Source organism: Equus przewalskii, chromosome 29 (assembly GCF_037783145.1).
Source record: "Equus przewalskii isolate Varuska chromosome 29, EquPr2, whole genome shotgun sequence".
Lineage (NCBI taxonomy): Eukaryota > Metazoa > Chordata > Mammalia > Perissodactyla > Equidae > Equus > Equus przewalskii.
In genome coordinates, this window is record NC_091859.1 from 26,628,406 (window position 1) to 27,060,478 (window position 432,073).

The 432,073-nt window shown below is 39.9% G+C and overlaps 1 protein-coding gene, 3 long non-coding RNA genes and 1 pseudogene across 11 annotated transcripts; 3 read left to right on the forward strand and 2 right to left on the reverse strand.

The window, feature by feature from the left end:
* Positions 1–23,220: 23,220 nt before the first annotated feature.
* LOC139080183 (reticulon-3 pseudogene) lies at positions 23,221–23,811 on the reverse strand (annotated as a pseudogene).
* A 108,232-nt stretch (positions 23,812–132,043) lies between these two features.
* On the forward strand, positions 132,044–133,277 carry LOC139080315 (uncharacterized). Its single transcript, XR_011534743.1, has 2 exons — positions 132,044–132,150; positions 132,599–133,277. It is a non-coding gene; the product is annotated as an uncharacterized lncRNA (long non-coding RNA).
* An 11,658-nt stretch (positions 133,278–144,935) lies between these two features.
* On the reverse strand, positions 144,936–214,904 carry IGF1 (insulin like growth factor 1). 6 transcript variants are annotated; one of them, XM_008517649.2, is made up of 5 exons: positions 213,735–214,055; positions 209,071–209,227; positions 161,276–161,457; positions 159,653–159,704; positions 144,936–145,155 (listed from the first exon to the last, which is right to left on the reverse strand). In XM_008517649.2, exons 1-5 carry the CDS (start codon positions 213,795–213,797, stop codon positions 145,130–145,132), a joined length of 480 nt encoding a protein of 159 aa, XP_008515871.1. In that variant the 5' UTR covers positions 213,798–214,055; the 3' UTR covers positions 144,936–145,129. The 6 variants fall into 6 exon arrangements, with proteins under 6 accessions (XP_008515871.1, XP_070455942.1, XP_008515872.1 ...); XM_070599841.1 differs by lacking the exon at positions 213,735–214,055 and adding an exon at positions 211,955–212,063; XM_008517650.2 differs by lacking the exon at positions 159,653–159,704 and having other exon boundaries at positions 213,735–214,904.
* On the forward strand, positions 159,964–207,559 carry LOC139080268 (uncharacterized). 2 transcript variants are annotated; one of them, XR_011534619.1, is made up of 5 exons: positions 163,582–163,784; positions 164,050–164,114; positions 200,683–203,325; positions 204,465–204,661; positions 207,373–207,559. It is a non-coding gene; the product is annotated as an uncharacterized lncRNA (long non-coding RNA). The 2 variants fall into 2 exon arrangements; XR_011534618.1 differs by lacking the exons at positions 163,582–163,784; positions 200,683–203,325; positions 204,465–204,661; positions 207,373–207,559 and adding exons at positions 159,964–160,329; positions 161,089–161,152; positions 167,409–168,745.
* Positions 214,905–215,061: 157 nt separating the features above from the next.
* Positions 215,062–404,503, forward strand: LOC139080267 (uncharacterized). 2 transcript variants are annotated; one of them, XR_011534616.1, is made up of 6 exons: positions 215,062–215,263; positions 262,617–262,810; positions 263,323–263,511; positions 349,278–349,340; positions 394,191–394,386; positions 404,256–404,503. It is a non-coding gene; the product is annotated as an uncharacterized lncRNA (long non-coding RNA). The 2 variants fall into 2 exon arrangements; XR_011534617.1 differs by lacking the exon at positions 349,278–349,340.
* Positions 404,504–432,073: the final 27,570 nt, after the last annotated feature.

The window sequence follows — 432,073 nt, forward strand, 5'->3', positions numbered from 1 at the left end:
TACGTTGATTCATAATTTCAGGTTTGTTCACCGTTATGGTAAATACTGCATTGAGTCTTCATTGTCACACGTGTTAGGAATCTTTTGTTTGTACTCTCATGGCTATCTTCAGCCCTCAGACATTCCTGATTATCACATTGAGAACTCTAGACTGTTCAAAACATTTTGAACTGCAGTGGCTTAGAGGATGTAGTTGTAAGATGAATATGAGATTCATTCGTTTCTCTTCTGTTTGTGATAGAGATCGGATCAGATGGAAGCATCTTGATATTAGTATATGTTTCAGTCATTTCATTCTATGTATGTACAGTGCTCTTTTCTGCCATCATAACTTTGTTCATGATATTCTCTGCTCTTAAATTCTTTTATCTTGTCCCTACAGCCATCTAAATCTAAAATATCCTTCAAGACTTTTCTCTTTTTCTGAACTCCTGCAACATTTGTAATACATTATCATCCTATTTAGAAAATAATTGTTTCTTATATTTATTAGTTTGTCAAGGCCATACATATCTGCAGAAGCTTGCATTGATGGCTTCAATTGTTCATTGCTCCCTATATCCATACTGTAATTTTGCCTTCTCACTGTCATAAGGGTGACCTGCCCACTCCTTGACTCTGGCCTCAGGCAGGTGACTTGCTTTAACTACTGAGATGTTACCAGACATGCAAGAAGAGGCTTGAACTGGGCTCGCACACTGGGGCTTCCCTCTTGAACGTCTGCCATCACAATGAGAACATTCCTTTGCTAGCCTGCTGGAGAGAGGGCCACATGGAGCAGAGCCCCAGTGGCCACAGCTGAACCCATCCTGGATCAGCAGACATCCTTGCAAATGCCAGACATTAGAACAAGTCCAGTTGAGGTCAGCAGAGCTGCCTAGCTGACTTCCAGCTGACCCCAGAAGTACAAGCTATAGCATGAAGTTCTGTGTATGCTTGGCACACAGCATTATTGTAGTAGTAGATAATGGATGCCAATGTCCTACATGGCCTGACCTGTGTCTTCCTTGCTAAGTTCTTACTATTCTCTACCTCTTACCTCACTCTCCAGCCATATTGGCCTTCTTTCTGTTCCTCCGAAATGCCGAAATAATTTGTGACTAAAGGTCTTTGCCCTGCTGTTCCCTCTGTCAGGAGCATCTTCCTCATATTATTTGTGTGGACGTTTACCACTCATCATCATGAGGCTCAGCTCAAATGCCTTGATTTCTCAGAGTGCTTCCTTGACTCCACTGCCTAACGGAGCCCCCTTCCCAGATATTCCCTATTCCATTTCGCTCTTTATCTTCTTCACTGTACTTATTATTTTCTAAAATTATCATATTTGTCCATCTCCCCCAATGTCCATGAAGGTAGGGACTTTGTTTACTTTTTTATCCCCAGTGTCAAAAAAAGAGTCTGGCACATAGTAGACTTAAAATAAATAAGAGATAAATGTATGAGTAGTCTTTTGTTAATCAAGAGAACAGACAGTACAAGGTATGATGGATTCAGGAATATGACAGCGTATTATATTTCTAGGACTGCTGTAACAAATTACCATAAGCTTGATTCCTTGACACAACAGAAATTTATGTCTCGCAGTTCTGGAGGCTGGAAGTCTCAAATCAAACTGTAGGCAGGGCCACACTCACTACAAGAGAATCCTTTCTTGCCTATTCCAGCTTCTGTTGGCTGTTGGCATTGTGGCTGCATCTCTGTCTGCTCTGTCTTCACGTAGTCTTCTCCTCTGTGTCTATCCTGTGTCTGTCCCTAACAGCTCTCTGCCCTCAAGGATTCATGTGATGGCATTTAGGCCCACCAGGATAATCTAGTATTATCTCTTCATCTCAAGATCCTTAACTTAGTGACACCTGCAGAGATGCTTTTTCCAAATAAGGTATCATTCACAGGTTACAGAGATTTGATATGGATTTGTTTTGAGCGCTATGTTTTGGCCTACCACAAGTATAGATATGATCAACTCTAGCATGTGGGAGGCAGAATAACATAGTTTAAGAGCTTGTGCTGTGGAGCCAGAGCGTCTGGGTTTGAATTGCAGTTTTGCCACTTACTGTATGCACATGACCATGTTATTTAACCTCTGTGTGTTTGTTTCCTCTCCTGCAAAATGCAGACAACAATAATACCTACTTCAAAAGGTGGTTGTGGGAATTGATGTGTAACCACTCCATAGTTCTTGGGACATAGTAAGTGTTCAATAAATATCATCACACTTGTAAAGCAGTATCTCCTGAGCGTTTCCTATGTGTCCAGCTTTGACCTAAACACATTTCATGCTGTAGCTGATTTAATCCTCACAACAATACGATGAGGTAGAGACTAAGCCACTTGCTCAATCAAGGTCACACATCTAGCAAGTGGTGGAGGTGAGAGTCAAACTCAGACTGTCTCAGGAGTCTGTGCTCTTAACCACCACATATACAGCCTCTCTGTATGCTGCTCTTGTTGTCTTAAAATAACTGCTGTGAGATTTCTGTTGGCTCTTAACATTTCCAGGAAAACCGAAGGTTTCTGGGTGACATATGAATCAGAGTAGAAATCATGAATCCTTATAGTTTTGTTTTAAGCTGACCTTGTGGTAATATAATAGTTGGTTAGTCAAGACCTTTTTGTGGAACATGAATTGGCTGGGGCAGATAAAGGAGACACTCACTCCCTCTTTAGAGATTTAAGTATGTAGAACCAGTTAGCTAGCCTCTGCCTGTTTCTCATCTTGCTGAATGCAGAATATGGCTGACAAATGTCCATCAGAAGCACCTGCTTATGTGTGTTTGTGGTTGTTGCACGTATCCCTGAGAGTCGCTTTTCAGTGTTGTATGCAGAGTAGATCTTTGAAAATGCAAGTCAGATCACTTCACTTGTTGATTCATAACCTTCCGAAGGTTTCCCATTATTCTTAGAATTACAGGTAAGGTCCTTATAATGGTTTCCAAGACTCTCCTTGACCTGGTACCCTCTCACTTTTTTCTGATCTCTGCACTCCTAACCTTTCTTGCTCAGCTCAGGCACACTGGCCTATTTGCTGCTGTTTCCAGAAGGTGCAAGTTCCTTGAACTTGCAGTTTCCTTGCCTGAAACTCTCTCTCCTCAGGTATCTGCTGGCTTGCCCCTTTACCCCCAAATCTTGTCTCAAATATCATCTTTTCAGTAAGGTCTTCCCTAGCCAGCCCTTTCCCTGTATGCCCTGCCCGTCTTCCCTGTTTTCTTTTTCTCTGTAGAACTTAGTACCACCTGACATGCTATATATTTTACTTATTTCTTTGTTGACTAGCTGTCTCTATCCACCAAAATATAAACTCCATGAGGGCAGGGGCTTTATCACTTTGTTCATTGCTGTATTCCTTGTGCTTTAAATAGTGTTTGGCACAGAGTTAGCACTCAATAACTGTATATTGAATAGTTGGATGAGTATTCTGCAGTGGGCCAGTCCAGTTAGCCATTCAGCATGCTCAGGCTGGGAGATGGTCTGCCTATCTATCTAACACTATTATGGAGATATTACTTCTATAAATTTATTTGTATCCTAAATGTTCGATTTTGTAATCTTAACTTTTAATATTGTGCACTTGAGGGGGCTGGCCTGGTGGCTGAGTGGTTGAGTTCCCGCGCTTTGCTTCTGTGACCCAGGGTTTCACTGGTTTGGATCCTGGGTGCGGATGTGGCACTGTTCATCAAGCCATGCCAGGGCAGCATCCCACATGCCACAACTAGAAGGACCAACTAAAAATATACAACTATGTGCCGGAGGACATTGGGGAGAAAAAGGAAAAATAGAATCTTTAAAAAAAAAAATAGGGCTGGCCTGTGGCGCAGTGGTTAAGTGCACACGTTCTGCTTTGTCAGCCCAGGGTTCGCTGGTTCGGATCCCAGGTGCGGACATGGCACAGCTTGGCAAGCCATGCTTTGGTAGGCGTCCCACATATAAAGTAGAGGAAGATGGGCATGGATGTTAGCTCAGGGCCAGTCTTCCTCAGCAAAAAGAGGAAGATTGGCAGCAGATGTTAGCTCAGGGCTAATCTTCCTCAAAGAAAAACAAATAAAAAAATAAACAAACAAAATTTTGTGCACTTGAAATGTTGTTAGTTCTCTCTATAGTTAAAGATAGCTAAACTCTCTTTTACTCTTTCTTTAACTACAACTGGGTAGAATGGAGTTCCCAGGAAAACAAGCTATTAACCATCTTTGTTGGATTTCTTTTAGTAGTGTATATTTTTGAAATAGCGGTAGTAGGGGAAAAAGGGCACTTTAATGCAAAAGCATAATTTAGGATTCCCCATTCTGTGCTTCAAACTCCAAGAAATTCTTAATTGAAATTTCAATAGAAATCAAATGAGGGTAGAAAGCATAAGATGAGGATAGGGTGATGTAGTGTAGTTACATTAGTTCACATTTCAAGTGCTCTGTTGCCACATGGCTAGTGGCTATCATATTGAACAGTGCAGTTACAGAACATTTTCATCGTTGCAGAAAGTTCTATTGGACAGCACTGCCCTAGACAGTGGGAACTATGAAGATTAATCTAGACAATAAGATATAATTATTTTATGTTTTGTCTCCTTAATAGGGAAATGTAAGGATTGTGTCTTGTAATTCTCCTGTACATTTATGCATTCAACAAATGATTATTGTGCATCTAATAATATATGCCAGGTACTGTGCAAGGCACTGGAGATTCAGTAGTAGACAAGATAGCCTCAGGCCCTTCTATATGAGGCTTATATTCTAATTAGAGTGGTAGTCATTAAGTAGACAATCATACAAATATCTCTAATCTGCATAGTGCTGGGTGTATAGTAGCTGTTTAAATAACTGTTGATTAATTAACCTGCAGAGTTTTAATAACTGTTGATTAACTAATGTGCACAGTCTTACTTGCTTTTTAGACCCTGACAAATTGTAGGCACATAAAGCTGCGTGGTAATTTTGATAACATCAAAAGTTTCAGTATAGTCAGTGAATTTAGTAAAATTTAGGCTGTTTTCTGTATTTTTCTTATTTCTGACCTAGAGCAAAGATTATGTCAGTTGCTCTGTGGTTAAAGCCACAGTTATTCTGGGAGTACACAGTTGCCATCATTGAGCAGTAGTGGATCCAAAAGAATTCCAGCCAAGGTCTTGCCAATGATGGAAAGAAATGATGTGTCCTGGAAGTTGCCAACAAGTATGTTTTTCTTGATGGCAATCCTTGTCTCTTTGAAGCTCTTCATATGTTATGACGTGTGCATATATGAATGTTTCCTAGGAGGCAGAGATCGTGCTGTCAAATTCATTTAAACAGTACTTACCTCTGTATAATTTGCAGTTATACAGATGCCTAATAAATGTTTTTGATACAGCTGCTGCTGCTCATGTTGCCAGTGACATTCCATAGAAAGTTCCAGAAGATAAACACTGAAGATTGGTGTTTTACTATTGTTTATTATTTTAATTTTATTTTTCCCTTCAAATCATTGTCTTGTTCATGCTAATTCCTAGCAACTCTTCTTTAAAATGGAAGGAGACATGAAAGTTAATTTCTACCCCAGAGAATTATTTTTTTTGTTGATCTTTACAACTTCATCCAGACTTCTCTAAAGTGGTGTATGTGTGTGTGCTTTTTATTGTGGAACACTGACGCTGTTGATACTCATAATCAGAGAGATTATTGTATCAGTTAATAATTAGCTGACTAATACAGATTCGCAATAGAGGCACTTAAATAAACTGGGAGACTTAGTTTTCCTATGTCTTGGAATAATCAGAACAGGGCCAGTATGGCGGCTCTACAATGTCCCCAGAAACTAGGTTCTCTCTTTCTTCTTGGCCATGCTTAGGACTGTATTCCATCCCCAAGATCACCATGATAGTTGCTGCAACTCCAGTCATCACATCTGTATTCCTGGCTGGAAGGAGATGGAAGTGGGGAAAGGCAAAAGGGGACACATCAGTTGAAAGGCCCACTAGGTGATGTCTACCTACCTCTCACACAATCACTCTTTATGGCGAGGGAAGCCAGGAAGTAATTTTTAGCTAGATCCAGTTGGCACTCCCAATAGTATTGAAATGCTATTGGTAAGGAAAATTAGGAGTATGGATATTGTGTTGGTAGCTTGCAGTCTTGCCCACTGCTTAGCACCTATTATTATTGGTGAATAGTGGGCAGGTGGAAAAACTCTGCTGTTTTAAGAGGGTGAAATTGCTGAAGGGTCAGTTTTCATGAATGTGACTTAAATGTATCTATATGGAAAGCTAGAAAAAGACAGTTTCTAGTTTTATAAAGAAAAAACTGGTTAAGATAATGAAGTATTTTTGGTAAATTTTGTTTGACTGTAGCTAGTAAAATATTTCCTGTGTCCAAAAGTATCATTCATTCAGGAAAGAAAGACAAAGCACATAGTAGGCACCCAATAAATCTTATTAAAATGAATCATATTGACCTTTCTTCAGTGGAAGTCCATCATGTGGCTTCCTTATTAATCCAGGATAATGTTATGCTAGTGTGAATGAGTAATGCCATTTGATGAAAGACGTCATCAGGCAAATTGGAATTATTTCCTCATATAATTCAGTTTTCTCATTTTAAAATATGACAGTAACATTTGCTAAGTACCTATTTTAATAAGGCAATTCATATTCAACCAATAAAATATATGCAAATAACAAACATTTTGCCATTTTATTGTAAAATGACACAGAAATACAGGAAAAAAAACCCCCACAAATGTATAGCTTAATGAGTTATAAAATAAAATAACCACCACCCAGGAAAAGAGAAAGAACTTTTCCTACACCCTACAAGCCTCTGCATGCCCAGTCTCCATCTCAACCTCCCAGTTACCTCCCCAGTGTAACCTCTATTATTTTCAGAGTAACTAGTTCTTTGAATTTCTTTGTACTTTGAATACTCAAGTGTACATATCTAGGCACCATAATTTAGTCTTGCCCATTAAAAAAAATTGATGTGTCTTTGAAGTCTTTTTCAATATATAGGTTTCCTCTCCATCTGTTTCTTTTTCTTACAGTTTGTCTGTTGATTAACCCAAGATATTTAACCTGTAGAGTTTCTCATGTCAGGATTTTGCTGATTATGTACTCATGGTGAAGTTCATCATATTTATTTCCCCTCCTTATTTCATGCAAATTGGTAGTAGGATCCAGAGACTTAATAAGACTCATGTTTTATCCCCTGGCAAGAGTATAAGTGAATTATTGTTTTTAATCAAGAGGCACCTAATTATTTGTTATTATCAGATGTTGGTGCTCAATTGGAGGTTCAAAAATGGTGATATTCTAATTTTATCATTTTTTCATTTATTATTTGGAATACTTTTATAAGAGATGTTTCTCCTTATCTAATATTTTGTTACCCAGTGGTACAATGTATATAAGAAATCCAAGATAAATGCTTGATTCTTTTCCCTTGAGTGTTCAAAATAATGCATTGGTTCCCTCTCATTCTCAAAAGGTGATCATTTACTTTCTTTTCTCTAAATATCAATATGAACTCATGGATTTCAACATATTTACTGTTTCAATCAGTTGAGCTTATTGCCCAACCTGAAGCTCAAATTGTCCCATCTTTAGCCAATGGGAGCATCTTTATGTGGGCTCCTGAGCCTTTGACAGCTTTCTTGATATCTGATATGACAGGATCTTCCAGGTTCATATCGTGTATTTCTTTCCCTAGACCTGGAATTTTTCATTTCTATAAGAAGTCTTGAAATGACAATTGGAATTTTAGTACCACAATCTGGGTAGCAAAGATGCTCATTGCTACTAGGTTGGTCATTTTTTCTAAGCCTCTTCAGTGGATAGAGCAAATAAAAACAATATATGAAATAAAGCATTTGATGATTTCATACTGATGCTTTCAGTTCAAATTCTACTATAGGAATTTTTAACTTAATATCTCCTGTGTTATATTTCTATCTCCCCACCCCACCCCTGAAAATCCTAGTTCTTAAGGACACAGAGGATATTAGAATAACTCACAATTACTAATTTTGTCTTAAATTACATACATAATCTCAAAATATGAATCTGCTACTAATGCTTCCACTGCCAAGATAATTACAGTCATGTGTCACTTAACAACAGGGACACATTCTAAGAAATGTGTCATTGGGCGATTTCGTTGTGCAAACGTCATAGAATGTATTTACACAAACCTAGATGGTATAGCCTACTACACACCTAGGTTATCTGGTACTAATTGTATAGGACTACTGTAGTATAGAGATCAGTCATTGACAGAAATGTCATTATGTGGCACATGACGGTACTGAGAAGAGTTTTAAAAAGATGTGTTTTTTTGCATATGCTCACTCTATTTTTTGTAGTTGTACAAGAGTTGACCATTATCTGAGCGTGTAACCATTACGCACTGTCTTTTAACACGCATTTAGTGTTAGTTTTACAGGTAACTATGTATTTAATGACCATTACTAGACTTACTTTGAAGTCTCTCTAGTCATTTTGGTTGTATGAAGCTAATTCACTGGTAGATTCCTCAGTAAGAGCTAATGGGAACAGTCTTCCCTGAGTTTCTGCATATTGTTAATCATTTGTACCCTTTATTATTAAAAAGATATGCTTTGCTGGATGTTAAATTGCTAGTTCACATTTATTTCCTTGAGTATCTTAGATATGATTATCTTGACTGATGCTCCAAAAACATTTGATTAAATTCCACAGCTGTTCATAATAAAATTTTTTAGGGGCTGCCCTGTGGCCGAGTGGTTAGGTTTGTGCACTCTGCTTCAGCAGCCCCAGGTTCACCAGTTCAGATCCTGGGCGCAGTACTACACACTGCTCATCAAGCCGTGCTGTGATGGCATCCCATGGAGAAGAAGTAGAATGACCTACAACTAGGATATACAGCTATGTACTGGAGCTTTGGGGATGAAAAAAAAGAAGAAGATTAGCAACAGATGTTAGCTCAGGGCCAATCTTTCCCCCCCTAAAAATAATAAAAAACGAATCCTATTAAGATTTTTTTTAATAAATTAGGAATAATATGCAAAAGAACATAACTCAGAAACCAACACCAGTGTAATAATCAACATTGAAACATTTCCACTATTGTCACGAACAACACTTGATGCCCTTTGTTTTCATTATTATTCATCATTGTTCTGGATATTCCAGCAAATGCATTAATAACAAGAAACAAAATATATTCTGGTATTTACCAGACTGGAGGAGACAAAATTGCCATTGTTCACAGATGATATGACTGTCTGGCTAGAAAGAGTAGAAAAATCAACAAAAGGAATTGGAAACAAATATGTTCCGGATGATAACTGGGGCCAATGTCAATATACAAAATCATTAGCTCTCCTGTTATGCAGGAAAGGGTTAACTCAGCAGGCTTGCGTTTGCTCAAACACTGCACATTCCCAATAAATGTCCATTTTTAGGACTGGCCTTTGGCTGGTTACTAAGAACTGAGCTCTTGGAATGTTCTGTCTAATAAGAGTGTTTTTTCGTGCCTGAGGCCTTGAGCCATGCTGTGCCAGTTTGTCCAGATAGTGTATACTAACAATGTGATTTAGGGTGAACATCTGCTTTCTTTTTGGGATCTGGAGCTTGGGTAACTGAGATCTGTCATGCAAGTGTTGTATGCCCACATGAATGACCCCCAATAAAAAACTCTGGACACTCAAGCTTGGGAGAACTTCCCTGGTTGGCAATAGTTCACATAGGTTGTCACACATTGTTAGTGGAGGAATTAAGTGTGTCCCATAAGACTCCACTTGGAGGAGACGTCTGAAAGCTTGAGCCCGGTTTCCTCTGGACTGTACCCTGTATGTGTTTTCTTTTTGCTACTTGTACTCCCTCTTCTTTCACTGTAATAAACCATAACCGTGAGTATAATGACTTCTGAGTCATATGAGTTCTTCTAGTGAATCATCAAGCTTGAGGTGATCTTGAGGACCCCTGACACTTCTATATGCTGGGAATAGCTCTACAGAAAATAAGACCCCATTTTTCAGGGTGATAAAGTAGAATACCTAAAAGATATATTCTACCTAAAGAATATTTTTAAAAAAACTTTTAGAAGACTTAAAAGACTAATAAACTGTAAAAAGACTTCAATGAAAGACAAAAATTTTACTGAGAAATTTAAGAGAAGATGAATAAATGGAGACATGGCTTATAAAAATATCAATTCTCCCTAGATTATTAAAAATCTTAACATAGTTCTGATTAAAACCATATTTTTTAAAAAACATGATCACCTGAGAAAATAGCCTTTACGTATTGAGGAAAAGAGTTCTGAGTAGGGCCTTACCTCCGGATAATAAATTTTATTTTTTTAAAAGCTATAATAATCAAAATAGTATGATACATACAGAACCAGGAATAGATAGATAAATGAATTTAATGGAAAGCTCAGAAGTATACCAAAGTATTTATTAGAATTTAGTATAAGCTAAAGACTGCATTCAAATCAACGAGGAAAAGAAGTTTACCTGGTGTTGATAAAATGGGCTAACCATTGGGGAAAAAGTAAAGTTAGAGCTCTATTAGTTCTTACAGGAAAATGCCGTCCAGATATAAGTAAATATTTAAATTATGAATAAACCAAAGGACTAGAATAAAACATAAGAAAATGGGTAGATAATCTTATGGTAGGAAAAGGCCTTTATATAATCCTAAAGATACACTATTAGAGAATATATTTATATCTTGTAAATATTCTAATCCGATTTCTGTGTGGCAAAGCAACAACAAAACTGCAAAGAAACAAAACAGTACACCCCACTAATAAAGAAATGCAAGTTAGACTCCAGTAAGTTCCTATAATTTTCCTGTTTGGTTGGCAATGACTTAGAATAATGATAAAGGCTAAGATTGGTAAAGACATGGGTAAATAAGGACTCTCATATGCAGCTAGTGGAAGTATATGTTGATATAACATTTCTGGGAGGTAATTTGAAAATCTATACCAAATTATGTATCTTTTACCAAGTAATTCCATATCTAGAAATTTTTTCTAAGGGAATAATCAGAAAATGTGCCAAGAGGAATATACAAAAATGTTTTTTGAAAAATTAGAAACTGTTTAAATGACCATGCATAGGGAATTGGCCAAACAACTTATGGTACAGCCATTCTATGTGGTCACTAAGAGTGATGATGTAGGTACATATTTGTGTACATGAAAAGATGGGATGTTTTTAATATATTATTTGATGAAAAAAAGTTAAAAAAACCATTTTAGCGTATCTTTTAAAAACACTAAGCATATATTTGTTTATTTGTGTGTATGTATGTGTGCCTCAAGGATTATACATCAAAACATCAACAGTGTAATTTTGGGGTAGTAGGATTACAGGTAGTTAAAACAGAGGTATTTACTTTTCTTTGTGCTTATCTGTATTCTGAATTTTCTATATTAAACCTTGTTACAGAAAAATAATGAACTAAAAACAAAACAACTAACTCCTACTGCTTTAATTATATCAGGATCCATCTGGGGGATATGCTTAAATGGAGGAATAGCTTTTAAAAAAATGATTCATAACTCACATAGTTTATTTTATCCCTTGCCGTCCAGTTGCTGATTCCCACTGATTCCACAGCTGCACATTGAGACTACCCTCCCCCTGCACCAAAGCATAATTTGATCTCCTTCCTTGATTTTCAACATTCCTGTTTTGTCTGTAACCAGCAGTTTCCCTTTTGTCATGACCCTCGAACTCTCCACACCTGATGATTGCCCTGTGGTCAGTTTTGTTTGAACATTCTCCCCTTCAGAGAAGAGCTTTGACTGCTCAAGATAACATTTACAAAGATTTGAATAAAAATATTTTTTATGTCCAAATATTGGTGGTGAGAGGGAGATGAAGAATCTGCATCTGATGCACCAGCCTTGCCTTAGTTAAGCTCTGTAGAGAAATGCCCAGGTTATGCTTGGTTATGGGGCTTCTATGGGGAGAAGTGAGGAAGCCTAGGCCCCAGTACTTCCAGGATCAGGATGCTCAGCAGGGCTTGGGGAGAATCTCATTCAGAATTTGGCCTGCTTGCAAATGACTCCCTTTACAGTTCCTACGACAGAGGCTCTGGCTGGGTCAATATGGTGTTTGTTTATTAAGCAAAAGTTCAAGCAACTTTAGATGCATTTGACTTCATATTTAGCTACAGTGTGGATTTCTGCACGAGCAACTTATCCATCATAGTGATGATAAATGGGACAGTGCTAGTGATGCTGTTTTCATCCTTGTTACAGTGCCCTTTTCATCCTTGATTTTGATGGGTCAGTCTTCCTCGAAACTCTCTTGACATGCACCATCAATACGGAATTCTGAAGCTCTCACTGATGGAGTTGGTCTCTGAGCTGGCATCCACCAAGCCAGGAATAGCATGCAGTACGCTTACTGAGAATGACCCACTTCTTGATTGTATGTCTGATCCACAGCTTACACTGACTTCACCGTGCCAAATGGCTCTGCCATGAAGTCTTATTTCTCCTACTTCCTTTACTTCTTGCACAACTTCTTTCCTCACACAATTCCATTCTGTTTTCACAGATCTATAGAATTCAATGAATCTTCTAAGTCCAAAGGCTTAAATCTGGACATGCCCTTCTCTTTCATCCAGTTCCTTTTCCAAGATGACATTGAGGATGTTGCCATATTTGTTTAATGCTCAGTTATTATAGTTATGATAGGTAATAGCAATCTATTTCAATTCTGAACTAAAATTGCTGGCTTGCTTTTTTCATTATGCTGTGGTTTTTAGGAACATTGCACTCTAGCTTTGCTACTGAATGTTTTAATTAAGTGATAGATATTAGGAGAATAGAATGTAAGAGAAGCCTTCAGAGAGACTTTTAGAGAACAGTTTCAGAGTTGACCATCTTGCTATATTCCTATCTAGGCCTATCTTCGCTTCGTGCAGTTGGTTACAACACTTGGAGGGCCGCTTCTAATGCTGGCACCAAAAAGGTCAGTTTTTCCACTCTCTCTCCCAGAAAAGATCAGGAAGTGCAATAAGGTTCATGAAAATTTAAGCTTGAAGTTTAGAAAACTCAAAACAACCCAAACCCTCAAACATTCAGTTTGGTTTGAATCTTGGACAAAGGTTTGCTATGCAGCTAGTGGAGCCATTCCAGTTTAAGGGCTGTAGTAACTTCATTTCAGGGCTGGTGACGGGGAAATTATGAAACCATAACTTGGATCTTATTTTAACAAAACCAAGAAACAAAAACACTTACTGGGGAATCTGCATGGGAAAGGGGGCCTACCTAACCCCAATTGCTGCTATTTTACTGTGGCAGCTCCTCTTACTATAGGAATTATGAAACCATTCTTTCCAATTCCTTCGGAGAGAGCTGACTTTTGAAAGTGATTGAGTTGCCTGCATCCAATTTATAAGCCTCCTGATGTGCACAACAGGGAAAGCTCTTTCATAGGTGATTAAATCCAACAGGGTTAAGGCCTGACATAGCAATCTCCCTTGTGGTCAGCTTTCATTTCAAAAGTCATCCCAGGAGAACAACTGTAGTTCTTTACCTAGTTGACTTCTGAAACAAATTTTCCACTTCAAAGAGAGCCCAATAATTTAGACCCTATCCTCCTTGGATACCATTTATTTGTTCCAGGGATAAGAATTCAATTTAATGACTGTTTCTTGAGTGGCTTCATTATATCTGGCACAGGAGAATATATTCCAGGCAGGGGTATACAACATAGGAAAAAAAATTGTCCCCAAAGATATTATGGACTAGTCTATAATCAACAATGAAAACGTCTTAGAACAAAAACGAAAAGGATTCATTCTGAAATAATTTAGAAAACTTCAGTTGATTTCTAAACATACCCAATAGAGTATCTCACCTCATTTACTTCACTTATCAAATACTGCAGAGCAAAATGAGGTCAAGCCTCAGGCTCTGCAGATGTGAAAGACAGCCTGGAGGGGCAGAGAATCACAGAGGCCTGCAGAAGTTCTGAAGCACACGATCTCAAAGGATTTTGGAAAGATTTGGGAACTCAAAGCACTCAGAGATACTGAGAATTTAATAAAGTACGCATTTTCCTATTTAGGTAGAGGCTTAGATTTTTCCCCATAATAGAAATGACTAAACTGACAAGGTTCCAGTTAGCAAATAGCATATCTATTCCCCCAAAGTATTGATATTCTTATCAACTGGCTGTTTCTCTTAATTGGGAATATATTTAGTTAGTGATTTAAGTTGGATTATATTAAGCATTCACCATCCTTTTAAGTGATTGTTTTTGCTATTACGTGGAATCATATTACTGTGAAATTTAAACTAATTCACCTGAAATCTGATATGAGTCACAAGCCAATGAACTGTGGTTAATGATATTTGTTGTAATTTGAAATTTTTCTTTTTTGTTTTTCTATTAAAATAAAATATTGTTTTAAATATTATGATTTAATGACATCAATGTCTAACTCTTTTCCTTCTTTATGTTTGTACTTTAGAACAACAGGGAGCAAGTCTGTTTCTTAGGATATGAATACATCTAGTTAAGTTTCCAAAATTTGGAGACTTCCCAGAACTATTTTCTGAGCTAATAATGATGCCATAATGATTACAGTTAACAGCAGAACTAGAGGAGTATAACATTGTTTGATAACTTGGAATTTAAATGTTTGAGTCTGAGTATTTATAAAAGCTATTATCGAAGTCTTGGCCATTGAAAGGTATGAGGATTTGGGAAAAAATAACCAAATTGTTTCAAATGTAAGGGACTGATGCATCAGAGACTGGAAAATGCACAAATTGTATGGGGGACAGAGAGTTAATGTAGGAGACTAGTGGGAATTAGAGTTTGAGAGGTAGGATAAAACCAGATTTTGGGAGACTAAGCCAAGGAGTCTGCGCTTTATCCTGTGGTTACAAGGAGCTATTCTAAGTTTTTGAGATGGGGAATGAAATGGTGAAGTAATGGTTTAGGAAGATAACACTGGTAGTAACCAGTAGGACAGATGGAAAAGAGTGGCCAAAGACAGAACAATTGATCAGAAAACTTTTTTGCTTACCTAAAAAAAGATGATAAAAGTCTAGAGTACAGTACTGGATACAGTAATGGAAAGAAAAAACAATAGGAAGAAAAAGAAGAATCAATATAACTTTGAGATTATTAGATGTGGGGAGTGAAGGACAACTTAAGATGACATCTTTTGGTTTAATGTATGATTTGGGACCTGGGTATTAGGAAGAATGGTTGCACAGTTCTATCATAAGTGAGAAATCTGGAAAATCAGTGAGGTTGGGGTTAGAGGGAGAAAGAAGGGTTTGTTTTAGGTGAATTGTTCTTGAGGTGATGGCATGCCCTTTAATAAGCACTTGGAAATACAATATGCAGTTTTAGGAGAGAGAAAGAAAAAAGGTCAGGACTAGTAATAAAGATTTGGGTATCATTTGTATGTAATAGTTGAAGAGTTGAAGTCAAGGAGGTAGATAAGCTCACCAAAGGGCTTAGGAATGGAAGAACAAATGTCTGAGATATGAGCTATAGGATACACTCACACTTAGGTGATGAAACGTGGAGAGAAGACAGTGAAGGAGACAGCAAAGAAAGCAGGGAAGAGAATCAGAATATGGTAGAATAAATCAAAAAAGTAGAGTTTTAAGAATGGTAGTGATTGGCAGTATCTCATGCTTCAGAGAGGCTATAGAGAACAGAGAATGGAAAAAGCCATTGATTTTGACAAGTAGGAGTCTTTGGAACAAATTAAGAATAATTTTCATAGAGTGGGTAGAGCAGAGCCAAACTGTATGAGTAATATAAAGGAAGGGGTGGTATTAAAGTAGAGACATCAGGTATATATAATGTCTTTAAATAATTTGTTCTGGGAAGAAAGGAGAAAAAAAAAAAACAGTAGCAAGATGAGTTCATCTCCTTTTCTCACTCCATGTGCTCTCCCCAGGCAGATTCAATCTCTCTCTCATAGAATTGCCATTTATATGTCAATACCTTCCAGAATTATATCTTAAATCTAGACCTTGATCCCTAACTCCCATATATCAATAACTCTACTTGGGTATCAAACAGGCACTTCAACTTCAACATCTAAAACTAAACTCATGATCTACCCCACCTCCACCAACTGCAAAAACAAAACAAAATACAAATAAACATAAATAAACAACCACCAGATCCTCTTCCAGCATTCTCTATTTCAGTAAATGGGCATGACATGTTAGCCAGTTGCTCATGCTAGAAACCTTAGTCTCATTTTTGATACCTCTTTTCTCTTCCTTCCTCTCATCTAATCCATCACCAAGTTTTGTGGGCATACTTCTCTCCATATCTATTGTCCACCCTAGTTGAAGCTACTGTCACCTGTGATATCACTACCTGAACTACCTCAATAGCTTTCCAACTGGTCCCTCTGCATCTGTTCTGGCTCCTCATAGCAGCCAGGATGATTCTTTAAACCCACAAATCTGATTACTGTCACCCTCCTGTCTATCACCTCCCAATGGCCTCTTGTTTCCTTAAAGCCAAACAGCTGTTAGAATGGAGCAACTAACTTTGTATGGAGGAATTGGGAAAGCTTCACCAAGAAGGTGACATATGAACTGGCCATAAGAGTTTTCAAGTGAAGAGTAGTGTTAGGGTGGACTAGGGGGTGAGGGTGCAGAAGATCGTTCTTGTTTGAGGAATATCACGTGCCAAGGTAGCAAGTCAGGTGTTCAGAAAAAGGTGACAGGTTCAGAGTGGGTATTCTCGGATGTCAGGGAGCAGGGGGTAGCCATTGAAGCCAGATTGTGAAAGCCCCTTCGTGTTTGGATTTTATGGAGGTTTTAAAGCAAGGAATGATGTAAAGAGCCAGGCTTTTTGCTGGATAACTTTATGGCAGAGGGAAAGTGGACTGGAATGCTTGAGAGGCTAAGATCAGGGAGAGCAGTTCAGAGCCTGTTTCAGTGACCCAAGAAAGATGATAGAGGCTAGGACAAAAGCCGTGGTGCTGGAGAGAAGAGGGAGTCAAGACATATTTTAAAGTAGGATCAGAACAAGTAGTGCAACATTTGGCGATACGTCTCCTTGAAAAGTGTTATTGTGAGTAGGTTTCTGTGCAAAGCCTACCAATTGACCCTGGATCGATGTTACTCTGTGATGTTTAACTCTGCACAGTGTATTATTTTTGTCATATATAAAATGTCCTGGAGAGAAATTTAACAATAAGTCTGTGTCTCGGTCAAATCTGGGTTAAAAACTCAGCCCAATAAAAATATTTTTAAGAATTCAGATACCTGGGTTCTCCCTGTTTCTACCTCTGATAAATTTTCTGAACTTGGTCAAGCCATATAGCTAAGTCTGAGGCTTAATTTCCTCATCGGCTAGAATCACTGGATGATCTGTAAGGTCCCTTCTAGTTCCTTGATCCCAGCATTGATTTCTAGGGTATTTCTCTAATTTTGTTGATTGATTTGAATCTTACCAGCAAGGAAGCAAACAGTTTCTTGAGGACATAGCTATCTCCCTAGAGAACTGATGGTGTAGGGGGTATGTGAGTAGCATTCATTGACCCACCTTTTCTTGGAAAGTGCTTTAGATTTACAATCCTTTTCAAAGACTGTTCCAGTCTCCAATAGCTGGGTATATAAAAAAATCTTTGAGTTAATGAAAGCTGTTTGTGATGAATTAGTTATAGTTCTACTTGGTATGTTCTCTTTTCTACCCAAGGCTTCCTCTACCAGAAGAAGCTTAAAAGTAGATTCATTATCAAGTCTTTCTAGAAGTTTGATTTTAAGAACTTATGTAGACTAATGAGTGTATCTTTTTTGAAGTACAATCAATTCGTAGAAGATTGGAGACTTATAATTTAGTTTAACAACTTTTAAGCTTCCACCAAGTATGAAGCATTGTGGAGAGAAAGGAGAATGGGTAAAGGAATGTAACAAAATGAGTAAGGGATAATCTCTGTCTTCAAGGAAGGATATTATTTAATAGGAGAGCCTGGAGTATAAAGAGATACTCTGCATGAATACATGAACAAGTTACCACAGTAGAGGGAAGTGCTGAGTGTAGGATGAGTACAATTCTGTCCTCGGGGTTGCAAATTGGAATAACTAGCTTCTGGTATGTGCTATTCCTAAGTTCTGCCTGAGCAGGTAAATTTTAGTGAGTGTCACTCAGATCTTGGTCTAGAGAAATTTATCGACCTGTCTTTTGCAAATGTATGTAAAGGATTTTAGTCAATCTCATTAACCAATTTAGATCATAGCATATTGTTCATGCAAGACATGCTAAAAAGACTGACTCATTGAAGACAGTTGATTGGTTATAAATAGACACTGTCTAGATTTTTGGCAAGACCTAGACGAAAGCTTTTATGAAGTTATGCAATTGTGGCAACATATTGTCAACTGTTGCACTAGCAGTCAAGTCTTTAGAAAATCACATCAACATCGTCAGTATACTACTTAGCAGACAGGCATGCTGGCGTAAACAGGTTATCAAGATGCAGACTAAACTGAAGACCTATGAAAGAATGATGCTTTGCAGCACATTCTATGGGTATTACATTTGTTATGTACATCATATGTGACTTCACGATGAGTGTCATCTTTGGATTATCTGTGTTGAATTTAACATAAAGGGGACAAGATTAGATTTCTAAATATAGGGTATTTATGTCATTCAAAGTGCTTGCTAAAATATTCTTGTTCTATAATGTTACTCATCAAAGATGACTGTGTTTTCTGGCAGTGAAAAAGGTGTGTTCTTTCCTGTTTTGTCTTTGTACATTTTTTCACTTCAGCACATCAAAGGACAGAATTAGAATACTGAGGATAAATAATCATAGGTGCTTTGAATAAACTTTCAGGTTTAAAGAGCACAAGAAAGCTAGTAAGCCAGGAAAGTGATTTTTTGAGGGCATTGGAGTGGGTTATAAACTTCAGCTAATTATGAAAGCCCGTTGAAAACTTAGATTATTTAATGTAGGGATGAATCTGTCTAAACTATGATAAAACTTCTGATCCCAGATTTGTGTCACTGGATTTTGAGTAGGAGCAATCCTACAAATAACCTGAATGAGGGCATCGAAAAGTCAAAGCCACCCACAAGGTGTGTTTTCATTGGCTCTAAGCCACCATACCCTGCCCCCAGTGATTCTTTGTACTTCAGGCATCGTGTTGAAAGAACCCTTGTTAAGAGAAAGCATATTATCTGGCAGGAGAAACACGTTAGTAATATTAGCTAACGTTCAAGTGCTTAATCTGTGCCTGGCACTGTGCTAAGCACTCTATATTGGTTATCTTAGTTACTACTGAGAATAACCTCGTGAGCTTGATACTATTATATTTAATCACTTTTAAAATGTACTTTTTTTTTCACATTTTAACACTCTGAAATTGGGATGTATATTACAATCAATAATGTCTAACAAGCATAATTTAGAACATTCTTTTCTTTCCTAGTGGTGTGCAAAATCCCAGTGAAACTGACAACAGAAGGCATCATAGACCAAATGAAATACAATATTAGCCACCGTCTCCCTTTAACCAATCTTACCTGAAATGAATCTGAGACATGAAATAAGCTGTTCAAGATGACAGAACTGGTAAGTGTTTGAGCCAGGATTCCACACAATTGTCTAACTCAGTCCAGGACCAATCGATGCTTATAGCCAGCATTCCATGCTGCCTGCTGGTAATCTAGCAAAATTGGTGCATCTGAATAGCTATCCTTCAGAGGGCTGTACGCTTCGGAAAGCAAAGTTGGAAAGCAAGGGAATTTGCAAGGACCATAGTGGACTGTTGAGTGAAAGGTACAGTACAGTAGAGGACCTTGGCAGCCAGGGTAATCATGAGTGAAATGGACCCTGAAAGGACAGAAAAGCTACAAGAGTGTCAGGAAGCCCTGAGTAAAGGCTACTCACCTCTCTATTTTGTCCAGGGCCAGAACTGCATGTGCAAAAACTTCTAAATGGGATGCAGAAAGAAAATCCTTGCATAGGAGGGAGTTATTTATCTATATCTATCATCTGTATCTCTTTATCTGTATTTGTTCCTATACCTATATCTAGATCTATGTATATGGAAAGAGAGATTTGTACTGTGCTTTTTTAAAGGGAATGTGACATTATTAACAAACATTTTCTTATCCTACAGTTAGATTTTAAAGCTTTTATATGTTATGCTTTGTTTTTTTATTTGCTTATTTTATTTATTTATTTTTTAACATATAAGGCACTATTTTTTTTCTGGATATACATCATTATATTTTGACTTCTGTGTAAACTACATCATGTTCACACCAAAAGTCTAATTTCCAGCCATCACTACAAATCTCCCCCTTTTGCCATTCCCTCACCCCTTCCCCTCTGGTAACTATCAATCTGTAATCTGTATCTCTGTGTTTGTTTGTTTGTTTGTTTGTTTGTTTGTTTATCTTCCACATATGAGTGAAGTCATATGGTAATAGTTTTTTTCCCTCTGATTTATTTTGCTAAGCATAATACCCTTAAAGTCCATCCATGATGTCACAAATGGCAAGATTTCATCTTTTTTATGACTGAGTAGTATTCTATTGTATATACCACATATATACCACATCTTCTTTGTCCATTCATCTGTTGATTGGAACTTAGGTTGTTTCCATATCTTGGCTATTATAAATAATGCTGCAATGAACATAGGGGTGAACATATCTTTTCTAATTAATGTTTTCATATTCTTTGGATAAATACCCAGAAGTGGAATAGCTGGATAATATGGTAGTTCTGATCTTAATTTTTTTGAGGAATCTCCATAATGTTTTTTGTTGCAGCTGCACCAATTTATATTCCCACCAGCAGTGCACGAGAGTTCCCTTTTCTCCACATCCTCTTCAACACTTCTTATTTCTTATCTTTTTAAAAAATTATTTATTTTTAAAAATTTTTATTGAATTAGCATTGGTGTATAACATTATGTAAATTTCAGGTGTACATCTTTATGTTTTGACTTCTGTATAGACTGCATCATGCTCACCACTAAAAGTCTAGTTGCCATCCACCACCATTTATTTGCTTATTTTATTTTTCACAGTGCCTAGCACAGTTCTATGTAAATGGAGGTCAAACACTTTTTGAATAAATGAATAGTAACGTTCTTACCTCAAATGCTACACAGAATCTTGGAAGCATATTTGGATTTAGAAGAAGGATGCTTTAGTGGGGGCTGGGGAACCTCTTAAAGACTTCTATCAGCTGCAGAAAAAACAAAGAGTACTACAATTTCTGTTCCTGCTTGTGAAGAAATGAGGTAGGCAAATTAAAATCAGTCAGGATCTAGCACTGCTGTTCTGCCTCCAACCATAAAGAGGAGCCAAGGAAAAGACAAGCCAGTGAAAATACTCTGTCATTACTCCCAGTCAGCCCCAGTGACCATTCGCGCAAACACAACACAGACCAACATGTACACACACACATATATATATTTTTGTATTTTCTTTTGCCTATGTGTCTAGTCAGCTCAAATGGGTCGACTCGTGTTTTGGCTCATATAACCAAACCAGACTCTTTGGCTCAGCTCTACCTGCAAAGTTTCTGGCCTGCTTGGGTATAGTGAAGTGGTTTGAGTTTCTGAGAACAAATAATTAGGCTCTAGGAGAAGGCCAGGGTTATACAAAACCCATTCGTTTCTGCCTCTGTGGATTCTGTGACCCTGTGAAAAGGAAAACAAAGTTAGATAAGGACAGTGTTCGGCTACATGGGTTTCATGATATTTTTCCTCTTAGTGTTATCAGAACATTTATTTAATTGTTGTTGTTCTGGACTTGATAAGCTTAGGGATTAATATTTTTAAATTCTATCTCCTTTTAATCAACCACATACGACATCTTGGACTCAGAATGATGTCAGTGTGGACCAGAAAGCTGACCTTGTCTTTTTTATTTATACTCATCCTTTGGGCTTCCGAGGTTTTGGAGTTTTAAACTAGGCATAAGAGCATCGTCAACTCAAAGAGGCTGTGAATAAGATATTTACTTATTTTATTAAACTTACTCCACCATTTTTCTATGTCTTTTTATGGTATTTTTTTTTCATTCCTTAAGAACATTAGAAACATGCTACTGGAGAGATCGCTCAGTTGCAATGCAGACCGACTGAGGCACTGATTGTGTCAAGTGAGTTTTGGTTTTCAGGAGGCAATAATTGGGCCTAATGTAAGCCCTCTTTCCCCGTAGTTCACTGAGATAGTGTTTAAACCAATTTTTAAGTGGTTTTAAAATGTAGCAGAACACAAATCTCACTTTGTAGGTATTTTTCCTTTATCAGGGACATAGCATCCAAAAACTCTTCTCTATTAATCATGGTTAGGCCCATTTTCAAATTATGAATCACCTTACGGTAGTTACTTATTAACATATACCCACTCAAATAATTTTCAGTGAACTGCTTGCATATCTGTTTACCCAGAAGCAACCACTAATATTATTTTAACAGAAATTAAAGACACTTAATTTCATGAGAAAAGCATAGCCTTGTCTGTTAAGCTTGAGGCTAGGTAGGGAAGAAGGTCGGAAGTACCTTTCTCATACTCGAGCTCAGAACTCATGTCCAGAGGAAATAAAATAGAAACTACCTTTCCAAATGGTGGAGCTTTTTATTTCCTAAGGGGACGCAGGGAAAGGAGTGGTGGTCACCTCAGCGAGCCAACTGTCTGTTTCCGATCTCATTTATCAGATGGTATAAGAGTATCACCTATAAGTTATTAATAGAATTGAAAGCTATTTTGACCAGTGAGGTAGAAGAAGAGAGATGATATGAGAGTAACTGCTCGTAGTACAGAATAGGCAGGTGAGATCAGAGGAGAGTAAGAATAATCCAAAGATTATGTAAAAGTTAACTAGATAGCCACTATTCCACTCCTACCCTCAAATAATTTTTTTTGGTAGGATAATCATAATTCCTTAAATAAGGGCAAACTTATGGTGGGAACTTGGTTTAAAATCAATACTTGGGTATTAGAAGAACTGGAGATGTGTATTTTATCTTTCATTTCCATGTTTATCTTCATCCTTTGCCTTTTCAAGCTACAGACAAAAGCTTCACCATCCTTAGAGGTTCTGATATCCTGCTAATTAGAATCTTACCTTATTCTCTTAGTTTTGAAGATATCAATCCTTTTCAAGCTAACATATTCTGGAGATTGGTACTGAGAGTAAAGAAAAAGAAGGTGAGGAAACATCAGATTAAAAAAGTTTGGAAGTGGACACTGGACATATTCCTTCATGGTACAAGCATAATGTTATAACTCTTCAATGTTGATTTAGTAACTGTTGAATTGTTCTCTTCCATGGGCTTATTCTACTTTTTTCTTTGGAATGCCAGAGAGTTTTGCTTGGGTGTTTCAACAACTGACTTGGGTCTGGTCCCCGTGACAAAACATAGCAATCAATCTGGGGTTTGTACTTTTCATTGGAACACTGAAAATTTACAGTTTTGCAAAGATCAGAAGGGCAATTCCATTGGAACTGCACCAATGTAGGTCACCAACCACATGAAGACAGCCGGATCTTCCACCAGAAACAGACACTTGATCAGTTTTGGGACCCTGTTGATGGAGTCACTCCCATAATTGTGAAGAACTTCTGAAAAGAGTTTTATTGTATGGCCTTTTGACTTCTGTATAGCTTGGATGACAGACTTGTAGACCCTGAAGCTGATGGTGACAAACAAAAGCAAGATAGCATAAGAAGCCACAGTGATGATGCTGAAATCTCCAGAGAAAGTAGCACTATCAGTGTGGGGTGAAAGACAAGCTCATCTTTCTTCACATCATGCCAGAAAATCAGATGGTGTATTGCACCGGAGGCTGCCCACATCTCCTTCCCCTTATCACTGGGCATGGAGGATTGAGCACCAAAGGACAAAGAGGAGTTAGATGGAATTGTGTGGCCTCCAGTGGCTCTACAATGGGCTTTTTCAACAAGGGCAGGAGAGAGAGGGGGAAACAAAATCATCACAGTGCTGGCTCTCCCAAGTCCCTTCACTCTTTCTGCTTCGTGCTTAGACTCTGACTACTAGTAATGTTTTGATATATGGCCTTCCAGACTTTCTATATTATTTTATATGCTAACTGGAACTTTTCTTGTTTAATGTTTCATTTAAAAATCCCTTCTGCCTTTGCATTTTTTCCCCACTGAAAGTGTTCCCCAATTGTTTTCTTTTGTCTCTCTGCCCCTGCCCTAATCCCATTCCCCTGAGGTAGCCTCTAGTAATGTTTTGATACTGAGCCTTCCAGAATTCCTCAATTATTTTATATGCTAACTGGAATCATAGACTGTTTTCACTGGAAGGGACCTTAGAGATCATCTTCCCATCTCTGCCTCCCTCCCCCCCCCCCCCCCGCCAGCGGCCCCCTCTGAAGGCTTCCAGAAGATGCATTGACAGGCTAAATGCCCTATCTGAAATGACACCTCAGCCAGTAATTGAGAAAACTGAGACTAGAACCCTGATCTTTTCACTCCTCGTTAAATGGCCCTTTCGCTGCATCCCACAATTTTGTTTTCTTAGATTTTATTTTATTTTCTGTTTCATGCCCTAAAGAAGTAGTTTTTATGTGATAGATTTAAGTGGTTTAAGGCTAGATTTAGTTTACAAGGTGACCTTCATTTTTTGAGCAAACAGACAAGCAAACAAATTCTAACCAAGTAGAAATGGCTACAATTCATCTTCTCAGTTTCCCCTCTGGCCTCAGTGACTGTGGCCCATAGGCTCTGTGCTTTGCTTTCCTGGAGCAGCTTTCCTGTACTAAGATTGTCCTTACACACATCTGTCACATGCTCAGCTTTTGCTTCCCTTTTCTCTTGTTGGTCCCTTGCTTTGGCCAGAGGCACAGCTCTCCCTGCTTTCTCTTCAAGTGCTTCTAGAAAGATGGAACTTAAACCAGCCAGGCCATTCCAGTTGCTGATTTTCTAGGTATCTTCCCCATAAAAAACAGGACTTTCTCCTGTTGCAGGACATCATGTTTTTGACTCATGTATCCTCAACTGAAATCCATAGCTTGACCAGTAAACTTTGACCTACCTTAAACTTCTAGTCTTGTCTTTCTTGTTAAATTTTTAAATAGACCGCTCTCCAGGCTTTCATTCTTAAGTTTGACTTGAGCACACACACCCATCCATCCCCTTTCCTTGGTAGAAAATGCACACTTTCACAAAATAACCCCGATAAACACCTTGGGTTCTCATTCTACCTTTCTCCTTCTTCTGCCCCAACCACTCTCAGAACTTCTCACTCATCCAGCCCACCTGGAAGTCCTTGATCACTCTTCACACCAGGCCCAAAACTTTGGACTTTGTTTAAAGTCCATCATGTCTTCTGAGTTACAACAAACACGTTTACTTTAGCTATAGTCAGGTATCTGACACGGACAAGAATTCACAGTGATTTTTGGATAAGATAATTTTTTTTTGCCAAGGATCCAAATCGAACAAACTTGAGTTTGACGGAGGAACATGTCAGGGAGTGGATGCCAAAGAGGCCCACTCTGTGAATATATTGTGCAATGAGCAGAGTACAGATGAGCTCTTTTGAGTTTACAGTGGTGGTTGTGACTTGGGGATCTCTTTCTTTTACATAGGCCTCTGCCTGTTGTTGTTTCCCTTTGTGTGTGCTTGTGTGTGTGTTGTGGGGGAGGTTAAACAAGCATCGTTTTGTTTCCTGTGATTGCAGAATAATGCTGTCGTGTTTACCTTTCATATCCACTCTAAGGATGGAATCTGTTTTACTACTGGGACTGCTGCTATGACCGATTCTGTAGCCCTGCCTTCAGTTCAGGCACATGCCTCTGAAACCTTAATCACTAACAGATGCTGCTCTGAATCAAGAATTCCCCTCTCTGGCTACTCAGCCTGAGCAATAAGCTGCCTAACTTGGATCTTACAGGCTTCTTGAAAAACTCCACGGGCTGCCTTACTAGCATAGTGGTAACATGCGGAAGATTGATATTTTCCAGGCCCAAGCAGGACTTTGAAATAATACCTACCACTTGTAGAGAGCTATTTATTTTCCCCTCCTCCCACAAGTGTTTTCACATACATGATCTCATTTTATCCTTCAAATAGTCCTTGGAGTTAAGTAGGGAAAGCAGTATTTTCCCTTAGGATCCTGAGGTCCAGAGATGTTAAGTAACTTGCTCAAGGTCACACAATTAGCCTTGACTCCTAGTCTAGTGTTCTTTCCACCAAAATGACGCTAGTATTAACTCTGTCCTGTGTCAAAGTTGTCCAGAGTCTTTTCAGGTGCTGCATGAATCCAAACTCTTACAGCTTGGATTTAAATTAAATTTGTAACAGCTTTTAATGTTTCATTTTTTTCTAGTCCTTAAGTTATAAGTCTAAGGCAGTGGCTTTGTGTGCCTAAAAATTATTTGAGGAGCTTGTTCAGTAGATCCTGTTTCAGTAGATCAAAAGTGCAGCCCCAAATTCAGCATTAAAAACAAAAGCCACCCACGTGATTCTGAATCAGGCAGTCTGTGTAAACATTGTTCCAAGAGCTACAGTAAGCAAGGCACTTAAGATCTCTGAGCCTCAGTTTCCTTACTCAAAAAAGAAAGGAAAGCAAGACTAGAATTAATTATTAAATTACCTCCAGAAATGAACATGGATTCTAATCTAAACTTAACAGCTTGCATTAGAATTCCTCTTATGGAAGAAACAGTATTTATCTAGACAAATATCTTGGAGATAGAAAGTGAAACCTGAAGAGTCTGGGTTTTCTGGAGAGGGAGGAGAGGAAGAAAAGAGGGGAGTTTATGAAAAGACAGGAAGTTAAGTGCTGAGTACGTAAAGAGCCAACAGAGGCATCTCTATTTGCGGAATGGCCAGAAAGAACTCTGGAGAAGAGAGATGGATGACACGGAGCTTTAAGATGTTTGCTCCGAGGTGCAGGTGCTGATCCTTCCCTCTGGTCCCTAAATATTCAGTAAAGTCTGTATTTTGTATGAATGGAGACTTTTCTATGGGAAGTAACGAAGAGACTGGGTTTTACTTCTGGATTGACATAATACAGAACTGAGTAGAAGAGATCCTAAGAACATAATTCTTGGGAATTTGCAAAAATCTTAGGAGAACTTTGGATTTTTGCAGACTCGAATTGGAGGCTTAAACCCATTTCACCTAGCTATCCATGAGAGAGATGTGATCAGGTGACATCTGGGTCAATATATGATAGTGAGCATGAAGACGTTATAGAAAATCTTATTTTTGAAGTGCTTTCATGGCTTTAGAAGAGCTAGGGCGTGATTAGAGATCTCAAGAAAGGTGCACGTTGAGAAAGTGAATGTCAACGAGGATGTTTGCAGAGTAGGTGAAAGATTAAGAATTTTGAGATACAATTCCAACTTTGGCCTAGTTTGCAGAATGATTTTAACTAAATTCTAGTGCCTTTGTTCCCTTTCCTATGTAGTACATAATAGTTGTTCACATGGATTGTTGATGCTTTTAATCTAGTCGCCAGAGCCAAAAAGTTGGGAATTTTCTACATCTGGAAATATTTACCTCAATATCTTGAGAAAGAGTTCTTGGTCTGAAGGAACAGGGATGGGGAGATGCAAGGCAGAGGGCACCAGAACCAGGGCATTGATTTCAGCAAAGAACAAACATTTTACATGAATGTAAGGAGCAAAAATGACTTTGCAGAAAGTATCGGTCCAGATATGCAGCTTTAAAGATGAGGCCGTGTCCTCATCTGTGGCATGGTCACTAGAGAGTTCCAATCTTCTTCACAACTTAGGGGCTGAGATGACAACACGATTTGATGAGAATGCTTATGTTGAATGGTTTCAATCCTCTCAGTAAATAGTATCATCTGGGGAAAAATAAGAGTTGGGATTGTAGAAGTTTGTGGGCTTCACAAGAGAGGTCTGGACTAGTTCTGAGAGACGTAAGCTGGGGAGGCAATGATAATTAATGGCAAGTCTGCCTGTGAATGGCTAGGGCCAAAGAACTCCTACATAGTCTTACGTACAGATTTCTCAAATAAAGGATCCCTCCACCACCTTACTGTCAGTGAAATTCAATTCCCTCTGAGAATACTGCTTAAGTGGGCTTCTCATTCTCTTCTTCCCTCAGAATCAGGGGACCAGGAGGAGCAAGCAGAGAAAAGTCCAGTGTTCTTCTGGCTTCCCTTTCACTATTTATTCTTGGAATCAGCAAATGTGCGTTGAGTAAGTACTAGTGTAGGTGCTCCGGGTTAGGTGCTGGGAATGCAACTTCTAACCAAACAGAGTCTATCTCATGGAACTTAATTACTTTGTAATCATTTTAACTCCTTAGATAAAAATATACCTCCTTTGAAGCTTATGCTGTATATAAAAATACCACCCTTCTCTTTGTGGTTGCTATTGTTTACCAAAATTATCCGTTAGTTGAGGGTTTGGTTGACTCTCCTTTGAATCTAGGTTATAGCTGTGAGGAAAGCTGAGCATTCTTTGAGCTGTCTCTCTACTTTTCAGATGATGGCGATCCACGCTCTAAATCTCTTTTTTGTGAGCCATTTCATACAGCTGACAAGATTTATCAGGTATAACAGTCTTCCTCTGGGACACCTTCACATGTTCAGCAAATTTAACAATGAATGGGATGGCCTTACCCTTGATTTGATCCTTGCCTCAAGGCTGAATTTTAATTGGCATTTGTTGCTCAACCTGTATATTTTACTATTTGGGATGGAAGAGCAGTTGCTTTCTCCAGCCCTGTATGTCCTCAAATTCCCAGATTTATTCCCTTTTGTTCCTGTTTGCACGTTGGTCAATTCTTTTCTGAGCTCATGTCTTTCTTGTAATACTTGCTGTATTTGCTTTTTAGAGCTGATGTAAACAAAGTATTACAAAGTGGGTGACCTAAACAACAAAAATGTATTGTCTCATAGTACTGGGGGCCAGAAGTCCAAGATCAAGCTGTTGACAGAGTTGGTATCTTCTGAGGGCTGTGCAGGACAATCTGTTCCAAGATTCTTATAGCTTCTTGTGGTTTGCTGGCTATTTTTGGTGTTGCTTGGTAGATGCAGCACCTGATGTCTGCCTTTATCTTCATGTGCTGTTCTCCCTGTGTGCATGTCTCTGTGTCCAAATTTCCCCTTTTTATTTTAATGCAATTATATTGGATTAGGGTCTACCCTAATGGCCTCATTTTAACTTGACTACCTATATCTCCAGTATAAGGTCACATTCGGAGGTACTGGGGTTAGGACTCCAATATATCTTATTTAGGGGCAGGAGGGGGACACAATTTAACCCACAACATTTGCTAAACATACCAAGACTAACTAAGACATGCTACTTGCTTTCCATTTTCCAATCTTTTCTCCTAGGGCTACCATTTCATTTAGAGCATGATCTGTCTTCCAATATCGCAAGCAACAGTTTTACCAAATGTTAGCAAACAGTTTTAGCCCCTCACATGTTTTATCACCACCCAAAGACAGGCTCCTCAGCCAACACCACATTTTCTTTCACATTCCAATTTGTGTTTCTGGAGACATTAGTTGCCCATGGAGGCCAAAGAACACTTGCAATGTTAGACAACTCATGTTATTCTTAAATATGTAAATAGGTCCATTTGTACACTTGCTATTTCCCTGCAAATATTAGCAGAGGTCCTACTGCCTGTGTCTCCAACTCTTGATGCCTTTTGGAGGGTATCACTTCTTTCAGTCCCTTTCCAGTTCATTCTGTCCCAATATATGAGTTCACTTTTGGCTCCTTTTTTTTTTTCTTCTGTATTTATCCTGGACCCCACAATCCATTACTTGAGTTTGTCTCCCCTTCATTACCCTCAACAGTATTATTTCCTATTTTTTGGTTCTACTGACCCTGAAAAATGCCAGTACCAAACCATATTCAATCATTCCAGTCCTTCCCTGATACGCAGCACGTTGAACACTTATGGGGGAAACTGCAGAGTTCCTACAACTTCATGGTATTATTCCGACTGTGTTCTCTACACTACTACAGAATCTCTAGGAATTCTTTCTCTTTCTCTCATTCATGGATATGCCATATAAGCGTAAGACTCCCCTTAAAGCATAACCTTGATTTTTTAATTCTGCTGTGCAAAAGATGATCCAGTGAGTATTCTGCAACTTTTACCTTTACGACATTCTTTCTATTTGCACTCGTTTATTCCATTTTCCTTTTAGCTTCAATATCCCCCTCTTGTTCAAGTCAGTCCTGTGCCAGTGTGTTCTAGCCCACCTTTTCCACCTCTTTAGGAGGCTTGCTCTATCAAATGCGTCCTCTTTATCCTTGATTTTTAACTCTCTCTCTTGACTGGCTCTTTCACCTCAGCATACTCATTTGCTGGGTTTGTCCCTGTTTTACATCTCATACCTTGATTTTCTTTGTAAATATCTTCATGTATTTTTCTTGTGATCTGCTTTTCCTGATCCCCCTACCTTCTCTCCTCCACTAAAACTATCAGGACAGTCTTTGGAGCCTTTCGTTGCCCTGGGATTGAGAAATCTCAGAGAAGAATGAAAGCCACCAAATGTTTCATATTTTAAGCTCAGAGAACCACTAGGTTGGGACTCTCTATCCCTCAGTAAAATACCAATGTATGAGTAACAAACTATTGTGTTAGGATGTAAAATGATTAAAATATTACATTCTGATTAGCAGACAACTCATAGTTTTTAATGACCCATAGCTTTGTATTCAGTGTGATGCTTCTCTTAGCCCCGATGTCCAGAGATTCACATTCCATTCTTTGACACTTCTTGAGATTTTCAAACTACTGCTTATTCTGACAGTCTTTCAATTGTATTTGGAATATAAATCAAGATTTTTCCTGCTTATCATTTTGGTAAAAATATATTGCATTTTTATGGTGCAAATATTAAATATGCTTATATAAACTGTCGCTAGAAAATGTTGTATTGGGAGATTCACATATCTATGGAAGTTTGGTTATTAAAATCCAAGTGATGTTTTGTCAGGAACATATTAATTAGGGAGACATTCTGTGGAGCCACTGGCATAGAGCAGCTTCATTGCTGGCAATGACTTTATAGTATCCTATTTGTACGTTTGTTCATAATTTTACTTCTATTTAGCCATTCTCCTCTTCATGGTTATTTAGATTGCTTCCAATCATTTTCTATTATAAACAATTCCCAATTAATGTTTTTGTATATGTATCATTTCAAGGATGAGCAAAGATACTTGTAGCATAAACACCTGTAAGTAATATTCGTGGGTCAAACTTTATGTGCATCTCTAATCCTTATAAATGTTGCTAATTGATCTTCATAAGGTTGTATCAATTTACCTGTCTATTAGCAATGTATGAGAGTGGTTGTTTCCCCACACCTGCATGACGATAGTGTTAGCAAACTTTTTTTTTTTGCCATTCTGGGAAGTTAAAAATTACCTCTGGTTGCAGTTGAAATTTATATATTTTTTTATTACGAATGAGGTTGAAACATTTTATTCAGTCTAGAAATTTCTGGCTTTATCTGGGATGTTTAGACAATTTATATTAATATAATATGGAAATTATTGCATTTAAATCTACCATTTTGCTTTTCATATTCTATTTGTCCTATCTGCTCTCTTTGTTCATTTTTTCTCTTTTCCAGCCTTCTTTTGAATTGAGTAAGTTTTTGAATTCCATTATATCTCCATTATTGGCTTGTTAGCTAAGCCTCTTTGATTTCCTGAATAGTTGCTTCAGGGTTTGAAATATGCATCTGTAACTTAAAACAGTCTACTTTCAAATAATGTTATACCACTTCAATATAATGTAAGAAACAACAGTCTACTTCCATTCACCTCTACTCTTTTATGTTATTGTTGTCATACACTTTTACGTTATAAATTCCACAATATACATTATTTTAATTTTTGCCTTAAAAAGACAGTTATCTTTTAAAGAAATTTTTAAAAGGAGATGTTTTATATTTATCCATATCTTTACCATTTACATACTCTTTATTCTTTTGTGCACATCCAAATTTCCATCTGGTTTTATTTTTCTTCTGTCTGAAAAACTTTAACATTCTTTTAACACAGATATTCCACTGTGATAAATTCTCTCAACATTTGTATGTCTTTAATTAAAATATGTATATTTCATCTTTATTTTGAAGGATATTTTTACTGGATCTAGAATTCTAGATTGACAGGTTTCTTTTTTCTTTTAGTAGTTTAAAGATGTCATTTCATCCTCTTCTAGCTTCATAGTTTATGATGAGAAGTTTTCAGTTATTTTTATTTTTGTTGTTCTGTTCACTGTGTATTTTTCCTCTGGCTACTTTCAAGATGTTTTCTTTATCACTGGTTTTTAGCAATTTATTTATGCTATGCTTTTTGAAATTGTCTCTAGGCCTCACAAAATTTCTTTTCTCACTGTGTGTTTTGTTTTAAATACTTAAATGTAGATGCAATAGCTATTTAACACTCTTGTTTGCTAGTTCCATCACATGTATCATTTCTAAACATGTGTTTTTTAACACTTTTTCTTTTGTTTATGAGTTACCTTTTACTGCTTTGTGGCATGCCCAGTAATTTTGTGTTAAATACTGGTCGTTGTGTGATTTGCATTGTTGAGTGTTTTTCATGATCTTCCTTTAATGATTTTTAGGCTTTATTTCAACAGGTGGTTAGTTTACTTTCAGATCCATTTGATATTTTTGAGGCCCTTTTGAAAACTGGTATAGCACATCTAGACTAGTACCTTTGGATCTCTGGTATTATTATTGTCCCTTTTCCTCTTGTTTTCAGCTATTTGTTTCCATTTCCTTTTATACTTTATAGTTTTTAATTGAATGACAAAAATTGCATGGGAAAAAGCTTGAGAGATAATTTGAAGGTCTGAATACTGTTCCTCCCTTCAGAGATTTGCCGTTGCTTCTGACAGGCAGTTCATTTCAATCAGTCTGGGATTGAGCTAGTTCAAGGATGGGTTCCACTGTGCATGAAGGCTGACCCACTTCCAATTTGGCCTTAAGATGTAGTCTTTCAGGGGACTTAACTAATTGCCTGGCATGTTTACTAGAGTCCCTCCTGTTTGATGGGCCTTGACATACAATTTTTGTCTCTCTAGCATCAGTAAACTGCTTAAAGTTTTGCTCTATTTTTTTAGGATCTGTTATGGGCTGAATTATGTCCCTCCCAAATTCCTGTGTTGAAGTCCTATTCCCCAGTGCCTCGGAATGTGACTGCATTTGCAGTTAAAGCCTATAAAGAGGGAATTATGTTAAAATGAGGTCATTATGGTGGGCCTTACTCCAATATGACTGGTGTCCTTATAAGAAGAGAAGATTAGGACACCGACATGCAGAGAGGGATGACCATGTGAAGATATAGGCAGAAGATGGCCAACTACAAGCCAAAGAGAGAGGCCTCAAAAGACACCAACCCTGCCAATTCCTTGATCTTGGACTTCTAGCCTCCAGAATTGTGAGCAAATGAATTTCTGTTGATCAAGCCACCCAGTCTGAGTTACTTGTTATGGCAGCCCTAGCAAACTGATCTAGGATCCTAGTGCAACTTTCTGCTTGGCTTCTGATCTTTTCAGCTGTACGTTATTTATGAATTAGCAAATGCCTGGTGGTTGATTGCATAGTTGAATGTTGGGTTCATCTTAGTACGTTTCCATTCTCTCTGAAGGTCTTGGGTTCTCAAGTCTATCTGTCTTGTTAAATTCAAGGTTTTCTTCTCCAATCCTGTGAGTCTATAGAAAGTTCTACTCAGCTTCTCAGCCTCATAGCCACCCCTTTATGCTCAGTTCTCAGATGCTGGGCCCTATACTGCTTGCAAATCAGCAAATGCAGTCAGAGCAAGAGTGGAGCAGAATCTTGGGCTTATCTTAACACACATCTTGGCTCTTGGAGAGCTTCACCTCTTAAGTCTGGCTGCCTTGACAGTTTCTAATGCTTTTGAACAGATGTTGTTTTAATTTTGTCCAACTTCTCTAGTTTTTTCTTGTAAGGAGTTTTGGGTTGATACGAGCATGTCTGTCAAATCTATAAGTGGAATTATTTTTATGTTAATTTTGAACCTCGGCATTTTATTAAGTTCTCTTGTCTGTAATAGTTTTTGATTGGATCTTGTTCGTAGTCTTCCAAAATTCATATGTAGAAACCTAATCCCCAATGTGATGGCATCTGAAGGTGAGGATTTTGGGAGGTGATTATATCATGAAGGTGGTGTTCTCATGAATAGGATTACTGCCCTAATGAGAGACCCCAGCAAGCTCCCTTACCTCTTCTGCTATGTGAAGACATAGTGAGAAGACAACCGTGTAAGAACCTGGAAGTGGGCTCTCCCCAAACAACAAATCTGCCTCGGTCTTGGTCTTGGACTTCACAGCCTCCAGAACTGTGAGAAATAAATTTCTACTGTTTATAAGCTACCCAGCGTAGAGTATTCTGTTGTTGCAGCCCAAACTGACCCAGACAGTAAGTATGATATCTCTGTCTTCCAGTACTGAGTATTGTTGTGAAGTATGAGGCCAGTCTAATTTTTCCCCTTAATATTAGATATGGGAAAGGATGTAATACTGTACCAAAGTACAAGATGCAGTGATTTAGATAAGACTGAACTTTGCATGTCTGTCATATGTCAGTCTGGCTGATGTAAGTTCTCAGAGCAACCGCTGCATAAAGTCATCCGGGGAGCAATTTCTACCATCTTGTTGCTCCTCCATCCCCCTAGGGCATCGTTCTCACCCCCAAGATTGAAGGCGGGACACTGGCACAGCTACATTCCAGTTGGCAAAAGAGAAAAAGAGGCAAAATCCAGAGAAAACAGCTTTTCTTGAAATTGCAGATGACTGCACACTTCACTTTAGCGCATATCGAATTGTCCAGAACATACTCATGTGGCCACCCTAAATAACTGCCAAGAAAGCTAAGAAATTCAGTGTCTAGCTGGGTGGCTATACAGCTAGAAACAAGAGGAAATTTAAGGGAAATAAAACCCTGCCCCAAACTTTTATGTTACTTAATCATTTTGCCTGAATGTTCAAAGTTTTTTGTTTATTTTTCATCTTTGATGGCCAGTATCGCTAGGATATGTTTTGCTGATGATCACATTGCATGATTTTTTTACGTGAATTGCTGTTTCAAGTTATAGATTTGAGTCTTTTAGTTTTTCAAAATTATGTCTTTTAATTATTTTTTTCTCTTCTTTTTGTTTTGTCTTGATCTTCTTTTTCTTTTGGTCTATAATTCTCATCTATCATTTTGCTTGCTTTTCTCAATCCTGTTCTTCTGTCTCTTGGTGTGATTTTAGTGATGGCTCTTTGTGCTGCTTAATGTGGCCTTGATTTCTTGAATAGATTTATTTTTTTTCTTTTTATTTCTTAAGTCTGCCAGCTCATGTTTCATCTCTAGTTCTCTGCTTTGAGCTCTTTGATTCATAAGGTGCCTGTATTCATGACCACATATTTGGTCATGATTTTTATCTGAGCAGTGACCATATTTTTCTGGTGTGTGTGTGTGTTCATCACCTGCCGCTTGTTTTTCCCACATTTTTCTTCCTTTTCCTGAAAGTAACATTGAATAGATATTTGGCTAGTTCTTTCTTGCTTATTACTTTTGTGAATGAGGTGAATTCTTCCAGTTATTTGTGAGAGGTTCCTTCAGGAGAGAGACTAGAGCAGTGTTCCAGGCCAGCAGTAACTTTCTTCGGGTCACAGCAAAGCTCTTTATGGCTCAGCGGGGCATGTGTGTGTCTGTGTATGTGTGAACTGTTTTAACTTTCATTTCTCCCTAGTTCAAAGAAATTAGCAGTTTCTGGACTGCTCTAATTCAACATCCATTTCCTTCACTTTCCTCAATGATACATTGCTTCTCTCAAAAATGTGTGTCTGCTTGGTGGGTCCCACCTTCTCTACCTATTCTATCAGTCCAGTGAAGCTCCCTCTAAAGATGCAGGCGTCCTGTTCTCATTGTTTCAGACAAGACTTGTGGTTTCACCCCTCGTGTTGTGCCACACTCTTTGGATAACTGTGCTCTGCCTGGTTTGTTTGAGATCTTCAGCCACAGATGTCTCTTTAGGCATTTCCCTGCATCTCTGTTGGACCTCCCCTGTACTTGACAGCTCTTCCTCAAATATTATAGTTCAAGGTTACAGGTGTCTCCTGGCTCTCTTGAAGATCATTTCTCTCTTCTTTTCATTGTTGCCATGATTTGATTTCTTAGAGAAAACTAGGTAGGGCCATCTTTTGCCTGACATTTTATAGTCAGGTACTGTGAATGTCCATTTAGAGAAATCCATTATTAATTTGTTGGTATTAATTCCTTTAAGTGGTGTATTTACAAAATTTCAAGAATTTCAATCTGTTTTTCCAAAAATTTACAAATTTATACTCTTTCACTAGTATATGAGGTTTTCTATATTCCTTCGTTCTTATTAACACATATAGAGAGTTTGTCTATTTTATATTCTAACATGCTATGCCTCTTAAGTTGTATTTTTAATTAATACGTGGCAAATAATTATATCTTCTTTTGAGGATTTTCCGTTATTGTCTCTTAGTGATTTTTGTTTTGTTTTGGTGACTTTGTCAGTGTTCTGTGGATTGAGATGAGCTTTTGCTTAAAGGTATGTTGCATATATTTTTCTTAATCTCTTGCGTATGTTATTTTTATTTTTAATGTAAACTTTTACCAGCCAAAAACGTATTTTTATAGTAAGTTTAATATTTTCCCCTATGCCTTAGGTGTCATTTTTCTTTACCACCCCAGGATTATATGTTCATAAATATATTCCTTTAGTGCTATAGATCATATTTTTCTATTTAAATCTCTAACACGTGTGGAATTTGTTTTGAATATGGTATGAAGTATTAATGTAGCTTATTTCCCCTACAATTGTTAGTCATGCATTCCATCACCATTTGCAGATTAATTTATTTTTCCCACTGATTTAAGATACCACTATCAACACATTAATCTTATACTTATACAGAAATAGTTCTAATCTCTAAATTTTATCCCATTGTTTGCTTGTTTTTATGGCAGTACTACAATATTTTAATTATCATTTTATATACCGATATGTTTTATTCTAGCTGGACAAAGTCCTATCATTACTATAATTTTAAAAATCTCTTACTTTGTTTCATGTATTATTCTTCCAGATGAACTTTGGAATCATTTGTTGAGTTTCCAAAAATAAATCCTCAAACCCACTGGGATTGCACTGAGTTTATTTATTTATTTGGGAAGAATTGACATCTTGATGATATTAAGTCTTCTTAGCTCGTAACATGATATAGTTCTCCATTTAGACAAGTTTTCTTTTATGTCCTTCAATAACAATATTGTGGTTTTCTTCACAGAGATTCTGCACATTTCTCATGAGTTTAACTCTTAGGTCATATATATTGTTTTGCTATTAGGAATGTAATTTATTTTCTAACTCGTTATTGCTGGAATATAGGAAAATATTCAGCTTTATTTATTTTGTAATTACTACTTTACTAATCTTTCTTATGAATCCCAGTTGCTTTTCAGATTATTCTTTTGAGTTTTATACCTAGGCAATGATGCCATCTACAAATAATGTTAGTTTTTCTTCCTCTTTTCCAGTATTTGTACTTCTTAGTTTGCTTTCTTACCTACTTGCATTGGTGAACTTTTCCAGAACAATGTTAATTAGTAATAGAACTAGTAGGCATACTTTACTTGTACTTGATTACAATAGGAATACATCTATTGTTTTACTGTTAAGGTGACTTTTTTGTAGACTAAGTGTAGTTGAGCCTATTAAAAATATTTTTATTTTCCCATCTAACAGTCACTGTCTTTTTTTTTAAATTTTTTTTATTTTTAAGGATTTTATTTTTATTTTTTCCTTTTTCTCCCTAAAGCCCCCGGTACACAGTTGTACATTCTTCGTTGTGGGTCCTTCTAGTTGTGGCATGTGGGATGCTGCCTCAGCGTGGTTTGATGAGCAGTGCCATGTCCGCGCCCAGGATTCGAACCAGCGAAACACTGGGCCGCCTACAGCGGAGTGCGCGAACTTAACCACTCGACCACGGGGCCAGCCCCAAACAGTCACTGTCTTTTAATTGGCATGTGGATTACTTGCCATTGATGTAACTATTAGTGGTTGCATTTAAGTCTACCTTTATTTTGCTTGTTTTTTTGCTCGTTCCCTCTGGTTTCATTCCTTTGTTTCCTTTTTCTGCCTTCTTATTTTTGTAGTCCACTTTAATTTATTGGCTTGTTATCTAAAGATTCAATGCAATCCCAATCAGAATCTCAATGACGTTCTTCATGGAAATAGTACAAAGAATCCTAAAATTTGTTTGGAACAACAAAAGACTCCAAATTGCCAAAGCAATCCTGAGAAAAAAGAACAATGTTTGAGGTACCACACTCTCTGAATTAAAAATATGCTACAAAGCTATAGTAATCAAAACAGAATGGTACTGGCACAAAAACAGACACACAGATCAATGGAACAGAATTGAGGTCTCAGAAATAAAACTATACATCTCTGTACAGGTAAACGTTGACAAAGGAGCCAAGAACATACAATGGAGAATGGAAAGTCTCTTCAATAAATGATGTTGGGAAAACTGGACAGCCACATGCAAAAGAATGAGAGTAGACCATTTTCTTACACTATACGCAAAAATTAACTCAAAGTGGATTAAAAACTTGAATGTAAGACCTGAAACCATAAAACTTCTAGAATAAAACATAGACAATATGCTCCTTGATATCAGTATTAGCAATATCTTTTTGAATACCACGTCTACTCAGGCAAGGCAAACAAAAGAAAAAAATGAACAGATGGGAATATGTTAGACTAAAAAGCTTCTGCAAGGGAAACCATGAAGAAAATGAAAAGACAGCCCACCAACTGGGAGAAAATATTTGCAAATCATATATCTGAAAAGGGATTAATTTCCAAAATATATAAAGAACTCATACAACTCAACAACAAAATAGATAAATAATTCATAAAACTCAACAACAAAAAATGAACAACCCAATCAAAAAATGGGCAGAGGATATGAACAGACACTTTTCTGAAGATATACAGATGGACAACAGGCACACGAAAAGATGTTTAGTATCACTAATTATTAGGGAAATGCAAATGAAAGCTACAGTGACATATCACCTCACACCTGTCAGAATGACTATCATTAACAAGACGAGAGATAAATGTTGGAGGGGTTGTGGAGAAAAGAGAACCTTCATACACTGCTGGTGGGAATGCGAACTGGTGCAGCCACTATGGAAAACAGTGTGGAGATTCATCCATTAAAAATTGAAAGTAGAAATATCATACGACCCAGCTATTCTATTACTGGGTATCTATCCACAGAAAACAAAATCAATAATTTAAAAAGATACATGCACCCCTATGTTCATCGCAGCATTATTCACAATAGCCAAGATGTGGAAGAAACCCAAGTGCCCATTAGGGGATGAATGGATAAAGAAGATGTGGTATATATATATATACGATGGAATGCTACTCAGCCATTAAAAAAGACAAAATTGTGCCATTTGTGACAACATGGATGGACCTTGTGGGTATTATGTTAAGTGAAATAAGTCAGATAGAGAAAGACAAATAACATATGAATTCACTAATATTTGGAAGATAAACAAACACATAGATAAGGAGAACAGATTGGTCATTACCAGAGGGAAAGTGGTCATTACCAGAAGGGAAGGGAGTGAGGGGAAGGCAAAAGGGGTAAAAAGGGACACATAGGTATGGTAACAGAAAAAAATTATACTATTGGTGGTGAACATGAAACTGAAATATAGTAATGTACACCTGAAATTTACACAATGTTATAAGCCAACATTAACTCAATAAAATAGTTTTAAAAATAAAATTAAAAAAAGAGAAAATGTGTTAATTTTTTCAAATGCTTTTTCTGCTTCTATCAGGGTAATTGTTGAGGTTATCATTTTATTTTCTAAATGTGGTGAATTGTATTGGTTGATTTTTCAATGCTAAACTAGCCTTGCATTCCTGGGATAAACCCCACTTGGTCATGAGATGTTATCCTTGCTATGACTTTGTTAAATTAATATTTGCTAAGTGGAGCACAGGATGCCAGATGGTGAGTGATGATTCAACAAAAGACTGCAAGAGAAATTGAAAAAGACAAGTTTATTGTTCACAAGTCCTGGAGTAAGTACACAGCATGCCTTGAGGGGCCAAACAGGGAGGTCAAGGCAGGATACAGCTAGGAATGCGGCAGGACCTGGGGCATATACCTTTATTAGGGTTGTGGGTAGAGTGCTTTGGGGTTCCCAGCCTAAGGCTGGATTGGTCAATTCAAACTAAAATGAATGGGGTTTTGACAAGCTCCAAGAGGATGGCCTTGGGAGACTGAGGGAACTGTTGGTCACAAGGGCTGTTGGGGAAGTCTTACCAGGAATTTACATTTGTTTGTGACTTTGTCAGCTATTATCTGGGGCATGCACTTGTATAAGGGGACTGATGTCAGTTTAAGGCCCCCATACGCCAGTTAGCGAAAAAAAATGGATGCCAAGGCAGCAATACCATGGAGTAGCTTAGCTAAATTCTCGACAATCCTTTATATATATGTCATATTTGATATGTTAATATTTTGTTAAGACATTTTGAGAATATGTTTATGAGGGATATGGGTCTGCAATCTTGTTTTGCAGGTTCTTGTCCACTTTTGGTATTAGGGTTGGGCTGGTCTCATACAATAGATTGAGCAGTATTCCCTCTGCTATGTTCTGAAAGATCTTATGTTAGACTCTATTATTCTTCCTTAAAGATTTGATAAAATTCACCAGTGAAGCCATCTGGGCCTGGAGTTTATTTTATGTGAAGGATTTTAATTACAAATTTAGTATCTTTTATAGATAAATGAGTATTCTTTGTGTTTTTTCTTTCTGTCAGTTTTGGTAATTTATCTTTCAAGGAATTTGCCCATTTTTCTTAAAGTGTTGAATCAATTGACATTTAGTTGTTGATAATATTCCCTGTTACTCTGTAAATATTTGTATGTGGTATGCCTGCTTTCATTCCAGATACTCTCTCTTTTTCTTTCCTCTTTCTCTCTTTTTTTGCTCTTTTTCTTTTTTTGAGGAAGATTAGCCCTGAGCTAACATCCACCACCAATCCTCCTCTTTTTGCTGAGGAAGACTGGCCCTGAGCTCACATCTGTGCCCACCTTCCTCTATTTTATATTTGGGATGCCTGCCACAGCATGGCTTGATAAGCAGTGCATAGGTTCGCACCCGAGATCCAAATGGGTGAACCCCAGGCTGCCAAAGCAGAGTACATGAACTTAACCACTATACCAATGGGCCAGCCACCACCCCTCTTCTTTTTTGATCTGTTTTGGCAAGATATTGTCAAGAATTAGTTTTCTGGTTTTATTGACTTTTTTCTATAGTTTGACTTTTCTATTTCACTCATTTCTGCTATTATATTTATTAATACCCTACATTTTCATACTTTAGGTTTAATTTGTTCTTTTTCTTGAGTTTTAAATTATAAACTTAGATAATTAATTTTCAACCTTTCTTTTTTAAAAGAATAAGCTGATAAAGCTATAAATTTCCTTCTAAACATGACTTCAAATGCCTCATAATTTTTGATATGTTTTATACTCATTATCATTTATTTCAAAATATTTTAAAATTCTCCTTGTGATTTTTTCTTTGATGTTGGCTCATTTAGTGCAGTGTTGCTTACTTTCTAGATATTTGGTGATTTTTTCCAGGTATCTTTTTGTTATTGATTTTTAATCTAGTTCCTTTATTAATTTATAATTCAGTATGATTTTAATCCTTTTAAATTCATCCAAACTTATTTATGCCCAACATATGATCTATATTGATGAATGTACCATCAGTACTTGAAAGACTTTGTAGTTGTTTGGGTGTAGTATTCTATAAATGTCTATTAGATCCTGCTGGTTGATAATGATTGTTTCAGTTGTCTATGGCCGTGTAACAAATGTCCTCCAAACAGCGGCTTAAAACAACAACATTTATTTGGCTCAAAATTCTGATGTTTCAGCAAGACTTAGTGGGAACAGTTTATCTGTGCTTCACTCAGCATCAGCTGGGGCATCTCAAAGGTAAGCTCCACTTGCTGGTTGGCTGGTTGAGGCTGGGTTGAAGGCTGGAAGCTGGAATCATCTAAAGCTACTTAAGCATCTCTCTCTATTTTATGTGGTCCCATTACATAGCCTCTGTAGCATGGTGGCTCAGGGAAGCTGTTGGCTTAGAGCACCTAGGTTGCATGTCATGAGAGAAGGGTAAAGTCAGGTGGAAGTTACATTGCCTTTTTTGACCTAGCCTGGGAAGTCATACGGATCACTTCTGCCATGTTCTATTTGTAGTGGTGGTTGCAGAAATCTCTTTCCTGTCGAGAAGAGAGGCAAGACTCCACCTCTTGATAGGAGTGTAACAAGGTTCTGGAAGAGCATGTGAGAATGTAAATATCACTGAGGACATTTTTGGAAAATAAAATTTGCTATAACATTGTTCGAATCTTTTTCTAATATTACTGATTTTTTTAAAAACTCCATTGATTATTGAGAGAAGTGTTAATATCTTAAACTATAAGTGTGGTTTTCTATATTTCTTCCTTTTGTTCTGCTAGTTTTTGCTTCATTTATTTTGAAACTGTGCTATTGGTTGCATACACATTGTTATGTCTTCCTGATGAATTGTTCTACATATGTTATAAACCCCACAAAACACTATTATCTTTGTTTTAAAGAATAACTTTTTTAAAGAAATTGCAAAATAAGAAAGTCATTTATATTTGCCCATCTATTTTTTGGCATTCTTCATTCCTTGTAGATCTAAATTTCCATCTGGTATTCTCCTCAAGCCTGAGGTGCAGGTCTACTGTTTACGAATTCTTTTAGATTTTACTTATCTGAATATATCTTTTATTGCCTTCAGTTTCAGATTGCCTTGAGTATAGACTTTTAGGTTGATGATGTTTTCCTTGCAGTGCTTTGAAGATGTGATTTCATTGTCCTCTGGCTTGCACTGTTCTGATGAAAATTGAACAGTCATTTTTGTTCAGCTGTATGTAACATGTCTTGTGTCTCTGGTCCCTTTTAAGATTTTCTCATACTTTGGCTTTCAGCAAGTTGACTGTGATGTGCTTAGGTATGGTTTTTCTTATGTTGATCTGGCTAGAGCTAGTTGAGCTTCTTGGAAAACTTGTGGCCCTGTTTCTTTAATTTTTTTCTCTAATACCGTTTCCCTCTTCTTCTAGAATTCTAATTACATATTTGTTAGATAACTTGATATTATTCTACAGACCACTGAAGCTTTATTCATTTTTTCAGTCTTATTTTCTTCTTTGTATACTTCAGTTTAGAGAGTTTCTTTGATCCAGTCTCCAAAACTAACCTTTTTTCCTGAAACGTAAACCTATGCCATGAATTTTTTATTTCAGATGATTTTTCAGTTCTAGAATTTCCATTTTCTTTTTTTCCCTAGTTTTAATTTCTGTTTTTAGATTCTACGTCTATTCCCTCTGCATAGCCGTCTTTCTCTTTAAATACTTGAACATATTTATAACAGTTATTTTAAAGTCTTTGTCAGGTAATTCCAACATTGGTGCCATCTCTAGACTTCTGGCTGTTTCCTCCTGGTTTTGGATCATCATAAGTTTTCCCTGCTTCTTCATAAGTTTAGTAATTTTTTATTGTATGCTAGACATTTATGGCGCTATGTTGTTGAAAATCTGACAAGAGTATGTTTGAGATTATATCTTCCATTAGACAGTATTGAGGTTTGTTTTGGCTGGCGGGAAATTTACTTAACCAGCTTGATGCTACTTGATTTTGAGCTTTCTTTGGGTGGGTTTAGAATATCCCTTAATCTAATGATAGATTAAATCTTCATCTAGAATATGTCCTTTCTAGGGTCCCAACTAAATTCCTGGGGTATTCAGCCAAGTCTCTTCATTTGGATTATCAAAACATGAACATCTCTCAGTATTGTGAGAACTTTGGCATCTGCATTAATCTCATGGTCCTTGAGTAGTTGCTCTCTGTAAGACCTCTTAGAGTCTTGCTCTGTGCATGCACAGCTTAGTATTCATTCAGAGACTAGAGATCTCTTTCTCTATGAGATATATGCGGCTATTATTCTGTACAAGTTTCTCTACTCTGGAACCTTTTCTCACAAATTTCACCCTGCTTTCTCTACTCAGCAAGATTTCTGCTCTCTATTTGTGATCCACTCTCTGTGCTGCTATTTGTAAAATGCTACTAGGCAGAAAGCCAGAGAGAATATGAAATTCATCTCATGCATTTTTTTCTGTTAAGAATAACACTTGTATTGTTTTTATCCAACACCTAAAGCAGTTTCTTTGTTTATTTTTGTTCATTTTTTTATTGAGGTATAATTGACATATATCATCATATTAGTTTCAGGTCTGCTACATAATTATTTGATATTTGTATATATTGTGAAATTATTTTTGTTCCGTTTTTTAGTTATTTATTATTCAGGGATGAATATGATACCAATTACTTCATCAAGCAAGAAATATATGTCTAGACATGTCAAATTTGAGACGTCTATTAGGTCATCAGATAGCGAAATGTGATAAGCTATTGAATACATGAACTTGGAGATCTATGATGAGGTCCATGCTGGAGACATACATTTGGTACTTGTCAGCATGTATAATGTATATTAAGTGTTGAAGTAGATGAGCTCTTGTAAAGAATTGGTATCGATTGCGAGGAGATATAAAGACTGAGTCTCTGGGCAGTTTTAAAATATCAGGGAGATGAGGAAGAATTAACAAATTCAGAAATATCAAGTGGGTAGGAGCAAAACTAGTAGAATGTCATGACCTAGAAGCTGAGTAAAGAATATATTTCAAGGAAGAGGTAATGATCAACTGTGTCAACCAGTGCTGATTAGTCAAGTAAGATAAGAATGTGAACTGATCATTGAATTTTTCAAACACTGGGGTCATAAGGACCTTGACACCAGCAGTTCCAGTGAAATGGTGGGGATGAAAGCCTGATTGGAGTGGATTCAAATCAGAAAGGGGGAGGGTGTAGTATTGGAGACAGAGAGTAGGGAGACCTTGTAAGATTAAGAATATAAAGACTATGTGGAAAAGAATATAAATATAGGTGGTAAGGACTATAATGCAGTAATTATTTGTCCTTGAATGTTTGATAGAACTTTACTCGGAAACCACTGATCCTGAGCTACTTTGGGTGGAGTAATTCCATCCATTATATTTTCCTGAAAAATTATCCATTTCATTTAAGTTATCTTATGTTGTTCTGACAATGGAGAAAACGTAATGAAGGCTGTGAATTTTTTATTAATTACAAATATACAGTTTTGTTTACACCCTTCATTTGTGTGGAAATAAAGATATTATAAGAGTACAATATAAAAGAAATCCTATTATATTTCTGAAAGCAGAAAAGTGATGGTCCACTTTCACCACTGTTTTGTCAGAAGCAAACTACATGATATACAAGAAGTATGGATATGGAACTGTCTTTTAATGTAATTATACAAGATGAACAAACAAAATTTAATAGGACCGTTTACATTAAAAAAGCTGCTTGAAGGGCCAACCCAGTAGCATAGTGGTTAAGTTCATGTGCTCCACTTCAGCAGCCCAGGGTTCATGGGTTGGGATCCTGGGCACGGACCTACATACCACTCATCAAGCCATGCTGTGGTGGCATTCCCCATACAAAATAGAGGCAGATCAGCACAGATATTAGCTCAGTGACAATCTTCCTCAAGCAAAAAGAGGATGTTATCTCAGGGCCAATCTTCCTCACCAGCAAACAAACAAACACAAAACTGCTTGAGCAGAACAAAGACAAATCTCTCTCTCTCTCTCTCTCTCTCTATATAGATATAGATATAGATATTTTTTCCCCATTGGGTCAATTTCCCCAGAGCAAAGTTCCTTAATCCACTGCCTGAGAGTTGTAAAAGCTTGGCTACCAGTATTCTGGGAAGCAAGTTAAGATTGGGGGCTCCCAAATATCACCATTCAGAGTATTCTTTCCATCATTTTCCCATTTTTTCTTCTAGTAACACACTTTACCCCAATTCTCATTGGAGCCTAGTGTTTCTTGGTTCAGAGTCCACTCAGTTCAGTGTGTAAGAGAAGAAAGCCTTCAACATTCTGCCAAGGTTGGGGGAGAGTAGTCACTCAGCTGGTGGAGTAAGCTGGTGGTCCAGGAGTCCTACTGCTGCCTATTCAGATTTTTCAATCATTTTGCTCATATTTAGCTCCAGCTACACACTTACTTCCTGGAATACTTGAGGATTCCAATTACTGAGGCTATTTTAGATTCTGCAGCCCAAATCAGTTTACTTCTGGGCTTCCTTTATGGCCAGTTTGATTTCAGCTTTCTCTGGTCTACTTGTCTGTCTGCTTTCTTGTTTCCAAATTTGTGTTGCTTTGGTCTCGGCTATTCTCTCTATACTTGTGAATTCCTATCTTAAAACATACTGCTTTAATGCCATTTTAGTGAGGTTTCAGGAAGAGTGAGTCAAGATTAACGTTAAGTTCTATATTCTCTGTTTAACTGTAAATTGACTAGCTTAAGTTTTATTCTTCTGTGGGGCTACCTTTTCTCTCTCTTTATGGTTTCAGAGCCCTTCCAAATTTAGACATGTCTTATTCAGCCCAGAAAAATGTTTCTCCTACTATATCATGATCATAGTGTATGTTCTGCTTTTTCAAGCCACTTTCTTTAAAATCTATCTCTGGGATTACCTTCTCTGTGAACCAAATCTGACCTCCCCCAACAGAGCCAATCTCTCCATTCTCTGTATTTCCACAGCACTCTGAATAATCCTCTGCTATAGCACTCATCACAGTGCTTTGCCAAGTAAGTTTTGTCTTATATTCCTCCTCTGACCGTAAATTCCTTGAGGCACATTTTATGCACTGAATATATGTCAGTGGAATGAGCAAATGAAACAGAATGTGCTCTAGAGAGCTTCCAGAAAGTCAGGTTTCTGATAAGGTTGAAAAGCACGGGGAAGAAATGAAGAAAAATATTCATGAAAATGGGAAAATTTGTCGTAGTAAATGGAAGACTTTCTAAGTCACAGTCTAAGGTTTGTTGAGAGGGAAGGCAGGAAGAGGAATGAAAAGAAGGGTTCAGGAGCATTTATCCGAGGTCAATGAGGGAAGTTCTTTTACTGAGTAAAAAGAACACGTGCATTGTGTTGTGAGGAAAAACCAATAGATGATGTTAGGTGGGAAAACAGTCCTGTAAACAGAATGCCAATGAATTCTTCTTTGAATCATTCTATTCTCTATTGAGCCTCAAAATTCTTCCTGATGTTAACTATCTCTTTTAAGAAGGGGACCGTGGTTTAACCTGAGACCTGCTGGTTTTTGCAGGTTTGGCAGTTGAATGAAGCTATTTGTTTTTGAGCACTACTGAGGATGGATGGATGGGTGAATGGATGGGGATTTCATGTATTTATGTCCTGATAAAAGAATTTAGTGTCTGCACTTCTATATAATAAGTTGGGTGGTGGTTAGGGAAGGGGGTTTAAATGGGATATTTTCTAGGGTTCCTGCCTTGGCTCATAGTGCTTACAATGATAATTAAAAGAGAAAAAGCTTATTAGCCACTACTTACCAAATAAAAAGTTTAGTGCTTATATTTGAGGTACAGGAGAGGATAATTATATATAATATTTCAATTAAGAAATATTTTTTGGCCTAGATTGTATGAATTGGCTATGTTTATAGTCCGAAATTTCCCTGAGAAAAGTGCTTTTTGCCTTGAGTGTGTAGTTTTTGCCTTGATCTGTTAGTCAGCATCTCTTGACCTTTTTATTACCATGGGTCCCTTTGGCCATCTTGTGAAGCTTAAATAAATAAAATAAGTTACATTGGATTACAAAGAGAACATTATATTTATGCACAGTTATCAAAATATTAAATTAATTGCATTGTCTTATATATGTGCTTCTTTATTACCACATTAAATTACAAAACAATGCTTTTAAAATATAGCTGAGTTAAAGTTAATTTTATTTATTTTTTTTAATTTTTTTTTTTTTTTTAATTTATTTATTTAATTTTATTTATTGGTATTAGTGTAAAGCTTTTGTTGCTTAGCTTAACAAGAACATTAAACTTTGGGGTAATCTCTGACTCATCTCTTTCAATGATTGGCCAGTAATTATAGATAGGGAATACTGGAAAGCAACATGGATCTGGATCCCCTGTGTGAGAACATGCAACTTTAATGTGAGAACGTGAGTATACGATGGTCAAATGACTATGAAGTGCAGAGGTGCTCAATAGTTTGTTATCCATGTTGCCTGCTGAGCATCGATAAACAGGAAGACAACAAGGACATGCAATGCTAGCAACAAGTTAGCTACCACCACAATTTTGAAGTAGTGATAAGTATAAGTGATATCTTTAGATATCTGCAGTAACTGTAATGTGATATGAACATATTTGTGACTTCTATTGGTGACATGGTTACAGATGCTGCTAATATTGCTATGATTTGTTGCCTACATTTATACTTGAGGGAAATGTCAAGTTAGAGTCTAGTGAAAAAAAAAGATAATTTTTTCCCTCACCCATGATCACAAACCTCTCAAATTCTGCCCTTAGTCCCTGGGGTAAGCTTTTTTTGTCTTAGATTCTTTATTCTAGTCTCACTCATGGCCCTCTACCACATCAGTCATGGATTTTTAGACGACAGCATTGGAGCCGATCTCAATTCTTTCTCTGCCATAGTGCCCTAGTTTAACGGTTATTGAATCTTGAAGAAGGTGTTTCTGGCAAAAAAATATTTGATTCTAGATGGTGAAATCTGAGAAGAGTGAACTAGGCCAGAAACCATGGCATCTGGTTGTTTTCAGATCTAAAAAGTGAGTTGCTGTAAGAACAAACTTGCCCTGCTTTTCCTCAGGACTTGAGAAAGGTTGAGCCCATTTTTGTTTTCATGTTGAACCTTTCTCTTTGTCAACCACAGGGAAAGTTCTGAATCAGAGACATGTGCTGTGATATCTGGCCCCCAGAGGTATAGTTAGCCCAACAGAGCTATCCTGCAAAGCATAGTCTGAATTTATGGTTTTAATCAAAGCAACTAGTCTGGATTTGTTTAGTTTCTTTTTTCGTGTTAATGGAGATAGTGTGTGGAGAAAAAAGAATCTGTATTTCTGGGGTGGGCTTAGATCCAGTCTGAAGGCTGCAGTGAACCCTAATCCTGTAATCTATGTTGAGTTTTCCAAACATATAAATTTAAGGTATGCATATTTGAGCTATATATAGTAATAACCATTTTAATGGAAAGTAGCTTTACGATATTAGATCTAGTGTTTCTTCCAAATATTATGGCTTTGAGGCCATTCTTACAATTTAAAATGGTAAAATTGAACACATTGTTCAAAAGTGGAACACGTTGTACCTCATTCTCTACATGTACTGTTTCTGAGGTTAGGAAAAATAGTGGAGACTCTCATTTTGTGTGCAATTCTGAACTGAGAACAAGGAATAGGGACTTAAGTTTTGAGTTTGAAAGTTCTCGGGTTCCACTTTCGTTGTGCAGTAAGTCCCCACCATCAGTGCAAAATGGGTACTAGGAAAAGCCTGCTTTTAAGAGGAATCCATTTTAAATGGTGACAAAAATTTTAAGATAAATAGCGAAAAAAGATTTAATTGGAGCATTAGCTTGAAAAAGAAATAAAATCACTAAAACAAGTTTATTTCACATTTTAAAATTTAGCTTATAACCATGCATTGATTTAAAACAAGGAATGAATCAAGTGTTGGCTTTTGTCATACATTTTCTGACAAATGGTGTGATGGTAGGATGTGACATTTTTCTCGTCAAGTTTTTGATTTTTTGTAGAGTGATTAGGTAGAGTCATTTTTTGCAAAAATTTTCAGAGGCTTCACCACTTTTCCCAACAAACTTGTTTCATACTTTTCTATTCAAATTATCCTGTTTGAGGTGCATGTCTTGTCTTTTTCATTTTGCAAGACCTGAATTTCCCTTTTCAATCTATTCGCGGTATTTTGTCAGATGCTGAGGAGTCTGAATTCCCATGAGGGTTAGCATATTAAATGGGAAGGGATGTTGGGTGATAACTAATTTCATAGGTGTCTAGTTAGCTAATGACAATTTTCAGGTTATAACTGTTATTCCCCTATACATCCTCCTAACTGGGAGGGAGGGGACTCCTCTCCCAACTCCCCATTAAAATATTAATAAAGACAATAGAACAAATGCGAAGTTATAGTAGCACTCAACCCCAGGTGTGTTGGCCAAAGTTCTGGCCTCTGCTAGGAGGAAATTCCAATAACCAAATTGTGTAAAGGGCCCTGAGAGTAATGTGGGGCTGAGCTGGCAAATAGTAGGATATGTCTACCCATTCCCTCTATGTCATCTACCTTGGAGATAGGGAGCTTTTCCTAACCAGGGAGTGAAAGTGAGTAAGAGAGTATCTTCTGCATTCTGTCTTCTATATCTGTTTTCTAAAACCACCCATGGCATTAACCTTTATCTCCAACTCCCAGGGAGCTCTCTCTATCAAATAGTACTTTCTAAGTCCATTTGAAGATGAAAATTTGCTATAATGCACTATATCAGGGGCAATGGACAAGTAGTGGTGTTTTGTGAGTAGACATGTGAAGACTGTAATAATGATTATACATAATGATGAATGATGAATATACATATTGTTATTAGTAATAACAATAGTGGCTAACGTTAAGCACTTACTACCTAGTAAGCACTCACTTAGGAACTTATCAGATATTTACAACAACTCTATGAGGTAGGTAATACTGTTAATATTTCCATTTTACTAATAATGAAAGTGATAGAGACGTTGAGTAACTTGTCCATGGTCACACAGACAGTAAGCAGAAGGTCAGAATTTGAACCTACGTATCTGACTCCAGAGTCTACAGCATAACAACTCTGTTTGCTGCATCCCTATAGGAAGAAAGGGCAGAAACTGGAATGGTCTTGAGAGCAGAACTCTTTAAGTTAGAGGTGATAAGCATTTGGATTTCACAGATTAATGAGGATACTAAAGGCAATGGGGCTTTGAAAGGCTATTGTCACTTAAAAAAAAAGCATAGTATAAAGAGAATGTGCCTTTGAGTCAGACTGCTTTGGTTCAAATTCCCATCCTGCCACTTTAAATGTCTTCCATAGTTTTGGGAATGGGTTAATACTCAATATTGAACTACTAACCTATGTCCTTTTTCTCTTCTTAGAATCTCTGCTATCAAGAGGAGAGTTGGCCCTGAGATCCTTTCTACAGGTGAGTGATATAATGTGGTAGAAAAAAGCATGTGTTCTAAAAGGCTGAGCCTTAGGCGAAGCTCACAGATTCAGGGTATAGACAAATGTTTCTGAGAAACTTTGAGAAACAACATGGCTTCTTCTTGTTTTACCAGACAAGAAAAAGATTCCCCAGGGCTGAGAGGAGAGAATTTATGTGGAGGAGAGTTTCCAGATTTTTGCTGTTACAAGTAGCGCTACAACGGATTGTTGGTACATACCTCTTTGCACACCATTTGAATATATCTGAATTATAATTCCAGAAGTACAACATAGAAATGACAATTATGTTCATTTAAAATGTTAGCAGACATTGCCAGTGGCTCTTATAGGGATGACCAAGTGAAATTCCCACCTGAATGTCTGAGAGCCTGTTTCCTTGTATCATCAAATGTTAAAAATTTTTTCTCTATCCTTCTCAAACTCTTCCAAAAAACTGAAGAGGAGGGGAAGCTTACTAACTCATTCTATGAAGCCAACATTACCCTGATACTAAAACCAGACAAGAACAAAGCAAAAAAAGAATATTACAGGCCTGTGTGACTGATGAACATCAGTGCAAAAGTCCTCAACAAAATACTAGCAAATTGAATACAACAATAGATTAAGAAGGTAATGCACCAGGGTCAAGAGGGATTCATTCCAAGGAGGCAGGGATGGTTCAACATCCACAAATCAATCAACGTGATACACCACATTAGCAAAATGAAGAATAAAAATCACATGATCATCTCAATAGATGCAGAGAAAGCATTTGACAAGATACAGCATCCATTTGTGATAAAAACTCTGAATAAAATGGGTATAGAAGGAAATTAATTCAACATAGTAAAGGCCATATTTGACAAACCCATAGCTAATATCACTCTCAGTGGAGAAAAACTGAAAGCCATCCTTCTAAGAACAGGAACCAGACAAGGACGCCCGCTTTCACCACTCTTATCTAACATAGTATTGGAAGTCTTAGCCAGGGCAATCAGGTAAGAAAAAGAAATAAAAGGGATCCAAATTGGAAAGGAAGAAGTGAAACTGTCACTGTTTGCAGATGACATGATTTTATATATAGAAAACTCTAAAAAACACACCAAAAACTTTTAGAAATAATAAATGAATATAATAAAGTTGTAGGATATGAAATCAACGTACAAAAATCAGTGTGTTTCTATACACTAACAATGAAGTAGAAGAAAGAGAAATTAAGAATACAATCCCATTTAAAATTGCAACAAAAAGAACAAAATATCTAGGAATAAACTTAACCAAAGAGATGAAAGATCTGTATGCTGAAAACTATAAAACACTGTTGAAAGAAATTGAAGAAGACACAAAGAAATGGAAAGATATTCTGTGCTCTTGTATTGGAAGAATTAACATAGTTAAAATGTCCATACCTCCTAAAGCAATCTACAGATTCAGTGCAATCCCTATTAAAGTTCCAACAGCATTTTTCCCAGAAATAGAACAAAGAATCCTAAAATTTATATGGAACAATGGAAGACCCTGAATAGCCAAAGGAACCCTGAGAAAAAATAACAAAGCTGGAGGCAACACACTCCCTGGTTTCAAAATATACTACAAAGCTATAGTAACTACAAGGCCATGTGTCAGCATGGTACTGACACAAAAACAGACACACCAATCAATAGAACAGAATCGAGAGTCCAGAAATGAACCCACACATCTACGGACAGTTCATTTTCGACAAGGGAGCCAGAATATGCAATGGAGAAAGGAAAGTCTCTTCAACAAATGGTGTTGGGAAAACTGGACGGCCACATGCAAAAGATGAAAGTAGACCATTATCTTACACCATACACAAAAATTAACTCAAAAAGGATTAAAAACTTGAATGTGGGGCTGGCCCGGTGGCCGAGTGGTCAAGTTCGCGCGCTCCGCTGCAGGCAGCCCAGTATTTCATTGGTTCCAATCCTGGGCGCAGACATGACACTGCTCATCAAACCACACTGAGGCGGCGTCCCACATGCCACAACTAGAAGGACCCACAATGAAGAATATACAACTATGTACCAGGGGGCTTTGGAGAGAAAAAGGAAAAAATAAAATCTTAAAAAAAAAAACCAAACTTGAATGTAAGACCTGAAACTGTGAAACTTCTAGAAGAAAACATAGGCAGTATGATCTTCCATGTCAGTCTTAGCAGCACATTTTCAAGTACCCTGTCTGACCAGGCAAGGGGAACAATAGAAAAACATAAACAAAGGGGACTACATCAAACTAAAAAACTTCTGCACAGAAAAGGAAACCATCAACAAACTGAAAAGACAACTTAACAATTGGGAGAAGATATTTGCATACCATATATCTGATAAGGGGTTAATATCCAAAATATGCAAAGAACTCATACATCTCAACAACAAAAAAACTGACAACCCAATTAAGAAATGGGCAAAAGATCTGAACAGACATTTCTTTGAAGAAGATATACAGATGGGCAACAGGCAGATGAAAAGAGGTACAACATCATTAACCATTAACCATTAGGGAATTACAAATCAAGACTACAATGAGATATCACCCCACTCCCATTAGAATGGCTGTAATTAACAAGACAAGAAACAAGTGTTGAAGAGGATGCTGAGAGAAGGGAACTCTTATACACTGATGGTGGGAGTGCAAACTGGTGCAACCACTATAGAAAACAGTAGAGAGATTCTTCAAAAAATTAAGATTAGCTATGACACTGCTGGATATTTACCCAAAGAACATGAAAAGATGAATGTGTAAAGAGACGTCCACCGCTATGTTCACTGCAGCATTACTCACAATAGCCAAGACTTGGAAGCAACCTAGGTGCCCCTCAAGGGATGAAAGAATAAAGAAGATGTGGAATATATACACAATGGAATACTACTCAGCCATAAGAAACGATGAAATCCAGCCATTTGTGACAACATGGATGGACCTTGAGGGTATTATGCTAAGTGAAATAAGTCAGAGGGAGAAAGTCAAATACCGTGTGATCTCACTCATAAGTAGAAGATCAAAACAACAACAATCACTTAGAGACAGAGATTGTATTTCAGGTTACCAGAGGGGAAGTGTGGAGGGAGGAGGGCAGAAGGGGTGATTAGGCACATGTGTGGTGATGGATTGTAATTAGTCTTTGAGTGGTGAACATGATGTAACCTACACAGGAATCAAAATATAATGACATACACCTGAAATTTATATAATGTTCTAAACCAATGTTACCAAAATAAAAAAAAGGAATTTTTTTCTCATCCGCTAAATGAAAGTATCTCATTGTAGTTTATGTTTTCATTTTAAACGTGAATTTTCATTTTCTTCTGTACTCCTTTTTCTGTTATCTGTTCATGATCTTTGCTCACTTTTCTTATTGATTTTTGTGTGTTCTTCATACATTTTATGAAATTAGTCCTTTGTAATTTGAAGTGTGAATGTTTTCTTCCAGTTTATTGTTTGTGCTTTGACTTTATTTATTTAGACAACTTATCCTTTTTACTCATACATAGTTGAATTCATCAATCTTTTATGGTTTTAGTTAGACCTTCTCCACTTGAGGGATTTTCTTTTTAGACCTCATTCTTTCCTTTAGTACTTTTTTCTGTTCTTCTGTTTATGTTTAAATCTTTCTCGATGGGGAATTTATTGTTGTAAAGGGAAAAGCAGAATGTTAATTGCCATGTCTATGATGTTCCATTTATAACTTTTATTTTGAATTAATTTCCTGATGAATCATGTGCAATGGAATAAGATTCTGCTTTGTACCTTCAAAATAGTCTGTTTGAATGACTAGTTTAATTTACTTACAAAAATAAGTTCTGCAAGAAAGAAAGTCTTCGATATACTTTTTCCTACTCCAAAAAAAATCGTCCAGGCTGTCTGAGTTAATGTAACAATATTGGAGCGGGGAGAAGGTCAGAGGGAGTGTTTAACTATTGTAAACTTAGTGAGCAAATGCAAACCATGACAAACGGTTTACAGTTTTATGTGAACAAAGACGATTCTTTAGGGGCAACATTCTAAAAAATGTAGTTTCCTATAACAAGAATTTATATTCTCAACATTTTACAAGTCAACAGTCCTTGAAATTATTAAAACAAATCTTTGAATATTACAGGAAAACTGTCTTATTCTGTAAACTTAGGCAAAAATTCAATTTTAAGATAACATGATACAGAATAAGTATAGGTTTAATTTAAATTTTATGGTAACTGGTGTATAAATACTCTCTAAACTCCTTCATTATCTAGCTAAAACAAAGGGTAATAGCTAGCCGAGTGCTTTGTATTTTTAAAAGCACTTGTGTTAACAAGTCAAACTTTCTTATTAAATAACATTGAAACACATTGCTATCATTATAACTGTTATTTTAGCTATGGCTGAGACAAAGACCTTGGGCACAGAATAATATACTTTAACTGATATGAATAATGAACTTAAGCTATATGATGTTGCCAAAGACGGCAATTTGAATTTAAATTTAACTGATGAAAACTCTGTTGTAAGAATACTTTCTGTTGTCATGCTTACTAATTTTGATCACTCTTAAACTTTTAAAAAATTTAATTTTTAATTACACAACAAAATATGAATACATTTACTTCTGAAAACAATAAATACAACAGATAAAGCTCAAATTCCTTTTGCCTCTACTCACCTGTTTTCCTTTCCTCCAAAACACTAACCTCAGACTGTTATGAGTTTGGTGCTTATGCTTCCAGAGGTCTATGTACTTCTTCACTCAACAATGTACTTTTCAGATCTATTCATGTTGAAACATTTAGATCTTGTTAGTTTCTTGCAACTGTTGCACAGTATTCCATCAAATACATGCAAGCACATTCCTCTATCGATGGACATGTAGTTTTCTTTCAAGTTTTCAGTTTTACGAATAACATGACAATTAATATGTTTGTAAATATCTCCTTATGCACCCATCATGATTTTTTTCTTAGAGACAAATCCTAGAATTGGAATTTTTGGGTTTGGGGTATGAACATTTTGAGTTTTAATAGATACTGTCAAATTATCCTTAATGTGGCTGTACTAATTCATGCTTCCATAGCAGTGTATAAGAATACTGATTTCTCTGCATCTTTTCAACACTTGATTTTGTCAGATTTTTAAAATTATTGCTAATATGGCGAAAGTGAACTACTATTCATTATTTTAATTTGCGTTTTGCTGATTACTTCTGAGTTGATTATCTTTTCATATGTATATTGGTCATTCAAGTTTTTTTCTCTGCGAAATGCCTGTTCATATACTTTTCCCATTTTTCTTTTGGGCTCCTGTTCAATCTCAATTTTCAATTTCTCATAGGATTGTTAGAATTCTTTATTTTTCCAGATATTAATCCCTTGTGTATTATTTGTGCTGAAACTATTTTCTCCATGCCTATTGATTATTGCAGGTTTTTCTTGAATATGTGGATTGGTTTTTTTCATCAGCTCTGGAAAATTATCCATCACTTATCTCTTCAAATACTGTCTTTGTTACACATCTCTTCTCTCCTTCTTCAATCAAATTAATCTTTGCTCTTCTTTATCTTCTTTTGTCTCTATTTGTCTTTCATATTTTCTGCATTTCTCTTTCTCTCTGCTGCATTTTGGATGACTTCTTATGGTCTGTTTTCCAGTTCAGTAATTCTCTCTTTTCCTTTGTTCAGTCTGTTGCCAAACATATCCAACAGAGTTTTTAAAATTAGATATTATATTTTCATTGTTTTTTTCATGTCTCATAGGTCACACTTTATAGTTTCATCTTCTCTTCCAATATTTTTAATCTTGACCTTATTTCTTCAAACCCTCCAAGCCTATTTGTTATATAACCTGTGTCTGTTTATGCCAGTATATGACATTTTTGTAGATCTCTTTTACTGGCTGTTTGTGTTTCTGTTCTCACCCATGGCATCATGTTTTCTTATGGGCTTGGTTATTTTTGACGATGTACTACCAGTTGTCCTTGAAAAATTATTTGTGGGAATTCCCTAGGGCTTAGGGTGAAGTTTTCTCCTCTAGTTAGGATTTGCATTTGTTTCTGTAAGATCCCCAGAGTCATAAACAGTCCAGAACCACTTTAAACTAAATTTACAGTTTGAGGTTTCCTGGACCACCCCAATAATGTGAGTTAGGGCTAAAAATCTACGTAAGAGCTCATTTGTGTTTACCATTTTTAAGAGTCAGGTTTTTCTGATTTTATTTCTCCCCCTCTGCTTTACTCAGCAAGAAATCCCATCCTCCTCAAGTTCCCTGCATGTGAATTGTGGTTAGGAAGGTGCATTGACGTACTTCAGAGTTTTGGTTTAATGTGTTTGTCTCCTGTTTGTCTCTCAGGTCAAGTGGGGTCTGGACTTTGACTTATATACTCCAAGCCCCTTGATGTCATCTAAATTGCAGCTCCATCTTATCTGGATCAACAGATGTCCTCAGGAAAAAGCAGCTTTGTGGCTGTTTACTTTTCTAGATATTTACTTTCTTCTAGAGTTTGTCTTCATATCTCATCCTCACTATCTTTTGAATTTCTTGATGCTTTTAAGAAAATTATTTTAGCAATTAGAATTGGTACGAATAACCTAACCTGCCATTTCTGGAATCAGAAGTTACAGGAAATCTTTTAAATTTACCTGACTGCTTACAGAATCCTTTCTTTTTAATTGAAATTTGTAAGTATCACTAGGATATTTTGAGGTGACAACTTTTTTAAATCAATTTTTCCTGATACAGAGTAAACCCTTTTGGTCTACTGATTTCAGATTTTTTCCCCCAGCTAAAAAGTATTTTCATTTTATTATGTATTTATCACCTCTGTTCCATTTCTTCCAACTATTTCTTTAGAAACTGAGTCTTTCATATCTATCATTTTCACCTTTTGGAAACTTTTACTTTATATTGTAGAAGAGTTCTCAAGCTTATCCACCTCAAAAGTGTTTTTTTCCACCTACAGTGTTGTTGCTCTTTTAATTTCTACTTCTAGTAACATATAAGATATTTATATGACATTATTTGCTTCATTATAGGTTTTCTTTATTTTTCCACTTCTCTTTTGTTTCTGTATTTAGTTGTTTTCAAGTCATGTTTCTTTACATTCTTATAGAACCTATGATTTTTATAATTTTATTGGATATTACTAACTGGTATAAATGTTTCATGAAAATGATTTTATCTCTATTATTAATCATGATACTTATATCTTTGTTTGCAGAATCTTTGTATTGGTCTATTGTAAGTTTATTTATTCATTTTCCAAACTTTTTATAATTATTAAAAAAACTGAGATAACAATAAAAAACAGTTAAATGGTGAATTCCATTGAAAAAAATTAACCAATTAAATGAAATGCAAGCATCTATTATACTATAAAAGGTGAAGAAGTTGAACTGGAGCGTTCAAACATGCAAACAATTCTTTTTTTAACCTAAACATCAGGAAGAAGATACTTAAGTCTTAGCCCTTTGTTTGTACACAGGCATTTTCAACAGTATATATTTACGTGAGAAGAGATTTGGGTCAAAGAACAAGTCAGAATGGAAATACCTAAGGCAAACCTTAGGAATGTGGATGTTTGGATGTTTTCTGCTCTTCTAATTAATTCTTGTTCATTAAAGGAAGTAGAGAAATGGGTATAAATCAACAAGATTGAGACAACATGTGGATATACCTGTTGACACCACTTTAAGAAATATGAATTCATTCTGAAAGTACTTGTGACTATTCAGTCAGTAGAAAAATGCATTGAGAAAACAGTTATTGAACTTATGAAGTGTCAGAAACTGTGTTAGAACTTGGGGTGCAAAGTTTCTATTTCTGAGAAGCTCAGAGATTAGTTGGGAGCTGATATGCTTAAACATTATATCAATACTTATAATGTGGTATTCCCTCCCACTCTCTCTCTTCTCTTCCCTAGCTAGTATATCTAAAAATGATTTATACAAATGACATATACTTACATATATATAGTTTATCTGTATATACAGTATATCTTGGGACATACAGAGGAAAATGAAGCATCTGTAAACACACAGGGAAGTTGATAAGAAAGGTAACATTTGTGTGAAATATTTTCCTTTTTAGTTTTCTTCCAAACCCAGAAGCCATCGAGATTCCTGAAATTTTAAACTCAGTTATTTCAATAATTTTACATTGAGTGCCCACTAGTAGCTAAGCATCTGCTACACAATACCATACAAAAATCTGGAAGGTAATAAAAATGGTGCAAATGGGTTCCCCATTTCTTTTCCAAGAAAAACCTCTTAATGGGCTACTGATGAGCTAATCAGGTCAAGCATTCTCTGAGTTGCCCTTTTTATACAGAGTCAGCAAGCATAACATTTTGTTAACCTATTGACACAGAGGAAATTTGTTTTCCATCTGACCTTTTACAGTAACTACTCAAAATTACTTTCTCTTCAGCTAACAAAGTTAATGAATAAATTATCCAAGTTTAACACTCAGAGACAGTAACATTTTAAATTTTTTATTATTCCTGATCATTTTGTTTTCCTTTTCACCTATTACTTCTTTCCCTAGGAAAAAAATTTAATTTTTACTGAAAATGTACAGTTTTTGTTTAGGCAGTAATACTCTCGAACTATTTGGAACCAGTGACGTATTCACAAAGTAATTAGTTATTTTGCATATATTACATTCATACATGTTGAAATGGTCACATGGTAATTTTATGTTGCATAGAAATTCTATTAATTAAGAATTTTTAACCATTTGTATAAGATGAGATTAAAGTTTAACTTTGGGCTACAGATGAACAAAGGGTTTTGCAGGGATACAGTTATTAAAACAAAAATATATGGAGCATTTTAAACCTGGGAATAAACTCTTTTCCAAAACAGAAAAGTGAATTATGGGTCCTTGCTACATTCTTTATTAGATCTTGATTCTAAGAATCTTTACTCACCAAAATTTTGTTAAATGTATTCTTTCAAATTACTAAAAATTTATTCAAAATAGTAGCACTTTATTTTGAACTATCCTAAAGTCTAGCCTGTTTCCGTTTCCCTAAATAGGCCCAAATTGGAGGCTTACTCTAGTAAATATATTAGTAAACATATTTTTAATGGTTTGCTATATTCAGTACAGCTTCAAAGATGGTGATCTCATTCAATTCCAAAGGTAAGCCATCCTTCATTTTTGAGTGGTTGGACAAATTTTAAATACTTCTTAAAGAATGAGATTATTCGCATTTCCTCTGAGACTATTCTAATATTTGCTGTCCTAAGAATATTATTTATGTATCACTAAATCCACTTACCTCCCCAGTTTTCAGGGAAGAAATCAAGCTTGCTCACATTTCATTTATCGTGAGTATGGATGCAGGCTATTATTTTAACATCTTCCATCAACATAAGCAGATAGCAATACTATTTTACACTTGTTGGAAAAATTCTATAGACTTGAAAAAACCAAGAGCATTTTGGATTATCATCAGCAAGTGGCCATTGTTCCTTTTGGAAGATGTTCCTGGTCACTAAAAAGTGTATACTTTTAACCACAACTCATTAAACTGGGTTCAGAGTCTCACAAATTATACCAACTGCAGCATTTCGTTCAGCTGAATACTCAGAGTGGATTTTCTTTCTTTCTTTCTTTTTTGTTTTGCTGAGGAAGACTGGCCCTGAGCTAACATCCGTTCCCATCTTCCTCCACTTTATATGTGGGACACCTACCACAGCATGGTTTGCCAAGCAGTGCCATGCTCACACCTGGGATCCAAACCAGTGGTCCCTGGGCCGCCAAAGTGGAACGTGCGAACTTAACGGCTGCGCCACCAGCCCAGCCCCCGAATACTCAGAGTGGATTTTGATTCTCCATATATTTGATTAACTACCTTGAACAGTCTTATAATGAAACTAGTTAAAAACATCATTAAATGTTCTTGTAATGGAGAAGTAACTCGTTTATGAAACAGACGATAATGCTGAAGTGATAACTACTTTTGTTATTAAATATGCTTATAAAACATTTCTCCTAAGCTTTACTTAATTTTGAGGAATGGTGAGTGAAGTCTCCTTTATTGTAATTATTTATAGACCCAAGTACCAGACAGTCATAATATCTCTTTGTTTCTTTTAAAGCAGAAAAACATAGGCCTTGCATGGAAATTCTTAAGAAATGTCAAAGAGCTGGTCCTGTTGGAAAGGTTAGCAGTTATAGAGAAATATTTCAAAAACATAAATGCAGCAGTTTTAAACATGGTTTAGTGCCCAGAATAACTTGTTGGTTTTGTTTTTCATTTTTAACATAAATATCAACTGCCACTGTGTAATTGAGTCACAAACACATTTGAATTCAGGAATTTTTATACTGAAATACTTCTCTGTGAACAAATCCCATCTCACCAAACAGAAAGATTTTGTTACTGTTTGTGTGTTTTAAAAGAGAGAAAGGCTTGTATTACATAATACTCCATCGGGTATTTTATGTATCCGTGTACTTTCTTATTCCACTCCCCTTCTCATTTTTGTGTTCCTCAAAATATCTAGGACAGCATTTTTGCATGCTTACATACACTTAAGAATACAGCTTAGTGGTTAAAAACTTGGGATTCTGCAGCCAGACTGCCTGGGTTTAAAACTTGTTCTGTAACCTTTAGCTCTATGACCTTTGCAATTCACTCAAACCTTTTGTGCCTCAGTTTTCTCGTTTAGAAACTGGAAGTTGCATTAAATGTTTCTGGATTAAATGGATTAACATATATAAAGCCTTAAAATAGTGGCTGGCACATGGCAAGCTCATAGTAAATGTTAGGTATTATTTTCAGCAAGTATTTATCAGTTACCTATTACACAGATACTGTGCTATAAATGCTGGGGGTGCCACAATGAACGAGATGGACATATTTACACATCTCATAGAATTTACAGTTTAGTGGAAGATTTAGACAAATACATAGGTTGTTGTAAGACAGTATGAAAACTACTGTGTTGAGGTAGTGTAGGGTGCCACAGTTGCCTAATGAAGGACCCCTCACCCTGATTCAGGAGATCAGGAAAGTTTTTCTGGACTAAGTGATGTCTAAGCTGAGATCTGGAGGATAGGTAGGGGTTTGCCATGTACTAGTGGACAGCATGGAAAAATAAAAGTTCAAGTAGACAGGGTAGCCAGAGACCCATTATGAGAAATTTCCACAGGGGAGAGAGAGCATGGCACATTTAAGGACTTAAGGAGGCTAGGTTAAATGTACCATACAGTTCAGGGTGGGGGGTGGTGCACAAGGCCACCTTATTCTGTGATGAACAAGGATTTATTGAAGAGACCCAAGAGGAGAGTGTCATGTTTGGATTTTAGTTTTTTAAGGATTCCTCTAATTCCAGTTTAGATCATGTATTGCAGTGAGTTAAAAGTGAGTATAGAGAGGCCAGTTAAAACCCAGTACAGCATCCAGAAGAGAGATGTTGGAGGCTTGGAACTAGAGTAACAGTGAAAATAAAGAGAACTTGAGAATCTGAGAAACATTTACAGGGAGAGAACATTTACAGAAGGACACGGTAACAGTATGGTGCTGGATGTGGAGTGAGAGGGAGAAAGAAGACCACAAGATGGACTCCCAGGTTTCTAGCTTGAGCACATGAATGGTACCATTCACCAAGACGGGAAACACTCACTGTAATGGATGGACAGTGGTTGTTGTTGCCACTCAGCATGTATTCTTGGTAATTAGGTCCCAGTTTTCAGCTAGGAGCAGCCCTCTCTTCAATCTCAATCCATATGTTCCTAGTTGGAATTGACTCCACCTGCAGATTCAGGAGTACAGCTCATGACCCAGGCAGGGCCCATCAGTATATCCCATTCTCCTTTCAAGGTTGGTTACAGTAACTCAACTGGTACAGTCAGAGCGAGTCTCAGAGCCTTTGTGGGACCTATTGAAAAAGACATGGATGTGTGCATTGGTAGAGCTGCTGCAGTTATCTTGAACCCACTAAGGGAATGTTTATCTGAGAATGGAGCCAAAATAATGGACGGCAAAGCCTAGACACAGAGAGAAGGAAAATCCTGATGACCCCCTTTAAGTACTAAATCTAGCCATGCCTGATGCCATCCTGTCCCTTGACTTTTTCATTTATGGGCACTAATAAATTTTCTTTTAGCTTAAGACAGATGGATTGGGTTTTCTCTATATATATTCAAAAACTGATAAAGATAAGAAACCACATCTGAAGTAACTAGTTGTGGGGTAAGATGATGACTTCAGCCATGGCTATATTGATTTTGAGGTGTTTGTGAGGCATCTTAGGAGAGTGGAGATATCCAGTAGGAAATTGGATGTATGTATAGGAAATGAGCAACACCTGATACAGTTTTTGGTTAAGATTCTTAGAGAGTCATTTGGCAATGTATACCAAAAAAATCTATAAAAAATGGTCGCATTTAGTTGACTCTCCAGTAGAACCAGTTAGACACAAAGAGTTTGAAGGAGATGTAATTCTTCATCTTTACTTTCATCAATAATTATTGGTCTATTCAGAGTTTCTACTTCTGTGATATTCTAATATAAGAAGAAGTATATATTTGGTCTTCATCCTCGGTTCCTGGGACAGAGCTCCTAAAATCTGTGTAATTTCCTATGTGATAGGTGTGCTGGGAACATCTTTTGTTCTAATATTTGGTCTTTGATCCAATTTCTGACGCAGAGTTCCTAAATCCCTTGGCATTTCCTGGATAATAACAGTGTCTTTTGTTCTCATGAGGCAACTCTTAGTGGGCTCCTGGATGGGGGCTGGTCACCAGAAAGACCAAGCCATGATTAGAAGCTTGGAACATTCAGTTCCAATCCCCACCTCTGTGGAGGGGAAAAGAGCTGGAGACTGAGTTAATTGATCATGCCTACGTGCTGAAGTGTCCATGAAAATCCCTAAAGTAAGCAGTTTGGAGAGCTTTCAGATTGGCAAAGAAGAAACATAGAGGTGCTGGGGGAGTGGTGTGCTCATAGAAGGCAAGGAAGCTCCACACCCCTTCCCACATACCTTGCCCTATGTACCTCTTCATCTGGCTATTCACCTATATCACCTTTATCATATCCTTTGTAATAAACCAGTAAATATAAGTGTTTCCCTGAGTTTTGTGAGCTGTCATAGCAAATTATAGAACCTGAGGGGAGGGTTGTGGGAACCCCTGATTTGTAGTCAAGTCTGCTCAAAGGGTGGGTAATGTGAGGCCCCACTACTTATGCTTGGCATGTGAAGTGGGGGCAGTCTTGTGAGGCTGAGTCCTTAACCTGTGGGATCTGTGCTAACTCAAGGTGGACAATGTCAGAATTGAATTGGATTGTAGAATACCCAGTCAGTGTCCACCAGAAAATTGAGTTGTTGTAGGAAAAAATCTAAACGTTTGATCACAGAAGTATTGGAAGTGCCGTGTGTGATAGAGAAAACTGTTTTCTCTTTTCAATTTCTGGATCCAACATTTATGATGAACGTCCTTTTTGTTTCCAATTTACCAGTTGTGGTAAACTGAATAATGTCCTTACCAAAGATGTCCAGATTCTAGTTCCTGGAACCTATGAATGTCACCTTATATGGCAAAAGAGACTTTGCGGATGGGATTAAGTTAAGGATCTTAAGATGGGGAAATTTTCCTGGATTATTCAGGTGGGTCAATGTAGTCATAAGGGTCCTCACAAGAGAGAAGACCACGTGATGATGGAAACAGAGACTGGAGTGATGCACTTCGAAGATGGAGAAAAGGGACACAAATCAAGGAATAGAGATAGCCTCTAGAAGCTGGAAAAGGCAAGGAAAAACTTCTCCTCTAAGGCCTCTAGAAAGAACACGACCCTGCCAACGTCTTTACTTTAGCACTCTGAAATGGATTTCAGACTTCTGGCCTCAAAAACTATAAGAGACTAAATTTGCGTTGTTTAAAGTCATCCAATTTGTAGTGATTTGTTACAGCAGGCATAGGAAATTAATACATCAGTGTAATGTTATGTATAAAGCTTTAACAGCTTTATGGAGTTATAATTCACTATGATAAAATTCATCCATTGAAAGTGTAAAATTCAGTGGTCTTTAGTATATTCACAGATATGCACAAGCATCACTGTAGCCAATTTTAGAACATTTTCATCACCACAAAATTTATTTGTACACTTTAGCTATCAATCTCTATCCTCCATCTCCCCATAGCCCTATGCAACTACTAATCTGTTTCTGTTTATATAGATTTTACAATACTGGACATTTCATATACATGGAATCATATAATATGTGGTCTTTTGTGACTGGCTCCTTTCACTGAGCGTCATGTTTTCAAGGTCCATCCATGTTGCAGCATGTATCAGCACTTCTTTCCTTTTTATGGATGAATATTATTCCATTGTATTAGTAGACCACTTTTCATCCATTCATTAGTTGATGGACATTTGCATTGTTTAATGTAGGGGAGAAAGACATTTCCTCTACCTTCTCTGGGTTCGTCTGGCTGGAGAATGAATTAAATTCACATGAGACAGAATAGCAAGAGAAAATTAAACAAAGCTTTATAACATGTATACCTGCGAGGCTCAGGCAAGCGGAGCAACTTGCTAAAATGGCTGAAGCCCCCACCTTAAATATCATCTTTCAGCTAAAGACAAAGGAAGATGTTGGGGGTGGGGGGAGTCAGTTACAGGAGGTTACCAGAAACTGGAATAAGATTATTATGCAGATTTAAGTCCTTGCCTTTGGCATTGATTAAGAGTTTCTAGAGATAAAGTCATCCCCCTCTTCTTCCTGGTACAGAGGGGGAGGGACCTTTACAGATGGAAATTTCCTTTACAATGTAAATGTCTCCTAATGAAAGGCAAGCAACTTCCACTCCTCAGAGCCTCCTTCTGTGTCCCAAATAATCCTCATGCCAAGGAGACATATCTTGGCGTGGCCAAGACCAGTCCCCCACATTAACTATTATGAATAAAGCTGCTATAAACATTAGTGTACAAGTTTTTGTGTGGATGTGTGATTCATTTCTCTTGGATATATACCAAGGAGTGGAGTCACTCCATCATATGGTAGCTCTATGTATAATTGTTTGAGGAATTTCTAGACTGTTTTCCAAAGTGGCGAATGAGGGTCCTATTTCTTTGCATCCTCTCCAACATTGTTATTATATGACCTTTTGATTCTAGGTGTCCCAGTGGATGTGACATGGTATTTCATTGTAGTTTTGATTTGTATTCCCATGATGACTGTTATGGGCTGAATTATGTCCCCTACAAATTCATATATTGAATTCCTAACCCCTAGTACCTCATAATGTGGCTGTATTTGGAGATAAGGGCTTTCAAGAAGAAAGCAAGTTAAAATGAAGCCATTAGGGTGAGCCCTAATCCAATCTGACTGGTGTCTTTGTAAGAAGAGAATACGACACACAGGGATGTGTCCCACAAAAGAAAGTCCAGTGAGGACACAGTGAGAACGCAGCTATCTGCAAGCCAAGGAGTGGGGCCTCAGTAGAAACCAAGCCTACTGACACCTTGATCTTGGACCCCTTAGCCTCCAGATTGTGAGAAAAAATTTTCTGTTGTTTAAGCCCCCCAGTCTATGGTGTTTTGTTACGGCAGCCCTAGCAGACTAATACGATGACCAACGATGTTGTGCACCTTTTCATGTGTTTATTGGCCATTTGTATGTTTTCTTTAGAGAAGTGTTTATTCGGATTCTTTGCCCATTTTAAAATTAGATTATTTATCTTTTTATTTTTGAATTGTAAGAGTTCTTTATATATTCTAGACACTAGACCCTTATCAGATATGTGATTTGCAAATGTTTTCTCCAATTCTGTGGGATGACTTTTCACTTTTTTGATAGTGTCCTTTGATGCACAAAAGTTTTTAATTTTGATGAAGTCCAATTTATCTATTTTTTTCTTTTCTTGCTCATGCTTTTGGTGTTAGATTCATTCCCAAATCCAAGGACATGAAGATTTACCCCCACGTTTTCTTCTAAGAATTTTGTAGTTTTAGCTCTTGATGAATTTTAATTTAATTATTGTATGTGGTGCAAGGTAAGGATCGTTTTTGTTTTAAAGTCTATTTTGTTTTAAATTCTATTTTGTCTGATCTTTTTGTATAGCTACTTTAGCTTTCTTGTGGTTGTTGTTTGCATGATATTTCTTTTCCCATCTTTTTACTTTCAATTTATTTGCATTTTAAAATTAAAGTATGTGTTCTGTAGACAGCATTTATTGGATCTTGATTTTTAGTCTGACTCTCTGCCTTTGATTGGATTATTTAAACTGTTCACATTTAATGTTATTATTGATATAGTTGGAATTATGTCTGCCATTTTACTTTTTGTTTTCTATATGTCTCGTATCTTTTTTGTTCTTCTAGTCCGCTTTACTGCTTTCTTTTGTATTAAGTGCATGTTTCCCAATATAGCATTTTAATTTCTTTAATGATTTTTTCACTATATGTTTTGGATTATTTCTCTAGTGATTGCTGTAGGGATTACTATATACATGGTATAGAATCAATGTATACGTTGTGTCAGAATTAGCTTGAGATTTACACTAACTTAATTCCAGTGAGATATAGAAATGTTACTTTCTATATATCTCTGTTCCCTCCTCCCCTTTTTGTGGTATTATTATTATACATATTACATCTCTAAATATTGCAAACTCAACAATGCATTGTTATAATTACTACTTTACATTTATGTTTTTAAAAGAAACTCAGAGAAAAAAGAAGAGCAGGTATATGTGTGTGTGAGACACATGAGAGAGAAAAGCACCACTCTCATATGAGAGAGAGAAGTATATTTATAATGTAGTATGTTATATATAGAGAGAGAGCAAATACATATATATCTTGTTATATTAGCCTTCTTATTTATCATTTCTGGTTTTCTTCATTTTTTCCTTTGGATCTAAGTAACCACGTGGAATCATTTCCTTAGCCCAATACACCTTTGCTCCCACTCATCTCCTTTGTTCTATTATTGGCAAATATGTTACATATGTTATAGGCTCAACAATACATTGTATACATATTGTGTCATACAGTTGTTTTTAAAATCAGTTAAGAGAAGAAAGGAGAAGAAATATTCCATCTTTTATAAATTATGTAGTTACCTTTACTGGTACTCTTTGTTTTTTCATATAGATTCAAATTACTGTCAGGGGTCGCTTGCTTGCAGCCTGAACACTTTTAGTATTTCTTTGTAAGGTGGGTCTTCTAGCCACAAATTCTGCTTTTGTTTATTGGGAAATGTCTTTATTTCACACTATGTTTGTTGGATATAAGATTTGTTGGTTGATAGTGGGTTTTTTTCCCTTTGTGCACTCTCAATGTGTTATCCCATTGCTTTCTGGTCTCAGCTGATTCTGCTGAGAAGTTAGCTGTTAATCTTATTGCAGTTCCCTTGTAAGTGATGAATAATTTTTCTCTTCCTGCATTCAAAATTTTCTCCTAATCTTTGGCTTTCACTATTTTTACTAGCATGTGTATGTTTACTGATCTCTTTGCATTTACTCCACTTGGAGCTCATTAAACTTCCTGAATGTGTAGATTCGTCTTTTCACCACTATTTCAGCCACTATTTTCTTGAATATTTTTCCCACTTTTCTCTGTTTCTTCTCCTGGTTTTCTTGTTACATGTATGTTGGTATGTTTAATGGTGCCCCATATTTCTCTGAGGCTCTGTTCATTTTTTTCCATCTTCCTTTCTCTATGTTCTCTGGCTTGCATAATCACTCTCAATCTATCTTTAAGTTTGCTGATTCTTTCTTCTTCCAGTTCAAATCTACTAGTGAACTCCTCTGGTGAATTTTTCATTTCAGTTGTGCTTTTCGAGACCAGAATTTCCACTTGGTTCTTTATTTTTTAAAAAAATACTTTCTATCTCCTTATTGATATTTTCTCTTTGATGTGACATTGTCCATTGTCATCATAACTTCCATTACTTTTTAAATCATAGTGTCTGTTAGTTATTTGAAAATATTTATAATGGCTACTTTGAAGACTGTTTCTATTAAATCTGACTTTGGTTGCTCTCACAGGCAGTTTCTGTAGCTTACTTTTTTTTTCAGTGCATGAGTCATTGTTTCCTGTTTCTTTGCTTGTCTGATAAGTTTTTGTTGGAAACAGGACATTTTAGATAATATATTGTAAAAATTTTGGGTACTGGTCCTCACTCTCTAGAGCATGTTATTATTTGCTTGTTTATTGACTGACTGTATTATTTTAGTCAAGTCTGTTTCTTCCCCTGCAGTATGAAGCCTCTGATGTTGTTCCTCAGGGAGCATGACTTGGGTATGTCCATAGTCACCCTGGGAAGATACTGGATTTGACAGGGCTTTTTTTTGTCTATATCTTTCTTTAGTCAAACCCAGCTGTTAAGCTCAACCAATTGCTGGCTGATTGCTCTATTGCTTTCAACAATGCCTTGGGACTATAGATTGCTCCACAAACAGACCCAATAAAATTTGGGCTCCTTTGAAAGGATAGTTCCTGAGGTCAGTGTTTGAGATATGTTCTGACCCCAAGAAGGTTCCTCCCAGCTGTCTCTTTTCTTATTTCTTTCCAGCAAAGCATCCAGCTTACAGCGTAGCCTGTATCTCCAATGAATTTATCAATTTCCTTCCAATTGCTTTTCACCACACCTTGACTATTTTTCAGAGTGCCTTTAGGCTTGGACTTTCCATGCTTGTTGGAAATGAAGTCAGTTCCTTTAGGGGAGAGATTTTGAGTCCTCTGTTTTATAGCTTACTTCTTTCTCTGTGTAAAATCTCTGAGCCACAGCTCTGATGCTGGGGGCAGGGAGAATGGCACACCTCTCTGAGTGAGATTCCAACTTTGGGAGCTGTGTACTTGGTGAAGAGGGGGCAGCAGCCCCAGATCTCCTTGGCTTTCCTCTTCTGGTGTGAGACCTCCACCTCATGAGCCAGGGAAAGGACGACTGGGGCCCCAGTCTTCTCTCAGTGGCACCCATACCTCTCAACTAAATTTTAGAAAAGGGGGCAGATGGTCCAGCCTCACAAGATGCATCTGATTTCTGGCACCAGAGTCAGGGCAGAGTAGGCAAGACTGGTCTATGAAATGAGTTAGCACTCTGGGGAGTGCTTAGACTCAGGAAGTGGGACTCCCAGAGGACAGGTACTAAACTTTCTGCTGATCTGGATAGATAGATCTTAGTGTTACATTAGAGCTGCTCTCTAAGATGACTGAGACTGTTCTACCCTCCTTCTCCAATAAGTAATTCTCTTTTAATAATTACTAATAGATCATTGTTCACATCCCAAATGTGGTAGGACAATGCAGATTATAAAAGGTTGCTGTGTTCTCTTTCATTTCTATAACTTCCCACCTGCTTGCTGCTAGAATCTTCATATCCTCAGCTGGAAGACTGGTTGATATGCATAGTTCCCTACCTATTTTCTAGCATATTCCGAACTTTTATTTTGCATGGATTCTGATCGGCTTACAATGAATTTACTTGTCCTAGAAGCTTGTCTCACTAAGAGGTGTGGAGTTCAGAAATGTCAGCCTCTAGAGCTTTTCTCATCTATCTCTGCTCCCAGTTGAATTACACTGCAGAGAATGGTAGCGGTACCTGATTGCGGAGGGAGTGAAACATCCCTGGCTGCCTTTGACAGCAACTCTGAGTCAACCAAGGCAAGACAAGTCAGACTTTAAAGGTAAAAATCTGGGCTGGATAGCTGGACTTATTCTAATATATTTTTGTGTATACGCCTCAGAAAATTGTTTACAGATTTTATCTGCCATTTGGCAGGTAGAATTTTTTATAGGATTCAGATCATAGAAAAACACTGCTTGTTTTCAGGGCTATTGAAACTTTGACTCTCTCAATGAGTTTTGGTGTTTCTATGGTAGAGGAAGGAGGTGAAAAAGAGAGATTGTTAACTTTCTACCACACTATAAAGTTTAGATTTGGATACTCTTTTATGGCAGAGATGGTAGTGTTCCCTCCAATTTTCCAGGAGTCTTACAGTTCGGTTGATGAAACTAATTATGGCTGATGGGCTGTGGGTAGAAATGACATGTGTCACTTCTGAGGTGAAGCTTAGACGAGCTCATGTGAAAATCTCTAGCTCTCTTTCTCTGTCCTGTTGGCCAAGTAGGTCATTAGAGTCTCCATTATACTCAATCCTTGGAGCAGAGACCCTGTTGATGCAAGGGATGGGAGTCTCCTGACAAGTAGTGTGGACCACAATAAATTTTTTTTCTTTTTTACAAGTCAGTAAGACTTTTGGAGTGGTTTGTTATTGCTGTTACTTATCCTAACTAATGTTATGTTCTTTCTGCATACCCAAACTCAAGTTCCATCAGAAATTTGATGGCAAAATAAAAATCATTGCAGATGGCTTGGTGGCTTTGCATTCAACGCTGAATATGTTATATCTTTTTTAGTTGAGAAAATGAGTAGAGATGTCAGAGATGTTGTTCATAGTAGGACAGCATAGTGGTTTCCAAACATGGCCCTTGCTGTATACTAGCCTTACTGATTAACAAATACAATAGTGATGTGAGCATGTTTATCGGTGTTTATTCTCCCAGTATAGGAGGGGCCACTTGGTTTAAAATGATAGTGATACGGGTTCGGTGAGCTGAGAAGTCAAAAGAAAGATTTCTTAGACTCTTAAGATCTGGCAGTAGTGCTCTTTTATTTAGAGAATAGTGTAGCATGGGGACAGGACCCATGGGCAGGCAGAGCTGGTGCGTGGGGACAGGACCCACGGGCAGTCAGAGCTCCTGCTGCTGCCGCTGCTGCCCCCGCTGGCATGGGGACAGGACCCATGGGCAGGCAGAGCTTCTGCTGCTGCTTCTGCTGCCCCTGCTGGCATGGGGACAGGACTCACGGGTAGTCAGAGCTCCTGCTGCCCCAAGTTGAGGGTTAGAGCTAAATTTAAGGCATAGGTATATGATTCATCTCTTTACAAGACAAAGGAAAGAACATGAAAAAAAGTTAAAATGGTATCAGTGCAGGCGGGGTCTGGTCATTGGGTGATCCCATGACTTTTAGAAAAGAATCAAATCGGATTAAGTAAAGGTTAGAAAGGTTAGACGCCACCACCCTAAACCAGTTACATGAGATTGCCAGACAGCAACCAACTTAAGTTCTTGCCTTCCCCATTAAGAGTTTCTAGGGACAAAGTCATCTCTCCTCTTCTTCCTGGTACAGAGAGGGAGGCACGTTTTACAGGTAGAGATTTACCTTACAAATGTAAATGTGTCCCAACAAGGGCAAGTTCCATTCCCCAGAGCCTCCTTCCCTGTCCCAGCCCATCAAAAGCAATCAGCCCCAAACAATCCCGATGCCAAAGAGACATATCCTGGGGTGGCCAATTTCAGGTCCCTACAAGGTCATCCCCCCTTCCTTCACAAACGCAAATGTCTCAAAAGGGCAAGCAAAATTCCAGTCCTCAGAGCCTGCTTCTCATCTGCAGTTTTGAAAGTAACCAGCCTAAAAATCCTCATCATAAACCGTTTTAAACTTAAGCAGCCTAAAAATCCTCATCAATAGGACTCTTCCACTTGAAATCTTTGAGTGAATGATTCCCTTTACTGTCTAGAGATCATTACTTACTAACATCTTCCTATTATATCTAGTCAATGTGTGATGGGAGATTGCACGAATGATCACAGGTTTTAACTAAAGTCTTTACTCCTCCCTCATTTATTCATCTTGGTGTTTATTCTGCTTATTAGCACCTCAACCAGAATATTGGAAGGGGAAAAGAGAGGAAATGAAACTCTTTTCCTACATCTAATAGCTCTGATGTTTAAAGGGTACCTCAGGGTGTTGTTTCATCTATTTATGAGTTTCAGGAATGTGTGTGTGTGTATGAGAGAGGGAGAGTTAAACATGGATTTTTAAGCTATCCACATTGTCTGATTCTAGAAATTTAGGGTTGCCTTTATATATACCAAGAGTTGTGGTTCTTTATTAACTGAAAATATCCTCCATAATAACAAAAAATTTCTTATTTTCAAGTAGTGTGGTGACTTTCTGTGCTAATTTAATAATAAGATCACTTGTAAATTCTGGCAATTAGAGAAATTCCTTTGCTGAGAAAAATTAAATGTGTATACTTTACACTGTGGCAAATAAAATACAATTATTGTTTGCCTTTGAAGTTAATCAAAGTCAGCTTTAAATTTATTAGGCACCTCTTTTTTAAAAAAACAAGAGGTTATTCTTTTCAGTGTGTGGTTTAAATCACGGAAGCATGGTTCTTTCTCAGCAATTCCTTCAAAGCTTGGGGCTTCTGTGTTTAAAGGGATTCTAGAGCCCAATCTAGAGATACAATGTTGACAGTATCCCAATACCAACTGAAGGTTCTCCTTATTCAGTAAGAGCTGTTTTCTGAGATGGAAGAGATTGGGTAGATTCTATGTAATAGAGATGAATATAAAATTCTATTCTTTTATCTAAAAAAATTCTATGGTAAAAGTTGGGAGAGACTCAGCTTGTCAGTGAAAGGTGAAAAGTGAACTTAGATGAATCTCAGAAACATAATCTTGAGTGAAATAAGAATAGACACATTATGGCTCCATTTATATAATATTTTTTAAATAAAATTAAACAATATATAGTGTAGGGACACACTTTTGGTCAAAGCATAATAAAAAAAATCATGGAAATGATGAACACCAAATATAGACTAGTGGTCACTTTGGGGCGGGGAGAAGAGGGCTGCAGTTAGGGAAATGTAGATGGAGGTTCTGAGCCACTTTTAATGTCATATTTCTAAAGTTGAGTGGTGGAGACTCAGTTGCTCATTTTATAGTTTTTAAAATTGTACATAGGTTTTCTACATTTTTTTGGAACTATGCTATATTTCACCATAAAATAAAAGCAACAGGAACTTCAATGTCAATTGATGACATGATATGGCTGACTCAAAAAAGTTAGTTGCTCTTGTACATGGTATTATAAGAAGTCTGGAGTTGAGGAAATTGGGCATATTGCTCTATCTAGCCCTGATCATACCATTCTTAAGTCTGTTGTTTAATTCTGAGCACCCCACTTTAAGAGTGATACAGAGAAACTAGAGTGTATTCAGGGACAGATAGAGTGTATTCAGGCAAAGATTCTTGAAACTCTGCTACATATGGGATAATTGAATAAGTAATTGAGAACAGCAAAATGGAAGGACAGAAGGGAATGATTGGTTGGTCTTCATATATTTAAAGTACAGGCATGAGAATGAGAGCTTAGATTCATGCGACGTACTCCAAAGCACAGAATCAAAATCAATAGGAAGATCTATGAGGAAATAGATTTTGTCTTAAGCAAGAGCTTCCTAATAATTACATTTGCTCACTGAGTTGCCTTGAGAAGTAGTGAGCTTTCCATTGGTGAAGGTGTTCTAGCACGGGCTGGACGATCTGCTGGGGAGATATTATCGGGAAGTGTCCTTAAAAGTCCCTCTGGAACCTAGGATTCGTAGAAAGTTTCCAGAAGTCTCTGGTCAGCCTGAAATTTATATTTAGTATCTCCTACTTGAGTGGCAGCATAGCTTAGTGACTAAGAACAGAGTCTGGAACCAGATCCCCAAGTTGAATCTTGGCTTTGCCAATTACTACCTGTGTAACCTTGAGCAAGTTACCCAACCTCTCTGTGCCTCCTTTCCACACTCTGTAAAATGGTTTGGTATCTATCTCACAGAGTTTTTATAAGATTTAAAAGTGTGCCACATAGCAAGTCCCACTAAATGTTTATTTTTTTAAATAAATAATTTCTTCTAAAGATCTGTCACTCAATTTACTGCGAATTAATTATATTCATGCTTTTGTTTTAAATGAAAAACTTCTTTTCTCTCTTTTCTTATGAGTAAATATTTTAAATTATCTCCTGACTTACAAGGGAACTGGAAATGTTTTTTTAATCTTGTTGGCTCTAAATTCAAGCAATTCCAGTAAGTGTAGAATTTTTAACTAAAAAAGCTCTTAGCTTGACGTAAGTGACTTTAGAATAGCCTTATTATATAATCACAGGACCAGAGAGACCAAAAGGAACCTTGAGAGGATTATCCAGCCTCTCTTCTTCTTCTTGGAATTAGATATCTTGTCTGTCAAGTTGTCTTGTCTTCCAGGAATTGTTGCAAAGCCTGCCTGTCATTGAGCCTTTATATGGTTCACTCAATCCTTACTAATAGGAGGTGGATCATCTGTTAGAACTTAACTATGGTGAGCTGGGAGTCTGTAGTTTTCAGATTATGTGCAGCAGTGGAAGGGGCAAGTCTGTTTATCTCAATCAAAATGTAACTGTTTACATGGGAAGCTTAAATTCTAGACACACCATGCCCTGCTTTTGAAGAGGCAACTTGTAGGTTAGAGGATATTGAGGTGATATTCTGGAGGCCACAACAAGTGTATTTTCTGGTCATAAGTAGAAAGCAATGATTAAATTCAGGTTTCCTTTCTAGGAGATGCTGGTCGGGTTTTCTATAGAAGAAAAAAAGCAAGAATTATTAACTTTAGGTTTTTGATGACAGAAAAGAAAAAGAAAAGAAAAGGAGGAGAAATGAAAGGAGACTGTTTCTTCCTAAGCCTGATTTACATGGCTACATTTCCTGCTGATGATTCCTCATGGTTTAAAGGGGACAGGTGACAGGAGATGCAAATCCATTAGGAACAGAATATACCCGGACAGTAGTAAGACTTTGAGTTATTACCTAAGATTCATATAAGCCTTGAGAAATATGCTCTCAATTTGTTCCAAATGTGGAGTCATCCCTATTTTAAAACTTCTCAGAAAAGGCCTAAACATTGTGCTATCTCTAGAGGAAGTAAAGAAAAGACAGAGAAGTTGTCAGCTCTGAGTGGCTCTAGGTGACTCAAGATGGCATCAGTCTGCTTGTTAGGGCTTTCTGGGTTTGGTAGAACTTGGGTAGATCAGTCAGGATAGGTTGGGTAATGTTGCTGAAACAAAATACTCTCAAATCTTGATGGCTTACAACCTCAGAGTTTTATTTTTGCTTGTATTACATTTCCTTATACATTCTACCTACATAGAAGCTTTCCCTGCCTCCATCCTTTCTTCACAATCTACTGGAAGCTGGAGGAGTAGGCTTTCTATGTCTTCCTGTCTTGTTGGCACTTCCTCTGAGTCACTCTTCTCCTTGCTGTACTGGGGATTCTCTGGGGTTGTAATAGTTAAAAGACTGTCGTGAAACAAGAGTAATGGGAAACAGCAAGAAAAAAGAACTTTGGTTTAATACTTACAAAATATTAACCCCATTAAATTTGTGATGAAGCTGAAATTCTATAACTATAAATATGGAAGCTGTTAGAAAAATGCTGATTAATTGGGTATAGAGAGAAAGAAAGGCTGATTGTTAGATTTGTGGCCGATCTAACCTAATTGGTGGATGGCATTGACCTTCAATAAGATGAGAATGTTGGGAGATTGGGGAAGGTTTTGAGGGAGAAAGTCAAGAGTAATGTTAATATTATGCTAGCTTAAGAAGGTATAATTATGGGTGGTTGTTTCTGTTTCTTCTTTTTCTTTTGGTCTTAGATTTTTCTTAAAGATGCTTTAACAGTAAAAATAATTTCATGGCCAATGAAAATATGTAGGTTACATTCCGAGTTCTGTGTCGGGGACATCTGCTGGTTCTAGGGCTCCATCCTTCTAAGGCTCCAGCCTGGGTTGGGCCTGATCCGAGAATGAGGAATGTTGCTGGAGGAGCCTGGGATGAGCTTCCTGTGGTTTTTTAGATGCTTCTTGCTGGGTGGACAGGGCAGGGCACATGGCTCAGGTTGCCAGGATGGTGCTAAATGCCTCCATTTGGTGCAGAGTGGCTTGATGGATGCTTTTGAATTTTTTTTAATGGTTCTCAGGCTGAAAATGTTTCCAATTTCCATCTTTTTCATGGGAAGTTATTGAACGTAAGTAAGTCAAATGTTTTTCTCATTAACTAGAGGACTTAATCATGTAGCATGACAAAGGAAAGAAAGACAGAAAAGGTTTACAATTCCCAAGAATGAGCAATTCCCTTGAAGGGGTGGATCATTCAGTGAAGCTGTTTATTTGCTGGGCTTTTCTCTGAGTTTATTCTTCTCACTTTGGCCCCAGTTGAGAACTTGAGTGTTTCTGACTACCTTTCCCAACCCTATCATTCTTTCTAGGGCTTATGGTCCTACTATACAGCCATCCACAGGGCTCGTGGGGCCTCAGGCAAATGTCCTTTGCCTCCCAGCTCTTTTTTAAAGAGATAAATTCTCTTGCAAGGAATAATGAAGCCATACAATGACAGCTAACCAGTTAACTAACCCAATTAATCAGGTCATGGTGATTTACGATTTTTGTTTGTTTGTTTGTTTCAACTGTTGCTGTTGAAAACTCTTATAGAATAATTTAGTTATTTCCTTACTTTAGTAAATAGATTTACTTTTTCTATGGCAAATGAGAATCATGCGTGTGTTGCAATGTAAATATGGAAAGGGTAGGCAATAAATAAGTAGCAATAGACATATACAAGACATGCTTTTAAATGTTTCTTGTATAAACTATTTATTCATTCCTTTATTCCTGAATGCTTATTATATATTGGCATTCAGCTAGGTGCTCAGAATTATTTTTAAGAATATTGAGTACTTGATCTTGGGCTGCTTACAAGCTAGTTGGAAAGAAAAGACATACACTTGGGAAAATAGCTACCAATAACTGGCAAAATGTGACAAGTGCCATGTGAGCAGAGCAAAAAGGCTACAGGAGTTCAGCAAAGATGTGATCCCTGTGTACAGCATGATCTGAGAAGGCTTCTTGGAAGAAACGGAATTGGGTTCGAGATTTGAAGTCTAGATTAGCTAGGAGGGTGGTAGGGAGGGAATTTTCAGGGAGGGAAGAAGCAAAGGCACTGAGATGAAAATGTAGAGTACAGGTTTGGGTGGGTATGGTGGGGATAGCAATGAGTTGATCAATTTTTTTGAAGCAGAAACTTTCTCATCCCCACTGCCAATCCTATTAATTGAAAGATTCATTGAGTTGAAGTAGAGTAAAGCCTCACCTTCTTACTTACCCTTCCGAGCCTTAGTTTCCTTATTTGCGAAATGGGGTTAATTATATCTGCCGGTCATGGATGCTATAAGGATTAAATGAGATACAATGCTAAAAGGAAGGTGCTAAGTAGGATTTCTTGTACTTTTTCATGCTTCTTCTCTCAGTTTCTTGAGTTCAGCTTACTTCCAGTGCCATCATACCTTAAATAAATCTCCCACTCCCCTTTATGGATAATTTAAATTTGACTATGATTGCGTTTCTCTGGACCAGCTTCTAGTCATCTTCTGGTTTAGGAGATAAGCCATCTCTGTGTGAAAGGAGACCAATGTCACATTCAAGAGCTTAAATAATTCCTCACTAACTAGTACAGGGGGCTAGAGCATACGTGCTAGGAGGGAGGCGTTGGAGATAAGAAAGTATACTTTTCTTTTTGTCGTTCTATCAGCAACTTCCTTAACATAAACTTCACTGTAAACAATAGGCAAAATATATGCCATTGCTCTGAGGAATTCATTTAAAAAATGACTGCTATTGCCTTTGATCCCTAGAGGAAGGTGACTCAGGTCTGGGAAGAAAGGAGCACTGTACTCTGTCTAATCCCCATGCCATGTTAGAATGTTTACACCAGCTTGAGTGGTTGTGATGGGGTCGTCTACATCATTTGGTTCTTGTCCTTGTGACTCACTGTTTCTGCTGTGGAGTTAACTCCCTGCAGTGGAAAAGGGAGGAGTTACTTGCCAGACCATATGGAGTAGAAAACAGCAGATTGACTTTGGTTTTGGTGGAAGCTGAGATCACATAAACTTTAGCGTCCCAGAGGATAACCTTGGAAAACTCTTTTAAATAGCATCCTCCGAGAGGTGTTTCATGTTCAGGATCTATCTTGAAACCTTAAGATTCCAAAGTTAGTTTATGGAAGAAGGTCGAGAGAGGACAAATGGTACAAGGTATGCAATTTCACTGCCTTTGCTTATGTTTCCAGTTTGGAGAAGCTGGAAAAAGAACACCTCTCTTTGATTTGCTGTAACTCTGCCTGGGCTAGGGAGTATGACCATGTCCATGTGCGTATAGGAGATTCTTGGACTTCAACTTCGTAAACTTGGATTTCTGTGGTCCTATGTTGAACAAGCTAATGTTAAGGAGTGTAAATGAGCCAGTGAAACTGGAAAGCTGGAAATGCATTTCTGTTTCCAAGAAGGATTAGAGAAGCCTCCTCCTGGCATCTAACCTGACAACCCATGGATTTGTTGATTAATGGTGGCTTTAAATCCACAGTGACCTGGATTATACTTAGAACTGTTATAGAGGAATCTTGCTTCCCTTGAAAACTCATTCATCGTAAACTTACTGAGCAACTGCTATGTACCAGACATGTTTTAGATGCTGGAGACAGAAAAAGAACAGGACATAGCTTTCTGAGAATTTATAGTCTAGTGTAGAGAAATGTGTCTAAATAGTCGTAGAACTATGCAATAATTGTTATAATAAAGGAATTCGTGGTGAGCTATGGTGGCAAGGAGGAGAAAGCATTTAAATTTGCTAATGAGTGGAGGGACAGGTCAGAGAAGGCTCTGTAGAAGAGTTGACCTTATAGTAGGTCTTGTAGGATGAATAGGAGGAGGCAGGCACTGCAGGCAGAGGGGAAAACATGGCTCTGTTGGGATGGGTTGGGTGGGCGGAAGTGCACAAGTTAGATTATTAAATATATTAGGCCTCACTTATTTTAATTCCTTTGGAATAAACAACCAAACCCTGAATGAAACAGAAATATTATCAGCGAAAGCTTCAAATTAATTGGCTAATAGGTTCCAAAAGATGGAGAAGAGGAATGAAAAAGCAGAAATAGACTTTGCTAGAACATAAGCGAGCAAAAGTGGATGAGTCATGGGTCCCAGCAGGACACTTGGCATGCTTGGAAAAGTTGAACTGATTTATGAAGGGACTATTTCAGGGCCAAGGTAAGGGAACCAACAAAGGGTGGTGAGGCACCCAGGGACTAGCAACAGCAGGAAGCTATTACTACTGTTGAACCTGAAAGGGCAAGGGGAAGAAATGGTGTTATTGCAGCCCAGTGAGAGCTAAAGCAAAGAAGGAGGAGAGACAGCTGTTCAGGATCCCTGGCTGTAAAGAAACACAGCTTCTGTCAGGACTACAGAGAGGCAGGGAGGGAGCAGGGAACAAATATCTCAAACTCACCTGTCTTCACCCTCTGATATTGGCCAAATCAATGGGAGCCAGAGGTCAAGGGAGCCCAGATAACGAATTCTGAAGAGATTAGCACTTAGGTTGTTTCCCAGCCTCTAATATCACTTTGTGTGCTAATATATGTAATGATATACAATAGTAAAATTGTCCCAGTGACACTCCATTGCATCCCCTCTCCCCATTAGTTCTCTGACTCCCATAACACACTCTCTGTTTCTATTATAAAATCCCTGATCTACTTCTTCTTCAGAGTCTAACTAGCCATGTACATGTCAATGTCCCCATTAGGTTGTCACATCTTGTAGAGAATGCTTGTGTTGTACCATCCAGGGACCCAGCCCCCCTTCAGGATCAAGGCATTCATTTCCTAAATGCTGGGAATATTGACTCTTGACAGCTCATTGCCGAGTCCCTTCTTAGGAACTGTCCTCACCCAGGATTACGCCTCCTGCCAGCAGCTTCCATTCAAGGACTGGCTGATGCAGGGGTACAAAGGCCCCACACCTTTGCTTCCGTTGGAACCACTCTCTAGGTTCATCCCAGCTCCAAAATTTCCTGTGGGATTGGCAGAGGCCTTTTGTGGGACAATATGGCCCTCTCCCCAATCTTACTTCCTTCACTCTTTCGCAGGGGTTACTCTCAGGAGCACTTCCCAGTAAAACTTCTGCAGGTAACTTTTCCTTATTGACTTATGTTTCCCTATATCCCTAGCACAGCGTTTTGTACATCCTAAGATAGTAAATCAAAGATGATTGTTGAGTCAATGGAATGAATGTGTGTTATGTAGCATTAATTCCTTTACTCATTTATGGAGGTATAATTTACATATAATAAAATTAAGCCTTATTAAGTGTATAGTTGATGTGTTTTGACAAATACAGTCATCCCACAGTATCCATGGGGGATTGTTTCCAGGAACCCTGGTGAACAGCAAAATCTGAATGCTCAGGTCCCTTATATAAAATGGCATAGCGCAGTGAACACAGTCTGCCATTGGGATCTGTGGGTTTCGCATCCCTGGAATTCTCAGATATGAAACTTGCGGATACAGAGGGCTGACTGTATGTAAAATCATGTAATCTCTACCACAAACAAAATATAGAATATTTCCATCACCACAAAGATTTCTCTCATGGTCCTTTGCAGCTAACCTCCTCACACCAAGCCCCTGGCAACCACTGATCTGTTTTCTGTCCCCATGCTTTGACTTTTCTAGAATATCATATTACAGAACCATGTAGTATGTAGTCTTTTCTGTCTAGCTTTTTCACTCAGCACAATGATTTTTACTTTTTTAAGTTAGATTTATTGAGGTGTATATACTAAAGTTCACCTTTTATAGGTGTACAGGTCTATGAATTTTGAAAAACAATACAGTTATGTACCCACTACCACAATCAAGATATAGAATATTTCCATCATCCCATTTATTTTATTTGTTCATTTAAAAAATTTAACCATATTTATAGGTGTAAAATTGTATCTCGTGTATTTAATTTGCATTTTCCTAATGACTAATGATATTGAAAATGTTATCTAGGGGCTGGCTCCATGGCCAAGTGGTTAAGTTTGTGTGCTCCGCTGCGGCGGCCCAGGGTTCAGATCCTGGGCGCGGACATGGCACCGCTCGTCAGGCCACGTTGAGGTGGCGTCCCACATCCAACAACTAGGAGGACCTGCAACTAAGATATACAACCATGTGCGGGGGGTTTGGGAAGATAAAGCAGAAAAAAAGAAAAAAGATTGACAGCAGTTGTTAGCTCAGGTGCCAATCTTTAAAAAAAGAAAAATGTTACCTAGTGCTTATTTGCCATTGATATTTCGTCTGTAGTTAAATCTTGGTTCAAACTGTTTGGCTTGCCTATTTTTAAATTGTGTGGGGGTATTTTTTTCTTATTTTTGAGCTTTGAGAGTTTATCTCAGCGCTACTGTGTTCCACAAGTTTTGGTACATTGTATTTTTACTTGTATTCAATTCAAAATATTTTCTAGTCAATTATTTTACTTTTTGACTCATAGGTTATTTAGAAACGTGTTGTTTAGTTTCCAAATTTGGGGATCTTCAGATCCCTTTCTTTTATGATTTCTAGTTTCATTTTCTGTGTTCAGAGAACATACTTTCTCTGATTTAATGCTTGTAAATTTATTGTTCTATGGCTCAGGATATGGTCTATCTTGGTGAATGTTCCAGGTATATTTGAAGGGTACATATTCTGCTGTTGTTAGATGGAGTGTTCTATAATTGTCAGGTCAATTTAGTTTATAGAATTATTTAGGTCTTCTATATCATCAATTGGTTTTGTGTCTACTTGTTCTATCAATCACCAGGAGAGAAGTGTTGAAGTCTGCAACTATTATTGTGTATTTCTCTATTTCTCCTTCTGGTTCTATAGTTTTTGCTTTATGTATTTTGAAGTTGTGTTATTAAGTGCATATATATGTAGCATTGTTATTTACTCTTGATGAAGTGACACTTTTATCATTATTTAATATTTTTATTGCTATTCATAAACCTTATTCTGAGGTCTACTTTACCTGGTATTAATATAGGTACTCCAATTTCCTTTGATTAGTAGTATAATTTTTCTTTCCTTTTACTTGTTACATGTCTACATCTTTATATTTAAAGCAGACTTATTGTAGATAATATATAGTTGGGTTTTAATTTTTATCCAACCTGACAATATCAGTTTTTTAATTGGAGTGTTAACTTCAATTATATTTAATGTAATTATTGGTGTAGTTAAGTTTAAATATACCATCTGTTACATGTTTTCTACTTGTCTCATTGGTTCTTCATTCCTCTTTTCCTCTTTAGTGCCTACTTTGAATATTTTTTATTATTTCATTTATTTTCACAATTGGCTTATTAGTGGTTGCTCTAGGATTTAAAATAAATGTTTTTAACTTATCACAGTTTGCTTCCAAATATATCACTTCACATATAGTGTATAAACTTTACCAAATATGCTTCCATTTCCTCTCTTTTGATCTTCGTGCTATTGTTATATATTTTTTGTCTGCATATATTATCAACTCCATAAATATATTGATACTATTATAGCTTTAGAGAGTCAATTATATTTTAAAGAAATTCAAAATTAGAAAAATGTCTTTTATGTTTAACTGCATTTTCACCATTTCCAGTGCTTTTATTCTTTTATATAAATTTGGTTTTCTTTCTGGTATCAAATTTCTTCTGCCTGAAGAACTTCTTTTAATATTTCTTGTAGTGCAGGTCTGCAGGCAATGAAGTCTCTTAGCTTTTGTTTGTCCAAGAAACTTTTTATTTCACCTTTATTTTGAAAGATACTTTTGCTGTGCGTATAATTCTAAGTTGACTCTTTTGTTTCTTTCATTACTTCAAAGATACTCCATTATCTCTAGGATTGTATAGTTTGACAAAAAGTCTGCTGTAATTCTTATCTTCCTCTGTAATGTTTCTTTTCTCCTCTGCTTCAAGATTTTTCTCTTTGTCTTTGAATTTTAGCAGTTTGACTGCAATTTTCATAACTGTGAGTTTTTAAAAAATTTGTATTTATCTTGCTTGGGGTTTTGTGGGGTTCATTGATTTGTCTTTTCATTTTGTTTTTGTCATTACCTTTTATTAATTTCAGAAAATTCTTGACCATTACTTCTTCAAATATTTCTTCTGTTCTCTCTCTCTTCTTATTCTGTGAATACAATTACTTATATGTTAGACTATTTAGTTTTCTTCCAAAATTTTGGATATATATATTTTTCTCTCTCTCTTTTTCCCTTGCTTTTCATTTTGGGTAGTTGCTATCTATTTTCAAGTTCATTGATTATTTCCTCTGCTGTGTCCAGTCTGCAGATTAACCTGTAAAAGGAAATTTTTTTTTAATGTTTAGTATTTCCATCTGTTATTAGTTTTCTATTTCTGCTATAACAAATTACCATAAACGGTGGCTTAAAACTACACAACTTTATTATACTAAGGTTCTGGAGGTCAGAAGTCCAAGATGGGTCTCAATTGGCTAAAATCAAGGTGTCATTAAGGCTGTTTTTTGAATCCATTTCCTTTGCTTTTTCCAGCTTCTAGAAACTTCCTGCGTTCCTTGACTCATGGACCCTTTCTCCATCTTCAAAGTTACCAGCATAGCATCTTCAAATCTCTGACTCTTGCTTCCCTCTTTCACTTAAAAGAACACTTGTGATTATATTGGGCCCATCTGGACAATCCAGGATAATAGCCCCATCTTGCAATTCTTAACTTAATCATATGTGTAAAGGCCGTTTTGCCTTGTAGGGTATCACATTCACAGGTTCGGAGGATCAGAACAGGGACTTCTTGGGGAGTTCATTATTCTGCCAAGCACACCATCTTGCTGTCTTTTATGGTTTCCATCTTTGGTGGGTTGAATGGTAGCCCTCTAAATATTTATGTCCATTTCTAAATCCCTGGTACTTGTGAATGTTATCTTATTTGGGAAAGGGATCTTTGAAGATATAATTAAGTCAAAGTTCTTGAGATGAGATCATCCTAGATTACCTGAGTGGTTCCCAAATCCAGTGATAAGTGTCTCTATAAGAAACCGAGGAAGAGAAAACACAGACATATAGAGGAGAAGACAATATGAAGATGGAGGCAGAGATTAGAGCAATGTGGCCACAAGTCAAGGAAGCCAAGGAATGCTGACAGCCACCAGAAGCTAAAAGAGGCAAAGAAGTATTCTCACCCGGAGCCTCTGGAGGGAATATAGCCCTGCTGACACTTGATTTCAGATTTTAGGCCTCCAAAACTGTGAAAAAATAGTTTTCTCTGATTTAAAGCCACTCGATACATGGTCATTTGTTACAGCACCCCAGGAGACGAATATATCTCTCTGTTTCAATTCCCCATCTCTTCACTCATGTAGTATACTTTTTCCACTAAATCCTTTAACATATTAATTATAGTTATTTAAAAGTCCCTATCAGTTTCAACATCTGTGCCAAACCCTGCATCTATTTTATCTCTTGACAATGGTTTTTGTTCTTGATTTTCACGTTCATTACAATTTTGTTTACATACCAGATAAAGCGTATGAAAGAACACTAGAGACTGAACTAAATAATATTTATGCCTTGAACTAGGCATTCCTCTTCTTCTGCTAGGTTGTGAGTCTTCAGGGATTTGAGGCGATCTAAGCAGAAGATGAGCTGGGTTTGGATTTGCTGTTGTTTTTACCTTCAGTCAACTCTAGGCTTCCAATTCCTCCAGTGGTAGACTGCTGCTGCTTTGTTCTCAGTGTGAGGCCTAGAATCCTTGGGGGATTTTCTAAATGTTCCTTCTCCACTTTCAGCTTTCCACAATCCCTAAGTGCCTTTGCCACAGAGGGGATTTCTCTCCATGTTCTTGTCCTTTCTCTAACCTTACACTTCTGTTGCTTGTTTCTCTGTGCAAGGCTCATGCTGGGGCTAGGGATTTTCACTTTTCCTGCTCTGGCTTCAGTCTTAGGCAGATGTTGTGCTCCAGAGTCTCACATGCCAGGCTTTTTGATCACTCCCACCTCTCTCCCATGACAAGCCATCTTTGCCTCCTCCTCAGCTCAGGTAAGTTCCCTGCATTTCCGCCTCCCCTATGCAGGTGAACTCTGCCTTTTAACGGCTTTCTGCTTCTCCCTGGGCAGTAGTGGGCTTCTGCTTTGTATCAGTGTAGGATCTCGGGCAGGAACAAGTTTTCTACCTCTCCCCCAGAAGCAGCCAACTTCTGCCTGAGAATAGGGACTTGGCAGGTTTTCCTGATCCTCCCTCAGTGCTAGATGCATTTTACTTCATGTAAAAGCATGGTCATTTCTGGGGTATGAACAGGTTATTTCCACTACCACAACAGCAGACATATTTGCATCCTATCAAGAAGATTCTAGGCTGTGGGCAGTGACAGCTGCTCACCATCTTGTACTCATGCAGAACCCAATGTGAGATGAGATTCTGTAGGTAATCCTGCTCTACCTTCAAATCTTAGCAGGCCCTGCACATCTGTGCCACCAAGAGAAGTTTTCTCTGGTTTCCTGCCTGCCCCCAATCTTTCTTGTGAGTATCCAGTGGAGTCCAGTGGAGAATAACCCGTAAGCAGGTGCAAACTCCTTTATGCCTCTGGCTCCTGGGGATTCTGCACTTCCACCCTAGCCCTCACTTGTCTTTTAGGAATGTGTTGAAATTTCACTTGTGTTCTTCGTACCCACTCCTATGGCTGCCTGCTTTTCCTCCTAGGCTCCCTCCAAGGTGAAACTTTGGGTGTCTTATGTGTCCTTTGAGCACCCTTTTACCCTGTGGAATTTAGTTCACCTGATTACCTTGCAACCTCAGCTCACTGATGAACTCAAGAATGATTATTTTGTAGATTATCTGCCTTCTTCTAAAGCAATGTAGATTATTTAAGAACTTAGCTTATTGAAAGCAACAGACAAATCCAGAAAACCACATTACTTCTAGGACATTCTATAGGACAGCTGAGCCAGCTTCTGCGGCAAATTAATGGTGTGGAAAAATAAACAGAAAGAGAGAGTACTTAACAGTTAGAGACCTAAAAAATAAAGCAACACAAGGTAATTTGCAGACCTTGTTTGTTTCTTGATTCAAACAAGCCAAATGTAACAAGACATTTCTTAAACAAGTGGGAAAATTTGTATATGAACTACATACTAGATGATGCCATGAAATTATTGTTAATTGTATAAGAGGGATAATAGCATTATAATTATGTGAAAAAATCCATATTTTTTAGAAACGTATAATAAAATATATAAATGGAAAGTGATGACATCTGGAATTTGGATTAAAATACTCCAAAGGTTGGGGTGAATGCAGGAGGCAGGTACATGAAGCAAGCATGTCCAAATCTTGATGATCTTGGAATTTAAAGAGATCACCTAGTATATGTGAGGAGAATGAGTCAGAAGGATAGAAGTATATAAGTAGAGAAATCATTCTTGTGTTCTACATGGGAAATGATGGTAGCTTGGACTGAGGGAAGAAGCACATAGTAGGTCCTCAGTAAAGATTTTGTTAAATGAAGCAATGATAATGATATAAGTTTTATACACACACACACACAGATTTTTTAAACAAATGTAAGGAAATAGAATGTGTTCTTTTTGAAAATCACATTAACCTCAAATCAAAGTATAACAGGAAAAGAACTCCTAGACTCGGGAAGCCTAGAACTGTTCAGGTCACACTCTGCCCAAAGAAATCTTCCCCCATCAGCCTATCATAGTACCTGGAATTCAAACATTATAGGTATTCGGACTTAAAAAAAAAAAAGAGATTATCAACTTTTTCTGTTTGGGTGATAGTGACATTCTTTGGTAGCTTCTACATCCTAAGTGGCAGCAGAACCAATTTATTGATTAAACAAATATTCACATCAACAAATGTCCACCTGGAGGCCTAATTGGTGTCTCAAGTGTAACATATCCGTAACGGGACTTTTGGGTTTCCTCAACCCCTTCCTGTTTCACTCTACACTCATCTCAGTAATTGTACCACTGTCCACCTAGTTGGTCAAGCTAGAACTCCAAGCGTTATTTTTATTTTCTCTCTTTCACCCCACACATCCAATCCGACAGTAACCACTATGACTACTGATTCTATTTCCAAAATAGATATCAAATCCATCCACTTGTTTCTACTGTTGCTGTCACTGGTATAATCCAGGCTGTCTTCATCTCTTGTCTGGACTTCTATGAAAACCAGCAAACTGTTCACACAGCTTTTACTTTTGTCCTGCTAGACTACATTATCTACCCAGCAGCCAAAGTCAAAACCCAAGTCTAGCTACATTCTAAAAACATAAGTTAAATCAGAGCACGTCAAATCCCTGCTCATGATCATTCAATTTCTTCTCATTGCCCTTAGAATAAAAGCCCACCTCCTCACCATGGCTTGCAAGATCCTGAATGATCTAGCCTTGCTTACTTTTGCAACTTCAGTTTGGGCCACTTTCTTCCTCAGTCACTCTCCGGCTACACTGAAATCTTTCAGTTTCTTGTATACACCAAGTTATCTTCTCACATGGTTTTTGCCCTTGCTATTCCCTCTGCCCGGAAATTCTTTCTTAGAACTTTGCAATGCTGGCTTCTTCTCATTCTTCAGATGTCAACTTGATTGTTGCCTCTCTAGATATGCCTTACATGACCCCCATGTTTGAGATAGCTTCATCTCCATCTCCTCGAGCCTTTTATTTTCTTTCTTGGCATCTTGTTTGTTTCCTTCATAACACTCATGAAATAAATATTTGTTTATTTGGTTTTTGTGTCTCTCCCTTACTAGAATATGAGCTTCTTGATGGGATAATTTAGTACTGTATCACCAGTGTCCAGCTATGACTAGAACATAGTCAGTACTCAATAAAATTTGTTGAAAGGATTACTTTTAACACCATCTATATATCAGGCCCTAGGCTAGGTGAGGGGTATACAGGAACCAACAAGCAAGAGTAGTTCTTAATCTTCTATAGCTCAGTATTTAATGAGGGAGACGGATATTACTAATCAGTTACAAAATTAACCATTTAACCATAATTGTGATTGGAGCTATGGAGGGAACACATATAGGAGAACTTGTCTTTATCTTCCCCCAAGCAAGTCATGTCTTAGATAAACTCTCTAAGATGCAGTGGGAAAAAACCAGTGAAAAGGAGTGAGGAAGAGCAGTCTTAGAAAAATAAATAGCATGTGTCAATGACCTGAGGCAGGAAGAGGCGTGGGATTTTTTGAAACATCAGAAGTAGTCCAGGAATGTTTTTGTGCTGAGTTCAAGAGTCTTCTCTGACCCCCTGCTCCTGGTGCCTTTGGTCTCAGGCGCTCAGGCTGTTGCCTCACTCAATGGCTCTTATAAATTTCTACGGACATACTGCCTGGCAGAAGAGGCACAAAGGAACCATTTGCCCTAATTGGAAAGATTAACTTGAAATGTTTTTCAGAATTTCAGGGAAACTCAGGAAAGGTGATGGGATAGGCTTCTTTTCCATCTTGATTTCTCTTCATTCTGACATATATCAAAGGCAAAGGAGACCCTTCTTTAATTTATGCTGGGGACCAAGAATTTACATGTGTGGCATTTAAATGGTGAAAACAGAGTTCAGCCCAGTGAGTCAGGAGGGCACCGGTGGACCTCCAGAAGCCACCCTTACCCTTGACTCCATGGCAATCCCACTGTGAGACCCTGTGGAAGCCACTGGCGTGCTCTGGGCTTCTGTTGTCTCATTTGTACAATAAGACATTTGATTCTATTAAAAGAAGCCAGAAATTAAATAGATCAATTATAATCACAGTGAAGGGGTTGGAATACAAAGCAGTGTTTGCAAATTGATCTCAATGTAAAGCGATTTTATTAAAATAATATGTAATCTGGAATTCATGTTTAAATTAGTTGGCTTGCTATTTTTTCTAGAGAAGAGATAAAAATGCTTTTTACCATTGTCTACAAAACACCATAAAAGAAAATCTGAACTTATAAAGCAGATACATCGTGGGGTACCTGGTTTTCAAAATGATTTATAACAAGACACTAGAAATAACCATTTCATTAAGTGTATTTAAAATACCTTATTATAAAGATTTTATTCATAAAATACTTTACAGGAACACTTGTGGAGTAAAGAGAAGCACTCCCAACTTAGGCAGGTTTGAAGAATCAGAGCGACTCTGAACATATCCCTGACCTCTGGAATCTTTAAAATATGAAATGTTATTCAAGAAGAATTCTGGACTCTAAATAATCTTTATTTATTTCAACGTCACATATTATTTATGACATCTGTGTATTATTGCTTCATCGCTTTCAAACTTAGCTCACGTTTTCCATAGTTAACTTGGATTTATTTTTGCGAATAGACTGTTGAACCAAAGCACTACAGTCACCGACAATGGTGGATTCTGCTGAATCTCTTTTAAATCTTGTTGATAAAAAGGCCCGTTGTTGCAGAGTGCAGTGTTATAGGGTGCTTGGAGAAGGCCTGAAGGAGGCAGGATGTCTGTCTTTGCTGGGTTTCCTGGTCACTGTGTCTCATTTGGAAATAGTCTGCTTCAAGTAATCAAATCTATTCCTGGGGAGCCTCTCTATCTTTATGTTTTATTTTTTCCTTTATTTTCTTTTATACTTCATGCAAGTAATTTGACATGATGAGATCTTGAAGGTGATGGTTTCCTCTGGCAATGGTGACTTCCCTGTCACTGGAGGTGTTCAGTTATGCGTACGTGCATGGCCGCTTGGAACCATTCTTTCATTAAAGGACACGTATTTATTAAGCACCTGCTTTGCCCAGCACTGAGATCCTCACTCAGAATTCAAAGGTGAAAAAGCGTGCTCCTCACAAGTGTCCATTTTAGGTGTTGGACATGTAGTTTTAATACGAGTGCTGATATTCTAATGGGAAATAGGGGATTCAATCATCCAACTGTTGTGTGGCCTAGAAGACCTTTTAAAATACTGACTGATTCTGAGAGTGTATGAGTTTACTTGTAAGACTTCTAGAGGGATTACGAGAGAAGGGTCTTTGAAACCAGACAGACCTGGATTAGAAGCCTGGCTGCACTACCTCTGAGCTTTGCCAGTCTCGTACAAGCCCCTAAACTTTCTGAAGCTCAGCTAGTTTTATCATCTTTAAAGAGGGCTAAGTGGGATAATACACATAAAGTCCCAGCGCCTCTTAGGCGTGTGTGTGTGGGCATGGTGGAGGAGTGTTTAGTGAATATGAAGATTGGATTTAAGCACAGATATGTCAGGGTCATTTTTTTTTCTCAATATATATGTATGTGTATGGGGAGTGTGGGCTGGGAGTCTGTTTTATAATAAAGAAGTAAAAGGGAAGAAAAGTGTGAAGATGTAGTTTGCTGGGGAAACACTACAATCCGAGACTGGTGACAGGCAATGGACTGTGTGTCCTCAGCTGGTTCTAAGGGCAGGGAGCTTCAGCTAGAGTTTCCCTATGCACCCAAAGGAGATAACGACATTCAGTGCGGCCAAGTGTGTGTGCCAGACAACAGTTTTATGATCAGGCTTGTTTGCAATCTCAGAGAACCTAGAAAAGTTAAATTTTAGTAGTCCTGATGTTTGACAGAAAAATTCTCTTTAAAGTATTTAATTGCTTTGTTTATTATTTCTCATTAAGCAAAGAAAAATAGTGCATTCCTGGTCTCATCCTACTTGTTAGCAGCTATTTCTTTGTGACGCACTTTAGTAAACAGTCGCCAATATTTTGTAGCATTGCACAAGTTGCAAATGCTTCCACATAGATGATCTCGTTTTTATTGCCCCCATTTTACAGATGAGGAAACCGTAACTCAGCTATGACCTGTTTGAAGTCACACAGCTAGAATGTGCTAAAGTGGAGACTGGAACTCGGGTCTTTCCTATCATGCTGCACATAAAATTATGGACCATGCCTCAGGTTAGGAGATCAGAATTTTCAATGAAAATGAAATTAAAATTGTATTAATAGCTGTCATTCTATCTTATGTCAGTCCTAAATATGATTGGGTAATCTTATAAAAGCCTTTACATTATTGTCTAATTTAGCCTTCTGAGCAATTGCTATTCTACTCAGTTTTTATATTCTATTCAATATGATGTCACTGAAAACTTCATAGACTATAATGAGCTGGTAAGATTGGACAAACAGCTCCTCACTTACTCAAAACACACACACAACACACCTACCCTCACACCCCCCCCCCCAGGCATTTATTTAAACATAAGAAATATATGCAATTATTAATTTAAACAACTAATATTTGCTTATTATGTTATTAGTAAGTTACTTTCAAATACTCCAATATAAACAGTCTGATGTAAATTAACTTTAATTCATACCATAGGGGTGGTCAGTTACCGTAATATGCTGGGAAACATTTGACGAGCTCTGGGGAGAGGTGGATTTGTAGTCTTTGCTGATTTTGTTGTGTAAATATTCCCACCATGGTGTTTCAAGCTACCAGTGTGAGGTCATGGAAGGCAGAGTTGGGAAGAGATGTGGACAACAGACTCCCAGCCAGTACAAGTCCGCTCTGGCACACCACTGTGACCACTGCCGTTCTTTACTCAGGGACCCAGACTCAGAGCACTTCAAATGCTGCTATTCAAATCTGCACCAGAGGCTTCACTGAGTGTAAGGGATGTTAGATGTGATTTTTGGGGGTAAGTGAATGGTGTGCAAGATATGTATCTAGCTAAAAGAAGATCACACAGGCATCTCTGTCCTTAAAGAAACAAAATTGAAGGACCCAAAACACCCAGAAGCCTAACATCTTCAGACTATGCCCTAGGTCTAGATTTTTGGTTCTACGCCTCCCTATTTAATTAACACTCTATCACCTCATCCAATCAGAAGCTTTGCTGATTTTTCTATTCAAATATTATTGTAAAGCTTGTTGGAGTGCCTAAAATGTAGAGATTGGGGACTTCCTCCAGCCCATGGCAATAGTTTGCATCACTATTTTGGAGCTTGCTTGCTCATAAATATTTCTATGTGGCAGAATTTGGTCTGAGATTTACTTTTACTACACTTACCACCTAATGGTGAGGTAGGGGAAGCAGTCAATATTTACCAAAAGGACCTGACAATTATGTAGGGACAACTTGGTGTATATCAATGTGCAACATCACTAAATTCCTACTATGTTTGTGGCACAGTAGCAGGATAAATTTCATGTCTACAGGGAGCTTTTAGATTGATTGTGTCATGAATGATTTAAAAATGAAAAGTTACCATTTCTATTTGTAAAATATGAAAGCAAATTGGATGCCAAGGTCACACGTGGAAGCAGAGAATGGTCTGGTTTATAATACTGGGGTTGTGGTCAAGGTGAACACACAAATCCCTTCACCCTCTTAGCAGAGAGCAAGGGCTTAAACGGAAACTAACAAAAGCATCCAGGTACTTTTTAGCTGTAGTGAATTAGTGTAGTGGCACCCTGGTATAATGGCTTTAAAATATGGGCACCAACTTCCTGACCCTCCTTCCTTCTAGAGGTGGGAGGTCTGTGTCCCTTCCCCTTGAATCCTGTGGATTATGATCGCTTGACCAATAGAACATGGCAGAAGTATTGCTGTGCCAGTTTCTTAAAATAAGAGTTTGGAAACTGGCACTGGATTTGGTAAGATCCAGGACCAGATCTTAAGAAACTGGCTGCTTCTGCTTCCCATCTCTTGGGATGCCTACACTTAGGACCCAGTCTCCACGCTATGAGGAAGCAGCCCCACGGAGAGGCCCACACAGAGAGGAACCGATAGGCAGCACCAATTTGCCAGCCATATAAGTGAGCCTTCTTGGAGCTGGATCATCCAACTGGTCAGGCCACACGGAGCAGAGATAAGCTGTTTCCACTGAGACCTGCCGTACTTGCAAATTCTTATGCCAAATAAATGATCGCTGTTTAAGCAACTAAGTTTTGGGTGACTTGTTATACAGCAATAGAAATCTGGAACACCTGCTAATCCCTCCAGCTCTGAGAAGATTCTCCTAGTAGATTCTTCTCAGCACCTAGCCATCTATTTTTTCTGTCACCTGGTAAATTGTTCCTTTGGGGATAGTATATAGATTTCTCTTGTGTTTGCTCCTGGAAGGTTTCCTTGCCCTCTGCCTGGCTCCTCCAGATGGTTATCTACAGCAGACAGAACCCCAGCAGGAGCAGGAATTGGGTGTGAGTGTCTTTAACACCAGTGGAGTCCTGCATGATCTGTCAGACCTGTAATTTCAGCAGGAGTGCTTTCGGCAAGTGAGATGCAAGTATGTTGGATTGCAGAATTCCTTTTTCTTTCTGGTTAGGGATTATCAGGTCATCTGACTGCTAATTCTTCAGGTGTGGACTACTCTTCCTGCTCTGTGAATCTGTTCTTTGGGACAGAGTTCTGGCATAAGAGTTTAAAGACACAAATTGTTGCTCTGCCACCGACTATGAGCTCAGTCAAGTCATCTGACATTCCTGGGCCCATGGCAGAATTAAGATACTTAGAAGCCATAAGCACTGAATATATCGTGGCCTTTTGACCCCAGAAATAACTGTAAGCAAACATGGCAAAATTCTGATTTTCCCCAAGATGACTGCTTGATGATTTTTTGAGTTACCAATAGTCAGATTTGCTAATATTTTGTTCTTTTGATGTCCCTGATTAGTCTAACTATCAGGTAACCATTGTCTAGCTCTCAATTGCCTCATCCATAAAATGAATAACTAGATGATGGCTTGATCTACTAAATTTCTATCAGATCAAAACTTTTGATCGTGAAACTGCTTTTATTCTCTTTTGTTTGTGATGTTCTTTTTTTTTTGCCCTTTTTTAAAGCTTTATTGAGCTATAATTGACAAACAATAAGCTGCACAAATTGAAAGTGTACAATTTGAGAATTTTTGACACACCTATACTCCGAGGAAACCATTGCTGTAATCAAAATAGTAAATATCCATCTTCTCTACAGATTTCCTTGTTGGCCTTTGTAAGCCTTCCCTTCCACCCTTACCCACCCCAGCCACCAGGCAACTATCAAGCTAGGTGCTTTCTGTCACTATAAGAAGCTTACATTTTCCAGAATTTTATATAAATGGCATCATAGAGAATGTATTTTTTCCCCCAGCTTCTTTCACTCAGTGTAGTTATTTTGAGATACAGCCATGTTGTTGCATGCATCAATAGCTCATTTCTTTTAGTTGCTAAGCAGCATTCCATTGTATAGATATACCACAATCTGTTTATCCATTCATCTGTTGAAGGACATTTGTGTTGTGTCCAGTGTTTGGCTATTATGAATAAATCTTCTATGAACATTCATGTATGAATCCTTGTATGGACATATGATTTCATTTTTCTTGAGTAAATACCTAGGAGTGGAATGGCTGAATCATATGGTGGTTACATGTTTAATGTTTTAAGAAGCTGTTTTCCAAGGTAGTTGCACCATTTTACGTTCCCACCTGTAGTCTGAGAGTTCCAGTTCCTCCATATCCTCACCAACATTTTGTATAGTCATTTTCTTTTCAATTTTAGCCATTCCAGTAAGCATTTGGGGGTATCTCAGTGAGATTTAAATGTGCATTTCTCTAATAACTACTGGTGTTGAAAATCTTTTCATGTGTTTATCTGTCATCTGTGTATCTTCTTTGGCAAAATGTCTGTCTAAATCTTTTGTTTATTTTTTTTTATTATTGAGTTTTGAGAGGTTTTTTTTAATATATTCCTGATAAAAATTCTTTATTGGATCTATAATTTGCAAATATTTTCTCTCAGTCTGTGGCTTATATTTTCATTCTCTTAATGTTTAGTATGTTCTTAAAGAGAAAGAGAGTTTTAACACCTGTGAGCTATTTTACAAACTCTTTTAAGCACAACGAGGAGCATAGGTGGATTGAGGAAGAGAACAGTATTAGCAATCAATTCAATGGTCTGGCATTGAATGCCTTTTTGTATGATTTTCTTTAGTTAGCATTTATTGAGTGACTTTTCTGTGTAAAGCATTGTAGTATAAATAAGCATTGTGGTAAGTAATGTTTAAACTTGAATTCTGGGCCCAAAGCAAACTTTTTAAAACAGTCTCCAGTTTAGAGAAGGCCCTTATTCTCATAGCTCTCATTATATTATGTCTGGTCTGCAGACAGTCTAAGCTAAAACACTCATGCATGCCAGCTATATATCTATACCTATATCATCATCTACGTCTATATTTATTTCTATTTCTGTATATGTATGTATGACTTGCAAAAAAATTCCAAATTGGGTTTACATTCAACTTGTCTTTGGTCAGACATAACAATTGGGAAGACTGTTGTGAACTCAGAGGTAAACTAAATGATACTGTAAAAATACATGTCCCAAAGCCCGTGCACTTTACTCCATAGTAAAAACATGGATCTTCCCTCAGGCCTTGATCTAGACAATTATTTATAAAGCAAGATAGATTATAAGCAGGGAGGCCACACTGACAGCATGTGGAATAACAGTTTACAATGGTGGGAGGAGAGAGAGATAAAATGCAGATCCCAAAACTACAATGCACAGAAGTCTGGATTTATTTTGTATAGCTATAGAAAACCTTATAAGCATGAATTCTCCAGAGGCCCTAAGGTCATCAAAAAGTTTATAATAATTTATTTCAGAAATAGTTGGAATAGATTACAAGTTTCTAAAGGAAATAAAGTTTTGGGGAACATATTAAATCCTTGATAATAGAATTTATATTATGATATGATCTGAGGCTATACAAAGTATAAGACTTGCAAAAGAGTGTAGTTAGAGAGCTGAACGGTGTTAAGGTAGAGAGGTTATCTTAAAAATGCTTCCGCTTTAAATATTTCAAACACAGAACAGAAAGATCCAGGTACTTGTAGGTGAGAAAGAAATAGCTATTGAATGGATTTCAATATGGTGACAGTAATTGAAAAGAGATATTCCCAAGCAACCGATTCTTAAGTGTCATGATATTAAAATTTTTATCTGGCATTTGAAAAATTTGATCTAGAAATTTAAGAACAGAGAGGACTTCCTTCATCATTTGTTATTTCCTCTGTTCGAGCTCGTTAGTACTCAACAGCATGGACTTTAGAAACAGCCCACTCTGGGTTTGAGTGCTAGCCTTATCACTGGGTTGGCTTCCACAAATGCCAGGATTCTCATCTGCAAACTGGAGCTAGAAAACTCCACCTCCTGGGGTAGTGGTGAAGATGACATGACATGCAGGTTAAAGGCTGATAGCCCAGTGCCGGGCCAAGGCTTCAACCACTCAATAAATATTAAATATTATAATTATCGTTATAATATCAGTTATATCATTATAATATCATTATAATTTCAGAAATCTGAAAGTGAAGGAGCATTGGGAAATTCAAGCAGAGAACATTAGCTCACAGTATCCGGTAATTTGGGATTGAGGATTGAAATCAGGTTTTATTGTCATCTGTTTTTGTTTTTCTGATTTTAATAAAAATCTCAAGGAAGCCCTCAGAAATGACTGACCGCTTTTGGAGGGTGTCTCTGGGTGCTTTGTGTGTTCCGTCTGGGATGCAACCGTTATTCTACTGACTTGACAGACGAGGAGGTCACCGAGGTTAAGTGTTCATCACAACGACCCCCAGGTCGCCAGCAGAGGTAAAGTATGCCCCAGGTCACATAACTCATTCTCTGTTCAAGAATCTTCCCTAATCCCTGGTGCCATTTGGGAATGGTTTCAAAGGCATTCCAACTGCAGAATCATGCCAGTGCACTGGTTATCAATTATTTCGCTGATCCTTTAGCAAATCCTCAAACTGATTTTTCTGCCCTCCTGGGACGCAAATCACAAAGCTGACCTTAACCGCTTTGGCATCCCCACTCCACTCCCAAGGCACACAAAAGAGCAGTGCGGGGCTGGTGATTTATTGTTTTCCCACGCAGGTCATGCTCGAGCCCAGACAGATAGAGAAGATCTGTCTTTAATGAGAGAAATGTACCATTACTTGGTCATAAATTCAACTTAATGGTAATTTTAGTAGGGCAGCTTGCCCAGCGTTTGTAGAAACACAAATCAAAAATCCAAAATTCCAGGCATATCCTCCTAGAAACTCTTTTGGCAACTCCATTCCCTTTGCTTTTTAAGGAAATCAATTTCCCTAGTTATAGTCCCTAGTTGCTTAGGGTAGATTTGCACAAAGTCTAGAATCACTGGGGCAGCAGAGAGGGGAGTGGGTGGCATGCTGCTCAAATTATTTTTGCCAAGCATGAGGCCTTGACTTCAGTCGTCAAGGAGGCGCAAATGAGCTGACACACAGATTCTGTACACAGCCCAGTGAAAGTAGTTTGTAGTAAGAACATTCAGACAGCTCTGTCTAAGGAAAGGTTTTATTTTTTCAAATCCTTATGTTCTTGGGGCCAATTCTAAACTGACTAATATTGGTCTTTACCACTCTCAGATCATAGAATAAGTTTTTAATCCACGCAGAGTTGACTTAGTTGGAGTTTGAGTTGCTGGGTTAGAAGTATATACAGAGACTATTCGGGCACAATGCTACCAGACACCCTGCCACACTCTTAGAAGTAGACTTGAGCTTCTTGTCTCGTGTCATAGCCTGGGCTTAATTCCATCATCTCCTTTTGTACTTAATTATTCACATGTGTTGCCTTCTATTAAACTGTGTACTCGCAGGTGTAGGGTGATGTCACGCATGAGTGTCTTTCTCTAGTTTCTAGCCCAGTGCCTGACATGTGACAGACGCGTAGTTACTTGTTGAATGAACAGAAGTATGAATGAATGAAGTTCATGCTTTTCCAATAAGGTCTGACTTTTAAGTCAGAGAGCCTGGAAAATGGCCATTTCTTCCTATTTTCAGGATGATAAATATGGTGAGACAGTGGTCTGGAAGACAGTGGAGAGAAAACAGAACTGAAGATAACCGCGTCCCATAGGTAAGGTAACTGGAGTCTGTTAAATATATTCCTTTATTCATTTGAAGAAACCTGTATAGATTGCCAATACAGTCAAAGCATTAGTGCCAGGTCCTGAAGAACATTCAAGGTGACCAGAAATCAGAGAGCTTACAATCTATTACTCTTTAGTTCTAAGATCAAGTATATAATGTTATCATAAATTATTTTTTTCCTAATAGCACAGCTCTACTCCGAGACAGACATGAAATTCCAGCTCTCCTTCTCTGATTTGGTTTTGTAGGTGGTTCTACCTACACTCCTCTCCTTAGTTGTAGAGGGGGGTTCAGCTGGCAGTTTACTTGTATTGCTGTTCACACATCTAGCGTATGGGAAGGTCAGGATTAGAGCAGGAAGGGAGGCCTGGAACACTCAGGAGATGACATGTTTGAATCCTTATAATTCTCTACCAAGAGTGATAGAGAGCCAGCCCATTGTACACCTTCAACTTACACAATATTATATGTCAATTACATCTCAATAAAGCTGGAAACAGAAAGAATTCAACAACAGTAAGAACAAAAAGGCAGTGGCTCTCCAGAGGGCATCGGAATCACCTGGAGGCCTTATTAAGACACAGATTGCTGGGCCCCACCTCCAGAGTTCCTGAGTAAGCAGGTCTGGGTTAGGATTCCAGAGACTGTATTTCCAACAAGTTCCCGAGCAATGCAGTTGCTACTGGTCCAGCACCAGCTGATCCAAGGTAAGCCCCGATACTTATCTTCTACCAAGGCTTATTTTCCCATTCTCTTGTATGACCCCTCAGAGTGATTCCATTTATATGATTTTGTCAGGATAGCCTTGGACTGGGGTAAAAAAAAATCCATTTGAGTTGTTTTGTAGCCATTTCTCAGTGACCTGGAGCAAATTTTTTAAGTCGGCTATCTTCTTTTGCCATTTACTTAGCCCATGTACTTATGGACTGCCTCTCCTGCCATTAATTGGGAATAAAAATAATGACAATATCAATGAAAGCAGCACATAAACCTATTGTTAACACAGGGATGCATACAAGCATTTTACTCATGCCATTGGCCTTGTGTGAATAACTATGTGAAATGATGAATGTAATGTGAGCCCTTGGATTCTTTCTTCTTTCCCTCATCTGCTCTTAGAAAATGATTGTAGTTTTGGTCTAAATGGGGAAATACCAGCCAGCCAGGTTGTTCTGTCTTCTAGATAGCTCCCGTATCCAGCCAAACTATCTAGCTCTCTGATTAGACAGTTTTTATACAGAGAAAAAGATATTTCCCCAAGAATCACTTTTAATTATTTTTCCCACTCATGATGAAAGGCTTATCTACAAGCCCAAGCTTCATTCAGGATTCTTCTCTACTCTTTGTCATCATCCATCCTTCCCTGACCCCACTCACCTCTCAGGCAGCCAGGGATTTAAAAATGTGTTGGAAGATATTAATAGTGTCTCCAGAGTAGAGTTACATTCTTCTACGTAACATTCGGACGCCAAGCAGAAAGATACCACAGTCTGTCTAGCTCTTTGCAATTGGTTTCATGATATTGTTTTAATTATGGCACAGCTTAATCACTGGCTGTACCCAGATTATGTCACATAGTTAAAATAATTATGGGGATTTGATAAGATAATTCTTTGAATTCATATGATGCTTCTTTTCCAATAGGCTCCACACTTTAAAAGGAGAGAGAGCAAAGAAGGACAGGCAATTGATGCTAGCATTGGTCATTTTCTGCACCTTGTGGTTGGTCAGGGCTGGCCAGGGTAATATATATATATCTATTCCTTTATTTCAAGTCATCTTCCACCTGCCCAAGGAAGCAGTATAAAAATAAAAATCTGCTCCTCAAAGATTCTGAAGATAGCGTGAGATGATACCTACCCTGTTTACCAGCTAATAGTTAATACAGGCTACACGACTAGTAACCTAAAAAGGCTGTGTGGATGCATTAGTTGTAAATCCAATGGTTTGCTTACGTAACTGATGGCTACTGTCTCCATTAGCAGTGCCTTACCTTCAGAAGAGTGCAATCTGATCATAAATCCTTCTTAGAACTACCATACAGTTTGTATTGCTTATTGAATATTCATTCATTCCTTCGTTTATTCAGTCATAGGAGTATGTCTACTGTGTGCCAAGTGCTGTTCTAAACTTTAACAGTAAATAAGTTAAGCAAAATTCCTACCTTCACAGCACTGACATTCTAGAGGCAGGGGAACTGACAATAAACAATAAAATAAAGATTTCAGATATGAGCGGTCCTATGAATAAAATAAAGCAGGTTTGGGGAATAGAGAGTGAAGAGAGTGGCGAAATTTTAGATAAATCAGGACATATTTTGTTAAGAAGATGACATTTGAACAGAGTCCAGATGGCAAGAAGGAATTAGATGTGCGAAGATTTAGGGGGAGGGAATTCTAGGCAGAAGGAAGAGAAAGTGTAAGGGATTGCGTCTATGACGAGCTTAGTGGTTCTGGGAACAGCAGGCAGGGCCGAGTGGCTGGAGCAGAGTGAGTAATGATGGAGCTGAGGGGAGGCAGAGGCCAGGTCAGAGCACTGCCCTATGGCCATAAGATTGGATTTTAAGGTGATGGTGGGTCTTAGAGGGTTTACATTGCCTGATTCTCAATTTGAAAGATGACTCTGGTTGAAGATGTTAGACTTATGGGGGAGAATTGAGATGGGAAAGGCTAAGGGATGCAAGTCTTCTTTTTTAGACAAGAGTTTAGAGAGGTATTACACATCCAAATGTAGAGTCTAAGCAGTTGAGAACACAAATCTAGAGCTTAGGGGATAGGTCTGAGTTGGAGATATATATATGGGAGTCCTTACTGCATACACGTAGGATTTACTGCCTAAGCTGGATCCAGGGTGAGTGGGGAGATGAGAGAATGCAAAAGATGTATACCTCATTGCCCTACCCTAAAAGATTTTAAAAATATTATCTTTTTTATGATGAGTGTAATGAATAATAGAAGGTAATAGAGTGTGACTTTAATACAATTTTTTTGTTCATTTCTTTGGTTAATAGCACACAGACCAAAATTTAAATATTCTTATCTTTCGAAGGAGCCACTTGGGAGAGCTAACCAATTGGCCCAACAGCACTGCCATTGCTTAGAACTTTCTTGGAGCGATTGGGCCTCCCTTTTAGATTTGCTAATGCCACACAAGAAAGTCAGCCTAACTTTTTCATAAAATTATATCTCATTTTTGATTAAAAAATAGAACTGGCTTGAAAATTCATCTGCTATTGGACTTGTAACAATTTTTTTTTTTTTTAAGTAAAACCAAATACTTCACCAGAGGGAGATGACTTGACACCACTGATGATTTTAAATGGCTTTGTCATTTGCTTTGGCAATTCTCAGAACAGTGTCTGGATATGTTTTGAGTAATAAGAGGACCACTGGAATGAGTACACAACCTCTCATGTGATAACTTTGAAGGAAAGGCTGTTTATTTGGATTTGAAGTTTTAGTTTTATTCATTCATTTACTTACTCATTCATGAAAGAAATATTTATTATCTGCTGTGTGCCAGGTGGTTTTCTAGGCAATGAAAAGTCAGTTACAAGCAATAAAAAGAGTAAGATGGGGTGAGTTTTTAGAACGTCATCTTTGGCCTAAAAGATCAGTATATCTCAGCCTTCAAAAACCTCATTTTTGCTAATGGCTCAGTTAATCAATTTATTAAAACAAAAATATTCAAGTGAGGAAATAAAATGTAACTTTACCTTTGCTTTCCTCATCTGTTTCCTTCTTCCCATCGTATTTCCAGAACTCTAACTCTCAACCTCTGATTTTTCAGTCTAAAGGAATCTGTTTCCGTATGCTATAAAATCCCCTCAGACATACATCACCCTTTTATTTTTCTTTCTGTCCCATTCTGATAGTAGCAGGTGTTGACAAATGTCTGGGCTTGGATGCTAATATATTGATTAATTCATAGCAAGGTGTAAATGATTTGATGCTCATTTACTACGGCCTGAATTTTTATTTTAACAACAGAACAAGACTTAGATCAAAGAAATTCATCTATAATGATGGAAATTAAAGCATTTGCAAGTAGTAAAATGATATCTTTCTTGCCTGAGAGCTTTCTCCGTGTCTCAGAAATCAGAGCCTGTACAGTTTACTTAAATTGCCAATCATAATCTCTAGAAGAAGAAACTTTCAGTTCCCCCCAGTGCCACTATTTCTTTTTCTTTTTAAGAGAGATTCTGCAGCCCTCCTGTGCCGTGTAACATATTATCAAGTGATCTTCATTGTTTTGCTGGAGTAATGGGCCAAATTTTGCCTTGGCTTTTGTTTAGCTAGAAGGTGTCTACCCACTGAACTGGGGCTCTCCACCACCATAGCTCCTTCAGCCTTGTGCAACATATTATTACAATCAGCTTCACTTGTTCCCAGTTCTTTGAGCATCTGTAGTGGCAGCTGGCGCATCTCCCACTTCATCAGGAAGTGCATTCAAGGGTATCCGGCTAGAAAGTTCCCCCAGCAAGCATTTCTTCATATTCCAAAATGAAGAAGCAAGGTTTCAGTTGGAGGTATTCATATCTGGGGTCAAGTAAGGTAGAGTAAAGTTGGGGAGATCTTCCATCATCATGGGTGAGACAAGTGAAAAAAAAATCCACTCTTTTTTCTAGTAGACTGGTGTTCCTTTGGCTCTGGTTTTAATCAGAAAAGGGATGAGCAGAATTATGCGATTGGCACTGCCCTTGTTTGTTTTCTAAATTCTCAAAGAGAATTGCCCTCATACCATGGGTTTCCCTCAAGATCTACAATTCTGATTACCATGGTTCACATTTGTGTGGCGTTTTCTGCATTTTGCCTTTGGATACCCATATCTATCTTTCCAGCAGTTAATAGAAAAATTCCCCTGTGCCAATTGTGGTTTTGCTCTTTTTTCCTGAGAAAACAACTTCTATTGTCCTCCACCTGCCTTTACCTCCAGTATTCTGTACTACTGTGTAACTGCATGTCAAGGAGGGTGGTACTGATAATCAGCATGTGTCAGATATGTTGGAAAACTGTTCTGGGTAATTGGAAAGAGCTATGGTTTAGTAGGTTTAGCTCATGTGAAAATTGAAAGCACTAGCTTCTCTTTAACATTTTCTCCCTGGGGAAGAGCTTTCAGACAACATCTCTCAAGGTCATTCATTTTCGTCTTTTAATTTTTTAGTATGCCCTGTATTAGAGCAAGAAGTGTCGCTAGGCTCCAACAGTCTTTGGCAGATATTGAAATAGATGTGTCTCTTAAAGAAAGATTAGTTGGAGCCTGATATGTTTAAGGAAGCTAACAATTACTGAGTGCTGACTATGTGTCAGGCAATATGTTAGGAATTTCTGCATGTATTGTCTCATGTCATAAAGTCTCAATTTTTCTCTTTATTAGTTGGAATATAGATTTATTTAGTTTTATTCAAATCTTGTTTTTCTTAATTTGGTCTAAAATGTTACCTATGTAGTTTCGTACTTGAGGGAAAATGTATTTAGTGTTCTAAAAGAGTAACAGTGGGAATAAACAATTTGGAATTAGACTTGTTCACAAAGTATACAAATAAATTGAAATTTTAAGTTCAAAGTACTCAAACAAATTTAAATTAGGGAATTCAGGCTCGTCGACACCAACAGAGTCAAGTGAGCTCACAGGGCCATTTCATGGATTTGGTACTGTGCTTGTCATGGGCACTATTCAACAATATTTCTAGGCTTCCCCCTTTGGCAAAACTCTTGTGCCATATCACATATTAGCAAGCAATGCTCATAGTTAGGCTGTATTTCCCCAAATCCTTGAAACTAGGTGTGGCCACATAACTTGCTTTGGCCAATGAAATGTGAGCATAATTGATGAGTATCACCTTCAGGCCTTAGAGCCAGTGTGTAAGTTGCCAACTTCCCATCCTCCAGCTATAGTAACCAACAGCATTCCAGAAGGGGAGGCTCCGCCAGCCCGAGTCCTGAGTGAGGATAATGTGAAGCCAAATTCACTTCTGATCCATATAGCATGAGTGAGAAATATAATTTGTAGTTATATGACATTGAGATTTGGGGATTGTTTGTCACTGTAGCACAGGCTGGATTATTCTAACTAAGGTAAGCACCGTCCATCTAGAAAGCAGAAACCCAAGAAGTCCTTCCTAAATGTATCTGCTTTCATTTTCTGAGTGGTTTTATCACAGATTTGAATTGACCAGATCCTTGTGATAATTAGATAGCATAGATGTTAGGAGATCCATGCAATCAAGCTGCCCTCATTTGAATCCTGGCCCTGCTGCTTTCTACCTGTAAAGACTTGAATGAGATACTTAATCTCTCTGAGTTGCTAATCAACGGGTATAAAGTTTCAGTCAAGCAAGAAGAATAAGCTCTAGGATCTGCTGTACAACGTTGTCCCTGTAGTCAACAATAATACGTTGCACACTTAAACATTTGTTAATAGGATAGATCTCACATTGTATTCTTTTTACAATAATAATTTAAAAATAAACATTAGCTATCATTCTCTTATTCAGGAGCATTTGAGATTGACTTTATGGAGCTATCTTTTTATGGTCTAATTGTTTGGATAACTGATCTTTAAAGTTTCTTCCAGCTCTAAAACGCTATGCTTCCAAGAAATACCTTGCTTTCTGGTTCCTAACTTTCCTCAGAGTAGCTTTACTTGTGGTTTGAGTTATGTGGTGCATGTAGGAACTGATGCTAGCAGAGTTTCTCTGGCACAGCAAGAAATCCATCTACAAAAAATCAATTTATTCTGCCGCAGCTTTCTCCTGTTTGTCCTTCTCCATCATTTCTTGAAGTTGTTCCAGAATCCTACTTGACTTTGTAGTTGCTTGCTTTTTTCTCATTCTGAAGTATATATGATGCGGGGTCGGTGAGCCGAGGAGTCGAAAGAAAGATTTCTTAGACTCTCAAGATCTGGCAGTAGTGCTCTTTTATTTAGAGAATAGTGTGGAATAGCATAGGGACAGGACCCATGGGCAGTCAGAGCTTCTGCTGCCGCCACTTCTGCTGCCCCCGCTGGAATGGGGACAGGACCCATGGGCAGGCAGAGCTGGTGCGTGGGGACAGGACCCACGGGCGGTCAGAGCTCCTGCTGCTGCCCCGAGTTGAGGGTTAGGGCTAATTTTATAAGGCATGGGTACGTGACTTATTTTTACGGGAAAAAAGACAAGATGATGTAAAAAGTCATTAAATGATTTCAGTGCAGATGGGGTCTGGTTATTGTGCGGTCATATAACTTTAGATACGAATCTAGCCATATAGATCGGCATGTAGGTGAGGATGCCCTGGGCTTCTCTCCCTGGGGTGGTCCTAATTCATACCATAAAAAAAGTCCACTGGGTCGTATATTTTGGCATGTAGGCCAGGTCACCTTGGGCTTCTCTAGCTGGGGCAGCCTTAATCCACATCATATATATATATGTATATTTTGACTTTTAACACTGGAAAATATAAATTTTCCTTCTAATAGACTTGCCCATGTGTATACTAAGTAAAATCAGGAATATGTCAGGGAAATTTCCCCAGGAGATTATGGAGGTTTTTGATGGTAAATGTGTTAAGATCTTCTAGAGACACTGAAGAGGGAGGAGGAAAAAACTTTTTGTTAGACACTCACTGACTTTAACATTATACCAAAACATTTCATATGCACATATTTGCAGGAGTATTTCTGATTTGCTGTGAATATTTGCCAGTACTTTCTCTAGGAAAGAATGTGTTGTCTCCTGAAAATGTAGTCATCATTGGCTAAAAATTTTTTGTTAAGTGCAGTCTTAAGGTATTTTATTAGTGTGGTTGGGATCAATGACTATTGCTTTGAAACAGATGTGGATTGTTAAGCTGCAAGCAGGATTGTGCAAGGAAAATGGCATTGTCTAGGGTGGGGGAAAAGGCCAGGTCCTGTGTCAGATGTGAGCAGGTAATGACAAGGTTCTTTGTAGAAAAGATGCTGATGGGGGAGGGATGGTTGAGTTCCTGGGACAATAGCCTGAGAGATCAGGGAACTGAAAGGAGCAGAGGGCAGGAAAAGCCAGCCTGGGGGTGGGGGAGGGGAGAAAAGCTGAGGCAGGAAGGGGGAGGTGGTCAGAGAGGATACAGAATAAAGGCAGGGCTGCAGTCAAAGCCCTCAGGACCAAAAGCCAGAGAGGATCCCAGTTTGTTTAATCCAGAGACAGGAAAAAGGACATCCTCTAAAAGGACCTAGGTTATGGGCTGGAGGGAGAAGATAGATAACAGGAAAGACCCGGCTTCTCTAGGGACCCAAAGAGCAAGGCCTGCCCCTCCTTCCCCCCTCCCTTTATCCCTGCTCTAACCCTTCTTGATGAGGATTTTAGGCTAGTTAATTTTAAAACTGCAGAGGAGAAGCAGACTCCGAGGACTGGAATTTGCTTGCTCTTTGATGGGAGATATTTGCATTTGTGAAGGAAGGGGGGATGGCCTTATCTCTGGAAACTCTTAATGGGGAAGGCAAGAACTTAAATTGTTTACTATCTGGCAACCTCATGTAACTGACTCCCCCTCCCCCCCACCCAAATCCTCCTTTGTCTTTGGCTGAGGATAATATTTAAGCGATGGCTTCTGCCATTCACTCAATCCGGTTTGATTCTTATCTAAAAGTTATGGGACCACCCAATGGCCGGACCCTACCGGCACTGGTACCATTTTAAATTTTTTTGTCTTGTAAAGAGATCACTCACATACCTATGCCTTAAATTTAGCCTTACTCTCCACCCAGGTTTGCAGCAGTATGGGGGCAGCAGCAGCAGCAGAAGCGACAGCAGCGGCTCCTCCTGCCCCCACGCAGCAGCTCTGACGGCCCATGGGTCCTGTCCCCATGCTATTCCACACTATTCTCTAAATAAAAGAGCACTACTGCCAGACCTTGAGAGTCCAAGAAATCTTTCTTTCGACTCCTTGGCTCACCGACCCGCATCACTTCTCATAAGACAATAGCTTAACTTGGGGCTAGAAGGTGGAAATAGGACAACCTGAATGAAAGGAGAGAGAATCTGAGTGCCTAAGCCAGGAGACTGCCGGGAAGGCCTGGCAGGAAGGTCAATATACCAATGGGGCATGCCATGACAGGCCATGCCAGGAAGGGCTTGACTCATACTTTAAAAGCATTCTTTTATTGAGCGGGAAGCACTGAACTTGAGCTGAGCTTACCAGCAGCATAGCTTTTGACTTCAATTCTGGAAACTGAGACCCTAAAATTCCCTCACAGGTGGTGAAGTGCCTTGACCCGTGTTGGTGCCCAATGGATACCACGTAAGGGAGATGACTCCAGACGCTGAGTCCAATGTGGTGGGGGTGGAGAGAAGGGGCAGGAGAGCTATCCTGAGCTGGAAAGCAGGAGCAAATGGGGGCAGGGTCTTCTTTTCTTTCCCCTAACCCCCAGATTAGGTGGGTAAGAGGGAACTCTGATTGATAGTTCATCCCACTAAGTAGGTTGCTTCCATGTGATGGCATTGTGCAATTCACTATAACATTTCCATTGTTTAGGATACTGTCGATGAAAATAATCCATAACCAATCTATAAATGAAAATTTGGGAGAGTTTATTCTGAGCTGAAATCTGAGGACCATGGCCCGGGGCCTTTCTTCCCGAAGGAAGAAAGGACACCAAAGAAGTGAGGTATACAGAGTGGTTATATACCCCCATACATGACGTTTCACATATGATTGAAATGTCCCTCCCACAATAGTCACAAGATTGCCCTGTTGGCACAGTGCTTGAGGGACACAGCAGGTAGTAGGTCTGCTATCTCAGCGGGCGTAGCAGGAGGCAAGTCTATTGTCTTGAGCTGGGTGGTCACGGGTGAGCTCAGCAATCAATTCCTAGCCTAAGGAAAGATGCTTAATCCTTAAGGGAATGCCAACCGTTGGGAAGGGGAGGGAAGTTGCGCCTTTATCTCAAGGGCCTTTGTTCTTGCCATAGGGAATCTCTAAAGCAGATATGCAATGCATGCTCAACGGCCGGCCCTTTTGGAAAGACAAGGTCAGGCCAAATTAGGTTTATACCGAATGACTTCCTCATATTCTCCAATATATGCTATTGCTTGCCATTTTTATTTGTCAATACATTAGGGGGTCATTGACAATCCAAAGCAGGTATAGGAAGAGTTTGGAAAACAATTAATGCTAGAGAAGGCTCCAGAATCCTCTGTCAAGTCAGTGTCATGAATCCCTACCAATTTTTCCCTTGCAATCGTTATGAATCCCAATTGAACCAGATCTGATTTAGTCTTAAGGGACTTTGATATCCCAGTTTGGGTAACTAGACCCCAAGAATCCCTTGACTTGCCTCTTTTCTTCTGAAGAGGGCTTCTCAAATGTTTGCTGGAGGATGGTTTTGGGTGCTGTTACCTCAAACTCTGGTTCTCCACTCAGTAGTTATATGTCCTGAGGAAATTGCCTTACTTCTCTGAGCTTCAGTTTCCTTGTCTATAAAATGGAGTGCCACCGCTAGCGCAGAGGCTGTTGTATGAACTGATGACATGGTTCATTTGAAAAGTACCAAGGCTGGATCTGGGGATACAGAAGTCTTCCAATAAGTGTTTCCTTTCTTCTCTCAGAATGCCTGGCATCTAGTATGTCTTCTTTGCCCCAGAAATCTTGGGGGATCTTGCCCTAGAAAAAAGCAAGCCAGCTTTGCGTGAAGATCTCAGAGACCGCTCCAAAGAGACAAGCTATCTCCTAAACAGCCAAACGAGTGTGAATAATGGACACTCTACTGTTGCTTTCATCCCCCAGCTGCAGACTTATTCTTGGTATTCTGGCTGCCTGAAGGGTTAAACCACTAACTCTTCCATGAGTCCAACAGAGGACTAGATATGAGAACTGATGAAAATGGGTACCAGTACACATACTTTTTATGTGAATTGGACTTTACTGAGGTCAACTTAAAGGAAACAGGTCTCAGCAAAGCTAGGAATGATATCAGATGGGACGTCTGTGGAGTGTAGCTTCTCAGGAAGCTACAAATCCTAATAGGAGACACATTTAGGTGCTTCTCTGATCCTCAACCAGATTGCCTCAGAACCCAGCATGGTCACCTCATGGTTGCACCAGCATTGCATTGCTGTTTCAGCCATGGGTTATAAAATAATCACTAGGCATCACACAGGTGTGACTGTAGTGATGACTCATCTTCCAGCCATAAGGCCTGGGAGAGGCTGAGCATCCCCTGTCTGTCTGTGATCTCTCTAGGCCTGCAGTATTGGTGCTGAAGGCTGCTTGATTCAGAGGGTCAAGCTCAACAATTTGTACCATGTGGACTTCTGAGCTTTCTGGTAGACTCCTTGAAGAGCTTGTGTCATTTGCAGTGCAGAGAACTACATTTCCCAGGTTCCCTTGTCAACTGGTTTTCAAGTAGGTTTGGCCAATGGGATGTACTGGTGGAAGACTGGAGGGCAGGATGAACCAGAATATTTCTTTTCCTTTTTGTTTCACATGAGGCCTCCAGCACTAGCTGCTTTTGTTTGTTTGTTTGTTTACGCAAGTTCAGGTCTGTTAGTCAGCCCCATCCTCTGTGTTCTCAGCTCCTGTGGAGTGGCCTCTGCTGCAGTTCTAACTCTCACCACATGGCTTCAGTTTCTGGCTCTGGTAATGCCACATCCTCCCCTTGTCCCTTCTGACCTAGCGGGGGTGGTGGCTTTCTGTTCTTGCTAGTATGTGAGTTGCCTCACCATCCTTCGTTTGTCTTTTTAGCTCTTTCATCGCTCGTGTAACCAATTCCCTATATTAACTTGTTTCTGTTTGAAATGCCTAGGGTGGCTTCTGTTTTCCTCACTAGACTCTCACTGCTCCACTTGCCTCAGTCACTGCTATTTTACCTTCATGTTGGACCTAAGTCTTTCATGTGAGGTTTCAGTCTCCCAGGCCACACACTGGGAAACTAGGCAATAGTTCCTTCAGCTAGCTCTCAGGTTTCCCTGAACATATCCTGGGTTTCACTTACTTGTTTGGGCTTTTGACCCAATGAAGGAGACAGAGCACTTGCCATTTCTTAGTGACCTACTTTATATAAACACCAGTCAAGCTTCTTGAGATTGTCCTTGTCCTCCCACCTATTGGTTAAACATTTCTTTTGGAGTCAAAAAACTGCTCTTAGTTCCTCATCGCTTTTCCCCTTTTCTTTGGTTTATGTTATAAACTCTATGTTATTCCTCTAGACTTTGCTGCTGAAGATATGCCTTTAAATCAAATAAATAAACACAGACACAAAAACAAGCTAGGGATGCAGCACATCAAGGACGACACGGATCCATTAAAGGATCAGAAGCTACATCCAATTTCTAGGGACAGCAATGGCTGCAGGGCTGTCAGCAATGTCCAGTGATGGGGGTGGGGATCATCCAGGGTTAGTGTTGATGGCAGTGGTGTCTTCATCAACCAGGTTCTGTAGCATGATTTTGAATGTGATTCCTGAATGAATAGCATCTGAGCTTGGTTCACTGGCTTTCCTAGAGATTTTATGACCTAGTCAATATCATTTGTTTTGGTAAGTTATTAAAAATTTGTTTTTGATCCTTATAAGTAAATACTAGATATAGAAATCGGAATCATGAACAGTATTTTCTGATGCACAAAGCCATACATTTAGGTGTGCCTACGTACACTCTAATCTGATGTGATCTCAAAATGGGTCCGCAATATCTGAGTTCCATGTAAATATTCACCAAAAGGGCCTGCAATAATTAGGTGACCCATATGATCTGCCCTTTGAATGCCAGTGGGTCTGTGCCCTCAGCTGTGCCAATGGTGCTCAGTGGGCTCATTAGTTAAGTGGCCATGGTGTAGACACTGATATACTGGCTCAGTCATGTGAACTTCCCTTCACCAAGGCTTTCCTAGTATCACCAACTTGCCAACTCTAGTGACCAACCCTGATCTTTCTAACTGATACCACTCCAAGGAAACCAGTCATTCAAGTGGCAGGTTCATTGCATTTGACTCCTTCCTCTGTGGAGGGAGGAGCAATATGTCCTTGCTGAAATAGATGCTATTTGGATTTGGATTTGCTTCTCCTCCCTCGGTGCTTGTGTCAAAGCCATCATCTGTAGATATTCTGAATGCCTTGTTCACTATCACAGGGTCCCACTCAATATTGTTTCTCACCAAGAAACTCACATTTTAGGATAGGAAGCTAATGGGCTGTTGGCCATGGACACTCATGGTCTTATCATAATCTCTTTGTCCTGGAAGCAGCTGGCTTTATAAAACAGTGGAATGACTGAAGTAAGCATCAGTTATGGTGCTAAATTGAAGTCAACATCTTGAAAGGTCGGAGTGCTACCTTAGAGGTGAGACTTATATCTACCTGTGTTTGATTTATGATGCAGGCCCTTGCAGAAACCATGGATCCAGGAACCAAAGTGAGGAAATGAGAGTGCCACTTCTCAAAATTAAATTTAATATTATACCCATGATTCTGGGCAATACTTGTATAGGAGCTTTTGTATTTGGAGGAGAAATGCTTCCACCAGAATAAACAGCAGAGACTGCCATTCTGCCATTGCAGGCTCCTTTTATCACTGGGCCAGAAAAATATAGGCCATAGGATTGGCTGGGGTGACTGATCCTGGTTATCAAAGGTTTCTGATACACATTCTGGTATACAGTGGAGTCAGAGAGGAATATGAATGAAATCCAGAGGAACCTCCTAGGATTTCCCTGATCAGTCATAAGTTAGGGGAAGACTATAGCAATTCTCTGCAGGCAGGAAGCACTGAAAGCCCAGAGCCCTCAGGAATAAAGTTTTGGGTCACTCCACAGTAGGAACACTAGCCATTTGAAGAGAAAGTAAAGGGAACGTAGGGTGAGTACTTGGTGATGGAAATAGTAAATATTTGCTATGGTCTCCTTACCAGAGAAGTCAAGGTTTGAGAGTAGACATGAAAGGAGTAGGGAACATCTGTGTTTGCAACAACATAAAGGGAACCCTCCAAAGATTTTCTTTTGCAACCAGAATAAAAATCCAAAGTTTATTCTGGTTTACAAAAACCTATGTGAGCTGGCCACTGCATATCTTTCTTTCTTTTTTTTTTTTTTTTAGGTAAACAATTTTTTTAGAGCAATTTTAGGTTCACAGCAAAATTGATAGGAAGGTGCAGAGATTTCCAAAATACCCCATACCCCTACATGCATAGCCTCCCCCATTATCGACATCCCACATTAGAGTGGTACATTTGTTACAATTGATGAACCTCCAGTAACATCACCCAAAGACCATGGTTTGCTTTAGGGTTCACTCTTGGTGTACATTTTATGGGTTTGAATAAAGATATAGTGACATGTATTCACCACTATAGTTCCATGCATACAGATTAGTTTCACTCTGTGTATCTTTCTCACTTCATTTCATTCCACTTACCCCATTGCCTGCCATGTTTAAGCCTGTAGGTGAAGTTCCTTCTAGCCCTAAGGATTTATACTAGCTGTTCCCCCAACCTGGAATGCTTTCCCCCTAGATATCCACATGGCTTTAACTCTCACTTCCTTTGGATCTCTGCTCAAATACTCCTTATCAGTGAAACTTTCCTCACTCACCCTATAGAAACAGAACTACCCCATTCTCTCTCTCCCCCACCTTCACCGTGCTTTAGTTTCCATCATAGAACTAATAACTGTATTGCATATTAGATATTAGGCACACATGTGTTTACTGTCCATCCCTCTGCGATGGAATATAATCTCCATGAGGACAGAGACTTTGTTTACTATTGTACCCATAGAACCCAAAATAGTGGAGGTGCTCGAATGTTTGTTGAATAAGAAATTTAATTAATGAATTCACGGCAGAGATAAGATTTATTAACAGATCATGGGAAGCCTTGGAGATGAGATGAGATGAGATGTTTAGACCTCTCAAAGTTGAGATAGCTTAATAAGGCATAAAGTAGAAGATGTTTTAGAGAGTCTCTGAAATTGCTCAGGGATTTTTGCTTTTTTTCAAGTTTGTCTGCCATTCAGAATTGTACCAATGGCTTGTTCTGCTCTGAGAAAGCATTATGTTGACCCCTATTCTTCAGTAACTACCTCCAAACCTGCCTTCTGAGTATCCTCATTTCCTTTTCCAGCAAACTACTAACTTCTGTGTTTTTTTTAACATTTTCTTCTCCAGGTAGTATATCTTGATTATCAGGTAGCTGCTTTATAAAGATGGTAGGAAAGGGTCTTATATCTTTGTTATTACCTGCCATCCTGATTAATGTGCCGTTTGCTTCTGTGTATGTTTTTGAAGCTATTCTGAAGCTTTTGCTTGTTACTTTCACTATCAGAATATATACACTGCTACTTAGACGGCCAGCTCTGGTGAAATCGATGTAGTATCGAGTTAACTCTTGACTGTCCATCAGACAGTTGAAGTGGGCTTCATATTCCACTTGTTCTGTCCAAACTGTCTTTCTGCTTCCAGATTTGTCCAGAAACACCTACTGCTCTTCCAAGCCTCACTGGGTTTCCCTTTGAGCTCACTTCACATACAGAGTTTCTACCTCACACTTAAGCCGTTAAATATACACTGTTAGACAGTCTATTCCAGCAGGGTTTCAAACTCTTTTCTGCCTCCACATGGCTATCAGTTCAAACATTCCCATCACCAACATACTTCTCCTGTCAATGATCATCAGTCTTGGAGAGTTTGACATACTCTACTGCATGCTGTTAAAAAACCTCTGACTATTTCATTTGTCTATATTATCTTTCTCAACTAGCTTGTAACTTCTGGGATCCTTGATTGTATCTCATGTTTCTAAAATATTCCCCCAAATAGTGGCTTAACATCTTGGGCAGTACTGGGCACATCGTAAGTACTCTTTTCAACAAAAAGCAATTGATTGATAGATTTTGTTTTTTGGTATGCTTTTTGGTGAGGAAGATGGGCCCTGAGCTAACATCTGTTGCCAATCTTCCTCTTTGTTTTCTCCCCAAAGCCCCAGTGCATAGTTGTATATCCTAGTTGTAAGTCATTCCAGTTCTTCTATGTGGGGTGCTGCCACAGCATGGCTTGATGAGCGGTGTGTAGGTCTGCGCCCAGGATCTGAACTGGTGAACCCTAGGCTGCCGAAGCGGAGCGTATGAACTTAACTACTACATTATCAGGCTGGCCCTGATTGGTAGATTTTTGATTGATTCCTATTGGAGGGTTTTACTGAAATTTAGGCGAGTCATGATGTGTATATATTTGAATATCTTTACCTCTATTCCAAACTTCCAGTAAAGCTATACTAGTTCTAATCTGTTCTTGTATTGATCCCACGACTATGCAAGATGGGTGTGGGTCCTACAGCTCCACAGAAAATCCAGTTTTGATTCTGCAAGCATTAACTCCATTTCAAGTATGGCAAAGACCAGGCATCCTGTCATCCTCAGGCCTCTCCCAACCCCACCTCTGAGGAAGGAGAAGTGCCACTGGAGACTCAGTTCAATAATGTGGACAATCAATCAGTCAATCATACCTATGTAATGAAGCCCCAGTAAAAATTCTGGACACTGAAGCTGAGTTTCCCAACTTGGCAATACTCTGTTCGTATTGTCATACATTGATGCTGGGAGGTTAATGCATCCTGAGGAGAGTAGAAGCTTTGCATTTGGATTCCTCCTGAACTTTGTCCTGTGTGAATTTTCCTTTTGTTGGTTCTAATCCTTTCCCTGTAACAAATCATGACCATGTATATGATAGCTTTCTTGAGTTCTATGAACATTTCTAATGAATGATCAAACCTGTGATGCTTCCAGAATCCCCCAAACTTGCTGTGAGTGTCAGAAGCAAGGGCATTCTGGGAGACCGTGTCCTGAAACATTGCAGTTTGGCTCACTCTGATGACACCCTCACATCATCCTCCTTTCCCAGAATTTGAAACATGAAACATTCTTGTAGTTTGGGGGGGACAAGGTGGACCTTTGCTTGTGTTCCGATTTATTTTTCCACCCACTCTGTCAGTGCTAGCTTCATTTCTATAACCTTTCTCAACTTCCGGTTCCTCTCTCCACAGTGTTGGTCACCTTGTACTCAGCTTTGTCAAGCTTCAGGTTTCATGGAGGTAGGATAGCTAGAAAGAGCTGCCTCTCAGCTGGTGCAGCTCACTATTAGGGTTCTCTAAAAGTCAGACTTGGCCTGCTGGGATCTGGAGATTACCCTTGGCCATTGTTCCCCAAACTTCCGTCACTCCCTATCAGATATGGACTTAGTGCCACTAGGGAAGGTCATTAGGTGCCTGCGGATGCTGGCTTTCCTTTGCGTTGAAAACTTTTTCTACCCATTCTCAGCACTTCCTGAAGTTTCTTAGCCAGGTGTTTCATAAATCTGGCTGATCATAAGGATCACTTGGGGCTCTTGTTAAACTTTCAGATTCTCAGCATGTTTTATGAAGATTTTGATTGTAAGTCTAGGCTTCGGTTTGGGAGTCTGTGTTATTTTAATTTAAACAATAAATGCCCTAGTAATTCTAATGATCACCATCCATATCCATGGACTTCTGCTTCATATCTATTTCTAACTTTCAGTTACCATCCTATGTATTTTCCTTGTCCCTGCTGGTGTCAGGAAACAAATGTGAACTGTTCAGCGTGCCCTTTGTGTTGGAGGAGTCATGCCCCAGCCCTAGTCCAGGGGCTGGCAGTTCTCCTATCCCCTCTTGTTAGGGTCGACCTACCTCTCTGGCACTAGGATCTTTCCTGTGCCCTATCCCGGCGTCTGTAGTTTTGCCACACACAGATGGATGGATATCGAATATGATGACCAACTCCACAAAAACTTCATTAAATTCAATAAACATTTACTGACTTGAGCTACATCCCAGGCACTGTGTTAGGTGCTGGCAAGACGAAAAAAGGAAAATACTCATAGTTTAAAGGGTGTGACAGACACATAAAGAAACAGCCATAACACCGTGTGATAAATGCTTTAGCAGAAGCATAGTACAAAGTGCTACGGAAACTCAGACCTGGAGTGATTAATTCCTCTTGGGAAGGGTCAGGAAAAGTCACAGAGAAGCATTTACATTTGGAAGGTGACCCAAAGTTCCCTCAGAGGTCAGGGGGAGGGGAGGGCATTCCAGGCAGAGAGCAAAGCCAAATCAAAGCCAAGGAGAGTGAGTGCTTACTGAACGTGGGCAACCTGGACTGAGTAATCTGGTGGACCAAGAGCAGCGTTTTTTTCAGCTGTGGTCCTCAGGCCATCTGGGGAGCCTGTCTTACGAAGGCCATAGTTCCCTGGGGAGCCTATTGAAAATGCATATTTCAAGGCCCCCACCTCATACATACTGATTTAGGATCTCAGGGGTGGGACCTAAGCAATCTTTATTCTTAACAACCTCCTAGATCGTTCTTAAGCCAATTAAAGTAGTGGTTCTCTACTTTGGTACATTATAATCACCAGGGGGGTTTTACAAAATATCGATGCCTGAGTCTCACTCTCAGAGAGTCTCATTTAACAGGTCTGGGGTGTGGCCTGGGCATCTGGATTTTTAAAGCTCCCCTGGTGATTCTAATGTGGAGAACCACTGCACGAAACTTGAGAACCATAGAAAAAGAGTGTCAGACTCAAGAAGGTGAAGCAGGCACATGGAGAGCTGCTACAAATTAGGATGGAGATGTAAGAAGTTCATGAAGGGTTTTCCACGCCAGGTTGGGGAGTTTGGTTCTGATTTTGGAGGTGATGGAGAGAGAATGGGAAAGTGGCTCCTACAAACTCACATTTCCATTTAGGTCTCTTTAAATGGTGGTGTTAGGAAATAAGACTCAATCTGGTTTGTATACCCTTTGTGTTGGGGGGTCGAGGGTAGATGCTCTCCTGGGAGCTTGCCTGCAGGAAGTGGCTCAGCTATGCCCTCAGGATAACTATTCTTTCCTGTTAACTGGGCACTGAGTATTCCTGTTACTTTCTTCAGAGATGCATTGGGTACCTATCCTATGCCCACTGTTGAAAAATCCTCATCTGTACCCCAGGTGAATTCTGGGCCATGCCAAGCGTCAAGGAGGCAAGACTGCAGGGAGATTGGTAGTGGTGGTGGGGAGGGGTTGCACATTCACATAGTCTCCATTAGGCTCAGAGGTTAGAAATATAACCTTCAACCAAGTCCCTAAGGTTCATGAATAGGAGGAAATGTGTGGTGTGGATTACGGTTCCTTTGAAGCAAAGAGGAGAGGTTTTTGGACGGACCACAATGACATAGAAGAGGGAGAGGTGAAAAGTGAAGGGAAAGTACAGGAAAACAGTCAGCCACCCCCCCAGGCTGAGGTCCTGAGACCTTCATGGCCCAACCTGGTCAAGATAGAATCAGATATTTCATGGGTACAGGTGTGAAGGGAAAGGAAAGGAAGTAAGAAGCCCAGTTCAGGAGCCACCTGAAGGCTACTCATGCAGACCTCAGTGAAGTTTCTCCCACTTATAGTCTCCTCAATTTTCTCTCCTTTCCCTCTTCTATCTTCTCCATCCTTTCTCCTCTTCTTTAACCCTCTGCATCTTCACCGCCCATAATGCTCCCAAGAACCACCAGCAAAGCACACCAGACTCAGAAGTTTTTTAATGAGCCCATGTGTCACAACCTTTGTTGAATCTTAGAGCTGAGAAAAATGTGGGTGATTCTTTGGTTCAACCCCTTCAATTAGTAAATGAAGAAGTAGAGGCTCAGAGAGTAGAAGTGACTACCCAGAGAGGAGAGGGTTATACAGCCAGTCATTGGTCAAATTAAGACAGATCCATGTCTTCTGACTTTCTCTCTGAGCCTGTGTCTACTATCCTAAGCTGTTGTCACAATGGTGAATTCTTATGTTTTGCATGCTTTGAGCGGTAAATTTTACATTCATCATGCTTGGTTCCTACGACCACTTTGTAAGAAGCCTACAGCAGTTAGTCCCTCATTTTTACTAAGTCAACTGAAGAAGAAAAGTACTTTGCTTAAAAATATAAGTTTCACCAGAAAGGAAGTACAAATTTACAAAATAAGGAATTTCAGGTTCACATAATTTTAGGCCATATGATCAGAATTTTCATATGGTAGATTCTAGAATTATAGCTTGCCATTCTCATGATTTAGAGTCTCAGAACCACTACCCTGGGACAAGGAGAGACTCCAATGTTTCTGTGGTTCAGCGCAGGAAGGGATGTTCTGTGGTTACGTTACTTTGGGGCCTTGACCTTTGTCTTGCTTTATTTTTAAGACTTCTGACCTTGCCTGCTGGTGCTTTCACACTAAGAGATGGGAAATGAGCTCACTGCTTCTCTCACAAAGCAACACAACAGTGCCTTTGGCTGTGGCTTTATGGAACCTGGGAATCCAATGTAGTGTCTGACTCAGTGCCTGGCACACAGCAGGCACTCAAGGGTTATTTGTTGAACTGGGTTGAGATGAAGTCTGCAGAGCTGCACTGAGTTACTATTGGACAACCTTGGACAAGTCGTTTCCATTCTCCAAGCTTTTCTCCAACAAAATAACAGACAAGAACCAGACAACCTCTTATGTCCCTTCCCACTCAAAGATTTCATATATTTTGGCATCTCTTTTTAAAAAAATCCCAGAAATTTGGACCTGGGAGTGACTTTGAAGGTCAAGCATCCCAACCCACAGCTTGTGCAAGGAAGAGCCAGACTATTCAAAGAAGCAGAGGTTTGGCAACTTTGTGGTTTGTGTAATAGTGAAAGTCAGCCAAACAATAATTCAGATTAAAAATCATTTGAGGGCCAGAATTATTCTCTTTTGCTCAATATCCATCAAGTTAATAAGAAATAATTAAGTCTTTGCTTTGATTTTCTTTGTTTTCCGCTGATGTATAACTTACATACAGTAAAATGCACAAATCTTAAATGTACAGCTTGACGAATTTTTACATATGTATCCATTCATGCAACTACCTCCCACATCATGATATAGAACATTTCAACACCGGGGGAAGCTCCCTCATGCCGTCTTCCAGCCACTAGCCCCTCGCGATAAACAGTACCTAATTTCTACCACCATTGATTGGTTTTGCCTAGTTTTGAACTTATATGAATGGAATCACAAAGTATATAACATGTTACGTCTGACTTTTTCAGTTAACATTACGTCTGAGATTTATCCATGTTGTTTCATATGTTTTTAGGTTGTTTCTATTTTTAACTGCTATGTGTGAATTGTATGACTATATCGCATCCTATGACTACCACAACTTAAGAATTTACCAGTGCAGAATATTAGCTTTGACCCAGGAGAAAAAGTCAGAAGACCTGAGTTCAAATCTTAATTTTATCACTAAATAGCACTGTCAATTCTCTCTAGGCCCAGTTTCCCCATCTGCGAATGAAGAGATTGGGCTAAAGAATCACTAGCAAGTTTGCTAACTCTAATGTTCAACAAATAGCATATGAATCACAGACTCAATAAACAATTAGAAGGTAGTCACGATTATGTCTCTGAAAAAGAACTCATACCAAGAAGATACACAGGGGCCGCCTGGCGGTACAGTGGTTAAGTTCACATGCTCCACTTCAGTAGCCCAGGGTTCACTGGTTTGGATCCTGGGCGTGGACCTGGGCATGGATGAGTTGATGGACTACTCATCAAGCCATGCTCTGGCAGCATCCCATGTGCAAAACAGAGGAAGATTGGTACAGATGTTAGCTCAGCGACAATCTTCCTCAAGCAAAAATAGGAAGATTGGTAAACGATGTTAGCTTAGGGCCAATCTTCCTCATCAGAAAAAAAAAAAACATATACAGAAACCAAAATATAATGTGTACACCTGAAATTTACACAATGTTATAAACCAATTTGAGCTCAACTTAAAAAAAAGTATAAGCCAGCCCTGGTGGTATAGTGGTTAAGATTCAGCTTTCTCACCATCACAGCCTGGGTTCATTTCCTGGTCAGGGAACCACACCACCCATCTGTTGGTTATCATACTGTGGAGACTGCAAGTTGCTGCGATGTTGTAAGCTATGCCACCAGTATTTCAAATACCAGCAGGGTCACCCATGGTGGACGGGTTTCAGTGGAGCTTCTAGACTAAGACTAGGAAGAAGGACCTGGTCACCCACTTCCGAAAAAATTGGCCATGCAGACCCTATGAATAGCGGCAGAGCATTGTCTTACATAGCACTGGACGGTGAGAGGATGGCGCGTGGTTCCCTTCTGCTGTCCACAGGGTCATTAGGCATTGGAATCCACTCTATGGCACTAACAAGGAAGCTAAAAACAACTATGAACTGTCCAATTCATTATTCCTGTGCTGCAGTCGGCGGTCGAGACTATCCATCATCCCACCCCTTCTCCAAGTTAAAAAAAAAAAAAAAAAGAATTTATAAGGGACTCCTGTAAATCAAGAAGCAAAAAAGATAGACAACCCTACTGAAAAGAGAAAATATGCTTTGTGTGTGTGCGTGTGTGTGTGTGTTTGTTACTATTGTTATCATGAAGAAGAAATTCATTAATTGTAAATTCTTGGGGTACTATGACTATGTGATGAATATACTTAAACATTCAGAAACATTTGGCCCTCTACATGCTGCAGAAGCTGATTTTTAAAAAGTATCCTTTTGTATTGTTTTCTGTAAGGGAGGCACCATATTTAATTTTAATGAATGCATGAAATGCACATAAAAGGACTTCAAAAACTGTAAAGCTCTCTGCAAATGAAAGGCATTATTATTATTCCAGATACAATGTGAATGCAGCTGACATCAACCCCCATTCATCCCAGCTGCAGGTGTAACAACCAACAAGGGTATTTTCGGTATTTTCCTTTGTTCCTTTGCCACGGCCATGGGAGAGTGTCTGAATCCAACACACAAATAACAGCTGTGATTTTAATTGAGACTTTTGAATGGATAAGCAAGGTGTACACTGAACGCGTAGCAACAGATAGATTTTCACTTGGGCAGCCACATTATTATTTCCTCAGACTTTGAAAAGGGAAAGTTTTAACAGACCTCTTGGAAGTGACCCTTGTTTTTCCCCCCACCTGTTCGCAGTTACTGTCACAGAATGCGTCATCTCTCTCCCACGCGCACAGTGGGAAAACAACTTTGCCATCCAGAGCAGAGAGTGTTTTGCTGTGTCAGGGCTACGAGAGTCTGCATATGGTTCATTGTCCGTTTCCCAACTCGGCTCCCTCCCTAGGCACTGGAGTTTCCTGCCCAGACAGCCTGCCTGGGATCCTTATCATTTAGCAGAAATAAGTCAGTGGGAGAGGCCACTGCAGATCAGAATTTTGCCAGAATGCTTGTGGTCTCTGCCTTGCCCTTTTTCAAGATTTTGCAACTCTGGTCTCTCCTTAGCAGGGTGAGAAATTGTCCCAACAACGTAATCAACCCAGATTGGTCAACCAAAGGGAATTTGCTTGTTCACTCACATTTGCTGCCCGTATCTTCTTGGACCAGAATACCCCCGTGGCTCTGTCGCTTGACTGGGGTGACTAAGTATTGGGTATTCCCTTGCCAGTACTGTGCATGGATGTGTTTCAAACTTCGTATTTGCCCGCTAATGTTTCCCCTATGATAGCAGCTTTGTAGTAAGACACACACACACACAACTAATCTAAATACTATCGTTGTAAAGTAAAAAGGGTTTCAGAATCCAAAAAGCCTGGGTTTGAACCCTGGATTTATCACTACACCTGGATGATGTCTCAGCTGACTTATTTGTAAAATGGGCATAAAAATATCTTCCTTGCTCTCAGGATTCTTGTGAGGTCGAGAGAGGCAATGCATGTACACCTTCCCAGAGAGGTCTGGCTGGCAATAATTGCCTCGTAAACAATGGGTGAAATGAGTGTTCCATAGATTGTGCAATTGGGACACATCACCCAGTGCAGGGAAACAGCCAACCCAAGCTTTGCAGTAAGTTAATGGCAGACTTAGGACCAAAGCTAAGGCCCAGAGCTCCTTTCCACTCTGGAGCAAAGGAAGCCATGTCTAAGAATTGCTTCCACAGGGTTGGGGAGGAGGCGAAATTAAAAAAAAAAAAAACAAGAAACAAAACACTTTAATGAGGTGGATTATTAAGATTTGCTGATTTCTTAAACTGAGTGGCCCATCGTTGACTGGCATGAAAGGGAGGTTTGGGTTTTTGTTTTTGAAGTACTAATCTCTCTTTATCTTTCAGCATTTCTTCCCGGTTCAGCCAGAGGCATCTGTGATGCTTTTAGGATGCTAGGAGTGTTAGATCAAGAAGGCAAAAAGGAAGAAACTAATAAAATAGGTTCTTGCAGCCCACAAGAGAAGCGTGGATTTGAATGCCGAAGCTTTTGATTTGTAAGAGCTGGGTTTTGTTGAGAGAGGAAAGGGCCCTTGAGAATCCAAAGGGAGGGTCCTTTAGGAAGCAGACTGTAGAATCTATGACATAAGATTAGGTGAAAAGGAGACTAGGGAAAGAACCAGGTTACTGCGTCCCATTTCTGGGCAAGCAGGTGGTGGTCGCCTGGTCTGATGAGGGAGAGGAGAAGCGGTGGGCTGAGGGTTGGGCTGAGCAGGCCAGACCTGAGGGCACCACATGGAGGGGGGCTGGTGAGCAGAGAGGGAACGGTGTGCCTTGCAGACTGTGCATTACCATTTAGGGGAGGGCCGTGTTAGCTGTTTCTCTCATCCTTTTCTTTTGAGGACCTTCTGGAAATAGCTTCCTGCATGTCACCCATGGAATGTCAGCAGAAGTAATACCCCACGATGTCCCAAGATTTTGTTAAGCTCCATAGAAGCTACCTGTTTGGCTATTTCTCTTTTTCACGGCCCAGGACAATAATAAATGCTGTGAAACACAGGCACAGTCCCCAGAAGATGGATGGATATGTGAAGGGGAGGCCCCTAGTACTCGTATTGGGTGCACCAACCATGTTCATTACTTAGGTGTAATTTTAATTTTAGGAGTTAGAGCATAGTGATTAAGAGGGTGGTCTCTGGAGCCAGGCTGACTGCCTTATATCCTGGTTCTCTCCTCTTATTAGCTGGGAAGCTTTGAGGAAGTATACAAAACTCTTGGCTTCCTTGTCTGTCAGATGACATATCACAATATCTGCCACATAGGTTTGCAGTGATTAAATGAGTTAATACACATGAAGGACTTAGAACGATGCCTGGTACTTAGTAGAATTCAATCATTGTTAGCTACGGTTGTTCTGACTGTCCGTGTTCAGCCACACCAGGGCAAATTTGTGTATGTGTGTGTGTCTGTATGGTACAGAGCTGACAAACTCTGACAGTTTTTTACAAAAACCAACAGAAATTACTTTTTCGCTATCTCACCTTTATGGGGTTGGTCAATTGATTATCTATTCATTCATCTGTATATATTTTCAAGAAATATTTATAGAGCTCCTTCTATGTGCCTGCCAGGCACTGTGCAAGTGCTGAGGATAAAGTGACTTATAAGACAGACGTATCCCTGCCCTCAGGGAGTTTGCAACCCCAACTAGCCTCTTCCAATGACCCCTTTCCCTTTATCTGATCTGGGGGCCGGGGCCAATCTTCTGAGCATAGTCCTAGTCCTGGCAATCTGGGGTCCTGCAGCAAGCTGTAAAATGCATGGGCTATGGGTTTAATAATGTCAGGGGAAATTTTCAGTTAATCCCTTGGACTGTGGGTACACTCAGAATTCAAAGGCCAGACCAAAAAGGCACGAAAAGAAACATAGAACTGGTAATTATCTGGTGAATTTGGGTCATGTGGAAAGCCAAACCAAATTACTTTAGCCAAGGAAAAAATGATTTTTTTTCTCTTCACATGAATTAGTAGTTTTTATAAGATTTTGCTGGGGTCTCCCTTCCCTTTTTGCTTTGTTCCACCAGGTATTTCCTAGAAACCAGCACATTGTGGGAAAAATATGAAGACTGGGACTTTGAGGAAAAATGACCACTGTCCATTCATGGGGTGTTTTCTGAGGAGCTCTGGTCTTATTTCTGGCGCATATATGGAAGATCAAAGCAGGGTTCTCAGTCATACTAAATTGGCAGTGCTATCATAAACCCAATCAACTCTTAGGTGCTCTAATTTTGAACTAAACCTGACAGCTTCTCTTCATTTGCAAAACAAATGTTTTGAATTAATACTTTCTTATGTCTTTTTTAGTTCTAAATTATATGACGAATTTGTATTTTTAAGGGAAAAGCAAATGAAGGGAAAATGCTTTCATTTTTTATATTTTGAGTCATTTATTATCCTTTTAGTAGAAGATTTCAGTGCATTCCCCATCCAGGAAATGGTAATGGAAATTGCCTACTTCAACATGTAATCTCTAAAATCCTGTTAAACAGTGTAAAGAGAATTTGTCACTTTGTCACCTAGCTGACCTTTCACAACCCTGAGACCCAAAGTGAAGTGACACCTTCCCCAGCTCGGATGAAATGTCCACCTATTTTACTGTTCTCACCAAGAAAACCCTTCAGCCAAAATTTTAGCTGGTCCAAGTCAATTTTTAAGCAAAGTGCATAACCAGAAATTGGCACAAACATTTGTGTATCATCCTTTCCATATTCAAAAGCTGTCTGAGACTCATTTGATTAAGCATAAAAATAACTCTGTGAATGTCATTAGAAAGCCTGATGAACATTCCATGTCTGGTCCTTTGAATCTGTGTTCTGGAGATGCATTATAAAGTCGTCGCTAAATACTTTCTCTTGTAAGACCCTGATCATGCTCTCTAGAGTCTGAAGGAATTATTTTCATATTGAGTTTAGAAGGTTTAATTTTTCTATTTCCATTCAACAGAAAGGAAACAGCTGGTAAATTAGAGAAGGCCGATATGGTTTATTCGGCTACATAATCTCCACTGGCTTCTTTGGTTAATAGAGCATCTTTCTTCCAACCAGGGGCCCCTCCCTGCCAAATCTCTTCATTACACTGAGTTGTGATTAGAAAAGAATAAATGACATTTCATTTCATATGTGGCTCCTTCCAAACTTCCATACTGCTCTTTAAGTTTTCCTCTTTCACAATGTTTCCTTGGCCTTGGGCGATTCTTCTCGCTGGCAGCTCTTCAGCACAGAATGTGCAAAGTTCTTGTCCAGCTTTATAGACTACTAGTGAATGCAGCATCCCTTCACCTCCTCCTTGGGCCCAACTGTTATCCATTCATTTATTCATTCCACAAACATTAATTCTTACACGCAAAATGGCTTTGTGTACTTTAGACTCAAGCAGTCATCTCTGAGGATAATTTATTGGTTCAGAAATGGGAACCCTATTTCACTTCCTCAGATTTGTTTCCCTGTGGGGTGGGGTTGGGGGTGCTTCTTTCCAGAGTCAAGAAAGACTAAAGTATACCTTGCGTATGGTAGAGTGTGTTCTAAATGTGGACAAATGTTGACTGAAAAAGCATCTCTCGAGGAACTTGTCAAAATAGAGAGTTTACAGTCCCAATTTCCAGAAGTTCTGAACCAGTTTGGGTAGAGCTCTGAGCATTCGTATGTGCAGCTAGCTTTGGCCCCACTGATGTTCAGGGCTAGAGTGATAATGGTGGTTGTAGGACAAGAGGACACATTGAAGAAGGATCTACAATGCAGAATGGGAGGGCTTGATGGCTACAGGAATGAAGGAGAGAGACGAGTCAAAGATAACCCTTTTATACATATTGTTTCTCAGTTCATTAGTAAAAATAAAAAGAATACTGCTCATTTAAGTGACGGAGAATCTTCCAGAACAGTTTTAATGAAGCAACACCAAACAATACTCCCCAAATAATTTTTTGACCTTAAAAAATAAATGCCAGATAGAATGCACACTGTTTGATTGACTACAAAGAGTTTACTGAAGGTTAAAATAAAAAAGACCTTGACCTTTCTCTCTAGTCCATTCAACCTATTGCCACAGAGACAAATGGTCTCATTAGCATCACTATATATTTGTAATCCTCAACCTCAAACAGACGTTCTCTGTTAATACATGTCTCTTCTAAGATTGTCCTCCTACCCACAACAATGAATGTATTTTATATCTTTTACTCCCACCTCAAACTTCTACCTCCTCTGCCCCCACATTGCCCTCATTTTTAATAGTGGCCTTGGATCCTACTTCATGGAGAATGTAGATATCATCAGATAGGCACACCCTCCTTTTTTTGTTACCAAGTTTATAAACTAACCTGCAGCTGCACCCCTCCTTTTCTTCTTCCCTCCTGTTATCATTGAAGTACCCTTTCTCCTATCAAAGACCATTTTTTTCTGCAATGATCTGGACTTTATCCCTTCTTGTTTTCTCAAGGACTTTGTTCTTCAAGTTTTCCTCTTTCTCTCTTTTTCATCTTTAATCTTTACCTTTTTACTGGATCATTTCCATGAGCATACATACCTTCTCCAGTATCTTCCATTTAAATTAACCTTTGGACCCACAACCCCCTATATCTCTGACCTCTCCTTGGTCAAAAGTTTTTTATACCTTTTTCTTCATTTCCTCACCTCTCATTCATTCTTCACTTCATCTTCAATTTGGTGTTCAATCTCTCTAATCCACCAAAACCATTCAAGAAAAGCCACCAATGTCTTCCATGTTGCAAAAGTAACTTACTAAACATTTTATCACCTTTCAGTGTAGTGGAATATTGACTGTCTCCTTGTAACACTTTGTCGTCCTGACTCAGTGGCACCATCATGTTCTGGTTCTCTTTCTACCTTTACGGCTGCAACTTCTCAGAACCCCCTTCCTTTACCCAAACTCTGAGTAATGGAGTTCCTCCGAGCTTAGTCCTGGGCCCTCCACTCTTCTCTCTCCACACTCTCTCCTTAGGTGTTCCCATCCATTCCCTTGCTCTAAATGATCTTCTTTTCTTCTTCCCTCCCTCCTTCCTTCTCTTTTTCCCTCCCTCCCTCTCTCCTTCCCTCCCTTTATCTATCTATCTATCTATCTATTTATCTGTATCTATTGCTATGGTCTGAATGTTTGTGCCTGCCCCAAATTCTTATATTGAAATCCTAATCATCAATGTGATGGTATTAAAAGGTAGGGCCTTTGGGAGGTGCTTAGGTCATGAAGAAGGAGCCCTCATGGATGGGATTAGTGATCTTATAAAAGAGACTCCACAGAGCTCCCTACTCCCTTCTGCCATGTGAGAACTCAAGAAGAACCCTGCAACCCAGAAGAGATCCATCACTCAACCACGCTGGCACCCTGATCTCAAACTTCTAGCCTCCAGAACTGTGGGAAATAAATTTCAGTTGTTTATAAGCCACCCTATCTGTGGCATTTTGTTAAAGCAACTTGAACAGACTAAGATATCTATCAATTCCATAGAAAATGTATTGTTTTGTTTGCTATTGCATATATCATATATTAGTATAGAAATCATTCTAAATCTTGCTTTTTTCACTTAATAATATGCCTTGGCAATCTAATCACACAGTTTATAGAGATCTACCTCATTCTTTTTAACTGCTTCATACTGTTCATTACCATGAATGCATTCACAGTTATTTAACCATTCCACCTACTGTGGACATTGATATTATTTATAGGATTTTGTCCTAACAAACAATACTGCAACGAATATCCTTCTTCTTCCCTCCATGTACACACTTGTGAGGGCTTCTCTGGGTTGGAAGTAGAATTGATGGGTCATAGGATATAGGCATTTTAAATTTTAATAATTGCGGCCCATGTGCCTCCAATGAACCAGAGTATTCCTCCACGAGCTGGATATGAGAATACTTTTTTCTCCACACCCTAGTCAATACTTGATATTACCAAACTTTAAAATTTTCCCAATATTCTGAGTAAAAAAATTCTATTTCATTGTGGCTTAATTTTATATTTTTCTGATTAGAAGTGGGAGTTAGCCCTTTTTTCCATATGACTATCAGCCATTTGTATGTTTACTTCCACAAGTTCTCTGTTCATATCTTTGCCCATTTTTCTACTGAGTTGTTTGTATTTTTATGTTGATTTATAGGAATTATGTATGGATTCTGGATACTTTTTTCTATTATGTATATTAAAGCCACTTTACTTTTCTAAGCTCATTTTACAGAATAGGTAATCATGATTACCTAATAGAGTTGTTTTGGGGAGTAATGGAGATAAGATATTTAAAGTCCTTCATGTGATGCCTGGCACATAGAAATCCCTCAAGAAATGGTTGCTGGGGCCGGCCCAGTGGTGCAGTGGTTAAGTTCACATGTTCTGCTTTAGTGGCCCAGGGATCATTGGTTCGGATCCGAGGTGTGGACCTATGCTCTGCTTGTCAAGCCATGCTGTGGCAGGTGTCCCACATAAAATAGAGGAAGATGGGCATGGTTGAGATGTTTGCTCAGGGCCAGTCTTCGTCAGCAAAAAGAGGAGGATTGGCAGCAAATGTTAGCTCAGGGCTAATCTTCATCAAAAAAAAAAAAAAAAGAAGAAATTGTTGCTGATGCTATTGTTTATATTTTTTTTTACCCTGATTTATAATCTTTGGCCCATCACACTATGCTACCAAATTTTCCTCAGGCTCCAACTCAAGTGTTCATTCATTTATTCATGCATTCTGTGAATCTTTATTGATGGCCTGTTGTGTATCAGAGACTGTTGTAGGTGCTGGGGACGCATCAGTGAGGTCAACTGACAGTGAGTAAACCAATACATAAGTGCATGTATAATATAGGCCCAGTGGGAAGTGCTGGGGGGCAGGGTGTGGGGATTGAAAGGCCAGGACAAGGAATTCTATATTAGGTAGGGTGGCCAGGGTTGGCTTCTCTTCCTTTTCAGCAGAGACCTGTAGGAGGTAAGGAAGATCCATGGGAATGGCTGGAGGGAAAAGCCTTCCAGGCAGAAAATAGTGAGTGCATAGGTTACAAGGTGGGAGTGCACTTTCGCCTTTGAGGAACAGTCAGGGGCCAGAGGGATTGCAGCAGAATGAGTGGACTTAAGAGGAATAAGTCTGAGAGTAGCTAAAGACAAGTTCACATCCAGCTTGGAAGGCCATGGGCAGGGCTTTGGATATTATTCAGTGTGATGAGAAACCACGGGAGGGAGGATTGTGAGCCCAGAGTGCCTTGGTCTGATGTGCAGTCAAAGGAACAACTCTGGTTGCTATGTTAAGAATAGACTATGGAAGACAAAAGGGCAGTTTATTCATGTATTAGGGCTGCCACAGAAAATTACCACAGATTATGTGGCTTTAAACAACAGGAATTTTATTTTCTCATCGTTCTGGAGGTCAGAAGTCCAAAATCAAAGTGCTGGCAGGGCCTTGCTGCTCTGAGGACTCTAGGCAAGAGTTGCCTTGCCTCGTCCAGCTCTGGTCAGGCCGGCATTCCCTGGTTTGTGGCGGCAAAACACCAATCTCTGCCTCCATCTTCTTAGGGCCTTCTCTCATCTGTATCTTTGTCTCTGTGTCCAAAGCGCCCTCTCCTTTCTCTTATAAGACCAATCATTGGGTTTAGGGCCCACCCTAGATCCAGAATGATTTCATTGTGAATTGCTAATTAATCACATCTACAAAGACTCTATTTCCCAATAAGGTCACGTTCAAAGGTACTAGGGGCTTAGGAATTGAACAGATCTTTTTTAGAGACACAATTCAACCCACTGTAGTAGTAAGGCATCAAGTCAGAATTTTAAGTGAGCAATGACAGGATTTATGATGAGGATGTGAGTGTGAAGGTAGTGGGAAATGGGACTTGGGATATATGTATAAAAGAGCTGATAGGGTTTGCTGATGGATTCAGTTTGGAGTGTGAGAGAAACAGAGACATCAAGAATGACTCAGGTTTTTTACCTGAGCCAATGGGTGAATAGTGGTGCCATTTACTAATCTATGAGAGAATAGCAAGTTTTAGGGGACAGGATTATGAGCACTTTCCCCAGTCACTTTGATAATATAGGATAGAAATTAAGAGCAAGGCCTCTAGGGTCGGATAGACCTGGGCTCACAACTAGTGTTGTGCCTTGGGGCATATTACTTAACCTCCCTGGACTTTGGGATTGCCATAGGCAAAATGAGCATACTAATAATATTTCCCTCATAAGGTTGTTGGGATGATTAAATGTGATTATACGTGTGAGGTACTTAACAGTCAGTGGCAAACAGGCAGTACTCCCTCTATAAATTTTATCTACTCATCTCATTATTTTGAAAGGATCTTACAAGGATACCCAACGTCCCTTCAATTGTACCATTCTTTGATTCTGGTATCAGTGTGGTGGATTAGGAAGACGAATATAACAGCAGCATATAGGTTAGACTGGAATGGGGAGAGATGAAGGCAGAGATCTTATTAAATTGTCCTTTGAGAGATGTCAATAACAGTGGTATGAAAATAGAATGGAGGGAGGAAATAGAGATGGTCACGCAGAGGAAACTGCACAAGACCTGGCAAAAGATGAACCGTGAGAAAAGATAATGTCTCACTTCCTAACTCTGGAAAGATGGGACAAAGTCATTGACAGAAGTAGGAAAGCCAAAATATAGAATAGGCTTGAGAGGAGAAAGGATGTGTTAGTTTAGATTCACGAAGTTCAAGTACTGGCAGTACTAGAAGTTAGGCATCAAGTAGAATCATGCCTGGTATGCAGTAAGTGCTCAATATCTATTGAATGGTTGGTAGATCTTCTAGGTCAGTGTTGCCCAATAGAAACGTAATGAGAGCCACAAATGTAAGCCACATATAATTTAAAATCTTTTAGTAGTCACATTAAAGAAAGTAAAAAGAAGTAGATTAAATTTCTAGTATAGTTTACTTAACGCTAAAATATTATCATTCCAACATGTAGTCAATAAAAAAAGTTATGTTCTTTTTTTCATACTAAGTCTTTGACATTTCGTCTTTGAATCTAAAAGATAGATTAGTAGAGAATTAGATTCCTAATAAATGGTATCGCTAATGTGGGGTCCAGGAGTTCAAAATAGAGGAAGATCCATGGGGTATGAAGTAGCCTTGAAAGATAGAATTGGAATGTGGGCTGCATCTTAAATGGTGGGTAGCCTTTGAATATTTGGAAAGGAAGGGCTTATGTAGAGGCAGAGATGCATGTGAATAGTTTAGTTGTAGTAGATATTGGGAAAATGTAAGACAGAAGGTTGGAACAGTAGACACTGAGTAGCCACTGGAGTTTTTGAGAAGGTGTGCTAAGCAGAATTTTAAGACTGGTATATAAAATGGATTGGAGGGGGGAGGGCTGGTAAGCAGTTATTGTAACTGTACTGAGGCTCATGAGGTTTGGACTATGGCGATGCTTTTGGGCACAGGCAGGAGGAGAGATATGAGAGATGCTTGAATAAAGGCTTCAATGGACTTTGTTTTGGACTAAACAGGCATTGGATAGTCAAATGTGTTGCTAAGGACAACTTCAATGTTCTGAACTTGTTTGACTGAGTGATGGTTCCGTAGACTGAAAGTTCCAAATGGTAAATTCCTTTCAGGGGTGGGGGCTGAGAGAGGAAAATGGGTTGAAGTCAAAGTGATGGAAGATATCCAAGTGGAAATTTCCAGTAAGCCTTTGAATGACTAAGGGATTCAGAGAATGTCGGCTGTTTCCAAATCTTCTGTTCTTTTTTGCCTATATAGAAAGTGTTTACTTTATGTGTTTCCCTGTGGTTCGGTTGATTACATTCTTATGTGTGGTTTGAAGCTCCTCTGGCTTCCAACCTGTATTTGTTTTGGGCATGGTTGGAGTAGAGTGCTAATGAGCCCAAGGTCATGGGTTTGATCCCAAGAAGGGCCAGTTAGTTTCATGGAAAGGAAAATTGTGTTCTGTGGTTCACAGACTTCACCCTTGATTCTGTCTACTTGTCTCTAACCCGTGTAGCATGGGTCCCAAGAGCCCCAGTGAGAAAGTGTGAGTGGTTGTGTGCAATCCATTAAAATTACTGGAAGAATGGCTCCAAGTAGTTATCTGGGTTGCTTCTTCAAGAAACTTTGTCTACCTTCCTCCTTCAGCTCATGGGACAGAGATCAGATTTTCAGAGACAATATCCTGACCGAATGCACGTGGAACTGTCATGTTTACAACTACCCACATCTGTTTTCCCACATTCATTTACTTCTCAAGCAGAAAGCAGTGTGATGATCCAGGAGCGTGTGGTTCTTACGTGCAAGTGTCTACTTGTGAGTGTTGGCGTATTATCAGTTTGACTTTGAGAATTGGCTTACTAATATTGTACAAATAAACCCTGGAGAGTACGCATGTGTCCCAAAGACTCTAAGCAAACCTTTGCCTGACAGACTCTCCTTATCTTATCAGGCTGCTTTAGCTTGTGCATACTTTTACTGGGAAATACAAATCTACACTCAGAATTCTTGCGAAATGGTCATACAAGGATACAGCATAGAATGTGCTAGTTTCAAAGAGTGATGCTGTCCATGGAACAGCCCTTAGACAAACCCACAGAAGACATCTTCCACACAAGTACAGAGTTGCCAGCATTTGCTGGGCTAGCATCTGAAGTCTGTTTCTGTGGATACTGCATTTTCAAAATCAATCCTAGAGATTCTCAAATTGCTTTTCCAGTTGACTGATACACCCTTGCTTCCTGCAGGAGCAACCCCAAAGAGGATTTGGAATAATGTTACCCACATATCGAAAGATTCACAATAAATCCTCACAGCTTAAGAAGGACTTGAAAATAGGTTCGCTTTTCTTTCAGGGACTCGGTATTTGCCACATCACGGATATTTCTATTATTTGACATTATTGAACATTTAAAAGGCTGAGGAGTAAGAGACTAGACCATCAAATATCACTTAATAGATTACTAAGAGTAACAGTGATGACTTAGAAGAATATGGTGTGGAACAAATATGACAAAAAGTAAGAGGCAGAATAAGTATAGTTATATGCTGATGAATCCAGCAGAACTGGTTGAAAAACTGTTGGTGTTTACCTTGTGCACAATGACAAACAACTGACTTAGTTTGTTTCTTTGAATTGATTATATTGACAAGAGTAATCATTCTGGTATTATAAAGGGGTAGCCTGAAAATAGTTAAAAATATAGTAAATAATACAGTGAAAAAAATAGCTGAAACGTAGTTAAAAATCATTACGTATGTGGAAAATGTGCAGCTCTGCTGCCTAGGCTGGGCCAGGGTGAAGATAGCAACTAAATGCTAGACTTGAAATTTTACATTTGCATTTATTGTGCAAGGATTTTTAGATTCAAATAGCACTTTCATCTGATTTTGCTAAGTCAGAGTCAGACTAGGGGAAAAGGTGGTCATTTGGTCAGTGTCAGAAAAATTTAGGCCATGAATCAGAGTGAACATAGAAAGGCATGTGACAAAGCCCCTGGAGAGAATTCTACCTTAGATATCTTAGATCCTTAGTTAATACTCTCATTCCTAATAATAGCTTAGTTAATACTCTCATTCCTAATAATAGCAATAGAAGTAGTGATAACAAAAGTAATCATACAAATGTCAGGAACCACACCGAACAAGAGCTGATGAGCAGACCAGTGCTGGACTGTGCCAGTGTTTTCATCTAGCCATAGAGAAATTGAAAAGATGAAAAGAACAAATTAAGACAATGTGATGAGTTTTACATAAAGCTTAATTTATTAAATTTAAGAAACTACCCTTTATTCTGAGATTATATGCATGTTATTAACATGAATTTCCTTGTAATGACATAATGGTGATGATTGAAGTTTTTCCTTAAATGTCTTTCTGAGCCAAATAAAGATTTTGCCACCTTGTGTCAATTTCTACTTTTATTTTAAATTTTACTATTTTGAGAAATCTGGAAGTTTAGGAACTTGCATGATAATGTTTAATTCTGAAATGCCAGTAGGAGGTAGATATTATCATTATTACCAATTTACAAAAGAGGAAACTGAGCCTTGTTGGAGTTATTTTAATTTGTCCAAAGCCCCCATCTAAAAGTGTGGGAGCCACAACACAAACCCACATCTGCCCGATTTCAGTGTTCATGCTTCTTACCGCTATGTTATTTCTGTGGGTATTATTTAAGGTCCAATGAGGGAAGTAGAAAACTTTCTAGGTATTTTAAACAGAAGGGATTTAATACAGGTAATGGAAGGGATGGATAGCCAAAGAAGAGGGGGGAGTCAACCCAGAGATTAACAACATCGGGAAGTCACTACCATCCCTAGGACCAGAAAGACACAGAGAGGAGGTGGTGTTCCCATTTGAGAAAAACCATCTGGATGGATATAGGTCCACTGGGGGGACAGGATGCTGCTCAGGGTTGGGGGGCAGGGACCACAGCAATTACTGCTGAAGATGCTAATTGAGGCAAAGAGAGGAAAAGGGGAAAATACCCTGGCTGCTTCTTTTCTTCTACCATCCATCTTTTGTTAGTGCCTCCTATTAGCCGAACCTCCTCAGAAAGCGGAGAACATAAGTCCTGGGAAATGTAGTTCCTTGTGAAACAGAGCAGATGAAGGAATGTTGGGAAATGGATATGAGAGCAAACAGGTAAACAGCCAGCACATTCTAGTATAAATATGTGTTAAATTATTTCACTGAACTTTTTACTATGGCAATGAGGTCTAGAGATACTAGAAGAGACTTTTCAATATTAAGAGTCTCAGAGAATGTATTGGGCTCTAGGAGGAGGATGGAAACATCTCCATTTCCAAAAGACCTTTAAAGCAGAGAGAGGCAGAAAAAACAAGGAGAGAATTTTGGTCTTGGCTTAAACCTATCTTTGAGTCTTTTAGGTTCTATAATTGCGGCTGAATTACAAGCTCTGGGCCATATAATGTGAGGGAACGTTCTCTCGGATATAGTTTCTGCCTCTCTTACTATTGTCTCCTTCCCTCTCTAGAGAAGCAATCACTTTCCCTCTCTCCTCTTTTACAGATTTGAGACTGGGAAGAAGAGTTCTATGTTTGTGGGGTGGAATGATGGATCCGGCCACAGCATAGGAAGTTGCCATGAATAAAGATTATGATGCCCACCCAAATTTCCATTTGGAGAGAGAGATTCTCCCCACTGTTCCCTCTGGAGGGATATCTCTGTTCCCTCTGGAGGAGATTGGGGGCTAAGCAGGAGCCACTGAGTTAACTAAGCAAAGTAGAGTTAGGAAATTATGGGACAGTTACTGAATCTTTAACTTTCCTGGTGGTAACCATCAAAAAGAGAAACCTCCCTTCTAGGCCACGTTTCCTACCTTACTTGAAATCCAAGGTCAAATTTTATTTCTGATGTACTGCTGCAGTTGTCTCAAATCCAATTTACATCTGTTTCTGTTTTCAGTGATTGCTTTATTCTTTTCAAAATCATCTCATCCCCTCACAGAATGAAGGAAAGAACATTTAGAAACCAGATGTTGTATTAACCATAACCATTATCTTTTATTGGATCCCAAAGAGGTTTAATCTCTATCCATAAACAGGTGAGGAAGACATCAGCATTCAGCTCAACTTTATACTTTAAAGATACCTCACCGAGAAGAGGGCAGAGGCTGTGCCCTCCATCTGCCATTATGCCCCAGGGAGGATGATAATTGGTGTGTATGGCCATTGGTTCAGCCCTCTTCGACCCAAAGCTCTCCCTTTTGTAACAAATATATGCGACAGCTGCAAGCAGGCTGATACAGGTGGAGAGTGGAGAGAGTCAAATAGTACAATTAGCCTTGTCATTGGTGATGTTTTTTCTAAAAGAGTGGACAGCACTTGGTAAAGTTCCAAACAAAATGCCACCTTCTCCTTGATTTACATGGTGATTGCATTCCTGGAAAATTCAGCTTATATGAAAGTCATGCGAAAATACTTTGAGTTTATAAATAAATTAGAGTTATATTCTAGGCTTAGGTGATTGTATATACGTTTATCATCTACGTGAAATGTCTGGAGCCTAACCCCTGCCCAATAAATCCCAATAACACCCTCCTCAATCATCATGAGTGACAACCCCAAGTGTCCCTGCATGATTCCAAAATGCCATCCGGTGCTACCACCTTACCTATTGGGAATCTCTAGAGCGAGATGACTAAGGCCTTTTTGAAGGGCAAGAATATAAGAACATGGGCCTCAAGAAACTCACTCTATGAGTCCGCATTTTTGCCTGTGGAAGCCCTGTCTCAACCATGTCCCTTGAGACCACACTGACTTTGCTAAACTGTCAAGAGAACAACAGGTGTATTGTTGCCAGAGCTCTGGGCAAGATTCTTTGTGATCGGCTTCCAGCTTTACTTGTTGGGAAATGGTTGACTTCCGGACTGTATAAAGGCCCAAGACATACCTTCCTCACTGACGTATCCTGAGATTGGTTTACCATTGGATGTTACATACATGATGTGAAGGACCATCAAAAAGTGACATTGCAATGTGAACGAGTAGAGGAATGGCGGGCGAAGGTTGAACACTCAGTTAGATACACTGGTTATTGAGCAGAAATACTTATTTATCTTAATAATATCAAATTCAAAAATAGTTCATCACTCAAACGTACAATTCACTATATTTCTGCCTATAGCATGTAAAACCAAATTTGAACAAGAACGTATCAGTCAGTACATGGAACTGTCCTCGTGTCTGGATTGGGGCATGAATGGTGAAGTAGGAAAAACACAGGTTTTGATGTCCTCAGACCGAGATTGAAGCCCACCCTGCATGTCTGTGACTTTTAGAAAGTTAAAGCATGTCTTTGAACCTCCATTTCCTTACCCGTAAAACAGGGTTCATAATAGTGCTTGACTCCTAGGATTTTTGTAAGGATTAACGAGATAACAGAGGTAAACCACTTGGTGTAGTGATGACCCATACTAAGTGCTCAGCAAATATTACCCATCATTATTGTTGGGATGGTGGTAATTATCATTCATCCAGATTTTACAGGAAGGAAAAAGTGTCATTTTTAAAAAGAGACTGTAATTTGACCTAGACGACCTTGAAGGAAGACAGAATTCCTGTTAGGAACAGAATTGCTCTTTTGTTTAGGAAAAAATACCTTTCAGGCATATTCAGTAATAAAAGGTGAGCTGGCCCTGCTCCCAGCCCCACCGGGAGTGAAGCTGTGATGGCTGGTGGAAGATTGCTCTGCATAAGAATGTAATATAATTTTCTTGAAAGTTCTTTCCAAGGGAGAGGATGAAGGGTTGGCTAGAAATTAATTCCTGGGAGAATTTGCAGAGGAGAGGAAGGGATCTTCCTAAGATGACAGGGGGCACAGAAACAGCCAGAAATTCCTTAATGGATTTTAGTAACAGCGATGTTTGATATTGGCAGCCATTTTCTGCCCCGTGCTTAATTGCCTCCTATTTCATCAAAACCTTTAGTGAAAGGCGGTCCCCAGATTAGCTTGGTGTGAACGGAGGGAGAAAAGCATTGACCAGGGTAGAGGATGGAGAAAAGCAATGCAGTTAGAAGCTCATGGCCACAGGAGGCAAGATGCTAAGCAGGAACAGGACGAGGAGGCTTGGAGAATGTTAGTCCTAGGGGGAGTCACCAAAGCTTGGAGGGAGTGAAGTTGGGAGTAGTGGAGCGCTACATGTGAGAAAATAATAAAGGAAACTTTACTATTATCATTAGGTCCTTAAAATCAAGTGCAAAGCTCATGAGCCTCTTTACATTTAGGTAACTTTCCGAAGAGCTCACGGAGGACTTAAGAAAAGGAGAATAGAATGAGACGCTTTTAAACAAGAGGAAAATTAGTCATCTTTCCACCTCATGCTTCTACAATCGCTGCTGTGCGTTTGATATTCACGATATCTATTCCATAAAGAATTAGAAAGATTTATTGAAAGAAAAACTGAATGCTGAGAGATCACATTCTTATAAAATCTCTTGATATAGGAGTGTATTAAATGGCACTGGTATATTATGCACCCTATGTGATAGAAAATCTTTTCCCAGACCCCTTGTGTCGTGGATTATAACTCACTGTTGGGCTACAGTGAGTGGCAGTAACTTAAACCTGCTTTATTGTTAATGCATATATTGTACAATTCATACATCTCTTACATAGTTTGTACAAGTTCTTTGAAACATATTTATTTTTAAATATAATCTGTAAATTCTATATCTCCATTCTGGTGTATGGTTAGTTTTATTTTTCTGGGTAAGTTTTCAGGTTTATTTGTTGCAATGACCTTGATTAATAAAAATGCTACAGAACAATAGAATTCTTAAGGAATGACACATTACACCAACATTGTCCAAAAGAACTAATTAATCAAATATGATTAATTTTAATGTAATTACTAAAGAAAGATATATCATTTTATTATGACGCTCTAGCCATACATTTTCAAAATATGCTTATTAAACAGTAAATGTAAGATAATGATTCAGTTAGTTACATTTTTAGAAGTCATTAAGATTGATATTCCTCTGCCATAAATGAATTGAATAATACTTTCAAATACAATCAGAGTTAATTTAACAAAAAATATGCTTTTGAACTAAGACAGATATAACGAATGACCAATCATTATTTTCTGGTTTCAAAGTAGCAGGGAAAATTAATTCAGTGTCTGTAAGTTTATTTATCACACTTGGCCTAGAAATGTGATGAAAACATATGAAGTAAAACACAGGATGTAATCCCAGTTCTCCTAGGTCATTAACTCTCTTAGCAAAAAGAGATCTGACATGGTATTTGGGGCCCTTATGTAAACTGAATATGAGCTGCATAATGTTTGAAAGTTTTTGATATTTGGAATACACATTTTAATGATACACAGACACAGATAAGAGATGTGAGTAGACGGCTTGAGGTTTCTGAGTCCCTCCTGCAGTGTGTTTAGCAGCAGGTACAAGATAAATATCTAAACAAAATCAGATTAAGGGATTAACAGAAGTGACTTTGCTCTGGGTGGGTGAGTGGGGCCAGTGGGTGGCTTGGAAGGGATTTCGAGTTCTGTTTTCATTTTTTCTACTTGTACATCAGTGCATTTTGGGCAAAAGAAAATGAATAATGTTTACGTTTAAGATACAGTAGGCCTGGGCAATTAGAAAAAGGCCAATTCTAAGGATTGTGAAAGGTCATTTTGAAGGTGACAGGTGATTCAGCAGGGGTTAAGTAGGAGAAACTTTCTCCATTTTAGCTTGTATTTCAATTGGGCTGCAAGATTTGGACTTTTGTGTCCTTGTTTTAAATTAAAAAATATTTTAAAATATTTCCTTAAAAGATCTTATTAATGACAACTGAAGAGTGGGGAGAAAGAGGGACCATGTTTAAGATCAATGTGTAATCATAAATTAAGAGGGAACATGTGAATTGTGTGTTTTTAAGGAGTTCTCTTTACCCCTAGGGTTTCAGCTTGTTCAGCCCTCTATAAGCTTTTGAGGCAGATTCTGAGTGAACAAGGACTGAGAGGAATAAAGACGGTTTCAAAAGTTCACTGGACCTCTGTCTTATTTGTGAGAGGTTTCCCCAAAAAAGTGTTGCTCCAGATAGCACTTAGTTATTTAAATTGATATCTTTATCCTGTACCATACGCACTTAAAGCTTCAGTCTTCTCATCTCCTTTTACTTTTTTTAAATAGAAATCACACAAAAAAGATATCTATGTATCAGTTTCTAATATCTAACAGGAAAGTCTTAGAATATTAAAATAGCAATAAGCAAATATGTACTGTAGGATTAAACTCTAGCATTCAAAACAAACAAACCAAAAACAAAGAATCAACAACATTTTCCTCTTGGTTTTGCTCCTTCAGATTCTGGACTTTATGATTATTGCAGGAGAGGGGCATAAAGAATCACAAATCTTTTATTTTAAAATTTAAAATAAATGATGCTATAATGATGCATAAATCAGATTTATCTTTTGAAACCATTGATGGGAAAGCCCAGGTGATTTGAGTGGGAATGCTCTTTCTGATGAAAAGAGTCAAACAGGATCTGTCTCTAATAAATTAGTACAATCTTTTAAGATTAAAAATAGCAAAAACATTTTAAATAGTCTGATTATAGCTTCAACAAGTCAAACATACATTTCTATCTAGCCTATAGTTTTAAACAGTCTATGTGGGTTTAACTTACCATCCCTCATTCCAATATAAAAAAGAAGAAAGAACCAAGTCATTTTTGAACATTAAGATATTCATAAAGACTGTATAAAGTATAAAACAAAGAAAAACGCAAAAACAAAAACAAAAACAAAAGTCTTCACAGATTGTTAGCCATCTCTTTCAATGATTTCTCATAAATTCTTCTTTCCTTATCAGTAGATAACCCCCATCTCATAAGGAAATACCTTCCAACACTTCCCAATGAGATCAGTGATTGCTTTTCTGAGAGCTACTGCTCTTTGAGATGTCTAGATGAAGGGAGAATATCTTGTATAAATCAGTAAATGCCAAAGAATTACTCAAGGGGGATGTGGCAGAAGCTATTTTTAGCAGGTGAATCTATGCGTTTTTTCTCTTTGTTTTTATTTTCTCCACTTGCTGAATTTGTGTTTTAGAGCAGAGAGCTCAAAAAAAAAAAAAAAAAAAAAATCAATAAGTAACTTAATCATCTTTTTAGTTCTGCCATTTGCCTGGAAGGTCTTTTTTTTCCCCTCCATTTATACTCTATGCTCTTGATCGAAGTGTTCAGATCAGATAATATATTGCTAATTTTGCTAAGTTTGAGAGCCAACAAAATAATGGAGCCTTCAAACTTAAAGAAAAGTTTCCTCTTCTGCCCCTGCACTCCCAAACTCACAATTTGGTGAACAGTGCGCTGCTCGTGGGTGATCACAAGTTGAAAGGTGGTGGTGTCTAGACCCAATGCTATTTTCCTAAGCCATCTAGCTATAGAATTGTTGTTTTCACTTTAAAAAAATATGTCTATGCTTTCTTTTTTTTCTTTTTTTCTTTTTTTTAGTCAAGTACTTTCTTAAAGAAACAATAGCACCACTTGGGCATAGCTGGCCAAACAATAAATGGGAAAGCAAAATGTGCTACATCTTCCATTTGAAGCACTCTCCCAAGTGCATAAACTAGTAACAGAAACTCCGGAGCCACAGTGCATGAGATGGTTTCATCTACACAAACATTGACATTCCAAGGAGGGGAAGGACTCTCAAGGGAGGCTAAGCTTTTTTTTTTTAAATAAAATTTTCCAAGGAAGTGATTTCTTCTTAGTGTTGCATTGAACTCAGGATGAGTGTGTGTGTGTGTGTGAGTGTGTGTTTGTGTGTGTGTGTGTGTGTGTGTGTGTGTGTGTGTGTGTGTAGGGTGGGTGGTGGAAGAGATTTCTCTGTCTCTAGAAGAGTGGATTCTGATGTAAAGATGCATTAACTTTTTCCGGGGAGCCTCCTCATCTTAAAATTTTCAAATAATAGCATTCTACTGTTGGGGAAGTGGGAACAGAAATTTGACCTAGGTGTTCAGTACTGTCAATTAAATTGGAAATAAGCCTCTAAGTTGAAAGCTTATTCTTACCAACATTTATAGCTGTTTCATAAATATCTGGAAATTGCCTCATTTGAAAATTCGAAAGCAGAGCTTATACGTTTCTGAGTTGTGAAATTTTAGGTGCTCCCTTCACCCAATCCTGGGCCGTTCTGCAGTAGTATATAGCGATCAGCTGACTTGTGGAGTTTACACCAATTTGTCTTCTAGCTTTAATTCACTTGAAAATCAGAGAGTGGGTTAGTATAATTAGTTAATTTTTAATTAGTTCATTTATGATACAGTTGGAGAGGATTATGTGTTGGAAAAAGTTAAGAAAGACAATATGGCTTTGCATATTTAAGCTTTCCTCACTGGGGCATTTTTGGTTGCAGATAGAATTATTAGGTGAATCAAATAAGTCATAGACACTTAGAATCCCCATATCCATCTATGTCTGGAAACCCACACATCTGCAGAAGATTGCACGTAAAGTGTTGCTGGGAGTCAGTAATTTTAAAATGTACACACTAAGAACAAGAAATACAAATCAGAAGTGCCATTTTGGGAAGAGGGGTCCCGCATCTCATTTCACAGAACCCATATGTCTAGAAAACAGATGAAGGGCAAAAATGACTTATAGTTTCTTTTACATCCGTCCATAGTGATCAAAACACTGCTCAGAACGCCAGAGGCGCGCATGTCCAATAATGCTGTGGACTGAGGGGTCAAATACTTGCCGGCTGAGCAGGGGTGCCCATTAAACAGGTCTTCTTTTTGTCACATGTTTAGAAATCCAGGAAATCTTTTTTTTTCTGGCCTCTGAACCTTGAGGTGAACCAGTGGGATGAAAACTAAAGACGTTATTTTTATTTTCCATATGCATATTCCAAGAATAAAAGGGATACAATTTGCATGAAATAATCAAACCATACTTTTCACCAAAAAGTTCTAAGGCAGATAAAAAGGTCTGAAGGATGGATGATTCATTGTTCTAATAAGAAAATCTTGGTATGTGGACAGGAAATATTTTCCAGGCCTACATGGGCCTGTCCTCACCACTGGATTTTCTTGATACTGATTTGCAGGTGAATGGATAAGACACATCCACAGAGGGCTAGGGGCCACCCTTCTAAGCAGACATGAGGGAAAATTTCTAGTTGTGAAGGAGATTTTTGCCTCTCAACTAGCAACTATAGCCAAGCATATTTTAACAAAAACATTTAAAATATATATATATGTATGTACAGCCAAGGATAAGAACAAAATTTATTGAAGAAAGTAACTTTGTGACCTTGTATTAACTATTATTTCGGTACTTGAAATCTTGGGCCATTTTTCAGATTGCCTAAAGAGAAGGAATAACTGTGTTTTTCAAAATAAATAGAGTATCATTTGTCATATTAAAAGAAGTATTACTGTATTACTAGTAACTGCCTGGAAGAGTCAGTGAGTGCTAACAAATAGAATAATCATCCTTTTACTGGTAGACATCTTTTTTGTTTTTCTCCTTTTTTCTTTTCCTTTCTCTCTTTCACTTTGTGTTCATAAATCCAAATGCAGAATTCAAAATCAAATTGCAAATCAGATGTTTCTAACTTATTTTGAAAAGTATTTTAAAAAGAGATTGCGCTGTTAGCTTTTAACAACTAGTTAGTCGGATAGTCTCATTGCCAAGAATTGGTATGTCAGAAGAATTGGGATAATCAATTTTCTAGCTATGCTGTGAATGGGTTGTTTATAGAATTCCTTACATCGCAACAACTCCAGGGCTCTGATCTTAAGTCCTCATAGCAACCCAGGATAAAAATCTGGAGCTTATCTTTTTAATCCTCATACCACCCCTGTGAGGTAGGTAGATGGTGTATTGCCCTCATTTTGCAGATGAGGAAACTGAGGCACAGAGAGGTGAAGTGACTTGCCCAAGGTCACACAGTGGTGAGTCTGTGGCAGAGTCGGCAGATGTTTGTTTCTCCAGCGAGAAAAAGCTCGCTGCTTTTTCCACCCCTCTCTGGACTCGCCAATCAAGTTGACGGTGGTGGACTTTGTGTCTTAAGTTGCTCTCGGAAGGCATAATTCCAGGAACTTTACCTCTATCCCAAATGGATGGATTTTTCGTAGCCTTCCCCTCGGTGTCATCTTTGGCTCCAGGCTTCTTCTGTTTTGCTTTCACCCTTTACCGTTTTGGCCAGACTCTTTCATATAACAAACTACAAAATAGCACCATTGTACTAAAAAACAGAGTTTTACATACTGTTTGATATATCCTGCATTATTGATATGCTAAATTTACATAGTGCTCTATATGGAAAAAATAAAAAGAGAAAAGTTGCTAATCAGGGTGCACACTAACTCATTTGAAGGAACTGTTCAGAGTCTGAGACTTTCTATGCTTGAAACATACGCCTAAAAATGATTGGCCTCAAAGTTGCATCTACTTGCATGTTTTTTTTTAGCAAGATGTGGAAAAATAAAGTTTTGTGTCTAAAATAAATGCATCCAACTTATATTTGGTACAAATGCCACAGATGGAATCTTGTGGGTTAAAAATTGGTGTGCTACTTGACTGCTTGCTGCTGCTATTGAGGAGGCCAAATTTAGCAAATATAAAGATGATGGGGGGGCGAGGACAGACAAACAAGGTTATCAGACACTGTAATACAAACCGCCTGTGTTGTGTAGAAAGAAGTGCAAATAAAAAAAATTAATAAACCACTTAGACAAGGCTGCTGAATGAATGGCTCCAGCAGCCAAGATTCAGAGACAAATTTAGTGCAACCGGATCTATACAACACCCATGCATTTGTGGCTCTTGAGAGGCAGGGACTAAGATATATATATATATACATATATAGATATAGATATCTATATATATATATTTTCTCTATAGAACATTATTGATAAAAGATCAATAGGAATCTACCAACTCCAGGACCGTTTTTTGCAAGGTGCAAAGCTTTTAACAATCACTCCTAAAGACAATGTTGGAATGTTTACTTGTGTATTTCATTGGGGGGAATGCCCATCTTTTGAAATGTTATCAAACTTATTTTTTTGGTAGGTCTTCTGGTGTCTAACAGGTAACTCGTGCAGAGCAAAGGGTCCCGCCGGTGGCATGTCCTTCTTCACTCGAGGGGAGTCTTCCTACATTCTGTAGTTCTTGTTTCCCGCACTCCCTCTACTTGCGTTCTTCAAATGTACTTCCTAAAAATGAGGGAGAAAAAGTGACATGAATTTGATGACGTTTCATGGACTCTACCTATCTATTTCTAACATTGGATCTTACCCTTTCACATCTTATGCTTCACCAGTCAACCGAACAGAGAGTTGGGCTTGGTTTTTCTGAGAAAGACATATCTAAGTGGACAGGCCTTTAGTTTTTAGTTTAGCCCAACCTCACTCAGGCTACTTCTATGTACCCCCGGTGGCATGGGACCACAGACTGATTTATAACCACGCAAAAATGTGTTTCTATTCTTCTGCTCCTATCGCAGATTCGTTGACAGGAAGGAAATCCTGAAAAATCCGGTCTTCTGGCCTGTAGCATCTTTTCCTAGTGAGAAAAAACATCACATTCTGGGATCATCCTCTGTTGTTTTATTGCATTTTGTCCTCTTTTAATTTTTGTAAAAAGGAGATATTTCCTTTTTTTCTTTTTCTCCTTTGGAGCGAGGTAGGGTTTTAGAAGTAGAAGATTGGGAAGTTTTGTAATTGATTTAGAATCTATAAAATGACAGACATACGGAGCTGGGCTCAAATCCCAGCTCTGCTATTTTCTAATGATGTGAACATGTGCAACTGACAATCTCTTGTGTCTCCCCTTCATCCGTAAATGAGGATAATAATAGTTTCTACCTTGTAAGATTAAGGATGAAGAATTAGTACATAAAAGCACTTATAATAGGTCTGGCACATGGTAAGTACTATATAAGTATTAGCAATTATTATTAGTATTTACTGGCTCTTCTTCTACTCATTGTTATTTCATCTCTATTGGAAAGTAACCATTTCTGGACTAAAAACCTCGAGTTCCTTGCTTTGGTGCCACCATTCACTCAACAACAAACAATCCTGTTATCCAAAGAATATTGAGTTTTGCTTGGCACAGAAGCCCTATGACGGTGGGAGCTTGTCTCTCTGTTCACTGGTACAGCCTGTGTCTAGAACGGTGCCAGGAGATTTCAGGTGCTCAATAAATAGCTGGAGAATGAATTACATGAACAAATGAATAAATGAAGGATTGAATGAATATAATGGACCTTCTCATGACATGCAGAATCAAGTCATTATACTTTTCCTAGAGATATCATTTTATCCTTGAATATACTTAAATAGCAAAGTTTATTTAGACAAATACGAAGACGTGAAATAAAATCCAGGAGAAAATGGCATTTGCATGTATAAACATAAGATGCTTCTTCTCATGGTTTCACCTCTAGCTAGGAGGCCCTTATAAGAGGTTGTAATGGATAATTATTGGTACAGAATGAGGTGCAAGGATCCACAGGGTCCCTTTTCCCCAGAACTTGTTTCCATCAAGATCAAAAACAAGACTTCTCACCATGGTGGCTAGAATCTCCGCATTCTTCCTTTTGACAAACATAATGAGCACTCACCCAATTATTGTTAGGAGCTTAGAGATCATTGTAAGGGACCCTGGAGATCACTCAGACCTGAGCTCTGGAGAGCGTGAGAAGCAGGGCGGCATCATCTACCAATCCCTGGAAATAATAGCTGTGGGCTAAGGCCCAGAGGGATTTGGTTATTTTTCTTACACAAGTTTTTCAGCTCTACCTGGAACATTAGAGTTTATCACCAACTTCTTCATAAAAGCTAGTTTGGACTTTGTTAAGTTGATGGTCAATATCCAGTACTGACTGAATAGAAGGAAGACGGCATGATTGTGTAAAAATGTTTATTGAAATATCTAGCTCAGTGGTCACCAAAAAAAGCTCGTGGGAAGAAATTGGGCATTTGTATCGGAGAGCTTGAAGTGCCCTCTGTTTAAAATCCTGGCACTTTTGCTCTAAATGTCATACAACTTTCACCAAGTTCACTTAACATGCATTTGTTGCTGTACAAGGCATCCACTGTTAAGCTACCAGAAATTTGTATTCCTAACCTTACATTTTACTCTGCTCTGCTCTCTGTTTTTTTTTTTTCTGGAATTTTATTATTTTATTGAGGTCACATTGGCTTATAACATTCTGTAAATTTCAGGTGTACGTCATTATATTTTGGCTTCTGTTTAGACTGCATTGTGTTCACCACCAGAAGTCTAGTTTCCATATGTCACCACACACACATGCCCCTCTACTCTTTTCACCCTTCCCAACCCCCTTCCACTCTGGTAACCACCAATCTGTTCTCTGTATCTATGTGTTTGTTTGTTTATCTTTCACATACGAGTGAAATCATATGGTATTTATCTTTGTCTGACTTATTTTGCTTAGTGTAATACCCTCAAGGTCCATCCATTCTGCTTTCTTCAAAGAATTCTCCAGAAAAATGGAAGAAAGACATATAAGGTTACAAAGTAGGGTCACTATTGTCTCCAATGTTCTTTGAAACATTTTTGTTTATTCTCAGTAGACCCTGCAGATGGTATGTGGCTCATCCAAACCACAAAATAGCTCTTATTAAGGATACCAGCTCTTTACCAAACTACTAGTCAAATTAACTAACAGGTCTAAAAATATGCTAATTTGAGTTTTACCTTTTTTTCTGTTTGAGGCCTATCAGCTTAGAAAAAGATTTTTAACAATTTGGATAATGCCCAAATGAAATGGTAACAAATTAGAAGAAAGCCACATGAGGTGTTTAATCTCTGGTGTTAAATCTTCCTCTTGAGCCAAATTAATCCCAGATTTCCTGAAGCAAAAATTCAGGTATGTTCCATGCTTCACTCTTCAAATTCATGAGGGCTGTAGCAAACAGGATTGAGGTTAGATTGGCCAAACATATAGATCTTATCCTTTGTTCCTAACAGAGAGCTTCTTTTCCTTTCATCTCAGACAGTAAGTGTAAAGTGTGAAGTCTGAGCAGAGGGATCCTCTGGCTATTTCTTCTGGGTCTGTCTCGGCATCGCAGCAAAGCCATGGGCAGAAACTCACTGGAGTAAAGCCACTGCTGCTCCAAGTAGCATGGTTCCCATGAACACACGCTCGCGGTGGAGGCCATTCAAAACCAGCTGGGATGTTGTCTGGTTTGCATTTGGCTCTCTTCCCAGGCTCACATACGTGACTTCTTTGTTGCAGACAATGACAGTGACAAAACAAAAGCACTCAGGGATTTGGTCTCAGTTGCATCTGTTGCTTTGCTCATTGTCTTAATTTAATTACACTGGCCACCCTTGACAATGGGCAGCAAGTGGAGGCATGTCAGGAGCAGTCGTCGGAGCTGGCACCCACCTTCAGTGCACTTCTCGAAGGGTTATGAAACTGTCCCACATTCAGCCAAGCAGAAACTTTTCACTTCAACATCTCGTCCAAGACAAACAAACCAGCTGAAACTGTTTCTAGTATGCAACTAGACAGATTTTTGAAAGGAAAACAGTAGTGAGTAAATACTGTTTCCTATTGACACCAGGGAAGGTAAGATTATTTAAAAAAAGCTGTTGGTTCTCCTCTAGCTCACTGGGGTTGGTTGAGGAAATTTATCCCTCTGAAGGAAGGGTTAACCAACTCATCAGAGAACAAGTTTGAGAAGGGCTTACTTTATGACATACATTATTACACATTGTATACCATACACATATATTTATTGTTGTTAGTACCATCAAGTCAATTCCAACTCCTAGCAACCCTGTGTACAGCAGAGCAGAGCCCTGCCCAGTCTTTTTGTGCCATCCTCCCACCTTCCAGTGCTATAGCAGACAATGCTCTGCAGCTATTCATAGGGTCTTCGTGGCCAATTCTTTCTGAAGTGAGTGGCCAGGTCCTTCTTCCTAGTCTGTCTTAGTCTGGAACCTCTGCTGAAACCCATCCACCATGGGTGACCCTGCTGGTATTTGAAATCCCAGGGGCATAGCTTTCAGCATCACAGCAACACGCAGTCACCATAGGATGACAAGCGACAGACGGATGGTGTGGTTACCTGACCAGAAACGCACCCTGGCCTGCAGCTGTGACAGCACCGATTCTTAACCATTAGACCACCAGTGCGGGCTACACAGATATTTAGGAAGCTGGAAAACGATCTGAAAGGGTCATTCACATTCTCCCATTATCTCTTGCCTCTTATCCTAGCTCCTAGATTTCCAAACGAAAACTATCTGCAAACTTTCTGATTGAAAAGATCACTGAGTGCTAATAACAATGGCAATAATAATAATCTTGATTAATATTTGCAGACACTTTACAGTTTACACAGTAATTTCAAGTGAAGTGATGTTATTTGCACCAGTCTCATTTATAATCTGAGGTCCATTAAGATTTAGTGACTTGCTTGAGGTCACATAGGAACAAATTGATAGTTCTAGGACTAACAATAAAACAATTTACTATTTTCATAAAATAACAATTCCACGACTTGGAAATTTATTATGTGCTGGGCACTGTAGTATGTATGTTAATTGCACACAGTTTCTTATTTAATTCTCATAGTTCTCTCCCGGGTGGATACTAGTGTGTTGCCCATTTTATCTTTAAGGAAGCAGAAGCTTCGAAAAACTAAACCACCTACCTAAATTCTTACTGTGAAGACATGACCGTGGTTGGGATTTGTACCAGTTCCTTCTGACTTGGAGTTTGTCAGCCATTCTGCTGTACTGTCCCCTTAAGAAGTAAAATAATATCTAGTGCTTCCAGGTCCAAATCTCTTTCCAATAACAATAGTTGATAATGTCATGAGCTGCCCATGATCCCAGAGGGTGGTAGATGCTGGTTTAGAGGGTAAGGCAAAATTCTAGACTAGGAGAGTGGGTGTCCTCCCTTACCACGAGTGTGTGAGCTGGGTCCCATTTGTATGGTTATTGACAGGGGTCTAGCGGCACAGTATTCAGTGAGCAAAAGCTAACCCTGTAGATATTATAAGCCCTTCTTTTTTCCCTGCCTATCTTTATGAGATTTTTGCCTGAGAGACAGAATCTAAAGGAAGGATGATAATAGGCTCTTTAAATTTCAGACAGGAAGCAGTGATGTTTTCAATAGACTATGTTTCCATGTCCACCCACTCCAAACAAGTTAAGTATTGTATGACATAAAGTCTAGGAAAAGCCTGGCCCCCTATAAAAACTGCTGGGAAAATACTGACCAGCGTAGAACATTAGCAGCCTATTGTACAGCATAAAGTAGTAACTCAGTATTGACCTTCTCCTAAAAAGGGCAAAATAGGGAAACAAAAGAGCAGTGGATGATTGGAAAGATGGCCAAGACATCAGCTCTTTACCTGTTGAAAAGGATGTGTTCTAGCTATTTTGCTGGCTTGACCTAGAGATGTGAAATTGTGGAGGACAATTTAAATGTCTCAGGATCACCTTTGCTATCTCTTTCCTTTGGGGAATCACAAGTTCAAATTCCAGGAGAGTTAGGTCAGCCTTTCATCTCCGGGAGCCAAACAGTGTGAGTGTCATGTGATCTACTCAACACTTTGGGATGTGACTTTTAAAACCAAAGGACAAGGTGCACATTTTGAGAGACTTGTTCCCCTGGTGGAGTGGCTGCCTCTTTAACAAAAAGTGAGAGATATGTAGACTAGACACAATGTTGATCTACCCAGCCTCTTTTTTTTTTCTTCTGGAAACTACCTCATCCTATCTTTTATGAGGTTAGGGTAGAAAGGCCATTTTTTCCAATATGACCCCCTCCTCTGGCCATAGTGGGTGGGCCCAGGGCAGGCCCCTCCTCCAAGCCCAGTACTGAGCGGGGTAGGGATACCAAGGCAGACTCACTCCTGGGAAACACAAGACTTCTTTATTTGCCAGCTTTGGCTCAAGGACTCCTTGGTGCCTTTACTGAACTTTGCTTAGACTGTATGGCAGTCCAGGATGCTTTCACCCAACCTTTTCTTCCTCTTGCCTTCACTTGGGGTCAGGCTTGCATTGCATTCTGATGGTTTGTCCAGGCTTCCCCAATCCTCCTCTATTTCCTTTCATACAGGCATTTCCCCTAATAAAGTCCTTGCTCATTTAACCTAGTCTCATCTTTGTTTCTTGGAAGACCTGGGTTTATATGCCTGGCTTGGCTCCCAGCTCCCCACACAGCAATTGTTTGAACTTTGACAATCACTACATTGTTCTCTCCTTCTCAGTTTCCTCTTCTGTAAAATGAAAGGGTGGGATAAGAGTACCCACCTCATAATGTTGTTCTGATTGCATGGGACCACCCTCATACATTTACCTGGCCTAGCTGTGTGCAAGAGAGCCTATTGTTTCAAGGGCCCTTGGGTGAGATCCATTTTGTGGACTTGATTGTTAGCAATGTCATTCTGTTCTGGCTTCTGTGCTGTCAGAGTCCACTGTGGGTCTACCTTTGTTAGAGCATTGATGTGCTGTAGAGTCAATTATGTGCGGTTTGTTTCCCCACTACAAAGGAAGCTCCTTGAGGGAGGTAGCATGGTTCCTTCCCCTCTCTATCCTCTTCAGATGCATAGAGCTTTAAGCAAAGCAGCAAATGAGGAAAAGCTTGTTAAACTGATTTAAATTTCCTGCAGGAGTGGTGGAACAGAACTCAGGTCCACAGCAAGCCTTGCGTGGCTACCTACTTCCTGCTGTGGTCTGGACAAGGGCAGACAGCACAGGGCCCTCTCCTGTCTTGGAGCTTACAGTTGGTGAGTTGTGGTACAGTAAATATCAATGAAGAAACACGGGAGAGAGAGCCATTGTGTCGTTAGCACACTGGAGTCCATCTTGAGTTTGGATTCTGGTCTGGCCACTTGTTAAAGCAAGACCTTGGCAACACGCTTAGCCTTGCTCAGCCCCAGTTGTCTAATCTGCACAAAGGGGATAATTATATTATTTATCCTACAGGCCAATGGTGAAGATTAAATGAGGTGATTTCCTGTAGCCCTCAGCACAGGGCATGTGCTTAATAAATATTGGCTATTAGTACGGCTTTTTTTTTTTTTGTAGTTACTGTTGTCAAAGCGTAGCTCATGCTAGGGTGCTGCTCTTTCTCTGGTACCCTACTGGGTACCCAGCGCTCGCTTGAATGCTGGGATAGCAGATGTATAGCTCTGTCTACTGATTGGTCCATCCCTAGGAATCCCAGGAATTAGGAAATTTGTCTTTGTCTCATCACTCTTCCATGATTATCCTGACTTAGCAACTTTCTTACCTTCCAAGGAGACCACCTGACTCTATTTCACATATTTCTGCCTGTGATGTAAGAAATCACTACCAAAATGGTTTAAAAGCCTGAAAAAAAAGAAAAGAAAAAAACGCAGAAAGATATTTTCCCTCAGTGGCAAGAGGTATTTATGTTGCCTTTAATAGTCTTGACGGATGTCGTAAAAGGCTTCAGGCTTCAGGGCTGCTTCGACTGTTGATTTTATAGGCAGCTTGTTTAGTTAGCTGTTTGTGTTTGTGTTACATTTTTAAATAAAAAAAAAAGTTTAAGCACACTATCTTTCCCAGAGGGAGTTGATTTTGGAATTGCTGAAAGGTTCAAATGTTGTGGTATTTAAAAAAGTGAAACACCAGATTCTAGCAATTTCACTGATATGCGCTAAAGATTCAGAATATTTTTACCTAAAAACTGGATTTATTTTTCTCTCTTAAGCTTCCAAAATGCCATTGCTCACCCTCCAGTCCTTAAACTAATGTATGCAGCCATTACATGACAACGTTCGGGGGTGACATGTGGCCCAGGGTTTTTCCCTTGGGGTGTCATTTCAATGCAATATTGATGAGTTCACAGGATTGGTAGGAAAGGGCGTTGCCCTCCTTCACTCATTCTTTGTGTGTGTGACAAATCTGGGCAGAACATTCAAATGCTGTGTTCTAAATTTTCCTCCTCACTGAATTGAGAGAAATTTTGGAAGTTTGGAAGGCTCTTCTGAACTTTTAGGATGAACAAAATAACACTATGACAAGTTAAAGTGATTTGCATCACTCTGAGGTTGACGGGAGGCTTCAGCATGTAAAAGTAAACACACAGCGTGCCAGCCAGTGCTTTTCCAAGGCAGAAAATGGTGCAAGGACAATTCATGCGTGTATACAGTTTTAAAAAATCAGAATTGTTGTGTTGTGCCCAAAGAACTTATACTTCCATTTTAGTGTTCTTTTGAAGAAGGAAACAAATATTATTTACAGAGAGACAAACCAGAGCATCCAATGGCCTAAGTCAACCAATACCGACAGAGTAAAAATAATAATCCTATGTATTTATTGATTCATTTATACTTTTCATATTTTCTAGTCCTGCAATGCCTCATGAACTATTCAAGCGTGCCACACTCACACCGTGACATAAATATTGCGTTTCCAAGTCTACAATTGTCAACTAATTAGGAATCCTTACCCAACCCTCAACCTGCCATGGTCTTGTTCCTAATCATTTGGAATTTTTTTCTTGCCATAATTGTTATCTACAGCTGTGAAAATAGCACATCATATTTTCACAGATGGCAGGGCTGGTTGGTCTTTGATTACTTGACCTCTTAGAATTGGCCAGACAGAAAGCCCCACATGAATGTTTATATATATTACACAGAATTTTGTAAAAACTTTTGGCATATGAATCCCAGCTTGGAAACCTGGGCCATTTGGCCAGTTTGGGTTTGATGCAAAATTTCTTGATCTCTCATTGGGAACTTTGGAGCTATTTTGCCATCATGCTCAGCCTTTCATGGGTCTCACTCTTAAAATCCCAGCTTCCTACAGAAATTATGATCCTGCCAGGTAGAGGAGCCAAGGAGAACAGTATAAACCATTACCACCTTTTTTCCAGAGTGACAACAACCTGTGCCTGCTGAAATAAATGTGTGTTCCTTTATGTGACCCATCGGGAAGAAAAGTGTATGTCAGAGTGAATAGAGAAAGTTGGAGGTTTATGGTTAATGAAGGGGAAAGTGGCAGAAAAGGCATTTGATGGTTTTTGCCAATAATCCCAATCTCTAATAGAAGTACGGGCAGGGAACAAATGCTGGAAGGAAGACCAGCTAGATGCCCTGACTCTTGAATGTCTTGGATCAAGAATTAGACCTGGAAGTTTCTGAAGTTACAAATTGGTTCTATGTGAAAAGTTACTGGGTTCTTTCGAAACGCAAATTTGGTTTGGAAGATTTAAAGTCCCAGGATCCTTAGAAGATATGATAGAAAGAAAACCAACTTCTTTCTGCCCCTTCAGCAGTGGTCCCTTTATTTCTTGAATAATATTTAATTTAGGACCAGAACCTAGGCCTTTGAGAAAACAAAGGAATCATGCAGTTTATTCTGAATGGTGATTAGTTTTCACAGAAGAATTTCCCTTTACTAAATGAAAACCCAGGAAACTGTTTAACTATAATCTTGGAAAATGATCCACCCTGAATCCCTAGTAGGTGCAACAATGCTAGAACACAAAACTCCACCAACACATGCATACACACATGTGCACGCACGTGTGCACACTCACACAGAGCAAAATTAGAGAAAATAATCCCCTTACCCCCTAAACTATTTGCTATAATTAATTAAAGATTGTAAATTATCACCAAGGGCATTTAGAATTAAAATTAATTGGATGCACCTTTACCAATCTTGTTTCTATCAAACCTCTACTTTTTCAAAAGAGTTAGTTTCGTGACCAATGGGTCTTAAAACTATAACCACATCATTTGATAATATAAAGATGGGAATTCCCCAAATGGTTTTCTAGCTCTTGTTACTTACCGATCAATAGCCCATGGGAGCTACATTGAGTTCCTGGTACCGTGAGGACTTTCTTAGCTGCTGTCTAGAAATACCAGACCTGGACTCATAGACTGTGTTGTTCCATGTCTCTCTTAATTTCCCTGCTGTTCTTAATTTCCATTTCTCTCTTCTTGAGTTTAAATGTAAGTCTACATTTCTAAATCATCTCTTTTGCTTGCTGGATAAAAATGAGACAGCACTAAAGGCATTAAAGGGGTCCCATTACAGAAGAGCCCCAAGTATGTGGGCATCAGGGAAAGATGCTCAGACTTCACCTAGGCCCTTGAGGATGGAGAAGCTGATTTTGACCTTGCAGTTCTGGAAGTTTAGTGGCTGGTGAAAAACTTTTTCTAACCGTACCTCCTCCATCCTTAAAAGTGAACTTGTCTGCTTAGGTCAATAAATATTGTCACTGATTTTCAAAGGAATCAGTAGCTGGGCTTTTATTCATTGAGTTGAACATACAACCTGAGGAATTCTACAGTGGATATTCCAAACCTCATAAAAGGGCATTCTGCTTCATGTAAAACTTCTAATCTTTTCATTGCTCCAAAGGCTTCCGTTTTAACTTCAGACTATCAATTTTGCCCTAGGATTAAAAGTCAGCATCTTGTTATCTTATAAATATTGCACAGAGAGCTAGCCCCTTAACATAGGCAAGTAAAGAGAATAGACCTCATCTTCCCCCACGGATGCCAATGGACTTGAGAAAATGCAAAATTTATTACTTAAGAAAGCCGTTGGTGGTTGAGGGGAGGGCGCTGGTCCCGGGATGGCGGAGGGAGAACGGGAGGAGCTCTTTGGGATCTCATTTCTTTGCCTCCTTTCCCACCCTTACATCCTAACAGTATGCGCATTAGAAGCTGTATGAGGTTTTGTTTGTTTTCAAGAGATGTTTGAAGGAAGATCAAATGCTCGTGAAAGGCACTGGATAGGCAGCCCTAGAAACTGAAATATCCCGGAAGCTATGTGAGCCCGGAAATATCCCACATTTTTATTTATTTTGGCAATTTTACTTAAAACTAGTAAGAGCTGGAGTTTATGCTACAATTAAATTTTCCTCAGGCACCATGAAATGAAAACACATATTACATTTGATTTTAACTGGTTGGGAAAAAAATGGTGGTTTTCTGAAAGTTCATTCTATGACTTTGAAATAAAAGTTAGTGGTTCCTCATCTGGGAGAGCTGAGCCTCAGTTAAGTTGGAATTATTTGTAGAGCTGGGGCTCTTTGGATTGGAAGGGGTCTTAGCTCATCAAGTTCTCTTCTTTCATCATATGCTTGAACCCACTACTACGTCACTGAAAAGTGTTGCTAATTGGGCTTGAAGTTTTTGACAAGACCCACTTCCATTTGAGGGGAACTATTTTTTTTTCAGATGGCTCTAATTTTCACAACTAAGTAAAATAATATTAACTAAAGCTTTAATAGTGCTTACTATGTGCCAGACACCATTTTAAGCACTATATTATATATTTGTACACATATGTGCTCACATACCCACATATAATCTCAATAAACCCTCACAACTACTGTATGAGGTAGATTCAATTATTACCCCCATTTGGCAGATGAGGAAACTGAGGCATAGGTAAGTTACATGATTTGCCCAAGGCCACACAACTAGTAAGTGAGAGAGCCAGGATTTGGACCCAGGCAGTCTGATTTAGCTTCTGTATTCTTAACCACTATGTTTTATTGCATCTCCAATCTTTATGATTCTCCTCCTTCACGCCTAGTACAGAGGTTTGCATTGTAGATGCTCAATAAAAAATATTTTCAACAATTTTATTTCAGGATCATGATTTCTTATATAGTCCCATTAGTTTTGCATACAATCATCAATTTGCCGTAAGAGAAACAGTTGATAATTAATACTCTGCCTACTTCAAGAAAACATTGAGGGGATTAATAGGCACATAACTTTCACCATAAAGTACTCAGCCAGTTGCCACCTTTAGCGGTAGGTCCTTGAATGATTTCAATTTAGGCCAGAGAAGGAAATTCCAAACATGCAAGACTTGTATAAGCACAATCCTTTACCTTCCTTTTTTCACTCTGTACTTGTCTCACTATCCTATGTGAGGACGAGAGGACTCATTTCATCTCAGTAGTGCTACTTATTTCTATGTTCTGTCTTTCTACCCCTATTCAGCTGCTTATGTCACTTATTTGTCCATCCATCCATCCATCCATCCATCTCCCATTATATGCCATGTATCACTAGGTACTTAGTATTGACACTAGAAAGGAGGAGATTGAAAGACAATAATAGAATCTTCCTGTTTACTGAGTTAAATTATTCGGAAATCACATGTAGGCATTCAACATGACTGCTTTAGTGTTGATAAAACTTCCACAGAGAAGTGCATTTTAACCCATAGACTGATAGTTAAACACTCTTTAACTAGAAAGTTCTATTGCTTTTTCTTCTTTTAAAGTCTTTGCCTTACTTCTTTTTGAATGAAATTCATCACTGGGTATAATTATAGTTTATCCAGAGCCTTGAGTTATTATTGACTTTTACTCAGTCATCAATGAAAGAGGGAAGAGATAATTCTCCAGGGAACTTTTCCATAAGACATGAACTGTTAATTCTTCTGCTGAACTGTGATCCCTTGAAGACCCATCCTTGTTTGCGGGCTACCCTCAGGTGATGGTTGCACTAGGTATCGGCTTGTGCTTGAGGCTGGTCCCAAAGCATGAATGTCTTAGCAGGAAGACTCAGCATCTCTTGAATAGGTGACTGGCCAGATGGGCTCAGGCACCAGCCTGGCTTTTGTCTGCTCTGATAAGCCAGGATCCATTTTGCAACCATAGCAGCAGTGGCTTGGCTCTTATCTGGGGCTTTAACATGCTTCTAATTGGGCTTTTTCTCCTCGGCTGAGCCTTGGGCGTATCCATATATCATATATCCTGGGTTTTCAGTGAACCATGGAGGAAGGACGATCCTGAAGTAGAAAGCATGGCAGGGGTGTGAAGGATCAGGCAGAAAGGAGGTTCCTTTATACCATGACACTTTCAAAGTAGGCTACTTGGATGAAATGCTTCACTTCTTGGTTTAGTCCCCTTCTCACCTCACGTGTCATCATTTGCTTGGCTGAGCACTTCTCTCTTGCTCCCTCTCTCAGGTCTTAGAATTCACAATTTGGATGATCTTCAGACTGTTTGCTTTATTATCTATGAGGACCCTAACCCTACTGTTTAAATCAACGCAGCTGAAGGAGATCTCTAAGACCTAAATTCTTTGATTCTACTTAGCTTTTCTTTGCTCTTGGGGAAATCCAGCGTCCTTGTTCTCATTCACTCCCCTCTTTCTGGTGGAAAAATATTAGATTAGTGGCAGACTTCATGTGGCCATTTCTGCCCCACTTTTCCTTTTGGAATTATTAGTCCATGTGGATTATATGCTATGCTGGCCAGAAGGAGAGCAGCTTAGAATCCAAGCACGTCTTTACCCATTTCTGGATCTTGGTATCCTTATGTTTGAAATGAAGGGACTGAACTAACTGTTCTGAGGTCTTTTTCAGCTCTAACATAACATGGTCCTAGTACTACCATGGAGCAAACACTCATAGGATTTCAGATCTAAAAATCTAGATTTATGTGTGTATGTGTGTACGAGAGAGAGGGAGAGAAAGACAGAGAGACAGAAAGAAAGACTTTTATAGGAGATGGAATCAGAAGACAGTAGTCAGACATCAGAAGTCTTCTATTATGGGCTGAATTGTGTACCCTCCCCGCCTCCCAAATTCATATGCTGAAGTCCTAACCCCCAGTACTTCAAAATGTGATTGTATTTGGAGACAGGGTCTTTACATAGGTAATTAAATGAGGTGGGTCTTAATCCAATAATTGATGTCCTTATAAGAAGAGGAAATTTGGGCACAGAGATATGTACAGAGGGAAGATAATGTGAAGCCAATTACAAGCCAAGGAGGATAGGCCTGGAATCTTTCCTTCCCTCACAGTTCTCAGAAGGAATCACCCCTGCCAACACCTTGATCTTGGACTTCCAGCCTCCAGAAGTGTGTGAAAATAAATTTCTGTTCTTTAAGCCACTTAGTCTGTGGTACTTTGTTATGGCAGCCTTAGCAAACTAATACATCTTTTATATTTGATTGCAAAGTGCAGGAAAAAAAAAGAAAAAGGTTTAATGACCTCTCGTAGGTTACCTCCCAGCCTTTAGGCAAATACTGGATGCCCTTTGGCCTGAACCTGGACTTGACTAAGAAATGCAGCCTCCCATGACACTGCATAAAAGGAAATCTGGGAACTTCTCTGACACAATTCAGTCTTGCTGAGAATTTTGGGTTAATATTTAACTTTGGACATATATTGACATGAACAATTCTTCTATAATAGATTCATACAAATTTTAAAATGCATATAAACGCCTCAATTTTTATCTTAATTCTTTTACTTTTATTTAATTGTTTTTTGGGGGAGGGGAATGTTGTATCTTGTTTGCCTCCTTTATGATTTTTATTCTTTTTTCATTCTTGTCACTGTCTTTCTTTGGACTTTCTTGGCCATTACATTTTTCTTTTCCGTTTTCTCCACGTTTATTAGCCACCTCCTACAACAGGTTACTTCTCCTCGGTTACACACATTCTCTAGCTCCATCCAGCCTATTTTTCTTCATTTCCTCTATAGCATTTCTCACTTTTCTTTATTGCTGTCTGCTTCTCTCTTATGGTCCTTGCCTCTGTCTGATTAGTCCTTTTCTCCTCCATTTTCCCTTTTTTGCCTCTGTGTTCAGTTTCTAGCTCCAGTCTCCCTTCTCTGCTCTTTCTTCTTTCCTTTCATCTGCTGACTTGCTTCTGTCCCCTCCTTCTGTTTCCCTCCTGGGTGTTTCTTTGGCCCACCTTTCCTTCTCCTCTGAGACTTCGTTTTCTTGTTGGTAGATGGGGGCTGATACTGTAAACATCACAAAAATAATTGCATTGAGAACAGATGGTTCCCTCGGTGTCTCGGAAGACAGAGCCTTTGAGTCAGCCCAGAATCCCGGGCTCCATAGGAGGCAGGAGACAGCATTGGTGCTGGAGAGGTGTCTAGACCTCACTTACAAGACCCAACATTCCAGAACTGTGGGAGTCGTCTCTGATCTCCCAACATTTCAGAACTTTAGGACTCATCTCTGATCCCCCAACACTCCAGAACTCTGTGACTCATCTCTGACCCCACCCCCTCCCCAACTAGAAATCGAGAGGTACTGGGTCACCCGAGAAGAGAAAGAATTAACCTGCCTTTGCCCCCTCAAGCACACCTTCCAGCCACATTCACCTAAAAGTTACTTCTGTGGTGCTTCCTCCCTGACTCACCCACTGGCTACTGGGTCCTTTGTGCACCAGCTTGTGTTCAGTCCCTTTTCATCACTCAGGGTGGCTCTCTGGGGTCACATCTCTGCTAAGCGCCCTGGTCCTCCTCCAGTCTCAGCTGCAGTTTAGGACCAGGGAGCAGCAAGGATATCATGTTGTTCTTGGTCTTTCATCTTGTGCTGTCTGCACAATGCTCATTTTGGATTCAAAGATTAAAACCACAGGTTGGTGTTTTTTATTTTTTTGTCAACACAGTCTCCAAGGACACCTAAATGAGAGCTTTTACTTTCCTTACTCATCCTTCATCGCTTTCTTTTTCCTCCTTCACCTGCTCTTTCGTTCTCATCTTTTCTACTTAATGACTAAAGTTTTAGTTAATCATTTATATTCATTTGTTCACTCGTTCATTCACTCATTCAACAAAAATTTACCTAATGTGCACGAGATGATATACGTACTTTTGATGGTGTATATGTACCTCTAAGGTTTCCTTAAAGTCTGGCTCTTAGTAAAAGACACCTGCAGATTTTGATCATTAGAAATTTCTAGGTGTTCTTAGGGCCAAACAGAAATTTCTATTTTTAATTTTTTTTCTTTAATTACATTTGCCACTGTATGTGAATTGCAAGCAGTTCTCATTTTAGAGTATTTTTTCTTTGCACCTTTGCAGAATATTAGGACTTGAAAGGTTACATGCTTTGTTATTAATTACAGTTATGACAAACGTTAACACTTGTCCAACAGTTACTTTGTGCAGGCACATGAAAAGCATAATGTGTGTATTAACTTACATAATTCTTACAATGACCTGATGAGGTAGATATTCTCATTATCCCAATTTTATTGATGAAACTAAGGCTTGGATAGGTTACGTTATTTGGCCAAGAGCTCTACGCTGGTGGTTGGTGAGGCTAGAACTTCAATTTTGTCTGATACCAAAGCCCATGTTTAGTTACTCTTCTCCACCATCTTCTGGTTATCAGATCGCCCAGAGAAGTGGAAGGGAGAATCTGCAACGTGGAGTAACCAAGGGGATGGACATCTAAGGTGAGAATGGAGATTTTTTGACTTATAAGCCAGGAGACTATGGGGTATAATTTCTGTTTGGCCCACCCTCACATAAGATACAGATTTCTTGAGGATGGCCAGATGTCATCTGAGCTGGCTTACCTTCTGAGCCTTGGGCATATCGGTGTGGCGCTGGGCACGGACGGAGCGGGCCGACTTGGCAGGCTTGAGGGGTGCGCAGTACATCTCCAGCCTCCTCAGATCACAGCTCCGGAAGCAGCACTCGTCCACGATGCCTGTCTGAGGCGCCCTCCGACTGCTGGAGCCGTACCCTGTGGGCTTGTCTGTACAAATCAAAAGCAGAGCAGCCTGGCTTTAGAGTGGAATCTGTTATCTTCACGGTTCCACCCAGACTCTGAAGACGCTCCTCTCCTCACACCTAGTCAACCTACACATCTCAACCTCTTCTTGAAGCTTCTCCAACAATTCCTGACCCCACAGATCCATCTGGATTCCAGTGTGTCTCCTGGGGTCTGTACCACATTCATTCATTCACCACGCACTTTACTTGTGTTAATTTTCCTCAAGTTCTGAGCCACCTGTAGTCAAGGATCTTGTCTATGTCCAATCCTAGCCTTTCCTTATGTATTGACTTAGTTGGGAAGTCAATTTAGCTGCTAGAAATATTAATTAGAAGAAGATTGTGTCTTAAGTTGTCTTAATCTTGTTAGCAAATCTCCATAGTTGTTATGCACAGGACAGCTCAGATGTTTGCTCTTTTGCTTAACTGCTTCCATTATAACATCAGATTGAGCATCAAAGAGGTTTCAGTCTGGAAAGGACTCCTCATTCTACTGATGAGAAAACTGAGACTCAGAGTTGAGAATGACTTGCTCAAGGTCATTCATGCAGTAGGTAGTGGAGCCAGGATTCAAACTCAGATCTACTTCCTGCAGAGCTTAAGGGACTCACAGAGCCAAGAGACCTGTTGTAAGACTCTGGACATGTCATTTAAGCTTTCTGGATCCCAGCTTACCCATTCGTAAAGTGGGGTTAATAATATCTTCCTTGTAAGAATTGCTTGAGGATTACACATGATAATATATGAAAAGTGCTTAGCACATTACTGGCATGTTGTAGGTCCTAAATAAATATGGGTTTGCTTCCTCTAAGCACCCCTTTCCAGGATCTTATATGATTTGTGAAGAAACGGCATCCCACTAGTGACTGCACCCAGAAACTTGGGTGCTGGAACTTGGAACTGATGACAAAACCAATGTGATAGGGCTCCCTCTCCTATCACCCAGAGAGACCAGAGAAATCAATTCTGTTTTCTTGTAGAATAGCTACTAGACTGAGACAGGATGGACTAAATGTCCATCTTTCACGCAATTCTGATTGCCCAGAGGGAACACCATAAATCAAATTTCTTTTGATATTTACAAATCAATTAGACCTCTTTCCTTGGCAAGTAAGTTTTGGTTTGGTTTTATTTTGTTTTGTTTTGATTTGGATGTACTTTTCTTGGCTCTAGAATTAAAAAAGAGGGCAAAACAAGCTTACATGAACTTGTTACAAGAACTTAAAATGTACCTGAATTCTTTGTAAACTTTTTGTTATAGTAGAATGTTTGTTAAACTAAATCTTGCCTATACAACAATATATAAAACAGACAGTGAAACTGTTCTGGCTCAGGCAAGGGCAGGGGGACTGGATCTCAGCTTTCTGTCATCTCCCTTACCTCCCTTGGGAGGTGGGGGGCCTGGGTATTCTGTACTGACATTCAGGCTTCATGGAAGAAAATTTGTGAACCATTGACCCAGAAGAATCCAATTAATCAATCTGACATATATTCAATCTTAATTCCTGACCCAGAAGACAGTGTTATATTTTAAATAAAAAGTCTTACGTTAGCATAATAATGACACCACTCTTTAGGATGGAGTTTTGAAAGTCAAAATCTCCAAGTATACTTTGAACTCTCTCGTTGGGGAAGATCAGACCCATGGTCATGGCCTGCTACCAAACTAGTTTGGCCGCCTCACTGCTCAAAGGGCCAACCGTTCATGGCATCCTCCAAGAACCCAAATGTTTTCCTGATGCCTGGCACAAAAGCCTGGAGATGCTTCCTCCCTGTGAGGCAGGTTTACTGTCATTCTTAGGCCAGCTGAGGGTAGTAACTCAGCGAGGATTCATTTGTGGTCTCTCTGGGCGGGGTCTGCTACTTTTGCCTGTGGGTAAACCCTGTGGGCTCCTCCTGGTTGAGGGGTTTGGGAGACCGGACAACTGGCCCCAACTAGAGCCTCAGCAGTGCTTTCACTTGCCATTGGAGGATTGACTATTGCAGAAGACTCTGTTCTCCTCGCCAGCTGGGCCCTGGCAAGCGGAGACTCGGCTGGTCCCTTGGGCAATGTAAACAATGTTTTTTGTTTTTTTGTTTTTATACTCTTTTCCTGGGACTATAAATTAGAGGAAAGACACAAATGGGATTACATGGTTCTTTGTAATCCACAAAGGACTTCTACATACTTTTTGCTAAGTGGCTATTTCAAGAGGCCCAAGGGGTCAGCCAGTCAAGAGTAGACGAGACACTCTTGTTTTTTCTCCTGGTGTGGGAGGAAGGAGAAGGTGACAGCCTACTTTGAGGTAACTTTCCCTGTTGTCCACACAGGTAACCAGTGCTCTTTGTTGAAACTATAGATTTCTTAATGGGACATAATTGAGATTTGTTTGTTGACTATGGAACGGTAATTTGATGCTTGGAAGTAGGGTTGTAGAAGTGGTTCCAGAAACCTCCAAACTTGGCTAACTCAGTTTCAAAATTCATGCTTATGGGTTGAAGATGGAGATGTAGAGACTTTGTGATTCCAGGACCTATTTAGCGTTTCCATTTCCAGCATCTCTAAAGTAATCTTCCTTCTGATTCTGACCCATAGGTTCTGGAGCAACTTGCCTGCTACCGAAAGAAGACACCAACCTTTATCTTGGGATGGCAGAAAATGTATGTATTGCATATTCCCTTCCTGACGACTATCAACAGCCATGAAACTCACTACAGGTCTATTTCCTCTTGTGGGATAGAAAGTAATCATCAGCACAGCAACAAACAGCATACACCAGATGTCTGGTTTGTCACCCTTCTTAGATGAACTCGGAGTTTGATAGGCTCAGGCTATAAAATGGCTGTGCTTTTTTAGTCCATAGATCAATGAATTTATGAACAGAGAAATTTAGGACTTTTCTGTACTGTTCCATAAAGAAAGTTTACCTTACATCTATATCTATTTTTTTTTAAATGCTGTTGAAATAGTGGTATACAGACTTGGATTTTCACAGAAATGTAACTACCAGTTATCTCTGGCTACTTTAATCCCAGAGAGATGTTTTTCTTTGTCTATTCATAATGTCTACAATGGACTAATTGTTCTTCATTGGAAATATATGAATATAACAAGTGTCTACCTATTGCCTTTTAAAGTTTAATTCATCCTTTGAAGTGTCCTATAGGCTTAATTTCTCATTCTACAACAAAATACTTAACAAAAAAATCATTTCTCACCAAGTGAGAGACCACAGTGGAGGGTCGAAGTTTTGCCCTTTATCTTCAGATGTCTCACATTACTTCTTTTTCCAGAACCAAAATAAAGACACTTGTTGCTACAGGCTAAAACTAGAAGCCTGACACAATGTGGCTTACAAGGAAGGCAGTAAAATAATTTGTTCCAGTAACAATTGTGAGAAAAATAGGGATTTTTAAAATGACCGTTAAATTGCAGCTATTGTCATTATGACTAATTTTTAAATGAGATAGAATGAATGGTTCCATCCATGCCTTTAAAAATTTCTCATTAGACACTGTAATTCTGCTCCAGTAGGTAGAATCAGAATGGGTAGGCAAAGAAGAAACAAATATTGGCTTAATATAAGAATAAAATTTCTAATGATTTCTACTCAAAAGTGTTAAAAATGAGACAGAGTTCTTTTAAAGTAATGAACTTCTCATTGTTAGAAGCAGTTAAGTAAAGATTGTACGAACATCTGTCAGAGATCCTAGAATCATATTCCTTTATTGAACACAGTATATGACTGCTATGGTCCTTTCTATTCCAAAGATTCTGTAATAAGTGAAGAAATGGAGGAGAAAACACATCTAGGCCAAATAGTCAGTGTGATTGGAAGACACTTACATTGTCTTCAAGAAAGAGTTCTAATAGTTTCTAACTTATAAGATGAAAATTTGTTTTCTATTTATCATTTGAGTTCCTCAAGATGCTGAAATATTTTTCCTTACTTGGTACTACAACAAAAGACAGGTGATTGGGACAGTCCCTTCTACAACTAGGTACAGTCCCAGAGTCTACTGTACTGGCATTAGGAAGCATCCATGTACTCACTCAACTGTTAGAGTGAACAAGCATGTATAAAATTTCACAGAATTTTCCTTGCTGACAAAGTGTTGATATTGAAAATTTACATATTTATATATTTGTTTTATCAGTAATTTTGCTCCAGAGCATGCAGACCAAAGATTGCTTAGCAGACAAGTTGCCACCGCCTAACCACGACCTTGACTCCTCTATGAGTAGACATAATGTGTAGTCATAGTGTACTGCTGTGTCTTGAAAGTTGGCCGACAGACAGAATTCCAATGGTTAAACAACTGGCTTCTATAATAATGGCACTTCCCTTTAAATAATGCATGGTCAGTGGAGTAATTCAATAATCTTCAGGGCAAACTTGCTAGTTACAAGGGTTTTGGTCAGAATTGTGGCATCATCAAAACCACACCAATTAGCTGAGTCTCACATTTTGTCATGGATGCAAGCGACTAGCTTCCCTCCATCTCTGAAGGAGAAGGTGTAACGCTGAGACTTAACTGGGGCCATCACTTCTCAAGCAAAGAGCTCTGGTTGTTCATCACTGATAAAATGGTACTACCTCTACTCGTGCTGCAAAAGCTTGTGTTTCTTATAGATTTCTGGAAATGCAGTTGGGACATGGGACTCAACTTTAATTTCCTTTGAAACTTCCCCTCTTGTTTATTGAAAAAGCTTTACTTAGTTATTTTAACTCTATCTTTGGAAAGAGGAGACATTGATTTGAAGAATCAGTATTTTAAAAAAAATGCAAACATTTTTCAGGTAGGGAAATATCCAGTTCTAAGACATACACTTGTTACTCTTTGGGTTCTGAGGAATAAAACTAGTTTCTAGAAATTGCTAACAGGAGGAGTTTTTAAAGTTGATCCTGTTTTGAAAGCAGGAAAAAGGAAGTAAGACAATTCAAGTTGGATTTTGAGGGCTATTTCCGGAAAATTTACAATTATGTGTCTGATAGAAAACACAAAGGGGATTATTAACTGATAAAAACTAAATTGCATTTAACTTTGATTAACTGAGAATTAATTACACAATCAAATATGACAGTTAAAATCTATAGAAGCTTGAAAATTAGATTTCTTACACCAACTACTTATCCAAAATTTCTAGACATGTTGACAATTTAGATTAACTCAGAGTGGTTAATTTCTTAGGGCAACGTTGCCCCATGGGCCTCTGTATCTAATCAAAATTTATTCAGTTGATATAATTTTGCCTGGGATACTAGTAGGAAAGTTGGATAAAATAGGAGTAATCTTAAAGTCATCTCCATTTTAGCATTTTAATTGTTATTTTCATTTGTGGAAAAGTGAGAATGACTTCTCAATCTTTCATACACATTTCGTGGCTTTATATGGAAAACTGGACACCTTTTGTGAATTACGAATATAAGGAAAATTGTGATAAGACATTATCAAGATCCAAAATGTAATGCACTGATACTATTGAATGGTTATTTCCTGAATTTGTAGGATTTGCATTTAACTTAAAACCTTTTAGTGAGTCAAGAAAAATATACTTTTGAAAAGAGTTCTGTGAAAATCACACTTGAATTAAAGCAATTATTTATAATAAAGGTATATATATAAATAATATAGGTATATATACTATAATAATATATAGTATATATAATAATATAGATAATAAAGGTATATATAGTCATGTGCTCAGTAAAGATTTGGAAAGGAGCTTTCGCTACTATAAACTAGCCACATCATTACATACTTAGAATACCATGGGTGTGTACACACACATGCTCAAACACATACTAGGGAATGAAGTGGTTTACCACCAGTATCAAAGCTATCATCAAACATTTTGAAATTGGGATTGTTTTTGAAGTTTTTCTAAAATATTTACCTACTGCCTGCCTTATATGTTGCTAGTGGACTCAGTATATTTCTGCTTTTTTGCAGAAGGATCTTTCCAAGTGGGATTGACCTTTGGCATCTGTAAAAGTGAACACTGAGAAAATGTCCTCTTTTCTATGAACTGCATGTCATAAACTTTTCTTGAAAACCTATCAAATTTAGGCATTGATTTCACTTTGGCCTGTGTTAATTTTTAATTGCCAGTGTTTGCTGGTCCCACTACTTCTCAATTGGACGAGGTCATCTTTTCTAGGAATCATGGCCCAATTTGACCTGCCACTACCCCCACTACTCAGCAACTCTTTCTCAGCTACTAAATCCCCACAGCCCAAAAGACCAAAGTCTTCCTGTTACCCAATCAAGTCAATGTTTGTGAATCTCTGGGTCTAAAAGGAATGAAGCAGAGTTCTATAAAGCTGCCCCTTTCTTCAAACCCTCCTTTCTTTTGGAAGCCTCAACTCAAGGGCAGGTGTGAAAATAGTGCTGTTCCATCTGCTTCTGTCTCCAAGGCCAGAGAGCTAAAGCACAAGGCCTAGGGGCAAGAAAACTAGAGATTCAGAGCAGAAACATTACTGTTTTAGGACTCTTTGGAGATACGGGCTGACAGAGTGGGAAGCAGTGTGATGTATTACTTTAGCCTGATACAATGCCCTGGAGGACGAGCGTCTTGCCAGGACAGCACAATTTACTAGCTTAGGTCTGATTCCAGGGCTTGGGGGAGATAGATGTAGCCAACAAAATTATACTTTGGCAAGAGAAATGCTTTGCTGGACAGAAATGTTGTCCTAAGGGAATAGTTTGGTTTATCAACGTCTAAGGTAAAAGATAATCAAATGCCAAGAGGTCATTTTTATGTTTGAATTATTTCAGTTGTGCCTGCTATATAACTTAGCTACCATTTTCTAGTTATATAGTTTCAATTATTTAGAACATATTACAGGGTTTGAGTATGATCTGCCTGTGACATCTGTCATACCAGTGAAGGAGGCAATATATGGAGTGGTTAAAAGCACAGGTTTTAGAGTCAGACAGACTTGGAATCACTGTTCACCTTGGGCAAGGTACCAGATCGTCTAAGAGTCAGATCCTCTTATGTAAAATGGACATATATAAAAGAGTATCTTCCAGGACTGCTGTGAAGATTAAGTGAGAATGTACATAAAGTGTTTAGCACAATGTCTGGTATGCAATAAACTCTAAATAAATGTTAGTTATTATAATCATTATTATTTGGAGTGGAGTTGGCTAACATAGCTGGGCAGGTATCCTCTTCCTTTCTTCCTCTTAAAAAATGCATCCTTTCCAAAGTTTGGTTGAAAAAGATGGCCTTTCTAGATAAAGAAGGACTGTTCTCCATTAAAATAAATGAGTAACTGTTCCTCTGAAAGGATATCCAAATGTTATGTTTTATAGACTGTCTTGAATAGTTTAAATCTAGAATAGACCCTCTGTGAAAATGGATCCTTCAATCAAGTAAAACAAGGCAAAGTCATATGGGCTTATCTTGACCTTTCGTTACCTTTGATTTCTCCCAAATAACCCACTAGCTAAAATAATTGGTTTTTCACTGATAGTATCTATCCACTTACTTCAAAACAATGCTGCAAGGCATGGGATGGGTATGGGCAACATACATGGTCAGAAGTGGTTTCCCAATTGCTTTCAACCACTGTATGTATTTCTCTCCTCTCTCTCTACTTCATGCCTTGCTTCTTTTCCCCTCCCTCTACATCTTCCACTCTTCTGCTATTGACAGCCATTGACATTCATTTTACTCACTAATGAGCTTTAGGGCAAAGCTCATGCTATGAGAGTTCATGGTAGGCTAGGAATTAAGAGTCTTATTCCTTCCCTGAAATAACTGAAAACTAGGGTTCGCTCTCCTGCCAACCACACTTTGAAAATAACCAGCCATCAAGTATACAGTGTCAGCAGGCCCGCTTAATCACTACTCCATCTTGGACCCAAGCCTGAGTGAGATGAAAACAGACAAGAGAAAAAATAAGAAGGGTGTTTATGTTGAGGAATCGCGTATGTGGACCTTAGTTATCTCATTTTTTTGAGAAAGACTGTGATGGAAATTGTAAGGTGAGTCTGGCTCCAACCTGGAGATTGTAGCCATGCCACCAGCATTATCTCCTAGACTTACACTGTTATTGTTAGTTTACCCTTTCAGATGTGGGAAGAGAGGCCTTGTAGGCAAAACATAAGGCACTCATGAATAGAGAGTAATGCCCCTCTTTCGGGTGCCACAGAAAGATGAATCAGCTAAGGGGTATTAAAACACATTCTCTTTATTTTTAGTTTCACTCTAAAGTCTATCATTTCTCTTTTCTTTGCAACTTGGCACCTGCCCTGTGTTCTCAGGGGCCCTGCTCCCTGTCAGTCTCCTTACTCAGGCCTCTGTGTTTTGCTCAGAGCACATCTGGAGATTTTCCCAGGGGTGGGTGTGACACGGTCAGGATGGCAGGTGAAGCGGTGATGGCTGCCAGGGCAGTCTGGCATGTCTGAAGGGAGAGTGTTGGGAGGTGGAGGCCCCGTAAGGAGAGGCATCTGGGCCTGCATCAGGGAGTGAACTGTTGGAAGGCAGCCTCCACAGCAGCAGAGACAGCCCTTGGCACTATCGCAGAGAAGGAACAGCCAGAGTCAGCGACAGATTGAACACAGGGAGGGGAGGAGGTGGGGGGGAGGGGGAAGGTGGCTAGGGTCTTACATGATATAAATAACTGCATGGTGTGCACTTCAGTGGCAGTTGGGTTGTGTGTGATGTCCCTTTCACGCTGGTGTGCCAACAGTGTTGTTCTTGAATTGAAAGTTCCCAGGGAGTGTTTCTATAGCACCTAGCACAGTGCCAAACGCAGAGAGGGAATAAAAAGAAGGCATATGTTACATTGAAAACAACATTGGATTCCAGCCCCAAATCCTTTGTGCAAACTCACAAGTCACCCAAATTCTCGAGGTTCAGTTTTCTCATGTAGACAACCAAAGTCCTAGATAGTATCAACCACTCCTTCTGACAATATAACTCTAAGCATTATTAATCAATAATGTATATACGGATATCCGTGCTTCTCCTTAATAATAGGGAAATATAGCAATGAAGAGAAGTTTGATGAGAGAACCAGGAGTTCCCTCATTGTCATGTTTAATTTTAGATGAAAACAATATTTATAGGCTGAATTTAAGGAAAGCAGGGATCAGTTTTGAGTCTGATGGAGGTAAATGGGGAAAATATCCAATATGGACGTGCATTTTAGTAAAGGGTAGGGACAAGATCATCTATGGGGATTGCAGAAGCCAGCTCAAGGCAGAATTCAGGTGTGACTTGAAAACTAGGGTCCTGAAGGCTTTGAGGCATGAGGAAGAGGGATGATTCTCCCTTGCGTGGGTAGTTAGAAATGAGAATTAGTGTGAGAAGAGTCTTTCTAGAAATCTCTGCTCATGGCTTTTAATTGTTACTCTTCACAAAGCTACATCTTCAAAGAGTGAATAAGTGACAAGCCCTAGGAGGATTGTTAATGTGGTTGACCAGAATGCTGAACTTCCTAGCGCTCCACGTGGCCAACATTTTATTTCACTAGTTTCCTTGGTGTCTGTCAATGGTGTATGAAGCCTCCGTGTGATATTCAGTTTCTTTCACTGGGGATAGATGCATATTTTCCCTGGAAAATTGCAGCCACAGCTACATGTTGTCTCATCTCTGATGAGATGAATGGGCTTCCAGACAGGTCATCATTGGTGACATCTGCCCAGAGGACAAAATCAGAAGATGACCATTATAAACATGGTTTTTCAAGTACCAACCTGTTTTGTGGTAAAATAAACTAACGTTAAGATTATTAAAAATTTAAAATCTGTACCAGGAGTTCTCAAGCAAGGTGTGGTATTATTCACCAAAAGTTCAGGTATGCGAAGTGAGGCTGAGTGTTTCATTTAGAGAGTGATTGTATTATTTCAGGAACTTTCAGCTACAATCTGAACTCATCAGACCATCCTCTATTTCTTTTCTTTCTATGGAATTTTGCTGCTATAATTTTCCTCCCTTTTCCCTTAATATTTGGTTTCTTAAACACGGCCAATAGACTTTAAGTGCTTTCCTCAAATTATTGTATGTTAGAATTTTGTATATCTTTGGACATTATAGCAAACTCAAGGTCAACTGAAGAGGTTTCTTAGTAATCTTCTGGCAATCACCACGCCTGTTAGCCTTTGGCCATCCCACTCCTCCCGACAGCCCTCCCTACCCCCTCTTCCCTACCAAATATTATTCTTCTGAATTGAAGAAGTGAACTATGAATAAGGAGAGAGAGAGAGGTGTGGTTAAGTTGTAGCTTATCTCCAAGCTAAATCCTGTTCTCTTCTTTATTTCACTTGGGACCCATACGTCTATGTCTCTAAACCTCATTAAATGTTTTTTAGCAAATATTTTATCAATCAAGAAAACTCTCTGATTCTCTTATTTATTTGACTAAATTCAGCAAAGAAAAATATTTTCAGCTTGTGATATTGGCTGGAGAAATTGAACTCTTTTATTTTTATTTTTTCTCACATACTCAAACATGTGGTGAATGACCACATCACTCTGCTCTGGGACCCCACTCTGAAGCAATGACCTCTTGGCCTTCAAGCCAATCACTCACTTCCATGAATTTCCTTTCTGAGAACCAGAGACAGTTGCCCCAGAAGTCACTTTCCAATTTATCACAAAACCTAACCATGGTTGCAGAATTAGTTGGCTTCATTAAGAGCAAGCGGTGTGAAGCCTAATGTGTCCCACAGCTGGGGAGGCGCCTCGTGCAGGGATGCTGGGCCAGGATAACTGCTCATGGGACAGTTTATTTCCCTCAACGCTTGCCTTCTGTCTGTTCTCTTTGGCTCAGATCTGGGTTTGGGACGGCTGCATGGAGGCATTGCTTATGCTAATACTTAGGAACAATCAGCTCTGTCCTATCTAGCAGGAAGTGAGGGCCCAAGTTCAGGGGCTAAATGCTTTCTTTTGATGTACAGTATTTTTACAGGTCAGCCTCCATTCTCTCTTCCTAGCCTTCCAGCAAGTACCTACTTCCTTGTAACCCTGTATCAGGACTCTGACACCTATGAGAGAGGAGAATATAAAATCCACTGACCTCTTGATGGGTATGGTCTCCACTTTGTCAATTAGATACATATTTGGGTAAAAACTGCATATCTAAACCTTTAGGTTGATGAGAAGAAATGACCCTCAAGATCTTGTAGCAGCTTCCGTAGAACAGGGATAGGAGGAGAGAAGTGAAGCTTTTTGACTCTGAGTAGTAGGGGTTCTGGTAAGAGAATCTGGAGGAGCTACACACATCCTCATTTCTGAACTGTAAGTTCAAGTCATTGCTGATGACTTTCAAAGAAAAGAATGATAGGAAAAAGGGGCTGTTGTTTTAGGAACATTTTAATCTACTTCTATAGACTTTCTATTTATTTTTCTTCTCAAGCAACTTCTTATACTCCACTCCCTTCTCCTCCTTTGCTTTTGGTTCAAGACCATATTTTGGTAAATGTCATTTGTGAAGTCCTAGTCTTCTCATATCTTCTTATGGACCAATACTCTCACAGTGCACTGAGATCTGCCCTCGGCAGGCATTTCCCGCAGTCGGACTATGAACCGTCGTAAATTCCTTGCATTCTTCAGAATATCTGTGCCTTCTTTTGCCACATCTTTTTTCCTGGTACTCGACAGGCCACAAATCACCCTGGACCTCTCTTTCCAGGCTGTTGATGTCCTAATACTCTTCTTTCAAACCAAATTCCTTTCTTGTCCTTGGCTGTGGCTCTTGGCTTCCCAGCCTTCTCATCTGCCCCTTCTAGGATAGTCATCTGTGGCATCACCCACAGTGTCTCTTTCTCCTAGCTTTTTATCTGGCCTGAAATCATGCATTTATTCAAATGTCAGAGTTACTATGCAGAACATGCTTAGTTAACATCCAAAACACAATTTAAACACAGTAGTGCAGACAACACCTCCATCCAGCAAGAACGCTCAAGAAGACTCAAACCTGGGGGATACTGATGAGCTAGTGAGAGAGGAGGAGCTACAATAACACCCAAAGATATCATCAAATGAGGTTGGAAAGTTTTCCATTAAACGCAAGTTTCTCCTGAGATGGAAAGGGGACATTTCATTCTTCTGTTCATTTTATATTTAAACCTTTTTCTTTGACAGTTAGAACAATGGGGACTTTTGCAGTAATACACTACCAAAGCTTCCCTTTGTTGAATGCTTTTATTAAGCTACTATAGCAAATATTACTTTTCATGTCTTATTTCATTTACATCCTACAGCAACTACATGGAGTAGATGTTATTACTATATCCATTTTACATATGAGGAAACTGAGGTTTAGGAAGGTTAAGTAACTTGACCCAAACCATACAGTTAGTAAGTTGCAAAGCCAGTTCACCTCAACAGGGGACACCTTGAAAGTGGGAGAATTCCCAGGAGAGGAAAAAATCTGAAGGTGATACTGTTACTTGGGTTCTCAAAGGCATGTAATGCTAATATTCATGAAGGACATGGTTGAGGTCATCTAAGTCAGCCCACTAACCTCAGGGTTTGAGCACATGCAGTAGACAGAGTTTTAAACTAGGTACTCCAGAGAGTGCCAGCAGGAATGCCATGCATGGCTTTTGCCCTTGGGAGAGAAGTCTGTGCAATCCTGCCATGAAGGGCATGTCTGGGTATTAGATGCTCACATCTCACCCAGTACACTGTGATTCTTGCCAGTTTCAGAAGGGGCAGTCAGCTCTGTCACATAGCCAGACCATCTTGTTTCCAAACGCCTTGAACTGCACAAAGTTATAACAACTTTAGCAGAAATTGAAGTAAAGAAATTATATCCATAATCTTGGTATCCCAGCAAATCATATTACCTTCATTTTTCTAATTTTTTTCTAGTTCTCATCCAGATGCACACATCATTTTGACATAGCTACAGTCACAGCCTAAATCTAATGTAGTATTGTTTTTTTCTACTTAACGTTATATTGAAAACATTTTCCATATTGTTACAAAATCTTCATAATTATAATTTTAAAGCTGCAGAATATTTTATTGAGTAGATTTGCCAACATTTATTTTTTTAACCATTTTCCTGTTACTGAATGTTTAGGCTATTTCCAGTTTTATCAGTATTTTAACTAATGCAGCAATAAGTGTCTTTGTGCTTGTAACTTTCTTCTCCTCTGAGATCATTTATAAGAAAAATTCTCAGGAATGGAATTACTGAGTCAAAGCGTATTATCAGACAGACCTATTTTGATGAAAGCCCACAATTTTGCATAAGGACCAGAAGAGAAGACCAAGAGACCAAAGCAGAGAATTATACCCAGATTTTCTCCAAGGATTAGAAAAGAGACAGCCAAGGTAGAGCACAAACAGGAATTTTACCTGCATCCCATGAATTAGAATAAAAGAACCACTTTCTGTTTTCAATTACTAGTGCACTTGCCTTTGAAGGAAACATGGGGAGAAATCAAGACTTGGGCTTGGCACACGAAGGTTTGCTAAGTAGAAGAAAAAGCAGGGGAAATGAAATTGATGACAAGAGACCCTGGTTCTCAACTTTCAAAATCACCAAGTACCTATGAGATTTCTTCTCCAGGGTGGGGAGAGAGGGCACTCAAGGAGCCAAGATTACACCACACCCCACTGTATGGAGTGAGAGAATTTGTGTTCTAACTAACAAAGGCTCTGATCCCATGCTTCTTCTGAACCCGGGTCCCCCCTGGAATACAAGGCTCCTGCCCAATCTGCTGTTTCTCGACCTTCTTCTGGAGGATGTTTCCTGACAATCTGCCTCTCCATCCAGCCCCAAATTTGGCCAACTACATTTGCCCTCCTTCCACCACATTATTCTTCTGCTTATCCTCATTCAATCACAAATGTTTATTGAGCACCTATCATGTTGTAGACACTGCTCTTAGTGCTGAGGATAAGAAGTGAATATAGACAAAAATGTATTAACAGGTCACTATCTTCTTTATAACCCTGATTACTGTGACAACTTTCAAGGAAACTGTAGGGCAGAGAAGCTGAACTCAACAGTTCAGTGACAATTGTCCAGAGCAACTGAAGCCTGAATCTAGCAAGAGAAGTTTCCTTCAGGCCCCCATGAGAACTCTTGTCTGAGGGTTTCATTCCCACTAACCTTTCTGAAGTTGTCAAATGATTACTTTGTGCATCATAACTAGACTTAAGTATATATTAGCTTTTATTTTCCATTTTATGATGACTGGCCCATCTCCCCAACTTGATGTGAAGCATCTTAAGGGCAGATGCTGTGTCTCAAGTTTCTGTGTCAAGAAGCACAGCACTGGACACCTACCAGGCACTTCATAAATGGCCATTGATTAGTGAATTGATAAGTTGAGAGCACAAACAGTACACAGGCGCAACATGAAGAGTTTTTTCATATTGGAAAGAAGAAACCCAACATCAGGACCAGTCTCTGTGTCTCTAATTCCTCTCTTGCTAAAGGGGATGACAATAGTATTTACCTCTACCAGGTTGTGGTGAGTTAAGGAACATAAAGAGCTTGGAACAGTGAGTGGCACAGAGCAAGCACTCGTGACATGTCACCTCACATCACCATCCTTAGCATCACTATTAACGAATTAATTGTGAGGCTGTGTGGTGAAGAGGTTAGAGCACAGTCTCCAGAGCCAGTTTACCTGAGTTCAGATGCTGGCTCCACCGTTTCTAACTGTGTGACTGTGGGTAAGTTACTTAACCTCTCAGTTCTCATCCTTAAAGGGAAATGCAAATAGTACCCATTCACGGGGTACTTGTGATGAATGAATGAGCAAACACCAAATGTTAGTTAGAATTATTCAGCAAAGAGTCAGTGAATGGCCGTTGCGTGCCTGGACTCAGGGTTCAGGATTCAGATGAGGGCAAAGGAGACACAGTCCCTGTGCCCACCCCCCGACATCTGCCCCTGCCCTCCAGGAGTGTGCCGTTCGTAATGCACTTTGGCATGATTGAGCCATATAGCTAACTCTAGAGCTGACTGCAGGGAGTGCCTGGCAGTTCACAAATGACTTTCGCACACATTTTGTTCTTCAGCCATTTCAACAACCCTATGAAGCTGATGGAATTATTCCCATTTTTTTAGAGGAGAAATAGAGTTTAAGTGACTTATGAATTCGGAAGTTCCTTTGACTTCAAATGATAAAACTTCTCCGTCCACATACCTGTCCTCCTGATCCCCATGAAAGGATTGATTTCAGGTTCATAAATCTGTGGGGGTTCCGGAAGCAGCCAGTGCCCAACGTGACTAACACGCCATGAGGTGGTTGGTTACACAACGATGCACTTCACCAAGAGGACTGGTTAAAACAACTTTGCTGGGCCTCATCCTCAGAGCACTTCCAACCGGTTCTCAGGTGATGCTCATGCCTCTGCGTGCTCTAGACTTCCAACATGCGCGCATAACATATGGTGAAGGAGAGAGCGCTAGCAAGGAGGAAAAGGCCAACGAGGACTGGAGTCCTGGGAAAGCCCTCTTACACTTTAAAAATTCCAGAAAGTCTTCATATCTCTTTTGATAATTGCCTAATAAAGGTATCCATATGTTAGTCTAGTAGCCGAACCAGTTTTATTGCAAAAAGGAAAACAAAAATCATAACCCTTCAAAGTAAGAAACTAAACTGAAATGAGAAACACATGTTGACCTTTTTCCCTTCCCTGCATTTTTTATTTGCATGATCTGTGTCATTCTGACATCCAGCTAGCACCTGAAGACAACAAGCCAGGTCACAGGGAAGGAAATTAGAGCCTTAACAAGTTCCCCAGCCAAGTGAAAATCTAGAAACACAGGGACGTCCTCTCATATTGAAAGCCGCCTTTTCTAAGTACCAGGTTCAATTTATTTTTAGGCTTTCAAAATTGTCAGGCGGGTATTCAAGCCAATCTGCTCAATTGTAAAACTTAGTTCAGAAAACAGACTTCCCGAGGACCCAAATCTACCTTTTCTATGTCTTCACCCTTTATGACTTCCCAGGGCAAGGCAGAGAAGCCAACAGGTGGGGTGGGTTTTTGGTGCATATTCAGGACCACATCATCAAAACATCCTTTCATAGATCATTCAAAACTCATGACAAAGGAGAGCGAAAGGGAAATACACCACTGATGATTGCCTATAGAACCGAGGTGGTTATATAACCTGAGGACATTCAATTTTGCAAAAAGAAAAATCATAATTTATTTGTCAGTCAGGCTACATACAATCAAAATTTCTCAAGCAAGCATCAGGATCAATCCTGTTGAGGAAACAGGGTTAATTAATCTAACGGCTTCCATCCAGAAGTGGCAGGAAGAGGGCAAACGTTGTTCTATTTCTTTTCCGAGCCTTTCTCATGAGACTGTGTGAGGCTCCCAGCTTTAAATCAAATGGTGCCCCGCAGGCAGGAAATCCATATTGGGAGCACAGAGAGGAAAGCAGGGGCCACTGCTGGCTTGGCAATTATAACCTCCCTCCAGGTCCCTGTTTCCATTTCCCTTTAAAGAAGAAGTTGGGTTTTTAATGATTCCCTTTCTAGTCACTTCCTTCCCGTTGCCTCACTAGGTCATTTCAGCACACGCCTTCTTCACTGATCTATTTCTGGAAAAGATCAGAGGGAAAATGACCTCATTCACTAATTGGGAAGCGAACTGGGTATACCCAGCGTTGGCTGGTACTTCTGTGTTGAGGGGTCTCCCCACCCTCCCTGGCTGTTTCTCAGGCAGCAGCCACCACAGGACGCTGTGGGGAGGCTGCAGCAGGCACCGGGATTCTTACCAGCACTCCTTATGTACTGAGCACTCCCCCAGGGCTGAGGGAAGCTTGGGAGGAGGTAGAACACTCCTCCCAGTTACAAGAAACCCATAGGCTAATCAGAAACAGGGACCAAGAGGTCAACGTGAACTGTGAGCAGAAACTTATCACAACTTTAGCTCTGGACAGGTCCTTAGAAATCCTCCAGTCCATGCTGAGTTTGGGTGGGAAACCTGTGAACCCTCTGCCTGATGCGCCATATGTATGTTTGTGGATTTTCCTGGAAAGAGGAAACTCAGACACTCAAAAGATTCTCAAAAGGCTCCATGGTCTGAGGAAACCGGAAAAGTACAGGTCTAAGCTGGGAGACAAGCTAGTCTTGTTTCTATTATACCTTTCAGAAATATCCAGGGCTGGCCTGCACACTGGCTGCTTGTGACTTAGAATCATATCCCAAATGCTAAATCAATGTCAAAAGACATCAAAGGGTGCAAGATTTCTCTTCAGCCCAGCCTTCACTACACAGTGTTCTTCAAGAAGTTCCATGCAAAAAGCTTAGGAAGTAGCTGTAAACACTGTCTCATTTTGGAGAACCTTAAAGCTCACCAGCCTATTCAAAATTGTGGGAAGTTCTGCAATGAAGAAATCTATTTGATGGTACTGAAGTCCACTATCCCTAGACTTAATGGACCACTGGACCCATGTTTTCTTGGAATGTCTATTGACTTCCTGAGGAACTAAGGCTCTTGTATCCTGAAATTCCTTCCGTTTATCACTTCTTTTGATTACAGAATATGAAAGAGTCCTTTGTAAATGTAAATAATTAACTAAGCAACAGTGCATCATCAGCCAGTAACATCCCAACAAAAGTTAGTTCTAGGTCTGGGAGAAGAAACCATGAGGAAAGTTGGTTTGCTAAAGGGGATTGGCTCAGAATAGCAGAACCCTGCTAAGCTATAAGATCTTCAGAACCCCCTCCTTGGGGAGATCTCTCCTGTCTGCCTCACCTAAGATAGCCATCATCCTGCCATCTATCATTCCATTGTTTCTTTCACAACATTTATCAAAGTTGGACATGGTCCTGTTTATTTATCGGTTGACTTGTACTTTTCCCACCTCCCATTGGAATGTGAGATCCATGAAGGCAAGAGCCTTATACTGTATGTCCTGTTCACTGCTGTGGCCCCAACACCCACCACAGGTCTGCAGAGAGTAAGTGCTTAATGAGTACATTTTTAACATACATTGTATAGACACATTACTGAATGGGTAGAGAAACTGTGATTTGCTTATTGCTGTATCTCCAGTGCCTATCATGGCTGCTCAAAAAGACGTTTGTTGAATAAATGAATGGAGAGGGATTGTCTGTATTGCTTTTCATGCTCAAACCATGCTTGAGGATATTGGGAGAAATGAGTGATATTCAGACCCTTATAGGATTGATGTAAATTCAGATTCCTTTCTCATTGACTAAAATAATAGACCAGAATATTTTTCAGATTGCACTAAGCCAGGAAAAGATCTTCAAACACTAGGAGGTAGGATTAGAATTTAAAGCGACCTTTAACAATTTAGAAAGGGGGATGGTCATTAAAAGCAGGAAGATGTTTTAAATGAACAAAAATGGGCTCCAAGTCACAGAGACAAGTACTCCAGTAAAATAACCGTGGCCCGAGTGAGCAAGAAAGTATTACAACAAGATTGTAATATGAGGCAAGCATATGTCGAGAATTATGAAATGAAAGCCTAGAGAGTAATCTTTCCTCAAAACTTGGCATTGCTGAGGTTTTAATTAGAGTGGGAACTCAGATTTCATCCTCCTATTTTAAGACTCATTTGGAGAAGCTGGAAAGGATCCATATAGGAGCAAAAAAAAAGATTAACTAGGTGGAAAATGGAGTTAAGGTTTAGCCCTCAAAAGAAAGGGCTAAGAGGAGACTTAATCACCACCACCAGGTATAAGAAGGGTTATTATTACACAGAGTACTCATTCTCATCTCCACTGAGGACTGGATAAGGGTAAACAGCCTCGTGCTACATTGATAGTGTTTCCACTTAAACATCGGGAAGAATTTCTTGATTGTAAGGGGGAAACATGCCGACCCAGGGCTCTGTGGGAAGCTGCCTTGGAGATCTTTAAATGTGGGATGACAACCATCTGCCTTGGAAGGCTTAGATAGAGGCAGGGGACTGGACCTAAGGACCTCTTGGCTTTCCTTCCATCTTTGATTCTGTTTTCAGAATCACGGCCACTAAGCACCCCCATTCTACAGTAATCCTCCATTCCCGTCATAAGACAGACCCCACACTGTCAAAATCCAAATGGCTTCCCCTGGGAGGAGCTCGATTGTTCTCTTCTGAAGGGGAAGGAAACTGATAGTGTTGCTTCAGCTGCTTCCCTTCTCCAGCCCCCACAGAGAGAGACCAGCTCTTGTCCTGATGGGCCTCCCCAAATACTGGGATGGCGCTGCTCTCCATCTTGTGTGGGATTGGAAGATGTGGATCCAGAGACAACTGATACCTCCAGGAATCAAAATCCAGGCCTTCCAGCTCCTTATTCCATCCCGTCTCCTCACCTATGTTTGTACTTCAGTTAGAAAGAACATTTTTAATGCAGCTGGAATATCTAAAAACATATCTTTGGTAGCTGAACTGCAGGTAAAAAATAAGCAAGGAAGAACAGAAATTTTACTAGTAGGTTATAGATGCTTGGCAGCATTATTCAGCTTGAATCAGCAAGGACAGGTCACCTTTACTCTCTAGCAGGTCAATTTCCCCATGTGTAAGTGAGGCAGTTGGAGCAGGAACATTTTAAGGCGTATTCCAACTGCAATATGTTATGATTCTATGATTCTAAATTTTAGTTACAAAAATAATAATGGATAGAAACTCAGTTGCTGGGCTAAAGGAATGAGATTTTTGGGATATCATTGTGATGTAACTGGATAATGCTCAGTCCTTTTGAGACTCCAAAATTGCAATATTCTTTTCTTTCTTTTTATTTAAAAAATAACTTAAAATTTTAATATTGGGGTGGAGGAAGGCCATGCTTCCATTATCACCTGTACAAGGAAATGTTCAAACCTGTTTCTTTGGGATGCCCTCTCTCTGGATGGTCTGAGCTTCGGACCAGCACTATTAATGAGCCATAGGAATTATCTTAGAATGCTGCATTGTGATTCAGTATCTCTAAAACCAAAGTCAGTGTCTTTGCTAATAATTAAAGTCAACCAAAGTCAAATTCTCCTCTGGACTCGCCCATATCTGCACCATCATCCTCTTGCTTATCTAGACTCAAAATCTTACAAATATCTTTGACTACATTCTATTCCTTTTTCCCTTTATCCAGGCAGGCAACACATTGCACCAAGTCTTCCTTTACCATAACTCTCAGGTCTTCCTCTTATTGCCCATTCCTGCTGCTCCTGCAAAATCCCAGACACTCATGACTCTCCTGCCTCTGGCTTCTTCCTACCTTTGATTCACCTTTTAGCTGAGCTAGAGCAAAGGGGCAGTTGACAGAGGATTGCAGTTTCAGGAGTGAAGAGTGACAACTGGGAGTGGGAAGTAATTGGGAAGCAAACGGTGAAGTGGACTAACTTGGGACAAGCATAGTGTGCCAAATCTTCAGAGCTTATGGGCAGGGCATAGACTTCCCATGGAATGTGTAAAGGGGTCATAAGCCATTTAAAGTAGATATGGGACAAAAGCGTGACCCAAGGAGACTGGAAAACCTGGGGACATCTGACTTATACATACTTTCTCTCATTTAATTCTTACAACAATCCTATGAGATGGACAGCATTCTTATCCTCATCTTACAGTTGAAAATATTGAGCCTTAGGAAAGTTTATTAATTTGTGTCAAGATCACTGACATATTAAGTGGCCAAGCCAGAATTCAAACTCAAGTTTGCCTGAACACTAAATCATTCTACTACAGTGCTTCTCAACTTGAGAAGAAACCTCATGCCTAGACAGAAGTCAATAAGAAGAGCTTACTGCATCTTAGAGCATCATCTGAGAGGATTTCAGAATGAAACAATGGAAAATAAAGCCAAGTATACCTCTTGACCCATTTACTTGATATGGCACAGTTGGCAGTACCAAAAGAGGTATATTTTTCTTTACCCTTTTCCAGAGTGACTTCCCGCATTGGTTTGCCTGTCTTGATAAACAGAGTGAAGTGAAAAATGAATGCCTTTTGCATTCTGAAAAGCCCACTATCCCCCTCCATCATTTTAGGCTTCTTAATGAGCTCTGTTAATCCTAATTGTCATCTCTTACAGTGCTAAGAAGTTTATTAATTGCTTTTGTCTTGTTCGACACCATCCAACAAAGACACCAACCAACAAAAGAAAGGGCAGCTAAGGATAAACACATTCTCTTGAGCAGCCACTCATTTGTGCTAACGCATCTGGCTAATGGCTATGGTGTGAAATTGTTCAAGAAACATGGCCACCAGGAGCTTTGTTAATGTTTTCATGCCCAAATTGGTATAAAGCCTGGATCAGAGCCAGTCTTAGCTTCAGGCAGAATGATAATAATAGTAATAGTAATAATAAATGTTGGCTGAGCATCTACTATGTGCCAGGCATTATGCTGGGCATCCCCAGTCATCTCACACCATTCTACAGGAGCCTAAGAGGGAGGTATTATTCCTGTTTTTGATAACTTAGGAAATGGTTCAGAGATCACACAGCTCATCAAGTGATACTGTCAGGACTGGCATCTGGATCTGGCTGATGCACACCAACCTTTGATTTTATAGAGCATAGGTGAACACCTAAGTGATATAATTTAAAGTGCTCTAGGATAGTCCTTCTGGCAGGGATTCCTACTCATTGCCCAATATCCATTCTCCATCTTCCCATAATAATGGAAACACTAATTTTCAGCTGACTGTATTTCCTAGCCTCCCTTGCAGCTATGGGTGGCCATTTGCTCAAATTCTAGACAATGGAAAATAAGTAAAAGTGTCACATGACAGCTTCTGGGATCCTTCCTTAAAAGACAACCAGCATGCATCCTTCCTTTTTAAAAATCTTCCTGCTGGCAGGAATGTTGCTCCAAGATTCTCCAGCAGTTATCTTGGGCCATATAGATGGGGGCCACAATATAAGGATGGTGAAGTAGAAAGCTAGAAGGAGCCTAGATCACTTGAGGATTTGTGGGACAGAGCTGCTATTCAGCAGATAGTTTAGCAGCCCTGAAGTATGTATCTTGGGACTTCTACATGAGAGAGAAATAAACTTCCAGGTTGTTTAAGCCAATGTAATCCCGGAACTCTGTTACTTGTAGAGTATCTTAGTGATAACCACTTCTTGAATGAACAAAGTTCATTGAAGGTCACTGGCTGGTTACTAGTGCCTCAGATGACCCTATTACAGCTTTGTTCCACTGGATTAGGTGACAGATCCCCTAGAGTGTGTGAATGGATCGGGAGGAGGCACAAAGGCAAGCTTGGGGTGCCTACAATTCTGTGGTAGGCCTTGGTAGGTGTGCTTTGGGGGGGTGAGAGGCCAAGATGGAAGGGACATAGCAGGGTAAGGGCCTCCCTTGCTCTTGACAATATGGAAGAGGCCTAGCTTATATTTTCTTTACTTAACAGTTTAGTTCAGGGACTGTGCTCTTCTAGGAAATCACCCAGATCCATGATTATGTAGAGCAAAAGTTCAGGTTACATCAGTATTGGATTACCAGTGATGATGACACCTTTGTATCAGCAATACTAGACTGAAACAGGAGAGTTAGGGTCAAATGAATAAAGCATTCTTTCAATATTGCCTCAGTTTCACAGGGGAAAAGGGAGCACTCTCCAGGAGCAGTCATTCCTTGATTTATTCACTCATAAATTCATTCAACACACTTATTTCCTATCTACTATGTGTCAGGCATACTTTCTATGGATTAAATATTAAGGAAATATTAAGGAAATTTAAATCTCTGGTGACAAGTAATTTCTAATCTAGATAGTCTTCCTGCAGAACTAAGCTGCAATTCAATTTAAAAATAAGACACTTTGAAAAGCAAACAAAACTACTGGTTACCTGCCATTTTTAAGGCACTGTTCTAAATTGTGGAGTATGTGGAAATAGTTGGGTAAGGAAAAGTCCTAGCCTTCAAGGAGTTTATGACCCAGCAGGGGGATGAGACAACCCCAAAATAACCATAATAGAAAGCAGAATAAGGTTAAATGCCTGAGCAGGCAAAAGGTACAAGGTACAAGGAAGGTTCAGAGAAGGAACCCTGCTGAGTCATGGAGGGGTGAACCCTACATACGAGAGAGATGGCCATCTTATGGATTGGCATAGCACCCCATTGCTGTGCTTTTCTGTTTGCAGAACTAGGGACGCAGTAGAGTTGTTCTCCCACTGTTGTCCCTACCACTGGGGGGATTGCAGCAGAGGCCTTCTGTCAGGATGTTGAAGAAGGGAATGCTTTCTCAGCAGAGGGATTTTATGAGATTGAAGGTCTTATCCAACTCTATAATTCCACGGTTCTCCTACCTTTATTCTTGACAGAAACTCTTACTCTCTGGTCTACCTAGGGTTTCTAAGTCTTGTCATATTATATCCACTTGGCAGAAGTGAAGCACAAATATGGGTAGGCACAGAGACCTCCAAGGGACCCTATGCTATGGATTCTTCTTTTCAATCTCTTCCAGTAGAGTAAACAGAGAGTGTGTCCAAAAGGCAGTGCTCAACCATGGTGAGCGTGAAGTCATGAGATGAAGACTTAAAACGTGTTTTAGTAAAGTGATGGATTCTTCTGAACTGAGAAAATCCATCCAGAGTATATCTGTTTTACAGGTGTGGATTTTCACACGGTAGAAAGGGAAGCATTCTTTTCCAGGGCTTTTATATTATCCCCCTATCACTCTTTCTTTCCCTCGCTAAATTTCCTGCTTTTCTTGCCCAGTTCAGTCATTTGCTGCTGAAAGCCAAAAATCTCCTTACTTATATACAGGTCTCCTAGAGATCACTCCATTACAAAGAGTAAGAGAGTAGCACAAAGAGCTAAGTGAATTATTTTGGCTGTGACAGGAACCGTATTTGCCTCTTGGCGCTGCTTTCTGCCTTTCTTTGTGAGGTCTCTCTTGCTCTGATGGCCCCAGCAAGCTTTCTGCCATGAACGGAAACACAGCCACCAGGCAGTGCTCCACTTAGAGAAAAATGGACTCCTGATAGCTCTAGGACTAAAATAGACCTGATAAAATCCTGCTTTTCTGGACTTCTCAATCTCTTTTCACCCCCTGTTTCAAGGCCATGCACCATTTAATTGGAGATTATGATTAATACTCTATATTGGCAAATACAGATAAAGGACACATTTGTGTATTCTTTCTTTCAAACTCATTTCATGCACTTGAACAAGTTCTCTTGCTATTTTAAATTTCATTTTCTCAAGATCTACCTACTGTTTATCAATATTCTGTCCATGTATCAATGCATCTAATTTTGATTCATTCTTTCCAATTCTAATAAGACTCCAATAACACCTTGGGTAGGTTTTCAGAAGAAGGGTCTTGGGTCATTTCTCCTAAACCTCTGTTAATTGCAGGATTTGGGAGCTAGAGATACAGAGGTTCAGCCTTGAAAGAGGCTTCAGATGATCTTATTATAGAAGCTTAGTCTGATAGTGTAGGAAGAGAGCAAGGAAAAAGATTTTGGGAAATCAGAAAGGCTACTGGTGAGAAAATAAGCAAACGTCAAAATGTACATTCTAATACCATATCAAGCGAGTCGCAGTTTCATATCTGGAATTTCATCAATGGTTCCCCACAACTAGTCTAGCTAGTCTATTCCCAGAACTCTTGTAGGTAGACTAGTTGGCTTCTAGATCAAGATTGAGCTCATCAATGAAGTTGTATTAAAATCTGTGACTTCCTTGTGGACTTGATTTCAAGGATAGGAGACCATGATTCTCCCCTCCACAGAGCATTTGAGTATTTCTCAAGTAATTTGAGAACTACCTAATATTTTTTTTACCATTCTCTATTTTGTTGGCTTACACAGAGTGGGTAATAAATTTCCATGAAGCCAGTGCTTCCAGAAGCTTGAGATCAAGGTGCCAAGATATAGGTCCATGGACATTTTATGGTTTCCTTTTCTTAACACCTCAGGAATTATGGACCTTCTCAGCACAAGAGACTCCAGTGTACCTGGGATGTCCTGATATGTGTAGGAAAACAGAGAACAATGAGTCTAACCCCAGATGGAAGCCAATAAGTCACACCATTTAAGTTGCCTCCCTTGGTTGGCTGGAAAGAAGAGGAAGACCAAGAGCCCAAATTGAACCTAACAGAGAGTCTTCCTTGCCACAAGAAATCTACAACCAGTGGCTGTAACAGTGGGTGTGCAACAATGCATGCTGTAGAGGGCAGTAAGAAGAAGAAAAAGTGAAAAGAAGAAGATGGGAGATTGGTTAGATGTTCCAACAGTGGGGAAGGAAAGAAAACTTGGGGAATGTACTATATGGTTCTCCTCCCAGATGATTCCAGGAAACAAGGGTCTCACCATTCTTTTTTCTCCTTTAGCACTGGTCATCTGTATCTTTCTGGCTAAACTCTAAACACCTAAGGCAGGAAGCCTGTCAGTTTGGTTGAGCACTTTATCTCCAACACCTGCTACAGAGTGTGGCATATAATAGATGCTCAGTAAATATCTGGGCACTTACCGATCACATTTTAGAACTCAACTTTGCAGGTCTATAATTCTCAATCTGTGTGACGTTGGTCTTGCCAATTAGATAATTATAGGCCATTCCACATGCGTGTTTGACATTCTTCCAGAAGGCATAGTGCTGTGCTTACTGTTGTTATTGACTCTCCGAGCTTGGAGGTAATGAACGATAAACATTAAGTGTATACTTTTTAAAAAGGATAAGACATTCTCTTCCTGTTGGCTAACCTCATCCATGGAAGAAAGAAATCTTCCAGGCCAGAAAAGAGCTGGGTGAAAGAGGGAGAGCTTGGGCTGGATCTGCCAGAGCAATTTGGCCCTCGGAGATATCTAAGCAGAAAGCAATTTAAGGACATGGGCCCTAAAAAGAAAACAGCACCTGCCTTGCTGAGCAGTCTAGCCTGAAAATTGCTGGGTTGAACAACACGTTGCACCCTGTGAAAACTTGTGACTTCAATGTGAAAAAAAGAGGTTTTAATTAAATTGGGTGTTTTTGAGTCTCCCACAGGGAGTTGGGATTTGGGGGTCGAGAAGCTGAGAACTTTATTAGGATAAAGGGAGCGTTCTCAGAAATCCTGGAACCCCACAGCCCTTGGTGAGATACTCCATCCACATGTGGCCGTGTTTTTGCCTTTAGAAGCACTGTTACCATTAGCATTCTTTTGCAGCCAAGCAGGGCTAAACCTGGAATGGTGTTCTTGGTCTGTGGCCTGGGATTGTCCACACTATGTTTTCCCAAACATTTTTTTTTTATGGCTTCTAGGTTTTCAGGAGTGAGAGAGTTCCCTGTGGGGCTCAAGATGTCTTAGCTTTTTGGTTTGAATTTGGAAAGATGATCTTAAATGGGGTGGTGGGATTAGGGGACATTTCTTCGGGCCTCAACCAGTGGACTCTGATATTCAATTCAATTCAGGCAATGTAAATTGAGCACTTGATACATGCAAAACACTTTCCGAGAATCAGAGGATATAAAGGGGAATATGATGTCAATTCTGGCCTGAAGATATTCACAAATGAACATATACTTAACTCTAATATAAGTAAGATTGGAAAAATTACTATAGGTACAAATACAGAGGAGGCTGGAGTAGAGAAAGATAAATTCTTGGCGATGGAGTTGGAAGAGGCCTTACTAAGGAAGGAATATATGAACTTGGCCTTAGAGATTACCCAGTATTTCCCCAGCTAGGGAAGAGGAGATGGACAAAAAAGCAAAGAAAAAAGGCATGCTACGGGCAGTATGCTAAAGGCTACCAGGTACTGTGGGTGCTAAGGTCGGCTGCCTGAGTTAAATCCTGGTTTTGTCCCACTTAGAAGCTATGTGCCTTTAGGCACGTTATGTGTTTCTCAGTGCCTCAGTGGTCTCACTTGTAAAGTGAAGATAATCATAGTACCCACTTCACAGGTTTGTTGTGAAGATTAAAAGAGTTAGTACATATCAGTGCCTTGAACAGTACCATGCATACAATAAGTGCTCAGAAAGTGCTAGCTAGTATTATTCTTTAATATAAATGTTGCTCTAACCTATCTTTTTGGGCTTGTCTTGCGCTACTGTCCACTAGCATATTACCGAAATAACTGGCCACATGGCTCATGCACCTGCAAACATGTCTGATACTCTGCTGTCTATGTGGTTTTCCACTAAGTTGGTTTCTCAGCCCAGAATTTCTCTATCTATCAAAATCCTATCTATTCAAGACCTGTCTTAAATACCAGATGTGACTTCCAGACAAATGTGAGGACCCTCATTCCATTTCATATGCATTGTGGCAAGTGTTTGGTAGCTCCCTTTCTGAAACACTAATCAAGGCTATTACCAACCCACTGGTGTGATTCTTGAGATCTGCGGTTTCCCTTCCTTCTCACTAGAGGGGAGTGCATGAACCAGGGAGAAGGGCAGATTCATCTTTCTGCTATGCCCAGGTTACCCTGAAAGATGACAGCAACATAGAAGGAACAAGATAAAGCTGGGCCAGCCTATTTAAGAATGGAAAAGGATCTCATCTCCTCAATTTTGAAAATTGTTTCATAGATTGAGCCAGAGGAATGATCCAACTGGATGGAAAATTCCCCATCAATGGGTCAACTGAGTCAGAGGCCAACATTGGATGTAGAGTCTGGCTATTGGACAGAACCCCAAATATTGGACCGGGAATGCAAAGATGAGTGGGAAGAAGCCTTTCCTATTTTCTGTTTACCTATCAGTCTGGGAACAAATTGATGATCTCAGGCTCATTTTCCACATCCCACTGTGTCTGAGTCCACCATCATGCAGTGCTTGGCAGAGAGGTTTAGGACTGAACACACAAGGCTCAGAGCTCCTTTTCCATTCAGCTCTCTGAAGCCGGGAGAGTCTTGGCTGGGTGTGTGGGGGAAGGGAATGAGAGGAAGGGAGGACATGGCCCCAGCCACCCACTGTGCCATTCCTGGGTTTTGATTAAAGAGAAAAATATTGGCTCTGACATTCTCGATTTGCAAGATCCAAATGTATTTTGACTTTTTAGAAGAACCAAGGGCTCAGGTTTCACGGGAATGATCCTCCTGCTCAGAACTTCTGACTCAAAACCTAAAGCCACTCAGCTTCTCAGTAGTTGAATGCACAGCAAGTGCAGTTAGCAAAGTGACATTGCAATGGCTGTGAGTTGCACAACAGCATGATGTCAGCCTTCTGATGGGAGCTGGGCTGTTGAGCAATGCCATTTGGAAGAGAGCGGTCACACACAGAAACCTGTCCAACGGTTCTAAGAATTTTATATCTTTAAAAATATTCAGTATATTTCTTTATGTGTTGGGACCCATGCTTTCCAAATCCCTGATTAGTGTTTTTCCAGAAATCTCCCCTGAATCTCGAGTGAGGCAGTGAATTTCCAGTCAACAAGCTAAGTTTGTTTTAAAATACCCTACAGTGAAACCAGAATAGGGCATTTAAAGTGTGGGAGGAATTTCCCAGAAGGGTCTCTGCTCATGGCATCTGCTCTCCTCGCAATTTCCTCTACCTACAGCCTCTTTCTGAATGCTGAATCTGGGGTGGCTGAAATCAAGAGCCTCCATGAGGCAAGGTGAGTAGGCTCAAGTTAGATTTTTCATCCCCTCATCCTTGCGGGTGGGAGACATGCATTCCATTGCATTCCATTGTGCCTGGTACAGGACGGAGGCACCCTGCTGTTCCATCCGCAAACCTCGTCCCAGGATGAACCTAGCAGACAGCTTGGATGGGAAGCTGCCATTTCTCTCCCTGGCCCTGGGAAGAGATGAGTCATGAACGCAAGCAGAGGACAAGGAGTTGGCTAACTAGACATAAAGAGTTGGGAACCCTCTGGAAAATGCTCCCTCCAGAATGAAAGGAAAATGGCAGCCTATCTGACAAGTGCTCAGTAGCAACAGCCTATGGGATGTGGCCTTCTCTACTGACTGTTAACTTCATCCTTTTGGTCACGATGTTTGCTGTTAAGTTTTTGCTAAGGATTCGCACGTATATCGTATTTTAGTAAAGAATCTCCTTCGTGAAAAGGAGAACTCTTGTAATAGGGCATTGTGACCATCTTGAGAGCGCCTGAGGAGAAAATTTTGCCCCTGTGGAATTCTTAACATTGATATTCAGTTTATTCAATATTTCCATTTAAAGAAAGGTGTGTGTGTGTGTGTTCTAATCTAGAAGGTAAGAAGAGATTCTGAGGAGGTGACGAAGCATGAACAAATGTAACTCAAAGGCTAAAAACTGAATTTTAAACTCAAATGAGAAGAAAGTCTTCATTTAGGGAAAATCAGAGAAAATACCTCAGGAAGGAAAAGGTATCAAATCTAACTGTTAGCATGTAATAATATTTTGTCAGGAGTTTTTCCCTCATTTTTGTTCAACTGCAGGCTTTCAGCTAGCATTAATCTTCTAATCAAAAGGGAACAAATCTATTTATAATTGACATAAATGATAGTCCTATTTATAGTTCTCTTTGGTGTTCCATGTTTCTCTGTGGGAGATTTTCCCTGAAACAAAAGCCTACTTTTTGAAGCAACTGTGTTCCGGGGACAGCCTTGATCATTTCTGTTGCCCGAGAGATGTATTTAATTAACCTCTTATCCCTACTCATGGGATGGTGGAATGCGAGAAGCACTGACCAATAATACAGCCACTCCTACTTTTGCCCTTGTAATTCCAGTCCACAGAATGCATACACGACCCAAAAAGGAATGGCAGTCTCCAATCTCTAGAGGAAGATGCATGAATGTCATCTTGGCTAACCCACTTGCAACTTCAGAATATACCGTGGCCTAGCACTCCTTCAATTTGAACAGCACCTCATTCAAATTATCTCCAGAAACCTGTAGTTGACCTTGATTCCCTGGAATTTTGTGAGGACTCCACAGGTATTATCTCACCTGATAGTCACAAAGACCCCATTTGAGAGGCAGGGCAGGGCTGACTGTATTCATTTTACAAGCAAGAGAATTGCCCAAAGGCACCCAGCTTATAACCAGCAAAGCCGATTCTCCTTAGGATGTTCAGGTCTCCTCACCTCATATTCAGAGCTCCTTCTGATTCCTAACATTGTCTCTTTGGTGACAAAATAAATGTTAATCAAATATACCCTGACACTCACAGTTGGATTTCTGTTTAATTTGGAAAAATCTCTGTTTTGAGGAACTCTTGTGCTGAAAGAAAATGAACCAATGATGCTCATGTTGTCTGCATTGGTTCCCATCTGGACTGAGGATACAGAAGGTTAGATGGGAGGGGAAGCTCATGACTCCAGGTAGGATTTGGATGTGTCCTTGAACTTGAGGTGGACAGATTGGCCTGGCAACTTCAGAAAAGGAGGGATTCTTTCATGAGCTTTCCATCAAGTCAAAGTCAAAGCAGCCTGTTCACACAGTATTTCTGGCCTCTCTCAGGTGACAGAGCACATCCATACCTCTGCCTAGGTCAATGACCCAGGGAGACAGAAGGTGCATGAAGGTGACAAATTCCGCCTTACTTTTAAACATCAACTGAAAACCTCACAAGACTGTAAATAGGAAAGAAGAATGAAAATTCTTGGTATTCTTTTGGAAATTCAATAAACATGTTTTGAGATCTTCCATGTCCAGAAAGGATAGAAAAAAAGAATGCCATTTTTATATATTATGATATATTTTAATGCCATCAGTTTACTTTGATGAGAATTCCTACATATGGGTCAGGGTTGCATTCTTAACCAGATTGAAGGTAACCTTAAGGCAGGCTTTTATGTCACATTTTGAGAACATCATAGGTGTTTATTAGTATTAGTTGTCTCCACTGGCTTTATTAGTTTAGCTTTCTCCTGATTTCCGGCACTATCCTGGTACATAAGAATCCATAAAACATTGCTGAATTGAATTACATTTTAGAAGAGTGACTTGCTTCTTTTTAGTCCATATTTTATAACTGGTCATTTTGGTCAAAATCTATTAAGTTGGATCCATTTCTGGAGCCAGTGAGTTTTGACTTTATAACCTTGTAACTTGTTGACAGCCCTTCTGCCAGGGCAAACAGGAATGAGAGCTCCTTTCTGGGCATTCAATAACTTTAGAAATGGACACTTCTGAATGCAGTGTGCAGAGCGCTTTCTGTTTCATTTTTTGCAGGGTGTTTGTGCTCTACCTAGTGCTGGCTGGGGCCCCAGGAATGGATTGACTCCTGTAATTCTGACACAAGTTGAGCATACTAAAGGGTTTGCCGATTCTCCTTGTGAGACATGCAAAAGAGATTTAATCTGAAGATCACAGCTAGCTTCCAACAAAAAGGATCATGTTCTGTTTACCTAAATTCCCTCAGTAGTTTCCTCTAGATACAGCATTTCTCACTCCCTACTTGAAAATGCCTAAAACTCCACGGGGGCCTTCCGACTCAGCCATGTCTGCATTTCAAATAAGTTACTGCCTTGTTATGAGCACACACAGTTAATCTAGGCCTGGAAGGCCAAAGAAAAATGGATGACTTAATTAATTCCATGTGGACATTGACTGTATAAGGGAGTATGTGGGATCTTACAGAGATAATAAAGCAGCCCTCACCTTCGAGGAGCTTATAGTCAACCAGATGGTATAAAGCATGAACTCTCACCAAAAAAACACAATATAGGCTAGATTATAAGTATTGTAAGAGTAATGCTATTGCTGTTCAGAGGAAAGAGAGTTGACATCTCGTAGAAGATTTTACAGAGGAGGTGAAGTTTGAGAGAAGAACAGAAGGAAAGTCCAGGGAAATAAAACACATGGTAGTAAGTCATCTAGGTTGGATGTTGGAGCATGTAGGCAGCATTTGTAACTCAAATGCCCATCAGGACCAAGCAAGTCATAGAAAGGAGTGAAGCGAGCCAGAGTAAGGTAATAGAGAGTGGTGAGGATTTGGGTAAAGCAGAAAGCATGTGACAATCTAGAGGAAGAGTCGTTTAGTAAATATTGACAGATAATTCAAAGTTTTATAAAAACACCGTATTAGCCAAACAAAACACTTCTGAAAATTGGATACAACTTACAGACTGCCAGTTTGTGAGCTTTGTTGTAGGGAAACATTAGGAAATACAACTGGAAAGTGAGTTAGAGGCCTTATATAAAATGCCTTACTGTCAAATTGGGGAGTTTGGATTCAATTTACTTAGCCACGGATGGTCACTGGAAATTGTTTAGAAAAAGGATAAAGTGATTAGAACTATGCTTTAGAAAGATTAATCTCCTGGGTGGGATGGCCGGTGTCAAGCAGTGTTGGACACAGAGTGATCATTGAGCAGGCTGTTGCAATAGTTTTGGTGAGTGATGAGGAGGACCTAAATAGTGATGGGAATGGAAGAAGGGACACATGTGTAATCTTCCAGTGAATTGGTAACAGCTGTTCTGGATCTTGGTGCAAAACAAACTACAATGCTACAACTCGTTTTGTCTGAAGAGTTGAGTTTGATGGTCTCCACTGTCCTAAACACTCTGAGTGATTGCATAACTTGTCCATTGCGTTGGCTGGGAATCTGGCCTTTCTTGCTTTAAAGGTCACTGGCCAAAAACTCCACATGCTCTTGAAGAAATATCCTTTTGATGATCTCTAAATTATTGAATGTTCAGTTTTTTGGATTTGAGTTCTTCCTTCACCAGAAGGACTTGATCGTCGTTTACGTTCTACCTGAGCTGCACCCTTGCTATGTTTGAGGAGAGGTGCAGAGTTCCTTAAAGGTCTGTGTCTTATTCATCTGAATCAGCAGTGGCTAGCCTAGTGCCTGGGTAATAGTATAAAGGCAATAAATGAGTGTTGAATTGAATACAACAGAAAGGTGTATGGTTAATATCCAAAGAGATCTTGCATATCTGGGGCAGGGGTGGCATGGGTCAAGGCCATGCTAAGGGAAGATGGGTATATAGATGAATAAAGCAAGCCTGTAAGGCACTGTGGGGAGCTGGAGGGGCACATGCCTCACCTAAAAGGCTCCAGCCAGTAGCTGCCACTCAGCAATGCCAGCCAGCAATGCTAGATCACCTGTCTTTTTCAAAAGAAGCTGTTCATCTTTGTTTTTGTTTAAAATCTCTTGATTTTTATAATACCAAAATTAAAAAAAATATATAGTGAGTCGACTAAACAAAACATGTCTCTGGGCTAGATTCAGTAGCGTGGGAGTAGGGTCTGGTACCATTTTATGACATCTGCTCCAGAGTATTAACTCCATGAGGGTAGGGGCTGTGTTTGACTCATTCCTTTCATCATTAGTGTTTTGCTAACTAGAATGCAGTCAATGAATGGTGTGCCCTGGAATAACATAGGGCAGAAATATTTGTATATTCTCAAGCTTGGGGTTGTGTGATTGATATTTAATGGGTCCTCATACACTATTGGAAAACCTCTTTGAAGGCATGGCTTCATTCTCCCTTGGGTATTGCTTAGCACAGAGCAGGTGCTCAGCTGATGATGCCAGAACTAAACTGGTTAGTGCTATAATTTTACTAAAGCACTGAGCAAAAGTAATGAAAGAAGAATGCCAATAAAGAAACATACAACAAGCTCCATATCCAGTCGGATTTCTTAAAGGATTTTAGAGATTTCCACAAAACAATAGTAAATGTTAGTTCTGGAAAAGGTCTTAAAAATTATCTTGTCAACATTCTTTCAACGGGTACAGTGCCAAGGAGTCAGGAATATTGTTGTACTAAAATGCTGTGGATTTACTCTAAACAAATTAAACATATAATTGTGAGCTGAGTGCAATACCACCTTATCCTAGAGTTGAATACAATTAAGAGGTGGCAGGTACTTAAAGTTAAAAACAATATATGTGAAAACACATAAACCTATGACTTATTTCTTTCCCTTGGAAAGTTGTGAAAAGAGATCACAATGATCCCATTTCAGAAAGAAATGAACCAAGGATCATCTTAATATCAGTGTTCCAATGGAAACAGATTTTGAGACCTATGGGACTAGTCACCAAATTTACCAAGATATTCAGTAGTAGAGCTCTGAGTAAATCCTAGATTTCCTAATGCCCCAATTCAGAGCCCTCCCTTTTCCCAGCATCATTCAAGAAACAGAACTTACAAACTGGCCCTCTTACACTTTTACCTGCCTGCTGTGGGATAAAGTCTTTTTGAAGAAGCCACATCCTTTGGATACCTAGACCATCAATAATGAACTCAGGCTGGGGAACCTGCCAAGTTCCAGAATGGGTCTACTGAAGGCTTTCAACTGGGGAGACAGCGGTCTCTTTGGAAAGCAGTTTTAAAGTTTACCCTGCACCTTTCAATAGGTGACAGAAACCCACTTTTCTCTTAAATCCCTGTGGGGACTCTAATGGAACTAATCAAGTCATAGTCACGAGAATAGTATTAGAACCTGGCTGAGCATGACAAAGGAAGCAATTTGATATGAGTAAAACACACATTTGTCCACTCAATGCAATTAGAAATTTTTTTTTTTTTTTTTAAGGACTCTTGCTTGGCTGTTCTTGAAAAATGTAACTATTGAAAAAGAAACTGGCAAGATCTTAAGAACTGGATCTCAGTTCCTGGCCCCAGTGATGGGTTTGGAAATTGCAGCCACAGCAATTAGGAGTTCCAATTTCCAGTTCACAGAAGGTCAGGCCATGGGGTTATCCTTAGAGCAGTTCTATACTTCCTCTGAGGAAAGGCTCCACCAACTTGAGAGAATGGAGACTTGATACAATTGAATCAGCATATATTTTGTTAACGACCAGAAGCAGGTTTGGCCCCAACAACGTTTTTCAAATCTTCAGAGAAAGTTCAGCTCTAACTATTTTGTGTTCTCTCTCTTAACACAGGAGAGTCACCAAGTTAGTTCCTGGGATTCCCTAGATCAGGGCATCACAAAACTTAATGTGTATACAAATCCCCTGGGTATCTAGTTAAAATGCAGATTTTGTTTTAATTAGTTGGGAGTAGGGTCCTTGATTCTGCATTTCTAACAAGCTTTCAGGGTGCTTTGAGTAGTAACGCTCTAATCTGTCTTCATACACTAAACTATATTTTTACTATGGGACATTGATGTGTCCCCCTTAGAATATTTGTTAATCAAATGAAATTTTCCCTTATAAACAAGAGATTGTTTCTTGCCACAAAACACTTTCCATGTCCTTCAATAAAGTCTGGTTTCTTTGAAGAGATAGACTCTTCTGCTCTTTATTATTGCTGTTTTTTTATTGGGCAGGGCATCCAAATTATTTACATCGATTGAAACCAATCAGCTGCTGAATGACTTTAAGACACTAAGAGATCAGAGACTTTAAGACACATCAGAACCAGCCAGAATTAAGTTCTAGTGTGTCTTTAGCTTGTACATCATGGTGTTTTTGTTGCAATATTGCTGAACCCTCGTCTGGCTTCTCTGGTAAGGGAGATTTCCATAATTGCATGCAAAGCACTAGTAATCTACAGAAATGCCAGCCAGATTTGTGGCACTAATACCTTTTACAAGTCTTATGATTCGTATGACTCAGGGCCCACAGACTGTCTATCTTAAGGTAAGCCTGAAATGATGCCTGTTGTATGAGTGTGTCATTGGTCTTCTCAGAATCTATCCTCAAATATCTGTTCCATAGTGGGAGGCAAGAATCAGCAGAAAAGAAGGAATCTTTGGAGAGCCAAAAACATCTCTACACCAAATTGAGAGAGTGAAATTGTAAGGTGAATGCAATTAACTGGCAGTCTCGTCTATGCCGAAAACATAATCACCCCTTTAATAGGGAACATTTGCTGTGCTTGACAAACTCACAGTGAAATGGTTGGATCCATAGAAAGGAACATGCTGAAAATGGTTTCAATATGATCCTGTTTTTTCACTCAATAGCCATTGATTGAGGGTGCCCAGCCAAAAACAATGAGAAAATGAGCCAACAATAGTCTTACCCTTTGACCATATTAGATATAGTTGCAGCTGAAATTTGTTATATGTTTCAGGAATCACAAAGCATCCATATGGAACAAATATTTGGCAGTATGGCAGATGATGAAACCAGGAAAAATTAGACAAATTATCAATCACTCACTCCCAAATTACCCAAAAAAGAAATTAGATCCATTTTCAGTAGCTTTGCTTTCAAATTTCTTCATTCCATGAGTCACCACTACCTTCTGCCAAACTAAATATGTCTATGAACGGCTGGAAACTTTAATGGAAAGAAACATAAAACTCAAAATACGTAGGAAAATTTAAGCTTCTTCATGGAAGACCTTCATGGAAGACTAGCAAGTCAGGAATGTGTGGGGACAGAAATAATGCATCAACAATACCTTTTGTTTGGGGTAGCTTCTGAGTTAAGAAGCAATACGAAATGCATAAATTAGTCAACCAGCTGACATGACTTCAAATTAAAATGATTCCCAGAAAGGAATTAGCTATTTATTTATTTATTTGTCTCCATCAGACTACTGGGGTCTATGAAGATCCGCAGACCTACAGTCAAGTTGATCAGACTTGAGATAGAGACTTGATGTTATTCAATGGGTAGTAGAAATTAGAATAAAGTGTTTATGAATGAGTAAAGGCTTGAATTTTCAAAGACTATTCTGATGCGTTACACTGGAAGAGTATGACATAGCAGTTCACTCTGAGTTTAAGGACTACGATCGCCAGTGCTACCTGCACATGAATTTATCAAGGTTAAGTTTCAAGTGTCCAGCTGTGCAAAGAGCTCTAGAGTAAGAGCGAAGTGACTGAATTGCAGTCCTGGCTTCCCCACCAGCATGCTCTGCAACCTCATGCACATCATATTTTTTCTGGATCTTGCATCCCTCATCTGGGAAGTGAGAGCAGAAGACCATATTGCTCTATATGGTTCTTTCTAGCTCATCAATTCTTCAATTGGCAAATAGAAATTACTTGTAGTGTTCTCTGAGGGCTGATGCTCCAGCTGTTGTGCCTACCTTGGGGATAATTTGTCAGGGATGTACTTTGTTACCTACCTTCCCTTGACTACCACTGCTCCTTTTAGTGTGAATACCTCAGATGAAATAAGAGAGAGGAATTGAGTCGAGATTCCGTTCTCAAAACCATTTGCATAGGTGGAATCTATTTGTGAAGGCTCCTATTGATACCCTTGAAAACTACCTGTCGACTATAGTTGGCTTACTCTGGATCTAGGAGAAATTCTCCTTGGGCAACAGTGAAGGGGCCCCAAGTTGTGATACCTCAAACAGACTTTTTTCTTCTATACCTTCAATCTCAGACCCACAATGGTGGCAGTAGCAAATGGAAAGTCATGGGGTATATTCTGGGGATTAGTAGAAGGCAATAGCTTTTGGAAAGGCTTTTTCAACATCAAGTCAAGGAGTTTTATTAAGTGGCCAAGACTGATGCTGCGGAGGACAGAAAAAACTTTTAAAACTTAGTCTCTGTTTTTCTGAAAGAGCTCAAAATAGAGAGGATAAAAATCCATGGCAGCAGTAACTGGTATGTGTGTGATTCTAAAGTGTCCTTGCTACGTCAAATGTTGTGTCATTGGGAGCTGTTGGATGTGAAGCCTCTGGGATAGAAGAATCTAAGGGTCATTGGTCCATATGGTGATGAAACTCACAAGTTTGATTTCATTAATGTAATGCTGAAATAAAAAAATTCAATTCCCTTAAATCAGGCTGTGATAAGGAAGCAGTTTAGATGGGCAACCTGAGAGCACAAAGATACTTTTCTGATTAGTGAGTACATTCCCTCTGCTGAACACTGCTTCTTGAGGCTAAGCAGAAATAACCAATAGCTGACTTGGGAGAATGGAAATCTTTTGCCTACATGTGATACCTCAGTGAATACATAACCACCTTGTGGAGACAAACTCTTTAAGCAGGCTCAGTGTGGTAAAGTGATAGGTTCCATCTTTTTTTCTGCTTCCTCCAATGAAGATACAAACAGTAATACTGAGTGAGCATTCTGAAGATTCATTGATCAACTCTTGGGTGGTTTAAATGCAAAGTGACATGTGAGTAGGAGATACCAACATGCTTTACTTTTTAATTAATAAGCTTGAGAAGATACACTGCCAAGTTATCTTTTCTTGATTATAATTATTGCAGAACCATTGAATTAATGGTTCAGCATCATGAATGGTTGAAGTCCAACCAGTGAACAAATTTGTGGGTGATGATTAGAGGGACAACGCAAAGTATTCAATTCAATTCATTAATAGTGACATATATGGATGGCCCATTGTTTCCAAAACACTTCTGTAGCTGAACCTCAAAACAACTCTGAGGTATAATATTTTTATTCCCATTTTACTAATGGGGACTATGAAACCCAAGGATATTAAGTGACTTCTCCAAGGTCATAGAACTATTAAGAGAGCTGGGTGAGGCCCAAAAGTGGAACTTCTGATTTCCAAATAATACTTCATTGACCTCTTTCTGCTTTCTGGTGGGGCTATTTATGGGCAATAAAATGACTGTGCTGATACTCAGATAGGAAAGACATAAGAAAGGAGGAGAAAAATTGTGGTAGAAAAAACTACCTCTGAACCAGGTGTTTTCACTTGTGAGGAATTGAGATCTTATTTATGATATGACCAAGAAGGGAATGGCCACAAATATTGAGGTCAAAGATAACCAGCTTCTTTTTCACTTGCTCCAGGTGGTCACAATCAAACTAAGTGCACAGTTTTGCTCTATACCATTTCTGCCTTCCCCTCCTGCTGTTACTAAAATAAATGAGTTTCATAGCAACAAGACAAAAGGGAGGCCCTGCAAATACCTTTTCTATAGCCTATAGGGAGAGCTTTACACTTTTGGAAAAGATCTTTCAGAACCACAATGACTCTTGTCCTTGCTTATTCTGGGCCATGGACAATAGACTCCTGATTAACTAGTGACTGATAATTAGTTTGTGTGTTACTTTCATTCATGGCTTTCCCATCTCTCTAGTTGCCTTTTTTCTGGACACTTCTCTAGTTCAGTAGTTCTCAACTAAGGGTGATTTTGTCCCCTCCCAAGAGGACATTTGGCCATGTCTGGAGACACTTTTGATTGTCATGACTAGAAGGATGGGACTACTGGCATGTAGAGGGTAGAAGCCTAGTATCATGCTAAACTTTCTATAATGCACAGGACAGCCCCTCTCCCCCCATAAAAAATTATCTGGCTTAAAATGTCAATAGTGCTGAGGTTGAGAAATACCACTGCTAGTGGCACTGCCGGGGGAGGTGAGGGCGAGTGAAGAGGTTGAGAAATCCCGCTGCCAGTGGCACTGCTGGGGGAGGTGAGGGCGAGTGAAGTCGGATTTAAAAGCATGCTGCTGGATCTCACAAAGGGGCTGAGGCTGGGGGCAGGGAGGAAGGAGGAGTGAGGAGGCTGAAATCTATGGTGTCCCCAAGTCACTTTCATCCAGAATCGTAACTCTTGGTGCTCCTTTCCCCAGTTTTGGAGATAAGCAGGAGCTGGCTGCAAGTGAGTTGGCACAGCGCAGACTTTCTTAATCACTTGCCTCTGATGAAAGACCCATTTCATCAGGGTAAATGGCACGGCAGGAGTACCATCTTCCCAGCAATATTCACAGAATTGACTATGAATAACAAATTTTCAAAGTTTAAAAAGACCCCTCCGACAGCCTTTCTAGTACCTCATTAAGACCACGGATGAAAGAAGAAAGTCCGGAGAGATTCACAGAGTGTTTGCTTGGAAATCTGCAAAAAAATCAGGTGTAAATTTCTTTTGGCTTGGGGCCGTCAGAGAAATCTCCAGAAAAAAAGCTGATCCAAGAACTCGTCAGCCTGTTTCAGATTTTCCAGGAGCACAGCTTTGCTAAGTCATTCCAAAGCGTTTCTACCCAAGTTGACATTGGAGAGATTGACCAAAGAGTCAGAATAATATAATATACAATAATAGTCTAAATTGTGACCTTAAGTGGACTTGGAATGCCTGAAGCACATCTGAAGGCTTTGTGTACTGTATAGGAAACAGCAGAGAATCATTTCAGTTTGTGCAAATTTCTCCAGCAAGGGAACAAAAGTGTTAAGTCTCAGGTGAGTTTAATGTAATAAAAGAGCCACCAAGCTCTATGTTCATTTGAACCAGTTTGATTGGAGACCTCTCCTGGCCATTTAAATTTACCAGGTAAGTGAGAAAGGCCCAGTTCAGAAAACAGAATCAACAGTGTCTTTTCCTTCTGCCACTAATTAGCTCTGTGACCTTAGACATGTCATTTCTTTCTGAGTTTCGTTCTTGGTGTTTGGCCAGATTATTTTTCAAGGGCTTCCAAGCTAGTAGCAATCTTCAATTTTACTTCCTTTGAACAATTAGGTAGTTTTAAGGGGGATATTAGAAAGATGTATATTTAATCAGTAATCAGGTTCTTGGGTGCTTCAGCATGCCTTTTTTTTTTTTTTTTTTTTTTTGGCATGGAAATCCTTATCCCTACAGAACGCCTGAACAGTTAATGCAAAAGGTTTTAATTTAAAAGACTGTGTGGTCGCTGCTGGTTGCACAATTTCTCTTTGTGTCCATGCTGCTGCTGATCAAATATTGCAGAGCCCTTAATTACCTTCGGACAAATGCAGAGGGCCACGTGCAAAAGTTCTGGGCAATTCCATAAAGCAATATGCCAGATGTAAAGTGAAGGGTTTTTCTTGGTATTTAAGGTTCAGTGAAAAAGTAAGAGGGGCAGCTATGCCAAGAATGAAAAGCCAGAGCTTGCCAAGTGCTTCTTTAAGTGGCTTTAGCCAATGTGAGACTAAACAGTGCATTAAATAGGCATACAGCTTACTGCAGTTAAGGAATTGCATGTCAAATAACAGCTCTTTGCTATGTTTTAAACATGATCTCGCCTATAGATAGAGACAAACAGAATGCTGTGTTGTCATCTCCTTAGTCTAACAGCTAATAAGGCCTGGGGATTTGAACTTTCCAGGCAACCCAAAGTAATTCTTTGTGATGTAAGAGCTTGCTGATATTTCACGGAGAGGTGTAGGATGGAACTCTGCCAGGGCAGCAGCTCAGTGCAAAAACAATTTTTTGCCACCATGGTTGTCAGAGACGTCTGGCCGCATAAAAGAGCAAAGGCTTTGTAGCCTGTTATTGAGAACAATAAGAAATCTCCTTGGAAGAGATCTTGTGCCTGTTTTCAGTGTGTCTGATTCTTTGGTGTGGGCTGTGAGATCAGAGGGAAGCCTGCTAGAAGGATGAGGTCGGCTCTTAACAGAGGCCCTGAGGAATGCTGGCATGGTACATGATGTCTGGACAGTGTATATGGAGGCTCAGAGAATTTGAAGAATGCCAAAACTCTTGGAGCCGAAATGTCAAACCTACCAGCCACTGAAGACACAAGACATTCCAATACTAGTGGTCTTCAAACAACTAGTTGAGTAATACCAGCACAGGTGGAGCCTTGCATCCAAACCCCTGGCTGTTCCCACTGCTCCCTTCATGGTCAAGCTGGGGAACTCTCTTCCTGGTTCACTATCTGGATTATGGTGCCTTGTGACCAACTCTCCTTTACTACCTCTCTCATAGCACCCAGAGAAAGATCCTGGGTCCAAATAAACAGCCCTTCTTCAGTAGGTCTTTGAGAAAAACCAACAGAACTAACAGCTGCAAGAAATGAAACACTTGAGGTTTGCTGGCAGGGGAAGAAGTTAACTTGAAGTTGGCCAGAGGAGGGCCTTCCTCAGATCATACTGCATATCTGGGTGCTCACAGGTGAGCTACAGTGCTCTGTCTGATTGGAGTCCAAGATTTCAGTCTGTGAACACTGTTGAACAGCAGCAGCTCTAATCAGAGAAGACTTTTCTTGTTCACCCTGAGGAAATTGTATTAGTATTTCCCAAATTTTTCTAGAAGGTAAAATGTAGGGTCATTACATGGATATCTCCCTCGTGCCTCGTTTCAAAGGAATGTTCAGAATCAGCAGAGTCACCTTGGGGTTCCTGCTTCTTATCTCTCAGAAGAGGACAGGGATTTTGGCTAAGCTACAATGCTTTGTGCCTCTAAACAATGTGAATGGCCAGATGAACATGCTTCTCGGAGATAAGAGACCTTGACTTTGGTTCTGGATCCATCCAGTGAGGTAAGTCACAAAATCTCAGTGTCTCATATTTCTCATTTGTCCAATGAAGCAATAATGATTGCCTTCCAAGACTGGGGTAAAGACAAAATAAGACAGCTGATATAACTGGATTTTGAAAAAGTAAATATACTAGTCAAACATTAGACGTTCTTCCTGTTACCGATATTACTATGTAACTATTACTACTAATAACAGGTTTTATCAGCTACCCATAAGGGGAGAAAATGAGTATATAACTAATTGGGCTGTTCACATACCTCAATGTTTGCAATGGACTCTGCGACTGATCCCAAATGAGAAGAGATAAGTATAGTAGCTAACGTGTATGGTGCTTACTACATGCCACACAGTATTCTAAGTTAATATGTTCTGATATATCAACCCGTTTAATTCTAACCTCAGTCCCATGAGGCAAGTCTCATTTTACAGATAAGGAAATTGAGGAACAAACAGGTTAAGTAACTTGCTCAAAGTCACCCCCAAGTAAGTTGCTGAGTTGGGATTCAAACCCTGGATTCCTGGCAATAGAGACCATGCTCTTGGTCTTGAACCGTTCACTCTCCTGCTTCTTATAATTCTCCATCAGAGAGGAAGGAGATGGTCTTGAAGACCATTAGAATGTCAAAAAAAAATTATTTTCTAATTTTGCATAGAAACTATTACTTTCTTAGTGGTCCCTTTGTCTTCTTGGGCATATTTAAAAAGTAGCAGCAGGCACTTAGGGTTAATAGTAAAACTCACTGTTTTTCTTTAAGAATACCTGTGGTCTATTAGCTTAGTGGTGCTAATGAAGTAAGGGCCATAAGGTCAAACCCCACATATGCCAATTAGTTTCAGAAAGAAAAGCTTTTCCACAGCCAGTGACTGTACCTAACTTTGACCAGCTGTCGTACAAATGCATGGCTGGTAGGCTACAAGGTACCAAACCAAGGAATGCAAATGGTGCAGCTCAAATCCAGCCCCACTCAAAGCAATGCTAATTGTGGGTGAGTGTATCTTTGAGTGCCCCAAATTGTATAATTGGAAAGGGAGTATCAATAGACTGCAAAAAAGCTTTTGGTCAAGGTTTAGAAGTTTATAGATTCTTATTTGTCTCCTCTAATTTAGTAAAAACTGACCTACTCGTCCTTACGTTCCAGAGAGTGAGAAAATGCCAAGATGAGAACTGTAAGCTGCTCCTTCCTAGCAAACAAAAGTGGCAATCTGTTTTCATGAGGCATGTGCTCCTTTGGCCAGATGACCCGAGTGTATTTGGCCATGCCTGAGCTTCGATTCCATCCCTGAGGGGTTGAAACGCAGCTTAAAACAAAAAAGAAGCTGGATCCTCTTTCTTTAAGTAGGTGTAATCTCCTATCTTTGGGGACAAACAGAAACTATGTATAGAAGATAAAGAAGATTATAGTTCTTTGGTCACTACTTAAATCCAAGGTTCTCCTTTCTTGAATAGCACAAAATCCTTGTTAATTACAACCTAGACTACGAGTCTGTTAAAGTTAGAAAAGGTCATTTACTTTAACAAAATCTCCTTGTTTTATAGACAAGGACATTTCGGCCCAGGAAGTTTAAATGCCTGCCAAAGTCATATAGCTAATGAATGACAGGTCTGGGAGCAGTTTTCTGAGCACTCTATTTCAGATGAAAAAAGCTTAAGTTAATAATAATAACCTAGATCTAGGAAGGTTGTTGCAATCAATAACAATGAAATTCATTGCAAAGTTTCCCTTAAACTCTGTGAAACAGTATGGTTTAACACATGAAGAATGCCATTCGTTTATTCAGACCTGTTCTTAATAACTATGCATTGGAAGTATGTTTTACAAAAGCTATAAATCTGAAATAGCCAAAAGGGTATCCAACTTTCATTTCTAATTGATTTACTTCTCCTTTTTCCCAGACTGCCGAGGTAAAGCATATACAGTTTATTTAAAGGACTGTTTATAGGCTCTTAAAACTAAAAAGGACCCCAGAAACTTGCTTTCTTTTGGTTGCTCTTAATTGAAACCATCCAAGGTGGTTGGTTGTCTATCAATTTTTGAAGTATCTCCAAGGAGGGAAATTCCACAAGCCCCTGAAGTGCACGTGAAAATGGTTAATCGCCATAGCTGTCAAAAATTATATCTACGGCAAGCTTAACTTCTCCTGTTTCACTTGAAGTTCTTTTCCTCTTGCTGTTTCATGCAAAACAAGGTTATCACAAGTCACTTTACATGAGGGCTCCATCAATCTGGTAAGATAATAGCTAGCTCTTTCCCTTTATGCTACCTCCATTATACTACAATTTTTCTCAAAGGATTATGAGTGCGCAAGACTGGTTGATATGCTCTCTTACTATGATGCATAGGGAAGAAGCGGTAATTAGCTTTTCATTGGAACTTTCGTTTCATAAAATGTCTGGGGAAGCTGCATTAATTATAGAGGAACTGCTCCACTTATTCCGGGAAGACGTTCACAAAACAGATAATCTGGAAGGCTGCTTCCACTGCGCTCTAGTGGACCTTGGGCTGGTAGAGAAATATGAGCTCATCCACAACACTGAGTCAATCTGCACAAAATAAGCATTCCAAAACAATTTTATTCAGAACGGTTTTGTCTCTAACAGGGTTGAAAAACCTCTCCTTGTTAAACATTATGCCTCAATGAAAAAGATATATGGAGGCAATTTGCTTTTAGATGTTTGAATTTCAAACTAAGATCAGAAACTGCCTTCCACTATTAAAAGAAAATCCATGATTTGAAGCAGCTTAAAATAAAAGGCACAGCCTCAAGAAAACTTTGAAAATAAGGGTAAAAACAATAATAAGAGTCAATTGACAAGGGATAGACTGCTTTCCTGTAAAAAATATTTCAAAGACTGTAAATGCTTCAAGCTGACTTCTCCACACACAGTAAATCTCAGGGGACAAAAAGGAAACTCAATGAAATTTGTTGACAACAGTTAATGCCTATAAGAATAATTGGCTCAGACACAAAACAGACCATCAATGTAGCTTAGGGATGACCAAAATGCAGCTTCTAAGTCATTGTTAGCATACATTATATTCAATTGAAAAAAGGAAAAATAGTTTTATCAAATAGCTGGGTAAATATGAGGCGAGAAGAATTGTCCAAAGTACCTGACAAACCTAATTCTTGGTGATTCTAAAGACTGAGATCCCAAATGAGTAATTCCATTCTATTCGCTTGGATTCAATTCAATTCAGTCCCAACAGTTCAACAATCAAATATGAGACTTTACTATATCAGCCAGATATTGAGCAGATGCTGCGATTCAATGGTAATTAAACATGGCCTGTGGCATCAAGGAGCCCATTGAGAAGGTAGATCCTAGTTAGGTGATTTTAAATAAGGGACAAAGTATTCAGGAAAGGCATAAAGGACTATCATCTATTCTCCCATGATTATTTTTCTCCTATGACACTTGATAATACTTATGTGCATATTTCTTTTTTTTACCTCCCAACTAGACTGTGAGTGCCTTGAAGGTAAAGTCAATCTCTCATTCATTTCTAGGCATCTCATTCACGCCTAGTACAGTGTCTTACACATAGCAGATGCTCCATTAGTGTTTTGATTTAAAGACTTTAAAGGGGCTAACTTCTCTTGGGCAAAAAGGATTGTCCAGTTGACTACAAAGTTAATACTAATACTTTTGTGCACAAGGATCTATGTCAGACAAAGAGTTTACCTGAGTCACAGAATTCTACAAGGCAGAACTGTCGGAACATAGACTCTCAATGACAATACTGACAATAATAATACATAATTTGTAAAGCCACTTTCTATCCAAAGTCATACTCTAATCAAGAGTTGCTGTATACAACCTTCCCCTTTCAAGTTATTAAAATAGAATAAAAAAATCTTTTCTAAAACTTGATCATTAGAGTAACAGAATGAAAGAAACTTTTCACTATTTTGAAACTAGTTTCCATTGTTGTTGTCCAATACTCTTAAGTATCTATGTGAATATGCATGAGTATCGTATGTTTACTTGGTACCAAATCATTTCTTTCCATTCTCATTTTTTGTCATCTAACGCAAACATCACAGGTGTAGAAGGATCTAGTCTCCATGCACTGTGCATAGAACTCCTGGAGCATGTCGTGCTGAACATCACAATTCAACACGGCACACAACAGAAGATACTTGTGGGATTGGCAATCACCTAATGAAGCGGATCAAAGGAAATCGCACAAATGGATTACCAAGGCAAAAAATAAATTCCTCTTGAGCATAATACGTGAGAACCACTTATTCATTTTTTAAAACATAGATCAGGAGCAGCAAAGTAGAGAATAATGACAACCCATTGTTGGGTGATATTGATGTGACATATGCCTTCCATGAGATATTTTAAAGTTAAAACCAGTCTGCTATTTGAAAAGCGCTCACCCGATGAACTCATTCATCTGCACTGAACAGAGAACTGGATAGACTTGCTTTATTGCCAGAAAAAGAAATGAATTCACTCAATTAAAGCATTGGCTAGAAACAAAGAGTGAGAATCTGCCCATTCAAATAGTAGGAAGCACTTCTCATTCTCTGTCACTAGTTGTTTACAGGCTATTTGTCGCCAAATCTACAATGAGTCCAGATCATCAGTCCACTTATAAGCCTCTTCTTCCCGTTCCCTCTACTCATCCCAGACTGCTATACACAGGCTCCTCCCCCCAGTGACACACACACACACACACCCCACCTGGGAAGAAGATGAGAGAGACCTGAAGTGCGTGAGTCATCACAGGAGCTATTCAAAGCTTAGTGGGTGACTGAGGTAAGCTGTCTCCACTTGAGCGGTATGAACCTCTAAGAATGATTCATGCTCACAGAGGACCTGAGCGTCAGTTTCCTGGAACTCTCTAAAATTCCAAAGAATTATATAGAATGAGCATCTGGCTTTAAATCTTTCACTGTCCTGTAATATACAATGAGACTGGTGCCTCTGAGGTAGACTCTTGAAGGGATTAGTTCCCTCAGGCAGCACTGACTTTTGTTTGGGTTTGTTATTTGCAAGCGTTGACTTGGCTGTCTACTTGTTATTGACTGTCGACTTCTTAATCTCCTGAGACCTACTCTGGGAGAAGTGACCCTGCACTTGTCAGAAACCCTTTTCCAGATGGAGATATCACCAGAGAGCCCCAGAGAAGAGCTACGTCAAAGGAAGGCAATAACAAAAAAATCAAGGTCAGTTTGCACAGAGGGCAAATTAATATGGCATTCCAGTTTGCATTTAGAGACAGCCTGTGTATTTGCAAATGTGCCTTGGAGCGAAGTTCACCTTCTGTCTTTTCCTGGTGATTTCATATGGCATGGAGACATCTGGGATGTGCCCCCTTCATTCTTTTTCCAAGTCCACCTTACTATTTTAGTCCAAATTACCTAGCACTTAAAACAGGCCTACATGTTTCCATGTGTTTATATTTGCACCCACAGATCTCGAAAACAAAACCCTCAATCCCCCAGGGTCGCTTGTCCCATCTTTTCACCAAAAGGAATGGAATAGTGAAGGTAGAGTATAATAGTTGCAGGACAGCTCAGCAGAAAGTCGTTAAAAGACAAACTGCTAAGGAGGAAAATTCCATCCTAAATCTGCAAAACCTGCCACAGCCCCGCTGAAACACTAGGCTTACTTTAAGGTGAGGAATCTCGGAGGCTGAGGATGGCTGCCAGCCACGGGCAGTTATTCAGTTATTCACACACTCCCTGCGGTTGTAAATCCACAGAGCAGTGAGAGGGAGGGCTACTTACTGAAATAAAAGCCCCTGTCTCCACACACGAACTGAAGAGCGTCCACCAGCTCAGCCCCGCAGAGTGTCTCCGGTCCAGCCGTGGCAGAGCTGGTGAAGGTGAGCAAGCACAGGGCCAGGTAGAAGAGATGTGAGGAGGACATGATGTGCATCTTTACCTGCCGAAAAAACAGAAGGAAGGTCTTGTTTCCTCCTTGGTCCTTGAAAGGGGAGGGTGGGGGTGAGGCAAGGGTGCATTTACCCCGGCATTCCATTACTGTCATGAATCAAAACTATGCTTCAGAGAAGAGCAACAGAGTGCATGAGTGACCGCAGGGTGGTGTGGACTGAGCCCGTCTTGGCATCATCAACCTGTGTTGAATGCCCTTGCTACTGTGGAACTTTGGGGAAGTCCTCCCTGAACCCCTTCTTTATGGGTTCCTATTACGATTCACTGAGACAAGATACCTAGAAACATTCACTATGTAAATGAAAGATGCTATTATTGCAGTGGGATCCCACACCCCTCAGAGATCCTGGTAAACCTTTTGAATGATCAAAGGTTAAATTGTGCTCAGTTCAGATTTGGGACCAAATATGTTTTATTAATTTAAATTCTCCAAAGATTGTCCATCCCCAGATGGCATGTGCATTCATTATTGACCGGAATATTAAATTAACCAGAACATCATTCCCCAACTACTGATTAAAGAGAATTTACTATGGCTAAAAATGGACTTAGGAAAATACCATATAGTGTTATAGCTTTTTTTTCACTTAGAGAGACAGACTGAGAGACAGAGAGAGGGACAGAGAGAGACAGAGAGACAAAGAGAGAGAGACACACACAGAAACAGAGAAAGACAGAGAGACAGAGAGAGAGATTTCTTACCTGGGGGATATCAGTAGTTAATACAACCACATGTGGAAGTGAAAAAACAGAGACAGGAAAAATGTGAAGATTTAAGAATGAAATTGGCTCATGCTAAGTAAACCCTACTCCTTCTGCATTCTAAAGTCGCTTGTGTCAAGCTCAATATCAAATCAACACATATGTATAGAGTGCCTTCTGTGAACAGGGCACTGGGCTCAAAACCTGAAAAAAGTCTTCTTTTTTAGTCATAGGAATTCTGACTTCATCTCTTGGAGGGACTTATGTGTCACTGAATCCATTTTATAGCAAAATATATTGAGGGACCCCTGGTTGGCTTGACTTAGCCAATGATAGACAGCCAAATGGCAGCCCTGCCAGAAGCAGGATTCCTGTGGCTCAAGTCTCCATCCTTACTCTCTGTAGTAGAAACAACGCTAAGGTGATCATTAAGTTTTTCCATATTGCTACTTGTGGCACAAAGATTTCTTCCAGGAAGCCTCCCAAGGTGAGTAGCTTCAACTCTCTCAGATGCATTTACTTTCAGTGGCACTGGAAGAGTCACCAAGAGGATGTTGATAGAGAAATCCTATCAACAGGGTCATGGGGTTACACCGGAAACTATCATTATCAAAAGAGCCTTTTTTGAATATCACAGTAATGATAGGTCCATTTCACCCCATCACTTTTGGAGAAATGGACTCAATTCTTTTATTCTGACCAGCCTTCTTGCCCTCCATGAACTCTCAACTTAATGGCTCTACATCAGTGGCCAAGTTTGCTCTATCATTTTAATTAAGATTTCCATTTTTGTGGCCAGACCTTTAGTTCAACAATTGGGAAAAAATATAAACCCCTGATTCTCATTAACACAACATACCAATTTGCTTAATGCTTGTAAAACAGTTGAAGATGAAAAGCGCCCTCTATTTGCAAATCATCATAAATAATGGACATAAAACAGAAGAGGAGGTGAAAACTCAACTGAACATTTCTTCCATTTTCTCAATACGAGCTCTACATGGAAGGCCACCTCCATGTAGCCAAAGCCAGTGGGACTGCTAGAAACAAGTTATCATCCAATCCTCAGTTTTCTTAGTTATAAAATAATTAGTAGAGGTTTTCCCCTTCAATATTTCCAGTGGAAAACTCAACAAATCCAAACCAACTGGATTTCATTGCTCTTTTCAAAAGAGCAAACTCATAATTGATCTTACAGAATATAGCCCACACTCAGGCAATGGGCCAGTTCTAGAATGTATATTATTCTACCAACTCTATTTCTCCACCCCTCCCTTCCTTGTTGACTTTATAGTAAGGCTGAAGGTCAAGCACCTGCAATTGTAGATGCCTCTGAGTTCTTCAGTTCTTGTGAAATCCAGGGGAAAAAGTACTCAACTTATAGTCTTAGTGAATTGAGAATTTCATTAGATGTCAAATCTGTATTTTTAACAGTTCTTTCTGTATAACCCATTTAAGCCCAGCAATACATACAAATCTCTAGCATTTGAGAACTTAAGATTTATTTCTTACAGATTTTTCTTTTTCTTCTTATGCTGAGTTATGTTGTCAGATAAATATCAGCACTTATAGTTCTAGGACAAGACAGAACCTCTAGTGCGTTTTCCTTTAGTTCAGGGAACAGTCCAGCACACCCACAGAGAACCAGAGAATTGATCACATTATGTTCCCAAAAAGAAAACAAGAACGAACTTGCTTAGGAGTTAAAAGTTTGAAACAAGTGGCCCCATATGTTCATCATTTCCTTGGCCTTTTATTTTGCCAAATACAAAAGAAATGAAAAGAGAGAAAGGAAAGATATACTAGAGAGAAAGGGAGGAAGACCCAGAAGGAGAAGAGAAAAAAGAAAAAAAAAAGTAGAGCCCTCTTTCTCAAAAATCATTCCCAAATTCAAAATTTAAAAGACTTTTCTTTTTATCTTAAATAAATGGAATATCAATTGATTCCAGATGTCTGGGCTACAATGAAAATGCCCGGCAAAATTTGAGGGCAATAGTCATAAGAAAATACTCACTGTAGGTGTAACCATTTTTGTTTGTTCCAGATCTTTTACAGCAGGTCAGGGTGGGTATTATGAGGCTGATGTGAATTGAAAACTGAGGACTTAAAAACATGTGCTGCTTTGTGGGTGGGGTTTGTGAAAGCATCTAGTTACATTTGGACACCCAGGCAGGTATACTATGAGCCTGGGTAAACTGCCTTTTGTCCATTCAAACAATGAACAAATTGCACAGCTGGGATTTGAGTCAATCTTTTCCCCCCAATCAAGCCACCAATTTCCATTGTGTGCTTATTGTGGCCGCGCCGCACAGTGACCCAAGCTCCAGTCCTCTCCCTCACCCGCTTCCCTCTGACTCAAGCACTTGGAAATGTCTTGAGACTCAGAGTACAAATCAGCTTGTGAGTTCTGCCCCTGGGCAGGACACCTCCACTCACTGAATTACGTTTGAAAGACCAGCAGCTCCCTCAAACCACTTCCTGCTCCGAGTACAGGAAAAGGTAACAACTTATTGCTAGCTCTACTTCTGAAAAGTTCAGCATACACAGCATGAAAGGTTCATTGGGAGACAATTTTCTAAACTTGTAATTAATGCAGAAGTAACACTCCACAGCCTCGTTTCTGATCATCTCAGCAGGGAGACAAAACCCCCAGCTGTCAGACCACTTCGTATATATGTCTATTAACTTCATTCCTTTTAAAAGCAAGGTAGCCAGCCTGTGTCTTAGCATCTCAAGGGCAGCAGAATCAGGTGCCTGACAAGGATGTATCCTTAACTCCTAAGCCACTTATTGACTAAGAAAAGTCCTAGTGGTGAGTATTTGAAAGCACCGAATGAATTGAACCCTCAGGCAATTGCATCGGGGAGCCAGTGACAGCGGCTTAAAAGTGCTTGCAAATTGGAAAAACACAAGTCTTGAAGGATATAATTTTGCTGAGAATGGAAACTTGATCTAGAGCCAGTGATTGGAAACGAGAAGTCGGTGCATTGACAACGGCAGCCAAATTTACCTAAAGAGACTTTCCAACACCGAGTATAAAATCAGAGTTTTACAACACAAAACCCCAAGTCCAAACTTTGCCTATGCAAGTCCTCTTCAAAAGATAAAACTTGGACAAGCAGTTGCTGGAAAGTTTCCGCTTTCCATAGCCAGTATGCATTTGTTTAAATTATATGAATATGCAAGGTCAGCAAGAGTTGTCAAGTTCTTTCTCGTAAGAGCAAATTAAACTTCACTCTAACTTTGACTCTCTGGGCATAAGTGCAGAGAGTTCCGGGACCTTAGCTCCAAAGATCATATTTGAAAGCTTTAATATCTCTAAAATGAAACTCTTCATAGGTGGCATGCCTTGTAACAAAGTCCTGACAAGTTACACACACACACATACGTACACACACACTCATACACACATGAACGTGGTCTTAAAAAAAATTCTGCACCTGCACACAAAAAAAATCCAAAAGTTCATAGCCATGCTCTATAGCCCTTAACCTTATAGTAGACAGGATTTAAAGGAATCTTCTCTAATGACACCACTGAAGCCCTGCAGAAGTGGAGGATTTAGCATAAGTACCTTGCAATAGTTTCTACTCATATAGATATCTGTGCAAAGGCATCCATCTCCCGGAGCTATTTTCTCAGATCCCACAGAATTGCATATTCAGCAATTTATAAATAACTCCCAGCTCCGAAACAATGAAAATTCTAAAGTGAATAACATTTCTAGGCAGAAGCAAACAGTACACAATTTAAAGAAAATTCCCCAATGACTCCAAAGAGTAAGAAATATTTACCTTCAAGAAATCACAAAAGCAGCACTTAAATAATTGGGTTGGAAGACTGCTGATTTTTCCCATTGCTTCTGAAGTGCAAAGTCTGGAAATGAATTGGTTAGCAGGAATAATGAGGCAAAAAGAAATCCAGAGAGATGGGAGATGTTGAGAGCAATGTCACATTTCAATTTTGAGGACTTTATTCCATTGCGCAGGCTCTATCTGCTCTGAATTTAGCAGTGACAGTGAGATTTAGCAAACAGAAGAGGGATTTAGAGAAAATCCTCACATTTATCTACAAAACACAGACACTGTAGACAGGAAACAGCTGGGGGAACATTTGCCTTCTCTCTCTCTCCCTCTTCTGGCAAAGTTATCGAGTAAGGACTTTTTTGGGCATGGTGACAAATAACATCATACCTTTGCATTTTAAAACTAGAGCACAGAAGCATTTTTTTCCCTTAAAAGAATGTGTGTTAGTGACAGGGTTAGCAGACATTAAAATACTGATGCTGCCACAGAAAATAAGGATCCGTTCTCTGATTAACTTTCTACTGGCCATGAAGACGCACACATCTGCGAATACACCTTACCAGTACTAAAGGAATATACGTGGAGAATGGGCAAGCAATTTTATATTTTAGAGCAAATGCAAAATGAAAAAAGAAAGAAATGAAGAAGAGACCATCTCAAGCAAACCTTACAATTTTAACCCTGAAATGACTGGGGTAAACTAGATTGGAAGGTAGCCCTGGGGTGACCCCTTGTCCTAGTTGCCAAGCGAGGGGAATGATCTCATTTCCTAGAACCTAGAAAAGGGGCAGGCAGCATTGCAATTGGCTCCCTTTCCGACTCTGTCTCATGCTTTTTGCCCGATACAGGGCAAAAACTTTGCTGAGCTGTAAAGCCAACTGAAAAAATAAAATAAAATCTTTTTCTTCCTTCCTCTACTAGGCTGCCTATCACTCCCCAAGGGAAGGGCACCTGAGGGGCAAATTATTTTCCTGTTGTTCATATTTCTCTGCATAACCTGAACCTGTGTGTGTGTGTGTGTGTGTGTGTGTGTATGTGTGTGAGTGAATTTTCTTTCTCCAATTTTTGTGTATTCTAAATAACACCAGCTGGCTAGCAATACCCTCTCAAGGGTTATGATGTCATTCAAATCCCTCAACTGGATGAGTGGCCAGCGACATGGTCCAAGCCAGCTGTTTCGCTATTTATAATGTATACTTGCCTTTGCCATTGAGAATCAACTTCTGATCTTTTGTTGATACAGTTTGTACCAATTTCTCTTTGGTTTCGAGGTAGTAGATAAGAAAGTGGATTGTGAAACAAGGTTGCAAAAGCCCAGATCAGACATACCATGTTCCCTAGATGTCCATCCAGGCATGGTTGCCCGGGGATGGTGGGAATTACCTGGACCTTGCATATCTCCCTGGTGATTCTCAGGGGATTCGATGACACTGACACATCAACTGAAAGCAGAGGTCTACTGGAAACCCTCATCTGGATCTTTATGTTGTCCTGTGGCCAGAAAGTTGTTTGCAGAGGTGAGTGCCCTCAAAGGAAAGCCTGATTAGTTTTGAAAGGGGGTTGAGTATGGTCAAGTGTGTGTGGTTAGTAACTTGTGGCAGTTTTTACCTTCTATAAATAAAGGGTAGCAATCGAGAGTTATGCCATTTCAATGGTGCACATTTTCTGCACCATTTAATGAGTGCCTACTATGTGCCACACTACAGGCAGCATGATCAAAGTCCCATAGGGGCCTTTAGCTGAGTGGCAGAGACAGGGGAAAATGTCATTGTCAAGTGGTGAGTATGTGCTCTTTTAAAAATATGACCAGTGCACACTGAGAGGGAGTGACAAATTCTCTACAAAGACAAGGAAGTGAAATCCTTTTGAAAATCTAGAATGAGGGACGAGAGATGTATCATGTGAGGCTTTGGGGTCAAGGTTGGGAAGTTCCAGTGGATACAATTGACCTGAAGACCATACAAATATGCATCACCAAGAAGTGGCCCAGTAGGCATCAGCAGTTGGGGACGCAATCCCTGTACTTAAGGAATAATCTAAGGCTTCCTTTAACAAGCTCCCCTTCATGCTCCTGTGACTTGATTTACCAAAAATCTTGTTTTTCTGCAGCTTTCGTGGATCATGCCCTTGTGGAAAACAAAGTCCATCCTCCTCTCGTGGGCTTTGACGATATACATTGTATTGAACCAAAGAGCTCCATCTATCTCCCAGGTAGAAAGAACTGTAATTTTCAAGCATGCAGGGTCAGATACTGGCTGGAGTCTTGATGCTAAGTGCCTCGCTCCACCGCTGGGTACCTTTGAAGGTGAAGGCCGAGACTTTCCCACCACAGTTTTAGCATTTTTAATCATTCCAGGATGTCCTAGAAGGTCCCTGCATTTCTCCAAGGTTGTAACCCAGTCTGATGTCCACTCTTGGCACCTACTGTGCACAAATCACCTTATCCTCAACCATTTCATGTGAAAGGCTGGTTTGGGAGACAGAGCACATACTATTCCATCAGACACTGTGACCTGCGATATCGACACACTGACTCACAGTCTCTTGGTTTTATAACCCCAATTACCCTTAAAGGATAATTGGGTTTTAATTTATGTCCCAGTTTTTATGTCACAATCAAAGAAAACTGAAATTTCAGGGAGTCGTAATTATCATCAGCTGTGCTGTGGAAACATTCCGATGTGAGCTCTCAGTTTCCAATAGGGAAAGCAATTTCCTGAAGTGATTATTGTATATTTCGATGTGGAGAATAGTCTATATTTCTAGGTAGGGTGAGCCAGCAACAGAGCAGGGCAATAATTCCTAGAGAAATGGCCATTCTCTTTGCTAATTCCAGGAGTCAATACGAAAGCAAAGGGCAATAAATGTGCCCCATAATTACCTTTTAATGACTGAGTGCTGTACCTGTTTAGGAGAAAAAGAAATGAATGCACCTAAACTAGAGAGTTCAAGGAGGCAGTAAATCTGATCCCCAAGTCATGAAGTCCCATTGGAGAGAAACATACTAGGTCATTCTAAAATTACTGAATAACTATGTCATCTGCTGCCTGGAACAATCTGATAGTTAGATATGTGTGCCACCAAAATAGCTAACTGCAAGGACGCGCTCATCATGAGAACATCCACTCCTGGAAATTCAGAGATTCACAGTTTCACCTTTTGCATGTGTAATGCCTACGGGATATAAATAACTCTCCCCTACAGCCGTCTTCTTGAGTAGCATATTTGCATAAAGCTGCAGCCTCAGAAGGCTCCTGACACCTTTCTTTAAAAAAAAAAAGCAAGTTCATCTCCTTCAAGAGCAGGCTGATTGAGATTCACAGAAGGGGTGGGCAAGGCCCAGTTTGCACTCTTCTTGCTCAATCCGTGTTCCCAGTCTTCCCTGTGTCAACTGCAGAGGAGCTCATCCAAAAAGTTATTTAATATCCACGTGCAGTAGGGCATATTTACAATTTATTTTATTAATGTTTTGCTGACTCCCAAGGAAAGCTCAGAATGGATATTAGGAGGTAAGGGGACTTTGGAAGCAAATAAAGGGTGAGATCTAAGGTTCTCAGGCCACCCACCAGGCCAAGAACTTGAGGAAACTGTTGGACATGTCTCTTGGATCATGGTGTGTAGGGAGGGAAGGTCTGGGAGTCTATTCTCTGATGTTTGAGATCAACAGCTTGTCAATTTGAAATGTGAAACTCAGGAAAAGGCCGAACCTCAAAAATACAACATGCTGCTGAACAAGGGGACTAACGTCAGCTCCAAAAGATCTGCTCAGAAGGAGCTCTGTTATTCCTCAGAAATATCTTCTTTAGCTCAGAGCAGTTGCTCTAAATCCTTAGAGGAGCATTTTCCCCACAGCTAAGGAAAACAATAACAGGGAGAAAAAATCCTCTCACTAAAGAAATCAATGCTTTCTTTTCGACATCAAACTTGGATCTTATTTCTTCTAAAATGTCAAAAGGGCAAATACTGAGAACAGTCAGAAGCAAAACTGTTGTGGTTTTGGGAGCAAAAGAATTCATCGTAATGGCAGACGAGGAGTCACTGCATGGGGCGAGGAGAGCTTGGGGAAGTTACAGAAGCTGAGGGCTCACCACAATTGCCCCAAGTTGAATAGAAAGTGGGGAAAGGAGACACGAATTCCAAACTTCAGGGGAGTACCACAGGCGCTCTTTCTTGTGGAAGCGAAAAATGTGCGCGCCCTCTAGTGGGCTGCGGGGAAACTGCCACCGCAATCTCAACCGTTGATGTGTGTGAGGCGTCGGAAGGAGCAAGGCGTTTTGAAAAACTGAATTCAAATATACTTTAAGCTGCACTTATCTTTAGTTCTATGAATCCTTTTGAAATACGCAAGCCAGGTATTTGATTCACTAGTTTTAAAAAGGGGAAGAGTGGTAAGAGGAGAAAGAAAGATCATAAACGTCGTGAGGGCATGGATGTCTTTGTGGCTGTATTCGCAATACTAACTCCTGGTGTGGGCTCAAAACATTTTGTTGAGTGAATGAAAGTCTGGAAAATAAATAATGATAATGGTAAAATATTTCACATAAAAAAAGGTAATAAACTTTGAGAATGAAAGTAGACCATTATCTTGCACCATACACAAAAATTAACTCAAAATGGATTAAAGATTTGAATCTAAGACCCCAAACCATAAAACTCCTAGAAGAAAATATAGGCAGTACACTCTTTGATATTGGTCTTAGAAAGATCTTTTTGAATACCATGTCTACTCAGGCAAAGGAAACAAAAGAAAAATAAACAAGTGGGACTTTAGACTAAAAAACTTCTGCAAGACAAAGGAAACCATGAACAAAATGAAAAGACAATCCACCAAATGGGAGAAAGTGTTTGCAAACCATATATGTGACAAGGAATTAATCTCCAAAACATATAAAGAACTCATACAACTCAACAACAAAAAACCAAACAACCCAATAAAAAATGAGCAGAGGATATGAACAGATATTTTTCCATAGAAGATATACAGATAGCCAATAGGCACATGAAAAGATGTTCAACATGACTAATTATTAGGGAAATGCAAATCAAAACTACAACAAGATACCACCTTACACCTGTGAGAATGACTATTATCAGAAAGGCAAGAAATAACAACTGTTGGAGAGGATGTGGAGAAAAGGGAACCCTCATACACTGCTGGTGGGAATGCAAAGTGGTACAGCCACTATGGAAAACAGTATGGAGATTTCTCAAAAAATTTAAAATAGAAATACTATACAACCCAGCTATCTCACTACTGGGTATTTGCATAAAGAACTTGAAGTCAACAATTCGAAGAGGTTTATGCACCCCTATGTTCATTGCAGCATTATTCACAATAGCTAAGACATGGAAGCAACCCAAGTACCCATTGACTGATGAACGGATAAAGAAGATGTGGTGTATATATATACACACACACACACACACACAAGGGAATACTACTCAGCCATAACAAAGACAAAACTGTCCCATTTGCAACAACATGGATGGACCTTGAGGGTATGATGTTAAGTGAAATAAGCCAGACAGAGAGAGAAAACCCCATATGATTTCACTCATATATGGAAGGTAAACAAACACATGGACAAAGAGAACAGATTAGTGGTTACCGGGGGGAAGGGGGTTGGGAGTGGGCAAAAGGGGTAAAGGGGCACACATGTATGGTGATGGATAAAAATTAGACTATTGGTGGTGAGCCTGATGCAGTCTATACAGAAACTGATAAATAACAATGTACACCTGAAATTACACAATGTTTTAAGCCACTATGACGTCACCAAAATAATTGAAAAAATACGAAATATAAAAAAGATAAACTTTGAGAATGAAATGACCAACTTCCTCATTTTATAAATAAGAAAAATGAGGAGGGCAGGTGGATAGAAAAGTCACTTAAGAAACAAATTTAGGTGCTGGCAAATGAAACTCAAATCCACGTTCTCTGTCTGTTCTGCACTCTTTCTATTGCATCATTGTTCAAAATGTGGCCCATAACACTGATGGTCAAAGACAGGACATTTAAGAATCACGTAAGTGTGCACATGGTTCAATTTTCAGTTCTCCTTCCATCCTGAATTTAGTGAGGAGGAAGTCTCTGGTGGGTGCTAGTCTGTCTTCAACACCTCTCTAATCTTTGCTAATCTTCCTTTTCAACAAAAAGGAAATGGATCTCAAGCCCAAAGTCTTTGCAGGCAGTGGTTTTGTCCAGAATTTAATAATACTGTTGTGTTTGTATGGTATTTATTTTTAGGAATAGCTTCTACTTAGGGCAAGGGATGCTGTTTTTGAAATAGATATTTTAAAGCCTAGTTTTAAAATATATGTATCCAAGTCTTAAAAAATCAATTTAAGGCAAAATATTTTTAAAGTAAATAAAAAATATTACAAGTGGTCAACGGTTATGACAGAAAATATATGATTGATGTTTGAATGCCTGGTGTTTGGGAATTACTGCAGTATAACATGTCATGTGTTAGGGAATAAAAGGACATCACCATCATGAAAAAGCAGGGAGCAAAGACACTGCATATAAAAAATGCCATCATATAATTGTATTAATTTTGTTTCTTGATAATTTAGAGGCACTTTAGGCTCACACTCATTTTTTGTTCCAGCTTTTCATAGAGTTTGGAGATGTTGGAAAAGGCTGGTGGAGTGAATAATATTTGAGTTAAGTCTTGAGGCATGAGTTCATCTCCACAATGGAAAAAAAACAGTGAAGGCTATTCCAGGCAGAGGGAACAGCATCGACAAGGTTATGTAAGAATGAGGTGGTTCCCAGGGTTGGGGTGATGTGGATGATGAGGCTGTAACCATACTCTCAGACTGCAGCACCGTAGAGGCCCTTTCTTCTCTTCTCCCCATCAGTAGCCTTCATATAGCTGAAAGACTGGAAAGCAGTCTTAAATCCCTCCTGATCCCTCTGTTTACAAAGATTTGTATGTAACTGAATCTGTGATTAACTCTGGGAATGGCCTAGTGCCTCAAGGTAAATATGGAACAACGGTCCTGGGTTACATTATAACCTAGGTCAATCTGAGCAGGCCTGGGTAAGAAGAACTGAGGTGTAGATTGATCACCCAATGCTCTTGCCAGAGACTCCATTTTGAAAGATTTAATCGTAGGGTTTATATTCTGATAAGTAGATTTTAATGGAAAAACGAATTGATTACACTTGATAAAGATTTTCCACAATAAGAGTTGAGGCAAAAAGGTCTTGTTTCTGGTGAGCCCTGAACTTCCTAGAAAAACTGGTTCATCAGAGCATGCCACTCTTCACGTGGGTCAATTAATGTGCTCTTTGAGAGCGGGGCACACAGCCTCCAGCCTCAATCTTCTACTTAAAGATGGCTGCAGGGGAACATTTCAGACTGCTTCCTGTTAGGGTTCTCTGCATACACAGACGTTTGAGTAACCAATGGAAGAGGAGACACAGAATCTATGGTAATGATCCCTCTGGTAAGCACATACCCTTGGAGACTGTACCTCATCCTTTGTCCAGCACAGACCCTTGAGCATGGAGTGAAGATGTTCCATGGACATTTTGCAGACACTCAGATGTACCTACAACACACTGCTCTTTGTCACAACATCTTGGTGAGTCTTCAATTTCTTTCAGAGCTCAAAATAAATATTTAAAGCCAGTTTTGTTAGTTGGGGTTCTCCAGAAAACAGAGCCAACAGGATCTAGTCATCTATCTATCTATCTATCTATCTATCTATCCAACCATCCATCCATCCATCCATCCATCCATCTATCTATCTGTCTATACCTACCTACCTACCTAGAGATTTGTTTTAAGGAATTGGCTCGTGCAATTGTAGAGGTTTAGCAAGGCCAAAATCTTTAGGGTAGGCTGCAGACTGGAGACTCAGGGAAGAGCTGCAGTTTGACTCCAAAGGTCACCTGCTGGGAGAATTCCCTCTTCTTCCAAGGAGGACACTCTTTTTCTGTTAAGACCTTTGACTGACTAGATGAGGCCCACTCACCTTATGGAAGATGATCTGCTCTACTCAAAGTCTATTGATTTAAATGTTAACCTCACCTAAAAAATACCTTCATAGAAACATCTAGAATAATGTTTGACCAACTATCTGGGAATCGTGGCTTAGTCAAGTATAATTAACCACCACACTGGTGGTTCTCAAAAGGTACAATCATTGGTCCTCCCTCACTAAAACTGAACAATAATGACAGTCTTCTCCCAGTTGGAGAAAAGAAATCTCAAGTTAGTGGATTGCATTTCCCAATTCTAAGTTTTTCTCCCATACATCTTTTTTAAACCTTTGGCTTCTACACTTACTGTTCCCTGATCATTGCCAAAAGGAAGTCACAAGGCACTTGCCTTGGCTATGTCATTGATATTTTACAAAGATGCTGCTCATTGATGACAGCAAAATAAAGTGTTTTGTTTTGCCCATCACTAAGGAGAACGGGTGTGCATATAACACACACACACACACACACATGCTCATAGCACTCAAACACATACAGCCAAACACACATAAACATATGTGTTTAGTTTCTCTAGATAATAAGAAGTGTGTTCATTCTCTTATTTAAAAAATTGCTGTTTAGACCAATGGAGAGAAGTTGTAGGCCTATGATGATGTTGGGGTGAAATGATGTCCTGCTCTTTGGCAAAATAGAGAGGGAGTTTTCCCACATGATTCTGTCCCCAGAAACTGACTCTATGCCTGCCTTATGGGGGCCATGACCCTTTGAATAGCAGCATGACAAGTGTTTTTAACTTTCTTCTTAATACTTTTCTGCATTTTCCATTATTATTATTTTTTATATTCAGCATATATTGCTTTTATAGTCAGGAATAGTCTCACAAAGCAGTTATTAAAAACATCATTGATAGGCGCTATCTGTCCTTAGTATTGACTGAATATGTAGCATATGCCTGTGTGTCTGTGTATTTAGTGACTCAGTTTTACTTCTTTATTCTTGAGAGCTTTTGATTCTCTGTGATTCTTGTCTTGGTCTTGGCTTGTTTCTATGACCTCTGTATGTGTTCACTCACCAAACCTCACCCTCATTCTTCCACTTTCCTTTAAAGTTCAGCCTCTTGCTCTCAATTGGCCCAGCGTTGTTCTAGATTGGATCGATGAGTTCCTGGATTATTGCACGAGCTTCTCACCAGTCTTCCCTCATGGCAGTGTAACTAATTCTGATTACTAGGAGCATCTTCCTCAAATGCCATGTTCATGTGTTTCACACCTACTGAGAGTCCCTTGTTCACATCTAAGTCTCTCTCCTGCCATTCAAAACAGTCCCTTCCTCAGTGGCCTCCTCCCTTGCTATGGCCCATCATGACTTCTTCATAACCTGTTATTGTTCACCAGCACATCCCTAGCCCCAGCACAGTGCTTTGTTTTTAATAGACTCTCAATAAATATTTGTTGAATAATGATAACAACCACTAGCATTATTGAGTATCTTTTATTTTCAATTCCTTATTTCATATTATTTTAATTATCCCACTTAATTCTCATACACCTCAATGAAATAGATACTCCACTACTACTTTCATTTCAAAGTGCCTGATGCAGTTCTTGGACATACCAGCTTCTCAAAAATATTTCTTGGATGAATGAAGAGAAAAATGAGTTAGGAGAAGTTAAATGATTTGCCTCATCTCCCATGGCTGGTAAATTACAGAGCTAGGATTCAAATTCAGGTTGGTATGATACACAATTGGTGTAATACATGGCTTACACATCTTTATTTGAGGGATGATCTCTTTCAATATTTTGTTGTATAACCCCCACATTCACCACAGTACAATGTTGCCCTTCCATTGGTGTTCAATAAAGGGATAGTGCTGAACACAAGTTTAGAATAATTGTATTAGCCATTTTCAAAATAGCCAGGCTGAAAAGTTCAGAGGTGAACACTTAGGATGGAGTCTGGTTACAGCCATATTTGGAGCATTTTAGGAGAAACTAACAATGAAAGATTATGTTTACTGGTCTTCATTTGCACCACTTCCAGTCTGAGCTACTGCCTCAGAATACAGAGAGGAGAAAACAAGTCCCTACAGATTTTGCACTGCATTCTGTCACCTCTAATAAAACAAAACAAACAACCAGAAATAGAATTAATTCAAGCAAGCAGAGATAGACAATTATTCTCTAGAAGCAAGAGGTACAAGAGTCCAAGCCGGAAGAACAGGCAAAGGCTGCCCCGATGGGAAACCACTTATACCTGTACTCTATCAGCTGCGGGAACAGAGGATAGGTTTTCTGGGGCATAGTCTTACTTGAACTTTAGATGTGGGAACTGCAATAAAGCAACTCACACTGCCGAACATCCATCTACCAAATCCCACTCTGATTTAGATTAACTTTGTTCTGATGAAACATAAAGGCCTTAACATTACCCACTTAATGACAGTTTATGCTCTACTTCTTAGAGTCCTAGAAGCTAAGGCAAACTCAATCTCTGGTGTCTATACTTCCTAGAGTTCGGGAAGCATCCACAAGTTGTCATGGGATAGATAACATAGCAAATCCCTCTCAATCTGCCTTAGAATCTGTGCAGCTTGGGGGTTCCCAGAAAGCTGTTGCTTTTCCTGTCTGGCAAGTCCCAAATTGAGTTTGTGATGGCTTAGGGACATTTCCTAAAGTCTTGCTAACTTTCCTGCATTTCAAGGCAGAATGGTTTGTCCAGGTTGTATACTCACTGATTGGTACTTTGGCCTTTTGCTCCCAGCTATTCTTTATGATCTTTTTTATCCCCCTTCTTTCCCTGGCTAATGAATACTAACTGAACTACTTCCCTTTAATCAACTGTTCTCTAGATTTACATCTTTGATTCTTTCCAAGGAAGATGGTAACTTCAGATCTGGATCTTACCAGGGCTAGAGTACCACCGATCAATGGCAGGCTCCTTCCCAGCTTGGGTTCCCATCAAGGTGGCAGTCCCACATCCTGGATGGCTGGCTTCTCTGCAAGTTGCCAACATTGTTGAGTTTACTCTGTGCCTTTGGAAATCAGGAGACATCCAGAGGCAATTGTAGCATTTGCAAAGTTTGGAGAGAAGATGGGGCTGCTAAGTGAAGGCTCTGTTTTTCCCAAGAGGTTATCTAGGTCAAATCTTCCAACATCTGGACTTTTCCGACCCACTCACTTTTGTGGATTTTGCAGATAAAGCAAATGTTTTCAAACCACAGACAATTTGCCAAGTGTTGCTCCCATGGACAGCCTCAGTGGGGCAAGGGACTCTTGTGACCCAAACCTGATCAACTCTTAGGACCCAAACACAAAACAGACAAAACGTAAAACCCAATGCTCGTGGGGAATGAAGGGAATCTTTTCAGTGGGAGAGAAGAACCAGGAACAGACATTAAGTGTAGCCAGGAATAACCAGACAATTGCGATTATCAGCGTTTAGCACCAGTGGTGATAAATTTACACTTTTGCGGTTTATAAATAACAATTCCACAGGATCTTCATTGAGCCCTTTTGAAAAATTTCAGTGGCAACCATGTCCCTAGCATGCCAAACCCAGGGCTGTGTTATCCTACATAAGAGGGATTTTCTTTGTGAAGGGAAAGCCTGAAACACATGTCTGGAAGACGCAACTCATCAGTTGGGGCAGTCCAACCACCCACACTGAAGCTGGGGGTCACCTCAAATTATAGAAAACTTCATTCTCTTCAAACTACTAGACTATGCTGCCTGGAGAGTAAGTTTACACAGCTCAGTGTCAAGCAATTTGGTTAAGTCCAGAAAATGGGCAGGAAATGCCAGGGCTAGGCTGACATGAGTGCCCTGAGCTACAGCATCACTTTGAATGGGACTATTATTTACTTTCTTACATAAATGTCATGTGGCAAAATCATGCCTTATACAAACCAGCTGAAGTGTGTGATGTAACCATGTTAACACGTTTTTATAGTCTTGAAAGAACGCAACGGGATTGGGTCTATCAGTAATCATGTAAAGAAGCCGAGTATACATTCCAGATGTTCATTACAGCCCAATCATTCGCTGGGAGCAAAGTGGAGGCTTTCTCTTTGCTCAGGAAGTCTGATTTTAGTAATTGAGACAGAGACGCACTTGAAATCTGATATGTTTGGAATTATAATGCTAAATCCCATAGTCCCAGTTAAGTAAGTGTGTGTGTGCAAAGCAAAACAAACAAGTGAAAAGCAGTGGGAAGAAAGAAAGAGAAAAAGGAAAGAAAGAACAAGTGAAGGCAATACAATGGGACTTTTTCATCTGAGAGCTTTCTGTCCCAGTTCTGCCTCACAGCGCCATGCTTATTTCTACTGTCCAACAGCCTTCGCTGGAAAGGTCTAGGGGCATGGAAAGTGAATGCAGATGTAGATCAGCTCAACTGTATCACCGAGTAACTGACCTTTGAAAAATCAGACCGTTCAGTGTCCTGCATGATCAGAAAAAGAAGCTTTTATTTGTCGCGTTGCTTACATTTCAAAATCTCCTCCAAAAGGAATTAGTTCTAAGCAACTTCTCATGAGTCCTCTTAAAATCTGTTTAGACTTTTTCACTATAGATGTCTGTTTCACATGTTCATATGCTGGAGGGTAATGTATTGAATCACACCGGCTTTTTGGTCGAAGTTCTTATGGAATCAACGCAACTCCCAAGCCCTTTGCAATTCCACCTGAACTGATCTTTGCAAATAAGCGTACCTCATATTACACAACTCCTTCTGTCTCTCTGGCTGTATTGGATGACTTACTACACTCTAGACATGCTTTGTCCTGCTTGAGTATCTTCACCCTCACCTCAACCCTAGCCCTTTTGGCTGAAAATTCCAGCACATTTTCCACTTGTCCTCCTTCAATGTGCCTGCCATCTCTGCCTTACCCCCACCCCTGCACCACCTAGAAGTGATGACTCATCCCTGTGAACTCCATGTCCCTTTGTCTTCTCCTCTTGTATGCATTTATGTATGCATGTAGATGTTCATTCATATATTTATTCATTCATTCATGAAATAGGTATTAAGCATAATGGCAACATGCTAAGAAGTAGAAATACAACCTATATTATTTTGTCTATGTTTTTCTACCCAGTACGTGGATTAATTAATTACGGCACTGACCCACTTTGAAAAGAGGCCTCCTAGAAACACAAGGGGAAACTCTGCTGTGGGCACTAACTATGGGCTTTCACTAAACAACATGAACCCAGAGTAATTTTTTTTAAATTTAGGTAGAAAATAGGCTGGACTCAAGAGACGGTAGATAATTTAAAGTTGAAATAAGATTAGAAACATAAGAATCTAGAGGTAGATCTTATAAAAAATTGAACATGTAAAAATACCTGTTATAGTAATCACGGTTTAAAGAAGCAATAATAAAAACTAAAATCTCAAGTTGCCTCAAACCACTTAGCTGACAGAATGAGCTTAGCACTACAAGCTGAATCAAATGCTCTTATTCGAAATTGTAGTTTCTATGAATTGAAAGCACAGAGGTAGGAAACAAATATCCAAATGTTCTCGAAAAATGAGAAAGCAAATGGACTAAGAATAAATCTCAGTTAACCCGTCTAAAAGGTAGAGATAAAGGTTTTGCTGTATTTGCCATGGGCCAGATAACATTTTGTCATGCCTGCCTGGCGACATTATAACGAACACAAGTAAGTCTTCCAAAGCAACCTCTGAAGTCTGATGTCTACACGGAACAGATGACTCTCCTGTGTGGATATTTGCATCTCAGTTGGTGCCCTCCTGACCATGACCCCCAAGCCAAAATCTCCAAGCCAAAAAGTCCCAGGAGCTCAAAATCAGCCATCCTGAACCACATTCTCTTCTTGTGTTGGCATCAGGCTTGTGAGCTCTGCCCCACCAGGACAGCGTTGGATTCTAGAGAGGTAGCAGTTATGGTTCTGATTGAATGCAGTGAGTATTCATGGAACCTCTGCTATGCACCCAGCTCCTTTGGAAGGCACTGTAGGGACATAAAGAAATACAAGACATGATCTATGACCTTGAGGAGCTTGCTATCTTGTTTAAGAGATGCTAAGCATAAAAGAATTAAAGATGATATAACCATGGAGTGTTAAATTGAACATGTGATCAATTGCTAAATTATGTGATTATTGTTATGTCTTTATTGCTATGGTGGGCAGAGAGGGAAGAATGGGCCCTTAACCTTGCCTGGCAATCACACTCCATTTCCCTTGTCTGTTCACTCACCTCCCCTTGTAGAAGGCTGTTTCAGATCTCTTCTCTCCCAAATTCTCTACCACTTCCACCATCATCTTCACTCTTAGTTGAAGACTTTACTTCTTGTTTCATCGAAGAAGTAGATGTAGTTAGACTTTCTGCAAGCTCCTCCCATAGTATTCACTTACCCACCCATTTTTTGTTACCATGTATATTGTTTTGTTTCCTATTAGTAGCCATAAAAGTCTATGCTCCTAGTTGAGGCCAACTGCCACTTGCATCCTCTTTGCCTCTTCAGGGACCTCACTTCAGAAATTTTTCCCCTCTCCTGTGTTCTCAGTTCTCTCTCCTGCATCATTCTCATCAGCACATAAATATGCTGGCCCTTCTCCCATCTTGATTCTCCTTCCCCATCTAGCTGCCACCTCATTTCTCTCCTTCCTTTTACCACAAACATTATTTTGTTGAACTTTTTTCCACTTGATTTAAAAAATTATTGCTATGGGAAGCGGAAGAAATCGCAATTTATCAGTGCCAAGGATTTCTAAAGGTCTGATTGCAACTGGATAGAAATAAAGTATTTTCTTTAGGAAAAAAAGAAAGCACCTCTTCAAAGTAGGTGCCGTAGGGCCAGCCCCTTGGACTAGAGGTTAAGTTTGGTGCACTCTGCTTCGGCAGCCTGAGTTCAGTTCCTGGGCATGGGCCTACACCACTCATTGGTGGCCATGCTGTGGGAGCAACCCGCATACAAACTAGAGGAAGATTGGTACAGATTTTAGCTCAGGGCAAATCTTCCTCATCAAAAAGAAAAAGAAAAGTCGGTACAGTAAAAAGAAAATTGGGATAAATGTAAGGACTTATGTATTGTAGTGTGAGTTCATAGCCAATAGCCTAGGAAGTAGGTTAACGTCCCAAGGCCTCAGTTTCTTCATGCAGCTCTGATTTCTTAGAGTCAATGAAAATTTAGAAGACAAATCACTGGTGAATTATATACTGCTGCTTATATAACTGAATTACAACTACGATAATTTTAGTCTATTGGCAGGGAATAGTTTAATTTATCTAATAGAACCTCACCAAGATTGTGTTAGATGTAAATGGACAGCTATTTGAGAAAAATCATGGAAAACCAGAAACTAAAGTAGACAAAGCTCAACTGGTGAATTGCCAGGACAGTTTCTAAAACAGTCAATTTGTAGACATCTAGATGAAAAACATGAACCACTTGATAAGTACACACCTATCCTCAGCCTCAAAGACAAGCCACTCAGCGTCATCTTTTCATCTTAGTACTGAGTACTTAGAAACTGGGATGGCATATACAGAAACCCATGACCGTCTTCCCTTTTCCTGATCAAACCTTATTACTTGATATCATAGAAGACACTACAGAAATGCAAACCCAACGTTTAAAGTAATTACTATTCATATTTTGGCTGGGAAATAAAGGGGGGCAATAAAAGTATATATCTGCTGCTAGTGCTTAATGTACCATGTTTCAAGACAAGAATCAGAAACACAGTATTGATAGACTCATGGAATTTTAGAATTGGAAGGGACCTTAGAAGCCATCTCAGGTCCAACTGCCTGTTCATTTGATATCTCACTGAAATGGAGAAAGAGATATCTGATGATGGATAATGTACAGAATAATGAGGTACAGTGATCCTAACTGGGAAAGAGAACAAGAGAGAAAAAAATGTGTATTTTTGCTACATATGTTCACTCAGGTGGCACTTTGTAGAAGAGGCAAATGATAAATGGGATGGCATCTTGGACCCTTTGTTGGGCATGTTGTCTAGGTTTGTGTGCCTCAGAAAATAGAGGCATCACTAAGAGAAAAAACGGTTTATAAATAGATTTTCAGGTAGATAAGCCAAGCTTCAGGATGGTCTAGCTAGGGAGACAGAAGCATTGTGTTGGGAAGAGTAAATAACTCTCCCCCCAAATAAGTGTCACACAAGTTAAGACAAGACATAGATTTAAATCCCAAAAGTACTCCGAACAGTTGTATGACCTTGACAAGTTACTCATTCTCCGGCAAACCACTCACCTATAAAATTGGGCTATCAATACCTACTTCACAGATTGAGCACACAAAGAATGCTAATAGAGTAGATGTTATTAGTATGAGGATGTGTGTATATATTTAGTAAACCACTAAGCTATAAAGTTCTTCAATTTGGAATCTATTTTGTGTTATCTGCATACAGAGTTTCCTGATGGCCTCTCCTTGGTGGAAAAGTCAGGTCAAAGGCAAGGTGACCTGTTTCAAACTGATTTGAGTATTCCCAAATTTATTTAAGCCTTGAGAAGTAGGCCAGCTAATGTGAATGAGTGCAAAGCCCTTAGAAATTATCGCCTACTATAAAATTTACCATCGCTGTCATTAATCCACGTTGGAAGCCAAATCTAAATATTCAACCTAAACAGCTATCCAAGAGAATTTCAGAATCTGAAATTTCATTCAAACCACAAATAGTCACGTTGATCTTTCTGTCATATTTACCAACTGTAATTTAGAGAAAGATGATATCAAATATTAGCATTTATCTGCTTTTGGTGATTTGATGAAGGGAGAGTTGCAACTGTAATCTTTGTTCTACCATAGTAATTCTCTAGGCTATTAGCTGAGGTGCAGTAGGAGCGTATAGAAAGGTGGGTCAGAGGAGACAAGATGCAGAGGCTCAAAATCCCTTTCCTCCATCTACTTAAGGAAAATAGCCTCCCTTAAAAATATAGAGAGTTCCTGGAAAGGTTGCAGTTTACACAGAGCTTAATAGAAATTGCTTTGGGGTTCCATAAAAGTCTAACGGAGCTTCTGTTTTTTAGCAAGATCACGTTGCTTTCTAACACTTCCCACCTCATCACTGAAAACTGCTTCAGAGACTAGTCTCAGAAAAGAGGCCGCAGTGAGAGCTGGTTACTAACTTCCTTGTAAAAGATCACATGGATTAACCCCATCCTGCTTTTGATCCCTCTTTACATTCCAGGTCACATCTCATCATGGGAACTCTCTATACTGCTCTGCACATCCCTTAATATGATTTAATCTTCTATATCCCTTCCACAAACTCCTCTACTGTGCCCTCTGGAACTCATAACATGTCATCAGCAAAATCCCCCATTTCTCCATCTTCTTTTGCTTCCCCTTTTTGCTGTAAGCCAAAACCGATCTCCCTCTCAAGGAGAGTAATTTTTTCCAGGCTTCTCTTGGGACTGTTTTCTTTTTTCGTGTCATATTTCATGTAAAGTCTGAAGATGATGGATAGGTGTCCTCCTTATTCCCTATAACTACTTTCTGATGTTTTCTCTTTCTTCCCTAAGCTTCTCTGCTTCCAGGTCCTTTGGAGCACAAGCGATCTGAATGTGCCACCGTCTCTCCCATCTTGTTGCTACCCATTGTCTTCCTGCTCATTTCCCTTCATTCATTGAAGATTTGTTGTTTCGATCATTGCCTTTCTTTCCACCATTGTTCTTGTCAACATTTTTGAGGACTTCAGCATCCATATGGACAGTCCAACTAACAACCTGGCCTTTGAACTCCTTGACCACCTCTCATCCAATCATCTGTTCCTCTATTCTACCTCAGCTATCACTCCCTATGCTCACATCCTAGATGTTGTTAACTGAGTTGCCTATAGCCTAGATAGCTCAACTGATAGAGCATCAGATTTTTTAATCCAAGAGTCCAGGGTTCACGTCCTTATTCTCATTTGTGGCTTTTTTTCCTTACTTAGGTTACGAAATATGTATTATCACACAAAAATCCCAATGCTGAAGCATGAATCAAATTCAATTCATTTTCATTGATTTCAGAATATGCTGGATAAACATGTTCTCAGGAAAGAAAAGAAAAAAAAAAGAATTACCTCCAAAATCTTCAAGTATCCCACTCCCTGCACAGCATCTTCTGTCTTTTCAGCTCACTCCTTTTAGTACTCTTTCTCTAACCATTCTTTGCCCCCATTGGGATCTCCAATCCTTTGATTCTACCATATTTCCCTGCCTATTATCCCCTCATGCCCTTGCTTCCCTCTTTACCCAACTGAGATTCCATGACTCATCACTTTAACCCAACCCCTTGTGTATATATACCTTGTCCATCCTTCCTCCCATCGTATCTGCCAGGCAAAATCCCAACTATGAATCTTTCTCAACTCCATGTCTTCACCTGGGCAGCTGAATGTGGCTGAAGAAAACACATAATCAGGCTGAGTGGCCTCACTTTAGATTTTTGACCACGAACATCAAGTCAACCTTCAACACTAGCTGGAAATCCAAGACCTTTCCAGAAATAATGTGGAGAATATTGGGGGAAGGGACAAGACTACAAGCAAGAAGACTGGGTAGAGTTTAGATGAGAGAGTCAGAAAAGAGATGATGGTCCATGGACTAGAGAAGTGGTCACAGGGATATAGGTCAGAGAATACTTTCCAGAAACATTTAGGAGGCAGAATTGATGTGATTTGGTGAGTGAAACTTGTCTTGGGCAATTAGATAATCAGCTTTGCTAGTATCATGAACCATCAGATAGAAGCTAGAGACAATGGACAAATGAAGTACTTCTAACTTTAAGATTTTGTCCAGAGTACTTCATTGGAGGATATGAAGGACTTCTTCTGAAGGTCATTTCTTTTCACCCTGACCATCCTTCAACAAGCTCCCTACCTCAGACTTCTCAAAAAGAGTCTTTATAGCTTCTTTCCATTCCTATTCTCTGGCTTCCATTTCACTACCTTTGTTATTTATTACTTCTAATATGAGGAGGTGGAGAGAAGATACTCCTATTATTTAAAAAAACCCATTCACTTAAAAAGAAAAATCAATTCAAAGAAAATTGAAGTTAAAAATAGGGAATCTAATTTCAGTTTGGGACATTTCAATTTCCTTAAGTGACAGAGTCAATAGGCAATTGGATATGATTGTTAAAGATATATACCTGGGAATTGTATCTATTGTTTTTACCCACCTAGAATTCATTAATCCTTATGTTAACAACATCTTGATATTCTCTGGGAAATTACCCCTGTCCCCCCGACTCAGCAGCCTCATTATTCTCTATCCCTTTATCCTCCTGTGTTTATATTAGTCTGTTTATTTGTCTATAGCCCATATCTCCCTCTGGAATATAAGCTCCATGAGCCGAGGGACTTTGTTTTTTACTGTTTCATTCTCAGAACCAAGAGCAGTACTTGGCACAGAGTAGGTACTTAATGTATGTTAAATAAATGAGTGTGAGTTTCGTTAAGATTGACCTCATTCCTACCTCCAGGGAGGGTGAGGGGACTCAGGCTTAAGAAAGTCATCATTTGGGTAGTGAACATGATGTAATCTACACAAGAATCAGAATATAGTGATGTACACCTGAAATTGATATAATGTTATAAACCAATGTTACTGTAATAAAAAATAAAAATATAATAGTTGAACAAAAAATAAAAGAAAGTCATCATATTCTACTTTCTTGGTGACAATGATTGGTTTAGGAAGGGCCCATAAACCAGTATGGCCCTGGAACTGTGAGCATGTACTTTTGGAGCTTCAAGGGACCACATAGGGGAACCTGGACTCGAAACAAAGCCGGCTCAGATGGAATCAGAGCTGAAAGACAAAGAGAATGAGACCAAATCCTGATGACATTATTTGAGATCCTGGATCAAGACAAGCATGTTACATGAGCCAATAAATTCTATCTTTTGTTTAACTTTGCTTAAATTGAACTGCATTTTCTGCCATTTATAACCAAGAGTCCTGACTAATAAAGGTTGTAACCGAAGTGTTGTGAATAGATGACATCACATGGACAGAAGATAGTGTGAGAATAGAACACCAGGAATAACCATGTTTATGGGTGAATGGAAGGAGACTCAAAAGCTCAAAATGCAAAAGAAGAACCTGCAATATCTAGCTCACAAAAACCAAATGAAGAAAGAATTTCAAAAAGGAAGAGGAGAGGTTAGCAGTATAGAACTCAGACTCAGAGTGTGTCATCTAGAGGCCTTGCAAGAATATAAACTTCTGGGCTCTGTCCTAGCATTTCTAATTCAGTCAGTCTTGGGTAGGGTCCACGAATTTAAGTCTCTAACAAATTCCCAGGTGATTCTTTTTTTGCTGTTATAGGGACAGCCTTTGAGAACCACTACTATAGAGATTTTGAGTAAGGTGAGATTTGAAAAGGGTTTATTGGGCTTGAAAATGTAGAAAGGGAGAACAGTATCCGTGTTGTGTTGGGTGGAAGAAGATGCAGGGAGTTAGGAATGACTGGGAGGAGAAGTGAAGTCAGTGTGGATAGACAACTCTTTCAAGGCATTAAATTATCAAAGAAATGAGAGAGGGAGCCAGCTAGAGGGAGTGACAGGAAAGCATTTTTTTTTAAAGATGGGAGAAATTTGGGCATGCGTATTTGCTGAAGACAAAGGGCTTTCATGAAGACTTGAGATGCTGAAGATACAGGGGGTATGTGAGGTGAGCTGTAGAGTAATGAGGTAGAGGGGACCAGAGGAAGTAGGTGAGGTCCTCAGGTAGAAAGGCCAGTAATGGAGAGTAGGGGATGGAGGCAGATGTGGAGAGGTTTGTGGATGGAGGAGCCCGTGATTGGATTGCCCAGTTCTTTTATTAAAATAGAAAACAGGTTCACGTGGTTAGAGCAAGGGAAAAAGTAGAAGAGCAGGGGGTTTAAAGAGGAAGGAGAAAGTTTGAAATAGCTGCTGAAATGAATGGGAGAAAGTCAACTACGGGCAAGTACAAGTTTTATTCAGAGCATCAGGGGCCCAGCTATGGTTGGAGTTGGTGATTATAGAATGGAGGGACTACTTCCCGTCAAAGCTTGGCAGGCCTGGCTTAGGAGCTGAGAAGGCAGACTGTGGCGTTTATCCAGGATAGGGGTCACTTTCCTTCTTGTTCTCTTAAGAACAATAATATCTCCATTAATTAATGCTCCGGGAATAAAGCTCTTTACTATGAAAACAGGCAGTCTGAAAAACAAAAACATGTCCATAAATCATGAAAGCAGAACATTTGCAGCTTTATGACAAAGTTGCTCCGTACACAGTTTCTTTTTGTCCTGGATCAGACCCTAGTCTAGATCAACACGTGAATCTCTGAAGAAGATCTTCTGTCTCAGGTCCCCTTGACCTACTTAAAGGGTCTGACATCTCCTATTCTCTTCAGCCCCATCACTTAGCAAGCTTGGGCAAGGATGGGATAACCAGTCTTGTTGCTGCTCATTACAGATTGTTGGAATCTCTTACTTGTGTGTTGCTTTAGTCAAGATTATGCATTTTAAATGCTTTTGCTCCAACTGTGGAATAATATTGGACTTAATTTTCTTAAAAGAAGTTTAGGTGTCAACTTAAAGGAGGAGCACAAGAAATAGAGACAGTGTGTCTGATCTCCAGTGCTCTGTGTAGTATACAGGGGCCAGCAAGCTGCCTGACACACAGAAAATGCTCACAAATCTCTCTTGAATGAATGAACAAATGAATAAATGAATGACAAGACAATAAAACTGATGGTGAGCTGTGGTGGGGATAGAATTGAGGTGGGGATGAGGAACAGACATTGCTGGTGGAAGTGCAAATTATTACACCTTTTGGGGAAGGTACCTTTTAATTGAGTTTCCTCAGAAGTCAACCCTGAGACAAAGATTGAAGGCAAGCAGCGTATTTGGGAGGTGATCCTGTGTAGTACTGGTAAGGAAGTGGGGAAGTGAGAAAGGAAATGGAAGGAAGTCAATAAAAGGGTACATTAATGAAAGGGTTACCATGTGGAGGGCTGAGGCTCAGTTCCACTGGGAACCTCTGGCAGACTGTAGAGTTGTCTTCTGCCAAAGGAAGAAAGTGGGGCATTTATACATTGACTCCTATTTGTCATTGGCTGAGGACTGCTCTTGAGTATGTTCGCTCCCCAGCATTTCTGGCCTACCCTGTGGGTGAACAAAGCACATGCTTACAGCCAGGGAAATGCCTTAGGCAGAGAGGAGCAGGTGCTTATGGGCGGAAGCCATGAGCAACCGACGAAGGGATACAGTGGGGCATCAACAGCAAAGCTAAGGGCGATTTGGCAGTATCTTTCAAAATTTTAAACGCATATACTCTTCCATGCAGTAATTCTACTTCTATAAATTTATGCACTTGACAAATGCACACGTATGCACAAATACACACACAGATGGTCACTGCAGAATTATTTGTAGTAGCAAAATTTTGGACACAATCATGTCTATCAGTAGGAGACTGGTTAAATAAATCATGGCACAACCATATACTGGAATCCTATGTGGCTGCTAAATAAATAAGAAGATTCTATCTGTACTGATACAGAAAGATCTCCGGCATATATTATTAAGTTAAAAAAAAGTAAGATGCGTAATGGTTTGAACATTATGCTACTATATGTGTAAATATAAATGTATATATACTTACAAATGCATAGACTATCACTGGGAGGATATAGAAGAAATGGAAAACAATGATTACTCTGGCATGGAAATTGGGAATGGCATAAAAGACAGACATGGTGAAAGGGAATTTTTTTTTTTACTGTAATCTGTTGTACTGTCTAATTTTTTAATATGTTCATGTAAACCTATTTTAAGAAATTAAAATTTTAAGTGAATTGGAGTAGTTGTGTGTGTAGATTGTAGTTAATACAATGAAATAGAAACTTCTTTCCCTACCTCCATTCCCACCTTCTAATCTCAAGGGAACTGAATTTCAAAGGATTCTAGCAATCTTCTGGAGCTCTTAGATGCCCTAGTGGGTTATTCCATCCCAAGCCAATCATGAAAGTGACCTCCTCCAAGATTGTCGAATTTTTCACAGGTCTCTGCTTTCCTGTGAACCAAGAAAATGATGGCTGATGAATATTTTTAAGGCAAGTGCAAACGACAAAAAAGTTCTGGCTCAAGCTGGACTAGATATTCCTGATAATACATTGCCAGCAGAAATGTTCTCATCCTTGAGAAAAGTCCTTGGAGTGGTCATGACATTCTTGAGCAGGGAAGCCACGCCTTAGGGGTACCCAGAATTTCTCAACATTTGGCCAGGCAGTGGCGTGTCACAGAAATGTCTAACATATATCTTCATTTTGAGGAACTGGTGCTTTTTCTGGAGTGCCAGGGGTTAGAGGAACTAATTTGCCTTTATGAAACTGGTGAACTGCTGCTGTTTCTTCTGCTTTCTCAGCCTCTCTGTGGAGGAGAGGATTAATCAGCTAATTGCTCAATTTAATCCGTACAGGCAGCCACATTTAGCATAAACTGCCCAGATTAGATGGTTTAATCTTTGGCAGGCAGTTGGGGGAGAGGTACAGAATTTTCATTTCTCTTAGTCGTCACCACTGAATAATAATTAAAAAGATCATAATTTCTGATCTGGATCATTGCAGCAGCAAACCCTAAATGCTCTCCCTGTCTCCAGTCTTGCCACTTTTTAAATCGTCTTCCAAAATGCGGCCATAGCGATCTTTCTAGAATGTGGATATAACTGATGGTCCATTTCTTGAAACGGTTCAGTGGAACTCTATTTTCCCATAAAGGAAAATTATTCCACTAACCAGGTACTCAAAGCCTTTCCTGGTCCAGCCCATTCCAACTTTTCTAGCTACATCACTTACCATATCCCATCCTTGTGTATTTTCAGCAGTGCCTGTGGATACCTATATGCTGCTTATGTTCTCCTATATTTCAAAGCTCAGAGGCATCTTTCCTGACCCTCTGGGTTTCCATGGCCCTGCTAGAATCCTTCTCATCAAGTACTTATTATATTGTATTGTAATTTTATGTTTCCTCATCTATACCCTTTATTAGTGATAGACTTTTCCAGATAAAGACAATCTCCTATCTTTATATTCCGATGCAGTAGGCATTCAATAAAAGTTGTTTACATAGACTAACTTCTCTCTACCCTATTCCCATCAAGTGCCTCTGCTTGAATACCTCCAACCTACCACCTTTGTAGCCATCTCATTCAATGCTTACTATTTTAATGATGGTTAAGAATAGCGTTGCAGTTTGGGCTCCCCAAGAGGAAGATTCTGAAAAGGAGGTTTGCGTGCAGGAACTTTTGGGGAAGGTCTCTCAGGATCAAGCACGTGTGGAGGAAGTGAAAGAAGTGGTTTGGGAAAAGAGAGAAGTTGGGCTCTGGTGCAGCAACAACCAGGCCTTAGCTGAACTCACAGAGAGTTATGAAGCTGGGGTAGCCCTTCAGAGTTGGCTCAAGTTGGGGTAAGGAGGCTGAGCTTTTATATCCCTGCATCAACCAGATTTCAAATGCAGGCTGCCCCTGGAGAGAGTCAGGATCTTGGGCAAGGTGGCTCTTTTCAGCCAAGGGCAATTACTGTAGAGGCCTGAGAGCTGAGAGCTGTTGCTGGGCAATACTCCCATGCTTTGAATGAATATGCCTTTCAGTCCTGAAGTGGGTTCTGGGCAGTGCAGGACTCTGTGTCAACTGCAAACATGGACTCCAGAGTTACAATGCCTGTGTTGACTGTGAGCTTCACCGTTCGCTAAATGTTCCAGTTATCTATTGCTTTGTGGCAAACCACCCCCAAACTTAATGGCTTAAAAACCAATAATCAATTATAGCACAAATCTGCAATTTGGGTAGGGTTCAGTGGGGATAGCTCGTCTTTGCTCTACACGACAATCAGCTGGGGTGGCTCATCGAAGCTTGGAAAATTCACTTTCAAGATGGTTCACTTGCATGACTGTCAATTTCAACATGGACTTCTCCACAAGGAAGCTTGGGCTTTCTCATGGCATGTTGTCTGGATTCCAAGGATGAGCATTTCAAGATAACTAGGCTGAAGCAGTGTCATCTTTTATGACCAAGCCTCAGAAGTCACAGAGCATCATATTTTGATAGAGAGGTGTCAATGCTACATTGTAAGAAGAGCGTGTGAGATTGGATCTATTGTTATGACTATTTTTAGAAAGTACAATCTTCTACAATCTACCCTCTGGCCACAATAATTCACATTCATCCTTTATGCAAAATATACTCATACCTCTCTCCCAGACCTTCAAGTCTCATCCTATTTTGGCATTGGGTACAGCCTTTTGAGTACCACTCTGAAGACCTGTGACTAAAGAGGCAAGTTATCTGCTCTCTTCACACCCAACATATAATTTGGGACGGGCATTGAATAACTTCATAGACATTTCCATTCAAAGGGAGAGAAAATAAGAAACACATAACTGTTTGGGGCCATAATAACTCTGGAATCCAGCAAGACACATATTGTTAGTTCCTTCATTAGGGCTTATCTTATTCTCCGGAAATGGTTCTCCATAGCTCTTGGTTCTGCCCTCTGACTCTTGGTTCTATCTTCTAAATTGTCCTTTATCTTCCATAAACTGTAGCCCATGTTTGTAGCTGAGTAATTTTCTTAGTCAGCATCTCAGTCCAAAGTCTTTTTAAATTTTGTATAGTCTCTGTCCCTTTTAATTCAAATTGTTTTCACCAGAGAAATTATCTTAAAAACTTTGTGGATTTTCTATGGATCATATTGAAGTTTACCCATTAGACAAAAGTTATACCCGCAAACCTATTGGAGACAGGCTGTTAGTCTTCGGCTCGCTGTGAGTCTCCTAAAGGACATCACCCTTAAGATTCTTGGAAGCCCTATTATTTCACGAAGAGAATCTGTGATATATGCCCCTCATAACCTTAGAAATCCTTTTATCTGAAAGGGTCTCTGAGGCACCACATTAAATATTTCTGAAGTCTTAACAAAGGGATTTATAGTCATATTTGATTATATTTGCCTTGAAGCCATTTACAGATTTGAAAATTTTGGAGAGGCTAGGAATGAGACACAGTTTTATTTTCAAACCCTACAAGTCCTAGCTCATTTGTAACATTTGTTCTTTAGCTCATCTCTCTCTTCGCACATTTTATCACAGGTAGTGAGAAAATGCAAAGCAGTTCTCCCAGTGTTCTTGGAAATCTCTTTGGTGAAATCATCATATTCATTAGGTACATTTCCTATTGGCTGTGCTGTCCCGGGGGGCTGACTTGTCAAATTTCCTGCCACTTCATTATGTGGAAACTCTTTCCTTTAGCTTCAAAACAATATTTTATTCATTTTTCTTTCTGACACCTCCTTGAGGCCCTTTAGGCTTTCACTAACACTCTCTTCAAGACCCTTTATATTTCTTTCAACTGTCCAATTCCAAAGCCAATGCCATGTATTTTACATTTTTTTCCCATTCTCAGTACCAAGCTTTCTTTATCTGTTGCTCTGTAACATAACACTCCAAATTTACGGCTTAGAGTAAAACTAATTATTTATTTGGTCCATGAATCTTCAAGCTGTGCAGTGCTCAGTAGGAATGTTTCATCTCTGCTCCTCCCAGTTGGGGTGGCTCATCTAGCATTGGACAATCCACTTCCAAATGGCTTATTCACATGACTGGCAATTTGGTGCTGACTATCAGTTGCTCTCAATGTGAACCTCTCTATGGGGTTACTTAGGCTTCTTCACAGTATAATGTCCAGGTTACAAAGGCAAGTGTCCCAAGAGAACCAGGTGGTAACCAGATCACCTTTTATGACCCTGTCTCAAAGTCACATAGTGCCACTTGTGCCATAGTCATAATTTTGTCCCAAGTTAAAGATGGGAAACATGGATCCTACCTCTTGATGAGAAGACTGTCAAAGTCTCATTGTACAAAAAAGCATGTGTAATGAGAGGTATTGTTATGGCTGTGTTTGAAAAATATAAGCTACCACAAGCATATTATGTAACCTCTCTGTGCCTTGGTGTATTCTAAAAGTGTAGTGCCTGCAAGAAGACACACTACTGCAGTTTTCTGACTAGCACAGTGCGCAGAGAACGTACCTTCTCCTTTTATCCTTTATACCACAGTTCTACAAACTACAGCCTGGGGCCAAATCTAGCCCATCATCTGTTTTTATTACAAAATTTTATTGAAATAGAGTCACACTTGTTCATTTATGTATTAACTATGGCTGCTTTCATATTATAATGGCAGAGTCTAGTAGTCACAACAGAGGCATTATGGCCTTCAAAGACTAAAATATTCACTATTTGTTCCTTTAGAGAAAAAGTTTGCCAATGCCTGTTTTACAGTCTACGCAATCAGAGAGTTGGAAAAGAGAGGCACCTTGGAGATGATCTTGAGAGCACTCTATTCTATGGATGAGGATCTTGAGGGTCATAGAGCATTAATTGACTAATTAGAAGTAGAGTAATGACCATTTTTTTACTATTTATTGTGTTCCTTGTTCTGTTCTTCTAAACATTTCATTAACACTCTCTCCTTTCATCTAACAAGAAGATCCTATTTTCATTCCTAGTTTATGCTTAAGAAAAGTGAGAACTGAGATTAAGTAATTTGTCCGATCACATAGGGACAGAGCTAGAATCCCAGCCCAGGTCTTCCTGACTCTAGACCCTGTGCTCTTAATCATTGCAGCAGCCTTTCTCAAAGTGCAGTCTGTATTCCACTTGCCTCAAAACCACCCAGTCTGAGACCCATTGTGACACACATACACTATACTCAAGGTTCTCAACCAAGGCTATACGTTGGAATTACCTGAGGAGGAAATTAAATATACAGGTTCCTGCTAAAAATATAAACCTTGTCTTAGTCTGTTTGGGCTGCTATAACAAAATACCACAGACTAGGTAGCTTATAAACAGCAGAAATTTATTCCTCACTGTCTCGGGGTTGGAAGTCCAAGATCAGGGTGCCAGCACGGTTGGGTAAGGGACCTCTTCCAGGCTGCAGACTTCTCATTATCTCCTCACATGGCAGAAAGGGCAATGGCTCTCTTTGGGGCATTTTTTTGTTTTAGTGAGGAAGATTGGCCCTGAGCTAACATCTGTGCCAATCTTTCTCTATTTTGTATGTGGGATGCCACCACAGCACAGCTTGATGAGCAGTGTGTAGGTCTGTGACAGGGATCTGAACCTGTGCACCCTGGACCACCATAGTGGAGAGTGCGAACTTAACCACTACGCCACTGGGCTGGCCAAGGTGGGGGCATTAGTCCCATTCATGAGAGCACCACCCTCATAACCTAATCACCTCTGAAAGGCCCCACTTCCTAATACCATTACCTGAGGGGTTGGGATTTCAACATATAAATTTGAGGGGCACACAAACGTTCAGACCATAGCTGACCTACAGATTGATGAAATCTGTAATGGATACCCTGGCATCTCTGTTTTTAACAAATTTCCAAAGTGATTCTGAAGCTCATCCTGGGTTAAGAACCATCATTCTCTACTCACTAGAACCAGGTCCTCTTAACTCCTACTTAGTAGTTCAATGGACAGTATTTATTGTTCAGCTCACATCTTTCCATCACCTCCTCCTTAGTCCATCTTACAAAGATACCATAAGAAAGGCTATTATGAGAACTGTGCTGAGCTCCGAGGGCCTTTATGGAATGACCAGGAGGAAGGGACATCTGTTTCCACCTGTCCTGACTCTTCCTCCAAGGTACAGGTTCTCCTCCAAAGCAGGAGAAGCATGGGTGTGGCTCCCCAAATCCTCACTCAGGAGTCACAGAGATTTAGAGAGACTAAGAAAGAAAAAGTGGGAAAGCCTAGGAAAGGAAAATGTGGCAGCTTCTATGGTCTTAGGAACAGCTCCTGGCCAAGCACTGTGATGTTGAACTTTTGTATCCATCTTTCTTCTGCCTTCAATGTTAGTGTATTTGCAGAGGATCTAAACATGGGATAGCAATGCAAACTACAACCCTAACCAGAAAAAGCCAGAGAAACTAATGATTTCAAAGTCATTGTTACACACATGAGCTCATTTAATCCTTGGTACTTTGAAGTAGTATGACAATTATAGCTCCATTTAATACATGAAAGTTTCGTTTTATTTACAGCAGAGACAATTTCTACATATATCACAGAGGTCTGGTAAGTTGCACAATTGGCACAGCAGGAATTTAATTCCTGGTCTTTGGGCACAAAAATGGCAAGAGAGAAGCTTTCTAACTAAGCTTCTCCCATTCATAAATAATTTAAAGCATTGTTGTAGCCTAGAAAGTGGCTTTTGAAAAATTATAGATTCTTTGGATGTGGGAAGAGATGTTTTCTTCCCATTTTGCTCATTTAACCTGTGGCAAAATTTGACAACGTTTTGCAAAATTTGACAGTCTCTTGGACTTTTAAAAATTGTTTTGTAACCTACATGTCAGATGAGGTCTCCCACTCCCATAACTGCGCATGTTGCCCTAGGGTGATTAACTACCCTGGTTTGCCCAGGACCGAGGGGTTTCTGGGACATGGGACTGTCACTGCTAAAGCTGGGAATGTCCCAGGAAACCTGGCATGAGTTGGGGTAAGTCAGCCTACTGGTTGCCAGAACTTGGATACAGAACTCAGCTATCTCATGGACCTCACAAAAAAACATCTGCTCACCAACATTTCATGACCAACATTTCTCCTTTCTCCTTTTTCCCCATCTTTCCCTTTTTAAGGAACAAATACAATGCTCTCCTCTTACGCAGAGAAGTTCTGTCACCCCCAACGCCCCCCCCCCCCCCGCCCCCCGAAGCCTTGGCACCAACCATTTCATGGCCCCAAAGCCTCAGCTTCTGGTCCAAGCAAGCTTATCACAACATTCCTTGAAACAAACACTGAGCTCTCCTCAAGTGGAATGCTGGCGAACACAGTTTTCGTCTTGTCTTGTTACTGTTTTTTATACCCCACCTTGTTCCAAAAGGATAGTTTTGTGAAGGGTCCTCCTAATCTGTGATCATCTTTCCCCATTCATCATATGAACCCCAGTGTACTTGCTACGTAGTGCCATATATATAAGGACATGACTAGCTCTGCAGCCTAAGACGAGTCACTTGGCTCCTCTGAGCTTGGATGCCTCCTCTAAGAAAGGGAGTAAAACAAATTGATTTCTAAGATTTCTTGCTGTGCTGACATTCCATTGTGTTATTCACTGAGTTGAATGCAACTGGCCAAGGCAATTTTTTATATGTAGCCTGGAAAACTCACAACCACATCCTTTAAACATGTACCAACACAGAACAGGGAAACAGCAACAAGGTTGAACTTTAACTATTTCATAACCATGATGTAACAGTGGCCATTTGTCCCTGTTCTCTGCTTTGTTCCCCTGTAGTGGAGTACTGTTTAAAGAGTTGTTTTTAAGTTAACTACTTAGAAACAAAAAGATGCATCCTTAGCCCCACCTTCTAATTTTGAAAGCATTATAAGTACTTTATATAGATTGCAGAAAATTTGGAAAATATAGAAAAGCACAGAGGATGATAAAAATCACCAATAATCCCTCCATGCAGATGTAACCCCTGTTAAACTTTTGGTGTATTTAGGAAAATAAGATAAGCATAGTACTGTACTGTTTTATAGTCAAGTTTATTCACTTAGATTGCTAAGTGAATAAAGATTACATTTCTCATTTCATCATGAGATTTCTAATGGCTTAGTTGTATTCCATTTTATGAGTAGCCATACTTGATTTAATTAAACTTCTGGTTGGATATTGAGGGATTCCCCCCCCACAGTTTTTATAAACAAACATCTAACGAATGACTTTCTCACCAGATATTCTTAATGGTGAATTTCTAGAGTACAAGTTATATACATTTCTGGGTTTTTAATATGGACAGTCAAATTGTCTTCCAAAAAGTCTTCTCAAGTTATACAGGGTTGACTCCTCCTTGTAGCCTTGCCAAAAATTAGTCATGACCAATGGTCACATTGGCTGAGGGCTTTGGGCAGCAGCAAAGTTCAGTGTGATAGCCAAACTCTGATATTGCTCTTTGATACAGGTATGTTTATAAAACATCCAAAAATAGAACAGGAAAGCTAACAGCAACATTGATCATTTGGGGTCAAAGTCATCCACTGGGTATTAAGTATCTAATCATACATCGGGGATTCTTAACCTGGTGTCTATGAACCTTACCCTAGACTTTTCTCCTGCTTAATTTAAGTGTCCGCTCCAACTTGAACAAAAGAGGCCATAGCTATTATGAATAAACTTGAGAATAGATAAAGGTTTTATGAAAAAAGGAGAAGTGAAGGGAACCTGCCCATGGTGAATGCACTTGCCATATGGATCAACTTATTACATCCTGAAAGTATGAAAGTGTGGTTACTTTTTATATCCATTTTATCAATGAAGAGACTGAGACTCAGAGTCTGCAACTTCCTTCATGGTCATACAGCTAATTAAGAACAGACCTGGGAGCTGAACCATGGTTTTTCTGACTCTACACCAGAGCTGTTTCTAACACAAAGGCCTTCCTAGAAAAGAAGAATAAGCCTGGGATTAAACATAAAGTGTAAAGATAAATATTAGATTATAGGCATAATGCCAAGCATGCAGTAGGACTTGAATGCATGTGTACTGAGGGAGTGAATGAAGGACCAATAGTCCCTTCTAATCCTTGGGCTGAAGTGTCCTAAGCAGTGGCCGAGGTGTTGGGAAGGCTTCCTCCTCCATAGAGTTGTTTGGTCCCAGACTTCATCCTTTAATTATGGTACATATTTTCTTCACTGCAAATTAGTCCAAAACAGCTGACAATCACTTTGCGTGCCATGCCCGAGTGGGAGAGGTAGGCCGGGAAATGTTTAGGTTGAGTGGTATGAACCTTCTATTTTTGGTAGGTGGCATACTGGGAATTTCATGTGGTTCAACTTAATAGTTCAAATCTAAAATGCTGACATTTCTTTTTACTCTAAGTGTTTATGAGAGAAACAGATCCACTTCCTCTTTCTTTTCAAGATCTTGGGGACACCCTTCTGCCTTCCACAGAGGAGGGGCAAGCCAAGTTTGTTTGCTCTTGGTGTAACAGCACCTAACATGCGGGTATTGGCTGCTTTGGGACAGGTCGGGAGAAGGGAAAAGGAAAAGGCTTTGATCGGAGCTATGGGGGTAGATCTGGCAAGTCAGCAGCAGCATGGCCCCAGCACAGGGACTTGGATAAGGACCAGGACTTGAACTCATAGGGTGAGAGGAGAGTGGACAAGAATAAGGCAGAGGGAGAACAAAGCAGTCTACGTATGACCAGAGAAATAATGTAGATATTTAGGTCCAGGAACAAGCCGCAACCTTGGGAGTTAGACCCTGGGGCCCAAGGTGGGAGGAGGCCTAACGTGAAAGAAATTGGATGTGTGATTTCAACAAATTAGGGTTCTTTCAACCTTTCCTAGAGTCTGGGACCAAGCTGAATGAACTATGGTGTGTCAAAAGGTTTGGCTGTGTACTGGCGCGAGGACCAGGGTAGGGGAGCAGGTTGATGCAAGTATTTAGGAATTCTGCATTCACAAGCTTTTACAGGTTTTCCTTAATTCATTCACCCAGTAAATAGTTACTGAGCTCATTTTCTGTACCAGGCACTGTGCTAGTTGTTGAAAATAGAGCAGTGAATAAGATAAATAATATGTCTTCACGGATCTTCTATTCTGATGGAGAAAACGGATAATAAACAGAGGAACAAATAAATAATTACATATGTTGACAGGGTGATGGGATAGAGGAGGCCCCTTTTGAATAGCGTTGTCCCAGGGCAGTTGATCGGAGGCCTGAAGGATGAAGACAAACCACCCTTAGGAAGAGATGCTGAAAAGCAGACCAGGCAGAGCAAAAAGCAGATGCGGGGGCCTTGGTGGGAATGGAATGCAGGTTCTGGGGGTCAGGGAAATGAAAGGAGGCCGGTGTAGGAGAAGAGATGCTAGGAGATGAGGCTAGAGAGCTGGACGCAAGCTAAGATGGGCAAGAACTTGGGGATCCCGCTAGGAGTGTGGGCTTTATTGTAAGCACAATGCAAGGACACTGGAGGGTTTTCAGTGGCTGAATGACATGATCAGAATTCCACTTGAAAAATTTCACCCTGGCTGCTCTCTGGAAATTGTAGAGAGGCAACAGAGTGTCCAGGTAAGAAACTTCAAAGCCCTTGGGGAAAATCAAAGCCAGTCCTTGACTCCTCATGAGATCTCCCAGAAAAGGCGCTTGGCAAAGGATCACACTGCTCTTTACAAATGTCTAAAATTCACAGTGAGGTGGAATCATGGACAGAATCTAAGAAGAACTATTTGGGCTTTCTTTTATGAAAATGTATGTATGTAAAGGAGATGGGGAGACACATGTTTGGAAAAGTGCCCCAAAAGTTCATGCATCTTTTAGTGAAGTTAATTAGTCATTCATTTCATTCACCCATTCTTTCTTTCTTTTATATAACAAGTAGTTATTAGCCCCCTGCTTTGTGCCGGGAACTATGCTCTGTGCAGGGGGGTCAGTGGAAAATAAGTAGATAATATCTCTTCCCTTCTGGGTCTTATAGTCTACTTTAGGCAGTTTTCATAGCCTACCAAGTTCTTTAAGAACTTAACCACGTGGAAGCAAGGGAAGAGCAGTGAAACTTTACGTGGAAAGAGCCTTGGGTTCTCCCAGGAGTGGAAGCTTGATAAATACTGGTTGACACACAAATAATGTTGAACACATCATTAAACTTCTTTGGTCCTGTTTCTTCCTTTGAACAGATGAGAGCAGCTAGGCAAGGGGTCGTAAACTCAGCCTGGCTTCTCTCATTGTTGAAATTCCATCACGCAGGAGGTGGATGGAGAGATCGGGTTGACATCACCTGAGCAATCTGAACATCACTGAAAGTAGGACAGTCAGACGTTACTGGCCTCTGAATGGCACAATATGGTGTATGTCACACTCCCCATGAAGTCTTCTTGCCAAAAAATTGCACAATAGTGTGGTCAAGCCTCTAGATCTACCCAACAATTTTTAGGAAATAATGGGGGGAGGAGTATGTTGAATGTTTCCCAGGAGCGAGAATACAGCCAGCCAAATCTAATGTGGGCAATTCTACAGGACAAATGACTCCGTTTCTCTAACAAATGAATGACACAAAAATGCGAGGTTTTGGGTGAGAAGGCACTGTTAAATGGAAGAAAACTTATCATAATAATATCATATTAATTTTTTTAAGGATGAAAATGATATTGGGTTTTGCCACAGAAGAGAAGTCCTCAGGTGTTTCATGCTACAACATGGATCAATCGTGAAGACGTTATGCTGAGTGAAATAAGCCAGACACACAATGGGACAAATGTTGTATGATTCTACTTATACTAGGTACCTAGAGTAGTGAATCCATAGAGACAGAAAGCAGACCTGTTGTGGCCATGGTCTAGGGAAAGGGGGAATAGGGAGTTATTGTTTAATGGGTACAGAGTTGCAACTGGGGAAGATGAAAAAGATTCTAGAGATGGATAGTGGTGATGGTTGCACGACAATGTGAATGTACTTAATGCCACTGAACTGTACGCTTAAAAATGGTTGAAATAGCAAATTTTATGTTATTTTTATTTTACCTCAACAAAAAAGTCCTCAGGTGTTAGAGATAAATGTTGGAGTAGTTACAGGTGAACAATATGATGACTGGGATTTGCTTTCAAATAATCTAGTAAAACAAAATAAACAAAACTCCTGGGGCACCGAGGGGAAACGGGACTAGAAAAATGCGTATAATTGTTGGAGGTGAGTGATGGGTAATGGGGATCATTTTACTGTTCCTTTACTTTTATGTGTGTTAAGTACTTGATAATACAAAGTTTACAATGTATCTATCACGTTTTGGTATGTTGAGTTTAATTTTCTGAGATACTCTGAGCATTTATACTCTTTTTGGAGGACTCAAAAAAATTAAAAAGAAAAAGGATCTCCTGTAGTCCCCTAGTGTCCTGAGCTGTCATGGTATGAAATTGAGCATGAAATAGGCCCAAGCTTGAGGCCACGGAGGCTGCTTTACAGCCAACGATCTCCTTGTATGTTACCCATGCTACTCCTGCCGCCCTTGTCTAACTGCTGGGTAGAATAAATGAAATTGTATAGTATATCAGTATTGCTTACTGCTGCCTCCACCTTGAATCATTAGGGAGCTTTTAAAAATACTGACGCTCAGCCCCCACCCCAAACCAATTGAACTGGAATCTCCTGGGGTGGGCCTCAGGGAGCCATATTTTTAAAAAGCTCCCTGTTTGATTCTAAGGTACAGTCAAGGTTAAGAACCACTGCTCTATGAACCACTTGGTACCTAGTTGGTGCTCACAGAATTCTGATTAAAAGTGAATCTGGAACTAGTTACCTAGTATGCTGTGTTTCAGTCATTCGATAAAGGCTTTTATGGGAAAGAATTTATATGCAACCTTTTCTCCCTCTCACCCAGGAGATCCAACTTCAGAGGCTATAAACTTATTTCTTGAGCCTTTGCTAGACAAGGCACACTTATGCCCAAGAGAGTATTGTGGTGGCTGTTAGCAAGAGCCTGGAAAGATAAGAACAGTTTCAAAAATGTTTTTGGGGCATCACAAAAACCCCATTGTAACACAACGCTCTTTGGAATAACATTAAAGAAAAGTGAATTATGCCTGTTTATCAAAGGGAAAATGAAAGCCCCTTGGATGTGAATTTTATTTTGAAGCAGAAGCCTTTAATCAAATTGACAATAAAAGATATGATCCTTCTATGAACTGAGGAATGATAAGCAGCCATTTGCAATCTCAGTACGTGGCTGCTGGTATTGAACTCTCTGTTTTACCTCCAATGCATTGACAATGGACAGACTTTCATAATAGTTAGAGAGAAATGGAGTCCTTACCCTGATTCAGTTAACGGCATGAGGAGTGTAAACAACTCCAGATATCTTCCTTCGCTCACCTCTGTGCCTTGGAATTTGGAGATAATATTCACAGGGCAATCACTTCTAACAGATGGACAAAGAACTAATGTTCTAAACTTTCATTGCAAGTAACTCGTCTGGGAAGTGATAGAATAAATGATCCTAAGCCTTAAGTGTGCGTGTAGGGGGTGGGGGACATCTTTTTCTTTTTTCAAAATCAACCAGAGGGGCTGGCCCTGTAGCCTAGTGGTTAAGTTCAGCACGTTCCACTTCGGCGCCCCATTCAGTTCCTGGGTGCGGACCTATACCACTCATTGGCAGCCATGCAGTGGTGGCAACCCACATACAAAAGGGGAAGATTGATACGGATGTTAGATCACAATGAATCTTCCTCAGCAAAAAACAAAATGAAACAAAAGCCAACCAGAGTAAGGAGTAGAGGAGCAGGGTTACCAGATTTAGCAAATAAAATTGCAAAATATCCAGTTAAATTTGAATTTCAGATAAATATTTGCAAATATTGCTCAAAATATACTAACAAATATTCAGTTTTTATTTGAAATACAAATTAAATTAGACATCCTATATTTTACCTAGCAACCCTATGGGAAAGAAAAGAGAAGTCTTTTCAGATATACAGAGTTGAAATATCTTATTCCAGGTTGCCCAGGATGTTTAGGAGGCACAGAAAGTCAGTGATTGTCCAAGAATATGACCCAGGAAGGAGGTATTAGAAGCCAGTTTAAGGAAGTCAGTGTATCAGTTAGCAATTACTGCATAACAAATCACTCCAAAATTATGTGGCTTAAAATAATAACCATTTATTATTTCCAGTGCTTTTGAAAGTTGGCTGTGGTTTGTTCATCTAGGTGGGATGTGGGTGGAAAGCTCTGGCTCTAAAATGTAGGTCTGTGATTAGGTTGAGGTAGCTCAGCTTCAGGCTATTGCCAATGGAGAGGCTGTCGCAAGTCTCTCATTCTCCTTTGGCACCAGTAGGATGACTTCTGATGATAACAAAGCCATGAGAGTGTCAACAGAAACACACGAGTCCTCTTAAGGCCTAAGCTTGGAACTAGCTCCCTATTATTTCTTCTTACAGGTCATTGGCCAAAGCAAGTCATGTGGCCACACTCAAAGTCAAAGGGTAGGGAAGTGTGTTGCATCCATGAGGAAGCCATTGCAAGGGTGTGAATGCAGGAGGAGTGAAGAATTGGGGTTAACAATTCTATGTACTACAGGCAGGCACAGGGACACTGGGGTAAGGGGAATGAAGTGAAGTCCCTAGCACCTTCAGGGCCAAAAAGAACTCAGACACAGGGGGAGGCAGAAGGTCACTTATTAGGGAGCTGGGCTATAAGGGTCAGAGGGGCCTAGATGCAAGGCCTATTTTATTCTTAATTTGAGCCCTTAATTCCAATCTTTCCATGTTTTCCCAGAAAATTTCTCATGAACTTAGGTGAGACTTGGTGCACAGGTGGAGAATTTATTGGTCGCAGCTGTAAGAGCTACAGGACAGGAGTGTTGTTTGAAGTTCTCTTAAATTTTATTCACAATTCACATGTGCTCTTTGCCATCTTGCCCGCCATTAGTTACTCCTTTGGTTGAAGAGGCAAGACATTAAGGCTATTGTAAAATGGCAACTAATTTGCATCCATCTGTCTTGTAGTCAGTACTTTTTCCATTCAAGTAAGAGAAACCCAACTTAAACTAGCTCAAGCCAAAAAGGAAAATTATTAGCATAATGAAAAAGGCTGGGGACACTAGCTTCAGGTGGGGTTAGATCCAGGTACTCAAATGGTGTCAACAGGAATCTGTGTATGTCCATTCCTAGGCTCTGTGCAGGCATCATTCTGAGGCAAGCTGCTGCTTCATGATGCCACAATGGTTGCTGAAAGCTCCAGATTTACTCTATCAACCGGGAAATCCAGGCAGAAAGAGCATACTTCTTTCTTCTTTAGCTCAATGAAAATCCTGGGTGGGTCAAATGTCCACCTCCGAACCAATCCCTGTGACCAGGATACTGATTTGCCAGACCTGGGTGTCCAAACCTGGATCATGAGGTCAGCCCCAACTAAACCACATGGACTGAGAGTGGGGGTGGAGTGGAAAAACTGAAGTGCGATAAAAGACGGGAGATAGGTGCTGGGTGGGCAACAAAGCAAAGGATGCCTTTCTCCACTGACTCCCTATTTTCCTTACAGTAAAAGATCCTACAGCATCTGTCATCCCTAACTCTCCTTACCTCATCTTCTACTACCCTCCCACACTTCATTCCACTTCAGCTGTACTGGCCACCTCGCTCACACAGCAGCATTGAAGCATCACCAGTCTTAAGGTCTCTGTGCCACCTGTTTGGTCACTTTCTCACTGAAACCTACCCTAAACACGTTATTTTAATAATAATCTGACCCTTCCACCCCAATCACTTCTGATCTCTTTATCCTGATTTATTCTTTTTTCTCTTTTTTTATAGTACTTCTCATAATCTATAATTTAGCTTGTTTATCATGTTTAGTGTTTGCTCTTTGTCTCCACCTTCACTCCTGCCTCTTCTTTACTTTGCTAAAGAATGTCAGCTGCATAAGGGCGAAGGTCTTTGCGTTGTTCACTAAAATATCTCAAGTGCCAATGACAGTGTCAGGCATATAATAGATGTTAAGAAGTATGTGTGGAATGAATGAATGAACCTAATCCAGTTCCTGAGAGGTGCTAAATATCAAGTTAATTTGATAGAAAAGAGATTTGCCAGGGTTGCAAGCCCTCAGCAATCCAACTCTCCAACTCCTCAACTATGTACCCATGACAGAAACATCAGTTTTTCCTCTTGAATCAGCACAAGGCCCAGGAGGCAGGCACCATCAATCAATGGAAGGTGTTTGGAAACTAGAAGTTTATGCTCTAGTCTTGCACACAAGATGGAACTTGGAATATCAGCTCAGCTGTGATATAAATGAAGAGTACCGACAGCTTGTCTGGTGGTAGTGGTGGTGGCTGGGGAGTTGAGTATGACTAAGGAGGTAGATAGCATCAAGGTGGAGGTGATGGACTTTGCAAGACAGATAGAGCTGTATCTAAAACAAGATCAAGTCTTTATATTTTACACCTTTTCTTGGAAGGAGCAATCTTAGTTACTATTCCAAAATCAAACTGTGGGTTATGGGCTCAGGGCATGTGTACAATCATGAGGCATCTTCATTTATTTTTGCTTTGCACCAGCTGGTCAAGTGTCTTCCTTATGGACTAGGGCACCTCTCAAAGTCACTGTCCAGTCATCAATATCATGAATCTTCCAGGTGTGGGTTCGGAGCTCTCACTCCACTTACCTGAGCCACAGCCATACATCTTTCTCAGGAGTGAACAGCATTGATTAGATCCTAGAGAGATCCACTGCCCATTGCCCAATTTCCACTTGGTTTTCTAAGGGATAAATGTTTGTTACACACTAACACTTAGGCTGACGCTATTGAGCAATTCTATGGAGAGATGGAGAGTGAGCTGGGATGAGACTAGGTGCCATTCCCAGAGAGAGCAAGCATTTGGAAGAGACGGCCTTTGGAAGGCCTTATTTGAAAAGTTCTTTCCTAAAGCCTTTTGAGAAAGCCATACTTGAACTTAAAGAACAACAGCAAAAATATATGCAGCTAGTGGGGAAAGCAGAATAAAGGGTAGAACCCCAAATTAATACTTGGGACTGTCTTCCCTTGGGGATCTCTAGGAGAGCACAGATCCTTGGGAATGTCTTTCTTTGCCAGTGACCTCTTGTGTTTATTTAACTGTCCAGCTGAGGGCTCACCCTGACATTTCAGCAACTAGGCAGAGTCTGTGGATTTAGGGTGACAACTTAGACATGAGAAAGGGAGAGCTGCCCAACAGGAAACTTCTGCTTTTCAGGATTTTTCTTTTTTGATCTTTCATCACAAGATGCTGGTAACTGAGCCCTCAACCTCTCATTCTCCGGTGATTGTGCCCAAAATGACTTGACTGTGCTGAAGTTGGCAATGGGCAGTTCCTGCCCTCCAGGAAGGGGCAAAGAAACCTGGAGAGGGGAACAGAGGTGGGAAAGACAGAGGAAAAAGGCAAAGGATGGTTGTCTCATGAGAGTGCTGCCCTGAAAGGGGGGAAGTAGACTTTGAGGGGAGACTTACTTTTCTGTGTATGTAAAAGGAATTTCAGCAAAGAATCCTCCAGAAACTTTTAGCAGTTGTTACACTTTGCAGAGCTGAACAGGACGGCTAGAAAGGGACAACCAGGTGAGGAAGACTTCTACTTTTCATTTTATCACTCTCCACACTGTTTGTATAGGTCATCTTGTGTATCTATTGTTTTTTATTGAAATTTTAGAAAAGACTAATTGAATTAAAACAAACTAAACCATAGGGACTTCATCTGCTCTGCTTTTATTTTCTATGGTCCAGGAAAAATGGCTTCATTTACCAGCTGTGTGGACTTTGGCAAATTATTTAACCTTTCTGTGGCCCATTACCTCATCTGGAAAACAGGGTTAATAATAGAGCCTGAGTCATGGAGTGGCTGTGAGATTCGTTGAAGGAAGGTGTTTAAGTGCTGGGCATGGATTACCACAAGCACTCAATAATCTAGTTATCACCGATATTGTTTAAAGGCTGTCCAAACACAGAACTCAGCAATTTAGGTTAGTTTGTCCTAAAGACAATGCCTAATGGTCATGACAAGTGACCACAGCAGCTGAAGCTGTGATGGATGACGACGATGATGATGGTGGGTAGATGGTTCCTGAACATCTACAACATCAGAAGCAGGGAAAGGAGCAGCTGTTTGGGACTAGAGCCTTTGAAGCAGGCAGAAGGAAGGTTGATGGGGTCGCAAACACACCTGTCATCATTGTAGTAAAATAAGCTGTCTGCCTTTTGTCACATCCTGAATATATCTGAAATAGATTTGAGAGGCATAGGAAATGTGTAGTGGTCCAAGTGGTAAACAAGAAAAGAAGTATTCATTAATTTGGTGAAAATGTCGTCTTCCCTGCCCTCTTCTACCAGCACCTCTTAGAATTGTTTACCTTTTCACCGAATATGTCTGGGGCTAGAAGGATCTTAGCCACATCTAGAATCATAAAGTTATTGAATCATAAAGGACTGAAAGGAACAATACAGATAAATTTGACAATATCTCAAGTAACAAAAACATGATTCAAACTAACTTGTACACTAGGACATTTATTTGTCTCCTGTAATATGGAGTTCAGCGGTAAGGTGGATTTCACGTTGGGTTGATCCGATAGCTCAAAAATACCATAAAGTCCGGGTTCTCTGACTCTCTACACTACCATCCTTGGTGTATGAGTGTGTTCTTGGATTGCTTTCTTTATTGGCCATAAGGTGTTTTTCAGCAGCAGGTAGGGCAACATGCTTTCTTGTTTCCAACCAATGGAGAGGGAGGGGGAGATAGAGTTACTGAGAGAGAGAGGAGAGAGAGAGAGACAGAGAGAGAGAGAGAGAGTGAGAGAGTGCCTCTCTCTCTGCAGAGACTGTGTAGGTCCAGGGGTGAGCACATAGCCTATATTGTCTCAATCTGACTGTAGAGATGGACTTTCCATCTTTATAACAGTGGCCGGGTAGATGCCCAGTACCGCAGGAGTTTTAACCAATCATTAGCAACGGGGATGAAATGATTAGCTTACACTGGAGTTTTTAACCTTGGCTCTATTGACATTTAGGGATAATTCTTTATTGTAGGGGCTGTTCTGTGCATTGTAGATTGTTTGCCAGCATTCCTCATTTCTACCCACACAGTGCCAAGAGCAAGGGCAGTGTGAATAGAGGTGTGGCTGGGAGGAGAGCAGGGACTAGATGAGGCAGGATCTTATAGGCCATGATAAAGATGTCAGTTTTTAGGCTAAAAGCACCAGGAAGCTACCAAAGGGTTTTAAGTAGAGGTTAATTCTAGCTGGGAGCTGAAGAAAGAATGGAAGGCAAGGAGGGAAAACAGTACGACCACTTATTGCAGTAGAGCAGGTGATAAAGGATGGCAGTTTCAGCTAGGGTGATGGAAACAGAAATAGAGAGAAATGGATATATTTGAGTGTTACTTAGGAACTAAACTAGGTAGAATCTGGTGCTGAGTAGATATGAGAGATGAGGAAAGGAAAATAGTAGGGGTGATCACAGGCTTGCTCATTTCAGTGCACAATATTACCTCTCATGAGATGAGGAACGCTGGAGAAGGATCAAATTATAGAGGGAAGATCATGTTCTGAATGTGTCGAGTTTGAGGCTTATGTGAGTTCTCCAAGTAGAAATGTCAAGTGGGCAGAAAGAGATATAGGGATGCTGTTTAGGGGAGAATACTAGACTGGAGATAATAATTGGAGCCGTGGGTGATAGTAATTGGAGAACTCACCTTGAGGGCCTCTGACACTTAATGGCAGGATGGAGATGTGTGAGTTTTGGGAGGAACAGCCAGAGGAGCAGGAGGGACTCCAGGAGAGGGTTGTAGTCCTTAAACCACAATGGGAGAGCGTTTTGAGAGGGAGGGCTTGAGCAGCAGTGTTATATGCTATTACAAGGAGATGGGAGATAGGACCAAAATATTGTCCTTTGGATTTAATGACATGGAGGCCATTGATGACCCTGGCAGGAACCATTTTGGAAGTGGTGAGTGTTGGGGTCAGAAGCGAGGTCGGAGAGGCCCATGTAATGGGAAAAGACGTGGGGCATAGAGCAGATTCATCTTGGGGACGTTTGGCTGTGGAGGAAGGGAAGAGAGGATACCTGGAGCGGGAAGTGAGAACCGAGGAAAGTTTTTCTTTAGGATGAAAGATACTTTACCATCTTTAAGTGCTTTATGGGGGAGGGAGTGGGGACCAGAGGTTTGAAAATGTAGGAGAGATACAGAGAGACATGAGAGAGATGGAGGAAATGGATAGTATAAGGTTACTGAAAAGGCAGGAGGAAGTGAAATCCAGACCGATGAGCCTTAGAAAGGGCATCTCTGCTATTGTAACGAGAGAGGAGGAGGAGGGGAGGGACAAGGATGTTGGTAGAGTTGAAGAGCTTGAGGCAGGAAGTTGACAGCATTCCTGTTTGAACTCCTCTATGGTTCCTGTAAAGCAGGAGGCTCAGTGTCTATACAAAGGATGGGGCAGAGTTTCTGTAGTCAGATATCTTTGGGAAACACCGTGTTAAGATTAAACAATTATCTTCACCAATGGACTTTTCAGAGCCTTTAGTACACAAGATTTCATTGTGAGTGTCCAAGATGAGGAGAGAGTAAACCCACTTCCCGGTGGACCACAGAGCTCTTGATGTGCACAGCATCTCATGGAGCCAGCATTTTACAACACACATTCTGGGAAATGCTGGGCAGGATGAACATCTTCATTTTATAGTAGAAGAAACTGAAACTCAAAGATGGCACGGGACTTGTAGACTTGGTTGGATTAGCAGGTGTGGAGGGCACTTTCGTCGGGATCACAGGGGCTTCCCCAGGCTTTCACTTCTGAAAGCACAGTCCCCTCATTCATGATTGTACTGTGTGACCCCACTCCCCGCCATACTGGGACAAGCTGTTTCTACTGGAAACATGAAATTTGACTGAGAGACAGCCATTAAGCCCAAGTGTGTGACATGAGAGAATATAAGACAGAACATAAATCTACTGGCTCTGAGTTCAGCTTGCCTGGGATCCATAACAGAACTAACCTTGTGTCTTTGAGCAGGTTGCTTAACTTCTCTGTGTCTCACTGTATAAATATCTGTATAAAGAGGTAATCATGGCATTCCTATCATAAGGAATTGTTGTAATGATTAAATAAAATAATACTTACAAAAAGCTTAGACTAGTGTCTGACCCAAGTAAGTGAACAACAACTGTTAGGTATTACTGGAAGCAGAGGGGCAGCTGTGTTCCATCCCCTAAGCATGGCAGCAGAAAAGCGACTCTGGCAAAGGAAAGAAAAATGAACAGATGCGTTGAGCGAGGTAGAGAAAAATATAGAGAAAAAAATAGTCTTTCCAGAGGCCTGGATCTGCCTTTGGGATCTATGAGACATCCCGTGTCTCTATAATAAATTCCCCTGTTAGCTTAAACTAGCTTGGTGACTTGCAAACAAAGAGATATAATGAGTACGGTCGCTGAGACAGGATTTGAACCTGAGTCCCCTGGCTTCCGGTCTGGCATACTGATTACTACTGTCCACTGTTTAGGACCTAGATGTAACACAGTGAGAAAAATCTTCTCCCAGAGGAAGAAAGCAGATCTCTGCAGCCAGCAGCAGCAGACTGTGTCTGGGATTAAATTCAGTGTCCCTGGTTTGAAAAGGGGCAGACTTTTGACCTTCCAGCTGCTGCAGCCCGTGCCTGATGGAAGAAGTTGGAAGTGTTGCAGAGACTCGGGGCACCGAGGGCTCTGGAGGCATTTCAGTCCCTCTCCTTAAGATTTTCAACTCAGTGGTTATTCTATGACATCATCTAGAAATTGATGCAATGGATAATATTTCTGTTGTGGATGCTGAGTTTGCGATGGACGTCCATAATTCCAAACTTTGGTTTGTACATTTCTCCCTGCCTGGAAGGTCCTGCCCTCCCTCCTCTGCCCGTGGAGAGCCTCCTCTGGTGGATCTCAAACTGTAATGGGCTGGAGAATTAATTACCTGGGGGAGCTGGTTAGCCTGCCTCTTTTCTGGAGCCCTCCCGGGATTCCGACCCAGTTGGTCGGGGATGGGACCCAGGAGCCTGCCTGTTAGACAAGAGCCCCAGACGATGCTGATGTTGGAAATTCGGGCACCACTCTTTGAAAACACTCCGTACTTTTTTTATCCAGACATTCTGGAAAGAATTCCAGAATTGAGAAATGTATGGAGTTTGATTTTTAAAAAGAATTTTGATGGTGAAAGTCAAAGTGATGCGGGAGCTAGCTTTTTACCCCGAGTCTCGATTTCCTGGTCTGTTAAATGGGACTAATAATGGAGATGCCTCTCTCTTGAGGTTTCTGTGCAGCTCAGATGAGCTCAACGAAGGCAGTTTGTTAGCAATAAAGTCAGTGGCAGTAATTATTTTATATTAAAATACAAATCTCTGGAAAGGATCTTAGTGGCTACGTAATCTAGCATTTATGTTTCAGCAAGAGAAGGCTAGAGCACTGGACCAGGAGCCATGTCTTTTTTTTCCACTGTACCCCCTGACCTAGCTCAGAGCCCGAGTGTGTAGCAGCAGGCCTAATTTTTGTTGATAAGGACCCAATATTTTTAAACTTTTGAATGCAAATGAGTCATCAACCAAGAAGCTGATTGGCTGACACCAGTTCTCTTTGGTTGGATACTAAATAATGAGAAGGAAAAAACTGGTTATTAATTCAGAGAAGCTAGGAAAGGCTGAATAGCAGCACGAAAATAGCCTCAATAATTATAAGTCTTACAAAGCCTGTTGCGACGTACTTTATGAGTCAAAAATGAAGTGTGTGTGACATGGAATGAATCATTCTGTGAATAAGAGAAGGAATCTTACTTATTCAAATGTGTTTTGTCAGCAGTAATGCTCTCTCCTGAATAACGTGTCCTTAAACAAAAGTGATGGGTAGATTTGTTGGTATCTAACAAAAAATATGTATCTAATAGACATGTACCTAATATGTATCTAATACGTAAAATAACATATGTATCTAACATAAAATATATATAATTCTTGTAAAAAAATCATGGTAATTCAGTATTAAGTTGGTTCTGGCCTCACTTTAATAAAAAAAACTTACAAGCTACTTAAGTAAGTTTTCATGTATCAGCTCCTTGTTCTTTGGGAGTGTATGGCTAACGTCTTTCTTTGACTTGAGAATTGGATGGGTAGAAATAAGAGGACTGTATTTTTCCATCCATCTTCCTCCAGAGCAGTCTCTCAGTATTGCTATATGCTATTCTTGTAAGCTGCTTGTCTCATATAGCAAAATTTCATATTTTCACATTTATCATATTATCTGTAATTATTTCTAGGATTTTTATTGGGAGGGGGTATAGAGGATGCTTCTTTGGTGTATTAGTACCTTATTTCCAGAACAAAGTTGAGACGGGTGTATTCAGTTTACCGGATCTATTGATTTGCAATGATACGTTGAAGGTATTGGATTTCAGTAAATAAATTACTTCTTCCACTTCTGAGTTTGAAACAATTGAGAGAGTCACATAGGAGGCAGGCCAAAGGAGATACAAATTTCTCCTTTATGACTGATAAATTGAGAATGTGGTTCTAAACCATGGGCTAAGTGGGATTGCTGATTCCTCTTATGAATTACATAGCGAAGATTAATTGCTCCCAATATACAATCCCTCTTTTTCTTTAGAAATAAAATTCCCAGGTTTTGGTGGGACACATAGTCAATCAGAATAAAGACCATATTTCCCAGCCTCCTTTGCAGCTTAGTATGGCCATATGATTAAGTCCAGTCCAATACAATTTAAGTGGTGGGTGCCCTTAAGTGGTGTGTGCTAGGAACTGCCCATAAAGGGAAGTCTTTATTTATCCCCTTTGTTCCTCCTGCTAACTGAAAGGTGGATGTGATGGCTGGAACTCAAGAAGCCATCTTACATCATCAGGTTCTAACAGCATGTTGACCATGATGGAACAATAAGACAAAAGGAGCCTGCTTTTATGATGGCCATTGTGATAGGAAATTTTACCTGTGAATTTGACCAGGCCATGGAGTGCCCAAATATTTGGGCAAACATTATTTCTGGGTGTGTCTGTGACAGTGTTTCCAGATGAGATTAGCATTTGAATTGATGGATTCAGTAAAGCAGCTTACCCTCCCAAATATGGATGGGTATCCCAATCTGTTGAGGGCCTGAATAGAACAAAAGGTAGAAGAAGAGAGAATCTGATCTCTCCGCCTGGCTGCAAGAGCTGGAACATCGTCTTCCCTTGCATTCAGACTTCAACTGGGACTTACCCTGGTTCTCATGTCCTTGGGCTCCAGCTAAGACCATCTCATTGGCTTTCCTACACCTCCAGCTTGCAGACAGCAGATCATGGGACTTCTCAGCCAATTCTCTCTCTCTCTCTTATTCTGTTTCTCTAGAGAACCCTGACTAATACAGATTTTCGTACTTGAGAATGGTCTAAAAGATAGGACCACTGCCTCAGTGGGTCTGGAAGGCAGAGCATGAAGCCAAAGAGGATTATTCTCAGGACTTTAAGATCTCATGGAGTTTCCCCTGCTAAGTTTTGGACTTACTTGGGACCCATCATTTCTTCTTCCTCTCCTATTTCTCTCGGAATGAGAATGTCTATCCTATGCCTGTCTCACCATTGTATTTTGGAAACATGTAACTTGTTTGGTTTCACACGTTCACAGCTGGAGAGGAATTTTGCCACAGGATGAGTTGTACCTCAAGTCTCATCCATAACTGATTTAGATGATATTTAGATGAGACCTTGGTTTAGACTTTAGAGTTGATGCTGGAATGAGCTAAGATTTTGGGGGCTGTTGGGATGGAATGAATGTATTTTTCGTGTAAGAAGGGCATGAATTTGGGGGAGCCAAAGGCAGAGTGCTATGGACTGAATGTTTGCATCCTCCCTGAATTCACATTTTGAAACCCTAACTCCAATGCCTTGGTATTTGGCGGCGGGGCCTTTGGGAGGTAATGAGGTTATGAGGATAGAGCCCTCATGAATGGGATTAGTGATCTAGTCACAGGAGACCGAGAGAGATGGTCGCTCTCTGTGCCATGTGAGAACACAGCTGAAAGACGGCCATTCTGCAGACTAGGGAGAGGGCCTTCACCAGACACTGAATTGGACCCTGATCTTGGACTTTCTAGCCTCCAGAACTGTGAGAAACAAATTTTTATTGTTTAAACCACTCAGCCTATGGTATTCTGTTATAGTAGCTCAAGCTGACTAGGGCAGTAATGAAGCACCATGCTGGCCCTGAACTGCTGAACTCTGGATTTCACGTACATACGACAAAGAATAAACTTCTATCTGACTCAAATCCTGGTCATTTTGAGTTTTCTGTCATTTGCAGCCAAACTTTAGTAATACTGGTAGTGACAGATCGGCCTCTCCCACAGGGGCATCTCCAGATCTACTGGCAGAAAGAAGGCCAAATATGTCCTCTGCAGACAGATCACTAGTAGAACCACTCAAAAGGGGCTGAGCCACCAGTATCCTGTTCCTTCTTCCAAACATCAGTTGGGTTAGTCATCTATCACAGGAGAGAAATGACTGGAGGCGCCAAGAGAGACCAGGAATGTGAACTAAGGAGGCCCCTCCACATGGAAATATGAGACTTGGAGAAGAGAGGTTCTCCTGAACCTGGGAAATGAATGCATCAAAGATTTCAAATTCTGCAGGTTCCAGAAGAAGGAGGAGATGGGAAAGGAGTTTATGCCAGATAAAGTAAGACAGCATCTTAAATGAGCAAACTAAAGAGTAAATGAGTTTGGAGGTGACAGCAGTTTCTCTGGCTGAATGGGAATGTAAAATTGCAAGTGTTACAGCTGAAAAGCACCTTCGAGAGCATTCTGGTCCAATGAAACTTCAGTCAAGAGAAGCTTTCAAAAGTTGGTAACAGGGTTCCTGTAGGTGCCATTAAACTGAACAGGACAAGAGCTCCAATCCCTCAAAGGTGCAACTTTCCACTGGGACTTTGATAAATTGGGAGGAGAAGAGAATCAATGCAGGTGAGAGAGAAAGACAGGAATAGAGGGTGAAAAGTAGGATTGCCACAACGCGGTCCACAGACTGTAAAGTAGACCAGCATGGGTGATCCATGTTGTTACAAAGTGGGGTAGGTAGGGCCATTTATATGGGTTTTTAAATGCCAGATGGAAGTATTGTGAGTTTATCTTTTGACAAAGAAGGAGCCACTGAGGATTTTGGAGATGGTTATTGTTGTGTGACCTTTGACTAGGCACCATGCAAAGAATGTGTCACAGGACTGTGAGCCCTTCAAGGGCAGGAGGGTTTGACTAAAGCATCTCTCCAGTGATTTGCAGGCCAAATCTCGAGGATCTTAGCACACTAGGACTCTGATTTGACTCATTCACCCACCAGACACATCTCTTGACATTTTTTCCTTTGATTTCAGGCTCCAGCAACACCAGGATGCTTTCAGCCTGCAGCAATTGACAATTCCATATTTTATTGAATTGAAGCAAAATTTCTTTCTCATGCATGTTACATGTCAATTGCAAGCCAGCAAAAGGACTCTGATCATCACAGCAGTTCAGCCCTACAGATTGAGAGAGGCTCCATCTCAAACCATGCTCCACAGTGTCTGAGGTAAGGAAAAGAAAGTACAGCAAACCATGCGCTTACTCTTAAAGCTGCTGCCCAGAGGTAACGCATCACTGGTTCACATTTCATTGGCCGAAAAAGTCACATAGCCAAGAATGCCTTTAAGAAGCAGGAGAGTATCAACCTCCCTAGAGAGGAGAAGCAGATAACAGTTTACTGCAGCCCCCACATTCACCTTGCTCTCTCTGGCCCTTGCATATCTCATTTTCTGTGCTCTGTTAGTGCCCCAAGCACACTCGGATTCTCCCAACTCCTCCTCCTCCCCATCATTGCTCACTATATGCCAGGCACTGGGCTAGGCTTTTTTCATCCTTTCTCTCATTCAATCTTCACAATGACTCTATGGAGTCAGTACGGTTATTAACCCCAATTTACAGAGAAAGACGCTGACGTGGGGAGGTTAACAGCTAGCTCCTCAGTTCCTACCTCTGTTCTCTGCTTCTGGTCCTGTGGTCACCCATTCTGATTTCCACCTCCACTGGCCTTCCTCGTCTCAGTCTCCTCCACAGCTTCTGACGAGAGACAGTCACAGCTTTTGGAACTTCAGAAGTGGGGCCACCTACAGTACCTCCAGACAGTGAAGGAGAACTGGGGACAAAGACAAGGCGCTCTGGGAGCTCAGAAGAATTGACTAGCTCTACTGATGAAGAGGAAAAGGAATAGCGGTGGTTTAAGATACACACCAGGTACAAGTTTGCTGGGAAAAGCATAGAACTGCCTGTGTGATGTGTGGCAGGCCTGGGAAGGGGCAAGTATTCCTAAAGTGCTCTTCTGTGAGAGATGCATTTATTTATTCTCTCTCCTCTGTAACTCAGAATCTGGGCTACACATATGATGATGATGATGATGATGACAATGATGATGATGAACATAATGGTAGGGGCTGGCCTGGTGGTGTAGTGTTTAAGTTTGCGTGCTCCACTTTGGTGGCCTGGAGTTCGCAATTCCGATCCTGGGCACAGACCTAGCACCACCAGTAGATCCCACGCAGTAATAGAGGAAGATTGCCATAGATGTTAGCTCAGCCACAATCTTCCTCAAGGAGAAAGAGGAAGATTGGCAACAGGTGTTAGCTCAGGGCCAGTCTTCCTCACACACACACACACACACACACACGCAAAAGATAATGATGATGATGACAATGATGGTAATGCTGATTATGATAATGATGATGATGGTGATGATGATGACAATGAAGATAATGGTGATGATGACAATGATGATGATAATGGTGATGATGATGATAGCAAACATCTACATGGCATAAGACACTTAATATGGGTCACATGTTACTTTGGTTTCAACATATATCAACATGTTTAATTCTCACAACATCCTTGGAGGAGAAACTATGATTATCCCCATTTTATAGATGATGAAACTGAATCAGAAAGGTTAAGTGACTTGCCCAAGTTTACGCAGTGAGTAAGTAGCAGAGCCTGGATTTGATCCTAGGCAGTCTATCTCAGGCGTTTGCACTCTTAACCTCTATAATTATAACATGAATGCTTGCTGTGGGCCAAGTTCTGCTCTAAGTCTTTACATGTATTCACTCCTTGGCCCCATGGAACAAGAAACTTCTGATGTACATATACTTCTTAATATCATTTGACACATAGGAAGCTGAGGAGCAGAGAAGTTAAATAATTTGTCCAAGCTCACACGGAAATGATTGTCAGATCTGGGGTTTAAACCGAGGGAGTCAGACTCCAGAGCCAGCAATCTCGGCTACTGTGCTTTACTATCACAGGGTTTGTTCCTTTATAACCTACTAGATACAGAGCTCTCTACAGTGGGACCAGAAGGGTTTGAGTCTAGATTTAACGAGGACGACACTGGCTCTCTATAGTTCAGTGAGTAGCAAAGTGTGTGTATATCTGTGATTAACACGTAAGTCTCAATACAGTGCAATTCCAGTGTTATGTTCAATTCCTCCTCACTAGGAATTTGGTGAAACTTTTGTTTGATAGGGTCATGAAAGTTGTCTCTGTCCTGGTTCTGATTAGATGCTATTCTGTGTCCCATGATGGACCACATCCCGCATTGACTTACATAGGTTTGTTTGTTCATTTATTCATGCATTCATTGATCCACTCAATAAATATTTGTTGAACCTGACTGAGTGCCAGGGATTGTTGTAGATACTGAGGATATGGAATTGAGCAAAACAGTTAGCTGCGTCCCCTCTAGAGTCTACACTCTAATGGAGAGAGTCAGATAACAAACAAATAAATGAATGATAAGTGCTGGGGAGAAAAATTAAGCAGGGGAGGGAGAGAGAATGCCAAGAAGGAAGAGCAGTTGCTTGTTTAGAAGCAGGGATAGAGTCCTGGAGAAGATGAGAAAGTGACCCACGTGGGTACCTGTGAAAAATGTTCTAGATCTAAGAGAACAGCAAGTGCAAAGGCCCAGAGGTAGGAGCGTGTGTGACAAGTTTCTGGCGCAACAGGAGGCCAGTATGGCTGGGGCAGAGCCAGCGAGGCAGAGAATACTGGAACAGAGAGGATAGTGGGGAAATGAGGGTGGACAGACCATCTAGGGCCTTGCAGGCCATTGTGAGGCCTTTGGATCACACTTTGAGTGAGAAAGGGCACCTCTGGAGGGCGTTGAGGAACCAAGTCACAATCCGTGAGCCTCACTCAGGCTGCCATGTGGAGCACAGGAAAACCAAATGCTCACTAAGAGGGGGTGGTTGAATAAATTACAGCACAGTCAAACCACGGATTAAGCCATTACAAAGATTGACTTAGAGCTTGCCGCTTGATTTGGAGGGAATTCCACGAGGAAATGTCGAGTGAGAAAGCCAAAATGCAGAAAGGCATGTATAACATCCCGTTTTTATAAGGCTTTCACAACTTTCCATATGCATATGAACATGCATTTATTGATTTGTTATGTAAGCATGGAGAACATTATGGGAAGATGCATGCTAGATAGTTCACAGGGGCTACCTCATTATGAGGGGGTGATGTTTGCAAGGGTTGGAAGAGAAGAAGGGAGATGCCAAGTTAAAAAAATGATTGCTCTTAAAAATAACAGTACATTTGAATAGATCACGTTTAAGTATTTATGGAAAAAACTGTGTGTGTGTGTACACAGGCATTTGTAGATATATATCATATATATGTATATATTGTATATATATGAAGAAATTTTAGTATAAATACATCATCGATCCTATGACACAAACAAGACTATTGACTTTCACATGGGGAAACCGAGGCTCAGCTGCCCAGGGCCCCACAACCACGCAGCCACTGCACAGGGGGAGTTAAGTTCCCAGAGATCTAACTGTACAGCCTTCATTTCCTCTTCCCCACAGTATTCGTTCCTGTGCCTTATTTCCCTCTTCCTAAAGGGGAGTATCTTTCCTTGGCAAAAATGGAAAGAGCAATCACCTACAGGATTTTCCATGAAGAGATGACAGGTCTCCTGAAACTTCTGAACTTGGGAAAAGCACCTCAGTTCTGAATTCAGACCTACAAGGACTGTGGCATTCATGAAAGGGGCATCTGTACCATTTAGAAAATATTGTTGATGAGATGACCACCCCCCTGGCGAACGAAAGGAGGTGAACTGGAAATTCTTCACACTGGAAGAGATAAATTGCCCATTTGGAAGGAACACCAAAAGAAATAAAGCCCTATCATGAAAAACAAAATAAAACAAAACAAAACAGAAAATGACAAATGTTGGCGAGAATGTGCAGAAATAGGAACACTTGCGCACTGCTGATGAAAATGTGAAGTGGCGCAGCCACCATGGAAAGGAATACGGAAGTTCCTCAAAAAAATTTCACATATAATTACCACATGATCCAGCAACTCACTCACTTCTAGGTATATAACCAAAAGAACTGAAAGTAGGGTCTCAAAGAGATATTTGTACACCCATGTCCTTTGCAGCATTATTCACAATAGACAAAAGGTGGAAGCAACCCAAGTGTCCATCACCAGATGAAGGGATAAACAAAATATGGTATATACATACAACGGAATGTTATCCAGCCTTAAGAGGGAAGGAAATTTCGATACATGTTACACCGTGGATGAAACTTGAAGACACTATGCTAAGAGAAATAAACCAGATACACAAAAGGACAAATATTATAAGATTCTACTTACATGAGGTACCTACAGTAGTCAAATTCACAGAGACAGAGGGTAGAATGGTGGTTGTCAAGGGGCTGGGGGGAGGGGAGCGGCCAGTTAGTCTTTAATGGGTGTGGAATTTCATTTTGGGATGACGAAAACGTTCTGGAGATGGATGGTGGCGATGGATGCACAACAATGTGAATGTGGTTAATGCCACTGAGCCACACACTTAAAAATGGTTAAAATGGTGAATTTAATGTCATGTATATTTTTTGACAATTCGAAGAAAAATAATAAGAAGACAGGAAGCCCTGTGTGACTGAAAAGACACCAGTCACAGTGGCTGGGATCCCATGAAGACCGTATCAGGAGAACTCTCTTGAGTCCATGGCTGCCCGTTCTTGGAACCCTGCATAAAATGGGACCGAGACTTTTGTGGTCCGCCTCTCACAGCGTCCATTAGCTGACAGTGACCCTGGTGTTCCTTTTCCCATTCTGGTCGCGCTATCTGAGCAGAGATGTGGAGGCTCCTAGGGGAGGATGGGTGATGGTGGCTGTCAATCCCAGAGGCGAGATAATTCAAATGGCCTTCCTGTGAAGCATCACTTTCAGAGCAAACCTTGTGGAGCAGGAAAATGCTAGAAACACACTGTGGCGGGAAAGAGGGACGAGGAGCTCAGATGGGAGCAGAGGTAATAATCACACTGGAATTTCCAAAGGATGGCCAAGCCGCCACTTCAGTGCTGGTTGTATTTAACATTTCTTTTTAACTTCCTGCATTCCTTCTTAAGCCTGTCTTTAGATAAAGATTTCTCTCCAAGGAGAAGAGAAATTCACTTCACTTGCCCAAAAGCAGTAGGATGTCACAAAAGCACCTTAGCGGTGGCTGTCTGCCAGACTGATTTAAGACAGAAGTCTTCAGTTAGGAGAAACATCTCCCAGGGTCCATCCTCATTTCCATTTCAAGTACCTCATTGGTGTGGGGCATCCTGCTTTTCATTCTCCTTTCTCCTTAACCAGCCCCTTGCACTGAGTTGCTCAAAAGGAGGGGATGTTCTGCCTCAGTTGTATGCGAGAGGCTGGTGACACCTGTCAGAGCAGACCATACTCTCAAACTGGACATCACCTGCCAAGGCATAAAATGCTTCCAATGGAGAAGCAGCCGTCAGTCAGGGCGGTCAATGGAAGAGAGGAGTTGGTGCTGAAGATCCAGGACACTTTGGCCAATGGGAAGAGAAGGGAGGAGTAGCAAATCCAGAACTCTCAGTTCTATTACCCCTGGGGAAGGTGTGACTGGAAAGAAGCTACTGCTTGACTTGGGACAAAGATCTAACACTGGGCAAGGGTAGGTGGGAAACATACTTGCAAGCATAATGGAGCACTTGTAGCTAGAGGTGTTCTGTTCCTTAACTGTGCATGGTCTTGCAGCCTTAACTCTGCCCGGACCGTGAGGATGAGCTGTAGGGCTTGTGACTATCCTCCTGGCCTGGCTCCCCGGTATTCCTGACCTGCAAACATGAAGCTGAGGTCAGAGCTTACTCTCCGCAGGAGATCCTGGTTCTATCTGTCTTGCTCACTAATATCCCTCTCTTGCCACCATCAATTCCTTAGTCATGAGCCAGATCACCTGGGTTCAAATCCCACATCCCTGGGCCTGATGGCTGACCAAGGGGCAACTCTTTGAGAGTAAAGAGAGCCTGGGTGTGCCCTGAAGCGCTCACACTGCTGGGCAGAGGTGGGCCACTCCATCATCTGGGAGCCGACTGAAGTCTGTCTGCAGTTTCTTTCTCTGGTTGGTTTCGTTAATTCATCCCACATGTTCTTTGCTGGCTAGTGAGAGAAAGCTCCAGTGTCAGATTGCGCCTGAGACCGAGTCAGAGCGGCTTCCCCTGACATTTCCGTGATCCCAGGCAGATGCATTCCCAGGGCAGGGCAGCATGACCACTGGTCCGTGGAAAGTCTGTGTCAGAGTGAAGCACACGTGTGGGCTGAGGGGCTCAGCGGGCCCCTCTCGAAGGGCACTCTGGCTGTTAAACTTTCCAGCGTTTGAGGTGGGAACAGCCCAGCCTGGTCTGCCACGTGGGGCAGCCCGGGCCTTCACTCCTGGTTGCCATTTTGCAGTTTGCAGTGGGTATAGATTTTTCTTACAAGACTTATTAAGTGTGAGTGCAGCCTTACACACACGACTGCCTGCTCTCTGCTTTGCTCACATAGTCTTACAAAGTGGATCAGTAATATCCTCACCCTCATTGTAGCAATGAGGGAAGTGAAATTCACAAAAGTCAAGTACCTTGGTTAGAATCACCCAGCAAGGAAGCCACGAAGCCCTGAGCTTGAACTGGCTGCGGAGAGTGTGCACTTTTCTCCAATTGCAGAGATAAGGGTGATTCCGCAGAGCCACCCCCCAAGCCCCCGAGACAGCGTGGTAGGGAAGGGGCAACATGACCCGGGGACAGTGCCCTGCGTTGGTTCTAATGCCTTCTCTTAGTCAATCCCCTTTCTCATCGGGAAGACACAGAGCTTGGAGAATCCTAAGGCCCCTTTTAACATTAATACTCTCCGCTACTCTGATCCTATTTTTTTTTTTTGCTTGCTTACATTCTCTCCAAGGTACAGCCATTTCTGTTTTGTATTTCCTTAGCAGATTTTAACTATCAAGGGGCATTTGTATCCCTCCTAGCGTCAGGCCTGGGCAGGGCTGCCCTCATGATCAGGTGAACAAATGTGGTAGCGTGAAGTATCCAGGATGGCAGTATAGGATCTCTGCCCTGGCTCTTGCCTCTGCTGTGCCTGAGGCATGCCTGTCCTTACCTGACCATACACCAAGCTCCTATGGAAACTTCAAAGCCCAATGCAGTTGTCACCACCACCAAGAAGCCTTCCTTACCATAACCCTATGCTCTGGCCACCCCTAAATTAAACTCCTCACCCTGCTACTGTGGTTTATACCTTCTTTTGTAGCCATGATGTTTTGGGCTCTTTGCTTGTTTACACATCTGTCTTCTCTACAGATGTGTGGGTCTCCTGAGTGTGGGTGCTAGGTCTTTATCACCTTTGATTTAACAGATAGAGGAAGCGCAATCAGGATTTGTGGAAGGAGGGAAGAAAGCAAGGAAGTGACTAAAATGAGTTGGCTCTTTTCTGAAGATACCAACTTATAAGAAATCTTCAAAGTGCATGTGCCAATCAGTAGGATGGCATCTCTGTTGATGAGGTTTTGCTGGGCTAGACAGTGGGTCAGCCTCCCTCCTCCTACCATACACGCACATACACACACACTCAGCAACGGCTTCACCTTTGAGTAACACAATCAATTTTAATAGGCATCATGTCTCTTTCCTTTAAAACTTAGAGAATTTAACGAATTCTCCTTTAATTTCTCTTTAGTGAAATTCATGAGTGACATTTGAATTATTCAGGCCCTTTTATATGTCTATAACTATCACCCCTCTCTTTTTGTTTCTTTCTCTGAGAAGCTTTATTTTTTATTCATAAAAATGTGTGTATGTATGTGTGGCATCAAGGAATAACGAATTTTTCAAAGCTGGTTTCTTAAAGCATCTTTGAAACTTTTCTCTTTCTACTTGTTGTTCTAAAATAGAAGCTTTTGTCCAAAACTACAAGAGAAATAAAATCCATGGGATTAGAAATAGTGTCAGCTCTATGCACATATAGTCATTCCTATAGTCCTGTCTACAGGCTCAGATAGGTTCCAATGTTTATAGCATGGCATTCAAATCCATCTATCCAGAAGCAGGAAGAAAATGTTTCTTAGTTCATGATTATGCAGACTCAACATTCACTCAACAAATATTTATGGAGCATCTACTATAGTCTTGGCATTGCTCTAAGTTCTGATGCTGTGATAAGAAAGATGTGGTCATTGGCTTCATGATGTTTTCATTTTGTGGAGGGAGAAAAGAGCAACAAAAATAAGCAAAGAAACAAATATATACAATAGTTGGGAAGTGTGATAAGTGCTGTTAAGAAATTACTTGAGGATCAAGATAGAAAATCATAGATGTGATTTTAAGAGAGTCCATTTGAGAGTGACCTATCTCAAATAAGGTAGACAGAGAAGGCTGCTTTGAGCCGAGACCAGGAGGATAAGAAGAACAAGAGGAAGAGAGTTTAAGACAGCAGGAACAGCACGTGCAATGGGCCTGGGGTATAAAAGAGTTTAATGTGTTATAGAACTTGACAGAAGGCCAGGAAGGCTGTAGCCAAATGAGCAAAGCAGAGGTGACATAAGGTGAGGTAGGATAAGGATGAAGGGGCCATAACACCACCTTGTGGGCTAGGGTAAAGCAATTGAATTGCATCAAAGTTGAGTGGAACGCCATTGAGGGTTCTAAGCCAAGGAGCGATACAGTTCTTTTTACATGTTAAGTAGCTCTGTGGTGAGCGGGGGCGGGGGGGGGGGGGGGGGCGGGGTGGGCAAGACAGAAGCTGGGGGTCCTGTTTGGAGACTAAAATGAGAATCCAGAGTAGTGTTAACAAGGACATAGAAAGACTAATGATACTAGTTACAGCTCACAGCTCCATGGCACTCCCTCTGCGCCCTGCTCGGAGTGCTTTATAGACGTGGGCAAGCTAGCACTCCTAACACTGCTGCGAGATCAGGGCTACGGTCTCCCCTCCGTTTTACAGGTTAGGAAGCTGGGGCACAGCGAAGTTAGATAACTTGCCAAGGCCACGCACCACCTTGTCATGTAGAGCTGGGATCTGAGTCCAGGTCATCTGACTCACAACTAAGGAATGAATAGTGGGGCGAGAGAGGAGATGATGTTGGGTTGGAGGGAGAACTGCCCTACATGGTGGGTAGGTGGTGGGTGGTGGCAAAGGACGGAGGGAAATCCGAGAGATACTGAAGGTCATGACTTGCACGCTGGGGTAGGTGGTGCTGGAGAAAGCATGGGTCCATCTTTTGTATGTGCTGCACACAGGACAGCAACTGAGAAGAGCCTGCCCTGCCACTTGTGTGGCATTGGGAGCCCCTTGAAATCCTGTTTCCCAGTTTGATCTGTGCAGACTGGGGTTTCCCAGCCAGGGTTGGCAGGCACATGTGCAATGTGAAGACTTCACTGGAATGTCACAGGGATTACAACCCTGCCCTTCTGACTTCCCAAGGGATATTGTCAGACTATGAGACAATGAGAGGCGGCCCAGCAGAGTGGGAAGCCGGAGGCGTGGGCTGAAGTTTCCTCCCTGTCTCTGAACCCTTCTGGGGTGTCAGCTAATGTCACCAAGCCTCAGTTTCCCCATGGTGAAATGGGAGTCCTTCCTCCTCTGATGACACCAGAGGGATGCTATGAAAAGGTGAAGAAAGTTGTTGGGAGGATGCACTTGGAAAACGCTTGGGCTCTTCACAAACACGGGAGTTGTTGTGATGATTATAACTGCATGTCAGTGGGAAAGTGGGCTCTCCACGGAGTGTGCATCAGCCAGGAAAATCATTTCCATTGATAAATGTGTGTAATTGTTGAACAAAAGCAATATATTGTCCTAAATTTTCAAATGATGTTCTGAAATCACTGAACTGGAAGCCTTGAGAAACGATAGACTGTATTAAGTGACCTCAGTCATAAATCTCTGGCATCTCCCACTAGGAATTCATTCATTTCACAAGCACATCTTAAGCACTGGCTGGGGCACAGGAGGGAACAATTCAGAAACATTCCCAGTCTTCAATGAGGTTGCACTCTAGTGACGGAAGATGGGCAATGAGCAAACAAAGAAACAAATAGCCAGAAAAATAAGCTCTCTAATTCCAGATGTGTTAAGTACTATGAAGGAAACAAGCAGGGTGATGGGGAGACAGTGAATTGGGGAGCAGGAGGTGGCAGCTACTTTACGTGGGTGGTTGGAGCAAGAAAGAGGAGGCCATGGGAAGACCCAAGAGGAGAAGATTCTGGGCATAGAAACGGCTAGTGCAAAGACCTTTAGCTAGAAACCAATCTACCCAACCAAGAAACAAGAAGGCTGGTGGGTCTGTGTGCTGTGAGCGAGGGGAAGAGTGATAACAAATGAGGCTGAATTGATCATGACATGTACTCCAGGTCACATAGGACCTGGTAGAGTTTGACTTTATTCTAGGTTCACTAAGAAGCCATGGGAGGATTTGAAGCAGAAGGGCATCATCTTTTGAATTAAGCTTCTTAAAGACCCCTCTGGCTACTGGCTGGAGAAAGGGTTGAGGTGGGACAAGTGTGGGCAGGCCAAGACCAGGTAGGAGACACCCATCCAGGCCAGAGGTGAGGAGGAGATGGAGAGAAATTTGGGATATGTTTTGAGGACAGAGGCAAAAGGACTCATTGATGGATTGGATGTGGGTAATGAAAGAAAGAGAGGAGCTGAGAAAGACTCTGGCATTTTGGTCAGATATAAGGAAGCTCTTGAATGAAACTCTGCCCTCCAGATCTCAGAGGTCTACGTTCTCCTGTGAGGCTGCAATCAACAGGGACCTTTCATTCATCCACACCTGAAGCAGTTCAGTCATCAAATTAAGCAAGACCTTCTCAGAACAAGAGTTTTGGGACCTAGAGGTGGACGGAAGAAATTTTAAAAAGCTGCAGAGTAGAGGTGGGGAGAATGTTCTGGCTTCTTTCCCTCTTGTCTTTTCATTGAGATTATTATCAACTGCTCCTCTGCCCCAATAATTCCTCTTCATATCTGTGGGAAAATCCAGAAATAAGGAAAAAGGACCTAAAACATTGATCCTTACACCAATTTCAATCCTGGCTGTTATTTCTCTTCCTGTGTCCTTTCTAAGATTACCCCACCATGCTGGGCCATGGAGGAGCAGAGAATGGAAGATGGCTGGAGAAACACTAGGGAGGATGGGAGAGAAAGTCAGAATTTACACTAAAGAAGGAGCAGAGGAGCTGTGGAGTTCGCTTTTTATGCCTCTCTTCGAGCCTCACATATTGGGCTTGGGGTCACTTCTACACCCACTTGGAAAGGAATACGTACACCTGGAAGAAAAGCTTATATAAAAGGACTCCAGAATTTCATCCCCACGGCCTTGCAGCCCTGCCCCAACTTAACCCTGAAACAAGAAAACAGGCTTAGTGGAGCTTTCATTACAAGGTTTCATAATCTCCTATTTGACAGCAGCTGGTGGTACAAACTGTGGTGTCTACTGGATCCGATTATTTAACAGATGGTTCTGTTTTCAAATTTACTCCAAATGTTCAGATGCTTTTTCACTAAATTCATATTTCCCATCTGATACTACCCCCTGGGGCTGAGCTTTAATCTGGGTTTTAGTTTGTAAGTTTTTAAAATTTTCTTTTAATCTCCTAATAGAAAGAGAATTCCCAAACAGCAGAGGCATCCGCAGGGGCCAATGACTGCACGTGACTAGAGGAGGATTGTTCTCTGAGGCAAGTCTTGCCTCAATCCAACCTCCTGCCAGAGGTGGACTCAGATGTGCCCTATTTGGAGAAGTCTCAAAACCTAGCTCGGATGACCTTGAGATTTGAACAATGTGTTCCTTTCCTGGGGCAGCACATGTTAGCACATCAGAATTCTTAGGAGGAAATGAAAACTCCTGTAGCAGAGAATAAAGACACTAAGTAACTGTGTTGCTGGCCCATTATGTGTCTCTAATTGTGTCACCTCGCTCCTCGGTAGGGTTTTATGTTCATTATTTCCAGGTCCTTTTCCCACTGCTGTGCATTAATGGTCTCCCGATTCTTTCTCTCCACTCCAGCTGCCTACAGCTGTCAGCCACCCACTCCAGCTTTGCCTTTCTAGTGTTTTCATCTTCCTGCCAGCATTATGAAATTTAATTTATAACAGAAAATGTTCCCTGAGCCTCCTTTTCTTTACGAATTTCTGGTTTCTTTCACCATTTAGAATCCTCCCTGCTTCTCCGGGCACCTGTTCCTTGAGATGTCCATTTACCATTGTGCCTTTCCTCTGCTCAAGTCCATGTTCCTAGCAGACTCAGGAAAGGGAACAAAAGCTTTGGAAGATGGGGTGTGCTCCAGAACTGGGATGGTGCTGGGGGAAAGTGTGCTGGTTTGGAGACCTAGTTCTGAGTCATTGTGTGACACATCTCTAGGGATCACTATTGACTTCTGCAGCTATCAGATAAGGAGGCTGATGCCCCCAGAGTTGTGTAAAGCAATGGCTTTCCCACCAATGAGCTGTAAGATTTGGGACCATTAACATACTTCACATCACTGAGATTCCATTTTCTCATCTGATGAAGAAGCTTTTTATGTAATGACTACTAAGATCATTTCTGCCACTATTTCTAAGGCTATTATTAGGAAAAGACCTGCTCCCTGTTCTCTGTGTGTGTACCTCTTATATAAATATTGGGCAGGGTCAGCTGCATAATTTGTGGGGCCCAGTGCAAAATGAAAGTGCCATATAGGGCCCCTTCAATGGTGATTACGAATTTTAATATGGTGAATGCAGAACATTAAACCAAGCATGCCACCTTGTGTGATTGCACAGGTCACATGCCTGATGCTGCCACTACCGTGTGACCATGTGTAGTCTACTGGGTAAAGTCATGCCCACTTGAGAAGAAAAGGAAAGATTTCCTGAGTCAATTAAGTGAGTAATAGATGGATCATCAGATAGAAAACTAGACACTAAAAAATGGGTCCTAAGCTTCTTTGTTTTGGTTGTAGTCCTTTGGGTCTAGAGGGACTTGTGCAGCTGGATGGTGGTGGTTTCCACACGATGCCCACCACATAAAGGCAGGCCCGATGTTTGGATAGGATCAGGTCTATGACCATTGAAGGCAGGTAACATTTGTAAAGTAGATTCTCTAATTTTATATTATTTTCTGGGTTTATTTCTGTACAAAGACAGAGAAAGTGTTATACAGCAGAATTATTCTTAGAAATACACTGTACCTATGCAGAAGAAATTCTTTAATTAATTTCTAGGGGTGGAGGATGAGATCTCAAGGGTATGTTTAAATAGCAGAAGATGGTTGCTAAATTGCTGTGCATAAGACAGGGAAAGAAACTTGCATGGCTCCTGAGCGGATGAGGGTTTGAGAGAACACAAGAAAGGAGGGGAGATGAGAAATGAGTGGAGGAGACTGGGCATTGCTAAGGAGAAGAGTGAGACAGAGATGCCTGCTGGCCCCCACATGGGTAGGGGACTTTGGAATAACAAATGTTCAAGAAGGGATTTGTCATGGTAGATGTGATATAAGCCCTCTCTTTTCCTGGGCTCCTATCGAGAATCTTTAATAGTCTAGATTGTGTGGTGCTGTGTTGTATGTACGTATGAGCATGCACCCACACACAATGCTCTTTTGGGAATGTGAATAGATGCCGATTTCTGCGTATTGTTTGATTCAGCGTCAAGGCAGAAGCAGCATCTGTGAATAGGACACCCAAGGCAGAAGGGACCTGAGGCTGTAGGGTCTTGATAATTTCTGGACTTTCCCAGGCCATGGTGATTGATGGCGAAGGGAGGGTAGTAGGTGGTTTAAAGGAATTTCTTCTAGAACAAAGGGATATGGAGAGCTTCAGCTTACATCTGCATTTTCTTTCCTTTTGTTATTTCTGAGCCTTTAGAAAAGTCTTGTTTAAACATTCCAGCTTGGTCTCAAGCTGTAGTACAGACTATGAAGGGAGGGCTCAAGTGTCCACACTTGGACCAGAAAGTGGAAGGAGGGAGAAGCACCCCTCCACCTCCTTGGGCTAGCACAGTAGCGGCAATTGTTCTTAGAGAGACATGTTCGTGGGGATGGTGAATTTGGGGACAAGTACCATGGTTATGAGATCCATCTTCCCTACTCCCACTTGAATACAGAGAGTCTCTCTTCACTGTCATCCTTGAATCATCCAGGGTTTTATTTTATTTAAAAAAGACATTTAATGTCCTTGGGTTCATCTGTTGTATATTCATCTATTTCACATGCTCGCAGTTTGGGAACCATAGTAAGGGCTATATTTCTGGGCAGATATATTTCAGAGCATTCTGGAATTCCATAAATCTTAAGTTGTACCATGATACATGTCTGTGGAAGCTTCCCCCTAAAATAGAAATGCTGTTATAGATCCAACAGTGTTAATATTTTAAAAAGTTGATAAATGAGTAAAAATGCAATTTAGTCATTAAAATTTTAAAAATTCTGCTCATGCTTCTTATCTACCCAGTTATGTTCTCAGAATTCATTTTCACATTGTATTTAATGTGTGTTTTATTGATAGCTTCTCTGATCTGTGTAAGATGAGAATTCGGGGAACCAAATGAATGGGATCTTTGATGTAGGGAAAAGTACCTTCCCTAATAAGCAATTTCTTAAGAATGGTGTTTCAGGCAATCTTCTCTGGCTGCAGGGAACAGTAATTCTCAGAAACTAATTCAAATATAAGGAGAAATTTTATGGACCTTCAAGGACAGGAAATGAGTAAAATCATCTTACCTGGACATTGGACTTGGAGAGTCACAAACTAAGACAAGATCCCTGGGATAATTCCCTCCATCTCTCATTGGATTAGATGAGAAGAACCACCTTTCAAGTTCCTGCCTTGGAACCCTGTTCTCTTAGAGAACGCCCTGTCTCTGTGGTGTTTTGTACAACTGACTGACAACAACATTGTAGGTCTAAATTACCTACACGATAAGGAGGAGAACACTGTGCTGTGTCATCAGAACTATGGTGTTCAGATTTGCCTGTGGTGGTTTTACAGGGTGTAGTGGTGGCAGAGCTGAAGTTGTGACCTTAGGAGGTAGAGAAGCTTTATTAATTCTTGAGGAAGATAGTGCAGGAGATGCTGAAAGAACCCAAATGCCTTCTGGCTGAGACTGAACAGAGACAGAAATTGGAAAGGAGAAGATTTTTGTTTTATGTATTTAACTTTTTGTACTTTGAGCTTTAAAAAGGGACTTCATTTGGGGTTTAATTTTCGGGCTTTCATTTCACTGGGAATTGAATAATTAGACAGAGTTTCTGTTACAAAACTTTGTAATAGTCTTCATTGTATTAGTTGAGTTCATTGTTTAACCTCTGGCAAGCTCTACTGAACCATGTGGCTGAGCATGATTGGAGACGAGAAAGAGAATACGGGAAACAGAATAGGGAGTGATTCTTTGGCCTATGAGGAAATTGGTCTTGGAGGTAATAAATGTCCTTTTCCAACCAAGAGACTGCTGGGGGCAACAGTTGAACAGTTCACCCCAGAGATCCAGGAGAGCATATTAACAGTGGTAGGAATCCAGAAAGAAGGGTGACCAACTGTCCTGGTTTGCCTGGGACTGAGGAGGTTCCTGGGATATGGGACTTTCAGTGCCAAAATCATGAAGGTCCCAGGTGAATATGGATAGCTGGTCAACCTACCTAAAGAAGGGAGCCGAGTGGCTCTGAAACATGGCTGCTCTTTCCCTCTGGATGGTGGTAATGATGCAGATGGGGAGGAGACAGCCTCCTGTGGTTGTCCACAGCCCTTGCTTCCCTGCAGCCTGGTGGTCTCAGAGTGGTTGGACTTCTGATATGGTGGCTAGTTTTTAAAAAGAGGAAAGCAGAAGCTGCCAGTTCTCCTAAGGCCTAGGCTTGAAAGTCCCAAACTGTGACTTCCACCACATTCTTTTGGTCAAAGCAGAGACAAAGCCAGTCTACCTTCAAGAGGAGAGGAAAAAGTTCCAAACTCTTGATAGACAGAGCAGCATGCATATGCCATGAGGGAAGAAATTGATGATGGCCATCTTTGGAGACTATCTGCTAAAAATATCATTTTGTAAATTATGAGGGACACAGGAATATAAAGTGAAAATGTTAATGTTGTAAAGACACATTAGATGTCAGATCTGTCTAGCTGGAGGTAAGTAAGAGTTTCTATCCTTAAGAACTTATATTCTAAAAAGAGAGACATGCAAATACACAAATGCGATACAGCATAACGTATGTATATTTACACACACACATATATATTTACATACAAGTATATGCAAGATATGGAAGTACTATATATAGAAATAAAGTGATTTTTTGTCTATTTGGAGGTGGTAAAAAATAGCCAGATTTCACAGACAATGTAGGGGATTTGAAGCATGAATAGGAGTTTTTGTGGCACATAAGAAGGATTAGAGCAAAGCAGGTACAGGATAATCATGTACAGAGTTTCAGGAATTTGAGTGCATGGTTTGCACTGTAAGACTGGAGTGTAACTTTGTGTACAGTATGGACCCTGAATGATGGAGATGAAAGATCAGGTAGGAAACATAACATGGAGGACCTTGTCTGCCATGTTGCAGAATCAATTTATTTTAATATGAGGGAGTAATTAATTAATTTTAATTTTTTTGAAAATTTACCCTGGCAGCAGTAAATAATAGTAATAATAATAATAACCTAATACCTATGAATATTTACTCTTTGCCAGGCACTATTCTAAGCACTTGAAAGTCATTTGCTATTGCAAGAACACTAAAAGGAAGAATATCATCCCCACTTTACAGTTAGGGAAACTGAGGCATGGAGAAGACAAATCACCAGCTCAATATAACACAGCTGGTAAGGGATTGAGCCTAAATTTGAACAAAGGCGGTCTGTCACTATGCTATATTGCAGTCTAGTCTATGGCAGATTGTTGTTAGGAGTGGCTAAAGATGCTCCTACCACCAGAGACCATTGGAATAATTCAGATGAGTGTTGTAATTTCCTGAAAAAAATCATCAGTAGTGGAAAGAAGTGGCACAGAGGAATCCCAAAGCTGTTAAGAGAATGCAGATAATTCAGTGAACAATTGAATATGGAGAATAAAGAAAGAAAAATTGAGGATGACTTCCAAGTTTTTGGTTTGGGTGAGTTGATGAATGGTGGTGTCATTACCAAGAATAAGAAATAGAAAAAGAAGATATACAGACAGCCAATAGGCACATGAAAAGATGTTCAACATCACTATTCATCAGGGAAATGCAAACCAAAACTACAATGTGATATCACCTTACACGCATTAGAATGGCTATAAATACCAGGGCAAAAAATAACAAATGTTGGAGAGGGTGTGGAGAAAAGGGAACCCTCATACACTGCTGGTGGGAATGCAAACTGGTGCAGCCACTGTGGAAAACACTATGGAGATTTCTCAAAAAATTAAAAATAGAAATACCATACCAACTAGCTATCCCACTACTGGGTGTTTATCTGAAGAACTTAAAGTCAACGATTCAAAGAGGCTTAGGCATCCCTACGTTCATTGCAGCATTATTGACAATAGCCGAGAAGTGGAAGTAACCCAAGTGCCCATTGACTGATGATTGGATAAGGAAGATGTGGTATATATATATATATATATACAATGGAATACTACTCAGCTATAAAAAAAGACAAAATTGTCCTATTTGCAACAACATGGATGGACTTTGAAGGTATTATGTTGAGTGAAATAATCCAGACGGAGAAAGACAAACACCATATGATTTCACTCATATGTGGAAGATAAACTAACACATGGACATAGAGAACAGACTAGTGGTTACCAGAGGGAAAGACTGTTAGGGGGTGGCACGATGGGTAAAGGGGCAAATTTACATGGTGACTGACAAATAGTAATGTACAACTGAAATTTCACAATGTTATAAACAATTATGGCCTCAATTAAATTAAAAAAAAAGAAATAGAAGAAGATAGTTCAGTTTTGAGGGAAAGACAAAGAGTTCAGTCTTGACACTGATTGTGAAGCGCTCCTTGGACAGCTTGGCAGAGGTATGTGGAGGCAGTTGGAAGTAGGGATAGATTCAGTGGAAGAGGAGTTTCAAGGAGGGAGTGCTTCCTGGTGCCAAATGCAATAGGAGGGTCAAGTAAGGTGAGGCATGTGGAGCTACCATTGGATCTGTAAATACAGAGGTCAATGTGACCTTGACAAGCACAGAGTGAGTGGAAGGTGGCTGGAAGCCAGACTGCTGTGGGTAAGGAAAGGAGGAAGTAAAATCAGCAAGGGGTGGCCTAGATTTCCAAGAACTTGCCTGGGAAGGGAGAGAGAAGGATAGAGCAGGAACCACACAGATGGAGGGTAGAGAGGGGGCATCTTGTTGGCCCGTTTGCTTGCGTTTTTGAAGAATGGGTTTATTTTCTGAAATGAGGGCATCAGAGGAGAGATAGAGAAGCTGAAGATTTAAAAGGAAGAGGGGCATGATGGAAGGATATAAATGCCTGAGAAGACTAAAGGGAGGGTTAAACAAAGGACAGGTGGAAGGATTAGCCTTGGCGTAATAATCTCTAAGAAGTGTTAGCAAAAGTCATTTGCCCAAAGAGGAGAAGACGGCTAGGACCCCGGAATAAGACAATGGAGGCTGGAATAGAGCTTTGGTAAACAGAGTGATGGGAGGAAAATTATATTCCTGGAGAATTCATTATGTGCTCAGCACTGCACTAGATCTTTGTGCATAATAATAGTGGTAATAATCAATAAGTAGTAGCTGGGTTAGATCCCTTTGAACTTGCCTATACAAAGTTGATGCTCCATAAGTATTTATTGAGTGATTATATTTTGCTTTTTATGGCTCAGTTTGCAGGTAGGTCCCTCCTCTGATTGAATCAATGAATAGTAATTAACATCTACTGTGTAAAAATTTGTTCCTAGAAGCAAGGAGGGGGTCTCAGTCTTTGGTCTTGAGGGGCTTCCAAGCTCAGTGCTGAGAAGCAGTTGTAATAGACACTTTAGCTAGCTGTCTCTACCTTCCTTTCCCAGCACCTCAAGAGCCTCAGGGCCAATCCAGCACCTGGAATAGAATCCCAGAGGATTGTGACTGCAGGTCTGTTACAGAGGCTCCCATGTTTAAGATACCATCCCACTGCAGTGGCTGAGTTGTTGCCGGGGGTAATTCTTCTAATCCTTAGACCATTGGTTCTCAGTGTGGTCCCCAAGTTAGAGCATCATTATCTCCTAAGAACTTGTTTGAAATGTGAGTTCTCGGGCATGACACAGGAATTCTGAGGGTAGGGCCTGGTTTTAAAAAAACATTATGATAAAATATATATAACATAAAAGATACCATCTTAATCATTTTTCAGTGTACAGTCCAGTGTGATAAGTATATTCATGCTGTTGAGCAACCAATCTCCAGAACTCTTTTCTCTTAGAAAGCTGACACTCTATACTCATAAACAATTCCTCATCCCCCTGCCCCCGGCTCCTGACAGCCATCATTCTATTCTCTGTCTGTATAAATTTGGCGACTCTAAGTACCTCATATAAGTGGAATCATGCAATGTTTGTCTTTTGTGACTGGCTTATTTTACTTAGCATAATGTCCTCAAGTGTCGACCATGTTGTAACGTGTCAGAATTTCCTTCCTTTTTAAGACTGAGTAATATTCTACTGTATGTACATACCACATTGTGTTAACTCACTCATCCACTGATGGACATTTAGGTTGTTTCCACTTCTTGGCTATTGTAAATAATTCTGCTATGGTCATTGGTATACAAATACCCGTTCTAGACCCTGCTTTCAAATCTTTTGGGGATATACCTGTGATCTGTGTTTTCCCAAGCCCTTTAGATGGCTTTGATGCTCACTCAAGTTTGACAACCACTTCTATGGACCATGACTGTCATGCTCTTGTCCTGATCCCACCTCTCTATAGAGGTTTTCCTCATGTTTTTGATCTTAGTGCTTAGCACAGACATGTAATAAATGATTCTTGGAATCACAGCGCTCGGTCAGGGGTGTACATATGTGTGTGTAGATATTGAAGAAGGGGGTGAAAAGAGGAAGACCAGAGTGGAGAGCATGCGGCTTTTGTCTGCTCCCTTTTCTCAGTTAGTGGGAAGAACATTGGGCTGAGAGCAGGCGGAGAACTTGGGGTAGGAAGATACAGACTACTAGAACTGGAATTGGCCTTGACAACTACCCAGATAAGTGGTTCATGACTGTTTTTTGAGTCATAGGTCTCTTTCAGAATAATATTGTTAGTAATACTTTTATTATTGCAGTTAATTATTGAATGATTATGATGTTCTTGGCACCATGTACTTTACATATGTGATTACATTTAATCTTTGTCAATAGGTTCTAGTTTATACCGACTTTCCAGATGAGACAAATGAGGTTAAATAGCTTTCTCAAAGTCACACAACCAGTAAGTGGTAGTGCTGGGATTCAGACTGAGAGGTTTGTTTCTAGACTCCTAAACCACTAAGTTATAGTGCTGAAAATATAGGGAAAGCTATAGACTCTTAAAAAAAAATACCCTTTCTCTCTCTCTCTCACACACACACACACACATTTTATCAGTGATTTCAACATTGGCCTAATCGATGACTATTACCCATCTTAGTAAGAGATTCCTGTTTCTCAGTTCATCCATCCTTCCTCTCATCTTAAGTTCAGAAAGGCTATTCGTTAGAACCTATGCTTTGTGCAACTGCTCTCCACATTTCCAGTAAAATCTATGGGGGTCACTGGAAAGCACAAGATGTTATAAGCACACTGTATTCCATTTCACCTCAATAGACATCAGTGTTCTGATCTCTCTCCAGCTCTCTCTCTCTCAATCCTTCCCTCTCTCCCTCATTCTCCCATTTCTTTCCCCTGTCCCCTTTCTATAAGCAGTTGTCTTACTCAGTTTCCTAAATGGACCCACTTAAGTAACCACATTTCACCCTTCATACAGTTCCTTTTGCAAAAGTGAATTATTAAACACACTGTGTACTGAGTACTGGAGAGTCCTTTTTCACAGAGAAAGTGGGCATGGCTCAGCTCTGTGACTACGCTCTACATTGGCTCTACTGTAGGGAAGATACTTTCTGGAAAAATCAGTCAATTTATCCCACTTCTGGCAGCCTTCTTTTCTTACCAAGCCTGTGGTCGGGTCACCAGAGCCCAAGGACTACTGTGAGTCCTTTCTGCATCTGTGGCTATGGAGGTAACAGAGCAGCTGGAGGCTGCGGCCAGCACCCCAAAGCCCACAGAAAGATGCTCTGAAACTACTCTAAAGAGGTGGCTGCTGGGGTCTTGGATGCCTAGAACTTTCCAGGGCTCTCAGTTCTCTGTTGGCCTAGAAATACATTCAGGGCAAAGGGCTTGGGTTCTTTTTCCCCTTGTGGTATTTGGCTATGCTGAGCTCAAATCCTAGCTCAGCCCTGGCAGGGCTGAGGACTGTATAAGTGAAAAATAGTGGAATGAAACCTCAGAACACGTTATGACCTTCAAGAAGGTTTGGTTTGGATTGGATTCTAGAAATGGGCTAAGTTTTTTGGTTGCAGACATTTCTTTTTCCAGAACACATTTTGAACCTCTTTAGAGAGCTGTTCATGGCCTCTGAGAGGCATCTGAGGTTCTGGTGGGCCTTGCTTTGCCCTTCTGTGTAACCCCACCCCTAATAGTAACTTTGGGCATAAAAGAAGGATAATGTTAGAAGTCATCATTAAATAAATGTCATGTGCCAGGAACTGAGATATAGAGCTTTACAGCCATTGTTGTACATAATTTTCATAGATATCCAGAAAGGAAAGTATTGTTATGCTCATTATACTATGATGAAACTAAGGTTCAGAGTAGTTGACATCTTGTCCATGCTCTCAAGATAATGGCAGTGTGGGATTTGAACCGGAGGATGTTTAACTCCAGGGTATGGGCTCTGACCACTGCATTGTATTCCCTTTCGCCTTCTTTTATTTTCTCTCTCCTTTCCCTAGTTCTTCCTACCGCCTTTCTCCTTTCCTCTTCTCTTCCTCCCCTCTGTCTTGCATTTGCCAGGGCAATTCAGCCAGTGTTTTTGGAGTGCCTGCTGCGGGCAAACTACCATGCTGTGCTCTCTAGGAGATGCAAAGATGAAGATACACCAGTGGCAACTGAGGAGACCTTGAAACATTGAGAAGGTAGATCGGAGCTGGGTTAGTGAGCCTGTTCTCCGTGAGGTGGGTTCTTAAACCTCATCTTGTTCAAGAATATGCCCACTCTTCTTTGATTTCCAAATGTGAGGCTCAAAAATTTCTGATTCTTAGAACCTAATTAATTGAGAAGGAATGAGGATATCTATTATGAATTGATGGTTGTTCGTGGCTTCATGTGTGTGACTGCCACTGTATGTTTAAGTTAGGATAATGTGAGACTGAAATTGATTTCTTTTGTTCAAGGATGGTGACATGACCCAAGCTAGACCAATCAGAGATCTCCACTAGACTTTTATGGGCATTATCAATAAAAACACTTCCTCCTTCTCTTAGGGATAGGTACTGTAAGGACACAGTAGGCTTAGGGCTGCCAGCAGCCATCTTGTCACCATATGAAGAATGCCTGTCTGGAAATGAAGCCAAAAAGAGGTGCCTAGCACTGAGAGGGAGAAAGAGAAGATTCCTTAAAAACAACATTGAAATGCTGGATCTAGCCACACTTGAAGCCAATGTGTTAGTTATATGAGCCAATAAATTCCCAATTTAACTTAAGCTGGTTTGAATTGGGTTTCAGTCACTTGCAAACAAAATATTCTAAGCAAGTATAGGCAGAAGGAGATATAGCAAGTTGGTCATATGGGATGCCTGGCCAAAATATCACAGGAGAGAGGAGTCTGGGCAGGGATGTCCCTGTCTTGCTCACTGATTTATATCCAGCACCTAGAACAATGCTTGGCACATAATAGGCACTCAAGAAATATTGATTGAATGGATGAAAGACGGAATTCAGGTTGGATCAGGCAACTTGCAGATTTAGCTATCTTAAGCTTAGAATGTTTAGTGGTATGATTAGCCATTTGCCATGTTTTTGTATGTTTCTTTCTGTGTCTGCTTGGTACTTAATAAAGTTTTTTTAAAAATTCAGAAGATTTATCCAGTCCTGGGCTGGAAAGAGGAACAGAATGCCCTTGGAGGTTGAATATGGTAAATGGGGTAAGGAAAAGATTTGCATAGCATCATGATGTGAAGATGAGGGGAAAGATGGTCCGAGGCCAAGGGAGGAGCTCTCTCTCTCTCTCTTACAAGCTCTTTCTTGTCTGTCCCGTGGAAGGTTTTGTGTTATCTTCCTGGGTAATTGTCTCCTTCAGTTACTCTTACATACTTTTCTTTCTTTCTTCTCTTTTTCTCTCTTCTTTATGCTGTCCCTGTTTTTATTTAGTAGTCTTCTCTCTTTCTGCTCTCTTTTTTTCTTTCTTCCATTTCAACCATTATTCCTCAGTTATTGTTCTCAAGGCTATATGGCTTTCAAAGGCTGGTCCCCCTGGCTATGCCTCCCCAAGCTCATCCCAAGCTCTATATCCTCCCTCTACCCTGTGTTATTCCAAATCTCAGGTATGTTATGGAAAAACATGGACACAGAGGCACACGCCATAGACTAAAAGGAAAGAATCCCTGGAAAGGGTACCAGAAATTGCCAACTCTCCATTGACTCAGAGCCAAAAGGACTGGAGCATGGCCAGAGCATTCTTCACAATTTTCCCTCAGCTGCCTCAACAAGGGTTACTGCTGTCTACCCACTAGGTGATTAGTTGGGGCAATATGGGAGAACACAAAAGACAGTGGACCTCACAGTCCAGAGAAGGGCTAAGAGACAGAGGAAAGAGTGGAGTCCTTGGAGCTCCAGATTCGTATCCCAATTCTCATCTACAGAAGGCTGGATTTGGCCAAGTTACTTGATCTTTTTGTGCCTTAGTTTCTTTATTTGTAAAATATACATAATTGTGATATTTACTTATCAGGGTTTTTGTGAGGATTAAAAGAGTCAATATATTTAAATTACCTACTTAATAATTAACAATTGATGGTTCTTAGCCTCCTTCCCTAGCTGCTGAAACAAAGCTTAACTATACCACTCTTGACTTCAAGAAGAAATTGCCTGCCACCCCAATTCCTACCACCAAGAGATCTGTGATAGTTTGTCAGTCTTACAGCTGGGGTTACAAACTCAAAAGCCTATTGAGGCCAGATAGATAACATAAATGAAGGAAACTGGTTGGGTTCACTCAGTTACATAGGGTAATATGGAGTGGTGGGGACTACAGCAAACCAAAGAGTGTGTGCCTCATCTAACAGGGCAAGCTTTTATCCATTCCTGTCAATTATTTCTTTGTGGGGCTGTGGGCCCAGAGTTGCCACACTGTTTACTGTTTTTCAAGAAAAACTGAAAGTCTTAGTTTTTAAAAGTGAGATCTGCTGAATTTTACAACCTCATCAAATCCATTCAGATTAAAAACAACGGCAATAGTAAGAAAATATTGTGCTGGATCAAAACACACCTCTATAAATCAAACACATTCTACCTCTTCGCTATCTCTTAGGAACTATGGCTTATCTTTTGGGACCACTTCTGCTTAGGCTTCTGCTTACAGAAGCTGCTCCTTCGCTGGCTTTCACAAGAAGTCCAATAATCTCACTGCACATTTATTGTGACAAGAGATTTAGGTGGAAAATTGAAGGTCACAGAAAAGCCACATCATACCATGTGTTTCTCTTGCCCCCCTCCCCTACACTCCCCCTCACTTTACCCTCCATTTCCTTCTCTACTATCTCAGGCTCAACTAAATTCTCTTTGTCTTATATGAATTTGTGAGTCTCCCTTCTTTGAAAGTTTGACACCAGCTGACTTGTATGCCCCACGGAGACTCATCTATCCCAAGATGGCTACTCAAGACATTTTTCTATCAAGGATGGTCCTTCCTCTGAAACAATGTTCTAGCCAGCTGAATAGAGGAAAAAAAATATCCTCAATCTTATTACAAATGAATGGCTCAATTAGCAAGAGAAGCATGGTTTAATAAAGTGCCAAAGGATGTGGTCCATGTGTTGAGTTCTATCCATTATGGTAGAGAGGGATGCCTGAGCCTGCAGGAGGGCTTCTGTCTCAGAGAACGCTTGATGTTCTATGGCCACCCACAATGACCCACAGAACACTGGCTGAGACAAACTACAGGAAGTGGTTTGCCAAGTCTGTGTGTACAGAAGGATTGTCTAAAAGTTCTGCAGAGATCAGAATGACAGACCTAGGAAGCAAGAACGGGGGCTAACATCAGAGATGGCAGACTACAGTGGTTATGAGCATGAGCTTAGAATCCCAAGTCTGCTATTTGCAAGTTGACTGGAGTTATATGCTCTCTTTTAGCTTCAGTTTCCTCATCTAAAAATAGGAGAACATAATAATGTTTCCTGGGGTCGTTGAAAGGATTTCATGGAAAACCATGTGGAAACTAAATGCCCATTGTAGACACCAACAAATGCAAGTTTCCTTCCTTCTTAATGCCTACTCATTCTTCAGGGTTCAGCATAGGCATCCCTCCCTTTAGGATGCTTTCCTTGCCCTTCCCTCATTCCTTCCGCTTTGGGTTAGGTACTGCACTCTTCTCTGTGTCCTAGACTTTGCATCCTACCACTTGTATCATCCTTATAGTCGATGGAAGGACCTGTTTTTATTTCTGGATCTCCTTGAATGCTAAGAACCATCCCACGCTTACCTTGTCTCTCCAGCTCCCAGCACAGTGCAACATGAGTAATAGAAACTCAGTGAATGTTTGTTGAAGTAGGGGCTCTAAAGTGAGGAGAAAATTGCCTTGGGTAACCAGACAAACTTACAATTTAGGTAAGCATTATAAAATACTCTATTTCTGAAAAGATTTTAAAAAAATCTATATCTCTAGCTATCCACCTGCTTATCATCATCATCATCTGTTTAATCTAGCTCTATCATCTATCATCTGTCTATCTATCTATCTATCTATCAATCATCTAAAATTTATTACCCAACATCAGTGCATGGTGGAGCACCAGCACTTATGGAGGACATTAACATGCGCAAAGCATGGAGTTTAGCTTGGTGTCAACCTGAAAGTTGGGTCAAGATCTTAGAGAGAGAATTGAGTGGGAAGGAGAATGCTTCTTTCCCTTGTGGAAAACGTCTTTGAGGGATGGCAGTTAAAGACCCAGTGTACTTGAAAGTGCCTCTTCCAATCTGAAAATAAACTGAGCTTCTTGAACTGCTTTTGGAAAACCAAGGCTTGGAGGATTTTTCTGACTTTCATCCTGCCTGCGTCAGCATTTGGAAGAGAAACAGGGAACAATTAACAATGAAAAGAAACCGACTGTGTTAGCAATCAGTAGATTTTGGGGAAGAAGGAGACAGAAAGGCTAATGACTCTAACTTTTTAATTGTGTGAAGCCTAAAGAATTATGGAATTACCTAGAACTTAAGCTTTTCATCTTTTTTCATTTGATCTCTAGCCAAGTAACTACTGTAGAATAATTTAATATTCTCTGAGTCGTCAATAATAAGGCTTGCAATGTGATAGTTAACTGCACTTGAAATTTTGATGAGATCATTAATAATATCTCTTGTCAGTGACTTAACTCTAGTTAATAACTTCCTTGTGACTTTCGTCAAATAGATTTTCCTGGGGGATATTAATTTCCAAAGGTTTATGGATGTCCTTCCATTGTTAGCCAGTGACAGAAATAGCTTTTCTGCTGTGGCATGTTTTGAGGTTTTGCCCTTACTTCTAAGAAAAAGGCAATAATTGTGTAAACCAACTACTCATCTGTGTTTGGCATCAAGCTTTAACCTAAAACCTGAAGTAATATTTTCTAAAAAGAATAGTTTCATGTAATTTTAACAACAGCATGCCAACACCAACTATTCTAAAATGGCAGCCTGTTATTTTACGAGTTATATAAGTCTAATAGAGGAGAAAAAATCCTCTTACCGCTTCTCTTTGGGAACAGTTTCTTAGAATTTTCCTGACTAATACAGGATCACGTCAGTATGCTCATTTCTCATCTTGTGCAACTCACGCCACACAACCAATCCAAACCCACTCCCTTCCCAGAGCCAAGCCGAGTCTTCAAAGCAAACTGTGTTTGTATCTGCTCCGCGGTGGGGAGGAAGAGCTTGTGGAGGGTCAGCAGAGAACTGTCCATCAAATTCTAGGGCCGTTGAGCAGTGCGGCACCCTTCGAAATTCAAAGGAAGCATTTGAGGGCAAAAAGGAGTGTTATAAATTGAATAGTATTCATCCAGAATTTGTCACTTCCCCGAGAAACCTAGAACCTCAATACCAAGCCCACACATGTTTGTTGAATGAATGAGTGCAATAAATAGAGCCAAATAGTATTTGGATAAACTTACAGATGATTGATATGTAACTGATTAGGAAGGGGGATTCAATTTCCTTTAGGTTATAGACCCTCCACTAAGACCTTCTTTTACCCAATCAAGGGAGACACTGGCCTGGGCTCTTGCTCCACTCCATTCCATTCTACCGGGCTATCGTTTCACCAGTTTCATCCTTTCTCTATTAACTTTTATATCTCCACCCATCTTGGAGATTTCTCCTTGTCTCAGAAGAGTGCTCAAAATTTTCCTATTTTAAGCAAACAAACACCAACTACCTCATCAAGCAAAGTCTCACTCCAACTCTTGGCTTATCTTTCTTTGTCCTATCTTCTCCACATTGCTACAGTAACTACTCCTACTTTCTCATCTGTCTTTCATTCCTCAACCCTCCCACCCCTCAGTTTTTGCCACTCCCTGCCCCTGGAGTTGTTCCCTGGAAGATCTATGGTGGCCTCCCCACACCAGCTAAGGTCACTAGCCCAATCTTCAAGACACTTTTAGTCCTTGTTTTATTGGATGCACCACTCCTCTTCATGTGACATCACTTCCACGATCAACTGTGATCTTTTTGATATTCTTTACTTCCTTGGTTCTCTGCTCTCATCTCAATTTATATATTTTCTTGGGTAAATTTATATATATTTTCTTCTTATGGTTTTACCTAGAACTTATATATTTTTGTCTCATAAAACTCTATCTTTCCTGTGCATCACTTGCATACATTCAACTGTCTCACAAGGTAGTTCTCTATCAGGCATGGTGGGCTTGGTGCTACAGCCTGTGAGCTTTTCAAAGGCCTTCCAACACCTGTGAGACCTAAATAAATGAATAATGAACTCCAAAATACAAAAACTACCTTGCAAAACCTAAAGTAGTAGGAGTTATTTAAAAAATAACCTTATCTCAATTTCGTTATATCAGTAAATTTATTATTTAAAAATTTCAATTTGTAAACAATTGAAAAGATGATAACCATCAAAAATTAAATGGGTAGCAAATAATTTCAAAAATAAAAATTATAAAATTTCTCTCACATTTTAATTGCAAAGTTAGATTTAATGTGGGATGTGGGTAAATTTTAATATGTTAGCTATGATGTGGGATGGGGCTTCCAGAAATAAGAGTGCTTGGGACTTTGAAGGACTTACAAACAGCCCCGCTTCCTGTATTATCTCCATCTGGATATTCCACAGGCATCTAAAACTTGGCGTGTCCAAGGACAAATTCATCTTCCTCCCTGTCTGGTATTCCCTATTTTAGTTGGCACCACCCAGTCACCCAAGCTGGAAGTCATCCTTGACTTCTTGATCTCATCCAAGAATCCTCAGATTCCCCCATTCAATCAGTTGCCACATCTTTTTGGTTTAATCTCCTAATTACGTATTAAATCCATTCATTCTTTCCCTTTCTCTCACACTGCTGTAGTTCAAGCCCTGGCCAACCCTCACCTTGACCTTTGTGATAATCTGGTAAGTAGTCTCTCCGCAGCTGCTCTGTCAGCTCTTTCTGTACATTTGACTTAAAATTCACATTAGACCCAGTCACTCCTACTTAAGGAGTAGCTTGCTAGTGATTACAAAAAAAAGTCTGAGCTCCTGAGCATGGCCACATGAGCCCTAATGACCTGCTGTTACCTGTTTCTCCAATCTTGTCTCTCACCTCTCCCTGCCTTGTACTTGGCAGGTACTCACTTGCCTTCTGGGCAACACCAGGGCTCTCCTGACCTCTGGGTTTGCTCATAATGACCTCCCTGCCTGGAAAGCACTTTTGCACTTTTCTCACTTGATTAACTTCAATTTATTCTTGAAGATTCAGCTCAAGTGTTACCTGTTAAAGAAAGCCTTCCAAGAATATCTCAAACCTGGACAGAATTCCCTCCCTTGTAGCATCCACACCTACCTCTATCATGGACTTACCCCACTGTGTTGCAACAATTTATTCACATGTCCTTGTCTGCCAGTAGGTCACAGGATGGCAGGGATGCTCTCATTCTTATCTTCAAATTCCCACTCCATACTGCAAGACAGGAATCAGCTTCTTAATCAGCCTACTGTGAGGGGAGACATTACCCAAATGCCATTCACTCTGGGAACCCAAATCTTGACTAGAGTACTCAGGTAGAACCCAAACACACCTGGATAGAACCAGAAATACATCTGAAACAGTCCCTGTAAAGTGATTCTTTAGCTCAGGTTTAATTGAAAATGAATGAACAGGTTCTTTGGAATGTCTAGTTTACATAGCAATGTACACAAATTTAATTATATGGGATCATGGAGACTGCATTGCAGATATCAATTTCTAGTTGCTTCCCACACAGAATTTGCTAAAATTCCTTGGCCAGGTGTGGCTAGGGAGTCATCTCTCTTCTGGTCTGGTCTAGATGTGTTTTTCCTTTAATAGTCCACTTCCTGCTGATCCTCTTCTGGAGCCTTATGTTCTTATGGTCTCTGATGTTTTCATGCAAAACTCATGACCTCTAGTACCAAGCTCCCTACTGAAAAGAAGCCTCATTCTCTTTATATGCACTGCTTCAATGTCCATGCCCAGATTTGAAATAGAGTCTTCACCAAGAGTTTATTGAAGGAAGTTACTTTTCTCCAGCACTCCGCCAAATGCTCTCTGACAGTTCCTGACTCTCTAGGACCTTTTCTTCCCCTTTCCCTTTACAACCACAGCAGAAAGTGGACAAGACAGGTTAGTGAAGAGACAGGTGTGTTTTCTAATGGCCTCTTAAGTTGGGTTGCTGGATCCAACAGACAAGCAAAGAAACCCAAGATGCCTGATACATTTAAATTTTAGACAAACAATGATTTTTTTTACAGTATAAGTATGTCTTGTGTAATAATTAGGACATACTTACACTAAAAAAAATGCATTATTTATCTCAGATTCAAATTTAACTCTTTTCCTATGTTTTATCTGTCAACCCTCCTCTCAAGTTGTGCTCTTAGACCCAGACATACTTCATCTGCATATTACACATGTAGGAATATTTTTCACTTGCAAAAGGAAATGTGTTCTCATTCCTACTTTTCTTAAAGCAAAGATGCCCTCTTTTCTATTATTAATTTCTATACATAGAACATGAGTGCATGAAATAGTCATTTTCTTCTTAACTCTACAGCTTGAAAATGACGTCACAATTATGATGGTACCTGGCATCCGGCACCATGTCTGGATTTTAGGGAGTTAGGAGTGTTGGGTTCTGTGGGAAACCGGAGGGCCAGGGATCCATCTGAAGGGGGTGCCATTACACAGCTCTAGTGTTGCCATTTTGGGAATACATGCTCATCATTTAAAGCGTCTTCCTTCTTTCTTTCAAAAGAAATTCCAGATACCAAGATTTAACGTGAAAACTCCAGAATACTAATCATTGATAACTAGTTCAACTGTTAATGGAAACAAATGAACGCAAACTAAAACAAATACACACACACACACACTGCACTCTGCTTCTCATCCTCTTTTCAGGTCCCAGGCTGGCTGCTGCTGGAGTCCTGCATTTTGTCCTATTGTCTTGGGGCAGAGAGGAAAACAATAATCTCTGAGAAAGGGAATTTTGGAAGAGTTTCTGATGAAAATGGCTCCTCTGTTGGACAGAAACACAGGTGCCATTGTAGCAGGATAATTTTTCTGTATATCTTTCTTTCTTCCTTGTCATCCACAGTTGTACAGCCCATGGGATCTTGCTTCCCTGTCTTAGGCAGGTATGTGGCAGAGAACAAAGGATGCAAACAGCTACCTTTCCTGGCTTTTGTTTCAAAATTCCATGCCTTTGATGAAATTTTCTAGGGTAGAGTCTAGAGAGTCTGAGGAGAGAGGGAGTGGTCCTGAGGAAACTGTAAAGAATGAGATTCTTCCAGACAAAAAAAATAATTCTCAGACTGTCAGAAGGGGGCATATGTTTGTGGCTTTTGTGAGGAGTGGACAATGTCCTTCTCCTGCCATCATTCCCTTGCAGTGCTCCACAGAGGTGGCTGGATCACAGAGGGGATCCCAAGAGTAAACACTGAGCTCCCCAGAGCCATGTCACAATCCCACGACCTGAGGGCACCAACTGAACAGAGAAAACAGAAATCAGAACCAATTAATTTCTATAGTGACTAGTGAATAAAGAGGCTTCCCCTCTTCAGGGTGCTACTTCAGACCCCAGCACCCATCTAGTGCCAGGTGTGAGAGGAGACCCCAAAATGATCATGGTTGAATACTCCAGCTGCACAGTGTAATAGGGACTTAGAACTGAAATTAGTTGATTTTTAAAAGACAGGAATAGTCACAAAGGAATAGGAATATCCACCCGAGTGTATAGATTGGGGTTCCCACTTGCCACTCCTTGATACTTCCCATACCAATGTACATTGTACAAATAATATTATCTGCACCTATTCTGGTGGCAGCAGTTCAAAGATTTACCAGTTAGACATTTCTCCTCATTCAGTATATGGGGCAACTTGGTTGACTTTGGCTTTTTCACAGACTAAGAGCTAGAAACACAGAAGCTCTTGAGTTAACTTGGCATAATGAATGCTTGTGCTTTTGCTTAGAAAATCCTAAGTAACCACCACTAGGTAACTCTCCTCGATTACTACTTGTAAACTCCTGACCTCTTGAGAATTGTTTCCCCAAAGCCCTAGGTGGTATTAGCTGTATTTGGCATGTGCCTGTACAGTAGCACTTACAATTAATCCTCATAACAAAGGAACCTATGACATAATAATAATAATAACTATAATGTGCGATAACAATGATAATTACTATTATTTTACATATGAAAAGACTAAGGCACAAGAGGTTAAATATCTCATCTAAGATTATGTAGCTGGCAAGTTTTAGGGTTAAGGCTTGAACGTGGAAGTCTGACTCCAGAGTCAGAACTTCTAAATTGTCCCTCTCCATCTGCTACCAGGCCTTTCTGTAGGCTATTCCTGCTTCCTGAATGCTCTGGACTTCACCAGGTCAGTCCCCCCATTCTATGCTTTCAGGTCCAGATGCTTTTCCTTCATGATGTTCATCACAGTTCGTAAGGATTGATTATTTTCTGTCTGCCTCCCAGACTGTGAATGCACAAAGGTGGGGATACTGTTTAGGCTTTGCTCACTGAGGCCAAGACGGCCAGCTGTCTTTGCAAGCCCATTTTCCTCTTTTCCATAGTGATAGAATTATAGCCAGGCACATGGCTGCCCAGCTACCTCCATCACCTAGTCTCCCTTGACGTTATATGTGGTCACATAATTCAGTTTCTACAAATAGAAGGTGGACACAATTGATGGATATCACTTCTATTTCTCCTTCCTGCTCTTTCCAGCTGGAACCAATTGTGACCCAGTGTCCACCATACGCAGGATGGATGGCAAAGTCTCAGAGCATGACAAAAGGTGAGGGAAGAAACCTGGGTCTCCAAACGACCAAGTGGAATAAAGTTGTCCACTAACGTGAACCTTACCATGAACCCGAACCTTACCTCAAACTGTTACATGAGAAAGAAATTCGCTTCAATCTTCTTCGAATCACTGAATTATTTTGGTTCTCTTTGTTACAGCAGCCTAGCCTCACTCTAACTCACCACTGCATTTCTGGAACCTAGCAAAGCGTCTGGCACAGAGCAGGGGCTTAACATAAATTTGTTAAGTAACCAACTGAATTTGTTGAGTAACCAACAGGAATAAGTGTCTTCCTCACTAGTCTGTCCACAAAACCCCTTGAAAGTTGAGACTGTGTCTACAGCTTGTTTTCTTCCACATCAAGCACAGCATTGAACATATTGCAGGGTGGCCAAAGGATGAATGAAGATGTGATGGAGGGAGATATATTGGGCATGTGTATGTTGACATTTGTACATCTTTTCATATCTTGCCAGTTACACAAGTACTTTTCAAATAGTTACAATATATTCTTATATGAAAAGCAATTCAACCTGAAGTTCATGTATGAGGTACGTTCATGCAGATTAATTATCAAATCAAATTAATTGGGAAAAGGTAGAGCAATGTGTCATGTTTAGCGGACTTGGAGTTAGAAGACCTGTATTCTGGTTCCGTGTCTAGTCGTGTCTGTGATCTTGGACAAATCACCTAGTTCTCAGGCATCAGTTTACACATCTGTTAGAGGAAATGGATAAAAAAGCTTCTTCCTGAAGGTTCCTCGTAGTTTAAAAGTCCATGATTCTACATACTACACTTTTTATTTTCTTGCAATTTCTTAACTTACTTAGATTCCAATTCCTCTTAAAGACTATTCTGTGGTTCATAGGAATGATCATTTTCTTTTTTCATTACCACATAATGAAGCCTTACTCTGGGCCAGGCACTATGCTAGGCACAGTAAGTGCATTTAATGTTTATGGTAGCCCTATAAGGAAGTGTTGCTATCTTGTTTAACAGATGAGCAAACTAAGGCTTACACAGGTTAAATATTTTCCTAATGTCCTATAATTAGCAAGTGTTGAACGTAGGTACCAAATCCAAGTCAAATTGTTTATTCACTCATCTACCCATCCATTCATTCAGCAGCTGTGTACTGAGCACCTACTATGTGTTATAACAAGTCACTGTTTGAGGTGGTAGAGTTACAGCAGTGAACCAGACAGGCATGGCCCTGCCCTCACGAAGCTTAAACTCTGGCTTCCTAGCTGGTAGTGGGGCAGACGACGAACAAGCCATAACTAAGGAAATTTCAGACAGTAGTAAGTAATATGAAGAAAATAAGATAAGGTAATGTGACAGAGATGTGAGAAGACTAAAGCAGAAATGAATTTTAATAAGTGAATCCAGAATTCTGTTTCAGGAACATTACTTTGAGATGCCTCCTTGATACGTAAGATAAGATGCTTCTATTGCTACAACTGGTAAGAACAATGGCTATTATTTATAGAGTACCTACCATGTTCTCGGCGCTGGTATACATTCCTTAAATATATCAACTTATTTAATCTTCAAGACCACTATGTGGCATTATCCCCATTTCATAGATGAGGAGACAGGTTGCATAAATTTCCCAACGTTCTCAAGCAAATAAGTGCCAGTGTAAGGATTCAAACTCAGGCATTCTGGCTCTATGGGGCCCATGCTTACATCTAGTCTATGCTGCCTCTCTCTGGCAAGAGAACTGTTACAGAGTGAGAACTCCGGGGACAAAGCCAGGACAGTCAGAGGCATCAGCATACGTATGGCATTAAGGTCACTGGACAGAATCAAATGGCAGAGAGACAGATAGAAAGGCAAAGAAAGCCTGGCCTGAGTCCTGGGTTGTGACAGGGGTTTGAGGTCAGGGGAAGGAAGAGGAATTTGCAGAGGAGGATGGCAAAGGAACAGCTTGGGAGATGGCGGGGAGGAGGCATAACTAGGAGAAAGTAGGGTAAGAAAGGAGAGAAATGCTTCAAACTAAGGGGAGTCGTCCTTGTATGTGGATTGTTGCTAAAAAGTCAAATAAGGTAAGGTCAAGGAGGTGACAACATGGAGGACAGTGTTGAATTTGACCTGAGGGCCCTCAGTGTGCTGGGACAGAAGCCTAACTCAGGCTCTGGAGAGAATGCAAGGTGAGGAGTGGGGCATATGTATAAACATACATAGATAACTCTTTAGAGAGTCTTGCTGTAGAGGAGATCATTGAAATGAAATGATATGATAAGAAGAGAAGGATGCGAGGCCAAGGGAGGGACATCTGTGTATACACACAATCCTACAAGTGCACATGCATATTAAAGGTGGGAGATACTAGGGCACGTTTGGTTTCTCTGATTCCAAAGCCCATACTCTCAACCCGTACACCATACTATCTTCATGATTATATTAATGGGAAGCAAGCAAATAGGCTTATTAATTTTGAAATAGACTCCAGATGGGATTAAAAAACAACAAAGCTATAAAGCTACATCAATTGTGTAAAAGCAATGCTCAATGCTGGGATCACGCCATCCATTTGTTCATTTCTTCACCTCAGTTACCCGGCACAGAGACAAATAGGATTTCAGGGAGTGGCTGGGGCCTCCATTGTGTTGTAGTAAGTTTGCCCCTAGGATGTCTGCTTTTGAACCAAGATTTTGGCTTCAGCCTTCTCTTAGCTGTGTGACATCTGTGCTCGGGTAGTTTTGAAAGCCAAGAAGTTGGCTCATCATTTGGGAATTGAATTCTGTATATGCACAGTCAAGTCTTAGTCAAAATAGAAATAAAAGCTGGGTTTATGTACACATTGACATTAGACTATTCATTCAGTCATTTACCCAGCAAACATTTATCAAGTGGCCACTCTCTGATAAGCGCTGTGCCGGATGCTGATGATATAAAGCAGGGAAGGCACAGCCCCTGTCCCCAAGGACCTCTCAAGAGTGGAGTCAGGAAGAAACCTTTTACCCCTAGATGTTGTAGAACAAACTAAATGCAGTGTTGGTGACGTTACAAAGTTTGATGGTACTCTTGAGGTAGAAGCAATTTACTTATGGGAGATGTGTATGTGTGTGTTATCTAAATGCACCTAATGGAGAGGGGAGGTTTGAGCTGGGCCCTCAAGGGAGATTAAGAAACACCGGGCATAGAGCACAGCAGAAGCAAAGGTGTTGAGGTGCATCAGTTTGGTTCATGATATGAGCTGCCGAGTGGGACTACGACACTGAAAATGCAGAAGGCTGTGAGGAGGGGTAAGAGGAGGAGAACAGTTGTAAGTGAGCCAGCAAGTGCTGAGACTGGAAACGTAGGTTGACCCAGATCATTCATTCATTCATTCATTCACTCATTCCTCCATTCACTTAACAATGATTTTTGAGGGTCTACTGTATGCGAGGGACCTGTGTTTGTTGTCAGGTATACAGTGGTGAGCAAAAATGGACACAGTCTCTGTCCACATGGAGCTTTTAGTCCAATGAGTGAAGGATATTGGTTCTTGTGCTAAGTTAGGGATTTGAATTTTCAAGAAGTGTAGTAGGATGATCAGATTTGAGTTTTGAAAAGACACATCTGGTGGTCACGTGGAGGGTGAGCTTGAGAAGGGAGGAAGTAGAAGCAGGGCTATTACTTGTGAGGCTGGTGCAGTGGCCTTAGAAAGGGATGATGAGGAGTGAAATTTGGGTGGCATCATGGAGCATGCTGGCATTCCACCACTTATGACTACTTCATTCATTTACTTAGGAATTTTGTTTTTTGAGAGGCAGCATAGTCTAGCAGTTAAGAACATGGGCTTTGGGACTATATCTTGGCTCTGTCATTGATTATCTAGGCAACCTTGAAGATTTGTTTCATCTCTGTGCCCAGGTCTTCTCATCTCTAAAAGTAGCATAACAGTAATAGTACCTACCTCTATTGGCCTGAGTAGCATCCCCCAAAACTCATATCCACCTGGAACCTCGGAATATAACCTTATTTAAAAATAGTGTCTTTGTAGTTGTGATTGGTTAAATTAACATAGGTCATACTGGGTTAGGGTGGGCTTAATCCAATAACTGGTGTCCTTATAAGAAAACAGAAACATGTGGAGGGAACACCATATGACAATGGAGGTAGCTACAAGTCAAGTACACCAAGGATTGTCAGCAACTGCCAGAAGCTGGAAGAGGCAAGGAAGGATTCCCCTGCCACACACAGATTTCAGAAGGAGCCCGGCCCTGCTGACAGCTTGATTTTGGACTTCCAGCCTCTAGTCTATCCTCTGGACTTCGGAACTCAGAGAAAAATTTCTGTTGCTTTAAGCCATTCAGTTTGTGGTCATTTGTTGTGGCAGCCCTTGGAAAATAATGCATAAGGTTGTGGTGAAGATTAACTGTGTTAATACATGTAAAGTGCTTAGAACTGTGGCTGCCATGTAGTATGTGCTCAATAAAATATAGGTCATTATTATTATGTACCTGGCACTATTCTGTGCAGTCTCCTGGTTGGGCTCACTTGACTAGGAAAATATCTCATTGAACCAATTGTGGGTAATTACGTGTGAGTAAGTGCTTGGATGGTTAAAAGTAATGTTGGGCGATACCCTTAACAAGTAAACCTTTTGGAGAGATGGCCCATTTCACTGGGCATCACTTGCTTTTGAAATCAGCGTGAACATGCTCTGTCATTCACTCAGTACACTTCTATCTCCTCTTGGGCACAAGGCTTCTATTTTTCTACTGCATTCCCTGCTTCACTAGGAAAGCAACTGTATGAGTTTGCTAGGGCCGCCATAACAAAACAGCACAGACTAGTGGTTTAAACAACAGAAATTTATTTCCTTACAGTTCTAGGGGCTAGAAGTCCAAGATCAAGGTGTCGGCAGGTTTGGTCTCTCCTGAGGCCTCACTCCTTGCCTTGAAGATGGCCATCTTGTCACTGTATCCTCACGTGGCCTTTTGCGCGCTGGCATCCCTGATGTCTCTTTTTGTGTGTCCACATTTCCTTTTCTTATAAGGACATCAGTCAGATTGGATTAGGGCCCACCCTGAAATGGCCTCATTTTAACTCTGTAAAGGCTCCTATCTTCAAATACAGCCATATTCTGAGGTCCTGGGGTTTAAGACTATAATATATGAATTTTGAAGGAACTCAATTTGGTTCATAACAGCAGCCTAGGACAGGTCAGGCAAAGGTCAGTCTTTGACTGGAAGCTGTTTGCTCATCTTAGGAAGCTCTGATGGCCTAGGAAGGCCGAGGTCAAAGGTTTCAAGTCCTATCCTGGAATTGACAGGAAGTGGGGGATGAGCTCAGGGAGGGGGCTGGTGTGGTTTCCAGTGGGGTTGGGGGGCACCAGGGCGCTGTGTGAGAGAGGGACACTGACCAGACCCCTTCCTGTAATTGCCCGTTTCTGTCTGCATGCCCTCTAGACTGTTATTTTCTGGAGGGCAGGGGCCAATTCTATCTCGTTCATCTTCGAATTCCCCAGTGCCTGGCACATAATTGGCATATTTGTGGAATGAATGATTCACTTTGTAGCCTTTTCTCTGTGTGAAAGTTACTTTTCGTGTAATGAAAGCAAATTCTTTCTGCATCTAGAAACCTCCAGCATCCTCCAATCTTGCTCTTAAAGAGGCCTTGTCTGATTTTTCCTCCTTGGAAATGTTTGATGCTCACAGAGGTAGGTACCATTCATGGAAGGCTACCATGCTCCAGGCACAGTGCTAAGGGCTTCACAAATATCTCTTCTAATTCTCCTGGCAACCCTGTGAGTGGGTGCTACTTTATTCATGTTATTGGTGAAATAGCCACCACTCAGAGAGGTGAACGCCCTGCCCCAGGTCATATAGCTGGTAAGTGACTTCTGGGTTGCATTTGAAACCCTCGTCTCTCTGGCCCTAAAGCTGAAGCCCTTAACCACTATGCTTTACTGCCTCACAAACAGCATTCCTGTTTCCTATTTGATAATGCTTGTAGTACTTCGGAATGGATTCCCAAGGATAGCAGGCCTCCTAACCATTTAGATCAAGTGATCCTGGAAAAATGGAAGATTCAATTCATGAATGAATCAAGAGAGGATATACATTGTTAAGACAGATAATAGTGACACTTGTTTTATAAAAAGCTTTACTTAGAACCCATGATGCTGGGGAAGAAATCTTCAAGCTTCATCTTCCCGTTCTTTCAGCATTTGCTGCTCCATGGGGGTTGGACAGAGTGTTTAAGTCCACACATTAGGATGAAAACTCACAAAAGGAGACTGGTTTATATTTTCGTTGTCAATCGGACTTGAACTACAAGATTTTTCTTTTCTTTTCTTTTTTTTAAGCAGTTTGACTTACTGTCTTCATACAGTGTAGACGCGGCTCTGGTGATAACCCATGACGAGTTTGGTATTCTCCACGATCTAAACACAACGAGGGTGACTTAAGGACAGGCTTTCAGCTTTGCTTCTGCCTCTCCTTGGTTTTGTGGGTTTAAGTTAATGTTATTTGAAAGTTTTTTTGTGTGTGTGGTTGAATATATACTATAACTTGTTCTTTTGTGACAACAAGATTTATACTGGCGATGTCTCTCATACCACTGGAAACTGGAAGGAAATCTACAATGTGAACCTCCAAGAGTTTTAAAAAGACAGCACCCATTTTTCAGTGGTGATGGCTACAAGCTGCCCTTGAGCCTAGATACAAGCTTGTGTTCCATGCAGCTCACTGGTGAGGTCAGTGTGCAAACGGTCTATCAGATATTTAAAACATCGCATGTGCATTTAGGCAAGTTTCTTGCCTTCTTCTTAAGATTTCTTCAGTGAGTAAGATTTCAGGGAGAAAGGAAAGGATCTGATGGAGTTGTATTAAATACCAATTTACTTCCCAAATTTCTAACTGATTTTTTTCACTTAAGATAACTTGGCCTGAAAGGTGAAGGGATTTGAACAAAGTATAGAAGCTGGCATTCCATTTTGCATATCATTTTGGCTCCAGGGAATGGCTCCTGGTACAAATGAGCCTGTGAGATGTAGCCGTTTTATGTAAGGGCTAACAATACTAGTCTTTTATAAATCATAAATCCTCTTAACCTCAAACAATTTGGAGCCACCAACTGTAATCTATAAGGTTTCAACTCACAGGGGTTTTATTTCTTCTCAGTGCCTTTCAGGCCATTAGACAAATATTTATATGAAGTTCTCAGCTATTAGGAGATTTAAAAATCATTTTGCATGGAATAGAAACTTCTTGTCTATACCTCCTCAGTTAAATTTTTTGATATGACTTTTATACTTCTCCTTTTCTTGAATGCTCTCTGTAATTCTGATAGCCATTTGATTTAATTTCTTTTAGATATGAGTTGTAACAGACAAAAATAGATAGATTTTTTTCGTTTTGGTTGGGAGAATAGTGAGATGGACAGATCATCACTGCATTATTCTTACTTTTGGTGGTGTTTTCCTGTGCCATGTTGTTACCTAACCCAGGTTGGTTTTTGCCCGTTGCTGGGAATGCCAAACACCGAGATGATGAGATTGCAGCACAGAGAGGATCTAATCACAAGGCAGCCAAGTGCGGAAGCGAGAGAATGGGTCTTGACCCTGCTTCCCCAAAAATAAGGACTCAGGGATATTTATGGGATAGGGGTCAGGGTGGTCTGAAACGTGGAGATCGGTGATTGGTGGAGAGGAGAGGTGAGGTAATTGATGATCTGCGCAAGCGTAGTCAGACTCCACGCCTCTTCACAGGATGCGTGTTCACAAAATGGCAGCATGAGTATGCTCTGAGCGTGGTTTTTAGCCTCTTGATGTCAAAAGGTCACTTATTGAACATCTGCGCGGGCCCATTCGGTGAGTTGGTGTTCTCCACCAGCCTGAAATGGTGACCCAGGCTCCAGGGAGATGTTATCTATAGGAAACTAGTGGGAGTCAAATAGCGTAGTGCCTAAACAGCACAGTTAACAATGGGTGGGGTCACAACTCAAAGCTATAATCAGTAATTGCAAAACAGAAAAAAAACTTTAGTTACTAGCTACTTAATCATTAATGGCTAACTGTTTGCATGTTTCAATGTGTGTTTCTTTTCTTGAAAATAAATAAGAATCAATGACAATTATTACTTGATACTCTATAGCAATTAGGATTCTTCAGCATAAACAATAGTAAAAATCTCTAGAAAACTTGAGCAGAAAAGGAATTTATTAGAAGGATATATACAAAATCAAAGAGAGGGCTAGAAGATTGAACTCTCATAAGCAGAGGAATCTGAGCAAGTCTATGGGTTGGGCAGTAGGAACAATTGAACTGATCCATCAGGAAGCCACTGTGGAATGAGACACCTACTAAGCACCACCTGTTTACCTCTTATCTCCCTCCAGTTGCTACCACTTTGATTAGATTCACAGGAGTCTTGGGAGGCAAGATGTGATTTGCATAGCTCAGTCACATGCTCCATGCTGTCTGGGGAAAGGTGGGGCCTATCTTTCAGGACACCCCAAACCTCCAACAATCCATAAAACGAAATGTCCCTGAAAGGAAATAGGGCACTGTTAGGAAGGAGAACTGGATGCTGGGCAGCCAAAGACACACCCTCTTCTTGCTTAACATCACAGAGAAATAAGCAAAGAAATTCCATTCTCTCCTTGAACCTAATACAAGAATTCCAAGACATTCAATGTCTCCTTCAAATACATTTTACCTCAATGAGAGGAATCTGATCATCTTAGATTCCATTCAGTGAAACAATTGAGAAATCCCTCTGGCTTCAAAGTGAAGAGAGTCCTGAGAACAATACCCTTGATTCAATTCCACACTGTAAGTTGGGCAGTTTCGAAGAATGGCTTGGGTTTTCCTGCAAGCCTTAATGAAAGTTAATGACCAAGAGCTGGGCTACATGCTTTTATATGATTGCTTATTATGAGTTATTTAATTTTTACAGCTTTATTAAGTGTTTTAAGGAAAGGTTTATTTCATGTTTTACTACAGCTTTGTAGGATGGCCATGTTTGGCCATGAAGTCTGACAGATGAGCACAAATGTTTTGCAAATATCACCGGTAAGCAGTTTCCGGGTAAAATCATGTTTCATTTTGACATTTTGTGGAGGTGGGGTGGAAGTGGTTCTATTTAGTGAAGCCCAGTAGAGCTGGGTGATTATGAGGAGGGGAGTGGAGAGTAGAAAGAGGGAGCACACCCCACATTCTAATTTTTTTGATGCAAAAAATAAAATAAAAAATTTTGTGGAGGTTAGCTTTGGATGAAAGTGAATGTTTGAGTTAGGAGCCCCTCCCCCTGCTCAAAATACATCGAGTATTAATTATGCTTTATATATGCTAATATTAAGTATGCTTTATAAAACTAAAAGTATTTTACAGTGTATTTATTTCACCCTTACAATAAACCTATGAGGTGGATAAAAATTAATAGCAACTACCATTAACAGATGTCCAAGCCTTATTCTAAGCACTTAACATGCAATATGTCATTAATCCTTATAATAAGATACTAGATGAGTACTAGTATTAACTCTATTTTATAGATGGGTAAACTAAGGCTTACGTAAATTTGCCAAGCATCTGATTCCAAGTCCAATTTATTTCTCATTCTCTTGCAGAGACCTCACTGCTTGGTGGTCTGATGCATAGATCATTCAAGTTATCAATTGATCTTTGAGACATTCTTTTCTTACTTTTCTACAGTCAACATAAAAACTACTGAGAAAGTGCATTCTGAGGTTATAGTCCCACTGGCTATTTGTTGGTACTCTCAAATCTGGCTTGGGAATACTCTTTCTACCTTCACGTAACTTCCAGGTTACTACCATTTTAGAAAAGAGCTCACATCTCCAGATTCTTTTTCCTATTTGCCATCTTTGCTGAGAAATCTGGGACTTTTTTTGCAAAACTTATATGGTTAAGTTGAACTTTTCCCAGCAGAACAAAAATCTTTTCTTCCAGCGATTTGGAAATCAAAACCTCATGCAAAGAATTCCTAAATCCTTGACTAATTTTTATCAAGAATCCAAATTTTGTTTTTTCCTCCAAATTTTTAAATGTTGCAATGAGGAATTCAGATGAAATGCCATTTCTTTACAAGAATTCCCCATATATACCCCTTAGACAACTAGGTTTTGTGTATCCTCTCATTTGTTTAGAGTATAATTCATCCTATCGTTAATTGAGAGCTCACTATGTGTCAGAGACTGTGATGGCACTTCATATATGTTGACACATTTCATTTAATTTTCACTACAACACTAAGTGGTGAGTATTATCATCTCTTTTTTAAATATGAGGGAACTGAAGCTCAGAAAATTTTAAGAGGCAGATCTGGGCTTCAAGCTCAGGTCTCTGTCTCCAGGGCTCAATGGTCTTTTCTCCACTCCATGTGGACTATTTCCAGGGAGAAAGAGGACCCTAAGGATGTTCAACCTCAGCTTGTTGGGGAAATTTTCTAAAGTATTGAGACATCTGAGTCAGGGAGATATTTGTGAATAGATACCCTCAAGTGAGACTATTTTCTGGCTTTGACTCTATTGATAGGGATGTCTCCCATCTTACGCTCTGATTGTGCTTCCCTGTTCTCCCTACTCTAGAGTCTGAAAATCCTCCCTCCTTTCTTGCTTAAGCAGCAATCTCAGTCTGTAGGGTGAAGTTCAAAGAATTTACCAGGCACATCCAGGAGCTGAACGTTGACATGACTCTTGATCATTGTGAAACTTGGCATTTTGTGTGTGAGTACAAGTGTGTGTGTATGTTTAGTTAAAGGAGTGTAAGGCAGGGTGTGAGCAGGAGGAGAGACATTATCCAGAAGGTTATGTGTATGTCTTATGTGTCCATCTATGTCCTCCTGTTGGTGTATAATCAAAAGATGCATGTATGTGTGTGTCTGTGTCTAAATAAAGTGTGTGTGTGTGTGTGTACAAGGGGTGATTATGCAAAGTCATGTGTATATTTGTTTGTGGTCTGTGTGTACAAGCACAGAAGTGAGCATGTAAATTGGGGAATGTGTGTGCTCGGGTAGAAGGGAAGAAATATCCGAATCCCAGGCTTTAATTTGAATTGAGGGAAATGTATGAATTCATAGAGCTCAGAATACATCCCCCAAAAGAGGAACCATTTAAATGTACCCTAGACTAATGGTATAGGACTTCCCACTCAAGTAGAGATGCATCTCATACTCAACATTAAGCTGTTCTGAATAAAGCATAACCGGGGCTGTGACAGGTCCCTTTCGGACACTCCCCTGAGGAATCAGCACAAGAGGGACTGCATGCTAGGGCATCACTGCCATTGAGATGAGTCTGGAGCTGTCTAGACATGAGCTAATTATTTCTATTTATCTTTTCTGATTTCTTAAAAGTGAGTTAAGTCTCTAATATCTGTTGAGCCTTTTAATTATACGAAAATATTGGTTACAAGGGGAATGGATAGAGCAAAGAATCAGGAATTAGGTCTGTCACTGACCAACTTTGTAAAAACCTGGAGAAAGTCACCTAGTCTCACTGGACCTCATACTTCTTGTCATCTAAAGAGGCAAAAGGATATTTGTCCAATCTCTTTGCAGGGTATTGTATGAGGCAAATATAAGGATGTAAAGCCTTCTGAATACCATATATATTGTAAACCAAATAAATCTTTATTGATATTGTTGTTGTCTGGGAATCACATTGTGAAATGTATTTGTTGGTTGGATTTCTCCGCTAACTGATTAAATGAAATAAGCACCTGATTTAAATAAGAGCTGAAGATTGGAGCTTGAGTACTGCTTTCCCCACCTTTTGACAGAGCCATATTTGGGTATATCATTTCACCCCTTGAGCTTTAAAGGTGTCCACATCTGTAAGGTAAGTTTATGATACTCCAACTCACAGGATTGTTTTAAGGATTACAGGGGATGTGAGAGCACTTTGTAAGCTTCAAAATATTATACAAATGAAAAAGTATTTATTAGTATTTCCCCCATGAGCTACTAGAAAGATCTGGGTTTTTTTTGGTTCATGTCACAAAGGGAAGGCTGAAGAACTTTGCCAATAAATACACATTTTATTTACCTTCCTGTCTCTGAGCACATAATTAACAACAGGCTGGTGTTCAAGGATTCAGATGTGTTATTGTGAATTAGAATTAATAAGCTCTGTAACTACTCAAGCTTCTTGAAAATTAATCGAGCTTGTAACACAGAACAGTTAGCTAGTCAATTAAGTAATATTTAACTAATGACTTTAGGTTGTTTTACCAACCTAGATATTTTTGTGTTTTATATCTTCAGGCTTAATACCTTGATGCTAATTGATTTGTTCATCAAACATTTATAGAGTGCTTACTTGGTTCCAAGCAGGAGCTAGATATACAGAGATGAATAATATGTGGTCCCTCTCTCCAAAGAGCTCCCAGTCTAGTTAGGAAATAGACAAGTCAAAACTAAAGAAGTGCTTCCAACAAGGTGCAATAGGTGCATTAATAGAAGTTTAGGTGCAGGTGCTGTGGGGGACGAGATAATGCGAGTCGAACTCTGACAGTGGCCCCAGATGTTGGAGGTTATGATGGACCTGAGGCTGGCAGGCTCAGTGAGAGTTTACCATGCAGGCAGAAGGAGGAAGGAAGAAAGATTTGAGGTGGAGGGAATGACACGGATAATACAGACATGGAAGTGTGAGAGTGCATTGTTTATAGTGGAATTGCAGGTCAATTGATATGACCCATTAGGATACCTATGAGTTTATAGCTAGAGCTTCTCTCCCAAGAGCAAGAGAAGTAGGGACCAATTTATTAAGGATTTGGAATTTCAGACTAAGAAACTTGAATTCTCTCTGCATTTAGGGACATAATCAAAGGATTATAGGAGGTAAGTAAACGACATAATCAAATTTGCATTTTAGAAAGAGTCAAATTCAAACCTTTATTGCACATCTACTATATACTCTATGAAGCTTCAACAGATTAGTGATAAAAATATCTGAAGGGTTTTGATCTTCTGGAGCTTGTAAAGAGAGTGCATATTGGGAACTGTAGATTTTTCCACCATTGATTAGTTTAGAGAAGAAGCAGGTAAAGGCACCAGGGTGGAGAAATTCGTCTCTCAAGTCCATTAGAGCAACATCAGAAGGTCTGGTAGATGATGGTGTTTTGGCAAGAAGTCGTTCACATCAACTTCTCCCCCTTACCACCTGCCCTCTAGTATTTTGACTGGTGGACTCTTGCAAACCTTTGTGCGTGGGGCAGGTGCAAGCCACATATCCTATTATTAGCAAAGATCAATTATGGATCTCTCCTCCTTTCAAGAGAAGAAAAGAGGAATCTCCAAGGAGTATGAAAATATACCCTGTAAAAGAAGAATCCTGTAGGCCTATGAAAATTTATGACAAAAAAGGGAACACATTTCTGAGGATTGGAAGATGAAGATCATTATCTTCAAACACGATTTTTTATTGGGAACCAGAAGAATTTTTAATAAGATGCACATAAACATGGGCTTTTTAAAGATAAGAGCAGAGACTCCCGAGAAGAGAACATCCTGAAATGAAAATACAACAAGATGAAATGTGAAGACAATAAGATGAGCAGAAAAGGGAACTGGGTGAGATAAGGAAGATGCAGCAGCCGGTTTAGTTAATTTAACTGCCCGTACCTCATTCTCAGAGTCTGTGCTCCTACTCTCCATTCTCAGAATGGGGAAAGGATACATGATTTGCCCTACTCACAGTTGCTTAGACCAGGAATGGACACATGATCCAAACTTGGCCAATCAATTTCTTTCTCCTAGAAAATTGGATTAGGGACCCAGGAATGCTATGCAGGCTCAGATGGTGCTAAAAGAGAAAGGATATGTAGAACTGCCTTGGGGGCCATTTTCTTTCCTGTTTATGGAGAAATAGAGATCTGGACTGCAAAGAGGAATGAATCAAGAAGACGAACAAAGAAAAGCAGAGACAAGAGACCACAGAGTCTGGAGAGAGAGAAACAGAGAGAAAGTAGCTATCTTGGTCCCTGACAACTGTCCAGTTCCTCATTCCAAGTTTCCCGTGAGGCCTCACTAGACTTCCTGACTTTGGGTTCTATGAATTACATTTGTATTATTTTAAAAACATTCCACTTTTGGCTTACCCTAATTTGAATGGGATACTATTATTTGCAACCAAATGGTCCTTGACCAAAAAAGAAGGATTGCAAGAATACTAAAAACAAAACAAAACAAAAAACCCAGTACTCATGTAGACTTCTGTTTTGAAAGTCAGCTAGTGAACAGCTTCAGCTGCAGAACTTCTTGATTTCCCACAAAAATACATATAAATTAAAGGATTTAGAAACAACTCGCAATAACATTGAAAATTTAGGCCGGTAGTCAATCTAATTCCAGAATCAAGAGAGTTGATTTTTAGTACTTATTTGGCTTAACCTCCGAATGGCATTTCTCCCTCTGGGCTATTCCGTCTTTCTTGAAGCATTTTCTTCTTTTGGCTCCCATGACTATATTCTTCTGATAGTTTTCATACTTCTTTAGCTACGTCTTCGTCCATTTTCCTTGTTCCTCCTTCCCCACTGAACCATTTAATGGTTTTCTTAGGGTGATTCCTGGGCTGCCTTCTCTCTCACTCTACTCAAGGTCGTCCCATTCATGGCCATGATTTCTGTTATTACCCATATGCTGATGATTTTGAAATTTAAATGCTCAGCCCATAGTCCCAGAATGTACAAACATCTCCCTACTAGAAATTTCTACTGGGACGTTATAACAGTTTCTCAGAGGTAACCCAAATCATCCTCTTTCAGCCAAATCTGCCCCTTCTTCAGTAAATACCACTTACTCCATCTTCTCAGTCATTCAAACTAGAAACTTGAGAGTGATCTTGAGATATTCCCTCTCTCTTCACCTTAGTATCCAGTCAGTCACCAAATCCTGTTATGAAGATGATAGGAATCAAACCAGGACCCCCACTGACGTATGATTTAGTGCGAGCAACCTCCTCTAAGCTCCCTCTCCCTCCTGTGTCCTTCACCTCATGCACAGTCCTGATAGTTTACATCCTTCCCCATCCAACACACAGGTCCTGGCAAAATGTAAAGGCTTTTTGTGCATGTTTTGTGTGTGTGTGTGTGTCTGTGTGTGTGTTAGAGGGAGCAGAGGCTGAAATAAAGAACATTAATAACAGTGGACGATGGAAATTGAGTTTTAAATAAATACTATGAGCTCAGAGTATCAGAGAACAAGGTGATGAGCATAGGGGATGAGATGTGTTAAGTGAAATTGTAATAGAACCTGAGGATGAACTGGAATGAAGCACTGACCTAACCTCACCCCTACACTCCACTCTCCCCTCTCCACAGTTGTGTAGTTGAAAAGGAGATTTTTTCTTCCTACATCAGTGTATAAGGCAAACTACACACTTTGTCCCTGGACAAACTGTATCTGAAAACACATTTCCACGCTTAAAAATAAAAAAAGATGGAAAAATCTAATACGGGGTTTATGAAAAAACTACTATAGAATAAGGGAAAGGGACAAATATTAGAAAACTTAAGAAAGACTCTATTTCTGAAAATGATCTACTGAAGTGTGTTTGTTAGTGTGCAAGCAAAGATGCTGCCAAAAAGATACTCCAAAATGCAGTGTTTCAAAATACATAGAATTTTATTCTTCCTTCACGTAATGGTCTGGAGGCAGAGTGGGCAAGGATGGAAAAGCAAATGTCAGGGAGGCCTTCTGTCTTGTGTCTCTGCAATCACCTAGAGCAATGCCATTCAAAGTGTGCTTCAGACCAGCCATAGTCTTGGGACTGTTGTCACCAGTCGACAGCGAGACAAGTGCAGAAATGGAGAGTGTGCATCTTATCTCATTGTGCACTGCTAACAGTTTAGAGGTAAGCATACTTATCTTATGGCTGACCAGTAACAAACGTTTGCAGTTTATACCTGTCTATGGACCACACTTTGGACAGCACTGAACACCGCCCTAGTCAGCCATGCTTGAAACTGGCTAACCAGCACCATGCTATATGCAGAGAGATGCAAGAGAAAATCCTTCAGGAAGAGCAGGGAGCAATTAAAACGTACAAATATGAAATTAGCAGGATACAACGAAATGCAACAGGATATGATAAAAAAAATTAAAAAGAGAATAGAAGGAGATGAAAAAGGAAATAATGAGATAAAGTTGCTCTTGAAACTAGTTTAACAACACCCTTAAAATCCACATTGAAGGCAGTAGAGAGCATAATTGATGCTGTACAAAACCCAGTAACTGGTATAAAAGATAAATCTGAGCTATTCTCCTTGAATACAGAAAAAAAAGCTCAAATAAATTTAAAAATTGAAAGAGATGACAGATGTGGAAGCCAAAAACGGAACCAAAAACGAATAAATTATTATAAAAAAATTAAAAAGGCACAAATAGAATCAAATTATTAATTAAAGATTTAAGATGAAACAATCTTAACTGACATGAATTGAGGCATATTAAATATTTAAAGGCTCACTTCATTCCAGGAGAAAATCAGTGAAAACATAATTAAAGACATTCATTCAGGTAAGATTTCTGGAGTAGGAAGAGGAAGAAAAATCTGTTGAAAATCCAGGCAGAAAGAGCAATAATGGGAAAAATCTAGGTTCATTCCTCTTCACAGCAATAAATTCTCTTTTTACAGAACTTTGAGGGAGAAAAGAATAACTATTAACCAAGAATCTTATATCCAGCCAAGTTATTTTACTTTTTCATATGAGAAAACACTAAAATGTTATTAATTTGTTCTACAAATATGGCCATGTTTGTTAGATGCCAGGCCCTTTAGATACAAAGATAAACAAGACATATATATATGTATATGTAAACTGAGAAAATACAATAACCATGTGCCATTCTAGAAAATTTTGTATCTGAAGACATTCTCTAACCTACTGAAAAATGAAGCAAAACAAAATGATCAAGCCGGGCAAAGTAACAGTATAAAAGTTTTGGGTGTAAGAATTGAAGCTAGTGAAAGTGGAAAGTAGATAAGAAGAAACTACCATAAAGATGGCTATAGAACTCAATGTAAATTTTAATTTTTCTCAAATATAAAATGAATGGTATTATTATATTATACATAATTTGGATTTAAAATTCAAGATGATATCAACAAAGACCAAGAAACGAGGAAAGAATGGGAGAAAATTAAAGGGTTAAAGATACTTTCTCATTTCTAACCAAGATAATAATAGCTAGAGGTTACAAAAGGCCTTTGAAAATCTTATAAGTAGGAGTTTATAGAATTAATAACAGGAAAACTTCAAGACAATACAGTACAAGATTACAGATCATATGTTAGTTTCAACCAAAAGTATCCATGGACAAATGTGCTTTATTAAAAGACAGAGTCTCAAACTAGATTTTTAAAAATTTAATTATCTGTTTCTTGATAAGGAACACATAAAACACACCTTAAAAGTTTAAAAGTAAAATTATGAGCAGTGGTAGATGTTGCAAAATTCAATGAGAAAGAACACAGAGACTATAATATTAATTTCAAGACAAAGTTCAAGGAAAAGGATTACATATGATGAATAATTATTTTTGACACATAATAAAGATATAGCTATCATGAACCCTTTCTTGCTAAATAGTGTCATATTGAACTAGATTAGGCAAAGACAATTAGAAATACAAGTAAAATTGAAGGAGCACGCACTGAAATCTTTTCTTCTCAGCCCAAACCTAGACAAATAAGATAAAAGATATATTTAAACATTGAAAAAAAATCATATTTGAAAAGAGGAAAGAATTTGTCTTGGTCCACAGATTTCTTCCAACCTATGGAAGAAAATGGAGAGTGGAGCTCCTAGCACTAAGTTAGAACTGCTTTTGCAATTCTAGGCAGGGATCCAAGCTAAAAGGCCACAAGTCATATGGAAAACGCTTAAGCTCAGGACACTGGGATGAGAATTCTGTTGCAGATGAACTCACAACCAAACATCACTAAACTATGAGAAACAACCACACTTCAACAGGGTCAGGGCAAGCCCAACAAACAGAAGTGCTATCATCTTAAGAAATAGAGTTAATAAACCAATCAGAAAAGGACTTTAAATAAACAATTTAAGATCTTTAAAAAGATAAAGGAAGAAATCTTGAGATAAGAGCAAGGCTTATAAAACAGGAACAAGTGGATTAAAAAACCCCGAAAAACTATTAGAGACCTGGGAGGAAGTATGTGTGTATGTATGCATGTATACCCATATGTATATGTGCATGTGTATTTGTGTATACACAAAGAAAATAAAAATTCATTACGTGCAGTAAATAACATGCTGGGCAGAGCTGAAGAACAAACCAACAAACTGAGCTAAAAGCAAAATTTAATAAATTATAAAAGTCTAAAAATACCAGAAGTAGAATTGATTAACAAAACCAAAAGGTAGTTCTTTGAAAAGTCCTATATAATAAACAATACTCTGGGGAAAAAAACCAATAAGAAAAGAAAGTACAAATAAACAGAATCTGAAATGAAAATAGAGACACAAACAAAAATGCTTGAAAACGAAGAAATTATGAAAATTTTATGAACAACTTTGTACCAAGGAATTTAAAATCTAACTAAGCTGAATATTTTAAGGAAAATATAAATTATCAAAAACAGCTCAACAACATAGGCCAATAAACATAAAAGAAATGGAAACAGAAGCCAAAGACGTTTCCTGAGAAAAGGCACCAGACCCAGATAACTTTATGGGTGAGTTCCAACAAACCTTCAAGGAACAGATAATTTGCATCTTACGTGAACTGTTCCAAACAATTTAAAAAGGTGGGAAACCACCCAACATATTTTGTAAGTCTAGCTTAACAATGATATCAAAACCAGACTATGTTTATTAGTGAGATTTGGTATATACTTTTCTTTTTGTGTTAACTTTATTCATTGGTTGCTAACGTGAATGGAAACTTTCTTCCTGTTACTTGTTCTAACTGGTTATCACTACTTCAAAAAAATTCTTGCTATTTCAAACAATTCTGAAATCAGCACAACCTAATGGAGTTTGTTAGAAAGAGACTTTTTCCTTGAAAGGATTTATTTAGCTTCACGCTTGATTTCAATAGTTCTCTCATAACTTCATGTTTATAGTAATGTGTATAGTGTAGACATATACTCTGATTTATGAGCATCTTATTTGGAAAGAAAAAAAAGGATGAGAAAACAATCTCTAGGGTCCCAACCATCATCCATCAAGATTCCCTTTCATCTTTCTGTGTTTTACGGATACCTCTGTGTGTAAGCTATAGAGAACCATACAGATGTTAGTCATTATGAGAATGGCTGCTCTGCTGTAACAGGATTGAGAAATAGTTCTGTCTCCAATCCCAGGGAAATATGTTTTCTCTTTATAATTCCTTCTCTCTACTAATGCTTTCTGGGGCCATTTCTAGAAAGAGAACTAACACTCGAGTTGTCTCATTTACTGCTCATGAGTTAGTGGGAAATTGAGGTGGCTCTGGTCAGGGGCACACACATTCTCTGTGTGCTACCACCACCTTGTCTTGCCATTTACTGGAATTCACTTTGCTACAGACTTAGAGTTATAGGTGGTGAACTAGCACTGCATATGAATATAAAATAGTAGCTCCAGCCTTGGGTTCCAGTTCTGACTCCACTGTTTTCTAATTCTGTGACCTCAGGCAGGTTAACTAACTTTTCTGTACCTCAAGCTCCCTATTTATGAGATGACATCACTAAAACTTTACATCCCAGGTTGTTAGGGAGAACATGTTACATAATATATACCAAATTATTTAGCACAACTTGTGTTCCATATAGCCAGTACTCCGTATATGTTCGTTCCCTTACACTTCATTTATAAGCAAGCCCGGATCCAGATCACTTGATCTTAGCGTCTTTTTGAAAAATTTGTTTTGAATTGCAAACAACCTATTGACAAGTGAATTTTAGAATTATAAACAACCAGGGGTTGCCCATAAGGCGCGTAGCCTCACGGCACTTAAGAATTTGAAAAAAATTAAGTATAGTTACTAACTTTCTTTGAGTAGGAGCCGAAGCTTCATCTGGTGCCTGTTACACAGTAGACGCTCAGATATTTGATGAATGAAGGGGACTGATTTATGTGTGTGTGATTATTAACAAAAATAATTAACACGATTCAGCACTTCCTTGTTTACAAAGCTCATTCACTATCACAATTGTATTTGTTCACTAAAGTCCAGGGAATAAAGTCAGAAAAGTACTGTCACTCTTATTTTACCGTTGAGGAAACTAAGACTCAGAAATTTTCAGTGACTGTCTTAAGGCCACAGTTGGAGCTTAGAACACCAGTTTGCTAACTGTTTTTGCAAAATCCTACGACCTTTCTCATGGCGTTTCTCATGTGCTTTGGGAGGGTGTGTGGCCTAAGCAGAGTAAGGATAAGGTCATTGGAGAGTCATTTGGCAATAGCCTGTAAGACTGAAAATGTGCCAACTCCATGACCCAGAAACTCTACTTCTAGGTATACACCCCAGGGACTCTCTCTACAGGTGCATAAGGATATATGAACAATAATATTTATTGCAGCATTGTTTGATAATAGTAAAATTTGGAAGCAACTTAATGTGCATCTGTAGAAGAATGAGCAAATAAATTATGTTCTCTTCATAAGATGAAATGTTATACATTTACAATAATAGATTAATGCTCAGAAATATGATATTGAGTGAAAAAATTTTTTAGAATAATACATGTAGCATGATAGCATTAACATAACATTTTTTTTTTTTTTTTAAAGATTGGCACCTGGGCTAACAACTGATGCCAATCTTTTTTTATTTTTTTCTGCTTTATCTCCCCAAACCCCTCCTGTACACAGTTGTATATCTTAGTTGCAGGTCTTTCTAGTTGTGGGATGTGGGACGCCGCCTCAACGTAGCCTGATGAGCGGTGCCATGTCCGCGCCCAGGATCCGAACCCTGGGCCGCCGCAGCGGAGCGCGCGAACTTAACCACTCGGCCGCGGAGCTGGCCCACACATAACATTTTTAAAAAGTAAAACTCTAAATAATATTTATGTAGATACTAGATGTATAGATAAATAGAAGCCAGATACTATTTATCTAGATATGTATTTATGCTAGATATTATTTATCTAGCAAATATATATATAACATATTTATTATAAAATAGAAAAACAAACTATAAGATACATACCAATTTCAGCATAGTGTTTGCTTCTGGGAAAGAAAGGAGACTGACAAGGAGAGCAAAGGGGACTTTAATTTTATCTGTAATGTCCCCTTTTTTTGATGTAAAAATAAGAAACAAAGATGACAAAAATATTAACATTTGCTAATTTCTGGTATTGGGCGCATGAATGTGTTTGCTTTATTGTTTTCTCTTTTTACATATTATTTAAGCTTTTCAAAATTAAAGAAAAGAAAAAATATGCGTTTAGAATGGAGCAGTACATCAGAGTGACAGCACGAGCTTCAAAGATAGACCAGGTTTGAATCCCAGTTCTGCCGATTTAAATGCTGTTAAAGCGAAACAGGTCTCCATACCACAGGACTTCTCAGTGCCTTTAATATGCTGCCATATATTGTGAGCCAATGGGAAGAGAATACCATTTAGAATTTCTCAAATTTATTTGACCATGGGGCGAGAGTTTCTTAGAACACAATCTAGTAAAGGCTGCTTTTATAGATAATCAGTATTTAAGGAGTACCTTGATCAGTTGTCTTCAATCTCCCTTCATCTCCTTTCTATTTAATCAGACTATTGTGTCTTTCCTACTCCCGCTATCTCTAAGCTCCCTTTCTTTGCAAAGGCAAGGGGTCCATCCCCCTTCCTTAACAATGGCTGCTAAGAAGATAGGTTCTTCTGAGTAACCCAGAGGATCATAAGATAGAGATAGGCTCCGTCAAGACCAACAAGGTTCATTCGATTTCCAGGGGCTTTTAAAAAAAATTCTATTTATTTTTCGGTATCACCTGTCATTTCCAGATTTGGACAATATCTATAAGATGTCTGGTCACAGCATTAAATCCAGTTTCCTCTCAGTTACTCAGAAATCCATTTTCATTTTATTTTGTTCAGTTTTCATGCTTTGTGTCAGCATGAGGATCTGCCTGGCTTCAGTCTTCTGAGGAGGATCTTAAGCCATGGTTTTCACCATACCCACTGGTAGTTTGCCTATTCCTTAGGACTTCCCCTCAGAGACACCTCCGAAGGTGTCCCTCATGTTACAAACATGATGTAGTCCCATTCTTACCCCTCCGGCTCATCAAATCCTACAATCCAATTGTTCAAAGATAGGATTTCTATGATTTCAATGAACTTGTTTCATTTTACGAAAGGCTTACAGACTTTTGATACAATGCTTGTTTTAGCCTTGGGTGTAATCCTTACCCTGGACTTGGATCTGTAGCCTACAAATTGGGAATTAAGGATTCTATTCCAGGTCCTGCCTCCGACCTTGGTCTCCATTTGACCTTGGGTAAATTCAGATCTCCTGGAGGGCAAGCCATCCAGACAGAGAACATTTAGCTATGGTTTACCTTGGATTTGAAATGTTTCCCCCAATGATTTATGTCCCTGACATGGTCTCATTTTATATAACCCCAAATAAAGCCTCACTTGTTTCCCTTGGCCTCTTTGGAATCACCAGAGCTTCTTTCTCCATATATTCAAGCTTTGCAAAATTCCCCGGATGTATCCCCTTATATGTACCAAAGCCAGCTCTGCTTTGTCGATTAGCTTGGTGATCTTCTGGGCTTCTTTTGGGATTTCAGAACTTGCGTTCTCATAACAAAATGTGCCAAAACTGACAATTACAAAATATAAATCGGCTTTTTAGGACAGAGAGGGCCCCTGCACTCTTTAGAAGTTGAACTCTGAGCTCTAGTTCTTTCTATAACAATCTACGAGTATAGCATGAGTTGTATTGGGGCTCAGAGCTACAGCGACCCCGGCCAAGTCTCTTCTTCACTGAGGATGTATAATTACCCTCAAGATGCCAACTTCTTAGTTACAACAGCCATTGTTAAACCCTTTGTCTTTTTTAACTAATTAGTCTGGGTGGACCACATCGTAAACATGTCGGGTCATGTCATAAAAAAACATGTTTCTATGTATACCAATCAATTCACGTATAATTTTCATTGAGTCCATTTCATTACCAGTACTGTGCTACGGAGGAGACAAACAGAGGGTAGAACCCCAGTCTGCATTCCAGAAATTTTCAGTATGGTTAGAGAAACCTAACCACCAGAGGCAAATAGAAGATCAGTTTATATTATTTAGTAGTGAGATTTTGTGTGAAGAGAACTGTGCAGCTGCCAGGCACCTGAAGGCCCAATCTGACTGTCTCTGGATGACCGAAAAATAGAGTTATACTTTGGTATAATCCATGAACAAGTTTCAAAAGAATTATAGCACTTAGCATTGTCTGGTGTGTATGTCTGTGTATGGGTGAGTGAGTATATTACTGGGGCAGTTTAAATATGGAAGAGATACAAGAAGACCAGATAATTTGGACCATCATGATACCCCCTTAGTCCCTTGACGACTGTCCATAGATGATGTACATTCCTGATGCTTTGAAATTTTACTTAAATGTTGGGTTAGATGAATGACCCAGGGCACTGAAAAAAGAGAAGAATAGTTAACATCCTGGCTTTCATCCTTACAGTCGTTGAGCTGATGTTGCTCGGTTGGATTATCTGTTCTCTGAAAATTCAAATCCATGTGTGCCTTGGCTTCTAGAGAAATGCTTCCGAGAGCCTTAACACACGGTGATGGCCTCCATCATGGCCACCTTCAAAGACTCCATCCTTCTTCAATTTTGGATGACTTTCTTACTCTAGGCCCAAGTGACCAAATTCATTATTGATGTCCTGGCAGGCGCATTGCTCACATTCTTCCAGATTAAATAGGATTTAAATGTGATCATTCAGGTAGTCTGCTTTGAATTTGAGGGAACATGTTTCTACTTCGTGGAGATGGGGGGATCTGTACATACTCAAGAATGACAGTAAAGTTAAAAGCACTTCGTATCACCCTTTCCTTCCCTGTTGATTTTTCCGAAGCTGTTTAAAAAAAAATCTTGGACTGCATTGAGGAGGTCCATTCTTCCTCTCAAATGTCGAGCTTTTTATTCAAAGCCCCATTTCTTGGATAAATGTAATTCAGAACTCTGTCTATACAGTCCAGGGATGTGGAGAACTTCGGATAATTCAAACAGTAAATGATGTTTCCCCTCAATCATCCAAATATTGTAGGTGAATATTTTAAAAAATTTTTTGGCTAAAACCATGTAGATCAAGAACTCAGTTATCCACATTACTTTGCATAAACACAGGGTATACATATCTTTTATTAAGAGTTATTAACCATAAAGAACCCAGCATTGGAAGTTTAATTCCAAGCTTCCTGTAGAAAGAGAATTCAGCAAAGCATTCTGTGTCCCTTCTTTACCCCCATTATATTCTCAGAAGCAGCTGCTGTTGCTTTGGCCACAGTACAGCATTTATTTGCTGATTTTGGGACATTTATGTCCAAAGTTGGCTGAGCTGTGGGGATGCTGCACTTCTTGGAATATAAGGCCACAAGTCATGAGTTGTGGGCCTGTGAGGCACCTGTGAGCATAACACCCTTAACTAGTCTGTAAACATAGACCCCTGGCTTTCCACTGACTATGCCCTAAATCCTGGGGAAGCTCTGGTGGCTTTTAAGGACAACTGAGATGGGTAGACTAAGGCCAGGCCTTCACATACAGCTTCCATGAAGCAAGAAGTCTGCTCAGAACTTCTTTAAAGATCTAGAGACTCAGTACCTACACATGTTTATTTGACCAGCTTTTAGGCTTAACTGGGGAAAGAAGGGGGCAATCCAGGTCAAATGGACATTTCTGGAATCCTCCATTCTTGAGAGTTTCAACCCAGACCCAATCCACTCCCAAAGACTTACTGCTGGCGCTCATTAGTTCATAAGCAAAACGTCTTATTGTTGAGATCCTACACAAGCATCATTTCCAAAGAAAGTCTTCCCTGAGCCTGGTGAATCCAGCCTTATCTCTGTTAGTGGGTGTGCACATCCCGCATTGTTTGATGACTGTCCAGTTATATGTCTGTCTCCCCCATTAGACTATGAGCTCCTTTAGAGCAGATACCAAGTCTCTTCTATCTTTGCTTTACTGAAGGCTGGCTCAGAGACTGGAGCACAGTAGGCACTCAAAATAACTGCTTAAGGGGCTGGCCCCGTGGCCGAGTGGTTAAGTTCGCGCGCTCCGCTGCAGGCGGCCCAGTGTTTCGTTGGTTCGAATCCTGGGCGCGGACATGGCACTGCTCATCAGACCACGCTGAGGCAGCGTCCCACATACCACAACTAGAAGAACCCACAACGAAGAATATACAACTATGTACCGGGGGCTTTGGGGAGAAAAAGGAAAAAAATAAAAAAATCTTTCAAAAAAAAAAAAAAACTGCTTAAAAAATTGAATGAATAAATAAGGGTTTCTGGGTGGGTAGAAGATGATGCTTCTTGGTTGAGAGTTTTATTCAATGGTGGGCAGAGAATAAACAACATTATATTATAATAACAATAGTTATGTTCTATCTGAGCAGCTATTATCTGACAAGTGTTTTCAATATGTGTAGCCCTTGCAATAATACTATGAGGTAGAGCCTATGATTACCCCTATTAAAAGATAAGGGGATGATTATGTTTATGACAATAATTGTAATAGCAATAATAAAGCATTTAAAATTAAAAAAATAAGAGAACCACACAAGAGAGAAGTTAAGTGACTTTCTCAAGGCCACCCAGAGTTGCAAAAAGTACAGCTTGGGATTACTATCCAATGCCAATCGTAATATGTTAAATCAATGATTTCTTATTATTTGGAGGTGGGTGTAGAAACTGGCCATGTTGGAGATCAATTAAAATTCCCCCAAATGCAATTAGACTTTGAATTACTCTACTGGGAAAACTCTAAAAGCAGTAGAATCAAGAAATACTTCCTTCAGTCTGGGGCTGGCAGATTCTATGTACACATGGGCTCCAACGGCAGGAACAGCTTGTTAATCTGGCATTTAACTACCAGAATCTTCTATTAACAATTATTGCTGGAAAGAGTAATTATGCATAATGCTGGCCCTAGAGTACTGCTCGGTCATGAAGTGCCTTCTGAATCATCGTAGGAAACTGAAATTATATTCAGTCTAAGGTTAGTATTAAGTCTGTTTTATTGTCTTCAAAGTCTTTGGATATTAGTAATCTCTGAATAACATAGATATACGAAACTATCCTAAGTATTTTAACAACCAGAAAATACCCCCAAAGAGAAAATTTATTATCATTTTAATTCTTGGTTATCTTTCTTTAAAAGATATGTAGATGTTGATGTAATTTTTAAAATCCAAATTCATGAAAAAATATCAATTCATAGTAGCTTTTGATTATTATATACTTTTTAATTAATGAATATCATTTGCTCATTAATAAATATTTACTAAGCACCTACAATGTGGACAGGCACTGTGTTGGGTACTGGAGTTACAGGCGTGATTAAAACAGATACAGTCCCTATTCTTGTATATTGAGGGAATCCATGAACGTTTTTGAAGTTAAAGAAAGGAATTCTGATTCTCAAAGATGAATGCTAACATGGATACAACTCCAAAGTTGAATTAAATAAATGCTACAACTGAACTAAAAACAAACTGCTACGTGCAGAAAAGGAGGAGAGATTTGACTTAGGGACTTAACGGCAAGAAAGTGTGATGATTGCTTGGGGATGTATAGGGAGATAGGAGGCCTGTGGTCCTGTAATGGGAGACAAACTTCGGTCAGATTGTTGGAGCCTAAGAAATTTGTACCTTCTCCTGTAGGATGGATGAAAAATAGACTTCTATCTGTGTGCCAATACATTGGTAGTGTCTGTTTCAAGACCATTTGGGGAGCTTTATAAGGTCCCCTTGTGTATTTCAGAGGAAGTGCTGTGAATGACTTTTGATGTCCACTGATGGTGTTGGGGTAGGAATGGCAACTCTGGTCCAATGAAGGCATTTGCCACCCCATCTGCAGAAAATGGAAAACCATCAATCAGTCAATCAATAAATGAATATTTATTGATCTTCTTCAATCACTTGAATAAAGTATTGCCCAGAACTGGGTTTGGCACCATAGGAAAATAAAGAGGACTAAATGTCTAATGTCTAAGCATAAAATATTAGACATTGTTAGCACAATATAGTTGTGAAGAAGCATATCCATGGCCTTGTCAGACTGCGGTACGGACTCAAGAAGAAATGAAATCCTGACTATTCTTTATGCATCAGACTCTGATGTATTGAAATATGTTAGTTTCCTGCAGGACAATTCAAAGGCAAGGATGGAGAGCTGGAGAGAGCTCTTGCATCATCTCCTAAATGTCTGGTGACAAGACACAATCAGGGCATTGGAAGGGAGGTCAACAGCCTGAAACTATCATCCAAGCAGGCCCTCAGTAGAGTGCTAGCCAAGCAAAGTGCACATGAAGAGGTGTGGGATATGAATTAAGTTTTTAGGTCTCCAATTCCCTTCTCACTAAGAGCCTTCAAGTCAAGGTTCCAAAGCTTGACCTTTGAATTGGCTCTGGCTGTGGATTGGCAGTTCACTTAGACCACTGGAGAGCTGGGATTTATTTGCTTTAAAGTTTCCTCCAAGATAGATTTAATAGGCAGATGTAAACCTATATGTTCTCCTTCCAACAACTCTTGGATCCGCGTGTTCCTTGATGCTTGCACTGCTTTCCCAGGGTGTCTTTAGCAACATAATCTTTACTTTGCTGAAGGAGAAGCGCCTTTGGCTTGTATGCTTTCCCACCACCCTGTCAGTTATTACGTCTGTTTTCTTGAAATGGCTTGCTCCAGCTTGTTTATTTATGATGGGCCTTGTGGTCAGCTGCAAACTTAGTTTGCAGTTTTCTTGGTAACATTTATTGTTTTCATCTGATTAAAGAAAAAAACATGCCAATGGTTGAAAAATTGAAAAATACAGGGAAATATAAAAATGAAAATTCAAATTACTCATAATTCCATTACCCAGAGTTAACCACTGTTGACATTTTAGAGCAGTTTTTCTCAGGCTTTTTTCTATGCATGCATATACGGTAAGCAAGTCTCCATGTCTTTTTAAAAAAAGTTTAATGGCTACATAATTTTGGTTGATATTTATTTGTTAAAATTATTTTAGCTAACATAGGCGCCTACATCATTGTTCATATTCCTCATTATTTCTTGGAATAGATTCCCACAAAACAATTTAAAGTCTCCATTGTATAAATATTTTTAATGACTATTGATATAAATATACCAATTTAAATCTCCACAAGCAAGACAATGCTAGTGTTATTTCACAATACCTTTGCTACCATTGTATATTATTAATTTCAATTTGTTAATTTAGTAGACCAAAAATAGTATATTCCTATTTTAAATCCTATTTCTTGGATTACTAGTAAATTTTATAATCTTTGATAGAAAAGTGATTCCAGAAGTCCTGTTCCTTTTTTTTCTGCACTTACTTTTAGTTATGTTCCACTGATGTTGAGTTCCTGGCTTCCCTAAGAAGGACCTCTGGGCCTTTTTGTGATCCATGTCATGTTAACCCTCTGCACTATATATTTTCTCTTCACTTGACAATCATGCACTCATGAAATATTTACTGAGAATCTATCATAGTTCAGGCCTCTAAATAGAAAGATAGATCGATGAAAATTGAAGGTCCCTGATCTCTAGAATCTCATAGTATAGAGGCAACATGTACACATAACATGATAAATAAAATATAGTGTTTTGATGCCGTGCAGTTGATAAATATTTATTGATCACCGTGTGCCGTGGATTAAGCTAAGCATTAAGGATACCAAAAATGAGCGAGATAGACATAGTTCTTTTCTTTATAAAGCTTAGACCCTTATTGGCTATACAGAACAGTATAAAGGTTACTATAATACAGTGGGGAAAGTTGGAAGCAGCTTGAAATAGTGGCTAAGGACAAGTCTCTGAAGCCACTGTCTGGGTCAAATCCTGGCTCAACCACTAATTGACTGTACTCTGTGATTATGGGCAGGTAAATTAGCCAATCTATTCTTCAGTTTCCTCCTTGGGAAATAGAGGGAATGCCAGGGTTGTTTCATGCAAAGCGTGCAAAGCATTTAGAACAAGGCCAAGCATGTAGTGAGTGCTCAATACTTGTTTCATTTTATTTTAAAAGTTATGATGTGGAAAGCACGGTTGGTGTTACCAGAATGTGTGAGAGGGGCTCTTGATGTAGACTTATAGAGCAGGAGGGTCAAGGAAGCTCCTTTTGAAGGAAGAAACAGTTAATCTGAAACCTGAAAGGTGAAGAGGTAGTATGGCACCTTGGAGAGAGTGCGACAGAGTGTGTACGTGTGTGAGGGTGCAGTTCCCATGGAGAGGGACCAACGTGCAAAGTTCCAGGAGAAAGAAAGTGAATGGCTTTCAGAGAACTAAATGAAGTTTAGTGTGACTGGAATATAGAGTTTGAGGGTCTTTCAATACTCTATTGCTATGTAACAAACCACCTCATAATTCAGTGGCTTTAAAATACAAAGTTTAGGAGAACAGCAACTCAAATAACTGTGAAATTTTCGTCAGAAACCACAGAGACTAGAAGAAAGTGGAACAACATCTTTAAAGTGATGACAGAAAAGAACTATGGACCCAGAATTTGACATCCGACAAAAATAGCCTTCAGCAATGAAAACAAAATGAAAGCCTTCTCAGATGAAGTAAAACTGACAATTTGTCACCAGTAGACCTACTCTAAAATAAATGCTAAGGTAAGTTCGTCAGCCTGAAGGAAAATTATATCAGAAACTTGAAACTTCAGGAATGAAGAAAGAGCAACAGAAATCGTAAATAGCTGGGTAAATATAATAGACTTTTTTCTCATCTTAAAAATCTTTAAAAATTTGTATGGCTATTGAAACAAACATTTATAACATTGTCTGATGGAATTTTCAATATATGTAATATGTATGATGTAATACACAGTAGATGGAATACATGTGATGACTAAACATGAAAGAGGAGACTATAGGGATCTTTTTGGTTGTAAGTCTTTTATATTTTACTTGAAGTGGTAAAATATTAACTCTAAGAATACGGTACAAAGTTATGCATGAATATTGTGGTCTGTAGAGCAACCACTGAAAAAGTACTACAAAGAGATAAATCCAGGAAACCAGTAGAGAAACTGAAATAATAAAAAAATTCAAATAAAAAAAGGCAGGAAAGGGTAAATAGAAGAACAAAAACCAGAGGGGGCTGACAGAAAACTTATAAAATGGGAGATGTAAATCATATCTCTAATTGCATTAAATCTAAATCAATTAAAAGACAGAGATGGATTTTTTTTAAAGGTGAAACTATATGCTATCTGCAAGAAATTAAATTTAAATATAGTGATATAGAGAGGTTAAAAGTAATAGGATAGAAAATATATACTATGAAAACTGATAAAAAGAGAACTGGAGTGACTATATTAATATCAGACAAAGTAGACTTTAGAACAGGGAAAATTACAAGGAATAAAGAGGAACATTACATAATAAAAAAGGGCCAACTCACCAAAAAGATATAACAATCCTAAATGTGCATAGATCAAATAACAGAACTTTAAAATACATGAAGCAAAAACTGATAGGACTAAAAGGAGAAATAGAAAAATTCACAATTATAGGAATTTTCAACATTCTTTTATCAATAATTGGTAAAGAAAGTTAGAGAGAAAATCAGCAGGAATATAGTAGACTTGCACAACGCTATCAACCAACTCGACCTGATTGACATTAATAGAGTACCCAATAAGAGTGAAAAACACATTTTTTTCAAGTGCACTTGGAACATTCACTAAGAGAGAACATATTCTGAGCCGTAGGAAGAAGGACAACAACAAATTAACAAATTTAAAAGAATTGTAATCATAGAGTATGTTTTGTAACCATAAATAAACCAGAAATCAATAATATAAAGATATCTGGAAAATTAATAAATATTTGGAAGTTAAAAAACACACTTCTAAATAACTTGTCGGTTGAAGAAGAAACCTCAAGGGAAATTAGAAAATATTTTTGAGCTGAATGAAAATGAAGATACAGCATTTTATGGAAAGTACTTTTAAAGGAAATTTATAGTATTAGATGCTTATATTAGAAAATATCATTTTTCAATCAGTAATCTAAGCTTACACCTCAAGAAACTAAAATTAAAGAGCAAACTAAACTCAAAGTAAGTGAAATTAAGAAGATGATAAAGAGCAGAAATTACTAAAATTGGAAAAGATAAATAAAACAAAAAGTAGTTTTTTCTTAAAAAATCGATAAATTTAGTAAATCTTTGGCTAGAATGACCAAGAAAATTAAAAAATAAAAAAGACAGAAGAGACACAAATTATCAATATAAAGAATAAAGGGAGATATCACTACAGGCTCTACAGGCATTCAAAGGATACTAACAATGGTAGGCCCATCAATTTGACAACTTAGATGAAATGGACCAATTCCATGGAAAGCACAAACTGCCAAAACTCATACAAGAAGACATATGAAATATGAATAGTCCTATATCTATTTTAAAGTTGAAGTGGTAATTAAAAACCGTCCAGCAAAGAAAACTCCAGGCCAAATTGTTTTGCCAGTTTCACTGGCAAATTTTACTAAATGTCTTAGAAGAAGATAATACCAATTCTCTGCAAAATTTTCCAGAAAATTGAAGATAATGGAGCTCTTCTCAACCCGTTTTATGTGGCCAATATTACTCTAATACCAAGATCAGGGAAAGATGTAACAAGAAAAGAAAACTACAGACCAATATCCCTCATGAACATAGGTGCAAAAATCCTCAACAAAATATTACATCAAATCTAGCCATATTAAACAAAGAAAGGATACTGGGGTTTCTCCAGTGACAATGATGCTTAAGAAACTGTTGTTTGGACTAAAAAGCTCTGATTTGTAGTATTTTCCCATGTCCATGGTGTAAACATACTCCCACCATGATGAATTTCAAGCTACCTGTGTGAAGCTACTAATCACAGAGCCTGGATCCCTGGTGCAGACCTGTATCATTCATCAGCCATGCTGTGGTGGCATCCCACATATAAAGTGAATGAAGACTGGCACATATGTTAGCTCAAGGCTAATCTTTCTCAAGCAAAAAAATAGAAAGATTGGCCATAGATGTCAGTTCAGGGCTAAGCTTCCTCAGGAATAAAAAAAAAAAAAAAAAAAAAAGAGTTTCCTTAAGTCACAATTTTTAAAACTCAAGTTCATAGATACTGAGGATCCTAAAATAAATCTGTGTCGGAGAGAATTTTTTTCCTTTAAAGGAGAAGTCAGAAAACTATGCCCACAGGCGAAATCGGACTCATCACCTGCTTTTGTAAATTCAGTTTTATTGGAACTCAGCCATGCCTATTTGTTTATGTATTGTCTGTGGTTACTTTCTGGCTACAAAAATAGAGTGGGCACAACCGAGAATACACAGCCCACAAAGCCTAAAATCTTTAGTATTTGGCCCTTTACAGAAAAATTGGCCAGTGCCTGCCTTCAAAGACACTTTACGTCACCTGAGTTTGACTAACACTAATCAGGCATCAAATGCCTATTAACTAGTCAGAGTGAGAGTTAGGTGGTTCTCAAGGGGAAGTCTGGCATTTAGCGCACAGCCTTTGGGTCCTACAGATCCTATTTTACATCAGCCTCTGCCATTTATTAGCCATCTCACTTGTGTTTTCTCACCTGTAAAATGGAGGCAATAAGGTGTCTACTTGATGGTAACAGCTTGTGATTACTCACCCCACTCAAGTTTGGATATTTGGGGATTGATTCCTGGATGCAGGAGTTCCAGTTGGCTGCACAGGCTTTCTGACCTTGAAACAAAGCAGCTCCATGATTTACAAATTCACTAGACGCTACCCAAAGCCTGATAGCAAGATTGTACTGTTTTTCATATCTCTGGCACATCAAAAGGATTCAAACATTGTAAATCAGAGTTTTTGCCTTTAAGGTTGTTATTTCCAACACCTACTTCTCCTTTGCAGGAATCTCTCACTACCTGAACTCTCATTACTCAAATATTTATCCAAAAAAAAAAAGCGCATCAGGACATGTATGCCAGCAAAATTGTTTCAGTCACCTGTGATTGTAGGTGAGAGAACATGCACAATGTGTTGCAGCTGTATCTCAGTTGCTCTAATATAATTACATCTCGTTATTTCAACACATGATGCATTATTACTGTCATCTTCACCACATTAAGTGAGGATATTTCATAGGAAAATGGAAAAGAAAGTTGGTGGGCTTGAGATGCTTTGGAAAGTCCATTTATTGGAAGAAAGATTGGAAGGTATAAAGCATATTAAGGGGCCAGCCTGGTGGTGCAGTGGTTAAGTGCACACGTTCTGCTTCTCGGCGGTTCAGGGTTCACCGGTTTGGATCCCGGGTACGGACATGGCACTGCTTGGCAAAAGCCATGCTGTGGTAGGAATCCCACATATAAAGTAGAGGAAGATGGGCATGGATGTTAGCTCAGGGCCAGTCTTCCTCAGCAAAAATAGGAGGATTAGCAGTGGTTAGCTCAGGGCTAATCTTCCTCAAAAAAAAGTAAATAAAGTATATTGCGAAAGGTGACTGCATAAAAAATATATCTTTATCATAACTTTGTCTTCATCTGTCATGCATATAATTTTTTCTATGTGTGAGAAAATAGAAAAATTATTAAAGTACTATTGGTTTATTTGGGCAGAAATCCATAATGGATTACAATATGGCTGCTTTGTGACATTTTGGGATATTGTTTGGGGTTTAAAGAAGGACACAAGGGTATTATTATTATTATTATTATTATTCTCTTTCAAAATAAGGGACTATAAGCTTCCACTGTCTAAACATTTGCTATCCAACAGGTTTTTAGGAATGGGTTAAACTCAGGTAAAGAGGCAGGCTTACACTGTCCTCTTGGGCACTGAATTCCTATCTTGTTCCGTATGAGCCTGTCACTTGCTAAACTCTCTGTGCTGCAGGCTTTGCATTGTTTTGTCAATTGCCTCTCAAGAAGTAGAATCATCATCTCTAGTGGGTGGGCCTCTGCTCTCCAGGTGCCAGCTGCCTCTGCTTGTTTGCCTGGGTTTCCTGGCATAGCCTGCTCTTGTATTCTGCTAATTCTTCTCCTTTCTTGCTCCAAATGTGTCTCCTTTGAAGCTGTGCGTGCCTAGGCAGAAGTCCCATCCTTTAGTCAAGCAAGTTCAAGTATGCGTGCTTACTTGTTCCCAACATTTCCTTTCAATATGTTCCTTCCATGGGTGGGGACATGCAGTGCTTTGCCTTGGACTTGGTGTCCACTGATCCCCACTGCTTTACTGACCCACCACCTGTTGTCTGTTGCCATTTCTTTAAGGTGCCGTTCTGCACATTGAATTACTCCCCTGCAGCTTTCACAGCTGGGCTTGTTTTCCTACCGTCACTCTTCACAGGTGATGGTTCTGATTCCAGATCCCTGCGTTCCCAACTTCCCGTACCGCCAGCAGCAATGAGCGGAGCAATGCCTAATCAGTTTCAGATACATACCAACCTGCCCTTCGGGGATTTGTTTGCTTCTGCCACTCTTTGTTGGTTCGTTTTATCCTGATTTGTCCAGTGTAAAATGTTGGAAAGAGAAACAGGGGTAACATATGGGTAACATGATGTGATGTGACTCGAGCCTTTTCTCCAGTAATTTCTCTATAACTTCTCTAATTTATTTCTCTAATAATAAGACGTGTGTGACGAACTCTGACAGGGATGACCACCATCATACAAAGCACCTGTGACAAGAGTAGTTCGGAGACCTCATCTACCTTTCCCTTTCTACTCACTAGACCTCTGTGAGCCTCAGTTTCCTCTTTCATAAAGTGAGGGAGATAATACCTACTTTAGAAGGTTGTTATGAAGATGTAAAAAACCCAACACAGTATCTTGACCCAGTGATTGCACAATACCAAGTAACTATGTCTATGCCTTTCACTGGCTCCAGGATTTTCCTTTGCAGCCTTACTTCCTACAACTGCAGTGGGCCCCAGGTGTGTAGAGGAGGCCTGTTATTCTACCTTGGAGTTCCAGAAATGAGAGATTGGAGCACAAATATGTTGCTTATTCAGATGTAGGGAAAGACCAGCCCTGTCCCACTTACCCAGGTTCATTTCTCTAAGAAGAACTTTTCTTTCCTTCTATTCTCCCCACTGGTCTCTCTCTTTTCCCAGTGTTGAAAGGGCATGTGATTTGAAGCATACTCTTTGTTCCAGACTTAGCTTTAAAATATCTCTCTAACTATTCCCTGGTTGGCCATCTTACCTTTCCAACTAGAAAGGATTTTTTTGTTTTTTCACAGAGGAATGAAAACATGAGCTTATAGAAAAAATTAAAGTCAGAAAACTCAGTCCAGTCCAGGATCTACTCCTTTACCAGTTATGTGATTCTTGAAAATAATTTTACTCCCTATATGTCATTTTCCTCAACTCCCAGATTTTGAAAGTTGAAAAACTCTATACAACTCCTATTTACTAGAAGTTGTTTCTCTTAACTGGCTTCAGAGTCTTGCACAGTCCCCAAAAAAAGAAACTCTATAATATAGTTGTAAATGGATGAATTGAAGAAAACCTATGATGTTCTAATCCACCTCAAGGAATTCATGTTGAATTTTCCAAATTAATAAGTTGACTGGAGAGAGAGGCTAATGCATGAGAAACGTGCCAAATTCAAGGAGCCCTGTCTGTTCATCTCAAAAATTGTTCTGGTTCTTCTCTTCCCTCTCCACACACACCTTCCTAAAAGTGAATGAGACCGTTAGAAGCTTTATTCTTTCTTCCTCATGGTAGCTGTTCACCACTTGATATTTTAGCACTCTGAAGACTGAAGGGTTAGGGATGGTTTCCCAAATGGCATGGACCAAGTCAGCCTTTTCAGTGAGCTCAGTGGATGAAAATTCCACCTACCTTTGGTCATTGCAAGAGAGAGAGTCCCCAAGCCACACCAACTCTCCCAGAGGCCATGTCATTTCTCTGTAGCTTACAGCTCACTCTTCATCCACTCTGCCTCCATCCTCATCAAGTCCCCCAGTCTTTCCCTACTTACTGCACCACTGGTGGTCTGGGGTGTGCAGCCCAGATGTTTTCCCCAAGCAGTTAGAAGATTACTTTTCAAGTGTCTTCACAGAGCAGATGTTCCCAATCATTCCCCCCAACTCACCCACCCCCCGATTGCTGAAACCTTTTTGTCTGCCCCAGAGAGCACATCGTGTTGCTGCTGTGTGTTTCATCAGAGAGTAACAGCAGGAACAAGAGAATCCCACACTGATGACTGTTCGGCAGGCGAGCTCCTGGATGTCTGTGTGTGTGTGTGTGTGTTCCCCCTTCTTTTGTTCCTATTACAGCTATGGGCAGATGTTGTCAACCGGCTAACTGTTCTTTGGCCCCTTACACCAGCACTTCATGTCATTCTCTTGCTTCAAGCAAATCACAATTTGCCCAAGACTATAGTATCTTTCTTTGCTTGGATATACCCATCCCCTGTACTTCATCCAGAGTTTTGCTTGTTCAGCCTGGGAAATCTCTATTAGAGCAGTTTATTCCCAAGCCTAGACTTCAGTTAGAGGTTGTTCCCTACCCTTTGACTCATTGGAGTCTATTACTTCATCTGTCCTCTGCTTCCCTCTCCATCCCACCTCTCACTCCAAGCTCCAGCTCCACTGAACTATTGCAGATCAGCCATGATTTCTCTCACTTCTAAACCTTTATGTGTATCTTTGCTTCTTTTTGGAGCATTCTCCCTTCTTTGCCCCTTTGCCAGCTGAATTCCTGCTTATCCTTTAGATATTTACTTAAGCATGACTTTCTCGTTGACCTCCATATGTCAAACATAAGCTCCCATAGAGCTCCCATATTAATTCCAACCGAGTCCTTATTTGTCTGTACTACCATTGCCTTATTTCTCTGTACTATAATTGTCTTTTTACTTGTCTCCCCACTTTTGTCATTAACTTATTTTATAAATTTGAGACAATATGTTTCCAAAGTGTCAAACAAGAGGGTTAGAATAGATTCCAGATTCCTCTCTCTGCCTTCTTCTGACAGTGTTCATTGAGCATCTACTCTGTATTAAACATTCTATTAGATCTTGGAGTCATAAACCCATGTTGGAATCATAAAGCAGAGGAAGGGATTGTCTCTGCCTTTAACTAAGTAAGTCCTATACACAGACTTTCAAAGTACTGTGATGTATTACAGTAGTGAGATATCCAAGACCATAGGGAAGACTGACACTTCAATAATTAAAGTAATAAACCTTGAAGGCAGAACCCAGAAGGAATATGACAAAGACAGGTTAGTATTGAAAAAAATTGGAAGTAAGAAATGGTTTAGAACAGGGATTGGCAAACTGCTGCCCACCAGCTAAACCCAGCCTGCTGCCTGTTTTGTAAATAAAGCTTTATTGGAACACAGCCACACCCATTCATTTACATACTACCATGACTTATTTTATGCTACAATGGCAGAGTTGAGTAGTTGTGACAGAAACTATGCCCTCAAAGACTAAAAATTACTGTTTGGCTTTTTATAGAGAAAGTGTGCTGACCCCTGGTTTAGAGCATGAATAATAAAAGTGGCTAAGAAAATTTTGGAAAAAAATGTAAAAATATGAAATTCCTCAGATAGATTTTAAGCTATATTATAGAGCTACTATAATCAAAATAGTGTGGTATGGATTTGTCAAAAGGCAAATAGCTCATTGGGAAGACAATAGGAAGTCCAGAATAAATTGTATATATAGGAATTTAATATATGATGAAGATGATATTTCACTTCTATTAGGAACATAGTTTGTTCAATAAACAATGTTAGAAAAATCAGCTATTCATTTGGAAAAAAATATTTCCACTAGACTTTTAACATTCCTCATCCAGGTCACCTCCCTCAAAATAAGCAATATGTCATTGTTTTGTCAGCACTTATTTCTTTCCTTTCTATTGTTTCTTGTGTCCTACTCCTTTCTAGGTTCAATTTCTCATTGCTGCATTACAGCCTTTAGTAAATTTTTCTAAGGTGGATGCCTAGTAAATTTTCTGTTTTTACATGTAAAAAATGTCTTTATTTTACCCATATTCTTGAATGATAGTTTAGCTAAATATAGAGTTCTACTCTCACAGATCATTTTTCTCATCACTTCAAAGACATAATTTCACTGTCTTCTGACAAATTTAGTGCAGATGAGAAGTTTTCTATAGGTCTAATTATAGAACTCATTCATCTGTAGAAAATCTATCTTTTGGCTTTTGTATCTTTTAATATATTTTATCTTGGACACTCTGTAGGTTCCAACAGTGTATAGAAATGAGTATTTTATTTTGTGTCTTCAATTCTGGAAAATTCTTAGCCATTATTACTTTGATGATCACTTCTTGCCCATTTCCCCAGTTCACTTCTTACTGAGCTCCTGTTAGACTTTTGTTTGACTTTCCCACTCTTTTCACATATTTTAATAGCACTTAAATATTTTCCAACTCTGGGTGATTTGCTCAGATCTGTCTTCTAATTTTCTGGCACTGTTTTAAGTAGACACTTAGTAGCTGTGTCTACTGTGTCTATACTATTGTTTAACCAACATTGTGCGTGTGTGTGTGTGTGTGTGTGTGTGTGTGTTTAATTTCAATGACATTTTCCATTTTAAAGATTTCTTTTTTTCAAGAGAATGAGAAGTCAAGCCACAGAGTAGGAGAAAAGACATGTCTGATAAAAAAAATTGTTATCCAAAATGTACAAAGAACTCTTAAATCTCAACAATAAGAAAACACCTGATTTAAAAATAGGCAAAGACCTGAACAGACATGTCCCCAAATAAGATGTCAAAGTGGCAAATAAGTATATGAAAAGATGCTCCACATCACATATCATCAGGGAAATGCAAAGTTAAACAACAATGAGAGGCCAGCCTGGTGGCATAGTAGTTAAGTTCACATGTTCAGCTTTGGTGGTCTGGGGTTCACAGGTTCGGATCCCAGGCACGGACATAGCATAGCACTGCTCATCAAGCCACACTGTGGCAGCATCCCACATAAAATAGAGGAAGACTGGCACAGATGTTAGCTCAGCGACAAGCTTCCTCAAGCAAACAGAGGAAGGTTGGCAACAGATGTTAACTCAGGGCCAATCTTCCTCACAAGAAAAGAAACAATGAGATACCACTAAGTAACTGTTAGAATAGACAAAATTCAGAATAATGACAACACCAGATGTTGGCAAGGATGTGGAGCAACAGGGACTCTCCTTTATTGCTGGTGCGAATGAAAAATGATACAGACACTTTGTGAGGCAGTTTGGCAGTTTCTTACAAAACTTAAAATAGTCTTGCTATATGATCTGGCAATTGTGCACCTTGATATTTACCCAAATAAGTTGAAAACCCGTGCAAAAACCTGCACACAGATGCTTGTAGCAACTTTATTCATAATTGCCAAAATTGGAAGCAACCAAGATGTCCTTCCGTAGGTGAATGGAAAATAGACTGTGGTACATCCATCAGTGGACTATCATTCAGAACTAAAAAGAAATGAGCTCTCAAGCCAGGAAAAGACATGGAGGAAATTTAAATGCATATTACTAAGTAAAAGAAACCAATCTGAAAAGGCTATATACTCCATGATATTTAATCCCTCTGATAGAGGCGCTTACTGAGGCTCTGTGGGCATTAAAGGTAAACCTATACTTGGAATATTTGTCAATTCTAGTCAAAATGAACTGTTGCCCCTTTCAGGGTGAAGGAGCCCAATGTAGTTTACTTGCCACCAAGCAACTGACTATTCTCCTTTAGAGATGGTGCCGTATTGGGATGTTAGTGTTGGGCCTCTATTGTTGGCAGACTGGACATTTGGCAATGATGGAAGCTAGATCAACCCGAAGCATGCGAGCCCATGCTGTTAGCCCATGCATAGCTTCTACAGCTGTCACCATGGCTACTCTGTTCATGTGCCTATTGTCCCATCAGTGGAGTGACCAATAACTGATGTCAACTGGCTAAGTCGTGCTGTCTACTTAGTTGTTTAGTGCCTCTTCTATCATGGATGCTTTCTGGTGGGTTTTAACATATGATACAAATTATTCACATTTTGTGTTCATTCTCATAAATCAATCCATATACCTCTTCTCCAGACCTTCTTCTTCTTGCTAAAAAGAAAAAAAAAAAAGAAACAGGCCCAAGGTAAAGTCACTTGCCCCCAGAATAGCAAACAAAGAATTAATTGCAGTTTTAACCCCTCCCAGGAATGTGACCTTAAACCAGAGGTCTGGAAATCCTATCAACACTAGTGAGGTCATCTGTCTGATAAGACCCCTGCTGTCCTTCCCCCAAAGAAAGGTGACCTCACCTGGAACAATTCTCTCTTTTCTTTTGCTAATAACTTTTTTGTCCTTCCCAGTTTCTGCCTATAATGCCTTCCATTTTGTACAATTCCTTGGAGTGCCTTTCTATTTACTGGAGGGGATGCTGCCAGATTCATGAATCATTGAGTAAAGCCAATTAGATCTTTAAATTTACTTGGTTGAATTTTTGCTTGCTAATATTCTTGATCTTCCAGATATTCTTCTTCTAGACCTTGGGCCAACCAGACAAGTTATTTACCACCATCAATTAACCCATAAATAACCTTTTCTCAACACTTCCCTTTCTACACAAAGTAGATGATCAAACGCACCATTTAAAGTTCTGCTCATTGGGAAGATTTTCTCTCACCACTATCGTTTAGAGCCATGCTGAGAGGAGCTACAACAAAGCAGCAAGCATTTTTGACTTGCACCCACATGTCAACGTGACTCAACCATGAACCTAGTTTGGCATTTTTCTTCCTCCATCATTTGGTCAAAAGGAGCTCTCATGCAAGCATAGGTGTGAGCTGAGGGAGAGACACTGGTGGAATTGGTAATGACCATTCCTGGGAGAGTCTCAGAATGAGTCATCAGCAGCCACACTTCCAGCAACTGGAGGAATCCTGGGCAATGAGCCATAGCATTCCCTACACCACCATCTCCACCAAACCTGCTCCTCCTTTATTCTTTTTCTTTTGGTGTCACGACCACCCATCTATTTAATGAAGTTGTAAAGTATAACTCATTCCTGACTCTTTCTTCATAACTTTTACCCCTCCATCCTAAATGTACTCAATCACCAATTACTGATTGCTGCATCACTAAATATTTATTGGCTCTGTCCCTTCCTTACCATCTCTGGTTTAAGCAGTTGGAACATACAAATCTGAACTTCAGAAAAACCACTCAAGCCTCAGTGTTTAGAGCAGATTAATGGAGGCAAGACTGGCACTAGGAAAAATTTAGCAGATTAATGCCAGCAGAGAGAGAGCAGAAGCTTGAAGATCATTTTAGGTTAAAATGTAGGGAAGTGGCTGAAATCCAGCAATATTAAGAAGGCAGACTTGACAACTTGGGGGTAAGTGGCCAAGGAATGCAGAATGACCTCTACATGTCAACCAAACAAGGTGCAGAAGGAAAATAACATTTATTGACTTCTAGGCTCTGTGGTAATTGTTTATATGTGATTGTCTGGAACCTAAGAAACCTATATTTCTTATGTTTCACTCATTTTAGGATTTAACTGGTTTGGCCTTGGGTTTCTACATCTAGCTGTCTTTATCTGGAAAAAAGAAAACATGTTCAATTAGACTGTGAATAAGCGTCAGCCTTGCAGATAGCATTCTTTAGTCATGGTACATTTAGATTTTTCTCATTCAATCTGTATCTATAGAATCTAACCAGTACCTGGCATACAGCAGGCACAAACAGTTATTTGCTGAGCTGAGTTAAACCATTTTAAACAATTAAACCATTGTTTAACTAAACTATTAAATAATTATTTGCTACCTGAGACCATGGGCCTCCATGAACCATGCATAGGCAGTTAGGAAGTGGAGTGGGGCAAAGTGACCAGGGTAACATTTGGTTCATATCCATCTCCACCTTCCATCATGTTTTCTGGGTTGGAATAAACTCTGAAAGTCTAGAATGGAATCTTAATAGCAGCAAAACAATCACTTGGATTGCTTGGAAATCAGCTTGGATAATTTATCATTGTAGAGGAGGTGGTCAGGACAAGAGAAGGAAAATGGAATTTGGCTCCAACAGTTCCTAATAATCCTCCTTAGCTTAATAGTACTGCTTTAGTAGAGCCATGGAATGTTAGAATTGGAAAGGGCCTTAGAGACCATAAAACCCAATCTCTTCCTCTTACAGATGAGGACAGTGAGACCTGGTAAGGCTCAGCTAAGTTACCCAATGTTTCACAGCTCATCAGTGATAGAATGGGACCCAGAAGCCAGTGCTCTGTCTAGGTCAGGAAGCATAAATTGAATGACTAATATATTTCAGACCCTTTGCTAATTTCTAGTGCTGCAGAAATCAATCCCCTGACCTCTAGTCTCTGGTTTGATGGAAGACAGACACATAATCAGATTTTAACACCATGGATTATGTGGTAGAATATAGACGCAATCATAGATAATTGCTACCATTTGTTGAGCACTGACTGTGATCAGGATTTTGCTGATCACTTTCTATAACTTAGTTTGTTTAATCTTCTCATGAACTGCTTGAAATTTCTTTCCATCTCAAAGCTGTGAATGAGATTGGAAATACACATTGGAAAGATTTCTTCAAGCCAAAATTCATGTTCAATTCCTTCCCCTTTACCCCAAGTCTGGAGACACCTACTGCCCAGATTGTGGGAGATTACCAGATGCTTCTCCTACTGTGGATAGGGTCATTAAGGGAATAATAAACAGCTCTGGGAACCTTAAAAGGACCAGTACAAGGGGAAAGATCTGTGATAAACTTGGCAGGTGGAAGGGCAGCTCGCTATGTTTATGATTTCATATGGGATCATATGGGGAGCATTACAAGAACATAAGTTTATATTTAAAACTGGTAAAAGGCCTTTTAAGGTTTACAAGGCACACAGCAGAGAGTTGGTAGGAGTTTGTGACACCTGAGCCATGAACACGGCTTTTACTGCTTCATAGGGATTGACTGTTGAAAACCTCTGATGATATCAATTTACATTTTGACATTTTCCTAAAAACATCATACCGATGTCCTAAAATGCTTTACAGGAAGGCTGGGCAACTGGCTGTTAAAATCAGGGAATTTCAAGGAAAACAGAATCAAAAAGCCAAGATTTACTTTGAGATTTTTCCTGATCCACATGGGGAAAATGCATTCCCTGTATCCTCAACCATTCCGGTGAACTGATGTCATCTCAAACAAGAAAGGCTCAAGAAGTTGCTGCATAGAAGTTTGTGTATTTTTAGCATGTATCTCCCTAAAACTTTTGCTACCAACAAAACAAATGTATTATGTAACTCAATAATAAGAGTAGCGTCTTTAAGAACTCTTAATGTAAGCTAACCCCTTCTCCATTTGATCATTTGTTGTTGATCATTTATTATTTGCCAAACACTATTCTAGGTCCTGGGGAAAAAATAAAGAGAAATAGTCGTAGTTCCTAACTTGAAGGAGCTTGCATACTAATTACAAAGGTGAGTGGGTATAGAAAACAAATAAGTACAACGATCTGGGCCTAAGTAAGGTCATGAAGGAGAAAAAAGAGGGTAACAAAGTAGAGAGAAGTTTGTGAGTATGGCAAGTGACGGGGGGGGGGGGGGGGGGCGGTGATTTAGCTAAGATGATTAGAGAAGACCTCTCAGTAATTAAGATCCTGATGAAGAGAAGGACACAACTTTACAGAGTTCTGGGGCGGAGCAGTCCACGTAGAAGGAACAGCAAGTGCAAAGCTCCTAAGATAAGAAGCAGGAAATGATTCTTTGATTTTTAATTTCAATTTTAATTCATGTGAAAGGTGTTGCATCCTTCTTCAACAGTAAATATTTTGAAGGCCCAATGATTTATTTTAGTAAAAATGTGATATCCAGAAAGAACTCATAGATAAACAGAAAAAAACCCAGAGTAACTGAAATGTAGTAATTGGGGGACGGGGAAGGTGGAACTGGAGTGAAACGAGAAGAGAGGCAGCCAAGAGCTACATCATGTAGAGTCTCTCGAAGACTGTGTAAGGAATTTAGATTTCATGCTAATTTCACTGAGAAGCCATTGGAGAGCTTTAGCAAAGACACAGTCTGAGTTGTTTTCTAAGGATCACGCAGTTGCTATGTGGATGGGATGGGCAGCAAGGGTAGGTCAGGGAGGCCATTGAAAAGGCAGGTGAGGCCATCCAGGTAAGAGGCGAGTGATGAAATAATTCTCACTCTTCAAGGCCCAGTTTAAAGATTACTTCCTTAGTGAAACTTTTCCTGACATTTCCTCTCCCTCCCACCAGCAGATATAATTGGTCCCTTCTCAGTGTTCCCATAGCCCTTTGTACATGCCTCTTTTGGGAACCCACCCGTTGAGTCATGAGTAGTGATATGCTTGCTTGCATGTCTCCACATAAATGTACACGTTATTACCAAAGAAAGATCATGTCTTATCAATCTGGGTCTCCCCAATACTTATTAGTGGGTCTGATTCATCATAAGTGCTCAACTAATGTCTTCAAGTAATAAAAGTGTGAATGAATAAATGAATGAAGGAAGGAAAGGGCACTGTGCTTAGTATTCTACAGACGTAATCCTATAGTGGATTTTAATCATGTGCTTGGTAGACAGTCCCAGATTATTGAGGGAAGTCTTTTCCTAACTTAAACTATTTAATTCATGCAGAATGAAAAGGTAGCTTGGATAGGTAGATGGATATCTATGTTTCCTAAAGACATAATTTTGTCTAATCATTTGATAGGTTGAATTTTAAATCTCTGTTTTACAGGGTAATTATAAAGTTATAAATAATCAAAGCATAACACACTCAGTTCTAGCTGCTATCCTCTTGTCATCAGTCATTTTGGAGTCCTGCCATATGTTCCAGCAATGCTGCTGTGGACTTTCAGGTGAATAGATAGTCTAGTGATGGAGCTGGGTAAAACTCAAACCCAGAATTCTCAAAATCTCCAAGTGACCAATCATTTCTAGAAATAGGGATGCTGGTCAATTTCATGGCTTGTTGTAATTCTGGTCATTCTTGACAGTACATAAAAAATAAAACTTTTATGGTGTAAAAGCCCCACGTCTCCTCTTCTGAACAGTAGAAAAAGTTCAAGGGTTGGAGTTAAGCAGTTCTAGATTAGTGTTGTGGTTCTCTGGACATGTGATCTTGTGCAAGCCACTTCACATTGCTGAGACTCATTGCTTCATCTGTAAGGTGAGAATAGTAGTGGTTAGCTTATAAATTTCTGGGGGGATTAAATAAAATAATGTGTGGAAAATGCCTTGACTATTGCCTTCCCTGTGGCAGATACCTAATGAGTGTTAGCCTCCTGCTCCCCTCATTATATATCATGGAAATCTCCACCCACCTTCCAAACATGAGCATTCCACGGGTCCTCACCCTCACCTTCTTCTTGAGCATGGAAGAGAGTATGGTTTAATGAAAAGGCACTGGGCTAGAAACTGAGGATCTGGCTTGTAGTTCTGGCTCTACTGCTAACCAACCCTTAAACTCTGAGTAAGTCACTACCTATTTGGGTTTATTTCCTCATTTGTAAAAAAACAAAAAGCGTATTAGAGTGGATTATCTCTAAGACCTCTTTGATCTTAACAACTGTCTGCTTTTATAATCACACTGTCTAATAGAGCTAGCCAGCTAAATGAAATTTCACCAGTAATCATTGCCATTTACTTGATGCTTTCCTCCACCGAGGAAATTCCTTAAGAAACTACAAAAAGCAAAACAAAATAAAACACACACACAAAACCTTGCTTTTTTGATCATTAAATTTTGTGATTATGCAAGTGGTTTTCCCTTGAAATTAAATACACCTGCAAGCATAGACGTATTTATTAACAATTTGAGATCACCTAAGGTTGGATTAGAACTGTTTCATTGTTACACTACGTGTCACAATTGCTGACCTTAAGGGGCAATGAGAACATCTAAGGGCTGGATGAATCCTTAAAATCCAGTTGTGGTTCATTCAAATGCCAACCCATTGTGCTGATGAAGGCAGGAAGAAAATTAAAATCAGGAATTTGTTCTTACTTTAGTTACCCAGAGAAATCTTTTTCTTTCTTAATACATAGTGGTTATACTACCACTTGTGGAGAAAATTAAATTCTGCTTTTAAAAATTAGTAGGATTAGAATTAGTAAGTGAATTCAGCAGGGTCATTGAATACAAGGAATTAGTTATATTTCTATATTCCAGAAACAATGAAAATTTTAAAAAGGTGCCATTGACAATAGCATCAAATGATATCAAATATCTAGAAATAAATCTAACAAAAGATGTGTGAAACCTCTATAGAGAGAATTACAAAATAGTTTTGAGGGAAACTAAAGGAGACCTAAGTAGAGGGATATACGATATTCATGGGTAGATAATTGGAGAAGTGGAACAAAATGGAGGCTCCAGAAAAACACCCACACACACATTATCACAACACATGACTTATGTAACACTGCATGCAGTATAGAGAGTCTTTTCAATAAATGCCCTTGGGTCAATTGGCTATGCATATGGAAAAAAAATATTGACTCCTCCACCTCACGGTGTACACAGTTCCAGGTGCAATATATCTACTTGTTAAGGATAAAATAATGAAACATCTATAAAGCAACACAGAGTATATTTTTAAGACATTGGAGAAGGGGAACATTTCTTAAACAGGACATGAGAAGTATTAACCACAAAGAAAAAGATTCGTAAATTGGGCTATATTAAAATTAGGAATTTCCATCATCAAAAGATAACTTTAAGAGAATGGAAAGGCAAGTCAAAGAGTAGGAGAAGATATATGTAATATTCATATATTGAATAAAGTGCTTGTATCTAGAATATGTTAAGAACTTCTGCAGCAAGCAGCCAACAGAAAAATGTACAAGAGAGGATCTAAACGGCAAATAAATATATAAAAAGATGCGCAGTCTCATTCATCAGTGAAATACAGATAAATCTACAGATATATTCCTATGTATCTGCCAGAATGGCTAAAATTAAAAAGACTGCCATTACCAAGTGTTGTCACAGTATGGAGCAACTAGACCTTTTGTATATTGCTTAAAGCAGTATAAGATGGCACAATATCTCTGTAAAACTGTTTGGCAGTATCTAAAAAGCTCAACATGGACACACTACTATGACTCAGCAATTCTGTTTCCAACAGAAATGCATACGGGGCCAGCCCAATGGTGCAGCGGTTAAGTGCGCACATTCCGCTTCAGCGGCCTGGGGTTTGCTGGTTCAGATCCTGGATGCAGACATGGCACCACTTGGCAAGCCATGCTGTGGTAGGCATCCCACATATAAAGTAGAGGAAGATGGGCATGGATGTTAGCTCAGGGCCAGTCTTCCTCAGCAAAAAGAGGAGGATTGGCAGCAGTTATCTCAGGGCTAATCTTCCTCAAAAAAGAAAAAAACGAAACGCATACAGTTGCATATCAAACGACAGATCTGAGGATCTCCATAGCAGCGCTATCCATAGTGGCCCCAAACAAAACACAGTCCCAATATGTATCAATGATCAAATGGATAAATTAATAGTGTCATATCAACATAATTGAATTTTATACAACAATGGAAATAAACTACTGCGGCATGCAACAATGTGGATGAATTTCACAAATGTAGTGTGAGTTTAAGTCCAACATTAAGGAGTATATGTAGTTCAAAAGATTCCGAACTAATCCATGTTGTTAAGTCAGGATAGTGTCTGCCTTTAGGGAGAGGAGGTAAGTAATGACCTTGAGAAGTAGCAAGAGGAGCTTCTCGGGTGCTAATAATGTTCTAGTTCCTGATTTGGGTGGTGTTTACATGGTGCATTCGCTTTGCAGCAATCCATCAAGATATCCCCCGAGACTTGTGTACTTTTCTATATAGGTGTTATGCTTCCCTTCAAAATATATTTAAACTACTAGAAAAAGACTGCTTTTTTAAGGGAAGCTCGCATGTTTCCTTACCAAAGCAATTTGTGCTTGAAAAGAATCTTGGAGATTATGTAGCCCAGGGGTCAGAAAATTATAGCTCTGTTTTTGTACAGAACATACGCTAAGAGTGTTTTCTCACATTTTAAAGGGTTGTAAAAGAAGAAAGAAGAAGAGGAGAAGGAGGAGGAGGAGAAAACTATGCAACAGGGATCATGTATGGCCTTCAAAGTCTAAAATATTTATTATCTGTCTTTTTAGAGAAAAAATTTGCCACTCTTCCAGTCCAACATCCTCTCATTTTACAGATGATGAAACTGAGGCCAGAAACAATATGTCCAAAATCATCCAGCTGGGTGGTGGGAGAACTAAGACTGGAAGATAAAGTTTTTGGCTCAATAATACTATTCTCTTCACTAATTAATGTGCTTAATTTGTGTGTTCAACCCACACCTCTCAATAGACCTAGGTACTCATCTTCACATTGCCCACAGGCAACTTCAATTCAATTCATCATCTTCCCCATCCGTTCTTCCTCCCACCAGGACTTCTCTTCATCCTTCGTGTCTATCTTGGCATCTGCCTCCCTGTCAAGTCACACTTAGGAATGAGTGGGGCATTTTTAGAAATTCTTTCACTTTCCAAGATTAATTGATCACCAACATCTGTAAATTCTATTTCTTAACATACTTCAGAACTATCCTCTTCTCTATTCCCACCACTACTCCCTCAGATCAGATCTTGATCTTCTCTCTTCAGAACTATCCATTAGTCTCTAAATGGTCTTTCACTCTTGCTTTTTTTCAATTCATCCACAGCCAGAGTAATCTTGTTAAAGAGGAGATCTGATAGCCCATTTGTCTATTTAAATAGATTTATTTATTTATTTATTTTTGGTGAGCAAGATTAGCCCTGAGCTAACATTTGTTGCCAATCTTCCTCTATTTTGTATGTAGGACACTGCCACAGCATAGCTTGATGAGTGGTGTGTAAGTCCACACCTGGGATCTGAACCTGTGAACCCCAGGCTGCCAAAGTGAACTTAACCATTATGCCACCAGGTGACCCCTAAGTAGTAGATTTCACTAGTGGATTAATAACAAGACTTCCCTCCCCTCTTTTTTAAACCAGAATTAAGTTTCAAGATCATGAAAAGTAATCTCAACAAACATAATTACACCCAGTATCATTTCTCATGGTACTACAATTTTAAGTGTTTCACTCTCCTAATTATGTATAGTTTTGTTCTTCTGTACTCATTCATCTATTTATTCATTCATTCCACTCAAAAACGTGTTTCGAGGAAGGCATTATGATCATTTCTGACCAAGATGTCAGACAATGATGCCTGCTGGCTAAGGCTGGCCATGCCCATGTATTTGCATTTGGTCTGTGACTGCTTTCACACTACATTAGTGTGTGAAAATCCATTCAATTTCCATCATCTAGAAGTAATCATTACGGTAGCCCCTAGCCACAAGTGGCTATTTCAATTTAAATTAATTAAAAGAAAAAATTCAGTGCCTCAATTGTAGTAGCCACATTTCAAGCACTCAGTGGTCACATGTGGCAGGTGGGTACCATATTGGCGGTACAGCTATAGAACACTTCCATATCACAGAAAGTTCTATTGGACAGCACTGCCAATATCTATGGAAGAATATTTGACCTTCTTAGTATGGCACATAAAGCCTTTTATTGTCTGATCTCCACTTTCTTCTTCAGTCATTTCTTGTCACTCCCTTCTAAAGCTCTATATTTCAGTGATAGTGAAGTGCTGATAATTTCCAGAAACATAATGCTATTTATCTGATTATGCCTCTACACATGTGATACCCTCTGCCCAGAGAGCTGGTCCCTGTACGAAACCTCTATTCTTTAAAAGGAACTCAAATATTACTTCTTCTAGGAAACCTTCCATGCTTCTCTCCCTTCATTCCTCTTAGTAATTTCTACACCTTAGACATTATTGTTGGTGCATTTATGACATTGTGTTGAGATTCGTTTTTATCGTTCTTCTACTGTGGAAAATCCCTGAGGTTAAAGGCTATGCCTAGTTCAGGAGTCAGCAAACTTTTTCTATAAAGGGCTAGAGAGCAAATACTTTTAACTTTGAAAGCCATGTAGTCTCAGACACAATTATTCAGCACTGCTGATGGAGTGTGAAAGCCGTTACAGAGCAAATGTAAACGAGTGGGCGTGGCCAGCTTTCTCCAATGGGCATCATTGTCTGACCACTGCTCAGAAACGATCATAATGCCTTGCTCAGTACATATTTTTGAGTAGAATGAATGAATAAATGAATGAATGAGTATGGAAGAACAAATTAAACATTATTAGGGAAGTGAAAGCCTTAAAATTTTACCACCATAAGAAAAAATGCTGGGTATAGTTATGTTTGTTGAGATTAATTTTCTTTACCTTGAAACTTAATTCTGATTTAAATAGAAAGGGAGAGGGAGATATTATTTAATTCACTATTAAATGCATATATTAAGCACACATATCACTCCATGACAAATTTAATTTTTAAAATATTTGATAATTATTTTAATATAACTAGCTTGCTTTGTAATTATATGCACTCTATTTTAAGCACTAAAAAACATTATGGCCAAAGGGGACAAAAAAGTTAAGAATCTCTGCCTGTGCCTGGGCTCTGGCGGTAATGGTGTTCCTGGAACGCACCAAAGAGGGGTACTCTCTGCTCCATCTATCTAGACTGGAGGACATCACAGTATAGCTGTAGCTAGGGAGTCCCAGCTCAGCAAGAGGAGGCCCACATGGCACATGAGTGATTACCGAGTTAAGAAGCTGCCTTCTGGAACCCTCTCCACCAAAGAATGCTTGGCCGCTTTCTAGGTGTCTGTCTGGATTTGGATTCCCCAAAGGTTGGAAAACTTGCCATCCCAAATACTTTCCCCTGTCTTTGCCATGGAGTGAGCTAATGGGACCAGGGCAATACCTGAAACTTCTTTTTAGCTCCACTGGGTATCCGAGCCAGGGGGTGGGTGGAGAAGAGGGAGAAGCTATGAGCCCTGGGGTTGTGTACATTGGCTAGGGCTAAATGTGCGTTGATTAATACCAGGGTAAGAAATTGTGGCCTGAGAGTCTACGGCTGAGTGGATGCTAATTATATTTTTTCTCACATCCTGCCTCAGGCTGGGGCTCAGGCTTTCAAGTGCAAGTGTGGGCTGGAGAACTTTTTCTTGTTATTATTGTTTTCAAAAGCCCTCGCATGTTCAAATCCTTTATAACACCACTGAACGCACATTAGGTGAATTAAATAGACAAGAAACTCCGGTCACGGATTAATCTCCAGAAATTCACAGTTGCCTGATCAGTTCCCTTTTGAGAAAGAGGGCTCAAATGTCTGCTCAGAGAAGACAGATCCCATGCTCTCGAGTCTGGGAATGCCTAACCCTTCAAGTTATCGAGACTGTGCCAGTGACTCAGCACATGGATTGTGTTAAGAGTCAGGCCAACCTGGGTTTAAAATCCAAGCTCTGCCACTTGTTAAAGGTGTGAACCTGAAACAGTCACCTAATCTCTGTGAACTTCTGTGTCCTCATGTGCAAGTAAGTATAATAATACCTACCTCATATTCCAAAGGCAAGGGAGAGCATAGGTGTCACACTCCAGGTGGAGTGTAGCTTCTCAACGCTTTGGGTTGGGATCCCTGCTTTTGCTAATTGAGGCCCACACTCTCCTGTGGGCAGACAGAATGCAGGAACATCTCTTCCTTGTCCTCAGATCATCAGACCTACAACCAGGCCACCTTGCAGTAGATGCACAATAGCTACTTGATTAAGATTATTATTTAAAGTCTGCCTTTGGCTGTTTGATTTACCGTGTTCATTTGGGTCAGGATATACACCTTGTAGCAGGCCATATTGCAACCCCGCAGACCCTCCTGGTGTCACTTATACTTCCATACCATACATGATTGATTTATTAATTTTTTGCTACTGGCCAATTTTATCACCTGGGTTATCCTCCCTGTCTCTCACCTTTTCTGGAGCAATTCTGAAAATGCAGGTCTCTTTAAGGCAGAATGGCTTTGCGTTCCTATCATTACATTTATAAATATTTGGTTAGTTTCTTCACCAGCATCATCATTACTCATCACATTCAGTGACATCATTAAGTATCTGGATTCTTGACCAGGGCAGGAGACTTCCAAGTTGAAAATGTTCTTGAGGATTCTGTAGGGCTTTTTCTTGTGATGGAGGGAGACTAAAGTGCTTGGGTGAATTACTGGGATCCAAGAGCATCTTCTGTTGGAGGACTTTAAAAGTTAAATTGTGGAAATATTTTACCATTCATTCAACAAACAGTTATTGAAATATAAATCCACCCCCACACTAGAATGTAGGCACTCTGAAGACAGGGTTCATATGGTTCGTTCATTGTTGTGTTCCCAGAGCTTGGAACAGTGACTAGCTCAAGAAGTGGTTGTTGTATCAATAATTGAAATCTTTAAACAGCCCTCATGGGTTACAGATGTACAAACAAATATGAGAGAAGTGGAAGCATGGAAGAAAGAAGAAGGAGGGACCTTCCTCCTTTGGACATGAGGTTATGATGGGGGCTGACATAGATAAGCAACTTAACTGGAATTTAAAACAGCCAACTTGCCTTACAGTTGATGGACTGTCTGACACTATCCAGAAAACAGAGGAAAGATCCCAGGAACAGCAGACTCCTAAGTCTCTCTCTATCCTCTTTCCTGCTCAGCTTGGAGAGGCTGGGTAAAAGCATTGGCTCTGGAACTAGATGGGTTTACATGACAGTTTACTTACTGCCCACACAACTGTGAGCAACTTCCTTTACCTCTGTGTGCCACAATTGCTTCATCTGCAAAATGGGTATAACAAATAACACTATCTACTACATAGAGTTGGATGAGGAATAAATAATATATAGGTAAAACACTCAGAATGGCACCTGGCAATAGTAGGCACAGGATAAATGCTAGATCTTATGATATTGGGAAAGCCCATGGGATCACCATACACTATAAAACAAATACAACTCCTATGAAGAAAGATACCAAGATTTATAAGATAGAAAAGAAACTTCTCAGTTTCACCAAGAATAAGGCAATGTTATTGTTAAGCGAACAAAAAGTCTAAGTTGAATCATGAAAACAGAAAGTCAGTTGCAAGATTTGAGTCAGTTTACAGAGTCAGAATCCCTTGAATGAAGGGGAAGCTGGGTCCCATCGAGGAAGGATCCCAGTACACTGCCAAAAATTTATACTGTTAATTTTTCTCCCAGTCTTTCCCGGAGGGACTTACAACTTTTACCAGGGTAGCTGTGCATCGGGGAAAAGGAAATAATCAGACCTTTTGGGAACTACTGGACACTAGCTCTAAACTGACACTAATCCAGGAGACTTGAAATGTCACTGCGGTCCACCTGTCAGAGTAGGGGTTTATGGAGGTCAAATGGTTAATGGAGTTTCAGTTCAAGTCGGTCTAACGGTGTGCCAAGTGGGTCCCTCAACTCATCCTGGCGTTATTTCCCCAGTTCTGGAGTTCACAAGAGGAATAGACGTACTCAGCAGCTGACAGACTCCCCCCATTGGTTCCCTGACCTGTGAAGTGAGAGACATTATGATGGGAAAGGCCATGTGAAAACTACTAGTACTGCCTCTACCTAGGAAAATAGTGAACCAAAAATAATTCAGCATTCTTGGAGGAAGGGCAGAGATTAGTGCCGCCATCAAGGACTTGAAAGATGCAGGGCTGGTGATTCCCACCACATCCCCATTCAACTTGCCTATGTGGCCTGTGTTGAAGACAGACTCATCTTGGAGAATCACAGTGGATTATTGTAAACTTAACCAGTTTCTGACTACATTTACAACTGCTGTGCCAGATGTGTTGTCATTGCTTGAGCAAATTAACACGGCCTCTGGCATCTGGTATGCAGCTATTGATACGGCAAATGCCTTTTTGTCCATCTCTGTCCACAGGCCCACCAGAAGCAGTTTGTGTTCAGCTGGCAAGGCTATCACCTTCATTGTCCTATCTCAAAGGTACGTCAACTCTCCAGCCCTGCGTCATAATTTAGTTTGCAGGAATCTTGATTGCCTTTCCCTTACACAATATATCATACTGGTGCATTACACTGGTGATGTTATGCTGATTGCGCCTAGTGGGCAAGAAGTAGAAACTACTTTTGACTTATTGATAAGACATTTACATGTCAGAAGATGGGAAATAAATCTGACTAAAATTCAAGGGCTTTCTACCTCAATGAAATTTCTAGGGACCCAGTGGTGTGAAGTATGTCAAGATATCCCTTCTAAGGTGGAGGATAAGTTGTTGCATCTGGCCCTTCCTACAACCAAAAAAGAGGCACAGTGACTAGTGGGCCTTTTTAGATTGTGGAGGCAACATATTCCTCATCTGAGTGTGTTACTCTAGCCCATTTACTGAGTGACCTGAAAAGTTGCTGGTTTTGAGTGGGGCCCAGAACAAGAAAAGGCTCTGCAAAAGGTCTAGGCTGCTGTGCCAACTGCTCTGTCACTTAAGCTACATGATCCACACATCCAAAGGTGTTCAAAGTGTCAGTGGCAGACAAGGATGCTTTCTGGAGAATTTGGCAGGTCCCTATAAGTGAATTGCAGCATAACCCTGCCATCCTCTGTGGATAACCATTCTCCTTTTGAGAAAGAGCTCTTGGCCTGCTAGCTTAGTAGAGACTGAGCACTTAACCATGGGCCACCGAGTTACCATGTGACCTCAGTTGCCCATCATGAACTGGGCGTTATCTGACCCACCAAGCCATAAAGCTGGGCATGCACAGCATCATTCCATCATCAAATGGAAGTGGCTATGTACATGATCAGGCCTGAGCAGGCCCTGAAGGCACAAGTAAGTTATATGAAGAAGTGGCCTAAATCCCCATGGTCTTCGCTCCCGCTATACTACCTACTCTCTCCCAGCCTGTACCTATGGCCTCATGGAGAGTCCCCTACAATAAGTCGACAGAAGAAAAGAAGACTCCAGCCTGGCTTACAGATGTTTCTATGTGATATGCAGGCACCACCTGAAAGTGGACAACTGCAGCACTGCAATCACTTTCCAGGACATCGCTGAAGGACAATGGTGAAGAGGAATCCTACCAGTGGGAAGAACTCTGAGCAGTGCACCTGGTTGATCATTTCTCTTGGAAGGAGAAATAGCCAGACATGAGATTACATACTGATTTATGGGCTGTGGCCAATGGTTTGGCTGGATGGTAAAGAACTTGGAAAGACTATGATTGGAAAATTAGTGACAAGGAAGTTTGGGGAAGAAGTATGTGGATAGACCTCTCTGAATGGGCAAAAAACATAAAGAAACTTATCTCTCATGTGAATGCTCACCAAAAGGTAACCTCAGTAGAAGAGGATTTTAATAATCAGATGGATAGGATTACCCATTCTGTGGATACAGTAAGTCTCTTTCCCCAGCCACCTTCAATGAGCTCATGAAAAAAGAGGCCATGGTAGGAGGGGTGGAGGTTATGCATGGGTTCAGCAACATACACTTCCTATGACCAAGGCCAACCTGGCAAAGGATAGTGCTGCATGCCCATCTGCTAGCAGCAAAGACCAAGTCTAAGTCCCCAGTATGGCACCATTCCCCGGGATGATCAGTCAGCTGTCTGGTGGCAGGTTGATTACATTAGACCCCTTCCATCACAGAAGGGGCAGCATTTTGTTCTTAATGGAATAGACACTCTGGATACAAATTTGCTTTTCCTCCTTGCAATGGTTCTGCTAAAACTATCATCCATGATCTTAGAGAATGCCTTATCATGATATTCCATACATCAGTGCTTCTGATCAAAGAACTCACTCCATGGCAAGAGAAGTGCAGCGATGGGCCCATGCTCATAAATTTCACTGGTCTTAGCATCTTCCCCAGCATCCTGAAGCAACTGTCTTGATAGAATGGTGGAATTGCCTTTTGAAGACTCAGTTACAGTGCAAGCTAAGTGGATATACCTTGCAGGGGCAAGACAAGGTTATCCAGAAGTCTGTTTATGCTCTGAATCAGTGTCCAATATATGGTGCTGTTTCTCTAATAGCCAAGGTGCACAGGTCTAGCAATTAAGACGTGGAAATGGGAGTGGCACCACTCACTCTTACCCCTAGTGAACCACTAGAAAAATTTTTGCCTCCTGTTTCTGTGAACTTATGCTCTCCTGGCCTACAACACTTAGCTCCAAAGGGAGAAACACTTCTACCAGGAGACACAATGATTCCATTCAGCTGGAAGTTAAACCTGTTGCCTGCCCACTTCGGACTCCTCATGCCTCTGAATCAACAGCCAAAAAACGGAGTCACTGTGCCGACTTGGTGATTGATCCTGACTATCAAGGGGAAATTGGACTGCTACTCCACAATAAAGGTAAGGAAGAGTATTTTTGGAATACTGTACAGGAGATCCCCTAGGTCAGCTCTTAATATCACCAAGCCCTGATTAAGGTCAATAGAAAACTACAACAACCCAATCCAAGTAGGACTACCAATGGCCCAGACTCTTCAGGAATAAAAGTTTGGGTCATCCCCTCAGATAAAGGACTATGAGCAACTGAAATACTTGCTGAAGACAAAGGGAATACAGAATGAGCAGTGGATGAAGGTAGTTGTAAATATTAGTTACAACCACATGATCAGTTACAGAATGAGAACTGTAAATGAGGACTGTAATTGTCAGGAATATTTCCTCGTTGTTTTGTTATGAATACTGTGTAAAGACATATTGATCAATGACAGACTGTATATGCGATGGTAGTTCCATAAGATGAGTACCATGCAGCCTAGGTGTGTAGTAGGCTGTACTGTCCAGGTTTGTGTAAACACAATCTATGCTGTTTACACGACAAAATCACCTAATGAAGCATTTCTCAGAACATATCTCTGTTGTGAAGTGATGCATGACTCTGTGTGTATGTATATTTATTTTCTTCCTTCTCTTATCCCCTTATCACATTACATAAGGTGTATTGACTTTGTAACACAGTGTTTAAGTATTATTAACTTTACCTCATAGTATTTAAGTTATGGGATATCAAGGAGAAAAGAAGAATAAATTTCAATCAAGGATTTTATCTCCTGTTCTGGGGAAGGAGTTAGTGCATTTTTCATTGTAGGCAGGACAGTTGTATCATAATAGATGAAATTATAACCTTGTTATTGTCTTTATTTGGAGATCAAGTATGGTTCAAGCAGATGCATTTGGGTGCCAAGTTGACAAGGGGTGGAGTTGTGATGGTTAATTTTATGTGTCAACTTGACTGGGCCACAGGGTGCCCAGATATTTGGTCAAACATTCTTCTGGATGTTCCTGTGAGGGCGATTTTGGATGAGATTAATATTTAAATCAGTAAACTGAGTAAAGGAGATGGCCCTCCCTAATGTGAGTGGGCCTCATCCAATGAGTTGAAGGCCTGAATAGAACAAAAAGGCCTACCTCCTCTGACTAAGAAGGAATTCTTCCTGAATGACTACCCTCAACCTAAAATATTGACTTTTTTCTGCCTTTGGACTCAAACTGAAACGTTGGCTTTTCCTGGGTCTTGAGCCTACTGACCTTCAGATGGGAACTAAACCAAATTGTTGGCTCTCCTGGGTCTCCAGCTTGCCGTCTAACCCTGCAGATCTTGAGACTTGCTTACCTCCATAGTTGTGTGAGCCAATTTCTTATAATAAATCTCTTTGCACACACACACACACACTTTATGTGAATCCATAAAGTAGCATGTCCTTAAGATTTATATGACCATATTAAGTTGGAGTCAGATTAATATAGTCAATAAGACTAGTCTATAAATGTCTTCTAGCAATCCTGGACCTTCCCCTCTAGCCCTGCCTCATTCCCTCCTTGAACCAATGAGGGCACCAACCCAAAGATTTATAAATTATCTTTTGTCTGCATCTGCTTTGTTTTTTCCTCTCTTGGATCTTACTTTGGGTGAGCTGTGTCTCTCTTCATCATGTATCAATGACTTCAGGCTAGCATTCATGGGAACATAGCCAGTACATAAAACATTCAGGAGACCTCCCTGTCAGCATGGGGTTGTCCAAATGCATGCAGGGGTCCCCCTAATAGGCACACTGTCCTCATAACACCCATTCAACTGTTGGCTGCCTGCGCCTTGCAGATTCCTCTCTTGACCTCTTCCCAGATGGCTCTGACCAGTCCTTTTCATTTCATTTGTATATTTGTATAATGCAATGAAGCATATCCTTGCTGGGCCTGCCGAGCAAATTGGTGGCATGCCTTCTGAGAGTTCCAAGGTTGTCATGGGCATGATAGCAATACCCTGCTTTAACTAAAAGTCAGTTCTAAACACCCCAAGGAATTCCAGAGGGTGCATGTTCTTCATTCTTTTGGATACATAACAGACACCCAGAGTGTCCTGAGGTGCCCTAGTAACAAAAGCCCATTCCCTCCACATACTGGGGAGAGAAAAGGACCAGGTCAGTTTTATTTCCTTAGTGATCTTCTGAAATCTCTCTCCAATCGAAAGTCATCTTTTTCATAATACTGAAAAGATGTAACGTTAGCTTAATCATTCCCAAATGAATCCTGAAAAATATTTGGAAACAGTATACTTATACAGAATCATTTCAGCATTACTAGAAAGTTTCAGCCATTTGCTATAAACTTGTACTTTTAAGTGGTGACCATGTGGTCTGCCTTTGGAACATCCAGTTCTTTCTTTTTTATAGAATTAAAACCCCTGACACTTGTTTTAAGACCTAAGAAAACCTTTAGTTCTTAGCAAAATGCAGAACCTGGCATGGTCATAAAGAAGATATATTCGATTTTACTCCTCGAAGCCATAAAAAAAAAAAAAAAAGACACAGAATACTGTCTGTAGGAAAACTAAAATGGCAGCTGTAACTTCTTCCCAGAAGTCTCCAGGAGGAAACATCTAAGGTCACTCCTTATTCTCCTGGGTTCCAGGAAAGCAATTTACCCTCTTTCCCCCCTCCACCCTCATCTAAAGCAAAGAACATTGGGGGAGAGATCCAATTCTCAACAGAGCCTGTCTTGATTGAGGAAGTTAACGCTTCAAGTAAAGGATTCTGTCTTCTTTCAGGGCTCTCAAAAAGGATCCTTTCCAAACCCAACCCCAAGATAGAAAAAGATCTTTTTCTAAGACTTGAGATTTAGTCACCAACTTGCATTAGCAATTGGACTTGTGAAGAATTCTACCCAAATCATGCAACCTAAGGGGTCTTATTTAATCAAAAACAACCAGTTTCCAAATGAGAGTCCAGGTGGGAAATCAAGAAGATTCAGGTGACCAGGAGAGATGGAAATTCACGTTGGATGTATAGTGCACTCTCAAGCAGAAGGACCACCACATTGGAATCTACCACCTGTGAGATGATGAACAAAAGCTCTCAGGACGTAATTCTCTTTTGGGAACATGTGAGATCAGTTCTCAGTTCTGATCTACTCAGACTTTAATCCTACATTAAAGGGAGGCATCGATGTGTCATTAGCAACACCCTCTTTCCAGTCTGGCTTTAGCTTCTCTGGAGTCTGGGAAGAGTTTAGGCAAAAAAAAAAAGATGGTTGATGGGATGAGAAATAGATGTAGAATGATTCACACAACCTCTCTTCACAGTCTCTGTTGTGTGTTGATTTTTTTGTGCCTCGCCGAAAGAAACACTCAATTCATGCTGTTAAAGAAATGAACTAATTAATTTTGCATTTATATAGCCCCATCCATTGGGAAAAAATATTTCAGTTCCATTTGACTCCTTCCAAAAGAATTAAATGTGAGCAAATGAGAGAGGAAGAGTGAGCTAATTTGAACACACACTAACATTTTAAAAAGACTTTCTTTATAGCTAGTCAATTTAATGATTCAAAGAACAAAGGAGTTGCATACTATGAAATGAAGCAAAGTAAGTTAAGACTGTAACAGGATATTAAAATTGAAGTTATGACCAGGTCCCAAAATATAATCATGGGAAATTCCAAAAAGAGGTACCCAATCTCCAATTGCATATTTACAAAGGAAATGATCCTGAGGAACTGGTGGATGAATTTCTCACCCTTCCACCAGGTCAAGACTATAAAAAGGGAGAAATGGTAAGTTATCTACTATTCCCTCACCTCCAGTCTAGCGAGAAGACACTTTCAGGAAACCACCATGCAGTTGGGAGCAGACTCTGATCCGTGCCTGGGGAATCCATAAGACAAAGAGGGATGTCCAATGTTTTGGTGCTGGAGTCAGGACAGAACTCCATGTTGGAATTGGCCTGTACTCTCAGAGCATGTAGGGGCAAGGGATACAAGAGGATTTCCTAAAGACCAAATGTGGACCAAGTGAGAGAGAGAGAGATGAGTCATTTCTGATCCTTGAGATACAGAGGGATCTCAGCAACAAGAATGTGGAGATGAACACCTTGGTGAGGAAGGATTCAGGAGCAACCACTCCAAAAAGATGTATATCCATATCTTCCAGGTTCAAAGGATCTGTAGAGAGAGGAACCAGGGGAGAATCACCTGAGAGCCTATGGAAATACCCCTGTAGAGAGAGAATCTGCCAGGCCCAGAGAACAGGAAACCAGCTGATGTGGTTCCATTAAGACCTTTCTTTACCACTCCCTTCTGACCCATGAGAAGTAAGAAACTGCTGGCCAGCTAAAGAGGGGGTGGAGAAGAGAAACATAGGGTAGAAAAATATAGAAGAAAATCAACCAAACTTCCCCTTTCCTACTGCAATTTTCCAATCTGAAATATGCTCAAACTAAGAAGGAAAGAAGAATTAACCCTAAATCAATTTGGGATTTTTTAATATCTTTTTTCTTTTTTAAGATTGGCCCTGAGCTAACATCTGTTGCCATTCCTTTTTTCCTTCTTCTTCTCCCGAAAGCCCCACAGTACATAGTTGTATATTCTAGGTGTAGGTCCTTCTAGTTCTGCTATGGGGGACATCGCCTCAGCATGGCTTGATGAGAGGTGCTATGTCCACGCCCAGGAACGGAACCGGCGAAACCCTGGGACAACAAAGTGGAGTACGTGAACTTAACCACTTAGCCGCCAGGCTGGCCCCAATTTCTTAATATCTTGGACTCTCTTTAAACTTTCTGAACTGAGACTATGTTCTCAACTTAAAGTAATTGTACAATTGTTTATTACCTAAGTGCGCACAGCAATATCATGGGAATGCCTACAGGTGAATCCTGGTTTGGAGGGACTCTCATTAAGAAAATGAATATAAAATTGTGATTATAGGAAAAGAAATCTCAACAAATTACGGATTTTAAAAGCTGACAACAAACATATATCACAAAATAAGATTTTTGTTAGCTGCTTGGCATATTGATATGATACATTTTCTAACTAAAATTTTTTAATTGAATGTTCTTTGCTTCTTCATATGACAATGGTTTAGTAATACTGTTTTCTGCAAAGAGAATAGAAAAATACTGTCTTTTTGTTGATCAAACTTTACTCATAATATGGGTTTGTGCCCTACAAACATAGGTGCAATGATAAATTCTATTTCTTTTGTTTTCCCATAAAAAAATGCATGTGGCATTTACAATCATATAGACTGCATTATTCGGTTTGTTGTAAGTAGGCATCTATAAGAACTGAATCCTCTACTTACAGCCGTATGTGTGTGATGATCAGAAAAGTCTCCAACAGATTAATTTCTGGTTCTGTACCATTCAAACCTGGCTTCTCCTTTCCTACCCAGTCATCATGTGACACGTTCATATCCAGACACATATCCACTCTGGTTTGTGCCTTGTTGATGTAACACCAGTGAGTTGGCCTGATAAGCAATAGAAGCGAAATTCAGACATGCTCCTGCTTTCAGCCATCTAGATGGAAACAGACAATAATCAACTCACCACAGTGAAATGATGTGAGATAAGTGTTTTAGAGGAAAGGACCACTGCTCTATAAGACTGCGTGAGATAGGAGCTTCGTTAGTAATTGTTATATGATGAATAATGGATTAAGTATGAAACAGAGGCCCAGGTAATGTGGGTGTAGTCAGAGGAAGACTGTCCAACTCCATCCAAAGCCTTTGATTGAGTAACAGAGCCCCTCTCTCAGTCCTGAATCTTATTTCTCACTCTGCACTTTGTATTGGGCTTCCTTTTCTTTCTTTCTTTCTGTCTTTTTCTTTGGTGAGGAAGATTGGCCCTGAACTAATATCTGTACCAATCTTCCTCTATTTTGTATGTGGGACACCACCACAGCATGGCTTTCATGAGTTGTGTGTAGGTCTGTGCCAGAATCCAAATCCATGAACTCTGGGTTGCCAAAGTAGAGTGTGTAAACTTAACCACTACACCACTGGCCCCAGTATTGGGCTTTCTAATTAATGACTGTTCTCTGGCTCTGTAACCACCACTGGGATTTACTCCACTCATTCAATAGTATTGCTTTCCCAGAGTAGCTGAGAGAACATAGCAAAGAGAGGGTCCAGTCTGGCTTGACTCTTAGAAGTCTTCGTTGAACCCAGGCTGCCTCTTGGCATCTCAGAACCCACTTGTATATAGGCTGGGCTTCCTTCCAAATTAAACAATTATTCACAAACACCTTCTAGTTCTGTACCCTTATCCCGTCACTGTAACAACTCCCACCTCATAGTCCACAGTGGGGATTGGACATTATCAAGAGAGACAGGATGAATGAAGCAACAAATGCAACATTTGCCTTAACTTGCTGGCTGTTTTTTCTGGAGAATTATATTCTTCTGAGCCCTTGGTAAGCTTGCCATTCTATAGTTCCAGGTAACAAATATTTGAAAACCTGCTTCTCTGTGTGTGGCAGATCATCTGCTTCCTAATGATCTGAGGTGCCCATTTAAAATACAAATTCCAAGCTCCACTCTGGAACTACCGTCTCAGAGGATCTGGGGACTGAGACCCGGGAATATGAATTTTTATTTAGCCTTCAACCCCAGGTGAATGGTGAATGGTTTGTACATTAAAGTTTGAAAATGATTGCACTGAGGGTAGTGCATAGATGTCCTTCCCAATGTCCAGCATCAAGAGATAAGTTAGATATCCAGACTGTCTGATACCAACATGAAAAATACAAGATAAGAAAGAAATCTCAGCTCTGTAAAACAATTCTTGGAGAAAACTATAAAATATGCTAAAATAAAAAGGCAACAGCATGAATAAACATGACACAGATACAAGTTGATTCTTTACAGCATTGATAAAATAACAAAAGTGTCCACATATGAGGTATTAAGTAAACTACAGTACATTCACACAAGGAATGCTACAAATCTGTATAAAAGAATAGAAAACTATATGCTGCTTAGACATGTTGTTAAGTGGAAAAACCAAAGTACTGAGCAGTACATATAGTGTATTGTCTTTTGCATGAGAAAAGGGAAAGCATAAAATGTGTTTTCATATTTGCTTGTATTCCCACAAGGAAATGCTGGAGAGATAACAGAAGAAACCAAAAACGTGGTGTGACATATTGTTTACTATAATAGCCTTATATGCTCGCACTTGTATTTGTTCGCTCTGTTTGGATAGTGCCTTGCTTTACTGTCTGTGAGCTCGGCCATGCAATTTGCTTCGGCCAACGTGAAACAGGCAGAATTTGGGAATTGCCTTGTCTTGCTGCTCATGGAAGCCTGACCGCCATGTGAAGAGGCCCAGACTAGCCTGATGGATGATGAGAGACACATGACCCGGCTGCCCACTCCTGTGGCTTCCCACCCCTGTAACGTAGCCCTCAGCTTATCAACTGCAGGGTGGTATGCAATTAGGGATTTGTTATAGGGATTAGACCTTGCACAGCTGAAAGTCATTAACCAGAGACCACAAAGGAGAGCTGGTAAAGAAGTCTATGGAAGTCTGCTGCTTTTGCATCTGATGCTATTCCTGGAGTCACTGAAGTCAGCGGGGAAGGTAGTCAAAAAGAAAATCTGAACACAAAGCAAGAGAGATTAAGGACAAACTGGAATCCGTGTCTGTCTTCCACTTCATCTAATCCCTTTGCTATGGAGATGCACATGTGCCTGGCCCAGGACGGAGGGAAGCAGAAGGAGAAGATCCACGGGAGTTGGAGGAGTTGTGGGTCTTGCTTCTACCCCACGGCAGAAGGGTGAGCCAGTGGATCAATGACAAAGTGCATGAGCTGCATTGGCAGCTGGGGCCCTGCCTCGATATTCTGAGCATAATGGCTGCCACTTCACTTCTACCCTCCAAATATTATGCAAATGCCTTGTGTCATTTCTCTAATCCAGGATTATATAGGAAAGGGGATTCTAAGAAACATACTTGCAGTCAAGCTAAGTGAATGCAATATAACCACCATGCCAACCTAGATCACAGCCTTCAGCCAAGTGGCCAACTGACCCCAGAAGCAAGGACTGTATTCAGTAGAGTTCTACGAAGATCACTCAGTCCAGAGGAAATATTTAGCTCATCACAGAATCACAAGCTAAATACTGTTGTTTTAAGCCACTAAGCTTGTTGCATGGCAAAAGCTGAAACGAGTGGATATCTAAATTTGATGAGATGGGTGGAGAACAGAGTAGGTGGGTACAGGAGTAGGAGCTAGACTTTTCAGTGTATACCTTATTCTTTAAGACTTGTATCATTTGAATTTTTTGAACTATGTGAATGTATCACTTACTAATAAAGTATAAAATTAATTTGAAAAATATCTTAAGGTACTATAGTATGGTACTAGGTAGTTTGTTGGCTTTATAAAAGACACTGTCTATAGGAGGGTAGATGTAATTCAGAGAAATAGAAGAAGAGATACACGCAAGGCAGTGGAGTCCCCCACGGCCTTGGCCATCTCAGATACGGAGCAAGCACCCACTCAGTTCCTCTGTCAGACACCCATCTTGAAGTTGATCTGTCTTATTCTCTCTCTTTCATCTCTTGCTCCAATCTATTAGTAAGTCCTCAGATTCCATCTCTGAGTTATCTCTTAAATACAGCACTATTTTTTGTCTCTATTGCCATCACTGTAGTGCAGGCTATTCCAAAAGTATCCCAACTCATATCCTTGCTACCATATGGCCCCTCTCCAATCCTTTCTGTATTTAATGAGAGTCGTATTCTTAAAATATAAGCTGTATCATGTCATCCCCTCTCTCCATCTCCTGCTTGAAGCCTTCAGTGTCTTCTCACCATGTTTTGAATTTATGCAAACTCCTTGTCCTGATTTATAAGATGCTCCAAGACTCTGCTCCTATCAATGTCTCTGATCTCCAGTCACTCTCCCAGACCTGCCCCACCAGGTCCCAACTACAGTGGCTTTCTTTCAGTTCCTCGAACACTCAAGCCCTTTCATACCTTTGGCCTTTGCACACATTGTCCTTATCTTTCTCTTCCATAGAATATAAGCTCCATGGGGGCAGAACACTGTCTGCCTTGTTTATCATCGTATCCCTGAGTCCTCACAGAGTGCTTGACACAGTGGGCCCTTCACAAATACTTGACAGATGAATGATGAGTGAAGCAAGGTGGATTGAAGTGATCCGTCGCCTTCCAAGTCCCTTGGACTATCCCTATTTTTAAGCATTCCCTGTTTCTTCTTAGATTCGTTTATCTGGATCTAGCCCTCACTTCACCCTGGTCTCTGTTGCAATGTCTCTTCCTCAGAAAGGCCTGCCATGACCTCTGTCTCATTAGTCTGCGCTTGACCCTCTCTAAGTCCCTTTCTATTTCTTACTCTCTGAAAGTATATTATTTGTGTGTTTATATCATGGCAAGGACTGTGCTTGTCTTCTTAAGAGCTGTATCTGCAGCACTCAGAGCAGTGCTTAACACATAGATGGTTGATGATAATCGAATAAATAAATACATACATACATAAAACAAAGGATGGTGGCCTTGTCTTGTTCTTCCCAGCCTCCCTCTGAGGACTGGCAATTGTGACCATTAATTCCAGCCTCGTCCCAAAACCAGGCTACCACCAACAGGACTGTCTGTTGCTGAGCATGTCAGAGCAGCATCCACTTTAAATTCTCCCTCTCTGGGCTTCAACTGCTCCTGGAACTCACCTCCCACTGATGGCTCCTAATTTGCCTGAATCATGACCAGATTGCTGTGTGCCCTTGGATGCCATGCTGCACTTGCCAAACTGAACCTACTCTCTCACTGTGTGTCTCTGCACCTCACCTCTCTTGGAAGTCTGGGGCCTGTTCCTGTCTCCCCCACTGCTGCCTCGACTTGCTGTATGTAACTGGCCACACTTCCTTGAGCCCTGAGCCATGAGTGAGGGAACAGCAAAACCATGTCCAAAAGAAGACAAGGAAACTCAACGATGCGTCTTGAAGCTTTAACTGTGCATTTAGAGCTACATCATTCTTCTAAACAGCTGCCAAGAGCCCCATGATTTGAACACACCACAGAGCATTCAACTATTCCCTACCGACAGCCATGCCTGGGCCTTTTACTTTACAATGTTTGCTGTAAGCATCCTCGTGCGGGTCTCTTTGGAGACATTCACTGTGATCCAATTTACATAAAAAGAAAAAAATTTCTGCACATTTTCCACCACAAGGGCACATATATACATCCATAAATGTGCAGAAACAGTCTGTTAATAGTAGCTACTTCTGGGGATCGGGGATAGTATTCAAAGAGACTTTTGCCTTCTCTATAATATTTTAGTTTTATAGTAAGGAAAATGTAAGTATGTATCATTTGCGTGATTAAAGATGATCAAAAATATTAATGAACCAAGTTTTAGCTAAAAATGAACCTCTTTTTTCCAAAGTCTCTGGCTCAGGGGCAGTAGAAAGTGATAACGTGATTGGACTTTCTCTACTCCCGTCCCTGGGTGAAGGTGTGGAATGTTGCAGAAGGCAAGCAGCCACGTTGCCCTGGAAGGAGGCCATCTTGATCGCCCATCACCCGGTTTGGCAGCACAGTAACTCATCTTCCTTCAGAGCATTTTTAAGGACTTGCAACTTTTATTTTGATCTGTCTCCTGCACCAGGAGATTAGAGTCTAATAAATGGAAACCTGTCTCAGCATTTTATCACAGAAGATTTCTGGAACACAGCTGCACCCCTGAAAAAACCATCGAGGACATCCCAGAAAAATCCAGGCCTGGATTCTTCAACTGCATCACAGTGCAGTGATTGGGTTACACAGCTAAGTCAGTGGGATGCCATGGGGCTGTCATCTGGTATCTGGGACATTGAGTTACATTAGAAAGAAACAAGGAAACAGCCTATCACTTGTATTTTTATTGGGCTTTTCTTTCCCAAATGCTTCCTGACACCTCATACATCTTTGCAACAAAACAGTGTGATATTTTTGGGGCAGGTGTCACCATCCCTGTTTTACTGAAGGACTCTGCTTGGTCGTGCTGGTCTTTCAGGCTCTTGGCCATATGCCCCAGGGCCTTTGCACTTGCTGCTCCTCTCTCTGTCTGGGAATGCTTTTTTCTAGATCCTCTGGCAGGATCCTTTCCTCACTCAGTTCACAATCTACAAATTATCTCCTGGGAGCAAGCTTCTCTGACCACTCAAGCACCCCTCCAGTTACTTTCTATTACATCACCTTGTCTCATATTCTGTACAGCAGATATCACTACCTGGATCAATGTGGTTTATTTATTTGTTTGTGTATTGTCTTCCTCCCCCAGTTGAATGTAAAAGAGCATGCATAGGACCTTGTCATGTTCACTCCTAAATACCCTGCACAGTTCCTGATACCCTGTAGGCACTCAGGAGTATCTTTTAAATACATGAATAAGTGATTTCCTAAAGATTGGGCTAGAATAGTGATTCTCAGCTCTGGGAGGCTCATTAGAATCACCTGAAGGGCTTCTTAAAAATGCAGTGCCCAGGGCCACCCTTCGGAAATGCCCATTTCACCATTTAACAGGGCTGGGGTGGGGCCCAGGCCTTGGTATTTTTGAAAGCTGCCCAGGTGATTATAATGTATGTCCAGAATTGGGGATCCTGGGCTAGATGACTTTTCTGGTCCTTTCTGATGCTGTTGTAATTCCCCAGGAGGAAGATTATGGGGATGAGGACCAGAGTGGTCAGAGGTAAGATGGTATGTGGTTAGACTTGGGCTGGGATACAAGATCTGAAACTGAGGCCAGACAGGTGAAGATGTGCCCGAGATCACTCACTGTATCAGCAGAACTGAGACAATAGCCCAAATTTTCTGATTACCAAATAGCAGAGCTCTCCCTGAAACACATCACCTCTCACTTCTTAGATGCTCCCTCACTCCATGATATTCTAAAAGATCCTATGGAAATCAGTGCACAGATTTTGGTTACCCTCTCTCTGAACTTCAAGTTTTATTTAAGTGGAAGACCTGCTCAAAGGAAGAAGCTTCTGGATATAAGCCTCCTCTCATTATTGTTCTTGTCCTCCCCTTTTCCCTTCTGCTTCAATTCCCTTCCTCTCTCCTTTTCTTTTTCTCTGTAATCTTACTACTTTCTATTCCCCCAATGCTTTCCAAAATGCTCCCTCAAATATCTGAAAGTTTGTTTTTTATGTTTTTGTTTTTTACTCCAAAACTTGGAGAGTTTCCTCATAGCATTGTGAGCAATCTATGGATAAGAAAAAAACTCTTCATCCAAACATTCCATCTATCCTCATGCAAAGAGGCCACACAGATTACACTTGACCACAAATCCCAGATGATCCTCTTGTCTTCTCAGACCAGAGAAACAGGGAGAAAATTGGAGTGCAGGCACTTGACCTTTCTCCAGACTGTGGAAGTTGCAAAGTTCCTGGGAAAACAATAGACTGTTAAGGTCTTCTGGGCATTTGGGGAAGATGGGTCATATGAAATTTTGAGTTTCGTGAGCCTCTAAACAAATCTTCTCTTTTGTTAATTAGACAATTGATTTATGAGGAGTGAAGTTGCCACGTGGTTTGGATACACCACGCTCTGGGGATGAAAAGAGAAGGAAATGTGCTTTTGTTTGGAAGAACTTTTATACTGTTGGCTGTCTAGTGCTGAGAATAAAATCTGGGTGCAGAAAGGATAGAGAGGGAATGGGGCTTATATAGAGTAGAAGGATGGACTGGACAGGATGCAGGGTCTGGCCCTCAGCGAAGCATTACATTGTTCACAGCTGTGGGATGGTTTGGAGGTCCCATTTTCCGAGATTCCTTTAGGGTCTCCTTTCTTTCTGATGAGGTGGTAGGGAGACACAGGACACATTGGGTTCAGCCCTCTTGGCACCATGGGGAGCTTGTGTTTTGTGTCTGTGTAGGTAGACATGAAACTCAGCAGACATGACACTCTTCTCTGCTGGCAGGGAAGGGGAGGGAGGTCCAGGGGAAAAGGCCAGGTGGGACATGGCATGGTTATTACAATGACCACACAGCACACACTGTCCTCCCCTGATTCGGCACTTCACATTCTCCAGTGAAAAATTAGTGGAAAATGCTCACTTGTGTCAGGCTTTCTTCATGATTTAAATGTTGTATGCTTCACCCAGGACACCTGTGTTTGTTGAGCAATAATAGAGAAGGCTTTTGAGAGGTTTGCAAAAGACCAGGCAGGGAAAGGGATGAGTAATGAAACGGAGGTTCCCCTTGGGGTTGAGAGTGTGTGGGAAGATGTAGTTGGGAGGAGGGGGTGGAGAAGAATGGGGCAGTAGGAAAAACCTGCCTTTTTATTCATCTATTTAGTGATTTTGTAGGGATTGCTTGAGCATCTTTGTGACAAAGGACTTTCCTAAGCCTAGTGGGTATTAGAGTGACTAGAAAAGATGTTGCCTTTCCCATGTTTGCTCAATATTCCTATCTATCTTCTGTGGAAACTTTCCTGACTCTTAGGTGGACATATTGCCCTCTTCTCTAAGCTTCAGTAGCTCTCTGTGTAGACTTCTCCTCTGGCACTCTCACATTTATTATATTCTAATTTTCCGTGTATACATCCGTCTGCCTCATAATGCTCTGAGCTCTGCAGACAGGAATGATGTTACAGTCATCTTTGACTTTCATGCATTTGGAAGGTGCCCAACAAAGTTGGATTAAATGGATTTGACCATCAATGTCAAATTTGGAAAGGTGGATTGGTCTTAACATATTTAAAAATATGTTGATAATGGTGATGGTGATGATGATTTAACTTCCCAATCTGTTCAAGGAACTGAGAGGCAAGTTTGAAAGTGACATGTTGAAATCCATGGATTTTCTATTTTGTTCTCCAGACAATTATTAACGTCAGAACTATCCCATGAAGGAGTGGTGGGTGGGCCAAAATTAGTGGTCATCTTTTAGACACAGTTGATATACTTATTTTTTTTTAAATCAGTGTGGTCCTTCCCTAACTTGTTGTTCTCTCTCTTGTTGTCCCCAAATCATGCCCTAAACATGTGCCACATCCAGGAAGTACTCAACAACAATGACAATGGTAATAATAATAACTAATATATCTATTGAGTCCTTCCATGTGTCAAGGTCTATTCTAAGTGCTTTGCACATTTCATTTCTCTTATTCCTCATGCAACCCCATGAGGCTGATACTATTATTCTCACTCTAAAATTAAGAAACTAAGACACAAAGAGTTTAAGTAACTTGCTCAAGGTCACATAGCTTATGGTGGGGTAGAAGCAGGATCCATGCCCAGGCAGTCTGCCTTGAGGGACTATGCTCTTAACTTCTCTGCTCTGTTGTCTCCCTTATCTGGCTATTGACCCTACAGGAGGTTTTTGCACAAGGAGGGATAAATACGCTTCACCCCTTGTGCTGAAGATCTGTTGCTACAGACATTCCTTGAACTGATTTTCCATCACCTACTCTTCAAGATTGTGCATCACTCCCTCTCGGAAGTCATCCTTGATCTCTTCCAGACTGAGCCAGATGTTGCTTTCCGTATTTCTCTAAAATCTTTTGCTTTCCTTTTTCATGTGGCATCAATTGTAACTGTCTCATTTCCTTTCTGTTTCCCCCACGAGTTTGTGAGTTCCTTGTGGACAGAAACTTTCATCTCTCAGTGCCTAGAATCCGTCACTCAAGAAATATTTATCTAATTAATTAATTAATAAAAAATTTGCAATGTCCTCCCAACTTCTCAAGACCCTTACCATAAGAATGCTTAGTGCTATATTCTTTCATAGGTTATTTCATCCATTGATTTATTAATTTTTTCAATAGATACTTATTGAGGAAAGACATATCTATGCTAAGCATTCTTCTGGGAGCTGGAGTGATAAAACATACATGATTCCTGTTCACAAGAGGCTTATAGGATACTGGAGGGAGTGGTGCTAGACATTAATCAGAATTGTCTAATTACAGATCGGGATACTGCTAAGGGAGAAAGGCATGAGGTGCTATGTAAAAATGTATAACTGAACAGAAGACTCCCTGGGTTCCAGAGAAAACTCATAATCCTACCAAAGGGTCAAGTGGGCATTCTTTGACTGTCTAGGGTATGCCCCTGAGTCAATAGCCGCCACTGATGATATCAGGCCATGAATGCAAATTTGGAAAGTCTAGGCAAGTCAATAAGTTATTCTTAGAAAAAGTCTTAGAATTGTTGAGTTAAAGAGACCCCACAACCATTGAATCCAACTTCACATACACTGGAGAAGATCCCAGGTAAACTAATTGTGTGAGGGGAATGCAAACCAGTACCAGTTTATGAGGATTTGCTCAATGTTCCAACATTATTCCTGGTAATAAATAGAGACCGATGTCTACCTAGAAACTTTATGAGGCATTTAGGGACTTATCTCGATGTTCTCAGGTACTTTTGGACAGAATCCAGAGCGAATCATCCCAAGGCAAGTCCGAGTTTTGCCAGGGATTTATCCCAAATTTGTTTTGGTGCTACCCTCTGGTGGGTAAGACCAGATAGCAGAGATTGCACTTCTCATCCCAGAGAACATTCTGATAGAGTGATTTTTTGTTTTATTTAGAGGAGGGATCATAAGATATTATTAAAACAACTTGAACATCTGGTTTGGGGATAAAGTCATTTTATTGTGTGACTGCCAAGCCACAGAGCCAAGCTTACCAAGAACGCCTCCCTCTCTCCCAGCCTTCCGTAAAGCCTAATACCCAACTATAATAATATACACCCTCCAACACAAACGGAGAGTGAAGAGGAGCAGAATGAAGTCTTCAAGATTTAAGGAAAATTCACCTGGTAGTTGGAAAATCAGAGCAATAAGGAGCAGCTAGACTCCCTTTTGAATCTTTTCTCAAGCTAATTGCCACCTATTCAAACTCTCAGTGAAAACATTCTAAAAGAAAGTAACATCCAAAAGGAGTGTTCATTGAATCCCAGTAAAATTCCTCCTCCCCACCATTGCTATCTACATATGCTGGTTGTGAATGAGCTATGAAAGAAACAAATCAGGCATTGAAAACGTAACCCCCAGCCCTCCCATTTCTCCCTATCAAGTCCATCACAGACCCTTTAGTCAATCACGACACCCTTTCCCACATTTCAGACAGTTAACACCAATTGATCAAATTTTAAAAGAAAGTTGAAGTCTACCTGCTGTCCTGAAACCTGGGTTTTCAGACAAGGATAACAAAATCCCCCAAATAAGGACATAGCTATGTCATATCTGCCTACTCACGGTATCAAAGAGTTGGAAAAGAGCCTAGAGATCTGTTTTGCTCAAGCCCCTTGCTTTGCAGTGACCCACAGTGGGGCAATAGCCTGCCAAAACCTCCCAGTTCACAGTGGCAAAGCCCTGGCTGGGACCCAAGTCTCAAGACTCCAAGTCTGGGGCCTTCACCTGTTGTCTTCAATGGAGAGTGTAACATTTTTGTCTTATCCTACTCAAGCATCTCTCCATTCACGTATTGTGATTTCATAATTTGAAAAACCCAGAAGACGGAGCAAAGTAAAGGTCAGGAGTTAAGTGATTTTTCTGGTTGTCAAGATGAATTGATGAGCAGTAGATGGTAGAAGCTTAAACAAGAAAAGGATATCAGAACCCAGCAACTAAACAAGGATTTGTTTCTTTCTTAACTGTGTCAGAATTTCCAGAATGTGGATAAATCGTCCTCCTTTTGAGTCCTTGGGTTGTCTTTTCAGGGGTGGAGATTTGGGAAAGAAGAGAGGACTGGGGGTGAAGGAGCTGTGGAGGCAGAGACTGGATTATTTATTTTTCATATTTGCTACCTTCTCTTACATTGACTACTTACCCAATGCAAATACCGAGAATGATCCAGTATATGCCAAACGGATGACACTATTTTTTGCATCTGATAGCAGTTTGCCAGAGGAAATCAACTGTAAACAGGTCTTTAGGCTGACAAGCCAAGACTCCTCACAGAATTGACTCAGCGGTTATTTTGTCCAAGGTACATAGAGCAAGTTTGCTAAGTCTGGGTCATTCTGATAAATTCTTGAAAACAGGGACCCCAGACTGCAAGGGGAGAACATCAAAGATCTCCTAGGGCTGTAACTAAGAGTTGGCAACTGGCCTATGTCCTCACTTCACTCCAGCCTGGGGCCTGCAGCAAAAGGAAGCTTGCTAGGCAGAAGTCCTGCTCTGCCTTCTTTGAGGCCATCTGCTCAGCTGTGGTTCCCCTGAAGAATCAGAGCTTCTCAATTTGAAAAAATCTCAGTAGATCATGTAGTCCAGCCCTCACTCCAGGGAGGTAAATTAATATTGTCATTAATGAGACTTTACTACAGGCTTTTATGTGGAGAGAAGAAGGATCAGAGGACTGAGTGAGTGTGCAAAGAGCTCCCCGGAGGACCCAATGGGAACAGGAAGTGACTCCCTAGCTCAGGTAGGGAAAAAATAGGATACAATAAGACAGTAGCCCTCAAACTTTTGCATGCGCCAGAATCACCTGGAGAGCTTATCAAACACAGATCACTGGACTTTACCCCTAGAGCCTCTAATGCTAATAGGCCTGGAACTCAAGAATTTGCCATTTCCGACAAGTTCCCAGGTGATGCTGATACTCCTGGTCCAGAAACCACACTTGGCGGACTTTTGTAACAAGCAAAAAGAGGACAAAGAAGATAACAACTGCCCAAAGTCATCCAGTTCCCCCTGCCTTCTGGAGACCTGGAAGAGGGGGTTGGTGAGTAGGCATTTTCCGTAGTTATATTGATGGATGTTAGTCTTTCTGTCCATTACGTACCATATGTGGATTTAGCAAGGATGCTGAGTAAGGAAGGGCCTGTGCTAGCTGGTATAGGCCACAGAAATAATTCCCTTGGCAAATTCACTTAAAAAGATACAAAAAGATAAAGCTAGGTGCCACATGCAGATGACGTGGCTGAGCCCTAGAAAGAAGGGGGGACATCCTTGTGTCTGGAGATCTGTTGAATTGGGATGGGAGTGGGGTAAAGATGAGAGAAGGAGATCTCAGTCTCCTTTTTGCCCTCCTCCTTCACTGTAGTGCCAAGTATGTGACAGATTATAAATTATAATGTGTTTTGCTTTTCCAATTATGTTAACTTTTATTTGTATTTAGGAGACCCTACAGTGTGGGAGAAAGAGCCCTAGACCAGGAGTTGACAGGGCCCAATTCTGGCTCACTATGGTCAGTTTTGTGATGTGGGCAAACTGCCTTAGCTCTCTGTGTCCCAGCTTCTTCCTCTGTAAACGGAAATAACAATGTTTGCCCTACAATTCTGCTGAACTTCTTGAGGGTCCAGTGAGATCAGGTGCAAAGGCACTTTACAAGAATATAAAGTGTTATAGAATCAGAAGAAATCATTATTCATTCAACAAAATTGTATTGAGCGTCAACAACGTGCTGGGCTCTGGGAGTATCATGACGAACAAAATAAACAAGGTTCTTGCCTCTTTTGGGGAAAAGAGGAAACAATAGACTTTCTCTTCAGTCAATTTTTCTTCCCTCCCTCCCTCGCCTCCCCATCTTGCCACTACTGAGAAGACTTGTAATGGGACCAGCAGAGTTAATAGGTGTAGCTTTCCTGGAAGAGTCTTCAGGTGTCCTTCATGCCCGCTTCAGGACATTACATATTCCCATCTTTAAGCACAAAATGACAGATGAAGGAAAGGAGGCAATGAGCCAGTAAGGCTGTTGGAGAAGGTTTTGCAGTAGAGTCACTGGGTCCCAAATTTTTACTCAATGGATGCCCTTGGGGGAGGTATTGAAAACCCTTATGGCCCCATTTTTATCTGTAATATGGAGATACGTCAGGGATAAGATTCAACAGTACTGGCTGTCTAAACATTGAAATACTTCTGTACCAGTTGGTAAAAATTCCTGCCACTCAAGTGTCCGCCATCCTTGCTACTCTGGGCATCTGGGCCCCACCCAGTCCTGGGACCCCTAGACTTTTCCACACTCAGTAACTAGGAGGTAATGTCTGGTCCAGTGGGTCTCTCTCATACCCAGTTCCAGTACAAACTTCATATCATTTCTGATTGGTTGGTAGCTGTGCCAAACCAATTGTCAAATATTTTTGTCCATCACTTGAATATCACCTGTCTATACAGTTTTGGTGAAGATCACATAATGAACTCAATAAGCAAATGTCTCAAATGCTACTGCAAGAGGATGCTCAATGCAATTTTGCTTGCTCCTGGGCAAAAGCAGATTTCTTAGTGATGAGTAGTGGTCAGAGGTGGGCAGAAAGGAAGGGAAGACAAGAAGTTGGTTGAGAAGAAGCAGAGAGTGAGAATATTATAAGTAGGTGGGGAGACACACTTCCCTCTGGAACTGGGATGTGCTTAGCAAGTGCCTTCTTGGAGTCCAATGAGAAAGCAAGAGTCCTGACAAAGGGCTTGGAGTTCCTTGAATGGAGCACAAAGTGTTATTGTTATATTATAACAGCTCTTGCCCACATTGCTAATTTATTCCATTCTAATCTCCTCTTCACTGGGGAGACGAAAGTCTGAGCGTTTCTCCCTTGCACAGCCCTGCAACCTGCTACTGGGAGAATAGTTTCCTTGTTTCCCTGAGACTCCTCTCACATTTGTACTTTCCTGGCAAACCTGCTGAGAGGTATCAGAGTCACCAGGCACACCCCGGAACATTGATATGTTTGGAATTTAATCAAACGTCCCACAAAATGGGACTATTTACCTTACCCTGGAAGCACTCACTTTAAAAATATTTAAAAGCTATCAAAATACAAATTATTAAGACTCTGCCCTTCATAATGAGCTTTTTAGGATTTACGTATTTTGATATACACCTCACTGCCCAAGAAACAAGGTCAGGCATTCCCTGATTCTGACATGTCAGCACAGTGAGTGGTGAGAAGATGGCTGGGGTCCAATCTCCTGTGTCCAAGAAGTGACACTTCTTTGCCTTGCTCCTTGGCGTCTCTTTTCCTGCAGGAGGGGCCCCTGGAAGAGCATCTCACAGCAGCCTCATGTGGCATGGTCTTAATGCCCAGAATTACCAAGCTAAGTGCTCCAACCCTGTGGCTTTGAAGGCTGGTTGTGAGCAGTCACGGGTCTAAAAGTCAAGACCCACAGAAACCTGAGGATCAAGGAGCCCAGAGAGAAAAATCCTTTGGGGCTTACCAGTCCCTTAATTCCTCACTTATTATTCCCACTGTGTCCCCTGACTCCACCCTAGGGGTTATATTAATGCTTCCCCATGATTCTCAAACTCTCAGACCCATCTACCCCACCTGACTCTCAAAAAGGCCCCTGGCACACCCACTTGATTGAGAAGATCCAACTTCCCCACTCACCACCTCAAAGCTTTGTTCTTATCCACTCTGGTTTCCTCTCCTTTGGTGTCAAGGGTTTATCCTCCTTGCTGAATCAAATGCTTCCTCCCCTATGTTGATGATCAAATATCACCCAATGATCTCACGTAATTTCTCCTCTCTCCAGCAATCTCATCCTTTCTAACAGGAAGGACCCTCAGTCTTTCCTAGCTTGTAAAATCAACACAAATACCCTCTTAACACCCTCAAGCTAGCACACCACCCTCTCCTTTCCTTCCTCATTAGAATTCTTGAATTCGTAGTCTACACTGGCTGGCTCCCTATTCTCCATCCCTCTCATTCCTTACACCCTTGCAATCTGACTTACGCCCAAATGACATGATTGAAATAGTTTTATAATAATTGGTGAAATAATGTTTCACCTTTGACTCTCAAATCATCTGAGTCAGGTTTGCATTCCCAAGATTCTTTTCCTCTGCTCCTTTCTTTCTTTCCTCCCCTTCTCTTCCTTCCCATCCTCTTCTCTCTCTCAACAGTCCCACCCACTGCCATGGTCTCAGCCACTACCTCTTATCTCTATAGAACTGACTCCCACATCCTTTCCTCTAGACCGCTCTTGCCTCCTGGATTCCAGTAACAATCTGCTGGACTTCTCTTTTTGTACGTCATGCTGGCGTCTCAGCAGAGTTCTCAATAACCAAAATTATTCTTTTCTCCTTGACACCTATTCAGCCTTCTGGCCTCTTGATTTTTGTAAATGGAACAAATATTACCTTAGTCATGCAAACTGAAAATATTTGACACTTTGCTCCACCTTACCCCATTTATTTAACTCACTTTTTATGTTTGGCTGTTTTCTGAAATGTCTCTTGTCTCCACTCCCTTTTTTGTGTTGCAATTGTTAGCACCCAAATTTACACATTCTTTTCTTCTTGTCTGGACTCCTGCAACAGCCTGTTAGGTGGCTATCTCTTTGATTTCATGTCCTCTTTTCCTATTTGTGTTATACACCTCAGCCAAATATCTCTTCCTGAAGCCCACTTCCATTGAAAAGCTTTCATGGTTTCTCCTCTCTGCTAAGTTAAATTTGGACTCTTTAAAATGCCATCCAAGGCTTTCCATATGTTGACCCTAAAAGATCTTTTCAGGCTTGATTCTCAGTACTGTCCTATAATATACCTGTAATATTCTAGTCAGATGAGATGACACAATTTCCGTTATGCCCAGTGATTTCCAATTTAAGTCCCTTTTTTTAATTTTCTTTCTTTCACTCAGCACTTCCAAAAGCACTTTTGTTCAAATCCTGTAGAATCCAGCCCATTTCTGAATCCCTACAAAACTTATTTTGAGTTTCTGTGTGTTCCTGAACATTATCAGCTTAATATCGCCTATTTTGAGAGCCTGATTTCTCTACTTCTCTCCTCTCCAGTTTCTAAGACTTTGGGGGACAAAGAATATATCATAGACCTCTTTAGAATCTTGTGCAGCTTCTGGGCCAGAACCTTCTACATGATCTGTCCCAATATATATTTGCTGAATGTTGAATGAAAAAAATCATCACCTTCTTAAAAACTTTATAATCTATTTCTTATATTGTGTTTTGGAAAGGTTTTAACATTTTTCTTGTATTTATTTTTTATTTTAATTAATGACTAGAAAATACTAGAAACTGGTCACCTCACATAAACATTCTCACAACAAACTCATTTCTGCACAAAGATTACCATTCTCACCAACATTGTTAGAGTGATTGTGAATTCTTATTTAAATAATTTCATGGAAAAAGAAAATAAATATCTGATTTCAATGCACTCAGAAGCTTCTGGGCCATGATGTTATAGAATCAGTACTTATCTTTAAAAAAGAAAAATGCCCAAAGCTTTGTCATAATGAGACAGCCAAGCTACTAAGTACAAAGTCCCTTAAACTATCTCCCAATACCAAACCCTCTTCACCTACAGTCTGTCTGTGAGAGGATTTAAGAAAGAGAAATAACAGAAGGAGATACATCTGACCACAGAATCTTCAGAGGGTCCCCTGCGGGTCTTTGCCTAATTTTTCATGACTCTCTATATCAAAAAAAAAAAAAAAAATTAGGCTTAATCAACTACCTGGATATTGTCTCTCTAAATTAAAGAAAAAATGAAATATTTGGAAAATACCCTCAATAACTAACAAAAAAGAGTTGGTAATTGAGTGCAAGGACCACGTGTCAATACCTTGTTTGTTTCTCCCACAGGACTCAATCCAGTTCTGAGCACATAGTGAATGACCACTGAGTCCTCCTCAATTGATTATAGATAGTTGATTTGTTTTTAAGGAATTCTTTTGGAAACTTTCCTTGATCCCTCAACTCAGGAGAAAGCTGACAACATGTGTAGACCAAACCTCGATATAGAGCCATGTATTGGCTGAGAACTAACCACACAAAATATTACCAAACACTTGATTGTTGACAAAATTCAAGATTGTTAAATGAGAAAAAGTGTGGTTGGTAGAGGAGATCCAAGTCTTTTAAAATAATGGGATTTTTTTACACCGTGTGTGTGTGTTTCCAGATGCATTTGTGTGTACTTTTGCTCTCGCTGCAGAATGGAAACAAGCAGTTTCTGTATCCATTTGTATCTCATTTGGGGCGATTGGAGCCTTCTTCAACTGGTAGACTCCTCTAGCCATCTTGGACCATTTCTGTGCCATAGGCAAAGTCTTCTTTTTCCCAAACTTTATTTTGAAGCGAGTTCAAGGAAATTCAAAACAGCAGGGTTGGGTGAAAAAAATAAGAAGTCTTTTGTTCAGCATGTACAGTTTGAATCGTGTCAGGAAATATTGCTACTTCCATCCCATTACACTTCACTTTGGAGGAACAATTTTTTTTTTTAACGAAGTCAGGAGAACTCTAAGTCAGGAGGCTGTCCATAGCTGAGTCTCATGGACAGATGGCCGGCTCAGACACATAACAAAGGGTCTGTTGTGATGTTGCCAGTTCTATTTCATGAAATCTTTTTTGGTATAAACTGGAGAAAGCACTTTGTTCAGTTAAAGATTTTTTTTTTTCCTGCCAGTTGTCTTTGCCAAGGTCAATGTTTCTATTACATGGGGAAGTATACACTCCCTCTGGTGGCTGATTTAACACATTTTTCTTTACCAAAAGACCCACAGATCTCCATAATTAGAATGTCCTAGTGTGATGTACATTCATTTAACAAATATTTACTGAGTTCTTATTATGTGTCAACCAACGTACTAAGAAATTGGAGTTGGAAAGTCCAGGTCTTGCTCCAGGCCTGCTACATACTAACTAACCATTGGACCTGTTCACACAGCAGCCACTTAACCTCTCCGTGCTTCATTTTCTCAACAATGACATGCATATCTGCACTGCTTATCTGAAGGCACAATATCAAAGATCCAAAAAGATAAAGAACAGCAAGAGTGATCATATGTTGTAAATGAGATGAGGTCACTCCAATGCTTAAAATAATTTAATGTCTTCCTGTCACCCTTAGAATAAAATCCAACCCTTTTCATGGATTCAAAGACCCAGCATGATCCAACCTCTGCCTCCTTGTCAACCTCCTCTCACCTCGTTCTCCCTCTGGAGAATCTCACACCTCGATACTGGCCAACTTTCATTTCCTTGAAAGCGCGATTTCTCCCTGAAGCTCTTCATTGTACTTTCTCCTCTTCCTGGTAAACTGTTTCTTCTACTCTTCACCTACCTAAACTCTTATTTATCCTCATTTTAAAAGCCACTTTCTCAGAAATTCCTTTGTTAACCACCAAGTCTAAAATTGGTTCCCTTTATTATTTTCTTTCATAGAAACTTATTTTCCTTTACAGCATTTACCCCATACAGAAATGTATTTATTTGTTTTTTGATTTTTTTTATTGTCTATCTTCCCCACTAGAATGAAAGCTCCATGAAGACAGGTCCCATGACTGTATAGTTCACTACTATATACCTTGTACCTGTAAATGATGTCAATTAGAATTTTGGGAATGTATGAATGCATGAAACCTATGAAGTGTTATAGAAATGTGAATTTATTATTACAGAAAAATAAAATAATATGTAATATCTAAGAAAAAAAGGAGGAAATGCAGTTTGAGAAAGAAGAAGTCAGTGTGTTTAACAAGTATCATTGGGATATGGATTTTAAAATGATTTTAATTATGTAGTCAATTATGATAACGTCCTTATTTCATGACTATTTAATTAAACAGAATTATAGAATTTTATAATCTAAATCCTCAGTTTTCAAATGATAAAACTGGGCTCCAGAGATGTGAAGTGATATGTCTAAGGTCATAGAGAGGCAGAAACAGAATTAGAATGCGTGCCTCTAGCCACTAACTCTTGATCTAGAATTCTCTTCACTACGTTGTGCTTATTCATGGATACCATTATTACAAGACCTCATTTATTAAAGCTTGATAGGTTTATTAAACTCCTGTATTAATTCTAGGCCAGAGTGACTATAAACAAGTTGCTTAATATTTACCGAGCATCCTTCATCCTGACCACCTGGAGCTAAAATAGGCATATATCTTAGCTCAACTCCTTCTTTCCTTCCTTTCTTCCTTCCTCCCTTCCTTCCTTCCTCGCTCCCATCCATCCTCCCTTCCTCCCTCCCTTCCTTCCTTCCTCCTCCCTTCCTCCCTTTCTTCTTTTTTACTTTTCCCTTACTAAGGGCATTTTGTCATCCTTTGTGCTCAGAGGGTCTTTTCCATGTGGAAACTTATGGTCTTCAGTTCTGGGAAATTTTCTTGAATTATTTCTTTTCCTCTATTTCCTATGTTTAAATTTTTTGTAACACTGCTTTCCCCTAAAACTCTTATATTGAATTTTTCATTTCTGCTATCATAACTTTAATTAACAATATCTCTTTATTATTCTTTGTTTCTTTTTAAAACAAACTGATCTTGTTTCAAAGGTACAATATACTTTCCTAACTTTCTGAGAAAACAAATGGCTCTATTTTTGAAATTATTTTTTTCTTTGCACTTTTTTGTCTTTATGCTCCTTTCCCCCAATTAGTATATTTTAGCCACTGTCCTTCATGTTGAGGCTTTCCTCAAGTGTTTGGTGATTCTTGGATGTCCATTTTTATTTAAGAGAAGATAAAGATGCCAGATAAGGTATGGAACACTCAGCTAAACATGAATATTGTTTAAACAACAAATACATTTTTAGTATAAGTATATCCTAAATATTGCATTTTTATTTGCTGAATCTGGCCATCTTAAGAGAGGAGCACAGAGCAGCTGAAGAAAGATCTGTGTGCATGGATAGTGACTCCTGGGTATTACTAAGGTGGTCTGGCTGGGCCACTTCATTAGAGGATGCCTGACCATCAGTGTCTTTAAGTCTTTACTGTTGGGTTGATCAGAGTCCCTAGACCAGAATTGTTCAGTCTTCAACCCAGGGGCTAAAAGCATGGCTGTCAGTGTTTCAGAAGCCAAGTTGGGACAGGAGATTGGGGGTTCTCATCATTCAGAATGTGTACTTTTAATGAATCTCTCTGTTATCAGTAGAGCATCCTTGCCCTCAGTAATGCCTGGCATCCCTCTGTCCAGGATCTTTCTGATACAGCCTCTCTGGAGAGTCAGTCTTCAGTCTTCTGCCAGGAGGGTGAGGAAATTACTTCTCAAACAGACTGTTAGCAAATCCTATATCAGCTTCAGATGCATGTCCACTTTCAGGGCTATTTCTTGCTGTCAATTTCTGAGCTTTTGGGGGGTTTTGCAGTGCAAATCAGGTTGCTTCTGGGCTTTCCCTACTGTCAACTTAAATTTCAGCTTCATGAGTCTGCTAAACCAGTTACCACTCAGCCATCTGTTTTCTATCTTCCAAAATATTGTTGTTGTTGTTTTCCTTCTCATTCTTTTTGTCCTTATGGGTTAATGTCTTTAAAATCAATCCCTTTACTGTCTTTTTAGTGGGTTTTGGAGATAGAGTGTAATGTAAAGCATATGTTAAATCTGCCATCTTTAACTAGAAGCACAGCCATGAATTTTCAAAATGACTACAGGAGAGTCATTTAATTGTTCTTTTCTCGATTTTCTTTTTTGCAAAATGAGAAGGCCGAGACTCATGATTGTTGATGGATCTGACATAAAATTTTATGATTGGGTAATCTCCTGCATTATCATTCTTAGCTGAGCCCATCAGGTTACAACTTCCTAAACCTTCAAAACAAATTCTGTGTCCAATCTTTTAAGGAATAGACAAAGACATGGTCTACATTTTCAATTATACTGAGCCTCCCAACTCTGCCACTTGCCATTATGGGAACTTCTCTGAAGCAAAGATTTCTCTGAAGAGTCTTTGCCCTCAAATGGAGACAATAATGTCAACTTCTCTCAGAAGGCTGCTGAAATGAGCAGGTGAGTTAATCCCCTGAAAAGTGCTTCACGCATGGAAATTTGCTATGCAGATGTTAGTTGATGTTCTTATTTTGGAGATTATGCATCTTCTCAGCACAATAGTTCTTGGCCTTTCTAAACTCCTTCTGTTGGGGAATCATAGTATTGACATTTAATTGCCTGCACTTATTATAATTAGTGCTACTAGGCCCTGCAGGTTGCCAGTAAATCTGTTCTTATGAAGCATTGTGATCTCAAAGACATTAATGATACTATTAATAAGGGCCACTCAATTGAAAAACCACTAATGTGTTAGGTAATATACTAAGTGTTTTGCTTATATCATCTTTAATCTTTACAACCTTGTAAGCAAGTTGTATTGAACCCATTTTATAGATAAGGAAATTGAGGCCCACCAAAGTTAAGAGATTTGGTAAAGTTCACTCAGTAAATAGCAGGGTTGGGATTCAAACGAGGTCTATCTGGCACCAAACCCATGCATACTCTTTTCCTTATGTCATAATGCCTTCTTAACTTTTTAAGAATTGCTAATTTCTCTTATCACGTTGAGGCTTGAACGTGAACAAGCTAAGATGGTAGCTATAACTTGGCTCCGTCTAGTCTCCATTCTGGCATCCCCACAGTTGATTCTAAGCTCTGACCATGAGAGTCCATTGGTCGTCCTTTCTCATGCCTCCCTGCGTTTGCTCCTGCTAGTTCTCTCCATTGAGCATCATCTCTCCCTTTCTCTGTTCAGTGACTGTCTCCTCACTGCCTGGGCCTCCATCAAAGACCAAACTCTTTGTGAAGCTTTTCTTTACATTCAGTGGAATGAATAAATACATGCATCACATATTCTTGTAGGTTTCTACCTCTTCAGGCTTCTTTCAATGGATTGATGATGCCCCAATCCCTTTGAGAAAAACCAGTAAGACTTGAACAGAGCTCTGAGTGACTCCCTTATGGCCAAAGCCTCAAGAAAGAATCAGTGGAGTTTTCTCCCCTCCTCATACTTCATCTTCTTGTTTCAAATTTTGACCCAAGCCAAGGATCTCATTTAAGGTTTTAGATTGAAATCTTCAAAAGAAAATATTTATAAAAGGAAAAGCATAACACATGAAGTCATTGGTAGAATTATACACAGTTTTAGAAGTGAAGCAGTTGGGTGTAGCTTTGGAACTAAAGATTTTGGAAGCTTAGAATACTAAACCTGTGTGAGACTTCAAAGAACAACCAGAGATGAAAGAGTTAAGGGCAAGAACCTGCTTTTGAAATTTGTGATCTTAGGTAAGTTATTTAACTTCTCTGTGTACCAGATTCCTTATCTCATAGCTGGGAATAATAATAATACTTCCCACAAAGGTTATGACATGAAGAGTAAACGAGTTAATTCATGAAAAATGCTTCGTACAATACCCAGCAGGCAGTCAGTGCAGAGAGTTACTTTCCTGAGGTCATCCAACAAGCTAATGTCAGAAAACGGAATTCTCACTCCCCATCCTGTTTTTCAGGGAAGTTTTGTTTAACAACAGATTATAATAAACACTCTCAACATGATGATATTTGAGTCCGAGAGTGTGTGTTTGCTTCTAGAACTGCTTCATATTTATTTACTCCTATTTCTTTCTCTTCTGGTTTTATAATTTTAGCTCCTTAGGTATAATGCCCTTCGATAGATTTCTGAGCTACTACAACAGAATATATGATATATATCCTTTTTAAAATTGTTATAATCTTAACTTTACAGAAAAAAAGCAGCACCTGATGCTAGAAGTCAAACATGTGTGTCTATTTTTAGCTGAAAAATGCAAACAGAATTACCAAAGTATTAAAAACCTTCACAAATAGCTGTAGATGGAGTTATTAAAGTAGACAGTGGCAATGATGCCACTGAAAGTAACGTAGTTGTGAGAGCTTAAAATTTAGCATCTTTTTGTTTTTGAAATTAGACCACTATATAAAGACACAGACTCAAGTTATTCAGAACTTGCAGAGTCAGAAACAGAGGAAAGTTTGCCTCTTGTTCCTTTTATATTATGAGTGCAAGATTAATTCATGAAATTTTGTCATGGGTTAGGGAGATGAGGCCATTCCTCCCATCATTTTCTTCTATCCTGGCTGGGGGCTTAGGAGAGATTCACAGTAGAGGGAATAAGGATTAGGGGGCTAACTGTATTATGAGAAAAAGCATGTAATTCGAAGAGGTCATCAGGAAATCATTTCCCAAGGAGGGCCCTTGTCTTTGAAATCCTTTCTCACTCCTGGTCTAACAAAGCCCTAGTTCATTGAACCTCAAAGGATGATCTTAAGCAGCTGGTTTTGGCTGGCCAGCTTTGATGGCTGGGGTGTTTGAACTGCAGTGGGGGGTTAAAATGGTCTATTTCAGTTTAATTATTTGTGTATCTGCTCAGGATTCCTCTCAAGGAAGAATGGACTTCATCCTGTGGGAAATGAACATCTCTCTGTGAGTAATAGAGGGTCTTAGGCAAAACAAAATCACTTTTTCAAGAGCTCAAGTTGATCTTTTGGTCAATTAGTTCCTCCTTGAACTTGGTGCTTCTGTGGTCCATCTGGTTTGAGTGAGGAGAATCTGCACTTTTGTGTCTCTGTGCCTTTTATTTTCTGCAATCTAGAAGATCTCTCCACACCTTTACACGTTCCCAAATCCTGCTCCTTCTCCAAGAATTCCCTTCTGTAATCTTCCCAAATCATTAGACTTCAAAATTCAAAATTGAAATAGGATTTTAACGTCCCTCTGGTGTCCTGGGGAGGAGCTGAGGGACCAATGCCCTCTGGACTTGGCTTCATTTCAGAGAAGATTGTTGAGACTATATCACAGGCTGGAATTTTGTGATTTGACCCTATCTTCAAGGAGAAGAGTTAATTTTCTTCTACAGTATACCCTGTCCTTTCTGAACTGAAGAGTTGCTCAATAGATCCCTCCACTGGAAAATAAATTCCATGAAGGCAAGGACTTGTCTAGTTTATTGTTATATTATCAGTCCTAGGACAGTGTCTGGCATATTGTGGGTTCTCATTCATTTAAATGAGTAAATGAACGAGACAGGGTATCAGTCAGGGTAGGCTGGGTTGTGCTGCAATAACAAGCAACCTTGAAATCTTAGTAGTCTCATTCTTATGCATTGCAGGTCAGCTGGGAGCTCTGCTCCACACCTCCTCACTTGGGAATCCAGGCTGACAAAGCAGCCACCATCTTGAATCACTGGTTAGAGGAAAAGAGAATCCTAGGTGTTCCAAATAGCAGTAGAATATTCTGGCCCGGAAGTGATGCACGACCATTTCACTTAGAACTCATGGCCCTCCCCAAACCATGGAGGTGTGTTTGCAGTCTTAACTACGTGCTACAAAAGTATTGATAGCAATAATAACTACTACACTGAGAGCAGCAAGGCTTCAATTGAAGTGGTTTAGGCGATCTTGTCTATTATTACAATTTTAGTGAGGCTATGAGGCAGCTGCATTTCTCAGACTGACTTTTAAACTAATAAATCAATCACTTTAAACAAGCGTAATATCACCCCAAGGGGATGAAAACTGGTTCTTAGAGTGGGAAAACATTTATATCTTTTAGCCTTCCTAAGGGCCACTCAACACAAACAGATAGTATATTTGCAGTATTTAAATGTCATAGAGGGGGCAATTAAGAAAAAATGTCTACCCAGTCTCCTTAGGGAGCAATAATGAAAAAAGATTGAGAAACACTACTTTAAACTGATGAAAGGTGAACTTAAATCTGGACTTCTTGTTGCTGGTGGTGTTTGATGGGACTTATGGCCCTCTGGGGCATATGGACGGTTTCTTCTGGTAGTGAAGAGATGATGTCTCCACTTTATGGAAATAATCCCTTCCTTCGCTGTATCTGCTGTGCTCTAAAATGCCTTCGTACCTGTAGGTATAGAAGGCCTACAGATAGAACATTCCGAACATTAGTAACACTGCTGATATTGGCATTAGTATATAATAATATTATAAAATTAGTAGTAATTTTATAGTCAAGGCAAATTTCACCCCACTGGACTACCATTTCGGATAACCAATGCCAAATCAGATGGATTCTGTGCTAAATAATGAACTGCCTGATATTCTTGCTCTGATATTTTTGGTCATGTGAGTTTGGAAATTTAAGTCTCAGACTCACATTAGGTAGCTAAACATTTGCTGACTTCTGGAGGAAGACCTTATTATAAGTAGAAGGTCAGAAAAGCAAAAGATCCTTTTCTTATCTCTTAGTAAACCTGGGTTACAATGTTTGCTCCCTGTGTTTCAATTGTTGCCTGAGCACTTACTTATTCACCAAGAGATCATCTTCAGGTTGGGTAGTTTCTTTGTGCTTTGGTTTCCTCACAGTTAAATGTGAATAATAATAATACCCACCTCATAAGGTAGTTGCAAGGATTAAACGAAGTAATGTTTATAAGCGTTTTGAACAGTGCCTGCCTGGTGTATAGTAAGTCCCAGATAAATACCAGTTATTGGTAGCTATATTACATTATTCTTCTTATTATTCCTCATACATGGTCCTCAGTCTTTGTTATAAGTTGAAGCTCTCTCTTTCTGCAGCTCACTTTCTCCTAGGAGCTTCCAGAGATTTCATTAGGGATGCGTGTGGAACTCAGTCAACTCCAAACGGAAGTCACTGGATGAGACTTTAGGGAAAACTATTTCAAAGAACGGTACCCAGAAAGCATGGTTCTTTGGCGTTTAGTTCTTTCTAGCTTCTACTTACCAAGTGAAATGCAGATGGACTTTATTCCTGTTGGTGCAGCAGCCATCTTGTGACCATGAGGCAAAAACCACAATACCATTACTTTAAGGGTAGGGCAGGAGAAGGCTAGAAAGAAGTTAAATCCATGACAGCATTGTTGGACAACTACATCACTCTAGAAAAATTTCCTCCTGGCTTCTTGATGTGTGAAAGAAGCAACTGCTTCTGTGTTGAAGCCACTGTTTTCTGTTGCTTGTGGCAGAGAGAAAGCATTTTAAGTTGATCCACTATTTTTACCAACATGAAAGTGTTTGTGTAAATCTGAATGCTTTATAAAAATGAATGGAAAATGGAAAAATATATATGTTTATAAACTACTGGTAAGAGGCATATTCTGGAATTTAGTAGGAGTGAAATAAGTTTTTGAATTTCTTTGCTCCAAAATTATAAAACACAAGGGTCACTCCATATGATACTAAGCAAATAACCATTCTCCCTTTTTATTATTATTATTTTAAATTTTATTTACTTTATTTTTACAGCATGATTGAGATGTAATTGATATATAACACTGTGTAAGTTTAAGGTATACAGTGTAATGATTTGAGATATGTATATATTGCAAAATGATTACCACAATAAGGTTAGTTAAGACATCTATCACCTCACATAGTAACAATTTGTGTGTGTGTGTGTGTGTGTGTGTGGTGAGAACATTTAAGATCTACTCTCTTAGCAACCTTAAAATATACAATAAAGTGTTGTTAATTATAGTTCCCATGCTATACATTACATCCCCAGAAATTATTCATCTTAAAACTGGAAGTTTGTACCCACTGACCATCTTCACGTATTTCCCTCCCCCTTATCTTACCCCTGAAAACCACCAATCTTTTCTCTGTTCATAAGTTGTTTTCTTTTTAAGGGCCAGCCTGGTGGCATAGTGGCTAATTTCACACGCTTTGCTTCAGTGGCCCAGGGTGTGTGAGTTCAGATCTTGGGTGCCCACATGCTGCTCATCAAGCCATGCTGTGGTAGCATCTCACATACAAAATAGAGTAAGACTGGCACAGATGTTAGCTCACCAACAATCTTCTTCAAGCAAAAAGAGGAAGATTGGCAACAGATATTAGCTCAGGGCCAATATTTCTCACCAAAAAAAAGAAAAAGTCGTGTTTTTTAGATTCCACATATGAGTGAAATCATACAGTATTTGTCTTTGTCTGACTTATTTCACCTAGAACAATGTCCTCAAGATCCATTTGTATTGTTGCAAATGGCAGAATTTCCTTCTTTTTTATGGCTGAATAATATTCCACTGTATATATATATATATATGTATATACACCACCACATATTCTTTATCCATTCATCTGTTGATAGGCACATAGCTTGTTTCCATGTCTCGGCCCTTGTAAGTAATGCTGCAATGAACATGGGAGAGCAGATATCTCTTTGAGGTAGTGATTTCACTTCCTTCAGATACATAAACAGAAGTGGCATTGCTGTGTCAAATGGTGGTTCCATTTTTAATTTTTGAGGAACCTCCATGCTGTTTTTCATATGGCTGTATGAAATTTACATTCCCACCAACAGTGCACAAGGGTTCCCTTTTCTGCACAGCTTCACTAGCATTTGTTATCTCTTGTCTTTTTGATAATAGCCATTCTAACAGGTATGAGGTGATCTCTCATTGTGGTTTTGATTTACATTTCCCTAATGAGATGCCAACAAATTGGATAACCTAGAATAAATGGATAAATTTCTACAAAAATGCAACCTGCCAAAATTGAATCATGAAAAAATAGAAAATCTCAGCAGACCGTAACAAGTAAGGAGATTGAATCAGTAATCAAAATTCACCCCAAAAGAAAAGCCCAGGACCAGATAGTTTACCTGGTGAATTCTGCCAAACCCCATTTAAAGAAGAATTAATGTCAATCCTTCTCAAACTATTCCAAAAAATTGAATAGGAGGGAACACACCCAAACTCGTTTTACAAGGGCTGCATTACCTTGATCCCAAAGCCAGATAAAGACACTATAAGAAAAGAAAACTACAGGCCAGTATTCTTGAGGAATGTAAATCCAAACTTTAAAAAATATATATATGAGGAAACTGAATTGATCAGCACATTAAAAGGATCATACATCATGATCAAGTGGGATTCATCCCTGGGATGCAAGGATGGTTCAACATAACAAATTGATAAACATGATACATCACATTAATGGAATGAAAGGTAAAAATCATATGATCATCTCAATAGATGCGGAAAAAGCATTTGACAAAATTCCACATTTATTCATGATAAAAACTCTCAACCATTGGAAGTAGAAGGAACATACCTCAACATAAGAGAGGTCATATACGATAATTTATTGCTAACATCCTACTCAATGATGAAAGGCTGAAAGCTTTTCATCTAAGATCAAGAACAACACAAGGATGCCCACTCTCACCACTCCTATTTAACATAGTCCTGGAAGTTCTAGCCAGAGTAACCAGGAAGAAAAAGAAATAAAAAGCATCCAAACTGGAAAGAAAAATAAAATTGTCTTTGTTTACAGATGACATGATCTTTTACATAGAAAATCTTAAAGACTCTACTAAAAAACTATTAAAACTAATAAAGGAATTCAGTAAAGTTTCAGGATTCAAAATCAACATACAAAAATCAGTTGTGATTCTATTTGTCAAAAATGAATTATCTGAAAAAGAAATAAAGAAAACAAATCCATTGACAATAGCACCAAAAACAACCAACCACTTAGGAATAAATTTAACCAAGGAGGTGAAAGATCTGTACACTGGAAACTGTAAGACGTTGATGAAAGAAATTGAAGAAGATGCAAATCCTTGACCTCCAGCTCACAGTGCAGTTGTAAGGGAGGTTGAAGAGATGCAATCTGGTTTCCGTACTGGGATGTAGGCTTTACCTCCCATGAAGACTTCTACAGGGAAGGGCATTTTCCAAACATTACAAGAGATTTTAAATATTAGCCAGCCAAAAAGAATGATTCTCCACAGCTAAACAGCAGAGTCAGAATTCAAACCCAGATCTCTCTAACAATAAAGTCCATACTTTTAACCACCATACTGAAAGGCTCATAATTTGTAGAAGGAATCTAGCTTCACAATTTTTAAGATAACAGGGTTCCCATCTGGGGAATCCAGAGAGACGAAAACACTATTGTATGTATTTGTAAGTCATCTTTCCCCTTTATTCTCTTTAGAGGTTTCTTCAAGGATTTGATGGCATTCCCATGGGGTGGGTTGACCAAAAGGGGGCTTTATTTTCTTTAACAGCTGTGTTGACAGCTGTATAAATTGTAATAAGAAAGTCGCATATCTGTTGGGAAGGGTACATTCCTAGGACAGGCGGATGTAATGGCATGAAATGAGCTTTGGCAGTGGAATCATTATGAAAGCATCCTTGTTCACCTCCCCTTACTCCTCCAGCAGGTTTTCACAGAAATGGTGAGTCTTGGCTGAACTGTTCAGTTGTTTCTGCACTTGCTTACTCGTACACCCTTCATTCTTTGAGGAGACGTGGCAAATCTGGTTGAAGAGACCCTAGGCCACCTTGTTTTTACTGGGTGGAGTCACTGTCAAAAGTCCTAGATCCCACTCTGTTTCTTACTGATGTTGTAGCAAGAACTCCCAGCCTCTGCCCGGTGTTTCTTCTCTCCATGTGGAGAGCACAGAGGCCTCGGGGAATCACCAGCCTCTTCCGACTACTCTTTCCTCGGGTTGGCTGGCAGATAAGGTGGGCTTGTCAGTGTCTGGAAATGTAGGCTTTAGGACCACCTGTAGACCTACTTCTCACTATAGGGGGGTCTCCAGGTTGGGATTTAGAGAGAGTAGAAAGCTTCATTTTGTGTTCTCCAATGCCTTTTGCCAAATGATCTCAATTTCCACTTTATTAGGTCATTGATAAAGTTGATATTTTGATTCTCATTTAGCTATTGGAGGATAAATTAGTCTTGGACTGAGGAAACTTCAGAGTCAGGACCCTTGGGTTCAAATATATCTACTTAAGGCATTTGGCAAGTCACCCAGCCTCAGTTCCCCCAACTATGAAGTCGTGGTAATAATATCTGCCTCACAGACATGTTGTCACAGTAAAGACCAAAAAAGATTCCATTTGTTAAATGTGTCATCTGGCCATGCCCATAGTAGGTCACCAACCATGTGAACTGAAAAGGAATTTTTGAAAAGATAGAGACTATTCACCTTTTAAAACAAAAATAGCTCATTGAAAGGGGTAAAAGAGAAAATCAGTGTAGGTTCTAATTTGGTAGTATTTGGGGAAGGAATTTTATTGAATTGTATGCCATTTTTTCCTCCATAATAGGAGCAATTATTTATTGAGGACTTACTCTGTACCAAATATTTTACCAACATTATCATATGTAACTCTCACATCAAACCTCTTAATTCAGTGCTATTACAAGCAATCCCAATTTACAGATGAGAAAACTGAAGCTTAGAGAAGTGAAGTAGTAAGTGGCAGGGCTGGGGTTGAAGCTTGGGTCTATCTGGCTCCAGAATCAGTACTGTTCTCTCCTTGGGTACAGAGGAAATTTGGCTCAGACTCCCCCATCACATGATTGCACAACCCCAAATGGTGGAGTGGGAATGAATAAGAGTTCACTTTCCCTGTGAGCAGTGCATCAGAATTCAAACCCACGGCTGTAAGCTGCGATACCACAATCTGCGATACTAAGCAATAATGCTCTTATCCTGGGTTCTGTGTCACTTGTCTGCATGGGTGGAATGTGTTCCAAATTCTGGCACTGAGGTCAGTAAGAGAACGATGAGATGGGACGCTAACACTCAGGCCGTCTGGCTATGAAGTGACCCCCACCCCACATCAGGACACCTTGGTTTGTGAATTCATCTCAGTTGGCTACGTAAGTGGTAGTGAAAGTGGTCAGGGCCCTGGATTCATTTGGAAAGTACTGTTATCTAGGTTTTCCCCCTCTGCTGACGGTGATACCTATTCTGGGGCAAAGTTCTGTTGAATAAGCAGGCTGTGTTTCAAGGCAGCCGTCCAGCTCAAAAACAGTCCATTTATTCAGAATCTGATCTCTTGGCAATGGAGGCTCTCAGCGTTATTGTTATTACAATATGTTCTAACTCTTTCTTCACAAAGCCAGGTAGGTTCCCAAGAAAAGAAATCACTGTGTTGGCATTGGATGTCGCTTCTAGTAGCAGTTTTCCTGGTACTGGCTACAGAAATTGAGTGGTAAGATGTACTCACACTAAAGGGATCCTGGCAGGGCTGTGTGGCTGGGGTGGAATAGGGAAAAGCGTGACCAAGGGGCCAGGCACAGGCCTGCCACAGACACTGCACAGCTATCACAATCATACAATGGTCCTGGGAGAGAAGGATCTGCAAGTCTAGGGAGGAATTGTGGGCCGTGTGTGTGTGTGTGTGTGCGTGTGAGGGTGTATGTGTGATGGAAATGTGCTCTCGTCAGACTCTCTAAAAGAGAGTCTAGACCCCAGAGTTAATCTGACGAAGGATTTAAACCCCTTGTAGTGTTGCCTATCTCTTATATTTCTCCTTAAGTTCTGACTTCAAACTTTCAGTGTCTTAAGATCTGAGTTCATTACATTGGTAATTGAGGATAATGCCAATATCAATTAATTCATGGTCATTCATTCAATTTATTGGAAATTATTGATCAAGCGTTTATCATGCAAGACAGTCTGCCAGATATTGCAGGGCAGGGCCATCATACACAACCTGCCCGACCATCCATGGCCTTCCTGCTGGAGGGGGTACCAACCTATAAACAAAGTGTAGTATCTGCCCTCAAGAGACTTAGAGTCCAGGGCCTAGATAGGACTTAAATGGCAGCGGGAGGAGTGAAAGATTCATTTCAGCTGAGAGGTTGTGACATTTGATTTGGGTGTTAAGATGGACATAGGACCAGGACACATGGAATGTAGGAGGAGGAGATGGCCTTTGAAAGAGAGAACAGTGTGACAAGTTGTAAAGGGACAGGAACTAGCTGGCTGTCTATTGAAGCAAAATGTATGCGAAGAAAAGTAGTAAGAAATAAGGTTGGAGACAGATTGAGACCTTGAATTCCAAGTTGAGTTTATATTTCTCTCTGTAGGAAGTTGTGTGAGTGAGCACTGTGGTCAGAGAATGTTTCAGGTAAATTAATCTGGTAGGAACATCAGGAAGAAAAGAGACTGGAGTCAGGGAGACTGGGTAAACGTGTGTCATTTCACTGTCCTTATGTTCTTATTCACGTTCTCAATTTCGTACATTTTTATAACACTGGCGCCTTTTAAAGCAAACTGTTCATAGTGAGCTGAGCTTACGCATAAGCAATTGAATATAATTAAATTAAAATTAAAATAAGAGCATGTTTTTGTGATTTGGTTCAATCCCTTATGAGTGAATTTATATATAACTGACACTTCTTATCATGCCTGAACTTTTTAAAAAAGTAAACAATCAAAAAGAAATAGCACTTCAGTATTTGAGCAATTCCTAGCAACGCTGTTACAGGCCATTTGATTCGATGGTAACTCTCTGCTGCTTGTCAGCTACTGCCACCTGTTCGGGCTGAGTGGGAAACTGGCAGTGATGGCAGTTTCTCCCAACCTTGCTGTAGTTTCCTGGCAGGTGAGGGAGCTCCACCAGTGGGACATTCCTGGAGCTTGTCCTATTTCTTTCTCCTCTCCATGGAGGTGGAGTAAATAATCTGATTGCTGAGTCTGGGAGAGGAACTGGGTAAGTGTGGCTCAGCCAGTCTCTATTGCTGGCGCGAGCTGCCTGCAGGAACCACGTGCTCTGCTCTGTGCCTCCAGGCCATAAGTTTTCCCCCAGCAAGCCCCCACATGTGGAGACCTCTGGTATATATGCTTCTTGTCATAGGGTGAGTGAAGCAATCTAATTCTGGAGTTTAGTATTAGGAAGCCTATTTTCTTAGTGTTTCAGACAAAATTCTCAAATATAACAACAAAGGTGATATTTTGATTTTTTTTTTTTGAGGAAGATTAGCCCTGAGCTAACATCTGCTGCCAATCCTCCTCTTTTTGCTGAAGAAGACTGGTCCTGAGCTAACATCCATGCCCATCTTCCTCTACTTTATGTGTGGGACACCTGCCACAGCATGGCTTGCCAAGCAGAGCATCCGTCCTCACCCAGGATCTGAACCAGAGAACCCCAGGCCACCAAAGTGGAACGTGCAAACTTAACCACTGCACCACAAGGCCGGCCCTGTTACTTGCTACTTGATTTCTTAATTGACTCAGAACTTGGACAGAGGAAGAAATATACTTCTGATTGAGCCTCTGTAACTTTAACAACATTGTGGGAGGCAGGGGAGGTGTCTAATTGTGTTTTCACAGAAAGTGGATGATATTCATATTTTTTACAAAAAGAGAATCTGTTTCTGGCTCCAAGTCCAAGGAAAAATGTCCTGTTTCTGCCAGATAGGGTCTGAAATGCACATCCTAGCCCAATGTCCCTGTGGAAAACGCCAGTTCCTGGAAGTAAATTTAGTCCTCAAAGAGAACTCAGCTTCCGAGTGTACCTGGGAAAGACAGAACCGCAGCCTCACACAGTCTTTCTCCCTAACAGCAAAGGTAGTAGTCAGCATTTTGCAGAAAAGAGCAACATCTTCTGTAGGAATCAGTTGACAGCAAAAAATGGTACTTCAAGTGATGCATAGGCAAAGATGAACTCCCCTTAGTAATTAGTACTAAATACCATGGTAGGCTGAATAAGGGTCTTCCAAAGATGTCCACGTCCTAATGCCCAGAACCTGTGGATATGCTACCTTAATAAAGGGCTTCTGCAGATGAGATTAAGTTAAGGATGTTGAGATGAAGAAATTACCTTGGATTATTCTGGTGGATCCAATGTAATCACAAAGTCATTACAAGAGGGAGGCAAGAGGGTGACAATCAGGGGAAGAGATGTGATGACAAAAGCAGAGGTCAGAGTGTCAGAGAGAGATTTGAAGATGCTATGTTTCTGGCTTTGAAGATGGAGGAAGAGGCCATGAGCCAAAGAATGCAGGCAGCCTCTAGAAGGTGGAAGAGGCAAGGAAATTGATTCTTCCCTAAAGACTCCAGAAGAAAGCAGTTTGTTTGACACCTGACTTTAGCCCAGTGAGACTGATTTTCACCTTTTTCAGAACTACACAATAATAAATTTTTGTTTTTTAAGCCAATAAGTTTGTGTTAATTGTTACAGAATCAATAAGAAACTATTATAAGGACTCTGAGACAAGAGTTGTAGCCCTTATAGAATGCCATTTTCAAATTAATTTTTTAGTCAACCCTGTTTTGGATAAAATAGTCTGATTTACAACTCACAAATCCATGGAAGAATGGATATAGATTGGTTTGACTTTCCAGGCTGCCGCAAAATATTGGGTACCACACCATTTGTTTATGTACCAGCTGCTTTCGCACTGTAACAGCAGAGTTGAGTAGTTGCAACAGAGATCCTATGGCCCAGAAAAGCTAAAATATTCACTATCTGGCCCTTTACAGAAACAGTTTGCTGATCTGTGTGCTGGACGCTTAGACTATAAAGCTGTGCTCATCATTGTGCCTTCTCTCAAAGGTTTACAGACTAGGGTGAGGATGGCAAAGAAAACAACAACCCAGAATAGTGGAGAAATCTCTCTACTAATTGTGTGAAGCATGAGAATGAGATTATAAGGGAGGAAATGATTAGTTCTTTCTATGAAAGTTTTTAAAAAGGCTTTGAAGAGGAGATAAAATTTAAGTTGAACATCATAATGGGTAAGATTTTTCTCAGTAGATGGGAAAAAGGTATTTCAGATGAAGATTCAGTATGATCGAAGGAGACAGGAATGTATGCAGAAAGTAGGGGAATCACTCATTAGTTTCCCAATGCAGCTGTAGCATCTGGTGTGTGTGGGGAACAGAAGGAGTAAGTTAGGCGAGTGGTAGGTGGGGCCCAGAGAGAGAGAGAGAGAGAAACCCCAAAACCCTTAACTATGATGTGGGAATCCCCTTTCTATCTTGTAGCCTCAGCAAAGTTGCTGCAGCTTTCTGAATGACTCACTTTTTTACAACTGTTACTGTTATCTTTAACCATCTGAAGATGGGAAGTGTAGCAGGGGTGGATCCGGTCATGGTGACATTAGCCTCCTAATTTACGTCTTCGTAAAGATATTTTTATGGCAAAGTCAGGTTTTATAATTGGGAAATTATGAAAACTCCTCTGGAGTTGCTCGCCACTCGTTACAACAGGAATTCTATTTTTCAAAGCACAGTGTGGACAACAGAGAGAGAGAGTCCAAAGATAAGGCGAGAACGTCTTGAGACCCCTCCCTCATAGTCATATAAAAAGACAAGTATATGAATTTTGGAAAGAAGATGGGAAAGCCAATCATTTTTGTAGAAAGGGGTGTTCCAAGAACAGATTTTTCACCGGGAAAGCTGGGCAAATGGCCCCCGCACACACGTGGTGCACAGGAAAGATGCTCTCCTTTTCATCATTCTTTTGTCATTGAATTTGTCTTCTTGATTGCCCCTTCCTTGAACTTTAGACTCAAATGGGGGATGGATTCAGGCTCCATGATGCTCTCTTGAGAGAAGGAAGGTGAAGTGGCAAGTGCACTGGGAGAAGCTGAGAGAAACTCTGTTAGGGGCTCTAGAATCATAAACATAAAGACTTCATAATAATTCATAAAATTTCCACATATTGTATTTGACAGATTAATATAATTAATATGTTAATTAATATAATAATATTCACATTATTTCTAATAGTTTGCTTTTACCAATTGGTCCTGAATACAGTATTATCTTGTTAATAAATAATTGCAGCCCTGGATCTACTTCGTTGCCTACCTGTGTGGACTTCGACAAGTTCTTTTATCTATGAGTATTAGTTTCTTCATCTGTAAAGTAAGAAAGTTTGAAAATTGGCATGGTGGCATGGAAGAGTGTTGGATTTGAGGTTATGAGATTGGGCTTCCCAAGATAGCTCTAACTCAGTGGCCTCTAATTTGCTACTTATTTACTTCGTGATCCTGGGCAAATAGCCCCTCTGAACCACAGTTTTATATGGAAATCTTATAAAGCTACTAGGAAGAGTAAGTTAGGTAAAGGAGAATTATAAATTATCCAAGAAAGACTTCCATCTTCCTGCAAGGTTTGCAAAAAAAGAAAAGAAGGTTTGCAAGAAGGGGCCGGCCCGTGGCTGAGTGGTTAAGTTCGCGTGCTCCACTTTGGCGGCCCAGGGTTTCACCGGTTCAGATCCTGGGCACAGACAAGGTACCACTTATCAGGCCATACAGCGTTCCACATAGCACAACCAGAAGGACCCACAACTAGAATATGCAACTATGTACTGGGGAGTTTTGGGGAGAAAGAGAAGAAGGAGAGGAAGGAGAAGAGGAAGAAGAAGAAAAGGAAAATTGGCAGCAGATGTTAGCTCAGGTGCCAATCTTTTAAAAAAAAAGAATCAAGATGACTTTAGGGGCAGTCAGATGATCCCTTTTAGAGATGCTTAATCAATTGTCTTTAACATATCTCAAGAGCCTTAAACAGTCCTAACTCTTACCAAATAATCTCACTCTTGGAAACCATTCTTGAGAAAATAATATGATATTTAGAATTATTTTGTGAAAGCAAAAATTATAAATAATTTGAATGTTTAACTAAATAATTAAATAAGATAGGCTGCCCCTTTGTGAGTTATTTGGGGTTTTTGTGTTTTTTAAAGATTTTCCCTGAGCTAAGTTTTTTTGTTTCTTCTTCTCCCCAAAGCCCCCCAGTACGTAGTTGTATTTTCCAGTTGTAAGTCCTTCTAGTTGTGCTATGTGGGATGGAGCCTCAGCATGGCTTGATGAGTAGTGCTAGGTCCACACCCAGGATCCGAACTGGCAAAACCCTGGGCCGCTGAAGCACAGCATGTGAACTTAACTGTTCAGCCACGTGGCTGGCCCCTATGGGGTTATTTATATGAGTTTATTATTCTAAAGTGTCTGCTGGAGTCTCTTCCAAGTTGTCTTTAAAAACACAATGACAACTTCTACAATGTATTTAAAAATCACAACATTAATGTGTGGTATGTTTTTTCAAGGAAAAGAAATAAAACTTTATGGTGGTGTGCCTGGAGAAAAAAAATATGACATTGAACATGACTCTTGACATACAACCTAGTCCAGAATCTTTGCTAATTTTCCAGATTTTCTGGTCAGTGGAGTTGGAATGAGAAAAATCAATCAGTGCCCTACCAATGCATCATCCAGCAAGACTAAGAAATCCTCAACTACTGGGACAAGGTGGGAGAATATTTCATTTCTTTACCAGTGTCTGTCCTCTGGCTCAGTGACTCCCAGAACTTGACTCATCAGAAAACCAGGGATCCATGACTCAATGAGGTAAGTGCTATGTTTTGAGGAAGGCGTAGTTGTTTTCCTCTCTATCTGCTATGGACTATTTGAGTCTCCCCCAATATCATTTGTTGAAGCCATAAGAAGATGGTATTTGGAGGTGGACCTCTGGGGGGCATTTAGGTCATAAGGGTGGAACACTTGTAATGGGATTAGTGTTCTTATAAGAATAGACACAGAGTTTGCTTCCTCTCTCTGCTCTCCACTATGTGAGGATACACTAGCAAGATGGCCATCTATAAGCCAGGAAGCAGGTCCTCACCAGACACTGCTGGCACCTTGATCTTGGACTTCCCAGCCTCCAGAACTGTGAAAAATAAATGTTTGTTGTTTAAGCCACTAGTCTATGGTATTTCTATAGCAGCCTGAACTGACTAAGACACCATCCCACTTCTGATACATCTTTCAATGTCATTTTGCAGAGTGTTCCTTCCAGAAAGCAGGGTAGGAAATCGTGGGATGGTGGCGATAGTGGTGGTGGTGACTTGGTTACCACTGTAACTTTGCACTCTAGGGGTAGAGTTCCTTTGAGCAAAGCACTGTAGAGAAGACTGCAACAGATCACCAGCAGCTCAGGTAACAGCACTAACGGTGCAGTTCAGCTTCAGAGAACCACACGGCAGGGGCAGGACACATTCCACGGTGGGCCTAGATGAATTCCTGCTCGGCATCGACTAGTGTGCTGATTAACTGCACTCCAGTTTTGCTCTGAAATGGAAGTGATGGATATGGAAGGCAGAGAACTAAAGGTCAAACTAAAAATCATTACAATTTTCTTCGCCTAGGAAGAGTCTTTAGCACATCATTCCAAAAAGACTGCTAAATTCCAAATAAGCGAAAATAAAAACATACAAGGAATGTGACAATAACAGCAATTACCCACCGATTAGTTAGGGACTTGTTTGGCTATCTAAAACAAAAAACCTAAATAATGACAGCCTAAATAAGATAAGGTTTATTTTTCTTTCATGTAAAAGAAGTCTGGTGATAGGCAGCTCAGAGTTGGAAAGGCAGCCCATGATGTCATTCAAGGACCCACGCCCCTTTTAGGTTTTCCCTCTGCAGTCCTTAAGGTGATCTTACAGTGATTAGAAACCTCAATGAAATATAAACAAGTTTTAATAAAATTTTTTTTTTTTTTAAAGATTGGCGCCTGGGCTAACAACTGTTGCCAATCTTTTTTTTTTTTTTTCTGCTTTATCTCCCCAAACCCCACCTGTACATAGTTGTATATCTTAGTTGCAGGTCCTTCTAGTTGTGGGATGTGGGACGCCACCTCAACGTGGCCTGACGAGCGGTGCCATGTCCGCGCCCAGGATCCGAACCCTGGGCCGCCGCAGCAGAGCGTGCGAACTTAACCACTTGGCCACAGAGCCGGCCCCTAATAAAAATTTAATAAAAATTTTAATAAAAATACCAATTAACACAATTGAGTCAAGATGATATAGAAAGCATTAAAAGTTTAATATCCACGCAGATTTTGAAAAGTTATCAAAGAAATGCCATAAAAGTTTGAAATGGCAATTATTTTTATTGTTAAATTGTTTCAAACTTTTTTTTTTTTTTTTTTAAGATTTTATTTTTTTTTTTTCTTTTTCTCCCCAAAGCCCTCCGGTACATAGTTGTATATTCTTCGTTGTGGGTTCTTCTAGTTGTGGCATGTGGGACGCTGCCTCAGCGTGGTCTGATGAGCAGTGCCATGTCCGCGCCCAGGATTCGAACCAACGAAACACTGGGCCGCCTGCAGCGGAGCGCGCGAACTTAACCACTCGGCCACGGGGCCAGCCCCAAATTGTTTCAAACTTTTAAAGAAAAGATAATGCCTATACTATTAAAAAAAGTTCTGTGTATGCAAAGAAGTGAAGTTTCCCAATTGATCTGTAAAGTTTCATAAAGTTGATGTCCAAAATGAGTGCAAGTAATTAATTGAGATATCTAATCAGACATTGCATTTATTTTAATTGTATTTAAAATAGTTGTTCAAAATAATTATTTAGTCAACTCATTGTTTAACTGCTCTCAAATCAGTAAAAGAAAACTATAAGCCAACTTCTCATAAATATGGAGCACATATATATGTATAAAGTATTCATATATGACTAACATAATTAATTATAAATTCCATCATAATATATAAGTAAATTATACATTATAATTTCTAATCAGCAAACTATAAGTGTATGAATTAATTAATGTATTAATTAATAATATTAATTATATTAAGTTAATTATAATTATAAGTTAATTAATAATATTAAGTATATTAATTAATATATAATTGATATACATAAAGTGTTAGGATATTTAGTATATTAGTCAATTTAATTGTATAGTACAATTCCACTTTGACCAGTAGTATTTATACAAAAAAATGCAAGTATCATTTACAGTTATGAATTCCATTAATATATGAGATCAAAAAAGAAAATTTTTGATCATTAAATGAATGCTGGAGATGTATTTAATAAATTCTAATGTGTATTCCACTTAAAATCTAAAAAGCTAATACCAGAAGAATATTTTCTTAGCGTCATAAAGAGGAACTATCTTAAACCAAAGACAGCACTTAAAATACCAGGATATTTCACTAAAACTAAGATCAAAAGAAATATGTTGATATCACCACTATAATTCTATATTGAGGGTTCTAGCTGAGGCAATGAGACATGGAACAGAAATAAAGGGCAGAGGCATTGGAAAGGAGGAAAGAATATTATATTTACAGAAAATTTGATACTCTACCTAAAGATCTCAAAAAATCAATTGAAAAACAATTGGTGGTTTAAAAGACAGATATAACATAAATAATCAAAATTCTTTCCAATATATAATAACCTGAAAATAGGATGAAAAATATATCAATTGTTATATATATAAAATATATAAATATATATCACATATAGGATATAATAACCATATTTCATCTATATATAGGATATAATAGCCCAATATTGTATGTATATGAATGTATAAAACATGTGAAGTACTGGTCATATAAAATACATCATGAACTAAGAGGCATTTACACAAAGAAAACTACAAATATACACTGCAGGCATGAAAGAAGACATGAACAATTGAGGGTGTATGTTCTGGAAGAGGAGGGGGCGTAGAGCAAATATTGGGGGAAAAAAGTACTGTTTACAAATCAATGTATAGAATCAATATAAACCAGATTAAAGTTCAAACAAGATTTCTGTGGGGAGAGGGATGGAGAATAATTTAACAAAATGTTCCGAACAGTCATCTGGAGTGCAAAAATCTTACCGGTTGATGAGATGTCAGGCCCGTGGTCTCCTTGAACTGGAATCCCCATTTTCCTGGCCCACTTCTCTGCCTCTGGTTTGGGGCTCCCTGGGTCATCCTGATAAATTACCATAATCTGGGAAAAGGGATCAAGGTCTTGATCTTTTCTTTACCCTAAATCCCTTGGACTCCTTTTCTTCCCTCTGCAATAATCATCAGGTTCCAAATATCAACATTTCACTTGAGAAAAAATAGAATTTAATAAAATTAATTTCCACCTCATCAGACATGCCACTGTATCTGTATTTTCCAAAATTGCCTTTAATGAGCCTATATTATCTTCGATCCAGAAATAATGTTAACAATATTTTAAAAATTATTTAGAAATGGACCTTAGTAGCATCTTAGTTACAAGAATGTTAGTTTAAAAAGACAAAGTCTGGGGCTAGCCCAGTGACATAGTGCTTAAGTTTGCATGTTCCACTTCCGGAGCCCAGGGTTCACCGGTTCGGATCCTGGGTGTGGACCTACACACTACTCATCAAGCCATGCCGTGGTGGTGTCCCACATAGAAGAACTAGATGGACTTACAACTAGGATATATGGCTATGGACTGGGGCTTTGGGGAGGAAAAAAAAAAAAGAGGAAGATTGGCAAACAGATGTTAGCTCAGGGCCAGTCTTCCTTGAAAAGAAAAGAAAAAAAAGAATCTTTGCCAAAAAAAGAGACAAAGTCTGTTTCAACAGTCACAATTGTAGCCATGTAGCCAACTCCCAATAAACCTCATCTGTGGGACTTTAGGAAAGCAGCTCATAGAGAACCCTCAAATCATGGTCGAAACTATACTGGCCACAAAATATTGGAAATGGACTGAATATAAACTTATTCAGTTAAAATTCCATTCCATATTTAGGAATTCAATTACCATTCTGTAGGTATTATCTAAATGCTAAAAACTATCACATAAATTAAGAATCATGTCACACTAATTGTTTGGGGAGACATGCCCAAGAGGTTAACTAATGAAATAATGGGATTGTTATCTATGCTTTGCCTTTCTTCACATAGGGGATTGGATTGAGGTGTGCTCCTTCTCTCTTCTTCCTCATCCCTCATCCCTCACCTCATCCCTGCATCTCCAGGCTTGAGTTTATAGAATTCAGAGCATCTCAAGTATTTCCTTTGTTGAGCCACTGACCCCTGTTGGGCAGGGGTGTTGGGGAAGAGGGACCCTCTGCTCCCTTAGGAGATGAGGCTTCCTCGTGTTGCTGTAACTCTGTGTGTGCCAGCTGATCGCTCTGTGGTTATGTGCTTGGCACAGAATAGGAGTGTTCAGTAGATATCTGTTGAATAACAGTTTTTCACTGAACTGTGATAGCTTTAATATTTTCCCACATATTATTTGTCTTAGATTTAATGATAGACAATCTACAGATTAGTTAATCGACCGCAGATAATTGAGAGCTGGTTATGCACACAAAACAAAACCACTGAGAAAACAAAATAAACACTACATAGAAGAAAAAATAAATAAAAGCAAAGGAGGTATAAAAGTGATAAGCATGGATAAGCTTCAATGGTGGGACTTTTCTGCATTTTCTAAAATATTTAACCAACATGCACTAATTTTATAATAAAAAACAGCTTTTTAAAAGTATTTTCAGATGTGCTTGCACTTTGAGTGGATTTAGGGTTTTGTTTACATGATGTCATAAAGCTCAATTGATTTGGTTTCTTAGACAAGCATAGGAGCTAATAACAAAACACAAAATAAAGCAAACAAACCCAAAACTCCAAACACCGAGACTTGGAGTTTGTTCCTAATATCACTGAAATCTTTATAATTGACTTATTCTCATATTGAAATAATAGAAAGACAGCCTCTGCGTGATATTGTCTTAATACTATAGAGAACAGAGGTAAGAGACATACTGAAAAGATGCAGAGTAAACAATGGTGACTAAACATCTAAGTTTGCCCCTTCCGTGTCCCTCGTTTACTTATGCAGCTAGTACAGGATTCATCAGCATTGTCTTATGATGATCCTCTCTCCCTGTTAGTGAAACTACAAATGACCTGAGAATAGGAACCATGCTTTGCTCACACACTCCACCCCTGGTGTAAGTTAGGTTGCCACTTGTAATCTCCCATAATACCCTGGGCTTCCCCCTCTGAAGCACTCATCACGTTTATAAGGAGAGTGTTTAGCCCTCACTTTTTGGCTTTATGTGGTGGGATATCCACTATAGTAATAATCCTGGTCTCTTGTGCCACCTCAGCTTTTTGCTCTCTTAACCAACTGGGTTTAGCCAAGGATGTGGCTCTTACCCTCAGGGGAAGAGACCAGCCAACTGGCAGGTCCATCCTGGGTTAGCCGTTGGTCAGAAAGGAGAAGGTGAAAACGGTCATAGATTGTTCGAGTGGATGCTATTGGCAGAGGACCTAAATGATTTTGGCTCTGTCTTTCTGAAAGGACTCTCAGTCACGTGATTAAAATGCTCTCCTGGGAAGAAGGCCTGCAGTTTTGTGGAGAAAATTCAGTCCCAGGGCATGTTAGAAAGCTCTCTTGACTGAGTAAGCCACATGCGCCTGTTTTGTCAGCCATAAAGTTGGTCCTTTGTCAGATTTCCACCTGCCTGACTCCTCATCTCTCTAAATGATTCAGAATTTGGGTGAGAAAGAAAGTGGTATAAAGATATGACTTCATAAAATGCTAAAATTATTTTTAATCTAATATCTGTAGTGCCTGTTAGACTGAAAGGCTCCTGACAGCCTAGATCCTACACCTATTCCTTTCACCATTGTCTTCCCAACGCCCACCCATCACAGTGCCTAAGCTTATAGTAGGCAGTCAATAAATATTTGTAAAATGAATAAATAAATGAATTTGTCTTTTGATTATCACTCCTTAATTATGCTTAGTCTGTTTTATTCTGCTCAGGCTTCTATAACAAAAATACTGTAGACTGAGTGGCTTAAACAATCAACATTTATTTCTCAATATCCTCACATGGCAGAGAGAGAGAGAGAGAGGACACTGGCCCCTTCCTCTGCTTATAAGGGTACTAATCCCATCCTGGGAGCTCTACCCTCATGATCTCATCAAAATCTAACTAGCTCCCAAAGGTCGCATCTCCAAATACCATCACATTGCGGATTAGGGTTTCAATATATGAATCTGGGGTTGGGGGGGGGAGGGAACAAAACATCAAGTCCATAGCAGTCCTTGGCATAGAATTGATGCTTGGTAAATATTGATTTAAATCGGACCTCAGATTTAAAAGATGAGGGTGGTGGCAGAAGGCATATTCTGGTTCATTCTTCTTGGAACTTTAACCAGCCCTCCCTGTTCCTGAGTGAGTACAAGCACCTTCGTAAGCCCACTTGGACTTTCCTATATTGCTTGTTCCCTACCTCAGCACGGTGCCTGGGGGAGGGATAGTATAGATAGATGGCAACCTATTGATCTCCTGTTTGCATGCCTCACCTCAAGAACAATGGAAGAAAAAATTATATTTTATTGAAAAAGACAAAATTTGAGGTGAAAGAGGAAATGAGGGCATCTAATAATAAGAAGAAGACGACTTAGAATCTGTTCCACCTTTCACATAGCACAAAGAGCCTTATGAAGTCTGCTCTCATTCCCTTGCACGAGTGATTGTGTCCAGGCACCAGCCCACAGCCCACATACATGGGCTCTTTGTCCTATGCCTCCTGCTGAGTGACTCCACCTAGATTCTCAATTAAGAACAGAACATTTTCTTCATTTCCACCACATAAAGGAATGATATTATATGCAGAACATCTGCGAATCTTAAGTGTGGGCTTCATGCAGTACCACTTTCCCACCCATAAATCTTTGAGTGGACTTAGGTCAACTGATACTTGTGTTCATAGGTGACTATGAGGCCAAGCACATGTTGTCCTTTTGAACATAAAACCAAGACCTCCCTTTCCAATGGGAAAAAGTCCACAAATTCTGAGGCTTGAACAACAGCTCACGGTCGTGATGTCAGTCTGCTTTTTCCTCCTGCAGTGCTCCAGCTTGGGTGACTGGAAGCTCATTCAGTCGGCTGGAGTCTCGGAGTCTCAGAGTGGAAAAGTGTGGCCCCATCACCCATCCAGGGTTAATGTTCCTCCTCAACACGTGCAGCCTAGCCTATGTTTTTCCTTCTCCATGGGCAAGGAGATGGCAGTGCCTTTGAGGTCATTCACTCTGTCTTCAGACAGCTTCAATCAACTGAATTTGTTGCTAAACATCCGAATTCCCAACTATAAGGGATGGCTAATAAAACAACTGGTGCTTCCATGTGAGCGAATATAATGCAACCATTTAAGATTTTAGTTTAGAAACAATTATTGAATCACTATAGTACAATCCAGATAGATAGATAGGTAGGTAGATAGACAGATAGATAGATAGACAGACTTATGATAGATAAATAATAGATAAGTGATTCATAGATAAATAAATGATAGATGACAGCTATAGATAGATGATAGATATAAGATAGATAGATAATAGACAGACAGATAGATAGATAGATAGATAGATAGAGTGAGTGAGTAAGTGAGTGAGTGAGTGAGTGAGTGAGTGGGTATGAGGGATGATGAGTGTTTCAAAACACTAAAGAGCTCCTTAAAACACTTAACTCCACCCTCAGGAGATGTGTTTCTATAACCCTCTGCTTTGCTTTATGCTATCTAGAAAGACAATGCATTTCTACAAGGAAAACAATCTTTCTATTACTCAAACACAAAACGCAGAGAATTCAGAGGATGGTACAACACTGTTATTTCCTTCCAGTCTATTCACAGAGTCACGGATGGTCACTGGGGACTCTTTCTTCTCTGGTCCCCCTCTCTCTTTGCTTCCTCTCTATCTCCATGGTTTTTCCATCCTCTTGCACATTTCTGCAGCATCCGAACTCTACCCTGGCATTTAGAGATCCTTACAGTCCTCCACAAGAGCAGGGTTAGGGCTTCCAGAGATTTCAGAGCAGGGCATTGTCAAAGTAAACTACTCTTTCTAAAGTATTTAAGGTATTATTATAGCAAAACACACCTATCAAGAGTAAGAGGAACAGAAAACCCCACCAGGTTACATTGAATTTGCCATATAATTAGGCAGATGTAATGATGAAACATGTTAACCTAGAGAAGATATCTAGTTTTTATGGAGAACGGTAGAGTTAATCATAATCATGGTTAGTCTTGAAAATTGCGTATTTCTATGTCTTAAAGTACTCTTTTCTTTCTCTCTCTCTTAATCGTCACTCTATATTCTTTCATCTCCTGAAAAAAAAAATCCACCACATCCACCATTTGCATTGCTTCTTGGAGAAAGATTGATTCATGAACTCTCCTTTTGTGCCAGCTGGAGCCATGGGATTTCTGCTTCAAGATGGAGTTAGTGGAGCCAAAAAGAATATGAAAGATACGGTCCAGCTTAAGGCAGTGAGAATCAAAGAGACAGTGAGGCAATCTCTCTAGGTTAGATCAGAGGATGCTTGTTGGAGAGTAGGGAGTGTAAAATGGAAAGCTAGGATGGGGCTGGACTGTTGAGGGCCGAGAAGTCTTGACTTGGTTCTGGAGCCTATGAGAAAGGCAACCTTAGAGTTGCGACAGCAAGAGTTCCCCTCCTGTGCCCCTGTCATTATCTTGTCCCAACTTCTGCTCCTGGCTCATCTCCCTCTTTCCTTCGTGGGTGGAGAGCTCAGCTGTTCTGGACAACAGAATAGGAAGTCACTTAAATGCCCTGGAGCTTTGCTTTTGTGTTTCTGATACAGAGCATTAGATCTAATTTAATTTGAAAATAATATAGTAAGATGAAAGGAAATCCCACTTGAGCTCCTCATTTTTAAAAGAGTTCAAAAAAAAAAAAACACAATGTGAGTCTGGGGCCTGAACCTCAAAGAAGGCCCTCTGGTCAATGGAGGCAGATGAGGCCAGATGTTTTCCCCATCTGTGTCTTGTCCCTTCTGGCATGAGGGCTAGATGAGGGAGGGAGGCACACAAGAGAAAAGCAGGCCAATTTGCTGATTCTGCCCTCTTATTTAGCTCATGGAAATTTCATAGCATCTGAAGTCTAACTTTCCCCCTGGATTTGAGGGGAAACCACCTCTAGCCCACTTGAACCAGTTTCATGGAAGGAACTTTGTTACTGTGCAAAATTTCACCCAAGATTAATCGAACTTGACGTGCTGAATGTCTTTTGCATGATGTACTAAGGTAGTGTTTTTGAAAAATGTCAGTATCTGATCCTTGGTGTGTGGTTTTAGATGTCCAAAGTATTCCCACTTCTCAAATTCCCTTTAAGAAGCTGGAATGCAATGCATTTCTGGGTTTTCTTTATTTCAGATGAATCTCTGCCTTGCTATAGCAGAGCTAAATATACTCTAAATCAACAATTCATCACAACAACAAAAAAATACTGAATGATATCCAGAGTGGCTGACCTCGGTTCAACACAAACCATTCTCTACTTTACGGGAAATTAGGATCACAGGCCAGCTTTAAGTTAAATGGAAAGTGTACGCTACCATCTTGTGGACAAAATGTAAATAACACTGAAATATACTCAAGACGACTTACCTTCCTTTGTATTACAGTGAATACCATCTTGCCCTGAGTTCCCACATGCCATCATGATGACCATCCCATGCAATTTGGAATTTTGGCCCTAAATGATCTTTCTCAACAAATCAGATGTAGTACAACATGAAGAAATGGGAGTTTACCAAGAAAATTGTGGAACACAAATACCAGAGACCTGGGTCCTCACGTAACCTTTGCCTTTAACTCTTGCCTCTCTAGTTTTCATTTTTCTAATTGCAAAATAAAAGTATTATCTCTGGGGGGCTGGCCCAGTTGCATAGTGGTTAAGTTTGCGCGCTCTGCTTCCAAGGCCCAGGGTTCATGGGTTCGGATCCCAGGCGCGGACATACACATCACTAATCAAGCCATACTGGGGCAGCGTCCTGGATACAAAGTAGAGGAAGATTGGCACAGATGTTAGCTCAGGGTCATTCTTCCTCACCAAAAAAAAAACAAAAAACAAAAAAAGCCCCCCAAAAAGTGTTGATTCTGGTTGTCTTGTATTGGACACATAGATTTCTGGGTGATGTTGACAAGGATAGGTTTACACAGTGTCCTGTGGAGTTGAATGTTCTAATGCCAAGAGAAGTTAGTTTATTAATCAGTTGTTTCCTAGAAAAATCTAAAAATTTGTTATTTTTCTCCTAAATGATTTTCACACAAACACACACACGCACACACACACACGTTTTCCACTTTTCATGCTACTAAAGGAATGACATTCTAGAACGTGGAAGCATGAATGCTGTCATCAGAGCTGAGTGAAAAAGTAAAGGAAGCCATAGAATCACAGCTTCTTACGGTGGACAAGGACCTCCAAGTTCATCAAACCCAGTAACTTTAATGCTTGAATCACTTGTACAATATCCAACCACTCTTTGAACATCTCCCACCAGAATATAAGAAAGTACTGGCAATGATAACTGTGTAAAAGACAGAGAAACAGGAGATTTCTAGCATAAATTTCATGGATGCATTTTTTGTTAATACAGAGAGAGATGATCAAAGTTAAGCTAGAGACTAGAGAATCTCTATGGAAGATTCTGTAAATACATTTTTCTTTCCTCGATGTAGAGGTTCTAGTCTATTTACCGTATGCCAAATGGCTCTTAGACCCATCAGAGCTTAGAAGATCTAAAGTTAGAACTTTCCAGTGTCAAAAGATCTTTCATCTCTTAGAGAAGCAAGTCTGTGTTATTCTATCAATTCTTCCTTGAAGCCATCATATCTTGGTTAGGGATATATGTGCAAGGATGTTCGTGTGTGTGTTCCACGTATTTTTCTTACAGAAAAATTATGACTCTCAGGTTGATCATACCAGCAAGGTACCACTTAGGCCTCATAATGTTCATTGTTGTGAGTGAAGAATATAACTGGTCATTCCTTGTTTTCCTAGCTGCACAAAAAGGAGTAATTTATATCTTCTCTGTCTCCCATAGGGAAATTTCAAAGATTACGATACCACTAGCGCTCATTAATCTCACTCGTGTCAATATTTATATTTCTATTACAATATTGCATACACAGCACAGAGCAGAGCCTACTTTGAAAGAAATATGTTTATTGTATGATGTTACTTGCTTTACTGTCAATGCTGGAGCACTGAATTTCTGTAAACAGCGAAGCTCTGAAATCACAACAAAACGACAACAACAGTAGCAAAGACAGACAACACCTGGACAGGCATTCGTCCCCAGCACTGGCTCTCGGAAGGCCAGGTGAGCATTAGAAATTTTACTTACACACTTGAGTGACTGCTCTGGGCCTTCCAGACCAATTCTGCTTGTCTCTGCATGTTGAGTTTCTTGACTTCCCTCCTCGGGGGTCTTTAGTTTGTTTTTTTACTATATCTTGTGTCCAAAAGTATAAGCACAGCTTCTGAAGAGAGGCCATTACTGTACAAGGTCTGAGGAAGCTGGGGAAAAAAAGCTGATATAAACTGTGCTTTAATTAGCTATAAAACCACCAGCGCTACTGCACCTTAAAATTAATAAGAAATTTACCCAAAGTCAATAAGAAGAATTGCATGGTTCTGTATTGCATCGTTTTCCACAGTTTGGACATGGTATTTTCAGTTTCCATATGCTTTTATGTGAATGATGAATTTTCAAATGCTAATACTAGTGTGTTGTTTTTTATGGTTTGTAATTTTATTTTTATTTTTTATTTTTTTATTATTTTTTTATTGAGTTATTGATAGGTTACAATCTTGTGAAATTTCAATTGTACATTAATGTTTGTCAGTCATGTTGTAGGTGCACCACTTCACCCTTTGTGCCCACCCCCCACCCCACCTTTCCCCTGGTATCCACTAAACTGTTCTTGGTCCATAGTTTTAAATTCCTCATATGAGTGGAGTCATACACAGATTGTCTTTCTCTCGCTGGCTTATTTCACTTAACATAATTCTCTCAAGGTCCATCCATGTTATTGCAAATGGAATGATTTTGTTCTGTTTTGCAGCTGAGTAGTATTCCATTGTATATATGTACCACATCTTCTTTATCCATTAGTCTGTTGACGGGCACTTAGGTTGCTTCCACGTCTTGGCTATTGTAAACCGTGCTGCAATAAACATTGGGGTGCACAGGACTTTTGGGATTGCTGACTTCAGGCTCTTTGGATAAATACCCAGTAGTGGGATGGCTGGATCGTATGGTAGTTCTATTTTTAGTTTTTTGAGGAATCTCCATACTGTTTTCCATAGTGGCTGCACCAGTTTGCATTCCCACCAGCACTAATACTAGTGTTTTATCACAAAATTTTCAGGGTTCTTCTGTACTTAAGAAACTTCACTGCATTCTTACGTATAGTTTCAGGATAACTTAAAGTTATTCTTGTCTCCAGTAGAACTTATCTCCGAATTAAAAATGGAACTCACTGGGACAACAAAGGCTCCATGTCTAGAATGTACCTGGACAGTCAACTTTTTATGTACTTCTTTTTTCTGTATTTGAAAACCTTGCGTAATAGACATCAAAGATAATCTGAGAGTTAAAGGCATTACAGAAATTCTGAAAGAGCTCAAGGATAGGAAGAATGATATTATTTATTGAATGTCTATGATATAACAGGTGGTCTGCCAAGATTTGTCCATATGGTAGCCTGACCATTACCATTTCAAGCTTGTTGTGCACAGGTGGCTCACCCAAGTCACAGAGTTACAAGCAGATTGGAATTCAAAGCCTACATCCTGTTATGCCATGGCTGTGGTTTTTAAATAAAGAGTGAAGCATGGCCTAGTTGAGTTTTGATAGAAGAGGAAATTTTATAAACAAAGCATCCGTCTAGAAGGTATCCAATTGACATTTTGGCTTTATAAGATTGGAACTTGGGAGAGAAGTCGAAGCTGGTGATACAGATTTTGTGGTCACCTGCGTAGATGCCGGACCTAAAGCTATGAGAAGGAGTGAGATCACTGAGGGGCAACATAGAAAGATGGAGCACACACCCTGAATCATGGAGAATGTCCACAGGTAAGCGGGAGGGATAAAGAAACAAGCCTCCGATCCATAACCAATCCAGTAGACAAGAGGTGGGTATCATTTCCCATCCCCTTTACAGATCAGGAACCTGAACTACAGAGAGCTAAGTGACCTGTTCAAGGTCATACATCAAATCACCATCCAACCTAGGCATAAACCAGGGTCCCTGTCCCTGACCCCCTTGCTTTTTGCCCCACAGATTTAAAGTGAAGGCCATTTGTCTTTCCTAAGCCCAATGTTTTCTCCCCAGCAAGTGAGAACAAATAAGCAATTCCAAGGAGAGGACTCCAACCCAATCTGGGCTTCCATCTCTGTTGATCTGACAGCTCTCTAGTCCCTAAGTGAAACGATCCCATGTTAAGCCTTGGTGTACGTGGAAGGAGGGAGGGCTGACAAAGGTGGGGGGGGGGAGCAGGAGTCACTATTAGTTTTCTCACTTAATTAACTGCATTCAACAGAGCTAATGCCATAGGCAAATTTCTAAAGGCTAGTAACACATCCCTTAAGGAATACTTGGGGCCCATTTTTTCAGCCTATTAGTGACCAGAAGAACAGCCTCGTAAACCCAGGTCTGCCAAAGCCAAGAGAAAAATGTGTATAATTGGAAAAAGGTTGAAAACAATCCTGGATAATAAATTACACTTACTCAGTCCCTTTGTCCTTCCAACTCTACAGCTAGCATCACATTTCATAAGGGAGCCACGGAGAAGAGGCAAAGGCTGAGAGGAAGCTTGTACTTATTAGGCACCAGAGGGAGGCCTCTGAGATTAGCAAAATCGGTTGTTTATTTAGATTCCACTAACTTGGAGGATGCGTCATGCTGAGAGGAGGCTATGGCTGCTTGCTTTCCTCACGGTCCAGAGCATGGCCCCACAGCTTGACCATTATCTACAGAAAAGTTGGCAGGTAGAGCTTAACAAAATCTCTTCTAATTAGGTGATCTGATAATCCTGTAAATTCCCTAAAACAAAAGCCAGCTACCTACCTCATTTCCTTGGATCGCCTGGAGTTAGGATGCTTTCTGATGTTTAATGGATCTTCCTTCCTGGGAGATAGCTGTTCAGCAAAAGGAAAATGAAATAAAGCTCTCCTGCTTACCAAGTGCATTGTCTTTCACATGCAGACACATAAACACGTGCACACGCACGCACTCACACACACTCGTGTCTCGTGTGGATTAGAACCAGCTGGAATACATTTGTGAGGGAGTGCCAAGCTTTAGTCAGTTGTAGAACTTGAAATGGATCCTCCCTATTTGCTAGGATGAGTCCTTTGGATGTTCGCTTATGCTGCTGCCAGTGATGCATGAATTTGATCATTCAATCCTCATCCATAAAGACATTGTGGGAGTCATATTTTTAAGCCCAAAACTCCTGGGGGGTGGGGGGGTAGAAGAACCAAGGCAGCTTGACCTCCCTGCGGAGAAGTTCTCATCACTGTCCCCTGCCTATACCACTGTTTACCTAACCTGTTAGCACCTCAACTAGTTTTGGTGACATTTATCACATGGAAACATATCCAGCATGACCTGGCATGCCCATATACATGTGTTGTACAGTGAAGACTAAGAAAAGAATTTTCTCCCAAGAAACATTCTCTAGAAGTGGCTCCTTTTCAACATTGTTAAGATGCTATATTCGCCTCACATATATCAGAACTTATTGAGAAAGTAAAGGTCAGCCTGTTGACTACTCTACTGGAACATCCAGTAGTCAAACCATGAGGCAATCAAAGGATGATGTCTTTTTATGCAATGGCACTCCCAATATTAGAACCAGGATGCATTTCTGGGTCTCAGGAAGACTTTGGAATATGATTTGAAGGCTCTCTCTCTCTCTTCCAGAGTCTCTCCCCTTCTGCAATTTTTAAATTCCAGCTAAGAAAGAAAGCTCTGTGAAAGCAAGAATTTCACCTGTTTTGTCCATTACTGTGTTTGCATGCCCTAGTAAATACTTGCTGAATAAACAGATAAAGGAAACTAGAAATGCTGCCATTTGGAGATTTATTTCTTCGGGTCATCAGAGCTTCGAGGCAAACATTTCTGAGAAATGGGTATCACTTTTGGCCTTCCCAACTCATGACCCTGTGGGTCTTGGAAGTGTATTTCATCCTTTTGACCAAGGGAAACTTTTGACAGCAACACTAACCACCATCTTTTTGTGAAGAGTAAAGATAATCTATGTTTATTTGGGAATGTGGTGTGTCCTTAAAAGACATTATCTTTATTCATAGCAATAAGATTGTGAGAGGAATAACTGCCTGACTTGACAGGTGAGGGACCTGTAGCTCAGAGAAATTAAATAACTTGCCTAAGGTAACCCAGTTAGTGAGTGGGAGGCTTGACTCCAGATCTGTCTGAGAAGGAGTTTGTACTTATAAGACACCAGAGGCAGGTCTCAGAGGAGAGTGAAATCAACTGTTTTCTTGGATTCAACCAATTTAAATACTGTGTAAGACTGAGGGCTCCTGTTCCCGTTGTCAAAATGGATGTTGTTTTCTCTACAAAGTGTGGTCCATGAGCCAGTAGCATTCGCATCAGAGAGCTTGTTGGAAATGCAGTCTGGGACTTTATCTCAGCCCTACTTGATCAGAATTGCCTTTTAACAAGACCCTCAAGTGGTTGTCTGCACACTAAAGGTTGAGAAACACGGGTCTACACCCCAGACACACACACTGCAGCAAGTTCTGAGGGAACGAGCAAGCAGAAAGAAAAATTTGGAGTGCAGTCGGTGCTCAGAGAAGGAAAGCCTGTCCCTGTAGCCGTCCTGTCTCTGGGAACTAAGCAGGAAGCAGGTGGTGGGCAAGGTGCGGAGTACTGGGTCTCTGATTAATGAGAACAGCACACTCTACCTTAGCACACTAAACTCTTCAGTTCAACCAAAGGAGGCATCTTACTGCAAGCATGGATTTTGTGTTTAGGTCTCTATTATGGAGGCCAGCTTAACCTGGCTTACTTAGGACTTTCCTATATCTCCTGCATCCTGGGAAACTCTCCCATTCCAAGCAAACTGTAACGGTTGGTCACTCTAGCCTCTATATCTTCCTAAAGGAGCAAATGATAAAGTTGCTTTAGACTTAGATTCTGAGGGTCTCAGTTCAAATTCCGGCATCACCACCTACTGTTTCCATCATCTTATGCAAACCACTGGATGTCTCTTTGCCTTATCTGCCAAATGGAGACAATACCAATTTCATGTGGTACTTGCAGGATTAAGTAGATGTTACAGACATTAAGATCATCAAGGCAGGGGCAATTTACATTCCATCTTGGTAGCCCTGAGTAAGCATTTGTAAACACGCTTTGTGAACCAAGACGTAAGCATATATCTGAGGTGTTACCAGTATTATGAGCATGTGTCTTTCTTGAATACTGCTCTGTTTGATTCTACCAAGTCCGTACAGTGCATGGTCTCCTCTTTGAAGTCCCACACCTCACTCCAGCCACAGTGATTCCTTAAGCTTTTGAAGAATCTTAAGTCACTTGAAGAAAATTGTTCAGCGTCACCACCATTAAGAGTATATTGTGCTCTAGAGTCAGTGGATCAAATTTTGGCTCCACCACTTAATATTCAGGTGAGTTTGGGCAACTTATTTAGGCTCAATTGTTTTATTTATAAAATGGGAGCAATTTGAATAGTATCTACCTGACTTGCAGTTGGGTGTATGGAATGAGATAATGTTAATCTATGCCTGGCATAAGCCAAGTGCTTGGATATGTTAGTTTCTCTACCTTGAAATTTATTTAATATTTACATGCTTAGAATCTTAATTCTTATAGAATCTCCAACTTGGAAAAGGATCCCTTTGTCATAATAATATTTCATCTTCTTTAAACTTTTTATGTGTTTGCCTCATCCCCTTCTCCTACACTGTAAATTCCTTGAGGTTAAAAAGAACAACATTGTCTAGACCACCTCCTCCAAGACCAGCCGCTGTAACAGCATTTCGAGCACTTGTCATTGTGCCAGGCACTGTGCAAAGCAAATTGCCAAAATGGTTGAGCACTAACTAAGAGGTACTTTACTTAGGTTACTTCATCAATCCTCAAAGTATCTCAGCGTGGTGGGGATTATTAGCTCCATTTTACAGATGACCCTAGACGATACGGAAATTAAGTAACTTCCTTGTCACCTGGGACTCATTGAAGACTGTCTGTTTCCAAAGCTCATGCCCTTTCTATATTCCTTAGGTGCTAGGATCCCCAGACCACCTGGTAAAGTTCCCCACACTCACATAATAAAGCAATGCTTCTCAATTTTAATGTGGATACAAATTACTTGGGGATCTTGATAAATTTCAGATAGTGATTCTGTAAGTCCAAAGTGAGCCTGAGGTTCTGCATTTCTAACAAGTTCCCAGGTGGCACTGATGCCGCTGGTCCAGGGACCACACTTTGAGCAGCAACGCTACAGAGTTGTCCAACTGGTTGGTTAACAGGTGAAGCCTCTAGAATCTGCATCTTCTGAAATTTTGGGCTGGGGGTGGGCAGGGTGAGGGGATGTCAGGAGGATAATATTTAGTGGAGCTGAATAAGTAACCAGTCGTATCTAGGTATTGTTCCTAACTGAAGTAGTCATAACTTGGGACTGCTTTTACCTATTTCTCTTAAATTCTATAGCATCTCTGGTCCTCAGATTCCTCTGATGATCGGAATTGATTGGAGCACTTATAAACCATGCAGTTTTCCCAGACCCTTCCCCAGGATAGGGTCCAGAAGTTTTTAATTTTAACAAATACTTCAGGTGACTCAAAATCAGAAAATTTTGGAAAGCACTAGAAGTGCTATAGGACTTTCAAAGGGAAGGCAATAAATGAGTGCTGGTGTAATCAAGGAAGGCTTGAAGGGGAGGTAGAGGGTAGAGTTTATATTTAAAGAACGAGAGGGTTTAAAGACCGTGGGAAGAACACGGGGAGCGGAAGAGGGCGCAGGAGCAAGAGCATGGACGTCAGTTCTTCATTTTGTCAGATATTCAGGTTGAGGCCTACTGGATTTTGTTTGAAATGCTGTGTAAACATGTTGTACTTGGGTCATCTAAAAACGTTACAGTAAAAGCGAAAACAAAATGTTGATTCTATACTTGAGTGACAACAAATCCACATACAACCAGAAGTTTGCACAATTTGATAAAACTGAAAAACTGCTGTGCTCTCAGTTGCTGCATGCAAACATACATCAGAATGGCTCAAGTTAAAAAGGTTGACAGGACCAAGTGCTGGTGGACATGCAACACAACAGGAATTCTTGTGCACTGGTGTAAATTGGTACAACCACTTTGGACAATTATTTGACATTATCTACTCATCAAATAGACCCATTCTATGACCCAACAATTTCGCTTCTAGATATAAACCAAACAGAAATTAGTACACTAAGGTACCTAAAGTCTGAACAAGCATTTCATAGCAGCATTATTTGTAATGGCTCAAACTAGAGATAAATCAGATTTTCATCAATAGTAGAACAGAAAAATTGCGTTAGAGTCATGTGATAGAACATTATACAGCAATGAAATGAATCAACTATTGCAACAAATAGACACAAAAGTATTTACATAATATGACTTTTATATGAAGTTCAAAAACAGGCAAAACTAATCTATGGTATTAGAAATCAAGATGTGACTATCTTTGGGGACTTAGAGGGGGCTAATATCTGGAAGGAGGCTTGTTAGGGGGGCTCCTGAACTACTGATGGTGTTCTATTTCCTAGCCTGGGTAGTGTTTATATGAATGTGTTCATTTTACGATAATCTATTCAGCAGTACACTTAACAAATGTGTGTTCTTTCCTATACAAATATATTTCAAGACAACCCACACATGTGGGCGCGCGCGCGCGCGCACACACACACACACACACACACACACAGAAACACGCATGCGCATATTAGAAAGAAGGAGGAGGACCACAATCGCAGGTATGCTTTAGGTGAGGTTTGCATTGGCTCCATTTCTCAAGGCTCATCTCTGCAATATGACATTTGACTGGCACTCATGGATTTCTTTTTCCACAATCCTATGGTATAAAAACAATGTTTGGCAAATGGATATGACACTGATTCTTCCCAAACCAGGTATTTCTGTAGAAAATAGTCCATGGGCCACATCCGTATTCTTGGAGAAATATTTAAGCATCATACAACCCCATGCAGTAGTCTTATTCTTGATTGGGAGGGACAACCAAGGCTCGTTGCCTCTGAGACTTGTCCTAACTAATGGGCATCACAGAGATTTCTCAGTAAAGCATGATCAATCCTGTGAACAACTTGGTCAACTCAGTGATCATATTTCCACTCTCCATTCATCTGCCATCTCCTCACACATATAAACATGCCCATTGTTCTGGCTTCTGAAACCAACCTTGCAAAATCTACCCTATGGCTCCCAAAACATGAGGTTTGGTTTTTCCTGGTTACTCTGCTGGCTCATAGTCCTTCAAGTCAGAGGCCTGGATGGTCTTTGAGAAACCTGAGGAGAAGCTCATTAACAAGGGATCATCTCCCCAAAGTGACGTTTTATGAAGCCTCAAGCTAAAACCCCCCTGGAGCCTTGTCTTCTCCTGGTTGAAGATGGTATCACATGAACTTGGGCAAGAAGATGGGCAGTTCTAAAATGATGCAAATGCAAGTGCTAATCTCTCAAGACAATCTGAAGCAAATAACTTAAATAAGTCAATCAATAGATACCTAATAAGCGATTAATAAGCAAATAACTATAGTGAAAGGAAATGAATTACAATAATGGGCTAGTTGCTCATATGACATTTCCTTACTTTTAGGAGATCTGCGCTGTACATTAGTTTTTAAAGTGGAGTCCACAAACTGACAGCCTGCAGGCCTACTTTGGCCCACAGATAGGTTTGGTTTGGGCTTGCATCATGTTTTAAAACTCAGGCACTTCACACCAAAATGCATACTTAAGGCTTCTCTTTAAAAACGGAAAGATCTGGCAACATTCCCCTGTGTTAACAGTTGCTGGAGCCACCATTTCCCATTGCTTTACACCAGACTGCTTTACTCATTTATATTGCTTGTATGACCCCTGTAAGAATTTGTGCTTTCTACCTGTTATGAAAGCATCTGTCTTCATAGACAAGTCCAATGAAAGGGGAATTGTACCTGCCCTCAGCTCTGTTGATGGGGCAGGCTTAGGCAGCCATATTTTCTATGATGGTACCTCTCCCTCAACACCTCCACTTCTCAGCAGAGGCTGACTGCAGCAGGGATGGCACCTGACTCAAATGTGGCCCATCCTGAAGCTTGCTAACGACTTCTCGCCCAGCAAGGGAAAGTGAGAAAAGGCAATCACATTCTTCACTCAGAATGTTGGAATTAGACAACCGAGCAGCTGTTGCCAGCCAGTGCGGGAGACAGGTGGAGAGATTATGAAATGCACTTAGCATCACATAAAGCCAAAGCTCCACGTGATGAGCTGTGGGGTCGAACAGGCCCATTGAGAGAGGAGAATGGAAACTGTGCACCAAAAAAGGCATCAGTAAGACACCAGGTGGCCCTGAAAGGTTAAGAGTGCAGCTTTGGCCCCTGTATGTCATTCTCAATTCTAGTTCTGGTGAGACCTGACATACTTGGTTTTCAGTCCTTTTATGTCCGTGAGTTAAGGGAAATTTGTCCCAGTTGTCCTATATCCATTCTTCTTCTTAGAGAAATAACACCCTGAATTTCCTTAAGGAGCCATTCCACCATGAGAGACAAGTCCATCTGAGAAGGAGCTATGTACAGGGGAGAAAAGACCCTTACCCCAAATATTTCAGGCTCTCTAAGCCTTCATGAAGCATATTTGCCTTTATTTAAGGCATAACTTAGAAATGCAATAATGATGAAAATACGTTTCATAAGCATTTATTGAATATCATCTGTATACGGTCCACTGTGGTAGGCACCGAGAGGGAAACAAAGATGACCAAAATCCCTACACTTGAGGAGCTTACAATGTAATGGAGAAGACAGGAAATGTACACAAACTGCTATAACATAATAACACAGTGAAATAAACACTACAGTAAATACTTGTTGATCCTCATAGTCCTTAGGGAAGAGAGGGGAGGAAGCGATTCTCGCTAATTGGGGTTGGGAGCAGCTTGGTAATCTGGATTCCTAGCAAATGAGCAGGAGAGATGATAGAAGGAGAACAGTTTACAAGGAGGCACTGACGACAGGACAATGTTGACGGATGTGAAGGGAAGAAACCAAAAAGGAATATAAGAGAACTGGAAGCATAGCAGACAGAGAGAACAATCACCTTCACGGGGACTTGAGGCATCATTGAATGACAACCCGTAGCTGCCATTACAGTAGGACCCAAACTGGATATCATAAAGGGGCAGAGGAGGAAGAGGACACTGTAGATTTGGGTGGTTAGGGAATCCTTCCCAAGGAGGCTGGCCTTCAATGGGGCTTTGAAACTTACATAGGACTTAGAAGAAGGTGAGAGGCAGCAAGCACATTCCAGGTGAAAGGAAACACGGGAGCAAATGCATAGGAAGCTGAAGGAGCCGTTCATTGTCCTTTCAGGGGCAGTATGCGTGTGTTTGGGGGGAGGGAAGAGTGAGCAGACTAGTCTCACTGAAGTTGATAGTTCACAGTGGAGAGTGTTGGAAAAACACTGTTGATAAGGCCGTCTGGAGCCAGCCTGCGGAAGGCCTTGGATTTGAGGACAAAGGGTTTGGACTTGATCCTAGAGGCAGTGGGAGCCAAAGAAGACTGGAGAAAGGGGTTGACTTGATGAAAGAGTTCCTCATTCACTGAAGAAAAGCACCAGCACAGCTCATTTTTCTCCTTAGAAAACAATCACAGAATCTAGCTTTAAATGCACCCCCAACTCTGTGAAAAGCGTATACCAGCTTCTGCAGGGCTCCCGGGGGGAGTTCATGAGTTCAGACTCAAAGTGCAAGATGTGTTTTACTTGGCGTTTAATCACGTCTAAGGGTGATGTGTGTCCTGAAATGAGGACAGGCTGATATGATTAAAAATTTTATATCAGTTATTCTGACTCTCTCATCCTTCCTCCCCCCACCCACCCCACTGTTCAGCCTCCGACTCCTCCACTTCTGCGTAATCAAAGTAAAATGGCTGTAAGACACCTACTATACTTTCTTAGTAGCATGTGTGGGATAGATGCTCAGAATTAGGGCTTTGCAGGGATTAACCACTGCTTTCTCAAGCTTTCTAACCCTCATTTGATCCTTAGCAGTGTTTAGAAACACCTAGTATGGTGTCTGGCACATGACAGGGATTCAGCTAGAACGAATCAGTAACAATGTTTATGATACATGTGATTTTTAACGGAAATTTTGGATGTATTTCTTCTTTTCTTTCTCCATTTTTCCTACTCTCTGCCTCCCCACTATTTCCTCATTTCTCTTTCCTCTTTTTTCTTTTAGATTTTCTGTGCAGTCCGTTCTTCTCTCTTTCCCCCTTTTCTTGTTACTTTCTATCTCCTTGTAACTTTCTTTTTCCTTACAGGAACTGGGAAAGACAAGGGTGTGTGGGCGGCCATGGCGTCCCTCCAAGGAAAGTGTGAGGCTTTGGGCAAAATAGATCTCTCATTTCTTCCAAACATAGGTCTAATCTGAACTGTCTCCAGGCACTAGTCTCCAATCCAACTTCAGTGGTTTCAGTTGGACTCCATGAGCAGGGACCCCAGGGATGTTGTGTCGTTAGTCTTGTCTTGAAGAAAATCAGCTTTCTATGCGCCTCCTTGTCTCGCAGATTGGGGCACCCACATTCCCTTTCCTCAAGTCACTAGAGCCCAAGAGAGACTTCTGAGCGAAATGCCTGGCTGAAGAGAAGCAAGACTTCATTAAGAATTTGATTTATCCCCAAATGATCTATTGTTATGCATCAAACATGTTTTCCCTACGAACCAGTTGGCAGGGAGCACGCAGATAAATTACTACAAGATGTAACCAGACAAGCTGTTCAAAGGAAATGGCTCTCTGTGTGTGGAACTCAGGAGAGCAAATCTATAAACATGTGTTGGGAAATCAATTCAGTATAAGTTTTCTGGAAGAAATGAGCTGCTGCCCCCAAACTACCAGCGTGCTATGATAGCTGACTGTTCTTTTGAGGTCATCGTCCATTGTCTTAGTGGTCAGGATGGAAAAACAAGGGTAAGACCTACTCTGAAGTGTCTTCAAAGGGGAGAAGATAAGTGAGTTATCTGTAGGCAATTATGAATTTTCTCCATTGATACAAGTCATGTTAGCTAACGTTGTTTTGCTGGAGAGAATGGGTTAAAGTAATTTCATCTCCATATAATAATATTTACTTGATGTAATGATGGATTTCAAAAGAATAATAGTAATATAGTATGATATAATACATATAATATGACACTACAATGCAGTGCTATACAGCTTGCTATGGAAGAAAAATCCCCAGGCACGGCATCAGAAAGAGAGAGAGAGAAAGAGAGAGGTGTATAAATCCTGCCTGACCATATGCCACTTGCTAGCTCTGTGATGCTTGGAAATTTCCTTAACTTCTCTGAGATTTCCTCCTCTTTTTAAAGGGGAACAGGCATATACTACTTGCCTTACAAGGCTGTTTTGTTTTAACACATGCCACGTGTCCTCTAACTGCGCTGTGGCCAATTCAATTTAAATGACTTAGATACAATTAAAACTTTATTTCCCCAGTTACTCTACCTACATTTCAAGTGCTCGATAGCACCACGAGGCTTGTGGCTAGAGTACTGGGCAGCACAGATACAGAACATTTCCTTTATTGGGGAAAGTTCTATAGGACAGTGCTGTCCTAGAATTTGCCAGACACAAAGTAGGTACTTTATACATAACTGTTGCCTCCTGCTTCACAGTTGTCAAAGCACTACGCATATCTGATTGAAGGGCTATCTATCCTGCAAAATTGGAATGCCCTTTGACAGTCTGTTGGACAAAACTGTCTTTCCATATGATGTTCTAACCCTGTTCAAGTCTACAAAGCATGGTGATTGCTGGAAAATCGGAGAGTATACAGAGAGGATTTCTGGGCCTTTATTAAATGATACCAAATGCTTATGCAAGAGGCCTTGACTCCAACCACAAAATGTGTCTCAGTAGAGATAACGAGAGTAGAAATGAAGAGAAATTAACAACAATAACAATGAAAACAAACCTGTAAGAATATCCATCAAATACTCAACATGGGCTTGTGCTAACATGCATGACCCTCCCAATATTTCATTTAACTGCCTTAGAAAAATCCCAAGGTAGATGAAAACTACCCCAAGATGTGTAGCTGAAGCTTAAGAAATTTTCTCAAGGTCAAAGCAGAATTATTACAAATTCACTTTCATTTGGTTGAGGACCATCTTGACTTTCTAGGTTGAGTCCAACACATCTATGCTGCAGCTGATGGAATTGTAGCATGCCCAGAAGGTCCTTTTGATCTTCAGAGTATATTCTTGGCAGAGGAAAAGTAAACACAAGGTAAGGTTGCCCTTCACGTGCAGGAGTGAAAGGAACAAAAGCGATTTGTTGAGTGCTTTTTACGTATGCTGTTCTATTCGTATTACGTAAGTCATTTGATAATCTCCACCATAATCTTATGAAGTAGGAATACTAATATTCCCATTTTATAGATGAAGAATTGAGGCACTGAATGGTTAAGAACTTGCCCAAGGTTACAGGCTAGTAAATGGTGGAGCCAGGACTTGACCTGGGTGGTCTAGCAAAATTCACGTTCTTAACCGCTATTCTCTGAGGCCTGTCAGGGTAAGTGATCTCTCTGTGGTTTTCTCATTTAAGTTTCCAGAAAAAAATGAATTCTTTTACAAATATTTTCAGTTTTTCTTCTTCAGTTTTTCTGGTCACTGTAGGAAACAGTTCTACATATTAAACAAAATTATAGTATTGAAAATAATGCTAGAAATACTGCTTCCTGGATAAAGCATCTTATAGATTTATGTAAACAAACATTTCATGAATAAATGAAAATAACAAATGCAAATGAGATAGTGAGAGTATTTTATCTTTCAGGTGCTGAACTATTTTGTCAACAATATTTGAGTGAAGAAAGTGTCAAGTGAATATGAACACTTAGATGGGGGTCAATAAACCAAGCCTTGTAGGCCAGCTGTCTGCTTTTGTAAATAAAGTTTTATTGGAACACAGCCATGCTCAATCATTTATGGATTGTCTATGGGTAGAGTTGAGTAGATGTATGGCCCACGACATCTAAATATTTACCATCTGCCTCTTTACAGAAAAAGTTTGCTGACCCTTGATTTAGATGACAGTGAGAAAATAGAATTATGCTCTGAAAGTGGGTATTAACTTATGTCCATAATTTTCAGTAGACTAAAAATCTGGGACTTCAATAGTAGAGTATTAATAAAATGTGACGCTGTTTAATTTTCCAGAAGCTAAAACTGCAAATAAAGGGGAGTTTATAGATCAAATGGCAACCATTTATAATGAAGCATTGTTGCAGTTCTGAATTTGAAAGCCAAAGGCAATCATTACATAAGGTAGAATGAGTAGCTGCTCTGTGACCCTCCAATCCTCTGTCCATTCTTATCTGATCACTCTAATCACAAGTAAACATCATGATTATTCTTGCTGCTCTTTCACCTTCCCTTCCTGTGTTTCTTGATAGCAGAAGATGTGTCTTTTGCAGCCTGGTGCTTAGCACAGCGATTGGCATATAGTAGTAGCTAAATGAAGAGCTATGTGGCAAAGAGTTGAAGAATCCAAACCTAGGAAAGATAGAGGAGCAGCCATAATAAAGGAGAGTTAGGGTGGATTGCTGTGTCAAAGAGGGAGTGAACCAGCAGAGAACTTACAAAAATCACAGCATTACGATTTTACAAAGTGCTGATACCCAGGCTGAGCCAGGTAATCATGGCTGACTTTTAGTGATCGCACATTGTGCGCCAGGGACACACTCTTCTCAGCTTCTGGCAAATATTTATTTGATTAATCTCCACAACAACTCAAGGAAAAGGATATTGTCTTTATTTCATAAGTGAAGAAACTAAGAAACAGAGAAGTTTATTACCTTCGGCCAGGATACACAGGTAGAAAATGGTAGAAGGAAGTTTTAAACCTAGGGAGTCTGAATCCAGAGACAAAACTTGTAATGATTATGCTATATTTGTCTCTCTGTGGCTGCATTCTTAACCTCTTCTTCCTCAGTCGTTTCAAGACATTCCATGGAGAGCTCTTCCCTGAGAATGTGTTTCCACTTTTCTAATGAAAACCAGTAACCCAAACCTGGTTTGTTGTATAAGTATTCATTTTACAGCCAACTTACTAGTAACTAGCCTTCATAAAATAGAGCATATCATTTGAACAGGGATAATCATACCATATTTTATTGTCTTTGTATTTCCAGCACTCATTAGGAATTTTCTATCTCAGTTATGCTTTCTATGTAATTAAAAACATATTATTTCAAATTTAGGAAACGTAGAAAAACTTCAGATATAGGTCTTTGCTTCTTAAATTCCAGTCTGAGGTCCATAGCATCAACAACACTTGGGAGCTTGTTAGAAACACGGCATCTCAGGCTCCACCCCAGACCTACTGAATCAGAATCTGCATTTTAACAAGATGACCAGATGAATTCTATGCCCTTTAAAGCCTGAGAATCATGAACTCTGCCACTATAGTATGATTATCATTGGCTCCCCAAAGAAATAATAATTCAGTACCTCTGGATGTAATAAGAGTCAAGTTAAGAAAGCTTGATATGCTAAGGCAAAGGCCAAATTCTAGCTATGAAAAGACCTAGTGGTTCACAGCCCTAACTGCACAATAGAATCATCTGGAGAGCTTTAAAAACCCCAGAGCTATTTGGGGTCTTTTGTGATTCCAAATTTTAGGAGTTTTTTTCTATTTCTGTGAAAAATGTCATTGGAATTTTGATAGAGATTGCATTGAATTTATGGATGGCTTTGGGTAGTAAGAATGTTTTAATAATATTAACTCTCCTGATCCATGAATACAAGATATCTTTCCATTTATTTGTGTCTTCTCCAGTTTCTTACGTGAATGTCTGATAGTTTTAAGTGTATAAATATTTCAGTTCCTTGGTTAAATTTATTCCTAAGTATTTTATCATTTTTGGTGCTACTGTAAACTACACTGTTTTCTTTATTTCTTTTTCAGATAGTTTGTTGTTAATGTATAGAAACACAACTGATGTCTGTATATTGGTTTTGAATCCTGAAACTTTACTGAATTAAGTTTTTGGTTCTAACAGTTGTTTGATGAAGTCTTTAGGATTTTATATATACAAGATCCTGTCATTTGTAAACAGAGATAATTTTACTTCTTCTTTTCTAATTTGGAAGTCTTTTATTTCCTTTTCTTACCTAATTGCTTTGGCCAGGACTTCTAGTACTATGTTGAATAGAGTAGGCCCACTTGTCTTGTTCCTGATCTTAGAGGGAAAGCTTTCAGCTTTTCACCAGTGACTATGATGTTAGCTGTGGGCTTGTCATATATGGCCTTTATTATGTTGAGGTGTGTTTCTTCTATACCCAATTTGTTGAGAGTTTTTATCATGATAGGATGATGAATTTTGTCAAATGCTTTTTCTGCATCTGTTAAGATGATCATACGATTTTTATCTCTCATCCTATTAATGTGGTGTGTCACATTTATTGATTTGCATATGTTGAACCATCCTTACCTCCCAGGGATAAATCCCACAAAGCCATCTTGGGAAAGAGCAAAGCTGGACCATCATATTTCCTGTCTTCAAGCTATGTTATGAAGCTATAATAATAAAAACAGTATGTTCCTGGCATAAAAACAGACATATAGAGCAATGGAACAGAACTGAGAGCCCACACATATATGGTCAACTAATATTTGACAAGGGAGTCAGGAATACTCAGTGCGAAAGGATAGTCTCTTCGATAAATGGCACTGGGAAAATTGGATATTCATATGCAAAAGAATGATATGGGACCCTATCTTCCACCATCCACAAAAATTAAGTCAAAATGGATTAAGGACTTAAACATGAGACCTGAAATCACAAAATTCCTTGAATAAAACATAGAGAAAAAGCTCCTTGACATTGGTCTTGACAATTAATTTTTGGGATTTGACACTAAAAGCACAAGCAACAAAAGCAAGAATAAACAAGGGAGACTACATCAAACTAAAAAGCTTCTGCACGACAAAAGAAATAATCAACAAAATGAAAAGGCAACCTATGGAATGGGAGAAAATATTTGCAAACCACATATCTGATAAGTGGTTAATATCCAAAATATATAAGGAAATCATACAATTCAATAGCAAAAAAAAAATCTGATTAAAAAATGGGCAAAGGATCTAAAGAGACATTTTCCCAAAGAAGACATACAAGTGGACAATAAGTACATGAAAAGGTACTCAACATCGCTAATAATTAGGGAAATGCAAATCAAAACCACAATGAGATATCATATCATACCTTTTAGGAAGACAAGACAGGAGAAACAATGCTGATGAGGATGTAAAGAAAAAAGGAACCCTTGTGCACTGTTGGTGGGAAGGCAAATTGGTACAGTCACTGTGGAAAACAGTATGGAGGTTCTTCCAAAAATTAAAAACAGAACTAACGTGTGACCCAGCAATACCTCTTCTAGGTATATATGTGAAGGAAGTGAAATCACTATCTCATAATGATATCTGCCCCTGTATGTTCATAACAGCGTTAGTCACAATAGCCAAGACATGGAAACAACCTAAGTGTCCATTGAAACATGAATAGATAAAGAAAATGTGGTGTATATATATATGCAATGGAATATTATTCAGCCATAAAAAGAAGGAAATCCTGCCAACACAGATGGACTATGATTGCATTATGCTAAGTGAAATAAGTCAGACAGAAGACAAATACTGTAAGATCTCACTTACATGTGGAATCTAAAAAAGCTGAATTCATAGAAATGGAGTAGATTGGTGGTTGCTATGAGCTGGGGGGTGGGGAAAATGAGGACATGTTGGTCAAAGGGTACAATCTTCTAGTTATAGGAGGAATAAGTTCTGGAGAGCTGATGTACAGCATGGTGACTATAGTTGACAATTCTGTATTATATTCTTGAAAGTTGCTAAGAGAGAAGATCTTAAATGCTCTCACCATAACAAGAAGAACAAAATGATAATTATGTGAGATGAGGATATGTTAACTAACCTTATTGTGGTAAACATTTCACTATATATGTGTGTCAAATCATCACATTGTACACATTAAACTTACACAATGTTATATGTCAATAAACCTTAAAATAAAAAGCAAACAGAGAGCCCAGGGTGCTTCCTATACCAACTAGTTCAGAATCTCTGTGGGTAGAATCTAGGTGCCAGAAGTTTTTAAAGATCCCTGGGTGACTCCAATGTGCAGTGAAGGTTAATCTCTTCCTTGGAAATGGGCTGTTCACTGTGGGAGAGGAAAGGATGTGCTTCTATTCGCCTTGAGCCTTTCCCATGAGATAGTCTTTCTACTTAGACCGTCTTCACTTGGGTAACTATTGCCAAATATTCTCTCTTTGGCCAAACGTTAGTCAGGCCCCTCTGAGCCCTCTGCTCGTCTAGGCCTGACTGGGGCTTCCCTCTCTATCCTTGTAGAGTTCACTTTTAGCCAGAATCCTGGCAAGTCAATTTAGCCAGAATCCGTCCCCCTCAATATTTGGTCACCTTCAATATCTGATCACCCTCCTCACCCCACCACACCCAGGTGATACCTGATCGCCTAGGTGTGCCTTCAGCAAGAATCCTGTTTGGCTAGTTTAGCAAGAATTATCCTACTGCCTTAGAAATTTTTTATCCACCAACCCCACCACTTGCTTCTTGGCTATAAATCCTCCCTCCCTTGGGTATTCGGAGTTGGGCCTGATGTCTCTCTCCTCCTGCAAACCCTCATTGCAGTAGTACTTCTTGAATAAAGTTTTCCTTGCTGTCTTTACTAAGCGCCAGAACAATTTTTTTTAACACTGCTACTTACCCTTAATGTCTCAGTTTAAACCTGAAATTTCCTCCAGGATGTCTGAATTAGGTGCCCTTCCTACGTGCTCAGAGCACCCCCTCTACTCCTCCCATCAATCGCTATTGTAATTTCCAGTGTACTTTTCTCTGGGTCCCATTTGGTTCAAAATATCATGATGGCAACACTGTATTCACCTTGTTCAACATGAACGGCGGCAGCAGCAATTAACACTCATCGCACACTGACCTCATGCCAGTTCTTGTGCATATTATCTCAGCTAATACTTATTATAACCCTGTTATTATCTCCATTTCACAGGTGACAATCTGAGGATGAGAAAAATAATTAACTTGCCTCAGGTCATACAACTAGGAAGTCTTGTTTCGTAAAGATTCATTGAGTGAAAAATAAATGGGTGAGTTACTTTCCTCTCCAGTCTGCCCACACCCTCTCTGGTGGAATTGAAGCCACACCAAGATTCCCTTCCTCTCCTCCCCGCCCCCACCTCATACTTACTAGAACTCAGCCTTGACCTCTTCCCCGTTCCCTGCCACAAAATGGATGGGCTGAAAGTCCTGATCTTCACAGGGCTCAACAGCAGTAACTTCTGCATCAAAGAGCTTGTTTTCTGGTTTGACGGAGTGTACTTAAAGAAAAATAAAATAAGAGAGGAGAGGATGTATGTGTGACATTTCCCAAAGTGTGTACTCTCAGCTTACAGTCTCAAGCTGTTTCTCCACCTGAAAGCCAGGACCCATGGGGAGGAGGTGGGCATGGACTTGTCACAGACCCTTAAATCCTTAGACATGTCACATATTTTCTGAAAATGGAAATAAGCATTATTCTCCACTCCTAGATGTACTATTGGATTGCAATGCTGTCATAACCACTAAAATGTGAGCTCATTTAAAATTGTTATTGAATCCATACTAGCTTCCCATCATCTTACTCGATAAGTACAAACAGCGGCACTGATACATTTCGTGGGGTCCAGTGGGATTTTTGAAGTTGTTAGTAGTAATAAAAATTCGAAATATTGTTGACTGGGCAGTGAGGCAGATGATCTCATTTAATTGTCCATCAACCTTTGAGGTGGGTACTATTATTCTCATTTTATACATGAGGGGCATAAGGTATGTTGGACACTTAACATTGATAATAATATTTCCTGCTTAATGCTGATGAAGACTGAAGACTTGGGGGTCTCTGCCAGGCCAGTGCCAGAGTGGCATCAAGAAGAAGGGTCCACTAGAGGCTCAGAATGCTTGCGGAGATGGGGGTGGGGATGCTAGTACCCACATCTACACGTGGAGGAGGGGCCTCAGATAGGCTGACAGTGTCTAGAATTTGGGAACAGGTGGTGATCCAAGAAGGAGGTGGTATATGCCCCCAAGATTGGTAGGGGCTGAAGTGTTCATCTTGACAAACGGAATGAGAATGGGGCCTGTCTGTTTGAGGCAAATGTTGATCATTTTAGGTAGGGTGGGGGAATATGTAAGGGACTGGGACCTCCAATGCCTGGGGAGAGTGGTGTGTGTTTACTCAAGCATTCATTGAGTCCCTGCTGTATTCCAGGCACGATGCAAGTTCTGAGCAAAAGAGACTTAGCTTCTGTCTTAATTGGAATTGTTTAGAGAAGCTATTCAAATATTAACATAATCCATAATTTAAAACTGTGAAAAGTATGACCAAGGAAAGGTACGAGGTGCTGTACATGTGTCACTGGGGAATCTGGTCTCATTTAGGGAGTCAGGAAGGACTTTCCTAAAGGAGTACCTGAAGAGAGGAAAGGAGAGTGAACATTTCTGGAAGAGGGAACAGCTTGTGCAAATGTCCTGAGGTGGAAGGAAAAGGATACATTTGAGAAAATGAAAGAAAGCCAACATGTCTAGAGCCCAGTGTGCTGAGAAAAATTCTACTGTTTTGAGGGAGCTTGGACTCTGGGCAGGATTATGGATAGTGGCTTCTACCCTGAAGACAAGACAGGGATCAAGCCATTGCAACTTGTGTCCAAGCTAAGACCAGAAGGACTAAGGCTTTTGAACTATGGGGTCTGAGTTTTCTTAACTTGTCCCACACTAGGGATAGAGATAGTCCCAACATAGCCCTTCACTATACTTCCTGGCAGTTTTGCAGGTGACAAGTACCCTGGTTAGGAGCTGAGAAAGTCGAATTTTAGCCATAGTTCTACCTCCTTTTCAGTTAGGAACTCCTGGGACTCTGCCGACCCTATGGGATTGCATCCAGGTGGCTCTTAGGCAGTTTAAAATTTATTGCAGCACTGGTTCAGAGCAATGGTCGTCAACCTTGGCTGTACATTAGAGTCACCTGGAGGAGCTTTAACATTACTGCTTCCTCAGCCCCACACCCACGGTTTCTGATTTAATTGCTCAGAGTATAGGCTGGGCAGCAAGAATTTTAAAAGCTCCTCCTTCTAATGTGCAAACAAGTTTGAGGACCACAGGTTTAGAGGCTACTTCCCATGTGGCAGTCCACAGATCAGCTGTATCAGAAGTACCTGGCAGGCTTATAAAGGAAATTCAGCCCAACATCAGACTTAGTGCATCAGAATTTCTAAGAGTTAGATACAAGAATAGGTACTGGAAAAAAATTCTCCTGGCATTTACAAACAAAAAAATGGAAGGAGCAGGTGATTTTTGAACCAGGTTTGAGCAGCCCTGATTTAGATCAGGGCATCTCAAACTTTAATCTCATTCAGTCTGGGGTGAGGCCTGAGCTTCTCCATTTCCAGCAAGCTTCAAGGACTGTCGCTGTCTGAGGACCACATTTTGAGTAGTAAAGATTCAGGGACTGCCAATGAAAGAAAGGGTGGCCTTTCTCTCAAAACTGCCAGGGACTGTACCTGAAATCTGTTAGCATACAAGGATCTTATTTACGTGTCCCTCTCCCCTTACCAGATCCTTTTCTTCAGGGCAGGGTTTAGATCTTTGTCATCTGTAACATCTAAACTCAGTGCTCAGCACGTTAACACAATAAATGGATTTTGAATTGAATATTAAATACCATGGTGTCCTTAGGGTCCAAGCTGTGGAGCCAGTTGAAGGTGAGACATTGCTATGATGTGGGCCTTCTGCCACTTCCAGTCATAAATTCCAATTGGATGGGGTCCAATGCGAAGCTATGTGTGACCAAAGCCGCCTCTGTAGGGGGTAGGGTCAAAGCAGGCCTCTGGAATATTAATAATTCTGAGCAGTGATCACAGCTATGATATTTACAGATCCGTGAAGCACAAGGGACAGCCTGAGGTTGTGCACACAGCTATAGACTCCAGGGACTTGCTCTGCTCCAAATGGAGCATGTATATTGCCCAACGTTGCCAAAAGCCGTACGGTTCATTAGCTTTTACTATATAGAGAAATGCGCCAGGCCTGGCGTGAAAATGACATGACAAAGCACATTTGACAGCAATGGTCAGAGGAAAAAGCACAGTGGGAGCGGAAGAGCTCTATGGGACTCTGCTCATGGCTTTGGAACAAGAGAAAAATACCTCTGCCTCTCCATGTGGAGGCCCAGGCTGGTTGGAATCTGACAACGACTTATTACTTTAGAAACTTTTTTCAGGGGTTTGGTTTCTTCCCCTGGATTCTCCTTCCATGGTGATGGATGGTTTTTTCCCTGAGTATTTTTTGATGCTATGACTATTTGTGTGGTTTGTAAGTTACATATTGGGAGAGAGATCCAGAGAAAGAAAGGAACAGAGAGAGAGAGAGAAAGAAACAGAAAGAGACAGAGAGAGACCCAGAGAGACAAAGAGATAGAAAAGGGGAGGAAGAAGAAGAAGAAACACAATTTTAAGGAGATGGGAAAGAGTAGAGAACAGCAGGGAAAGGAAATGGGGCGTAAGACAAGGATGGAGGGTGGGAAGACCCCAGGCCAGGGCTCCCTCTTCTTTTTGATTCTTTATAGTTAAGGATGATCAAAGTACCCTACAAGAGTACTTGCATAATATTCCTCTTAAGCCCTTCAACAACTAACGTTTTTGGTGTCATCTTTCAGCTCTAATAACTCATTGTCATCTCTCACCATGAAATCTCACCTTTGTGTTTTTTTCTGCTACTATCACTCTTTTACTTTCTCTCAAAGGCTAGCCTATCTGGCTCAGGGGCATTTACATTTTATGGGTTACAACTTTCTCAGGCTACTAGAACCCAACTATTTCTGTCCCTACCACACTTAAATCTCTCTACCCAGCTTCCGCTCATGCCTTCAGCTCTCTTCTGCACACGCAGCCTGTGATGAGATCTCATCCTGCACTTCCCACACCTCCCTACCTAGCCAAGGTATAGCTCCCGTCCGGCATGTTACAAATAGCTCAGTGTTTCCCAAAGTGTGTTCCCTGGACCATCTGCTTCAGAATCTCTGGGGTGAAGAGAGAGGAGAAGGAAGAGAGATTTTTTCTACATGCAGATACCTGGTCCCAGTCCCCCCAACCCTGTTGAACCAGATTCAGGCGGAGGCGACTTTTGAAAGGTGTATTTTTAATCCTCGACCCAGACGATTCTGATACACAGGACAGTTTGAGAACCTCAGCAAGACCAGCCCTTCAGGCTTACCAAATTCTTCCTCCTTCAAGACCCTGCTCAAAAGATCAGAGACCTCCTCTCCCCTGACACACAGTGTCATGTCCAGGGCCTGAGCCACGCACCTTACACAAATCACTTACATTCTCCAGTCCTACCCTTTCTCATCTAAAAGCAGGATGTGGCATCTAAGTCATGAATGGAAACAGGGACAGGACAGGTAACATATATACAGGAGTGCAGCTGGCCTGATGAGCATTAGTAGAAGCTGGAGGCTGCATACTCTCATTAAGGCAGCAGCTGCTCCTCCATGGCAGTCAACTGTAGCTGGGTGGCAATGCCACCCAGAGAGGCCAAGTCTTCTGAATTTTTAAGGGATTCCAGAAATTTGGATTTTTGTGTAAATTTTTCCAATTTTTAACTTCTGGCTGATTTTTTTAACAGGCTGAACAAAATACATGTGGAGTACATTCAGGCTGAGTCCACGTTTAGAATCTCTGGATGAGAGTTCCCTAGGGTAGCCTTCAGCATCAGGGGTCTGGGATATGTTGACCCTGAACCTCTCTGGCTTAATAAGTTGTTCTGTAACTAGTTGGAGCTTCTCTGCTGTTCCATCTCCTTTCCAGGAAAACCAAAGTTTCTGACTACCCCTCAGCCCCAATAAAGGATGACCTGATTGCAGGTGCCAGACGAGTGGTTCTCAAACTTCAGCACACATCAGAATCAACTGGAGGGTATGTTAGAACACAGATTGCCAGGCTCCATTCTCAAAGTTTCTGAGTCAGAAGATCTGAGGTGGGGCCCAAGAATTTGCATTTTTAACAAGATCCCAGATGTTGCTGATGCTGCTGGTCCAAGCTTGGCACTTTGAGAGGCACTGCTGTAAAGCACTACTCACCACCCATAACGTTGTCTTTCTCCTTAGATCAGCACTCAGTCCTTAGCTTCTCTCTCATCCCTGAGTCACTTCATACGGCAGTCACTGTGGGCTTGCTCCCATCATCAAGTCCACTTTGACAATCATAACTGTCGTTTTTGAGTGTTTACTATGTGACAGCCATTCATCTAAGCACCATACTGTATTAACTTTAACCTTTAACATAACCCTATTAGGAAGGCATTATCACCCCCAATTTCTACATGAGGGAACTGAAGCCCAGAGAAGTTAAGTAATTTGCCCAAAGTTACACAGTTAGTGGGTGACAGAGCCAGAATCCAAAGCTAGAAGATCTGACCCCAGAGCCTGTTTATCATAGTATTTATGGACCAAGCTGGGGCTCTTCTAAGAGTGAAAGAAGACACTATTAACAATTATGCCTGGACAACAAATGTAAATTGGGACATAAGGTCGCCCTGTGTATTCTGTCCTTTCAGATGTACTCTTTGAGTGGTCCACAATTTTGTGAAAAGGGCAAAAATTTTGCAGCCAAATTCCATCTTAATTGAGCTAAAGCATGCAAGAACCTAGTTCACTGCCTGCGACATGGTAGCAACTCCATGGATGTCTGTTTCTTTCAGTGAAGCTTCTAAATCCCTACTAGGGAATATGGACAAGTGTAATTAATATGTGGCCCATATTCTTGAAGCCCTCACAATATAGTTGATATAAAAAGGAACATCAATGAGAACTCTTAAAAGATCATACTAAGACTAAGAATCCAGGGCTGAGCATAAGAGTTCAGAGATGGTGACTCCCTCAGGTTTTAAATTTTTAAGAGGGAGTAGGGTTTGAACTGAGTCTTGAAGATTGAGTAGGAGATGAGAAGGCTAGAATTGAGGACAGCTAAAGAAAAAGAGCTTATACAGCAGCTACAGAAAGACTAAGAAGTAGTTCAGGGGCTGAACTCTTGGATGTTTCAATTCCATTCCAACCTTTACCAATACCCCAGACAGGACAAAACAAGAAAATCCCTTTTTCTCTCTTTTTTCAGTTTTGTATATACTCTGTCATTTTTTTGCACCCACTCACAAGCCCCTAGAGAACCCGGATGACGACTTTGTCTTCTCAGGCACAGAAGTACAGACAGAAATTTCTGAGGAGAATTGGCCTGTGGTTTTTGAGAACTTCTGAATTTAGGGATTTTGAACAAAATCCTGCCCATCACAATGGTTTTTACAGTAAGAGCAACAACTGCTGGGTACTTAGTTCCCCTGATTTATGTGAAAAGGAAGGACAATTTCATCATACTTTTTCTCAGTCCCAAGTGTGGGGAATTCTAAACAGGCTCAACACTACCCTCTAGTGTACAAAATGGGCAGATGTGGGGATCAGAGAGTGTTCACAACAAACTCAGCTGGAAGAAGACTGGGGAAGGTATTCTTGTATCTGCAGAAGGTCCATGGATTAATAAATATGCAAGTGCTCTAAGAAATATGCAAATGCTTCCCCAATAAAGAGGTCCAAGACAGTGCTTCCCATAGAATATAATCTGCGAAGCACCAGTGCCATGTGGTATTGCATTCACACACCCCCTTCAAGGGTCCTTGGTTAAATAAGCTAGGAGTCCTCTGCACATCGTGCTCCCTGTTACAGAATCAGAGTATTTAGTAAAGGCTCTGGGAAGTTATGCAGTGATGAAATTCCATTTCCCACACATATTTGACCACTGAACCTTTTTCTGTTTTCTTTTCTCATAAATCCATGTCATCCCCTGGGACAACTGCTTGTGCAGCAGACTTTGGACAATGCTAGTGGAAAAAACACAAAGTTCCTACCTTAAGCTCCACATATGATGAAAGAAGGGCTGTCCCATAGGCTTTGATGGCTCCACTTTACTTGCAAAGATTGAACGCAATAGTAAATCAATAGAGCTGACCAAGGTACAAAAGGGCAAAAGAACAGGGTGATGACTGAAACC

Excerpts from the sequence above, each read along its gene's own strand:
- IGF1 (XM_008517645.2), bottom strand. The coding sequence starts at position 213,797 with ATGGGAAAAATCAGCAGTCTTCCAACCCAATTATTTAAGTGCTGCTTT. Across the intron at positions 209,228-213,734 it reads GCTTTTGTGATTTCTTGAAG|GTAAAGATGCACATCATGTC; the intron begins GTAAATATTTCT and ends TTTTTTCGGCAG. Across the intron at positions 161,458-209,070 it reads AGACAGGGGCTTTTATTTCA|ACAAGCCCACAGGGTACGGC; the intron begins GTAAGTAGCCCT and ends TGATTTGTACAG.